Consider the following 576,716-nt stretch of genomic DNA (forward strand, 5'->3'; position numbering starts at 1 on the left):
AGGGGTACACAGGTCAATGGGGCAGTGGCAGCACCTGGTCCCAACTTGCTCAAGGGTTGCAATGGGGCTGCAGCCCAGGAAAAAAGCCCTTCCTTGGAGCCCCTCTAACCACAAACGGCAGGAGCAGCACGTCGCTGGAAGTGACTGGTTTGCTCCAGTAGCCTCTTTACAAGCACCAAGGGACAGCTGTTTGGGGACCGCTGGGTTTTTAAAAGGCCACTTACAAGCTTTAACACTGCGCTGGGGGAGAGGGAAAGGAGAAGGGGGGTCAGGGAGGGGTGGTTGCATTGACTGCTTAGGACTTAAAGCTGTAAACCTCTTCTTCCCTCTCTCATTGCTGGGACATTTTTATTGGTGAGATGAAGGGAGACAGAGCACAGCTCCACAACTTGCTCTTCTTCTAGAGGTTAATGACCCAGTTAGCAGCTCTTGGCTGCATTTCCCGACATTTTGCAGACATCAAGACCCGTCTCCCTGCCAAGTACATTCTGTTCCCTGGAGCTCGGCCAATGCATCTCAGATTACTATGTAATGCGACAAAGAGGGAGAGCTGGAGGTGAGGGTGGGGGCTGGAGGGGAGATACGGGAGCCGTTGGGGAGGGGGCAGGAGAGGGTGGGAGAAGGGGAAACACCACTTCTAAATTTAACAACTAAGATGGAAATGAAGCTCCCAGGATGCTTATTTGCTGGATAAAAACGTGAATCCCAGGATGAATTGGAGTGATGCTTCTGGGAAACAGATGCAATCAGCAAATAATTCCCCCCTAGGGACTGTGCAGGCCTGTGCTTCCTGGATCTGCTGACAGTCAAGCTCCTGCTTCTGATGCCCTTGTGCCCAGGACAAATACTGCTGGGGAACTGGGGCTGCTTTCCTGAATGACAGTCATTCTTTCCTGAATGACAGACAATCCCAAGAGGAACAGGGGCTTAGACAGGAAAATGGGGAGTGGGGGGAGTGAAGAAGATGAAGTTCCTGCATGGTCTTTTATTTATCTTTTTGCACCCAGAGCACAAGATGCTGCTCAGGCACACTGTGCTTGGTGAGCTTGGATGCTCCAGATCCAGACACTTTCACAGTAAAGGAAGGAAGGTCAGACCATGGGGAAGGCTCTCCTGGCTGTGGTTGAACATGCAGCTTGCAGAGGGGCTGAGCTGCCGGACCTGTTGGTAGCTGGTGCCTACCATTGCTAGAGACCACCCTGATCCCACACTCCACACCTGCCCTCCAGCCTTTGCCCAGTGACCAGTCTGGTGTCCTCTCCTGAGCCATGCTGGGGTCTTCCCCTGCAGCCCTAAGGAGATCCCGTGGCCATTACATGCACTATGATGCCCTTGGCCCTTGTAAAGCTTTCCCCACAGGCATCTTGTGCCATGTTTCTGATTAAACCACATTGTTTTCTAGTTGCTTCTTTGAACCAGAGACCCTCACATGTTGGCTGTGTTGAAAACGAAGCTTGGGGTCCAGACCTGAGAGGAAGTCTTGCAATCCCTCTTCTCCCAGGCTGGCAGCTCTGTTACATCTTTCCCATGCTACCTAGGTGCAATATCTCCTACTAATTCAGCTCTGGACCTTTGAGAACCTTCTGTTCACAGCTGCTTTGAGAGCCTTCCATCCAGACCTGCAGATCCATCATGCCCTGGGCTGCTGCACCACGCTGATGGTGTGCCACAAACCTTTCTCCACTCAGGGCACAGTTTGTGGCACATGGTCATGCCAGTTCTCAGCCCAAACCTTTGCCAGGTCTGGGGTTTCTTTCCCTCCCACCTTCCATACTTGTGTCAGCTCCACACGGTCTGAGCATATTGCTCATAGACATCCCAGCTGTGGGCACCTCTGCCTGAGCCCTACACTGATGTAGGAGCTCATCCAGTCCCATTCCTGCTCCACTGCTCGGACATAGCCATGGTCCCAATCCCAGCCCATTCCCTCTCCCATCCTCTTCCTGCCGTATCTCCCTGCTCCCACTTGTCTTTCTTGGTCCAGCCTGGCCTTACTGGGGCATAGGGTGTGTGGGGTCTCCTCTCCTGCTGCTGGCAAACTCCTGGCTGAGCCTGCTGGCACAGCCCTCCTGCAAGGAGACGTGCTGGGAAACGAGCCTTGAGAGTCACTTCTGAGCAAGGGGTGTGGCAGGGTCAGGAGTGGTGGGTGAAGGTGGGACCCCACTGAGCAAAGCAGGAGGCATGGGGAGAGTGCAGGGGACAGGGCTGGCACACACAAGGTGTCAGAGCCTGCTCACAGGACCTGAGATACCCCACAGCCAGGCCCATGCCAGCTGTGCTCCGAGCCCTGCTCTCTCCATGGCCTGGCAGGAGTGGTCAGTCAGACTCTGCTCCCAGAGCTGAGAGAAAGGGTTGTTCACCAGCATTGCAGGGCAGTCAGGTTGTGCACCAGGCAGAGGATCTGCTCCTCCCTTCAGAGGTGGTTGGATGGAGACAGGCTTCCAGGCAGCACCTCAGGGCTCCCACCCTGCTCCCACAGGCTCAACAGCCCCCTTTGTGCCATCCCTCAGGATGCTGCCTTATGAAATGGGAAGAGAAGAAACACAAGAGGTCTGGCTCAATGGGGCTGCTCCCTGGAGCAGAGCCCTCCCTCCTCTTCAGGAATTATTTCCTTGAAAGACACAAAGCAGCACCAAACTGCCTCTTGCTCAGCTCCATCTGCCATGTGGGGGCTGGGTGCAAGGAGGCCACGGTTGCTCACTGCATTTGCCAGACAGACATGGCTTTGGGAGGGTTTTTCACCATGTGGAGCTTAAGGAAGACATGTGTCTGGTTTACCTGTACCAGGAGCTGCTCAGGAAAGTCCTGAAAAAAAAAGTGTGTTTTTATGGAGAAGAGCTTCCTCAAAAACCACAGTAAATTCTGGCATCTAAAAATCTGGCACTGAGTCACTGCTGAGCATCTGTCTTCGAGGCCAGCCCCACAGAGAGAAAGTCATCAGGGGCCAAAGCATCCTTTAAAACACAAGCCTTGGCTAACCACAAACATGCAACCCTCCTGACTTCTAAGCCACACGTCAGCCTCCTCCAAAGGATGAGAAGGTCCAGACACAGTCCCCTGATTTAGGACAGCTGGAGGAGGGCACAGGTTGCAGGAAGGAAGGAGCACCTCCCCAAGAGGAACTGGGTAGAAGCATATACTGAGTCTCAGTCTTCCAGCAGTCATCCCAGTCCTCTTTGTGTGGCTCATGTCCTTCCACAGCAGATGCCCAGCGTGGAGATGAGCCCACATCACGCACACTGGGCTTGATGCTGCACAAACCCAGCCTGCCATCATGGTCTTGGTCCCACACAGCTGATCTTTGGCTGCCCAGCAGAGCTGTTACAAGTCAGCAGCTCTCAGCCAGCAGGGAGGGCACAGATGTGCAAATGGGGAAAAACCTGCCAGAGATTTTCTCAGCATCTGGTACAATGCTAGAAGACTTGGGTTTGGACAATTATGGTTTAAGTATTTCTATTACCGATGCCAGATGAAGCATTTGAGCCCTTATCAGGGTAACTAATAGCAAGTAAGGTGACTGCTATGTTCACATTACTTTTTTCCACCTTTCTCTTTCCCCACAGATCTGTGCTGGCGTAAAATCACGGCAGTAAACAAACATCAAGGCTTGTTATCAAACACATATAAAGACAGAGAAATGTTCCAGTCCTATCTGTGGGGCAGGGTGAGCCAGGCAAGCACTAGCTGGGCCCTCCGTGTGACTTGGAGGTAGGGACAGGAGTAGGGAAGCTCATCCCAAAAGCTGAGACTTCTTGTTGTTTTAGAAGACCAGCAAAGATTTCATTTCTGTCTGAATTGTCTCTTGAATTCACCAACTCACAGAAACAATCAGGCAATTTTTGTGCAATAACCACAGCCAGTCCAGGCTCAATTCGCACCTTTTAATGTCACCCCCAGGTCTACCTGCCACGGGAAGAAGTAAGCACAGTTCGTTAGCCCACTGTGGGCAGGGCAGAAAACAATAAGCCTAAAGTGCATCAAGGAGGGCTTAATTTTGGCCCATCTCTAAATGTTTTAAATAACAAACACAGTTAAGCACTGAAATCATTGCCTAGGGGGTCTGTGAAGCCTGTATCCTCAAATGCTTTCAGGAACAGAACAGAGGCAAACATCTGTCTGGGCTAGCTTGGGTTCAGCTGGCCCTATCTTACGGCAGGGTATGGACCAGCTGACCTCTCATTATGCATCAGCCTTTCCCATCTCACTTTCCAGATGTGTTTATTCAGCTCCTCTGTCACAGGGTGACCCCTCCCTGTGTGTTCACAGGATGTGTGGCACACTGCTGAGCCTGATGCTGAGCGAGTTGGTCTGACTTGTGAAATCATGTTTTCCTCGAAATTAGGATGAGTTTTGAGATATACATAAATGTATAGAATAGCAGAGAATATTTATTAGGGTTGAAATTAACATTGATTGATTTGATTTTTGCTGATTAGGTAATTATGAGAACTAAAGGGGTAATCACCTTTTCGACGAGGAAATGAAACAATCATCCAAGCTAGACAAGTCCTGAGTTTCTAATTTGAGCAGGAAAAAAAAAAAAAAGCTACAGGTGAAGTGGAAAGAGCAGGATCTATGTCATGTTGCCTTTTAGTCTCCAAGCAGACAAGGGCTGGGACTTTTCCCACCACACTCATGTCAGTTTTATCCATCCATATGCCTTGGGAGATGGACTGAGGAGAGATGCAAGGGTTAGCCTGGCAATGTAAGGTTCAGATCTTGGCTTACTTCACAGCCAGAGGAGGAAGAAGCCTTTCCTACTGCTTTCCACCTCACCAGAAGTATGAACAGACCTGTCAAGTCACTGACAGCTGAACATGAGGCTCACAGGAGCAAGTCCTGCCTCACTGCCCTCCCTGGACCTGTCCCTCTCACACCTGCAGCCCCTCAGGTGACCCCCAGACTGGTTCAGTGGATGTTTGGGATATCTCCAGGGTTCACATCTTGGTGCTCTGGGATTTCTTCTCCAGTCAGCAACTTGGGAAAAAGCCACCAAGTGTAGTCCTCAGCCTCACACCCCATCCCCAGCAATTGCCACCCCTCTTTGCCTTGTGTATGGCTTGGACACCCGTACAAGTGCCATGATTCCTTGCCCCTGTTCCCACCTGTATCATCATAGAAGCCAGGATGAAAGGACGCTCTGGAAAGCCAGCTACCCTCAGTCCCTTGAAAACAAAACAAACAAAGGCCTTTTCTCAGCTGCAGTGGCATGAACAGAGCTTAGTCCCCCTGGCTGCTCCAGGATGTGGCTGAGATATATCAGGGAAGAGCAGCTGTCAGCATGGATGTGCCTAAAATTAGCTCAAAGAGAAGGTTTCCTCCATTTATTTATTTATTTGCTCCTTAAAAGGCCCCTTCTTATTAGATGCAAATTCAGCACAAAAGCTTCAAGCCAGTACAAAGACACTGCTAATATTTTTCAATTACTCTGAGAGGAAGGTCACAGCACTTTGCGTTTGAACTTCTGCCTGGGGTAGAGGCTGTAGCGAAGGGGGGACTCTTTGGAGATTTGGCTGCAGGAATGTATTTGGAAGAGCTGCACCATGTGCAGCAGGTTCAGCTGGTGTGATGGTGTGCTGGAGACCAGTGTGTCACTTATTTGATGTTTTAGGTGCCCCACGAAGAAATAATGGAGAATGGGTCTCTAACCTTAATTTATCTCCTTTCAGATACACACACACTGCCTCCCAAGAGGTTTCTTATTATATATTATGGCATCTGCTTTCATCTGTTTGCCAGCTTTTGCCTACCATCCATCTTTCCCACCCTCTGATAATTCTAGGACTCTCTCACCAATTTCACTCCCTCAGACTGGAGGGGAAGGAAGGGTGTGGAAAAATCTTAAAGATACTAGATTCCAGCAAGTGTTTTGTCAAAGAGAATTACCTCAATAAGGCCTTTTTTAAGCAAAAGACTGGAGAAAGAATCCCCTCCTTCTTAGAAAAGAATCCACATATGGCATAGATCCGTAGGAAAGCAGGCTTGATCACTTCTGCTGCTCAGGGGACCATCTGTTAATTACAGAGCTCACAAAACTTTATCTCTTCACCTCTGTTTGGCTCATGACATGGGGACTGAAATGGGAATACCTACAAAGACATTTAGAAGAACTGAAAAATAATGAAAAAGAACTCTAGGGAAAAAACAACCTCAAATTTCCTTTAATGTACTTAGTCCATCCCACAAATCTCAGAAAAATACCTTAATATTTCTTTGTGCATACTCCTGGAAGGGGCTTTGCAGGACACAAGTGTGCCTTCAAACTCTTCCTGACACCTTGCTCTGCAATGACCCACAGCCATCCAGGAGCTGGGTCCTGAGGCTGCTGCCTTTGTGCAGACTTGCTGCTCTCCCAGCTGCCTTCTCTTCCTGCCTTTCATTTCCTACCCTGCTTACCATACTTTTTGAGGTGAGGAATTTCCATCACCATTGCAGGAAGGCACTGGGCAAGCCTGGGGCAGGGGCCTGCTCCTGCAGCATGGAGAGGCTATGAATGAAGTGGGCAGTGAGTGGCAGCACACGTGGATCACCCCTGCACACAGTCATGCTAAAATGCAACGTCTGGTGTAGCCTGGTCAAGTTGTGCCACAGCCTCTGTCTCCTGACTCTAAAAGTTCTTGGACACAAGTTTTTCATCTGTACAAGCATGGGAGGCCATGCACTACAACTCTGCACTACCAGAGCACAAATCACAGGTGGGCTGGAGCACTGGCTCTGAGCAGGCCATTCCATCTGCAGCCAGTCTCAGCATTCCAGGTCCAGGAGCAAAGTTTCCAGGCTGCAGCTTCAATTTTTTCTGATCCACCAAGTCAATTGGATGCACATGCAAGTTGGATCCTGAGATTTGATGGCTTTTTAATGAGAAGGTGAGAACTATTTACACTCTGCATAAACTCTTCCCTTGAGACAGCAATTCTGCTCAGGGTTAAAGGCCTGCTAGAGCTGCCTGACTACCATATCTTTATCCTCTTCTCCAACAAAATACATCAGAGAGCAGGAAGTCAAGCATCTCAGAGTACATCTGGCCTAAAAACCCAGCCCCCCTACCCCATATCGCTCATCCGTCTGCTCTGATGGCATCAATGTTGCTCTGAACAGCACTGCAAGTAGTGCTGATTGCAGAGCAGCAGCAGGAAGATGGGAATCATTAAAGCAACTCAGCCAAAGCCCTGTAATTAATTAGTTAGAAAAGCATCTTGGCGTTATTAGAGAGGCCTCAGCAGAGGAAGCGACACCTCTGTTCTAACAGACTCACCTTCCACCAGGGCTGCTGCTGTGATGTTTGACATTGTGCTGGTGTAAACAGAAATTAGAAGTCAGTGTGACAGAGAGAGGAGCCACTGGCAGGCTGTGCCCTTGGCCAGGGCTGTGCTGTATGCTGGGAGGTGTCTGTGTTTTGCTCACAGGCAGAAATCAGATCCTGGAAAAAGCTCAGGTAGGGATGATTGCTGCTCAACCAGGAAGACCCTGATTTCTGCTGTGATTAAAAGCAAACCCAGATTTCCCAGGGTATTGAACATGAAGCTGGTTATCCAGGTGTTTGTGATTATAAACAGCTAAACATACACAAAAATGCCCCCCCAGACTCCAGGAACTGGTGTCTCCTGGGATCTAGACACATGCAGGATGCTGCTGTCCCTGGCAAACATGCACAGGCTGGCTGCATGGAGAACTGGGCCACGCCAGAACTGCATATTCATGGCATGCAAATGTTAAGCTACTGCAAACTCCCACAGCTGTCATCAGCACACAGTACCATGGCCATGAGCCCCAGAGATGGAATAACATCCTATGGGGAGCAGCAGGATGCTGCAAGATCTATGTGTTACTGAAAATAAGAGCATCAAAAGGAAGATGGAAACACAAGACTAAAATAGTCTTGACTGTTTTAAGGACTCTTAATTTCCTCTGGGGCAGGAGGCCAGGCAGTGTGGCTGGTGCATGGGGCGAGGAGGAGGCAGGAGGCCTGGCTTTCCCACTGACCTGCCATCATACCTTTGGCAACTCTTTTTTTTTTTTACCATGTGCTAATTTTGCCCTTTCCCCACTTGGTACTGTCAGCCTCTAGGAATTCATAAGTCTTGAGCTGGTCCTCCGAACACCATGATTTTGGCTTAAAAATCAAGAGCTATAAGCATATACATATGAATTATGTGCCTTTTTGAGTGGCCTTGTGGTTTCTGACTTTTTACAGATCATATTTCCAACTGAGCAGGTCAGATTTTTTTATTATGATTATTATTATTTTAAATGAAAGCCAAGAATTTCACATAAACACAGGGCTCTGGCAGCATGAGTTGGCAGCATTGCCCGCTCTTTGTGTGTCCTGCCTGCTTGGGCAGGGAGCATCTGAAGCATGGGCTGTCACTGGCCATGCCTGCAGAGCATTAAGCAAAACTTCCCCAGTCTCAGCTGGCTTACTGAACTTCCCCAGGACAACTGACAACAACCAGCCATTCCCCAGATGTTTGCAGTGAGGGCAGTAGTTGGGATAACTCCTCAGTTTAGCCTGCATTAGAGCACAGGTAAGCGACAGCCTGGAAGGGACCAAGGAATAGGCTTCTGAGGAAGATTTTTGGTGCATCCTATCTTGGCCCTGCTGTTACAGCCCTGCCAAGGTGCTACAAGTGCTCTTCAAAGCAGCAGAAAAACTAAGCACTGAGAACTTGTCAGTGCATGCATTTGCTGTTCTCTTTGCTGAGTTTCAGATGAGATCCTGGGCATACTTTGGGCAGAGTTTTGAGAGGAAGATTGTGCGTAATTGAACTGCCTTGCTCATCCCATGGTGAGCAAAAAACTGCAGTTCCCCATGTTTTACCTTGCAGATGTGTGGATGTACCATGGGAAGCTCCCTGTCTGTGCAGCTGTCACCAGCTTTGCGATAACAAGAATCATGTCTTTGGCTCTCAGCTCTGAAGCTCATCTCTTCACATTCTGAAGATGTTCTCTGAATAAATGAACAAACTGAGATCTTCAAATGAACAACAGATTCTTCCTCAGGTCAGCTTTGCAGAGAAAGCAAATATTTCAGGAGAGTATGGTTACTGCTCATAGCTCTCTGGAGCCAGCCCGCTGACTCCTCTGGGGTGGCTGTAAATCTGATGATGGTTCAGCTGAAGGACCTCACAGATGCTATTTCAGGCTGATATAATGTACCATAAATGGAATTGAAAGCACCCATCTATAGCAGACAAAGCCTTTCTGGTTCATTCAAACACCGAGGAAACTGACCATTGTATATATGCACAGTTGGGATTCATCCAAAAGTGAGTGGTAGCCAAAAGAATTTACACGTTCCCTGGCTGGGAAACATGTTGATTTCAGAAGGCAGCAAAGGTAACGCAAGGATACAGGGAGACTCCCTTGCCTGGCATCCAGTGTTTGAATCTCATCCTTTGACACACCATGAAAGGGAAGAGTCCCAGAAGGACAGAAGAGCCCCCACCATATATGATATTATTCATTTAGAGGCAACAAGGCATCTGGTCTCCATGGAATGGCAAGAAAACAGAACTTGATCTGGCTGAATTTTAGGGGGTGTCTGTCTAGCTAAAGTGATACATCAATAAACGTAATATCACAATCAGCTTGTGGAATGCATTTTTATAAAGCCCTGCAGAGAACCAAGAGGATTCAGAAAGGTTTGGGGGTGCAATTCATCAGCTCTCAGTACAGGAACAGCCACCAGCCCCCATGTATCGAGAGAGACTGAAAGCAATCACATAACCCCAAATGAACACGGTGGCAGGGGGAGCCCGACTTCACTGCGTGAGAATATGTCTAATTAGCGAGGTCAGGGAGGGGTCCCGTGGGGCAGATGGCCACGCCAGGGGTACACAGGGTGCTCTGGGAAGCCGTGCTCCTGGCAGTGGTCCCACGTGGGCCACAGAACCAGAGGGATGCGTGGTCTGATCCTGCCTGGCAGTTTCTGTGCAAAATGGGGCCAATTTGCTGGGAAGCTTCCTACTCCCAAGGAGGGAAGAGGTGGGCTGCGAGTTTAACAAACATTTTGGTATTTGGAAGTCATTCCCAGCTCTCGTTTAACACACAGACTGCATTTCCCGTTGCTAACTGGCAGCAAAGAGCTCATCAACATTTAAATAAGAGGCTTGTTAATGCCAGCGTGAGGCAGGTTTGCATGCCAAGGCTGGCTAAGGTTTTGTGCCAAGGATTTTCTAAGAGAGAATTTCTCTAGGAAACTCCTTTAAAAGGAAGAATTCACTACTGGTTAAAGAGAGCAAGGGCTTAATTTGAAGAGGTGCTGAGCTGGTTAAGTCAAATGGATGGTGCAAGAGCTGAAAGCCTGTGAAAATCAGACTCCAGCTTTTAAATCAATTAACTGAAGAATGGCATGGGGTGTTTTGCAACTGATTGTGCTTTCTGCAATGCAATAACTGAAGGAAGAAAAGGCTACACATAACCTCTTCCTTCAGTGCCACTGACTTGCCCATCGATGGTAAATATGCTCAGGTGAGGCTTTAAATGCACCTGTTACCTGAGTGTGGGAATATTATGTTCTACAAATGGTCAAATGTGCCTTAGTGCAGGGAGGATGTGCAATATTTGGCTCTGTTTCTAGATCTCAAATGAGTCCTGTAAATTACAAAGCATTTTTTCTCTAGGACTTCGTTTTGAGCCTTCCATACAGAGAAGGAGCCGTCATCTCAGAGCCACTGGAGAGGACGGGTGGCAGTTTTGGCAAAGCTAGAGGCTCCCGTGCTATATGTCTCTATAGCATGGTTTATTGCCTTTCCGTGTTCCATCACAGAACAGGAGTAATGTCCGTGGTGTCAGAATATGCACATGGTAATTGGCTTTTGCTGTAATTAAATGCCTCAGTGCCAGCGTTTAATCAGCCACCAAAGCCATTTATTGCCTCATATACGGCTGCACGGCAAGCATTACCCCTTAATTAGTTGCTGAAATAGTGATGATTTAGCAGCGTCTTTATATTTATACTTTAAGACAGTAGATTCAGTCCAACACCAACAATATGGCAAGATAAAAAAGCAGACCATTCTGCTATGCAATGATTTGGGCTTATTTATTTTTCCTTACCTTGTGGGAAACACTGTCATGTATAACTCCTGGTGACACTGCACTGGAGGTAATTAAAACTTGGAAAGCAGTCGCTACATCTCTGTTCTGCTCCAGGGCTGACCTTGTGTATTTTAAGTGGATTCAGTATCAATAAAACATTGTCCCCAAAAACTCTCAGCAGCAAAAGAAGTGTAGGCTTCACCCCCTTTGACTCACCATTACCAGGACTGCCCGGTCAGGCAGAGCAGAGGCGGAGAGCTCCCAGTCTTCCTCACAGGAGTTCCCTGGGGAAAAGAACTCCTTTGTGTCACCGGAGTAGTGGCACTTTGTTTGGCACGACCCTGGCAGGTTGTGACAGGTGATGCTGACAGCAGCAGCAATTCTCCTGACAGCCCCACCCAAACTCCTCTTCCCCCTTTTCGCCGCTTGTTTTTGCAGCCATGGTGGTGCTTTGTGATGCAGCCACCTGCCATTTTGGGGGGAATGGAGCACTGAAAGGGCCCACTCACTGTGTCCATTCATCTTCTCCAGTTTCAGTTGTCTGAAAGGTCTGGTCTAATCTTTCAGAGTCCCTTGACAGTTAATGGCATGAGAAGAGACCTCTCCAGAAAGCAGTTCACCCTGCCATGAAGAAGCTGCCAGAGGTATGTTGGAGGAATGGCTCTTTGGAAGTTTCCATCTCTCACAGAGGAAGCCCTGCTGCTCTCTTGCATTGGTCTCTTCCCTTCCAAACTATTATTCCAAACCCTTCCCAGAACACCAATACTGCCTGCTAAGACCAGCACTGGGGACAGATTTGACAGCCTTCCAGGTTTCTTTCCAGCTTTGAAAACCCCTGAGGAAGCTCAGGAAGCCCCTGAAATCTTCCCAAAATCGACTAGAAAGGAAAATACAAACTCCTTTTTTGAAAGAGAAGTCATACAGGAGGTTAGCCCAGATAAACATCAAATAAACATCTCAGACTCACCTTTGTTCAAAGCCAGGTGGTGAAATCTCCAGTAGCCACAGCTGGGGATGACCATTGCACCACGAGAACACAGGGGTACCACTGCTTCTTCATTTGACCAGGGACATCACCAACAGAGCCAAATTGTCAATTCTGCCTCCATCCCTCCCTCAGGCTTCGACAGCCCCCACTGGCACCTGGATTTACATACACTTCACTCCCAATGCTTTCATTGTCTTCAAAGGACTCTGGTAGCCTTTGATTGCAAGAAAAGCCTTGCCAGACGATGGAATTAACAGCTCCCCCACCCTTGGCCCCCGCCTCTGGCCCCTGGCCTGCTAATGCATTTTGATTTGCGTGCGGACAACGTATCCCTGGAACTTTTCCACTGTAACAAGTTTAGGAAAAAGTACCTTGTGCTACAAAGGAAGTAATAATATCGAGTTTGGAAAACTAGACAGCACTTTGAATAGACTTGAAAGCCCACACCATCACACTCCCTTTACTGCCAAGAGAAAGCCTGTCAGACTCTCGTGTCCTGTAGGAACAAGCTGCAGTTTGTCCTTTCCTGAGGGAGAACACAGGCTCTTCCTAAAGTCCCCTGGGGAAGGGGAGGAGGAGCTGGAGTGAGGCTGCTGCCTGTGCCTCCTTCCACGGCTAACAAAAGTCCCCTGACAATACATAACCTACTAAAGAAGTCCTTCATTTTCCTTGGTGGTGGGAAACTAAGGATGGGATTTAATTTACAGCCAAGAATATTTAGTCTGAACAGTAGGAAAGACTGTCCGAGGGTGAAGAGAACACTGCTATAGAGAGGACTGCCAGGAGAGGTTGTGGGACCTCCATCTGCAGATGTCTTCAAGGTCACACTACATAAAATTTTCTTGGGAGTGACACGGAGGGAGTGGGTTTAGCTGTATTGTGTGCCTTGGGATCTTTCTACAGCTCTCAAAAACTGTTTTAAGATAACCACTTCTGCTGATAGGGAGGACAGTATTCACCTCATTTAACCCTTAAAGGCACAGAACAAAGCTGTCTCAGATGCTTACCTAAAGAAAAGATGACATAACTTCTCCACTGACTGGAGGGCCACCTTAGACAACAAAGCTGTCTGCCAGGCTGCTAAAGTTCATGGAAATTAATCCCACCTTGAAGATGGTCTGTGCAGCTCTGTGCAGGAGATTTCTGAGAGAAAAAGGCTTTTATGAAAAGGTCTAAGGATAGAAAGGGTAGAAAAACAGAGGCTATAAGGAGGGTGCAGATATTAACATGTATTTTTGGAAAAGCTTACCAGGATGCACTGGATTGCCCACCACATGAAGCATCTCTATCAGGGAGAGTGTTCAGTGCTTCACCAGCTGCTCTGGCTGAAGAGGTGGAGGTCAGGCTGTGTGGTGATCAGTGACATTTTTTAAGCAGATGGGGACAATCCTGATTATTTACCACAATGATAGCCTAGAAACAAGTTTCTAGAAGAGACAGGCTTTGCTAACCACACTTCTTTCTACTCCTCCCGTAACAGTTTGAATAATGTTCCTCCATTCAGCTGCAGAGCAAGGTGCGTGGCTCTGCTGTCACCTCATCACAACCCAAATTTGAGAACATTCGTGGACCCCTCTGCAGATTACTGCATGGTTTAGGAATTGACTGCTCTCCACAGCCCAGGCACACATTTTTAGGAACAGTGCAAAATTCATCAAGAGATGGCCAGTACAACAGGGGAAAACCTCTCTTGGGACACATTTCTGGCATCTTTTCCCAACAGTGAAACAGGCTCTTGAATTAGGTATGCTGAGAAGCCACATAGTGAAATTTTGAACCTAAAAGAGAAAAAGGTGGAGGATAGGAAACATAACTGCAGGTGGAGATTGGGAAACAGTAAATACCATTTGACTTGAAAAAATAATTTCACACGCTAGCAAACAAAAATGAAATTTGTAAGAAGTTTATTGGATTGGTAAAATGTAATAAAAAAGCATTTGTGATACTTCTTCTGCAAAGAAAAAAGGCATCTGGCGATTTTGCATATTTATTTTCCCTTACAAAACATTTGAAAAGCATAACTGATAAAAAGGATAACAACTGAAAGAGCAGAGCAAAGAGGAAAATACATCTCAATATAATTGGATAATGCATAATAAAAATACAGAAAACACATGCTTAAAACAGCTTTCATTCTCTTACTGTAAAAAGTCATTTTACGTGTTGAATAAAAAATATATGCCGGTTGCTCTGAAAATTGCAGTTTAGAAGAGGTAACTAGCTGAGAACAAAATATATATATCTATATATATTTATAAATATAGAAAATGTGTATATGCTGCATCTGTCCTCAGAACAAATTGGAATAAATGATTTTCAATTCATGCACACAAGTTACCAGAGAAAAAACTTCATTTATTGCCTAGCAGATCGATCCTGTAAGGTGCTGATTGCATTTCCTGAGTGCCCTCAAAGCCCTATGGAAGAAGTCAGTGAGGGAGACAAGTGGCCTGATGGGTTCAGTGACAAGGGAGGCTACTCAGCAGCTCACAGGAGGTGCACTCAGCAATTCACAGGAATCAGGAAAATTCCAATGGCAGCAGGATTAGGCTCCTCACAGACTTGGGTAGTGCTTTTGCTCAGCAAGGAGTAAAACCCTGGTACCCCGAAGCTCTGACAGATAGGAGACCAGTCCTAAAAGCTCAAGTAATGTTACTTCATTAGGATCCAAGGGCACAGAGTGTGCAGCAGAAGCACTCCTCATACAGGGAATGCTTCCTTGTGCCCCCCCCTTGCCCAGATCCCTAGGCTAGTGATTCACATTTAAAAGGAAGATGCTTCCCATACCACTGAGAGGCTCTGTCTGCTGACACTGGACAAGGAGGAGTGTGACCAGTCACACTCCCTCCCAGCTGCAACAAAGGCAACAACACAAAACCTTTTCCATCTCAAGGGATAAACCAACTATGATGAAGCTGAAACACCACCTCAAACCACTGTGAATTACTGCACATCCAGTACAGATCATCCTTGGTGAACCCTCAAGCAGACAGGTCTGCAGCTGGCAGGGATAGGCCAAAGCATAGCAGCTATGTAGGACAAATACATTCCTGGGGGCACTTCCTCCTTGCAGTCTGAAAGAGGTGAATCATTCTCCCAGCCTTTAGGGGGTTCTCCATGGGGGATGTAACCAAGAGGAATCCTTCTGGAATGACCTATGTGTCGTTCAGACCCTCTTATATCAGCCCAAAGGTAAAGCCAGTGTGAGAGATTGGGCTCTGAAACACAACAAACCTCTGCTGTTTGTTCTGTGCTGGAAAGTGTCTTTACTAAAACAAAGAATTCATACTCGGGGTCTCTTATTTGACTAACTAGAGGGCAGGCACTGGAGGCTGCTCTCCAGTCTCTCTGACTGTCTAAAACACAAGCTGTGGGGTGGAAAAGTATAGGATCATTAAGGAAGTTGATGTCTCACCAAGGCAGATCCTTTCTAGCAAGACTATGAAAGTCCAGACATTACTTTGCTCTGCCCCATACCTCTACCAATACTCAGTTCTCATTCTCCACAGGGACAGCAGAGGAGGTCACAATGGTGCAGTACGGAGCATAAAAACATCAAATCTTTCCCTTTACTGCATTTCCAATACACCTTGCATTTCCTGTCTGATCACAGCAGGGAAAAGTTTGCTAAAACATGACTTTGAGGATTGAAAATGAGAGCTTATCAGCCTTTTTAATACAATAGCACAAATCAAACTTTGGTTCACCTTCAGATTTTCTCTTCTAGGATTAGATAAAAAGTGAGTGATGGAGATTTTATAAGAGACAATATTAAGGGAATAAATTCTTCAGATATGAATGACTCTGGAGTTCTGATCAGGAAGAGATTTTTGAGGATATATACCCAAGTACCTCTGCTACAGAACAGTTGCCCACCAGACAACAGGGTGTGTAAAGCAAGACAAGCTGTACTGATGGGATAAGCCATTGCTTGGCTTATCCCCATGGAGAAGAGAGGCTCAACATTAGCCTCTTGCTTCTTTTCTCCATCACCCTCCTAGTTCCCATCCCTGCTCAGCACTAGGACTGTTTCTGTGCTGCCCATAAAGGAGCACAGCAGGTCTCTGAAAAGGCACGGAGTGAAGAAAGTGGAATACACTTTTTGTGAAGGCAGCTCTGTCAATAGCCTACCTGTCACCTTGCTGGTTGTTCTGCTGAGATGCTTGTCAGGGGCTTAGCTACTTAGGCACATTAGAAATGCTACTTTTTGGGTGGATAAAACAGAGAACTAGATCAGACTTGGGGGACAAGGCACAAAATGTCCATTTGCTAAACTGAAATAGGTTTCCAGCCCACACAGAGCTGTCAGTAAAGCACTGGCAGATGCAAAAAAGCGCCCCAGTTCCGTATTTTCAATGGGTACCATCTCAACACAGTTGAAACGCAAACTACAACCTCCGGCTGCGCATTGCAGTGCAAACTGCTCTTATCTCATGCAGTCCTGAATGAAACATGAGCACAAAGGCAGCCTAATTGGAACAGGATCTTCTCCCTCCCTGCAAATCCTCATCATTGCACACAATCCCATAGCTAATGGCAGAGGGAAGACAGCTGATTCTGGCAAAATACTCGCAACTAGGAAGGCAGGATCGAGCCCCAGGCTGGACACAGACTCACCATGGGGAGCGGCGCTGGCTGTGGAGAGGATGAGGTTGACCTTGCTCCCTTAGCAGGCCTTCCTCACTCCCATGCTGCAGCAGTGTGGAAAGCTGGAACTGGAGGAAATGTTTGCAGAGGAGATGCTGGGCTCTGGCTTAGTTTAGGGAACAGAGGGTGTCATTTTTCTCCTTGGCCACCACCAAGGAAGATTGTAAGAGCAACAAGAAACCACACTGAATGGCCATCTCCCTTTCATTTTGAAATCTAAGCATTTCCCCCAGTGAAGGTATTCCTCCCATGTTCCAATTTTGAAAACCTCTCTATATCAGAACTGGAAACTATGCTGATTGCATTTTCTGGTTCCAAATTCTAGGTAAGCTCTCCTAGAGAGAGCTTCTAACTGTCTTCATTCAGTGCCCAGACCAAAGTGGCTCCATACCCTATGGGGACCAGGGCAAGACTATGACTCAACAAATGAAAAATAATGATACCATGAAAAAGCACATGGTCCTGATTACCAAAAATGCTGAATAAGCAAAGCTACTATGGAACAAAATCAGCGGGAGACATAGGAACAGCCATTAAAATAAAAAATCAGAGCAATTCTGCCCTTTATTTTCTTGCCACGTTTATTATTTTCACCTCTCTCCTCTCACAGATGAAATGGGGCAAGCCAATTCTTTTTCCTATTCAAGCTGGCTTTTCTCTCTGGGCTGTCACGCTGCTGGCACAGCCCTGCAGAGACAGGACTTCCCGCACTTCAGGGGAACGCTGAACTGGGGCTATTTTTTAAACATCAAACTATTCCTGTTCACTGTACACTCTGCTTCCAAAAATAAAACAAGCATCCGAGTCTTTAAACAAGCAGACGGACCCTTTAAAGTCTCACAACAATGTTTCAAACCTGGGGTAGGAGGGATGGGAATGGGAATACATTTTCCTACTAATTGGAAATAATGAAACCGATGTTTGCGGATATGAAATGCTGGGTAATAACAAATCAGAGGTCTGTTGCTGAGCCTGTTCTGCCAGCCAGCCTTTGTGAGAAAAAGACAGCAAGAAAGGGTTTTTATTTCACACTGATGAACTTAAAATGAAAGCAGTGGGAAGGAAAAGAAAAAATGAAGCATGGGAAGGAAAAGGGTAGACAGGTACAGGGCATGGAAACAATTTGCCTGGAGCAACCACAGAAGTAGGCAGAAAAATGGCAAAAATAATGTCTCCTTATTCCCTTAGCCCTGGTTCCTAAAACTAGTTTGGGAATGAACTGGGGGAAGGGGAGGAAGGAGCAGCAATTTGAACACAGCAGATGCTCCAGTTAAACCATATCTTCTCAAAGAGGAACCGAGGGTGGGGGCAGGGGAGATGGCTATTATTAATGTCCTTCCGTATATAGCAAAGCAGACATCCTGCATAATGGCAACACAATACATCAATAATAGCCCAAGAATAGCTTCCTACCGGTTTTTTCCCCCTGACAGTTAGAAACATAAAGAGAAAAATCAAGCTGCTGAGATAAATAGCTGAGTCTCCACCCCCACCTCAAATTGCCTTGGCATATTTTAAGAGATAAATGGTTCTATGAGAAATTTAAATAGCTTTCTCTTTTCTTTTTTGGCAGCTGCAGGAACTGGGTCAGGTGTAGAAATTATTAATTTAGAAGCCTGAAAAACTCATGTTTGAAACTAAGTTTTTTGGTTTTGGTTTTTTTTTTTTCCTTTAAAGCATCAACTTTCTTAGAAGCAGGGTTACAAAAAATTAAAAAATAATTGAGGGGTATTTTATAAACAGAAGTCAGGTTAAAAATAATGAAATATCAGTGCAAGCTGTAGAAAAGGGACAATTTGTGTAACAGCTTAATGGACATTAAAAGTATCCGTAGTAGACTGTTAATGGGTTTTTTTGCAGAGTACAGTATTTGCCTAATGGCTTTCATTCCTCTTCATCAAACATAGCACTGGGAGTCTGCCTTGAGGAAAAAAGACTGGGGGGCACCATTCTGTAGCTTTACCCAAAGTTTAGTGCATGTTTCCAAAGAGACAAGAGATTACTGCCAAAGTGTCCAGCACCAAACACTCCCACAAGGAGCCCATTATTTACTTGCAGGTCCCAGAACTGACACCCCAGCGAGCTCATCTGCTTGAGGCTGTGCTTGCTGGTGCTCAGAGCTGGTGAACTTGGTACTGCACCACGTGTAAATCACTGCCTTCCCCCACCCACTCAAGTTACACTTGCTGTACACATTGATAGCAGGATTTGTAACACAGTTTCCCTGCATGATGCCAAAAGCCATCTTCCTCCTCATACCATATGGAGAAGGATCTCTTTGCAGCCATAAAACCTTGAATCTTACAGAGGAAAAATCCTGTAGGAACCACTTTGAGCAAAGAAATGCTGATGAACTCTCTCACAGGAGAGTACACTAGTTAAGACCTGTAAAAGGTTCACATTTCCAGTCCTACAAAGAACTCTGAGGTGTTGAAAGATACCCAGTTGGCAGGCAGCCCACTTCCTCTGCTGCATGGCTGGTAAAATCCTCCTGTTCCTCGTGCTCTGTTCCGTGTCCCAAATGAGGCAGATACCTGAGAGGGAGGAGGACTCCCTCGTTTATACTCACTGCACCTCGCAGGGCTCACGGCTCGTGCCCTCCTTCCCTTAGCGACCAATCAAACATTTAAAAAGGTGACAAACAACCAGATGTAAATAGAACTGTAGTGCCTAGAAAGTCAGAGCACAGATAGGATCAGAAGACAGACTGTAATTACAGGCCCTGCTACTTATTACATAGGCCAGTTGGGCTACATGAGCCCTTGGTGGAAACTTCCTGTGCAATTAATAAAGGAGAAACAGAATACTTTTGCAATCACTTTTCTAGCTTTCACTGTGGGGGTCCAATCCTGCCATCCTGGATTAGCTCTAATCATAGACAATCTTTCTCTGCATAAAATGAAGGCATCTGTTCTGTAAGACTAACAAAAAAAAAAAAAAAAGAAAAAAGAAAAAAGGACAAAACCCTCATTGCAAACCTACACCATGCAATCAAGAAGGAAACTGATCCTGATCCCCCCCCAGATCGTAATCTGACAATGTTTTCAAGACATCTGGCAAAAAGGAAGAAGAAAGAAGAATGCAATGAAATATTTAAAATCCTACTTCTGTCAAGAATACACACGAGGAGAAAGGTGAGTTTGAAAGGGCTGCATTATTTGTAAGGTAAAACCTGAAAGCACCACCTTTTGCATAGAGGCATGAGGTGCCCTTGGCCTGAGCCAGAGCAGTCCTGAGAATAAATACCAGGCACTGATTCAACAGGGACTGGTGTGACAAAGTCAAGGTTGGGTGTGAGCGGGACCAAAGCACTGCCCTGCAACACCCTGGGATGTACCTTGGGACGTGCAGGGTAAGGCAGTGTGTTGATAATACAGCAAAATAGAGCATCTTTGCAGCCCACAACTGATCCTCCTCATCTAAAGCTTGAATCAGATTTTCAAGAGCATGAGAAATGGAGCATCCCCAAGGGAGGATTTCTCCTAAAGGCACTTCTTTTACTGCTGAGATTTTCACCAAACAGACTTCCAAAGAAGGGGAGACTGTCCTGTGAGATCTGAGATGCACTGAATGACACTGCTTTGCTCCTGCACCCAGGATATTGCCCTTTCCAATCTCAAAATCCCAGTGGTGTCCAGCACCTTTGCAGAAAGATCTCATCTGGGCCTGACCACTGGACTGATCCCAACCTCATCATGAGAAGCAGGCGCAGAAAAGGGGTGGATGCCCCCAGATGTCATAAGGAGGGAGCCCCCAAGAAGATATTCAGGAGTTCCAATGTTCAGCTGAGCCTTTTTCTTGGTCACATCCACCTGCCTACTGTACAGTCCCAGCAGAAATCATAACAGACTTCAGGCTGGTACCGGGCATACAAACAGGACTGAGATGGTCCTGAAAACGCTGAAACAAAAGACACTTCGGAACAAAACTGGCACAGCCACAATCCCCATAATGCTTGTGTAAGATAGAAAGAAAGAATCCCTAGAACGTATTTATCAAAAGCCATTTTATGCAGATTTTTCCTTCTGAATATTTAAAACATGGTGAATATTAAACTTCAGAGATTCTTAATATGTTCCAAAGCCCCACGGACCTTTGAAATGCTAGCTCATCAATATGCAACATCTAATCTTGTCAGGAAAAAAAAAAAAGAGGGGAAAAAGAAAAGCTATTCATCCTCTACACACAGAGGTTACAGTGAGAATCCCACAGAAAATAAAAAACCAAGCAACTTCCAGCATCTTATGCAATAGGTTAAATTTACTCTGGTTGGGAAAGTTTCACTTTCTGCAAGAGAGAAAGTGCCTGTACGTGCATAGCTACTGGAAGCTTCTTCTGAAGTGTGAGGCTGAAACTTTGTAGCTGGATTACAGTAAGTAGTTTATAAAAAAAAACAAGGCTTGTGGCTTTGCATCCTGTTCCAGTCCAGTGTAGTCTCAGGATCCCCTCTCCAAAGGCCAGCAGACAGTGCGCCACCTAAAAATCCATTCTAGTCCAAAATGCTGTGGTTGAAATGGCTTTGCTTGTTTATAAAGTTTAGTGTTTCGTATCGCTTGCATCTGACCTTCAGCAGAAAGAAAAGCTCAGTTAAATTGTGCAAATATGTACCAAATGGGAGCAAGGGAAGGCAGCCAAAAATGCTGCATGAGCTTTTGCAGGGCTGCAGCCTTTTAGGAGCACCAGTTAGATGAACTGGATGAGAGGCCAAATTGATTTAGGCTCCAGGCAGGAGCTTAAAACACCATGACATCCAAATTCACAAAGAAAATGTTCTGTTACTGCAACCCCAAATTTCCTGCACATGAAAACACTGTTTTCTTTCATCTTTAGGAGATGCTCGTTCTGTAATCCGACATTTAAAAATGAACAAACAAACAGGAGTCAGCTGACAAAGGATTCTTGCTGGTGAATGGAAGTAGGTCACTCTGAGTATTTAGCCTTTACAGTCTGGCTTAATATTAGTGTTGTACACAGAGCAGTAACAAAACTGCACTGGAGACAGGGAAAGACTCTAATTTTGTCTTTTCTGTGAAAATTAGCATTAACGTTCTGCATTAATGTGCAATGCCTCCCCAGCACCCGGTATCTGGTTAATTAAAAGAAAAACCACAACCACAAAGCAAACCACACACTAAATTAAACAACAACAAAAAACCCGTACTGGTCAGTCTGCATTTAAAGACATCTCAGTATGAGTAATTGGGGAGAGAGGAATTTTCCTGAAGGAACATAAAAGAAAATGAAAACTCTACATACAAGACCAAATAAAATCTTCTGTCTCTAACAAATGCAAATTCTGGCTGCCCTTTTACACAAACATTAAAGGGATAAAACTGGAGGAAAAAAAAATAGAAGAGGAAAAGCTAATAAAATCATTTTTTGAGAAAAAAATATTTAAAAAACAAACTATCCTTCAAACGTATTTCTTCATGGTAAATCCCTGCAATCATGTGGTTCTGAATTACATGGTTAAATATGACTGAAAAAGTAAGGCACAATTTCATAATCATTTTAAAAGCAATAATTATAACAATTTTCTTTGATATCCATATGGCAGGCCACTGATACTAAGGATGCACAAAACTACTTGATTAAAGATCTGGACAAGTTTTTCCAACTACTAGCTAAGACTCACAATACCTCGGTGAAGTAAGTAAGAAACCATCTTCACTTCAAAGATGAGTGCACGTTGAGGACATGGAAAAAGCGGGTAAGAAAGAGGCTGTGGGCAAGGGGAGGCAGAGGCAGGAAGGCAGAGACATCCCAAGTGTGATGTTTCTGGGGAGGGACTCTAACCCCTGGAAATATAAAGGTAATGCCATCACCTGGGGCTTCTGTTTCCTTCCTCATTTTCTAAAATATTTAGGTAGGATGAGAATACTGGACGAATAGCAAAATTTAAAAAAAAAGAAAAAAAAAAAAGTTTTAACTGGATGCTCTTGCTACCTGTGACAAACCCAAAGAGACCAGGGACACGAAGTCAGGAATAAAGGCCAGTGGGGTATCAGTAGCAGTAGTCAATATTGCCTGTATTTCTACTCAGTTATAGCCCCATAAACACCTGACGTGTGCATGTGTATGCCAGACTGCTCTCCAAGGGTGGAAATTAGTTTTTTTCAGACCACAGCAGAAAATTTCCAGGTTGAAGTGAGAGCTGTTCCTCAATGACCACCAGAAAACCTACTGAGGTTATATTTTTTTCTCTTAGATTTTTAGATGCTGGAAGAATGTTATAGTTTCACAGGTGTAAAGTCTGTTCTCTCTCAGGCTCCAAATTCAAAGGCTTGCAAATTCCAACTTGAAATGCTGAGGAAGACAGGCAATATTTCTAGAAATGTTTAAGGAAAAATGCCATTCCCAAGCCCTGAAAGGAGATGAAGTTCAATCAGTATCTCTGGATCTTCATGGCAATTGCCATGATGTGCTTATATTCTTCAGTAATTTCAGGGGGGAAAAAAACAAACAGAAAAAGACCCCAAGGTAAAAACAAAGAAGAAAATTGCTATTGCCACAGAAAAAGACACTGGCAGTCCCTATAGCCAGCCACTCCATGGCTTTAAGACAGATAAGAAAATGAATCCAACAGAAGTAACACTGTTATTTTAAGAGTCACGTTACTTGGATTGTTCTAACAAAGGAAACAGTGACTTCAAAATTAGCAAAACTAGTTAAAAATAGGGAATAAAACATCTTGTGAAAAGTTTCAAAGCTTTTTTTTAATTTCACCAGGTCCAATATTGAAACATTTCCCAAGAACATATGCTTGGTTTTAAGTAGAATTTTTATCCAAAGAAGTTTTCAAAATTGTCACAGAAACTTTAATCTACCAGCAGAAGAAACCCAAGAACTACAAAAAACCATGAAAGAAGACATGGGTCTTTGAGAAATAGAAATATTTGTTAACAATTCTGAAATTTATTTAGATAAAAAATCAGTACGATTTTAATCATAACAGCAAAAAAATCCTCCAAAAAATGTAGTGGGTAACATTGCAAAAAGAGAGAATTTCTCATTAAAAAAATAGTCCTTCTGATATAATGTAATTTAGTATAAAAATTGCAACTAGCTCTAACTGGAAACAGTGTTCTCACAGCTCTCTTAGTCTGTATTTTACTAACCTTTAGGTTATGGAGCAGTTCCTGCCCTCCTTCCACAACAAACCCTCAGTTACCATCACTGTGTTTTCTCATGGGAATTTCACCACAGAGGGATTGTTCAGCACCCCCTCTCCAATAGCTTGCAGTACTGAACCTGTACGAGGTGTTGTCCACCCAGGCTGCTGAACAAGCAGCAAATCAACACTGTGACCCAACTGGAGGGACCAGACACCAACAGACACCAGTCAGCAACTCAAACCCTTTCTGAGCCACTCAGCACAAGCACCAGGTGCCAAACATTTATCCTTGACACAGGATTTCTCTCACGAACCTTCTCTTGGGTCCTGTTATCCCTTGCCTTCCAGACTTTCTCAAAACCAAAAGGAACCAGCATTTATCGAACCTAAGCCAGGCTTGAACTAACCACAGCCAGGCAGTGGCCGTCACAGCTCCAAAGAGATCTCAGACAGACTTGTTGCATATTCTCTCTAACAACCACCACTCTTTTAAGACAGGTTTTCTCTCATTCTTCTCAGCACATTTTGCTGATAGGCAGAAAGTCAACTTAAAGCTTGTGTTTTGTGAAAGCCTCGCTCCTGCTATCAGGACGGACACTATTATGTAGAGTGATACCAAACACTTTGGTACTCCCACATCTCTATGATTAAGTCATTACCCAAGTGTTTTGCAGCCATGATAAAAATCTACAAATTAAAATATTAAAAAAACCCCAAACCCAAAATTAAAGGTGCGTTATCAGGCTAAAGAATTAGTGTGGCTTTCTGTTTTTAAAAGCAATGTTCAATGAATAAAATAAGTGACAATAAAACCATCACATTCACAAAATACTAGTGTTAGCCTTGGGGATATGCTTAAGGATTGGGCTGTAACCAAGGCAACCCAATCTTCTGGATAAAGTTTAAGTAGACACTTTTAAAGCCATTGCTCAAAGAAACAGTAAATCTGGCTGTAGGGCTACTTGTGACATATGGAAGGTGCCACAGCCACCGACCACAAAGCACTCATCTTGTAATAATTCAGCCTCCTGTCATCCATTTGATCAGCCGCTGGTGTTCTCCTGCAGTTGGCAGAAGGGTGACACAGAAACCATTTCATGTGTTCTGGGTAATTTGATAGAAATTCAGCTGTGCCCACATCCTACCCAGATCAAACCTGTATGATCAAGGGATAAAGAACCAGTCTGGTATGAATGGCTTATGTCACACCATGCAATGGCTTTAAGTCTGCGCTTAAACAAACCCCAGGGACTTAAATATTTTGTTAAATTAGAACCTGATCCTGGGCCCTGTCTGGCCACACAAATCATGGGATCAGGTCCTACTTGCCAACAAATGCTAGACAAAGACAACGCAGCAGAAGCAGAAACTGCAGACTTGAACAAAAATGTTTGTGCGATCTTCCAATTCTTTCTGAAAAGAACAGTTTGGACATTACCACAGCCACAGATAATGTGAATTTTTGTCATGGCTAAGAAGTCCAACTTAAGAAAAGCAATGTCTCTTTGGCAAAAAGACTCCTTCTTTGGAACAGATAAACATGATATATTATAAATATGTGATAAATATTGTGATGAAGCCATATCCCAGTGGTTCTTAATTGCAGTGCAATTGCGATAAATCCCACCAGCACTTCCTAATTAAATCTGGAAGCATCAGAGGGGAGATTTTCATATATATGTGGGTGATGAGAGCCTCTGTGATGTATATACAATATCTTTCAAATATATTTATAGCAGTTTTGGAAAACAAAACCACACAGAATAAAGAAGAGGGTTTTGGACACTCATTCCTTCCAACAGGCAGATGGCTTTGGGGTTTAGGGGTGAAAAAAACCCCATCAAAGTACCTTTGCACAAATGTGTCAGGTCTAGAAACCAGCCACAGCACCTCAAACATCAACACTGTTCAATCTTTGTCAATCAAATTTTATCCATGAAGTATTTAATGCTTGAAAAGTTTGGCTCTCACCTCCCTGCATGCCAGCCTCACTCACCACAGTGCTCTCGTAACAGAGAGGATTCAGAGCTAGATCTCCTGGCTGGCCGTATGCATTGAAATGGGCTGGAATCCCAGGCCTACATACCAGCAAATTTTTCTGGAAAGAGAAAATAGAGCTCCAGAAATCAATAGCTTGGGCTAGTCTGTGACTAGTTTAATTCCCATAATGGCTCTGGGAAACTGCAAAGAAGCTGTCTCATGCAGAGGGCAGAAGACAAGGAGCCATATGACTTGCTCCAGTCGAGCCTGTGGCAAGGCTGTAAAAGGCCCAAAGGCTCTGAACTGTGAGTCTAGGCCACATTCTGCTGGAAGGCACAGCAGCTTGTTTCCATCAATTACCCCAGTGTTATTCAGCAGAGTCTCATCAGCCACTTACTCACAAGAGTAAGGAAGATCAGAGCTATGCTTTCTGCCTGAAGAATGGCTCATTCTGCACCCAAATGCATCACATTATCACTTGTGCTTGTATCCCAGCACTGACCTCCCCTGTTTTTGTAGGGCTAGTTCAAACTAGACTTGCCCAGTATATATGAGGTTTTTTGGACTGCTGGTGGTGCAGACTGTGTGTCAAGAAGCGAGCTCAGAAGGACCTTACATGCCACGGTTCAGGGAGCGGGAGCCCAGGTGGAACCTGGTGGGAGCCAGGCTGCCAAAAAATCTGTTTACGTCTAAGGCAGTAAAATTCTTGCAGGCCAGGGTAGAAATCCAGTATAAAAAGTCAAACTGCTTTACCTATGGTGGTAAAGGAAATCTTTTGCTCAATGATGCCACCCTTCTACAAAGAAGGATTCATTTCAAGCTGTGAATTTTGGGAAACTTCCCTGACACTGGTGAAGCTTGCCAACATATAAACCATGTAAGGAATGGAGGTTTCAGACTGGTATTTCTGCATTTGAATTTACCACATACAGCTGAAGCTACTGAATATCACAGTGCTCTTCCAGAAAGGTTTGTGCTAAACTGAAAGGATGCACCATTTGCAGGAGCTGCAGTATCACATCACAATTTTTCCTTTGTTTCCTATCAGTTCAGCTCATCTAACTTTTCTTTTCAGCATTAGTGAATATAATTATTCTCTATAACAGAAGCCTGATACAAAGAGGAAAGCACCATATTCTTATTGTTTTTCAGTGGGATGCATGAAAAAATTTGTATAACTTACTCTTGAAAAGTGCCAGTTTGTCACTTACGTGGTCAATCAGCCTGCAACTGTTTCAATTCTGCTTCTTAATTTAAGTGCAAAGAAAGGTATTTTCCTTGATTACATCTGCAAATAAGATATTAATGTCAATTCAGTGATATGAAAATTACTCCCTCACTATGTAATTTGCACCTTAGTTATTATGGGTTTCATGAACAAGACTATTATAGCTGCTCAGAATGCCATGGATTTCTAATTTTTTGATTTGTTTTTAATTAACCAAACTAAAAAAAAACCCAAAAAAAACCCCCAAACCCACGATCATGTGAAAAAAAGGATTATCTGTGCCCAGGTTTTATTTACCTTGGCCTATGTATTAATTCTGGACTAAGGATGAAAATGCTGCTGCTGGCCCAGCACTCTACTACCATGAATTTCACCAGAGACAAGGTGTAAATGGCTGGGATGAAAATGGAAGAGAAAAAAATTGCCTGCTTTCTGGAATGGCATAGTGAAGGGCTTAATACCTCCTTTAGTTTTCTTAGGATAAAACTGAACATGCATTTAGGAGGATCTTTTTAGCTGTTGTTGAAACAAGATCTGATTTTTTTTATTGAAAACTACAGATCACATGTGTGAACATCAGAGAAATGTGTATCATCCCAAAGCCTGATACAATCCCTGTTACTGTTGAAGGAAAATCCTCCCATTGCAATAACAGCAGATGGAACAAGACTTTATTGCTTGAATGTCTACCCAGAGACCAGCACTGCCAATGGCCCCACCAGAATGGGCTGTATGAAAGAGAGTGGTGTAAGATTTTTTTGAGCATCGCTTTGCACTGCAGCTCTATGTAGTCATTTTTACCTTTTTTTAACCACTGGGATTTCAGAAATGTGTTTCCAGGCCCACACCCCTTAAAGATCTTCTCAATGAACATGACTGGCTTATGCCTCTGGTAAATCAAAAGCACGTGTTGTGTGTGTAGTGTGTGTGTAGTGTACAGTGTGTGCAAGCTCACATCTTTCTGTGATTGCTCATACATTGTGAATTGGAAGCATCACTACTGAATAAATTTATGCAATAGCTAAGTAGACTTTCATGAGTAAAAGAAAAAACCCTATTGAACTGGAAGGGAATGGAAACAAGAGAGGGCCTAGGAAATAACCAATCTGTGTCCCAAGGATACAAGGTCACACCTACACTCAGGTGCAGTACAGTTGCAGTTCCACTGTGTTAATGCTGGGTCTGCTCTCACACCTTCTAGGGCAGTGGAGCTACTTCTGCTGCTGACACAGATCCTATTAAAGGGAAGCTTCCCATTATTTCAATGAGAGCTGGTCAGGTTCTCAAAATAACAGGAGAAATAACTAGCTCAGCCATCTTTCACTCTCTACCTTCATGTACTTCTTAAGAAACAGGAATCAAACATAGATGCATAGTTAGGACCATGTTCAGACCTCCTACAGGCAGATAACTTAGGTGCTGTAACCCTTAACTCCATCAGCTGCAGATACAGCAACTGCTCTAACTCACTCACTGCCCTCTTGAACAGCTGTGTCTAAATTAGGTGCCTGTCATGGGCAGTCTGAACATGGCCTCTCAAACTGCCCTCTTGTTCCAAAGCCTTCCAGTTTTACTTTTTTTTTTCTTCTTTTTTTTTTTTTTTCAATAACAGAGATTCAGACCCTAGGCTGGAAAGAAATCATGCAAAGCTTGTGCAGTGTCCCCCAGTGGGCATCCTGGGGAGGGTCACAGTTGATACTCAGAGATCAGTGCTGGCCTTGGCAGTCAGAGCCTGGATCCGAGCAGAGTTGCAGGTCTTGCAAAGGATGTGCCCGTCCAGAGGGTAACAGCCCTGATTGTCCCCTTCAGACAGGAGGCCACCACAGTCCTAGGAAGTAAGTGAACAGGAAGAGCTAAGTAAATAAGAAAGAGCAAAATTAAGCAAAGAATCTATTAGTCAAAGAAACTCTCTCCTCACTCTCCACCTTGTAACAAGATCCAGCCTGAGTCAGCGCAAAACATGAAGCTGAGGTACGTGATGTCTTTTATGATTAAGCCATTTTCTGATAAGAGACAATGCTGCAGAGAGGATGGGTTCCCAAGGTCTCTGCTGAATTTAATCCAATTGAAAATAAAAGGAGATTATTCCCTTCACATTTCTGAGGAAGCAAAGGTCTTTAGCATTGGAGAAACATCAAACTGAAGCACATATTTATTAATTCAAAAAAGGATAAAAAAGAAGCATCATTGGGAAAAAGTTTGGTACCAATATATGACTATAGGCAATCTCCTTTGGGAGAGTTAATGCCACAAAGTTACAGCCTCCATTCCAGGGGTGGCAGCTAAGCAAAGTCCCTGCCTGTCTCCCCTCACCAGAACTGCCACCTGTGTTTGTACTACAATTGGCCAAAAAGGTTGTGGCTAAAAGGAGGATGTCAGACAGGCACATGGAAACCCCACTCTACAAGGCCCCCAAAACTGCTCCAGAGATCTCAGCCCCTAAACTTACACTTGGCCAAGTATAGCTGCTAGGAAACTTGGGAATCATCCGGCACTGTGTGATTAAGCAATCGCTTGGCCCAGGACTGCTGTTGGACCCATGTGTGTGAAAGCCTGGGTATCTCAGCAGCCAGCATGGGGACATGCTGTATGATGAATTAGGGTCTACAAAATTTCATGCAGGAATGCCCCAGCATCTTAAAAAATAATGGTCATAAGTAATGGGCTGATATGTACCCTGAAAGCCAAGGTCAGATTGAGAATTGAACCAGATGCCTCAAGTTTCAGCCTAGACCTTTAAACCTCAGTCCATCCTTCTTCCAATTAAGGTTATTAAAACCTGCAACTGCAATAAGAAATATATTTGGTCTCATTTTCTTACCCTGCCATCTGGCTGATGTATTATCCAACAGTAGCAATGAAGAATTCTTGAAGGTTCCCTAACACAGCTGCTCCCACATGCTAATTGCTTTAAGGTGATTTTTATTCTCTGTCTTCAGATTCTTTCCATCAAAATTACATGAAGTGTGTAATGAAACTGAACAGGAAAAGTAGCACAAAAAGCATTGCACAAAGCAAGAATGATCATGTTTATGTGTCCATTAAAATTCTTCAACCCAGAGCCATATGCTGAGTTTCCTGTACAATCATGCTCAAATCCTAACATGCATTAGCTTTCATTTTAAGAACATAAAGATGAGCTACGTTTGTGTCCAGGCTATAATTTATGAAGTTCTCAAGTATTAAGCCCTAATTGCCTGAGTCACATTCTTTTGCTCTCCTAATGAACCTTTTATAAACAAGGGACCTGATTTTCCTCTCATTTGCACTGATATAAACGAGGAAAAATTCCTTGCTTGCTGAAGTCAGTGAAGTAATTTGATTGTAGAGCCAGTGTTACAATAGTGTATTCCTGTCATGTGAGCAACATGAGGAGGTGATGAAGTTAAGCCAACCTTTGCTTTCTGTCCCTGCCGTGAGCAGAATACCAACCTCGCACCGGTAGCACTGGACATGGAAGTCACGATCCAGGGCAACAATGCGTACAGTCTCCTCTTGTCCTGGGGCCGGCATGATGGGCTCCTTACACACAGAACACCTCGGGGCAAATTTCCTGAGGAAGGAAGAGACAGTTCCAGTCATCCTCAAACCTGGAGCAAAAGGTTTTGTTAACTGGACCAGCCAGCCAGCAATGTGTACATTTGTACCAACACACACACACCTATGTGCACACACAACACAGGCTGGAGTTCTGCACAGCTCCCTCCTTGGAAAAAAAACAGGCAGGAGCACTTTAGTCTTACAAGGCAATTTCAGGCTTGTAGGATATTAAAGAGCATTTATTAGGAGAGGACTTAAAGAATTTCTGACAGGCAGCAAAACAACTAAAGCGCCTGTTGAATGACCATCAATTGTGGCACCTACACACTGCCACAGCCCTCAGCCTCTAAGAAAATCCATGCAAGTCCCAAGGTTAGAAAGATGACCAGGATCTGCTTCAAGAGCATCTCTTGAAAACAAAAATCAAACTATTAAAATTTGGAGGCTGGAACAAATACCTTAAAAGTCTGAAAAGAAATGGTAAAAAGAATTGCCTTGCACTAACACTAATTTGTTGAGGTTTATGCCATCCACTTTAAACTTCCAAGCCATCTTACCCACATACGCACACAGAAGCACATTTCTGGCTATGCTCACTCTCAGACAAGAAGCATCAGGGCAATTCTGACTTGCTGCATTTTCTAGCTAAAACCAACTCAGTTATCCACCAACAGGGTGTTGTCCAGGCTTAAAAGGGAACAGGTCTGGGTGCAGAGACCCCAGTGCTCTCTCTTCCAGTCAGCCCGAGTTCCAAATGTATAGTGACAATAACTCACTGCATGAAATGACTGACTTGAATCAGGGTCAGCTCAGGGATCAAGCGAAGCACAGGCTTCTTTCTTCCCCCTTCTATTGCCCACCATATGCCGTTCTGGATAATTCACCCATGTTCTGTATTACCTCTGGTTTTGCTCCCCCCAGGTCCCATGAGAAGTGGCCATCTCTGCTTCTAGGTTTGGGAACACTTAGCCTGTGGTGAATCATTATTTGCTGTTTTGGTTCAAAACCTGGTACCAGTTTCCTGGCTGCAAATTTTGCCAGCAGAAAAGGAAACTTACACCCACAGAATCTGCTGCCATGTAATGAGAGCCAGGGTCAGGAGCTGTGGAGTGACAGAGAGCAAAGCTTATGGCAAACATCAGAACACAAGGAGATCAAAGGCCCTTCTCTTCTGAAATGCCTAGTAAGGATTGACTCTGCCACCCAGCCTGTCAAATGAACGACCTCAGAATTAACTATCTTAGAAAAGAAAAGAAAATCCATCTGTACTAGGAATAAAGAAAAATATTAATTTCACTGGCAGTAGATGAAAGATGCCTGCAAAGCTGTGATCTAATGAAAGAATGAATTAAACAGTGGCTATAACGAGCGCTCTGAAAAATAACTTAAATGGATTATGATATGACCGGAGCTGTGATCGCAATTAATTATGTGCTGCTTCACGCAGGCCCTTCCTTGTGCCATTTAGCTCAAATGTGGTACTTAAAAAATACTTCAACATTTCTTTGTCCAGGCTACTGTGAGTAATTCATTACGAGACAAATATTATCTCCCAGGATCCTGAGATCATTCCTGCAGATTTCAGGGGATGTGGATCTGCTACTGTGGGGCCTGAGCTCAGGGGGTAGCATCAGCAACAGTTTTGTTATCAAGAGGATGTAGATGTAGAACACTCAACCTCCAGATCAGGAGGACATGTCATCCCTAATCAATTAAAATCCATTAATCGGCTGGCCAAAGCACTGCAAAATGTGTGGTTGGTCAAAGACATTCCGAGTGTCACACTGGGTCTCGTGCTATTTCCATTATCTTCCCCTCAGTCCTTCACTCAACAATTTTTTTGTCCTTCCTTGGATTGACAGCCTCCCACTTCACACTCTCAGAGCCCCAAGGTCCATTTGCAGTCACTGCCAAAAGACTTCAATGTGGGACATCAGCTCTCTTTCTCCTGAAAGCATGTGAGCCCTTGGCCTGTGGGGCTTTGAGAAGGGGCACTCTCCACATTGTTAAGGGGGTGTTGAGGGAAACCCTTCAGGTGCCTGAGTGGTGCATAAAACTCCTGTTGGGCCTGTGCTCAGGACCGCATTTTACCTTACACACAACTGGTGGCACAGAAAGGCAAGGCAATACAGCAGCTGCCAATTAACCCAGCCTAGCTGAGCTACAGGGAACATCCTCCTGCTGGATTCTCACATGCCAGTTAATTGTGGCTGCTTCCCTTTCTGTCAAGTCAGCCAGCTTCTTTGAGCTTTCAGACCCACACACTGATGTCATGAGGCTCTAATTAAGTCTACCCCCTTAGAAATTAAGAGGTAAATGGTTGAGATGTAAACTCACATTTGTCAGTATTGATTTCATCTTTTAATTGAGGGGTGTAATGTATCTGTCTTTTCCATACAGGGCAAACATTTGTGCTCTGATTATATCTACCTGTCTTCTCCAGATTAGTTGTGATGATGGGGGTGGTAGCGTGTCAGTGACAGGAATTACTTGGAACTGTACCTTTCAACTTACTTTAAATAGCAGTTTCACTATAAATTATTACCAGGCCTGTATTTTTAGCAGCTTTAAAAAGCTAATTAGCAACTAGAAACAAAAGGAGCTGTGAGCAGCCTGTGGCCACTGAGATCCCTCTAGCAGGTAAGTAAACACCTGCAGAGTGCAGGAGGACAGGACCTTTCTTAATTGCTCAGTGGAAGAAGCAGGGAGGTGGTGATGTGAAAGTGCAGGTAGAGGCAGTGAGGAGAAACGAGCACATGCTAAGTGCAGTGAAAGGCAAGGGGAAGGCAGAGCACTTAAAACAGAGGTTATCCCTCAATTCAGCTCTAAGCAAAACAGAGATCAAGCAGAATCATCCTCTAACCAATTAACCTTGTATGCCATGGTATGCTTGCTTGGAGCAAAGCTCTCCCTACTATTTAAGAGCCTTGGGAGGAAGTGGCATAGGGTTCAGAACTTCCTGAAAGCTCAGTTGGAAAAAGGATAATTTTTAGGGGGAAAAGACAAAGACAACAAGCAAAGCACTGACAGCAGCTTAGGCCTTACTTATGGAAATCCTCGATGCAGTGGATGTTGCCACCAGCATCCACAGTGAAGGGAATCCCATCCAGGCTGCGATGGCACATCACACAGGTGAAGCAGTGGGGATGGTAGGCCTTCCCAGTGGCTCGGAGGATCCTTTCCATGATGGGCTTTGCACAGACACTGCATTGCTCCAGTGTATTCTGCAAAGAAAACACAACAGATGTGAGCGCCATCTCAGCAGGACAGTTACAAAGGTCAGCTGGGTTGGAGGCTGCTGCTGGTCTGCTTGGAAGCTTTAGGTACCTTCTTTTCATTTCTTCTAGATAAAGTGCAGTACAGTCAACAGTTATCAAAGAGTATGATAACAGCACAGGGCCTGGGTCAAGCCTTTAGAATAGTGTGAGAACACAAACCAGAGCCTTGTCTCAGCAGCTCTGACAAATGATCAGAGATGGCTCATCTGGTGGGTTATCTGAAACACAGCAGCTTCTGTAGCCAGGAGCACGTGAAGGAGTTGTGCAGTCAACACTCCTGGGTTTTTGCCTCTGGACTGCCCAGTCTGAGCAAGCTTTTGCAGTGCAGGTCATTAGAGACAAGTTCCACAGAGGGCAGTGCTAAACTGAAGAGCAAATTCCTGGGGCTACACAGAGACCCCCTAATTATTTTGCCAATGCAGATCCCATAAAAGTATCTTTATCTGCCTTGTATGAAAATCTTGATCTCCCTCTCTCTCACCACAGAGAATAATGCTAAGTCTGGGGAGAGAAAAAGCAGTGGATGCAAGGAAAGCATCTGCAAGGACAGGAGTTCAGGATGACTTAAATGGTTCGTTTATCTCTAGCCCATGATGTTTGAGATAATGACTGTGAAATGCCACCTCTAAGGCCATGATCCTTGCTGCACAGGTTTTACATACGAGCCTGCTCCTAAAGTGCTGGAGCCAAAAAAATTCCCACTTTTCAAGTGGGGTCCATTGAATGATTCATCTCATTTCAACCCTCACTTACCCTTGCAGTTAATTATAGAAATGCCAAGATAATTTTGTTTCAGATGGTTGTCTGTGAGCCACACCAGCCCTTCTGACACCAACTGGGTAACTTACCATTTCAAAGCAAGCACTTTAAAAGACACAAGGCATGAATGGAGGCTGAAAATCACATAGATGCAAACAATAAATCTGTGGCAATGATTTGGGTAATTTCACTGGACTTTAGAAAAGCAAACTTCACCTACTATTCTCGCTCAATGCACCCGAAGTTATCAAGTAATATTATCAACCAACGTTTGCATCTTGGGTGAGGTAAAAAAATCTATCATAAAACTATTATAATTTAAATAGACAGAAATAAGGAGGTGGGGGAAAAAAGGGAAAAATCTAACAGAACAGAAATATAGAAAGCTGCTGAAAGGCAGATCTTGTTGACAAACACAAGAAGGCTAAACACTGCTTCCTCAGGCAACAAAATTCCCAGGGAAAGTAGTGCTTTGACTGACTCCATTGTTACTGCTTCTTTGAGCCAGTATTCTCAGGGGCAAGATCCAGTCCTTACATGTGCAGCCAAAATGTATTGTAAGGAGATGAATCACTCAGGAACTCAGAAGGTTCTACACTCACACATTTGCTCTTAGACATTATCTCTGGGCTGCATGTCACTGGTAAGCTACAAGCACAGAAATACATGAGCTCCTATCAGAAGATCAGGAGGATTGTTTTTGGAAAGGTCGATATGAAAAGTCCTGAATTTCAACCCATATGAGAACTGCCTCGTGCATTTGTAAGAAGAGCACAGCCAGACTAGCATTGAATTCAGGCTGCGTTTTGCTTTATACCTTGTAATAATGGGCAGGAAAGAATGACTGCTGGCCTTTCTGTCTGGTTGCTGTCACCATCATCATCATTATAATGGTGGCTGGTATGCCAGAAAAAGCAAGGTCAATAATTTTCTCCATGGAGAAATAACCTGGCAGATTTACCACTTCGCTTTGCATAAGCAGATCACATCATCTCAGCCCGCATCCATGTGGTTCTCTGCGTTTTTCTGCCAAGGAAGGAAGGCAGGATACCTGCGGATACTGATGGAAGATTGTGCCATTCGTAAGGCATTTGCCATGAAACTTTCTGAACACACGCAGGTACAGAGCATTTGCCTCACCAAGTCATTGCTTGCTTCATTTCCAACAGTTGCCAACAACAGAGGCCAAAGTATGAGAACAGGGTAAGCAAAACAGCAATTCCTTGGGATTTGCTTCCAGCCTCCACTGATTACTGGTTTAGGGACTTCCTGAGTCAGAGCTTGGCTTCCCCATACTTTGCCTCAACTGGATACTTTCTCCCATGAACTTTCCCGATTGATTTTTGAATTCTGATAAACACTGGTCCCCCACAACATGACTGGGAATTCCGTGGTGGGGACTGATCTGTTCAGCAGTTCTCCATGTCTGCTACTGTCAGTTCTGTGACTGGAGCAGGCACCTGCAGCAGCACTGAACAGCATGGCCTGGAACTGCTCTCACCCTGCTGGATCATACCTTCTGAAAACACACATCTTCTGCTCCCAAATCTCAGCTCAGTCACAGTTTGACATTCTCACAGCTAAGGAAGACAAGCATTATAAAATAACCAACTCCTGATTAAGCCTTCTATACGACCTGAAAATCAGACCTGAGAAATTTATTCTTTTCATCCTTCCATGTCTGTACCAGTAAGGAAAAACAAAGTCATTAGTTTCAGACTCCAGTTCACTCCCTGCCTGGGAGTGTATTTGCTTAAGCCTCTCTTCTTGCTAGAACCCTGGCTCAGACCCTTCTCTTCAAGGTGTTACCAGATGATGCCAAAGGGAAAGCTTCCTTGATTCACCCCCATTTGACATCAGGTTGCTGTAAGGCAGGATTTAGCCTGTGAAGCTACCAGGGTTTTCTTTGATTCTCTAATCAGGTTATCCCACATGCCTAAGTGCTGCCCCAGCAGTTAACAACCTGCACAAAGGTATTTCTGCACATTATGGGAACAGCATCCCTGCAGAATTTTAAGTTTGGCTTCTTGATTTTGCTCTCTTTCACAGTTAAGCTAACTGTCCTAGCACCTCCTGGAGCTTTTAGACCTTCAAAAAGCCAAACAAAATGAAGAAAAATGCCTAACAGCTCTATTTTTGTTCTTTTCTCCCCAGCTCTTATTGCAAACTCTCTCTGTAATCAACAGGTAAAGATGAATGCATCTGATGAGCTACACTGAGAGCTAAGGCAAGGCACAAAGAAGAAAGGTGAGAAACAGCTAGGAAACATCAGACCTAGGGGTTGTGGTCACATTCATGTTATAAGACTATGGACCACAAATCTAGTGTGGGCTGAGGGTAAAGTTTACCATTCTTTTCCCGTATTTTTGGCCAAGAGGCAGGGAGTGCCCTTGTGTCTCCAAATACGACTAATTTTTTGGGGGAGTTTGAAAAGCATAGGGAAGGAACCATCCATTTCTAAATGGAAGGTTGGCACAATGTTAAAGGCTGAGTCTGGGTCCATGTCTCTTGAGGGCAGAACTATTTATCCATGGCAAAGAAAAAGAATCTCACATGGGGAGAATAATACACCCCAAATACCAACAAGAAAAATAACCCCAAGCAAATATACACTAAAACACAAAGAACTGAAATGACTAGGACATCATGCATCATCCTGCAAGTTAAAACTAAGACACTTAAACATGTATAGCTCAATCAGTAGCAAAGTGGGAACAAGTTGCTTGGGAACAAGCATCTAGCAAGTGGTGGTGAGTTGTTTGACTGCCCTAGAGCAATACTTGTCCCTTCAGAAACCACAGAAAGCCAAAGGGAGTTGCTCTGCAGATGTTAGGTTTAAACATGGGACACAAAGTAGAAACTCTGACTGCTGGGAAAGACTTCTGGGTTGCAAGAGCCATGGAAGACTGGAGCTGGGGAGTGTTTGAGTCCTTTCCTGAAAACTTCACGTCCCAGACGGCAAGGTGGCAGAGGGCTTTGGGGAGCAGAGGTGCAGTGACAGCCTGTGGGCTGCAGCTCATCCCACTGCCCTAATGCTGCAGATTATAGCCTCTCCTAACCAAACTTCAGGGGACAGCAGTAACTCACAATATCATGCCAGCACAAGGACTCTCCCACAATGACCCAGCCATGAGTGCAGAAGAAAAGCCACACAGATTAGTCATTGCTTCTTCTGCATTGGCAATTCATCCCAAGCTCTAATGAACATAAATAATGTCTCCTGCACTCTGAACAGCAGACCGAGGAGAGCTCACGCACAGGGACATGAGCATGGTACTGCTTATTTTGCTGGGAGAGGGGAGGAAGTTGCTGGAATAAATTACACTGGCAACTCATGCACAGGGACACGAACTCACTTTCTGTGAGCACTGCAGAAGAAACATTTTTCGAAGTGACTGAGCAGAGGAGATGGTTTTAAGCTGCACGAATGAAATGTGACTGTTGTGCTAAAAACAGGCACATGGTCAAATACTATAGTTGAACTGTAACTTAGTAAAGTGTGGTAAGTGACTTGCTTTAAATCTTGTGACTCCGTCCTTCATTTCCTCAGACAGTGAGGAGAGCAGAGCAGCAGACATTTTCCCCTTTGTGGGATATTTTTTGAGGCTTGAAAATGTTTCCATGCTTAAGCAAAGACAGAACACTTTAATCTCAAGAAGTCTGGTGAATTTATAAACCTCAAATTAGATCAGGTCAATTGAAAAACTGCACTTCAAAACAATTGCAAATGTTTTCATTTAGGTTTTGGGTCTGAAAATATATAGTTGTATTATAAATTAAATATAAACCAGACAGTGGTAAAGGGGTTCAGTGTCAAGATGTAATTTCAACACTTTCAAACACTTTTTTGGCATTATTTCTAGAAAAGGAAAATCCAAGACCTGATTTCCACCCAAGGCTTCCCAGCTGCTATCTCCACAGATGGGTTAAATCTTGGCAAACATAATATTTAAGCCACTAACACCCAGCATGAAATTTCTTCCTGCATGTCTGAGGAGAGAACTTGGGCACTTCTCACTTCACCTGACCAGCTGGACACATTATTAGCAGAGGGTAACACTCCCCTTCTTGCTATTCTGAGGGGTACTTTCAGCAAGGGAGAGCACTGCAGAAGCACCTTGGCTGGTGCTCTAACCTTCAGACCATGCTGCCATAGCCACATCAGTGTGTTGGGGCAAGAGATGTGACCCCTGACAGCCCAAAGTGTCAAGCCCCCTAATTCAGACACAGTGGGGAGAAATGAGGCTGTTCTTTAGATGGCATAGCTTGATCTGCTGGGAGATGGAAAGGAAGACACTGGAATAAATTACACTGGCAACCCTGCAACGTTACCAGCATGCTGGTAATGGATCTGAGCTGTGCTCACAGCTACCACTTGCACAGTGCAGACTCAGGCCCTGGAGGTTACTGTATTCAGTGGCTTTCAAATCGTTCTTCCATTCGGCTCAGTTTTTAGTGGCTTTCCCAGCACAGTAGCAATACCACGGCTGGCAGGCTTTTCCTCTGCTGGAATTTGCTTTTCTTGTCAGGAAAACTCAATTCAGCTTTGTAGTTTTGGACTCAGAGCAGCTGGAGGTGAATCTGGCAGAAAGTCCTCTCGGCATACAGGATGAAGGAGTCCCTTCCCCTCACCCTGTAACTATTAGAGAAAGGCTAGATGTATATTCATGGCTTCTGTGAGTAGCAAAGATAACAGTGGCATGCAACTGAGTCCATAAATGTGCAATAACAGAAAGGCCACGATGAAAATGGAACAATGCTTGGGAAATGCTTTTCAAATGATATGCAGATGTCAAAATATGCTCTACAGTGAGAGAAGGAAGGAGCTCCAGCTTTCTTATCAAGTGAAGGCTGAGGGATGGCTTTGCCAATGTCTGAGCACACCAAAGGGTGGAGAGGAAACACAGAGAAGGCTGCTGGGTCTGGCAGGCACACAAGCTGGCCATACTGCTTGCAGAAAGAATTATATTTTTAATGTTGTAATTAATGTTTGGAGCAGCACAGGCAGGGACTGGGTGACTTTTCTGATGCACAGTGGCAGTTTAGACAAGGCCTGCATCCCTTTCTAGCACCACTGAGCTGAGAGTGATGAAGGAATATCAGGGTTAAACAATCTGCTCTGCATTATGCTCAGTGTCCAACCACAGCCACATTGATTCCTTCCAGCTAAAAATCCACAAGAAGCCCCGTGTTGGAAATTACTTCACTACTTTCTGGCACTTAAAGCTACTCATCTTCTGTCCATTCCTTGCTCTGACAACAGACATCTTTGTCCCTTTAAAACAGCAGTGCCTATGAATGTAAGAAATGACGGAATTGTCCTCTAAACTGGTAGGCTGGAAGATGAAATGCCTGGACTTCTGGCTTTTAAACCAAGTAGCTGCCATAGGCAAAGCATTCCCATGCTCTGGGCCTCAGTTGGCCTATAAATAAAATGGCTGTAGAAGTTACATATTCCAGTGAGAAACTGGATATTGTTAGGTTTGATAAATACTCGTGAAGCAGTCTGGGTGCCTAAATGGTTACTAAATGGAAACAATGTATTATTAACAGAAAAAATTAAATTATTTTTATATGTAGTGACTTGCACACATCTCAAAAGTCAATTTCGGGTGGTACAGTACCAGAGAACAGAACCTGAGCTGTTACTCAGAATACTCCAATGTGGCTACAGCCATTTGCAAGAGTAAAGTAGTTTAATACCAGGGAAATGCTTCTAACTTACAGTTGACTTTAAAATAGCACAGAGAATAAAAAAGTCTATGCATATGAAATTTTTTCAGCAACAATAATTATAGCAGCATGGAATACTACAGTAAGGCAAACAGTTGAAAGCATCCTTAGCAATTGCTATGTAAAAGGACATTGTTAAATATCTTTGTAATCAGCTCCGGTTCCTTCAGTAATTTTCTAGTGAAGCTGCATTTCCAAACCTCCTCACATCTTGTCTATTGCCACCAGAAAATTGAAGCAGCACATTGTTCATGTTGGTGAGCAGAGCTCACTCTTGCTGTTAGCACTGCCACCACGCCACACCCCAGGTACGACCACCGGGTACAACCATGTGAAATCAGTCACTCCACACCAGGACTGCAGCTGGCCCAGAAAACATACAACCAAGAAGCTGGGGCAGGCTTTTGGAGCACAGGAGACGAGCCTGACTTGGCAGGGAGGGATGATCTGATAAGACAGTTTCCATCTCTGAATCCTTCAGTCCAAGGAGATCCTAAGTGCCCGACCAGACCTTCATTCCAAGACATTGCATAATACAACGCCTGGCGCAAGATGCTGATTTTCAAAGATTTCTAATTTGAAGGAAATCCCTCAAAATCCCTCCCAGAATGTCAGAGGTAAACAGTTTGTTCAAGGCTTCTGCAGCTGAGGCGAACTGGCACAGAGCTACCGTGGAAATCCCTGGGCTGCGTCGCACAGCAGCAGCCATGCCTCAGCAGATTAGTATTGCTTCACACCACTGCGGCCTCTACCTAGGGAGAAATCAGCCCATGGCTTTGCCCAACACAGAAAGATGTGTTTGAGGATTTGTTAGGACTCCTTTTCCACTGAAGTAAACCTTGGTATCTTTAAAAACTGTGATATTCTATTAGCTTTGCTCCTGAGGGATGGGGGGAATACACTGCTGGTTTTGATAGCTTGTGCTTTTATCTATTATTAACACCCACACATCAGGTGAGAGCACCTACAGACCAGACATAACTCAGGGCTCTACGGAACAAAGTGCTCGGAGGGATAAAGCAAAGCTGTTGGTTATTCCCAAGCACCTCCAGTCTTTGTGCTATTGATGTACCTCTGCTTGCCTTGCGTGTTCTCACCACCAATTTCCTCAAAACACGATATGCCTGACCTTGCATGCCACCCTGAGAGTTTTGCCTAAATAAAGGTTCTGTCCTGTTGTGATTACTTTCTGCACAGGCAGCAGAATTACATGCAGCTGTGAGATGTGGCAAACAGAGAGCAGATACACTCTCCTCCTTGTTTAGATACAATTGTGGACAACACAGAGATTTCAAGCTTAATTAGCAACACCAAGGAAGCTGTTAGAGAGGCATTTCAAACCGCTTGCAGTTTAAGCTGATTAGAACTTCGTGAAAACAAAACAAAATTGTGTAGCAAATTGTTAGGCTAAAATTCAAGTCAAACTGAACCGCATCAAAGGAAATAAAGAAGTGACTATTGGCAAGAAGTGGGTTTTTTTCCTTTTCTTTTCTTCTGGTGGGGAATTTAATTTCATAGCCTTTAATAAACCCAACGTTCCAATCCAAGCTTGCCACTCTGGCAAGAAGCTTAACCAAAATAACATTGGAACTCAGAGCTGGCAGTCCTAGGAGACTATAAATTGGTCAAATCCGGGCACAATACAAGAAAAAAATTGAAAATTCCATTCAATTTTCCTGTTTTAGAATTTTGATGTAACTGACCATTGACATGGAAATGTTATCTTGACCTTAACTGCTAAAGCTGACTTGCGGAGGAAAAAATGACTGAGACTCTGACATCTCAGTGGTTATTTATAGTTCCCCTCACTCTCCTCTTTCTTGGTATTTTTACATTTGAAATGAGTTCTTGCCTGCCATGTGTTTCCTGAAGGACTGTTCGAGCAATGCAAGAACTTGTGACATAAAAGCCATCAAGAAAATGGAACTTCGTTGATTAAAATGGAAAACAAATTTTAGTTGGAAACTCTCATCAGTAAATTAGCATCCAGCAAAGCTAGGCTTGCTTTGGTTACAGATTGAACACTACTAGCCTTTTAACTACAACCTGTTTAAAACGGGCTTTTTCTGCTTTCTGTGCTCTCCAAGAGAGACTTCCTGGAGAAACTAAAAAAAAGGGGAAAGACAGGGCTACTGCTAGAGAGTCTGGGTTCTTCTAGAGTTTGTAAGAAAAAGACAATGCTTCCTCTTCACTCCTTGAGAATAAAAACCCCTCATCTCTCTAAGCCACAAGGAAAGGCACACAATCTATTTTCCTCTGTTTATTTCAAGTCACAGATAAGGGCATCTCTAAGTCACTTCTAATAGCTACTAAATAAATTAAATATTTCAGCTGGATATCGGTTTAACAGCTCCCCCTTCTACTTTAATTGCTCAAACAAAGAGAATGCAAAGCAACTCCTGGATATCTCATATAAATCACAAGAGAAATTAATTTCTTCTAGTGGCAGAGGCAGAGCACTGGAAACTAAGGGTGCTTGGCTTCTGTCCTTGGTTCACCAGTGACTCAGAGAATAATTTCATTATTTTCCTCCTCTGCTCTTCATATTATCTATGGAGTGGGTTTAGTCAGCTGTTAGGAGGTCTATGATGCTCTGACAGAAGTCACATCTCTATTGCAAACACCAAAGTTGGCACCTGGAGCTACCAAGAAATAAACACCTCCCCAGACTGAAACAAAATGAAAACCCAAGCAAGAAGGTAATGAGATTTTGCACAGAATTTCATGGAGCTTTCACTGAAACACCTTTTGAGTGCAAGATAACGTTTTTTTCAGTGTATACGTGCAAGTTGTGAAATACAGGTCATTGCAGCAGTTCAGCATAAAAAAAGCTGCTTTTAATAGATAACGTAATCCAGCACAAAGCTTGGAAAAAACTCCCCCAAAACTCTCACAGCACTTGGATGCTACTGCTACCCGAACTGACAGTGAGAATACGATTTGCCCAAATCCATGATATTTTTCCTAAAGAGTTGCCAAGTGCATTTATGCCCCTGATGTGAGGAGAACGTCTTGGAGCCTTTGGGGCAATGGGAGACTTATCCGTGCCTGAAATATGAGGGCTGAAAACATTGTGGGTGCTCTGAGGTCTTTCCAAAGGGAGAGGAAGAAGGAGTTTCTTCTTTCTTGAAGAAAGCCTCCTGAGTGAAATGTCTATTTTTAAAGACTCTGAAAGAATACAGGAAACCCACAGACAATCAGCATCGGCCACTGTCAAGAATAACAGAAAACAAAATTTAGTGAGTCAATGTAAGGGAAGAACTGTACTATACTCTTTCCCCTCTACATCAAGACTAGAAATTTCATTTTTGAGGGGGGCCAGGATTTCTTCAGAGGTTTCAATTGAATTATTCCCTGGAGCGACACCCGTTCTTCTATCTGGAGTCAGACTCTAACTGGAAATAAATCCAGGCTGCTGACTAAGTCCAGGGTCAAATATGTCACCTGCCGGGTACTGGGATTATTTTTAGATGCAATGACATCCCTATTCTTTTCATTCAGATGACCTGGATGTTTGATTCGGTTCCTGGTCTGGGAAAGCAAGTTTGAGCCACCTGCTGAGATAAGAGTGACAAAGAAGGAAGGCATTCAAAACCAGAAAATTGAGACAGCTATGTCAGAAGAACCCAGACAAGGTATGGCACAGAAATGAGAACTTCCCAAAGAGGTCAAGCGAGATGTGAGAAAAGCAAAAGCTGGAGACTGAGGTTCGACCCTGGGAACTTGTCCATCACCTTCCTTCCTCCACTGTGAGATAACCTCATCCACAGAGATAGAGAAGATGATTTACATCAGTCCCTCTGCACCTCTTGCCCACCCCTGAGGGTGCTTCCACTGGAACTCAGCTTGCTGTACAGTTGGGAGAGAAAGGATGGCACATTATTCCTTCTAACCTTACCAAGAGATACCCATACTATAGATCAGATCCTTCCTGGAATAAGTGAAAAGTAAACAAGGAGCTTTGGGCTACTCCACTGTTCAAGACACTGCTGTGGGAAGTTGGGCAGAAGAGTCCTTGCAACACAATTGTCTGCTCAGTTGATCCAACCTCTTGGCACTGTTCCTTTGCTCTCAATCTAGAAAAATTAAGGCTCCCTGGAAAAAAAAAAAAGTTTTTCCTATTTTGTACAGACAACATGGAGGCTTGGATACAGAGATCTTAGATGGCTAAACCATTGGAATGCAAATAAGCTCAAGAGTTGCATCAAGAGCAGACAGGCATATCTGAGTAGGTGGTAATTCTCTGGTGTCTGCAGGGTTAGTCAAGGATGTTCAGAGCAGGAAATATGCACTCTAAAGTAATTTCTTTCCCTTTCATTACCATGAGAAATTTTGGATTAATTTGGAATATGAAGGACACTGGTCTGAGCTGTCAGAAAGGTTTATGTCAGAGCAGAGCAGACCAAAAATCAAGCTGACAGTTGGCATTTCTTTACCAGGTCTTTTACATCACTTGAGCAGGCTGCCCTGGATGTTATTTCAAGTTGAAAAGCACAGCAACTGAACACTGTGCTAGTCAATTGTCAGTCCCTAGTATTTACTAACCAGATTACCTCCGAGTCTGTGAAAGCCCACCAAAGGCTTTCAGCCAAGGATCACATTTAAAAAAAGAAACAGCAGTTGAGAAAAAAAACCCAGCAAAACCCAAAGCGAATGGAGCTGCTGAAAAGAATAGATTCACTGGGAACACACATCAGCACCACAACCTGCAGTGTCTTGTGCCAGCACTTAAGAATCAACAAGCGAAGCAGAGCAGCAATGGCAGGAGAAACCAACTTGTCCAACCTCACTGTTTTCCTAGTGACACAGTTACATAAGAAATATGCATTAATATAAACACATGGAATGTATAATAGATGTTATATAACATGTCCATTCTCCCATCGATAGCATCCTCTCAGTGTATGGGCTCTCAGGCTGAAATCACTGTGATTATGGAATATAGAGGAAAAACAACATTATTGTAGGATCATTCTGATTTGTAACTGTTCCATTCCATTATGGGGATTTTCTTTCCATAACAGTGGAAAAGACCATGGTCCAGTGCTTCTCACAGTACTTTAAAAGGTCTGAGATCACCTGCATCGATGGATGTTTCCCAATGTAATTGCTGAATTGCTCATTTCCATCCTAATACAACTTCCAACTTTCCTTTCTGAGGACCAGAAAGAAGTTGCCATTTCCCCAGCAAGAACATCTGAACACCCAAAGTAATCTGACCCTCATGTTTTGCCAAGCAGCACATGCAAAGTAACACCGGACAACATCTTTCCATACACAGCTTCTGATTTAATGGACCTATGAGGAACAACAGAGGGAAGGGCCACTCCTCATCAGGCTGTAACTATGGACCAGAGCCAGGTGATAATGGACAAGACAGCCTGGTATTAGCACGTGGCTCGTGTACCTGAGTGATGCAGCTAATGCAGGCCACAAGGACAAGTGCTGATGCCTCCTAATGGAAGGATCACATTTGGTTGCTGCACTGGTGGTGCAAAGTGGTCACTCCCCACATGCACTGCCACACCAGCTTCCAAAGAGATGAGGAACAAGGACAGAGGGACAGGGAGTGGCAGTGAAGAGTGGGGAACAAAGAAGTTATCTAGGGCTTTCTGAATCATCCTCTTTCTCAAAGTTTGCTGCTGGGGCAGCATAGTCCAGCTCTGCCCCACCTGCAAGTTTTCCTATGGAAAAGTTACTGTTGGCTCCTTCACATGCAGCATGAGTCCAGCAAGCATTGTCCTGCCAGTTCTGCAAGGGCAGCTAAGGAGTCTTGCTGGAAATCTGGCCCTGGAGAGAAACAGCAGTGGAAAGCAGCCATTTCAGAAGCACATTATTAAGCCATCAGACCAGTAGCTACAGGATCCCCATGGAAAAGTTGATCCAGGCACTTTGTATAATTACTTGAGCCCTCCCAGTCATTTATTCCCCTTTGTGGTTGGCAGGGAAAGTCAATATCTTCTGGAGCTGCAAAGTCATTGGGCTTTTTAAGAAGCCAGGTTTGTAGGTGAAGACATTTCCCTTTGCAAAACCTTTGCTGGAGCACACACTGCTCAGCAGCAATCCAGGCTAATGCAGCGAGTTCAAATGAGCATGGCACACAGGCAAATCTAAACTTTCCATTTGCTTTACCTACATATGTTTTAAAACTCACATTTTTAGATGAGGAGGCATAAAAATAGCTTAATTGTACATATTGCCTCCAGTACTGATGGACTCCACCTGTGGGAAGGAACTGGAGTTTAAGTTTTATTAAAGTTTCACATGTTTCCAGGAGGTTGCTAATTATCCTGCATGTTTTATACAGTATTTCTGGCTCCAGGGTCTTTCTGCGCTTTTCTGAAAGAAACCCAACGCAAAAATATTTGAGCCAAGATCTGGAATGTGTGACTGAAAATGAGGCACTTGCTCCAGGGTTCATCTAACCCCACGTATCCTAGTTCTTACCAGGCTTTGGAAAGTGCTTTGAGATCTGCTGGTAAGAAAATACTACCTGGATACCAAAGTCTTGTCTTTGCCATTTAGTTCTCCTGCTTCCATGCACTTCAAACTTCACTGTTTGCCTGGCATTCCTGTGACTACAGCTGGGTGTAGAATTGATCTGTTCAGGGCCTAATGTAAGAATTAATTCACTTTGGGTACAATCCTCCTTTTAATGACCAAACACTTAACAGTCACACACTGCAAAGTGTCCTCAGGGGTAGGGTGTTCTATATTTTAGGGTGGTTAATTCAAACCACCTTTTCTTAAAGACACTTCAAGCCAGCAGCTTGAGTTGGGGTATGTTCAGATCCTGGAAGAAAACAAAGCAGCCCATAGTCTCTGACAGAGAAGACAAACCACGAGATGGCTGGAAAGAAGGCCAATTTTTGAAAACAGCAGCTTTTACCTCTTCTGACCTAGATAGCTGACCACCCCAAGCACAACCTCCAAGTCCTTTTCTTGTGCTCTTCAACAAAGGCAGACAAATCTCCAGTGGCCATAAATCATCGTTCTTCAGTGGTATCAGCTGGAGTTACTGACATCTGGACCTGCTGTGGCAATGGTCTAACAGGAGGAATGTATTAGCTAGTGTCATGTACAGAACACAAGGATCTTGTCAGTATGCTATGTGCACGCTTCCCACCGTGCCTGGGCTCTCTGCTCTCTTTAGGGAACGTGACAAAAAGAAAACCAAACAAGACACCACTCCTTCTACCCCAAATCTGCAGTTTGTGAGGTCCTTGGTGCTATACCAACATTGTTTCTGTGCAGAATCCCTGGCAACCGATCCACGTAGGATTTTTAGCGCTTCACAGGTTTTCCTAAATCACGACTTCCATGGCAGTGCCCAGGCATAGCGTGAACACATCAAGAGACTGAGTAAGGCTCCCTTATCTGGCTGTACAGAAAGCTCTGAACCTTCCTAAGGAAGGCACTTTGCCAGATGAACCTCCACCTGGAGATAAAGCTGGTGTGCCAGAAGACAGTTTTGTTCCTGAACAAATAGATGGCCTCACAGTTGGGTGTGTTAAACCAATTTTGTTCAGATGAGTCCTGGATGTTCATCAGTCCATGCCTCTCCATTCCACTGCTCTGACATCTTACTAATCCTTACTTATTTTACTTACTGATTTTATCAGCAGGTTTTTTTTCTTTGTTATTAATAACAGACTACAGATAAGCATCAAGTACTATCAGACATAACAGCTCTGCAGTACCACACTGGGAATCTGTTTCAGCCATGCTCATTCACATGGTTTCTCTTGTAGAGACAGTTGCACTGGTCCCAAAGACGTGGTTGGGGACAGATGGTTTATCCCAGGTTACCATCCCAGGGAGCCTTAAGCAGAAGCCATTAATAAGCTGTGTGATTTAATGACATTTCAGTGTTTGTAAAATGTGTGGAAGTTACTCCACACATTTATTATGAAATAAAAACTTCCACGTACAAAACGTTTTCCAGAAAGACTTAAGAATTGCTTCAACAGGAGGAAAAATTAGTTTACCTTACTACAGTATAAATTGCTAATTACTCCACCAAACCCCTGGAAAGCAACAAGCTCACTCTGGCTGTTATTGTGTAGATGATATTAAATGTCTAAATGACATTTTCAAAGCTAGTTGTCAAGTCTATGTCTGCAGCAAGTAAAGGGCTCAGAATCACCATGCAGAGAAGATCCTAGGGCTAAAAGCATGGAGAGAGCTTGAAGACTGAATATTCCCCAAAAGACAAAACTGCAGTGTAAAATAAAGTGCAGCCCTAATGTTAGATCTTTCACAAATAGAACCAGGAGAAAAAGATGTGGAAGTTCCCTTGGGAAGAAAGTGGGAAGCATCTGCAACAGCTGATACAGAGCAAGGGGAACCTCTGAAACTAATCTGAGGTAGTTTTATGCATCTGTAAATCCATTTCTGTAAGCTTCAACTTTATAAATCTTCTAAATTATTCAGTGTCTATTGGATGTTACAGTTGCTTGCTGTAATCTTAAAACAGTTTGAATGAATGTTGATGATACTACATTACATTAAGGTACGTGGAGTATCAGGAGCCCCTAATGATGCCCTCTGTCAGTAATACACTGCTGCAGAGAAGAGAACACGTTCTCCCTTAGCTGTCCTTGGTAGCCTAGGAGATGGTAAGGTGCAGAAGAGAAATCCAGCTAGGAGAAGCTCCCAGCATGCCAAAACCATGGCCATCCAGTCAGCTAAGCCCTCTAAAGTCACTCCATGCAAGTCTCAATGAACAAACAATTAACATCAACTCATTTCTCAGGAATGGATAACTAAGGCCCAGTGAAGTAACTCAAGCAGAGGAAAAAATAGACATAAGGCAATGAAGAATGCAGAAGATAAGCCAGGGCTGTGAGATATGGACCCAGAACAGTGTTCAAATAGCTCAGCCTCTGGTACATTAAGTTAATCAGATTTCTTCTTTCCTTCCTCCTGCTTTAGGGTACCCTCAACTGTTCTGGCATGTTTGAGGCCAGCAAGATGACCTGTTGGATTCTGGATCTAGGAAGCACCAAGGGGAAGGACTGCCAGGCACCTGGAAGGACATAATGATACTCTAGGCAAGAGGAGGAAAAAGGCATTTCCCAGCTGGCTCCCAGAACCCTAACATTAGAGTACAAGAGGTAACTCAAGTGCCAGGAAAACATCTCAGGGAAACGTGGACAGCAAACGCAGTGTTCAACGCAGCTCTAGCAGCCTGGCCATGCCACCCCAAATACCTGGTGTCACAAAGGGGCACAGGGTAGCTCCCCTGCCCATCCATACCCTACATGGGGTAAAAGCAGCACCACAGGGCCATTTTTCACACTAGGACCTCCTCTCTGTGAGGCAGACCAGGAATTCCTTCTTTTGGCAGACTTGTGACAGACTCTTTACATCTTCCTCTTCCTTTGCTACAGGCGCTGCTATTTGGCACACGCAGCTGACACATCACCTACACATGCTCCTGTGCTTTGTAAATCCCATCTAGCAGCATGTTAGCTCAGACATGCAAGATGAACTCAATTCAGAATGGAAGGAGAGTGACCACAGTAGAACCCCATTTTTAAAATCTCTGGCAAGGATTTCAGAGGGTAGGGTAATCTCTACCCTATGTTTTTAAATGCCAGGATATTTTCCAAAATTACTTGTGCTTTAGATCCCATTCACTTCCTAAAAATAGATATTTTTTTCCACCAAAACCTGCTGAAAAAGAAATCTATTGCAGAAAGGGGCAGCTGCACCTTGCAGATATGCACAGCTGAAGATCCTTTATGTAAGACTCCCCCTGACTGTGTGGAGAGCTGTTAAGATGTCAGATCATGGTTTGTTGCTCTCAGGGAGGCTGCTGCAGCACTCAGTCAGAACAAGTTTACGTCTTGGAGGAAATTAATTTGTCTGAATAATGTCATCCTGGTTAAACAAAATGTTAGGGAAAATATTGCAGCGTTCTGATGCACCTCCCTGAACTGATGCCTATATATGGGGATTAGCCAGCATGAAAGGGATCCTGCTGAGTCAAACTGGATTATAGCAGTATTATTTTATAGAGACAGTAGAAGAGAGGAGGGAGGAAGGAGCTAGGGAAACCTTGCAAAATCATCAGCTGTTTGACATGTTAAAGCAAACAGCACAGATGTGAAAATGCTGCCTGCTTACACAAGCGCATCAGAGCAGGGTCAGCTGACAGCAGTAACCCAAAAAAAAGTTTTTACCCCTTTTAGCCCTTCAAGCAACCCAGCTCCCAGAAAGCAAGGTGGACTTCTGTGCTTTCTTAGGCATCAGAAGATGTGTTTGTGTTCCCATGGTGGCACCCTGGCGGTGGTGGTGATGTTCCTTACACGGGGAATTGCCAGGCTTCCAGGCCTTCCCAATTGCCCAAACAGCAGGCAAGGGGGAAAATGAGCTTGCAAACTCAACTCTCAGAGCCCTTGGGGGGCTGGTGAAGATGGCAGGGAAGGGAAAACATGCAGGTTTTCAATGAAGTCCCTGAGGTGCCTCAATTTATCATCACCAGGCACTCACACAATCATTTATGTGGCGATTGTTCAATGCTGGCTGGCGACTCAGGGCTGGTGGCAATTCACAAATGGGACATGTCCTTGTACATCTCGCTTGCAGAGCTGGATCTGCAGTGTGTTCTTAGAACATGCCTGGAGGGCTGATGTCCTCTCTCTCTCTCTCTCTCTCTCCAGCAAACAGCTTGACCTTACAGTAATGGCATCAATTCCTCTCTGCCTGTCTTGCTCTGGCCCAACAAATATTTACCTGTGGAAATAAGAGATGCCCTAAACCAACCCCCTGCACCCTGCAGTGCAGGGATAGAAGACTGGGTGAATACCCTACAGCTGCAGTCAGCGAACAGTGCAAAGGACCCAAGGGTGGGTGAAGAAGACCCCTCCACAGTTAGGTCATTAAAGGACAGACCCTATTTAAGCACATAAAAGCAACAAAACTCAGGCAGAGAAGAGGTGGCACATTTTAGGTGAGAAAGAATTGCCACAGTATGAGGCAAGGCTTGTGGCTCTCTTTGTAGTGTGTCTACTCAGCAATGCTGGTCTTGGTGGATCAAAACCCCTGTGGCCTGCTCCCCCTGGGAAATGTCAGTCTAACTGAGTGCAGTGGATTGTGCTAAAAGTTGTGCTTTGCAACACTGAGCTGAAGACCGCTGTGGTACCAGTGGAAAAACACTCCTCCATCCTCCACTGCCCAATGCCAGAATATCCAATGCAATGCTATGCTAGTCAGAGCTTACAAACACATGGTTTGAAGGAAAAATTCAAATGGATTTGAGTCATGGGAGAATAAAAAAATTCTCAAAAAACCAAATAGAACATATCAGTCATGTTGTAACTTAGAAAGCCAAAATTTCCTCCCAAAAACAGCAGTGAAACAGTTTTCAAGATTCCAGGACGCATCTCTGTCTGGAGCTAATAAAGACATGTTTTTTAATCCAAGTTTCAAGCCCAGTAAAATCCATTTCTGACAATAAGAACCCAGCCAGCCAAAGAAATCACGCCACACTTTCCCAACCCACCTTTTGCTCACACTGTAGCCCATCCAGCTCATCCCTCCAGCACTGCCATGCTCATCGTGGTGCCCACTGCACACCTCCCATGGACTGAGACCCTTTTCCACCTCCTTTTTGCAGTCATCTTTATTAACCCTGTGTTTTTCCAAGTGGGAAGGTGGAGCAGGCTGGGAACACAAGTGCAGTCCTGACCCCCATCATCCCAAGGAACACTCCCATCCCTCCCCTGACCCTCTCTGGCACATCCCAGGGTATTTTCTGCATGCTGGCTTCAGCAGGAGCTGCAACAAGACCTCTTCCTGAGCAGTCTTTTCTGTCACATCTCCCCTACATCTAAGAAAGGGCAGTTTTGGGGTGGTTTTGCCCTCCAGTTGAAGCAGTTTCAGAGCTTGGGTCCCCTACTCTCCAGGGCCCATTTCCTAGCCACTTAAAACAACCTGGGCATACTGCAACTCCACTTTCTCTTCCTGGCTATGTCAAAGAAAATGGTCAGAACTGGCTTTTCTGGTGGAGTCAGTCCTGAACAAGAGTGAATTAGAGCATGACTAAACAACCAGGCCATGTGGGAGCTATAGGTGGAAGAAAACCTACTTTCTAGGTACTCAGATGCTGTTTGCCTTAAATACACCGAGCAAAGGTGACACCAGCACTGGGGTGATTGCAAGAGTTGTTGGCAGGGCTGGTTAAAATATCCTTCCCAAGGAGGTACCAACAACTCTCCACCATCACTCCCAAGGCACATGCATGTCAGCCCAAGCATGTGGCTTGTAGCTAGATGAAGTTATCTGAGATTAATTCCACCACAAGCATCAGACCCATTTAACAGAAATCCCCTTGTGCTTTCTTAAAGAAACAGCAGTAAAAACCAAAACAACCCCCCACAGTCCCTGTGTGTAAACATCAGCAAAAACCAAGTAGTTTAATATAGTTTTGCAAAAGTAAAACCAGAGTAAATGCTTTGCCTCCAACACATCAGGAACATATTATTACCACATTGTCTTCAGTGATTATTCAAGCAATGCATTTAAATGTTCAGGGAAAAGAATGTTTGCTAAAATATTGTTATGTAACATGGGGAAAATGACTAATTCTGCTCCTGATCTTTCCCTATTTTGCTCAAAGTAAGAGTCATTAGAACTCATTCTCTGGTCGAAGCAGCAGCACGGCCGAATTCTGACCCAATTCCCCCGGTGGCTTTTACAGTGGGCCGATCCTATCCCAGGCAGCTGAGCTATTCTGGAATTACTGAGCATAACTGTCTTCTGAATCAGTCCTCCAGGGCTGCACTTTTCCAAAGACAGGTGGAATAAACAACGCACATTTCTCCACGCTCCCTGCTGACGGAGGTCAGAGATCATTTACTTCCCGTTCCTCATGACTTGTGAGGAGTCTGGAGCCTCACACACGAGCCAAGTGGGGCCAGCTCCATCCAGCAGTTGTGTGCATACTTCAGCAACTGCTGATTCACAGAGTGGGATTGTTACATGAATTCCTCTCCTGACAGCAGATGCAGAAGATGAAGACCTGTTCTGTGTATCCTTATTTCCAGTCCATTTGCATCAACAGTATACATAAAAGACAAATAGACCTGTCTGTTCTTACAGACACCTACGAAAAGCTGACATTTTCCTATCCTAGTGGGGGGGGGGGGGGGAAGGCAACAACTACAAAAAAAGAAAATCAGAGGTTGAAAAACTTTCAATAGCCTTTTTTAAGTTGTGACCCAACCCAACCTGTATTGGATTGAAACCTGTCCTGCACATACAGAAAGAAGGGGACACTGGCCCTGGGCTGTATTCACAGAAGAGTTCGAGTTACAGCCAGTAAGAAGAAACAACGTTGTTTAATGCTTCAGAAAGCTTTAAATTCCCCTCCTAAATGAAAAATTTGCATGGGAATGCCTAATCCTGACACATTTTTGAGAATTAGCTTTTCACTAGTGGGGAGGAAAAAAAAAAAAAAAGAAAAAGCTGTTCTTGGGGTTTCCTTTCAAAGCTTTTAGATTCTAGACTTCAAAACATGTGATACAGGATTTTTCATTTTGGGGGATAACTGTGGTGAAAATAGAAGTTCTCAATGATCTTCAGCTGAAATCCATTTCTTGGGCAACTTTGTCCCTAACTGACTGGAGAGGCAGGGATGGGTTTTAGCTCTGCCAGGGCTGTGTTTCCCCATCAGGTGATATATCACAGCTCAGGTATCTGCAGTCCTCATCAGGCTGGGATTGTGTTTTTATCCTTCCTATAACCTCCAGCTAGGAGCATAACACTATGCACAATTAGATAGGCTGGACAAGTCTACATCTTCCTTAGCTTGGAGTTAAGAGGGAGAAAACTTACTGAAATCAAGTATTTGGGATTTATCCAGATATTTCCACAGCCAGAATCCAGCACCTTGGGGCCAACCCTACAACATTCTCTCCCTTTTCCTAAGATTGAGGTTCAAAGGCATTCATTAAGCTCTGTCACTGCATTAATCCATTCCAGTGAGATTTACCCAATCTGCCATAGAGATCCTAACTGTCACCCACTGGACACCTGTTACAGCTTTTCTGTTATTTTTAATTAACCACATTCAAAATAAAACTACCAGCTCAGTCCTCAGTGAGTCTAACTTGAATCCAGGTCCCCTCAGTAACAGCAAGGGCTGCTGTAAGTGGAGGAAAATCCATCAGCCTGCTAAGGGACAGTGAGGCAGAAAGTCCCTGACCATACCAGGAAGTTCTGGAAGGCAAACAAGGCTCCTTCTCCAGCTAGAACACCAGGTCTTATTTTGCAGTTAGGCAAGAGAAGATAAAGGGACAAGCAAATTTCCTGCTGTGATTGGGCATTTGCAATGCAGTCCCTATAACTGCATCTCATTCCTAGCAGCACCAGTCTACACAGTGCTGGGTTATTATGTAGTGTCTTGGACTGCTTGGAAGTAATAAGTATTCACCGAAAATGGACTGCTATTAGCCACTGGCAAAAGCTGATTATAATAGTGCCAGCACTGGAATATGTTTTCCACCCATTGACAAGAGGAGTAAAATAACAGGAGGGGAAAAAAAAAAATCACATTTGCCAGTGTTTGGAGCGTAGCGTGCTCCACATACAATTATCGAGAGAATGACAGGAAATTGACCCATTTACTCAGAAAAGTTCCTATCGTGTTCTGCACTATTTCATTTCATGCCCATTTGAGAACAAGTCATTTCTCTTCAGGGCAGAAGATAAATTGTCAGCTCATACACACATCTCTTTCCATTGCCAGGCACAAAAATATCACAAAGAAACATTTTCCTGCCCTCTGCTTAATTTTCTTCTTCTTCTTCATCTTTTCTAATAAATGGTGCTAACTATAAAAGTCAACAGACTGTAAATAAACTCAATTCTATTTCTTCAATTCTATTCCTACCTTACCTTATGATTGATTTTTGGACATAATGTATTCCACCCACAAGGTCTCTTGTCTGATTCAACTGCTTTTCTCAGCACCAGAGAAAAATAAGATAACCTCGGTGGAATAGCTTCATGCAAAAACAGAAACATTTGGCAACTACAGTTTTCTTAATGGCACATTGCAATACAGGCTACAGAGCACACCAGTGCCTGGCCCTGTGTCAGTGTGGGGACAGTTCTGGGCATTTATGCACAGAGGCTGCCAGCAGGGCCATTTCAGAAACAGCAGCATGAAGAGGTGCTTGGGTTATGTATGTACACCTTGGACAGGGTGTGGGGAAGCCCCAGGCAGCTTCTCAGCTCTGCCCTTGGACTTACTCTGCGCATTTGAGCCAATTACTTCTCCTCTCACTCTGAACGTGCTTGACAGAGAGCAAAAGAGCAACTAGATCACCATCATGGACAGGAAATTCACACAAAGAGGACCTGAGACCTGAAGCTCCATGGGGAGGGGCAGCATGTGCAAGTAAGAAGAAAAAAGGACATCATGGAAATGTCTCTATCGACATCCTAAGCTCAGGTTTCTAGAGAACAGAGCTTGCTGTTCCTGCTCCCTTCAAGTGGCAATGCTCAGCTCTGGTTAATATCAAGGACATCAATCAACACAGAATTCAATGGCATCCCTGATGGAAGTGCCAGCAGTCTGGGTTTGCAAGAACACAGGTGTCTCCCGTGCTGTTCGGCTGGAGAACTGCTAATGTAAGGATGAGCCTTGGGCACAGAGGAGCCAGCATGGCAATAATTTTGTACTCCCCAGCTCCTGTCAGATCCATCAAACACCATTCCAGTCCACAGCTGCTTTCTTTGTTCCCTCACACCAGTTTCTTGAGGTTTAAATTAGAGCAGCTCCACAAACCCCCAGTTCACACAACTTTTCCTGCAGCTGGCATGTTGGCCAGCATACCCCAGCTTATCCTCCAGCCCTTGCTCTGCAAGGTGCAACTTCTTTCACGTGTCCATAGTGCACCCAGTGCTGAACACACTGTTCATTTACTCTGGAACTTTATATTCAACCTGATCACTCAACACTGCTCTTTCACCTGAAGAGGATCTTCCCTGTGCTCTTCCATCCTGGAGCATCATTTCTAGGAGTGAAAATTACCAATCATTTGGAGCAAGAAATGAGATGGGGAAGGGAACTCAGAGCCAGAACCAGCCTCAGTAGTTGCAGGACTCCAGTCCTATACTGAGCACAGCTAAACTCATGTTTTGCACAGAAACCAGTCATGGAAAGTGTTATTCTGGCTTTGACTATGATGGAGATATGGGATGGAAATATGCAGAATATCAGCTCGGGAAGTGCAAAGGAAAGAAGAGCCTTTCTTCACAAACAAGCAAAATATTCAAGGTTCTGCTAATTCACATCCAGACTACTTCCCCTCTCCCCCAAACCTGTTCCCCAGGTAGTAAAAAGGGATCAGCAGAGTAACAAATGGAGGAGTTTCCAGGTCAAGAATCATATGGAAATTGTAGTCAAAACCAAATTGTTTGGATCTGGTCTTTGTCCCAGAGAAAAGCTGTTTGCTCCTGCTTAATAAAGAGCCCAGCTGCCTTGAAAACCCAGGGTCTGCACATTCCTACAGGGAATGTGAAAAAGAGGGAGAGAGAAATAAAACAGCTCCCTACCTCACAGTCAGAGGGTTTTGTTCCTCTCTGGCCAACAGTACAGACCTCTAGACACGTGCAAGAGAACAGCAGAGATCATTACCTGCTGGGGAATAGGATTGTTGTTCCCCTCTGTGAGGGCAGCCAGAGTCACTCAACTCCCTAGGAAAAACAGTGGAAGCATTAAGAGACACTTTTACCTTCCTGTCTTCATCAGCTGAGGAAAGAATTTCCTGTGGCTAATCACACATTTTAGCACCAAGGTAGTGATTGTCCTCTAACTGCAAACATCTGCCTCCAGCCTGGGGGAGAGCCCAGCTCTGACCACAGTGCCTTGGGCACTGGCACGGGGTGGCTGCAGGACTGGATGGTGGTTCCTCAGCTCCTGCCCTGTGGGGCACACACTGTCATGGGAACATAACCATTTCTGAAATGGGATCCAGCACTGGAGGTGCCAGCTCCTGACTGTGTGCAGCTTCCTTCTATGTGCCAACCCCATCCAGTCCTCCTCCCAGCTGCCCACCCTGCCTGATCAAAGGCCACAGAGGCCTTCGGGTCTGTTAGCTACCAGGAGGAACTGAACTCTTCTCTTAAGGTCAGATTCAAAGCCCACCAATCCACATATCTGTGGCAATTTTTCCACTGATGGGATGTAGCTCCAGTTTTAAATCAGGTAGTTGCTTGCTGCTTATCCACAGACCAGGCTCCCTGGGCTCACTCTTGGTCCCTTAGAAGATAACCAAATTCCTCTTAACATTGAGAAAAAGGAGATAGGGCTCTTCAAATGCCCCACTCCCTCACCTTGCTTGCTATTCTTTTGTTTATAAATGTTGAAGTATGAGCTTCATATTGATTCCACAGCCCTGAAATCCTGTTAATTCCCACTCAAGGGTAAGACCAGGGATGTGACCCATCCACCATCTGTGCAGGAGCAAAACACCCTTGCACACGAGGAAATTTGCCTCCAACTCCCCACCTCGCTTCATGCATAAATGCTCACCTGTCAACATGAAAAAAAACAAAAAAACAAGGAAGAAAGAAATCAAGTATCTTCCTCTGCCAATACGCACATGTGTACACATGCACAAATACTTAGGAAAAATTGAAGAATCTGTAGATGGAGGGGTTAGTGCCAGATTTTAAAATTATTAAACATTATGTACAAAGAAAACATAATGAGCTCCTACGGGATGTAGAAAAAATTACCCATGAATGAGAGGAAAATGGATAACCACTCCTGGGTTTGCCACTAGTGAATTATTTAATAATCACTCCCCAGCAGATGGAATATATTTATCCACCCCATTGGAGCACACTTTGCAATTTATTTACACTGCTTTAAAATATGATTATTTATTTAAAAAATAAACAAGGTATCCACAAGGGAAAAGGGAAGGAAACAAGCTTAGAGGGGGGAAAAGTATGTTTTGAGTTTTTCAGTTAATTTTAGGGAATTTCCACTAAAAGTCACTTGAATCTTCCTTACTTCTATTTAAAAAAAAAGAAATTGAAAATTCTTTTGATCAAACTAGTCTAGATTCTTCACGTACTCAAGAGGATCACTTCATGAGATGGGATCTATGTCTCATGTCTTTCATTAGCCACATTGTCTTGGGCACCACAAATCAGATTCAGCTCCTATTAATTTCAAAGAAAACATTCAAATTGGGATCAGTGGGAGCAGGCCCATAACTGAGACTAATTTGTTTTATAGGATCCAGTCCCATATCTAAGCTAGAGTGACCCTAACCCATGGCTCAAACAGCACTCAGCCTCGCAATTTAATTAGCTACTTATTCTAAAATGCAAAGGTTGCCATTTAGCAAAGTTTGAAAATGCAAAAGGTACCCTTTAGTACAGTATAAGTGCGTAAGTGTACTGCCTGCTCCCAAAATTAAAATAGCAGTTGTGAGCAAAAGGCTCTGCCCACTCAACAGCAAAGTGTGCTACTGATAATTGCAGACTGATTTGGACAAACCTGAGGGGAAGTCCGTGAGAGGAAGAAATACCTTTCCCAGGCAAATACCAAACCATTGCAGACTGAATTCAGGCTTCCAGATTCTTCCTGTGCAAGTCTGTGTGTATGTACAGGTATACATTAGCCATGGAGGGCTGTACAGAAACTCTATTACCCAGCTGGGCACAGTTGTTTTTAGGAGCCAGAAGTCATCTGGGAGAGGGGAGGTCAAGAGGAACCCCACAGTGTAACACAAGCTTTCATACTTTGCCCAAAGAAAACAACAAAAAAACCCCAGCCCCAAACCACTGTTCCCTCACCAAAGAAAAAATTAGTTGCTATTGGTGAAACCTCTTCACACATTTTTCAACAATCCATTCTGATTTTCTTTAAAACCAGTGAAGTTTACTTATGTATCTCAAATGTGGAAGAGTCCCATGGCGAAACCATCAATGGTTATTGGAGACATAACACTTTCTAAAGTGACTAAAGAATGACTTACTACTAAGAGTTTAAGTCTCATTGTCCAGAGTGGGTTAGCAAACCAAAAGCAGTCAATTCCTCAGTCATTTATGTGCTTTTGAAAAAGTTTCTCCAGGTCCTGATGATATTTTCTCTCTCACACTTTGCCTCCCTTCCCCAGACCAAGAAAATCTGCAATTAATATAAATCAAGAATAGATATTTTGTAAAATATGTCACCTTAAACAAAATAAAAATCTGATAGACTAAAATCCAGCTGCAGGTATGGATGCCAGTGCTTTACCAGCTAGCTAGTTCAGCAAAAGGGCTGCTCTATAAATAATCTAGTGAATGTTAGACATCTTTAAAGCTAAAATGAACTGCTAGAATACCCTTACTTAGTTCAGATTGAGGAGAGCAAATCAATGTGTCCTCCTTACTAAGAAAAGGCTCAGACATTAAGCAAATCCTCTCTTGAACTGGGAGTGCTGCACTTTCAACAAAACATCCAAACTGACCTCTACAATCTCAACATCCTGGAAGAGTAAAAGCAAATTCACTGTACATTATTCCTGGAAAGAGAGAGATCAGATTTCAAAAATTGCTTCCACCACAACAATCTAACACATGATGATAGACAGTACAGATGTGCATGTCTGTGGTGGGATGTGGACAATACAGACAAGGGAGCAAAGTTCTCCCTATGCCCTCCTGAGAAGGAAAGATGGAAATGTCAAACACCTTGTGTGGACTTACGCACGCATTTATTTTAAAGACAGAAAGGATTAAATACATCTACATATAGGAAAGAAAAAGTGTTTAAACAACAATAAAAAAAAGATTTAGTGGCATTAATAAAGAATTCCCTTAAACCAGCATGTCACCATTAAAGTAATTAATAGGGCATGCAAGACATTTCAGCAGAAAGTGAGCAGTGCTTGCATTAGAGCCTTTTAAGTTTTCACATGACCTCAAGACAGACTACGGCATTCCTGTGCAAAAGTACCCTCTAAAAAAGAGATGGGGGCATTCAAGTCTGTTAAAGAGTGATTTTAAAATTTAAATGATATGGTCTAAGTCTAAAATGCAAAGGTTAAGGGAATATTAGAAGGGCAATAATTCTATCTGATTAAACTTTTATCCAAAGTGACAATAAAATGTTCAAAATGAATTAAGGATTTTATTAACAGATGCAGAGGCTCTATAAAAGAGCTTGAAATCTAAGTACCAGAGAGGAGAGGTTTAGGGTTTTTTTGTCTGGATGGAGGTGATATTGCTATAAAACTTTAATCTTATTGCCATGCCACAGTGAAAGTAAAACTGTCAAGAGGTAATAGAGCAAATCAGGACTGCTTTCACTCCCTGCTCTGCGTTGCAAGGGCCTCTTTCCAGAATATAAGAATATGCACGTTCTCTGTATGGCATTGACCCTATAAGTGACAGACACATGTGGACAGGTTATGGGCTGATGATTCACCTGGGCTTCTGCTGGTTGCAGCAGTCCCAAGGTGGTAAGTACAGGCAAATTATATGGACCATTTCAAATGAGTACTGAGTAAAAATTGGTGCTATGCCACCAGGGACTCTTCAGAACATCTCAGCCTTTCCAAAACGGAATTCACTACTTCAGGACAGCTTCAGACATTTTACTTGTTTATTAGTACCTGTATGTAGTAAGATGATAACACCAGTTTCTGAGCCCTTGAACAAAGGCATTTCACTACTTTAGAATGGTCAAGTTTAAGTCAGCCATAAACCTGTGGAATAGGATAAAAACCAAGACTTTTGTGAAAATTATTACTAAGTACTAGATATGATTTAGAGCACAGCTGAGCTCTAGCAGGGCATTTAGCAGCCATGATTTTGGCCATCGCTAATTTTTTCCTCTGTTTTGCTGCTGCTAAATTCTGGCAACTTGGTTGCCTTGGTGATGGCTGCAGCGCCTGTGGCAGATGCGCTGGAAGACATCTTGCAAAGTGGTTTGGCTTTTCCAGGAACTCTTGAGCCTTTTGCATGTTGGCAGGAATGCTGTGATGGCCACCTGTGCCTATTCCACCATCCTCCGACCCGCCAGTGTCAGCACTGGGCACAACCTGGCCCCCAGCCAGCCCCTGTCACACCCTCCACGGGAGGACTCAGGGCTCAACCTCTCTCAGCCCCCAGAGAGCCCCATCGTGCTGCAGCTGGCCCCATTCCTTGCTGAAGAGCCCAAAAGGCACCTTCAGGCATGCCCACACCCTTCTTTGGCCCTGCAGCACGCAGGAGAAAAGCACAGCTCCTCAGAGGAGCAACCGACTGCAAATTGCCAGGGAGACTAGGATGTCAAACAAATATTTTTCTTTTCACAACAGAACATAAATATTTGGCAGCACATTTAATTTAAAAAGTCTAGAAGTTACTCAAAGAGATTGGCGAACGTTGCTATGATGTTCATTTGCTTCCTAAAATATGACCAGTCACAGATGGCTTGCTGTAGGAAATATTAAATAAATTTTTTAAAGTGTTGTCTGGCTTGAACACAGATTGCATTTACACAGATACCTTTGTTGGTGGAATGCCAAGATGGTGTATTGGTTCAAACACGACCTTAAACAAAAAACTACCTTGTCAGGAGCTAATGGAATATTCATACTTAAAATCTCAATCCTTGATAACATCTGAGAATTAATTTACATTTCAACACTGTTATTTTTCCTCCTCTTGCTGTATTTCCCTTCACAAACAAGGGAAAATATCTGCGTTTGGTCAGTAGCAACTTTTAGGTTTTGGGCACAAAAAACCATTACTTTGGAAAAAAAAACCACATTAAATCTTTGAAGCAGTTTGAAAAAACACCTACATAAAGAACATTAAGTGATGTGAGAATCTGGAAGGCCACTCAGTGTTAAAGAGTCAAACAGCAAGGATGCAAATACAATGAGCTGCAGCCTTAAACTATCACACATTAGTAGATTGACTTCAGCAAGAAAATAAAAATCAAAACAATACAAAGACTTTTTTCAATGCCCAGCATCTGCAGGAGCACGTTCTTACAGTGACTAAAGACTATCATATCTGTGCTTTATAACCTCAGGCCAAAGAGGTCACAAAGATTCTTGGTTTATTTCTTTCCCCCTCCATAAAGCTCCATTTTTAATAAGAACAAAAGCCTTTGGAAACATGGACATGTAGAATAAAAACTGCCACCGGTTTCTAACTGCCAGTACTTACTGCACCGCCTTAGAGAGCTGCATGGTAAGTCTGCTTTGAGAGCTACGGCATCAGGAAAACCTACACGTTTCTTCTGTGTCAAATGTTTGTCAGGAAACAGCAGCCATGGAAAAGCAGGGACAACACTGAGCAGATCTCATCACTCATTTTAAGCAATCCAGATGCCCCACCAGTTCCATGCTCACCCATGTGCGTGGTGCCATCCCTGCCTAACCCACACAGAGATGGGCACACACCGCGGGACCGCCGGTCTCACTGACCACATCAACCTCTCTGCTCCTGGGAAGGCTGCTACCTACCAGTGCACAATAATCTCTTGTCCCCAGCAAATGCCACAGCATCAGAGTTGAGCTATAATCAGGTTTTCCTTCTGCCCAAAATACCCCAGTGGATGATTTATCTCTTCTGTCAATATTGTACTTGGCCCACAGCATTGTAATCAACGCAGATGAGATGAAACAACAGTCTTACAATTTGCTTTGTCCCTACGTGAGTACAAAACACTCTCCATACTCTTAGTATCAATAAACTTTTTCTCCTGTCACCATTCCCCTTTGTTGCACTTTCCCTATACTGGCATGATTTTGTTTTTTTCTAACCAGAAATCTCCCAAGCCCACTGGGGTTTCTGTGTGCGTGATGGCAAGTTAAACAGTTTCCTCCAAACAAACATTGCATGCCGGCAAATCGTGTCCCGGAGTGAAGAGCAGAGGCAGACACTAGAGGGAGGATCGACTCACAGACTGAGCTTTTGCCAGAGCAAATTCCTTGGAGTGTGGCTTCACCAAGGAGACGGCTCAAGTGGCATGCTGCAAGAGCCTGCTGGACTCCCTGGCACTCAGGCTTGCAAATCACTGTCTGGACTGAAGGAAGAGGGAATCTGGAATTGAGAGTGAGCAAGACAAGACTTTGCTCTCTGAAAGGCCACTCAGGGGAAACCATACCTGCTAAATCCAAACAGACCCATTCCAGGACAGATTTGGCTCTGTTACCCACAGGTACTGCAGTAAGCTTTACCAGCAGCTCTGCACAGGAGCACTGGTAAAAATAACCAATACTTAATGGTTTGTTTACTTCAGTCAGTTCTGATTTTTTTATGTTTGGACATTGTAGCGCTTTGACATCACTGCATTAGAAAGGACAGAGCTCCATAATACACGGACCTGATGGAAACACACACCTAAATTACAGGCCCAATTTCAAATAAATCATAGCCTTTCCAGAATAATTGTCTTCAGCAGTTCAAACTGACAAATGACTATGCAAGTTTACAAGCAAGCAGTAGGACTACATGGAAAGGAACACAGTCATGGTACCTCCCACCTTCCTGGGTTTTCCAAGAGCCCTCACCCAGCTTTCAGATGTTTGTTGATATTCATGTCCAGTCTCCAAACAGCAGTGTTTGGAAGAGGAGAAGAAAAGAAAGCTAACTCCTTCACCTGAAGATCTTTGCAGGCTGAACTGCAACTAGGTAGAAAATTAGGACATGGAAAACCTGAGCTGTACAGTGCAGGATGTCTTTGTGGTCCTGGATAGATCACTCAAGCTTAGAACCGGAAAAAGCAGGGCTAGAAAACATTCCTGGCTCTGCCCATGTCTAGATCTCAGCTATTCTTAAGAGATGTTTGTCCCATGTGTCCCTGAAGGCTTCCAGCAATGGGGATCCATGATCTAAACAAACTCCATTTAAACAGACTGGGGTCAGATCTCCACCTGCAATATGGAGGCAATGCTGCTGCCTTTTCCATAGATTTGCTGTTTACCAAGAAGGTTTATGGAGGCAGAGACTTTGATTCACTGACACACCACAATGAGAGTTTATTACAGTGGGATCTCCAGATGCCGCTTGGGCAGCAAAGGGTGAAACAGCAAGTAGTTCACTGAAGAGGTGGTGGAGTACAGTTGAAAGAAAAGAGATGAATGCTCTAAACACTGGATGTAACTTGCCAGTACCCATCTACACTTGACTGCAAATGAGGAAGATTCTACAAAGATGTCATTCTTTCCTTATAAGCCGTTTCTGCTAACTTGCAAAGGCAGTAAGCTTTGGGATATGTTCTATAGGGAAAGCTCAACACAGAACTAAAAGCCATTGCTAAATGACTTTGCCATCCCCTCTACTGTAGTATGTATGATCCATAAGTGGATCTATAGCCAGGAGCCATAAAATCCCATTAGTCCTGCAGAAAGGGAGACTATTTTCTTCCAAATATACAGTTGGTCAGTGGAATTCACCCCATGAGGCAAGAAATTCATTGAATGGTAGCAGCTGGTCCTTCACAGTATCATCTTTTCAGTCACTAAGAACTCTGCATTTCCCATGGTACAGTTTTTCTGGATTGTACATGTTAAATCAATGCTTAGTCCATATAATCAAAATACAAAAAATGTCTCTAATTATAAAAACACAAGTCAGAGACAAGACTACAATTTATGTTGTTATGGCTGCCAACACACACAGGAGGAAAGATCTGGATTCTAGCAAGCCATCACAAACGTCTCACACAAGCCCAGGTGTGGAGGCAGAGTCATCACCTAACATGGACACATTTTTAAACAGGGGCCATGAAAAGGAATGAAAAGTGATCCATACCTAACAAAACTTTGCACCACCAGGACTTCAGTGAATAGTTAATCAGCACTTCATGCCCAATCTTCCAACACAGATGTATCTATTAAAATGCTGTCCAGCATTATGATACTTTTCCAAAAATATCCCCCTCATGACACTGTTCTCACTGTAGCATCAAGTTGCTTTACCTTCACAATCCATAGCTGGTCTTCCTCTAAAGCAACACTCTAGTCAGCTTTCTGGAAAGTCAATTACACCGAGGTATATTGGTCTCAGAATCCATCACCAAGGTGAGCCCAGTGCAATTCTTGGCAGGGCTCACTCTCATGTCTTCCAAGAACACTATGAATTTTGCCTCTTACAGGCTTGGTTTGCAGACTTCTTGTCCTGTCCTTGTTGGACAGCAAGATGAATTGGCCCTGTCTTCTTTAATATGAGCCTCTGGGTCTCCACAGAGGAGTTCCTGTAAAGAATTACCTCATCATCTCATGGTACACTTTCTCCCCTTTCTTTATAATTCCAGTTTAGAAAGGAGGTTATTGACCTCTGCTGACTCCTCCACCCACCCACCCCTGCAAAGGAACCTTTTCCCCTGCCTCATGACAAAATAAAAGGCATGACCCATCCCCCTGTAACTGCTGGTAGGCCACTGAAAAAACAGATGCAGTCTTCCAGAGGGTCAGCTAAGTTCAGCTGTCCCAGTTCTGACAGAAGCTGCTTCATCGACATATTCTCTCACACACAATTTTTCATCTCCTAGACTCGGACTCCTGGAAGCTCAAGGTGCAGCTTATGCAATAGCATCCCATCCTCCTCTATCTATGCCCTGACTGCACTAGAACATTTACCACTCAAAGTAGTAGAGTTGAGCTTATGGCCGCCACTCCTCCTCCACCTTCCGTCTCTGTTTTTTGTATCAGCTGTTGCTGGGTGTTATCAATAGAAAAGGCTGTTACACTCTTAAGGAATTTACTAATTTTTCACTTTTACAAATGATCAGTTTACCAGACATAACAGATTTTGCTTGCCATGATTTTTTTTCCCAAGGAATTACCAACCAGGTGCAGACTAGCAAAATTAACAATGCAACAATCAATAGGAACAAAACACACCTGTGAGCGAGCCAAAACTCTGGACCTGTTTTGTGGCTGCTACACCCATTGACCACTTCTGTTGAGGGTAAGAAATACCCTGGGCTGAGCCTGCTGCTGCCTGGCACAGCCCAGCTGCATCTCTGTGCTACAGGAGCTGAGCCTTAATGCTTTTCGATCCATGGGTCACAGGTTCAGCTCCCTGCTGCCGATGACTCACACAGGAGCACCGAACTAAAACTAGCAACACCAGCTTTTTTCTAGGAGAGGATTGAAGAGCAGCATTGATCTCAATGAAATATTTCGAGGGCAGAAAAATTCCACCACGCAAAGAGTGCGTGACTTCTCTTTAGTTTATTTTATATTTTTGTTCCAGTTGTCATTTTGAATTCAAACTCTTTGGAAAGCAGGCATAATAGTCTTAATGATCCCATTGAGCAGTTTAAATTCAAATTGTGGAGCACTTGCAATACCATGCTGGCAGCACTTTCCATAAATTACTCTCAAATTCAATACATTGCTTGACAAAAACAAGAATAAAGGGCTTTTTACTTTAAAAAGAAGAAAACTTGTATCATAAAAAAAAAAATCTTTAAATTATAGTTTCTCTTTTCTGGTCCAATTTAAATTGTTACATAGTTGCTAAATTAGTGCTGTAATCCCTGCTTACAAATTGCAGAATTATTTTTAAAAATAGATGTAGTTTTACTGCAGGGAACAACCTTACACTTTAAACCCTATGTACTGCAGGAAGCTGCTCTTGCACAGCTTTCAATCAACCACACTCACGTGCACACACAGTGGGGTTTACAATACCAGTCCCATTGAAGCCAATAGCAATCTCACCAGAGATTTCAATGAGCACAAATTGAGTTAACACTGACATTTTAGAATGATTAGCAAATTTAAGCTTTCCCAGGATGCTCCATGGCACCAGTGGCTCTAGTTTACCATTTCTTAAAACATTAGCATTTGTGTTCTGTTCCTGTGTTTCTGTTGTTTTCCTATTGAACTACAGCCACTGATAGGCCAGGAAGTTAGAAGATTGTAAGAGAAAAAAACCCCTCTAAGAAATACTTTTTTCTGCTCACAAAACAAGTAATGGGGGGGTTAGCGGGGGGGAGGGAGAAGGGAAGAAAAAAAAGATGGAGCACTATGATCCCAAGTTTAAAGCTGGGGAACAGCAACAATCAGGGCATGACTTCTATACCTAATTCTTCCTCCTTCAAGCACTTCCACAGCTTTAGTACTATGGAAAGATAAACTTCACCTGCAAAAAATCCTTGTAAGTGATCTTTGGGGATGGGTTTAAGACCAGGTCCTTAATATCTCACAGTGCTCAGCAGAAACAGGAAACCTTGATCCCTGGGTCTCCACAGGGCGCTGCAGAGCACAACCACCAACTCCCCTGCTCTAGCTTGACAGACATGACAGTTTCTTTCTTTTCCTTCAATCATTCACCATTTCTAGCCCACCACTTCTCTTTCATCTGACCCTGGCTATTTCTGCTTTCCTGTACCCTTCCCAGTCCCACCATGGTCCTCTCCTCAGGTGGGTCACATTAACTTGGACACAACAGAAGAAACCCTCAGAGGCCAGAAGCATCTGCAAGATGCTTTCTGCATTAACTTATTAGTTAATGCTTTCTGAATTAACTGCAGGAGCTCAGCCCTTCCCAGCCCTCACCTGAGAGTGTACATCTCCAGCTGCCAACCACCAGACTGCCAGCAGAGGGGATAAAGAATGGAGGAAAATTTCCACGTCCTGGAGAAAGTTATCTGGAGATCAAAGAACACCCCATTCACAAAACAGCAGCATCACTCTTGCCAGACTGGTGTGTCTGGTTAACCTTGTGTTCAGTCCTTATGATAACATGGTATTTGGACAGCAGACAACTGGCACTGCTCGAACATCTTGCTCTTCAGTCTTTATAACAACAGTTCCACTGATATTACTCTAAGCCTTTTCCCTGCTCTAAGTCCAGTGCTAAAATCTCTTCAACTACTTGGAGGAAGCAAACCAAATGTTCTTTTGTCAGTAATTTGCCCTGTAAGGGAGGGGAAAAATATCCTGATAACATAGTGCAGACACAGCATTCATCACGTGCACAGCAGTGCATGGCTTACACTGGAAACCATATCATGGTATTTCAGATGCTAACTTGACTGTCATAACGACTGGGAAACATCTGTCTCCTATTAACACTTTAGTTTTTACAGTTGCTTTTAGTTCAGCAGAAGTCTCTTAATGGAGAAGACTGGTACTCTTTTAGAAATAACATCAATAATGAAAGAATCCTTGGATGCAGAGCAAAACCAGCAAACACATTGGCAACAGAACTCGCTGCACTCAGAAAATGTAACAGGAAATGGTACTGATGGGCTTTTGGGTGGGAGGATTTTTGTGTGAAAGAAATTAACTCTGGTACTCAAATTCCCATTACGAAAAATATTTCTTTTCAAACAGGTGATCAATTTCCTTAGATGTTAATTCAGACTTTTGGGGAATTTCATCTTAATTGGATCACTGATAAATAAAACCAGAAACAAAAACAACAAAGAAAACCCCTTCTGCAGGCTATTTAGCCTTGGTACTGACTAACCAGTAATTAAATACAGCTCTTGACAGTAATCTTAATTATGGCTTCACTACACCACAACTAAGAAGAGTCACACAACAAACTGAGAAGATTAGCCAATTCTAATTGTTGAAAAAATTTGTTTTTGTTTTTGTGCATAGTTTTAATGTGCATAAGGCCACAAGTCACACCAGTGAATTATTAAAAAATAATCAAAGACTTCAAGAATTTATATATCACAGCTAGGCAAGTGTTAATTTATTTTTTTTATATATAAAAGAAGCATCTATGGCTGGCATAACAGGTCGAGAGTTTTCAACTTGGGAAAATAGGGATGTGTGGTAGAAATCAGTGTGAATTAGGTAAACCAGGAAACAAGTTTCACTGAATTACTCACACTTACAACAGCTGAGAACCCTGTTTTCTCAGCTAGCCATTGCCATGAATTAGCTATGCAGTCTTGGGCCAGTCACACCTGCTGCACATTCCAGCAGAATTCAAATGCAGAGGAATCTGAGTCAAGGTACTTCTGTCCTATTTCTACAGATCTAGGGTTCCTAGTATCCAAGCTATTTTCTGATATAGGGACTTTGGGAAACACCTCTGCCCCCTCCCCCGCCCCCCCCCCCCCCCCTAAAAAAAAGAACCACCCCAAAACCAACCAATCAACAAGAAACAGAAAAAAAAAACCCAAAACCAAACAAAAATAATCAGAGGCCACATTTCAGCAGGATCCTTATGGCTAGACAGGCTAGGTTTTAAGCAGGTCATTAACTCTCAGAGTTCAGTATAACTGCATCACACATCTAAAGGCATCTAAAGACAAAAGCAGTCAGACTGTGCCTCATCAATTTAAGGGTCTCATTCATCTGCAAAGAACAACTTGCAAGACTAGCTCAAAACCTCAGTGTACTTAGGCATTCATTATCTGACTGAAACCAATGCAGGCTTCATTCCACTGAAAAATCAATGAGACATATGCTCTAGGAGAGAAATTCCTCAGGCCTAAAGCCAGTGGCACGGCAAAAGCCTAGATCCCTCGTAGATCTGGTTTTCAACACAGCAGAGTCCTGAGCTTTCTGAGAGGCACTGAGACATAGGCTCCCAACATTTGTTTCTTCCACATTTAAGAGTTTAATGTGTGCTTGGGTTTTTGTTTTTTTCTTTACTTCATCAGACTGCCAGATTCCTGCTTCCCATTTTCCACTCACAGTACCAGCTGTCCAGCTACACATATGTAGCCTCATCAGCATTGCCATCCTTTCCCCTGCATGTACAGCAGCAGATGGATCCAGACATGTTTTGGGTTAACTCCATAACCATGTTTTTGTGGACTGCACAAATAAACATTTAAAGGCCCCTTCTGGTTATATAAAAGGAAGCTATTAAACGTTTACTCTTTCCTCTGTACTCAGAGCTGCAAAGCCGTATCACAGAACATACAAATGCAGATGCAACCAGGCAATTATCGTTCCTTTATCCCTTAAATAGATAGAAGATAAATTTGAAAGAAAATGAGGAACAGAATCCTTCTCCCTTTCCTTTTTTATCCTTTTATCTCCCACTGTAGGAAGTTTACTGAACCTTTGCCAACAATTCACTCAGGCTAATGAAGTGTATAAGTAATGGGATTAAATAATCTTAAACCATTACTACAGTGGCTAATGCAGATGTTTTCCCAAACTAAAGCAGATGAGTGGTGTAGAATGCGTGCTTGATTTAAAAAAGAAGAAAAGAAAGTATCAATCTGCAAGCAGATGAAGTCAATTCCAGCCTGAAGTCAATGAAATGTTTAATTCCAGTTACATAAAGTTGCTCCAATTATATTATGAATGCACCTTCCTAAAGTCTTCAGTGCTTTGCACGTGGTTAAACTTGCCACAAAATGAACCTTAAATTTTTTATGGCGCAATCATTTTAGTGCAAACAAAAATAGAAATTATTTAAAAGGTACATATTCCACCAAAAGATGGTTTAGCTTTTAAAAGCAAATTAACAAGGCCCATCTATCACTGCCATTGTAAATAAGACACAATCCTCCCTTTTTATATTCAGTATTTCAGTAACAATCTCACTGTGAAGGCTCTGTAGAAATAAAAAGAACAATGAGATACTGGTGGCATTTCAGAAATATTATCGTATTATTGCTCTAATTATCACTGGAATGCCAGAAATGTCAAGAAAAACATCAATTTTTACTTTTGGAAGTGTAAATCCAATTCTGGAAGGGTCTCAGGTCCAGTGTTTGTACAAACTCAAGAGAAAGATCTGTCAGTGCTTTAAGATCACTCCAGCGCTTTTCTTACTTTAAGTTACAAGGATAATCCTAATATACTGGATGCTAAGGCCAGACCAAGGTAAGGCCTCAGGCACATGATGGGATGTTTCTTTAATTTGCATCTGTGCAACTGGTTCCAGCTACTGTTATGGGAGCCTCTTAAAATGTGCAGCTCCTCAGAGCAACTGTTAATTGTTTGCTTTAAGACCTTGTTGGAGGCATGTAATTTTACAGTAACATAAACTTCAAAAGATATCTAATCCAAAGACCCTTAGTTTCTTAGTTTCTTTCTTAGAAAGTCTTCCATTAAGCAAGGCAAAAGTCTTGATTTTAGAAGTTTCAGTGCTTTCTTGCATCCCACCTCCTTAATCTTAGTGGGCACCACAGTCTGTAACCATTTTGGTATCAGGTTTCTCAACACAGAAAGCTGACAACCACACGACTGCTAGAAAATGACTGCATAGTCTCCTCCTTACAGAGATGAAACAATCACAAAACCCAGCTTTTTCTCCTGCTGTGTCCACTTCATTTCAGAGTCAGGTCAGACCAGGAAATGGAATTCACCCACTACACTCAAAAGACCAGAGTTCTTCTGAAGCCCATGAAAAAACTTGGTGCTCATGGTACTGCCGCAGGGTTGTCGGATTTTTAACCGTAAGGCAACCCCACAGCAATGAAAGAAATAAATGTTTCCAATGTCTGTGCATTAAAATCAGGGCACAAAGAGAACGGGTACTTACAATGTAGCAGGGTTCACAGTAAGCTTTCTTCTCCACAGCGTAGAAAGGCTGTCCCCTCAGCTTGTTGTTGCACATTATGCAGGTGAAACACTCCACGTGGAAGACTTGGTCCATGGCTGTGCAACCAGTGCCTTCTCCAACAACATTCTCCCCGCAGCGGGCACAGCGTCCTGTCACCAGAGGGAAATGACAGGAGTCAAAGCAAGACCCTTGTTTCAGCTGCTGAGGAGGTCCCTCCACTCACCCATGGCTACAGATCAGGTGAGGGGGATACAGCAGCTCAGTCCACAGAAAAACAGTTTGTGCCACTGCTGTCAAAGATCCAACGCCACTGGAAGGCACTCTGGTGCTGGTCCATATGAAAAGATCTACAAAGGACTGAAACTGGCTCCCAAGACAGCACTCATGTCAGTTGTGCTGCTGCAAGCCAGCAATCATTGTAAGGATACTTAGCTCCAGATACAAACCACTCAGCTATCATCTAACCCAGGTATATAGTCATCCTCAGCTCCTCAGTTAGATAGGATAAACCTCTGCCTTAAGCCTTGCTTCCACATGAAAAGATTTTGTGGTAGGAAGCCTCATAAAGCTGACTGGTGGCAGCACAATTTAAAGAGAAGTTTTTGCTTGTACAGCTTAAACCAATTCTCTCAATGGAGCCAATTAAATTTTTTCCTGTTCAAAGATTAATACAGATTAACACACCGTGTCTATTTAAAGCACAGAAACTATTCCTAAAGAAACTGATGTGTGGATACTTTATTCTTAACATCCTTCAAGAAAGGTGTATCAGAAACTGCTGGTAAAGACTCAAAGTACAGACAAACCTTAAGAGCTGTCTGTTTCTGAACAAGGTCCTTAATGTCACATACAAATACATAACAAGAAGTCTGCAGACACACACAGGTACAAAAGGCTTGCTGCCTTGCTCAAATTGTTGCTAAAGATGTTATGTGGCAGATAGATTTAAAGTGAAGACAAGATTTTCTCAGATCAGGGGAAAAACATTTCCCTAGGCAAGACTGTGGTGCAGAGATAATGGAAGAGGTGTGTGGAAGGCACACCTCTGCCATTTTTCTCTTCCATTGGAGTTCTAGAAAATGGAGATAGCCCATGAAGGTCTGATGTCCTTACACAACAATCAATGTTGAAAATGGAAGGCATTAAGGACGATGTCATCCACTCTACACAAGAGAACCCCACCAAAGGTAATAGAACAACTCTGATCTGGGACATTGCCCCACTCAAAATGGTACTCCAGTATAAAAATAACTTCTGGGCCTTGCAGCCTTGGGGCCCTGCACTTCTTGAAGGCTTCATGGGTGGAGTGGTGTGGTTAGTGAGGGTGGGAAGGGAAACAAAAGCTCAGGTACAAGCAGGAAGGCAGACTGAGTTCAATATAGAATTTTTCATTAAGGCGTATAGAAACAATATGTACCTGATAACAATTACATAATCCAGCAACGACACAATGTTCTCTCATACCATGGTCTGTGTTTATTGGCCTTTTCATGCAAATACTGCACAACTTCCTATAGGGGCTTAGACCTTTCCTGTCATCCCAAGAGCAGGACTGCTGCCCTTCACTGTGCACTGTCATAGTCCTCACACTCATGACTTCTTTCTCCGCCTGTCCCAGACTCCAACAAGCTACATTCAGGGGAAAAAAGTATGTAAGCTACTTTTGAATCCCTCAGGATGTGGCAGGATGATATATATACACATTTGCGATATATTAAGAAAGTTTGGAAAAGAACCCAGATCATTACAATTTGCTTCAATGGCATACCCGTAGTTGGCTTTCTACAGGACAGACAGTTTCTGACTCAAACAGCTCCCAGCCTGAGCAATGTGGAGGGAGAAGTCACCAGATGAATCCAGACAAGTCTGGAAGTCCCCCAAATGGAATTAATAATGCTGCATTTAAACTTTACTTTCCTTAGCATTTGTTATTAGGGTTTTGATTGTCACTGTTGGGCTTTAATCACTCCACTGTAACACTTCAAGAGAGGACTCCTTTTTTATGAGCAGAAAAAGAATTCAGGTTTCCCAGCATGGTAGTGGGGCTACAGAGCACAGGAGAAGAATGGAAAAAACCATGAGGGCTAAGAAGAAAAAAAACCCAAACCCACTGGAGGGAACCACAGGAGCAAGCACCGCACTGGGAAGGAGGCAGAAGACACCCCCTGTGTACCATGGGAGAGCCCTGCTCAGCCCTGCGTGTGGACAGCACAGAGCTGCTCCAGGGCCTTCTCCAAACATCTTGTGTAGCTGGGCTGTAATACGAAGAGACGTCTGGGGAGCAGTTAATATCTCTCTATATAAAACATGAAATTGAAAGCCATTAGTGTATTACTTTACACAGTGTTTTTCCAGAGGGAATATTCTGCTGAAGAATTTATTTTCCCTAGTGTGCCATTCTGTGATCATCCGGTATTATTTTTATGAGGCATTTGGACATGGAATAATGTAGTGTCTATGCAAACACTTCTCAGCTTTCTTTGTTAACATCTGAGCAGAACATGTGGGAATCTTTTCTTCCCCTCCTCCTCTTCTCACATTCATAATTTAGCCAGCTCTTGTGTGCTTCAGCATTTATCTTCCACTTTGACCAAGGCATCTCTCCATTTGCTGACGAAGCTGTCTACATGGAGACCATACTTCTGTCTGTACTTGTGCCAGGAGACCTGTGTCTGTTTCTAACTCAAATAATCTCTGACAAGTCACTCGGTGCCTTTGTACCTCTGTTCCCTCTTCGAGCAAAGGGCATAAAGACATCTTCTCTGCCTCCCAAAGGTGCCCTGAGGCTACATTCCTCCATAGCTCTGAGGTATTCCCCAACTACACTGCTGGTGGTCAGATACAAACCAAAGAGTAGCACAGCACAAGTCTTGGCCAACTTCTCCCCTTTAAGTTGGTTTCCTGAGGCTTTCCTTCCTCTTTCTGGGTTTTTCCACAGAAGATTCCCACTGAGGCAGTGACAGACTTAACCTGTCTACATTTATGAGAAGCCCAGTTTCTGCTATTAAGTACACAGACAGAAATACTTCTATAAACTCTCACACAGGAAAGCTTAAAGAAAGCTTCCTTTTTTATAAGTTTATATACAAATTATAACACAGTGGCCTTGAGCAAACCATGTTTTTCATGAGACATGGCCACTCCAGTGAGAATCAAAACACAAGCTCTGTGCCTAGCAACTGACTCATTCACCCAAAAGGTAAAAGCAAATAAGCCAAAATATTCAAATTTGGGAGCTTACAGTTGGGTGGCTGGATCCACCTAAAGGCACGTGGGCAAATACACGATCGATCTGGTTTGCAGAGATGTGACCAACTGGAGACTGCACCTTCTGCAGACCTTGGTGCAATCTGGGAACTCACAAGACTTCTGCAAAAGCCTGTCTCTTCTCCCAACTCTGGCAACTCGCTCAAATGTAGCTGGAAATGGCTATTAGTTTCAAGTGTTGGTGAGGGAGGAACTGACAAGCAGACAGGCACATGCACACAGGCACTTCGATTGCACAAGCTTCATTTCCTTAGAAAACCAGAAAAACCCCACTAAAAACAATGTATCTATCATTATGTCTGATAAAAACAAAACAAAGGTCTGCTTTTCCCGTGTGCCAGTTACCAACAGCGAAGGTATTTGTGGTTGGGCTCACCACAATTAAGTGCCCACACATGTTCCCTATTTTAATATTTTCACACTGGCTCAAATAACCCAGTCCGTTGTGTGCAGAACACCCATGAGTGAACACAGAACAAGTTGCACTGCTTATTGGGAAAGAAGTAGCAAAGGCAAAGTTTGCAAAACTCAAGAACAAACAGATTGCACAAAAAAGATTACACAAATAATCTAAGAGAAAAATAGCAAGCAGCGTATTACAGTAGAAACACAGAACAACGTGACCCATTTGCTTCCCACAGAGACAAACAGCATTTAAAAGGCAGCTTAAAGACAAAGGACAAAATTAGCTCTAAACTGCATGAAGATGAAACTATGTCATTTCAACATTCTTCTTTTGCCCCTTCAGCCCTTTTTAGATCCTTTTTCAAGATCATTTCAGCAGAACTAGAAGGAGATATGTTGGCAGCAAGCCTGGGAGACCGGAGTCCTCTATTTTTGCGTGGAAGAGGTTCATAACCTCGGCCGTGCTGTGACCTTCCTTCAGCCCAGCCCAGCTACCACATGTTGGTCTTACCTTGGGGAGACATACAGAAGTGCCCACAGAGGCTTCCCTGCTGAAAATGCCATCATTAGTGAGTGAATCACATGGAAACACTTCAGCAGCTGAAAGGATACATCAGCTACTATACTCCTTTCTGAAACCTCCTCACTTACTGTCTTCTGTTATGTAAAAAATATGAAATATTGTGAATCTGAAGGAAGAGGGGGAAGGGAGGAGCTCATAATCCACATGATGCCATGTTCTAACTTTTTGTTATCTCATTACTGTTATCACATGGTTTTTGCCTATACCACCACAGATCCTGGCTGCTCCAATTATGGAACAGATCCATTCTGCTGGGTATTGGAGAAACACAGAATTCAAAGAAGGGCCCAACTGCAGGAGTTTACAACCTAATACAAGCAATAACCACAGGGTAGTGATAGGAAATAGAAGGAAACAATCAGACAAAACCAGTCAGCAAGGGAAGCTGTGGTGTCAGTACTCTACACATTTTACTGTTGATGAGGAGTCTGTAGACAGCACAGCAAAGGAAAAGTGAAGGAAGAATTTGAAAGAGGACCCGGAGGGAGTTTAAAGGAAGTTTAATGGAATGCTTCTGAGGAAAGGACAAAGATAACACAAAAGAGAATGTAAGTGCTTGAAGATTGAACATAGACGCCTTCAGATGGGAAGGATGAGTTGGTATGTCACTAGAGAATACTAGCGGGAAAAGGGCGGGAATAGGTCATTACAGGTCATGCAGGTAAAGACATGAAGCTTCTGTTTGATATGAGGCAGAAATGAAACCAGAGGAGAGATGTTTAGGAGTTGGATTTGATGATCCTTGTAGGCCTTTCCAACTCAGGATATTCTATGACTCTACGACTAAGAGGCAGGAATGATCTGGCCTAAGTTACAAGCCAGAGAGTTATTTCTGCAGCTAGTTGAGCCTGAACAGAGAGAAATTGCATTTTTTGAAAAGCTTGTTGCAGAGATTCAAGGTCACTGGAGCTTGGATGCAGGTTTTAACTGTGAAGATGAATAGGAAAGGCCATACTCTGAGCTGTTACTCAGTAAGATTCTTAAGATTTGGCCAGAAACTGGGCCTGATCTGGCGATAAGGAATTAGGCATGGGGTATCCAACCTTACCTGGGACACACATCAGTTTTAAACGTCAGATTGGGAACGTGTGAGCCAATGGAACAAATGTCCACCACTGAAGATGGATGATGGAGTGGGTATATGTCATACTAATGCTTATGGCATAATATTCTGATAGCAATCACACTCGAGACAAAGACAAAGGCAATGTAACTCCAAGCAGCTGGCTTGAGATGCTCCTGTTTGCACATCCAGGGACTTCAATAACCTTTTCTAGGCTACAGCATTATTTTTCTGTCATACCTACTTCGACACTAAGGCACTGGCAGCACCACTGTGATGTACAGTGCCTAACACAGACAATTCAGGCAGTAACTACAGATGCCAAGAGCAGAGAAACAGAAAGAAAATGTGCAAACCTCTCCACTAAAGGCTTAAATTCATGAATTCAAAGCATGCATTCTATCTAGAGAAGAGATAGGGGATAATTTTCTGATAAAAGCATCAAAGTAGGGAGGTTCTGCATTTGCTGAAATGTGGGGAAAAAGCGTTGATATCTCAAAAAGCTCTGCATGATGGAAAAAACTGTTTCCCACCTAACTGTACTGTGGGAATACACCACAAGGTCATATCCTCGGTGCCTATCAATTACACAATTTCCCTTGATCACCTAAGTGTATTCCCCAGTTCTCACTGCAGCCCTGATACACAATGCAAGAAAGAACTAAAAAAATACAGCATGCTGCCTTTTCAAAACTGTACCAAGAACATTTTTAGAATACATAAATACATTGAACAAAATATCTCACTGAAAGTTCCCCTGGCAGCCTCAAGACACCCAGTATTTCCGCTGTGTTATTTTTCTAATCATCTCTGTTTAGAGTTCGCCAGCGAATGCATTTTAGAGATTCATGACACATTCTGCTTTTGGATGGCTTTGAATCAGCTGGCAGTAAATGTGGAAAAATCATTATTCCTAATGAAGAAATATTGATGACAGAACAGCATTTCGAGGACAACGTTGACCATAAGTCAACAATGTAACAAGACTTCCCCCTCTCTCCCTCCTCTTTCCTAGTGACTTTTATCCAAGGGTTTTCAAGCATTTTCCAAGTACATGGGATTCCTCAGGTCACCTATGTCAGACAGGCACAATTACTCCACTTTAAAGGGATACAAGAGCACAAATTGATTGTTATGATAACAGTGTAACAGCAGACCTTAACTTAGTACACTCTAATCAAGTTAAGTCTCAATGTTCTCAATGTGCAACTCAGAAGCACCCAAGAAATCCTGGGTTCTTTGATTCATCCAAAGGCAATAAAAGAGGGATCTCTGACCCACAAGGGAAGGTTTATTCCCTTCCTACAGTGAATGGGAGGTATGTGTCTAACTGATTATGCTAGACAAAGATGTGTTGATCATATTTGTCCCAGACTAATTCTGACATTTTGGCACTTGGGGCACTGCAATAATGGTACAAAGGGAAACCCAAACGCATTTTGTGCATTTTGTAGAAAATGGTATTATTTAGCTCATCTTACCCTTGCCTTCCTTACCTACCGTTCTCTTGCTTTTGAACTCAGGACTTTTCACTGAGTGCAAAGCCCTTGGCAATGGTTTATTGTGCCAGGATCCAAGCTTGAAGTATCACCATTTGACAGTAGCAGGCTGTATGCATCAACTGTCTTACACAGCCTTTGGACACGAGACAGATCAATCTTAATTCCCTCTTCTTCAGCAGACGTCAGAAAACACAATCTTTCACAGTAAACACAGCTTCATGCTGCAATGTGTGCCTGAAACACTTCATAAATTAAATCCAAGGCCGTGATTTAATTACTGTGTCCTGGTTATTCTGCTTTAACCGTGTTGCACTTATACTCCAGATGTACAGGTCCCTGCAGTGACCTACTTGTCATTTGTACTGTACAGCACTGTGCAGTAGCTGCACTCTCGTGTTGCTTGCATCCCTTTCCTCTGACCACAACACAACTTCATACTCTCACTTTGCTTGGCTGTAAAAACCTGACACATTCTCAGTATGCCCCGGAGGTCCCATTCCACACCACAGAGCAAACACACTGCAACTGTGCAGGCTCACTCTGCCAACACTTTACCTTTTCAAACATTTCTTCATGGTGCTTATCACAAGATTACTGTCCCAGCTGACCTCTGGCCCTCACAGTGAACCTTTCCAACACCCCAGGGAAGGTAGAGGACTGTTAGGACACCCAACATGCAGGCAGGGAACTTGAGACCCACACAGGTTAAATAACTCTCCAAGGGTCACACAAGAAGTTTCGGATGGAGCCAGGAACTGAAACCGTATCTTCTCAATCACGGTCTGGTTTCTTTAACCACAAGACCATTTCTGAAAAGGCCTGATGGTGAGAAGGGCTTGTGGCATCAAACTCAGTTTCAGAGGAAGCTTCCAGCGCCCGTCTTGCTGAAATCCCCTCCCCAGGAGGAGGAATGTGCTCCTTGTGTGGACCATGGCATCACTCTCTGGCAGCCTGGCTGAGCCACATAGCAACTGAGCACACGGAGTTCTGTGCCTCTGCTACTGTCCTCTGTTTAATGACAGAGAAAGAAAGGTCTCTGTTTCCTTCAGCATCTGCGTGGTGGTGATCCTTTACACATCTACATCACCTTTTCCTCAACATCCTGGGACACAAGACAATTTGTTTCTATTGTAAAGCAATTACAATTAGAGGTACCTCCCCAAATTATTGCAGCCACAATGCATCAGTACCACAACGCATCAGTACCACAACATGGAGAGGATCGCCCCCTGATTTTCCCACAAAACTATAAAAATTCAGGTTGAACAGAATCTTGAGAAGACATGGAAACTATCTTACTGCTTCGAAGGCAGCATCAACTCTCTCTACTGTATTCTTGACAGATACTTGTTTAATCTGCTCCTAAAAACCTCCAGCAACTGAGATTTCACCAACCACTCAGACAAAAGATCTCAGTGAGTAGCTAACCATAGCACTAGTGAGCCTTTCCGCCATCCAGCCACAATGCCGCTCGCAGCAAGCCAAGCCAATGCCTCTTTACTGTTCATGATGGACATAAAGAAAATGGATAGGCTCGGGAGGGCCTACACCAATTGTACAGGATCGAATGGAAGATGCCCCCCCTCGCAGGCAAGCGTGTCCCTGAGCCCCACACATCGATGAGGTACCAGTCCCCAAGGTGGATGATGTGCAGTGAGCATGCCAGCCCAGTGGGGGTCAGTGATGCTCTACAATATTTAAGGTCCCAGACACCTTTTTTGCAGCATGCTTCGCCTTTTTTTTTTTTCTCCTGTTGTTGTTGTTACATTGTGTCAACTTTTTGGCACGTGTTTTACCATGTGCAAACGGCTTGAAATAGAGCCCCACTAACATCTGGAGATTAAAAAAAAAAAAAAGAGGGTGAAAAGAAGAGCGGGAGAGAGGAAACATTCCTCCCTTTGCTAAACGATCAAGGAAATGCAAGGCAGAGAGTAAAATGTACTCTATTTCCTTTAGAAATGTTTCCTTTAATGCCGATGAAAGCTGCCAGATGACAGAGACTACGGCTGTATATCCACTGAGGAGCCGGGCTCGGGAAGCAGAGGAACGAGCTGTTAGCGCAGCTTTGCCAGGACGGGGGTGTCCCTGGCAGCCACAGCAATTCCTCCTCCAGCCCCTGCCTCGGCCGGGCTCTCCAACGCGGCAAAGGCGGTGCCGTGTCCCAGGGTGTGTGCTGGGCACTCCCTGCTACCTGCTTCCCCTCCCTACTGCTCCCAGCCTGGGCTGAACTAGGCACGGGTATGGTAAAGAAAAGTAGCTTTAAGCTGCAAGTGTAGAGTTGGATTGAAAGAAGTAACAGTTCATAATTATTCGTTTTAATTAAAAACGCGTTCGTGTTCGGGGGCAAGACTTTCAAAGCACCGATTTGCACAAAAAACCCCAGCCAAGAAATACTTAACTAAGGAGTGCAATCATTTCATTTGGTAAAAAAAAAATTTAAAAAAATCATACTTTTACAGAAGTCCCTCACATTCCTGTGCCATTACTCCTCTCCTTCAGAGCAAACTGATTGCATACAGTAAGTTAAAAAAGCAAGAGACATAGAAACCACTTTTTTCTTTTCTTTCAAAATAAAAATCGGGCAAAATTCATAAAGGCTGTAAGAAAGTGGGCCTTTCCCAGGCTTTCAAAAGCTGAGAAACCTCTTATTTTATTGTATTTTATTTTCATAGGAAAGTGAGAGTTTCTAAACCAAAAATGACTCTTCTCCTTGGAACACATCACTAACGTTGAAATCTTATTTTTTAGTGAGATGTTACCAATACCTGGCATCCAGGGAACAACCTCAGCAGCTCTCTGCTAAAGCCCTGGTGAAGGTGAGGCTACCAGCCAAATCCTAGTGGGGCTGACAGGAAACCTCTCTGCAGGCAACTTATCCCAAATTCTGTGAGGGTTTACCCCTCCTTGGAAGGACCTTAGCAAGGGAAACAGTTGCTGGCTGAGCAGTAGACCGGACAAATTTTGGCAGTTTTGGTGATCCCAACTGCAACAACTACTGAGCCACTCCCTTTGCACTCGCAGTTGCAAAGCCATGTTGCTCAATAAACCCTGGACAGTGAAAACACCAAATATATGATGGCACACAAGGTGAGCAACCATGCTTGTATGAATCTCCTGCAGGGAAAGGAAGGCAGGATACCAGGCAGAAATCACTCCTCCTCCCACCCTCATCAGGGGCCACGAGCAGGGGGACATTTCCTGAGCTATCCCCCAGCCCACTAGGCTTGTTCTGTAATGCACCAAATTTCAGGATCCTCTTTTGGAAAGCCACAAAAAATACCTTGTCATTACTGGGGGTGCCAGTGGCAGCAGCCCCAGGCAGCAGCTGTGTGGGGCAGCTCTGCCCAGCACATCTGGGTCCCCTGGCAGGTGTCTCTCTGAGCATGCTGTCCCAGCCTGCCCCCCTCCCTGACTCAGGAGATCAGCCTTACTGGTAGAGCAGTGGAGGGTGATTTCAGGGGCTGCTCAACCTGGCCCCGTCCATAAGCAATGGCTGTAACACAGAGCAGAGATGTAGGCCAGATGAGCTGCTCTCCTCAGAGGCTTGGTGCTCGCTGTGCACTAAGTGGGTTCACGCAGCTTCTCCCAGCCACTCCTCCAGCTGGGGAGGACCAGCGACTGCCTGTCCATAGGCTCATGCTGCTGCTCAGTGCAAGCACACCTTAAACATAGATCAAATTCTCCTGAGCTTTCAGCTTTCTTACAGAGCTGAAGCAAGAGTGCAGTCAGAAGGGACTCACACTGATATAGACAGCAGTCTTTTATGTCTAGGCCAAAAATTGAGTTATCTTTTATCACATTCCCGAAGGACTGTGGTTGGGTTTGCCACTTCCAGCATGGAAGAAGGCTCAAGGAGCTCAAGCAGTGGGGCACAGCTCTGGGATGTTAGGTGCAGGACAAACACAGAGCAAACAATGTCCCTTTTCAAAAAGAGTTTAATCTCCAACTGGGTCCATGTTGCACAAGGGCACTTCAAACCACTTCTGCCCCCCTGCCCAGCCAATCCATTTCATAAGCCCACGACAGGCACCATCAGTGTGTTGAGCAGACTCGAGTCCAGCCAAAAATCACATCCACGGCTGGGCATGAATGACACAATTCACTCTTCCATAGCCTGACTGTGCTCCAGCTGGTATTTGGCAGCTTTTCTCTGCCTCACTGGGAAGGCAATAGCATGAACTGATTTTTACCAAAGGCTCTGTTCAGTGGTGAAGATGAAATTGCCTGAGTAATGGCAAAGTTTTGAGACAGAGATGCTTCCTGTACTGTTGGCTCTGGCCTACCAACCTGGAATGCCTCCTGCATGCCTGCCTGGGGAAAAACATCTGACAAACCCCAAAAAACAGGGAGGGAACTTATCTCCCCACTGCCAAAAGTGAAAAAAAGAACAAAAAAGTGAGGAAAGGCTGGATCTGACAAAGAGTAGTGTCCTGAACAAATGGCAGCTCTCACAGGCCCAACAATGTTAAGGCCTGAGGTTTTCAAAGGTGCCTGGCTGCAGTAGAAGATGTCACACCAAATTTCAACCAGCACCTCATTTATTAAAGGTCTTTTGAAAACCCTGCCTTTCACAATCCGGCACCAGCCCAAAGCTTCCTTGCTGTTTTGAAACACGCGCTGTCTGTGTGTTGACAGCAGCCCTGCCGTAAATCACATCCCTCAGCCACTGGAAACCACCTCACCTGTAGGCCGAGCATCCACTGTTCCTTGCAATGAATTCCATCACTCCAAATTTCTCAGTACCTGGAATCAACTAATGCTAGTTTTTTTCCTCATTAAAGCAACCTACTGGACAGAGGTTTCCTTCTTCACCCCAAAATCTGAGACCTTTCCAACCCGGTACAAGGAAGGTCCAGTATTTGTTTACTCTCTTGGACAAGAAACAGGAACTTTACAACCTGGGATGAAGAAGCACTCTGATTCTACAGGGGACATTCAATGTTTGCTCCTATTCAGAATAACCACATATGTCATAACCTTAAAATGTGACATTGGTATTGACAGCAAAAGTCCTTTTAAAATGTCATTTGATGTTGGTGACACAGTATTTATTAGACGGATGTAATTAAGCAGTAACTACAATTCTGCTCCTCCTTTGGGTCATGGGACCTGCTTTTACTGGCCAGGGTAGATGGAAAGTAATTTCAAAAATAACCTCCCAGTGGCACATGCTTCATCTGGAGTCCATGATGGAGCACTGTAATCAAGTATCCACAGATCATTACTCTCACCTGATCGCCACGTTCTCAGAGCTTGCTGCATAAGGATATCAAAGTTTTCTTGCTTGGCCTCCATTACAGGTGAATTAGTGCAAAATATGAGATACTTATTTATAACAATTATTATTTTATTTAAAGAAAGTATGTGGAAATCCATCTGCACAATTGAATGTGTCACTCTCACACATCCTACAGCTTTTGATTCAAAATTAGCAAGGCTTAAAAAATAGTAAGTTAAAAAAAACACCATAAAGCCAAGCTCTTTAGTGGAACTAAGTCTGATCTGTTTGAGGTGGTGGTCTAGGGCCTGTTGACTAACAGTAGGAGACACGAGAATTGTGAGTACTGATCCATATTTATCATGATTAAAGACTGTCCTGACATGTCACCTTAAATCCTCTATGAGGAGGCTCTGATGTTGACCAGCATCTACAAAGGCATGCTCAAAATACTACTCATCACACTTCTAAGATGGAAGGCTCTTCCTGAATTGGCTTCCATGCTAAGGGCACCAATCCCTGTCTCCTGAATTATTCATACAATTCATGACTTGAAAATTTTGTGCCAATGGAAACTGAAACCCCAAAAGCTTTCCATTCTTATGACAGAGCTGAACCAATTGGAAAAGACTGATTCAATATCCAGAGCTCATGATGAGTTCTGCCAGTCCAATGTCCTTGAGCGGGCATTAGAAAAGGCCATCAGCAGCAGAGATTGTAAGTGTTTGCCAAAAACTTGGTGTTGGAAAATGTCCTGAACATGCCATACCAATGACGGCAACTCTGTATGAGTGAAGCTGGCAGATCATTGTGCTCTGAACTTTCATGGTGCTCTTAACTGGTTTCCTACATTCATGGGAGTTCACTGTGAAAACAGTAAGGGTATCCAATCCTCATTAAGCACTTTGATGTGACAGTAGGGAAAACTGATGGACTTGTTTACATGTGATAATGGAATCATTTGAAATCCACTAGACCTCCAAATTTAGATCTGACGTACACATAGGGACAGTTTATACCAAGCCTGATTTTAGCTGATGTAAATTTAGTCAACTTCTTTTGAATTTTATGATCAACACCAGAAAGCCAACACTGGTTTAAGTCAGTTGGTTTCTACTTGCACATAAAATGATGCAGCCTTATTATGTTGACAAAGTCAGATGTGATAGGTAGGTCAGGGAGGCTGTTATTCACACCCCAGCATAGGAAAAAGTGTGGGAGACTTTTGTCCCAGTGAAAAGCTACAACTTACAAAAACCTTCAGAACTGCAGAAACGTGAGACTCAATGCAACCTTTTGAGACTTCAAACGTTTTGGAAATTGCTTTCATAGTTTTCCATTGTTCTAAACATCCCCTCTGCAGCCTCTGCACAGACGAGGACCTACAAAACAAAATGCATTATGTAGCTTGTGGGAAGTCTACAACCATGTTGTAGACCAGATGACTCCAGAAGAGTTCGAGATAAGCTTCAGATCCACGTCCAAACATTAGAACACCTGCAAAACAGTCTGAATTCCAGTATTGCTTCATGAGAAAGTCAAAGGAACCTCTCCGTAGCAAAAAAGAGAGAGACTGCCATTTTGGAAATCACAGACTAAAGACTTATGAACTTCTTTTCATGCAGATGAGCCCTGTCTGAGGTAAGAAGGGTCACCATGCAATATTCCCACCTAAGAGTGACACAAAATTAGTAAATTGCCATGGGGAAACAATATCTCATTTTGCAGTCTTGTGCTGCATAGTGTTCTGTTCTCCCCTGTCCCCAGAGCACAAGAACAAAGCATCTGCACACACTGATGTCCTAAGAGTTTAGGCAGTATTTACTCAGCCAGACCTCTAGCCAAGCCGATGTCAGTTGGGGCATCTTCTCGTCAACCTATTGAGATGTGAGCCACTACGTGTCACAATTAGACCATGCTCCAAAACATCATCCTGTGGAATGTTTGTTCTTCTGAACAAATTGTTCTGCAATTTCTCTAGGCTAGAACAGCTCTTGTAATCAGACATTTGTTGGATGCACACCATTCCTACTTGCTGCATAACAGCTGTTATTCATAGTACCAGGACTTCTGTCACTTAAAAAGGACTCAAGGCCACAGGTCAGCCACCTTGTCTTCCCTGAAAGTTGTGCTGCAAAGGGCAATAGGCAGCAAGACTGTGTGTGCACACCTTGCAATTGTACAAAAGAGAAGGAAGTGGAGTCTGGTAGACTTGAAACAGTTATGGCTCCTCACCCAATGTCCTGCTGTAATCAGAACAAAGAAATAACAGAAAACCCACCAAGATCCCAAGACTAATTGGCTTTCTATGAAGTATTGTTTTTGTTTAAAAGACCAAGCCACACTTAGATCAATGGGCCTTACAAACAAAAAGCCCTTTACTCATGAGCAGGCATGACCAGAGCTAGCTCAGGGCACCGATCCCCAACCCCAGAGCAGCAATGTCCCTCTGCCATAAGTTTGGGGGTGGCCTCTTTTCCAAAGCCTGTCTCTTACCCTCCTGATGAAGCTCCTAAAACTCGCATTATCAGTGTGGTTTTTTGCCTAAGCCCTCAAAAAGTAGGTGACTCTTCCCTGTGTGAGTGAACAGAGCAGTTTCCATTCCTCACTCAATCTAGAGAGTGACAAGCTTTCACTGGGAACTGGACACGTAACTGACACAGACCTTCTGGCTTTCCTCAGCCACCCTTCTGACAGAGGGATGCCATGGAGATGGCAATGCACCAGCTGTGCACATCTGCAGTGCACACACTCCACTTCCTTCACCTTTTGAATTCTGCCTGTGAAGAAACAGTAGAAATAAATCTGACCATGAGCAACCTCCATTTTTCACTCCCCTCCCCTTCTTGTTGCCTTGCATGGAAATTGAATATACACACAATAAGAGGTGATAGTGGTTTTAGCATCAGTAGTGGCCTAATGGAACTACACAAGCACAGCACACTGAAGCCTGTGCTTTGCCATTTTATCTTTAGATAATGGTTTTAGGCATCTACAGCTAAACAATGGAGTTTTTTAAAATGTCCCACCCAAACATCCACTGTTATTGTAGCTGCACTTTCCCCAGTCCTGCCCTTCCACCATACCTTCCTCCCTCCTCTAAACACACACATCAGATTTGCCAGTGTTGGAGAGAGTCACACTTCTTGCGCAGGTATCGAAAGCTGGATCAGTTGATGTGAGATGTTGAGATGGAGAATGGGAAAGAAAGGAACACCATTAGAATCAAGACTCCAGGTGGTATCCTACACTCTCTCTATATATGTACACATACACATTTATTTATGCATTTTAGGATTCTCACTAATTTCAGCCACGGGACAGAAATGAGAAGCAGCTGCCCAGCTTGTGGAGATGACAACAAGAACATATGACCAGAATTAGCTCCACATTGGCAGTGATGATTGCTAGGATTTTCCTGTCCAGAAGAGCTGGCTTCATATGACAGTCCTCTGCACAGCATAAAGGACCCACATTAGAGTTCTTTCTAAATGTCTCCCTCCAGCTCAGCCAAACACAATTCCTTATCTCATGTGATTACAAACTCTGCACTAAAAAGAGTGGAAAGTCAATATTGTGATGTCCCAGCCATTCATCAACACAAGTGAAAATTGAAGGTAAAAGGCTTCAGGTTTTCTACAGTTTTTTTGACAGTCACATGCTGAATTCACTTGCCTTTCACGGCAAGCACACAATGAGGAAATAGACATTTAAAAAGCTGGGTTTTTTTCAAGTGTAATTTTAAATGACAATAAAAGCAATTAAAACCCCCACAAAAAGTATCCCTTCTTTCAACCTGCACTCACAAAGAACGCAGCACATCATCTGCCCAGCCTGTCCCTGACAGTACAGACAGAATCAGAACATGTATTGAGCAGATAGTAAGTTATTAACCTCTCAAGATATTGTCTGGAACCAGAATTTGTTGAGGAAATTGTATATTAAAGTTCAACACTGCTGCTAACTGAACACAGCCTGATCCACAGCTTTAAATAGACAGTTTAGCATGGCTGGGACAGTGATTTGGATGGATCTACAAAACAAAATAATTCACATCCCACATCCAGCTGTCTTTAGCAGTGGACAGTGCCTTAGGCTGCGGAAGATGGTTGTACCCACACCTGTAAACTCTCTCCAAACGGGTCTGCTATTGCCAGGGTGTTTTACTGAACAACTGTGTTCAATGGGGAGGTACATTTTGTCAACTGTCAGAACCCATGTCACTACCTGTGCTGTCCCCTTTTGACCCTGGTGCTGTGAATACAGTTTTTCAGAGGCTTGGTTCTTAGCTCACACTTTCAGAAGTAATTATTTCTACATCTCTGTGCATGTCTTGGCAGACACACAAGGAAAAAAAACCAAAAAAAAAAAGCAAATGAGCTGATTCCTAAATGAAAGCTGGTGACAAGGGATCAGATTGGTCTCCCATCTCCGCTTTGCACACAGAGTGATCCTATTGCTATTGACATTTTCCATTTCCCTCAGTGGGGCTGGCTCAGGCAGGGCCATGGGACAGGCACGGTGCTTTGCCACTCTCTCCTGCTCAGCTGACACAATCTGTGCTGGCACAGTCCAGGCAGGGGACATCTCAACTGCAGGTTTCACAAATCAAAACAGGTTTACTCTTGGCTGCTTGTACCATCCTAAATGTCTGCCAGGGCTGGCTTCTCAGGATGATCTGCCTGCCAGTTTGAGATGACAGTCTCATGACTTTTGAGCAGCAGTTGTGACCTTGGCTTGTAGCCAGAGACATGAAAACATGCGTTCATGACATGACACGATGAACAGCAAGGTGCATTTGGAGACATGAAAACAGTGCAGCTTACTAAAACCAGCAGGAAAGTTTGGCTACTTTTCATTCTTTTCATTCTTTTAATCCTCCCCTACCTCTCTGCACCACTGAGAATCACTCTGTATTGATTATGCTGACATTGACAGCAGAGCTGGAATTTTTTTTTTTTGCATCTCGGATGAGAAAGTGGGTTATGATTCATCTCACAGAATCTGAGTCAAAGCAATTCCTTATAAAAAACGAAAAAAACCAAACAGTTTTGATGCATTTCCATCAGAAGAGGCTGGAGAACACTCAGCAAAATGAGACAGTCCTGTTTAATTCTTCTTTTTACCACATTTCACTCTCAGATAAAATCTGTCCTTTCCCCCCACTGGAAATAACTCATTTTGAGTTAATGACACTAAAATACCCCCAAAAGCTACTAGCAGAAGACAAACCACCCTATCAAAAAAGACAGCATGAGACAAATGCCACCAGAAGAAGAAATAACAAATGCCACACTGTGCCCCACTTCCATGGAACAGTGATTGCTAGAGTGGAAAGTAACAGATTACTATGGTGAATTATCAATTTTCCTAATAGCCTTGAACTATCTAAATGCTGAAGTGTGATAACATTAGTGGGTACATTATATTAACAGCAGTTAAAATGATCAAGTGTGATCCTGGAGCACTTCCCCCCCCCCCTTTCTTATTTTCATAGCCTTGTTACTAACCCTGGAAAATAGGGCTTCTGCTCTGCATGCTGGGAAGAGCCTTCAGACTGGCTGTGATTTCTTATCAGACAAGACTCACAAGTCCATTCTGGTTGATTTTCACATAAAATAAAGAGTGTGGCCACAGCTTTGGGTAAGGCATGGAACTCAAAGGAATTCTAGGCTCAATTCTCACTTCACTACTGGATCTCGGCATGACTCTGGGTGAGTCATCTTAATTCTGCCAGTCAGCCCCTCGTTTGTAAATTAGGGACAGTAATTTCCTGGTCCTTGACATATTTTCAGTTTTGGAGCTCTGGGGGAGCACACTGTTCCTACTCCATGTTTAATTTGCACATAGGACAGTGTGACCACAGCCTTGGATGCTACTGCAGCACAACGAGCCCTAATGGAACATGGGAGCAAACTGCAAATTTAGTACATCCAGCTTCAAAGGACAGGTGAGCTGTTTTCAGTTTTAAAAAGCAAAGAAAGGGTTCATTTCTGCCAGGTCATGTACACAACTAACTCAAAACAAAGAAATTAAACTATTTCCATGTTATTGGGACAAAGATTTATCCAAGATTGCATGGCTGGAAGGGTTTCTAACTCCAGCTCCAAAACTGAATGCCTGTGCCTCACTTGACAACTTAGCTACAAGTCATGACAAAAGAATGTCTTGAGGCTTAAAACACTCCAAAGCTTTATCTGAAGTGAAAATTATTTCTATAATATTCAGACAAGAAAAACATTCTCACTCATTCATAGACACACACATACGTACACTCCCTCTCAAAGTACCTGTATGTGAGAATTTAGAGTTTATGATATCCTGGATGGAGGAAACTCCTGGTTGCACTCATCTCCATAAAACAGGAGAACCAACCTTCTGCATCCTGCATGTCCTAGACTAACAGTCTATCTTCAGCTCCTGGCCTCATCAAGGAGATTCCCAACTAGGGGTCCTCCAGGTACCACAATTTGTGAGTTTCAAAGGGTGATGTGACATCCCCACAGAGAACCCCCAGAGCCCAGCCAGCCACATTTCATGTGGAGAGGAAATAGCCAGCAGGTGGGTCCCATTTTTGCTTTTTAATGACCTGAGTTAGCTACTGCAGCTGAAGACTTGATGGCTCACTATCAATCCTTCAGTCCTTTCAGTCCACAGAGAATTTACTTTACTTTGTAAATTCATCATGAACAAACTGGATTGTCTTTGAACTGTTTGTCAAATTAAAGTAAAAAGATCTGGTTTGTTTTCACGTAGGACTCTTAAATATGGGGGGTTGGCTAATAGCCTCATCATTGTTCAAAGGTTTTTCTGAAAGAGGATGAACTTTCCTATCCATCTGTACAGCTCCTAGCACACTAAGGGCCCTCTCACAACAAAACAAATATCTACCACCTTCATGGATTTTTTTTTTTCATGGCTATGTTAATTTTTAAACATGCACAAGAATCATGTAGAATACAGCTGTACTTTAGAAAGACACATCCCTGAATTTCATTATCACATTTCACTCCTCTTAGAAGACAACAGGAAATTATCAGCTTTTATTTACTAACTTTTGGGACAAACCTAATTTCATTCATGGCCTGAAACCCACCTCTCTTTCACAGCATACAGGTGATCATGGGAAACACTTTGATAAAGTGCTACTTTGGTATTATGAACTTACTCTCCATTAAATAACTTCTGCATCAAAAATCAGCCCTGTTTAAAAGAAAGAATATATCTATGTCTGACTGCCAGAATTCAAGCTAAACCAGGGAATTAAAAAAAGAGAGTCATGCTGCTTGCTACCTGTTCCAGCTGGGATTTTACGACCTACAGTTACAAAGCATAATTGGGGTTTTGATGTAAGATTTAGATCCCATCTGTGAAGTAGTGGTGGTCTCTGAAGTGTCTGTGCTTCAGAAACACTCATGATGCAAAGTCTTGACCACTCTTGTGTAGGTAAGAAGAGGAAAAAGGAAGGTGAGTCTCCTGCCTCCTGGCACATGTGGGTGCCAGGTGCCCAAGGCTTACAGGAGTGCAACATTCATTTCTGACTGCTACATCTGCTGCATCTTCATTAAAAGATGTGCACTCAAGCCATTATAAGGCTAAGATCCCTGGCATAAAAAGATCTAGGTGCTTAGTTTCATAAAACATGTTTCCCAGAATTAATACAGAGTAAGATGTGGATTAGATCAACATCAGGAAGAATCAAACTTTTGCATCCATTTCCAGTCTTCCAAATGCTTGAGAAGCAACTTAGACCAGCTCACAGCCTCTTGCCTTTCTCATGGCTAGAGGTAAGTCCAACCACTCACTGGCCTCCTCTTTTTCTCTTCTTCCTTTGAAACTGTGGGCCAAAATTCAGCCTCTAGGTTGCATTGAGATTATCCTTATAAATCTACTCTACCTGCACCTGCTGTGCAAGGATGCCAGCAGGCACGGGACTCCCCAAAAAAAAGCTAGACAAGGGTGGCAAGTATTGACAGAAGTGAGACTGAAGAAACAGGCTCTGAAAGCCATTTACCAAGATAATTAAAGCCCCTGGGGAGCAGAGGGAGGGTGACTCCCCTTGCGGCAGGCCACAACAGGGCTGCTGGATGTTGCTGGTGCTGCACTGTGACCTCCCTGAGCAGAAGTTGCTCCCAGGCTTTGTAGCCTGTGCACAAACGCTGGAATGTGGCTTGAACATAAAAAATAATGACTTGAACTACAATGGAGAAAAGGGTCCCCATTATATGTCTGTTCTTCCTGCTTTTGTGAGCGGTTACATAACAGAAAATGACTGTCGGCTCATCAGTTGTTGAAAGTCTAACCTACTATTTTCTGACCCAGACGTTGTTCAAATGAGGACAGACACCATCTTGCAGCAGAACCCCTGCCTTTAGACAAAAGACACATCACATTACATGGCAAAATTACAAAGTAATTATGCTCTTGTAATAACAATATGCTTCTTTTAATGACAACCTTTTCAGAACAGATCTAAGAGTACAGGCAAGATATGACAACTTTCAGTTTCTTTTTCTGGTGGTAATTCAGATGAAACCAAGTGGCTACTTATGCCTCTTAGAGGTTGCAGACATACCTGACCAAGACTGAAATGCAACACAGACCATGTTCAGTTTAGAGCCCCTAGAACTGTGCAGTGCACAGAGCCATGTCAAAGGAAACAAAGACACCATGAACCAAAGGAAGTCATACCTGGACCATCCAGTGTGTCTCCTGAGCTGAACCTCCTACGACTCAACCACGCTCTCTCCCATACCTGACTTGAGACTGCTACCTGCTAACCCATGTCCTGCCTCTCAAGAAGTAAAATTAGGGAACACACTCAACACTGTTTGGACACCAGGTCTCTGGTCCTATTGAAGGATTTTTAGCTTATGAGTGGAAGCCTAATGAAGATGCAAAGCCAGTGATGGGAAAGGTTGGCAGAACCTTGGCAGATTCAATACTGGTGACACCATTCTTTAATCTTAACTGTGACCCGGCATCTCAAAGAGCCATTGGAGATGAAGGCTTCTCCATGGGGGACACACACATGACTGCTGCTGCTAATCATTTCTGGCAAATTTGGTGAAAAAGGAAAAAAATTAAGTTTGAAGAGGTAAAATGATCTGCCACAGGTCAAGATGCCAAGATGAGAAGAAGAAAAGGAAGTCAAACCTCCTGTTTCTCGGCTTTGCTCTTCAACTCAATTCTGCACCATCTCTCCCACTGTCAAAGCCAGGGTACACAGAAAATACACAAAATAACCCCTATATATCCTGAATTATCAGCTCAGAGTTAAATCAAGATTCCTTTACTGTACAAACTGAGTATTTCCCACAGGATGATTTTAGCATCTCTCTTCTCCCCACGTGCATCCCTACAGCATGCTGGAACTACAAAAGGAGACTGCTACATTAACCAATACATAAAACTGCTGGTTTCTTTGGTAGCTCTGAGCATTTATGGTAAAATACCAGTGAGAGTTTCTTCCCACCAGTCAGGGAAACGGCTGTGGGGAGTGACTCAGCTGGGACATAGTCCAGAAGGCAACAGGAGATGAGGGGCCCCAATGGCACTTTTCCAGTCTTAATCAGCACTGTCTGCATGGTGATACAGACTGATAAGCTGCCAGAAGTCATTTCTTTCTATAAGACTTTAAACAGTGGTCCAGAATAGTTGTGATCTTTGTGTGTGTGTATTTGGTTGGGTTTTTTAAAATGCAAAATCAAGGGCTGTAATTTCCCATGGCGGCCAACAAACAATTTTGATAGTTTCATTTTAATCGCCTATAAGTATCCATTTCTCCTCCCTCAACCTTACCCACTTTCCACTCCACTAAGTATTATTTTTTCCAAACAAATCAGACATGCCTGTCTACAATAGCACATTTATCAACAGGGAGGGCTGTGACAGAGAGAAACTATCCCTACTGCACAGAGCATAAGACATTTGAGAATCCTTTCTAATAAAAAGGGATTTGATTAAAGACAGCCAACTACCACAGATCAGCAACTGAATCATCAGTCAAGAAGGAAGAGCAGCTTAGACTTAAAAGACTTCAATTTGCTCACCTGCCAAGGACTTCCCAGGGGTAGTAACTCCACAAGTCACTCTAGAAACTACAGGCGGGTAAGAGACATATACCAAGGATTGGGGTGCTTAGGCTTATTACAGTAGTGTGGCCTTAACAAAGTTAAGTTAGGCAGAATACCCAACATGCACGTTAAACTCCTAAAAATTCACAGGAATTTTTTTTTTTTTTAATTATTATGCCTAGTGCTGTTTCCATGCTTAAGCACTGCCTTGCCAGTGGCAGCTAGAGGATTTCCCAGCGACGGGATCATGCTGCTGTGATAAGTCCTGGCAACACACAGCTGCCAGCTGTGATCTTGCTGCTCCCAAGCATCTCCAGCATGCTGCTCCTGGCTCCCACCACACTCCCAGGCTCCCCAGGAGGGCAGTGTGATCCATGCCCTGCCGCCAGCTGTGTGTGTTTGTGTGAGCAACTAGTGCCTAGAACAGTTCCCCCAACTCTGAAACCACCTTCAGTGGCCTCCACCCAGGAAGCTGCAGAGAGGTGCAGTGAGCACAGAGATGGAAGTGCTGGCTATCCTGCTCCTCAGCTCAGCTCACTGGGTCTGCCAGCAGTACCAGACAGCATTTCCAGGGCAAAGAGACTACTTCAGTGATTCCTACTCCTCTTCCTTCCCAAGGAATCTTCACCCTGCCCACTGCTGGGCAGATTCTGCTGACTACAGAACCAAGATGGCTTGATCGAAAACCAGAGATATGGCGAGTGAACTTGCAGAAGGAAGTTGGTTACAGAAAAGATCCCAAAGTGCTGGCAGACCAAGTAAAATGACCTTTCTCCAGCCTGACAGTTCAAATGTAATTATTCCAATAAATTATTTTCACGACTTAATATAACGCCTTGCAGCTTTCTAGCAAGGTTAATTAGATTCCTCAATTCAAAACCTATCTGCTCTTAAACAACTTTTAATATGCTGAAATCCAGTTTTCTAAATTCAAACTAATAAAAGTGATTAGCTGACAGATATCTGGTATGTTACAATTACCATGGCATTTAGACCTCAGGCATAAGATATTTAATGCAAATCAGAGTCAGTGTCTCTGCCCATTTGTCCTTTTTTGGATTATTTGATCAATGTGCCATATGAATCCTGTACTGTCCACACTACCATGCTACACAACTAAAGAACAAGGGCAGAGATATTGGTTGAGACAGTTAACCAAAGTTGAAAGACTCTTTTTTTGCCTCCTACACTTAATTTGTTCTTTCCACATGAGCACGAAGTTACTGAAAGGCACTGGCTGACAGCTCAAGTAGAGAAGGGTATTTAGTTCTGACATAACCAGAATTAGTCCAAAACTCCCAGCCTGCACTGTCATATCAGAAACCTTCATCCACTGTGACTCCTGAGACCCGGGGAGGAGCCTGGGCTGGAACAAACCTAGGAAGATGAGGGAAGCCTACCTCTTTGTACCTAACCAGAAAAAGCAGCTGTGCTCCAGCATTTTGTATTTTCTTAGATAGATACTGCTCCCAAAAGGCTGTATGGGGCCCAGCATGCTTAGAAAGCCGAGCAGATGTTTAGCCCAACACATGGTTCTTTGGCACATCAGGAATGCCAAGGCCACCTCAGAGACGAATTTCAGTGGCACACAGTGCAATTAGAAGATCAATCAGGTGCAGTTTGTAATTACATATGACCTGCCCAGGGTCTAAGGCTGGTGTTTGATTTTCCCACTGTGCATCATGCATGATTGTTCCATCTTTGATCATGCTACTGTTTATATAAATAACACTGGCAAAACTTCTGAGTGCTCTGAAGCCTCCTTTCCATTTTCTCGTCTCCTGCTGAATTAAGAGCTATTGGCGTGGCATTGGTCTGACCTCCCATCTGATAGCCAAACTGATGACCTAACACCGAGAGACTTTATGTTCCAACCCTTTCAGCTATGCATCCCTTTTGGATAAAGAAACTTTGATGTACCACCCTCTCAAAACAGAGCAGAGCAATCTTAGTCATGCAATATTAGTCTGCAAAATCCAAGCTTTTCAGCTTCATAAATACAAGTGGTAAACAAAACTAAAGCATCACTTCAGGAAGCAATTTCCGAGCTGTGAGGAAAATTAATCACTAGAACGGCTTATCAGGGTAGGTGGTTGACTCACCATTGCTCGAAGTTTTTAAGATAAGATTAGATCTTTATTTTTTTTAAAGTCATGATTCAATCATGTTTCTGGGAGAAACTGAGAGTAGGATATTAGGCAGTATAATGGCAAGGTCCTTTCTGACCTTGGAGACTGTGAATCTTCTCTGTTTATCTGCCTGCCTTCTTGGGCTAAAAGGAAAACTGGATGGGCTTTGGTCCATCAACCAATTCCTAGCACACAGTTCTGCATTAAGAAAATTGCTGTAATCAGATCTCATGCTTCAGGGCTTCAGCCATTTGCCTGAAGAGGGCAGGAAAAAAGTTTCTCCCTCTTGCCTGCTCAGCTAATGGCTAAATACATGTTATGTTTATTTGGCTGTTGCTTCGTGTTTAAAACATCAGAGAGTGAACCCAAATGGCAGAGATGAAGTCAAACACAGCAACGCAGAAAATGCTCCCTGGCTATTTCAGTTAGCCATTCCTGCTCACACCTCAGATCTGTGACAGTCATCAGCTCTGATGACTATCGGTATTTACAGAGAAGACATTTTGGGTATTAGGGCACGGCCCACAGAAGGTAGAAGGTACTGAGAGAGAACTGGGACTGATACTAACCCCACCTACAAGGGCAATGTTTGTTTGATGAGAACACCGTAACCTTCTCATATTATCAGATCCTTGCCACTGCAAGATCCTTGTTTGTTAGTGAAACCATGGTCCCACCCACTTTTTGATTAACCCAGACCATGAAAGTTTCTTTAAGCCAGAAATGTTTTGGTCCAAGCAAAATCTACAGCAAATAGACCTGGGGGCAATCTAAATGAAGTTTTTAAGAAATAATGAAATAAAGGAAGATAAAGAACTCAAAATGAATGGCCTGCCCCAGTCTTTAACTCTACAAACTACAACAGTTTGTTTCATAATAACATTATTACCCAAGCCTGTAAGAAACTAAGCACACAGGCAGATGCATCAATTGTGCCCAAGACTCTTGACTTCAATGCAGAGTTCAGAGGCCTTATCACTTACGTTTCATGTAAAGGCAAGATATAATTCTACACCTATAGATGCCTAAGATAATTATACTCTATACCATTTAAGAAGGAAATTAGATGCTTATCTTTTTCCAGGCAAGGAAGACGACACTGTTATGAACCAATCAGTCCAGATTTGTCTTACTTGTACTTGATGGACCCAGTTCTGGGTCCCCATGTATAACCAACCTGATTGACTCAAAATGGATTTCCTTTTAATCTGTGCCAGCACACAGAAAAAGAAGATCATGCCTTGGAAGCAGAACACATTTACACTGCCAGATTTTTCTGCAGCTGCAATGAGAAGGGATGGGGCAGGCAGGCACGACAGCGACCGCACCTGAATTCAGACTGGTAGCCTGGAAGTTGGGGACAGATGGTGTGAAAATGAACCAGACACTGAAAAATTCAACTTTATATCCAGAAAGACTATAAACATACAGTGAGTGAGCATGAGATTTATGCTGAAATTAGAGAGGAATTCCTATGGATGATTACACTTCCAGCCGAAGCATGGAAAGCACATCCATCAACATGAGTGTCACTACGTTACCAGTGCAGCTGTCAGGCTTCCCATTATTGAACCCAGTAAATACAGAAGAGGGCCACGGACACTTGTGACATGGCTCACCAAAGTAGTCATCAGAGGGAGGATTCTCCATGTCATACAGCATTTTCTTGGTCAGATGTTCCAGCTCATCCTCAGGCCTGAATGCAGGAGTGCTTGATGCAGGTCCAGAGCTTGGATATCCACTCTGGAAAAAAAAAAAGGACAGCCTGTGATGTGATATAAAAGCATTCACACAGAGTAACAGGGTATATTGGCTGTTCAGTGTTGAACTTCATTCTTTGTCTTATTTATCTTGTTTTTAAGACCCAAGGGATTCAAGCAAGTAAACACCTCACTTACTGTAATGAAAATGGACTCTGAAGAACATCCAGTGAAGTGCTATATATATCCTCCTAGAATGGGAAGTATCCTGTGCCTCATAATTAGATGTCTACTGGGTAGCACATAATAAATAAAGGAGAAAATTATTCCAAGAATAACTTTATACAATTGTTCTCCAAAACTGAAAAAGGCTTGGGAAGCATTTAAGTTCGGACTTGGTAAAAGTTTCCATCACTTAACAACACAACATGAAAGACAATGCTACAGTGGTAGAGTATATAGACAGACAGGCAATCCTAAGATACTAGTTATGTTTTCTTCTTGTTTGTTTTGACACAAATACTGCTGTTAACATTAGTGAGATCAGGAGCTGGTCCACAGATTTTTAGTACTAGATATACAAAGTTTTTAATATGTGTGTAGAAACTGAGATCTCTTGGCCTTCATAAGCCAACAGCTGTATACAGTATTGGCAGCCTGTCTCAGAGTCTTCTCCCTGGAAAACACCAAAAATACGGCATATTTTGAGAAGTACAGAAATAGTTTTATGCCTAGAAGTTTCTTAGAAGAAGCTAAGTTTGGTGTCTGTAAGGAGAAACTCGGTCATTTCAGGATTAAAAAATGCTGACACCAGCTATCCTTGTGTGCACTGCTTTCTTGAAAGACTTGCATATAAAAACTAACTTATTTATAAAACACATCATTTCAGTAAAGCAAATTATTCCATTGATTAATTGCTGCCTACATCAAGTATTGGCCCTTTGATATGAAACAAGGAAGCGTTTTTCCATGCTCCATAACTACTTAAATGGCAAGAAAATATAAAATCACCGGAGAAACAATACACTGACCACTCATAGAAACTACATCTGACATGATGAATCTTTATTGAGCCAGTGATGTTCAACAGAGAACAGCAGCTTTAAAGCACTGCACTTCAAGAGAATTAACTATGTGCTTTCATGCTTTTTTCTTTCAAGCAAGAAGGAGATTTCAAATGAGACATCAATCAATACAGCGAGGGTCTCGGAATGGCACTTCGCAATAATACTTCAATCATCCACTCCCAAAACCCAAACACCTGCATGTTCCTGACCCAGTCATACTTATTTTTCTAGGGTCCATGCTAAGCTGTGCCATCACCCTTCTCACTTGTTGGCCTCAGCAGGTGCCTGTGCTCCCTTGAAGGACTGGATTTGCTGTACACACATTTGATGCAGCAGCTGCACCCACTGCTGCCCAAAAACTACTCTGTAGCAGAGCAGCAGCAGTTCACAAGGGAGAGGGGTGGTATGGTCCCCTGGGAAAAAAAGTGTACCTGGAATAAGCCCCAGGCTGGATGAATTTCCCTGAAGGGCTGTGCAAGGTCTGTCTGCCATACATTCAGCCTCCCTGACTGAGAATGCAGCCTGGACCTAACATACATTCAGGATTTCCCACAGATGTTTTCTTTCTTTTTGCTTATGATTTTTTTCTGAACAACATTTAAGGATTTTGTGCATTTTGCCAGGAATTCTAGTTGCCTAGCAGTTGTTCTGAGGAAGCTGTTGAACATCTGGAAATGCTGAATGTCCCCATACAGAGCAGTAACCGTTTTTGTACAAATGCAACCATACTGATGTGTTTGGGTTGCCACAACTTACTTTTTCACATGGGAAGGCAGGTAGTATGGTGCACTTGCATTTGCCTTCTAAGTCGTGTCACCTCTGTGGGATTTTGGTGTGGAGAAGGACATTCATATGACTAGAAGTTCTAGAAGCAGGCATTTGACCCAGAACACCCAGATTCCCTTGACCAGTGCTTTGTGTCTTTTTTTAGAAGGGATCGTCTACAACTACTTCATTAGAAATAATATGTAGCATAATCCTAAAAAAAAAAGTTATTAATAAGTCAGTTAAAGATGTCAAATGTAAAACATTTAATCTTGGAACAACCTGGTTTTTCCCTTTGCTCTCTTGTTCCTAAGAGCTGATCACGAATCTTGCCTGAACATATATTTTAAAATGGCAAATGCAGCCAAGGATTTATTAGCTTGAGAAATCAATCTGGCAACTGATCTTCTAGATGGTTTTATTCCAGGTATTGTACCTATTTCAGTTTCCATGCAGAAAAGAACAACCATTGCCATTCCATCAACAGAGACTCCTTTCCTAGACTTTGCATGGGGAAGACAGCACGGTCTGAAGCTGGTGATGGCCCCCATCCCTGTATTTCCCATTAGTCTTCACCAGCCTCTTCTGCTGGGCTCTGTCCACACATCATCTGAAACACTGCCTTTACCCCTGGGCCCTGTAACATAAATGGACCAAAACAGAAGGCACAAGCCACAGTCTGTTCACAGAAAAGGGCAGTGAGGCACATGGAGCCCACCATCACACACGGGCTCTAAGGCAAAGACAAATCCTGCATCCAGGCTGCTGGGAGCCCCACGCCTTCCAGCCTCACACACAGCCCACGGGGGCTGTACCTGGCATTGCAGACCTACACTGAACACTGCAACCCAAAGCCACTGCACCTGCAGGCCACCACCAGCCAGGCTTTGGCAGGAGGCGAGTGAAGCCTCTCCCTCTTTTGCATGCTGGCTTCCCACACCTCCCAGCTGGGGAGCCCTCCATGCCTAATTTACAAGGGCTGGACCAGGCCCTTTAAAATGAAAGACCAAAATCTGCAGATTTTCAGTTTTGTCTGACTCTCTCTGGTTTTGGAGGCCACACTGTCTCATACACACAATAAATGGGCTGCTCTCGTATTTTATCTACATTGCACTTTTCCAAACCAGGCAGATTGCTTATCCAGTACCCAATGTCAGCAGAAATAGCAAATACCAACCACAATGTTATGAGACACTTTAGCTTATTTTGACTAAAATGTCATGCTTTTTTGACCAGCATTTAAGTAGTGCTAGGCACATCTTTTTCCTCCTGCCATGGCACATGCTGACTACGTGCCTCCAGGAAAATGCATTTCATGCAAATGAACGTGCTGTTGCGTTTGCTGGGACATGCACACACACAAACATAGAGAGAAAAGTGTATCCATAGTCCAATATAAAATGCTTGTTTCAGCAAAACAGTTTCCTTCCTCCTCCTTTGTTAGGTCAGGGTAAAAATACAACTCTGGCTTTCCTTACAAAACAGAGTTGTGGTGGTGTTGTTTATATGAAACTTCCTCTATTTTCTCCTGATCTATACAATGATCAAGGCTGTCTAGAAACTCAATTTGCTGTCTGATCTACGAGTTAACTTCATTCTCTTTTCTCCATGATGCCTCAATGCACACAAATATCCACTTCCTTAGCTCAACACAGCTCAAAGATGGGAACTGCGTTGACTTGCAGACCTGGAGCACCACTCTGTCTGTCTAACCACAGGAGCATCAGTGATGATAAAATGCCCCATGAAAATGGAAAAGAGCTCAGCAAAAAGCCGGCAGAAGGGACTATGCTTTGGAAGCACAGGCACCAGAGTCCCTCCTTTGCTACTGTCGTCAAACACCAAGCAACTTCAGGGAAGAGAAGACTGCAGAACAGCCTCAGGAAGAGAAGAGGATTGCAGTAGCATGTGCAGATGCAAAAGCATTCCTGAATAAACACTGTGCTGCTTAGTTGGGATGTTAAGGAAAACACCAGCACTCCCAGGGTTAAGCCCCGTAGCAGAAAATAGCTTCATGCTACAAAGGAAGTGAGCTAATTGCTTGTGCCACTATCAAAACGCTGCAACAACATCTGGCTCATCTTCCTTATTAAAGTTCAGTTCCTGAAAAGCCAGGTCAAAAGAAGCAGTCGTGTGGAATCACTGCATAATTATTTTGGTACATGAAGCTGATACTTGTTTCAGTGCTTCCCTGGCACATGTTTTCTACTCCAGACCTGTCTCTGATGTAAGGACTGCCCAGAAAAGGGAGCTCTGCAGTCAGTGTGGTGCATTTGCAAACAAGAACCTTCCCCATCCCCACATAAATATTTACCCAGATGGGTAAAAACTGCAGTGCGAAATCTGCAAAGACATCTGAAGATGATGCTGTGATGAATGCACCATCATTCAGAATGCACTGTATGTGGTCATTTTTCTTGTCCATTTGCAAATATTGTAGAAAAAGCTTCTTCTCTCTGAGTGAAAATCACTTCAATTACATGTTCCCAGTTAAAGAAACGTGGAAATTATCTTCTTTTCAGAAGGTAGAATTAGCCCAATTTGGAATTGAAAGGCGGCCAGAAATATCTTTCATGGATAGTTACTTTCTCTTCATTTTTTTCCTCCTGGTTCATCTGCATAAAGTTAGTCCTTTCACTTCACTCACCAAAACTAATCATCAGTTATATAGTATTGCAGCATTGTTTTTTATTCAATGGTTTGACGAAGACCACACTTTTTTGTTTAAGTTATTGACTGTCCAAAACAATTGCAAACTTTCTGAGCAAGAAGTCCAGCATGGTGCCACATCTCTCATGAGTTGTGCTCCCAAGGAAGTACCAAGATTGCCTACAGATATAACACAGTTTATAATTAAGGCCAACTCTTACAGAGGAGATATGCTAGAAGAAAATGTTTTGATTCTTGATTTATTTTCCCAGCGAAAGGTTACAGCTGCCAGAGTACATACAGATTCCTGAAAAGACGATTTTGCCTGGAATCCCTGCATCCCACTTTCCTGGGTTTACTCCTGGTCGAGGATAACTCAACAAGATCTTCTGAAGAAGCTGCCCTGCATGAGGAGATACCCACTGACAGCCAATGCTCTCCAGCCCACACCAGAAGACCAATATCACAAGTCTTGGGCTGCCAGGAGAGAGAGCTCTTCTGGGACATGCCAGAGTGGGACAAGCCACCAGTTCCCTCACTGCCTACCTGCCCTGCCATCCCTTCCCACAGCAAACCCGCAATACAGAACATGCAGTTCTGCCAGCAGAGCACTCATTTGTTTAACAGTGCCTGGCTTTGAAATAGGACAGTTTTGTAACTGTTTCAAAGCTCTAGAGGATATTTTTCTTTATTTTTAAACTTCATTATTGCAACTGTATCCTCACTTAGCTATCCATGCACACTGCCTGTTCTAATCCTGCTAAGCTCTTAGTTTCAGTGATCTCTTGTGGCATTAAGCTACACAGAATTTGAGTAATAATAACAATAAAAGTATTTTCCTCTGTTTTAACTTCACAGCCTGCAATTTTGCAAAATTGTCTCTTTTTTCTTACACTCTGAAACTGGGATGCACACAGGTAGGAAGGGGAGTTATCATGTTTAAAGTTTTAAAAGACAATAGAGCCAGAATGCAAAATCACTATAGAATTGAGAAGTTTCCTGGACTTCTGAAAATCAGGCTGCTCATACAGATATCTATTTTGACTCACCAGAGCAGAGCTTTTAGCTTACAGTCACGAACCCAAAATCTTGGTCTTTGTGTACTGATACTGAATTCAACAGGATCACCATACATGCACCCTAATTACTCTGTAAAATGGGTTTAACAATATTTCTGTCTTAATTAATCACTGCCTGCAGAGCTGTCCAAGCTTCTGCAATGTAAGTGACTACACAGAGACAGAACTTTATTAAACATCAAGCACAGTAACAAATGAACACGACTGTTTTGTCCTTGGATTGTTCTATGCTATTATATGTAAACAGACTAAGTAGCTTTCTTTGCTATTCTTCATACTCTCACTAATGTTTTGAATCTAGAAAGACTGGTTACTTTTGCTAGGTATTATAAAAACTGGATACTCCGTAAACACCACCATCTGCTTCTTGCTTCTGCCCTGAGCATGACAGTGTTAAATGACACCTTCCACTGCTATTCTGGCAAGTCCTTGCTTCTGCTGGACCTTGTGGACTGTCTATATATTCAGGGTTAACAGCAGATGTGCTAGATTTTTATGAAGCAACATTGACCATTTCTCATTAGAAAAAAAACCAACAGTGGCTAGATCTCCAAGTAATAAATTTTTTACATGTTATCTCAGGAAACAGCAGATTTAAGCTATATTTCACATACAAAATGCTATATTTTAATGTCCCATTGGTGCTTAAATGTATATACAGAAACAAATGCAGCAGCGCCTGATCTTGCCTGGGGCCTCTTGGCCCTATCATTACACAAATATACTTCACTTGTCAAGGCTTATCTTGTATGAAAAGGGGAGCAGGCTGTTTTGTGTTTTTCCATTGACCCTGCTTATTTTGGTAACAGACATTTTAGGCACATTAAAAAAAAGCCAGGAACTCAAGGAACAGCTGGATGGTACTACTGAGAGGGAAAATGAGGCACTACCATTATACCCATATGCAAATAAAGAAATCGCACCATTTTAGCCCTATGGTTTTGGCTGGAAGAGCTCAGTCTGCTCCATAAAATTACACTAGGAGGTCCTATGCTTACTTGTCTATTTGTTTCAAGATTAAAGGCTTTATTGTGCTCTAAGCTGCTTGCCTTGCCACATCTCTCTGGGCTCAGAGTCAAGCACTCTCTTACTCCCATGGATCATCACCAGCAGTAAAGACCCTACAGGCTGCTTATCAACTCCCCTCCTCTTCCCATCATAATACTGTGGGCTTCCAGGATGGCCTTCAAAGCATTAATTAACTAAGCATTATATTTACTGCTATCAACAGGTCAAAATCTGCATTTCAGAGCAGGAGCCATAAGCTCCTACTGCATTTCAGAGTAGGAGACAACAGTCTCAAAGCTTTGAGTCCAGAGCTGCACAGCAAAGTGCTGTACAAGAGTTTGAACTCACTTCTTGACATCTTGGCTATCGATCCTGGGGTGCTCAGTGCATCTAGGGCTCCTTGCCTGGTCAGGTGATGAGCCTCAAGACCTGTACAGGGCTCCCTTGTGCCAGTCCAAGGTGGCACTACTGAAAGACATCAAGCTGTGGGGGGCTCCAGTGGCAGTGACTGGCACTTCAAGGTGTGGGTCACAGTCTCACCACCAACCAAGCCATATTCCCATCTAATAGGACAAGCACAGAGGCAAACCTAATAAAAATGGGAATGCTTCAGTATTCATACTGATGAAAAGAGATGTATTTACTGACACAGTACACAACTCGCCCAGATGATTCACTGCCACAGTGAAACAACTGCAAGAAGCACCTTCTCTCCAAAGCCTACCCTTTCAGAAGCACCCTTAAAATCCAAGGAAATGATTGAGCTTTGCCCTTTCTTAAGTTTTGCATTTGCAAAGCACTCCAGAAAGGCAGAGCTCAACCGTTTCCACAGACAATGAGGAGTGACACGGCGTGACGGGCTCCCACACGTGTCCGGCGCGGTGACCGCAGCACCCAGGGAGCTCCCCAGCACTCCCCCACCACCATTCACCCCCGGAGCTGGGCTGGAGCCGGCGCCTCTGTCACCAGCACCACCTGCCCTGCGGTTCAGCTTCGGCACCCCGTGAAAAAACAGGCGGCCCCAGCTGCAGGGCCTTAGCAGGTAACAAACACAGAAGTGCCAGGGCATCACTTGTTTCAAAAGAAAAATAAATCTCACCATTTTAATGGTACTAATTTTGCATGTGAAACTTGCATTCATACTGTATTAACAGTTTAAATATAGCTTTCTTGCCAGATGCCAGAATAGGCTAGAAAAGATACTTAAAATATGCAAATTATGTTTCTGTTTTAATACACAAAGAAACCTAAAATCACATCACTTTCCATCACCAAGACAGGTTTTAATATTAGGTTTTTTCATGTGAAAACTATAACAGCAAACAAATGGTTAACCAAAAGTGTTTAAACCACTATCTGCAGTCTCACTTTTAGTCAGCTGTGACATGGGCCATTACACTTCCCAGGACACCAATGACTTAAATGAAGACTACATATTTTGCTTAACATTAAAAGATTATATATATAAATTACAGTTAAAAAAAAAGGCTTCTCAGACCAGAGTGGGTTCTTGGTTCAACATCCATAGCATTGGAGGGCAGGATTCCTGAGCTTTATCCTCAGCAATATTCTTAACCAGTCTGATCCTGCACCCTGCTGTTATAAATGGTGTTCATAATGCTTGGCTGTCTCAAGAGAGTTTGGGAGTCTCAATGAACTCTTCATTACAAAATGCTTTGAGATCCTTGAATGAAAGATGCTGAATGAGTACAAATCATGACTATTATTAATTACCTTTACTAACCAAAATTGTGCCTCCTTTCATTCACATGTGCCTACATTTTGTCTTTTAAGATTATAACATCTTCAAAACAAACACTGGTCTCCCAACATGCCCCTCAGCAGTCTTGTATAAATAAAAGTAATAATAATAATATTTGAGGAAACAATAGTGTGGCAAAAACAAATTACATTCTTTCTGACTCAGAAGCTTCTTCCTTATGTCACAACTGGGAGATTTCTCCATTTCACTCACGCTCTGATCCCAGAATCACCTGTTCTTTTCCTCATGTGTAGCTGCTTTCATTCTAAGAGCTTTCCTGTTCTTCTTTTAACTTTGCACAGGCCATGCTTCTTGAAGAGGTTACTGGAGAGTGCCAACCCTTTTTAACAAAATGGGCACAACTTCCTTTGGAAAGAAGATAGGGAGTTCCAAACACATCAGAGAGCTTAAGCACTGAGTACGCTCCTTCATTTGAGTCTTTCAGGTGACTGAGACAGGGAAAAGGAGGCAGAAATTTAAGAGAGAATCCAGACATCTGGATTCTGTTCAGGCCATCTTACTGTGCTCACCTCTCAGCCAAGGTGTGCTTCAAGGGTGACAAAAAATTTTCAAAGGAACACCTTTTCCAATGATGCAAGAGAAAAGAGAACTTGCAAATAATAATGAGAAGATTGCTACTCATCAAAGGGAGACCTCATTTGCTTGCACCTCCAGGTCTTGTGGTGAAAGACTGTACAGAAGATTATTAAAAGGATGCTGACACAGCTCAAGACAATATGTAAGCAGTAAAGATCAGAGTTCACCTCATCTCTACGTCAATTAGAGCATCTCTATATTTTATACCATCTATATGGATGGTTTTGTTGCTGAATTGCTTTATTCACTTTTAAGAGACTGAAGCTTTACTTCATTTTATACAACTCATTCTCCTCATGAAGAGCCCTCTGCAGGTATCTGTAGGTTGCCTGGATCTCAGCTCAGTCATCTAACATCACGTCAAGTACCATTTGCAAACATGTGTTATTTAATTCATGAGCAGCAACTGCCCAGCCCGTCAGTGTTGAGCAGACCGCACTGCTACCAGCAAGCCCTGGCCTCTCTAATTCCAGCCCAAGCAAGGACAATGGCCTCTTCACAAAATTACCAGGCTGGAGTTGGTCATCACTGGTGATTAAAAACTTAGAGAACCCTTCACCTTCTTTTATATGGAGGTCCCCACCAAAAGCAGGCGGTTTGCTCGCAGACCTGATGCTGCTTGCTCCCATGAGAGTCTGGGGAAGGGTTTGGCAGCCAGCTCACAGAGCAGCTGCACCCACAAGGCACTACCTGCACTTGCAGGTGCTGCTGTGATGCTGAGCAACGTCAGGCAGAGGACAGGACACACTGGCAGTAAGGAAAGAGGGGGTGAAATTAAACAGTGCCATCAGGACCAGAGGGAGCAATACTCAAGAAAAGAAGGAGGAAAGAGTGAAGGGCTGCAGCCTCGAGTGAATGTCATCTTGACAGCCTAAGCTCTGCTGCTTTAGAAGAGACTTGTACATGTTTCACTATCAATTACCTCAGGATAATCAGAAATAATGTTTTCAGAACAAAGCAGTGCCAAATTCTATACTGCACTTGGAGGAAAAAGGCCAGAGTAAATGCCCATCATCTAGATTATAATTTATTTCACCCAACGTACTTACAAAAATGATCTCTCATTTGGCTCACAGCAGTAGAAATTTCTCAACAAAGTCATAATTCTCCTGTAATAGAGTCCAGGGCAGTTAAGTATTACTCAAATAAAAGCTCCAAGTCTCCCTTGAAAAACTGTCCCTGCTCAGGAATTTCCCACAATCACGAGGGAGGTGGGAGCTGAGAAAAGGGCAGCAAGAGAAGAGGAATGATTTTTCCTCAGAAAGAACCACAGGCTGAAGACCCAGCACATCCCATCTGGTGGCCAAATTGCAGCAGGGAGGCAAAGAAGCAGGGGTTATGGGCTATCAAAAAATGCTGCTGGAAGTTTCACCATGGCTATTCAATATTCAAAGGGTCTCAGCCTTCTCCTTGCAACCTGCTGGAACAGGAGTGAGTTGGCTGTTCTATTCCTGTTACAGATGCTATGAATCCTGCTTGTGCAGAGGGTGGGAGATGGCCCTTGGAGGAGAAGAGCCACAGGAGCAGAGAGATGAAGGTCAGATCTGGAATGAAGGCTCTAGCAATGTGGGGAGGGAGACAGGGGAAAGAGCAAATTAGCATTTAGCAACACAAATATAGCAATTAAAAAAGGCAGAGCTACAAAGGCAAGAGAGAAGTGCTGATAGGAAGAGGGGAAAACCACTCAAAGGCAGCATGCAGTAAGTGATTTGAGCCAGAGTCCAGCATCAAAGGGGAGGATGGGATGAGGCAGAGAGGAAGGAGAAGAAAGTGCAGCCTGGCTAGGAGCTTGCAGAGCTGGCAAGAGTCCATGCAGAGAGGGCACATGGAGATATGCACCTACCACAGGGAGAGTGGCTTAGGGAAGACTAATGTGCAAAGGAGCTGTATGAAATAGAAGAATGGACTAATAGCACCCTCAGAGCAGGGAGCAGGCAGGAAAGCAAGACCAAAGGAGAGGCATCAGTGTCAGCTGATTTTATGGAGTAATTTCCTTTGTACAGGGACTATCCATTGCTAACAAAAAACAGGAGTTTCAGTCTATGGGATTGGTCAGACGCTTCCAGACACACGTGTGTGTGTGTGTGTGTGTGTCTGTGTGTTCTTGATGGGACATCAGGAAGGGTAGGCACCCAGGGCAGAGCACTACACCCCTAATGTCACTTTTGATTCCCACATGGAAGGGGTATATGGGGTTTCAAAGTCACATGATCCTCTTTTCCACTTCCCCTGCCACATGTGTGTGGGATCCCACACTTGTCACAGGCCTGCTTTCCAGCCAATTGAAAACTACTTTTAAGGCCATGATGCTCAAGATGGTAAATGCATAGGGGCTTGTGCTGCGAGGATTGTGATGAGTGCTACAGAAGTACCTATGGAGCAAAGGGCAAGGAGAAGGAATTCCCTGCTTAGCACTGGAGCCAGAAGGGTATATGGGATTCCCTAGATTCAGAGCTTCTCTACTGCTTTTCCTCATCCTCTGCTTTCCCATCAGCCTGTCAAAAAGCCCCAGGATCTTGGCAGCCAAACCAGGCTGTGCACTAAGAGAGGGAATCTAACTTCCCCAGCTGCAGCCTCTAAGGCTGCTGCCATCCTGAGGGCACAGTCACTGCGCTGACATACAGACCTAATGATCTACACTGTTCAAGGCATCAAATGCTTGAGGAAACTCACCCTGCTCAGAAGGCCATGCTCAAGATGTATTTCTGTGCCATCTTTTGTGTGAGGCTGGGACTGACTCTGAGGAGGTGAGGAAGAGCCTGATGGCTCAATAAATGAGACACTTGGGAGAGTTAGTTGAACTGACAGCTCAACAAGATACATGTTTAGTTGTCAAAACATTCCTCCATGTACAGAGATGCAGTTAAAAAGGCTGTCCACATCCATCTCGGGCTGGAGACAGGCTTATCTCACCAATTGGTCGAGCAGTACTTCATGGAGAATGGAGTGAACTGGCAGAGGTGGTGGCATGTGCAATCAGAGCTGAGGATCCTGAGGGCTATGGCTCAACACAACACTGTGCCTGGACCATTTTGATGTATTGAAAAGATCACTTTGTCTGTGAACCATTTTTGTGTCCTGTTCAGCCACAACAGCAGCAGCCTCCTTCTGTACTTTAATGATTAAGCAGCTCGCAGGTTGACTGAGCAAAGGCTGAAGGGGAAAAACAAAGATTATATATATATACAATTTTGCTGAATTTACTTGAAAAGGATGGCGAGACATTCAGATGGTGCAAATCAGAGTCGCTCCAGGGAACTCGCTGATTTACACAGCAGTGGAGAATCTAGCTCAGCATACCAAAGAGAGCTATGTACTCAGGTGTACATTGGCTGGTTGAGAGGCACTATTTGAGTCAACAAGGCTGTCCAAGCCTGGCCCAGACTAACTGCAGCTCCCTGAGCCTTCAGCTGCATTTGTCTTTCACAGAACACATGACACAGGGAGAAAACTGGCTCCCAGACTGCCAGACCAAGAGTGAACACCGCAAAGACCCCACTCTCAGGGGATATGGGTGATTGAAACCAGCTTCCTTGCAGGTGACACTCTAGGGCTTACTTAAAAAGTAAAGGTAAAAGTCTCTGTCCCCATCTGTGGGGCACATCTCAGTCTGGCTTTCATGGGCTCCTGTTACCAACTCCCAGCTCAAGCTAATGTTTTTCAGGGCCTCCTCTCTCCTGGCTCCTTTTGAGGAGCTGGCTCCCTCTTGAAGAGGACCTTCAGAGCAAGCATGCCTTCTCCACCTCCCTCCCTCATCTACACTTGTTCCTAAGAGCCATACAAATTTCAATAGCATGTCTAGAAAAACAACTGTGAACACCAAACACGTTATAGACTCCTTCTTTGCCTCAATACAGTGTATTCTCTCCATGCTTCCTTTCTGCCCCTCTGCATTAGTTTTACAATATTAAATAAGGGGCTCAGGCCCACTCCCTGTGTAGGACCCTCATCTGAAAATCACTCACACACTTCAGAGGGTTTGCAACACAGAGGATGAGAAAGTGATGCCAGCAAAGTGCTGGAAGGGATTGCCTGGGGAGAGTCTGTGATTTCCATCAGCAGGACTTTTCAGAGTAGGAACAAACAAATATTTGTGAAGAATAGCTTAGGTAGAGTTGATCCTGTCTCTGAGCAGCAGACAGATCTTCAAGTCTGTTTCAGCTTTACTGTTTATGCTTCTGTGATTGTGATAGCAGTTGTGACATATTCTGCAATGGAGTTGAGCAAAGCCAGCTGAAACCCCCTATGGATCATCTTCAGGGCTGAAGCTGCTTGCAGGAAAGGAACCTCACATGCAGTGTTAAGTTACTTGATGGTTTTGTTCCAAACACTAAATCAAGGAAAGTTTGTTCAGAAATGGTAAGACAAAGAAGCTGGGTCCTAAGCAGGCCCTGCCCTGCTTTTACCATCTCCAAGATGCTGTATCTCCAGCTTTGACTCCAGGTGCAAGAGACAGCACATTCAGAGCACCCACTGTATGGGCAGTAAATATTTGTGTTAGACAAACAGCCGGCTTCTTTTGTCCTGGCCCTCAGGAATGCCCATCTGGCACTCGGTGCTGAATCTCTATTAAAACCTCCCAGAAGCTAGACAGGATGCAGTGAGTCTAGCCAGGAGCATGGAAATGGCAGGCAAAAAGCATTCAGAGAATCATCATAGGTGCCCCAGACTGCAAAATGCTCCACGTATCTGTTGTGCAAAGACCCACGTGTGTCCGCAGTGGATTGAAGGAAAGAAGTTACTCCAGAAACATCGACGCAAGCTCTCCCTGCAATACCTCCTTATGGGGAAAACAAATGGTGGGGGAGCTATCTAATCTACTCATTGCAAAGTCTTTATGCCACAAGACAGTATTTACTAGCTGGTACCAGACAACATTCAAGCAAGAACAGAAAGTCACTTTCCCAATGCTCCTTGTGAATTGCTCCCATCTGTGCAAGAGAGCAATCCAAAGCCCTTATGCCCATGACAGCGCTGCAATCACACGCTCCGTGTTTTACACCCAAAATAGCACCAGTCAGACCATGGTGAGGCTCACACATCCCATGCAGCTGTGCTGATGAAGAGGAGCCACTGGAAGTGGCTCTGGGGCTGCGGGTTGCTAGGGAACATGGCAAAGCTGCTGCAGATTTCCCCTCCGCTCGCTGGCTCTTTCCCCTCTTCCCATCTCGCTCACGCTGTGCCAGCGTCTTCGCCCCGAGAGTGCCGCTCTTCCTGTCTGAAGTGTGCAAAAACAAATCTGCCAGCAACAATGGAGCACGATTGCTTGGCATGTGTTCCTGAGGAAAGAAATCGCTCTAGCTTTTGATATTCAAAGGCAGCCAGCTGATGGGTCGGAAAAAAAATCCATTCTCACCATTTTCTCCATGTCTGTGTGTTATTTCATCCCACCTGTGCTACAGTTAAGGGTGGGTGGCAAGCCCAGGTGGCACAACTCAACAAGCTGAGTTTGTGGGAGCTGTTTCAGCTTGCAGACGGCAAGACTGGTGCCCTGAGTGTCACACTCTGTCCCCTGGACCCCTTCACTTCCCCTAACGTGCCGCTCTTTGGGAGGTGGCTGCAGGAGCCAGCAGAACTCTGCGAATGTGGCTGGGCACTACATGGTGCTCCCACTGGTCCAGCAGCCAGAAGGGCTTATGAAAAAGGGCACACAAGCAAAGCAAGGGCTACCAGAGAACTGGGAGGGAAGGGAAAAGAAACTTCTGCCTTCTTAAAAAAGAGCTGGGATAAGGAGAGACCAGTGACCAAGGTGGAAACATAAGGCTTTCCAGTATTAATGAATCTTTAAACAATTTGACTGAGTGATTAGGAAATGCAATGCTCCCTTACTGAAGCATTAGAGATTTATATTTAGATGTTGGGTGTTTTTTTCCACCCTGCATTATTTTTAGCTACTCATTGATGCTAGGCTGGTGGTGGCTGCTGTTGGATCAATGAGGCTCTCCTGTGATGGTAGCTGGGTGAGATATGCCAATAGGAAGTGGGATATCATTCACCCCAGAATGCTGGAATCCCTGTCTGCAAGAGGAGATAGCAGGACAGCAGAGCAGTGGCTGGTTTCCCAGACCTGTACTCACACACCGAGGCTGCAGGCCTAGACAAATGTCCTTCAGTACCAACAGGGACTTAATTAAACCCTAAAAGCAGCTGTGAGGAGACACCTAACAAGCCTGTAAAACCAAGAAATAACAAGAGAGAAATGATTTGGAAGTGACTTTGAGAGATTGCTTAATAAACCCCTTTATACCAAGAAGGAATAAAATAAAGTATGTGTTTGACCTATTAGACATGTTAATTCTGGAGACAGAAGAAGAAGCATTTAAGCTTCCTAGTAACAGCACACCACAAAACTTGGGTGTCCACAGTTCTTGTACTCATAACGCTCTTTGGACAAGGGGAAACTCACATGATCCCAGGGCAGACCAGACCTGCAGTTTCTACCCACTGTAGGGTTTCATCTTTGAAAGAAACCATCACCTGATGATGAAGGGGTAAAAAATCCAAGACGTGTAAAACAATAAAAGACTAAATGTTATGTCAAAAGACTAATTTCTTCTTCACTCCAGGTAATTTGTAATTAGACTGCTTTGAGATAGGAGGATTTATGTTTCTTCCTAAGAACAGAGCCTCTTACACAGTGTGACAGCATGATCTCTTATCTCAGGACAAACCAGGCAAGGATGGTCAAGGTCTCATCTTGAGCTTCGCTCAGCAGCACAGCAGCAGCACACCAATATGCAAATACCTTCCGTGGAGTCATGTTATGTATCACGTGTTAACCTCTCCACAAACAAGGATGAGTCTCATTTTACGAGGGAATACAAAAAGCTGAATGCAAATGCATGCCAGTATATCAAAATTCCTATAGAGAAATAGCCTTGCACCACTGTGTCATCCTCCAGAGACCCTGGAGCAAGACCTTAAAAATGAGAAATAGTGCTAGCATCTCCTAGAGAAATTGTGTGAACACTACTATCCCACCTTCATTTCCCCTTTAATCTGCATTTCAAAAATTATATTCACCTGCAGACACATGCTAGGTTGATACATGTCAGGCACACTTTATTCTTCAGTTCAAGCCATATGGTTCTAATAATAGTGGCTAATAAAGGAAGAGTATGTTTTCACTTGTAATTTTTCAAATCTCATCAAAAAATGGTACAACACAGAACACTGCAGACTGCAGCACAGCACATGTGCTCAGTCACATTTTGCACTGCTCTGCACTTGCTCTGCTAATGGCCCTTAATTAATATACACAACCAACTCAGTATCGAGTGCAAAAAAGAAAGTGGTACAACTCTGTGTTTGCAGAAATGGTACCTTAAATTAAAACAAACAATGCAATTGCAAGTTTATTAAAAGTGCATTTTGCAATCAGAGCCCCGCAGCAAACTTTGGAAATAGGAAGGAACAGAGGACATAAAGTTATCTAATGGGCTTTTGGCAATCTTTTCACATCAGAAATAAATTTCCCAGTAATGACAATTGCTCAAGGCCAACCTTGACATCTTGGTCTTGGCATATCTCAATAACCTCTGTAGTTAAAATCATCCATTGGGCACTTCCAGGAAAGACAGGCACTAGAGGAAAATCAGCAAGTCACAACCATAGCTAACTCAATCAAGTTTAATGGAAACAAAGGGCTGTGACTGGTATTAACACCCTGGTCTAGAGGTAGGGAATTTCCAACTAATTTATTGTGGAAAAAAGTACCATTCACACAGTCATCCATAGAGTACATAGTGTAAACATACTGCAACAGAGCATTCAATATAATAGCCTGGCATCATCTGACCCCAGATGAAAGAGTAAGAGGATATATTTACACTGCACAAGACTCCAGCCTCCAAGAATGCACCTCAAGGCAGCAGCAATGTGATCTTTTAGCCAGCAGTGTCCTTAGCCTGCCACAAGTGCTGTGCCAATCTGCCACAAAAGCATAGGTGTGTGCAGGCAGGCTTGCTGAGGGAGCTGGAGCAGGGATAGCAATCCAGCACGCTCTGTTCCACTACTGAGGCACTCACTGTCTTCCAGCTGCCTCCCACAACTCTGAATGAGCCTGAGGGCCAAGCAAAGTCTTCCAGGTGACTTTTTGCTTATGGAAGAGAAACTCCACAAGCCACAGAGAGGCTGAGCTGGCAGCTGCACAACGAGCTGCGGCAGACAGGTGTCCTTGGAGAGCCCAGCAATGTGCACGTGGCAAGAGAGGACATACAGACTCAAGAGTCACAGCTGATCTCTGGGCTGAGCTAAAACCATGTTCTCTGAACTCCAGAAATCCTACAACGAACACAGGCTTTCTCCAAGGGACAGAGGCAAGGCATAAGGCCATGCCAATGGCACAGTTTTCAACTAAAAGCTGAGACCATCAAGCCTAACTCAGCACTTAGGGAGGTTATTCCAGGGGGCCTAAGGGACACAATCTCCACTGAGGTCCATTCCATGAGTCTGACTTGACTGTACACAAAAAACCTTTTCTCTAGGGGCTTCAGAATAAATAGGACCAATTTTCTTATTAGGTATTTGTCTAATTGCTCAGGGTGTCACAAATTTTAGTGCAGCACTAAACATTAATTCCCATCTTACTGACATGTTTATTGTCTCAGTTCTTTGGGAGCTGAAGTCTTATTTTTCACCTCATGGGTTAGGAGACCAAAAGACAGTGGCAAGGGAAAGAATAAGATAACTATCTGCCTTCTCAAGCAATTGTCAGTTGTCTCTTCTCATTCAGAGAATCCAGCTGTTTGCTGTACATGCATAATCCTTTAAATACAGGTAAGTTTCCATCTGTGGCAAAGATACTTTGCACAAAGTTAATGCCAGAAGCTTACACTCCTCTTTTAGGGGATACCCATGACCTCTACTGAAAAGCATCCAACAGGGGACACTTCTTGTTAACATCACAGAAAGAATCATTAAAAAGCCAAGCCTTCTGAAAAGGGAGGGGGGAAAAAAACCATGTTGCTAATAATCTAAACGGTTCATTTCAAATTACGCATTTTTAGTCCATGATCTATTTTTTCTCTTATCAGCAGCTTTTGAATTTTCAGACCAGATCCCCACCAACACCTGCTCTCCCTGCTCAGTGAGTACTAGTGCTAGCACATAGTACTAGCTCTAGTACGAGACCTAGCTGAAGCACACAGTTCACGGCTGCCTCCACTTTGTATCCCATGCACTCTCCCAAAGCTGGCTGCTGTGTTTTCAGCGACCTGAGAAGAAATACTTGTTCCCTTCGTAATTAGGATTCACAGTAAATGCAGGAAGCGAAGCAAAAAGAACACAATGTTCAAAGCTGCCACTCACGGTTAAATAATTAGTCAATATTACGCTCAAATGCTGCCTCCAGTGTTCATGCCAATCTGTACAGGGAGACATTTGTCCTTACATTACTTTGGCGCCTTGTTTCAGTAATTTCTATAAGCTGGCAGTCTGGCCTCAGCAGAGAATGGGTCACACCACTTCTAATTCAGATAGATTACTAAACACAAATAAGAATGGTGGGAGATTAAAGGTGGTGAGGTGTTAACAAAGCTTTGGTAAGAAATAGATGCAAGAAATCCTTTCACCTGATTTTTATAAAGTGGGCCTTGTCTAAAAACAAGGGGCTAATAAGCTGATAACTAATGCAGAACCATAATCCTGTTTTGCCTACATGTTCTGCTATAGTTACACACAGAGAAGTACTATTGGCTCCCAATGAGAGGGACTTGGTTGCTTCTCCTCACTGCATAGGAACCCACATCTTTGCCTACCAGTCAGTAATACTATGGGTCCTGGTGGGATTTTGAAATGCTTCCCCAGTCTGGAAACTGCAGTTTGCTGGGACACTGCTCCATCTCCATGTTCACGTTGCACCTCCCAATGCAACCTTTACCGTGGCTATATTTTTCCCCACATCTAGTGTGCGCTAGAAGGATTTCCTGACAAGAGGAGTTGTGATGGCTTATAGCTGATCTAGAGCTGAACTTGATTCTTTTGGAGTGCTAGGTGATGCCTGAATGAATGCTGCTGCTTGTCTAAATAGGCTAACTTAGAAAGAAAGCACAAAGGATTTCATGAGCAATAGGAACAAGTACAAACCAACTCCTGGAATGTTCCTGCATCACCTGCACACTCATTCTAAAACTCTTCCATCAAATGAATGGAGACTGTGTAAATATTTAGCTTAATTGCCTAGCAGCTGCCTGGCTCATACCTGGTTAGGCTGAGGAAGTTTCACTTCCACCTCATGCCACCCAAAGGCAGGAGTGCTACAGACATGAATTTTCACTCTGTTGTAAAATAGAAGCAGGAAGAAAAGCCAGCACCTCTTCCAGCTCTGCTGAACCACGAAGCCCCTGCTGGGAAGCTGTCCACAGGGAACAGCGTTACGATCTTAGGAAAAATTTTCTTCCAATGCTTTCACCAAGACTGAACTCAGTAAGGGTCAATAAAACAGCTGCACACAGCAGATGAGGCAACAAATAGTGATCTGCAGCATGAACAAGCCCAACCTAACATCAGCTCTTTTTCATAACATTGGCTGCCCCTGGAAAGGAGACACTTCTCCCTGATCTTTGCCTGGTACAGAGACTGCTCTGATTTGGGCTACTAAAAGCATTGCTAATAAAACCAAGAGCATCACTGCTAAAACCAAGAGCGCGTCTCACAAGCAGGCCCTGCAAAAGCATCCAGCCAGCTAAGTACAGTTCTAAGTACAATTCAGATGTCTGCTGGATATGGAGACTAAGGAGCACTGTGCCAGGGCCTGGACACCCTGCCCAGCCTTTAACACCATGTGAAAGAGGGGAGAGAGCAGAAACACTGGTAAGAGGACTCTGAAATTATTCATTTTGTCTGAGTTTTACTATGCATGCCTGATAGTAAGTTCATTAATCAGATAGCTCACATCTGGATGGCCACCCTTCCCTGGCTGTTTCATCCATCCACACAGCTTGCTGGAGGAAAAGACAGTGGGATGGGATCCAAATTAGAAACTATTTATGATTGCTGAAGTGGAAAATTAATTGCTTTTCTTCCCCTTCTTCCCCCATTCTGAAACACCCCTCCCAGGGAAATGTGTGCTAAGAAGTCCTTGTGAACAAACACATGGAGAGTAACAGAACAGGGTCCATATGTACCAGCAACCAAAAATAAACTGAAGTCTGAAATCCACACAGTCAAGTGGATTCACAGTGTCTATCTCTACACCACAGTAACAGATGGTCAGTGAACTGTTACAAGACAGACCAAGACTAGTTAAACAGATGGGCAGTATTATTTTTATACTGGTTTATAAGCGAATACTTAAGTTTCCCCTAGGTTATCTGAAATACCATCAAAGAAGCACACACAATACCCATCCAGACAAAACCAAATTCTATGAAAGCTTCTGCCCAAGGAAGGCACTGAGCTTCTTATGGCTTTCTGCTGATGCTGCTAGTAACTGTGGCAAAACCTTCGGAGTTCAGGAAGGACAGACCGAGGCTGCACACCTCTGGAAGCCTTGCTGGGATGGCCCAAGGCTGCACACCTCTGGAAGCCCTTCTGGAAGCCCTGCTGCTGCCGAGGGCAGCTGGGGCACTTGCTGTGCTGTGGTGGCCCCGCAGAGCTCTGTCCAATGCTGAAAGAGCTGTGGCAGCAGCGGTGACATGTGAGCCACAGGGCTCCTGAGACTGCATCCACTCATCTCTCTTCCTTTAGCAGGTTTTGTCCCTGTAGTTAATTCACAAAGTAGTTGAACTCCACAGCTCAGCTCATGCTGGGTGGACAGAAGCAGCAGCATTACAGAGGAGGAAAGGGAAATGGGGCATTTTAGAAAAGACATGCTTTCAGAGACTTGTCCATGCTGAAGGGATGCGTGAGAAAGACCAGAGACACAGTCTGACTTTTCAGACTTCTCTCCATTTTTGCAGCTTGCATTACTTTTTTTGAAAATCTCTCACCTACAGACACATTGGGCAGGTGCACTTTGCCTTTCTCTGGGTTTAAGCAGAACATTTGCGTTGACAAGAGGCAAGACAGACTAAAATATAAGTTAATTAGCAGCTCACAGTACCTTAAATCACATTCAAAAACCTGACCCAACATTTGCTGAAGACACTGACACATCTCATTGCCTGACATCGCAAAGAAACTGGGCTTTTAAAAAACTACTGAACACCCTTAGACAATCTGAGCAGCCCACTCTTTCCAAGATGGGCAGAAGAATACAAGAGACAACCACATTCACCTACTTGCAAGAGAAGAAAGTTCTGTAAGTGCCCATAAACTGAAAGAATCATTCTCCTGCCCACAAGATGCCTGGTTCACATTTGCCCTACACCTTTTTTTAGCATTTCCTGCAGTGGGCAGGTGCAGATTAGTTAACCCCCACTTTAAACCCATTTTTTACAACCAGAGTGATGCACAAAGGCTTCAGGTGTAACTATGATTCAGGCCCCCCTTCAGCATGACTGCTGCAATTAGATGTGGTCACAATTGTTGGTTCAATGGTTGGTTTTGAAATTCAACATCTAAATCCATTTCTTACATTTCAAAGTGATCATTATCTTCTCACTGTTTGAAATATTGCTGACTACTGCTATGAAGCTGCAGGGGTTTGCCTGCAAGCTTAAGAAGAGCTTGTACTTGCACTTCTTTATAAAGAAGTTTCACTTCGTGGCTGCATTATCTGTCCAGCTGCCACCAGAAAATAGTGCTAAAGAAAAATGAAACTCTCTTTGCAAGTATTTATTCCTAATTTACTAAAGGCTAACAGTATCTAGTGACAAAACCCAAAAAAGTTGTCATTGAAACATTTCATTTACCTAACAGCTTGAAATCTCCAGGCTGAAGATTATGTGCACACACAGGCCTGTGTGCTAAGTCTTCAAATAAAGAAAATATAAAAGCTTTGCAGTTCAGCCACTGGGAGACTTTTAAGCATTCACAGCTTCATCGCTTTGCACATGAAATGTTAATGGGGCAACCACGCAGGGCTGGCTCCACAGATAATGGTTCAGATAACAGTGGCTTTGTGATACCTATCACTGGGCCCAAGAGGTGAGGGGGCTTGTCTTGCTTCATAGTGGATGACTTCTTGTCAGCATGTCACCTTCTCCAGGCAGTTCAGGAGTTTATTACATCTAGATAACACCCTTCTTTCTCTCTGGCACTTGTTTATTAATGCCTCACACAACTTGGTGATTCATCAGAGAAGATGAAGTGGTGTTCTGCAGCAGGCAGACAGCCTCCAGTGCATCCACGGCCCTGGCTGAAGTTCAGGGCTTTAATTTCATTCATTCATTTACTGCAATTCCTGGAAATCCAGTGCTGTTCTAAAACAACGTGATGGCACCTAACAAAGGTTCACAGCTTGTCAAAATAGGTCTGATTTGTATGTTGTGTAAACAACATTAAAGGTTTGGAAGTTTAGCATTAAGCCTTCAGTTATTAAAATGGCATTTTAAAACAGGCATGACGAGAGAAGTTTGCAGAACACATTGTCAGTGTGCCTGATAGCCAGCACAGGGGATCAGTCTACACTGTGCTGCTCTGTGCTGTGCCACACACCAGGACACACTAGGACAGCAACCTACTGCAGCTCCCAGGCCAAGGGTCAAAGTTCAGAGAGCTCTTTGCTGTGAAAATTAGTTTTTTTAAACCCTTTCGCAATGACACAGAAAAGTCTTTGTAGATTTGCTCGGTAGTTGAAAATAATCCAACTGAGGAATTGGCAATATGAAAACCATGTGCAAATGTAGTAAAGGCTTTAGGCCTGATGTACCAGAGGTCAACGTTGTGAAATTCTTTGCACTAAACTTACATTACTTTTACTCTTTCCCTTGGGCATGCTTGCAACATCCGAATTCCACTCCTTCAGTCAGAATCTTTTTAACATATCCTCTCCACACTCTGCTTTGAATACTAGAGAAAAGAGTTAGTGGGAGAACAAGACCAAGATTTTTCAAAAATATAATCCCAGGTATATAGTATACATGTGTATAAGACATACAATATACAGAAAGATAATATACCTATAAAAGCATACACCCACCTGTAAAAGCATCTAGGCCATGAATCTGGGTGACTTCATGAAGCAGGTTGGAAGTGCCACACCACCAGTGTTTAGAAGATGGAGTCACTTGTCTTTGGGCCTAATACCAGTGCAGGAAATTTCACCTTGGGCCTGCATTTCTAAACTTATCTCAGAGGACGAGAGCCTTCAGACACTGGAGCTGCGATCCTCTGAGACAGCATGGCAAAGAGGAAAGGAAAGCTGTGCACTCTGGACAAAGACAATTCAGCTCTGCTGGTTTTTTGACTAGAGTACATGCATGTTTTATGGTCAAGTATCATCTGCAGGGAGATTGAAAAATACAAGGATGCTTAAAGGACCTGATGTGACTCAATTTCGCTTAAGGGAAAAAAAAGTGGTGCTTACTATATCATAGGTTAAATTTTGGCTCGGCCAGAGTCAGTAGGAGTTTAGCCAAGGCCAGGTTTTGAAACTGTAATTTCTCTTCAGAGACCAGCACAACCTAGTATTAGATTTACCTCACAGTCTGATTTTATCTCTGCAGAATGGGGCTTTTTTGGTGGGTAATGCAAGAGTGACTGTTCCACTGAATGAACAGTGGAACAAGATACACCAGATAACTATTGTTATAGCAGAAGATATTAATACTACATTTAGTACATTAACTTTGATAAACATACAACTGCAGAACCTCTGTGCCACAGTTTTAAGTAACACCAGTCTGCTGAAGCTTGGAGGATGAGCAAATCCCTGCTTTTCAAGAATAGGGAATGATACCTAAATTAACTTCAACAGTTAAAACCAGCTAAAATCCATTCCTCTCTGTTAAATAGAAGTTTATTCCCAAGACACACTTTTTAGATACTATTTTCAATCCAATTCTGGAATTTTATGGACCAACCTGGTGTCAGGGTCGTTGCTACAGCAGTTATATTAGTTGTTACAATTATATCTTCCTTCTACAGAAAACCATAAACCTTCCCACTTGTTGCACAATGCTGCAATTACTCCATAAACTCTGCCAGTCAGTTCGTTGACTGCAAAATAAAGTGTCAGTGAGAGCCACTGGCCTGCACAGAGGATGAGAATGCAAATGGCAACCAGGGAATTCACCAAACAGATTTATGGAGGAGAGTTTATGGGCTGTTATCAAAACGTCCACAAGATTCAAACTTTCCTCAGCAAATAAAATTTGTAATTGTAAAACAACAGTATTGCAATGGAACTTTCCACTGCAGGATGTGAGGAGAGAAGGAAGCACTGCTGCACTCAGGGAGGTCACGCTCGCCCCGACTGACGCCCTCCAGGTCTTAATTCCCCTTCTCTAACTCCCGTGGTTAAAAACATCCCCCTGCTTCATGTGGTGATTGGCCTGTTTTCCAGAGGGACTGGAAAATGGTCTGCTTCTCTCAGGGGTGTGAAGAGAACCTCATGGTCTGACTATGAAGAAGGAATATGGACAGGATGCCAGCCAGTTGGTTTCTATCTTCAATTTCTTGGACTACTGCACACTATCAAAAGTCTTTTGCTTCTTCAAACCCTGCAGTTCCTCTTCAGCTGATCTGTGAAGTTGTTTCATCAACAAACTCAATAAAAACTCTCAGTGACAAGCCTACAAGAGTTATGATTTTTGTCATCTTTAAATAGACATCATAAAAAAAAAATATTGTCAAGTTGCTGAATTCATTTGCTGGGAATTGACACTTACTGATAGCTGCTACTAAGGGATAATGTGGTGACCTGCTACAGTAATGACCAGATAAGAGCTGGCAGTAAACCAAAAGGGGAAAAGAACTTTAGGTCAAACATTTTCAAACTCACGTGCCTGAAGTCAAGCTTTAAAATACATCTGTAAACACTAAATAAGAGGTCACCTTTTCTGAACTGCTGCATCCCCTCAGCCCCTACTAAATCAAGTGCATTGTGCTATGGAAAATCCTACCTCAGGCTGCTCCTTTAGCAGCCAAATACAGATGTGTATTTCTAATGCTGGGTGCCAGAGAGAAAAAATTGGCCTCAAAGGGAAGAAAGGGAAGAGAGATCACAATGTATTACAGCTGCACTATCATATTCTCACTGCACAGTTATTTCTAATGAGAAAGATCAGGGGCTAACCTGTGTTTGCAACGCTCGGGCTTGAGGCCTTGATTTTATATTGAAGGAAAAGAAAATCATGCTTTGGCAACAAAAATGAAGATTTCCTTGTTTTGGGGAACAGAGAAGACAAGGCAGCTCAGGTCTCAAGCCCTCCCAAATCCACTCCCCAAAGCAGCTCACCACCCCCATGCCAGGCCCACATCTCTGTTCATATCAAACCTGGCACGGAGCAAACATCTTGACAGGCTGCCTCTGCCGGGGCACCCTCTTAGTACCACACCAGCAGGAATTCAGGTCAGGAGCCCAGCAGGTATTTGGTAGCAACACTAGGATTCCCAACAAGAAATGGCCTTTACCAGGAGAAGTGTCTGGAAGGTCATCCCTGATACTCAGTCCTGTTTTTCTGATGTGAATGGGATAGTCTCCATGGAGAGTCTCCCAGATTTTAGTTTTCTACGATTCAATGAACGGAGGCATCTGGGGTGACCCCAAGGCACCTGGCTGTTCCCTTAAGAATGTACATTTTTGGCAGAGACATCCAAACTCCTCCTCTCTGCCAGCAGGAAAGACTTTTAGCATCCCCTGCTCCTCTCCATGCTAGAAATCAAGAGGGAAAGTGTAGCCAAAAAGGGAAGACAGCTGCAGCGACCTATTAGTTATACCCCACTCTCAACTGGGAGTTTCTACTCCCTCTCCCTGCCTCTTTCCACACAGTCATTGAGTCCCCAAAACTGTTGGTCAGCATTACCCAAGTTGTTCCGTATTTCCCACTGCTGCTGAACACAAGAATTAGGAAATGATGCCCTGTCCCTAACAAAGGTCACAGATGCACAGAGCTGGTCTACCACAACTGCCATCTCCAAGGCACCCTTTTGGTAACGCCACCAAAAAGCAGGCAGGGCAGAGGCTGCCCAGCTTAGATGCTGCATTACAGAGCTGCTGTCCTGTGATGGAGCAGTTAGGGTGGTAACCACACAGTTAAAATTTTGCTTCCAGCACACAAGTGGCCTGTTGGGTGCTAAATGCTTCAGTCTGTCCGCATAACATGACCTGAAACCCAGAGAAATCCATTGGGTCTGAACCTTTCTGCTTAATTTGATCAGATTTGCACTGAACATTCTCAACATGGCTGTCAGTGCAGGACACCAGCGACAGGGAGGGAGTGATGGATCCTCACCATGGACAAAAGTGGGTGGTGGACGTGTGAGGCTGAAGATAAACACCCTGGTCATAGTCATAACAGTCCACCCAGACATCTGAACAGAGGTGGTGGTAAAAAGAAGGGTGAGGACCACAACAAAGAAGCAAATGAAGCTGCAGACCAAGTGAATTTATAATGGATCTTGGTGCACAAGCTACAGCCAGCTGATCAGGAAGGAAAAGTATAAATGCAATGAGCAAAGCCAAACCTACTGTAATCAAGATCAAAGACAGTATGCTTTGTTGTGCTGGTTTTGGCTTGATCCATGACATTTGGACAGTTTCAGAGTAAATTAATTAAGGGGAAGGCAACAACCTTACAAGGTAACCCAGGGATACTGGGAAATTGGTACCAGCACCAGCATGAGTTACTGGCTGAAGAACAGCTTGGCCATATCAAAGCTCAGGGAATAGGCAAGTGACACCTAGGAGGTTAATCTCTCTTGCAGATGGATCACAGGGCCCTGCAAGGCACAGCACCCACATATTTCAGCATGACCAACCTGGCAAGCTGCAATCCTGTACGATTTAAACAAAACGTGTCTCTTAACCAATAGATTGAAGGTTGAGAAACCTCTGTGCATGGCAGATGCCAGAGCCCGCAGCCAGTGAAAGTTCTTATGCACTAGAGGACATGGCTAGACCCAGCTTTGGGCCTGAAATGACTGTGACAGAAGCAGAATATTTTCTCTTATCAATGTACTGCTGTTTCCTGCACCATGTGGTTAGATCAGCGCAGGTGACAGTGCAGCTGAATGGTGACACCACATACCACAAAGATTAACTTCTCATAGCTCTTTGTGGGGCTGAAGAGGTGGAATCTGACCTCAGCTTTCATTTGGTCAGTCTTAGATAATTCAACAGGGCTACTAAATGAGGTACAGAAATAACAGAGTTATCGTCCCTTGCTTGAGACCACTGCAGTCTCTCGAGCTCAGAGCTCGGCTCTAGTAGCCAAACCAATGTGTAAACCTCATGTCTGTAAAAACTGTCTCACAGGCAATAGGAAACTATGCTTCATTAAACAGCAACTCAGCAGCTTGCACATGTGCTGTGTTTTGTAATGTAACAGATTTAGGAATAACAGTGTCAAGTTTGGAAAAGTAGAAGTCAGGAAGATTTCTCAAAGCTTTTGACAAGGGGGTTTGCAGTCATTTCCCTGTGGTTTCTTGTTTCTCTCACACTTAAGAGAGGAGATGCATCCTAGAGCTCTGTCAAAAGCCCTCACAGTCACTCTTGCCTAATTCTGAGCACTGAGGTTCCTAAGTGCTGTCCTAGGCAATAACCATTCCAAAGCTGCTTTTGTTTGTGGTAGACGTGAATCCTTAGTGTCCTGCTTTCTCTGTGTCTTCCGTTCCTTGGCTTTGCTTTGCTCTGCAGCAAACAGGGCTTCTGGGCTTTTTCAAGGCTTGCTCCTCTACTTCGGTCAGAGTTTCTGCTTCTTCCTGCTGTAACTTTCTGCCTTCTCTTCTTCATCCAGGAAATTTTATCAATGGTTCAGAGGACAACGCATTAACTTCTAGAATGACTGCTGGACCAAGACTGCGCCGTCCTATTAACATTTGTACACTTTACTTCTCTAAAGCAGTGTCTGTAGCCAAGAATTACAAAAAATTGAAAATGTCCAGGCTCTTCCATATGCAAGATTTCTCTGCCTTTTATTTGTGTCTTAGGTGCTGTAAAGAAATAAAGAGAGAATATTTCCTTTGTTCTTCTAAATGCTGCAGGTTCTTCAGGGTCTGTCTCATAGCCAGCCCCAAACGGTAGCAAATGCTGTTCATGTGTGCAGCTCTGGAGAAACTGAGCTCAGTAATGCATCCCTGGAGGAGACTTTTCAAAGGGGGATGCAAAACAAAGTGCCTGACCCCCTTGTTATCACTGGTGCCAATACATCCTAATGCCACCCTCCAGGCCAAGTCACAATTGTTAATTTTCATTACAGGGCATTGTCTCGTAAGCTCTGGGCATCCCAAAATAGGCAAGAGCATCTGGGTGCATTTCTTTTGAAAAGCAGGTGCACAGGCACAACTTCTGAATGCTGCAAGTAGGCAAGAGAAAAATAACATTCCCTTTTTTGGAACTTATTTTCGGTGGTTGAACAATTCACAAAGAGAAACTGTTAGTGCAAACACTCAAAAGGTCAATCTCTAAATAAACAGAGAGAGAGAGAGTGATGAAAGGGGTTAGTTGTTAGTAATGAAGCTGAGATGATCACAAGTCAAAAAAAGCAAAGCAGCAATGAAGTCAGAGCACTGTGAGCATGCTAGAAATTTTGGCAAGATCACACGTGAAGATACGAAAAGCAAAAGTTACACATTCCTCAGCCTGAGATGAAACATGCCCCAAAAAATTCTTCTTTACTTTTCTTTGTCAGCTACTTCCACTCAGTTTAGGAGGATCAACAACCAGTTTTGCACTAGAAATGAGCATCAGCTCTCCCCACCTAAATGCTATATTCATACTAAAACAAAGGATGAAAACAGACCTAATACACAAATCTTGTTTTATCTTCATGCCTGAACAGGATTTCCCTCCAAATTAGATGAACATTTCCCCCTGACAAAATACCAGTAAAACATGGTGTGCAGTTCACATTAAAAAAAATCTGCTCAAAGTCAATTAAGAGAAAAAAACAAACAAAAAAGATGATGACAACATTAGACAAACAGTAACAGTTGAAAATATTTAGGGAAACTTTGATGATGTAAATACTGTCCATAGGTTTCCTATTTTACGGTGTTTGCTTTTGGGACTTGCTTGTTTAGCAGTCATGTGGCAGTGGCACATTGACTATAAATACGTACTTTACAGAAAATGCAGAACTGTAGAAGTTAGAGATCAGTTCTTGGCTCTGAGGTGAAATTGAAATCTGATTACACATCCCCGTTAAGGACTGGTTTTCCTATAATGGGCTAAGCTCCAAACATCAGCACAGTCAAAATTTGGCTCTATAGTTTGTAGCTTGACCCTAGGTAAACCTCAGGCAGAAGCATTTGTGGTTCAAAACAAACAAATACAAAAGTCCCTTGATGTTTCTGAGTCATCACATTGCATTAGTTCAATTTTCAAAGGTGAATTTGTCTCAGTCGGTCATAGAGCTTTTGGTGGGATTAGTAAGTGCTTTGTGGCTCAAAGGTGATTTGGCACTCAGGACACCACTCCTGTGCAGGGAGGACCTGTGTGAAAACAGCCATGTGTTCACATCACAGAGCCTTGTGCAAGGCTGAGAGGGCTGTTTGCAACTGCTTGGAGCTGGGCCCCAGCTCCCGAGAACAAGGAGAGCACTTTGGACATTCCTGTGAATATCAAACATTTGCTAAAAGGGCAGGACAAAATCTTTCCTCACACACCAGTAAAACCTCTCTGCCATCTCACTTAGTGCTGTATGTCTTGTCCTTTTCCTGCTGGCACCCATCCAGGACAGTGTAATTAGAGAACACATGGCGTGACAAGAGCAAACGATATGTCAAATATACACAGATCACAGCCCCAGCTGAACAAGTGCCAGTGTCCCAGCACAAACCAACAAAGGTGCTAAGAAAGCCAGCAGATCCCTAGACACTGAATGACAGTAGAAAATTTTCCAAAGCAAAGACTGGGACCTAAACAGCTCATGCACTGGTGGGGAAACAGCAGGTCTCTCAAGAAGCTGATCTCTACACAAGGCACCAGCAGATTTGCAAATGACCCATATAAAGAGAGCAATGGATATATGCAATGGCATTCCAGAACACAAGATAGCAGAAACTGCTGTGTCTTGGTTTGGGGAAAAAATAAAAAAAGGAAGGACTACTGCTATTACTGATCAGGATGCTGAAGACACAGGAAAAGAAACAGCAATGAACTTCTGGGATCCACTACTACTACAACGATATAACCAAGACAAATACTGCTGGACCAACAGAGCATCAAACATGATGTAAGTTTGGCTCACTCTTGACCTGTCACCTTTAGGTTAAAACCTGCTCATGTTAAAACAAGAACAATGAGGGAGGGAAATGTTGAAGGTCAGCTCTGCAAGGTGCTCAGTGCTTTCACCAGAAGCCAGACAGTTGTACAAACTCCTTGTTTGTTAGACGATGCAAGAGAGAGATGTAGAGCGAGAAGGAATACATGTGTTCATGAATCAGCAAGTACTAATGTGTGTTGTGGTGGCAAGAGAGGGAAAGCAGGGAGAGATCAAACAAGCAGGACTGGCTATGCCTTGAGCTATACTGAAAGCTTTTCTTGAGGTTTGCTCTTTCAGTGTCATTCACAGGAGGAATTCCAGGCTTGCTGCAATGTCAGGTTGCCCTAGCCTTTTGACTAACACAAGGTAGGGGATAAACTTAGATGCTGTGTGGGCAGCACTGTCCCTTAATAAACAACACAACCAAAGGATTAATTGAGATAATGTTTTACTAAAGGCGGCTGGTGACCGCTGGCTGTCCCCTTTCCCTTGTGCTCTGAAACAAGCAGACAATGCAGCTGTGCTCTGCTGAGCAAACACACATACACTCAAACCCACCCTGTTTTCTCTGCTCACTGCCCTGTGCCTGTGCATCCCAGCCAGAGAGGCAATGCCATTCTGAAGCATCACTTGAAAGACATCAGGACTTCAGCTCCTAGGCTTACCAGCTGTGCCCAGCAGCTCCCAGGAGGACACACAGACATGGCCTTTTCCCTCAGAAATTCTCTGAGAGCCCAGTGAAGCAGGAACAAAGGAAAACTGAGAGACTCACTGAAATTTGGATTTGGCGGTTTGGATGGCCTCACACAAAACCCCGCAAACCTTACAGGTGCCATTACAACTTCCCCTTTTCAGGGGAAGCACAGACCACTGCATGTCAAAACCTCTGGGTTCACTTCCCCCACTTCAACACCACTTTCTCTTTGGACTTGGGCATGTTAATTAACCCAAACGAGGTTTGGTTTTTGCATCTGCATGATGAGTTCTGTCTATTCAGAGGCATTCTTATGGTCCTTCGGTGCTTGTGCACAGTAATGTCCAGGCTTCTTCCCTTGGGCAAAGATTCAGCAATCCCACCAGAGTTCCTATGAGAGGACAATGAGCCACCTGAATTGCTCGTGCCTGGAGCAAGCAGGTTGATGGGGGAAACCAGTGTGAAACAGCTCATCCACAGTAACCCCCAGGGGAAAGGAAGGTAATACAGGGTCCAAGCTGTCAAACCAAGCTGGCAAATTCTTTGATCAAATGTGCTAAAGGCTGAAATTAGGCCACTCAAGTATGTTTTGGTTAAAAACAACACATTGTACGTATTCAGCTGAAGGCCGTAAGAGTCAGTCCTCAGTGTCAATACTTTAAACTTCGGGAATAGGAGGCATAAAAGAGCAGAAATCGTGGATGATGAGCCAACACTGAGGACATGGGTAGAGCTCCAGAAGTGTTATTACCCAGCTGATATTTGTCTGTACTCATGTGCATGCATCTGGGTCTTAATATCCCACAGCAAACCTCTGACTAAACATATATCAGCAGTTCCACGTTGCTTCTTTTTGTCAGATAGGTTTTTGTATTCATTCTTGTAGTCCCACAATTTATGAGCGCTCATGTATCTCCCAGCACTGAATCTCTTGAGCGCCTGCCAATCTAGATTTAGCCAGTGGCAATCACACAGGTCTGAGGAAAGCCACACACCTTCGCCGAGGAATTGCAGTCTCCTGCAATTCAAGTAAAAATCAGTGTCGAGGAAGAAAGGCATCGGCAGAACAGCTGAGGCAGATATGAGCTGATACAAAACCATGAGTAACAAGCTCTCATCAGCAAAAGCTCAGTGTAGCTGCCGTGCTCACTGTCATCACAATGCTCTGGACCCTGTATACTGATCCTTGTATATATTCATCACTAAGGAGGAGTGAACAGCTGCCTCTCGTGTGGAGCATAAGAGAAGGAGGAAAGAACTTTTCTCCAAGAAAAATAGGATGTGAGATTCAGAGAAATCCTTCTGGAAAAAATCAGAAGTAGGGGGCTTGGAAAGAAAGCTTAGGAGGAAACTGTGTATCTGCAAAATGGCCCAAGTTTTCTACATTATTTCTGCTTCATACCTGTGAGGATGCTTGGTCACAACCCTCCTGATACCTACTTTTGCTCTTTACCTAAACTGCCAACAATCCTTTCTGATGCGTCTCACATCACTGGTGGTGTCTGTTTAGAAACAGCCCCAATCACTCACAGCCCACTCTGAATGCTATACCAAACCCCCCCAGAAATGGATGGGTTTCCACCACAGGGTGTCATTTACTTGAGCTGCTCTGTTACAGCACTCCTCTTCCTTCTTCTTTACAAGAACGCACACACGGATATCTTCTTATATGGGAAGTAAAATCTCTGTTTGCTTAGAAACAATGTCTCATGAAAGAAAAGTACTGAAAAATGTTAAGGCTGGTAACCAGCAGGGATAAGGTGTTGATTCCCCTAGGGCTAACCATAAGGTCACTGTTGTACCAGAAGCAGGTTCAACGTGTAATTGTTTTAGGCGGGCAGGAAATAAGAGAATAGAAAAGGCTACTCAATTATTTACTCAGTCTCCTAGCTGTTGCTTGAGAACCTCAGATGACAATACTATGTTAACTTCTGCTCTATACTCCTAGCTGTTACTAAATCAACAGAGTTGCTCCAAAGTCAATACTGCTACAGTGACCTCACTCTGGTCCAATATACATACCACAAAATTATAACCTGTACATTACAACTCAAGAGCCTTCATAGGATACATCAAACTCACTGCTAAAATGTTACTTTATACAAATTCTGTATATGTGCTTCATATATGTGGCGTCGTATCTGCTGTGGCATTTTTGGATGTCTGCTTGTTTTCATTCCTGGTTTCTCATCTCATTCCAGCAACAGCTGGAATTACTGTACAGAGATAGCCTGACTCCAGCTGCAACACAGCTCCTTCCATAAATGAATTTGTTTTAAAGCCTTCTAAAACCAAATGGGGCATAACGTGGCCACCAAATGTCTGAACCATCCCAGACTGAAGACCAAAGGAAACCAGTTGAACAATCCTGAACACTAGGCAACAACATTTATCCCCTTCCTCATTTCCTACATTATTTGCATCTGGTTGCCCATAAAACATGCAGATGCTTCAGTAACAGGAAAGCTGAGGATGTCAGTAGTCATGCCTGATCTCACTGGCCTTTCCCCGTGCTTGGCAACAAAATAAAACAGGGACTTAAGCCATGGTGAGATACTGCCTATTTCTGCTCTAAGCACACACTCAGCACATGGGAGAGTGGGCCACATTCATCCTAAATCCTACCAAAGCCCTTAGACCCAGACAAGGTCACAGCTCTGCACTGCTCCTCGAGGAATGTATATACTTTACTCTCCTAATGTTGACTTATTCAGAAAAACCATATGACTTGATTAAATAGCTCATTCAGCCTTTTTATCTGCCTGGCACAGGTCCTTGCTTTCTGTCTGTCACCAAGGCAGGAGAAAGCCATGAGGCTGCTACCCATGTGAGCCTGGCTGAGTTACTTTCTCCCTCTCTGAGTTTGGGGAAATGACCGTAATAGCAGGATATTGCCATAAACTTTTCAGAGGCTTTGTGAAGAATTTAGTTGAGATTCGTAAGAGAGCTCTGACAATATAAAACACTACATAAATGCTAAAAGTTAACTGTTTTTAATAACCACAGGTTTAAGAGAGATCTTTCTTTCATTTCCATACAAAGGTGCAGAAATATCCTTCATTTCAAATAACCACTGTGCCTGCTGTGAGAGGCTCTGCACATGATTTTCATTGCCTTTCACACAGAAAATAGGAACACTACTTTGCATTTTTAGACTTTAAAACTAATTTGCAGACAATCAAGTCTTGAAACCCCTACTGTGATACAGGAGGTAAAACATTATACCTGTTTTAGAGAGGAAACTAAGAAGGAAAAAGGTTAAACCACCAAGTCTAAAGCCATAAAGGAGACATTTGAGAAATCAGGCATGCTAGTAAGGTCTATCTAGACCCACACTTGCTCACTTGTTCTTCTTACCAAACAGTTAACTCTTCTGCTCCCAAGGTTCTAAACATCAGAGTGCACACACCATACGGTGAGAACAGCCACTGCATTTATCTCTATTACCACCATATTTAATCTTCTGCAGATACTTCTGTTGACCACAGAGTGTGCCTGGAATTGCATGAGGCCACTTATTCCATTTTCTAACGTGTGGCAGTAGAAAATTGTTGACGACTAAAAGTTAACCAAACATTTATTTTTAGAATCCAAGTCCAACGTTGTAGTGTCTGGACTCATAACTACCCATTTCACCAACATTAAGCTGAGCTACCACATGAGAAAATTGCTAGAACGATAGTATTTCCAGGGCACATTGAGTCACTGTCCAACATCTAAATTGGGAAATAAAATAATTTCTCAGCAACTGGCAGCACAGTGGGAGGCAAGGCTTGCAGGAACCCAGTTTGTGTTGAAAAATTCTGGTTTTTACTTTAAAACAGGTTCCTCAACATTAAACATGAGGTTTGTTTAAATTCCCAATGACAGAAAAACAATTAGGTTCCATGGTATTGAATTCTTGTCATTACCCAGTATTTAGAACAATTATTAAGCAACACTAGCAGAATTATAATGATGATAACCAGGGAGCAGCAACAGCAGCATTGTGGAGACTCAGAAACAGGTATCATTTTTTTATCTGATCCATCCTAGAGATGTGCTATAGTCCCTACCTGGGGGCTCTTTCTGACCAGTCCATGTAGAAAGATGCCTATGAACCTCAACCTACAGCAGGAATTCCCAGCACAAGTGAGACCACCTTGGCTTGCTTCCTCAATGGCCCATGGAGAATGCTAATGTGAAAGGGTAAAAAAGTCTCTAGGGCAGTGGGGTTTTTGCCTTCTCTAATTTGCATAGAATTGGGTTTTTCTCCCTTGGACGTGCAGGCCCCACATAATGAATTTAAGCTTCTGACAACAGGGTTTCCTAGATCAGGGGAAGTATGGATCAGAACTAATTTGCTGATGGTTGGGATTTGCATGGTGAAAGCCACAGATCTCCTGTCCAGGATAGCCTCTCTCCTCGAGAGGAGAAGCTGCCTATGGTGCCTCAGTTAACAATTAACTCCTAAATGGAAGCAGAAGGGTTGATAAGGGTGATGAAGGTTTAGGACTGCATGTCTTTGTATCCTTTCTAAAAGGAGAAACAGATGTTTCCAGCCACCACAAACTTCCATTCCACAAATCTCTTGCTCTGGCTGTTACCTTGGGGCAGTGGCTTCCAAATGCTGAATTAAGAAACAAACAAATTAACTGTTTTGCTGGAAGGTTCAAGAGAAAGTCTGGGGCAGAGTCAGAGGTTGAACACATCTCCTCACACAGCAGCTCAGAAGGCAGAAGACAGCATGGGAAAATCCTGTTCTAATACTGCTTTTTTTGCTGGTAATGAGGGTCTCCAAGACTGCCAGCTCAATTGGAGAAGAGCCCTGGAAACTCTTCTGCTTTGTCAGCGACATGGTCTCAAGCAAAGCCCTGGTCTCATCTGTTAAAGTACAGTCTGGATGTTTTCACTAGCATTAATCTAAATTTCTAAACCAAACACCAGACCCTACCAACTTGTGCAATGGTGAGGAAGTTAATTTTATCTGAGATGTTTGGGTTTCCTCCCCTCCTTTGTCTCCTACTTTAAATTGATGCCATCTCGATTTAAAAAAAAAAAGGGCGGGGGGCATTTTTGAGCGCTGCCTGTAGATATGCATTTGTATGCATTTTCCATCTTTTAACTAACAAACAGGAGGGGGAAAAAAGTTAATTTTGCTAGCAGCCTGCTGCGATATAAATAAAAATAATAGGTACATTCACAGATTTTGAACTTTTTACAGCCACTGCTGCAAAAAGCAATTTTAATTTATAACCACGGATTCTTGCAAAACATATAACGAAGACATAATAAAATGGAATGTTTATCCTGTGGCTCCCATTAGACCTCTTCTGTTCGATGGTTGTAACTAATGACTTGTTTTTCCACTTTTGTATTGGAAGCCTTATTATTGGGCTGTACAGAGCATACCTTATTTGATTTCCCTAGCAATGTCTGCACCTCTTGCTGAAGCCTGCAATTAGATGTTCATGAAGTAATATTAAAAAGCTGCATAATCACATCTGTGGTCAAAAATTAAAAAAAAAAAAAAAAAAAAGCCAGTAACAAGCCAGCTCTGTTTGTATAATATTATACTGAGTACAATAGACTAATGTTCACTCCAGTGCATGTGTCCTTTTGACTAACCACTTCTATCTGACAACCTTTTTTTGGCAACAGAACACATTGTACTTTTTGGATAATTGACTGTGGAATATAATGTTGTTTATTCAAAAGCAGGTCACACAGAACTGAGCTTCCAGTTGTCTTTATCCTTCTACCTTTCTTATCTTCATGCTGTTTAAATTTATGCTGAATTTATTTTAATTACACATATGGTTTTAATTCCTGTTCTGTATTTATTCAGTAGAAGGTGACCTGATGGTGAAATGGTACAGAAAGGTGGGAGGGAAGCTGAACTCAGATTTGAAAACTATATTTGGACACATTTACTGGTGAGCAACCTCACAAAGAAACAAACACAAGCACGTGCACTCCCAACACCCTCTGGTACCTACAGGGCCATGTTTGCCTGCAGTACAACTGCATGGTTTCTCTGTAATGAAAATCCTACTAGAAAGGCTCATCCACCACTTGCTCAGTGATCTGGAAATTCTACAGCAGCAAAAGGCCTAATTTTAAGCCTAAGCCTTGAAGGACAAAAAACCTCAGGGAAAATGATGTAAAAACATGTAGAAGTTGTGAAAAATCTAGATGAGGGGAAACACAGTTGAGAAAATAGGTTCAGGAGAAAGTTTTAACTGATGTATTCAAATGAGGTCATGCAAGAATTGATGTGTTTCTAAAGCATCTTTTTGGGATGCAGCCTGTAGAAAGAGAGGTCACAAGTAAGTGTTGTATAATAGGCAAGGGAAAGGATTTTGATGCAGCAAGGAACAGAATAGTAGCCTTATAACACAAGCTGGAGAAGATGAGATGCAGAGCACCTTTCTGATGCTGATCATCAGATCACGAAAACACAATTGTCACCTGAAATTTTAAGTCTGCAAGATACACATGAAATTGAGGTTTACAAGAATACAAATGTTGCAGGGCACTTCCTCATGGAGACTTCTTCTGTTGGCTGACTTGGACTGCAAAATAAAACCCACCAGACTTCCTGGTGACAGCCTAGAAAGAATCCACCAGTGGCATATACACAGCAGGAGCTTCCTTGTCCACTTAGACCATTTTTCTCCATGGAAAAGGCGTGAGTTTGCACTTTAAGCTCTATTGAAGCAACAACAGAAAAGAAGGGGATTCATTTAATGAACAACCAGCTCTCATAAATCTGGAGGAAACCCCTGAAAAATACATCCTTCAGGTGTTGGTAGAGTCTAACTAGGCAATAACATGATGAAAATTATGATAGCTAATCTGCTGTGCTATAGCTCAGGTGTGGTTCCATTTTACTGATGACTAAACTAATCCTAATAAGTGAGGTTAAGTTACAGCCATTTCATTTGAGAAAATTTTCTTTGTTTGTTGAGAAAAATATTTAATTGGGAGGATGAGTGATACTGACAGTAAGAATAATTCATCTGTCTGTGCTGGTGCTAAACCACACTGTGGAAAATCCTTGCTAATGCTACATTGATCAGCTAACACGTAGCAGCTCCACTCTTCTAATTTGTTTTGTGTAGCTGACTTTAGATGGCCCATTTCAACCTGGACTATTTTGAGGAGCCATGTGAAACTAAGTCACTGCCCTGTTAGTGTGGATAAAGAGGCATACAAATATTACTCTGCTACAAGCAAGACGTAGTTCATCTGATATTTTTTCCAGCAGAGAGAATACACTGCATCTGGAACAAAGAAGAAAATGTGACTGGAAAGTTTAGAGCCCTTAAATTAATTCCCTAGACAAAAAGTTGAGGCATCATACTCATAATATCATGTTATGTAACTTGCTCTGGAGCCAGGCAGCTACTAAGTGAAATAGTATGAGTTATAAAAACAAAATATTGTTGTGAAAACAATTTTACAGCTTTATAATTCACTATTATTTTCATTTAGGAACAAAACTGTCAGTGTAATTGCAGATTCTGTTTGCCTTGCAGGAGTTCTTTCAGCCTGTGATAGAAAACCTCTCTCTTTTTTTTTAACTTTTTTTTCCCCCCAAAGGCTGCTATTAAATTTACTATATTATGTTTCTTTATAGTTATTCAGAGGTAAATCTTAACAGGAAGCCCATTATGTGGAGGCCAAAGTTAGTTTAACACAAGAACATTTATGATCAGTAAATGTAACCGTATATTAGCAACTACTTCATACCATTACTCTTGGATGAAACAAATATTATACCAGCAGTCATTACAGACTACGTTGCAATCTTTACAACTGAATATCTATTTTTGGTGGGACTCTATATGGCTGGCACTGCTCATTGTGCACCATGATAGTTTTCTAACTTGCCTGCTCATTCTAATAGGCTCAAGAGCCTATCTGTGTACAACCATGCCTATCCATGGAAAAATGAACCATCTTTTAAGCTGTGCACAGCCCCTACACAAAGTGGTGCTTCAGTAACCAATCATTACTATTTTATCTGTACATGCGCCACTAAAAACTGGATTAAGACCACAAATATGCTTCACAGAGGTCAGTGGGAAAATCACCCAAATATAGAAAGATCCACTCCAAATGACATGGCCAAAGTAAGACATCACCCAAAGCTATGTTGTCACTGTGTTGCGAGCATAGTGACTTACCACTGGCATTACCATCAAGTCATAAGCGTTTCACATCCAACTGAGGCAGCCAGAGACCTTCTCACCTCAGAGGAGCCATCCAATGACACCAGGATGCTCCTCATCTCCTTTTTCTGCCCAACTCTCCTAATCAATTTGTGCCTAACCTTGGACAAGTTTCTCTACCCATTCAAGTTCTGCCTACATTGCAATAAACTTGACAATGACACAGAGGTTATCTGACAGAAGAACAGCTTCCTCACACGCTCTGGTGCTTTGGCTTTGAAAGAATTACAATGTGGTTGGACTCGAGTGTATTTTAAAATGGAAGGAATCAGCTCCTCCAGTAATCAGCAGCACCATCACACAGAACAGCCACAGCCTGCCTGCAAATTAATTAAGTGGCACTCACTTTTATGGGTGCTGCTTTCTGTACTGAAAGCTGTAAAGCACCAGCAAGGCCAAGCATTCTTGTCTCATCATGCTACAGACCAGGCTGCCCCATAGAGACCTGAGCTCAGGCAGTCCCAGGGCTCAGGCAAGCCCCAACTGCCTGGAAACCAGCCAGCCTCCCCTTCTGATGCTATGTAAGTATACACTCAAGCATCTCTTGATCTCAGACCCAAAATTCTTGTGTTAGCCTGTAACACGGTCTGGCAGTATCTCTCAAGGTAGACACTTGGTTGCCAAGAGTTAACCAGCACAGAAACAGAGCCCTTGATTAACTTCAAGGTTGCCCCATGCCTTATCATGTGTGGAGGCATTGTCCTCAGCTTATTTTAAGAAGGACCAAGAAAGAACATCCAGGTATTATGCCAAAAGCCTCTTTCTCAATTATTCCTCTTATATTTCTAACCCACTGTGGCTGACTAAAGGCTAAAACTGCAAAAGCTGCATCCTGAAGCTGTAAATTTAAGTTGCTTTTTCAGTATATGCTGACCTGACTTGCTCCTGTAACTGCAGGCTCCCTGTTATCTTTAACTTCAAGGTAATTGTTTGGCAACTCTTTGTTTCATTATTTCAAGAAAACAATTCAAACATATGACTCCTGAGAGAAAAAACTGATTAATTGCTCTGTCATCAGCTGGTTCCTGCTAGTATATGGAGTGCTTAAATAATAAAAATATAATACAAAGAACAAAGAGTTAAGTTCTCAAATGAAAACGTTAAACACATTTCAAGCCAAGAATTGGCCTCTTTCAAAAGTTTAGGGTATAAACCAGACTGTGTCAGATTCCTGCACTCAGGATAAGGACACCATTCTGAAAACACTTCTTTGCATCTCTTGCCAGCACCTATTCACCTGAAAAAACCCACAAAGATTTTCATGCAGAGATTTATAATAACTTGAAGAGGAAAACATCATTCTCAATGCCACAGTAGTACAAGTCCTAACTCTGAGCTTCTCATCTTATTGTTAGACACCACTGCCTTCTTTCCCCTCCTCCTCATTTTAAGAGAAGCAACAGTATTTAATTTAATCCACCCAGAAGCAATGACAGAGTCAGCAGCTGATATACAGCTAGTGCTGGTTAGAACTCTGAATTACTGTTTTGTGAAGAATGTCAACATTTTGACATTTGTTGCTATTCTCAGGGTAGAAAGGAACTGCATATTCATCTGGAAATTTTGAAATGTCACACTGAACTCGCAGATTCAACTCTGAATTTCAGAATTTCACCTTCTATTTCATTTTACATTAGCTCTCAGTCTTTTTAAATTCATTAAATGCCAAAGTAGAATATTTAAAATAACCCTTTTTCATTTTACTGTGTTTTGCTTTGTTTTAGCATATTAAAACTGTGGGAAGCTACTGTCCCACACGGACAGAAAACCAACTTCAATCATCATTTTACACTGTCTCCAAGTTCCATCCATTGAAAATTTTCGATACGTGACTTTCGTGAAGAAGACACTTGGGTGAAGACATAAAATTCTGGGTGAGAAGACACTTTGGGGGAGGCAAGCAGTGCAAAGCAAGCTGCCTGCCTTTCACCACAAGTCAAAAGCAACACTAGGAAGGAATATATCCCTGTGACAGCAGGAGGGAATCTGGCAGACTGATTTTATTCATCTGCAGAGAAGGAAAAATTTCTAGTTGCTAAATTAATAGCAAACAGCAAGAGAATTAGTCTCAGTTCAAACGCAAGTGCCGGAGGTATCTCCTTTATGTGAGTGATGGCAGACTACAAAATTTATTAAACCAGTACAAGAGAAGTGCATCAGTCATAGCGAAGGGCACTGGTGAGCATATGTTTCTGAGGCAAAGATGAAACTTCCAAGAGAATGTCTCCATCACAGGTATTAAATCAGTGGAAAAACTGACAAAAGCTGAGTAAAACGAGAAAACAGCGAGCCATCACAGTCCCTTTTGAGCACTGCAAGCTGCATGAGACCGTGTCAGGGCTAGGTGCAGCAGGCAGCAAAGAAACCACCTCCAGCAGTGCGGAAACCACGCGGTGGCTGAAGTCCGCTAGTCACGAGCGGCCACCACCATCTAAACCACGTCACAAGCATGAGCTGCCTCACTAAATCCTCCTAATTTACAGTTGTTTCCCAACTTTTCATGGTGCTCACCTGGAAAGGCTGCAAAACTGAAGGGCTATCTGAAGAGGAGGCCATGCTCCATATGCACTGATGCCTCTATAGGTGTGAATGGGGACACTGGGACCCATGGCTGGTGTGGGCTGACCAGGTTAAGGAACTCAGGCACCTGTGCTGTGTCTGGGAGAACAGACATGGCTCCAAAGGGACATTGCTCCCTTTCTTCTTCCAGCAAATCCGCAGCAAAGGAACATGGATTTGGATGCTGTACTAAATCAGAGCTGCAAGACACTTCTGTCCTCACCAAACTGGTAAATCGCTCTCAAGAGATCAATGTTTTTGTTAAGATTTCCACCATTCTGGACCAGAGCCACAAAGCTGTCTCAAATGGCTTCAGTGGTACCCAGCCGGGACGTTGAAAACATGCAGATCCCTTCGGGAAGGAATGTGGCTCCCAAAGCCTGTGAGTAGAATTAGGAGAATAGCTGGGATCTGAGATCTAGGAAGAACAAACCTCCCAGAGCCACCCCTCAAATACGCCAGGAGGTACATGAGGTACCTGAAAGGTCCACAAATCCACTTGGGAGATGTGATAGTGTCTCAAAAATGCTCAAACATGACCAAAACAGTGAAAGGACCTAGACCAATCTGAAAATACGAGAACTCAACAAGGGTTTTCAGCGTCTTAACCAGTCCAGCACAGAAACATTTAGTGATAGCTGAGCTGGTCAGTGGTGGAAGTTTATCGACCCTGCTTTGGCCACAGGGAAAAGTTCTGGGAATACTCCCTGTCAGAAACTGGCTTTGTCATATGTTTACAGCGGACATCTTGGTGCCAGAAATCAGGGTACCTAATGAGCCACCCTGGTCTTGTGCCCTCTGCCCCTTGGGAGAGGAGAAGTTAAGAGAGAGGCTTCAGATTTTGACTTGCTCTGAGCGGGCACAGCACGAGCATGAGAGGAGCCAACTGTGTCATAAGTTTCTGTGATGGTCTCATGAGAACTCTGCTGCTGCTCCTACAGAAGTCCCCACCACCCACCATCCTGAGGTTTTTTGGCTGTTGAAGCACATGAAGGTTTAAATGAGGACATGCACTCCACCAGATCATTTCCTAACTGGGACTTGGGCACTAATGCTAGACAGCGTACTGCAAAAGACTAAAATGCCTAGAGGCTTCACATGCATGACTCTCACTCCGTAAGTGGCCCAAGGACAGAATGCACTGTGGAATTGTGTGTGAGTAAAACTCATTGTATTCAGCAGGCTTTAAGAACCAGTACAGATTATTTGCTGTTCCCATACCAATCCAGATTTATTTTGGATCAGCAGCGACTTCAACATGATTAGTACACAACTAAAAACACAGAGCCACAGTGTCATGAACCTCCTCCTAGCCAGAATGCCAAATATAAACCTTTTTTTTTTACCCTTTAAAAACATGAAACAAATTTAATGAAAAACTTTACCTCTCACAGTGATGGATCATGGTATATGTTAGAATTAAGGACCATGAACTTTTAATCTGAGATGGATTTGCTACAACATCCTTAATAATTTGCACACAAACTGTGTTCAAGATTAAGAATGCACTTTTCTAAATACATTTAGAAATTGTTTGATATTTTAAAATCATCCCCTTGCAAGAAGAAAAATTCCTAAAGGTCATCTTACATTTTATGTGATACGTATTAATGCTTCTTACCCTTTCTGTTTCCTTAACTGAAAGGTTTCAAACCAACCTTGAAAAGGCAAAACACAACAAAATGCAAAAGCATGTGTGTGTGTAGGAAAAGATGTTAAAATTCACACGATAGCCAAGTCAAATTACAGTGACAGTTCTCCCTAACAGATATCTGGCTATAACACGGTCTTTTTTTTTTTTTTTCATTTTAAATAAAAAAATTCCCAAAGTTGATTTTATGAATGAGTTATTCTGCAAAGGAAGAGAACGAGAACAGCACATGGTAAGGTTGGACAACACTGCTTTAAAGGCAAATCCTGACACCAATATGTTACAAAAAATTTGTAAGCTCAAAAGTGAAATAGGTGAGAAAAGAGATATTTAGCAGGCTGGAAGAGAGAGCAAGTTTCTGGAGGGATCTACCATCAAGCAGATGATAGTCTGTTCTGCAGAAGAAGTGAAATTATTTTTTATAGAGATATTTATGAAGTATTTCTGCATGTGTATTTGCAAATGCCATGTGCACACACACGAACATGTATATATAAATATAAATAGGCATACATGAAACCCCAAACTTGAGCTAAATTAAATTGTTCCTCCAGCTTTGTAATGCAAATGAGACTAACAGGCTTGTGCTGTTTGTGGTTTGAGATGATTTGCGTTTCCATAGAGATGCTGACTGAACTACAGTTTTTAAATTTTTTATATATATGCCTACTTGTATCTATAAAAGTCTAAATATGGATCTGCTGTACCTCAGCATTTCCTCAGTGACTCCACTGGAACCACAACAATTTACATCAGTTAAGGCTATGTGCAAATTTTGTGTCTTTCACTACTTTCCAGTCTAAGCTCTATTCCAAGTACCTGCAGAGCTGAGAGTTTATTGCTTCATGCTCTGCTTCAAAGCTTCTTGTTAAGGAAGGGGAAGAAAAGAGAAAAAGCAGTTTCTTAGTGGCTGGCAGATAATATTTCAAGGACTTCTGTAATTTCTTGCCCTCTCTAAACTGCCTCAAGAAACATCTTTGTCTTCCAAAGTTCCCACTGTCAGGAAACCCAGAATTCAGGGAAGACCATCTGTGTGCTGTTAGAGAAGGAAATGACAAAGGGACGGGCTTTCTGTTATGTATCAGAAGCTTCTTCCCCTTTCCCTGTGAGCACCCAAAAACTCAAGAGCATGGATGTGCTCAGCCGTGCCAGGATGGGCCTGGGCAGCAATGGCATCATTGCCTCCCTGCCCCACCCTTGGTGGAACCTTAGCTCGTCATATACAATGCAGGCCCCACAAAACTAAAACACCTCTGTCCTCCCAGAGCCACATTAGAGATGGCCACCAGCAGAATTGGCAAAAGCCAGCCAAGATTAGCTTGGGTAGAGAAACCAGGCAGACCCACCTTAACTTTCTATTTCAAATTGACTACACTTTGTGAGGTCCAGGCACTGGTTGAAGTGGATGGGGGCCACCCAGTGTACCAACACCGGAGAGGAAAACCAGAGCCGAGCTCTGTGGGGACTCATTTCCATGTGGTTTCAGTGATAAGTGATCTTTGAACAGTGACAAACCAGAGGACAACCTCTGCAATCACTCTGAACCACAATCAAAACCAGCCTCTCGTGTACCTCCAATCTGCCTGAGGACAGGGAGCATGAATTGTTGAACCAGGGATGTCCACAGGCACACGAAGCAGCTCACACTCAACCTCTTACTTCATCTTGGGAGTGCCCAGAAGAAAAGGCAATGCCTTACAAAGGCATGGCCAGGGAGCTCCTTGGGCAGCAGCATGTCACAGGGACAAAGCCTCCCTCCCTCCTGCGGGCTGACATCATGCCTTCACATTTGACAGCATCTCACCCTTTGAGGCCGACGGTTTTTCTAGGCCCCCACAGAGGCTCTTTTCAAAGCAGAGGAGAGTTCCCTATTTCCAGCTTTTAAGAAGTCATATGTAGGGAGACCTGCCCCACACCCCTGATAGCACCATTTAACCCCCTGCCACCTTTCAGGGACTGCCCCAGGCCATGTTCAGCCATGTGGCTCTCCCAGAAATGCCCACATCTCCTACCTTCTGCTGCAGGGTGGGTGGCTGCGGGGCCATCACCGGGTCAGTGATGTAGGTCTTTTTCGTGCCCGGTGGCTGGTAGAGCCCAGGCGGAGCCTGGCCCATGGCATTACTTGCAGGATACGCCGGCTCAGCCTTCCAGGAGCTCTGCGGCATGTAGGGCGCTTCGGAGCCGTTCCTGCCGCCGTACCCCCCGTAGTAGGGGTCCTGGTAGCGGCCCTGCGGGGGCGCGTAACCATAGGCGGGCTCGGCGGGCCGGCCGGGCGGAGGGGCATAGCCGTAGTCGGGCCCGTGGGGCTGCGGCGCTCCGTACTGAGGGGCAGCAGGCTGGCGGGACGGCGCAGAGGCATAGGGCTGGCCGGGCCCCAGGCTGCCGTAGTGGCCGGGCTGCGGGCCGGGCGGTTGGTAGTGCGGGCTGGGCTGCGCCGTCCTCACCTGCACGTTGAAGGCCGGGCGGCTCGGCGTGGAGGCCGTGGCGTAGGAGGCCGGCACCGGCTGCGGCTTCAGGGTGCCAACGGGAGTGACCGGGATGGGCGCTGGCTGCCCCGGACCCTTGGCAGTGGACTTCTTGGTGGCGGTGAGGGGAGGCTGGTTGGGGATGATCATCCGCTTGTGGCCAGTGACAGGGGTGGACACGGATGGGGTGGTGGCAGCGGAGCTGCTCGAAGTCCCGGAGCCCTAGGGAGCAAGGAGAGAGATAAAGGATCAGCAGGACTGGTCACTCAGGCACCGGGTCGAGCAACGAGGGTGGAAATGGGGGTTTAGAGTAACATTTGTGCAGCAACTCAAACTGCTCAGGAAAGCAAGAATAACCTAAGGCCATGCGTTAGAAAATGGTAATAGCAACCTTCCCCTGCTCTGACAGAACAGGGACGGCATCGCAGCAGCCGAGCAGAACTGCCATGCATGGCATTTCATCTCTCCTTGGAGGCTTCTCCTCCGCCTCCAAACAAACAAACAAATTAAAAAATGATACATGCAAAAAAAATGGAGACTCACTAGAGGATAATTAGGGGAAACCCCATGCATTCCTGTGAAAATGAGAGTGTTTTGAAAAGGAGAGAAAATGAGATTATAGTCTCTATGGAGACATGAAATTCCTTGGGTCCCTAGAGCACTTGTAGGGTTCTGCCCCAATACAGGAGCTCCTTTGTGCAGGAGGCAGCAGATTGGGATGGCCTACGAGCAGGTCCCAAGCTGTAAGAACAAACTCAGATCAAAGCAAGATACTGAGGAGTCCCTACCCTGGCTCTGCTGCTTGAAAGCCTGGACTGACCCCAGAAAAGTTAAATGCTACACATGCTTCATTAAAGGGCAGAAAGCAGGTCAGGATTTCCAAGAGCTTCAGAAGTCAGCTCCTACCATGGCAGCCATGTAACCCTGCACCGGTGCCCCAGGCACAGCACTGCTGGGGCAGCCAGGGAAGAGGATCACAGCAAGTGCTGCTGCTTCCTTCAATTTGGCCATGGAAGGAAGCTTTGGTGCAGTGACGCTGTCTAATAGGCATATTACATCCTTCAGTCTAATGTACTTGTTTGTCTGGCTCACCTCGCATTCAAATGTTCAGAAACACCAGTGTGAAAAGACATCTTTGTTTAAGAGGTAACAATATGAAATAGTTTCTGAACAACAGTGATAAACACTCTTCATGTCTTTTCACTAAATCAAAGAAGAGAAAACTTAAATTTCTAGAGTTTAGGATTAGGTAAAATTTCTTGCTTCTCTGTTTTCCTTTATTCTAAAAGAGAATACCGGAATTTTATGCCTTCTATAGAGAGATACATTAAAGCGAAGACATGCAGTTTGATTGCACCTAACATCATAGTTATACAAGGTTATATCTCATTCAAACTTCCTGTACCAGGCTTGATCTCATCCATGATCTGCTCGATAGCCTACAAGTTCACAGCAGCCCGAAGCCAGACCAGCTCAGTGTTCACCCATGGTTATGTTCACTCTAAGGCATGTGCGACCTTTAAATGACCAGTCTTGTATTTGTCCCCAGGTATTCCTGCTTTATGCAGGCACCCTGACCTCCACCTACTGCCCCATCACCCTCTTGCTGGGGAGGGCATGATGGGGACTCTTCAGGACATGCACAAGCTGTACCCGGGCCAGAGAAATCCTGTGCCTGGTCAGCAGGTGGCGGCAATTAATTGCTGCCAAACCACCCAGAGGGGGCTGGGGGAACTTCAGACACCCTGAGCCTCCGAGGGTTCTAAACTCATCCTCTGTACGGAGTGGGAGAAACTCAACCTCTGTACTGGGTGGTTGTGCCCCCCAACATTTGGTAACCACCTCATACAAAGAAAAAGAAAATAAGCACAAGCCACTCAGCCTCTAGTGCATAGCCTACAAGCAAGTCTACGTGAGGGATAAGAAAGCTCTACCACCCAACTGGTAGCTCTTCCCTGGTGATGTGCAAATACTTTTTTGCTGATGCACCAGTAAAGACCTTACTCCTGCAATCACACCTTCAGGGCAAACCTCCCACAAGGAAACACTATAAATCAGCAAAAAACGCCAGGCAGATAAGAGCATCAATCTGTGCTGAGGAGTGTAAAAGGTGTGTATTCAAAGGTGGGGAACAATAATAATTCCTGATGGAGGAAAAAAATCTCAATGTATTCACATGCTGACCTTGTTAACAGATCCATGACAAGGCAGCACATAGACAGACTGAAGACATTTTGAAACTGAGAGCAAGGAAGAGCTGAAGCATGTCTCAGCTGAACTGTGAGGGCAGAGACAGGTTAAGGGTCTGCAGCCCTCCACTAATAATGCCTGATTCTTCTACTTCCGAAACACCTCAAGAGAAGCAGGTACTCCTCCATCTCCATCAGAACACAACTGCCCCAGCACTCATTGCTAGCAAGAAAACTTGTTTTCTGTCAGAATTGTTCTCCCATGTCAGGTTAGCATTTATGCCTGGGAGTGCCAGAAACTTTCCCATTTCCTCACCTATTTCATTCTTGTAAATTACAGTAGTTTGTCCACTTACTGTAATGGGATGAAAGGTCCACAATGCGGCACTGTGTAATTACCAGCAGAAAAGCATTTTTCTTTTCCATGTGAAGAGATAGAAGGTAGATAATGTTATAAAGAAAATGGCCTGTCTGGGTGAGGGGGAAAGAGTAAACCAAAACAACATAAACGAGCCCTGTTAGTCTCATTCTGTATTTCTGAACGCAGACTCTGGAAGCAGGTCATGATGGATGCTACTAAAGCTCTTCTGATTTTGTCTCAAGAACTGGGGGACTTTAATCTAACATATAAACATCCAAATAACACTTCACTTAATGTGCTGATGCCAGTCTCCTGCCTGGACTGGGATACACCTTAAGAATGAATGATAACCCCTTCTTCCAAAAAAACCTCAAACCCTCATGGCCTGTGGACTGACACTCAGCAGCTCCTGTGTTTGACACTACAAAGAGGATGAGCTGGGAGTGTCTCCTTCTGCACCAGAATCCAGCGAAGAAAGGAGGCAATTTGGGGGAGCAGAGCCCAAGCTTTGCTGTCAACTCCACAGCGAAGGCCTGAGTTAACAAGTACCGGCTGCATTGTGGCATCAAACCACAGGCTGCCTTGAGGAGGAGGAAGTTTGCATCAGTAGGAGTCCCCAGAGGCACCCTGCGTGACTCATTCTGAATTCCTCTGAGGGCACTGGGCAAGTGTGTGATGAAAGCTGGGGTTTAGGGGGGGAGGTGTAAGGCTAGCTGATGTGGTGTAGTAGAGAAATGGGACAGGCTACAGGGAATCTAACACTACTGGAGCATTGATGATTTATGGGGACACAAATTGGTTGTAGCTCTTGAGCAAGGGCACAGGTGAGGTATCACCATAAATCCTCTGCCCTTTTGCCTGTGAGAGAGAAGGGTGGCCACAGTCCAGCCATGCACTCAAATATCACCCCAGACTTAAACCTTAAGATTACTAATGGATTAAGAAAAAACTTTATAAATGAACAGTAACTACGGACAAGATTCCTGCTCTGAGGACAGGAATGTGCAGAAGGATGAGAAAAGGGTACTCAGATACCACTAGAAGAGAGATTTCAACAGCTGTCTGGAAGGCACTAGGAGGATAGGAGGGATGGATGAGGCTATAAAGATGCCAGGTAGATGGAGTAAGGAACAGAAGGCTGGAAAGGGCTATCTATATCACTGGGTACAGTCTAGCAAAACAGATGACTGTCACAAATGTTTCATCCAAGTGAATCCATAGAACTTCTACCAGCATGAGGTAGACTCATCCAAAAGCACATCAAAGTGACAGCCCAGAAACATGACAACAAGTAGAAACAGGAGAAAGAAAAAGGAGAAAGACAAAGAGTGAATTCATAGGAGTACAGGCATCCCTTTCTCCAGCAGCTCCTGGACAGCTCATTTCAAAACCATACTGCATTTGCAAGTGATTATCAAAGCCAAACACGGTCTCTGACATCCTCTGAGGGCTGTTTTCAGAGGAAGACAGGCTTTCCTCTGCTCGCCATGCCCTGATGAAACTGTCTGACACACTTCGCAAGTGCAAATTAGAGCCACGCTACTTACCATCAACCCCTTCTTGCAAATTCATATTTGCAAAGAGAGTAAACTAGAAACCCCAGGTGTTGATAACACAGAGTTGTTAAGAGAAACTAGAATAGGAAGGAGTTAAATTCAGAACCTCATCTACCACAAGCATTATAATACAAAATCTTTTTTTTTTAATGGGAAAGCACAAGAGCCTTGTTTAAACACAGATGGAAGTACCTAAATGTACTGCCTCTTCTACAAATGAATTATCCAGCAGTTCAAATAGAGGTGAACTAATACTGACAAAATCAAGTAAAACTCAATCAATGTGGGAGGAAAAAAACCCCAAAACACTTCTCCTAAAAAAATTTACCATGTATAGCCATGAGGGGAATCATTTGGCTTGGCAAATCCCGCCCTGTCTTCTTAAATGCAGAGAAAGTTTATAAACATTTGCAGGAGTTTCTTGTACCAACCATCATCAGACAAGTCTATGGCATTGTGATAAAACCACACTGTCCAAGGGATCTGACTGTCAGAGCTGGGTATTTGGATTCAAAGCTACCCTGGTGGGGAAACCCAAAATCCTGAGTATCATTGATTCTTCATCCTGTAGAAATTATTTACATCGATCTTAAATTAAATTCAATGTACATCAACAACTAAAAAGTCATTGCATAGGTACTAGGGATGAAACCTGTTGTTCTACAGAAATTAACCTATAATTATTTACCATTTTCAGGGTTAAATCTTAAAAAGAGTACAGAATAATCACAGTCTACAGCATGAGCATGACTCTCTAGGATCAGCTGGAATCCATATGAAAAGGACTTAATTCTTTTACTTTGCACATTTGTAGAATTATTTTTATAGAATCCCTTCAGTTACTCAAATTTCAGAGACTGAATCAAAAATGCCAATACAAAGTTTATCACATTCTATTCAATTCTCCAGGCATTTTTTCATAAAGGTACAGTTGAATAGCTTTAGCCCTTTAGCTGTCAAATTATCACATATAAAGATACATTACTCCAGCTCAGTGGTTTTCAACCTTTATGCTCGGCAGCCCCCAAATGTTTTTCAGAAGAGACAAGCTCCTTTATGGAGAAAGTTAATCTATTGACATAAACACGGGTTTTTCAGTTACCTTTCATTGAATTCTTCTTAGTTACCTTAGGAGTGATCCATGGACACCCAGGGTTTGCAGAGCAGAGGTTGAGAACCACGGCTCTAGCTGGGGCTGCCTTTTTTGGGTATTTCAGTCACTAATTACTCCAGGATAGGAATGAAACAACTCTTCTTCCTCGAAAGGCAGATACCTGGCAACTACCGGTGGGCTGAACCCAGGATGCGGCGTTCTCAGGGGGCTGCCAGTTCAACGGGCCAGTGCAGCACCTCTCCTCCTAACTCAGCCCCTCTCCTGCATGGTCCACTGACACAAGCTGGGCTGAAACACAGGGCCAGCGCAGGCCACCTGAAATCCTTGAAGTAACACTCAATGGTGGTGGAAGTTGGGGGCCTGGGTGGGAAGGGCAGCAAACGGTGGAAAATTAACTTGGTTTTCCCTAACAACAATTGGCATTCACCTTGGCTAGCTGAAGGTGCTTAAAGCTCTCTCTCTGAAATGTATCTCCACAGGGTCATTTATCCCATTCTAATACTGAAGCCTAAAACAGGGGAGATGAATCATCCACTGGGGGAATCTACTTCACTGACTGTAAAAGAAGCATAAAAACAGGCAAGACAAGTCACTGAATATTTAGACAGCACAAGTTAGTGGAGACAAATTCCACAATAAGCAGGTAATTTTGATGTGACTGTAAGAAGCACAGATCCCTTTTCCCTGCATTAAGTGCCCTGCCACTCAAGCTCAGCTATGGCAGCACACCAAAGGGATTTCTGAGTGCCAGCAGCTCAGACAATCTGCCAGGATCCTGCTGCACCCTGTAGCCAAGGCATGACCAAGAGGTTGTGTCACAAGTTTATTTCTAGTGTATGAAGGGGGCTGACACGAATGGGACACTCTTCCCCGCTTCCTTTTCCACCTCTGTGCTGAACAGTGGCTCCCGCTGGAACTGGAGCTGCTGCTTTTCCAGGAGCAGCATCTGGGCTGAGCCTCCCTTCTGCCTGAGGTAGCAAATCTCAGCTCCCCCTCAGTATGGAAAGGATAACCACAGAGAAAAATGAAATGCTCTGCTTTGAAACCTGGGCCTTTAGGTACCTGAAAATGTGAGCAGGCATTTTAGGGGGTTTCCTGATGTGCAGACACCTCTACCTCCTGCTGACTTCAAATTCTGTATTTGAACAAGCTGCCTTGCCAGTGATAATGTATGGCCAGGTTCCCCTGAACCTGTCTGAACCTTTTTCTGTCTGAAATAACATCTGGGTGAAAATGAGAAATCTGGCCTCTCATTTGGGACTTGCAGATGCCTGGAGTCCTGGTAGAGCTCCAGCTGGGCTGCTTCATGTCCAGAGATCTTGAGTGGATGGACTGCTCCCATTTAGCATACCTGATGCATTTTCAATATACAGCATTCCCTTGCCTTCTTTATAAGGTCCACGCAGCCCAAGCACACTGAGGACACATCTTTACAACTCTGCACTGCTGCTATGCCGTGCACATAGCTCAGTTGCTAACACAGATTTCTTTTTAAGTGTCAAAATGTCCTTAGAATCCAATCCAAAGTTTTGAAGTCTGGTCCAAACCTTAAACCCCTCAGCCAAAACACGTTTATAATCAGATGAAGTTTTTCTTTACACTTTCATCATTCTCTCATTTCTAGTTTACAGCTGACAAGCAAGTGTCACGGATGTATGGGCTGTGCATGGATCAGCAGCCACACTCAGACTTTGCAGATGTGGGATTCAATTTGCTGGCTTGATCACCAGAAGCTATCAAGGTACTCAAACAGATTGCTCCTAGGCATTATACCAAAAGAAGAAGAGGAGAAATCTAATAAAGTGTTCATCTCTGGTTCTCAAATGAAGAGAATACCTTGCAAATGCCATAAAGTGTTACAAGAACACAACTGCTTCTGAGCTTTGATCTGTTTTTCAGCTGCTACCACTGGTGGAAAAGGAGTCAACATAGTTGTTAAAGTTTCTGTCCATAACCTCTTGTACTCCTTGTGATGGCCCAGCTTGAAACCACAGAAGATGGTGCACAGAAGAAAAGGTGCTAAGAGCTGACCTCCAATATTTCATCATGGAAAACAGCCTTCCACAACTGACGCGTGCAGTTATAGACACACACCTTGGTTCAGCTTCCAGCGTGGGTGTCAAGTGTTTTAGGCAATCTGGGTTTCCACTTTGCAACACTCCATTAATTCCAAAGAGTCTGAACACATCTGAAAAATCTGGTCTCCAAAACACAGCAGTGTTATGCCAGGGAAGAATTTCCTTCTCAGTTTCATATTTACTTTTTTATTTACTTAATACTATCGCTACGATGACTACTCTGAGCTTTTTTATTTGCTTTTCCTTTTCTGATGACTGATCATCTGGTATTTATGAGAAGGACTTTGTGAAAGACCAGTTTTAAAAGATGTGCAAACAATTGACCTAAATACTTTTAATGCTGGTGGACAGTCAAGGTCCATAATTTTACCTTAATTCATTCAAAGGGTTAGTTATGATTTAAACTCTTCTATTTAAGAAATTCCACTTGAACCACTTCAAATGCAGTAGCAACTTTACCTACAAGAATATCAGATATCAGCATGAGACATAACTGTCAAAAAGTTACAGAAGATGCCAGTCAAGAGAAGTTAAACCTTTTCTGATTTAATCTTGGGATATTTCTGTAATTTCCCAGTGTCATTACTAAAATGACATTATTTGCACCCATCTGGACCTGAGGACCATGCAGTGGCCGGCCCCTGCACAGGCTTACTCAGTAGCACATGGACTCAACAGTAAATTACGTAAAAAGCTGTGCACCACAGTCCTTTGGCCACACCAAAAGGCAGAACTACCAAGGACAATCCCAGAAGCAAAGACCACAAAAAGAACAGCACAGCACCATGTGAAGACAAGTCACCACGTGCATGGAACATTGAAACAGAGCTCCTTAAGGAACACCTCCTCTAAGGCTCAGCAGTGCAGGAATGTCCAAAGCATTTCCATTCACCAAACTGGGCCCTTCTAACGGGCTGAACAAATTCCCTTGCTTAATTTAGGCAAATATTGCTGAGCCTGACAATGGGGAAGCCCCCACCCCCCTATAAATAAGAACTTTGGGTAGGCTAAGTATTTTTATGACTTTTGCTATTACTAAGCTAGTGAAACTTAAAGTATCATAATTACAGCATCCACAGACTTTAAAACGTTTTTTTCCTTCCTTTTATAACTTGCTATTTGTAATGGAAAAGAAGTTCCTGTGCATGACAAATATGGGCAGATTTGAGGGTTATACAGGTTATGCTGCTATCCATGGATGTGCATCATGATTACAAAAAATGGACTAAGAAGGTATAATGGCAGATGCACGAGTGAGGGAAGAGATCTGCACCTCTGAGCGACAGGACAAAATTACACACACTGAAGTCTTCTGGAGAAGTCTTCTACAATTTATATGGAAAACTTAACATTTTCTATTGTCTGTTGAACAACAGATATAAAGAACAGTCCAAAACCTCTATAAAAACTTCTCATTTCCTACTAAATTGCAAAGGAGTTTACAGTGTTTATTGAGTATACAAGCTTTCTTCCTTTATTAATTCTAGAGAACACTAAAAAAGTGTGCATATGCACACATAAAATAATAGGAAATACATATGCACCCAGACACTACTTGGTTTACTTTGTGTTACTTCTTATTTGTTTATGATTCCATTTATTTGCTGCATTGCATTTATAACCTATTTATCTTTTTGAATTCCAAAACTCTATTAAACCAGATTTAAAACATTATCCTACCAGAGGGCATAAACATTTTCGAATGTTAGTAATGCCTCTATTTCCTGTGAAAACCATGTGTTTTTATTCTTTTTTTCCCCACATTTTAAAGCCTGTGCAAATAGCAGTACAGAAGAGCAGAGGCATCGGTGAACAATTCTGTGTTCATGCAACATCTGCTTTCTTATGGTTCACTTGAGGTCCAGAACCCACTGTCATCTGCCAGTATTTTTAGTGGGCTACAAAATGGTTCAAGTTAATAAGTTGAGTGGTTAGCAGCAGAATAAACTATACAGCCACACCAAAAAAAAATGAGAGTCTAACAAAAAAACCCCAAAAAATGTAAAAGACAGGCAGATGTGACAGAGAGTTTATTTTCCTATTAGGTTCAGTGTACACCTTTCCAAAAGGCTGATGAGCTCCAACAGCAGGTCAAATTTAACAGTTTTCCCAGATGGCTCCTTCTGGGAAGTGGAGTGGAACGTTCCCTCATTTATCCGTCTGCCTGGGTTATCACCACTGCCTGAAATACCTTAATCTTTCCACAGTATCACAGACTCCAAGCACGATGTTGAGAAATCTGATTGGAAAGGTTTTCTTTCACCTGCTGTAGCTTTTAAAATTAGTCTCCAGGTATATAAATATATACACCAAGATACACAGAAACCCCCTGCAGCACACTTCTAGTCAAAACACCAGGGCAGTACTATAACCAGCCAAAAAACGTGAAAGAGAGAGCATTAATTCATAGCACAAGCAAAAAAGCCAATCTGTACTACAGAAATACTTGGGTATGAAACAATACGGAAAGTTAAGATTATTTTTAAATTCAAGTATTAACTCAGAATAATCACTGTTTCTGCACTATTTTCCTCTTTTCATAGAGAACATATAATTACATTAAATGTATGGTAAATAAAGTGTTTACTAAAATAACACACTGATAAAAATTTAGAATCATAAGAGTATCACTGTAAAAAGCCTGTGCAAAGGAATGTCAAATCCATTGCCTCACCAGGCTTCGTTCCGTTGCAAATGGCATTATAAATTAATCCAGTTTTCCTAAATATGCCTTGAGGAAACAAGACCACAAATAGCCATTGTAAGTTTTAATATAAAAAACCCACCAAAAAAAAAAAAAAAAAACCAAACAAAGAACAAACAAAACCCTCCTCTTCATTCTTAACCGGAATGCAAGAGCTGAGTTTTCAATGACTGATACAGCTGACTAGGTCATATACTTTGTCCAAAAATGTCAACCTTTTATGATACAGCTAAGTCCTACATCCTAGTTTAATACCAGGCTTTCTCCTTTGCCACACTTCTTACAGCCCAGCGAGTTTTAGGAAGGAAAAAAAAAGTTCCTAAACTTCATCACTAATGACCTAATGAGTCCAATAAAGTTATGATTTGTAATTTTTCCTACTTACACCGCTCTTGGACCAAAATAACAGCCCAAAACATTTGCTCCATGGCTTGCTGACTGGGTTATCACAGTCACAGCTTAGAACTAAAATACTCTTCCATACACTCAGTGCGTGAATTACATTTTTTAAAAGTGCTGTATATCAAGCGATTCTGATCTCAGTGACAGTGGTGCCAGCTCAAGCAAGTCTATTGACTGCAGCAGATTTACTCCAAACATGCTGGCTGCTGCAGATCTGGATTTGGCCTTCTACTGCCTCTGAATTCACAAGGTTTGTCTCCCCACTGGGAACACAGCGGAGGTTTCTATGCAAACAGCAATGCATCCCATCAACCTGACCTCCTCCAGTACAAATCATCCAGCTTTGCTCAAAATTCAACACGCTGGAGAACTTGGCAATTCATCCTGCTGCAGCCTGAATGAAAGCAAATGCAAATTCTAATTGAGGTTAAATACAGCCTGCACTGGACTAAACATCAGCACCTCCAAGGACTCAGCTCAGCCTGTCCCAGTAGCAGCACTTCCAGCTGGGCACCCTGACCTGTGCACCCAGCCACGAAGCCCTCTGCATTGGAATTGAACCCAAGCATGCTAATTCAAAACAAACAGATGTATCCTCCCTCTCTCCTCACTTCTTTCCTTGCGGTGGATGTATAAACGCATACTGATGGCTACTGTGACTTGTAGTCTAACTGATTTTGACATTTTTAACTCCAGAATTTGAAACAGTGACTTTCTAGCCCTGGGGCAGGAGTACTAAATGCTAAAAAACTTTGGGACTGGGAAGTATTACTTTTAAATCTGAGAGCTTGGCTTCAACAATGTTTCTAACAAGGGTTCAATGCTCTCCAGAACTCAGCAGTGGATGCCCAAAAACTGCAAGGAATTTTGGATCCAAAATGGAGTTTTGTGGCTTTAATTCCTGTTTTTGACAGGTCAAATTACGCTCCAGACCTGAACTTGAAGGGAATGGGGAGAATTCTGGTCTAGGTCTGAATTTACCATGGGATTAAATCATATTTAATTTCTAGTTTGTAATGCATCCTTTTTTTTTTTTCTTTTCTGGTTTATGATGCATTTGTATTCTAAGAGAAAAAAATTATGCACAGAGGAAACATCCTGGCATCACAAGTCATCAATAAATCTTTTTTCCATAACAACCCACAAAAATTCACTGCAGGACCCAATTGTTGAAACACAAAGCAATGACATTCTATAAGCTTTCAGAAGTATCATTCTAACCCTTGTGGACTCGATGAATTCTCTAAATGAGTCACTGGCCTCTCAATGGAATTGTCAAAACTTAGGTTAAGCCAGGTTAATTCCCTTCCCCCTTTAATTTAGAAGTCCAGCTGCAGCGCGTGGCTTTCCAGTGAAAAGATCTAAATGCTGAACCCATTCACCCTGAACAGGAAATCTCACAGGGCCCAAAGCTAATTTTTTTCTAAAAGCTAGAGATAAGCCACACTTACGGGAAAAAATGTGATTTCTGATGCCTCATGGGCCATGTGATGTAAAAATCAATATTCCTCTTACATGGCACAAATAATTTTCTGCTGAAGGTTAAAGGATCATGGTTGAAGCTACTATGGTTGGGGAGGGAGAAAGGGCAGCTGGGAGAAATGGGGAATGAGGAGAGCAGAGACTTTAACCAGAGCAGGGATAAGGGAGATGCTAAAAACAACACTTCTAAACAAAGCAAGTGAGCAGATGTGGCATTGATCATATGGTCATAGAAGGGTTTGGGTTGGACAGGACCTTAACATCCATCCAGTTCCAAACCCCTGCCATGGGCACTACACCAGGTTGCTCAAAGCCCCATTCAGCCTGGGCTTGAACACTTCAGGGATGAGACAGCCACAGCTTCTCTGGGTAACCTGTGCCAGTGCCTCACCACACTCAGGGAAGAATTTCTTCCATTATATTTAATCTAAACCTGCCCTCTTTCAGTTTAAAGCCATTCCCCCTTGTCCTGTCCCTGCATGCCCTTGTCAGAAGTCCCTCTGGGGTTGGGCTGAGAGTTTCAGCTAGGTGGGACATGGAGGGACATCCTTCTGCCCCACAGGCTGTCCTAGAGCACAATGATGAGTGCTCCTCCTCTCTGTCTGAGGGTACCTGTGACAGCTACAGCTTCCAGCACAGCACCCTGCTTTACTGCCCTGCCTCCACCACACAGTGTCAGCTCCACTGGAATCCCCAAAAGAGTTTTTGCTGGGCATATCATACTCTTCCCTAATGGGATAAACTACGCCGAAAGTAGAGCAAGTTTTTATACTCCCACCCCTACTCTGCCAAAAGATCCCTTGAAAACATCACTGCCTACTTTGCTAGGGACAAAACCACTCAGCTTCCAGGCTAAATAGTTCATGTGCAGTTTGTCCTCAGGAATGGGTACAACAAACAAGAATCACAGCTAATCATGCTATTGGTGTCAATGGTCTATACAAATTTGGTTGAAACTGGTAAACTCTGTTTAGCCTTCCAATGGCACTACATCTCTTACCACTGACAACACGTCCTAGGGAGGAAAGGATTTGTCTCAGCTGTAATTAATTCCTTTTTTTAATAATAAAAGAAAAACCTAATTGTCATTTTAAAAAAATTATTCAAAAGGAAAAAACTAGAAAAAGGGATGAAGAAAAAGAAAAATAGTTTATCCTACTACTAGTGCAGAGAAATATTTAATTGAGGGCTCTGGACTTCATTTTAAAAAATGCAGTTTTCAAGAGTGCAGAAAAAGCTTAAAACATAAAAGCTAAAGAGCCTGATAGAAAACTAAAAAGAAACTGAAATATTTTTTCTAAAGAGGAAACAAAAATGATTTTAAACTGATCCCATGATATTTTTAACAGCTGGAGTTGATAATACTGAACTTGGCCATAATTGTCCTATATTTAGCTTTGTATCGAAGTCCACACGACTTTTCCATGAGACAGAAAAACAGATATATAGGCTGATAGATGGATAGATACATAAAAAGAAAAGGGAAAAATATAGCTAGGAAAGGGAACATTTTCTTGTCTGTTCTTTCAGTATGCTTGTTTTTTCATTTCAATTTCTCCCTTATTATTTCCTATAAGTAGAAACAGATCTTTCTCTCTTTCAGAAATTCTTAAACAGAAAACCTCCTTTGACAGCTTCAACAGCAGATTAATCACTTTTGTAACCCACGAAAAAAAAGTTTTCTGGAAAGCATAACTGTCTGTAAATGTAAATGACAGAATTACTCTCTCTCTTATGCTAAGACGCCTACACATTCTCTCACTTCCATGACTCAGCACCAGATAAAAGCTTGTGAGATAATAAGCAGGAAACCTTCCTTTGGAAGAATAAAAATAGTTAATAAAAACCAATTCTTGCTACCCCCCTACAAAAAAAAAAAAAAATCCTTATAGCGTTAAAGCAAATTCTGCCAACAGATTCCTCTCCCACTGCAGTGAGATACAAATATCCCACAGACTTTAGAAAAGAGAGGGACCAGGCTCAAGCAACATCAAAATCCAAATGCGTGCAAACACGAGAGGCTTTTCTTTTTCTCCAAATGAGCAAGAACGGGTCTGTTTCAAGAAACAGGAATTTTATTACTGTTCATCTCCTGCCTTGCTCTAATTTGGTAGACAAATGAGTTGAAATTTTGCTCACCTTTAATGAAAATTTCCAGGCACTCTTAAGGCAATGCACTCATGCCAAAAATCACAGAAACCCATGGGGAAGGGAGGGGAATTTCAGTGGGACTTCCCCTCCTGCCCTGCGGTCCTGGTCTGACTTGAGCTTGTTAGAGCCAAAGTAACTTCTCATTCAGCAAACCAAATCAGGGGCAGACCCTTCAGGCCAAAATACTCTTATTTTGGAGAAATCTTTGGGAAAAGAAAAAGCTGAAAAAGAGGGGCTCAGACCTCAGCGAGGCTTTTGTGATGCTCCTGAAATGAACAGGAATGGTTTTGATGCCAAAGTATTGCCAGTCAGCTTGTGAATGCAGCTGGAACAGAGACAGCCATCTCCTCTCCATGCACTCTTGTCAGCCCCAGCACACAGGTTAACTAACCAAAGGCTAGTAATTTAAAAAGGGCTGTTTATTTACTTATTGAGCAGAGATGCTGTGGACCTCAGGAGGAAAGGGATGACTTCCCAAGCCTCAGTACATTCTGGAGTCCCTCTTGCTGAGGGCTGGACATTTCCTCTGAGGGCTTCCACCACCTCCTGTGCTGGGTAGGGGCCCATGTGTCTGTGCTCTTGGGGCAGCTCATCCTACCTAACCTCCCACCAGAAGGCGGAGGTTATCCAGGAAATAAATCAGGAAAATTCTGCTCATGACTGTCACTTCTGGAGGAAGCAGAGTCCAGCTAAGGAGTACCCACAGCCCCTCCTGAAAACGCTGCTGCTGCTGACTTTTACATTTTTTACACTGAAAATAGTAAATTAATGGAATTAGCCACAGAAGTTTAAATTTAAAGGAAAGCCCCAGGGTAAGGCATCCCAGGCCATGGATGCATGGATCCTTCTTGACAGCAGAATGCTTTCAACTGAGGCAGAAGTAGGACCAAACCCTTCGAAATACCTTCATTAATAGAGTGCACCTGCTCTAGCAGGAGGCTGGGGAGCAAAGCTGACCTCTCAGCATGGTGCTGGCGGGGCTGCGGCTGCAGCACACGTGTCCTAGACAGCCCAAGGGATGAGCAGGAACATCCCAGCTCAGCTTTGCTCCCTATCACTGCACAAGGAGCACACAGAAAAGGGAGCAGCATCAGGATGCTCCAGCTCAGCTGGCTGCCAGGCGGGTAAAGCACTGCCACTGACAAATTCAGTGCCCCTCATCTTTGTAGAGCTTCAGATTCTGGGCAGTGTTCCTCAAGCACTGGATACTTCTCAAAGAGAATAACCAGAACTGGGAAAGGCATAGGCAGAGGGCTCCCATGTACCCAAAGACCTTCATCACAGTGTTCCCAGGTGAGCTCTAGGTAAGAATTTGCAGGCCCAGAAAATGACAGTACTGACATATTCGTGTTTGTGTCTCAAAAGCATGCTCGTTATTTCACAAATAACAGATTCCCACGTCCAAATCCGACTGAAAGCAGGTGCAGTCCAGTGCTTTCTGTGCAACTACATCTGCTCATACTCCAGGGCAAATGCCAAACTATTTATTGCTACTTAAAATTTATTGCATTTTTACTCCTCCATCCCCAAACTGCTTTTGTTCAAAAATTCCTTTTAAATCCTTCTATGCCGACTGGATAAATCAAATCTGACAATTTAAAGTGGCGAATTGTTCAGAACCTCAGAGTTTCCACCTGAGGATCTCCAAATACTTTTGGAACTTAAATACACTTAATCACTGCCATGCTTCTTGCAAAAAGGAAAAAAAAGTAAAAGCATCCTTTTAAATTCTCTTTTTACAGATGAAAAACTGAAGTCCTGGGAGCCCCAAACAGCCCGCTAGGAAGCTGCTTGCCCCAAAGACTCCTTATCCTGTAAATCAGAGGCACGGCTGGGAAGGGAAACGAGGAGTTTCAGCAACTCTCAGTCCTCTTGTTCTCGCCACTTCATCAAAAAACAGGCACAGCAATGTGATCATGCAGTTGTCAGTGTTTTCCCTCAAGGGGCTGGACAGAAGATGCTGAAAGCATTTGATCCACATGTGAGCACTGAACAGTATTGTTCGACACTGAAAATTCAGACATAAATAACTGGCTTGTTTGGAGTGAGTAAAAGGATGTCTGCGTTTGCAGGAATCTCACAAGAGGGAGTAAAGAACCAGGGTATTCCTTTTCTTTTATTATTACCTTTTTTATTTCTTTTGTAGCAGTGTCTGGAAATAACCCATCAGCCAGAGGAGCTGCTCCCACTGCTGCTGTGGCAGATGGCAAGCAGGGCTCGAGAGCAGGGCTCTGCCTCGGCAGGGCTGTGTGGGGAATTTTGCAGCGGGAAGAAACAAGGCAAAATGTGCAGGCTGCCGTCTGCATTCAGATCAAGAGCTGTCTGTTGCTAGCAGCACAAGTTGTTCTGAAAACAAGAGTCAATCATCTGTAGCCTTATTTCTGTACATTTCCTGCAGGGGTCTCATGAAATAAATGAGAATAAATGTAAGGGCGAGAGTTCCTATTAGGAGAAGCCTCATCAGCATCACCCAGCCAAGCATTTACGTCATCAGCATGCTAATTTAATCAGACCTGAGCAGTGATGCTATAAATGGATTACCATCCCAGCTAGTGTGGTTACCGAGGTAACTCAGCCCTTTGTGCCACAGACACAATCGGCTTAATGATAATAAAAACCTCAGCACAAATGAAACAGAAGGAAAAGCCTGACAGGGCTGACGCATACACGACCCTTTCTCTCCTCTCACCCCTCCCCTTCCCCAACCTCAGCCGCTCACTGCAATAAAATTAAGTGCTGCTGTGATCTGTATGCACAACATTCCCATAGGGAACACGCAAGTAAATAGAACCCGCGGAAATAATTAATACGGGCCAACAACTGATGTCGTCAGCACTACTTAGTCATTCCTCCAGCCCTGAATGGCAGAGGGACATGCAGACAGAAACACCGCACTGGCAGATTCCAAAGATCCTGCAAAGGCCTTCAGAAAAGTGGCTGCTCCCTGCTATGCAGCATTAATTACATCAGTGGAGTGCTTGGCCCCAGAGCTGACTGCAATGGTGAATCCAGTCACTGCCTATCCCTGCCAGGGGGGGAGCATTTCCACTCTGCCAAAACTGGAGGTGACCTGAGACTGGGCATTCCAAAGGCCAGGGAGAAATTCAACTGCAATGTCACCAGTCCAGAAGCAGAGGCGACCCAGTCCTTTGCAGAAAGGTTGAAACGGGACTCTGGGGTTTCCTGCATTCACCCAGCTCTGCAAAACCAGCAGCCTACTCACCTCCCAGCTTAGCCTGGGAAAGAACATTCCTTGGAAAATGCTAGCCTCAATGGGCTAAAAGGCAGTGACCATGCCTTAAAATGGACAGAAGGTCATACTCTTCAGCTCCTCTAGCTCTTTGCCTGATTGAGCACCAAGTTCCCCACGGATGCTGAATGCCACACATTTTCCTACTCAGATGCCAAAGACCAAATTTCCCATAGCATCCAAGATTTGATTTTCTTTTCCTCCTACCCAAAATCTCAGCAACTATGAGCAAAATCACCAGCATCTAAGTGCTCAGGTGCTACAGCAGCTCAGGCATTTCACCAGCCCTCACTGCAAGCCACCATCTCCTCACCTACCAATGCTTCACCTGAAAGCACTGAATTCTACAACCAGAGCAGGAGTGCACCACCATAACCTCAGGTCCATCAGGCTCCTGGTGGGTATTGCTCCAGTCCAGGCAGCATCTTAAGGGATTAGCACGAGACCAGCAACTTTTGATGGATCACCAGAAGTGCAATGAATTCTCCACTGCCAGTCACGTGAACACGTGCATCAGACTTGGTGGCTTTGCAAATGCCAAAACACAGCTCACACAGCCTTCGGAAAAAATCCAGAGATTTCCCAACATATACAACTGGACATGTACAGAAACAGCTGTGCTCTTGCCTTCACTTCACAGACTAAAAGATTCTGTGTGTGCTCATTCCTGAGGGCAGCTCATTTCACCTATGTGAGACCATCTCAGCAGCCCAACCCAGCACTTCTTCACTGAGTGTTGGGACTGAAGCATTAGTGAGATCAGCTCTTCAGAAGAGAAAGCCCTTTCTGAAGTGGCAGAACCCCAGCAAAGCCAAAGCTCCTTCTGTAAACTGCAGCAAGTCCCTGCAATAAGCAATAACAGCAGATATGTCTAGAGAAAAGACACATTCAGGCTCATCTCTTGGGAAATCTCACTAAATACTTTCTCACTCCTCTACCACACAGAAGAGCACCAGTCCTCCCGGGAAATTTATTACATACTTCTAGAGAAATAGCTAAATATTCCTTTAGGAGCCCTTTTAGATCAGATTACAGGAGTATACTTTTCCCTGGAAGGGAGAGAATCCTATGCAAATAACACCAAATTACTACGGAAAGTTACGTTCTTGGCTGGAAACACCTGGCTTACTGAAAGCATGGAGCTGTGTGTCCTGATCTAACTGTGCCCTCATGGCAGCCAGGCAGGTGAGATACAAATAACCCCAGAAAAGAGGCTGGGGGGATAAAAATCCTCAAAGCAGAAGGCAGGCGGCAGAGCGCCAGAACGCACAGCTCTGGAAATGGCGTGCCTGTTAATGTGAGAAGGAAGCCATCACCTTTGCTTCAATTTAAAAGTCATCATGACAGCTTGAGAGATTGTAACATTTAAGTGACACAGTGACAGCTTGATCCAGTCAACAATCGCAATTCACAGACGTGCTCCAAACACAAACCCTGCTTCCCCGGGTGCAAAGCCGCCGCTCAGTTGGGAAAGGCATGTATCCAAAGGGAGATGTAACATTAAAAATGTTCCTCCAGGATCCTCACTTGGCTGGTTATTCTGCATATACTCTGCTGGTGAGACTAGGGCTCTCTACACCCCGGTGGCACAGAAAGGATATGAGCAGAATGGTGGATGGAAAGAAAAGGAGAAGAATTGGCATCAATGTCAAAAGTTCCATTAATTTCAGTGGCAGCTACAGGTGTGCAGAACTTCAGAGAAAGCCTTTCTTTAATAGCCTTTCTGCCACAATCAAGTGAAAACTGAACCATGCAATCTCCCTTTACCCCTGCTCCTCCTGACAGCCAGGTGGGCCCTGAGGTGGTTGCAGCGATGCAGGGCAATGCAGGGCAATGCAGAACTAGCCCCAGCTCACTGCAGGTGTCCTAGCCACATTAAAAAGAGAATTAGGCATTCACTAAAATTTACAATACACTTCTAACCTCTTTATAGTTAGATGCTTGTTCTCTTGGCCAGGGAGGTGCAACTAATGGTATTTGGGGCCCGATAATGGCACGCTTTTTTTTTTATTTGGCCCGCCCAATGTCCTGCTTATACAATTTAGTGCTGTGGAACAATGCCAGAGTAACAATCCCCAGGCACCAACATCTTTCTTGGCAGATGCAGAACAGCCAGTGCTGGCATTTCTTTCCCTGAGGTGTGGCCTTTTAGGTCCCCACAGCACATCTGGGAGGGATTGCTCTGAGCCTCTCTGGACATGACTTCTCAACACAGCAGGATTTCTGGGCATTTGCAAGTGGGTTCTAACCCATGGACCAGTTCAATCAATTACGAAAAAGGAAATATTGGAGAGTATGTCCACAGAAAAAATGAGTCACTAGGCCAAATACTTATTTCATCCCTTACAATGAATGCAGTGGTAATGGTAAAGCTCTACTGTGCCCCTTCCTGCTGCCCAAAGGTCTTGTCATCCACAGGCAACACCAAAAAAAAAGATTTTGCTATTGTCATTAAGAATGTGACTTTTCAGTGACCCACAGAAGTACAACACATGCTTACCAATGGTCAGCCCTCCACATAGTCTAATGCATTTTACAAACAAGTCTACTCTCTGTAACCAAGCTTATTTCACTGTTTCAGGTTGTCCTAAAACCAAATTAAATAAATAAAAAGCTGAAATAATTTCACAGCTTTTGATTTCCTAAAGGCATATTTTATACATAGGAAATATTAAGACAGTGACCATCCTGAACAGAGAAACCAGTGGCTACAGAGCTCACTACCTTTGAAACATCTGCTCTGATTTGCAAGTTCCTCAGATAACAAAGGAAGCCAGAAAATGAAACCTTCAGTAACCGCTCCCTTCCAAGCCTTTCTGGACAGTGGGTGGGCACTGAGTTTTCTTAGAGAGAAAGCAGGGCATCCCTGGCTGTGGCTGTGCACAAAGGCAGGCAGTGCCTGCAAGGCAGCTCAGAACCTGCTGCTCTCAGACGTCTGGGGGGGGCCATGCACAGCCCCTGCCTGAGCATGCCAAGACTCCAGCTCCCTTGGGAATGGGACCTGCTCAAGGCAACCCCTGAGGATGCACTATGGCCTCACCTCTCTTGAGTAAATCTTACAGGTTGAAAGGGACTTCAGGAGACTGTTCGGTCCAGTCCTCTCCCTAAAGGCAGGACTGACCGTGTGCTCCTGAAAGACCTTTGCACAACCTGACCTAAAGTTCCTCCAGTAATCAATGACCTTCTGCTTTTCCACGCCATCTTTTTCTGGGGTTACCTATCCCTTCTATAGCAGTTTTACTCTAATGGCTAATCTAAATTTCTGGCTGGATTTTAAGTTCCAAACATTGTGCTTTCCAGTGTAGATCTGCCATTCCCTTTTTCTTTGCAGCTGGAAGCAGACAGACCCTGAACAATTAGGAGGCAAGAACACCCACAGGGAAGAGGTTATTTACATAAACAGGATCACAATGTGTGTGTGTTTATATATTTATTACTTATAAAAAAATACTGCAATCTCTTTTCTTTTCTAATTAAAAGACCCAGTTTGCCCTGCTGCACAATTGCTAAGCAGATTTAAAATGGGGACTTCAGTAGCTATTTTATGGCTAATCAAATGAGTAAATATAATGATCTGCTCCAATTCCCATTCTGATTACACAGTGTAGCTATTTCATTCCCTCAATAAGCTCCTTGCACCCAAAAAGAATAGTTTAACAAGCTTCAGAGCAGAATGTTAGGCTCAATTTCTCTAAAGGGTAATAGAGTGGGAGTGTCTGTATAATTAGCTTTGTTGGGCTCCCTCCCTCACTGTACAATACATTCTATACAGAGCTTTCACTGTCTCTCCAGGTCTTCATGCTAAAGCAGAAAAATAATGCAGAGCACATTAGAATCATACTGGTTGCACAGAGGAGTTTTGAAAGACAGAAAAAGAGCTGCAGAAGTGCTGGCTAATTCAGCCCAAAAGGGCTCAAGTTTTAATTTAGCTTTAGCAATAAAAGCACACATGTTCATGTACATAGCTTATTCATCTCTAATGTATTGAACTCTTAGATGTTTCTGGAAGTAAAGATCTGCCAGACTACTAACACACTGATCAAATCATAGTATAAATCACTAAAGTACACTCAACAATTTCTTCTCTGCATAGAACTTGAAATTAAATTAACAGCACACAATCTATAATGCAAAACATTACCTAACACATTTGGAAGAGTCTGATGCTGAATTCCCTTACAGAAAATAAAAGTGTTTGATATACTGATTTTTCACTGCAAGAAACCATTTTTTGCATAAGCTGGCAAAACTGTAATATTTTTGTGCTTGCAGAAGAATTTTCAACTGGAGATTTGAAAATCCTTTCTGAAGTCAGATAGCCAGGTGGGATATGTTGTTATTACCACCTCTGTTTTACAGGAGGAAAACTTAATGCTAGAAAAATTAAAAATCTTACTGAAAATAAAGAGACATGTCAGAGATCTGTGAAGAAAGGGAGAACAGCAGATCCTATCTTGTTCCAAAATGCTGTGGCTGCATCAGACCTCTCCCAAATCAGCCATCCTGTATCTCTCCTATCACATTGTATTTGCAAGCATCAAAGTGCCCATGGATACTGCCTTTGGAAACAATCACACAAAAAGTATGGCAAAGAGGTCAAAACCTAGTCAAATTGTTTAATCCTGCAATGATTGGGAAAAAAAACCCCAAACAAATAAAACCACCAAAACAAACCAGAAAAAAACAGGGCATTATGGAAGTTACTCTGAAAGTCTCACAGCCAAATCACAGACTTCACCTCTAATAAGTAAAATCCACGGTTAAGCCATTGCTTCAGAGTAAGTCAATAGCAAATAAAAAATAAAATAACACAGGTGCAATAGTCACTTCCACTTTTTTGGCATATAAGCTTACCAGTTTGCAGCTAGACAGCAATACCTAATCAGAAACAAATGGCTACTGCACCTAAAATTTTCAAGTTCCTCTGAAATAACCAAGTATCCCAGGAGCCTTGAGCCTTGAAAAGAGACAGCTAAGTCTCCGACTGGTACAAACAGGAGGAATGATTGTTCTGTCACTTCCAGCACTAGAAAGAAGCAACAGGAAACCACCTTTGAGGGAGGCAAAGGGAAAACATCAAGAATAAGGTGGGTCTGCCCCACCTCCACTGAACTTCTTTGTCATGGGATGTTTTAAATTCCAGAGATTTACATGCTCATAAAGCAATTGGATGATCTGATGCAGGAAAAATCCCTGAGTGAATATTAAGACATAATTTTAATCAAGCCAGTTCTCTGTGAACAGCACATTCTTAGATAAAGGGAAATATTCTGGGGCAATGTAGGTATGAATTTGCACCACTCCTGTCTTCTTTCTTTGGTATTTATGGGGAAGAACACTGAGCTGGAGTGACCACTCATCTGACACAGGGCAGGCAGGGTCAGGTTCTTCATTTCAGGCATATATCCCCTGACATGAGAGAAAGACACTGAAAAGCAAAGGTTTAAATTCTAATTTCTCATGCAGGCAGGTTCTTTTTCTAAAAACCAGACTTGTGCTACTTCTGTCTGTAAAAAAGCACCAGCAGCTGACCAACACTATAATGATATGAGTCAGGACCAAATATATTTGAGCAAATACACTCCAGATTCAACTTCCCTCCAAGCTCAGTTGCAGACAACAAATTCCACAACAAGAGCATTTATCTGAGTCCAGGATACCAAAATGCTTTCATCGAATGAACCAAGCCAGAGATGAAGCTGAGTCTTCACAAGAGCCAGCATTTGAGACACTCAAGAAAACCTGACAAGTAAATAAGATGCTAAAACTTCCCCAGAGGACAGTCTTCGAACAGTGGAATTGCAGTGTCTTCTGCATACAAGTCCAACTAATGGAGGCAAAAGCATGTGATGGAGCCCGTGCTGGATGCACTGGTATATCCTCATACAATGCATCTCCAAAGGAGGTGGCACTTCTGAGCACTAATCTTTACTGTCTCCCTTTTACCATTCTTCACTTGTGTGCAGGAAAAATTCCCAGCTGTTGGGCACAACATTCCACTTGTAAAGCCAGTTCAACCATCTTTGCAGAACAAGAGGATCACCTTCATGTTTCCTTGGGTCCTTGGCTTACAGCTCCTCAGAGGTGTACGAGCAGATTGAGGGACCAGGTTTGGATGCACAGGGAGCTCTTAAGCTGTTCAGACAGAGAACAGCTTAAAAATGGAGAACAGCACCTCAGTGCTGTCAACAGGCCACACAGAAAGGTGAAACAGCTGCACAAACTTGCGAGGCTGTGCTCAACATAAAACTTGGAGAGAGACACTTTATCCCAATCCACCCATGCTGCTGTCATGGAAGAGCAGAGAGAATAAAACCCCAGTGGCCCACATGTAAGCACTGAAGGTCACAAATAGCACATCACCTCTGCATCCTCACTGCACCAGGTCCTGGACATTCGCCCAAACACCGCACACTGAGCAGGTGGGCAAAGAAATGGGGGTTTTCTCTATTTAACAGAAGAGCAGCCCAGAGGCAGAAGATGGCTCAGCCAAGGTTACACAACAGCAGGTATTGGTTTGGCAGTCTCAGGGACACGTCTACAACAAAGGACTGAGAACAATTTACCTCCTTCTCAGGTTCAGGGTGGGACTTGGTTAAAAGCAAGTCCAGGTTAGTGATAGATGCTTCAGACCGAGCACTGCTTTCCTCCCCACTCTTTTGGTGTAGCCTTACTACCTTTAATAAGCTAAGAGTAAACAATTATAAAACTGATGCAAATCAGTCCAACCTGACTTTTCTCATAGTCAAAGCCCCAAATACCTACCCGGCAAAGCTCTGACAAATGTATCTGAGAACCCTGCAGGGTGCAGCAAGGAAAGCCCCTCCAGGACTCAAGCTGCTATTTTACACCAAGAGACATTTTTAGCCTGTAATTTTATCTCTTCCATCTCCCCCCATTTCTTGAAATTAAAATAAACATGGACCAGGGCCTAGGATTTTATTTTATCTGTCACATATTGCTATCATTAAACACACTCGAAACGAGTGGGTTTAGTTCAAATAAAACTGTCTCTTCCCTCTCCCTTTCTCAGCTCAACAAACATAAAATAGGAAACTGCACTCCCAATACATTCAAGAAGCAACACACGTTACATCATGAGTAGATGATCCATCTGGCAGGCTGACATGGTAATAAGTTTGCTTAATTGTCAGGTCAGGCATATTACAGACCCAGTCTGTCAGTCCTTTTATTACAGCTCTGTCTGTGCTGGGGAATTTCAACCTCCTCACACTTCGTATGTGTAGACGTGGAATGCATCCATATAGTACGAGGACATATGCATGGACACATATATGAAGTGTCACTCAGAACAAAGAGATTAAATTAAGAAAGGAAATGCTGAAGTCAAATAGCTCTTAGCAGCTGTATACATTTCTGTCTGGAATAATCACCCAAAGAAAGCAATGAGATATTTACATTTAATTTATTTGAAACTGGGCTGGCGAAAGCACTGATTATAGGGGATAATCCAGCACTGCCTCATAAGGAAAACAGCCAGAGATCCTCAGATGTTCCCTCCATTTATACTTTTTAAGCGATCAGCCCATCATTTTGTTTTTGGCTCCATGCAGCTCCGATCATGCAGACAGTCTCCTGAGATTGTCCATATGTCCTCCTGAGAAATCACTGAGTACATTCAGCAAATGATTGAATTCATCAAATGGATGCTTTGACTTTAAAAAGCCTGCTAAACAAAACAAAAGCCACCTTTTTCCTCCTTTGTCTTTGTGCCTTACCTCATCTCCTTCTCTCCATTAATGAGCTCAATTCTGAAACGATTTTATTTACAGGAAGACTTTAAGGTGTTCTGAAATACAATTTGTAGGAAAGATGCCAAATATAAATTGTATTTTCTAGACCTGCCTGCATTTGTGATTTTACATGAGCACGCACACATATGTTCAATATCCAAACAGCAGGTGTTCCCTAAAGTTTTATTGCCATTAGTAAGAAATGACCACATTACTCAACAATGTCAAAGCCAAGTCTTCTCAAAGGCAAGTCTTGCCAGAAAGTCTGATGATTTCCACTATTAAACAGTCTTGCTTTGGGGTGCTGGCTCTGGCTCTTCCAAATACCTCCAAAACCTAACAGTGATCTACATTTACCCAAAAGAACCACTTAAAAATTCATCCTCTGTGTGGTATCTCCACAGCTTTTCTCAGGAAGCAGAGAGTGCTGTCTCAAGCACAGTAGCACCTCTCTGTCACCAGGGCCTCATAAAACACCGTTGATCTTTGTGGTAACCCTTTTCCACAGCCAGATTCCTTGTCTTGCACTTTGGACATGTGCTGCTGGTGGAGATTCCAGTCAAAATCTTTCCAGAAAAAGATTAAATATAATTCAAAACAATATCTGTACTATCTCCCCACTGAATGGCACAGTGCTCAAAAAAGTCCAGCTGAACAACTGTTTTTCTACCACTTTTTAGGACTGTAAAAGAGTCTTAACTGCACAGATATTCCATGTAATGCATAGTTGATCTTTCTGCAAACCAGCACAGTAATCAACCCCAGCATCTTCTCTTCCCCTCTTGATAATCACAGCTTGAAGCTGTGCGTGCATCCTGGCTTTCTGCTGGATTGATACAGAACTGTGCCTCCCATCTTTCTTGAATTCTCCTTGGATCACAAGTTAATGGTTTTGGAAGAAGGCATCAGAATTGCCTGAGACCCAGGATGACTGGAGTGATTGCTGGTACACAAGATGACAATTTTTCATGGTTCTGAGCTGCCTGGGACAGGAATGGGTTCTCATCGACATCTTACAAATCACTCCAGAGGGGGTAACATACTTAGCCTCTTGTCAACCCAAAGAGTAACAACAGTGTTACTTATGGCAAGATAGCAAAGTCTCTGACCTGGCTTGTGCTGGCAATCAGGTGAGATGATTGCAACAATCCTACCTGTCTTTACACGCAACGCCATGCAAACTGCACAACCTGCCCTTGCTCTTACTGTACTTATGCACACAAAACTACTTCCTTCCAAGTGAAGAACTCATCATAGGACACAAAATACTTTGGGCACGGAGGAATCAGTACCAGACTGCAAACGTTGGCAGAAGTATTTATAACTGCTTCAAAATCTCATTCTTCTGGCTAGGTCATTTTTCTGTTTAGTTTTTGTTTTTAAATCTATGGGGGAAGACAGTAATACCCATTGGACCAACACATTATTGATTTCCCATAGAAACAGCAGTTAGTTAGAGTGCTAACTTTCAGCAGTGAAGCAGCATGTTAGTTTTATCTTACTGTAATTTTTCTTTTTTTCATTTCATCCTCTTTTACATACTCATAGAAGTTTCCTATTCACTACTGAAACACCATATGGTGATAATATATGCTAACACAGGCACAGTGACACAGTCCACAAGCCTGCTATTGAGCAAAAGTTGACAACATAAGGCTGAGAGAATTGTAATCGCTTCCAAGCCACAATAAGTACGTCACCTAATTGCATTTTACTGTGATGCAAAGAAGTCTGAGTCAAGGAAGGAACTTCCTTACAATGAAACTGTAACAGCCTGGAGTAATTTACAGTTACTTGAAGAGCTATAGCAAGGATCTATCAATTCATGGCTTTCAGATACAGGCTAGATGTGGGTTGGGGTTTTTTTTAGCCTAGGCAGCTTTAATATACAGAAAGAGACAATGCATTTCAGCATCACACTCATCTCTCGAAAGGTTCCAGACAGGAAGGCAAAAGGCAATCAATAAGAAAAAATATATACACTGCTTCTCAAACCGTTCACAGATGCCTCTGCCTCTTACTTTAATGAACTAGGGTTTGAACTAGAACATCTTGGAACAATCCTGAGACATATTCAGGCTACAAATGGATCAGGTTTATTTACACACTGGTAGCAGAGGCTGATATAGAAACTGCACGGCCACGTCTCACTTTTCTGTGGAGCTCTAGGTCCTTACAGGCGGCCCAGCTTGAAATGAGGTTGTGATTAGACCTGATCTGCCTTTGGAATGGCCAGCAAGGGCTCCAGAGAGAGGTCCTTCCCTCTCTGGCAGGGCAGACCCTCAGAAAAAGAGACCACAGAGAACAGGATGGACCAGGGAGTGACAACACTACCCCAGAATGTCACTGATGTCTGCCCAAGGCCCTGTTTTACAACCAGCTGTGCGGTCTCTCTGTGCCTCAGTTCTCCATTTGCAGAACAAAAGAACCAAACTTCTCCCACCTCAGGACACAACAAGGATAAGCACATGGAAAGTTGCAAGCAATCCTGCAAACAGGCAGCAGTAATTTACAAGGACAAACTCATAAAAGCCATACTTTAAATGCCAGGGCTTCCCAGTGTGTTTGAGCCTTCACCTTTCCAATTGTATTTAGAAACTACCACTGCAGAAGGCAGCTGCCCTCCTTTTCTAAAGAGAACAATTCCATAGGAACTCACATCAACAGGATCTACACCTGCAATGGTTTCTGGATAGATTTGAAGCAATTTGAAGGCACACCAAGGCAATGCCCTCCTTGCTGTGAGTGTGATGCATGAATCACAAAGTCATCACTTCCACTTTGGTGGAAATGGCCTGGGGAATATGGCCAGCACAGTCCACAGTGGGAGCAAAGTCCCAAGTGATGTATTGCCATGCAGGTGTTTCTACAAGCCGCTGTGCTGTTCCCTTGGCTCTGAACTATTTCCTTTCCCTAGCAGGGAGGGAAACGCAGCTGGTTCCTCCTGTGCACAGAAGAGACAAACACAACACAAAAGGAACAGAAACCATAGAGAGCAGAGCAAAGGAAGCCTGATTTCCTATGGACTTGTGGACTTGCGTCTTGAGCGGACTCTGACCCTTCCTGTTCTCATCTGTTACCTCTCCTGACTGCCCCCCCTGCTTCCCTTCTCCCCCTAGTATTAGCCTTGGCATTTGTCTGTGTGTTTCAGCCAAACAATCCATGTTCCAGGTCAGAGATCCTGGTTACAGCACAGTCTGGAAGAGCAAAAGTTCAAGCTGCCTGCAAGACACGCAGCAGGCTTGGAGCTCGCTGTGCACGTGCGCAGAATGGCCAACCCATGGGCCAAGCAAGGACAGCAGCACCTCCCTGCAGCTCCCCAAGATAGGGATCTGGGCCCATCCTCCCCAGCCACAGAGTTCTTCACATGGATACCCCTCCCACACACCCACATAAAAGTGGTCAAAGAAATCAATCCATATGTGGGGAGCAGCCAACTGCTGGACACCAATGGGTGCTGGGTAGGAAGAATTCATCAACTGTGCGCTCATTTCAAAACGCTCCAGTTATTTCCTTGGCAGACATTGGGCAGAAGAGTGGCTGCTACACATGGGGAAATCAACGCCTTGTGCCAAAGGACTAAGTTCAACTTCCAGCCGTATGCAGGTGGGAAAAACAGATTCCCACTTCTGGAGTGCTGGGAGAGCAGAGAGTGATGATATAGATCCAGGAAACTACAACTTTCAGGGACCGAGGCTTTGAGTCCTTGTAGGTTTGCTGTCAAGGCATTGCATCAAGAAAACTGTTGACTGGAAATCACAAAACTGTAGCTGCATATCAAGCAACACCTTCGCACAGAAGAAACAAGGGTTTTTATTTTCCCTGCTTGGTTCACATACTGCAAGACAGAGATAGATGCATTTTCCCACACCCGAGACCTCTTTCAATCTCCCTTGCAGGGGGTGTTCTCACACATGCTCTGCCCATCCACTCCCATGGCTTAGGAGATGAAGATAAATCCATGACAAGGTGCCCATGAGTGTGGCCTCAGCTCCTCTGGTGACTCAGGCACAAACCAAGTCATCTGATCTCCCAGAGCCCTGGTTCCTCCCCTGCCCATGAGACAGCCAGTGTACTTCCCCACCTCACAGGCTGCTGTCATGGTGGTGAATCTGATGCCACTGAAGCACTCAGATGCATCGACCCATGCAAGAACACGAGCAGAGTCTGCGTCCCAACAAAACACAGGTTCCTGCCCCAAAGGCAGCTGCTCTTTGCTGGCTGGACACACGGACAGCTCGTGAAGTGCGCCGCAGCCCTTTGAGGAGAGTGCCAAGCCACAGTGAGTGCCAAAACGCAAGGATGGGGAAATGATGAGAGGCTTCCTGAGATGATGGCTTACAGCAGCTCAGTCCCATTGTGGGGAAAAAGATAGAAAACAAAACTTAACAATAGGTAGAAGGCCTTGACCTTTAGAGAATAAGAGACCAGCTCTCAACCACTCACAGCAAAACAATCACAAATGTGGAATGAGAAAACGACCAAATTATGAAGTACTATTTGCTTTTTATCACTGTTCCCAAAGTAAATGTTTATCTTTATCCATACACAAATTTGAGATGCCTGCACAGATTTTAAAGTCCAATATATCCAACACTAGCTGTCATCTAAAGCTTTAGCCGAACAAGTAGGCAGAAAACAAAAATGGATGCAGAAAAAGAGAAAGGGAAAAAGGGAAAAGAAAACCTTACTGATATTTCTGTGAACTTGATTACATATCAGAAAAAGAAACAGCAGGAGTAGTGCTGATTTATTTTCACTCTGATGATAGTACAAGAGGAAGAAGTAATACCCTGCAAAGGTCACTCTTATCCTGTTCATCTGTGACAGGCTGATAATCTGGGATCTCAGAAAACTTTCTTTAAAAATCTTCACGGACATGCTCTTATCAAAAGGATTAAGGTTTAATACATACCAGCAGATGCAACCGATTCAGGGATCTGCTAATCAGAGCAGCGTCAGTTTGCTGCACGCACCGGCTGGAGCTGATGACTGCAGGAAGGTTTCCCTTCTTACAGAGAAAGACCAAATCCAAATATACATGAAATCATCTCTTGGCTATGCCTCCCAGCTCACATGTTCATGGCTGAACATCCCCGTCCTGTGCACGCTTCTGTCTACAGACATGCCAGGGATGGCAGGACAGATGTGCTGCTCACTGCCAGTGCACCTGCAGTGACCCTCCCAGAAAGCTCCAACCCTGGGACCAGCTCAAGTGCCACCCACATGGGGTGGGAATGTCACTCTGCCTTTGGAGAGGAAAACAGCAGGAGGAAGGGTTTCTGGATGTAGAGGCTTTGCATTTCGAGTGCTGGAAGGAAACTACTGAAATTGCTCCAGATGGGACGCTTCCTTTCCTACTTTCAGTAATCCACACGGATTTTCCAGACAGCACAAAGCCAGCTTGCTGCAGCCAGAAGCAGGAGCACAGTTCTCAGAGGTGATTCCATCTTCAGAACAGCCCATGCAATTCCTGATGCCCATGACTATGGCAAAAGGGTCACAGCCCACTGAGAACAGCCATAGCCAGCACCCTGCAGTGAGCCTACACGAGCCCTCTGATGCTGCTACAAGGGCTGGAGCTCACCAGCTCAATGCCAGCCTGGGCACACTGCTGTGAGCCACTGTCATCCCTCTGTGTCCACACGAGCCATCCAAGTCAGCAAAACAGCAGCAATCACAGCCTTCAGGAAAAGCATTGTGTAGCACAAAAGGTCTGGAGTAGCTGGATTGTCCTACTCCAAGGTCATCAACCCTTTAGGATGGAGAGCGGATGCCTCTCAGTTTCAGCAGATGAGCTTATTTCCAACAAGCCCCTCTGTCCTACAACAAAGAGATTCAAAAGCCTACAAAACCTGAAACACACAGACCTCAAGAGAACAAATGCAAAGAGCCCTTTGCAACTGGGAAAGCATTGCCTGGATACTGTTGCTGTGCTGCTGGACACTGAAGACTAGCAAAACTGTGCAGAAGCCCAGCAGTTAGATGTGCTCAGACCAGCAGAATGAGGCCAGAAAACTTTTATTTACCTCAAATATCGTATGTGAAGATGGCAGAAGCTAAGCTATCTATTTCAGCCCAAACTGAACATCTGAAAAAGCCATATCCCCGAGTCCAATAACTGAGGAACCATAAAACTCTGTCAGGTAAATGCTACAGGAGGGAGGAATTCATTCTGAAGCCACCAAATCAATCTCAATTTGCTTGTACCCCTAAATTTTCTTTCTTAAAAGAAATAAATATCTTCCTGACAACAACTGGGGTTCTGTAAAATACCCTGTGGACTGCACTTCCAAAATCTTTTTGGTGCAAACCAACCTAAGCAGCCAGGTTCAGTCAAAGACCAGGAACAATAAAACCAACTCTGAGCCTGGACTAGCAAATTTGCACAGGCCGTTTTGAGTCCAGATTCAATGGTCTGTTTTTCACAGAGCCTCACAGCCCAAACCAAGAGTAATCATAAGGATCTTTCTCAAAGCTGGGGGAATGTGCTTCCCCTTGCTGGGTAGGAAGCTTTAATCATAGTTGGAGACACAGCTCTGCATAAACCAAGATAAAACACCCGCACTCTCAGTTGTGCGTTCCTGACACAGCTATAAGCAGGGCACTAAAATTAGAAATTCACATGGAAAAGACCTCCTAGGAGTCTTCAGCACTCAAGATTTTGCCTTGTTTTGTGGTTTGCCATCGTACAGCTGAAACTGTTCAATCCTGTCCCACCACTCGGCAAGAAAATACATCCATTGCCTTTTCACTGGTTTTATTATCCCCAAATGGTTGTCAAAAGAAGTGATGGAATAACCAGCGCTGTCAAACATTTAAATCCCTTTAAAATTTCAGTCATTACAAGGCATTATTTCCCAGTATGCTTGAAACTTAATGAAAACGTATCACTGATTTTTTAATTTAATTTTCTTTACATTTTTATTGTTCTGTATCTCACACTGAGAATGAGCCTGTTTTCCTTCAAAACACTGCTCACTTTGGCTTAAAGTGTTGGATAATGACAGATGCCTAGTACTGGGGGCAAGGACACAGAGGCAGGGACACGGGCATGAATCCTTAGATATCTTGCCTAATTCTGCCTTCATGTTCCCCACCTGTTTGCACAACCACATCACCTAAAGGCCTTCAGCCCAGACCAAAGCTCCACGTTGCTACATGCCACACACATGGGGAGTAAGAGGCAAATCACATTGAAGAGGTTGCCAAGCTACAAGGACAGAAGAGACTCTGAGAGGAGAGGAGGAAAGGGGAAACACTACATTCAAGGTCATTTAGCACAGCAGTGCTTGCTGGGAATGGAACAGGTCTCCAGAGTGCCAGCCCAGTTCCCTCCGGATCAAGCTGCCTATGAGAGCTGTACACAAGCAGATTTCATCTTGACCATGGTGCATGGTCAAGCAAGATTTTTCTGCTATTTAAATACTTCACAAATATTGGCCACAGAGCATTTGCTTTTAGAAAAAGCTTAAATACCATCAGACCAGGTACATCTTATTAGGTACACCTCCCAAAAAGTGCTATTTTGCCAACAGACATTCTGTTGGAAATTTGGGATAAAAGTCATGAGTTTCAGAAGGTAGGTGTCCAATTCCAGACAAAGCAATCAGCATTCAATACATAATTCACAGCAGGGACAAAAAATCCTGAGCTTACGTGTGCTGCTATTTCCAGTATTTCATTTTCACAGTCCCTGCTGGAAGCCCTTTCTCCAGAGTCACAAAGTTTTCTTGTTTTTCAGAAAATGCTAACATTTATTTTATGGGCTGAAATTTGGCATGTTTGGTTTGGGGGTTTTTTTGGTTAAGGTCTTGCTGCACTAATCTCTTACGCAAGGACTTAAACAGAACAGGCAAAAACTGGGGAAAATACCCTTTAATAGAGGAGTCAGATGACCACAGCATTCACTAGGCCTCTAACTTAGGGGGTTCACATAATTTATGACTAACCCCTGCTCCCATCCGTGGAAATCATGCACCTAGTATCTTGTCTTTTACTAATGAAAGACACAGTGGGTTCTCCGCCTCTGAACTTTCCAATAAGTTACTGCAATTTAGAAGGTGTGATATGTACACAGAAGCACACTGCAGCTACACAAGAGGAGCTCTGTACTTTACTCATCACATTAGTACTTCCAAACTTCACCAAACAGGAGGAAAATATTAATTAGATTTTTTTTCATAATGCATCTGCAGTTCTTCCAAGAATACCTGAGGCAAGCTAAACCTCATATGCCACTGCAGTCATGGCAATTTTGAGAATATGTTGGTCATCTTGTCCATCTCAATTTACTGTACCAGAGGGCTGGAACTGGTCACGCCGGTGAAGGTCACGCAGATCCTTTCTAAGACTTCAGCTCTAGCTGAATTCTTTAAATACACCACCTCACATGACAGAAAACATCCTTAGATGCTGCTGTGTTGAGGCTAAAGATGATGACTTTGTCTTGCTATTTTCTGTGCTTTTAGATATGTGCAATTTTGAAAGGAAAAAGCTTACATTTTAATCACTTCTGACTGCTTCTGTGATTCAGTCAGAGAGACTTTCACTTGCAAGATACGGACTCAGCCCAGGTCACCTTTGCTTTCCTACTCAGCTGCAGGACCACAAGGTATGCCAGGACAGCACTGCTGACCACAGGTGTCCAAACTCTCTCCTTGTCTTCTATTAATGGTGGTCAGTTTCAGCTCATGGCAGTGTCCTTGTCACCTGCCCAGCACACAAAAAATATTACCAGAGTGACACCCAGGTAAGCTATGCAGGGATGGTGCAGAGATTCATACTCATCCATGCCCTCAACAGCAAGGGCTAAGGAACATTGTCTGGGGTTGATGTTGGCCCAGCCTTTCTGAGAAACATCACATCCCTCTGTGTCAGAGGCACCTCCTGGTGCAGTGGGTGTCTTTGCAATCTTGAACTTGTACCAAGGATCAAAAGAGCTTCCCTTTGTATGGATTTATGCCAGTGGGCAGCGTATGTTAAATAAAATGCTTGTTGTTACCCTGCCATCACTCCTACTCTGCTGGGAGAGGACTATGTTACGATTTATCTCGCGTTGCTTTAAAACCGTCTTGAAGATAATATAAAAAAGAAACTTAACAATAAAATTTCTCTTATTCCAGAATAGGAGTATCCCCAAGGGCAAGATATTCCTATAAAATTATTGTAATGCTTTAACCACGTAAGCACAACTGAAAGCATCTTCTCTGAAAACAAGTCGTAGCTCTTTTTTCCTATCTGCAGCCATTATCCTGATAAATTTGGGAAGGTCAGCTAAGGTGTAATCCAATAAATGTGCTGATGTTCTGAGTAAGTACCTTACAATTTGCAGCCTAATCTATTATCCTACTATAAGACCATCAAATGACTCACCAGTTTTAATACTTAGTAGAGATCAAACAAAGGAAAATATCAAAGCTTTACATTCTAGTTCCACCTTTCAAGGACTCGTTTGAGTACTCTTTTAATTACAGCAGATGATACATCCAACTCTGGCATTTCCTAACAGCTCTAGTTAGTAGTTGCTGTAGCTGTTTTCACAGAACATCATTATGTTAACCAAGAGATCCTGAAAAATCAGATAGACCGAACAAATCAACTTGGGATTTGATCCCAGAGATGGAGTTCAGCTTCTTCTGCCCACCAGCTCACACACAGTGTGTTGTGTACCTGGGAGCCTTACCATCCAGGTGCTCCTAGGTGCAGGGGCAAGTTTGCAGAGCCCCCACCTGAGTTGTGGCAGAAAGCTATGGGAACGAGCATGTGGATGAATGGGAATGAGCACGTCATCTTGGAGGGTGATGAATTTCAGAGGTCAGATCAAGTCCCAGACTTGGGCTTTGACTTCAAATACTCAAGAAACCTGAAGAAGTTTGCATTTGAATGCTGTGATTTTTAATTTTTTCTTTTAATGGTAAAGGCGCAAAACAAAAGTGAAAAAACAACCCATTCACAGAACCCCAGATCTCAAAGGAAGAAATATCAGGAAACAGTCAGCAACACTGTCAGCAAACTGCAGATGCTCTATGAAGTGGGTACATAAGTTAGATCTCCCTAATAAAGATGTTGGAGCTGACTGTGGGTGTTGCTGAGGAAAATGGGGAGCACGAATCTCTTTTGCCCAACTCTTGCAGCATTTTGACTCTATAAGCATTCCCCAGTAACAGTGTGCACTGGTGTGTTTGGCCCATGCAAACAAACTGAGCACGGGTTATTCACCACAGTGCCTGAGCAGAACTCGTCTCATTTATTGCAACAACAAAAAACCCACTGGGAAAAGGGCTGAATTGTATTTGGTTTACATTGTTGCTCTTTTTGACTGACTCACCCCAATTAGTGCCTTTTTCAAGGACAAGTCTGTAAGTTTATGCAATAACTGTGCACATGCTACTAAAATGAAAGATGAGTTTATAGGGAGGTCCCTGCAGAAAGGACGGAAAATCAGAGCCTCTGTGTTCAGGGGGACACTTTCAAAAGAGCACAAATCTGATTTCATTCTGCTTTTACTCCATTTGCAGACTTGAACAAGAGCAAATCTAAACAGACTCCGGTCACTACTTTGGTTCTGCTCCAAAAACATCACTTCTCAGTTACTTAAAAGAAATATAGCGATGAAAACAACCAAAAAAGACACAAACCAAAGAGAAGGCTTGTATGGATAGTGGGTGTGTACCTATTGCTCACTTATCCCTTTGATACTTTTGACTTTCGGGGCTTTACTAAGAGAAATACAGCATACATATAGCTGCATACATCCTACAGACCCACACACATGTAAGAAATGAGACCAGTCAAGAGACTAGGAAGGAAAGACAAGGCACAAACATATCTATACCTAGGATGATTTTATGAGATCTCAAGAACTGCCCTTTATAAAGTGCCATCGGGGTGTCACCACTTCCTCTGATAAAATAGATGACATCTCACCAGAACTTAAATAGCTCTACTCAAGCACTACCTAGATGAGTGACAAAAATTAGCCAAGTCCCTGTCACCCCTGCAGTCCTTGTCTAGACACAGCAGAGAAGTGTGAATTCCAGTCTGCCTTGCTGGGCTACAGCCACCCTGACAGCTGAGCTCCAATCCAAGCCACTTCGTGAGATGCGGATATCTGGATCCTTCTGGCAGCACGACAGACAAAAGTTAACAGAACAGAAAACCAGCAAGAAAATAAAAGCACAAAAGTGCTTGTGAAGTGAGCAAGTTTTAATTCACAAGTCATTGTTGGTTGAAAGTTGAGGCGAATGAAATGCCATTTTTTGAGAGTATTTTTCTAACAATCTCCATGGCAATCTGACAATCGGGATCAGAGGCCCTTTGCTCAGAGATGCAGCAGCTTTTGAGCTGGTGCCCCCTCAGAGCAGCTGCACCCTTCTCCCCATTGACAGCCACATCTGGATGCTATCAGGAGGAACTGGCACGCCTGCTCACAACAAATACCAAGCACTTAGCAAATTGACTCCAGAAGTCGATGCTGGCCCCTTTCCCACTCTGTGTTTATGCAACGTGCCACTAACCTGTTGAGTCCGAGGTTTGTATGGAGAGCTGCTCTCTAGGTCGGCCAGGATGCTGGTCAAAGAGTCGATTTCGGCATCTAAACTGGACCGCCTCTCCTCAAGTGTCTTGCCACCAGGATTCACCTTAAAGAAGAAAGAGAAGTTCCAGTTATTCAAAGTACTTGGCCTGGCACCTGGTTTCTTACTGTCCTCACGGAGCTGCACCCATGCCCAGCAATAACTCTCGGGTTGCAGGCGCAAACATGCTCAAATGCTATAGCTCCCTCCAGAACTGACAGCAAGCCTCCATCTCACAGGAATTCATGCTGCTTTGGGGCCTTTCTTCACATATTTGTCACAAGGGTCCTATTGTGTTAAATTGACTTGGAGGACTAGAAATTCAGCAATCCACTTTGGAGGTGAAGAGTCACACCATCCCCACACCATAAGATGGAGAAGATGTGTTTTAGAAGGATACTTGTCTGGGAAAACAGAGCTGAGGACAGGCTTGGAGCACCTGGATCCTGATAGCATCTCTTCTGCCATGTCCTCCTCCCAGGCAAAGCACAAACAGAACAGAGCTACAAGCCACAGCAGCCAGTGACTGGCCACGTGCACCTATTCTTATTTTAAATCAATTCTTGGTAGGTGTACCTGTCTGATTCAACACTTCTTCACAAATTCCATCAGAAAAATGAGCTCCTTCAAGGAGGAGTGAAAAAGTTCAATCCATTTCTAGCAGATTGAAGGTGAAGGGTGTGATTTGCAACAAGAAGTCACAAAATAACATAAGTAAGGTCCTTGTGGAAAGGCTTTTAAGCAGGAAAGCTCACGCCCAAAGAAAATGCCAACATGTGGCCAGAACCCTTTCTAATTCAACACATTTTGCTTTCTTTCTGTTTTCAAAACCGCCCAGTCCCATTTGTACCCAGGCTGGTAGGGACGCTCACTTGGAAGGGTAGGGATGATGAATTTTCACCTCCACATCACCCACCTCAAAAAGTAAAAACCAGAACTCAGCAGCACAGCAGAGCATGTGACCTCCAAGCCACTGTTCAAGGGCAGCACTGCAATCCCCGCTAGAATAAGCATTTTAAAAGAGGACTCATTCACATGCTTTGTTTTTGATAAATCAACCTAGTCCAAAACCTCTGGAAGGACCTCGGTGCTGTACAGCCCAACCCAACAGCAGGACCTCTCAACAGGGCACAGAGGAAGGTAAAGGCAGGAAGCATCTTCCTCCTCAACATTTTCAGTGCTTTGGGAATTAGGCAGCTCCACTAGGAGCAGGAAATTTAAGAAAACCAGCTGAGGATCTCTGCCATGTGCAAAGTAGGTACCAGGGGCAAGCCCCACTGAGCCAGCCCACCATCAGGGCATGCACAGAAACCAAAGTTCTTGAGCCAAGTGAAATATTACACTGAAAGTCTTTTCTAAACCTGAGTTATTTTTCTTCTGTTCTTCCATGTCTTACTTATCTGCAAATCCCCTGGACAAGAAAGGGTCTCTCCATATACAAGCAACCACAGAGCTCAGTGCAGAAGAGTTCATTCAGAGCTTGATGAGGTCAATAATAAAAATACTAAAGAATTACCTAACAACTCACCTAATTTCAACTGCAAAGACTGTTCAGACCATACCAGCACCTTCCCACAGACAATCCAGCTCTGTTTGCCTTCACTCTCACCAAGTTACTTCAATTTTCCAAGCCAAAAATTTGCCATTTTCTTTGGCTCACTGGCTGTTGCAGATAGTTCTTATTTAAATTTCATTTTAGGAGCAGTCAATCATTACCTGTTTTAAAGAACTCCCCAGTCATCAATCTGACACATAAATGGCAAGTTGGTCAAAGAAAGACAGGCTATGCAAAGTAAGGCAGCCTCTGATCTGCCAAACTTATACGTGCTGAGGCATTCATTAGTTCCTAATGATTATTAAATCTTATTGGATTACAATAAATTTGGCTTGACTAACAAGAAAATGGAAGTTCCAGTGTGGTTTATGGAAGAACACACCATTTAAAAGGCTGAGAGTCAGGTTAGAAAATACTTACAAACTCAACTCTTGCCTATTTTTACTATAGAGCCAAAGTCTTTCCATCCAAACTATTGTTTTAAATATTTTTTACAGGAATTAGCCCAGACCATTACTCCTGGCTAACTGCAGGCACCTGGATTTTTAAATCTGCAGAAGTACAACTTCTTTTCCACTTCATGGCTCTTGTTCAGTTTTTCTCCATCTTCCAGTTGTTGGCCTGTAACTGCCACAGGCTTCTCAGACAGAAAATCTGTGACTGCTCCACTCCAGAGAATTTTGAAGTTAAACAGCCAAAAGTCAGCCTGGAAAGGAGAGGGGAGATGCAAAGGGCATCCAAGGCCCCAACATGTGAGGTGATAAATCAAGCCAATGGCAGATCCAGGAATAACACTGGAGTCCACACAGGACCTGCTTGGTACCCTGACCCTGGAGAGAAGGGATGGTGGTAGATGAGAAGATCAGCCAATTTCATTTCTGCTTCTTAGCATTTCTGGGCCATATTATTCCCAGGTTCTCACTCCCCAGAACAATTACGCAACAGCTGACTAGCAAATGCTGCAGAACAAGTTATAAGGTTGTAAAAGTTAAATGTCCTTAGGAAACCTAGAAAAACAAAATAAAATAGCGTAGAAGCATCTCTATTGATTCTGGACTCTGATTTATTTATTCAATTAAAACACAATCAGCATAGATTAAGAGCCCAACTCCACAAATGCAGGAGCATAATGCAGTGCAACAGTGCCAACGAATGACACTACCGATGTGCACCAGGGCCTACTGGGGCAGGAACAGACTTTAAAGACATTTTAGAAATGGTAATCCTCACACAGACAGGTTTCTGCTTGCTTTTTCTTCCCCATCCCCACAAATCTTGAATTTTCTCTCTCCCCACAGTGTTCCATATTCAACGGAAGGATTTGCTGCGTGGGCAAACTGGAGCACTTGCAACACCAGCTTTAGCAAGAGAGGGTTAAGTTATTTCTCTTCCCATGCACTTTGTCATGACGTTGCTATTAAAGTTTTATGATATTGTTCTGGAACAAAACCCAAGCTCAGGTCCCAAGGCACAACAGGTTCACACAGACGCAGCTCTGCTCCGAGGAGCCCAGGCTGGTTAAGCTCAGAGCCCCGCAGATACAAACACCGGAACCAGAGGGAACTGCTAATTCTATTTCTGTCTGGATTTATGGCATTGTTGCAGACATGTGCACCCCCTCTTCCAGCCAGCAGAATATGGAAAAATGGGTTTAAAAAGGAAAAGGATGCTATCTTTGGCTCAGCCAACGTGAGTTCGACAAAAAGCAAACGTAAGCCAACCCAGTCCAACAAATTACTCATGCCAGAGACTATCCACTCACGTGAACTTCTGCAACGCCTACACTCCTGTCCCCTGGCTCAGTCTCTGCTGTGAGTTAAAAGAGAGAAAAACAGCAGAGAGCTTCTTCACTGTTTGGCTTGTTTGTCTGCCCCTGAACTTCTGGTGTCTAGCTCAGAGCAGCTCCGATGGTAATCCACTCCCAAGCCCCATTAACCCACTCTGCTCTGGCAGAAATTTGCTTTACTTTTGCTAATCCTACAAGCAACAGCAGTCAGTGCCACAGGTCCCCCCGCACCACTCTAAGGAACATTCATTACAGAACATGCAGTGCAGAGGTCAACACAGGGTCTCAAATTTTGCCTCACTGTGCCAAAAGGGTGGTAAGACTATTCACCAAGTTAAAAGACGTGAAAAGCACAATGATTTCCCTAGATGTCACCTCCTCCTACAACCCTAGACCAACTTCTCTTATCATATTTTGCAGCTTTCAGCAGAGAAACAATAACGTCTCTCATTTAACCAAGCCAGCTCCTTGCAGTGGGCTCAAAAAGAAGAATCTGGTTCCCAGATGTCCTCCCTAGCTCCTGCTCCAAATTCCTTTCCCTACCCAGGCCCAGCCATCTCTCTTTTATTCTGTTTTCCCCTCTCCATGCCCTGTTTGCTGCCCTGAAGGGCTGTAGCTCAGGCCAGGCATTAGCCCCTGGGATGCGAGATGCAATGTGGGCTGCCAGGTTGGCCTCTGAACCAAATCACAGATGCCAGGTGGTGTTGCTTTGTCAGGGAAACATGGAGGGTGGCTTTGCAGCAGTGACCTGCTGACATGTGCAGCAGGTTACAAGTAACTCCAGAGCCCCAGTGTATATTTTCTACCAACACAAGGCAATGACCAAACCCCTGAATACTTTGGGAACATCAGGACTTTGCTCAGTGCAGTGCCATTTTCCAGCATCAATATCCACCATCTCTCCATCCACCCCAAAAGTCTTGTCTAACAGAGGTTGAGCTCAGCACATGTGCATGTTTCCTGAGCGCTGTGGCCAGCTCATCCTCTGAACTGTGTCCCAGGAATGTGAGCTGTCGTTAGTGGGAAATGTAGTGCTGGTTTATCTGTGCAGACACATCCAAGACAGCAGAACTGCAGCTAAACACACAACCTTCCTTGTAGCATCAGCTCGCTCCACATGCCGTGCTATCACAGGTCACTGATAACCTCCTAACTCACAAGTGAAAGACTGCAGATGAACACCATGGATATTAGGAAAGGTCACAGCTAATGACTTCAAACAAAGCTGGGGGCCCACAGTGCCTCCTGCTCCTGTTACATTGGTTTAACTGGGAGCCTGAGGTGCTTGGGAGCTCTCTTTGAGCTGTAACACATCAACACCTCTTGCATTTTGCATTTACACATCCAAGAACAGGGAAAAGCAGGAAAGCCTTCTGGGGCAAAGGAAGGATTAAGGTAACAAGAGGAGAAAGTGGAATTTAGGCAAATCAGGAGTTGGGAGCAAGTAGACTGTACAGAAGGACTTCTGCCCTGACAGACCTTACTGTCTTTTCCTCCAGCAAAAGCCAGCGAGCCACAGATGCAGTGGTAGAGCTGATAAATTCAGTGCCCACTGGCTGCTTCCACCAGGCTGCACCCATGGCAGCCACCCAGCACACTCTGCAGGCTGTCGTAATTCTGGGACAGGCACTGAGGTGGTGGGAAGAGCAAATAAAACAGGAGTGAGCCTCTCCTTAAGCTCCATGGCCTTGGGCACTGGGCTTAGACAGAGATGCATCCTTAGAAGGATGCGGCTCTTATTTCCTGTTTTAGCTGGGGACAGGTGAGGGACAGAAAAGTGTTTGATTTCAATGGTATCCACTGTACTTACAAGAAGAGACTGTGATAAATGTTAGCCAGGGAGAAGAAAGGAAGTGATTCAGTCTTGCTATACTTCAGGCCAGGGGTTGTATTTAGTTTTTCCTTTTTTTTCCTCTTTCTTTGCACTTTCTCTAACAATATCACTGCCAGAGGCAAGGTCCTTTTCAGACACACACCCCTGCTACCTCGTCTCTTATTCATTCTTCTTTCCAAGGTCACAAAAGCCATCTAAAGCCCCAAAAGACATTGCAGTGGCAAAAAAGATGCATACTGGAGGTCATCTATCAGGAATATGAAGCACCCTTAAGATTGCTGTGTCTATTCTACCCTAAGCCTACAGAAAAGTGTAAGCATTTTCTTTCAAATTCCCTAATGTAAATTTAAACAGTCCCAAGAGGCTGCCCCCCCACGCACACACATGGAGACAAGAGCTGACTACAGCACTCAGGGCAAGGGGGGTCTGCAATGCTTGATTGATGCCTAATCTCCATTCCAGGCACCAAGGAGGGCTGGAAAAGAAGTCGTACCCTTTAAAAACAGAAAGATTGAGTCTTTTGAAACAAATCTGAAATGATGGAAGATTTCAGCAGATGTGACCACAGTGATTTCACCAGATGTGATTGTATCAAGGATCTAATAGAAAAGAACTTCCCTGCTGTTCCATCAGGCTGAAGCCAGGCCTGAAACATCCTTTTTAGTCTTTTGATGACATCAAGGATAAAAGCCAAAGGGAAGCTAGGTTTTGATTTATTTTTTCCCCTTGCTCTTTCTTTTCTTTCAGGCACAGAATAGTTTTACCTGGTTTGTGTTGCTGGATATTAGCAGGACCAAAGGAAAACACTTCAAAAGTTTAAAGAAGGCTGTTCGAAGGCACCATTTGGTGTCTCTCAGACACCACTGTCATTTAACTGAGCAATGTTTCTTTAGCTCCAGCCACTTTTGAGGATTTCACTGTAAGGAGGCAGGCTGGGCCTACCTGGAACAGGGCTTAAATGGGGTAGCAGTGATCATCTACTAAACGCCAGCCTGTATGGCCCCCAAACGGGCCAATAAATGTGCCAAACATCTTCCCTTGGCAAAGCTCATACCAGCAGCTGTGCCACAGCAAACTGCAGGAGGCACAGTGGGGTGAAAGGAGCTGCGCTCAGCCACACCTACAGTGATTATTCTGGGGTAGCCATGGTCCCACATTCAATTTTTCCACTCATGGAAAACACAAACAGCATTGGGCATCCAGATGGAACTCATTTCTGAAGCAACAAGGTGTTGTAAAGAACTGCAGGGGCTTTCAGCTGGGGCAAACAAACAAGCAGATGAAGGAAAGTTATTTGTTAAGCATTGCTAGGAGACACCTTGCAAAACCTTAACAACTGACTTAAAAACTCACTGTGGTGTAGGAAGCTTATGAAAAGGACAAATAATAAAAACATTTTTAAAAAGAAAAATACAGAGAAAGCAGATAACAGAAGAAAGCATGAAACTAGAAAGCACCAGTCTCAAAACAAAGAAAAGGGGGTAGGTGTTTTGTCACACAACACTCTGCTAAGCTGCAGAGCTACTTCTGCTGCAAGACACTGTGGTTGCTATGAGTTTACATGGATTTCAAAAGCAGCAGGAGAAACACATGGAAGAAAACTCCAAGATACATAATAAAAAAAAAATGTTCTGTGCATCCCTTTTACATTTTTCTCTGGTCACTAGTGATTGATTTGGCTCTAGAGACATTCATATGAAGTCTCCACTTGCCTTTTCTATCCACCTGCTGACACCTGCTAGGAGTCACCTCTGCTGGTGGGTACATTCCAGACTCTCTAGGTAAATATATGACCACAGCCCTAGGTGCCAGGGCTTGGACCAACACCTGGAAGCCCATTTCTTCCTTTCTTTTAGCAGACACAACCAAAATCACAGCCAACTGCACTCAGCCTCCTGGGACGCACAGATGAAAGAAAACAACGACTTTGCTGCAGTTATGAATCTGTATGATAATAAAGATTTATATTTCCTTAGAGATCAGTGTGACAGGCACTGCTCACATACAATACCCAGGAAACATCCTTGTCCCAAGGAACTTACTGTCAATGGGATTCCAGCTCTGGGAAGGGAATGCAGATAGAGGGGTGGGAGCGAGGTGCTGAAACTTGGAGATACAACCAAGCTTCTCCAGGTCACCAGATGAAGACACTAATCCACTGGGCCAAGTCAGCTCCTTAAAGGACATTTCATCCTCCGTAATTGCCATCCAAGACCTGACAAAACATGCCAGAAGACAACAAACCCCTATCCAAGCCATCCAAGCTCCAGCTGCAATTTCGTTGCAGAATGGCCCCAATTTCACATGACCAGAAGGCTGGATTTGAGCCACTGCCATGACCAGCAACTGGACTGAGGGCCAGTGGGGCCCATGATCATCTTCAATCACTGTTTAATAAGCTGTTGTCCTCTGCTTATGCTGACCAGGGCCCCAATCCCAACACCAGCACCTTGATGGGGGCAGGATGCCACCAGTGTGGATGAGCAGTAGAGTAATCCAGGACTACATTCCCTTCCAGCAGCTCCTGCCCCTAACACTGGAGGGAAGGTTTTGCCACAAACACCCATGGTTAGCCCAGAATTCTCAAGAGGATTTGGCCATGGTTATTAGATGAACAAGCAGAAATAAAAAAAGGATGGAAGTGCATCATAGAAGTCTAGCCAACAGGATCCATGGCCTGGGGCACGCTCTGCTGAAACCCTGGATCAAACAGCAGCAGTGGATAACTGGTTGATTTGATGGGACATGGACAATAGACCACGAGAAGATCTGCAACACTCCCTGTCCATCTGCCACCTCTGAGGACAACAGAAGGCAATTATGGAACAGGAACAAAGAAGATACAGCAAATAGCACTCAGCAAGATCCTCCTTGCAGCCCAGGAGTGTGCTTCTAGGTGCCCTGAAACTGCAGATGCCAACACAGAGGTCCTGTGCTGTCAGGTCCCCTCAGCTCCATCTGCTCTGCCTCAGAATGGTGTTACCCAGCTCCCTGCTGCATCACAGGCTGACACCTCCACCTCAGGCATTTAAACCTGCACCCAGCTTTTGTGGGTTTCCCACTGCTGTGTTTTGCTCATGGAAGGAGGTCCTGGAAATGTTGAGGTTGGCTAAATGGGGCTTTTAAAAGCGCAGTGCTTCTCTGAGCCTCTACACTGAAAACCAGCACAATGACAAATGCCTTTCTGTTGACCAGAGGATCTTCACATTGTGGGCCAGAGAGTACGTGGGGAAAGGCACCATGATCCTCAGCACATGAAAGCAACAGGATGGATTTGATAAGGAACAGTCAGGGGAGGAAGAGAGAGGAGTCGTCCCATGAGCCTACATCTGCCAGAGCAGCAGACCTGACAGTCCTGAGAGTTTACTTAACATGTCTGATCAAAAGCTTTGGGAGTCTTGTCTGTGCTAAGTGCTACCAGATGCAAAATCAGCAGCAAGATGAGAAGTGTATTAATAAACTAAGGAGGCACATAAAGTTATTTGAAAACTGAATGGGGAAGGTGGGGAGAGAAGGGGGAGAATAAAACCAGTTTATTTTTCCATTAAGGCAATTTAATATTCTCTGGGTGGAGTTACAATTACTCGTCCTTGGGAATTAAATTGAATTTGTGAAACGTTCCTGTTCATCAGCAGAATATACAATAAGAACTGGGATATATAATTTTTTCTTTACACTTTGGTCAGGACAGCACTACTTGTCTGTCCACAGGGCAAGAACAGCTGGCCATGAAATATTTTTGACCCAGCACAACTTTCACTGACTTTAACTAACTTTATAGCAGCAGGGAATATATCCCTTTTCCTTTAATTAATGCAATTACATTAGGACTCGTTATTGACAATTATGGTGACTGTTAAAAGTTTCCCCTTTCTTTGCGCACTCCCAACTTAAAATCTGCTCCAATATCATTACAAATTAATGTTTAATTAGCCATCAAGCAGAGCTGATGTTCCCCACAGAGTATTGCTGCTTACAGAAAAACTGAGAAATAGGAGAACACAGCGGATATTTCATCATCTGCCTCCAAGGGGAACCATAACCAAAGAGCAGCCAATTACCCAATACAGCAGCAAAGTTTAATCAATGTAGAAACCAAATAGCTCATTAAGTGTCCACTGCAATAATGGAAGACCTTCCCACTGACTCATATGACATGAATGTTACATTTTTAAAAGATGCAATGTGATGTCAAAGAGCAGAAACTCCCTTCATCTTCACATCTTGGCCAAGTGGCGATCTTCATCTTTCCTCTTCTGGCGTAAGAAAAGAGGTAAGAGGTGGATGCCTCAGACAGCACGGGATGTGTCTGACAAGCCACGAATTACACACACCTGTGCACAAGGCAATCTGCCACACCCAGCCCCACGACGCTGGACTTATATCCCAGAGGGGAAAACCACACCAAACACCATCTCCTGCCAGGCACAAGGGAAGCACAGAGCTGAAGGTGATTTTACTTCTTTCAACACTTGGGGTGAGTCTGGCACATACTGTGTCCAGTATGGGAGGCAGCAGTTTAGGAACTTGAGACGCCCCAAAAAAGCAGAAAACAGTTGAAAAGGGGACATGTAGAGAGCTCACTCTGTTTCACCTACAAAGGAGACTGAGTAGCTCAACAGCAATATCTAAAGAGCTTCACAAAATGAAAATGCCAGATACCACAAAACTGTCCAATCTAGCAAAACAGAAAAACACAGCAGTCAGGAAGCCAAAGGTAAGGAAATTCCATTTAAAAATACAGAGATTTATGTGTAATACTGCACGCAATTGAATGTTAAAACAAACTTCCAAGATTTCTCCACCTCTTGATGTCTGTGGATCAAGGCTGGATGCCTTTGGTCTCCCTGGGTGACCAGGCAACGCTTTGTGATCCACAATAGGCAGACGGGGACAGCTGACAACTTAATGGCTCTGCCTGGCCCTCACCTCGACAGAGGTGAGAAAGAAACAGCTCTGCCATTCCATAAAGATCTATTGACATCACTTTGTGTTTGCACCACTTTAACTGGAAATTAAATTTACATGAACAAACTCTATCCCACACAAGACTGCATATTGTGACAGTTAAATAAAAAGCTTTTTAAAAGGCACACGTCTCAGGCAATTTAAATCAAAAAAGATAGGTTTTGTTAAAGCTACCAATTTCAGAAAATTAAGGTTGACTAAAACTGTTTTTAAAAACTCCTTCTGGAATTTAATCACATATTGGAAACCCATATGCAGCTGTTTGTGTCACCTGCAAAAAGACTGTATAAAACATAAGCATATGCTTAATTTTACACGTGTGCTTAAGTTCTATCAACTTTAATGAAGTTTAAGCACACAGCCAAGCTTCTCTGAATTTGAGAAAGCATTCCTGAGCATGGGCTGTGAAGCTATTAGGAAATCACCAATGAGAAAAAAAGTAAAATTAAAACTGGCTGGTCAATTTTCACAGCCTGAGTAAGCACTCGGTCCAGAAATTAAACGTGTAACTTACTTCTGAGTTTGTTTGCTTGTTTTGCTGTAATAGGAAGGGGTGAGTGCCAGAATGTTTGCAAGGATTCCCAGTGAATCTGGCAAAATGTCAGCAAAATGGATGTATAAAACTACATGAAAGTCAATGGCTTGGGTTTAGCTTCTGAGGAAATTAATCATGTTAAAAATCTACTATATGTCTCAAAGCTGAGAACAGGAAAATCTGGACTCTGCCTCAGTCTATACATTTTTGGGGTGGTCAGTGGCTGCAGTTCATGGGGCAGGCAGGCCTCAGCTGGGCAAACCCCACAGCCTGATTCACTGAAGAAGGTTCTTGCCTTCAAGAAATTTGCAATCTCCTTTTCCAAACCATTAGGCCCACTTCTACATTTCCTTCAAGGCTGCCAGATGTGTGTCTGGTATTGGATCTGGCTGGCTGACCATGGGGTTTTATTTCTTTTTTAACAACAACTGCCTTGTTTGGACACCCTGTGTTCTACACCTCTCCTAAGTGGGAACCTCAGCTGAAGAAAAGGGACCCAAATCACACAGAAAGCTGAACAATGGATAATTTGTGCTGCCCTAAGATGGAATCCACAGTGTGCAGATCCCTCCTGGGCAAGCTCCAAAGTTTAATTTGATACTGTCCACATGCAGATAAATGAACGTAAAGTGCTGTCTTTCAATTAGAATCCATGCATCAGAAAAGGTGGTGCCCTCAGCACACATTAGACTTCAGGAAAACAGCTTTTAACTGTATCTCTGCTTGGGGCCAACACAGCCACAGAAACCAAACTTCCGCACTGAAAATGTGTTCCTTACCTAAGTGTCTTAAAGAGGCTCACCCGACCTCAGAACTGACCACTCGCTGCTCCCTGAGGGCAGCCCTACCACCACCGTGGGACACCCGGGTATCTGCAGACCTGGGCAGTGGCATCCCTTAGGAACACACAGAGAGGAGGATTGCAGGGCTGAACTGGAGGAATTTGCAGAGCCAGAGACAGGGGGAGGAAGGGGAGAAAAACTCAGGAACTGAAGAGGAAGGCCAGACCTTTAACGTGACATGAGACTGTTTCCATGGCAAAAGAGAGATGTGGGGATGAGGAGATGGAGAGGGAAGGAGTTGTACCTCAGGACTGTTGAATGAAAGGAGTTTGTAAAGCACCTTTGTCGCTTACTGGCTTCAGCAACACTTGAGAGTTGCTACAGCTTTTCCAAACATCTATATTTTACTTCTCACACCATTAAAACCAATATTAAAACCATCACATGATGTTTTCCAGATGCTCTTCTTTACCTGTTGTGTGTTAAAGCTAATCAACATCCTGAATTTTAATCAGCAAACCAAACTGAAAAGGACAATTGTGGAGAATGGTCCTTCAAAGATGGAGTTTTATGGTAGCAAACACTTAAAATCATGTCTGGAACAAATTCCTTCAGCTCTGGCTGCAACACTTCTCACTGGTATTTCTACCACCTTGCAGCTTGCTCAGCCACTGTGGCACACACTCCTCACAGAGGCAACATTTTCTAACAACAAAACCACCCTTCATGGCAGCTGAAGCTGTTTTTCACCAGCAATGGAAGCTGAAAAACAGGGACAGGAACCTGCATTTCAGCCACTTCCATTCTTGGAAATTAGATGCTTTCACAACTTCTCCATATCCACATCTCATTGCTGCCAGATAAAATTTTCATCAAAATAGGATGAAGTTTGCCCTACTCTTTGAAAAACTCCAGGGCTCTAAGACTGAATTTAGGCCACAACTGGATTCTTCAATCAGAGCTCTATTTCCTTTTATCTTGTTTGTCCAAAGCTCTTTTCTACACTGCACAGCATCATAATACTTAAAGCACCAAACCCAAGGTGGGAATCTGACTCTGCTCTGTCACATTCCAGACTACCACCATGCCCAAGATGCATGGAAAGACTTTGACTTTCTAAACCACATCTTCCAATCCCAGCCAGCTTCACAGAAAAGGCACAATAATTTGTCTGCTGCAGTTTTTAGCATTCCTTCCTGTTACTGACAGTCTGTTTGTTTTATTCTTGCTGCTGCATTATAGCTCCCTAATGCAACACAGGCTACCCAGGATCTGAGACAAGAACAACCCATCTTGCAAGAGATTTTTCCTAGGACCTGCTAATCCAACAGCAGACTTGAATAGCACTCAGAAATGAGAAGAACAGAAATTTCTGCATTGGTCATGTTACTTCACTCTGTCCCATCATGCTGCTCATCTGCTTTGATAGGAGAATTCCCACATCTTCATTATCTTTTTATTTTCCCTCTGTTTCAATAATTCTGCGTCAGATACAATGAGGTATTTGCTTGGGTTTTGTCTCTCACCGCCCAAGCTCTGACGGAACAAAATTGCCTGCCTTCTCTGCAGGCTCTCCATGCCTCCATTATTACTTTCCACATTCATGTCTCTATTATCCATGGGTATAATCCAGGTTACAGATCACCTCTCTGCAGGTGGCAGCTGTGGCTGACTCCAGCATTTGCAGCGTGACAGTGTCCCACAGAGATGTGTCCACAGGACCAAGGAGATGTCCACCCGGGCTTGATCCTTGGGCACAGCACTGGGGGAGCACAGCCTTCTGTTGGACCCAAGCTGGCACATGTACTGCATCTTAACCTGGGATGGATTTACCTTGATCAGCTCTGACCATCACAAGCAGCAACATTTCTGACCTTTCTGTTTCCTCTCACAACTTTTTTGAAGGTCCCATATCTTTATTTCACACGATTTGTACCACGCTTTTGTTTTCTTCTGTTCCTTCACCTCATCACCTGCTGTATGGAAGATTATCAAAAGCTGCCCTGTTTCATCTCTGAAAGGATCTCCCAGCCTCAGCCACAGAGCTCTCCTCCCAAAGAAGGCACAAGTGTGCAGGTCCTGGCACATCCTGTGTGCTGGGTGACTGTATTAAACAATAACATAACAAATACATTAAATTACACAGTAATAAGCATGATGAAAATAATGAGCACAGTTAACTGTTTGGGTTCTTGCTTACTTTGTAGTCCTTGCTGAGAGGTTCAGCTATTAAAGGCTGTGCTGCATTTTAACATTGCCAAGATATTAATAGCCAGGCAGGGAGATGAATGGCAGGCTTGCACTGCACAATTAAAACTTTTCCAGTTTACCCTTTCAGTAAAATTTGTGGTTTATAATAAGCATCTTTGTCTATTCTGAAGAGAGTAAGGATTGGAAAGTTACATGGATGGGAACAGAGGTTCATTAAAGATTTAAAATAGAATGTGGTTTGGCATTGTAAAATAAACATGCATATAAGATGGGATGCATCAAGAGCTGCCTGAAGGAAGTGCTCAGTGTTCCTTTTCTCTTGTGATCCTGGATCTACTGGTCATGCTACTCACAAAAAAGGGATAAAAAAGCAGCAGGGATAAAATGTGCATGCTTTTCCCCAATAATGTGAAGGTCTGCTCTACGTTCCCACTCATGATTCATTCCTTGTACATGTATCTATAGGGTGTAAATATATAAATATATACACATATAAGAAATGCGTGCATTTTATCTCTCATGCATCCCAATATTAATCAACATATACAGATGTTATATGACTGATTTTTCTCACCCTGGATCCTAGAAACCCTGACTATAGAGCAAACACATATTATAGAGCAAACCTGTAGAGACCCAGTGAGCATTTAAACATTCAGAGAACATACATGGTATTTGTTTAAGTCTAACTTAGAGCACAGCATATTCCTGTTTCTCAAACACATGAGGAAGGCAGGAAGGAAACAGATGAAAAGCATTCCTGCAAAGCCAAGGTTTGAGTAAGAGGGTTAACATTACCAGGTAATTTATTTATACTGTTGGACACAGCTTCAATTTAGATAAAAGGCAGATGCTTATCACGTGGATTTTAATAAATCAGGTTAAAAGTCAAAGAAATCTGCAAAAGCTGGATCTTGAATGGCAAGCAATGCATACAGACTGTGGCTTTATTTACAGTTTTTGGGAGCTACTGGTCCCTCCTGGAGTCAGGCGGCCCCACCAGCAGCGAGAGCTGCCCTGTGGTACCAACATTCTTCACCAGCAAGCACCTACAGCCAGGCCAATAATCCTGATGATTAACAAAATCTAGCACTAGAGGGAGGCTGAACACATGTTCTGATCTCTGTGGCCTTTTCGGCTTCTCCAGACATTAAAAGACAGGTGATTTAAAGCAAACCCAGCACCAACAGGCAGAGCCCAGCCTCTGATATGAGCTATTTAAGGCAGCAACCCCCCCCCGGCAAAATTCATGCTCTTTCCTCCCCGGCTATTTGCCAAGATGTGCACCCAAAATTAAGAAATAAATTTAAAAAATAAAAAACAAACAAAACCAACAATTCCTCTGTTCTGGCTGTTCCTTCAGCCGGTGAGTCAGCGCCCACAGAGGCACCGCCGCCGCCGCCGCTCGCGGGGAGCAGAGTCAGACAGCGAAACACCTGGCAGCCTCTTCCCTAACAAGGATGAGGCTCTTGCTTCTCGCAGCTATCAACACATTCCCACATTCCCACCTTCTCCCCAGCGTGAGCACTCAGGAGAAGTGAGACAGGTCTCCTCGGAACAGCTTCGCGGAGCAAGGCGCACACACCTCCAGAATGCGCTTCAGCTTTTCTCTGTCCAAAATTCCTTGGCAATAGGAATTTGAGCCCTTTGGCTGATTTTCTGCACATCATAACAGGACGGTACGACCTGTGAGTTCAGCAGCTCTGAATGTGGGAATAGTTCCCTGCCCATGTAGCTGCAACCCTGCAGCCCCTCCGAGCACAGATGTTTATAACAAGAACTGGTATATTAAAATTCTTAATATTGCACTTTATGCAACTGTTCAAAGTTGGATTGTTTCTTCACTTTAACCACCAACGTAAAGCCACTTCTTCACATTCGCTTTGATACATCCCAAGTTCTTCCCACATTCAGGCACTGATGATTTTTAGTCATTAATTGGCAGTTATTACAGTAATGAGGCCTGCTGAGTAGCAGGCAGAATTGCAATGGGATGCAGGAGATCTTGGTCTTATTTTTAGCCTGCTACTGGTCAGCCTGGTGATCTAGGCAAAGCACTTTCCTTGCTCCAGCTTCCTTATCAGGAAGAGAGTGGTATTTCTTTTGTAAAGTGTTTTGTGGCCTGTCAATAGAAAACATACTGATAACAGCTGGGGCTTGCTGGGAAAGAGGTGCCATCCCAGCTCAACACAATCCTCTCCTTCCCATGCTGTGGTAGCGTCTCAGATCCCAAAAGAAAATCAGACCCATCTGCAGATGCAGCATGTGCAGGTAATTAGTAGAGATCTGTAAATGGACGTTTTCCCAAGGTGGCCCTTGACAAGATGGTGGCTGAGGGTCACATCTGCTTTGAGCCACCCAGGTCCTGGCCCAGCATGAAATGCTGGGCTCTGACCCTCTCCTTTAAAGAGAATTGGTCATTTCAAAGCCAGTAGCTTTGACTCCCGAGACAGCCTTCCCAAGGACACGGCATGGGGCAAGGACTGGCTTTTCACACAGCTGTGCAGTTCTCATCCCTGCACAGCCCTGCCTGGCAAGGAAGGAAGAAATTGCCAGAGCCATGAGTGAGGGTCCCTCTCTGAGAGCAAACAGGGTACTTGAGAGGTGGCTGATGAGAGTTTTTCACTTTTGCTTTCCCTGGCCTGGGCAGAATGCCTGTTTTGAAACTAGAAGGCAAAAGCATAATAAAAATCTGCCTCCCTCCCTCCCAGATCTATCTATTTTCCTTTGACAAACAGTGATTTCATTTTTCTTCCCGTCCAGAATTTTTTTTTCTTTCTCTTTTAAACTGAGCCCAGGCCAACGTGGCAAAAGGCTCTTCGCTCATGTCCTTATTTGTCAAACACGCCATTGCCGCGCCCTCACCACCATTCTGGGAAGAAGTCCTCGCCTTCCCCAGCTGCAGCCAAAGGGGAACTTCCCAACACAACTCTTCCCCAGCCCAAACACACTCCTTTAAAAATAAATATTTCCTTTTCTTTCCTTTTTTCTCTAAAAAAAGGCATTCCAGTTAATAAGAAAAGAGTTTAAATTTCCTTCCCCCTTCCTCCCCACAGCCCTTCTGTGAATCCGAATATGACGGATCTAGATGGGAAAACAGAAATTACAAGCAAATGCCAGATCTATCACAAAGGTATTTCATGACCAACCCTCCTCTAATTTCTGTCAGAGCATAAGTCAGATACTAAAGTACCTTTTTGGATCTGATCCTAAGTGGCCAGTTCCCCTGTCCAAATAGAGATCCAGAGATAAACAGCTCTATGAAAACTGGGTATTATTATTTTAACTGCTGCTCTTAAGCTACAACTTCAACTGTAATAAGCTGTGCAGCTTTCAGCCCTCTGGTAACAGTAACACACAAACTGGTAATAAACTAAACATTTATCGTGCTGTCTTCATCAACTTAACACCTAGTATAAAAAGCTGTACCTGGAGTCCCACAGCACACATATCTCATAAGCTGTCATCAGCACTGTGCCATCCAGAGAGAAAGTTCTGATGTAAAATGGCTGATTTGACAGAACGGATGAATTTCAAACTCTGGAGTAGATCTGGAAGTCTTTCACCAGGTCCATGGGGGCCAAACACTCCAGACAGCAGCCTCAGGTCGGGTCAGCGCTCAGAAACTGGGTCTGCTGCTCCAGCACTTACATTTAGCAGTAGGGAAACTGAGGCATGCAAATTAAGCGGTCTGGCATTGGAGAGCAAAATCAGCCTCTTGGAGTCCAATACAACACATGTTCATGAGATCCTTGATTTCAGACAACCATGTCCTCCTCACAGCAGAAGGAACACAGTCACCATTAGTTCTGCCCCTTTAGCACAAGAATGTCTGCCCAGAGTTGTGAAAAATTACTGTGTTCGATGCACAAAGGCATTGAGCAGCTTTCTCCAGCACCGCCTGCCCTTTTCCTCCTCTCTTGGGCTTTACAACTTGCTTCAGCATGACTTTTGCTGCTCCTGAAAGATAAGGAGGTGATCTTGCAACACAAACCCCTGCTGGCTCCTGACTTTAGCCCTGACTTCTGTCTGCTCCTGATCTCCAACAGAAAATGGAAGGGAAAAGGAAGGGAATAGGTGACCACAGAGCACAGATTAAAGGCAGGGAGCTGTGTTTGCTGCGTAAGAGTATGTTTGGAGTGGTGACAGGCAGGACTGCTTGGGTACACCTGGTAGGCTCACCTTCCTCTGAGCAGGATCCCATGCAAAGGAATCCTGCTCTAACCAAGCTCTTGCTAAAACCCAACATTGAACACAGCTCCAGCCCCATTTTGCCAAAGCCAGAGAGAAAGGGTGTGACAAATAGCAATTCCATGAGCTCAGACGGAAGAGTTGTCCTGCTGAGTGGTTCTACCAAGGGGCACATCCCAGTGACAGCCTTGAGTGGCTCAGGGACACTTTTGAAGCCATAGCAGGAGCGAGCTCCTTTCAATAAAAATGTAAGGTCCCCTCCTTGGGTGACCTGGGAAGGGGGAAGCCTGACCCTGAGGAATCCTGTGAGGCACCACGAGCCCTTCCTGCTACCCAGGCTCCTGTGCAGGCATCATGCAGGCAGTGCCCTGCCTCTGCCAGGAGCCTGCTGCTCCACAGCTTCCCAGGGCGCTCTGGAAGCTCCCCTGCTCCCACGGGGGCCACTCTTCTCACAGAGATAAAAGACAGAACAACACTTGCTGGGGAATTACTTCATCCCCCCAAGGCTGGGAAAAGCCATGCTCTGCACTTGGCAATGTCCCTGACGGCTGCAGCCTTTCCTGGCAAGGGAGAACACAATCCCCCTTAACCCCTTCCTGCTCAAAGGCTGCTCCAACACTGAGCCCATTGCAGGAAAGGCTGAGGCTTTGCCATATCATCTGAACATCTCACCACGGGCAAGAGATCCCAGTAAGCCCATGAGGGAGGGGAATGTTTTGTTTTTACCAAGGCACAAAGTAGATGAATTGACTCCACAGCTGGTGAGAGGGTCAGGAACTAAGTCAGGTCCTTTGAATCCTGTTTAATGCCTGCCTGCTGGCCTATTCTCATGTTCAAATCCACCAATCTTTCAGGACTGCCACAATCTTTCAGGGCCATCAAGGTCAGCCCCATGTCTATGGTTATGTGGTTACACAACTCTCAACAGCCTCAAACCTAGACCATGCTCTCTTTGCTCTCACTACTTCTCACAGAAGGCTCTTCCAGAACTTCAGAGCCTTCAGTGCTTAGAAAATTTCTAAACACCAGCATGAAGGTACTTCTGGCAAGCTCAGCCTCTCCTGTTCCCGCACCAACACCCACACAGAGCTGAAATACGGGCTTATTCCCCAGGTGTATTTCAAATTTGCAACCAGACTCATCCTCAGCTTTCCTTTTGCTCAGCTAACAAGACAAATGCTTCTGGTCTCCACTGGGAAGATCAGCTTCTCACTCCTTGATCACATTGACTGCCTTGTCCCTGAAGTCTGAATGCATCTCTCCAGAATGTGCCTGAGCAAACACAAACCTGGCACTCCAGGCAAACCTGCAATACCTGCACAAAAGTGTTCATATCTTTCAAAGGTGTTCAGGGTCAGTCCATACCCACTTTGGACATGTCATCATCACCTGATGCATCTTCAGTTGCGTTTTCATCCAGATGGCAAATCTAGAACACCCAAGCCAGCAAAAACAGGGTGAAAAGAGTCTCAATTACATCACTGGAGCCTAGGGCAGGGCTTATTTGCTTCACTTAATTTTAAGCATCTAAACAAAACACTTTTAGGATCAGATTACTGCCCTAAAGTCTCTCCACAGTCCATGGAAGGAGATGGCCATTCCAGAAAACAATTCATTCTGGGAAGGTTTCACTCCCATCCGCCATCACAAGGACATAAAGCAATTAGTCTTCTAATTCAAGCCGGATGGGAAAAATCCTTTAATAGCCCAGCAAGTTTTGAATGGAAATATTCCCTGCTTGGGAAACACAGCTTGCTAAAGCTGACTTAGTTATTCCTGACACATGATTTTTAACCAGAACTTTGCCACCTCATTTTATTATCATCCATTCATTTCACCAGTTTCTGGGTCGGTTCTGCATGAATGACAAAATTCTTATCTTCTTACCTGCACATTGTAAGTAACATCATCCAGAGGGGGTGGGGGGGGGAAGGCACCTTGTGGTGATGTGATGTTCCCAAGGTCATCCACAGGAGGGGGCGGGGGAGGAAGAAAGTCCCCTAGGAGAGAGAATGGGAGAATTTAGACTCAGCAGCATTTCCCCACATCATGACATGGATGATCAGGATGAACCTTGCAGCTCGGCCCATCGGTTTTGTGGCACAGGACACAACACATTATTTAACCATTAAATGCTCAGCTTCACCCCTCGCTGCTTCAGGAAATGGCTACACAGCTCAGGGGTGCTCAGACTCCACAGCAAAAGGTGATGTGCCACAAAGCCTGAAGGCACCAACAAGCAGCTCCACAGATCCAAGTCACATCTCCAACCTGCCACAGGCAACCACAAAACTTGCACTAATGAACATCCCGTGTCTATACTTAGCAATGGATCCTTTCCAATTCATTTCCTTCATGTGCTAAACTATGCCAGCTTTTCTTGATCCCTATAAAGACAGCATCAGGTGCTGTCCAAAAGCAGGGATTCCCTCCTGTAGAAGACACACAGAGGCCTGGAGCTGGAGCCCAGAATCTAGACCAGCCCATCTCCTGCATCCTTGCTGCTGGCAGGCAGCCACACTCTTTGCATCTCCCTCTTCCTATAGGGACTTCATAGCTTCATGTAAAGAACTGCTGGGAAGATCACAGGCTCCTCTCAGTGACAACAGCCATGTGATGGGCCAGGTGCACAAGAATCCACCTCTCATAACTCAGGATATTTACAAGGGGGCTGATGTACAAAATTTCTAGAATTCAATTTGCTCATGTTAATCTTCCAGAAGTGCTGATGGGAAGACAAAGCAGCATACACTGGCTGTAAAGGCATCCAGCTTAGCATGGAGCTGGGAGGTGGGAGAAGAGAGTTCTCTTTGAGAATTTCATGGGATGTGGGAACACAAAGGACAAAAAAAACAAGGACAGAGCAGCACAGGCTGCAGGCAGCAGGACACCAGGCTCTGAAAGCACCTCCTAATGGTGGAAAAAGAGCATTTGCCATTAGCTCTGGATTTGTCTCCAGGGAAGGCAGCTGCCTGCAATTTGGACCACTTTGGTATGTTTTTATTTCTTCTTATGAAGACTGATGCTGCAAGTAGAGCTGTTTGCTGTTGGCTCTCGTGAGTGCAGCACCTGGGATGGAAGGTTTCAGATTAACAAAAGTGTGATATTTCACATATTTAGGAACTGTTGCATTTGGAAGGAGATATGAGCTCCCTACTTGACCCTCCAGATCTCCATGCAGCATCACACTGGGTTCAGGCTAGGGGCCCTCAGCACCATCCCTAAATGCCAAGGAGCAGGCTCCAAACCTCACAGGAAGGTGCTGAGCCAAACCCTTGTGACCTGCAGCCCTCTGGGCCACCTGTGCCCAGTTCAGAGTCCCAGGCTCAGCCCAGACCAGGCCCAGGCCCAGGCACCAGCTGGGCAGCACTGCCAGCACAGTACCTTCATGCTCTCTGCCCAGGAAGCAGATGGGTCTGCAGCTCTGGAAAGTTTCTCTCTTCTATTTCGAATCACTCTCTGAAAGACACAAACTTCCCCTAGGACTTTCAGAGATGTTGTTTCCCAGGAAAGTAATTTCTTCCCATTTTCCTCAAAGTGAGCATGGATGGGACCCAAAAAACCCCTTCTGAATCCATAAGAAAGTATCATCCTAAATACAGATACTCAAAGATAGTTCAAAAACAACACATTGAAAACTAATTTAAGACAATCATGTTGCTCCAATACATAAAATCCCATGAAACCCACTGGCTCATGTTATTACAGAGTTCAGGATTGATTTTTTTAAAAAATTATGTCCAATAATATCTGCAGTATCCTTCTCTTTGCTCTATAATTAATCCAATCTTTTATTTCAAATCATGTGAAATACAATACAAAATAAAAAGAAAAGTAGAAAGATTTTTAAATTAATATCTAAGGGTTTAGTTCTAAAAAATGCTGGGATGTTTGAGTCCTTCAGAAACTTTTCTCCTTTGCTCTGAAAATGACCCTCCAACCAGCCAACGTGATTTTGCAAACAAATTCAACTCCAGCAGACACAGACTTCTCAAGATTGTGCTTAAGATGATGTTTCTCCAGTTAGTCCTGGCTCCAATGCCAAAGACAGATCTCCCTGCACAGCACATTAGTCAGACACTCTTGCTTTATTACAACCCTTCAAAACACCTATGGAAAGTTGAGGTAGAGAATGTGCTGGAGGGGACGAGACAGGGAAAGGGGCAGTTTTCTGCATAAACAGAAGTCTGGATCTAACAATGACCATTAATACAAACATAAACCAAATACCATTTTTGCCCTTTTGGAAGACCCATTCCTCCTGAAAGAAAAAAAACATTGGCAAGATTTTTCAGAAAAGAAGCAAAGGACAGAAAAAGAGTTCTCTCCTAGAGTTTGGAAGAGAACACTTCTTTCCAGTAGGAGACAGCTGGCTCTACCACATCCCAGCCCAGCTTTGCTGACTCCATCCTGTGTTAGATAAGCTGTTGGCTCCACTCTCCTCATAAGTTGGAAGGTTTTTAGACTGGGAAGCAGAGAGCAGATGCCTGATGAACTGGGGGAACCTTGCAGATGTCTGGCCTTTTCCTGGTCCTCTGCGAACAGATGGACCTTTCTCCTTCACAGCTTTAGTTATTTATTCTGCCACTGTGCTTTCCTCTTTCCCACACACAGCCACAGGACCCGATGCTGTTCCCACTGCACTCGCGGGAGAGAATTCCCTTGGATGCAGAAGGGAAAGCTGTCACTGCATTATTATTATTGGCATTGCTGGAAGCCTCCCTCCGGCAGGCAGGGAAGCACGCAAAGACTAAAATCCATGTCCGGAGCAGCATATGACTCTAGATGACGTGGCGAAGAAACAGGTCTACATTTGAGGGAGCAAAAGAGGAAAAGGCCCCGAAAGCCAGCCTACACTCTCTTTAAGCACAGTGTCCCTACAATGCACCTTGGGGACCTCCTCTCACCCCCGGAGCTTTGCAAGTCAGAGTTCACTTTCTTAGAGCTGGGCAAGCCGTGGGAGGAGGCAGGAAAGTCCATGTCCAGGCAGAGCATATCACTGCCACCCACTGCTGACCACCTTCAGCGTCACAGAGCGAGGTGGGAGCCATCTGGGGAAGGGACCGTCCCTGGTCTGCATGGATGCACCGGCAGCCACAGCAGAATGGAGCTCTGGGGTGACCAGTTAACCATGGGCTGGTGGAGAACACATCCCACCCTGAGCACTCACCCTCTCCTGACTGATTTAAGCAGATTGTCCCTCTGTGAATGAGGGATAAGACAGGCAAAAGGCTCATTAGTATTGATTACTGTTCAGCATCAAGACCAGCATCTTGGTTGACTTTCACCTGACATCAACCTGAACACTCGGATGTACTTCAGGTTATGGGAGGGACTGCAATGAGTTCTGTCAACAGAGAGACATCAAGGCACCTCTAGAAAGCAATTTGTACTTCTAGGCAGGTGAAGAGACTTGCCTTCCAATGGCAAGTCTCCCCAAGGGGGCAGCCTGGGCCAGGCATGTTTGGAGGTAGGAAATCACACCATGACACAGCCTGACTTCAGCTCTTACAATGAGAAATCTCTACCTGTTACCATATATTTGAGAAGAGAAAACAAACACTCCTTGTTGCACCATTCCCTCTTCGTACAGCTGTGAAGACCGTGAGTCAACCTACGAAGGGGCTGTGCAGTGAGACACATCCCAGCTCGGTTATTTCAGATACGGCGGCGCAGCGTCCCGTGAAACCACAGCTCTGAGCTCTTCCCTCAGCACCCGTGCGGCTCCTGCGCCGCAGCATCACCCGCTGCAGCCACCAGACACAGGACTGCCAGCCTGGTAATGGCCCACCCCAATCAATAGAACTCTTGGATACTGTAAATACAGCTAATTAGGCAGAAACTAGGTGAGTCCATCAGGGTTATGTTAGGAAGCAATAGCAGAGCCATAAGCAGAAGTGATGCCTCCCAGGCCCCAGCCTGGCTTCTGGCTTTGATCGAATCTGTGCCATTGCAGATGCACTTGCAAGGTTTTACCCCTCTCTGCCCCAAAATTCCCCCTCTTACACTTTCCAAGAAGCTTTAAACATTTCATTATTACACTTTCAAGCATACAAATACAAAATTGTTCAAAGCCCTAATATACACCTACATCAGCCCAAACCTGTCAGGCTGAATAGAAACTCATAAAATTTTTGCCGCTGGCTGCCTGATGCCTTCTGGGTACAAGTAGGAGCTGAGAAAAACATCCTGTCTCATGCACCAAACACCGTTATCACTTACAGTCTAACCTTTAAAATTTTAAGTGCACTTCATTTTTTGTTCGATCAGGCTCATGTCTCAAGTCTTCGTTTTCAGGAGATATATCTGCCAGCCAACAAATGAATTGTAGCACAGTAATCACCTCCCCCCTTGACAGACACAGCCATTTAGACATGAAGATTTGCAGCTTTGAAATTTCTAGTCTTGAAGAAGGTCTCATATGTTCAGTAAAAGAGACTCTTTGGGAGAAAAACACAGAGAAACACAAAAAAGCAAAACACCCTATTTTTCACTGAAACAATAAGTTAATGAAACCTATTAAACAAAAAAACTGGGCTTACACTGGTCTTCCCAGATCTCTGGCTAACATCTGAGGACTGTATGTCAGGGGCTGATTTCAGTTTTCTCCTTCCAAGCAAAAATAACCCTTTCTGATTGTCATCTCAATAATTTCTGATTCTGAAGCTGGTTCAGAATCAGTTTGAATCACCTGAGAAACACACTTCAGCCCTGACTCAGAGACCAGACTAAGGATAGTGATGGAACAAATCCCCACTGCTGTGTTTCCATTCTGATCCAGACAGACTCCATTTGGCAAAGTACTGAGCAGATAGAGGCACTTCTCAGTCAAGTATTTACCTTCTACTGTAGAAAGTCAAAGCTTTCTACATTGAAACAATTAAGATTTACACCTAAACCCTAATTCATTGAGCAGTAGGCTAAAATCCTGTTGATTGAGGCTACCATGAACCTGTATTCCACAGTGACCATCGCAGAAGCCTGCAGAATATCACAGTATCACTACAGTGGTCTGGGAAACTTCCTACTGCAAAGTGACACCACAGGATTTTTATAGAAAACTTCAGCTAGATGTGACCTGCTGCCTCCTAGGTGTGAACATACATCTTACTAAGTGTCCCAAAGTCAACATTTTCCTGTAGCATCTGTACTTAGCCAAGGAAAGCACACAATTAAAATCATGTTTTGGCCACAACCATGTTGTGAGGAGCCACTGACACCACGTCAGTGCAGGGGAAACTGTTGCATGATGACACACCAGCTCCACAATCCACCTAAATATACCACATTGGCCTGTGATTCCTAAAATAAAGCAGCTCCAACAACCCAAAGCACCGTTTAATTTACCACTCTTACCAATCACTAATCCTACCATTTGAACTACTTGTGCTAATCAGCTACTGTATTAATAAGCATGAGGAAGAAAAAAAACCCCACACTGGCTAATTTCATCCACAGCATTTAAAAAAGGAATACTAAGTCTGTCAGGTAGTTGCACTCAAAATTTACTTCACCACCTGCTAGCTGAAATATTGCTTTTATGGATTTATATTGTATTAAAAGGTCACTGGCTGTTTAAGTCTTAAACAGTTTTAATCATTCTAAAAGTCTCTTAACAGTAAGAAAAGGAAGCTCAGAACAAACAGCAGCAGGGATTCTAATTAAAAGGGCCAATTCATCTAATTTTATTTGGGGTTAATTATTCAGGATTCACTCTCCGATGTGTAAGGAATAGCAATTAGTAATTTTAGTGATTTGAGGAACATTGGAGGTGTAATCAGTTAAAATGAGTGAGTGTTTACAACACAAGATGTTGAATTAGTTTCTCCCAGCTGGAGAACAGGAACATTAGGCCCCTACAGTTCAGGACTATGAATCGCAGTCCTGCTTAAAATATTCTCTTCAAATTAAAAAAAAAAAAAAAACAACCCACCACACGCCAACAATCATCTGGTAATTTTGTTTACTACATGGAAAGTCAATAGGAAACGTGTACCATGGTAGCATATGCATCCTCACCTCCACCTTCGCCCTGCCATCCAACTACTCAAACCCCTGGGATTCACTGAAAACAATTCCCAGTGATTTTCCTATCTGCACAACTCCAGTCAGACTACCACCCTCTTGCCACACTGCCTTTCACCACAACTGGCTGAGATAATGGAAGAAGCAGCCTGTGAAACTTTGAAATGTTAATTAACCTCAGTGGTTAAACATACAGAGGAAAAATGACCGTGCGATTAACTTAAAACCTCGAGGTACAATTCCGCCTGCAACTGCAAATCCAAAATAGCTCTGCTGGAATCACTCTGGACTTCTTCCAGTGTTACTAGAGCCAGCATAAGGTACTAAAGCTTTCAGGAGAAGTAGATGAGACTCTGGTGGGGACGAAGGAGCCACGTGGGAAAGTGCCAGCACTGGCTGCTTTGACGTTTGGGTCTGAGCTCAGGCAGCAGCTCAAAAGCCATTTTTTACCCCCTCTCAAGAGGTAGGTGGCTTTTACCACCCTTCAGGCATAGCCAGTGGGACTAGAGCTGGACCCCTTGCAAGTTTGTGCCCACAAGTTTGTGGCTGTTAAAAGGAGTGGCACCAGCACACCACGCCAGACTCACTGCAAGTGACACAGCTTTTAATGAGCAACTTAGCTTAATTTAGTACAAACAGATGCTGTCTTTAGTGTCCTGTACACAGATCTTTCACTCCAGCTCTGGTCACCAGCATGGGAAATCCCCTCCACCCCCGGCGTTCACCTCAGAACTCACTGACCTCCCTCTCAAAACACCCCAAAGGCAGTAATTAGCACAAGGGTAGGAAACAAGGGTTCAGTTCCCCAAATTATGCAAAATCTCAGCTGCTTCATCACAGTGGATGCCCCTCATTGTGAAAACAATGGGTTTTTTGATGAGACTGCGTTTCCATTCAGCTGGCAGCTGTAGACACCAAGTGCCATCCTTCCTAGCAAATCGCAGCCAATGCTCCTGCAGCCCCAGTGGTGGCAGGGAGGCAGGGGCAGGCAGGTACAACCCGCTGCTGGATTGTCCTCCCACATGCACATCAGCTGAGCTTCCTACACATTAGGCTTACAACACACAAAGCCATTGACAGAAGGCTGCATTTTGATCCTTAGCTTATTTTTCCATATGACTATGGGGCAGAGCACTCCATCTAATGCCCCACACCAACCTCTCTGCCATAGACATGACTTACAGAAAATACAACAGTCCTTTACTAAAGCTTAGTGAAGGACTAAAGTTGAACTGATGCAACAAGCAGTCCATGGAACTCTGAAACTTCAACAAAAATCTGTGCTAAAATAGAAGGCGGAAGAAGAACCATAAGATTTAAGAAAAAAGCTCTAAGCATTCTTCCCTGTCATAGACTTCTTTTAGGACACTGGGGATGTCACTTAACCCCACTATGCCTCTGTCCACCAGCACAAAAAGCTTTCCTTTGCCTTCTCTCCAGTGTTTGTTTGTAGAAGTGAGCATAAAGTTCATTTTACTTGTGCAGCAATTAGTACAATGAGATCTCACTTTCAGCTGCAGCTGCTCAGATCCAAGACTGGGGACAAAAGTAGTTCTGAATGATTTTTTTAAAAAATGACAGAAACCAGCCTGCTAAGAGGGAGAGACTTCCACACAAACAAGTGAAAATCAGGGCATCTAAGTCAGAAGATCAAACCCTGTCCTGGAGAGGAAATGGGCTGCATTCCCAGGTACCATCCTTCTCCTCTGAGAGTGAAGGGTCCATGAAACAACTCAATGAGGGAAACATCGCCTCACTCAGAACAAAACTGGAACAGGTTATCTATTTGTTTATTAGATTATGGTGCTGAACTCATTTGTTCATTGCTAAAAGCTTCTGACAAGAGTTGACATATGCATTAATTTACCAAAGAGGGCTGTTGTGAAGGAGTTGCAAAAAATGAGCTACGCCACTGGATTAGGACCTCATTTTCCCTGGCTGCTGTTGCAAAGCACAGTGAAAGTGAGCCTGTTTATTTGGTCAGCCTTCTCCCCTGAGGCAGCAGACAGGGAAGATGGGGACCATGTCCTTTGGACACAACCTGTCTTATCTTCAACCAAACCTTCTCTGTCCCTAGTGATGAAATATAAAACACTACACAGATCACAAAAAAAAAATCTCTCAGAGCTCTTCACTGCCAAGGGACTTCCTCAAGTTTTAGAACCCGCAGCCAACAGTTTGAAGCGACGTTGGATTTATCTTTGCCTATGCCTGTTTGTGTATTGTTTTCCCATTTTGGGGGGTGAGTTGCAATCTGAGCAGTCAGAGGAAACCCATGAGCTGCAGCCTTGGCTTGAACCTCAGAGTCAGCAGTTGCCTGTGCTGCAGAACATCTGGAAGTGCTGGATCCATTCTCTTTGCCCAGCATGCAAAGGAGAGGGACAACAAAACCCACTGCCAAAACCAGACCACCCCTGGAGGAGGGGGTCAACCTTCAACTCTCTTCGCTGAGTCTTCTGCTCCTGGATTGAGAGACCAGAGCAAAATCACCAAGTGGGAAATGCAAGTGCAGTGCTCAGATGAGCTGATCAAACAAATCCCCGTGGACTGGTTTTCAAACTAGGTCATTCAGTTCCTCCCATCCTCTTTGCCACCCCTCCCTTGTCACACTTACAAACATCCAGACTTGGAAGATGAAAGCAAAATGTGTCTTCATCAGACGTATCTCAGTTCACTGTTTACACCAACACAAACAGCACTGCTTTCTTCCTTCCACTGCAGTTAAGTCAGTGCTACTGGGGAGCAGAAAAGCATCTAGATTTTCTTTCTGCTAGAAAATTAATTGCCTTCTAAGTCACCGGTGTAACAATTAAATAGAAAGTTACATCCTTAATCGCTGAAGATAATTTATGATAAAATGAAATGTTGGATACATAGAATTCACCCCTACCGTGTTTTTTTCAAAATAAATAGCTGATGTCCCATATCCAAATTTTAGTGGTGGACTTGGGAGTGTTAGATTAATGGCTGGACTCAATGACCTTAAAGATCTTTTCCAACCTAAACAATTCTACGATTCTACCTCCATATATAAATGTATATAAATACATATTTATATTGAGTGGTGGTGGTTTGGTTCCTTTTGCTGGTACCTACTAGGAATGTCCCATGTGATCTGGCTAGAACACAGAACAAAACCAGAATTAAAATGAAAAGAAAATAAAAAAGGAGGGTTGTATCTTTCCCTGGGTAGGAAGTGCTACCTGGAGGTACTCTACATCCTCTCTACAGTACTTCTTGCTAACAGAGAAAGTAAAGAAGAAAAACAAATGATGCAGGCTTTCTCTTCTTTGAGATGAATTGTACCCTAAAACACTGATTCACAAGCTTTCTGTACCAAAGACCATTTTTTCCAACACACCAAAGTTACTATACACATTTATATGCGCAGTTATTGCCACATTTTGAGCAGAAGTGCTTTAAAATTTACACTTTTGCATAATTCAACAAAGTAACTCGTTAGGAAAGAACACACTAAACTGACTTTTTAGACAAGTAACTACATGTATTTTTCCATATTCCACAAAATCTCCTACCAAAAACCACCCCATTCTTCTTAGTGGTCAGAGCACCGCAGTAGGGAAAACGAGAGAGAAAGCATTTCCAACCAGGATCATCTTAAAGTGGGCAAGGAAGAGGTGAGTAATGGAGGTATAAAAAGGACTTCCCAAGGATAAGAATCGTATTCCCATTCAGGACACTGGTGATAATAGAATTCACTCCCTCAAGTGACCCAGGCAGACTTCCTATCCTCAGAATACAAGCAGGGATAAACAGTGGCAGCATGGTACTTGTGCTGGTTCTTGGGGAAATGTGGCTCCCACCTTGCACTCCCAGCAGGAATGGCCATGACATTTAGTTACCCAGCACACACTTTAATCCTCTGACCATTCTGAGAAAGCAGTCAGTCAAACCAGCAGTTTTACTGTAACTGTGCTCAGCATATGGTGCCTCCCTTCCAGAGAAAAAGTATTAGGGTCTGGCACCAGCCCAGAGCAACTGAGAGGGTGCCCTTGCCATAAAACACACCACACCAAAAGCAGGGTCAACTATTCATTGTAGAGGAACCTGGGTGAGATTGCTTCCAGACTGAATTAAAACTTTTCTATTTAACCGACAGAAAACAAATTACTGAAATATTTGTGGATGTTGTTAAAAGGAATAATGCGGAAGAAAATTAAAATCCTCTGCTGAGATTGTGGTTTTGTTTGAAAAGCCAGAGATTTTATTCTTAAAATAAAGTGTTGTGGAAAAAAATGGTAACAAATTGTAGTAACATATTGCTCCAGTTTCTAGGATGGACTTTGGAAATCTCCAGTCTGAGATTCAGTTTTCCCTCAGAACTGCTATTTCGACAATTTTAAAGAAAAAATTGAATTAAGCTAGGTGGGGAACCTCTCTTGATTTTCTATTGTTCTAACTTCTTTTCCAGCTTTGCTGCAGGAGAGTGAAAATCTATCCTTTTCAGATTAATGACTGATCTTCATTCTAAATCCCCACTCCAATATTAATAACCTCTCAGAAAACAATTAAAATGGATATATTGTTTGAGTGTGTGCTCAGGGAGGAAGAGAAGAAGATAAATCTTCTCTGATGACAAAAGCCTCTGTCATAGTTGGAGGGTTGCTGATGCCTGTGGTGATGGACAATGGTTACCCACTGCCACATACACATCTCCTCGTGCTGCCACAAGCACGTGCCTGGAGCAGTGAAGGGGAAGGAGAGAGTGCTTAGCAGCATAGCAGAAGAGGTGATGGTCCATCTCACCACCTAACAAGAACTCCTTCATCAGTGAGCTGGAAAGAGTAGGCCTTTTCCTCCCTCAGACAGAAGATGATGCAGGAAGAATGACTTCCAAGTTGACATTATCAGCAAGTGCAAACAGCCACAGAGACACGAGGCAGGTTCACTGCTTGGAAATTATTTTAATGCACAGAAATGCCTGGTGTGCTGAGGCTTTATGATGGATCATGAAGGCTATGTCATTTGGAGTCACTTATCAGCTCTGAGAATTTTCTAACTAACGTCTCTACCTTCTTCACGAATCACAGCAAAGACAGAAGCGTCTCCCCCACGACCTAAGCGGTGCCCTGGAGCTGAGGACTGCAACTACTCAGTTGCCTTTTTCCAGTCCCAAGGCAAGCAATGGGAAGGTCATGGTGCTGCTTGCCAGTGTGGTGTTTTTACAGCATAACAAGGGGAAAGCACATTCTCTGCCCTGGCAAGGGTGCACACAGAGATATTTAAGGAGTTTTCTTAGAGAATGGTCAGAGAGCTGGGAACACCTTTCCTGTGAAGACAGGCTTAATCGTTCAGCGTGGAGAGGAGAAGGCTCCAGGGAGGGCTCAGAACACCTTGCAGTACAAAAGGGGGCCTACAGGAAATCTGGGGAGGGACTTTTCATAAGGGCATGTAGTGGTTGCACAAGGGGGAATGGCTTTCAACTGAGAGTATGTTTATATTCAATAGATGGAAGAAATTCTTTACTATGAGGATGGTGAGGCACTGGCACAACTTGCCTAGAGAGGTTTTAGACTCCCCATCCCTGCAAGTGTTCCAGGACAGGTTGGATGGGGCTTTGAGCAACCTGGTCTAGTGAAAGATGTCCCTGCTTATAGCAGAGGAGGTGGAATGAGATGATCTTTAAGGTCCCTTCCAACCCAAACCATTTGATGATTCTGTGATATGGTTCTATGACCATCTTCAGCATAACGAGACAAACTTGAATCATGGCCCAAGTGTTCTCCTAGAGAAGAGCAGAAACACCTTCCTTTGGTTGTTACATGAAACCAAACAGAAGCAGGTTTTGAAAACTCACACTGCAATTTTGTAATGCATGACTTGCTGCATGCAGTCATCCAAGGTGACTGCTTTATGCAAAAGCAAAGCTCATTCCTAGAGGATTTAAACAATGACAGTCAGATTTCCCTGATGAAAGACACACAAGTGAGTAACAATCTTATTTAAAGAGAAAACATGGTATTTTTTGGGCACGTGGGCTGTCAAGAAAACAAGAAGCAATTGAGAATGCATCTGAGAATGTTCTGAAATTGGCCACTATTTATATTTCTATACAAAGGACAAATTTTAGATTTAAAAATACAGGCAGAACCTGTATTTAAAATCCAGTAACACATCTAGGCAAAACCTAAATGTGGATGTTGATGATCTTTTAAAGAACAGAATTCTCTGCTTTCACAAGACTGTGAGATTTACTCCATATCTTTATCAGGCAACATATATCACATCATGTCATGGTGATTAGCATCTTGATTGATTAAAATCTTTAATTCCATTGGATTTAAAAGGCTAATTTGAGAGAGACTCATACAAAAGACCAAGGCTGGAGCTGATCACAAGCACAGAATGGGACACTGTGACAGCAGCACTGATATCTGCTCCCCTCATTCTTCAAAATGTTGCAGCTAAAATCATCTAGCCAACAGAGGTAAACAAAGGTGTGTGTCAGGTCAGCCAGCAAAACCTTTCAAGGCTCCACAGTCATCATGAGAAAGAAAATAAAACCTACTTTGGCTCTTGTTTACTATATATTTAACATTTGCAAGAGAAAAATCAGATGACTGCTTAAAGCTTGGGATGATGCAGGCCATATTCAAGCTACTCTTGAGCTTGAAATGTTTAATGTTTTATGTGGTTTGGAAATGGTTTAAATTCCCTGATGAATTTTTCATGCCCATACACAATTTAGCCTTTATCAAAAAAAAAAATCCCCTTCAATTATGTGCTCTGCAGAAATTCTTCAAGGATTCTAGACACTTTTTCCCCCCCTTTTTTTTTTTTGTGTACTGTTTTCAGTTTGCTAAGGTCTGTATAAAATTGGATATGCCTATTGAAGTTATCTGCACTTCACCCTTTGTGCTACTCACAGAAAATCAACTGCTTTCTTCCCCTCTCTGTCTCCATGACTTTATCTTAACTGTGGAGAACAGGAAGAGACAAGAGCACTGGGGTGAGGCTAAAAAGTTGCAAACCTTTGGATGGACCCAGCTTTTTGCCATGATGCACCATGAGGAGCTGTAACTCGGCAGCAGCTGCGGAGCAAAGCCAGGAGAGGGGCATCCTCTGGGCAGCAGAGCTGGCAGCAGGCACGTCACTCCCAGCACAGGAGATGCAGCAGGAAAACAAGCCTAATTAGAGCACTGCCATGTGCCAGCTATTCTTGGAGGCAGAACAGCCCCTCAGGAGCTGCTGCAGGAGAGCACAGCGAGGACAGCCCTCGGACCACTCCAGCCCACGTCAGAGGCATCCCCAGGAACACAGAGCCATCCTCCCCTGCTCTGTCCTGCAGCCCAGGCTGAAGATACTGAACTGCTGCTGCTTTTGTCTCTGAACACCTTTGTTATGCTGAGCACAAATCCCCTAAGGTTCTGGGAATATTAACATAAGCCACCCACAAATATTATTTTAATGAAGTGATTCCCAGGGTCCTCCTATTTTTGGAGAAGCATCTTAAAAAAGCTTCCCTAATATACTGGAACAGGCCCCATATTATCTCTTCATGAAAGGAATCCAACTTCTACGCTTCTAAATTCACTGGTAAGCAGTTCAGACTTCCTTTTATATTGTAAGATTTCCTTCCCATAAGACGTAAGATATATTGCCTCAAGGGAAAAACAGCTTTATGAAGAGGAAGCTACGTGCGCCAGAATTGTTCTCTTCCATTATCTGCAGCATCCTTTCTCCCTCCCATTGTTTCAATAAAGTTGGTCACCAGAAGAACCTGCAGCAAAAATGCCATACCCTCAGCAGAGTATCTACCTGCCAAGACCCCCAAAGCACATCTGCTGTTCTGCAGCCTTCTTGATGCTCAGAAAACCTGTTTTCTATGCATGCCACATATGCAGTGCTGATAGAAATGTGACTTTGCTAACAGACTTACTTTTGGCTGCTCCCACCAGAAAAACGTTTGAGGAATGGTTGGCTCACCAGTAATCTCCCACCTACATGTATTTTTGTAGCATTTCATTGAATAGAAGGATGAAAAGGAAAAAAAACCCAAACAAACAAAAAAAAAAACAGAGAGAGAGAAAACACATTCAGTGGCAATTAGCATTACAGGGAAGAAGAAATTTTTTAAAAAATTAAAAATCTGCTGTCTGATGTTCCTACATGTGATCCAGAGAAACACTCCCCCTCCTGTATACACGTGCTTGCATGCAGCAGGGGCTCAGTTATACCCTGAAGTTCAAGTGCATTCTTAAATGTTATGTCTCACGGGTCTTCACAAAGCATGTATCAAATTAGGCATTTGCTGGAATGCTTTGCTAAGCAAAAGGATCAGTTTACGTACTTTCCCCAAAGATTCTGCCGAAATGAGGCTAAATGGTTGCAGTGGTAGCTCTCAGGAGATCCCCAATTCTTCCCTGAAGCATTCATTTGCTAGGATTTCCCTCTTGTACATTCAGCTTTGGGGAATCACTACAGGAAACTGGGAGCAGGGAATTCTCAGTGTTAGAAATGACAGTATTGCCCAGGGCAGCTAAAGTAACCACAAATCCCTCCCCACCGATTCAGATCCCACCAGGGCCACTAACATCTCTTTAATTCCCATTAAAAATCTCCTCTAGAGGGTATAATCTCCCCAAATTTAAGCAGAGGGAAATCCAGGGTTCCCTCAAATCAGAATCCACTTTATTTGGAACAAAAGGAATCTGCTCTCAGAAGGACTGGAGTTGTTAAAAATAAGAGAATATTCCCAGTGTTTCTGCACTCCTCTCCCTGAAGTGAAATGATCAAGAGGATTAATTTTAGAGTATGTACAGTTTTTACATGAAAAAGCCCAAGCTGCATCTTAGCTTTTAAGCAAAGACCAGATGGAAAGTCTATCATTAGAAATGCCAAAGGGAGAATACACTCAAAGTTCACTTCAGGATGGAAAGGTCATTTCTAGTCATCCTTGTTTTAAATGTTCTCAGAAGCACTCAAGCTTTTTGTAATAAGATGGCTTTCTTTTAGTTTATCAACTTGATTTCCTTCAAAATAAAATATAAAAAGATCTCCAAAACAAAACAAAAATTGCCAAACAATACAAGACAGAAACTTTACAGGCAGGCGCCAGCTCTCTTTTTTTTCCTCTCCAGAGCAAAGGAGTCATTAAATTTTTAATGAATTACTGTTTAGTTGACAAGAAATGCCACAAAAATGACCTGCTGATTCCACCCAGGGGTGTTTACTTAGAGCTTCACAGGGAGATTCATGAGACAACAGGCAACAGGCGATGGGTCAATGGAGTCTGAGAGGCAACACTTCGCTCATCAGGTACCAATGTCGATGAAGAACATGTCAAGACAATGAGAAATGGATGAAGTTTCTCTACTATGTTCAAAGCAACATCCCAAGCCCCCAGGGAAGGCCATGTGCCATACAAATCCACCAGCCCACCTGCACTGAAAGCACCACGCTCCTGGTCCTAAGATCTGAGCAGGTCAGTAAGGACTCCCTTTGGGCTTAAGATGCCTTCTTAACGTTACTAGCACACACAGGATGACTCGGAAGTGACATAATTGTGATCAGTGACATTCACTGGAGTCATTAGGGTGACCTGAAGATAATGCAGTTATCCACTCCAGTCACTAACTCATATGAGAGCTACAAACACACAGCTCCAACTGAGATTCCAGCAGTCCCTGATCTCCACATGCCAGCCAGCCGTGAAACAAGCCCCCTGCCCATGAAGATCAGCCCACAGCTGAAGTACAGGACCTGAACAAGCCCCCTGGGACACAGCTTCCAAACCTTAACAGGAAAATATTTATCAAAGACAGAAAACTCCATTCTCCTGTTTTCCAACAAATATTTTAAAAGTACATCAATATGGTGATATAAAATTGACATTTTCACAGAAAACACATTTGTGTCCCTGTGCAGATTATTCCCAATAAAAACTAGAGCTACTGGCTAAAGCGAGAAGTGTTCTTTTCCTTGCAGGCTGTGCCTTCTCTCAGCTCTAGTGGGCCACCCCTGATAAGAAGTATCTGGTTTCAGGTCTTCCTCTATACAAATCCTCTCTGAGGAGCCATCACTGACCTAACGGAGCAGCAACTGGGCTGTGCAAGCGTCAGGGGGAAATGTGCCCTGGGGTACCACTGAATGAGGGACAACCAAACAAAACCAAGATTCCATTCTCAAACAGCATGTTAAAGCATTGGGAGCAGCAAAAAAATGCTTTGTTGTTTCTTGGCCACTTGCAAATGGTGATTATTCCATACCAAATAATTAACAAACAAGGACAGAATCCTCCAAGCTCTCTTTAGAAATCTTTTCAACGCATACCCTCATTTTAATCATTTACTGTTCGCAATAAAGAAGGAAAAACAAGGAGGTAAGAAATCTGACACGATCAAACCTTCCCTAGTCCCCACAAATAGACATTCACTGCCTTCCAATAGTCTTGACTAATCATTTTAATAAGTAGTGAAAAGATTTTGCAATTAAATGCTTAGAGAAATAAGATGCGTCTTCCTGCTCCTTCTGATGCCTCATGAGTTTTCCAGCTCCTCTCATAAAGAGCTTTCATTACTCTGGGCATGATGGAGCCAGAGCTGCTACAAGAGAAAGCTCTGATTTCAGTTTCATCTCAGCCACTGTCCAAATGCCCAGAAACTTCTCCACAGCTCTTCGATCACAGGGGGGGAAAAAAAGCCAAAAAAAAAAAAACAAAAAAACAAAAAAAGGGGAGTTTGAGTCATACAATCAGAACCACATTTGCTGGACAGGTTTGTCAGAAAAAAGCCCCTCTGGACTTAGTGCAAACTAAGCATATTTGGTCAAGTAGCAGTTGATAAAATAGACAGGGAGCCTCACAATGCCCTTCCTGCAGCCCCACATTTGTGGTGACAACTGCACTTTGCTCTGATGAAAAGTGACCTTTAGGCCCTGACATTTAGGTCCAGATTCTCCAACTTGTGTCACCTCCGCCTCCAGTTTCACAGGTCGAATTCACAGCACTTTAAATAGTTGGCAACATTCATTAAACATGAGCCCATGTCTTGCCCAACAGAGTCTTAAAATGGAATATTCCCGCTCCACAGTCCCATGCCATGGTGGATGGTCAACTTACACGAGGTACTGGATGTGCCATATCTCTTCGGAAAATCAACATACCAAGCGAAAGCTCATCTCCCAAAATAGTCACCCTGCTACTTTATTTCTCTTTTATTTGTTTCCCTACTGCAGTTACAAAACACATTCTCACTGAGGCAAAAGGGATCATTAGCCAGAGCACTTTTGGATGCAAAGAGGCAGCGCTAAATGCGCACCAGAAACAGGAATATTATACTGGTTTTCCCACATGAGAAGGCATAAAAAGGCAAATGGACCCTCCATTAGGTTGTCTCCATGATTTCAGGAAAACACCATATACTCAGAATGGAATCCTGATGATTCAAAGATTTCTTGTTTAAAAAGTCCAACCCTGACTGCAGGGAAATATCTCAGCTGTGGTCACGCATCATATCCCTTGTGTTGGATTAGCTGCTAAATTTAAAGTATTTTCTGTCTGTCCAATCAGAATGATTTATTGGCATGGAGAAATGTTGTAAACATCATGAGTTTTCAGGTTCAGCCAAACTAATCATTCCTGCAGCTAAGTCTGAAAGACCCTAATGAGGGATGTAAACAATTGAACAAAACCTAGAGATCTGCAGCTGGAGATCCACCAGCCCAACCTCCTCCTGCTGCCACAAGGTCATCTCTACCTCTTGAGGGCCTGTGTCCCATTTTTACACACACACAAGCCGAGCACCTGATGCACCAAGAGAAGTCGGTCAAGTACTCTCCTGTTACAAACCCAACTGAAATTTCGGCTGTAGAAAAAGGTTACAGTGTCAGACTCAGCAGGATCACAGTTGGCAGGGCTGGGTTAACAAGAAGAGATCGATTATTAATTTAATTCAAATCCAAGGCATTGAACGGACTAAGTAGAAGATTAGGAAGATACTGGAATACTTCATGCATTATCTGGTACGACTGCATGGTAGCCCATCCATGCTGATACCAGAGGAGATGCAGACCAGCTGTGATTTTACCCAACTCACACTTCCCTCATGAGTTGCCTCTTGTTTTTATAAATTGATTTTTACGTAAGACAGCTGTGTCAGACCTGAGCTCCCAGTGTAATTTTCCCTCTATGCCTGCAGAATTAATTCAGTCAGCCAGGTTCTATTTCTCCTTGGGCACCACACAAAGAATTACAAATGGCTCTATTTGTGCCCAGCTGGTACAAAAGTGATGTCAAAAGTTAACGGGAAGGAAGAAAGGACCCAATTTCAAAAGCAAGGTCTGTGAGATAACCTTGGTCCCAGGACAGTGAGATATGGCAATTAGGAACATCTCATCTATCTGTCAGTCGGGGTCATTCAATGAGCTTGTTAACAAGAGGAAAGGTGGCACCTCAAAATACCAATTACAACTTTCCAGACTCAAACTGTGCTTTAGCCTCTTCTGCCCCCTGTGCCATCATCTCTAACCTGACAGGAAGGCCAGAATGAGCAACAGGAATTCAGTTTTCAAGAAGGAGCCCAATTGTACTGCAGATGAACAACCAATTGGCAGTTTTGCAGAAGTTGTGTGCTCTGGCTGGGGGGCTGCCAGGCCGTGCTGAGGAAGTGCATGGTGTTGACTTCCCAAAGTGAGTCACTTCTGTAAGCCCTGGGATGGTATTTATAGAGCTGGGGGAAAATTTCCAGGAAACATCACTTACTGGTACTCACAAAAATAGCAAGGAAAGTCTTCAATTACTAAACTTTTAAGGAAGAAAGTCTTTCTTCTTTATGACAAGACAGCAAAGCAGCAGCTTCTATGATTTTCTTGGAAGAAGTCACAATTAATAGTGTTCCTTATCTCACTTTTCTTTGACAGTAGTAGATGTTGCTCCTAAGATATTCATTCAGTACAGCTGCAAGGTTGAGGTTTTTCTCCTCTCTTCTACAGATTATTTCCAGGATAAGATGTTGAAGTCATCCTTGTCTCCAAAAATTTTAGCAAGACTTGAACAAACCCAGGTACCAACAACAACTCGACCACAGCAGTCCAGATCAACCTGAACCTTTTACCCAACTGTCCAGGATCCCCAGGGGGAATGGCTGTACCCTTCAGTAAACCACATGAATCTGCAAGTAGACCTGTTACTGATCATCAAACTACCACCTGCAGAGGTGAGCTGGTCCCCCTGAACAATCTAGATGTGCCCTGGTATCACAGAGAACACAAAAGCAGAGGAAGGGCACAGACTAGCAGCTGGATCAGTGCCTGTTCCCCTCCACACATGCAACAGCTCCCTTACGTCTCCTCAAAGCCAGGGACTGAGCCAGGCTTTCAGAAACATTTTGTCCCTGCAATAGTTTTAAGGATGCAACCACAAATCTGGGCCACTCTCAACCATTTTAGAGTATTTCCCTTTCTTTCCATTAAACACACACAGATTTACGCTCTTGCTTAGCAAGGATGGGCAGACCACACCAGGCTTGGTCCCCTTCCCTAAGCAGTCAGCATACCCCATTGGGAAGGATGCAGACTAGCTGACCACAGAAGTGCAACTTTTGGAATGAAAAAGAAACTTTTTGAAGTATAAGATACAAGCACACAAACTTGTCCCCATCCCATACAAAAACTGCAAATGTTTTAATTTACTACTATGACTTCCAGACTGCTCCTGCCACTGCCCTCCCTCTGAGACCTGGGGCCAACATTGCCCAAATGGTCTTTGAGAAGGTCTCAGAGATATCTCCCTACATATCTTACACAAACCAGTAGCTTAAATGAGGACAAAAAACCAAGACAATGAGAGAAAGGCTCCTGGCAGGAACTCAACCAGTACCTGCTCTGCCTGGCCTCTCAGCTGGGCTCTCCTGGCACGGCCACTGGGAGGGCAGGTCAGGTCCAGCTCTCTGCCAAGCTATCAATCACCACAGCACACGGTTTGTGACACTCATGAGACATGACACCCTGTGCTATGCAATGGAGACCCAACAAGTTTGTTTTGCACATGCCACTGCAGCGTTGGCAGATACAGCAACGTGCTTTGGCTCACACTGACATGGGAAGCATTCAAAGCACTCATGCAGAGATAAGAGACTCCCCTCATCTCCTGCCTGAGACACACTGACCTCCCCTCCCTCCCTTCTCCTTGGCATCGTCAAAAATACAAAAATCTGTCCCTTATGTTTTCAAAATGTCTCTGTTTCACAAGGTTCTCCCCCCTTTTTTTTTTTTTTCCATGAGGCCAATTAAAAATAAAAGTTTACCAGAAAGACAACAAGGAAAAAAAAAAGCATCTGATACTATTGGATCCAGCCTGTAAGGATCTCACACATAAAAGAATTATGTCCCTGAGCACTTTCCAACAGACTTTCAGAAAATTTCATCTTTCTACTTCCCTGGCTGGATAGTCTGTTTGAGTAATTTTCTCTTTCTCCTGGGGCTGGTTGCTAAGAGACGCGCTATTACTTCTCCCTCTCTTATGACCCGATTACTGTGATCAGCAAAGACAGCGTGCAGACAACAGCCCGACACGGCTCATACAAGAACATCGGGCTCGTTACAAAATAATGGACTGTATTAACACTCCACAGCCCCTTCGCTCGCCATGGCCTTTGGAGAGTCTCCAGGCACAACTGGGGGCTTTTACTTCCCCAGCTCTGAAGTGCACGCTCAAACATTTTAAATCACAGGACTGGGAAGGGAGAAGAATGGACTTTTACCTCCTGTGCTTCACCGTCTGACAGCCAGAACGGTGTTAATGGATCCTCACTGAGCAACCTTCCTTTCTTACCCTTCCTGAGAAGTGACCTAGGAACTATGATTATTCCTTTTCATTCTCTTGAAAAATAAACTTTGCAAACAGACAGCACAGTTTGGGTCAGAACATTCTCTTGAAGGGTCTGATAGCATGCTGTAAAGCTGATCATGGCCCTTGAGAGGCTAAGAGGTGACCTGGTCTTGCAAAGAGATGAGATGGATAAGGAAAGCAGCTGGAAATATATCCAACCGTAGGTGTCCAGCAGTCCCAAGGGAGCTACGGGGATGCCCAACAGGCTCTCAGTTCACGCAGACGCAGCCACAGCCTGGTACTGTATTCTCTGCAAAAAAGAATAGGGGATGGAGCCAGCAGAGGAGATAGGAAGCTTGGAGCACGGATTGGGAGCTTGCACTGAGGGGTACGTGGGGCAAAAAGTTAAGGAAAGTTGATTTTGTTGATGTTATTACCAAAGAACTGGTCTTCTAAGGATGGGGCCACCAACCTCAGAGACCATCAGTCTCCACTCAGTACGAATTCAACCCTCACCACATTCACTTTTTTTAAATCTACTTTTGAAAGATTGTGTTTACCCACACTGTTTTGGTACCATTTTCGTACTCTTGAGGGCCTCCTCTCCTCCCACCAGCTCACTCAGGGCAACTCCTGTGGCAGGACCCCTGGGCAGACCCTCATGCCACAGGTAGTACAGAGTATTTAGAAACACCAGTTGATAAAACTTCTCAAGTGGGCCTTGTAACAGAGATGACCCACCCAGAGCACAGGTTCCTTCCTCATCTCCATGTCATTTCCCATAAATTCAATGCTTTGCACAACAAATGCCAGCTGTCATGACAGTGCAATTTCTACCCACCAGCCCTTAACACCAGGCTTGGCTTTATGATTTGGGTCATGTCTAGACGAAATCAAAACCTTTCCGTAGTCATTGTCATCACAGGAATTAAGAGTTGGAAGAGACATGTGACTCTTTCGCACTTCAGCTCCTCAAATAGTTTGGGTAAATCCCCAGTCAAGCCCCTGGAGCATGCCTGCACTTTCTTCCATGGCTGTGACTTTGCAGTGCACGTGCTGGTTAAGGAAGACAGGAGGGGAATTTTCAGATAGTGGGAAACTAATTCACTGCTTATTAGGAACCACAGCAGATCCCTGCTCATCTCCTGCAAAATCGCCCTCCCCCAGCAAAGCAGAGCCACGGGACTCTCAGTCCTGCTCACGGACCCTCAATTCCTGTGCCAACCCCACCTAAACATGCTTTGCTTAGCAACAAACATTTCAGGCCTTGTATATTTAGTCCAAATTGTAATTGTGTAGGATTCACTGCCAGAAATGCCTGCTCTCTGGCCACAAGCACAGCTTCTGTGGCTTCAAGAGTTGCTCATTCATTCTTCCAACCTTTTATTACACCAACCTGTAATATAATCCAATAGACATTTACTGGTTGCTCTGATTTAGCAGGACTCAGCCTGGCAAAATAAGAAAGCTTGACGCAGAGAAAAGGAAAAACATACATAAAATCCTTTACTATAATGGTTAGTTTTCAGTGTGTAGAAAAGCAGCATTGTGTGAAGCAGGGGGGGAAAAAAAAAAGTATTACTTGACTGTTAACTGTCCTATAACAATTGTTATTATTTAACAGACTAGCATCTGGAGGATGTTAACATTTCAGATTAAAATAAAAGGGACAAGTGCTGCCTGCTTGAATTCAAGCTATTTCTGCATTAGCATTGCTCTCTTGCTTTGACTGGGCACCATGTAAAACTACATATATACAGCCATGTAAAACTACATATAGGACAAACATTATCTTTTTAACAGAAGGTTTGATATGGTTGATGACAGATGTTTGCAATTCACGTTATAAAACGATGGTTCCTTTCCATTTCAGTGTGTCAGAAAAGTCTTTTCTTTCTCTTTTTCCCTTCCCTTTTTTGCCCTTTTTCTTTATTCTACTCAAGCTATTGTGGTTCACAGAACAGGCCACTGCTAAGATGAATCACTATTCGATGTTTGAAATAATGAAGTGGAAAAATTAAATATAGTATCTTGGAAGAACAGACAGACAGGAGAAAACGAAAATGAGAAAAAATAGTCAAGGCAGAAAAAAATTAAGAATCTACCTGCTGAGAAGTGCAGTGTTTGCTTTATGATACCAAATAACTGAGAAAATACAAGCTCACTCACCAGAATGAAACCCAAGGCTAGGCACTACTTCAAGTAGTTCCCAAATAAGAGGCAATGTGCTCCAGAGCCTGTGAAAATTTAATATTTGTAATTCTAACAAAACACAGTCAGAATACTTAATAAAACCTGGTGGCTTGACTTGACATTTTGTGAACTACAGATAAGTATACTGGTTCAATAACAGTTTTTATGCCCTTGTTTTATGCTGCATTTTTCCTAGGGCCTTCTTCTGAGCTGGTATTTCAAAAAAGAAAATGCTCATCCTGAGAGCAAAGCCAGGACACAGTTCTACAGATTTGTGTCTGGCAAAAAACAAAAAAACAAAAAAAACAAACCAACAGATGCAGACACTGTTATCCAGCACAACTTTTGGGATGACTGCTATCAAGACAGAGGGCCCCACACAGAGCCAGTTTATTCACACTGGTGAGAATCACAGGTCCTGACACTGGTCACTGTGCTGTAGACAGCTGGGCATAAATCCCTACGCCCGTAACTCAAAAGTTATTGAGTGGAGCGACGCTGCCCAGGCACAAAGGCACCAGCTCGGTCCCACGCCTCTTCAACATGGCCCAGCTTGCTTGGGGCAGTTTAAATCCAGTTTTATACAAATGAGAACCACCACTCATTTCCAACTGGTTTTGCTTGGTTCTTAACCAACGGGAGAGAGGATGTCCTCAGAGAGAAATCAGTGGACACTTCCAAAAGGCTGCCCCAAACTGGTTCACAGCTACTCCTTAACAAGGGACCCCTGCCTTCCCACACGTTCTGTGGTGTTCAGGGGCTTTGTTTGTACTTTAAATGCTCTTGTGTGAAGGTAGCAAGCCCAAGATCATTTTCACCGGCTGCATTTTATAAGAGCCTGTAGATGATGCAGTTCTGACACTAATGAATAAAGTATTGCTTCATTTGCTGCATCTCATTCAGCACAAAAAACACATGGAAAAATGAAGGAAGGATTAAGAAAGACTTTAAAAGTTTATAATATGCACTTTAAAAAGCTTTTTCTAATAAACAAGAACTGACATGGAGGCTGTGCTCAGGCCCAGTCAGGATGATTTGCAACAGTAAGGTCAGTGACCTCTTTACTCACACCACATTTTTCAGCTCCATGAGTTCTGTCCAGTGAGGGATGGGACAACAGCATCCACTGCAATTAATGGGACCAGAAAAGCATTAGAGCACTTCTCAGCCTATCTTTTGGTCCCACCACTGAGACACTGCCTCCCCCATGACGCATCAATGATTTTTTTTCAGCTGGCGGCAGAAATGAGGAGCAAGAGAGGGGACAGCAGATCCCACTGGAAATACTCTGATACTCACAGGACTCAATTCAGAATAACAACGTGTTCCCATGCCTCATCTGGGCAGCAGCAAGGGTCCACAGGCATAACTCCTAACATGTGCAAGACAGCTCCTGCTGCCTGTCCAGTTCTGGATAATTGCATCATCCCATGTTAGTGCTGAACAATGCACACACAAAACCACTCCAGGAGCATGGCTGAGACAGCTCACTGTGCCTGCATCCCAGCTTCCCTCCAACCACCAGTACAGTACTGCAGAAGCTCCTGAGATACTCCAAGGAGCAGGTACAACACCCCTCTGCCTCTCAGCCAACACAGCCCTTCCACTAGTGACAATTCCTCCTGCTATGGAACAGACCCAGCACAGATAACCAGGAAAAAAACCCAAAACAACCACAGAATCTGTCAGGTCAGCCTGAATTTATTCTTTCAGGGCTCTCAATACAAGTAATGAATAGACTCTAGACCTTGTGGGCCCCTATGAACTGTCAAAGACTGCAGAGCAGAGAACAGCACAGCTACAACACAGGGTGTCTAGTCCAATAAATCCATACCCAAGATTCAAAAACTAAGACAGAGCTACTGATAGCAGCTGCTGTAAACAAAACCCACTAGGTATATCTGCCTGGAAAAAAATAAAACCCCAACAGCAAAACAACAAACAGCCTGCTAAGTCATGCTCCCAGACCCCTACAGACATAGCAGAACATAACTTGCCAGTGCTCAAAAGCCTCCACACACATGAGGAAGAGGAGGGCACAGAGAGTCAAGCTCTGGCAAACCCAGAACAGAGCCTTGCCCTGGAGCTGGTCCTGCTTATTTGCCTTGTCTCATGAATCACTAGCCCACTTCTCCAACCAAGGTAAATGGAAGGAGATGTTTTTTAAAAAAAGTAATTAAAACCTCAAAGACCTTCACATGAGACCTGTTGTCCACCCTATCAGAAAGGTGCCCAAGGAAAGGAAGGAGAAGAGAGGAGCTTGCTTTGAGTCTCATCCCTTCATTTAGTTTCCATTATTAAATCCATATTAACTGTTTCTGCAAATACTATATTCACCAAGGATGGCAATTACAAGGAAAGACATCAGCACTAACAAATACTGAATTTAGAAGTACCCAAGAGCATAAACTGAAATGGTTAATTTTGTAAAGCATGTCCTGAGAGCCCCAGAGTGTGACAGAGAAGCACCTCCAAGCACTGGGCAGCCCCCCAAAAGGAGTGAATGCCCAGTGAGGGTTCTGCCTGCACATCCCTTTCTGACCAGGGCTGGCACTGCAGCATCTCGTTCTGTCTCAGGCAGACTGAGAAAAACACACAGTCCTGTTCACACAAACAAAAGACATTGCAAGAATATGACAGATTTGGTTTTTTCGGAATGGAAAGAGTCATCTTTGCAGGAGCAGGAGACCTCCTGGGAGCCATGCAATGATCTGCACTTCCAGTAGGCAAGGATGGACTCATATCCTTCCCCACTGCCATGAAATCATCCTTCAAGTGACTGCACACAGTGGCAGAGGAGGTGTATTCAATCCCCAAGGAGCTGCCCTAGTGCTCACAAATGCTGGGCTGGAAAGCCCAACCCTGCAGTCCAGCTGAGCCTCCCCAGCTCACCACTGTGCTCCACCTGTTTCAGCAGAGTCTTCTTTCTGCTGGCCTCACAGAGCTTTATTTGCAGGCAAGGCAGAAAGGCAAGGGGGAAAGGACTTAAGTGGTTACCAAAACAAGATTCAAACCAAAAGGATCCAAACCAAAAGGCAACTCACACTGCTAAGTTTGTCACTCACTGCTCCCAAGTCATCCAGTGGCCCTGACTCAGACTTTTCTGAGCACCTCCGACTGACAACAGATTTTTACATGTTTCTGAAGCCCCCGATTCTGGCCTTACAACCCCCAGTGCCACCCCAGCAGCAGCAGCCCCGTGGCAGCAGGCACAAAGCCAGCAGATCAGCTATCATCAACCTCACCCCACACCAGATGCCTCCTTAGTCTGCCCCGCAGGGTGAGGCCTCATTTTCTGGAACTAAGGCAAAAATGGAATTTGCTTCATTTGCAAGCTATAAATCCTTCCATCTTCCTGAGCCCAGCATCGATGCGAACACCTGTGCGGCAGTGTTTCCCTAAGGCTCCAGCTCTGCTGAAGATGCTGAAATACCATTTTAAGTTTAAAAGCTGGAGAGCAGGAGAGAAGCAAGGGGCAGGGAAAGGAGGAAGGGCAACCACAGAAAGGTGTGGATTGGAAAGACCTTGAAAAATAATCCAGTCCAAAGCCCCTGCCATCAGCTGGGATATCTTCCACTAGATCAGGTCCCCTCTCCAACCTGACCCTGAGCACTTTAAACAATGGGGCACCCAATGCTTTTAAAGGAAACAAAATTAATACCAACCCCTCAGAAAAAAGATATTAGTTTCTTTAAGAGATTTTCCGTGTAGGACAAAACCCACTGTGCACACTGCTGGGCAGGGTCTGCTGAGGAAAAGAGGGAGGGGGCAGGAAACACCAAACACATAAGCATGGAGAAAGAAGCCAAATATCTAAGAAGCAGACTGTCAGGACCCATGGCTGGTTGATACCTCATCCATCTCAGGACTCATCTTCTCCCAGCATGAAGAGAAGATGCTCTTAAACTTCAAACACATCTAGCTCCATCCAAGGACCACCCCTGACCCCAGTTAAACTCTTAAGAGCTATGGCTCAGATGTCTGGACATCTAATTTTGATTTCCAGCCTAATTCCTCAGCAGCTACACTTCCTCCCCATGCACAATTGTTCACCTTGTAGATAAAGATCTTCCCCAAGCTTGAACAGCTCTCCTCTCTCTGTGGGGTAAATACAGAGCTCTCCAAGATGATGAGCACCAGCACCTCCCAGGAACTGTGGTGCTCACACCTCCCAGGATCAGGCAAGGTTAATCCCCTGCAAACCATCACAGTGGGGAATGGAAGTACTAAACCCTCCAGGAACCCAGCTCAGACCACAGCAGGCATTTGTAGGACCTATAAAAACAGGCTGTGCCTGCCTCTTGGGCTGGCTGCATGGCAGAGACCTGTGCAGAATGCTAAGCAGAGCTGCGGTCTTATTGATGATGATGATCATTACTTTTACCACTACTGCAGTCATACCCAGGGGCCCCCAAACAGATCCCTGCAAGAGCAAGGCATGGTCTCTGCTTTGATGAGTTGATAAATCTGGTCCAAAACAAGCTGAGCAACTCAGCATGGCAAACAGCAAGAAGGGGGGCTGGCAGCACCAGGAAAATTGCAACTTCACTGGTCTAAACACATGCCTTGAGTGCTTCAAATCACAGTAAAATGCTTCTGGTTTATAAAATGTTGGCTGTTGCCACTTCACTTTTTTTCAGTCATGTAACCATTTCTAACTTCTGTTAAAGTTCCATTAAGTAGCTTTTAATCAGCACCTTCTAGATGAGTTTTGTGCAGGTGTCAGGAAATAAAAAGTAAAATCGAAGTCAAGGTGAGACCAAGGAAATGCTTTGGTGGGAGATGGGAGGGAGACGGGGGTACACACAGTACCTGCTCCATGGCCTGTCACTCCAGTGTCTTTTCCCTCTACTTTTAATACAATCAAGAAATAAAAACACAAATGTGATCAGGTGGACAGACCCTCTACGTGCAAGCAACACACCCACAAAATAATAGTAAGAACCACAAGGCCAGAGGATACATATTCCTAAACATTAAAAGCAACCAGGTGAAGCAATTACCAGGAACAGATTTTGCCAGTCTTCCAGAGAGATTCCAGATACTACAAAGGCTGCAGGGAGCCAAATCCAGTGACACTACTGGGGCAGGCAAGGCTGTGATGAGCACAGCCACTCCCTGACCCACAACAGCCCCAGGACAGCCCTTCCCCAGAGCAGTGCTGTTGCTCCCACTCATCTCCAGCAGAAGGATGCATGAGAAGCCCATGTGCCTCCAGATAAGCAGCTGTGGCAGGGTAGGAGGGATGAAAACACACCAGGGTGCAAGGGGATGCTGCTGCTCCCCTACCTACAGACTCGCAGCTAACCAGGTGGGAAAGACCTGTATCCAACAGAGGACAAATTCAGGCAGAATGATAGTGCCCCTGTAAAGCAGGGAACCAGTGGGGCTTGGAGTCATCTCCCATTGCTGCAAAAATCAGGGAGGTCATTGAAAAAAAAAATTAGGGAGCCTGGAGGAGTGAAGGGAGCCATAGAAAGTGAATGAAGCACATCGAGCAAAATATTTCTCACTGTCCCTTCATCACTTGCCTGCCAGATCCCAGAAGACTCACATTCTCAGGGTTGTATATGGATGGGCAATGGCTTTGCACGGGCTGCTGACAGCCACCAGCAGTGTGTCACCTTCTGAAAGTGGATTAGTTTAAGCTGCAGGCATGTTGTCACTTCACTAAGCCCATCCCTGACCAGGTCTTGGCCAACCCTGAGCCCTTCCAGCCCTGTCAGATAATGATGTGATCTCTAAAAGCCCAGCATCAGACAAGGCAAGGGACTTGCACTGACCAAGCCCCTGGGAGCTCCCAACTGTCTCCTGGTTTCCAGCCCAGGTACTCTGGGTCACATGAGAAACGTTTGAATGTCTTGTGTCCCCTTGTCAGCCTGCAGTGCCTGCTCTGCTCTTTGGGAAAACCTCCTTCCCCAAATGGCAAGCACAATTTTTTTAGAAGGTGGTAATGTTCCTGAGTCACATACAATCAGACCTACAATCACTAAAGCACTGACAATTAAGACATACTGACCTTTTTCACACAAAAAATACTGACTGATCAGGAACAGATTTCCTAGGAAAAAAGGGTCATTTTCCATTATTATTTTTAAATGTAAGAGAATTAGAAAAATAAGAATTTCCACTTGACTTGAAGGTGACATTTTCTTTGCATTTGAGAAATGGATTATTTTTTACTTTTTAAATTCCAAATGTCTTTCTCTTCCTATTTCTCACTAAGTTTTGTTACTGAAGGCAGCAGAACAGGTGCATATGACTTCGCTTTTCCCCCTCCAACACATTTTCTTTTTTCGTTCTGAGTTCTCCGAAGTTAGAGCGGCAGAGGAAGAAAAACCAAAACACTCATCAGGCTTTTCCAACTTTCCTATAAAATGTCCTTAGCTTTAGAAAATCACTCAAGTGTAGGATTTAATATGCTGCTTTGTTTTTCTTCTCTTTTCCATTACTCTGTAGTCTTCCTGAAAATGCATACACTTTCAAAAGATAGAGCAGAAAGAAGAAAACATATACAGGTGATATTTATCTCATTGTGCTCAACACAAAAGAGGAAAAAGTGGTGAAGGAACAATGTAGAGCATCCAAAACCAGATACAAAAGCTGGTTTGGCAATTTTCTTGAACACAACTGAACTTCTCTTTGGAGAAAGGCTGGAGAGGAGGAGGGGAAAAACTTCCCCCCATTTCTACCTGTATACAGGAAATCACTAGGGATAGAAATGTCATGCTCTGCCAAGACAGCTACCACTCTCTCCTAAAATCCTTGGCCTTCACCTTGTTTCTGCTGCAGCTCCATCACAAACTCTCCATTGTCAGCCAGGGGCATACCAGGTGCTCCCAGCCACGCACTCCTGCTACTGGGAACTCCCTCCCTCCATGTGTCCATGAGCCAGGAACCCAAATCCCACTCTTGTTGCTCAACTACATCGAGAGACGAGGACTTTCACAGCAAGAAGTAAAGGAAGGCTGATACACAGTGACTGGCAGGCTTTTGTCTTGCTGACATAACAGCTCCAGAGGCCATTGCAATGGTCATGGAAACATCCTCCCAATTATTTCATATTCAAGAGTGTTCCATAGTAGAGGGAAAGAACAAAAGTAAAACAATCCAGCCAGCAGACTGGGGAAGAAACACTTCAAGACTCATTGGCCAAACTTATGCCCTACCACCTCCAATTATACTCCTATTCCCACAGATAAATCCCTTGTTTGTAAAGCATTCCCACTGTGCTGGGGTAAAAGAACCAATACCGAAAAGGGCTGTTTGAGCCCAAGCTCCTTGAATCATCATGTGCCAGCAGGGACCAAACAAGCAAAACCCCTTGAAAGGTACCAGTCTTGGACATAGGACATCTGCTTTCAATTAAAACCAAGAAAGATCTGTCCTCGTGCCCTCTCCCAGCCCTGCACCTCTCAGGTGGGTAACTAACCAGAGCAAGGGTAGGAGATACCTTCACATTCTTCTTGATTTGAATGATCTGAAAAAGAGAGGCTCCCACAAACTCACCAACGAAGAACAAATCAAGAACAGCCTGTGTTAGCAGTCAGTTCCTCTGAACTAGGCAGTTGTGGTTCCTTCCTAAAAAATAAATACTCACCATCACCTCCTGGTTGCTTGTATGGGTTGTACTTTGGTTTGGGGGCAACCACAGGCGCAAACTTCTTTGGGGTCTGCTGGGTGGACACAGAGATGCTGGGAGTCCCAAAGGTGTGTGTGGTCTCCATCCTTGCAGTAACATGACCAACAGGCTCGTTGGTACTCTTGGGTGGCAACCAGGATGGGTGGGACATGATTCAGGTCTGAGAGGAGACACAAAGAGAGTCACATGTACATTAGGAATTTAGGCTGGGGAAATAACAGTTGCAATCCTGCTATTTTGCTGGTTTATGAAATCAAACCTACAAAAGCCTTTAAAACATGTTTAACTGGTGCATGCTTAACTTTAAACACGTTGTTCCTAATGTATAGAACTTTAGATATAAACTTGTCTTTCTCTCCCCAGCAGGTCAGAATTACTGATCAGGTTATTGTTGCTACCTGCAGAAATCATTGCTATTTCCCTCTTCAAACCAGAGCAGAGACAGGCTGATACCCTGAAGCAGCCCATCAATCCCTCCCTGCATTCAGCACAGTAGGGGTGTATTTGCCTTTCCCTGTTAGGCCTTTTTGAGTACATTATTGTACAACAGTGCAGGTGCTCTGGGGACAGGTCTAGTCACAGATAGGCAGACACACTTTCAAAATACACTTTTAGCACTTTTTCACATGTCATTTAGGACCCCATGCCCCAGTGATTTTCATTCAGACTTTTAAGAAAACAGATTTGAAAAGCAGCTAACCATTCTTGATGCCTCCATTTCTGAATGCCCAGCTTAAGACATTTTAAAAGCATGTCAATCTTGAAAAAATGCCAGAATCTCATAACTGCTGACAACCAGGCTCCTTTTAGACATTTTGACTTGTGTAACAAAAAACAGAGGCAGCCCAAATTATTACTTATTTATGAAAATTTTGGCTTTAGCCTCTTAAAAGCCTACATCACTTTTGAGAACTGGGTTCACATGCTGCTGAAAACATTGCCTACAAAAATCCTGTACATTGCAATAAACAAGTGCTTTTCACCCCACACAAACCACACTCGCTGGGTAGCAATGATGGTCCTACTGAACCATCAGATGGTCCTATGGAGCTGGATTTGAGATGTGATGGAGAAATTAAGACCCCACACAGACGAAAGTTAATGCTAATTCTGGAGCTCTTGAGCACCCTGTCACTTCTGCCCATGCACTGCTTTGGTGTCAGAACCCCTTAAGTCTACCAAATCCAGCAGGTACCTGTGACCCAATCAGGAAAGATTTGATTTGATCATGGAAGAGGATCAGTACAAGACATAGGATCAAGGTCTCAACACGGTAGTGCAAGGCCAGCACCTCCAGCTAAGAGCAATGCTAAAACTGATGGATATACATGTGTGCTTATTGCAACCAGTAATTTACTTCAGGAAACAGTTTCCTGCTTGAGGAGTAATTTCTACTTTAAGCCCCAGTGTCTGACCCAACACTATGAGGTAGACAATTTTTGGTCATCTTCCACCTCCATCACTCCTTGCATGAGAGAGGAACTGCCAAACATCAGTCCCAACACTTTTGTCTCTTCCTGGTCATGCAGTCAGACTGTTTGACATGCAGACAGTGGTTTCACAATTCCTACCACTAGGAAGTGAGCCTGCTGCACTAGGAATTGAATACCAGTGAAGGGAAGCCACTGAAGCTGGCTAGAAATGAGGCAGCCAGGAACATGGCAGGAGCAGCCCGAAGATGTATCCAAGGCTGAGCTGCAAGGACACAACTTTCCTCCCTCACAGGCCTGCTGTCCAACACTACAGTAAGAGTGCAGAGCATCATTCTGAAAGCAAGAAGTGAAAGGCAGGTCCTCCCCACAGGGTTGGAGAGGAAACCAGTCATAGTGGGTGGGGGCCAAGGGCACAGGAACCACGGTCCCACCGCCTGGTACTTCCCATTACCAAGACCAGGCCTGATGGACCTGGAAAACAACCGTCACTCCAGCAGTAGATTCACCTACACTGCTGTCTCCTCCTCCTCCATCCTTCAAAACTGTAAAAGCAGCAATAAAACTCAGGCAACTATCTAGGTTTTAAGAGCAGAAAGCAATGAGGGCAGTCAGCCTTAAGAGCTAAACAGGACAAGTCTGCACTTTGCAGAGTTATTACATCCAAAGATGACTGTACCTTACCCATCGCTAAAAGCATCCTGGAGTTTAATTCTGACAGGTTTTCAGCCTCTGGCTTGACATCTCATATAAAAGAGATGGATTTCATCCTGCTGCAATGGAGCACCCTCAGACCCTGGACAGTGCCTCCATACTGATTCAAAGCAAAAGAAAAACAAAATCCCAGTACTGACTAGATTATAACCATTCCTGTTCTGGAATGTTCCTTAACCACCCCCCAGGCAGCATGCCTCGGTCCCACTGAACTCTCATGGTCTGCTAGGCTGATGACAGGGACGGGTTGTGTGATGCACAAACCAAGAACATCTGCTTCAGTAGCCAGGTTGCACAGCACTGAGGACGGCTGAAGACAATGAGAGAATTTCAATGAAAGAGCTTAAAAAGCAGCCTGCTCCCATGGACAGCTTGGGAGCAGGGAGACCACACTGCTGTAACTCAGCTGCTGACTGTAAGCTGGCACACAGCTCCCTCTCGGCTAACCTCTAACGCCTTTGTTTTGGCCATGGTGGTATTTTCTAATTGTTTCCCCATTAGCCTTTTCTCTTCCTCTTTCTCCCCGTCTCATTTTCTGTTATGCATTTACTGCAACTCGTTTTTGCTATCTGTGCCCTGACAGTGTTTTCAGCAAGTTCCCTTTTCCTCATCTGTTCCAGCCCCAGCTCCCCAGTGTCAATTAAATTTAGCCTAACTACTCTGCAAGATCATAGAAAAAGAAAATAAATTCATTTATTTTTAAAAGCTGAAGCTAAACTTCTGGGTTTGCTATTATTTTTCCTCCTTTTTGTCAGCTGGTAGAAGGCCAAACACAAGGAAGAACGTAAGGGACAGTGGTCTGCAGGCAGGCACAGCCCCCGCCTCTCAGCAGCCTTCTCCACGGTGGAACACCCTGGCTATTTCAGACAAAGCCATCAGTGCCCTCTCCATTCACTGCAATACTGTCTGGTTTTCCATCAGAAGCTTCTTTGGAGCAGAACATTTTGTGATGTGGACAAGTAATCAAAACAGCACAGGAGAACTTGGGCCTATAACTAATTCTCTTACTCTAAACTTACTCTTACATATGTCACTGCCTGAGAGTCATTGTGGTGCCATCACCTGCCACGCTCCCACAGCCATCCTTGGCCAGCTGTAATTCACAGCTCCGTTCCTGATCTGACTGCTACAAAAGCTTTTCCTGTGACTCCTTACTCACTGACCACTCTGGCATTACCCCCTTCCCAAATTCACTGCCTCATCCCCCACCAAAAAAACCCTTAAATCTTCTTTATGCCACTGCTTTGAAAGCCTCTCATTGACCATCTGAACCATCACCAACTACTGCTCCACAAAGCGTTTCCTGAGCTGAAGAACATTTGTTATAAAGCACATGTAGCCTCAGCTGAAACAATGCAAGTGTTGGAGAACCCAACACAGCATAAGGTAAATTGTGTGGACAAGCAATTAAGCACCATAATTACATCTTCTCCTTTATGTCTGGCTTAAAATTTAGCTAGCTCCACCTCCAGCCATTGCATTTTGTTTTGCTCCTGTCATCTGCATTACAGACTTGACTCTCTTCCTTATGCAGATCCTTTCAGAATGCAGCCAGATCATTACTTAAATCAAACCAAAACATTTAAATTAAGTCTCAATTAAGCTCCCTGTAAAGGACAGCTTTCTCTTGATTCTTTCATGCATGTTTACTCTGAACTGTCTTCAATTTTCCAGCTACCTCTTCTGAAATGGTAGCTGACAGTGTAAGGCCATTTTTAAGAATAGTAACTTAAAATAGAAGAGGTAAAATGATTACTAATATCAAAAACAAAAACCTGACTGAAATCAGCTGTGGATGCCTGAGATTCTGTTATCCTTCCTTCCTTGGAAGCATTAGTCATCACCTACTTTTGGAGGCAGAGGATAAGACCAGACTAACCATGATAAATAGCATTAAGAGCAAAGAGTGAAATCACACTGCATAAATAAGGCAAACAGTGTGCTCTGGTTCTATCATTAGGACGATCTTAATGCTGTAAGTTCAGAAAATTCTAACCATGAAAGAATACACCACAGCAGAGGAACTGCAATCCACGAATCCCAAGCTGAGACCGCATTATCTAAAAATGTCAGACCAGGAATATCAATAGCAGATAATACCATGCAGTAATAACAGCCTGACAAAGTTTTTTCATTGCCTTTTTCTTTTTTCAAATGTGTGGGCATAAGAGCTTGTTTTTGCTTTTAATTACAGGATGCCATTCACCTTTGAGAAGCAAAGGTAAAACACTGAGGGTTCCAAGTCAATTTATCTTTACATCTGATAAGCAATGGAAGGGTAGAGTACCAATTTGTCTACTTTTGAAATTGTTAGTACATTCATCTCTGAGACACGCTGGCTTTTCTGTGATTAGACTGTACCCAAATAAATCTTCATTTCATTTTCATATTTGTAACATGGACCAAATACTCCCTGGATGTTGATGGACTTCGCCAAGACAGAAGATTTTGTCCCTAAGTTAATTAAGCTAATGCTTTGTAGTGGGTAGCAACAGTATTTAACAAAAAATGAGCAACAACCGTCTGTGCTTCCAGACTGTCTGCTCTGTCTTCCATCCCACGCCTTCCTAAATTCACTGGCTTCGTGTAGGTCTATGATGTTCTGTCTTAGTATCACCCATGCACAGTGAACCATCACTCCCCTAAGGCCAAGAGATTGACCAGATATGGGGAATTAGGACCTTGTTTGTTGACAGTATGTGACTGAAAGCTGTGTTGGGGCTTTTCTCTGAAACACAATAAAAGCATCACCTTCCCTTGATAACTCAAGTTCGTCTCAAAGTGTAGAAAGGCAGACTGCATCCTCCCCACTCTCCCTTCTCTTCCATCCATGTAAAAGAACTCTAAGAGAAAACTTTTGACTTTACATCACTTCATCACCTTCAAAATGAATTTTAAAATCAGCTGTAGAACTAAACCAAGGGGACATCCTTTGTCCTGCAAAAATCATGCCAGCCATTGTCCCTTTCTGATAGAAGTGTAACCTACATCTCTGGATGTCTCTCCTCTAAGCCGATTTGTCTTCATTTTTCTGCCTGAAATTCCCCAAATTGCAAACCTCAAATGCCCTGCTAAAATACAGTTCTTTGCTTTGTCCTCATCACCTCCAGTCCTCTAATTAGTCAAATGCAGTGACTGAGGCTGACCAGAGAGATTTGCTCTTTACAAACTCCCAAAGCTGCTTGTTTTTCTTGGCACTGTTCCCCTCTGAAGGTTAAATGAATTTATATCTTCATTTATGGCGCATGATCTCTAGCCATGAAGCTCTCCTACTTCTTGTGGCCTTCAAAAGAGGGTATGATGTCAAAATTCGGGTCTCATTAAAGGTCTTTAACCAAACACAGTAAGTGCCATAGGTACTTATAAACTCAGCAGCAGCTCTCCTGGGATGCCCTTCCCATATGGTACTACTTATTCTCATCAATTTTACATCATATGGCAAATTATGTGATTTGGGGAATTGGGAGTCCTTTGGAACTCCCTTAATCATTGCTGATCTGCACAACATCTCTCCGAATTTAACTCCTGCAATATTAGCCAGTCCAATAAAGCTCCTCCCTCAACCCCTCCCCCCCCCCCAGCAGCAAATTGACTCCGGACCTTCATCACGAAGCTTCAGGAACAACTCTGAGCACTGGGAATCCTGTGCATGGTGCTGACGTGGCCTCTACCACCAGTGAGCAGTGAAGCCCTAAGAAGAGTCAACTGAGCCACCAAGAGACACTGAGAAGTGATGAAGAGGAATGGAAAACACTATCCCCCTCCAGTGACTGCCTTCCTGACCCTAAGCAAACTTGATGCACGTGGACTCCGAGTCCTTGCAGCAAACATCTCCGCAGGATCAGGCTTCTTTGCCTGCACCCATTCTACATAGTTTGTGGACACTTCCTAATGCTTTGCTGTAGTCTTTCACAGCAGTTATCAGCTGGAGCAAGTTTAACTCTGCCTCTTCCTCTCAGATTCATAGTTTATTTTGATTGCCTGGATAAGGCAAGGTTTTGTATCTTCATCCCAATTCCCTCAAAGTAAAATAAATAAGTAAATGAAATCAAAGTCACTTCTTCAGTTAAACAGGACTGAGAGCATTCACCTATTTCCTGCTGTGGGACGTCACTAATGTAATCAGAGGAATTAAAGGAGAAAGAAACCTAGTTAGAGCACTGATGAATTATTCCTCGAAGAATATAGTCTGGTAGTATTTCATTCTGGCTTTAACAGCTTCAATCAAACTTCCATGGGATCCTCTAGAAGACCTGACTTAAATTCAAAGTGCACCCTGGTTTGAGTAAGGGGTTGGCCCAGATGACCTCCAGAGATCCCTTGAGGAATCAAAATCAATTATTCTGTGACTCAAAAACCCCAGACTGCCAGCTCTGACTTCATCTGCACTCAGAAGGGTTTCACGGAATCACAAATCTGCTGAGTTGGGAAGCACCTGCAGGGATCACCGAGTCCAGCTCCTGGTGCTGCACAGCACCATCCCCAAGAGCCACACCAAGTGCCTGAGAGCATTGTCTAAACTCTTTTTGAGCTCTGCTAGTCTTGGGGCTGTAACTACTTTCCTGAGGAGCCTGTTCCAGTGCCCAACCACCCTCTGGGGGAAGATCCCTTTCCTAATAACCAATGTAAACCTCCCCTGACACAACTTCAGCCCATTGCCTGGGGTCCTGTCACTGTGGGGTCACCACAGAGAAGGGAGCAGTGCCTGCCCCTTCTCTTCCCCTCATGAGGAAGCTGTAACTGAGGCCTCCCCTCAGTCTTCTCCAGGCTGAACAGACCCTGTGCCCTCAGCTGCTCCTCATTCAGCTTCCCCTCAAGGTCCTTCACCATTCATTGCCCTCCTTTGGGTGCTCTCTAATAGTTTCATGTCTTTCTTACACTGCGGTGCCCAAAACTGTCCACAATATTCAAGGTGAGGCCACCCCAGTGCAGAGCAGAGCAGAGGGGACAATCCTTCCCTTGCCCGGCTGGCGATGCTGTGCCTGAGGCACCCCAGGACATGCTTGGCCCTCCTGGCTGCCAGGGCACTGCTGACTCACATTCAACTTGCCATCAAGCAGGACCCTCAGGTCCCTTTCCACAGCACTGCTCTCCAGCCTCTCATTCCCCAGTCTGTCTGTACATCCAGGATTGCCCCATTCCAGGTGCAGAATCCAGCATTTTTTCTTGTTGAACTTCGTATGGCTGGTGACAGCCCAGTCCTCTAATTTATCAAGGTCTCTGTGCAGGGCCTCCTTGCCTTCGAGGGACTCAACAGCTCCTCCCAGTTTGCAGCAATATATTGTATTCCACTTAAGATATGCCAGCAATATCACCTACTGGCAATGCAGCATTATATTCCTTATTCTCTAGTTGCAATGGTTTGCAAATGAACAGAGCTTGTGCCCATTCTTTTAAGTAAATAACCAATACTTGGAAAATAACTTTTTTTCCTGGCTGCATCCACAGTTCATTTATTTTTCAGAAGATCCATACCAGTTAGGGATGCAACTTTTGTTGTACACATTTAAGTCACTACAAGTTCTACAGTATTACTGAGACACAGAAGGAAGACAGCAAGTCTGTAGCGGAGACTGCAAAGACGTGATGGTAAAGAAAAGTCTCTCTGGTACAAAGATGCCTGACAAAAGTTAATGTCATCATGAAAATAGTTCATCAGATACCAACCCAATGTCACAATCATTCTTACTTCAAAACCCTGCTTCCGGGACAATTTTGATATCAACCAAGAACCCACCCTTAGGTTTCACTCTAAGCTCATTTTTCTTCTATCAGCTTCAGTAGTGAAAAAGGTAGAAGGGCAAACTAAACATAAAACTTCTTTTCTTTCCCAATATAATTGCATTAGGAGTTTTGGGATTAGATGCTGGCTATTTGAATTTGGCTGCTGCTGCAAAACACATGCATAAAAGCTGATGAATGAGATCTCCCTTTTACAGCCATGTCACATCCTGGTGTCAGATGACAAACTAGGCTTTAAAAACCCAATAAATTGAACTTGACTTGTCCATGTGAACTGAAACAAAGAGATGGTACTGGCTCCCTGGAGATAGATAGATCTATCTAATCTAATACAACTCTAATGACTGCACTGCAATTTTACCAGAGAGCAAGCTGATTCTTGGCTTCTGTGGCATGAGACAATCCTCAGCTACTCCAAATATAATCATATTGGATAAAACATCAATCCAAGGCCTCAGCTACTTGTGGCCACAACAAACCCCAAGGCAATTGCAATAGAGGAGGTAGACCTGCAGGCTTACTCAAATATAGTTTATGCCTGAACCTAAGGACCTGAGCCAGGAGGTAGCCCTGAGCCAGCCAAATTTCTTTCAATTGCTATAGCCTCTTTTCCTGATAACTTGACCTAAAAGTTTGTGAGGATGTTGCTGCACCACAAAGGAAAGTTTGAGAGGGATGTTTCAGAAATTTCTATATAAAATAAGAGAGGACACATATTAATACAGACAGCAAAACCAGGAATGATGCAGGAAGGTTATTTCAGGAGTCTCAGATCATGAGCTCCCTTACACAAATACTGTTTTCCTGCACACAATTTATTTTCAAGACCTCTCTGCCAAAAAAAGCTGCCTTTATTCCTTCTGTGCCCATATTCTAGGTCTTGCCTATAGCACAGCTCAGTACTTGGCTTCCTGCTTCAGCAAGGGACTGCCAAGCAACAAAGAGCTTATCCATCAAATAAAATTATTAAGGGACTGGACTTCTCAACTGATGGAGATGTACTGAAATGAGGCATATCAAGAGTCTCACTTAAGCAAAAAGAAAACAGGACAACAAGACATGGCAAGGTTAAGGCTGTTGGAACAAACTCAGGTACTTTGGATGCTGATGCAGGCAGTAAACGAGGAGGAACTGTGCAGAACTAACATTCAGCTCAGCTGTGAGATATCAACAAGACCCCAGTGGGACCAAATGGGACTGTGGCAGCATATTGACACACAGATAATTGTATTAGCTTTGCAGAGCACTGTGTGTGTGGCTCGGCCTGGGGAGAAACAGCAGGGATCTGAGCTCAGTGGGAAGCTGATGGAGTGAACAAGGAAACAGTGCTGAGCTTGAGGTCCTCCCCAGCAAAGCTGGCATGGGTGTAGGTGGGTTTTGTATTTACAGTAGGGTTCCCTGCACTTCACTCCTCTTCTAAAATAGCTGTGGTTGCAGGAGAGTCAGATGCTGCCCTCCCTTGAAGAAAACATATCTGCTACTGGCTATCGAACCCCAAGCCATCAAGAGGATTTCTGTGAATGGAAAAGGAGCTGCAGCCCAGAACACAGGCACAGCACAGGCCCCACTCAGGAAGGAAGCGTGTGGGGGTCTATGACCACCATAACCTTCTTTTGACACCTCATGGAGCTGGCAGTAGAATCCAGACTTTGATCCTGTAGCCCCTAAAAATCAAGCAGTTAAATCAATTAATGGGCAGGAACTGTGTCCAGGACCAAAATCTTTAGTTCCTCATTCTCTTCCTCCCATCTGATCCACTTTTCCTCCCTCAGATCCCAAGCCATTCTGGAAGTCACAGCTTCAAGTACGACAAATCCTTGGATGACTTTTCCTTCCTGAGTACTGCACCAACCTGTGTCTTGGTTTTGGTAGCTCAGCCCAAAGCACTTTGCAAATAATCAGGGGAAATAGCCTTTTTCCTATGGAAAATCCTTTACCTTAAAACCCAGAAGAGTAATTGCTACCAGATGACTGGAAATTGATGCTGCAGAGAGATTGCTAATGGAAGCAAGATATTTGAGTGTATGAAAACTGTAAGAAAGGAAGTACACAAACTCCTTTGAATAAACAGTCAGGAAAAAGAGTACTTTTCTCTGAGTTTCACGACAACAGGTGACTTGATATCATCAACACATGAGCACCCCAATGTCTTCTTGTCTCCCTTTTGCAACACAAAGCAAAAATAACGATTTAAATTGCTTCCTCCTTAAAAAAGCTGAAAACCTGCAGTACTGTCAGGAAAGACAGAGGATCTCTGCAGGCTACCAAGTCCTGATTTTAGCAGGAGACTGAACTACCACCAATGCTAGGTAAGGCTTGCTGTGGCTTTGTCCTGGAAAACCTCCAAAATGAAGAATCCCTTGCTACCTGGTGACTTGTACCAGTCTTACACTACTTTCCCAATGAAAATACTTTTCCAACTCTCCAGCTAAATCTCCCATCCATTATGCATGTTCACAACACTTTGTTTTGCCATCTGGACAGAAGCATTTGGCTCTGACATGTTCAGAAGGCCCCTGGCAGTAGTCACAAGCTGCCACTGGATCACTCCTTTGCCTCCTTTCCATCAGAGACAGAAGCCAAAGCTGTCTCAGCCTCATCTTGTAGGCCATGGGCTCTCAGCCCCTGACTGACCCTCCTCTGGACTCTCTCCACCTTTTCAATGTCCCATTTCAGCTGGTGGACTCAAGACTGGACAACAGCCTCAGCACTAAGGAGGAAAGATGAGCAGTAACTCATCTCAGTCTACAGTCCAGGCATCTCCTGAAGCAGCCCCATATCCAGCTTGCTTTATTGACAATCACAGCACACACTGGACTCATATTTAACTGGGTGTTCAGTGTCTGCTCAATGTCATTTTGTCAAGAAATAAAGAATAATAAAAGGTACATTTTGAGATGGTGACTAAGCTGGAGGAGCTCCACAATGCCTCAGCTACATGGATAGGAGGGGAGGTCACAAGGTGGTGTTAGCTACCCCTATGCTATTTGCAATAAACATGACATACAGCTCATTAAGAAGACACCTGTTCAAAGAGGGGGGGGGAGGTTCCTGGAAGCACAGGAAAACAGATGAAGAAGAATATGAAAAGCAAAGGCAAAGCTGATCATGACCCTCTGGAGTCATGAAGATAAAGCTCTGGTTTAGTATCCATAGGGCATTAGTTCTGCTCTGAATAGAAACTTGTGACAGAAGACAAGTGCTTGAAATTTGATTTTCAATTCTACTTTGAAACTCATAAAAGCACCAAGCACCAGCCCAAGAAACTGCTGCTCTTCCCTTTTAACTCAGTGTCCGTTCATTCAAGAACAGTGATACACAAAGCTCTGGGAGATAATTCCACAGCTGGTGCAAACCACAGTACCAGCAGTGAAGTTAACCCAGCCAGGCACCCACACTGGCCTTGCAAGTTTGCTAAACAAGTTCACCCTATTAAAAAGCTGACTCCAGTTGCTCCACCACTATCACATTGCTGTCTTCTGTTTTTGACCACCCAAATTAATCATTTGTTCCCCTTTCCAGAAACCAGTAGGAAGTTCTGTTGTGACAAAAGTGTTTTCATACTAGACTGGCCACATCAGTTCCCTAGATGCAAAACAGCTCAAATCTGACAGTCTCCAGGAAAACATTCCAATGCTCTTTTACCTTCACTGCACTTTCTCAGAAAAGACTGGCAGGGGGTGATGGAAGAGAAGAAATGAATCATGAGCAGAGGGTACTTTTAGAGGGAAGGAAGAACCAAACTTTTAATATATCCAGAGATATTTATATGCTGCTGCATTTTATCCACTGCTGGCAACCACTTGTTTTTGAGCTGTGCTATGGGCAGGCAGCTGGGTCCTGCAGCTGGTAAGTGCACACACAGCTCCATTTATCAAATGCCCTTCAATAGTTGCTACCACTATCTCACAGGTCTGAGGCAAAGCATGTTCCCACACACAACCAAGCATCTGAAAGGCATTTCAGCATGCCTCTGCTGTGTAATGCACATATTTCAAAGTAACACAGCTGCCAACACCTTAATCATTCCTTGGGGACCTTCAACACATCAGCCCTTAAGTGCTTCATTACCTCCAGCGGCTCCTGCAGAGCTCACATCCCAGGTGAGCTGCACACAGCTCTCTGTCAGCTACAGAGAGCAGGATTTGAGCTGCTGGAGAGCAGGATCTGTGCAAATCAGCTCTAACAGCCTATCTTCCACCACTCTTTGTTTCTGCAAGTTTGGCCTCATTTGCTGCAAAATATCTAGGACAAAAGGCAAGGCAGCATCAAGAAACCACATTTGAGACTAAAATCACTGCATGTTTCTTTTCATGAGATCCTGTGGGAGAGAAGATGCTTGCTCCTCTGCATGGACACTAATGGGCTATGGAGATCAGTCAAATAACCTTCACTGAGGCACCCGAGTTGTGTGTACCTCCCCAAAGCTTTCTTGTTTTTAAGTTAAAAACTGCTGCCTCAAGTCACAAAAAATAGTGTTTTGAAATTATATTGATATGTTCTTGGCACAGAAGAAAAATCAACTGCAAATGCAACCAATACAGAAACTTGAGCTGCCCGTTGTTTCTGCAGGGCTTAAAACACTAAGGGAAAAACCTAAGCAACAAATTTCATTGATCCGTGGAAAGATGCCATCTGTTACGACTGGTACACAGATACCTATTTTGAAATTAGATTGGGCACATGAAAGCATAACCTATGCTCTAAAGCTTCTAGATTGCTCCATCAGTTCCTTGAGATGACACTGCAGGAGATATCATCCCAAGGAATTACTTCCAAGCCAAGTCCCTTTTTAAAACAAGCTACCCCACGGCCATTTTATGTGAAGCACCTCCGCTAGGGAACAGCTTCACCTGCTCTCTTCATGTCAGCCCCACTGTCCCTCTTCTGCAGCTCCCACACCATCCAGAGCCCTTCCAATTGAAGTTACTTTGATCTAATGGCTCAAAATAAAGTAGGAAGGTTAATTGAATACAAACTTACAATGAATGAATACAGACTTACACACATAACTATGCATGGACATGTGCACATCCCTGAATTTTTGATTCCGCATCATTAGCTCAGGAAACTGGTAGAGGGAAAGAATAAGGAGAGAAACCAACAGTTGCTCACATGGATCAACACTTCCAGGCTCTCTCTTTTGCAGCTCATCTCACTCATACTTGTGGTTTCAACATGTGATTCACATTAGGCCCCTCTGCTCGCCATTTGATGGTTCTGCTAAACAGATGTGAATTTATTTAGTCACAGAGCCTGCTCTTTACACTGCCTCTTTGTAGAACAGATGGGTTTTTTTTCCCTGTTCAACAGCGTTCAGATAACGATCATACCCAGTGCACAGGTTTGCTTGGCAATTTCACAGGAAAAGGAACAACACATGAACATTCTCACAGGACATCTTTCCAGCAGCCTGGACACACCACAAGAGGCAATGGCCCTGATGGAAAATGCTGAACTGCAACACCAGGAACGCCCAGACAAGACCAAAATCCTCAGGGATCCCCAAGATCAGCCCCAAAACTTCAGGCAAATGAGTGATGCACACTGCACCTGGCAGGATCCAGGAAACACAACTCTGCCACACACCCACCACAAAGCTCTTCTGTGAAAGCTTGAGTGGAGAGTGAGCTGAACGAAGGGTAAGCTCCTTCAACATTCATGGGGACATGGAAACATGGCATCTCCTGGGACTCTTCAGCATGGTGAAATAGCCTGGAAAAGCTATCCGCTCCCTGTGTGGGCATTCCTCTTTCTGCACTGAGAGTGCCTTTGGCACTGGATGAAGCAGAACTGCACAAAGGCCCTCTCAGAGCAGAATAAGACTGCCCACATGAGAAGTACGCTCAGAACAGCTATTGCACTTTAAATTCACACCCTGGCTTTGTTTTGCAATGGTTTCCCTGTGCAGAAGGGCCCCGGGCTTCAGATTCAGTTTCTCCTCATATCATCAATAGCTGAGCACTGCTCCCATCTGAGGGTAAGATGTGGCCTGTACAAGAGGCCAAAGTACAATCCTGGAGGAGAGGGATGAGCTTCCCTTTTACTTTGCACTATCCTGTATATGGATGCACCTCTATTGCTTCAGGAACTGAACACTGATGACTTCACCCTAGCAAATGGCCCTGCTATGTGGGCAAATCACCTCTGCTCTACCACAGAAACCAAGGATGTGTATACATGGCACACATGAATTCCATGCCCACGCTTATGCAAACATCTAATCCCTTTCCAAAAGCTGCAGTCCTGTCCCTCAGACACAGCTTTTCTCTCCATGCACTGCCCACCTGTTACAAAGATGACCTCAGTTTCTACCAGAATATACTTAGGACTCAGCATTAAAAAAAGATAATTTTTATATATATACATATATATGTATACACACACACGCATTTTAAATGTGTTTATATTAAAATTTGGTTATCTGGAGAATGAAACTCCAAGTTTCAGAAGAAAAGTAAAAGTGGAATTCTCTGCCTGAAAGGCAACCGGGACACAGCCATTAACACCCTCCCTGGGGGCCCTAAAGCTGAACATTTACAAGAGCAGAAAAATGTGTGGCTTTCTTTTGGGGGGGTGTGCATACAATTAAGCAGTATTAAAAAGCTAGTAGGTATTAGGCAGCAAAATATTTTCAATAATAGAAGACTGGGACTGAAAAGGACAGCTGAGTCCTTGCAGGGCAACAAGCACTTCCAGCTACAAAGCACTTTGTGTCTTCTGAGAGTTTTTCCTTTCTTTTTTTCTTGGCAAGCTCTGAGCCACCACGGTGTAATTTTCATTCCTATTAATGACTGTGCCATCCAAACACCCTGTGTATGGACCATACACCAGCACTTCATTCTTTTGTACATCTTAAGGAGAAGCGACAAAGCAAAACACTGTGAAAGAGACTTCCATAAGCATAACGCCAATTTATGTGTCCAATTCCCAGAGGCTGGTTGCTTAACCTTCAGTATGAGCCTTCAATAACTTAGAGCAGTCAAACAAAGTGCTTTCTTTCCTCCATGTGAGAGAAATGAAATTCCCTCCTGCTTTGTCCCACATGCTCTGCAGACCCGGTGGGGCTGGTGCTCCTGCTGGGGCAGCACCAGTAACAAGACAGAATGTGGCATCAGGAACAGGGTTCCCCTAACATCCTTTCAGAAGTGTGGAAAACCTTCCCAGGCATCACTCTCCATCTGCATCCCACCTTCCCTGTCACCTCCACCAAGGCACTGGGAACAACATTTAGCCCCTCCTTTACAACATTTTGAGCTCGAAGACAAGGTGTGCCCTGTAAGGGCTGTCCCACCACAAAGGGCACAGAGCCAAAAGCGTCCAAAATTCTAAGTACAGATATAGCGATCTCAGTGGAGGGTTAAAACTGAGGGGGAGCAGAGCTGGCAAAGGCTCATGATGGATAACAGCGAGCTGTTCAGAAGAAAATTAAGAAAACATTTTGAATCCCCTCCTAAAAGGGAACAAATAGGTCCAACACTCCAACAGAAGGGGATTTTTTGCATCTCTGAACGATAGCGCTTCGCTTTTATGGCCTGCGGCTGCTTGGGAAATTCAAAACTATTTCTCTGAAGAATTCACTTGGACAAGCTTTATGGCTTTGATCAGTTAACTATTTTTTAATGCTAATCCACCCCAGTGATATTTGTCCTCCTTTTCCCCATGTGCACAGAAGCACAGACACAGACAAATACTACACAAAAGCAAACATTAGCCAGATGAACAGTCAGGAACAATGACATCCAGAGCCCATAACCAAACACCAACTCCATTCTGGTTTACTCCTTTCTATTCTAGCAGTTCAAGATCCTTTGGCCCAGTATGACCTGCTAATGGAAATTTAGGAATCAAATTCCAGAGCCCAGCAGGTATAATGCTCACACAGTGATTTGGCCACAACTACTCTCACTCAAAAAATTTAAATAATTTCCCTTAAAAGTTGGAATAAAACACATGGTTGAAAGTCCTTATTAGAAACATAACATGAAACCCAGCAAGTAGCCCAAGTGCTGCCCCATCCTCCAAATTAACAAATAAAGGTGCAGAAGAAGTGATTTGCTCACGTTTATGAAGGAAAGATTAAAATGAGCCAAGAGCAGGACTGCAATTACCAGACACCCATCACCTCATTGGAATTGCTCCAGGCTCCCCCACAATCTCTGGTGTAGAACCCGAGCACCAGGCTAGCAAAACTCCATTTACAACCTCAGCATACAAATTTGTCTTCTTGTTTAGGGCACCAAAGTCTAACTGTGCACCAGAACACGCTGGCTATCTAAGCCAGTATTCAATTATCTGTCATATTAGTTGCACCATTGTGACATCCCATGACATATACAGAAAAAAAATGACACTACACCAAAAAACCCCCTGAGTTAGGGACAGTCCCTGCTCTGCAGCACCTTCGGTATTCAGGCTGCTATCTGAACTTTGTTCGCTGTCTTTGAGTAACAGATTCAGGCAGTATTTCCTGTGGCAGAGGATTACACAGGCTGATTATTCTCTGTGGAAAAGTGAAGAAATCCTGGAAGCAATTATCTGTCTCAATTGTTCCCAGAGCGCAGGAACAATCTCTTAGACCTCTTCCTATTTTGTCCTCAATGCGGTCCAGGCTCAGTGGGCAGAATCCATCACGATGATGCCTCGGGTCTGGGTCCTGCACACACTCACCCAGGTGAAAGGTTACACAGGAGCAGCCCAACAGGCTTCAACCAGCGTCAGCCTTGAACTTGGCCACAAAGGTTTTAGAGGACAAAGAATGAGATAGGTGAGAAATTCAAAGTACCTGGGAAATGTTCAGTCCTAGGTAGGACCAGGCTCATCTCAACAGCGTAACACAAATGAAGTGTTTCTGATGCACACTTTTTAACCTAACTCTTTCAAAATTCACTCTCAGGCACATGATGTGATTCTTGGGGTGTCCTGTGCAGGGCCAGGACTTAGGCCCAATGATCCTGATCCACCCTTCCAACTCAGCATATTCTATGATTCTATGATACTTAAAAAAAATCAAGGAAGATCAGCTGTACTCGAGAATTGCACATCACAGGCAAAGCTCCTAAGAAAAAAAATCATTTTTCTCAAACTAAAAATTTAATTATCACAGGGGGGAAAAAATTAAAAAGGACAGAAATTTATGTGGGGATAAACCCCCACACTTCTACAACAAAAATCTAAGAGCTGATGGCTTTCTACCTGAAACCATTCCCATGCAAAACCACTACAAGACTGACCCACAAAGAGGGGGAAAGAACTGAGTACCACATACCAACCTTCACCCCACTTTGCATATGCTGCAGCAGCAGCAGCAATTCCAAATATGAATTTTTCAACATTTTGGCAACAAGTACTATTCACCCAGGTACATGCCCACACTCAGAATTATTCAATCAGAACCTTATTTTCCACCCAAATTAATTTCAATATAAAATATTCAATTCAGTCTAATTAGTGGGGCTTAAACATCAGTCAAAATATTTTCTTGAATCGACTCCATCAGTGCCAGAGCAGGAGAACAACCTCTTTAAATAATCTGCCTCCAAAGGCAGGTACTGACTTTTCAGTTGTGTTATTTTTTAACAGAAGTAACATTAAAAATATTGTTACTTTTCAGCCAACACTGCTGGGGAAGGATGGAAAGGGAGTGAAGGCCTGCTGCAGAATCACACGGCCAATCTTAGTATCACTTCATTTTCAAATGAGGAATTTGGTAGTAAACAACCTTTTCCTTGTACACAAACATTTTTAATTTCATGCCCTGCTAATCATACATCTGTTAGAGCTCCTTTTCCATCCATTGCACTAACGATAATAAAAGAAAAATCATCGCACTAACAACGTGGTTTGTCTAAAATGAAAATTGAGTAATAATCAATGTTCCTCTGTGGGATGAGGAAACGCAGCAGCACTGGCCCAGTGGAGGTGACAAAGACATGGTTTGAAAAGTGATGCCTTCACACACACCTCACCAGCAGCCCTCGCTGCTGGCAGGCCCTCTGCACCCCAGTGTTTGTGTAAGAGCCCTTTTGGGACCGGTTCACACGACAGCTTCTCTCAGGCTTCCTGGTGGTCCACACCAGGCACCACCACCAGCAAAGTCTCTCCTGCTGTCGTCGCCTCGCTCACCAGCACCTCCTTCCCCTGCTTTTTTTCCCCGTTTTTTCCTCGCCTCCTCTATCAGCAGGATATTAATGTGACAAATGCTAAGCACTGCCCTCATCTTCCCAGATCTCCTTCCAGCAGTGAGACCCAGTGGGCCTCAGAGTGACTTCAGATGTGTGCAGTGCCTTTACCTGGGCCTTCCACACACCAGAGCTGGCTGATGTGCTGCTCAAAAGTGCACTTAAATATGTGACCACACCCCTGAAAAACAAGTTCTTATCATGTCTTCAGTAGCATTAGTGAAAGTGTTGAGGTTGTTATTTAATAGACAAGCCCAGATGAAATTCCAAGTTAATCAGGCCCCCAGAAACACCCACAGTCAAGACCATCTGATTTGGTCTTAGAAATAAATTTTTTATGATAAGACACCAGAATGAGTTGCCCAGAGAAACTGTGGATGCACCATTACTGGGAGTGTTCAAAACCAGGTTGGACTGGGCTTGGAACAACTCAATCTAGTGGAAGGTGTCCCTGCCCATGGCAGGGGAATTCAAACTAAAGGGTCTTCAAAGTTCCCTTCTACCCTAAACCTTTCTAAGACTTTTTGATTCTAAGATTTACCGTCTTGCACTGCCCACACTCCTCTTTTCTAGACTGCTGACACACAGCTTTTGCCTTTTTAGACTCCTCGTATTCCCATAGCTGTGCTGGGCCAACTCCAACTCAGAAATATTGCACTTGTAAGACCTACGCAATGGTAACTGAGAGTTTTAACAAGCAATAAGAATTCATCTGAAGCCTCAGGCAATGTGGCACAAAGACATTCTGGGCAGAGGTATGCGACTCTGCTACACCTGGGACTCCTCTCTGGCCTCCAATCCTCACATTAGCATGCTGAACCCTCTGCTCCTTCCAGAGGCTGTTTTCTAAAGCACAATTATCTACATAAGCTCTCCCTTGTCTTTGCCAGAAGTGCAGTTGTTTGACTAATCGGCTTTAAGGAGACTTGTGAGTTAACTAATATCAATTAATTACTCCCATTTTGCAGATAAGCAAACAAAAGAATAAAAAATCCTAAGTATTTTGGTCTAAATTAATGGAAGGGAAATCAGGGCCCAAACCCACTCCTTGACCTGGGTCCAGAGTATTCAAAGGCTTTCTTTGGGAGAGGACCTTTGCATCCCCAGCCCCCTGCCTCCTCAAGTAGCAACACCAGCCCTGCCCTGCACAACCAGCCCTTCAGCTCATCGAGGATGCACAGGCAGCCTCGAGTTCTTTATTTCACTTGTGCCTTCATGCTAAAGCTACAGGGATTAGAAATGCTACTGCACAAGACAGCTTTTTATTACTCAAGAGACAATTTTAGCCCAGCTGCCCCAAATGCAGTTACCCCAGAGGCATCAGCACTGCTCCACTATGCTCACAAGGGAGACATGATCCAAACCAGGCTGTACCTAAGAGTAGGTGACCATGACCAGCAAGAACACAGGCACTGACACCTCCCTTCTGTCCATAAACAAAAGCATTCAGCTCTGGATTCTTCTGACCTCTAATCAGAGTGCATTTAGTCAAACTACCTTGCCAGAATTAACAGGAAAAAGGGAGGGGAAAAGAATAAAAAAAGACTTAGTTGAGCACAAGTACTCTTAGACACATTTGATGTAATAGTCATATGATTAACAAACTGTCATATCAAAGTTTTCTGCAAAGTAGGAACACTCTGACAGTTCATATTTTAAAAACTGACATTTTGATTCATTACTGTAAATAGCACTCTGTATTAAATATTGTGACAAGGCATACAGTGTATTTTTTGAGCTCTATAACATTTAGGAAGTACTGGATTTTTTTAGCTTTTTTTTTAAGCACATATAGTATCAAAAGCAGTTAAAGCAGAACTCCAAGAAAGCTTCTAGAGGAGAGAATCATGATTTCTGAAATAACCTACTTCTCTGCCGTCATCTCAAGCACTGTTGGGAACTTAGGCCCACAAGGATCTTAATGTACTGTTTGCATAATAAAATAGGGAATTGTCTCTCAGAACAAAAGAGCTATAAGGAAAGTGGCTACTTTGAATAATGCAAAATTACTCACCAGCAAATCATCCTCAAGCTGGAATAAGAGGAAGAGCTCTAAAAGGTGCCGAATTACCACTCAGAATATCTGAGTGCAGGTTCAAAACCAAGATAAACAATGCAACCTCCAAATGACTGTCCAAGTGTGCATCTTGCTTATCCCCTCAGTCTTTAGCCATGTGTTTTCACCCCCTTCTGCAGCCCAGTGTGGCTGTGCCCATCCCAGCCAGAAGCAGCAGTCCCTCGCTACCAGGGTGGGCAGCAAGGGCTGCCCCATCGGAGCTACCAAGGACTTTGTGGACAGGGGTCCACAGCAGGGCAGCTCACACTGTAGGGATGCTGTGAGCCACTAGAACCCACCAGCCAAGACAACTTAATCCCCTTATAGCTCCCTGCCAAGTTCCTCCCTGCTTATGTATCCCTTTCCCTGGATCACCAGTATCAGGGCAAACAGGACTGGGACCAGAAACAATACTGCCAGTGTTCTGCATTTCCTGAAAAGCAAACCACTTGATGGAGAAATTAAAAAATAATAGCCCAATCTAACACAAAGATCTTGCTAGAGCAGCAGAGGAAAACCAGAAGCTGCCTAGCTGTTTACAAGAAGCTCAGGTGTTAGGAGAACTGCAGTCCAGTGCTTTGGAAAGAAAAATGGTTACCATTACCATTGCTTGCACCCAGCTGCAAGTGGAGCTCTGGGCTCAGTCTACTGACAGAATGGATACACTGCCATAAACACGAGCCCGGAGCCTACCCCGGGATATGATGAGGCTGTCACGCACCCCGACGATGGATCACAGCACTGTTTCAACAGAGGCTTGATCTAGCACAGCCTGCCTTTCCCCAGGAGCAGCTACACACCACTCACGTGCTGGAAATCTTGTGGATGTGTCTGCATGCCAGCAAGTGTGGTAGTAGTAGTGGTCTAGCCAGACATCCAAAACATATTGGCACCACTATAATTTGTCCATTCACCAATATGTTTTCCTAAAAACGCCCATATGCTTTTCCTGCAGTTCCCATATGCTTTTGCAAGGAGAAACAAAAACATTTTGTTAGTCGTGAGCGATTGATCGCCACATATTTCACAGAAGTCAAGTAGAAAAACAAAAACAACAACAAGAAAAAGCAGTCAGATGCTTCCCCCTCCTCCTCCTCCTCTCTGTTCATGGAGGGAACTGTGAAGAGCAGGAAAAAATTCAGCCCACAGCAAAATACACACACCGCTCATTTTTTTTTGCACTGCAAGATATTCTAGGAATTACAGGAGGAATCTTCATTAAAAACAAGCTATCAAGGATCTGGCAGCCAGTGGCATTCCAGACAGTAATTCAGCATCGGGTGCTCGGCTCAGTGCTCAGCGCTCACTCGGGTCCTTGCCCCGGGCAGCGCAGCCCACAGGAATCCACGCTCCTGGAGACTCACTTTAAACAAGCCAGGGGGTGGGAGGACAGGGTGGTAAAGAGGTTACAGCCCTTCCAATTCACAGGGGGGGGCTCATTTGAGCTCAAGTCTATCTCTCTGTGCAGGTATAAAGCCCCTCTCACATGCAGGGCTTCCCAGGGAGGTGCTGCCTTGCCAATGAGAAACCCAAAGCAGCGGGTGGGCGAGGGGAGCGGGCAGGCTCAGTTCAACTGGGAGCAGGCACGTGGGTGTACAAGTATGTGTGTGTCAAGGCTGGAGCATGTGGGAACCGTAGCCGTTTAGTTAAAGACTCATTAAGAAGCAGCAGACCCAGGGCCAACGTTCAAAGAGGAGCAATGCAAAACATTTCTCTGGAGAAAGATTAGCGTGTGTTCTTCTTTACACAAATAAAATTAAAGAGAGAATCATAATATAGACAAATCAATTAACTTCTGAAAAGCCAAGGGCACTGCATGCAAGAGCAGATGAGAGGGGAGAAGCTTTGTTACAGGGCCACCAAAGCAGTGCATAGGCTTTGTTCCCTGGAAAAGAAATTCAGCTATTGCTGCATGAAGTTGTGATGTTAGTCCCAGCTGCATCATGCTCCCTGTTACAGGGACACAGCTGCTTCCTTCCCAACATGGCCATACACATACCTATACATATATATATAATGCACCAAAGGCTGGGGATCATCTTTGTGGAAACTATGGAAAATACCCGAGGGCAGAGGTCAAAAGACTACAGGAGTGCTTGACTCAGTTCCAGCCTAAAAGAAAGCATTTGAGGCTGACATTCTATTAGAGGATACTCAGAACAGCATGCACCCTTCTATCACAATAAAACTTTCTGTGACGCAGTCCCATGTTCTACAGTTCTCCCACAAATTTAACCAGGAATGCTCTTTACAAAGTTAGTGTTTTCTTGCAATGATCTAATCTCACACCAAACCTAATGAGAGACCAGATGCAACAGGTCAAGAGCCCAATTTTTCACAGAAATGAAGCTGAAAACTCAGTCAAGAGAAGAGAAATCAATCTCTTGCACAGGACACAGAGTAAAAAACCAATTTGTCAGACACAGTTTGCTTGGCAAGATACATTTTATGATATGTTTCTGTCTTGAGACGAGCTGTAAGCACCTGAAAATCTGACCTCAGCACTCACAAACGCATTGATGTTGTTGCTCAAGCGCTGACTGGAAAGCAAAACTAATTTAGTTAACAAAAGGGCATATTTAGTAAATATAACTATGGGCTTCTTCCTAGATTTCATATTTATAGCAACCCACTGGGATGGTTTATTAAACTTAGCCAGGAAAGATACCACAGAAAGAGTGAGACTAACAGAAGAGCTGCCATTAATCTTCCATAGCCCAGCAACTGGGAAGATCAGGCCTTGAACCAGATTCTACGTTCTTCCTATTAATCTCCTGTCCTCTACTTATTAATCCCTAGTCTGTCTTTGTCTGCCAACATTTATTAATGGCCCCAACTGTTTGCAGTAAATAGGATACTGAAATCTCATCTCCCGCTAGACGTAATTTACACACACAAAAAAAAAAAAAAAAAAACACCACAAAAATTAGACCCAAGAAGAGGGTAAAGGAACAAAGGAGGGATGTACATTGCGTATCAAAAGAGAAGAATGAAAGTGCAATCAAATTCAGTGACACAAGAGAGTGAAGATTCACTGTTCCTGATTTTGCCCTGCCACACAGACATCTCATGGTCCTAAAGTCAGGTATCATCACAGCGAATAAACAATCTCCACTGGTCAAAACCACCAGGGTAGTGGCTCTTTCATTATCCACTCTCCAGCAGGGCTGCACACCATGCTTTCTTCCCCCAGCTGCCACAACTTTGCAGCACCTCCAGCACCCTTCTTTCTCCTGAGGTGGCACAACTGAGAGAGCCTTGAGGACAGACGCACTGCCTTGACACTGGTCCTGTTCTGCAATCTTACCCTACCTGCAATCAAACCATTATATCATGGGATGGGCACAAAGCACAGTTTATGTCCTACACATAATCTGGCAAGGGACTCCTACAATACTTTGGGGTGGTTCATCATGGTGATCCTTAAGTCACAGCTAAATATCTCCAGTGAATTTGACAGAACTGGCAATTCTGAAGAATTAACTAATTTGTTCCTCACATTAATTTCTATTTGTTCAATGAAACACAGATTCACCTAAAAGCACAGCCAGTTCTCCATCACCAGCTGGGAGCATCTACAGCCTGCAGAGAGCCACGTCATGGATGGGGAACGACTTCAGTTCCACAAGCAGGAAAGCTTTGTTCAAAAAAGAGGTCAAAGCAACATGACCCACAGGACCAAGCAATTGTTCCCATGCAACATTCCCATTTGCAGAAGAGCCTGCATGTTTGCTCATTCCAAACTTGGACCCAGGAACAGTAAAACCACCTCAAGTCTCCTGGGCAGGCTGGCCTCCCACCACCCCACGCTTCAGAGAAATGCCCATCAGTTGCTGAATGACTGAACATGGTACCAAGGTCTTCCCACTCTCCCTGAACTCAGCAGTTGGCAAAAGCCCTGGGAGTTGATCCATTCCTCACCTGGAAGCAAGGCAGCCCAGTCAGGCACCTGGTCAGATGTACAGACAGGCTCTTCCAAGGGACTTCTGTGGGTGCAAATGGAAAGGTCAGAATCAACACTTTGCTAATCGTAAAAGCAGAAAGTAAATCAAGCTGGCTGTAACACCTCGCCAAGAAAACAGCCCCAAAAGGGCATGTAAGGCCAGCTACCCTCCTGTACAGAGCAGAACATAGCTTTTTTCCCCTCCCCTCTGACACAACTCATGTGTAGGTCTGTCCCTGTTTTGACCCATATATGGGTTTTTCACACGTTGGCAGCACAGATTACATCTGAGCAAGTGTTGGAGTAGCTGAGGTTTATTTGGAAGAGAAGCTACTTGTTTTAAATCACTTGCAGACCTGGTGAAAGGCACTGACGTAAGGGCTGCAGGTAACAAAGTCTCTTTCAAAGCCTGACCAGACGCCCTTCTGCCCCTCATGCTTAAAGGGCCTCTTCTTCCCAAGCCTCAGCCACTGCTCAGGCCAAGGGTGAGTCACTCCCACAGCATTGTGGCTTTGCCATGTGAGCATCAAGGAGCACCAAAGCAGAGATGGGACACATTTAACACACAGCCATTGTGGAAAAAGAGTCAGGGTGGGACAGTCCAAACCCTACCTCCACCTCCAGCCCTGGTTTCCTTTCTGGGTGCCTCAAAAGACATCCAATCAAAGAGAAAACACAGCTTTTTTAAGTTACCACAAGCTTTTTTCAACCAGCAGTCTTTAATACTTCCAGCTTATTGATATCTGAGCTTACTCTGATGTTTTCTATTTCCTTTAATCTCAGTCCTGGAGAAGAAATGAGCAAATTTAAAAAATGCTAGGGATGATTAGTCAAAGGTCCACCTCAGCCTACCCCAGGTCTCCTACTACCATGCTCCTGGCATCACCAGATGACCCCCAGCTCCTCTTAATTGCATCCTCACCCCTATTTTCCTGAGATCAGCCAAGGATTAAAAGTCATTAAAAAGTAGGAGAAGCACATCTAGCCAGCTGCATATATTACTATTTTTACAAAGCCAGGCTAAAACTCATTAGCCCCACCATCAGTTGTCTTGCTCAGGAGAACCAGGTCTGGCAGGGCAGCAGCTTTGCCCTCCTGGTTTGTGGTGAAGAAAGGGGAGCAGAATTTTAGCAGTTGCTTCAGATCCACAGTGAAGCACAAAAAGCAGAGAAAAATTTGCGGAGAACCTGCCCACACAGACACTGGATATTCTTTTCATATTTGCCATGACAAAAAATTCACTTTAACATTTTTGCAAGCGCTGTAAGCCTGTATCAAGTATCAGCAAAGATGCAGACAGGTGTCCTGACCACAGAGGAGACAGCATATGCAAACAGTTTGGAATTTATTACTATTATTTTTTAAAGGGTGAAACACATCCCAGAGATTTTTCTGTGCATGATACATTTTCTGCTCCCTGTTTGATGTTGCTTTCAGACTTCAGACTTCAAATAGCTAACACTAACCTATGTCTCAAGCCTGCTTTAAACTGATGCCCCTTATGTGACCAGAAATTAATGCATGGTGAATCACTTATGCCACACGCAGTGAGGGTGATGAGCAGTGGTCCATGTCTCCTGACTGCCACATGGACACGGGTAAGTTGGGAGAAAGGAGATCCCAGCTCTCTCTACATCACAGCCAGATAACTCAGCATAGTACCTTTGCATTTTTGGAGTTGAGAGCACAAGCTCCAGGTCAACAGCCCAACCACAAGTCAGAGAGAACAACCTGAGCACTGGCATTTTCTGCAAAGTGTGGAGAGAGAGATGTATAATGCACATAGGCTGCATTTCCACTCTCTCTTAGGAGATGCTTAAGAGAAGCTGCATTTTAGTTAGTAGCCCCAACCAAGGGAATCTGATCTTGACAGTAAGGGAAAGAGAGCAACACAAAGTTACAGACTTCAGGCTATGTGGGTCCCAGCTCTTCGCTTCTCTGCTGATATTACTACTTCCAGAAACTAAATCAAAACCCCACTTAATTTCACAGAGGCTGCAATTTGCATCCAAAGCACTGCCTAAGCCTCAGTTGTAATAAACAAATACAGCTCCACTGAAATCCAAGGAGTTATTCTGAGTTTGTCTGGTTACAGATCTGCAGATGCATAAACATTACAGCTCATCCAACCTCCAGCTAAGTATCTTCTAATAGAAGACCATTATCCTTGTCAGATGGATTGGGATAACTTGTTTAAAGCACTCTTGAATAGTCATTAGGATCATTGGGTTTTGGTGGTTATACTTTAAGAATAAACCCCAGCAGCTATTAAACATTGCAACAAGGCATGTTAACAGTCCACAAACAAAGGTGGAGTGGAAATATAGCTATGGTTTGGGATTTTCATTTGGAAACTGGTAAAATGGAGAGAAGAAAGAAAATACAAAAACTAAACTGAGCTGTGCATACACACTCAGAAATCAACCACGTTATTTGACAGGTAATGAATGAAAAAGAAACATGACGAAGAACGAAGCAAAATCATGCAATTCTCTCCTCCTTCTGAGCCTTATTAATATTTTGGGTGTAGTGCATAGACAAGATGTTGTGCAGCCAAGGAAATACAGATTAATTTTGCTGGCTGTCACTGTACCTAATACCTGACCTCAGGGTGGACTCCTCTCCCTGGAGCCTTCCTCACCTCCTTGTAATAAACCATCCCAGTGGCAAACCTGTGCTGGCCATGCTCCCCAGGAGCAGAGCAGCACTCCTGACCTGTTTTACAGATCTCTGCCCAAGGACGAACACCACTACAGCCATGCCATGGACATACAGCTGTCTTCTTTAAAACATCTCACCAAATGAACTGGTTCCCTCCAGCAAAAGGCCACTCCGTGTGCTGTAACCAATCTCCTGTTCAGGTTGCTGCTTTGCCATAGCTTTGCTGATAAGGAAGAATTCTGTTTTGTTTGGGTTTTTTCACTTCTCCTGACCAAATTATACTGCCAAGAATCAATTACAAGCCAAGCCTAAGATATGGAGAAATGGAAGAGTTACGCTTCGCATTTTGCAGAAAATACGCAAGCATCCCAGGCTCTGCCATGGGATTCAGGCGCTAATTATGAAGGGCCATCAACACCTCACCACAAAAGTCCCTTTTAGCAGCTCCTCAACCTTCAAGCCTTCTGAAGGGACAGCCCTAACCAGGACAGCTCTGGGTCAGGGGGAAACATTTGAGCTATTTTCACATCTGACTTTTATTTCATTCATTTATCACTCAAGCCAGGGAAGTACTCTGATCCACACGTGTTCAGACACAGATCAGAAGCCAGCACATCGGGCAAGGCAGTGGCACTGCTGGGTCCTGTGCTAAGACTGGAACAAGGGCACTGTGGTGCCAGCCCCTATCTCACAGCCTTCGGGCTGTAGGGTGGCAGCAGATGGGGGCCACACATCCCAGCTGCTCTTCTGGGCTGGCACATCGCCACACTTGCAGGTACGGCTGTCACACCCCCACGGGTGCCTGCACTGACCACAGCTCTCTCCTGGCTCAAAAGGGAAAGGACAGAGAGCAACACAGACACTCCACACACACCCACCATCAGTGTGTGCACAGGAGTGCTGGGAGACAGGCATATTTAGACCTCCACAGAGTGCACTCCATCGTAATTCCCTTCTTCTCTTCCAGCCCTGGATGCAGCCTTAAAAATCCATAGCTCCAGACAGCTAGCCCACATGCTGCTATTCCAGCTCAGCGGGGAGAGGATGAGCTCAATTTTGCCACTCATACTGGAAGGAACCAAAAAAGAATTTAGTAGTAGTATTTTGTTAAAATCAAAGAAGCACACCCCCAGCAAATCAAAGACAAAACGGAAGAAATGACATGGAGAAACACTCCCTGCTATTGCTTCTGCTGCCGAGAGTTGCTTCCAGTTACAACCAAAGCTTAGGTAGCTCAGGGGCAACAGGAGAGCCATCACAGTCTGCCAGTGTCATGCTCCATGGCACTGCCCTCCTGTACCAAAGTGCCACTGAATCTTGAGAGCAGCTCATCTAGGAGAGGGTTATTTGGACATGCTGCTGATGGCTCCCCAGCCCCATTTGCTGAGCTGGATCTGCAGGGACAAACATCTGGGACAACAATCCCACACATTCCTCTTGCACTGCAAATCAATAGCCAAACCACAAGTACACAGGAGCACCCAGCTCAGCACATCCAGCACCCAAGTAAAGAGCAGCTGCCAGCCCTTCACCCAAGCCCCTACCACACACAGTGTGCAGGTTTGCTCCCTGCTTGACAAGGATCTTCTTTCCACCAGCCAGTGTAGGAGCTTCCCAGAGAGACCAAAGAGAAAGTCAGGCATAGCTCAAATAAGCACCTGGACCTACAAACAACAGATTAAATTCTCAAGCTACAAAACTATGTTTTAGCAAAAGTGCAATTGAACTCCATGTACTTGTTACATTTCTAAATATACTCTGGTTGTCAAGACAACAAAGAGACTGATGGATCTCTAAAGTGTACTGTATCCATTTAATTGTCAGCATTTCAAACTGACTCAAGGAGGGAAAAAAAATGCTGCGTGATAAGTCTAATTGTCATGGTTACCACTGGCTAACCCCATAATAAAAATATATATATTCTGGCTAAATGTGCCAAGCCATGTGAGGAGCAGATGGGAGACATTCTCATTACTGCAACAGCCTCCACTGGAAAACTAAACTTGAGGAGAGATGCGAGAGACTTTACAGAGATCTCAGACACAACAGACACCGTGGGCTGCATCTTCCCAGTCGTTTGGCAGCAGTTCCTCAGGCTTTTCCGCTGTGCTTATCCGCCCCAAGCATGTTGGGACAACCCATAGGGCTGGGGCTGCCTCACTTGTGAACATTCTGGTTTGGGGATCTCATCCCTTACCGAAGAAAGCCTGAGGTGTGAGTTGTTACTCCTTAAAAGCCTCTGACAACATCTGATGTGCAACCACCTGGGCTTTGCACTCCCACCCTCACCCCCTTGCTCTCCTCTCTCCTGATGGCAATACCCAAGCCCACAGGTGCGGCTGTGCCAGGAGGCTGCTACAGCCTGGACCTTCTGCCCCCACGCTGTTAGCAGCTAAACCAAGGGCTACGTCCAGGCTTGGGGATGAGAAAACAAGTGGAAAGAAACAGGCCACTGCTACAAATACACCAGCCTGAGGCTGAGTTGGCAAGCATCACTAACCCCCAGCCAGCCTCTGCAACCCATCTGATAAGCATGGTTCAGCAGCATGAAGAGCCCCACTATTCCCATGTGGCCCCTCCTGAAAGAGATGCTTTCCAAAAGGAACCCTCAAACATTGGCTTTTTATACTTATCACCTCCAAAACAGTATCTGAGTTATCTACCTGGATATACAACGATTGTGGCTTTCCTTCACTGACCAGAATTCATCCACCTACTCTCAGTTCTCAAATTTCTTTCATTAAACCGAAGTTTAAGTTGCAGGAGAAAAGCCCCAGTGTCATTCAGGTATGAGAACCAATGGAAAACAGATTACATTCACCTGGTGAGCACTGACTTAAGATTTGGACTCAGTGAGCCTTGCGGGTCCCTTCCAAATCAAAATATTCTGTGATTCTGTGATTTCAATGAAAGGGGAGGTTTCCAATTAGTCTGAAGCTTACCCAACATTTTTGACAGAAGCCATCTCAAAGTTGAATCATCCTTAAAAGTCTCCCCCAAACTGTTGCACTCCTTCACACAGATAAAAGCTCTGCATCTCTGCTGTCAGACACTTTCAGGGAAACCATAAGGTGTTGCCTAAAACCATCTCCAAGAGAGCCACAAAGTAAAATCTGGTTGGAAAACACTGCTTAAGAGAAACACCACTTTCCAGGCGCCTCAAGCAACACATCTGAGTTCATGATATTTTCCCTGGAGCTTGCCCCTGCTCATTACCAACATGAACAATTTCTGAATTCCATATATGAGATTCTCAGTGATGTAAAGTGAACTTTCATGCCTACCAATACAGTCATTGTGTGGTTCATCTCCTGTGCTGCTTCACAGAGTGGTCTGTGCATGGAGAAGGGCAGTGAACGTCAAAACAGAAGTAGCACAGAAGGGTCATTTCTGGGGCTTCTGTGAGAATTATTTCAAATACTACTTAAATTAGGAGATGAAAAGGAGTCTTGGGCACAAAGAAGCCTATGGTCTAATGAAAGTGAAAGGGACCTAGAGGCAACTGGTTTTTTACAAGTATTTGGGTACATCCAAGCCAATGCAGCATCAGCATTTTGTCCCTACATAATTTCAAAGCTAAGCATTACCCATAAGGAACTTCAGAGAGATTACAGTCCTTCTGAAAGCTGCATCCAGATCTTAACTGAGCTGAAATCCCAAACAACCAAAAGCTTAAAATCATGCTTCTATTTCAACACCATGCAGGTGCAAGAACCTAAGTTTGGTTTCCCTGTTACTGCAAGTGCTCGCCTAAGGCACCACGCTTTTACAGTTATGGCTTTGGGACAACTGTTACATTCTGTACCAATAAAGTATGTGCTCTCTGGAGCAAACTCCCCAGGATGACTCCTTTGCTTTGGCACAAATGGACTCATTTGGTTTAGATAAAAGGATGTTCCCTTGCAGCATTTTCATTTGATTTTTTTTTTGTAAGATAGAGAAACAGTTAATTTTGCTAAATGAGTTCTCTGTTGCCATGACTTCACTGCAGACAAACACAAAGCCATCAAGCTTCTTTTCCTTGGGCGCTGATTTTTTTAAACAGGTATTTGATCATCTTGATTCTCTTCCCTCTTTTCTCAACATCTGGATTCCCAGAAATATCCTGCAGTCAGACAGATACATAATGGCTACAGCTACTCAGTAAACTACAGAGATATTCCTACACATACACATCCCCTCACAATCCACCTCTGCCAGCTGTGCCTCTGTGACTCCGCAAGCAGGGCAGCACTGCCTGCAACATCAGGCAGCAAATCTCTCCAAATGAAACCCTAAATTTATGGGATTAGACCTTGAAAGTCATAATTCCCACACTCCCACAAAGGACCAGCCAGCAGGTGCCTACTCACCATCAAGCCAGGCTGTTGCCCAGGTTTTTGCCCCAGTCCAAAACCAGAAGCCAAAAGTCCTTCCACTGCCTCAGTTTCTCCAGTGGATGAAAAAGGCTGCACATGCATCATCTGCCTCCATGGGGTGTTATGACACTGGCTAAATTAATATTCATGGAGTACACTGGGGATTAAGACTATTACAGACTTTACTGAGGGAGAGAGCTTTTTCTTTTTTAATGTTTGCATTGAATAGACAGACTAAGTAGAAACAGCATTTGTAGCCTACAGCCATTATCCTAGTAAATGGCTTATTACAGCATGCAGCCTACCAGCTCACCTCCAACCAGTCTCGCTTAAACGCATGTAGGTGGAAGTGCTGCTCATTCCAAAGAACTTTCTTTTTCACTGTGTCTGTCTGATGGAGACTCTGGATAGCTGGGCTCACAAGACAGGGCTTAGGATATAAATACTTCAGTACGAGCTTGTTGTTCAGTACCTATTTACGGCAATCACAGAACAATTAATTACCTCCCATCTAAGACTAATTCCCATCTCTTCCAAAAAGACTGAAGGGGGGTGAGTTTTGTCTCAAGACTTTCAATTTCCTGATGAGTCACAGCAGACACACTACAATAAGCTCAATACTTCAATCAGACTGTTTCTTATCCAGATATATTCAATACATTACTAAGATGTGGAGTGTGCTATTTTAAGGGCTGATTTCAGGCATTGTATGCATAATGCTCTCTCATCTGAACACGCGCTTCCTCCTGGATGAGACAGATGTACGTCCTACACCGCCATCCCTTCTGCCCCCCTTCCCCCCCAAAAAAATCCTTTAGGTAAATAAACACTGCAAAAGCAGAAAGTAAAACATTGCACATTTGGTGCACCGATTTCTACAACATGCAGCCCTCTCTCCCACTTCACTAGTTCATTCCCTGCCCTTTGGCAATAAAATAACTTATGTGACAGCAGCATCTGACAAAAAGAAAACATTCGCAGACTGCACGGGTTGCAACAAGTCCACAGCATCTTGCTTTCTTCGTTCTAGGGCCAAGAATCATACATTTCTTGTTCTGCCCCAAGGAGCAACTCTGCATCCCTGTACCAATCCTCAGCTGTCCCCAGTTCCCACGCCACCCACTCACAAGCTCCCAGGCTCCATGGGGCAGGCAGGAGACACTCTGCCCAACCTCCAGCAACACAGGTTATGGGGATCAGCAGCTGCCCTGTGGTCCTCATTATTTACTTAATTTAACAGGCTTAGATATAATTTATTGTGTCAACTGGGCAATTGTTCCCAGCTGGGTCATTTGAGCCTATAACAGGTTGCGCTCAGCCTCACACTGACCACAGCCAGCTGAGAAAACTGCCTCATCCAAGCAGACTGTGAAGAGCAGAGCCATGGTCACATCTCCCTGGACCATGTGCATGCCTAGGTTCTCACAAGCAATGCAGTTAAAGCTCCCAGTCACCAAGAGCTGCCTAAAAACTGTGTGGCTATGATGACAAATAGGTTTGGGTGACAGACTGGGTACAGGTGACAGACAGCTGTGCTGTTGGTTGTAGAGTTGCTGCTGTGCCATCAAGGACATCAGCTGCTCCAAGAGCAGCCACTGCACAGACACCACCTCAAGACTACCCCTGTGCTAATTGCTAACAGCAGTTTTCCCCCAGCACAACTGGACTGTGCAAGCAGTTTCTGCACAAACAGCAGCAGTGCCAGTTTCTGCCAAGCCCATGCTAACTGCAAGTGATTCCAGCTCAAATGCTCTGAAGTCAGAAAGTATTTAGGTGACGTGTAACCAAGGTGTCACATTTGTCTCACCAGCTCTCCTGTGGTGAATGAACCTACCATCAGCTATGAAGATCTGTCACAGTCTCTCCTCTTTCTTCCTCCTTGGAAAAACTTTCACGTAAATTCTTATGTTATGCCAACAGAAATGCAGAACATTTTCCATCCTTGCAATGCCCTCAGCCTGTTGGTGTAATTGAACTCTCACAGCAGCACAGAGGACATGGTCACCAATATCCCATCCAAGGCAGCAGATCCTTCAAGGCTCAGCAGCTCCTCAGGTGCTACTTTAAAAGTGTCAATGTCTCCTCATTTATGTCAAAACTGGAGGGTACCTTAGGAACATTCAGATAGTTTCACACCCTGTGAAAATGAAAAGGGTGAGTGGGGAAGGATCATTTCATCTGTGCTAGCCCAGCTTGGAAGGGCCAAGAAAAGAAATAGACTGAGCTGTGGTTTAAGTTTAAAACATGGTAAATATCCTCTTCAGTAGGCTCAGGTCACTTTAAGTAAGGTGAGAATATTCACCTATATTTTATTGATTTCCATTAAATGCACTATTGTCTCAGTCTGAGTGCTTATGGGACAGGCAGCAGGCTCCACAAGATCTACAGTGACATTCACTTTGAGTTGCAGGTGACAGAGCAACACAACTCTGAACACGATACCCCAGATGGAATCTCAGCATCTCTTCTCTCCATTTTTGAGTACCTGGGCTATCCATTCCTAACCAAAACAGAAATATCTGCTACACTGTGCAGTTTCCCTCTCCCGTGGATGGCAACAAGCTCCCTTGGACAAAGCATCAGAGTCCACGAGCTGATGGCTTTGGCCATGCTGCAGAAGGTGCCTGTGGAGTCAGTGGCCCAAAACTAGTGCAAGTAACTTTCTTAAAACTAGTGTTATGAATAAAGAGAAAATATAGGAGCACAAAAATAATCCTCAACTTAAAAGGGATAATAAATTATCTTACTGGTTTTTTGGAGAACAATGCCGGTAGCATATGGATCTGCAGCCTAAACAGACAACTGATGAGAGTCAAGCTCATCTCATATTCTTAAAACATACAAGACCAGGATTCTTCCATGCCAGGCAGTTAAGCCCACATGCCTTCCTGTAAACAATTTGGAAAGTTTCTAAATGCAGTAGAGAAAAATAATCCTGCTTGGTCCATGCCTGTTTCTCCCTCTCCTCCCATTAGCACATGGGGAGAAGGTTGGCTTAGAGCAATACAACATTTCAATTTGAATATGAATCACTCCTCTGGTGAGAAAACAAAATAGAAGCCCATTTCATATGAGCTTTATCTGAAGATGTAATGAAAACCAACACATATAACAGGAGCAATTGAAATAAAACATGGTGAAAATACTGCCTCAGACAAACAAACAACAACACTTTCCATTCTAGAAGATCCCAAAGTGTTTTACAAACTCATAGAGCCAGGAGCAATTTCATCTGCCACTGAAACATGGTTATCTCTAGATGGGTACCTAGTACCACGTTTTAGTTCATGATGGAGGTAAGAACATCATCAAGCAGAAACTGAGAGAGTTCAGGACAGCATGATCCTTCAGTGGGAACTGCACCATTCTTCTGGAAAGTGGAAGTTGGGTTTAACTTTGATTCTTACAATTCAAGGTGCCACTATGTGGGCCAAGCACCTGAACATGCACAAGATGTTGTACTTAAATTTTAAGTGACTAGATGTAAAAAGATGGAAATCCAACTCATTTATGCTGGTATTCTCCAGCTTCTCACTCAAAAACAAGAAAACAGCAGCTAGGTAGAGGATTAAAATTTCTGAACCTGCCTGGGGATTACAAATTAGTTTCTTATCATTCCACAGGGCTGAAGGATCAGAATTTCCTTCCCCTGGTTCAGCTGCTCTCTCCAGATGGAGTTTAGGGTAAAATGCTTCTCCTCTCCCCAGCTCCCCTCTAGCAGGCACAGAAATATTCAACCACTCTTAGGGACAGGCTGGAAGCAAGCACAGCGCTACCATCCACCATTGCTAATGAACATCAGGCTTGCACTTCAGCTTTACTGAAACATTGACAGAAACACCATTTTTACCCTCTCTCCTTTGCCCCTTGGCTCTTCCCATCCACCTGCTGTGACTGTGGTTCACCTCACTGGAGACAGTCATGGCCTGCTGTCACAGAGTTGGCCAACAGAGAACTGCTCCAAACTGAGGCCTTTCTCATGCTACTGAAACATCAACAAACAAGAAGAGAAGTCCTTCAAGGGCAAGGGACCTGTGCAAGTGATGTGCACATTTCCAGAGCTAAATGTTTACCTCTCCTCCTGGCAGCATCTGGAAGCTTGCAGACTATTTATCTGCATCTTAGAAACAACCATTTAGTCCAGCAAACGCATCAACAATTCACCTTGACTCAAAAGAGTGGTTTGCTGAGCTCTGAGGAAACAATGAAAAAAATCATCTTTTTCTTACTTTTTTGCCAAATGTCTGTTAAAGCTTTTCTGAAAGGAGTTTACTTAATCTTTTCCCGCATTACATTATATAGATAGCTGCTATTCCAGAAACAAAACAAAACAAAACTTGGTGCACAAATGCAAACAAATCTGGTTTTGGCCTGATCTGCCTAAACCAAAAGCCAGCTTCCTCTTCTACTGGCTCAGGAGCAAAGACCCAAAGCCAGATAGTTCCTAAGATTTCTGAGAGGCTGACTTTTGGATAGGCTTGTTTGAGTTTGTCTTCAGTACCTTGGGACTGTGTGATAACTCAAGGGAAAATGCCCTTAAAATGAATATGGATTTGAACACCAATTTGGAAAGCTACTACCAAGCTATTTTTCTCTGTAGCAGTGACATCTCTCCAACCATGCAATCATATTCTTGCCAGCTGGAGACTTGTCCTCATCTTGATGTAGGCAGACCTAATTAATTTCGGTTTTGTTTGTTTGTTGGGTTGTTTTTTGTTTTTTTTTTTTTTTTTTTTGGGGGGGGGGGGGGTGGTCAACAAATCAATAAGCAAGAAAGAAAATTACAATGAGCTTAACATGCCATACAGGTAAAGGGAATTGCCAGGAGATTCAGGTAAAAAGAATTCATCACTGATTCATCAAACAGGTCATTGAGATGTCTTAAGAACAAGCTATTAAGAGAAATCATTCTTCCTCTCCACCTTTTATTATAAGCTACTGCTGGAAGTGATCTTTTCTGCAAATCTCAAGACCATTTTGAAATGCTGGAGATTTTAGGAAGTGAAAAGTAGTTCTCAAAATGAACTTAAACTGCTTCCAAAATCTTCTATTAAAGGTTGCATTGTGCTTCTTTCTCACCACTGGGTATTTTGGATTAACTACCCACTACAAAAAAAAGCCACTGTGCAGTTCTAGTTCACGGTCCAGGCTGGATGGGACTTTGAACAATCTGGTCTAGTGGAAAGTGTCCCTGGAAGATGATCTTTAATGTTCCTTCGAACCTAAACCATTCTATGAGAGTCCCAAATTTGGTGATACAAGTGCTTTTAAGTTGTAGAAACCAAGCAAGAGAAAAGTTGCTGAAACAAGGGAAAGAAAAGGCGTCCAGTGCCACTGGAGCCAGCCACTATTGAAACCCAAGGAGAACCAAGGATCTCCTTGTCTCAGCTCTGCCACAGCCCTGAGAAGGGCTCTGTCAGGGAGCTGGCACTGCCTGCAGCCAGCAGACTCCAGAATCTGCTCAGCCTGGCAGAAGAGTAGGAGGTGAGACTGCTGGCAGGAGCAGGCGGAGCAGCAGAGCTGGTGGAGATCATAAATGGAGGAGTGTTGTAAAACACGGAGGTGAGCACAGACTGACGCTCACCTTCACAGCTCCCCCCCAGAAAAGCACGGCTCGTCAGACTCTCACAGCTTTGAAACATGTCCAGAAACACTTCCCTGGATCAATCCAGGAACCTCATTCCTATGCATGTTTGCTCTCACACGCAAACACGGCAAGGTTTTTAACCACACACATTTTGCACAAGTCCCGCAGGCTCAAACTTTCAGGTTACTCAGGAAACTTGGTCTTAAATGGGATCATAAATGAAAAGAAAGAGATTACAGATAAAGGCAACAACCACAAAGGACTGCAGAGCAATTTGGGTTAGAAGGGAGCTTTAAAGCACTCCAACACTGAGGTACTCCAAAAAGAGGACCTTTTCTTAAAACAGGACTTACTTACAAGGATTGCACCAACTGATCTTCCAAAACTGATTAAATCATGTGAAAATATGGGCTGGGCTCTCTCCATTTAATATCACTCCCGAGTGGAAAGTTCTCATCAAAGCTCTAATATATTCAGTTCCAGTAGAACAATTAAGTGACATTAGGTAGGCAGTAGCAACTCTCAGAAATAAATGACCTCGCTATTTACCAGTATGTGCTGTGCCTTTAAAAGTTTCCAAAAGTAATGGTCTGTTTCTGCACGCACTGGAATATCCAAGAGCATTTCATATCATTTCTCATATCAAGAAAAGAGCAATTAGATCAATAATGAAACAGGAGAGCTCCCTTTTACTTTCTGTGGTTTGCAAAGAGGTTCATGTTTCTGTGTGAGCACAGCTCTTGTTTTAGTGATGTGAAAGTGTGTGGTTTGTGCGATACCCAGTTTCTTCTAATATTCAAGTTTCTGTTGTTACCTACCTACAGTTTACAGTAAAGCGTCTTTTATTCTCACACCTCTCAATCTCAAAATTAGATCAATTTTCCCAACAAGATTTTATTACCCGTGCAAACCTTTAACAAATACAGGAAAGCTTGCTGACAACACACTCCTTGTTAATACAGCACAAAACCACCCAAGACATCACTGTTGCTACCAGGTCTACCTATGCATGTGTCTGTCTATACAGACACATGGGGCAGCAAACACAAACTTTAGTTTGGGGAAAAGGACTATCTTTATGTTTGAGAAGACAACTAGAATTCCATTGAAATTCATGCTGACAGGCCCAAGGCACCACATGCAGTGGGTAAAGATTATTAAGCAATACTCAAACCACTGTGTATACATCACTATTTTGCTATTTGTTGCGATTAGATTGCTACTATTTTTAGAAGATTTCAAAATATTTAGAACTTCCCCCCACCTCTGGAAAGCATGAATCTAATTCTAGCAGAAATTTCTGAAGAATCCTCCAAATAGGAAGGACACTGCAATTACTGGGGATGGGTAACCTACTGGCTCTAGCATCAAACCAAACTAAGCCATTTATAGCGTTTTGGCACTCTCCACAATAGACAAGAGCACTGATATTTTAGCCAGAAATGTTAATTTCCAGACAGTTGTTTCTGGCCATGTGCTCTACTCCACAATCCTTGACTCTGCTTGTCCCTGTGGCTCTCAGAAAAATGCATCTTTGTCAAATACACTGAAGGTCCCAAAGAGAAAATTCTCCTGCAGCTCACATCAACTCAACAACAAAAATCTGGAACCAACTAGAATACTAAATAGTTCTGAAGAAACAAAGTAAATCAGCAACAGCAAGGTTTTCAACCCTGTGATAAGTCATCTGGTCAGCTCTGTAGTCTGAACCTAAGTGCACACACTAACGAGTCTCTACTTCTCAGTGATGCCCTATTCTGCATCTCTCTGGGCCAGCCTCGTAGTTTGCATACAAATATTAATGGTCATAAAATCATCATGCCCTATCTGGCATTAATTTAATGATGGTGGCATAACACTGCGCTACCCAGTCACCCAACTGCCTCGACTTATATGAATTCAGGCAAGACAGGACACAAACGTTCAAACTCCTTGATGCATCTTGCACCCACCCAGGGAGGACTTGGCTTTCATCCAGTCTGCATAAAACCCAGTGGGATTAGTCAACGTTCAAGAGGCTCCTTTATAGGATAAGTAAGGAGGTCAAGTGCTGGGATCTAAAAAAAGGACATGACTGGTGTATATAATTCCCCACGAGACAGACCCCTCCAACCCTTTACAGCCAGCAACAGGGATGACTAAAGGCACACAGCAAAAACCAATATAACCAAAGCCATGGATATGAAACTGGCAAAGGTACCATTTATTGTGTCATCTCAACATGAAATGAATAGATCTGATCTGATCACCAAACATGCCAAAAAGGACATGTCTGGAAGAGATGTACAGAGAGGACCATGAGACTACTGCTTACCTGGCTCTAGCTAAAGCAGAACTGCTGAAACCTTTTAGTTTCCCTGCAGACAGCCCTGATGCTCTTGGGAAATACCAGCAGCTACATCTGGACTAACACAAGACTCTTTAAGACACCCTTCTCAACTATTTGGGCAATACTCAATAAAGCTAAGGTACACCACACTCTGCTGTAAAAGTGCCCCAGTTAGGTGTTGCCACCGTGGGCAGCTGCAGGTCAGAAAGTGCTGTTCGACCGAAATGTTTAAAGTAAGGGTGGGTGCTAAGCCAAAAATATTCTTCTAAATCAATGTCACAATTAATCATGGTGACCATGGAGCTCAAGCATGCCAAGTTTCAAAGGCACTTGGTTTTCCCACTGCTGTCTTCATGCAGGAGACCTGACTGCATCCTGCATCCCCCCCATCCTCAGGTATTTCTCAAATTTGGATGATATTGTGGGATCTGTCTTTGAAAGACCGATAAACCTGAACCTGACACAGCAAACAGACCATGGGAACAGCTTTGTTTATTTTAACGTGAACTCCTGACACACCTCAGGAGAGCCACCAGCTGCCCTACTCTTCACCAAAACACCAGAAAGGAGCTCAAGCTGCTGCTGCAGCTAAACCCAATGCTGGGAATGGCTCCAAACATCTCTCTGGAAACTAGCGTGATAATAAAACTTCTGCTGAAGTCACACAGCTCTCAGGCAGCTCAAGATGGGCTATCAGGAAGTGGGACCCATCTCAAACCAACCACAAGCTTCTCGCCAACAGATTCCCATCAGCAGCACAGCACCAGTCACTGCCCTCATCTGGGCACTTGGCCATGAGAAAATGTTGGAAAAGCCTCTTCCGTCTTTATCGTCCCTTGGACAAGTTCAGTAATCACCACCACTGGACATTAACTGTCTTCCCTCATCGATAACCTGAGTAGGATTTGGACCACTGACAAATTTCGTCCTCATCCTCCAGACCAGCTTGTGCAGCCTCTCCCCCATCCCAAAGCTAACAGAGTTTGTCACTGGCTCTGAGCGACCTTGGCACAAACAGTAATTCTTGTCTCTCTAAACAAGAATTTGGGAAATTGAACAGGTATGTCTGGCTGAGATTTGTGATCAGATGCAATGCATGGTACAGTGTGTGACCTGGAGAAATATTACCATCAGCTAACAGCAGCGCAGATTTCTTTCTTCTCTGTCCCTCATTAGCCTCAGAAGCTGGCCTTGCCAGCAGCAGTAATGCAAGCTGAGACAACAAAGCACATTAATGATGGGCCCCATCATGTTCCATATTAATTACTGTAGCTAGTAGTAAACTGTTGGTTATAAATCATATTTTGATAACCTGCCCTTTCTTTGACAAGCGAGCTCCAATGTTTAATGTTGCACTTAATCCTCAGATAATACCTCAGGAGTCCTCACTGTGCCCAGCAACAAATCAAAGCAACCTTCAAAAGGCTGGCACGGGTCCCCTTTTCCTACACACCCCCACCTGAAACTATCCCGTAGCATCAGCTTTGTTATAGGTCAGCTCTAAAGGCTGAGCTGCCAAAACCAGCAGCATGCTCAGTTCTCGAGTGTCCACGGGGCTGCCCCAGCTCTCCTCTGGGCTGGCAAAAGCCATGTACGTGTTATACATGTATCCCAGCCTTCCAGAAGTGCTGCACTTTCACAGTCCTCTGCAGGGTAAAATAGCAGGGTAGTAATCCCCAAAATACCTCCACATTCAGAAGAGAGCAGGATTACTTCTACCTAGGACCGAAATAGTCAACTAGAATCTATCCAAAGCCATCATATTCCTAATTTTGTTTCTTTTTAATTCAGTGACATTTAGTTAGCAGAACAGCTGTTAGCAAAGGTCTAGGAGAGGTGGAATCCCATTTTCTATATAAAGAAATATGTTTTGGAGGAAACTGCAATTTGACAAAAATACCTATTTAGCAAAGTACATCTTAAAAAGTGGAAAAATATGCTCTGATTTTTCTAAGGTAGCAAAAGATCCACCACAGCTCATGCAAATGAGCCCAACTCTTATGAACAAAGATATAAAATTCTTTAGTAATGTACATCCAAGAATATAAGAAGGAGGGATGTGGCCTCTAAGAAGCAGCACGGGGAGAGACCCTTCTTCATGTCAGCCAGATGTGCCCATCATCTCCCACCCACCATCAAAACACATGAAAAAACTTGTCTTTGGTCTTCCCACAGAGCTGCTCCAGCTTTTATTGGTAACAACTGGCTGGCTTCAGACAGAGATGGGTCAAGCCTGGCATAGTCAACACCTTCCTTTATTTTACTCTGACAGCACAACTCACCACACCAAGCCAGAACAAGATGTTGCACCTGCAATTTTTCAGTGCTAAAATCCCAACAGCTCAGGAAGAGAATCAGCAGTGGAAACCAAGAATCCCATCCTCTCCTCCACAGAAGGATGTGAAGCCCTGCGACCTCACTACAAGCTGCAAATTAAAAGTGCTTACAGCAGTCAATGGTTCAGTCTCGTTCTTCTACCACTGGTGGCAGATGGTATGTGCTATTATTAAATCTTGATTTCCAGCTTATAATAGTAGTCGTATGAAACCTTCTGCACTAAGACAAAAATTCACTATTTTTATCTTGGGGAAAAAAGCAGAAGTCTTACAGTTAAGTAACTTTTCTCTTTTAACGATTTCTTTTAAAATTTTGTAGCATACTTCTCCTAATTGGAAACACACAAAAAATAGGATATGGCCTGTTAGTTAAAGGTCAATGCACATTTAGCCACCTCTTTTGAAACTGACAGTATTGTCATGACAGCCATAAAAGCTGCTTTGAATTTTAGTTCCCTAGAAAGTAAATATAAGGAATCCCAAGGCTGTAACCACAAGTGCCACAGCTCTTAACACTGATGTCATATTCAGCTGAATGTGTGCTGCAAAAGTCAGGATGGTAAAAGCTTCAAACTCAGCTCATCTACAGGAAGGACACAGTAATCATCCCCCAGCCCATCGCCCCAGGCATGTTCCACAATGCCTTCATTTGGTGCAGCATTAACAGCAGAAGTATTTTATCCCCAAGCATTTAGCGTGGGGCACTGTAGGGCTGGTGGGTCCATTCAGGGGGGCTGCTGCAACCAAGCATCTCACACTGCTGTACCTTGTACTTCAGTTTGCAACTGCTCCTTCCAATTCCAAATATCAAACAAACGTCCTCTTTTTTTTTTTTTTTTTACAAACTAGTTCAATTCATTTGTGTCAATTTGTTTCTGTATCAATTATAGCCAGAGCATAGGGGGCTGACTTTCAGACCCTCTTCTACTGCATTAGATGTAAGGGGACAGTATAATTAATAGATGTCAGGCACAGTCCCCCTTGATGCATTGATTTCCTTCTACTTAGGAAACACTCAAGGAGAACACAATCACCCCTGGCTGTCAGGGGTCTTCATAAAATCCATAGGCTTGAATTCACAGGAACTGCTAATCATTTTGGATGCTGAGAAGGGGGAAGGCAGAGTCTGATCTTTGTAAAGCAGGGGAAATTTCTTACTAACTGCAACACCTGAGTGTACCTCAAAGGGAGCTTACAAGAACAGAAAAGCTTCCAGAGCAAGAGGCAACTCAGAAAAACCCTTTTGGTCCCAAGCTGCATCAAGGGAGACGGGAACACTCCCCCTGAGTTCAGAGCATCTGCATCTCTGAGGCACCCAAACCAGGGATTGCTGCAGCCACCCCAGTTTACTCCCTCACTGTCACACCACATCACATGTCATCACCTTTCCCTCACAGACAACATGGGTTTCATCAAGGTGTCTATATATAAAGTTGAACTTAAAGAAAAAAACATTTTATGACTATACACCTAGGTTATTTCCTTTTTAGGTTTAATTTTTCTCTCTCTTACATAAAGTCCACAAAAAAAAAAAGCTCAAGGTATTTGATTATTTCCACTACTCCGCAATTCTGCCCAGGAATGCACAGCTAACAAACCATGCAGGACCAGTATTTGTGCAAAGCTGGTTAAAATATCCTCATTTTGCAAATGCTATACATACCACACAAATAAAAAGCACAGAAAGAAGACAATCCACAAGTATATCAGGCAATCTTGCTGGATATTATGCTTACCTTTGCACAAGCAATAAAGCATTTTTCACTGTACACAGAGACTCAAGCCCAAAAATGCCTACCCAGAACTGTTCACTCTTACCTACCTCACAAGGCACAGGAGACCAATTCTACTTTAAAATAAAAAAATACCCTTTCTTCTATTTGCTGAGTCTCTCTGGAGACATCATGGCACTTTGGCAGGGCAGCATGTTTAATAAGAGAATATGGGGAAAGAAAGGTTCTCCAAGTAAGGAGATGTCAGTGCCATGCAGCCAGCACACTGCAAACATCGTATTTCAAACCAATATAAATTACAAATTATTACATCTCTCCCTTTAGAAGTCAGAAAACACCCCTTCTACAGTATTTTCCTTAAAATACTGCCCTGTGTAGGCATCTAGACAATCCAGTGACCCAGTCTATGACACAGAGAGAGATGTGCAGGGGAGAACAGACAGAAGTAAAAGCTGGTCTGAAGCAATGCCACATGCATGTGGTCCTGCACCAGCACCCATCAGAGCACACATCTGCTGGTAGTTCCACTCTGCAGCCTGCCACAGCTGAGTGCCTTTCCCACTGGAAACCTTTCCATGATGCTAATCTACTACAGAAGGAAAATCACTAGAGGAGGACACCCAATAGCTTCCAGCCAGAACACAACACGCCTTCAGCAAGACCTTTGATTTTCACAGGCAGACACTGAAGTTCACAACAAAGAACAGCCTGTCTGTTGCATAACTAACCTTAGGCTGCATTAGATAAGTTGTGCCTTCTCACAGATCAACTGACCTTAAATAATGTCCCCAGTGTATTCAGAGCCAATAGGTTTCTCCTTTAGAGCTCAACTGACAGGTCTTCTCCTTCCAGCTATTTCTTCAGAAAGGCACACAAAGAAGATTTCAAGAGAAATCTCATGCTTACTGTTCCAAAAGCAGCTTTCCAGGCCAAAAATGAAGGCCAAGATCTCAGCTCCAGAGCTCCATCTCCCTTTGAAGGCTTCTTGAGCACTTCACTGCAACAGCGCAAGTGAGAGCCTCGGCAGGACAGAACTGGGGTTGAAGCAGATGCTAACTGGAACACTCAGTCTATCTCTGGAAAGCTTGCTTCAGTTCTGCCACCGAGTCAAGACAGAAGGAAAACAGCCAGCCATGCCAATGAAACACTGCTTTGTATTCTGGGTAAGGCAAAACAAGGGTCTGGTGATGAGGAGCTCTCACATGTCATGCAAGGGTCAGCAGCAAAGGCAAATTCCACCATGGCATTTCCGTTCTGTCGCCTAGCCCATTGCTGTGAGCGGATACAGCAGGATCTTTCATTGCTTGTCCAAAAATGGCATTTAACATAGCTGTGCAGCATCACCCCACTGCCACATTCCACTCCAGAGGTGGGATATCAGTCCCTGCACAGAGCTAAAGTCACAGGGCACTGTGTAATGAGCTGAGATCTTTTAATATCATTTCTCCAGTCCCCATCCCGGGTACAAGATGATGCAGGAGCTCTGCAGTTGCCCCAGAGGTAGAAACACTTGGGAAGAGATGGAGACAGTGCCAAAGTAAGCAAGCCTCTGCACCCCTCGTGGCAGGTCATTTCATTGTCCACACAGATGTCTGTGCATTCCCTGTAATGTTTTAGAAGCAAAATGCTCTACAAAGCAGTGCCATATCCCTCTGGGAACACAGGTACCAAAGCAACTGCCCAATAAACCCATGGCAAAGGCAGAAGCACTAAAAACCTGGCTGTTTTTTGACACCAGCTTAGCTGTCATTCAGACTTCTCATGAGCATCAGTTTCATACTTAAAAATCAGGGCCCAGGGGGCTTCCCTTTTTGTTCCATTCATCCAGCTGATACAGACACAGCCCACATCCGCAATTCCCTGATCTTTTCCAGTGGAGCGCATTAGGGCAGAAGCCCTGCCTCACCTCTTGCAATCAGCCAAGCTGGGCTTCATCGATAAGGCTGTGCCCTACAAAGAGCTGTACTATTCCACATTCAGGACATCATTGCCTCTTGCTGTAAGCACAAGAGCCCAGACTTGTGAGGGTTGCTCATGCCAGGGGAGGTCCACAGCTTCTGAGGAGCTTTCTAGTAAACCCAGCCTTGATGGCAAAGGAAAGGGCTCGCAGAGCAGAGTTACAGGAATCTATTCCTCCTGCATTAGTCAGCATATATGAATACATCCTCTTGCTTCATTAAACTTTAATTGCAGTACATATGAATAGGCTTCGCCAGTTACTTAATCAAAGGGAGTCTGATTACAAGGTGTTCACATGAAAAGCTAGAAAGCAACATCCTTCCTAGCTTTTCTTTCAGATTTTTTTAGGCAACCCTTGTCGATTTCGCCGGGTCAGTTGACATTTTAGGGCTGCTGCAAAGAACGATGAAAAGCAGCCACAAAGAGTAAATAAAGCACTTTGAAGGGAAACAGGACACAGATCATTAGCCCTAAATTCCTCTTTATTATCCAGACAAAAATTAAATGCAAAATCCCAGAGCAGATGTTGCATTAGCGAGCTGATCAGTAGTGCTAAGCACAAGGATGGCTTTGCTGCTGTGTATCATGCATGTGTGGGCTGGACTGTCTGGAGTTTCATTATTTTAAGTGTCCTTAAGTGTCTGAAACCACAGCAGATCTGAACCTATAAAAAATCCTACTCATAAACTGGGATTTCCTCGGTAATCACATTCTCTGCAACACAGATGCTTATTTGTTCACACACACACACTTTCCCTGGGGTTAGAGAAACTTTGCATGTACTTTCTTGCCTGCCTAGAACAGGACAACCATCTCCCAAACTCTTTCCTCACTAAAACCACAAGCTGTATGACCAGATCCTCAACTTCCACAACATCCATACAGTTGATACAGCTTAAATCGACTTAGAGCAGTTTGCACTGGCTGAAAAACCTACCAGCAAAGCAACTCCAGTTGCAAGAGGCACAGCTGGGGATGGGAGCTCAGTGCCTGACTGCGTGAGAAATAAAAAGCAGCTATGTTGTTCCGCACGGCACTGTTTGCTAAGCAAATCAACAAAAACAACCAAAAACAAACAGACAAGGAAAAAAAACCCAAAACTTTCAGCAATTTAAAACTACAACAGACAACTCACTGGCCTGCTCCTGCACACTTGGTCAGAAGTGTATATATTCTGTACAGTGACGGGTTCTGGAAGCCAGGGACTGACACACTTTCAATGGCAATGTCCTAATATTAGAAAAATTTGGTCATAAGCTAAAACTGTTACAGAAATAGCATAGGATCATAAGTTATGAGCTGAGTCAGAACTCTATCTGCTACTTGACTTTTATACTATTTTATTCTTTTTTAAGAAAAAAAGCTCATCATGCTGTGGGGTTTTTTTAAAAACAGTTTGCTGCTGCCATCAGTTATGAAGAAGAATGAGCCTTTGTCGACAGGGAAGAAAGTAATTTAAACTAGCAAAAATCGATCTGCAAGGAAGCAAAGGACACAGATCCCCTCATATACCACAGCTCTGTGTGTAGTAAGTCCTTCACTAACACCACAGCCCCTCTGAGTGCCAGTTCTGGAGGGCAAGGGACTGCCTCTTTATCAGGTACATACAAGGACTCCTCTAGCAGAAGTCCAGGGATGTTGATGGGATTGTACACGGCAGTACAGTGCCCTAATTCCCAGGAATCCTGGGTGTACAATGCAGTCTCCTGCATAAAAGGATTTTATTTGCACTCTGTACTTGTAAATCACTGGTAAATAATTAACAGACAGCATAAGTATGTAACAGAACTGAGTCACAGGTGTTAGCAAAGGAAAACTGCTATAAATGGATATGTCACAGCAATAAGCCGCCTGTTCACCTGTTGGGTGCTGGAGGAATTAAACAACTTAGTTTTTGTAAATTAACCCCTGATGCCCAGAACCTTACTAGAAAGCCCATCCATATTCCTTCTCTGCTATTTATGACCATAACTTTTCCTCCTTTCACAGCTTGGACAGTCTTTAAATGAAGAAACAACTAAGTGTCCCAGGCTTCTGACTGCTGGGTAGAGCCATGGGGTCACATGCGGGTCCATTCCTTCATTCCAGGGAGGGAAGGGGAGATGGGAGCAAGAAGCCTTCCCCAGCATCCCACTGGGAGCTGCAGCAGCAGGAAAAGATTTCTCAAGTATGAACACAAAAACGTAGCACAGGAGGAGACCCACCCTTGTTCCACATCTCGTCTTTAGCTTCTCCCTCCTTCCTGCTGCCCCTCATGTCCCACAGGCTGTTTCTGCAAACAGTCCAGGAGATATAATTTTCCCTACACGTACCAGGAAGGCAGAGGAACAGAAATCCTCCTGCCAAGCATGACACTGCAAAGAACTGCCATGAGGGCCCTCTCACTACTTAGATCACCAAAGACATTTGGCATCACAACATTTCAGCCCCCAATATGCAGCTGCTGGAAGGGCAGGAGGCAGAAGCCTGCTAAAACAACCAGGAATGGGGAAAGCACAAGTCCTGAGAGAAAAGCAAATGACTAAAAGCTGCTCAATCCAAGGCAGTGCACCGAGGAAAGTAAATCATCAGTGTCTCGCCATTCTTTGCTGCGGGGTCCCTCAGAAAACACACAGATCCTCTGCCTCATCTGCAGTTCTGCCTGGAAACAAAACCCAAAAAGGACCTTTTCCAACAACAGCTTCAAAATGTTTAAGCTCATTTCACCATGTTTGGTTTGGTTTTGAATAGAGTAACATACAAGCAATGAATTCTTGATTTTTTTTTTTTTTACTTTTTTTTCTTCTCAAAGTACAGCTCCCATAAGCTAAAAAAGTAAATGGGAGTGCTTTGCTTCCTGGGGTATGGAACTGGAACATTTTTCTAGCACCTAATAAAACATTGTTTGGTTGATACTAACCATTAAAATATGTGTTTCAAGTCATGTAATGTTCCCTGTGAAATTTGCCTTTTTGCTCCATGAAAAAAGGGGCACTGAAAGGAATCCTGCAGCCATAAGGATCTCACTTAATTCATGGAAGTATCATTTTAAAAGCCTCACAACATGATCAAAGCACTGTTGAGAACAGATGTTCCAGGCTTTACAAATTCCAGCATAAGTATTTTTTATGACATTTATCACTGCTAAATTCTTTCAGCCATTTTTTTCCCCTCAAGAGGCATGTAAGCACTTTCTTTCTCGGGGAGGACATGTTCACATGTGGACTGGTCTCCAGCCACAGACCCTCTCCTCCATAATGAGGAGAGCTGTGCAGTGTCCCCAGCAGTTACAGAGGTAGCCAGATTCCAGCAGAGCTGGGCATGGTGTTCCCCACTCCACAAGAGGAATTTAATGTAGGAATCGCTGTGTCAGTGCTCAGACCTTGTCCCTCAACCCTTCACACAGACCCTCTCACATAAAAGTCATTGCTCCATTACCCTGACACCAGAATGCAGCCTACAGACCCCTCCATAAGGTCTCTTTTTGTTACCAAGGCATACACTGTCATCATCCCTCAAGGCCACAGCAGGCCACCACTGCCTTGACAAGCTCTGAGTAACCTCATCCCACCTTAAAGCTAACCCTGCTTTGAGCCAGGAGCTGCACAAAAGAGCTGCATGCCCCTTTCTGCAAAATGTTGGATTATTATAGATCTCAAGTAGAAGCCACAAAGAAATGCCCTTGGCCATGTCAACACCCCAAGAAAACACCTTCTCTGGTCCCTCAGCTCTTTCTGTGGATGTGGAACCCTCTGGCTGTGCACAAGAGCTAGAGGGGTGCTTCCCTGGCTGTAGTAGAAGATACTCAGCACTGCCCAGCTACAAGGCCAGATGCAATCAGGAGATGCTCAGGTGCCTTGGGGGCTACTAAAGCCAGATGAGCTGAGCCAGATGGAGGAATAATGGGGAGCTGCAGGACTGTGCAGGAACCTGCTTGTTCCTGAGACAGCAGCAATGAGTCCCCATTCCTAGAGGTGATCATGGAGGCAGAGAGCACATATTTCAACTGCAATTCAAATCACAGTCAAATTTCCACCAAAGAGCAAAGTTCCCAGAAAGTGTAGCTCTCCACAGTCAGTTTTCTGTGTATTCACAGTCTCAGGAGCATCACCAAGTTATATGTTGACAGAAAGTCTAAACACCATGCAGTGCTGGGCAGTTTCATGAGAGTGAGCTGTGTACCAACAGAAGACGCACAACTACCCCAGAATCTGAAACATACAATTTATCTCTGAATAACATAGGGTTTTTTACCCCTTTCAAAAAAAAGGGATCTGAAACAACCAGCTCCTTTCAAATTTCACACATTCACAGAAGAGAGTGTTTGTGAAGAGGACCCCACAAGCACATCACTTCTCTAATATGTGCCCAATTTAGTTTCACCTATCTCCATGTGCTCCCTTCCCAATTCCGACAACCTGCTTGCACATCCTGTTTCACTATGAACACAAGCTTCTTCCCTGGGGCAGCAGCACTGCCTTCATTTCTCCTCATGGCGAGCTTAGCAGTCAAAATGGGAGCAAAAAAGCCAGACAAGTTTACCCTTCTTGCTTATCCAGACTGTGAGCCCAATCAAGGCATCACCAGGGCTGTGGCAGCTCTTCTCCCAGGGCTTTGGGTACCACCAAAATGACAGAGCAACAGGGCCACAGTTAAGTAATCCACCAAGAAGATGGGAGAGCAACCTCTGAAAAAGCAGCACGAGGCAAAGGAGGTCTCCCAGAACACGGAAAAATTAGGAAAACACATAGTAGGACATAGGCACCAAGGTGGCAGCGACGGGGAGAGTGCTGAAGGTGAGCACAGATCTAGGGAACAAGGACAACAACTCAAGCAAAGGCTGAAAGATGTTGGAAGAGCAAACACAAGCAGAGAGAAGGTCTGTAAAAGGCCTCTACCAGCAAAGGAATCACAAGCAATCACAGCAACAGTCTTCCTCTTGCCAATTCCATGTGCTTTTCTTGATGGACCTCTCAGTCTAAGGACTTCTTGTGTTGTTTAAAACTCATTTGCTTCTTCATTTATGAGGTACAACTTTGTATTTTAAATCCACATAGAAAATGTGCTGAAAATTTAAGCACTCACAAGAAATCTTGCCATGCTGTCAACAGGGACTCTGTATGTGCACAAGTGAGTGCTGGCACACAAACACACATGCATTCACACCTACACTGCAGCTTTTCAGGAAAAGGACTGTTCCCCTAAAAGTCCTCCAAGTGAGAAAAAAAATGGGGGAGTGTACAGCACTATCACAGCCAGGCCATGCTCCTCTGCTCCAACCTCAGAGACAACCAGCACTGACATCAAAGTCTGTTTTCCTGCAGGTCCTGTCCAGTCCCTCCCCTCATCTGTGGGAGCATCACCCCAACAGCTGCATTACATCCTGGGCTGTAGACACCTCTGGGGTGTGAGCCTGGGCCACCTCTGCCCTTGCACTGCCCCAGTGACAGTGCCATCAGCCACAGACAAAGGACAATATCTTCAGAGCTCGGGATGCAATGAGGGAAATTCAAAAGGGTGCTCCAGTCAGCATCAGAACTTAACGGAATTGTTCTGCTGAGTTATTAACGTCACAGTCCTGCACCAGACCTGAGTTTGTTTTGCCATCTTGTCTTCCCAGTCCAAGTGAATTTGCTGGGTGATTTTAAGAAAGAGAAAAAGGCAGTGACCAATTTTGAGGCCTTCTGATTTAGACATTAAAAGAGAAAAAATATTCCTACATTGCTTCCCTCTTGTTTTTCTAAATAAAAATAATATATAGCCCTAACTGGATAATAAATATGCTCAAAAGCTGTCCTTAAGTAAAAGCTTTTGATAACAAATTGCCTGTGCTAACCGCTATTTTACTGTTGAATTTTTTATTGTTGCTTAAGCACTGCAATTATGCTAATAAGCCTGAGAGGATGGTACACTAAAGCATTGAATGTGACAGATATAATACTCAATAAAATGTTAATCTTACCTGAAAATTGGAATCAAACAGCCTTATTAGTATTTATGGATATGGCACCTCCAACATGTTTCTCTTAAGAGGAATATATATATGCAATAGATATTTCCAAATATACCCTACTATTTCTCATGCCTGCATAGAATTTAATTCCAGGTGGCTATTACCCCTGCTGCTAATTGCCAGTCCCTTTTGGAAGAAGAAAAAAGAGTGTTGCCTTCTGGGACACGCAAAACTCCTGCACATTGGAGGGTCCTTCCTTTTGCCACCTAGAGGATGGCAGCTGTCTGCAGGGATGGGGACAGCTCTCCCCAGCTCTCGGCATGGCCACCAGGCTTGTGAGGGCACCACACAACAAAGGCTCTGCTCTGCCACCCTCTTACCTATTTTCCCCATGTCCTCTCCTTTTATGTGCAAGGCAGGTAAATCCAGCAAATGGTTCGGTTATTTACAAGTGCTGGAGAAATGACTTCTGAATTTTAAGAATCAGAAGACAAAAGACTAATTTATTAAAGACAAATTTATTTATTTTGCTCTTAAACTTCTCAGCCAATGCTGACAGGGAACGAGACCCACCTGCTTCACTGCAAGTTACAACACTACTGATTTGAGCTGTTGAGCTGTTGCAGGGTCTGGCATGGAGGTGCTCTGTGACTTTCCACAAGTTGTGCTGTTTTTTGCACCTCTATTTCACCACCTAGTCCCAGTCTGCTTTCTCAGTTGATGGCATAATTTTTTTCCCCACATGGAGGCTTTTTTTAGGGGGATTTTTTGACCAAACCCATGGGTTTCAGACCCAGCCTCAAGGCTCCACTGACATGAACTTCCTGTAAATAAAATCCAAGTGGTCTTCAGCACCTTGACTTTCTCATCTACAGAAGGAAGAAAAAATAAACTCGGAAGAGCCACATGCTTCAGACAAAGTATACTTACATCCATGACCAGGCTCTAAAGAGACTGTACACAATGGACTGTGTAGCTTTCAAGTGCTGCAGGTTAATGCTTAAATAGCAGCTGCTAGCTTCCAGCTTCACTCCTTGTGCTGCTCCCACCCACAGGAGTCAATTCTGCTGACAGGACAGCAGAAACATCAATAACCACCATGATATTTCCTGAGAGTAAAGCAAAATTCTTACCACTGGATGCTGCAAGCTTCCATGGTGGAAAACATTAGGTGGGAGATATCTTGGAACTGTTCCCATGAATAGTCAGAGCAGGGGAAACCCAACTGGCTTTCCATTGAAATCTGGGATTCCCAAAGGGCTCAGAGATCACAGCAGGTAATCCACAAGACACAACTCAAAACACCACAGGACACTCCTGGGCTCTCTTAAGCGACACTTGCAACCCACACTGGCTTGCGCTGAGGGCAAGGATGGGAACAGGGTGGCTTTGCAGGACAGAGCTTAGAGCAGCTCCACAAACCCTCATTTGCATTGCAATGAGCACAGCACTTAGAAAAAAAAAAAAAATTCTGTTGCTAAATCAAAGGAAGCTACCAATTGACTGAGCTGGCACCTCGAAGAGCCAGGAGATGCATCCAGGGCTCCTCCAAGCAAGCCCCAGCACGAGATGCCAGACACCAGATTTCAGGAGCAGACAACTTAACTGTGCCACACAGCTACAAAGTGCTGCAGGACCACATGGCAGCCACTCCCTTAGAAGTGGCAGGACTCATCCCTGCCATGTTAAGTGAGTCTTGTCAGTATTTTCAACCCTGCAGGGAAATCTAGATTGAACCTTGGCATATTGCTTTCTTTTGCTAAGCAGCAACTCTTGAATGTTAACTCCAGTCCTGACAGGCGTATTTATGGACTATTCTTTGCAAATAATCTTACCCTGACCAGTCCGAAAGGTCAGAACCATAAAAAAGAATAACAACAATTAAAAAAAAAAAGCACAAGGCTGGAAAATCATCACTGCCATTGGTACAACCCCTCAACATATTAACCGTCCTTGCAACAAGGTGAACTGCAAGGTCTTGGATTTATTTGATTGATCGAGATCAAAAGATCGGGGGGAACACAGTAAATTGTATCTTTCCACAAATGCACTTTGCTTTCAAGATTTGAGCAGATAGCTGCAGGAATTGAAAAGCTCAAAAGAAGGAGAAAGAAACCAGAAAAGAGAAAAAAAATTTAAAAAACATGTACAAAGGTGACTTCAGAAAGGCATCCCTTAGTTTCCTCTTGACACCATCTGCATTTCTTAGAGCTATTTGCAAGTTTCTTCCATGTCCCCATACCCCTGGGACACAACAGCTTATCTCTTCTAAGCAGAAGACAATAGGGAACAATAAGACAGTGGTATAACTTCAGGGGAGACACCAGTGTTTGCTGACATTATGGATGAAATGTAAATATTAGAGAAACTAAAGTCCAACAACAGGTTGAAGAACTTCCCACTGAATTCCAGATGTCCTACAAGATAAGACAAGTATCTCACTGATCTTCTTAACCAGACCAAGGATCCCTGTCGTCACATGATGGCTCAGAGGCTGAGTCCAGGCTCAATTTGTCATCAGCAGCTCCCAGGGAAGGGAGGAAGGAGGAAGAAGCAAGGGAACTAAAGGAGCAGCTGTCTTCAGGACGTAATTTCAAGACCTAGCTGGTGAGCCAGCATTTTTAAACTCAGGAAAAGCCTGCTGTGTTTGCTGTCAAGACAAGACAGAGAAACACAATGGAGAACAAGAACAGAAGAGCAAGAGAAGAAAAATTAAACTCTCCTCTACTTCATCAGCCCTAGAAACAGAGAGGAAAAGTAATCACTTGGTTCCTCTCTGTGTTCCACGTGATATTTGTGTCTTGCTCAGTATACCTATATTTGTAGCACTGCGTTCTCATGTCACAATAAAACAGATGAGATTACACCCCTGAGAGTAAGAGTAAATCCCTTACACAGACCATGGAAGAGACCCAAACTCACAGAAGCTTACTACAAAGGAGCCAGAATTGATGCAACTTCCTGTTTTTACTACAAGTTTACACTGCATGCCAACAACAGAGGATTAAACCTCTTCTTTTCCTTGAGCTTATACTTCCCTCCAGAAGAACATCACCATTCAGGTAACAAAGACACTGAGCACCAGTGTAAATTGCTGCTGCATCAATTCTTCACCAAGCCATGCAGCTCATTCTGCACAGATACACTCAGCTTTGCCTTTCACCTTATCAGCTTTGAATAAGGTTGTTACGATAAGAATTTCACACAATCCCATTTCTAATCATCACTGGGTTAGAAGGACTCTCCAGGAGTCACCTAGTCTGTGTTTCCACCACATGGAAGGATCGGTTCTCCTAAAAGCAGGACTGCTACTGCTTTTCCAGCTTGTTCTTAAACCTCTCCATGACTGAAGCTGCCTAACCTCCTGCAGGGATCCACTCCATCACTCAGCTATCCTTAACACAGGAGATCATTCACTGACTCCTCAGCTAAATTTCTCTTGCTGCAACCTAAGTTTATAATTTATTTTATTTACAGTGGGCAGATTAAGTTTATTCCCTCTCTCCGTGACACGTTCACTATTTCCAAAATTTACAAGTTGAGGCAGTGCTGCTTGTCCTCTCTTTGCCCATTCTGCTTCTGCTCACAGCACATTCTCAATCTATGCATGAGTATGTCTTTCCTTACCCTGAGAGAGCAGGCACTTGGATATCACGAGGCTGTTTCAAGGGAAGACGCTCACCTCCAAAGGCTGATGCATTCAGGCACACCTGGTTACAAAGTACTCTGAAACAATAAAAATAAAATATTTGTCTTCAGGATGGCAGGCAGAGTCCAGTCCAGGAGTAAAGGAAAAACCAGCAACTCTGAAGTGCAATTTTCCTCACCCCATTATTTAACATGCAAACAGATTTTCAAAAGCACCATCACTGACTCTAGGTATGTCATGCATCACCACTCAAAGTTGGACACATTTTCTCTGACAACCACCGTAAGGGTTTGATGAATTTGTGTTCTAGGAAACAAAGTGTTCATGGACTTTGCAGAAAGTTCTGCCAAGGTATAAGCAATACCCAGCACACGTCAAAATCAGATGGCTCTGACTCCAAACCTTTGAGCTCTGTGACAGAGGACAAATTTTAAACTTTATTTACAGTGTCACTGAAACCAACAGAGGCAAGATCTCCAGTCTACTCAGAGATTTAAATGTGTGTAGATAGATCCAGAGGGTAAAAGTCAGTCCTGATGAATGTCTTTTGTATTCACAACATACTCCTTACCTCTTGATCTTCAGGGTGTTCTACCCAGCAAAATAAAATCTCTCATGAACCCAAGTGTTTGGTGACAATGTAGAAAGGTAAAGAAAGAATTTACATGAACAGTGTTCAGGAACACAGGGGAGAGTTCTGAATGACAAAAACATCCCAAATTTCATGAAAGATAACAAGCAACGAGGGAGAACAGCAATAATACATTTGCCATCCTACTTCTGGAGGGTCTCAGAAAAACAGAGTTAGATGGTAGCAGGCAATTTGCAACAACCTTTCAGCAGTAGATCACCTTTTGCACCCCATCTCATCTAAATTCCTGTCTCCACTCAGCAGGAGCTGCTCCTGGCCCCAAAGGATCAAGTGGCTTTGTAAGAAGTACTCTTTTTCCAATAGCTGAAGCCAAGAAACACTCGATTTGTCACCTGCTGTGAAAACAAGATGCTTGTTGCACATCTAAGGATGTGCCAATGCAAGAACTCAGTGTCTTCTCTTTAGCATGGATCATCTATCTGACTGCCCCGTTGGCTACCGCACTTTGTCCATCCCCAAGTTTCTGCTTGGGATGTTTTCTTTCATCCTGCCCAGCTGTCCTGGGGTTTTGGTTTCCTTCATCACTTGCACTCTTAGCAATGCCAACACTTAGAGCCAACCAGTCCAACTGCTGTCAGCACAGGAAGGCGACACACTCCTGTTTAGTACTGATTGGATAACAGAAGTGCTGTTTCCAAGGCTAAATAGGAATACCTGCACCAATAACATCCCTAAAGCAGCACATAGTAGCTGAGGAGACTGAGCAATAAATGCCTGAAGGTGAAAAACTCAAAGTAATCTCAAAATGTATGTCGGACAACTGATAAAAGACTCTAAATGCATGCCCATCTTTAAGGGTGAAAGTAGCTCCAAGGACTTCAGCAAGATCACCTGCAGCATCAGACATGTTACCTCCCAAAACACTAGTGAGATAAGGATGTTTAGCAAGGGATAGAGATATGAGGAATGCTTCCACCAAGAAAATATACCCATTTCTACAGCTGAATTACAACAGCTGTTGAAAACCATGGAGTAGCATTGAATGGCAGCCCAGGACAGGGAGCCAAGATGACTACCACATGCAATTGAAACTGCCAAGGGATTAAGTTAGGTCAAATGTAATTACACAAATTGGATCCTGGCCAGAGTACTGGCTTATTTAAGAAAATTAAAAGAGGTGTTCAAAAGTTTCAGAGATTGAGTCCTCCTCATGTTAATTATTTGGTGAGTCAGTGAAGTCTCAGTACTCTGGGAGGCCATCTGAAAAAGGGGAAAAAATGAGGCATAAACTTGAAAGGCATTAGAAGCGATTAGCAAAAGCCTTTGTTCTCCATGGCAATCCTGGCTGCACCAGTGCGTGAAAGCCTTTCATGTCCATGCTGAAAAGTGGTCTCAGTTCCTTTGATACTTCTGGGAGGAAGCGTTTAAATTTACAAATACCCCGCTGACAGAAGTTACAGACAACAGTCAAGGAACTTCTGCATAACCCAGCCAGATCATACCTGGCTCTCAGGCAGGCAATACTCCTGCTGGAGGGAGGAAGGACAACAAGACACAAAGGAGTTCACTGACACCAGGAGCAATGTCCACTCTACATGCTAGCAGTGTATGAAAGCCAAGTCATGTCAAAAAGGAGGTTGCAGCCACGTGGGACAGTGGTTTCCTCCCCCTCATTCAGTTTTCAGAAGATGGAGAGCATGCAAGGCAGGCAATGGTAAGGAGACCAGAAAGGAAGCTTTGTGGTCTGGCAGCTGAGCATCACTTGGAAAGATTAGATTCTGTTTATCCCTCTGCCATAAACCTTCTGATGATAAGAGCAAAGTCACGTACATGAAATTTTCCCACATTTATTGCTGTGCCTTTTCTGGCTGAATAAAGATACAGAAGGACCACGTCCAGAAGAGAAAAGAACAAGCGGCAGGGACTGAGATTCTCTGTTCAACCCTTAATCAAGACTTGTACTATAACCACGTACAGCACTACAAAACACAAAGTGTTCTGAAAAAGCAGGCCTTGTAAGTCTCAGTTTTGGCACCTGAAAGAAGTAGATGCCTCAGCTACCTCTGCATCTGGAAGTCATCATTAGAGATACACTCATTGCTGTCTTTGAAGCAGTTGGATGCGACAGTAAAAGCAGTACGGAATTGGAGATTAACCTTTTTGGGGTAGCTTATTCACTGCAATGTTCAAATGATGCACATGAAACAAACCATTTTTTGACTGACATGAAAAAAGCCAGAGATGAAATAACTATCTTCTCAACAAGTGCCGTACATGAGGCGTGTCAAGTGACATGGCTTCATCTCACAGTGACAGCAGGTGAACACACAACTGAAGCCTCTGCCATATTGATTTCATGTGCTTTTTTTTCCCTTTAACTTTTCATAAAACAAGCCAGGAAAAGGCAGACATTTCACAGCACAGATTGGTGCAATTTGTGCTAATGGCCTAAGCGTAGATGCAAGCAGCAGCTTGCTTCTCTTTGTGTGGAACAGTCAACGGGGACAAGTCTGGTGGGACAACTGCTACCACGGCACACCTTGCCCCAGCCCAGCAACACCTCCTCCTCCAGCAGCCTCACAACAAGCAGGGCAAGAACTAAGAACACAGGAAAAAGATCTCTGCTGTCTTGCCATGCTGTGCAAAATCCAGGGGCAAGCAAATGTGGAAAGAGGTTGCATTCTACGCTGACCACACACAAACTTTCATTCTTCCAAAAGGTAGTCAAGTGCTTTTCCAGGTAGCAAAAGCACAAATGTCCTAAATTCCTCATCCCTGGCACTCCTGCAACAAGGTAATCACTCCCTGGGAGTCCTCGGGCAGCACACACATGACAAAGACATAGATTTCTTTTACAGATAGGAACAAAACAGCATGGCAGTTCTTCCTATTCTTTCCAAACACCTTCTAACCAGCCTCCTCTGAAGCAGACCCACTGCTTGCACTGGAAAGACCCACAAAAAAGGGCAGGTCTGAGCCAGAGCCACGACACAGCCAGTGCCACGTGTGGGCACCACCACACATCAGGGAAAAGCACAGGGCTGATGTTACACATGCTACAAAAAAATAGATTTTTCAGCACAAAACGGGGCAGCCTGAAGGGTTTCATGCCAAAGAGGGACCTGCTGCCATGGTGGCCTGGGCATGCAGGGGGACATCCCCCTGTGGCAGCAGCAGTGATTAACCAATACTGATAATGGCCTCCAGTGCCTGAAACAAAGCACAAGGAAACAGCACAGTGAGGACTAATGCCAAGTGGCAATAAAGACAGAGGCAGGGCTGATGTTCAAAAAAGAATTTTTTTTTTTTGCCTAGGTTACTTGTTTTTAAAAAAAAAAAGTTTCTGCATGCAGGGACATCCTGTTCACTATATTAAATTAAAGGGATGATTCAAGAGGGAACAGCTTTCAGCAGGCAGGGGGGAAAAATCAATTTCAGGTTGCTATGGACAACTGGGCTGTCTCCTGTAAAACTGAATCAGATTCAGCTCTACAAACCTGAACACTAAACATTCCCTCAAATACAACACACTAAATTAATGAATACAATAAAATACAGACTTGTGTCATCTCCCAGGCTTTTTGGCTGAACAAAGGACGTGCTCAAATCTGCTAACTGCCACTAAATACAGGACTGGAATTTGGCTCAGTGATGACTTTCTGACTGCCAGTCCAACACTGACCACTGCCTTACAGGGGCAAAGCTCTTTATAACAGCCGAACAAACCAGAGGGGCTCCCAGATTCACCTCTCTCTGGACCCTTCCATGTGCTCTGGGCTTGCAGCGGGATCTAAAACCATGTTCTGCTGATACAGGCTCCTGAAAAACTCAGCTAGAAAGGACAGCAAAAGCTCAGTCTGAGGCTTTCAAGCATGTCCTGGCTGATACTGGACAGAGGCAGTTTAACCTGCCCGCAGTCCTTGAATAGCCTGAAGAGAAACAATGCCCTCTACCTAAGCAGCTGACCTATGGTCACAGCTGCCAGTAGGAACCTCACACGGTGGGACCCCTGAGGACAACACGGTGGCCATGGTCCAACAGGTGTCCCCTCCCCATGCTTTGCACTGGAATAATTTCAAACAGGTTTTAAGCACCTTCTCCACTCCCTGCAGGAAGAAAAGTCCTGGTGAGAGAGAACGGAGCAGAGATGAGGCATCTGATTCTGTGCCCTTTCCCAGTAGCTGTAAAGAAATCAAAGAAATCCATCTAGATCAATCTTTCCATCAAGGCAACAGGAAACATTCCCATCCCACGATACTGTAAGTCTTATGGAGCAGTTAACGATTTTCCAATGAAATGTGCCATCAAAATACAAGATTTTATTAGCAAAATCAATGATGTGTGCAGAGACAGTCCCTCGTGTGTCTTTAAAAAAAAAAATCTATGAATAAACCTGACAGGAATAAGAACATTGTGCAATTATTACAGCTGTTTTACAGGATTCTCTAGTAATGACAGCCCATACTTCTGGTAAGACACCTTAAGGCAGTACCACAAAAAAAAAAAAATATAAAAGGAACAGAAGCACAGCGTTCCCCTACACTTGGAGTGTGCATTGTGTTTATTAAATTACATTTTTTTTCCCCAACAAGAAGATAACATCCTGGAAACAAAACCACCCCAACGCTTAAAGAAATATTTACCAGTCACCCATCTTTTTCTTCTTCTCCACCGGTTCAGTGTTTCATTGCATGAGAAAAGCAACCAGTGGAAACTTACACCAATTTAAACCTAGCAGAAATGGAAGCAAGATAGAGAGGTTGTGACTTTTCAGCACCCACAAAACTCATGATGGTCCTAAACTATGCACACAGGTCAGGTACCTGCAGCATCCAAGAGCCTTCTGCAAGCAATACACCCACCTGAGGACACAGGAATGGAGTCCTACCAGCCTGCCAGGCTCCTGTTCTCAGCTGGCAGCTATCATCCACATCAAAACCATCATAAAGAACTCAGACAGTCAAAACATTAAGGCACCCCAAATCCAACACTCACCAAAGCCCACTACCCATTTTTTTGTGGAGCTCTGGCTAATGCACAAGGAGCACCATTAAGTCGCATTTATAGCAAAATGCTCAAGACGCAGTTATGTGAAATGGTGCCAAAAAAACCACTTGACAGTTCTAACCCAAACCTATACACAAGAGCCTAAGGTCCACTCAAAGGAAAAAATTAAGTCTCTGTTCCCCCTGGCTTTAAAAAACCTCCGGATGCATGGGAGGATGGATAGGGAAAGAGTAACAAGAATACCCAACAGATGTTTCCATTAGCATAGATTTGCCATTCATTTCTCTGTCTTCTACCATCAAACTCCTTTATCATCCTTGCTGGATAATTTACAGTGCTTGTTGTCTCTAAGAACAGAGACAGCCACACTTGACAATGTAGAAGTTCAAAGAGCTGAGCCATGCATGACCTGCAAGCAGATTGTTGCTATTTCCTTGCATGTATATAAGGGCTTTGCCTTCATGCAATGCTGGAACTTGTCATCATGAAACACCCTCCTATACAACATGGCCCAGAGGAGCTACTATTTTGGGTCCTAATAATGTGCTGGGTTTTACAGGAAAGAAAGAAGGCAAGTAACATGGAACAACCCAGCTGTCAAAGAGAGAAACAGATGGGATCCTCACAAAGCTACACAGATTGCCTTAGTCAAGTGCTGTCACAGCCCATCCTCGAGATGGGAAAGCACTGTGCAGGAGCTAGATGAAAGGAGCTTGTGAAATTAAGTAGCATCATCACCTCCACAAGGCCTGTGAAGAGACAATAGAGAACTGCTTTCCAGGCACTCTGATCCCAGGGCAGTAAAACATGACTCAAGGTTGCCAAGCCGCTTTTTCCAAATGCCTTTTGGCTGAGTGACAATTGCCCAATTCTCCCACCTGTTTGGCCCCCATGAAACACAGAGAGCATCAAGCACATGAAGCACAAGTCACATCTGTGGTCTTGGAAAAGCTCTCCCTGGGGTAACAGGTACAAACAGGGCTGGCTGAAGGTGTCCCTGCTAACATGGCCCCAGGTGCTGGCAGGCAGGCAAGCTGACAGCGCACAGGTAGCACCAGGATTCATCCCACTGTGGCTTCCAGTTCATAATGTGGAAAACAATCTAGGAAACCACACCACTTGCCATGGCAGTGCAGCTCCCAGTGCTGTGACACACCGTGAACCCCTGACAGACCTGGAGAGGGGAGGGACTGGCCTGACCTTCCTCATTCAAGCTCCCATGAAGGAGCTGCACCCAAGAGAACAAACCAGTGCTTTGGAAAGCCAGGCCCACTTGGAGATATCAGGGCCAATATCCAACAGATAGAGAACCCATGCTTTGTACTTCCAGCCCGAGCCCAGGTCAGAGCAGCCTGAGCACAGCCATTCACACCCACAGTGATTCAAACGGAGGCTGCAGCCCAGATTATGAATGAAGTAAAAGGACTGATTGCCTTACCTACCCTCCGCCTCCCACTAACCGGAAGATGCTATTCAGGGAAAACATAATTTAAAGGCAGAGGCTAATGATGAATCGGATTGATTTTTAGATGAAGTAAATAGATGTAATTGCAATCTACCTGCTTGCAGCTTGCCAAGTCAGAGCGAGCTTCAGGAGAAGCTGGCCCCTTCTCCCATTCCTCATCCCACTCCTGTCTCCCACCAAAGCAAGAAAAACCCTCACAGAAAAGAAATTCCTTTACACAAGACAATTGAGTGTTGCTTGGAGCTAGCTCAATGCTGGCTTCCCTCTTCCTGCTAAACAGTACAGAGCCTGAATTAATGGATGTTTAGAGGGCCCACTTTCCAGGGAAAAGCAAATTCCAAGTCTGCAGCTGGGAAGAATGCATCGTATGTCTGGTATTCACGCTGCGCCCTCTTTTCCTCTTCATTTTTTTGGCCGTATAAGGAGCTGAGCACAGCAGGCTGGGCCAGCGAGTGCAGCGCTGCCTGCTCAGCACTGCTGGACCTCAGACTTTGTTTGTCTTTACTGGAAATCCAGTAAGTCCATCTAGGAAAAAGGCTAGTGCATATGCCATGGAAAGTCAGGCTCAGACATCGTGGTCCGGAGATGCAGGATCCAAACGGGAGCCAGCTGAATGAGACCAGCCCAGCAAGTGCTCCTGCAGAGCTGCAAACACGTGCACTGCACAGGCAGTAAATACCTTTGCTACACTGCAGGGAAGGGGGGGTGTTAACTTAAAAACTAGAGACTATTGCAGCTGCAGTCCTAAAGGATTGTTTCACAGGTTTGCAGGACTCCAGTAATACCTGCACAGGAGATAAAAGGCAACCTGGCCTTGAGTGCAAACTCCTGGGGCTGGGAGGATTACATGCCTTCGGCCACAGAGAAATACATCCTCTCTAACACACACGGGTTATAAACAGGAGTGTGGGATTGCACTTTAGAGATGCAAATTGCTGGGAATTTTTCCTAGAGTCCTGACAACCTCTAAGTTCGAGTCTATTGCAGCAATTTCATCAACAGACTGGGATTTCCATATCCCCAATGCAATTACAGAATTACCTTCCAAAAACATAAAACCTTTTTGCCATTACTGCTTCTTCTGTAAACAACAGACTATTGCTGTGGGCACTACAGGAGCAAAAAAGGAGAGGAAAAGACACATACCACATTACCTTCCCTTTACAGAGAGTGATGGGTGCTGCTCCATGGATGGCAATACCAACCAACAGAGCTCCTCATGCTTGGCTCTAGGACCAAAGTGCAGGGGCAGAAACTCACAAGCAACCCAAACCCACTCAACCACCCTGTCTTGCCCTCCCACCTGTATCAAGCATGTGAAGTTCCATCTCCTTCCCAGCACTAGCACCTCTGGGCTGCAGTTCCCCATTGCCACTCTCTCTTTGGAGGTTCTGTCCCAGCCCCTGCAGCTGCCTGCTCCCAACCCTCCACCTCCACAGAGCTGCCCGAATGAGGAAAAGGGAAGGACAGTAGCCAGAAGCCTCCTCTTCACATCTGAAAACAGTCTTCAGCCTTCACCTGTTATATCCAGATGGAGTCAGGGATGCTCTGAAGCACAGAATGAAGTGGCTTGGATGAAGACACACAGTTGAAACTAAACTGGGGGAAGGGAAAGTTTCTAGCCTCATTAATAACAGCCTGAAATTAAAAGCAGAGCTTGTAGTACAGCTGCAATTTCAGCTACCCCGCTGCTTGTGTTAACAGTGTGGCTTTATTATGGTCAGGGATTAAAAACAGCTTCAACAATTAAAAGAGGGAAAAGAAAAAAAACAATGAATGAAAGAACCACCACCAACAAAAATCAGTATAAAAAAAAAAATTCCTGTGGGTTGGAATGATTAGCAAGAAACAGTTGTGTGCTGTGAGGAGCATGAGTGAATGCTTCCTTCCCCACAAAGGCCCACACGTGTCCCTGACAAGTGTATCTGTCCCCAACCTGTGGGAAACCACCCAGTGCCCTGTGGCTCAGCACCAGCCACCATCAGCCTCCCTAGGGATGTCACCTCCTGCCCAGGAATAGGTGCTCTACAATCACCCTGCTCCAAGCTTAGAAACTTCCTCACTCCTGCTGTCTAAGCAACACAGCATTAAATAGAACAAAAATGGAAAGAGAATAGTCTTGCAACAAATGACTAACATGCCTCGAACTTCTCAGGAGGCACCAGTCTCACTCAGCAGCTCAGAAGAGCTGAGAAGCAGCATGCCCATGTCTCTTGAAGGTGAGCTGGTTGTCTAAGGGTTCCTGAAGGCATTCATCCCGCATTCCCTGGCACCTGCCCTGACACCAGCTGGGATAAGCTGCCAGTGGGAAGCCTCAGTTTGCTGTGTCTCAATACAACAGTCATTACTTTTGAGGGCTTGGCCAAAAACGCTGAGATTGAACCTACTCGTTCTTCTTTGAAAGAATTAAAAGCAGTATCTTCACAAGAAAGAGGAAAACTATCGCCCTTCTCCTCTTTCACCACCTTCCTGATAAAAGCATCCCCTGGAGCCACCACCTTTAGGGCAATCACCTACATTTACTGCAAAGCTACTGAGGAACAGAAGCCCCTTCAGGGCCAAAAATATCACACACCAAGCTCACACTTGCTTTTTTTCAACAACATTTCTTGCTCTGTGCCCTCAGCTGACCAGAAATTCTGGAGTTTGGGATTCCTTTTACACCTTTTACTTCACTGTTGCTTTTGCCTTTGACCAACAACAGAAAGTGAGCACAGCCACAGCACAGCAGGAAGGCGTCAGTTTTCTCACAACCACAGCCACACCTACAGCTCTTTGTCCACTGCGGAAGGTTTGGCCTTCAGAAATCAATCCAAACTTGGCCCATCCACCAAAGCTGCCGCCTTTGCACTATGTGGATATTAACCCGAGGACCACAGGACATTCCCAGAGATATGGTCTGGGCAAATTCCTGCAGCTACCACAGAGCTGCAATGCTCCAGAGCCGACCTCCTGACACAACGGTGGTCATCTTCACCAATACAACAAATCCAGATTCCTCCAGCGTTTCCCATGAGGACACACTGGACAAATCTGGTCCTCATGGCTGCTGCAACCCAGCAGTAAAAGCAATGCTGGGAACACACAACATATCTGAGCCCCGTTCCTGCTCTGGGATGAATGCAGAATCATTTTCCATAAGGGATTAAAGTCACATCCCTATCAAGGAAGATATTAGTTGACAGAAAAAGTCTTTGCCATTTTGGAGACAGAACACTGGACTCAGAAAAATTCTTGCTGCTGCAATGAAGGACAGTGATGTCCAACACAAAGAAGATCCATCATTACATGACAATGGAAGTGCCCAGACATCTGCCCTCAAAAGCCAGCCAAAAGCATTTTACACTGTTTGCTTTCATAAGCGCAGAAACTGAAGCCAGACTGTGCCAACTCTTTGCAATTCCCCTCGCTGGAGGGTACAAAGGACTTCAACAGAACTGCACTTGAAGCTGTGTCTGCAAAAATACCACAGTTAAGGTGACAAGTCCCCAGCAGCCACACTACTGTCTTCACCAGGTCCAGGGCAGGTTTGGTACCTTAAAGAAAACCAAAATCTCCTTTCTTTTTACTCTGAAGTTTCCAGTATTTCAAAAACATTTAAATTAAAACTAACAAGCCCCACAATACACTTTCTCAAACACCGGAGCACTTTCTAAATGCCAAGGTGACTGCAACCAGAAGTCACCATGGCTTAACAAATCTGGGTGACGTGACTTCTTCATGGTTTCAGTTAAAGGGCTTTGCCTTGCCTTTTCAGCAGGCTGGGAGCACACATGGCCAACACAACACAGTCACTGTTCAGCTGTGAGAATGAACCACCTCCAGGCAGCCTCCCAGCCCCACCATGGGAAGCATTAAATCCCCTGCTTTGCAGACAGGAGAAACGGAAGCTAAAAAACAAACTGCCACCGAAGAAACCCAAAACCAACCACACACAAAACAACAAAACCCCCCAGAAAGGTATAGAAAAAAAATACCAACACAAGACATGAAGTTCAGAGCTGCACTGCCCCCACACGCTCACTCCTGGATGGAAAAGAAGGGGATAGTTGAAGGATGTGGGATGATGGCTTCACCAGGTACAGCCTGGCAGGAGGTAAACAGGCTGTGGCTTAGGGAAAGTGCAGGAAGGACTGAGGAAGTGCCAGCCACCAAGGAAGGTTCTGTGGCCATACGACATGGCAAAAAAAGGCAAAAGAAAATCAGATGATTCAGATCCTGTGCTTAGAAATACATGCTACGTTTTTTCTCTAACATGGGAAAGATTCCTCCTCTCACCCCAGATTTGCAATCTTCCACATCACAGGCCTTTGACTGCAAGTAATGTTCATTCCTGCACAGGCAGATGGGGACCAACGCTATAGCTGATGCCAAGCTGGACTGCTCCTCCTCTTAAAAAACTGCTTCCAGCTCCAGTCGAAGGATCCCCATGTGCTCAGATGGCCAAAATCAGGCAAGTGCTGAGCACTGCCTTTACCTAAAGGGTTCACTAACATCTGAAAGAATTATAGTGGGCCATCTACATATTCTCCTCAAAGGTATTTGGTTCAAAACCAGTTCTCCCTCACCTCCTCTGACATATGCCCATATTTCTCCATTAATAGTTGAGGTGCTGGTGGCACCTTGAGCAGCTTCCAGAGCTTCAATGTATCAGTGAAATAACCCACTGCATCTCAGGGTGGAAACAACATCAGAACCAGTAGCTCTCATGAACTACAATAGCTCTAAAACTTCCATTAAAAAGTTACTGGAATTTATTGGGTTAAACATGCAACTATATCAAAATCACAAAGGACTTAAACTTTGTACCTATACAATACAAGAACAAGTTCATTACAAATGTCATCTACAATAAACTATAACTGCTGTTCCAGAGAAGGAAATCTGGGCGCTTACAGTGAGTTGTCAGGGAGACAAAGTACTAAAGTCAAGGAAAGAAGTCTGGTTTGACCCTTCTTCCAGCCTATCACAGACACATGCTCCCAAGATCCCAAGCCTTTCCCCTTTAAATGACAAACCAATCACCCTTCTAGGGTGACACCACAAGCTTTGGGTGTTGTTCCCATTTTAGCATGTGCAAGCGTTGAGGTACCAAGGTGACCTGTGAGCTGCCCTGTCTCAGAGAGACCAGGCACTGCTGAACAACAGTTCTCCATAGTTCAAAGCTGGCTCTTTCCAGTTTCTGCCAATTTCCTTGATTCCTAAAAGGTAGTCTATGACCCTTAGATTGACAAGTCCACTTTTGTAATAAAAACATAATGGTCACTTGCTGCAAAGAAACATGATCAGTCCAGCTAGGAGATGTCAGCATGGCACAAACAAGCCTTCAGCACCACATCATACATGGAGCTGAAAGCCCCGAGAGCCTGTCCTCCTGTTTCTGAAGTACCATTTGTATTAACTGGATTTTATACATTAACTGAGAACTTTCCTCAGTAAAAGGGGGTCATTCAGGCACATTCACAGGAGCAAACCTCCTGTTTAGGGTGACCTAAAGTTGGAAGGTTTTGCTCTAGCCAATACTGGAGAGAAGACTTGATCAGAAAAGCACCCAACATCACTGCTGGTCTTGGCAAGGCTGGATTAACTAAAGTAAGGACTAGAAAGAAGATCTGCCCAGTCTGGAGGCCAGGGGTCCAAAAGGCAAGCCAAAAAGTAACTTGTTCCCTTTCCTAACAGACTGTGTTTTCAGCTGGAAGTCGCTTGGCAGCCTTCCTGCCAGAGGATGCTGCAGGTCAAGACAAGGGTTCATTCCCAGTCAGGCCGACTGGGGACACAAAACACAAGAACAGACACTGCTTTGCAAACATGGGCTGGAACACCAGGAGAACTGCATCTGCCAGGCTGTCCTCAGACAGCAAGGGATGCTGCTGGTCAGGACTGCCGTGCCCCAGGAAGCACCGACCCGCTCAAGAGCAAGGATGGGGTACAGTACCAAGGCACAAACAGGGGTAGCCAAAGCAAGTCTTCAGGCACCCAGCTGCACCACACCTGCCTCATGAACACCTTGGGTTCCTTGCTTCTGTGAAAATCAAGAGCAGTGGCATTCTGTAACAAAAACGTCCCTTAAACTCCTTATTAAAGGTAATTTCCTCTCCCACCCCTTTTCATTAGCAACACTCAAGCATTCATCAAATGATCCTGTTACTTCCAGGAAAAGCATTAGTCTTCTTACTAAGAACCTATATATTAGCACTGTCTGTTGTTATAACCATAAAAAGTTGTACTAAAAAATCAATTGAGACGCACAGTTCTCAGTTGAGAATAGAAGCTTACCTTAAATAAACCTATCACACTGGGAAACCCCTAAGTGCTTGGGGAACAGTGCTCATATGGGGAAAAGATATAGCAGTAACCACATCACTTTTCCCTTCGAGGCAGTAGCTTTCCACTTAAATTTTATACAATGCACTTGCTTATTGTTCTTATTACACAACATTGCATTCAATTCAAATCCATGCTGCAAGTATCCCACTCATAGCAAAGAGACTTCAGAAAGGAAAAAAACTTCTATTACAGGAAAGCAGTCTATAGTAGCTCATTACACAGCACCAATTTCAGGCAGGCTGTCATTCTGATCACACCAGACAGCATTTTGACTCCACCAGTATCCTTCAGTGAAACACGCCTGGTACAGCATTATTCTTGATGCACAGAGTCCTCTTGAAATGCATGGTACAAATTCTCTGTCATTTCAAAAGGACTGTGTTGCTCAGAGCGCTTCACCTCTTCACACCATCCTTTCCAATAACGTGCAAAGCAGTAAGGCCAAAACAGGCCATTCTTTAAGGCAAGAATTAAAAATAAATAAATCAGCACTTTCCTTGGGAAGGAGCTACAGAGTAGGGCTGTGAATCCCAACTCAGGAGAGCCTTATGCGTCATTCCAGATCTAGGCCAACTCAGAAAAATCACTTAAGCTCCTGATTAACTGTAATATGTGCTCACGTTGCTTTGACTTCCGTAGGACTTAAGCATATACTTACGTGCTCTCCTGCACAGAAATACTCTCTTAAACCAGATCTTGCTTTGTAGGGTTGCTACACACACACACACATGTGCAGCTCATGCCCCCAAGAAGGCTCTGGCTGCAAATCAGACTGCCTGAATTTTGCCTAACTATGGACCAATGTGTTTCACCCAGAGCTTTAAGTAAAGCTGAAGTTTGGAAGTGCTTTATCTCAGACAGGAACTTTGTGAAGGCTCAGCTCTCAGTTTTACACTTGGTAAGTGATGTTAAGGCTCATGAGAGACTGTAACACACTGGAGCTGCAGATGTTTCCAAGAGGAGAAAATCTCCCTAGACCCAGTTCTGTCTGCTCTAAATCACACTATGGACCAACCATGGGCTGTGAACGCACAGCCGAGACCAGGAGGACCTTTCACTAGTCCCTTCTGAACCACCACTTCTCCTGGTGGGGTTATGTGTCAAAACACCACAAAGTTTTGTCCCCATGACAAGAGACATACAGACTTACAACCAAGAAGTCTCTCAGCATCAAATGGGACACTGGGTTTCAACACCTCTCCATGTTACCTGTGAGGAAAACAGCAATTTCCCCTCAGCCTTCCACCACACAACCTCACTGGGCATGGGCAACTGCTAAACTATCCTGAACCTGCCCTATTATCAAGGAGCTCTTGTGTTTCAAAAAAAGCCAAAAAAAAAAAGCCAAAAAAAAAAGCCCCTTTGCCCGACCCCTCCCCTCACCAGCTACTCTCTTGCTATTAGAGTTAATTGCAAGCACATCGTTCCTACAGCATGGCTGATAGGAAAGAACTCCTGCTACGCAGGGGCTTGGTTTTCCCATCTTGCCTATTCTCAAGGCAGTGCAATAAATTATTATTATTATATATGTTGGCTTTGCAAATGACTGAAGCATCCTGAGTGCCTGCATGGGGGCATGCTGTTTCTCAGCATGATCTGAAATAGCCAAGATATTAAAATCCCACAAAGAACTGAGTTTCTAATGGAAAAATTGATGTGCCAGATGTTGACACTGATGACTACTGTGATAGCCTGGGGCAGAGCCCAAACCCCTCTAGGTCAGACGGCCTCACCATTCCCTGTTCCTCAATGACCCACATTACAGTTCAGCTGCTCCCACATCCAGCCACCCCTGAGGTTACTCACCCAAAAGAGGGGTGCACAGTATCCTTTCCAAGCCCTGGACCTTCCTTTACATTAATCAGTGCTCTCTTTCAATGGCTATCCAACCCAAACAAGGGATCAAGCTCTTCAGCACTGAAGACAGCACAGGAGAGGGAGCACTTCATAGCAAGACATCAAATGGCACATCCAGGTTTGCCAGTCCAATGGCTCAACCCAACCCTCCATTTGGGGAAGCCCCAACTGAACAAAACTCAGCTCAGCAGTGCAAGACAACTGTATTTTACCTCTTGAAATCCTTCTCTTTCTTATAGATGCCACACAGTAAAAGTATTACAATGAGAAAACTCTGCAGATACAAGATACCAAGGTTTTAAGATCAAGCCCTTTGCCAGGAATCAGGAGAGGTTCAGGACAGCAAACCACACACTCCCAGCACACCTACAACTTCTCCGTGCCCGAGATTGGTGTCTGGTTCAAACCCACACCAGCCTTCAAAACTACTTCTCCCCAAAGTGGCGGAACAGGCTCCAGAAACAGTGGAGATGCCTGATCCTCCTGCTTTGTGCAAAAAGCCAGGACCAAAGGTATTGCTTACCCAGGCAGCTGTGAGGAGGGCACTGAGCAACATTGTGCCCTACAGCAACTTCAGGGCTTTTCCCCCCATTCTGGGACGTCCAGCACACTGTGCAAGGGGATTCTGCACCTCCAGAAGCCCAGGGGCTCACGGAGCTGAGAAGTCTCAACATGCACTCCCACACAGAGGGGAACAGGTTTGAACTGGAGGGTCTCTGTGGAAGTCATGCACTGAATATGAAATGTACAGTAATGTCGAGCCTTGTTCCAGCTGAAGGCTAAGTGCCTGTCTTCCCCTCTCATAACCCACAGATGTCAAAATATCTGCTGATCAGACAAATTACAGAAACAGAGACCACACAGTGACTGCAGGGAGGAGAGCCACTGCTGCAGGCCTGCCCCAAGGAAGTACAGCATCCCAACATATAAAACAGAACACCGTCTAAAAGCGCAAAGAAAATAGGAAAGTTTACTGCCTGTCATTTAAATATGGATTTCTATTACAGAAACACACCAGGAGCCTGCCTGCCCTCCTCCCTCAGCCCCTGCAGGGAAACACATCATCTTCTTCCAAAGGTGACAACAGATCAAATAAAAACAGGAGTGACAAAGAGACAGAAGGAGAGGAGTTGCAGGATGCTGCAACTTCTCACTTCAAAGCAATAAACTCTTTCTACCATCAAGCTTATTTGAGTATCAACAAAGGGTAAGACTTGAGAAAAACACAGGTAGTTTCAGTATCTACACTCATGTCGAGTCCCTTGCCAACCTTTTCAGTATGTCAAAAAAATATTTTTAAAACCCCAGTGGTTTTCAGTAGTTTTTTCTCCCATGGTTGCTGTGAGAAAGTCTTGCAGAAACCATGGTAGAAATCCAACACTTTAAAACACAAACATGATTGCATACATCTATTTAGCATGAAGCACAACTCCAAAAATGTTTTTCCCCAAATTATAGTGTGAAATTTCAATAGAAAGGAATACATTTCTTTGAAGTCAGTGCTGTCCTTTCAAGCTGACCTTCAGTCACCTGAATCACATGCCCAAGACCACCAACAGGATGCAATTTCCATCTCCAAAGCTTTGGTCTTATAGGATTTATTGTTTAAGCTGCAAGGGAAGCATGTTACATACTGCTGACAGTGCATTTGCGCATGTGAACAAAGATGGGGGTGAGGTGAGATTAGGACAAGCTCGAGGCAATTAGCTCAGTGGGTTATTTATTTCATGACAGCACAGATTAAAAGGGCTGACTGTCCCTTTGGCCTTACAAGCACTCATGTGAGTTATCAGGCATGTTTTATTGGAGGGAAAGGGAAGAGATGTTATCATCCAGGCAAATATCTCAAGAAACAGTTGAGTATTTGATGGACAGCACTCTGCATGTGGTTACCATGAAACCTCCCAGGATACCCAAATGCCTTACAAAGAAATGCTCTTTTTAAGCCTTACTGGGGTGGGTGGGCTGGATCAGTCCCAGCTGAGAGGCAAATATGCTGAGTCAGAGGGATCAACTGTCCAGCCCAGGATATCACAACCTTCAGGCAGGGCCAGCCTTGCTTAGTATGCTCCAGTTCAGCAGCAACACCTACAACTGAAGCCTCCCAGTCCCAACTGGTGCAGATAAGCACCCTGCTCATGCCCTTTCCTGCTGGACCAGGCTTCACTGAGGCTCTCGAGGGATTGAGTAGCAGATTTAGTAGTAAAAACCAGACGGCCTCATTCCTACTGACCCATTCGCACCGTAACATATTTCTCATTTCCGAGTGACTGGCTGTTCTCTCTCAGTCCTGGTTAACATTATTTGTGTTTTAATGCTTTCTAGGAACCATTCCAGCTTTACATCACAACAAATACCACCGGGTAGGGGAAACACTTCATCTGGCTGGCCTTGTTTTTGGTACTTCACTTTAGGAACTGGTCCAAGCAGTCAGTCAGAGAAACAGCAGTGCCTGCCCCACGGCCAGAGCTCTCCCCACATACACTCAGCCCAACTGGGGATGTTGCCTGGAAGTTTGAAGGTGGCTTTCATCAAGACTGAATTCTGGAGCTCCTCCAGAAATCCTCCAAGGAGCATGAACAAGCCAAATAAAGAGAAATCCACAAAAGCTTGAGATCAAAGGACTCTTTGGGCTCTTTTTCTTTGCAGCCACTTCGGGTATTTCCCATTTTCTTCCTCTCAGTCTCACCAGCAGCATGTGTTTCTGCAGCCATCACTGCCAGAGGAAGTGCCCAACTGAGGCTGAGCAACTGCTGTACAACACCCAGGAGGAGGATTTTGTCACCACTTCATGCTAAGAGCTTGCAGTGAACTGTTCAGTGACACCCACCTCAAAACCTGAGCCACCTCTTTACAGGCCATTACTCCTACCAAGCTTTTAAACCCCACTTGTTGTCCCTTCCTTCCCATCCTCAGGTCCAGCTTATGAAACTCATGCTTTACAGCAGCCAGAATGACTTTCAGGTGTGCCTCCTGCCGGAGGAAGAGCTGTTCACCCAGAGTAAGGTTCTGTTCCAGTCCAGGCTGGTTATGGAAGACTTTTCGGAGTGCTGTTTCTCTTTTCAGCACTCACCCTGCTCAGGTCAGGAGGAGGCAGGTACGAAAGGTGAGCCCACAAGGCACATCCCACCATGGAGGTCTGGGAGCTGCTACTTGCCAATGCAAGTTTGCTCTGAAGCTCAAAGCAGGGAATCCTGTCACCAGTTCAGCCCAGGGAAGGGAGAGGGGGACTCAGTGTTACAACACATTAATTATTTACCCACAGATTTTCTCAGGAACTTGTAACCCACACCCAACATCTCAGGAGCACATCTGCAGGGTGCAGGCAACAAGGAAATCAGGGAGGGAAGAGAAAGGGATGCCTTAAGTCAGCAGGAAAGTGTAAAGAGCTTGAAGCCAGGGTCATTCTTGACAGAATGACCCAGTTATGCAACTGAGAGGAAAAGGAGGATAAAAACCACAAAGGAAGGCTGAACACTGTTAGGTTCCCAAAATACAGAAAGCACAGATAACTGGCACAACTGACCACAAGAATTACATTAAAATACATATTACACAGCACCCACCAGGATTAAAAAAAATCCTCAAGAAACTTACTGTACATCTTCCCAGCAAACCCACACAGTGCCACCGAGCAGCAGAGAGAATCTGAGCTCCAGGCAGCACCTGGAGGTCTACCATAGATTTATTCTCAGGGAGAATTCCATTTATCTCCCACCACCAAGTAACAATGCTTGTGCATGATAATTTTTAGTCAACATTTCAGTGTTTTGGAGTGGAGGGAGCTTTGTGTTGTACTATTCTTCATACATCAAAAAGGTACTAGAAAGCTTGAAAGTTCAGATCCTGGAAAGGCCTGTGGGTTTTATGGGAGGCAGGGGTTCTTTCTACATTTTCTCCCCCCATGCAAAAACATTTCCCATTTTCCACCCAGGCAATAATTTTGAACTCTGCACAGCAACCACCTCTGCTCCAATAGAGATGGTTAGAAGTGCTCTGACAGGCTTCCATCCCCCCTGGAAGTGTCCAAGGCCAGGTTGGGTGGGACTCTGAGGAGCCTGGTCTAGTGGAAGGCATTCCTGTCCATGGCAGGGAGGTTGGAACTGGATGATTTCTAAAGTCCCTTTCCACCCAAACCATTCAAAGATTCAAGGATTAGCAATGCCCTCCTTCCAGACTCCAAATTAATCTTCTGCTCACATTAGCTTTCATTTTTTTCCAACAAATTAATCATTACTCCTCATATATTACTAACCAGTGCACTGAATCAGGTCGTCTGGCTTTTGGGAGGAGCACCACCTGGTTTGCACAACAGAACCACTGACTGTGCCACATCCAGCCCCAGCACACTGCTCCCCTCCACTCCTTCCTGGGCCAGTCCAGCTCCTAAGCACTGTTTTTGTGCAGGTCCCACAATCCCACCCACACACAGGGTAGTAAATGCTTGCTTTGAGTTTTTGGTCGGTTGTTTTTTCTCTTTAACCAAGTGACATTTTTCAAACCAGATGACTTTTTCCACTTTAAATGTTACCAAGGGGGGGGGGGGGGGGGGGGAGAGAGAAATGGTGAGGAAACCAATCAGTTCATCTTTCTCCTCTAGTGTGATGCAACACTGCCCTTACTCTTACACAGCAGCAGCACTTCTCAAATGTATTTTTCAACAAAATGTTTAAATGCTGCAGAGAAATTACTTCCCTTCCCCTTCAGACCTGCTCTGCCTCTTTCCTAAAAGGAGAAAAAAAAAACCAGGGGGAGCACACTAGAGGTGACACACTGCTTGTGTGAGACCAGCAACAAGCCCTGCTGCAGCACTCAGGTGTGGCAGAGGGATGAGGAAGCTTTGCCACTGATCCAGCATTCTCTCTGACCTGAATGCCAACACACAAGTGGGCAATTAGCCCAGTTACAGATCTCACACCATTTGGCTCCACTTTCTCCTGGGAAACGTCAGATGGGATGGATGCAAACACCTCACCAAAGAAGCAATGGCAGTTGGCCACACTAAAGGGGAGGCAGGAGGGGTTACACAGCACCATGGCAAAGCAAAATCCAAATTCAGCATTCTGCAGGGACAGGCCATTAACACAAGCCCAGGTTCTGCAGACGAGCATCAGCCACCCCCCTCCAGCACCACCTGCTCCCCTGGCCAGGAGCTCCATGAGGGTTTCTCACTGCCCAAGAGGCCCATGACCGCTGGCAATGTCACACTGCCCACCCAGAAAGGCAACACTGAAATCCACCCCTATTTTCCATGAGCTAAGCAAAACAGCTTAAATATTACCCAGCACTGCCAGCCCTTGTGATGGGGAAATGCTTTTGCGATCAGGGGGACATCTTTATTTAAATGGCATCTGTATGGCAGGTGCCATCAGCTTTGTCACCCAATCCATTTGTGTCAAACCCTTACGCAACCAGTGCAAATAAGCCCCGTCGCTCACCCAGCCTGCTCACACAAAAGGACCATGTGCCAAGCACACTGACCCCTCAATTAAAATCACCATCATCCAGCTTTTTATAGAAAACAGCTGATCTCCTAAGGACTCTGCCACCATAACACAAATTGCAAAACTTTCAGGGCCAGCCACATGGCTTGGGATCTACCCGCCCAGGTAGGCAGCGACTTCAGAACGCAAAAGGCTCACAGAAAATATGCCCAATGCAAATCACTTTATTTCTGGAAGAACAGAATTTCCCCCCCCCCTCCATGTTTTAGCTTACTCCACCTTCCAAAATAGCCTGAACTTAGTCAAGAAAGGCATGTTCATTTTGGAATGAGGCTGCATGCACACAAAGCGCTCACAGAAGAGCTGTGGCAGAACAACTTGTTCCTCAATAGCTATTCTGAACCACGTCTCAGCAACAGATCCAGAGTACATCTCTGTAAACGAGACATGTTGATCTGACAACCTGGTTGAAGTGGTGGGTAGAAACTTAAAACTTTTACAAAAGCATGAGCTCTCACTGACAACTCCCTTAAAGTAAGGGCACGTCGATCCAAGAAAAAAAAAAAAAAAAAACCAGACATCATTCACTTCTTTTCTAGAGACCTGCTTTGCATCTTCAAGTGTTCAGAAGTCATCAGTCCAGCCCCAGAGTTGATAAAACCAGCTTAAAAAACAATACAATAAAAATTAATGTGTTTAAAGTTTACTTCCTGTTTGAGAAAAGAAAGTTCTTTTTCTGAAGCATTGCTACACAACCACAAGGCCTAGAACCTTATGCTTATTTCAAATGAAAGACAAGATACTAATGGAAATTACAGATTTAAGGGAGCAGGGGCTGTAAAGGACTTGATTTATAGCAGAACTTAAAACAAGGCCACAATCAATAGAAATCACTGAACATCCTGAACCTTAAAGCTAAGACACTGAGTATCTCAAAACTCCATTTTGCTTGTGATTATTATTTGTGATTGCAAGATCCCAGATCAAAAAGTGCTTCAGAAGAATGACCTTTATCCTCACTGCTTTTACACAGCCTGAACACTGCTTTTCTGAATGGGAAATTTTTTTGACATAGTGTGTTAGTATTTTTCTTTTCCGCTTTTGTTTCCGCCATTCAAAATTTCACTCAGCATTACAAGTACTAGTTAATGCAATGCCTTTCCACGTGCTCTGTTTCACTGTCAGGCTCTCAGTATCCAGGGCTCCAGCAAAGTGAGAAAATCTTTCGGAAGCGACATTTAAACAAAATAAACTGCAGAATTTTTCCCCCAAAAGGTTTCACAGGCTTAGGGTTTTATACAATAATATGTTTTTACAAAAGATATTCAGGATCCAGTTTAAATCGGTGTCTTGTTTCAGCCACCCTGCCTAAAACATGCACTTATTTCCTTTACAGCAACGTGAATTTGTTCACCGTGGCCAACTCATACCACATCCCTATTAGATGCATATATATATACAGGCATGTGCTGTCTCATCTAAGCTGACCATGACCAACACAAGGCTCATTCAGCCAGGAGGAGGGTTCCTAAGGCGTTATCTGCACCCGGAGTGGTTTAGTGTTACTGGGCTGAAAGGAAACAGAGAGAGATATCCTGTTTATAGGCTGTAGAGCCCGACGGATAAACAAGTGCACCTCAGTTAAAGGCAGAGTGGGGCAGGGGGAGGGGAACAAAAGAGCAGAAAGCGAGACTCGGCGGGTGCGAGGATACCGACATGCCAGCCGGGCAGGATGCCGGCAGCCCGGCCCAAGGCTGCCCCGTGCGCCGGGGGCTGCAGAATGTACAGAATGTGCCGCCCCGCCGGCGCTGCCGACCCTCCGCGCCCGGGCCCGGCTCGTCTTTCACCCCAGCGCTGGGCCACTTCCTGGCACTCGGTGAGGCGACACCGGAGATGTTTTACCACCCCCTCCTCTCTGCTCTCCCAACGCACGCCCACACCCCCGAGGCTTTCTGTGCATTTTGTGTTTCATCTGCCAGCTGGGCACGCTCGGGGCTTTTGCAATGCCGGAGTGCGAAGGGTGGTGAGCAGTGTCACTCATTCTCTGCTGGCCACCTGGGGAACCCGATAGCCTTCCCTTGGCGTCTGCTGCTGGCCACGGGCAGAGGTGGACCCTGGGCTGGATGGACACGGTCTGAACCAACCCAGTGTCACTTCTGTAAGCCCCATCGCCAGCTACAGCAAGGAGGAGACAGCCCCAAGACATGTTCCTCCCATTCCTCTTCTGTCAGGAAAACACCAAAGTCCATCACCAGGTTAGAAGGAGGTACCAGACTTACTCTCATTTGAATTATCACTTGTTTACATTGGCGTGGCGCGAGGGAGAGGGTCTGGGCCAGAACTGTGGGTTGGATGCAAGAAACAGGAGATCTATAGAAAAACCCTACAAACAGCTCTCTGCTTCTGACATTGTTCTGTCCAGCATTAAAGCGATAGAAAAATGTGAAGCTCTGCCTTGGTCCAGACCCAAGAGACCCTTGTGCCTCTAGCAGGTGTAAACCCACAGTACTCCTCTCCTGGACTGCCCTTGACCAGGGAGCAGAAACCCTCTGGCTGTTCAACACCTGCCAAGGCACCAATGTTGTGACCATGGTGACTCCCTAGGCCAGTCCCATGGAGCTCCAGGCTACCTCCAGCCTCTGCAGCAAACCTTCTCCAAATAACACCTCAACTCCGCAAAGAGCCGGCAGACAGGGACGTCTGGCTGCCGTTGACAACACCCTACTAAACAAGAGGCAGACTGGGCAGGGAACATGGAAGACCTCATGGGCTCAGACAAATAAGCCCTACAGGGACTCCTCCTACCTGGCCAATCTTCACATGAAGCATCTAACCCCACTTTCCACACCTTTGCTGCTCCACTGATCATTTTTCCACCCTCACTAGTGAACATGGGAAATGAACCCACATCCAAAGCCTCCATCTTCACCCAGCACAGAAAGGAAAGTTTTGGCACCCCTGCTCCAAGTTACAGGACTAGCATCCCATGCCAGCTCCCAGTGGAAGATTTTGAACAGAGCACTGACACCTCACAGGGTAACCCAAAACAAGAGACCCAGGTCAAGACTCAGATGTGACTTCTCGCATCTGTTTCCTTTTTGGTTTTTACTGCCTTATTTTCTCTACAGGTCCAGAAACTCTCTACAAGGGAGGGACAAACCTCAACATGTTCTCCAGCTCTTCTAGTCTGAAAGACTCCACCCAAATCCTGTCCCAAGCATGAGCAAGGGAGAATTACCCCTGTGTGTACAAGCAGAGCCTGGATGCCAGCATTCACCCTCTGAGCACTTCCACCACAATGTGGCTGGCACAGCCAATGCTTCACAACCACCATGAAAACACCACAGTTCTGCAAGGACACACAAGAACAGGACTTGCTCACACTCTGACAGGTCCTGGGGATGAGATAGTGCTGCCAGGTCCTCATCTGATGAATTGAGGCCTGGGAAACCTGAGAACTATTCCCAAAAGAAAGTCCTGAGCATGTAATTTCTCACTTGTTTCCTATCCTACTCTTTGTCTCGTGCAACAGAGACACCTCTGACTCATACCAGGTTTCCGCAGGGCCTGACACAACAGGTCGACAGACTCTCCTTGAAATCAAACAACAGCAAGCATGAGGTGACTGTGTTTTGCCCAACACGGACCCAAATTCAAGACAGTCCTCAGAGGCACAACTCCAAGGTAAACAAATGTTGATGAACCCTTTCTCATCAGCTCCATGTAGTTCTGATGCCTTTATTTTGCCTTCCTTCCAGCTGGAAAGAAAGTTCATTGAGAATGAAAGCTAGTGACTCGCAGTGAGCAGTGACAGATGCTGCCTGCCTGTATGTGTGAAAAAACTGACAGGCAGAAATAACACACCTCGCATGTCTTGTGGTGGCAGTGAAGCAATAAATATTCTAATAGACTACTAAGGCTCATAGTAATAATGCTGAGCTCTCTTTACAGAAGCCACTCCCCATGCCAGATGACATCGGCCATGGTATAGATGCTCCTGGAACAGGGAGATATTTTTAAATCTCTCAACGTGGCACAAAACTGTGAGTGCATCAGCCAAAATACCAGCCATCACAGCGTTTATATATAGCCTTGCACATACTGTCTATAGATGGGAACACAGACAGATCCATGGTATCTAGCAGCATTACAAACAGACATTCTTCTGCTGGTCTTCGGTACATGAGAAGAAACTTCCTATCCAGCAGCTCTGCCCGTGTCATCCCACCCCGTGCAGGTCTCCATCGGCTTCTGCTCCTCAAGTGTGTTAAGTGCTGCATCTCAATTCTCATCATCAGAAGCCTATCCCTCCACTTCCCACGTGTCTTCTCTTCTATAGGGCAGTGCAGGTGACAGGGTGTCCCCACACCTCTGAGCACCCCTCTGTACACACACCTTCCAAACCAGAACCCATGGGCCCCAAAACTTCCTCTGTGCTGTGACAGGTCCTGAGAAGGGGTTAGAAAATCTTCAAGGCAGTCCAGTTCACTCAGGGACACCTCTGACACGCACAAACTCTAGGCATGGTTCCTATCACAGGCAGGAATACAGAGGTGCTAGTGGGAAAAGAATTTGCAAGCTCCAAACTAGCAACAGGTCCCCATGGAGCACCTGTAATCACTTCCCAGGAGCTCTGTGGGCACCCTAGTTACTGCAGGGGAAAAGGAAAAAAAATAGTTTTACAAAGTGGCTTCAGGTCCTACAATACATTCTCTCATGAGTATGAAATGTGCATCAGCATTTCACAGAGAGCACTGCAGCCGTCAGACCCAGGGTGATGTTTAAGCTCTTGATACAGTTATCTGCCTAATAATAACCCCAAAGAGCACTCCTTGCCTGGCTGCCTGCCAGACCACATGCAGCCTCTCTGCCCTTTCTGCCTTTTCTTTTTTTTTTTTTAGTTTTTTAAACTTTGTCAGACATGGAAACGTTGACTAAGAAATTCAGCCTCTTCTGTGAAACAGATTGGCTGAGACTTCTTTGTTGTTGCGGAAAGCATGACTTGGGTGCCGGGGAAGGGAGACAAAGGGGAAAACTCGCATATTTTGCCTTCACGTGTGCTTTATTTTCTCCTCTGGCAGGAAACAGTGAGAAAGACTGACCCAGCTGCTGTCAGCTGCGTTGGAAGTGATTGTATCAGCTCCACCTGCTTAATGTGGGTATTCAAGACTGCAAGGACAATGATTTGAGACAAATCAGCAGTGACTGGTGTGTTCTCGAGGGACAAATGCTACACTGGTGCATGACACAAGTGATCCACAACAGTGGGACAATGGTGTCAAGGCTGGGGGTAGGAAGGAAAGTGGGAGAGAGGGATAAACATCTCCGCCTGTTTTTCTAGGGAAAAAGAGACATTACAAGGGGAGCCGGGCTTGTTCAAACATTTCAGAGTTTGCTCTACATTGTTTCCAGCACTCAGAAGCAACAAATGAACTGCACCAAGAAATCCAGCAGCTACAGCTCAGGGAGGAACATCGCGTCCATGTCAGGCTTTCAAAGCCTTATAAACTGCAAGGAGTTCGACATGGTTTCTTTGTGCTCAGAGAATAACAGCCTTGAAAAAACAGGCTGTGAGGTGCCACACTTTGCCATCCACATCTGCAGTGGATCTGGCCCCTTGTATTACTGAGCTCAGGTGTGGTGTGGCCCCACTGAAGCAGGTCCTGCAGACCACTCCTCAAGGCTAGCTACCTGTCAAAGTAACAAAGGAGCCTCCAACGAGCACATGGACAACAGCACAAGCTGAAGCAACTGCTGCTGAAGCACGAGAGAGGCACTTCAATGGTGGTTTTAAAAGGAAAAGATAAAAAGAAAAAAGGGAAAAAGCATACCTTTGCAAGCTCCAGCACAAGAAGAAAGCCCCAGGTCACTGCTGTAGCTAATGAGAAGGGCGACAGTGGTGCTCAGCAAGACTGTTCAAAACATCCTCATGGCTTTTTTTTTTTTTTAAATCAAGTGAAATACACACAAACAGCATAATGTCCACAGCAGGCTGCTGCTTTGACATCCGTACAGCCAGTAAGACCCTGTGAAGTTTTAATGGGCAGGTCAAGCCTACAAAGACTGCTACCACCCTCTCCTGCCTCCACACCATACTCCATTCCCCAGTGGTTTTACTCTGAGAACTTCACAAGCTTTCACCAGAGTTGCTGCTCAGAGAGCAGCCTGCTCGCAGACAAAGCACACACAGCTCCAACAGGAGAGAAGCCCCTTAGCTCATTCTGCATCGTATTCCTCCGGGATCCAAGTAAATAACAACATCTCACAAAAACAAACGACACCAGGCACGGGACCCTTGTGACCCACATGGGTGAGTTTTCACAAGAATTTACCACTTTTACCTCCACACAGTCAGAGAAGTGGAAGCAAGCCAGGAAAGAAGGGAGGCATCGCCCTTCGCAAACACCTAACGAGCCCAACCGAAAACATGGAGCCCAGCTCCTTTGGAGACATCCCCCTGCACACCCTGGCAAGGCAGGCGGCTGGAGATGAAAAAGACCCACCAGGAAAGCTCTTCCTAGGAGCTGATATTTCAGCTATTAAAGAAGTTTCTATTTAAACAGACATTAATTGCATATGCTCAGGAATTTCTCAGCTTTACCACTTAAAAAACACCCAAAGCCACTTTGAGGCTTTTCCTTTTTTCTCTCCCGCCTTTGTTTGCTCTGTAAACACATTTGTGTGTGCCCTGGATCCTGTAACATTCTGCTGCAGTGACAGCAGCTCCAAAGCAGAGCAGCAGCTACCCACACATCTCACCAGGAACTGCTGAATGTCCTGGGTCCTGCCCCTGCCATCACAGCACACCACGATGCAGAACCCCATGCAGCCCAGCTCCTGGCAGGACCTTCTCCCAGCGCAGGATGGAGCAGAAGATGCCATTGGTGCCATTTGTACCCACAGATAACATTATCAGGAGTGCATGCTCATGAACTCAGCCTGCTCCCTTCACAGGCTGAAACTCCCCCAACAAAACCCTACCTGTTAGCAGTGGGGTTTGTTTATTAAAGCACTGTTGCAAGTTTACCTGCAGATCAAGGCCTTGATTGTGGCGGGTGGAAGATGTGAAATAACTGCAAATACTCTGTAGCCTTTTGAAGAGGCCGCTGAGGTCAGCCCAGTGATACTTCCCATCCCATGCCAGGCAAGAGTGGGAGAGAGCCTCTGTGCCCAAACACAATCATGGCCAACTGCTACAGTAGGGCTGCCCGTAAAGCTGCTCATGAAGATGCCAGGAAGAAGGACAGGACAAATGGAATCAGGAAACTTGGATTAATTCTTTGCCTTACCGTATATGTACTTACATGTGCAGTAAGTGTTATATACACCTGGCAGCATCTGTGCAGCTTTGGGCAAAAAAGCTTTGGCCCTTCCTGGTCAGTAAACAGGCAGTAAAATCATTGCCCTAAACACACCTGGAGGCATGAGAACACCCAGCAGCTCCACCTCCACCCCTTCACTGCACACAGCAGACTTCAGCACGGGCATACCAGTAAAAGGCTCTCCAGCCCGAGGGAGCAATTGGTGGCACTGGCCCAGAGGGGCTGCTTGCTGATAGCCCATAATACTTTCTATTATGTCCCTTCATATTGCCTTACGTCTCGAACATCTGTTGGCCTCCCACCCCAAGCGGAAGGCTGGGAGTGACTCCTCTTGTCAAACAGGTCTGCTCCATGCCTCGAGCAACACAAAATCTCCTGAGAGCAGCCAGGAATCTCTTTCCCCTCTGAAATCAGGTCACCTCCACTGTGCTCAGCCTCAGCCCACCCAGAAAGTAAGGTCTGAACCAAAACTCAGACACCCTTTGGCTGGGCTGGCCATGCCACCACCACTACGCCCAGCAAAGCAGCCTCTGCAGCACCTCACAGAAGGGGGGTAGGAGAGGGGAGTCATTTTTGGCAATGAAAATGTAATGGAACATTTTGTATCAATCGATTGTGGGATGAGTCATGTTTAGAGCGACTCGCCTCCTCCTCCCCTCACTTCCCCACCCCCAAATTATGGACTGCAAGAAATGAGCAGAGATAATGGGCAATTTCAGATGTTCTGAACTCGGGTTTCTCTCCTGCTGGAACAGCATGCCATGACAGTAGATGGACTGAGCTCCAGAGATGTCCTACATGTTCCTATGCCTTATACTGGCTACAGAAGAATTGTGTCTAACTAATGGGCAATTAGGAAAGAACTAGAAGGATGGGGGACTACTTTGTAGAGGAAATGAGGAGTCAGAAGGAAGATCTGAAAAGGCTCAGCAGTAAAAAAAGACAAAAAATAGATGGGGATCAGACACAAGCCCCAGAAAAAGATAAGCAAGCTGGAGGTACATCTCTACATATGCACACACACAAATCTCTGATTTGCTGAGTCTCGAGAGGACTAACTCATTCTGAGGGTATAAAGCAGAAGATGACAAGCTGCTCATGCACTTGCCTATTAATGTTCAGCAGTGGGACACAGACAGGATGTGACCACCCAGCACCCCACCACATGGGGCATTCAAGCCTGGCAAAGAGATCTTCCAGCACTGGACTCCAGCCAGGACCAGTACACTCCATTCAGAGAAGAAACTGGTACTTCATATCCTGGGAGATGACTAATTGCAGTAGCTGAGTTATGGCATAGCTTTTAACACACAACGAAGAAACATTAAGGTCATCTTGACTCTCATCTACACCATCCCCTCCCACAGCAGACTCGCTGCTCTTTTTTTCCTCCTACTCCTTTTCTCACTTTCTACCCTCCCCTTCAACATTCTTTCCTTTCAGGTCTTCTCACCTCCCTCCATACCCATCTACCTTCCTCTCTCTATCCACTCCACCAGCACTTGAAACATCCTTCTCATCACCCACAACTCCCACTGCAAAAGCCCTTCTCTTCCAGGAATCTGCTTTATCTGGAGTTTGATCTCCAGCAATTACCTGTGCTAACCCTTCCACAGACCTCAAGTGCACATTTGTCTGCCTTGCTCTGCAGAATCTTTAGGACAAGGATTTTCATCTTCCCCACTTGTAAAGCACAGGATACATTTACCGGGTGAGTAAAAGATAAATAAGCCATCTCAGCATTTCAGGGTAGCTCAGTGGTGTTTGCCTTCCCTCCACTGCAAACTAATCTACCTGTAAGACTTTTTCTTCCTTATCTCTGTTACAAGGTTATCACTTGAATTTATGAGCATTTTTCAAAAAAAGTTGAGACAGGGAGGTGGGGAAACAAAGGGCCTTTACAAGCCCAGTTCAACCTCAGCTCAAACCCTGAGATGTAGAGAAGCTTGTGGGAGCACCACAGGGAGAGACCACAGCCAGAAATAACTCACTGGGATTATTTCAAGCCCCACATGTCTCATTTCCAGCCAGTCTTCAGTAGGTTTTTGGACAAGCAGACACACATGGCTATTTGCTCAGGGAGCAATTACCAAATCTACATCCAATTCCACCAGCTGAGTGTGTATCTGCCTTTGGAAGGATGCTGGGAAAGAGGTGCATAGGTTGTTAAAATGGAAAGCTGGGGTAAGGAAAAAGAAATTACAAAGGAAAGATTACCCACAACACACAGGGCATCCAGAGGTGACTAAGAGGCAGCCTGGGCTTCAGTGAATAAAAACATCAAAACAGGGAAAGCAAAACCTTCCTCCCATGTCAGAGCCCATGCATGGAACTGGGCTGGCTGTTTGGCAACCACGCCCATTCGCGATGGCGGATTTGCATAACACGTGAAGCACTTCCCAGGAATGAAGGTGATAAAATGCTCATTCAATTAAAATAAGAGGGCAAAAGTATTTGCTAGAGAGTTCACTGAGTTGAAATAACAAACCAGCTTTTAGCATCATGAGAACCTAAGTTGTCTGGGGTTTCTGCTCTCTGGCTCCCTGCATTCCTCACCTACATGAGGACGTCACTCCAGTCACTTCAACACATCCATCCCCAGTGCCCTCCCAGCTTTCAGAAATATTTCACTGGGAACATGCTCAAAAGTCACGTCCTTCTCCTACAGCCTTAACAAGGTTATCTGATGCAGCTTTCTGACACTTGCACATCTCGGCGGAGAATTAGCTGATAACTAACAAAGCACTTCGGGAAGCACACGTGTCAGGAAGCCTAAGTGATAACACCAGTGTGCTGTGAGAAACCTCATCCAGACCCTCGGGAAAAATTACAGTTTTTCTTACTGGTTTCATCTGAACTCACCAGCTACCCTCAAGACTGCACAGCAAACAGGAATGCCTCCAAGCAAATAACAGCGGGGGCATTCAAACCCCCTGTGATTAGACATGGTCACCAAATCAGCAACAAGAAACACACTGAAAATTAGGAACAAAAGTCAAACAATCATCTAGAAAACAACAGGAGACCATGTAAGAACACCAAGCCAACAAGCACCCATTCCTTCACACGGAATGCACCTTCCTGCATAGCTGCATTTCACCCCATAGAGATGGAAGAGCTGGTGCTTAATGCTGACCCTGGAGACTTGCCCAAGTTTTTACATTGCTCAGCACCCTGTGCATAAAAGGGCAGCAGTGGTGACACTCCTGGTGAACTCCTGCTGGCCAAGCTGTCTGGCAGGTATAGCTAAAAAAGCTGGGTTTGGAAAATATTGCCTTTTATAGCTTATCTCAGTGCAGACAGCTGCCTCACACCTCTAGAAATAGCAGGATTTAACAGCCATGTTTGCAGGGACAGATTTTAAAGGTTCCATCTTCTAAGAAACAACCTACACATTCAGAAACAGGAGGCCAGATTTGTTTTGATACTGGAACCCCCTTCCATATGCTAAGCATACCCACGGATTTGCAAAAACCCTGCTCTGAAAACGGGATGTTCATTCAGCAACAGGCAACAAGGAACTTGCGTTCGCCTTCCTATAGAGTCTGCTCCCAGCACAATCAGCAGTGAAGCAGCACATGATTAGGCTGATAGTGCCTTTTGCTGAAAATAGTTGGCAAATAGTGGCAGAGGAGAGCATTAAACGCTGGAAAAACAAGACTAATAACTTAAGTACAAATACCCCACAGGCAAAGCCAATCAGCACCTCTCTGTTGTTCCTCTTAAGATGGAGCAAGCCAGGATCAGATCACAAAGCATTGTTATGATTTGTTCAAGGTGATAAGGACTGAGCCACGGGATTCACTCCTGGACCAGTCCCACAGCTGCAAACCCCAGTCCCAAGAGTCTGAAAGAGGTTCTTCAGCCTCCTCAACTCTATCATGCTTGTGAGTGCAACAGTGATAATGTTGTTTTCCTATCTTTTAGCAATAACAAGCTTTTTTAGATAAAAAGCACTAAATTCCCATGTGCTGATGCTAAGGTTGTAAATGGCTCTGAATCTAACAGGCTCTGAATCTAAAATCTTGCAAAATTTCCATGGTACCACCTTTTACTAGCAATAGTTGGAGCATGTGACTACAGCATCTTCCTCATCAAGAAATTTTTAAACTTTTTTTTTTTTTAAAACTGAATGAAGGGGTACTAAAGACAACAACCTGCTGTGAAATGACCAAAATTCCTATGCAAACAACTCATTAGCAGTGTTCAAATGCAATTTAAATGACTAGTTGTTAAAGTGTTCCTCAATTTCATGGTAAGTTTCCAAGCAAAATTACATGCTATGTACTATTTAATTGATTGTTTTCTACTTCTTAACATCCATTTATTCCCTCCTCCTGTCCTTTTCTTAATTTCAAGGGATGATAACAATTTTTCAGGGAAGAAAGGGGAACAGCAAATGAGTTGAAGAGGGGTCTACCTGAAGAACAAGGCTGTAGGAGTGAAGTGGCTGCCAAAAACAGGCAGCTTCACCAGAACTCATCCCTCTGATATTTTTGCAGTAGGGGTGTGAGAGAGCACAGCACAAGGATTCTTTTCCTCTCCACCACAGGCAGCCAGGCTTCTGAAACCTGATATTTCTTTAAAACATTGTCCTCCCCCACCAGGACAAGCAGTAAGCACAGTTAACTATTCGAGGACATCAGTAAAGCAACAAGAGCAACCCGTTTCCTCCTTCTGGGCACGTTAGTCCTTGAACCAACACGCTCACTGGAGGAAAACAAGTTGTTCTCATTTGGAGATCTCATCCCAAATGCAAATACCTAACCCACAGGAGCAAAGTCCCCCCCCAAAGCTGACTGAAGAATTAGGCTGTGAGTGAGAACTCCTGCTGTGTGACCAGCTGGTACAGGAGGACGTGTATGATAAAGCTAATAACAACAGACATTTCTTAAAAGCCTGCACTCCACTCAGATCCCAGGAAAGAGCAGCCATACAATTAGGCGAGGTGCCATCTGGAAATTTTTGAGCTAATGATACGTGTTGGGACCATGTCCCACACTAGCAACATAGATCAACTTTATGAAATACTCAATGCCTCTTGGTCTACCTTTAAGCAACTGATGCAGAAATATTTTGTGCTCAGAAAAGCATGACTTTATTAGAATAAGAGAGATGGGTTTAACAGCATCACTGCCTGAGGCTGCAAAGCACCCACCTGTCTGCAGGAGCTGAGCACAAACCATCACATGAAATACAGAGATTTGCACTTTTCCCAAATCTGCCACACAGTGCCCTAAGTTCTATGCCTGCACATCAGAATAACACCACTTTCCTCAGACTTCAGGCACAGTTTAGTACTTAAGGGATCTGAAACCTTTGCCCAAAGAAACACAAAGTGTAAGATGTGCAGAGGTTTGTAACCTTCACCCCTTCCTTGCCCACATGTGCTAGTCCTGTGCTGTCTGGGGCAGCTTCTCTTACCTGCTGTGGGGCACATACACCCAACCCTTAGTGCATACTGAACTCCCTCAGAGCACTCAAATCACAGTGCTGCTGTAACCCCTCTGCCAACTATGCAGTGCCAGCCCTGGATTGATCAGGGCAACAGCTGAGATGAAGAATGGGCTGTGAACCAAGCCTCCTTACATGGGAGCTAAAGCAAGTCCTTTGTGTTTAACACATCATTAGAAGAGACTGAGAGAAGCTTAAGAAAGGCAGGCATGGAGTTCTCTGAGCACTCCTGAGAGCCAATGCCATGCAAGGCTTCTCAGGCTGAAGTGTTTATTAGGTGCCAGGCTAGAGGAGAGGGGGAAAAAAAAAAAAATTTAGACAGCTGTATTAATTTACAGGTCAGCCCTTAATGGCTCTGTTCCTGGAGCAGGAGAAAATCCTTTGTGGATCCTGGATAGCATCAGTGTCACTGAATCTGCTCAGGTCCTGGAGAAACACCAGACAGAGAGCCCTGGCAGCCTGCAGTCCCAGCCACGGGCATCACCTCGTCCTCCACAGCTCCCCCAGCTCTGCCAGCACCCACCAGCAAAGGGGGGCACAGGCAGCACGTGGGGAGCTCATTCTTCACAGTCTGTCCAGCTCTCAAGTCACATCCTCGCAGTGGTGAGATGTTGCACAGAGAAGGATCAGCACATGAACATTAAGAGTCACAAAGCGCTTTCCCAGACGTGCAGATTAGCCCTGCCCGGAGCGCTGGGTTACGGCACCCAGGCACTGCTCATCCTTGTCTTCCAACAAACAGCAGCAGGAAAGGGAGGAAACTGCGAGGGGAACAGAATATCATCATTTCCAGTCCCACCGTGCTGTTCCCAAAACACCAAGCTCAGCCACAAGCAGCTGGTGCAGCCTGGATGTGCCACATCCACGTGCCACCAGAAGCACGGCCATCACATGGGGCCACGTGTGCACACACAGAGGCAAAGCACAGCACACAAGGAGCAACACAGACCATCATCCCACTGCCAGAATTCCACAGGTTGGCACCACCATGCATGACAGAGGATGAGTGGCTGCTGGGGGAGTCGCTGGGCTGAGGTTTCAGGTGCTGTGACAGCTCCATACATGTGCCCAGTGCCCTGTTTCCTAACCCATCACCTCCCCTGCCCATTCAGGCTGGGCACTCTTTAGGACAGCAGTTCTTTCCTTTGCACCAAGCTCAGCCCAGCCAGGCTCTGACCCCAAAAGCCGCAGTAATCCAATCAGCCTTTTGAAACAACAAGGATTAAAATGCAGCTGAACTCTACAAACCCCCAGCATGTCCCAGCCACAGAAAAGGCTCCAGCAGTTCTTCGCCACTTTTTGTGGCCAAGTGCTTTTTATTGCACATCCATCCTCATGCAAACTAAGCCAACTATCTTTCCCTTTCAGAACAATCCAGACAGTTTTGTACCTCAAGAACCTGCTGCAAATCCACATCTCTGGAAAAACCAAATCTCACATAGAGTATTAAGCCCTATTTAAAGGGGCAAATGAAAATCGACAAGAGGTTTAACTTTCTAACAAAGGTCTTAAGTCTAAGAGAGAGTATGAAGCAACAGGTCTGAAGAAGCCTAAAAATACCAGCTAGCTGAGAAGGTACAAGGATTACTAACCAGCAGTGGGAACTATAAAAGGGTTTTCACCAGTGCCCCTTCCAAAGTAAAACGACGAAGTGCAGCGCTTTCCATTTGAGGTGCAGGACTGGCTGCTCAATGACCCCCAGAGCAGTGTTAAAAGCACTCTGTACGTGTTACATGCTCCAAATGACAAGAGGAATTCAGGATGGTGGATCTCTGCTCCAGATTCCCCAGCACGGTTTTAGCTGCCATGAATAAAACAGGAAGCAGAGCATCTCCCAGGTTCCCCCCACACCCCTGACTGTCTGGATGAACTGCAGCTTCCTTTCAGGAAACAGAAAGGAAAGAGCAGGAGGGGCAGGGGGAGGGGAAAAAAGAAAAAAAGCAGCCAGCTACAATACCAGACCGATTAAAAACTTAACACTAAGGAAAAATACAGAACAACACAAAAAACCACTGAAACTTTATCCAGTTACAGTAGCTAAACTTCAACTAACAGAACAGAGTTAAATATTAACATTTGAGAGAAAAAACATCCATGTATTATGCAGTCCTTTAACATACTCTCTTGCTTAAGAGACAAAAATCATACGTAAACTATGTTTTCCTTGCTGACCACATGAATACATCCTCATTTAACTCTACAGTGCTCTGCTGCCTTGCTGCACTAACCAGTGAAACTAAAAGGAAAAGCATGACTGAATGGGAGCTGGCTTAAATTATCTTTATACCTACTCCTGAAGAAACATTTTGCCTTTGAGACCAATCCACTAAGCCAACTTTCCCTGCTACAGAAGGTTTCATTGGGTCTCTCGCTGTTGATCCACAAGCCTGCCTCCACCAGCAATGCACACACTTTGATGAAATCCATCTGACAAAACAAAACAACAAAAAAATCCCAAGTTGCTTGCTATAACAGCAATGATGCACTTACCAGCATTCAGGCAAGCTCCTTTGCTAACATGCTTCCCTCTCGAGCACATCAAATTTGGAACAAGGTCCAGGAGCAAGAGAGAACTGAAAACTGACCACAACAAGCTTCCAAAACAAGAAAGGGGGGGATGAAAAAAAAAAAAACCTTACTACAGGAATTCAAATCCTGCTTCCACCAGACCCTGAGTCACCTCCCCTCCCTTGCAATAGATCAGAGCAATGGGTAAACATTTCCAAATATGGAGATCAAAACTCCAAAGGATGTCAAAAAAAAAAAAAAAAATCACCCTTCTCTCCCTGGCTTTGGCACAGGGATGACTTGCCCCTCTGGAGCATGAGCACATTGCCTTTGCTGACCTACACACAGCCTGGACATAGGGCCACACATAATCATCTTCAACTGTGCTTTGGAGGCTCCTGGCATGGTGGGTGTCACTGCATCTCTGTCCCCTACTACAGATGCACAGGAAGATTCCATGGGAGCAACTCCAGGAGTTGTTGATGCTCAAGGCCTGCAACAAACCTCTCTCTCATCCCTCAACTCACCAGCAGAAAACCTCCTAGAACTACTTTTTGGAGTGTTCTTTGAAGGCAAGTAAGCAAATTCAGGCTGTGGTTATAGCAACACCAACTCGGCCCAGAAAAGGCAGGCTCAGCCATCAGTCACACCACATCCCACACTGGCTGCTCACCTGGCACAGGGAAGCTCCCCTGACCTGGCTCATCAAGTTAGCGCTTTCTAAAGAGCATGTATTTGAACTTGTGTTACAGAAAAACCCACAAAAACAAAAGACAGCTCTGCAGAAGGGCACAGACTGAATCGACAAGACAAGATATCCCTGCAGGTACAAGGAGCCCCAGGATGGCAGCACCCATCAATCCCTGCTGGCACACACAGGGCTGTATCCCCACCCCTGGAAAAGGGACTTGAGTGTCAATGCTCAAGCCCACAAACCAAATTTAAGAGGCAGAACAGTTTTCTTAGAGGGCACAAGTATCCCTGCAGAGTTTGCATGCACACCAAAGCAACATCCCCATTCCAGCACTCCCACAAGCATCAGTCCTCAGCTGCAAAGGCTGACCTACAGGCAGCAAGAGCTGACTCTGCCTGCCAGCGTGGGACAGCAGGCTCCTGGTAGCTGCAGCCATGGCTCCAGGAGCAGGCAGCCTCTCAGGAATGTGCAAAGCAGGACATTCTCAAGGCAAACAGGCTGCCCAGGCAAGGCAATCCAACCAGACCAGAGTGATTCCCCAGCACCACCCACAAGATGCTATTGAATTTATAGGGAAGGAATTCCAGAGCTGACTCTGCCCATGTATGGCCAAAACAAACTGTAAAAAAGCGACATTATAGTACATCTGGCTTTCACTGGTACTGAAGCACAGGGTTCGGGAGGAGCCGAAATCCTGCAGTGACACAGGCTCTGCAATTACCTCCAGGAACTGAGCAGTGGTCGGGGCCTGTGGCAGCAAGAGTTTAGCACTCAGTATCACAGGTGACAGAAAACATTTAAACCATTGTTTTAAAAAGTAACAAAGTTCTCTGCCTTTTAGAATACACCCACATTTAACTCAGTGATCTATCGCCACCACTGCAAAAAAGTCAACCTTGCCAGGCAGCACCAGCACACGTTCATTACACTGGTGGTCATAAAGGCAGCCTTAAAGAGCCAACAGTCCGAGTGCCACTACGTGATACACCAGGACAACCTCAATGCATTGCAGGCTGGGACTAGCTCTCCATGGGTACCCGATTAATTATTTTTCCAAAAGCCCACTAAAACCTCCCACAGGAGCTGTGTGGCTCCCAGCCATCAGCAGGGTCACCTGGAGATTTCTCCATGGTCAGAAACGGGAGATACTCTGAAAACCAATGTAAAAAGTGTCAGGTTCGTACAGGTTTTACCAACTCTGACTCAAGTTTCCCAGCCCTTTGCAGAAAACAATTCCAAAAGTATTGCTTTTTACAAGGGCAAACAGTGGAATGAAGTAGAGAATTGTCTAAGTCAAGGAAAGGAACAAAAGCATGGAAGGGGAACACCCGTAAGAGCAGAAACCCCATCACAGGCACACTCCAGCCCTCACAGCTCTGGTGTTCCAGCAGAGATGAACAGATCAGACTTCTCCCTAACAGTTAAATGCCACCACCTTGCCTGCCCTGCCAGCAGAGAAATATCAGCTGTGTCAGCGCGAGAGGCAGAGGGCTTACGGAATGGGAGAGGAATGCAGGCTGCAGTGGCACACATGGTGGGGACAGGGACACAAAACCCAGGGGAGTGAGGGTTGCTCACACTGCCTTTGCCTTTGAACAGGGGTCGGACAGGGTACGTTTTATGGCGCTTGGGGTTGAAACCTGGGACTAATGCTTTTGTGACCTTAGAGGGATCCCTTTTCAGCAGCAAAGAGAGCTGTTAGAGGGGGTGGGAGTGCAGGGATGGGAGAGCAGGGGCCTGAACACATGAGGACAAGCCATTTCCAGCTCCTGGCAGGCAGCCCAGCGCTGCTTTTCAGTGTGTGCAAGTTATACCCACCAGACCAGGAATGAGCACATGTCTCTTACAGGCTGCACTTGCTGATGGGAGACCCACAATGTGGCTCCTCCCCCATCTCCACTTTCCCCAGGACAGCACTAGGATCTCCCCTCCTTTTCCCAGCTGAAATGGCTTTATACCCTCTCCCTTGCTACTGTGCTCACTTTAAACAGACCTGAGCACCTGTGTTCCGTGACTGCTTCAGAACACCTTCCACCCCAAACAATACAGAGGAGAGAAACCAGAGGGATGGACACATCCATGTCCAACCATAGCCAACCAACCAGGAGCTCCCTGCTACATGACAACACAAATCCCCCTCCCTGCCGCAGTACTAAGCTTGGGAAGTGAAATCTTGGGGGCCTGGGAATAAAATCCAACTCAAGCCTCCTGCACAGCAGGATTGTTATAAAGCAGCCACTGGGTCAGGCATGGCTAATTTAAATTAAAAATTACAAATTACATAAGCAGGATGGCTGAGAATATTTGATTCATAAAAACATCTTGAAGGGGCAGAGAACAGAGGGACTGCTACAGCATCACAGGGACAGGGGCCACATAATGCAGACAGCAAGGATCAGGGACTCTCAAACGTACACACACACAACCACACACACAAACTCCTGCTCCTACACCATGCACGAAGGCAGATTTAGGACTTGCAAGCTGAAGTCCTGTGCAGTCAAAAGCCAGCATGTTTGTGACAGTTCCACAGGCAAAGGCAAAAACCAGGTGCAGAGGAATAAATATAGAAAGAAGTCAGGCAGGCAAAGCAGGTGCTGGCTTGTAAAACCTTGGCCAGAAAGGCTCCCCAGGAGGTTGAATCTGGTAGTTTTGCAACAGCTCCACAGAAAGACAGAAGAGACAGAAAGAAAAAAGAGAACATGAATGCATATGCATTCTTTTATCACCATATATAGTATATACAGACATTTGGTATATACACCCCCAAGCTCTCATATGCCACTGTATAGTATATACTATATATGCATTGCCATCTTTGTTTCCATGTGCCTACACTCGTACAGCCTGTGTGTGTGTATGCATTGCTGGTGTGTGCACTTGTCATTACCCCCACGTCGCCTCTCCGTGCGTGCTATGACACCACACATCGCTCCGCAGAGCGTGTCTGAAGCCTCAGCACCATGGCCTGGGATGACTTCTGGACACTCACAGCCTCCCACTGCTGAGCCCTTCCCCACCAAAGCCTCTGTGTGTAAGCACCACCAGGGAACTATCAGTTTGTCTCTTATTTTCCAGTGATCCCGCTCCCCCTCCAAACTTTGAGAGCTACGAACAAGGTGCCACTGTTGGAAACACCTGAGATCCTTTCTGAGAAGTTGCCCCTTGTGCCTGTGACTTGTGTTTACATACCAGTTCTCACGCTGCACAGCCTTACTGGTGGGATGAACTCAGAGCAGGGCGTTTGGAAACACGCAAGGCTCCAGCAGACTCACGACTTCAGGTTTCTTTCCCAGCCCTGAAAAGAGAGACACTTGAGTGATGCACACTGGATGGGCTTCCCAATGGCTTGTCTCCAAAACTGCAGTTTAACCCACACAACTTCTGGGAAATGCAGCATTTCCCCCCCCACACCTTTCTTAAGCAGAAGTGTCCATACTCCTGGACTCCTTTCAGCACTTCCAAAAGCAAGACCCACCACCCTAAACTGGGCCAGTGACCAGCTATGTCAGCTGCCAGAGTCTGGCCAACAACTCACACCTCCTCAAGTCACCACTCCTTTACTGCTCTTAATGCCACTGAGAAGAGGGAAGGATAAGGAGATGCCAAATGAGACTTAAAATAAGAGAATAGGATGAACATCTCATTTCTGGCCTTAGGCACAGTGAGGGAGCTAGAAGGCATAATTTAAGGCCTTTTGAAGCTCATGGGGTTACCATTACTGTGAGCAGAGCTACACCACCCTCAGAGCCCTCCCCCTCAGCACAGCCCTTTCTCTGAGGAGTTCTGTCCAATTCCCACTGGGGACTATCTCACCCTTTCCTGAAGCTGAGAAGCAGACAACACTTTTTCTTGACGTGACCTGCACAAGTATTGCTTTTGCCCTTCTGCAGATGATGAACATAGAACACAGGGGACTACCAGGCCATGTGGCCACCGTTTTGGAATTGGCATGGGACATGCCAGGACACACGTCAGGGTGCACCCTACGGAGGCCAGCAGCATCTGAAGTGCGCATTCCTTCCTGTCCCCATCAGCCCCTGGACAGCATCCCATCCCAGCCACATCCTGGTCACTCTAAAGCCCTATCTCTGCCCATGACAAGCACAGGCTTGTCTTGTCAGCGCAGCTCAGCGGAGAAAGTTTCTGCTATTTGCTGCTGTCACTATGGAAAAGCTCAGTTCAGACTTGTTTGTTGTACCTGTGCTGTTCATGATGGTGCATGTGAGCCCACAAATCTACAACAAAGCAGCAAACTGTACAAGGGTGTTTGGTGGTTCACAGGGCAGGTCTCTCCTCCCTGTCACACAGTGAGGTGGCTTCCTGCCCTTCCAACACCCCTTGTCCCCCATACAATGTCTGATGCTACAACAGCCACAGGGCTCTTGCCTCTCCCAAGCAGCGCACACATCCATTGTGCCAACACCACAAGAGCACACCGAGCTTCATTCTGACCCAGCTCAGTCCCATGGTCCCTGTGCTGGCACCCAGCCCTGACTCCCCACAGGGACAGGCAGGTCTGAAAGTCCCCAGGACCATGAGAGCTCCCCTCAGGTGTTATGAGGACAAAATAACTGGAAATTGCAATGGCCTCTCCCACTCACTGTGGGGATGAAGATGAGTAACTGCAGAGGTTTATTGCTGATGAACTCAGCCAAAGAGCAATTTCTGTCCATCCATCAACAAGGAGACAAGTACAAGCAAATATTATGGTTGTGCATGTTTACTTTTCATTTAAAAATGATGTAGAGTTACATACAATTTAGGTCTTTCCCACAGGCTCCTGGCAAAATGCCCTTTGCTCTTATCTGCAAAGGCAGAAGACAACAACATTCCCCTCTGGTTCCAACACTATTTCATTTCATCTCATCTCACAACAGCACCTCCAGGAGCTCCAGGTAAGACAATACTTTTTGGGACCCAACCTGTGTTTAAAATATCTTGGCTCAGGATTGTCTCCCACCAGGTTTAACTCACAAAACATTTACAAGATCAGTGATAGGACTTGGCCAGTTGAACTGCATCTTCCTGGCTTTGCTTCCCACATCAGCTGTCCCTGTCACCTGGGGTTCCTGCAGCAAGGTGAGCAGGACACCACATACCCTCCTTGAGGCATCCAGCTGAAAACTTGCTGTGAAACCACCCTCTCAGCAGAAGTGGGACCCAGCAACCCAGTGATGCCCAGGCAGGCACTCCAGGCACTCCCTCCTGGCAGCACATCCACAGGTGAGAAGGACAGGGACAGCCTGACTGGTCACAGCAATATCCATCTGAGCCAGTCTATCAGACTACTCCATTAAAGACAAAATTATCAGAAGCAGTTCATTCACTCACCAGCTGACAATATTGATGCTGTATTGACAGTAAGAATCAATATTTCTCAAGAAAAAAAAATATTAATTTAACACACAAGTACAGAAAGCAACTTTTCCTCTGTTTGCAGATTTAAATCTAAAACCAGTAGTTTACAATGCCTGAATTTAAGCATCAATCCTGTGTTATGGCTTAAGTTTTCTTAGATTGTTCCTATTTTTCAGGAATGGACAGTGGAAAAACCTCTGCAAGAATTCCAAGTTTCAAAGAGCAGCAGTCAGCACTTTCAGACAAGCAGGCGTCCCTAACATAACTTCCCAGTGGCCATGTAGAAATGGAAGTAACCAGACTCCACAGTCCCTTTAAATGAAAAAAATCTTACCTGTGAAAATGACTTCAGCTAATTACACTTCTCCCACAACAGCCTGGTTTGAATGGCAGCTGATTTTCTGACTACTCAAAAGGTGCATTCACTTTTAATCTCCTTTACACTTGAAAGCGTTACCAATATTTAGAGCCTATTTATTATTATAATTATTTTTTAAATCAGCATAGCTGTGCTTGTTGAAGCCCAAGTGCAAACACCAGTTGAAGTGGGATAAAGCAGCCTCGTGCTGGGATCCTTTGCTCCATTCCTTCATGAAGCAGATGGCTCAACCTGACAGCCACAAGGAAAATTGTCATTTTAACTGTTCCAGTCACCAATTTTTAAACACAGACAAGCTCTCAGCCAGTCACCCAACAGCACAAACTGACACGGGTCCCCCCCTCTTTGATTGGCAGGTGCACGAACAGTTCCCCAGATGCCAACCTCATTCAATCTGACCTTTTCATTTTAAATGAAAACCACTTAAAAGCCTGCCCTGTTCTGACATATGTCTTTCCCACTCTGTGCCAATGTATTTGTTATTTGCTGGCCAAAGTTCCCAAACTCAGAAATCTCACGTTATCTCCTCCACTGCCAGAGCCCTGACCCTCAGGCACTCTGGCCACTGCCAGCACTGAGGGAGCTGTCTGAGATCTCCACATTCTCACACGTTGGAAAAATCAGACCCCTTTCATGCAAACCTCAATCTGGAGTCCAACTCTGACTTAAAGTTCAGCTTATATGCATTAGTAGCTTTACACCTGAACACAGCCAAACACAGACAGGGACTCATCTTTCTGCACTGGGACACTGACACACGCAGGATCTGGCCCTAACAGTTTTCTGTATTTGCATCTGTGCTTCTCAGGTTTCATGTACTAAAATTAAACTGCTCAATTCAACAGTACACTGCTGAAGTTATCTAATAGAAGGATCACACAAGACAACAAAAGCTGGGGATGTGTTTCCTCCGCTCTGCTGCCAGCACAGCACCTGCTCAGGGAGTCACCAACACAACACAAACAGCCCGGCTGCTGCCTTTTGGGATGTCAGATCCTGTGCTGCTGAAAAGCAGTAACTCTGTGAATGGTTTCAGTCTGCAAGGAAGCACACACCCCTCCTAGATAGCACTCAGGACAGAGCTGCTTCCAAACCCACCACAACCCCATGTGTCAAAATTAGCTATAATGGGGCTTATCACTTCCGAGCTCCTGGTCCAGCCCTTGTCACGGAGGAAAGCTGATGCTGACCGCAGCACAGACCGTCAGCTTGGATGGGGAAAATGAGTTCCCATAATAGACCAAACTCCCTGGCAGCCCCAGCGTGCTGCAGGGTGCAGAGGCTGGTGCTAAAAGCATTGCCCCAAGGGAGCCCCAAGGTTCTGCAGCAGTGCACAGCCAGCTCTGGGACCAGGACACACATTTTTGTCTTTGCTGTCCCAATTGATTTTCAGGTTTTTCATGGGGTTCATTAAACATGACTAAAACAAGAGGGAGAAAATAAGTTAGGAGAAGAGGGGGGAAAGAAAACACTTCAGCACAGCAGCACAGAAGGGGGATGGGATCCAACTTCCACTGAACGGATGGCATCCAGCTTTCCCAGAGATTGCTGTATTATAGGAAATGAAATGATCATTTGGAGCAGAACAGATCTAAACAATGGCTAAGGAAGCCGTGAGACAGCCCTACCTACAGCGTCCCGGCAGCCAGGAGCCACCCTGAGCTGGAGCCACTGGGCCACAATGTCCAGGAACCAACCCAAAAGCAGGACCAGCCATTCTGCACTCCTGTTATTTTAAATGCCCAAGGACAGCTAGAAAAAAAGGGTGGCTAAGGAATGAGAGGAATCAGCATGTCCGTGCCAGAAAGCCTGCAGGTCCCATGCTGGAGCAACCTTTCAGCAGCTCCCGTCACTGCCAGCAGCACTGCCTGTGATTTACACATCTGTAACTGACACCAGAATTGGATCCTGTATTTTCAAGCACAAGCTACTGACCTCAAGCTGCTCACACTCTCTCAGTTCTAATGGAAGTGAAAGATTTTCGAAGCAGCCTCAATGAGTTTTATTTTCATTTTTTCTTTTTCCCCCACCATTTGCTGTCTGCATTTCATTCAGCCTGGTCAGAGACACCCTGAGCAAGAGGGGGGCAGTTTCACTTTCTCACTCGAATGCATCCCAGCTTCTTGATCAAAGAAGGATAATTGATCATGCAGCATCAGAGCACCATAGATCCTGGGTTTCAAACAACAGATAACATTTTTCAATCCAAAACATAAAAAATGCCATTCCCTCACTCCCCAAGGAATGGCCACCCTCCCCAGGCAGCACTGGCAGAACAGTGCCCTAACACACCTCTTGTGTTGTAAGGTGCTCAGTCAAGAAGAGCCTGACAGTGCCCAGGAGCACAGGGAGCAGAGCAGTGCTGTGCCCCAAGGCAAGATTCCAGCCCAGGGTCTCCTGCAGCCCACCTTTAAGCTGAAATCTCTCAGGGCAGAGGTGGCATGTGTTTGCTGTGTCAAGTCCAAGGGGTTTATTGTAATGTTTTATAATAAAGCATAGTGTTCCTTTAACCATTTTGGTTTAAAATGGCCAAAATTTGAAGGCAGAGAACACCTTTCCCCAGGCTTGCTCAGGTGCCACCACAACAAAACCCTTGGTACCATGGCAGGCCCTCTTATCACTGTCCTTAAAACCATTTGCAAAAGAAACTTTTAAAACTTAGAGCCTACATGACCAGACAGTCTTCCTGCTCAAGGCTTACATTTTATCCAGATTACATTTTTGGCCAGATCATTTGAAAAGAGCAACAAATAGCTGGCAGACAACTGGATTCCACACTCCTGTGCCCATGTGGTCAGGCTTGGTATTTGTGAAAACATTATAACCCATGGAGATGTTTAAAAAAGCACAATCAACCAGGACCAGTAAATCTCTCTGGTTTAGAAATGTTTGCCCTCCCCAAGCATTAACCATCTTCTTTCACCTTTATACATTAATAGCAAACTGTCCCAGTCTCAGACTTTAGAACAAGTACCTCCAGGTGAGATGAGCATGTATAAAAAAAAAAAAAAAAAAAAAACCACACCAAACATAAAACCAACTTTCTCAGTGTTGCTTCTCCCCTCTCCAAACAGCTGCCGGAAGAGGCCAAAGAAGCATATTCCTTCAAGAAAAAAAGGAAAAAGTTTGGATGGCTGGATGGGGCTGAGAGGCCCAGGTAAATGTGGACATGTGGCAATCACCCAGCAATGTGTGGAACAGCCTCACTGACTGCACCTCATAAAAACATTTCTGTTTTCAACAAATGTTTTTACTGTCGCCAATACAATAATAGGAAAAAACCCAAGTTGTTTTTTTTCCCTTACAAGAAATGAGTTGCAAGCTGACATTTCCCTCAGAAAGCTCCATTTTGAGAAAGGACCCATTTATTCCAAATATAGATAAAAATTTCTGCAGCAATTCTGACAAGCCCTAATAACTGCTCTTATTACATCTGAAAAGTACGAGGGCCACAGAAGCCTGTGTATGCATCCACCTTCCAAACAAGAAAGTACCATTTCTTCCCTCATAGATGGGGACTGAGACATGCAGAAGATACATTAAAAGGCTGGTTTAGTTCCTAAATTACCCTGACTTCAGCTGGAAGCCAGACTCCCAATTGAATTTGGCCCTTATGCTGAAGGAATAAAAAAGAAACGAATAGTAGGGGTAGCACTCGAGGCAATGCTTCATGCTTTTCCTCCATGTGATGGAGAAATTGGGCCGCTCCCACACAGTCCCCACTCCAGGGTAGGGATGGGGAGGGACAATGGCGAAGGTGTTGTCCTTTGCTTTGCTGTGGGTGACAACCTGCTGTGACCATCACACAGAGCCCTGGACCTTACTGCAGACAAAACTGCTGCCCCTCTCCTTCCCCAAAGGACACCTGAACATCACCACCACCGGCCCTGGGGTGTGCAAACCTCAGCCTGACATTGATAACTAGAAAAGGAGACAGAGGTGTCCAGCAAACACAGCATCATGACAAGGGGAAGGAAAGGCAACCCCAATGCCCCAGCTCAGCAGGACCATTCACATGCTGTCCCACAGCACAGCTGCCAAACACCCATCTATCCAGCACAGAGACCTGGTGACCTGCCTGCAGGATAACACTCAGCTCCATGCACTTCCCCTGCATGTCAGGTCAGGACTTGCTCCCACAAAAGGCAGGAACAGCACACAGTTGCCTGGCACCACACCCCATATGTGTTCCCATCCTCCCAGCAGGGACTTGGGCTCAAGCAAAGGGAAGGTGGCAGAGCTTGGACCCCCCTTCACCACCTTGTGCAAGAGAGCCAGCACACACAGACTTCCATGGGAATTCTGTGGAATATTCTCCCACCAAAGGGGTTTAATTAATAGCCTGTAAAAGGGGACTGTGAATGCCATTGTACCTTGATCTGGAGAAGGAAATACACTGGACTTTAACTGCATTTCCTTTATTTTTTGCCTACAGCACCAACAATGACTATGAAATTGCAGCCCTGAACCTCTGTGATTTGGTTCACTTTGTCTTCATTCCTGTTTCTCAGTGAAAAGAAAGAGGTTTCTGGTTTGCAGAATGGCAAAGTTAGCAATTACACATCTCCCAGCACCCTTATGGGATCTCACTGGTGCTCACAGGGAGACATTGCGCTTCTTCCCATGTACCTGATGGTTTCTCAGCACAAAGTTTTCTTGGCTACTAATTTTCTGTGTTCTTCCAAGAGTTTGCCACGTGATTTTCTCCAGCCTGCTACACCTGAGCACTGTATTCAGGAAGAGTACAGATCGACTCATTTGAAACATTCGCTACAGCGTGTGATCGCAACATCACACCAAAGGTACAAACCACTCGAGACCATGAAAGGTCTCTTCAACCTTCTTCTGTCTCGCTGTGTGATTCACAGGAGCACCTAACAGCATAACACCACCATCACACCTGTCCTCACCTACTCCTACCCTACCATACTAAGCTTGTCAGCAGGAATTTTGTCACCAGCATTTGAAGCCAGCATTTGTTACTGAGCCAAGTGTTTTTATTTTTGACTTGGTGATGGGGAAAAACAGAAGGGAACCGTGGAAGCTTTTGGAGGCAAAGATCTCTCCAGGACTTGCCAGACAGTATTTTCAAAGACTGAATTGGCACAGCATCAAGGAAGTCTGCATTCAATGTGCAAGCAAGACCAGCTTCATGACAGCCATGAGCCAAGCTCAAGGAGCATTAGTGACTGTAGCCAGGAAAACAGAAGGCAGAGGAGGAGAGAGAAGGACTAATAATGCTCCTCTCACAAGAGTTTCAGCCCTATGCCTGGTCACCACCCAAGAAGGAAACAGAAAAAAATGATGGGGGACCTTCATGAACAACTGCAACATCTTAGGCATCAGTGGCCAAGTACAGGTCAGCACATGCCAAGACTCACCACACAGCAGTGTGTGAGATACCACACTTGGCCTTCAGCCTAGAAACAGGAGACACACGTGGGAGCAGTGTGGGAAGAGCTGGCAAGCAAAGGCTGTGTCCTATCAGAGCTGTGAATCTGCGTGTTACACACAGGGGCTCAGAGCAGCCTTGCAAAAGCCATTCGCCCATAGCCACCATAGATCTGGTTACAGAAACACAGCTGACCTGATCACCAGGTCTTTATCAGCATTCATAGAGACTACCAAAGGTCAAGAGAGCCATCACCCAGGAAAAGAGGACAAGCACAGTGAGCTCAAAGGAAACTTGACAGGCCAAAAATGACTGCAGTCACAGAGGACCGGGGAGAACTCGCTCATGTCACCCTCTTTTTCTGAGGCGCTCAGAGGCAACAAAGCCTCTGACCTTTGATAAAACCATGCTACCCTCACAAGAGGGGGCGGCTTAGGGGCTCAGGAACTCAATAAGAAACTATTTATCTCAAGGTCATGGGTTCATACCCTCTTCAAGTTCTTTTTTCTTAGTCAATTAAAACAGGACACTCCATCTGCAATAAAAAACCTGTTGCTAAGGGCACAGCCAGATACTGCCTCATCAAACAGGCAGATTAAGAAAATACAGCCCCTTTGCTGCTCCCTGCACATCCCACAGCAGAGCACAGCAACTTTGGGAATGCTCCCTGTGCAAAGTGAACACAACTGACTTTTGTACCCAGGGTGGGAAATGAAAAGGGGGCATTGCAGCTGAGCGGGCATAGCTGCCATCACCAGCCTCCACAGCAGGTCAAACACATCATTTACAGAGCATTATGAATGGGGCTGATCCTGCCCCAGCTTCTGAAGCTAGTCCTGAGAGATTCCTGCCCACCCCTGTACCACTCCTTTGAGAGGATGGATGTTCAGCCAGTGACAGCTGCCCAAACAGCCATTCCTCCTACCCCAGCTGGTGCTCAGAGGCCCAAACCCCACCATGGTGGGGATAAATAGAAGGCTGGAGAGGTGCTTCTGCTTTTGCACACACAGCCAACAGCAGCCACAGAGCTCCAGGCCCTGCTTCCAGGGCACCCAGCCACTTCGGACCAGACATCTTTCAGCCCTTAACCCAGCAGTGCCATCAGACAGCCCTTCCAATTTCCACTGAAGGAGCACAAACGCATGGACACTCAGGACCAGCCAAAAAGGGAGAAGATCCTCTGTCCCCCTCCTGCTGCAGGTGCAGTCCTGTCTAGGCAAAAACTTGACAGAAGCAGAGCCTGGGCAAACAGAAAGGAAAGGGGACACCTTCCACTGTAATAGCAGGCCCAACTCAACACATGGATCAAACTCAGTGTGTATCTGAAACCAATTACTGATAGAAACTAAACTGTCTAGGAACGAGGGTTCCTGGTAGTAAGCATGCACAGACATTCAAAACCTTTTTTTTTTTTCTTCTTGCTGGTTTTTAGCTCATAAAAAGCCAAGATAAAACATGCTCTGGCACACAGGGTACACACACTCACTTCTGTCACCTTTAATGGCTTCCCACCAAGAAAACACAGCCTTGATTCCAAATGTAATTATTAGCTTCATAACATTTTTCACAACCCCATGCTTCTCCTGTACTTATCCTTTGGTCCAACAGCAGGCAAAGGATTCAAGCACAAACTCCCTGTGCACCAAGATGCAGCTGCTGGCCCTGACGGGGCCCTGCCACGCATCATGGCCAGTGCAAAGTAAGACAGCACAAGCAAGGGGTTTAGAAACAAATAGGAAGTCAGCATAGTTTTGTTCTGTTCACCAAAGACGGTAATTATTTTGGAAAAGACTACATAGCCTTTTGGCTTTTAATTAGCAGCAAACCAAGTCCACTCCGTTCCTACGAGCAAGAAAACTATTAGGGGTTATGGTTCCCCAACGAAGGTAAACAAATCTGTACCAGTGCTTCACCCCCAGAAGAACTTCTGATTGTCAAGCACAGTTACCAGGGGAATGAACAGCTTGCTTTGCAAGCTCCTCACTCAGTTAAACTAATGCAGACAAAAGGGCTGGGCAGCAGCCACTGGCAGCACGGGCTAAGTCAGATGTACACACTAGTGCAGCAAAGAGACCGCAGCAGGTTCAGTGATGAGGGACAGGCGGAGCAGCCCACAGCCCCTGTCAACAGAAGACACCCAAGACTTGTCCTTGAGGTGCTGAATGGCAAAAACTCATGTGGTCTGTGCCCTGAGAAGACTCCCAGAAGTTTTAACCACACGTGTGTATTCAGAGCCATCATTCATATTTCATGGAGACTGATGAAGAACTGAGTGAGCAAACACCTAAGGAAAGTTCTTGATTTATTAGTAATCCAGAACTATTCTACTGCTGCCCCAAGCACTTCACTTATCAGCCTTATAAATACAACTCTGCCTGAAAAATCAGGACAGCCACCCAGCCAGAGCACCAAACAGAGGCCAGGAGAAACAGGTATGGTCCTCAGTCCTTCTTGAAGAGTTCTTGAATCACAAATGAGAGAGTCCAGAGACAACTCCAGAAAAAATCGCCACTTCAGTAACACTTGCTTGTCCTCAGAGGTGTTAAAGCTTGCAACTAAATGTTGACATTTCAGGAAAAAGAGGGAGGCAAGTCAAGGATACAGGCAAACCAGGAGGACGATGACTTCACACATGACCACCAAGGAGGTGGGCACATCAGCACGTAGACAAAGGCAGGCAGCAAGCAAAATCCACAGCTCCCTCCTTTCAACTAGATTTTAATAAAGTGGGAGTGTGTAAACATACTGCTAAATCCCATTCTCCCTGACAAACTAAAGGAAGTTGTGTCTCTGATGTCAGTGGAAGCCCAGCCTAGCCCTCGCACACTGTGGCAGAGCAGCCCGAGGCAATGGCAGCAGGTGCCCCGCTGAGCTGAGCCCACACAGCCACCAACACACACAGCTCCAAAGGGATCTTCTAGCAGGTGTTACTGAAATCCTGGGCATCTCTCTAGCAAAGTGCAATGATATTTAACTTCCTTATGGGCTCTGGAGGCTGCTAAACATCTGTTGGGATTAGTTGGTTCATGTTTGTGAAGTGTACACAAACGCTAGCATAAGGAAGGAGCTGGCCTATTTATGGATGTGAATGCTGGACCAAGACCCAAACCCACATGCTATATTTGCACATATGGCTGTATCTCCCCTGACACGTTTCACTGTTTTAGGATGGAGGCATAAGGTGTCCCCTATAGCTTACAGCCTGCCTCTGCTCACTGATAACTTCAGTGCTCCCCTCCTCCAGTTCACCCCATCCAAATGCTCAATTGACTTTTGCTAACAGGCTGGGCCAGCGCAGCTCTACCACGAGCCCCCAGATGGGGGTTGCCCTTTGTAAGGGAAAGCCACCTTCCCTCAAGCTCCATCCCACTCTCTGGAGTGCAGCAGATCACACTCACAGCCCACAGACCTCCAGCAGGCTCCCAAACACCCAGCTGCAGCTGATCAGCCACCCAAATTCCTTGTGGCAAGGGACTTTGCATAAAGTTTCATGTTTCTCTTGGGTGTCCCTCCCTCACACAGAGGCCTCCTGTGAGTAAGGGCTGAGGAATGAGACAGCGAGTACACACAGCTCAGAAACTGCAGCGATAAACAGCCATGAGGGAGATGAACTCCCCAGGAAGGACGGGAAGAGCCCAAGTAGGTTTCAGATTGAACCATGCACATTTGCTAAAGGGATATAAGTGGCAATGGCTTGCAGTGGCAGAGCCACAGTAGCCATACGTTCCCATGACCCAGAATTGCTTTGCACCAAGTCACAAGTCCTACGTGTACAGCTTTCCTCTGTCAGAAGCTACTGCTTCCTTTTCCTCCACACATTTCAACACTTATCAGGTCTTTATCTTAGTCACATTCTGCTAACAAACACTTTTTACATCTTTTTGATCTTTGCTCGTAATCAGTCACTGTGTCCCCAAGTCAATCACTCTGCTCTTCTCTCACCATTCTTTATCTCCCAGGCAGGACCTCCTCAAACCCAGAGGTCACTTCATGGGTGCAGCTTGTGCTCTGTGCTTGGGCTCACAGGAATTTGATGCACAAAGTTTGCCACTCACAACTCTCCTTCAGGTAGCAAAACAAGTGCCAGGCCCAGCCCAAGATGCTACTAGTCAAATTTAGAGATATGGATAATACAAGAAAATGTTGGCTATGGGATATGGAAGCAAAAACAAAGGATGAAAGGAGCCCAGGAGTATACCAATACCATACCCAGAATTATTCATGTCTTTCATTAGATGGCTAGGTCTTGTCTTTCTGGAGATCAAGAGCATCTGGAATCACTTTCATTCTACATCAGGTAGAATTTGCACAACTAAAACACAAAAAATATCCCCATTCTAGCAGGTGCCTCTACCAAGGGAGTTGAAACTAACTGAGATGAGCCAGTGATTTTCTCATAACACAGCTACCTTTGCACATCCAGCTCCATGCAGGAAAATGGGCACACCCTTAGTCAGGCATGAATCAATCACCTGAGACACAAGAAATTTATCAAGAGTTGTTGCAAAAACCCATCAGGTGGCTTGTGCTTCACTGCTCTTCAAGGGATGGGGAACAGCCAACAAAGCTGGAGTAGATCACTTTCGCTCGGACTTCTGGCACATGACAGCAAAACCCAAGACCTAACACACCACCTCAGGTGTGCAAATGAATACAGATTGGAGGCTTGGGCCACGGCATCCAGGGAAGCAAGATGATGTGAATATGAGTACGAGAGCCCAGAGAGTGGCCTGACCCTAGACAGGGTGGGGACAACCAGCACAGATGATCACTGTAACACGCTGGAGCAATCCTCTCTATCCTATCCCAGGGCAGAGCACACAAAAGCAATACACCCAGCAGTGCAAAGGTGAGTGGATATCAAGCCACCTGCCCTGCATCCTTAGAGACATTTGATATCCAACTGTAGGAACAGTGCCCACAACACACTGCCTGTAGGCTGTGTGTGCAATAGGGCATGGGAGTAACCAACTTCATCCAGAATGACTTACACATGAACACACCCTGCAGGGATCCTTGCGTGTAGTAAGGCAACGAGCTCTTGTAGCTCCTTCTCCCAGGCTACGATGTAGTCCTTAAAAATTTCTCAACTAACTTCCCCAGCCTCTATACACCCCAAGTTCACAGCTCTCCCACGCAACAGAGCAAAACATGCCGTGCCAAGCCATGGAAGGAGGCACACAGGCACTCTGTGAGCTGCCATCCTTTCACCCAGACACTTCGAGGACCTAGGTGGGTGGAGTGCCTTGGAAAGACATGCTCATTTATATTGTTTGAAGTTCACCTTCTGCTCTGGCCACATTCCCAAACCTTGGATGCAGAGGGAGACGCTCGAAGAGGCCTTACATGCCAAGAACCCCATACTCATTCTTGCAGACATGAAGGTCCAAGGCATTATTCCTAACTTCCAAAATGTGCTTCGACCCCACAGTCCTCTACTTAAAGCCACTGCTACAAGCCTGCAAATGTCTGCACCACTCACAATAGGATCTCCTGCTCTGGATAAGGCTGACTCTTCACTGCAGTGGTCACTCTGCATGCTACAGTAGGAAAGAAGCCTGACATTTCCTCAGGTAACTTTAACCCTTCTGCACTTCATTTGTTCCCCATGCGGCTGCCTTGAGAGCAGATTAGGATTTGGGTACAGGACAGTGCTAAAACTTAGTTATCTTCAGGCGCACAAGTAACTGTGGAGTTCAGCTGGATTACTCATACACTTGAATTTCAAACTTACTATGCAGAAGGTTCACCAAGACCTCCTTAAATGGCAAAGATGCAATGCCGTGTTTTCCAAGCTCAGCTCTGCATCCCAAGGAACTCGAAAAAGAAACGGATTCTCTGAAAAAGCACCAAAGTGAAACTGTGCTAAGGAAGGCATCATTTTCATTCTCCAAAAAAATAGCTTGCAGGATCAGAAGTGATGAATAAGCTTTAAAAGAAGCTTAAACTACCCTGAAAAATGTCAGTCACACTGTACATGGGAAAACAAGTCACTGAGGAAGCATCGAGCAGATGATGTGAAGTCCCCATTACTTCTACTTCTTGAAATATGTTTTTATACATAAATACCACCTGGACCTTAACCGTCTTTGTGGCTCATTTCTTGACCTCCTCACTACCACATTTCAGTTCCAACAGCATTAAGCTGCTCTAGCCTCCAAATGCCAAATACCAGCTTCCACACTAAGCTAGGCATTTTAATACCCATGCAAGGTAAGTACAGGCTTTGTCTCCCAACCAAGGATAATAATGATAATGCATACAGAGGCAGGTACAGCAGGAAATATGAGGGAAGATCAATCTGTAATTACAAACAATTCTTTCCAACCATTTCTTTGCTTTATTATCAGTTATGACTGCACACTTAAGAGAACAGCCCATGTCTAACTCCTTTTTCTTCCATGATTTCAGTGTCAAGGGTGATGTGAGACAATTAGTCTCATGCCTCTCCAAGTCTCAGTGTCCCATCAGTAAAATGGCAAGAATAATTTTCCTTCACGTTGGGAAGGCACTACAGAAATAGTTCCTCCAATGTCCAAAGTGCTCCGATGAAAGAGCAAAGAGGACTCCAGAAAAGCACAAAAGAAAATTAATAACTCTGCATTCTGTCTCGAGTTTGAACAGTACATGGTAAATAAGGACTGGGGCCACACACTGCACAAAGAGAAAAGCAACTGAATAGCCACTCATCAAGTATCACCTTCCACTCTGGACATAAAGAGTAGGTGCTCTGGCAAATAAGTGGCTCTCTCATAATAGCTGCTTGCAGGGGAGGCTGAAATTAAGGCTTCAACGACGTTCATTGTGGCATTTCATAGCTTTGGAGCACTTGGACTTTGCATCTTTAACACCATTCTTTTAACAAAGTTCACAGCATGCAATTAACTACAGGTTTGCCACGTGGCTGCCACAGTCACTGTCCATTTTTCTGGGGAGATCCAGATTAAAGGCTTATCTTGGCCGCACTAATACCTTGAGGTATCTCTCAAGATTTGCCCAAACCAATGATAAGCAAATCAGGTCTCTATCTCAAACAACGAGCTGTGTTAAATCCCAGCCAGCCGATTCCTTCAGCACAGAGCTTGAACAGGAACATCCCTGACTCCCAGGCTAGTGAGGCAGTGATGATGCAGCAGCTGGAGCTACAACCACTTATCAGCTGCTAATTCAATCACTCTCCCAACCCAGCCGTTGCTGCCTGCACTGTCTGGGAGACTCCTTGCTTTCATTCATGCCTCACTAAGTGGAGTAATTCAAGTCTGTTAAGGTGAGGTAATAAACTGCTGAAACAGAGAGCTCCTTAGGGCACACGGCACGTTGAAAATGCACATTACTGACACAGAAACCACCCCAGCTGGGGTACAACCAACACAGCCACTGGAGCAGGACCACCCACAAGTCACCTGTAACAACACCCCAACATTCTCTTTCCAAAAAGCAAACCTCACCAACCTGAATTCCATGCAGCAGCCACGCGGCTGAAAAAGCCCTGCAGGAGATACTTAAATATAACAGAGCCAAATTTAAGGTAAGGTTTGGAGCTGGACCACTTCTACCCCACCACACAGTGCAACCCTACCCATCCCATGGGGTTCCGCAGATCCTTTTCCAAGGCCCATGGGACAACCTGTCAATTCAGCCTTCTCTGTCCCACCTGCCTTTACCCAGACGTCTGGGCTGGTCTCGCAATAAAGCAGCTGAGTCCTGGTTCCTCAGCAGAATTCCAGCCCCAGCATTGGCTCTCCATATGCAGAGAGATCAGGAGCAGAGGGAGACTAGAAGATGACTGCAGCTCCCAACAATGAGATCAACTGGCAAAAAAAAAAAACAAAACCAAAAAAAAAAAAAAAAGGGAGAGGGAAGTTACAAATTGATGCATAAACAAGGCCTGACTGTGCAATTCAGAGCTAACAGGGCAGTTTACTAAATGTTAATTAAATCTTTAGTGCCTGTTACTTCAGTCATGGAGATCAACTTATTTTTAAATTAAATAAGCAATGAATGCTTAGATGAACTTCTATTAAATTTCACCCAGTGAATGAAGTATGTGGAGCTTTTAACAGACATTAAACAAGATAGTTATGGCAAGTTAGTTGATACTTTATTACCTAAAGATAATGGCCATATTAAATCTCAACTAACTATTCCACTAGCAGCACAATCATCCAAGATTTGACGGAAGTTTTCCTGCCTTGAAGCATCACTGAGCAGCAGGAGCAGGGGGAGGAAGGCAGCCAAGAACTGAATGGCACCTACTTAGAGGATGCTCATGTGCATGAACTCTCTTAGACACGACACAACACAGGATCCCTCCCAGCCAGATCTTCAAATCCCAAAGAGGGTTGATGGGCTATTACCCAGCAACAAAACTGGCATAAACCAGAGACCCTCATGCATCCCTCCCTGCCCCCAAACCAAACGAAGTAATTTATGGGTTTGCTGAGAAATCACGGTATTCCAAGGTTCCCTTATGGCATCAAGGGCAACAGAAAACATCCTAACAGCCTGCAACACTCAAAAGCTTCTAACTTTGTCTAAGAAAAGGTTATCAGCAGCCCACAACTCCACCAATGTTTGTTTTCCTTCTCTGAGCATATTGTGATAGTTTGGGAGTTCTTCTGACTCACACGTGTGTGTCACTGTCACCCACAGATCCCAACAACAGATACTGACAGTCTAAAACGACAGAGACTTGCTGACAGTGACTTAAAAATGATCATTTTCATGCCAGCTCTTGCAGTTGCTCCAAACCTGATCGAAACCAGCTCTTGGAGATCAAAACAGAATCTCCACTGAGCTGTCTCTACCGATAACCTTAATTGCAATGATTACATGTGGGTAGCGGGTTTTAGTTTCTTTCATGCTTGGACTGGAAAACATCACCAACCCTACCTGGCCTGCCATGCGCAGGAGCACGATGAATGAAAGGAACCAACCCTGCTAAACTCTGCTTCTCAGACAGGCACAAGCTCTCAAAAGCTTTAATGTTTTGTGGGGTTCTTTTCTGGTCTGTGGTTTTCAGTTTGATTTGTTGTTTTCTTTTCTGTTTGTTTCTATTTTGCAAAACAAAGGGCTCCCTAAATTAGAAAGGGGAAAACACTGAGCTCTTCCAACTTTACTGATGCTCTCTCCTCCAGGATCCCAAAGAACACGTGGACACCAAACACAAGATCTTCCCTCCAATCCCTCCTCTGGAATCCTTGTTTGTAAAGTTATTTCAAGTATTTTCCTATGTATAACCCACGCTCTTTAAAGGCATTGTTCCTTGTGAATCTGTCCATCAGAGAACCCACATCCTTTGATAAGTTAGGGTTTCCATCTCCTTTGCTCCTGTCTCCTCTGTCCTGGCTGCAGCTGCAGTAAGCTCTCTAGCTTCTAACAGAATTATGCTGCTAGAAAAGAAAGAGCAAAGGGAGATGAGGAAGCTACTGGGGTGAAAAGACAGGCTGTGGAGGGAGGACCTTGTCTTGCAGACAGGAGCATCAGTCTCACTCATGTGTGCACACAGCAAATACAGATGTTGAATCCCAAACTTCTGGTGGGTCACATGGACTTGGTATTCATCTTACTTCCCTGAAGGTTTCTCCCCATCAAAAACAAAAATAAAGTACCTAAAAATCACAGACATATCTAAAGAATCAGGCAATAGCTTTGAGTTGGAAGGGACCTACTCTTGGCCAGTGTACGTTTCTTCATCATCCTGATGCCATCTTTGAAACCTCTTCATGTATTCACAGGGACTTAGCTCCACCTCAGCAGGGCTGCCACAGACCACACCAGAGCCCAGACGATCAGTTAAAGGTGAAACCCAGCATCTGGGGCCAGCCAGAGCAGAGAGTGAAGGTGTTTTGCAGAGCCATGTCAGGGAGAGAAGAGCTCAGCAGAAGAAAGGCAGAGCTGTGTGGGTCAGGCTTTCAGAAGCTTGAGGAGCAACAAAATGCCACAGAGGATGTATTGTTCACACAGCTATGATGGGCAGAGCAATAGAGAAACCACTGCAGGCACCCTGAGGGTATTTGTTTCCACAGACACACGGAAACTGTCTTCTTGGAACAATTTGTCATCCACCCAAGCTACTGCTTTTCACTAGCTACAGTCAGCTGGAGATGCTTCATGGAAACCTACATGAAACTGCTTCTTCTTTCCAATTAGATGTTTATGATACAATGGGCACCACCACGGGCAGGTACAACTCTGAATGTACCTGACACTCATACAACCATCCCATCTTCTTTTCAGACTTGGCTAAACTCTTATTCTCAGCAACATTCTGCATGATAAATGCTACCGTTAGTTACACTGAAAAGCACTTAACTTTCTTCATTTTAATCAGCCACTTTCACCTTGGTTTTCAGTTGTACAAAGGAATAGACATCCCTTTTCCACAGCCCTCACTGTTTCTCTAACACCTTTCTAACATGTCACCTTTTAAAAGGAGTGATCCCATACTACTGGTAAAACTCCCTCAGGTTTTCCAGCCCCCAACCATTTTTACTATAACTCTCCAGAACTGCATACATGAAGTTTGACTAATCACAAGAGTATTACTTAAGTTTTATAGTCAGTCAGGTGGACAGAAGCAGTGATTTTGACAAACAAGGCAACAGCCAGGCTTCAAAATTGAATGATGTCTCCATCCTGAGCATGAACCCCCACACCATAATTCTTACTAGGAGTTATAATTAAAAATACATACTTATAAGACAGGAAAAAGTACTCCAGTTCCACTGAGACTGCAGCCAATGCTATAACATGCCTTGCAAAACTCACTAGTCCAGCTCTGAAGCTTCATCCCTGAACATCCTAGAGAAACAAATCCTTTAGCAAGGATACACACCTGAATCTGCCATTACACTGCACCAGTTCCTCACTGTGCCCATTACTTCACTAACACAGGACAGCTGAAGGCATTTCTCAGAGCAATGCAACTTGGAAATCCAATGTGGTCTGCAAATTTCCATGCAGCAAGACAGGTAAACCAACCTCAACTGCCAAGATATGGGACCTGCAAATCACTTCTAGCCTGCCACGTCTAAAGGCAGGTTTTTGCCAGCTTGTCCTGGTTTCACAACACCACATCACAGACATCATCACTCAATACTTTTATCCCCTAAAGCTGGGTGACCCTCCACCAAACAGGAACAAGAGAAAGGATTCATAGAGATGGAACCCACATTGAGATGGGCATGCTCACCAGCATCCTGCCCTGACATCCAGGCTGACCTCCAAGCATGTTCCAAAGGTAAAAATCTCACCTCTGAGCAACAGGAATTGGAGTTTCTTTCCCAGCTTGGTACCAGCATCTCTGCCCAGCCAGTACCAACCACACCAGGCAATCAGGGCTGGCAAGACAGAGACAGCTGTACAGAGAGAAAAGCAGCAATTGTCACTGACCCAGGCACCACAGAGACTGCACATCAGCAATTCAGAGCAGCTTGGGGCTGTACCTACAGAAGTTTTAGTGAGAGAGTTTTAGCGAGACAGTTTCAGCTTCATTTTCCTGGACATGTCCTTCATTTCCACCCAGGAACTTACCCAGGCAGCACACAAGGGCTGCATGCCACCAACCAGGACTGCTGGCAACATGGGACACACACAGCCAATGTGTCCATGGCCACTCAACACACATGGTGGCAGTGACTTTTGGGAAGCAGGTCTCCTATCCACTACAAAGCATCTCTCTACATCACCATTACTGATGGCAACTTACTGCTGCTGCTATCCTGGACCCAGGTGCCCCTGATCAGGCAGTTTTTCCCAGCCTACACAAGCTGAGCCAGGTGGAAAAGGAAAACCTGAATAAAACAATTACAGGAAAATCATCTATGAAACAACGGGCAACAGGCCTGAAGGGCCCATTAGCACCACCTGCATCACAACGAAGTTAAAGACAGGATTTGACAAGGGAGGGTAGGGGCTTGCTAACAGGTGGCTCTGTGGCCACCACCCACACCGTCGCAGTTGACCCATCCCGCAGGGAAAAACCCTCCAACAAAGGCTAAACAATTGAAACAGGGGAATAACAGAGCTAATAAATTTAGGAGCAATAGGCTATAAGGTCATGGGGTGGGCTGGGGGAGACAGACCAAGACAACAGGGAGAGAGAAGTTTTCAACAATAAATCTTTATCCACAGATACACATATTTCCCATGGGAAATCCCAGAGTATTATTTAGCCTTGTGTGGGCCAGTCCTGCTTCAGCAAGGGTGGTGATAATTAAAAAGTCCCTCACATCCCTAAACTGTGCTGCTGCACAGCAGGCTGGGCTACGCACAGGGCAGCAGCCAACATTTTTCAGCAAGAACACAGACACATTAACACAGAGATGAAACACTGTATCCTCTTCTCCAGCTCTGCATGCTCCCATACTTTTCTAATATCCCATTTCTCCAACTACTTGGTGAGCCAGCACCTGCTGTATCACCCAGTTCCCAGGCAGCCCCCACTCTCTCAGATCTTGCCTCAGAAATCATTCCTGGAATGTACAAGCACAAACTCTACAGTTAAGTAAGTCCATGGAAGGAAAGAAATCCTGAAATGTCCAAAAACACTTGTGGCTTGTATGGGAGACCTTCCTATTTTGCATGGGCCAAAACCCCTTTGTGTAGAGGGATCAGGGTGTTGCAGATGTGCAGGGACACACAGCAGCAGGTTTGATGGCTCCTACAAGCTCCTTAAACTTTTGTGTACCAAGTCCCTAGCAAAACGGAAAGAAACAGACAAGAAACTAACCCAAGAACAACACAATTGGGCTAGAGTCAATTCCTACAGGTGTAGAAAAAAAGAAACAAACAAAAAATATTCAAAACAAAACAGGAGAATCCAACCCTCGTTTGTTTCACCGGCAGGGCCAAGCTGCACCTCGAGGTACAGGCGGCAGAGCAATTAGGCAGGAGTTGCTTCATCAACGCCTCCTCGGGAGCACTGCCGGCTTCCCAGCACAGCTCCGGGGCGCGGGGAGTGCTCCTGAGCAACGGCAGGGGTAACGTTTGCCTGTTCAAAAGTGGAGGGCAAGAAAGGAGGAGGGCAAAGAGAAAACTATACTTTAAAAAAAAAAAAAAAAAAAAAAAAAAAAAAACAGAAACCGTGGGTGACGTCAGGGTGTGGGAAACTTTTCCGTCCTTACCTGGTGGAGAAGGCAGGGCCTCCCCCGACATATAAAAAGCTGCCGGAGCTTTACTCAACTTATTATTTACTACGAGCCGCGGCCGGGGGTCGGCGGGGCGGGGCTGCGGCAGCCCCCGCCCGGGCCAGGTGCACCTGCGGCACCGGCCCGCCCGCGTGGGGGCCCGGCCCGGCCGCCGACACCGGGCGGGAGCCGAGCAGCGGGGCCGCCCGGGCACCGAGAAAGCTCCCGCTGCCCCGGGCCCGGCGCTGCCCCCGCCCCGCGGCCGAGCCCGCACCGCGCCGGGCCGGCCCCTCCGGCGGCCGCGGCGCCCCGGGCGGAGGGAGGAGCCAGGGCGGCCCCCCCGGGCGGCCGGCAGCGCTCCCCGCCCCGGCCGGGGGCTCCAGCTGTGGCACAGCTGCCTCGGCGGGCGGACGGGGGTGGGGGGAGGAAGGGGGCAAGTTATTATCTGCAACAATACCTCGGGGGAGGAGGCAGCGGAGGCGAGCGCGGCGGCGGCGGCGGGAGGAGGCGGCGGGGGGCGGGCCGGGGGCGGCACCGGGACCGCCCCCCGGCACCGCCCCCGGCCCCGCCGCCGGCCCCTTCCTTCCGCCCGGCGGCCCCTTCCGCGCCCCGCGCCGCTGCCCCGCGGCGTCCCCCGGACGGCCCCTCCCGCGCTGCCGGCTCGGGTACCCCCGCGCCGCGCCCGCCGCTTCCCCCAGGCAGCCCCTCCTGCGCTCCGCCCCGCACATCCCTCCCTCCGGTCCGGCAGCCCCTCCGCATCCCCCCTGGCCGCGGCACTCCCGCATCCCTCCGTCCGCGCCCCCCCTCCGGCCCTTACCTCCCCTGGGGCGCAGGGAGGGGCGGCCGGCGGCCCCGAGCTCGGCGGGACGGCCCCGAAACAAAAAGCGAAAGCGGCGGCCGCTGCCTCCCGCTCTGCTGGGCTGCCGCGCTCTGCCCGCGGCTGACGTCAAGGGCCCAAATTCCTGCCTTTCCCTGCAGGCAGATTTGTCCATGTAAGGGCTGGGGCCGGGGCCGGGGCCGGGACGGCCGCACGGCGGGAGGGGGCTGCGCCGCGGCTGGCGGAGGGGGGGGCGGGCGGCAGCGGCTCCCGGTACCTGGGCGGGAGGGGAACGGGGCTGGAGGCGGCCCCGACCCTGTGAGCATCACCTTCCTGCTCTGCATCCCGGAGCCAAGGGAGCCTTAGATACAGAAACGCACCCTGTGCCTTGCAGGATCCAATTTTTCACAGGGAAGATTTGTCCAGGGCTACTTATGATTCTTTGGGTGCTTCTCCAACCAATTTTTAATCTGTTCTTCCCCAGCTGGGGCAAAGAACTAGGTGAGGGGAGGTAAAAGGTGCTGAGAGTTCCAAAGGAGCTGCCTTCTCACATATTCAAAACAAAACTTGTCGAGAATACTAAGGCGAGGGGGAAGGGAAACTATTTTCTGATTGCTTTCTGTTTGATTGTTTTGTGGCTATTTCTAAGGACTGCAATTAAAATAAATTGGGATGTTGAGTGTGATTGTTTTTATAATGGAATGTTACCCTTTAAGTAGCTGTTCGGTGTCTGCATCTGCCCTGAAGAGAACTGGAAGACAGAAGGGTTACATTGTGTTCAGGCTGTGGAGGGGAGCATTGCCAAGCCTAATTCATTTGGAAAGAGATTTCTGGGTGAGTTTTTAGGCACTTCAAATGTATTTCATTTTTAAAATAAAGGGCTCTGGTGTGTGCTTTCAGAAGATGTTTACATCTTATACAGTCAGTGCTTGACAGCCCCAGGAGGGCAAGATTGCTCGTTTGGACACAAAGAAAGGACAATAAGTGCCTAAAAGACTTAAGCTGCAGCAGAGAATTGTGATTCAGCCTCTCTCCACCTTCCCTGGCTGCCAAAACCAGTGTACTTCCCAATCGGAGACCCCAAGAGATTTCACCTCACCCTGGCAGACCCCTCAGAAGGGAAAGTGTGGCATTTCCCAAATTTAGTCCTCAGTGCAAACCCCCCATCTGGGGTTGATTTGATGTCCTGCACTGGCCCCGTGCTAAATTCCCCCCAGGAACAGAGGCCTGCCAGAGCCAGATTCTCTCCTTAGAAGCACTGCAGCTAAATCTGTGTGAGCAGTCATGGCCACAGCGTTAGGACTATGACTAGAAATACCCCAGCCTTGTCCTAGCCACCTACCCGGTGTTTGAACCCTGCTGAGATCCTAAACCAAAGCCGAACGGTGCATGAGTCACCCGGGCCCCGCTCCATAGGTGTTACCTAGAGAGCCAGCAGTGCTCTGTGAACATGGCCTCTTGTGAAAGACACGGGCACGGCTGATTTCCAGATGGAAGAGACCATAGCAGCAGCTCAAGCTGAGCAGCCAAAGCCTTCCCCTGAGGCCCTGTAAACCCAGGTTCAGTTCCCTGAACCTACACTTCACCTGTCTCCTTCCAGCTGAGTGTTTCAACCACTGGGCTGCGAGGTCATGCTCCTGCATTGCACCCCGAGGACAACTCACAGTGGGATTTTCTTCCACCAGGAGCAGGTGGTCATCACCAGGGGCTTCCTGGCACCCATGTCTGTCAACCTCAGCATAGTGGAGCTCTCAATGGCAGATATACACAGGAACTGTTGCCTGTTTTGGTTTTTTTTTCTTCAAGTTTTCTTGCAGATCTGCAACAGCCCTTGTGTTGTGTCAGCTAGTATCTAGGGGAAGTATATGAACACAAAAAAAACCCCTTTGGCCCACTGATGAGAGACAAGTGTTCTCCATTTAGTACTTCAGAGAAAACCAGTGGTCAAATATTTTCCTTGTCCCATATCCAAAAATTATTGCTTCTTTATCCATCAAGCTTATGAAATTTTCCAGTGCTGTTAACAGAAGATAGAATACTGTGCCCATCCACGGCAGCCTCATTTAAATGATCCCAAAAGTTTTAAGCTTTGAGCCTCCAGAGTTTGAGATAGTAACTACTGCTACCTCCATTTTGCTGGTAGATGAACTGTGACTAATCCTCTGCAGCACAGCAGCAGAAGTTTGATTTGCAGCCCATTACCCTTGTAACGTGCTGCCCAGAACGGTCACTGCCTTGTCAAACGCAGCATGAATTTTCTGGGTTTTTTTCAGTTTCCTATCATGACCAATATCACACACTTTGGAAATGAAAGTAGAAAATTCAAGGTGTTGAGCCTGGCTGTGAAAATCTGCTCTTTGCCTGGAAAGAATCAAAAATACTGGCAAACATACAATCATTCCTTTGGTAATATCTACCACACCCTGCACCATAGCAGCAAAATGAATTAAACAGCAAAAGACTGAAATGTCTGACATTGCATAGGCCAGTCAGGAGGCAGGAATACAGGAGTCAGCCTGGGCAAGTATTAATTCAAGGAAATTAAGTTTTTTAGCATTTAAGGTGCATGACTAGGAGATTGGAAACTTGGCTTCTGCTCCTACTTTCCCTGTGTTTTGTGACTTTAGACCAGTCAGTTCACCTTCCCATGTCTGTAGAAACCTGAAGCACACGGTTTAGAGCAGGGAATGACACACCATGACCTCCTATCAGACCCCATTCTGTGCAAATTTTCCAGAAGTTAGCAAGTGAAATCTTGCTTTTCAGAATTTGGGTCTCTTCAGTGAGATTTCAGATGCAAAAATCAAAAAACAAAAAACTCAGAATGGGAAGAGCCCTTAGGAAGCCACAGGAAATCCATCTCAGGCCATAAAGCAGGAGCAGCACCACCTAAACCATACCTGACAGGGGTCCACCTACCCTGCTCATAAGAATATCTAGAGGATCCATTACAGAGCTTCACAGTTGGATAAGTTTTCTTTATCTCTAATCCAAGTCACTTTTGCTGCAATTCAGCTCCTAATCAGATGAAGTTGTGGGGAACTGACATATTCCCTCAGCAGCAACAATTCTAGAACAACAGGAAAGTCACCCACCTGGTGAACTAATTTTTCTGTGGGTAAAAGCCAAGGAGGCTGGAAAACACACTAAGCATGTGTTTTTGAGAGAGCTGCCACCTAATTTACAGACAAAGATCAGATGCAATTAGTGTTAGATCCACTGGAGACTCCTCTGCCCCAAACTGCAGCACTTTTCAGCCGCCTCGCCAGGAGGACGCCAGTTTCCACCAAGACATGCAGTGTCACACTTGACCCTTCAGTCTCCAACGGGTATTCCTGGAAACACATGCAAAATCTGAGCTCACAGCAATAGCATTCCTGTGGCACTGGGGAAGGAATGAGGAAACACCAGCATGGACAGCAGGCAGACAGGAGAGAAAAGACTCATCCTGCAAGTCTGATTAATTTCCAAACAGGATGATTGTTCCTGATTGAGAGACGCTGGTGTGCTGCCTGGTGGAAGGAATCTGGGAACAGCAGTGGGCCAAGCTTTGTCATTCCCCACTTTGCAGGTATGTTTGCACCCAGACAGGAATGCAAGATACAGTACTGAGCAGGCTTGAGTGAATCACAGATCTCTGGCAGCAATTGAGACTGGGCCAAAACCCCAAGGGAATCTTCACTGATGAGAAATACAATTTCCAACAAACTCCCCAATTTTCTGTGAGTGTGCCAGAGATAGCAACCATCATCAAACCCTCCATCTCTGTGCACATTTTGGAGTTGCAAGTGGCTAACAAGGTGCTCAGTTTTACCTGGCCGTCAGTCCTGTCTAATTCCATATCATTCCACTGTTGGCCATGGTGAGTTTGGGGTAGCTCAGGGAAGTATAGACCTCCCTGCACATATTTCAGGCCGTGCTCCCTGCTCTGCTCCATCTACAGTCTAGGCCATAGCTGCCTGTGCCTCAGGAATGGTAAAGATTTGTAAAACTGCTAAATTCCAGTTGAGCAATGTGCTAGTGTAGCATACTTCATTTTAAGGACATGCTTAAATCCAATTTGAGCCCAGAGAGATTTTAGCTTAGGTTTAAGCGTTCCATTGAACAGGGTAGATTTAAGGATTGAAGTGTTTTGCTAGACTGGATCTTTGGTTAATGAGGAAGGAGAATTGCCTAGAAGAAAGAACTGCCTGAAGCATTTTGGCACATCCAAACCATTACTAGCACTACTCCTTTTCTCTAATGAACTTTGATGAAATTAACACAAAGAATTGGTAAAGAAGTTGATAACTTCATTAACAATCCTCACTTTCTGGGCCTCAGTTTAGTGGGGGGAAAAAAGCAAACTTCTAGTATCTCCTCAAAATGATGTGATATAATTAAAGCAGAAGCCACTAGACTTTGTATTTTAGACCATCTGATATCTTGCACAGTATCTCACTGATGGTAAATGTCTCATGTCCAGATTTTAGCACTGAAATCATAAGTGCTTTGCTTTACAGGAAGGGAATCAGTTAAATACTTTATGGAGCCTACACTAAGTAAACAAAGTACCTCAGTCTTAAAAGAAACGTTTGTGGTAACAAATATTTTGGGGGACATTTTTGCATGGGCTCTGACCTCCCTGTTGAGAATCAAAGTGAAAATATTGAATCTACTAAGCAGATGTCTTCTCCTAGTGACAGCAAGATGAGCAGAGACAGCTGGTTAGAAGAACAACAACAACAAAAACACATCATCATTCCTGCTTTGGCTCCAAAATATCTTGGACTTGTTGTCATGGAAGAAAGCTATGTATGTAAGAAGCCAAGAAAGAGACAAATATTATTGAATCTGGTAGTATTTTAGTGAATGTGCTGGAAATAACTTAAGTAGGAAGAAAAATTGGATGCGCTCCATTGTTATTAAAAGAATGCCTCTTCTTATTTCCACAGGGACCTATAGCCTATAGAGTCATTAACACATTTGCAAAACATATATTTTAAATATGTTGCTTCTCTCATCAATCTTACGGGCTCTTCTGCTAAAGTAAACAGAGTTCCAGCACACAGAAATGTATACAGCCACAAAAATATTATCTCTGCAAGCTAAAAATGCCAACTGTGGATTTTTCCTATAACCTCTTCCATCAGGGAACATGGGTGTATTATGGAGACACCTAGAGAGATCTTAAATATTAGGAAGGGAGAAGATGAGAAAATTAGATTCCCTTGGTGAAACACAGGATAAATAATTCACAATGGAAAAAAAAAAAAAAAAGGAAACCAAAATTAAAATATGAAGAGCTATTCTGGATGAAAATCAGTCTGAGCTGCATTGAACAACAGATCCAAGAGGAGTTTTGTGGCAAGACTGCAAAATTAGCCAATGATCCTCTGTCCTCCCTGCTCAAAGGTAGCACACTCTTTGATAGTTTTCATCTGAACAAAACTTGATTTCTGCGCTTGACCCCTGGACATTGCTATTTCCCTTTCTGAGCCTTTGGGCAGACATGAGCAAAGAACAGGATTGATGAGAAGAGTTTTAGAAATCAAAAGCTGTGCAGTTGGTAATTGCAAGGATGAGTAACTTGAGGTGGATGTTCCCAGAGGACTAGGTAGCCCAAATCCCATGGTGCCATCAGACAGTGCCCTATGCAACAGCAAAGCTCTGGATTTGCTAGCTCAGGAGGTGTCCTCCATGGAGTGCTTCAAAACATCTATCTGCCTCCTACAAAGGTGATAAATTATTTAAAGCCTTGAAAAAGCAAGAGGTCAATTTGGTTTATACTAAAGATACATACAAAGAAAATGATGTAAAGAGAAGTATTTGCTTTGGAAAACAACTGCCTTGAGAACTGAGAGGTGTGAGTCTGACATACCCACTTGTAAATAGAGGACAATGAAGTCAAAAGGAGAGAACATGGCTGCTGGGTCTCCAGTTCCTGGCTGCCAGCTTTGCCCTTTCTCCACTAGGTGATTAGGCAGTAATAGTTTTCAAAGGCAAATAGTTTTATTTACATCATTTTCTATGCAGAAAACCAGGATTAAGTATGCAGCTCTGCAACAGAACAGATGTGGGACTTGGGGAAAGTTGCAGCTTGAACTGAGCTGGAAAAGCTTCCACCATTTGCCAATATCTTGGAGAGTCTGGAATCTTTCCCATCTCTACTGTGACAAAAATGGGACTTCTCCACATTTTGGAGGACTTTCTCTCTTGTAATAAAGGACAAAAAGCATGCAATGAAAAACAAATCACAGTGCCAGAAGTGACTGAGAACCAGTTTTCCCTGGTTTAATTCCCCATCTTGCCAGCCTCAGCTCCACGATCTGACCTACAGACTCCCAGCCAGCCCAGGAATGACCATGCCACAGCAAAGGATCATTTTGGCCAGAAATTCCATGCTGAGTCCAAGAAAACATTTCCTAGAGTATCTTGCTAAAATGGATACACTCCCACACACACTACATGAAAGGAATCATGTCTGACAAATAAACATTTCCTAATGAGAAACATTTGTCCAACATGTTTCTCCCCAGTACTCTGGAGCTTTGTGCCTCAGTGCACCATCTATAAAAAGAGACAACAGCCCTTCCTAACCTCTGGGAGATCACACCAGGCTATGAAAGTGATGGACTCCTTACCTCCATTAGTTACCCTCAGAACTCCATATATCACCTTACAGCATGTAAGTATGGACTGACTGAAGAATTTTTATAGACCCATTTCAACCTACGTGTTTGACCTTGACCAAGAGCTTCTCTGCCCACAGGCTACTCCATTTGCTCCGTCCGACTTTGGGACACAGAGTCAATGCAGGGCACCTCAGTATCCCTGGGCTCAGCCATCCCTGAATGTGCATTTCTTCACACCATCAAAAATTTGGATCACCAAGGAGACAGCCCAGCCCCGCTGCCAGTGAGGTGACAGATCCCTGGCACCGGAGCTGGGCTCAAACTGCTCATGAGCTGCTTGTGGCTGGAGAGGAATGTCTGCAGAGAGCTAAACCAGATTGCTCACAGATCTCTTCCAAATTGTCTCTAATCTAGTGGACAATTTGAGAGTAAACGTGCACTGGAAGCACCATCTTCCCTTCGGAGTATTAACCTGAGAACACTGAGTTTGTGGCTGCAGTGGAGAAACCTTAGGATCTCATTGGTGCCTTGGCAAGTCCTCAAGATGTCAGAGCTACCTATATTCTGGGTCTATTCTGTGTATTCTGTCTCCTTTCTCAGAACACTTCAAGTATCTGATGCTACAGACACACCACAGCCACCACAGCTCCAGGAATGTGGTAATGTTCCTAGTAAGAGCTGGCTGAGGTTGTGAGCCTGAAGCAATATGCTTACAAATACCCGATCTACACAGAGCTTTTAGAAAGAGTCAAATGGCTTCAAAGCTTCAGAAAAGCTGACATTTTGGTGTCACCTGTGTTTCTTAGTGCCACACCTACTGCAGGGAAAAGAGGAAAAAAAATCAGTTGGTATTTGCCTACATTTCAGCCACAAGGTCCAGCATTTGCAGAACTTCTGAAGGTCCATCTCACCTGTTCAACATCTCACCCCTCCCAAGCATAGACTGAAAAATGCCACTTTTCTCCACTATTAAATCAAAAGCTGGCTACACCCATGTGTCAGCTGTTTACCACCCTCTGTTTCCTCCCTTTAGGCAGCCGATCAGGGATAATGACCTATATCCTTGAAGCATTTGTTTTATTTAGCATTACAGAGAAGGAGGGTTTAAGGCAACAAGCAACCTAATAATATAACCTTTCCCACCCTATCTTATTACAGAGAGATCAGCTTGCATCTTCACCTGTAGAAACACAGCAGCTCTGTGAAGGTCCATGACTTCATCTGGGCTCTTTCCTGCTCTGCTTTTGTTCTAAGCAGAATGGTTCCAGTGCCTTTCAGTTAAGATCTTTCACTCATTCTTTACATTCAGGTAGGAACAACAACCTATTTGGCCTTGCTTTAGCCACATCCATGTTGCTCCAGAGATTCCTGATGAGGTGCCTATGCTGCTCACATGGTAGGAAGGCACTGATGGAGAAGCTGAATATCACCAGGCAGCCTTTGAGAGCACCCAGAGCATTGCACTGGTGGACGCTGTTGGTGTTGAGCACCAACTGCTGGCTCTTCACAGGGGTCTGGGACTGGTACACACCCTGCATCAAGCCTCACCCCACGATGATACAGGCAGGCAAATGAGAAAATTGGGCCCTGGCCCCTTCCTGTGATTAGGTCATTATAATGGGTAAATATTTTCCTAGATAGAGAGCTGAGATAAAGGACTCCTGGTGTCTGAAATGGAGTTTGAGCGAGACTTGGAAGGACTATCCCAACCTTGTAGTTCTTTATAATGTGCTTTTACCAAATAAATGCCTTTTCCCCCAAAGTACCCAGGAAATTAAACGGAACTTGTTATTCTCTAATGATGAAAATCTCACAAAAAAAATTTTTCAGTGAATACAAGAACAGCATCTAGTCTACAGCCAAACTGTTCACCAGCAAAAATATAGAATGGGTTTAGTGACAGGTACCAAGGGTTATTCCCAGAGGACATTACAGCTCTACACCATTCAGTCTACATATTTACTGAGGAGTACAGAAAAGTGAATGGTAGAGGCAGAGTCCCAGAGATTGACTTAGAGGGGTCTATTTAATAAGAGCCCATTTCTGCAGAGAAAAATGATTGTGATTGTTTTCTAATGAAAATCAGTATTCTCATGCTATAGCAAATAGTGATTATTCATTCTCTATCCCTTTACTCTGCATTATTCATGATTTTGTGACCTCTGCTCTATCCTCTCGCTTGGTGTTCCAATCTCACCCTGAGTTTTCTCAGGGTTTGGGAGCTTTTGTATCAGATAAGCTGATTTATAAGGTAGTCTTTGAGGAACAAGTCTCACTTAAATCTAACATAATATCCAAGAATGTTCTCCGGTATTTGACCTCTTTGTGGATCAAACAATACTCTTCAGACACAATAACCTTGGTGTTTCCAAGTTGTAACCAGCACCTGTGGAGTTTTCAAACAAATAGGCTCAGCGTTCCTTGGTGCAGTCTTCTTCACTGCTCCCACATTTAATTGCTTTGTAATTACACTTGTAAAACCTGCAATGGGATTATACATGGGGGAAAGAAAAATAATTTTAAAAATCACACTTAAGAATAGGAGGGGATTTATGGGAGCTGCAAGACAAGAAAAACCCACCTTTCTTTCTTTCTTCATTGTTGTCTTTGGAGGGCAGCCACCCAAGTTTCCTTGTCAGTAATACAGGGATTTGTAAATAGAACAAAGAGCTTCCTCACACCGAGGCACATTATATAACCCAGCGCCGTCACCGTGTGTCTTCACAGGCAGTTCCCTTGAACTTTGCATCTCGCTCCTCCTGAGAACACTCCTCCATGCCAGCTTGAACAGATGGGGTTTCCTTTAGGAAAGGTTTTCTGTTAGGGTCATTCTGACTTCCCTTTCAGAGTTTACCAGCCTCATGTGCTCTTTACTCAAGGGATTACTGTGGTGGGCACTAACTCCATGGGCTGCTGTTAAGCTTCTCCTCACCTGCTGGCTGGGCTGAATGAGTGCTGAAATCTCTGTTCCAGAGAAAAACCTGACATTTCATGTTTTCCTGAATCAGACCGGAAAGTTGCAATTTCCTGTAAACCCAGATTCTGAGAAACATTTCAGAAAGTGCAAAATGGTCTCAGTGCAGCCTTTTGTTTGGGTGTTACCTACAGGTTTTTATGAGACTTACGCTAACTTTAAACACACCACGTTCCAAGTGATCCCAAATGCAACCAGGCAGCACCCACTGCTCCCAAAGTCACTCAGGGTTGCCGAGGGTGCTTTGCCAGAGAGAGGTGACACAGAGCCAGATGTGGTTTTGTCTCACCCCGTGTATTAGTCTAATATTTCCACTGCTTTGATTCCACCAGTGCACTCACAGACTTCAAGCTTACAAACATTTAAATTCTTAGTTTCCAGGCTCATTGAAAGCAAGGGCTTTTACAGTATATCACTGAGGATAAAACTCAATAGCTTGTTCAACCCTGGCATGATGTTTCTGACATATCGAGTGCATAGTCAAGGGCGCTAATTTAAAAGAGAGCAGTTTTAAGAAATTTTAACTAAATCAGGGCACAAGGCTGTGCAGAGCCTCTTATTTTAGTATCAATAGAGCTGTTTTTTCAGTCCTGGTTGGTTAGAAGAGTTTGTAAATGAATAAGACATTCTACAACTGATGTCGATCACCAAATGCAAAAGTTCACACTGGTTAAACTAGGGTGGTATAAGCTTGTGTGAAGGCAGCTTTGAAGCTGCCACAGCATAGTGGGAAAAGCAGCCCTGCCCTGTGAACAAGTGAGAATAAACAAACAAAGAAAACAGTGGAGCAAAAGCTGCTGCTAGCTGGTCTTCATGGAAAATGAAGTTAAAAAAAAAAAAGAAAAAAAGAAGGAAAAAAAGAGATGGAGGAAGGAACAGAAGCATACTTCAAGACCAAAATCTCATCAGACTAAAAATCGGTGTAACTCCCACATTGCAACACTTTGCAGGTCTAATAGACACAAAGCTGTTCCTTCACCCGAAAGCCAAACATAAAAGTCACGGAAACCCATCATGCCAATTCTGTGGCTGCTTTCCGGAGCAGAATCTCTTTAAATGTCAATGTTCTCTTTGTTCTGTGCACCCTTTATAACGAGTCTATCATCTGTTTGGTAAAAGATCCAGTGAAATATGTAATAAGGTTATCTCACCATCTCTCTCTATTGTATAGCCATATCTCATTAATTATTGTCTTCCATTTCCTGTGTCAGATGTGACTCAGAAAATAGGGACTCAAGGCTTACAAGCTTAGCAACTTACCATATATTAGCTGAGCTGTGGTAACTATCCATGTGCTTCCTCTTAGCCTGTAATAAACAAAGCCAGTGTGACTCTGCTGTACACAGGCCTGCAGTCAATGCAGTTTGGATTAACCTCCTTTTATTATCAGCTAAGCTGACAGTGATAGTGGCCATGGCTCAGCTGATGTTCAGTCCTCACGTTGCAAGACTTTGCCTTTAAATCCTGGGAGCAGAGCTCTACCAATATAACTATCTGGAAAGCTACAATGATTTATGTGCTGTCAACATACACCAAAAAAAAAGGACAAAAAAGCAGCACAATTACATGATTATCAGCCAATGCCCCTTGGTTTGCAGTTTTTCAAGCATGAACTGCTCAAACTTTGGATCAAGAAGTGAAACAATCTGTTTCTCAAGTGCAAACAGGGAAAAGTTATATGAGTCTTCTAGCAATTTCAGGCAAATATATCACAGAAGCAGCATGCTTAGCCTTTTTACTGTGCATCTGTCTGAGGTTTCCAGTAAGATTTCCCTGATATATAGTAAGAGTCAAAACTCTAATCTCTTTTAGCTCTTTTTTATTGTCTCTGCAGCACTAACTTTGAAAAATGGCCTTGTCCCCAAAGAACTGCACACAGTCCATGTAGGGAAGCTGTTAAAATAAATGCTTTACGTAAAAAATATTGCAGACGAACTCAGCTCTAAGGGGTTTAGAGCTACAACATATAGCTATAAACCAGAGCAGCCGAAGTATGAATGGAGGTCATACTCCAATAGAGAAGAAGGGAAGTCCCCTGTCTGGCAGTTGTTACACATGATCTCTGAAATCAACAATTCCTGCTCTTCTTTCTCAGGGCTGCAGTGTTTTAATAAATGATTATTCTCATGTTAATGTCCTTCTGCCTTCCTCCTCGCTGACCTCCATACACACCATGCTGATTCATAAAGTTTCTTCTTTCACTGGATTTGAGCGCTTTCTGTAGACCTTATTTGCTGCCTGTGAGACATCTGCCTGATTTATAGAGACTAAGACACAGAAGAGCACAGTGTTGGCTGCCCTATCTGAGTACTGTGTTTCCTACACATTTTGTTCCTATCTCTGCCCATGCCGTGGTCTGATTTTTGATAGTCTGTGTGTTGTTCAAATAAGAGAGCAAACTTTCTGCCTCTCAGAAAAGCTTCTGAGATCCTCAAGAATAAAAATATGCTTTTCCACCTGTATTCCTCATAAAGCAGCGATATCTGTGTCTAGACGCTGATTGGGGAAATTCAGGCAAGGGATAATGTGCAAATGAGACCATGATTCAGTGGTGGGAAAAAAACAGACAAATACCAGGTGCCTCAAAGGCTGAATCACAAACAAGATGGTGAAAAAATCTAAGAATGCAAGAGATGATGGAGGAGCTTGACTTGGCATTTATCTGTTTATTCCAACAGGATATGCAGATTCCACCCTTATGACATCACTGCCTCATCTCGCCTCATCAGTGCCTCATGACACAACCACTCTCTGTAGCACTGAGTCAGCACCACTGTGTGATCTCCTCTTGGCCATGCAAGATGGGGTGAAAGGCTGCCCATAATGGTGAAAGCAATGAGGGACCTCTAAACAGGTCCCCAAAGGGACTGAAAAACTCATGTTCATCTTATAAGCACTCCTCTCAGGAAATAAAATGGGCTCAGAAAAATTTACGGTAAAGTAACACAGCAGTGTTCTATGGGAGTGCTCCCACAGCAGTGGAACAGTAATTAACACTGTATGTTCAAACGAAGGAACAAGGAACACTTGCACTTCGCTCCGAAAGAAGCTGCAAAGTACATTTTCCCTGTAACCAATAGGTACTGCTGATTCTGCCTGCTGTGCTCTTCTAGAGGCCTGGACTGAGAGAATATTTCTTAAAGTGTCCCTGGAAGTGTCCAAGGCCAGGTGGGACAGGGCCCTGTGCTGCCAGGCCTAGATGGTGGTACCTTGCACATGGGGGGGGGGCTGGAACTAGATGATCTTTAAGGTCCTTTCCAACCCAAACTGTGATTCTGTGAAAGTGTCACACACACAGAGTGCTAACCCTCCTCTCCCCCAAGCAAACAAAAGCTGTTTCCTATTTTGAAAAAAAAAACCCAGAACAAAACAATCTAATGGAAAGAATCTGAAATATTCTTACAATGGTTGACTTACAAGAGGCAATGTAAAGAGGAGCTTTATGTTAGAAGAAACTCAGCCACATGAAAACTAAAATATTGGGCCACTACCTCCAAGTCTGATCTTAAACAGTCCCTGAGTCTCTAAACACAACCTAAAAACATCCTGTGCTGCACCTCAGTGTGTCATTCTGTACAACAGGGCCAGGTTTTCTTCCTGGAAAACCAGGTCCAGAGGCCAGGAGGCTCTTGCTGGATTTGCACACACTAGTCCTTTTTGTTGGGGGATTTAGATCACAAGAGCGTAGGAAAGGCAGCTCTGAATCACCTGGCTCTTGCACGTGTTGCTTGCACGTTGTGCAAAGTTTTCTGAACTCAACCTCCTTTCAAGACACACCCTTTGTTTGTTACTTTCTCTTAGGGCTTTTTCGCAACCCCATCCACTGCCAACACAAACAAGGTTGCAACATCTCCCTCCAGTCTGTCTTCCTCTGCTCTGCTCTGCTCTGCTCTGCTCTGCTCTAAATGTCAACCCAGCCACTTAGCACTGCTCACTTGCTTAATTGGGCAAAATCCCTGCCATGGCAGCCCTGTGCCTTGACTGCCTCCAGGAGAAAGTTTCTTGGGAATGGTAAGTGACGGAACCTGCAAGTCGATCTTAGTCACGTTGATACCAGATACCAAGAGTCTTGCGCAGGTAGGACACGCAGTTGGCTTTGCTGAGCAGCCATCAAGCATCTGTAAGGCACCAGGGGAGGTTAAGAAGAGTAATTATCAGGGATCACAGTGGCTACTAGAAGTTGTTTCTGCAATTGCGGCGCTTTCTACTTCGCTGCAGTGTGTACCCTGTGCATCAAGAGCAGGGGAGAGAAGTTGCTGCCGTTTGAATGGCATTTATTGGTGTGAAACAAATTGTGGGACCTAGTTCCACTCCTAATATTTGGGATAACTAGAGTAAATCCCTTCTAAGTGAAGGTACACCACAACAAACACTCTGTGAGTACTGTCTGTAAGCAGGTAGGAAATACAGGCACCCTGGAGACCCTCTTAACTCCTAAATCTTGTCCACACTAGAAAGCAGATACATAATACACTGAACAGAGGATATCCAGCAAGCCCAGAAAAATGAAGAGTGCCTGCACTCAGCCCCTCCACACAGCCATTACCGCTGAGAGATGAGCACAGCTGCCCCAGGACTCCCCACAGATGGTGGAATACACGTCTGCCTCTGTCTGTGTTTTTGGCAGGGCCTCCTGCTCACTCAGATAGAGCTGTTCTGTGCGTGGGATGGGACAACATCCTGTTCTCCTCCTGCCTGATGGGCTCTCGGTGCTGGACTGTCATTAGCCACCCCAGCCCCTGCCCAGCCTGGCACGACAGGAGCCGGGCCGTGGGTGGTGCTGCTCACCGGCTGGAGGCGGCTGCTTTTATCAGCAACCTTGATCAGGGGGATTTTCTCTTATTTCATTCTCAAGCTTCCTTCAGCCTTGGATTTGCATAAGATCCTGGGTTAGGACTAATCTGATCCCAGGTTGAGAACATTGCAACAGGCCCAGCGAATCCTCCATGCCAAACTGTCTCTGGTCAGGGTGTGTTGGCACTGGAAAACAGAACTGTGCAGAGACAAATGGCAGCTTGCATTTTCCTTAGTAATAGGAGGTGCCTGGCTTTGTATCTCATTTAAACTCCGGTGCTATGTGGCAACTCCCAGTCAAGTCTCTATTTGTTTACAGCCCTTGTAGCCAGGTGCTTTCCATGTTCACTCCAGGTTGCTGAAACAAGGAGCATGTCCAGCCTTCAGGGCTCGCCAGCAGCTATTGACTAATAAGAGCACTTTGTCCTTGGTGGCAGGAGGGAGCACCTTGCTTTATTTGTGCATTCCCTGGCAAGCAGCAGTGGTGGAGAAAGAGACATGTCTCACTGCACAGGTCAGAGTATGAATTCAAATCTCAGAATGTAAATAAAGATGTGGCCATTCAGTTGGAGGAGTTAGAGGAGACAGGTTGCAACTGTAGCCAGCCATGACACCTCCTGAAGGGTTGTTCGCTGTGGGCATGTGGCTGGTTGGCTTTTCTAGGTCCCGCTGGATTAAATTCATGAGCATACCAGGGAAAGTGGAGGTTTCTCTTGAAGTTTTCACTGGGTAAAATGACAGAGAAGAGTTGAGGATTAGCAGTGCCAAGTGTCTGACATGACAAACACCATCTGTCCTGCTCACCTTCCCATCACCACTTTATGGCCAAGAAGATGGCCTGAGCTCTTTCTTTGCTGCCAGATTCACCTGCTTCAAGAACAATTTGGCATCCTGACCTGGAGCTGGTTTTTTATAAAATATAGACACAGGCATGTCCTACTGCAGGAGGTACTATGAACATGGGCTTGTGATTGACACTGGGGTACAGACTGCCTATGGCACCAAATCCCTCAAGACAGTGCTGAGCTACTGTAACACATTGATTATCTCACTGAAATATTTAAAAATATATACTTCCTGCTAAAAATGGTGTGCTCCACTTTCCAGCTAGACTCAGTCTAGATCCGTTTCTGTCATTTCAGTGTCGAGTCCCTGGCAAGCCAGATCATTCTACGAGCTCTGAAACTGAAGACAGAAAATCATCACTGGAATATGCTGATTGGATCAGAGGTGCAAAGAAATCAGCTCTCCATTCCATGAGCCATCCTCCAGCTCACAGTTGGTACAAATGGGTATGTCCTTGGCAGTTCAATCACTACTGTCCCATTGGCTGCAAATGTCATTTTTCTGACATTAGAGTATACACAGGTATGCCGGTTTGGACCAGCAAATTCAAATCAAAATGTAATCAGTACAGGTTTTTCACTTTCCTTCGAGACCCACATTGGGCACCACTAATTATCTGTGCCAGTTTGGACAAATTTGGAGGAAAATATCCTCTGATAGAAGGCAGGTTACAACCAGCCCTCCCCCACCAAGTTTGGGAAAAAAAGAAATTTTTCCTTGGAGAAAAGTGAAAGAGATAAAAACTATTTATTTAACAAACACACGGGAAAAGGATAATAATGCTAAATAATAAAACCTCTTGCTCTGCTGAGAGAAACCTGGGAAAATTTCAGAGTCCTTCCGTAGGTAGCCTCTCTCCTCCTCCTTGGAGCTGGGACAGGGTGGGCCCTCCTCCAGGGCCTCCACCTCAGTGGAAAAAGTCCCGATGTGTTCTGATGTTGAAAACAGTCCAGCAGAGAAAAAGGGAAAAATCGAAGTCCCAGGAAAAGAAAAGTTCAACTCTCCGTCTCCCTCCGAAGAAAAAAAAAACAAACTGAAAGCTGGCTGGGAAGCAAGCAGAGTGCTTCCCACCGCTCTCCCTGCCGCAGGATGCACAGGAGTCTGTGTGTCCTTGAAACAAAACTGCTTTGAAAGTTTTGCTCAGTTTTTTTCTCCCCCCTCTCGGGCTAAGTTTAAAGGCACAGAAAAGGCAATAATTAATTTCTGGGCATAGGGCAGCGATATGGGATACAACGTCATAAAGCCACCCCAAGAAAACAGGCTCAGCCCAGATGCCACATCATGAAACTAAATGTGCAGTTGTAGTGATGGGCAAAAACTCCTGTGCTTTGTTTTATTTGGGCAAAGCTCAAAAGCCAAGATATCCTGCTTAGAGCACCAATAAGTACCTGTACTTTGCCCACTTACAAGCAACACAGTGGCTCTGCCTCATACCACAATGTCCATTCCCTTACACCACATTTATTGGAATAATAGGAAAAGAGGAAAAAAAAGCATTTTGGGGGTGTTTTTTTAAACCTTGCCTTTTACTCTTAAGTCCAGAAATCTTTTGGTTCTGGTAGGAGCTGTGCCACCTTGTTACTGAGACTGGCTTTCTATACAGGCTTTCTGTACAGCTGAGACTGGCTTTCAGTAGGGATTTTATTCCATCGAGAAGGTTTCTGTTTTGTTGGGGATGTTTTTGTCCTGGTGACAATTTTGGGTTATGCCAAACCTCCACGTGAACATCTCAGTTACACAGCTGCAGCCCCACCTTTCTCCGAAGAAACACCGAGAGCATTCCTCCCCCTCACAGACAGAGAGAGCGAGTTCCTTGCCCAGAACAACAGAGGCTTTCCTGGTAGCAAATACCTATTCCTGTAGTCACCCAAAGGAGAAAACATGTGGGTGACAAGTCTTTTCCTTTTTCAGTTCTTTCCATAGGGAAGAGTATTGGTTCCTACCCAAATTCTGTTTGGTGGGTTTTTGTTTTTTGGTTTTTTTTTTATTTTATGGAAAAGGCATCACCATGTAAAGGGTGTCAAACTGCTGCTGAACACAGATGATGGTGGGAGGATGGCATTTTGCTGTTCCTTTTCCTGCAAAGCCGGCTCACGAAGCTGTGCCCCAAATTGCTGGCAGTGTGACCTTGCAGTGTTGTGGACACTGAACTGGCCCAGGTAGTTGCCCATACCACACACCCTTGTACCACTGAGCAAGCGAAGCCAATGAAGAGAAGAGTTTGACAGTTAGTTTGACAGCTGTAGGAAAATGACTGTATATGATGATTAATAAATAGAGAATATTTATGAGTGCCTTCCCTCTGAGAATCAGGCTAATAGTAATTAGACTTTTCTAAATCCCATTTATAAAGTCATCTACATTTAGGTAAACGGAGTCATAGAGACTTTTCTGTTGGCATAAATACAAGGCAGAGTTCCAGCTCTCAATCTTTACTTCAGACTCCTGAATGCCAACCTTCCTTCTCCATGAGGACAAAAAGAGAAACTGGCTCCAGAAAATATAGTTAGTGTTTACATTTTATTGAACCACTAGACATTGCTGTTGGCCACATCATGACAACAGTGCAGCAAAGAGAGCCTTTCATTTGCCTGTGCTTGGCAGAAAGTGTCGTTCTTTGGTTACTCAGCTGAAGTTGATAAGTTGCCCAGTATTTTTATTATCAGGTTGTCAGCTCAATCTCACTACTGCCCTCTTAATTTATTATTTTGCATTTCAAAATCACAGGTGTGACTCATTGCACAGCCAGAGGTTATAATGAAGTATCCCACTCATCTTTTAGCTCACCCTTTGTTCAAGACAATGCAGATTGCGGAAGGTTTCTGAGGAGGTAAGAGGATTGCAAAAGAGTCGAAGACTCCTCTTTTATCTAACCTATGTGTGGGCAGTGAAACTGCCTGATATGAAACCAGCTGGGTGCAAAGGTGGGCATGGAGGTTCATTTGTCATTATGTCGAGGGTTGAAACTCAGAAGATACAGCAGCTGTCATTGAAGATAGGCACCCAAACTTAAATCATGTCACCCCGAGGGTGAGTCCAGAGAGAATCCTAGGATAACATGCTTCTCCCAAGATTTCCTCTATGCTTTAGTTTCCAACAGGACAGAAGATGAAACCCAAGCAGGTGTTTTTCAATTTAAAAAAATCTTATTCTCTGCATCTTATGATTTAAATCTGGAAGTGACTCTAAGTGCAAGGTTTTGCCAGCATTGTGCAAATAAATATCTTGTGGCATTAGAGTTTTTGAAATACAAATATATGATTCTTAGCAAAAAGTGATGTATCATCCATGTTTCTCCTAGGAGTATCTGGGATAAGTTGCTGGGAAGAAGGAAGAAGGAGCACAGTTCTATTGGAAAGAGTGTCTTGCTGCTGATTATGAAAAGGACATGGAAGTCATGGCCTGAATTAAATATTTTTTCATATTGGAAAATCAATGGGAAAACTTCCTGGTATCAGCAGCTCATGTGAAGCAGAAGAAGAGATCCTTTTATGACAGAGGAAGCGTGTCAAAATCCAGAGCTATTCTGAATCAATTTGCTCTTTTAATTGTCTTGTACACATATCTGTATCTGCAGCAGAAATGCCGAGCTCATGCTACATGAAAACAAACCACATAAACTTGAGGAGATACAAACACAATTTGTTCCTAACAGAAGGAGCTTATGAAGTCACACATCCCAGTGTCCTGGCAACTCATCTCCCTCCCCAGGGGGAAAGATGCATGTCTTATGTCCAGTCTGAGCACCCTGGAGCAGTGACAGGCAGGGACAGAACTATTGGAGTACTTGGTTTTTGTAAAGCTGCAGCATGGAGCTGTGGCAATGCCAAAAATGTCCCTGGTCTGCTCTGGCTCATTGCTGGAGGGGAGGAACTGTGACTCAAAGGCTGTCCACTGGCAACACAGAAAACTGCACCAAGAGCACTGGTTCAGCTCTGCCGTATCCAATTTCTGTCAAGTATAGAATAATAGCTATCCAGCGAGCTGGGACATGCTTCACCAGCATCAATCGAGTTGTGCTTCAGAGCATCCCTCGAGGTAGCAAAGAATTATCCCCATTTTATAAATGAGGTAACTCAGGCACAGGGATTAAAGCCAGAATGTTCCAAACTGGCTGCCTACTGCTAGGTACCTACACCCATATTTACGCAACTTGTGGCCTGATTTTCAGAAGGGCAGGGCGATGAAAATTTTGGCCTGAGGGATTTGTTCACACACAGTTTACTGGTAACAACGCCCAGGATGGAAGCCTGGTCTCTGCTACCTATCTTACACCTTAACCACTGAAAACATCCTTTCTGCCACTAGCCAAGAGTTGGCGAAGGCTCCTGAGTGTCCCCGTTCGCCATGCAGAGGCTCAGAGTGAGCAATGCAGGCTGGCTGCCTACGTGCTCTCAGCTAGAGACTTTTAAAGAGCAACAGCAGGAGTAAAACTGGTGAGATTTCTTTGCTTCCCTCTCAGCTCTTCAGAGCCCAGGCAGCTTTGCTTGACTTGCACTGCTTTGCTAAAACAGAACGTCTGGTGGGTAAACCTCTGTTCTGCTTCACACATGGCATCATCTTTCCCTTCTGTCCCTTCACCATGTCCTGCTCAGGACACCTCAGCCTGGCAGAGCATAGATCCAGTGCAGAACCAGTAACAGACCAGTAGGAGAAGGGAGAAAACTGGCCAGACGGATATCTGAACTGCTCAAAAAGCACAAGCACCAACAGGAGCAAGTTAATCTCAGGGCCCCCTCACCTCTCTCCTGCATTCTCTTTCTGGTCTTTAACTGAGCCTCAGAAATAGCTCTGATTTATGGGAAACTCTTGAGAAGCAAGAAAATGCAGTAACAAACCTACTCCCGTACTAACAACTAGCAAAACCCAGGAGGCAGAGCACTTGCTGGCTGGCTACAATAGAGCTTTGCAAGTGTCCCTGCTAAAATCATCCCTGCTAGGGGCTAATGTGATGCTTGTCTTAGCTTGTTAGAGAGCCTCGCTGTCTTTAGACACGTACTTGAAAAACAGCGCTGGTGGTTGGTTGCTACCTGAGGGAAGAAGGACAAATGATCCCAGCTGTCTCTGTGGAATGGTCACTGGTCAGGTCACCTCAAGCCTGACCTGTAATACCAAGTACATGCTCCAAATCCATTGCTGTCAGCCCTTGTCCTTTGTCTCTTCTATGGAGTACCAGCCACCCCTGACCTCTTCTTTCCCTTCCTTCAGGCCATGTCCTGCTCACGAGGCTCCTGCTCAGCTGCTCTGTAACTTCCTCCCACCCAGAGGGAGGACAGGCGAGAGGAGGTGACAACCTTCAGCAAAGGTTAAGGCTGGAAAAGAAGGAAGTGTCAGCTCAATCAGGTCAGCTCAGCCAACCAACTGCTGCTGTAATCCCTCTGCCTCAGGTCCCTGCGCTGTTCTGCTCATGCTCTGAACGCTACTGTATGAGCAGCAACCTTTACCCTGTCCCCATGGTACTGTCAGCCTGCAGCATCCAGACAAGGAGATGGGGAAAAGGGGTAAAGAGAAAGCAGATGATCATGAGAATCTCCCAGAACTGTTTCCAGATCCTCCTTTTGCACTGTTTTGGGAACATGGACTTTGAGATGGACTTTACTCCTACTGAAGTTCAGAAGTCCAGACTTGGCACCTTCTGATTTCTCCAGAAGAAGGCTGAGAGCTAGATCTCAATCAATTCTTATGCTGAAGCTCATGTCCATATTCACAGCAGACCCAGAAGCTTTGAGAAGTTAACAGTTAAATGGCCCCAGTTCCTTCTGCCCAGGTCTGAGGTGCCTCTTTTGGGATGGGAGCAACTGAGTCTCACCAATCTGTCAGCAACCAGGAGGAAGCCAGGGACTAAATGCCTCCTATTCAATAAAAGTTGGTGCTGCACTTTATATAGCAGCCAGTGCATTATTCTGTGGTGAAAACAAACCCTATTCTTCTCTGCCAGACAAACACACTTTATCCTATAAAGAGCAGCATTTCTGACTGTTCAGCAGCAGCCAAACTCACGATGGGAAAAATAACAGGTGTTTGTAAGACACTCCCTGTTTATTCACAGTGCTTAAAATAATTGCTAAAAAAAAAAATCCAGCAGAGATTTAATTTTCTATGCTCCCACATTTAAAAAAACAAAAACAAAAAAAAAACCCTAAGCTTGGCTAATGGTAGTTGAAGGCAATTCATTATGAAAGGGGTGTTCTTTCTGTTGTGGTAGCAAAGAAACCTACTTATGAAAGCTCCTGAGGAGCAGAATAGTAGAGCAAATTCCTGCCTAGAACCAACACTTCCCTGTGCTTTTCATCAAGCTCTCCAGGTGGAAGCTTTTATTATAAAAACATGTGATTTTATTGTCAAAATGGGATGAGCGGGGATTAAGGTCCTCCAGTTGATGCCCATCATTGACCATCTCCAACATTGCCTTTTATAAGACAATGATAACCTTGGGCTGGCTTATGCCCTTCCTTCTTGTTCTGGTAGTGGAACAGGAGATAAGTGCACTGCTCCAGGGGGAAAAATACGTCTCAGAGGCACAAACCTTTCTTCAATCACTACATGCTTCTCCGGGAAATAACTGGCAGTGGATCTTGATCAATAGACCACTTTCCAGCGCAATGGGCTGACACATGGTGCTGGAGGAAGAGGACAGAGACTCCCTGTCTCCATCCACTCTCCCCATGCTTGCTTACAGCACAGATTGGGGACATCCCTGGGCCACCCAGAGGGTGAGAGGACACTCAGTGCAAGGCTGCTGCGGGGGTTTGGTCCTATGAGACCTTGTGGTGGTGAATGGGCATAGATAAAGTCCCTGCAGGAGCCACTCAAGAGAATACAACATTATTCCTGAGGGCTACAAGCTTTATGAGGAAACGATTGTGGTGGTCCTCTGTGCTTAGGACTTTCCCTTCCCACAGGGTATGGCTCTCCTTGAGTCTGGCCCCCTGCAAGCTGTTGGGATAAGTCACAGATGCTCGGTAGCTCCCTGGGAACCTGGAGAGAACCTGGAGCAATAGGAGCCCACTTAGCAGCATCCCAGTGCTGTCCCAAACCCCGGCTGCTGCTCCTGGTGGTCCCCAGGCTGCCGGCCAGGTCACGGGTGGATGTAGCCACAGCTTACCCCTTGCCTCCAACACGGGACCAAGATACCCTGATGCTGGGAGTAAAACATAGCCACGTTTTAGTCTTCAGTGTTCCCGCAGAGGTGCAGGAAGAATGACACAACCCAAACTGTCTCCCTGGGAGGGCTCCCTTCTCTCTAAGCAGTGGACATGAGAGACAGGCAGATGGGGTTTGTGCAGACGAGGGGCAGAGCAGGGCTTACAGCGGGGACAGGGCTCCCAGCGCTGTGGTTATTATCTGCGTTACGGCAGCATTCCCAGCTGAGACCAGGCTGTCGTGGCACCGTCAGGCTTGTCACACACAGCAGCCTCTGGCCTGAGCCAAAGAGACAGATGAAAGCCAGGAACAGAAAGAGAGGCACGGGGGAGAGCGGTAATTTCCCGGGGCTCAGGCAGGAGAGAGCGGTCGCTGCCGGCACGGCGTGGGTCGGTGCGGGGCTCGGCAAGGTGGCACTGTCACACGGCATGCAGCAGCAACGTGCCCCCCTGCACAGGGGCTCCTCAAAGAGCGACTGGGATGAGGCAGAGCGCAGCTTCCGAAAGGGCATTCCCACAGGCAGAGAGGAGAAGATGAAAGAAGGCGGCTGCAGTGCGCTGCGGGGCAAGATGAAAGGGCTCCGAGGCCGGAGGAGCAGAGAGACGGCAGTGACTCAAAAAGCAGAGCCAGAGGCAGTGACAGCCGCCGCGTACGGAGCGGCCCCGGCGTTAGACACAAAGGAGCGCTGCAGCAAAGGCACAGCGTCCGAGAGAGCAGCCCGGAGATCAAACCCATCCTGAGCCCGGCGAGACTGCAAGTGTCTGAGCAATAAAGGATCTCACACTGCTCCAGTGCCGGCAGCTCGAGGCCTGCGGGGCAAGGCAGGGCTTTATGCACACAAGTGAAGTACAGCCAAGTCCTCTGTAGCGGCTGCACTGGCCTGAGCAAAAAGCACAGAGATGGGAGGAATAGAATAGAATAGAATAGAATAGAATAGAATAGAATAGAATAGAATAGAATAGAATAGAATAGTTAAGGCTGGAAAGGACCTCTAAGATCATTGAGTCCAACCATTAACCTGACACTGCCAGATCTGCCACTAAACCATGTCCCTAAGCACCACATCTGTACATTTTCTGATCACATCGAGGGACAGTGATTCCACCACTTTCCTGGGCAGCCTGTTTCAATGTTTGACAACCCTTTCAGTAAAGAAATTTTTCTTGCTATCCAATCTAAACTTCCCCTGGTGCAACTTGAAGCCATTTCCTCTTGACCTATCATTTGTTACCTGGGAGAAAAGATTGACCCCCACCTGTCTACAATATCTGGTAGTTGTAGGGAGCCATAAGGTCCCCCCCAAACTTCCTTTCCTTCAGACTAAACAACCCCAACTCCATCAGCTGATCCTCCTAAGACAAGTGCTCCAGTAAGACAAGTGCTTCTCCAAGCAACAAGAAGCAGCAAATGCCCTTTCTTCGGCACCAAACCCCATGAAACCTTATTCAATATGGTAAAACCCACACAAAGTGTCATTTCCAAGGCACCCAGTGCCTTTCAGCCCAGGATCTATCTGTCAGCATGCCCCTGGGGCAGATCTACGTGCCTGAATCTCCTTTGCCAGGCAGGCAGTCACGGGCTCTGTGCAGCATTTCATCTCCACTGGAGCGATACTGGTGACTCAGCGCTTCCCCTGCAAGGCACTGCGAGGGCCTTGCTCCGGCGAGGGTATTACAGCAGCAACCCAAGTATAATAATGGTGTGGCTGAGCAGCAGGGATTTATGAGCAGGCAAAGAAAATGAGAATTATAGGTGTCCAGTCCCTATGACAGAACCACCATATATTTCCTCCAACAAAGCGTGTGACAACAGCTCCATAAATTCACATAGTAACAGAAGCGAGCGCCAGCTCATCATTGCAGCTATTTAAGGAGCCAAGTAGCACTCTGTGCTTATTGCAAAAGTTCACAGTTAGTTAAAAATAAGCATTAAAAAAGTCACTTTTGGGCCCTGGCTGAATAAGGCTTTTTATTCGTGATGCCCAGCATTGCGTTCTGCCTCTTCTCCTTTTATGCCTACACAGACTCTCCTTAGCAGAATTTCGTGTTAAGCACTATCAGCTTCCTTCTGAAGGAGCTTAACTTAGGATGTGCCATAATCAATTGTAAAACTTAGCAGTGACTATGAAATACTTGATCCTTTTCAGTACCAGCAGATCTGAAATGTGCTTTAAGAATTCTTTAGCTCCAGCCCATTAAATATCTAAGGAGAGCTTCCCTGAGATGTAATTGCTGAAGAGAATAACCCCGATATCCACAACATGCTGAATAGGTTTTTTTAATGCTGTCTCATGATCAGATTATTTGCAGTACCTGTCAGCTAATGTGCTGTTTTCATTGCTAATTTAACACTTCTTCCTAAAGGGAGAAGGGGGAGAGGGTGAAAACAACTCTTCACAGTGAACTGGAAATCAAAAAATAGCTGTGTGTTTTGTTGTCACTTCTGCTACTCTCTTTTCTGACGTATAAAGAGAAGCTCACTTTAAAATGACTAACTCCCCTTTAAACATGAGAAATATCAAGTTTCTCTGAATCCCATGGCTTTTATTCTTTCTTCTTGAAGCTTTGGGCAAAATTTGAAAGACATCTCAGCTAGAAAGAAAAGTTGGAACTTTCTTAGGTTAAGGCTTAACTTCAGCAGTGATTGGAATGTAATTTTCCTATAAGAAAAAAATTTGGCATCTCAGTGAAAAACCAAAAGACAGGAAATGGAAATTAAGGCTTGCTGTCTGTGAAGCTGGAGCTCTAGGGCCCCATTCTCCCCAAGAGCCTGCTGTCCTGCTCAGACTTGGTTTCCCACGCAGCACTGGCACTCCTGCCCATTAATCCCTTTTCATTGGGAGCCTTTCCTGAGTCAGGTCAGCAGGTTGGAAACCTGTCCTTGGAGTCTGATGAGGACTTGGTGTGTGCAAACTAAAAATTTGCCGAGGCATATCCCGTGACATTTTCCCAGGGTCAAAATTATTCAGATTAGCAAAGAGAGAGGACATTCTTGTTTGGTCAGTTTAGTAAGAAGGTGATGTTTTGTACAGAAATGACATAACTTTGAAGGAAAAAAAATAAGGTTACTCAAGAGCCAGGTTAAAAGAAAAGTGTTGAATGGAACATTTTCAGCCAGCCCCACAGAGATCCCTTCTTTATATCCAGGTCTCGAAGAGCTGCTGCCCTGCTCTCTGTAGTGGCTGGTGTCACGTTGCACTCTCCTCCAAGGGCAGCAGATTGCTTATGCATTAGTTCTTTTGCATAATATCAGCAGTTATAGTGAGCATGGGTGTTTGAGGGTTTTTTTTTACACACATTGTTTGCTGCTAACAAACTCAGGAAGGAAATTTACAGTCCTGAATGGGGAGTGAGGTCTGTGAGACGTCCCCAGCAGGACTGAGCTGCTGAACCTTGCTGTGACTCAGCCAACACAGGAAACGTTTGTTCCGAGCAGCTCCATCTCCTGTCCTCCTCTGCTTCAAGCACAGGGTTTATAAACAGGTCACAATAGTTTCTTTTAATTTTGCTTTTGGGGTTTTTCATTCTTTATCTTGGAGTGTTTCATCGGTTTCTGTGTACAAGGTTATTTACTAGAAATAAACTACATTAAATGGGCAACATGCTTGAGGAGAAAGTCTTGGGAAGGGGATCTTCAGCTTTTGTGGTAGCAAATCTACTGTTCTTGGTTGGATGCTGTCATACTAGCTATGCTAAATTAAATGCCCTTGTTGTCTACCTCTGTTCACACCTTGGAGACCAGATATGGCACACAAAACTGGAGGGCTCAGACAAGACGGTGCAGCAAACATGGAAGACAGAGAGAAAGACCATAAATAAAAGATCAGCATGGGGTTTCATGCAGAGATCTCCATCTACGTTATTATATTTCTATCTGACAGGAGCTCTTCCTGTTCAGCAAATTCACCCCGCCTCATCCCTCCCAAACCTGACATGTAACGAAACCAATTAAAATACTTGTTAACTTAAATAAATAAATAAACACCCTGCAGAAGATGTGACTGTTCAAAGCGTAGCAGCTTGTACTTGTGCATTTTTGTCTCCTCATTAATCTGTTTATGAAAGGGATTTGATTAGTTCCATATATTCAGCTTCTAAAGTTAATACCTTAGTGGTCTAAAGTGTTTGTACCAAAACTAGCACTGAATTTTCTCTCTGCTGCAATAAACATGTAAATATGAACTGATTCATGCATGCAAACAATTTCTAAAACTGAGTTCAAGAACATTTTTCAAATAATCTTTAAAATGCTATGCTGGGAAATGGCACAGGGCACCTGTTAGTTTATTCTGGCTAGGGAGACTTCATACACGCCTGTGTTTCTCTATGTATGTTTGTGTCTGGTACAGTGACTCACATATTTTTAATTACTATTCTATAGGATAATTTAAAAAATGCAGCAGTTCTGTACAGCTATTAACCCAGCCCCGTAACCCAGCCCCTATCTGATCCGAGCCCCATCTGCACTCACACGATCCCAATCTGATTTCCGCTACGCGCTCCTCTCTACGTGTTGCAGCACAGCTAAACTTTGTCTTAGAGCAGGCTCCCACCCCTATCAACACTTCAGCGTGTGCTAAGCCCCATTCCCATGGCCAGGGTGGGTTGGTTTGCACGCAGACAGTTAAGTGCATGTATAAATATTTACAGAGTTTGAGGCATGGTCTGCCTAATTAGGTTTCCCTAGCAATTAGCCCAATATGTTGATTAAGACCTGAGGCTGCTTTTATTATAATAAAAAAATAATACAAACCTCATTATATTGAGATGATGAAACCAGAGCACTCTTACGAGAAGAGAGTAAATGTTGGCTCAGCAGCAGGGAATGGACTTAGCAGGGGCACAATGATAAAGCAAATGAAGGTGACGTTCTGCAGTGTGGGGAAGTACTCTGCATCCAAAGACATAGATTTAAGAGCTACTGAGGAATTAGGCATCTTTGCTAAGAGCAGCTATAGCCCTGTTTTTTCTGGATTTTAAAGCTGGTTTTTGGTTGCTGTTTTTAGCTAGCATTCTTGGGAAAATGGTGTTTGCTCATATGATAGAGAAATGCCTACAGATTTGTCTTTATCTCAGAAATCTTTGAGCAATTTTCAATATTAGTAGAGAACCCACACTGAAAGTGCAAAACACAGGGTCAGCAGAGCAGTAACTTCTTTGCTGAGAGAGCGTTTTGTGTCTCAACAGTTACTAATATTATACATATTAATTACTGTGAGCAGCAATCCATGAAGAAATTACATCTACAGAGCAGTTGTGCTTCTGCTGTAGGTCTGCTGCAGGCATAAGCAGAGAGGTCAGTGCTCCTGGTTGATGGGACCGAGAGATGCACAGAAAAACTCCCCAACCTGGTCTCTCCATCCCACATCTGCACCGAGTCGATACGAGGGGCTGCCACTAAACCTATAAAGCTCCAGCAACTAATTCCTGCTTTGCATATACTGACACCACTTCTGACTGAAACCAGCCTTAAGACAGCAGCTGACCAGTGTTAAATATGCTTTGTCTTGTTTTGTCATTTGGACATCATTATTTCTCTTCCTGCTTCATCAGTTTTCCTTTTTTCACATATGAAGTTTTGATGAAAACTAAAACACAACAATATCCTTTTATTAAGTTTTTTAAAAAGGGAAGATGCTGCAGAGTACTGTTAGATCCACAGCAAATCTAGATTAAGCAAAATGGCAGCTCATTAGCTTTCATGGACAGGCATTTAAAGTACTTAAGAGGGAACATAGAGCACTGCCCTTTACATTTACTTTGGCACTAATATCAGATTAGAAAGAGAAAGGTTATTAAGTAAAGGTAATTGTCTGCTTTGTAGAGGGAATCTTTCTGAGGTACAGCCTGAGGCACTAAACTTTAAGAAGGTTAATTGTCTCATGGTGGAAGTCAAGCTATTACTGTTATTATGGACAGTTAGGAAAAATTCAGCCTGACATCCAAAGTCCAATAACGAGTCTCAAAGATGGAGTGGATTGGCTGATAGCCACAGGCCTATAATTAGAAAAATTGGCATTAGGAAAATACAGATGAGCCAGTGGTGAGCCCTGTCTGTGCAGATGTGGTACAGCAGCTGGAGCCAGAAAGCGGCACTGGGGTGCTCCAACAGCCAGCCAGGAGCTGAGCCTAGGAAAAGCCCCTGAGCTGAGTGAGTGGAGGATGGCCTCAGGAGAGATTTCTGAGGAGGACATGATGCTGACCCCAAGTGAAGCCAGCCTGTTATTGCTCATTCTTACATACGACAAAACAAAGCACTGGCCATAAGAGCTGTAGAGGTTTGGCTGGGAGTTGGCACTTGCAGCTGATTCCACCCTCTCAGAAAAACTGACATTCTGTCCAACGTGCCCAGAAAATGGTTAAAAGTTTTAATCCTCCTGGATCTGCTCATACCATCCTTCACACCTTGTTCAAGCCCCCTCAGTGCCTCTATGTTCCTCTTTCCCAAATGTTTTAAAAGAAACAGCAGGAGCAAGAAGTTCAATTGTGCCAGGATATAACTATGAAAAACATGCTGAGGGACAAGTCAAGGCTTCTTCTGCACCATTCCTGGGCACAGGTGGGGAAGACCGAATATTTGGATGTACAAAAATACCGAAATGTTCATACATGTGATTCTGGCTCAGACGTCCAAGATGCTAGCGGAAACCTCAGCAGGAAGCCCACTGTACACATCCCCAAGAATAATGTTTCCCTCCATTTGCAAATATTTGATTTTGATGGGGAGGCTTGAATAACAAAATTCCATCTCCTGAACAGCAAAGTTCTGGCTTTGCAGCTTTCTGTCCCCTCTCCCAGGAGATCCACTCACATCCAGACCCAAAGGAGAGGTTCACTTTCCAGTTCCCAACATTTCCATTATTTTTTTAGCCCTAGACTGTGGATTTCCCTTCAGGTGCAGGAAAGCCTTTTCACCTGTGAATCCACCTCTGTGCCACTCCAAGCATTGTCATACTTGGGTTTCAGCTCTCTGGGTCTGTGCAGGCAGGAAATGAGGATTTTCCATCCTCACAGTTCTCATGTTCTGTACCAGGGAGGGACAGCTGTGACCTACACAGTGCTGGCAAAGAGATCTGGGATGTTCTACACCGAAAATTCCTCACCTGTTCTGGAAGAAGACAACTATTTCTTCTGTGTTTGCATCAATATTTAAACACCTCAGCAGATCCTGCTGACAGCTTAATGGTAAAAGTCAGCTTGGACATTTTCCCACCCCGAGCTGATTTTCATCTTCCAAAGCCCCCAATAAACTGTGTTTTTGCTGGTGGTGGTGGGAGGAGGAGCTGTCACCAACCACACTGCACAGATGGAACAACAAGGGGATACTAATGCAAGGAGCTTGTCCCCAGATTCTGTGACACAGCACAGAAATTGGATGTAGAGATACACTGCAACCTGAGGGTCCCAGGGCAGCCTTCCTGTCTTGTGCTCATTCAAAGCCTAACATGAAGTTTACCCCTGAGCTACACACTTCAGTGGTGAGGTGACTGATAGCAGGATAGAGAGGGGCTGCCCCTGCCAGGGCTGTCTCAAGGCACTTGCAAGGGTACCACTTGGCAATGGCAACAGGGAAAAACCTGGACCTTGGGAAAGGCTCTTTCCTGGAGTAAATGAACTCTTTGGAGATCATTCCTGGTTTACTTGTTCCTCACTTCAGGCTTCTGTTTGCTGAGCTTGGCCCTGTCCTGGTGAGTAATCTCTCACAGGATCTCCAGTGTAGTGCCACTGAGAGGAGTACCAGAACCCAACCACTGCGATTATACGTTCTCGATAGCAGCTGCTAAGACATGGGTAAACCAGAAAAGCTTCAAGATACCTGCTGATTGTAGCACTCCCTGAGTAGGAAACCACAGCCTCACACAGAATTAGGCAGCTTATAAGTTGAATCAGAGCTGCCCTACACCTTTGGCCTTGGTGGCTGTCTTACAGCAGGGTCCCCAGTGGGTGAGCTCTGAGAGGTAACCTGTAGTGTTACCTCTGCTCAGGCTTCAGAAGACATTTAGTAATTAATGGAGCTGAGCCCTGTCTCACACATCCTACTCTGTATTCTTTGTAAGGACAGTTAAGCCATCTCAAAAGAAGAGCATAGGGTCAAGGAAAAGTCCTCCTGCACATGGGTTCCAATAGTAAATATTCCATACTGATCTGTGCTGATTCAAACCAGTAGATGGTCTGCCTCAGCAATTCTACCTGGAAAAGACAGCACCATTAATCTGTCCCACTTCAGCCCCTGAAAAGTGCCTTTCATTGTAGGACCACAACATAGCAAAGTATTATTTTACTGCTGAAGAAATCAAGGCATGAGTTGATACAGGGATTTCTTGGAGCACAGGAAATGTGATACTCATGGTACTCCCAAGGAATGAGGATCAGTGCATGGCATGAGTTGATCGCTGCAGTCTCTTTTGCCCTTGTAATCCAGGTTGATGAAAGCCCATGTTTCTGGACTCCCAGTCGAACACCATATCCAGTAGACCATGCTACCCTTCCCACTGCTCCTTCTCAGGTGATGGATCTTCTCCCTGTCCCTACAACTGCTCTTCCAAGTCTGCTTCCCCTGCTGCCTACAGCTGCACAGCCAGGACCTTCCATCCAGCTCAGGAGAATAAGGGCAGGATGAGTACATGAGTTGTAGGTAGCGGTTTCCTTGCAGCATTTTTCTGCTGCCAAGGAGGGAGAAAAGATGGCCCACAAGCCATGGAAGTTGGCAGAGTCCCCATGAGGCCATTCTCTGCTGGCCAGCCTTGCCGATGTGCTGTAGAACAAGAACTGGCCAGCACCCACAAGGCAAACCTGCTGCCGATTGCAGGAGAGCTCCAGAAAGGTTAAAACACTCTCCCCTTTTCACTCTGATGTCTCTGCAGCCCCTTCCTCCAGCCAGAGCTCCACTTAATAATTAATTGGAGAAATATGCCCCTTACCAAGCAGCAACCAGGACATTTAGATCCTCCTGAGAAAAGCTAAGTCTCTATTTCTGTAATGACTGGCAGCAGGAGATAGGAGGCATTTACAGAAGGAGAGTGAAGTGCTGTTGCAGCTGAATCAGGCTATCAACCTATTCTTGCCAACCACTCCAGGGCTCGGTGCAAGGAATTTTTCATCCCCTCAGCATCTGCTGAGCTGAGCTGGTCACAAGGTGCAGGTTACACCACATTGGCATGGAGACATCAGGAAGCAGTCCTTTCCCAGAGAGACAGGGCAGAGAAAGACCAAAGAAAGACATGGGAGGCCCAAGCAGAAGTGGATCCCAGGTCAAGGCTCCACTGCTGACATTGTGCTTCTGTCTCCTGTTCCAACAACACCAGAACACCAAAGTTCGTGAGATTTAGCTCAGAGAAAATCAACAAATTTGCCTTCCAGATCATTCCCTTACCAGGAAAGCCATCGAAAGGGGCCTCTTTTCTCTCCTTAATGCTTTCACATGTCATCCAGCTAGGCAGTTCTGGTGCTAGCTGAAGTGCCTGGGATGTCTCAGTGCTGCTTCAAAGGTGAGTCTATAATCCCACCCAGTCATGTACCATGGTGCAGTGAGTAGGACATTACACTGGAAGTACAGGGAAACGAGGCTTGTACTCCGCCATATCCTATCATAAGGGGGCCTACAAAAGAGCTGCAGAGGGACTTTCTACAAGGACATGTAGCAATAGGGCAAGGGGTGGTGGCTTTAAACTGACCGAGGGCAGGTTTAGATTAGATAGGAGGAAGGTTTTTTACAATGAGAGTGATATAACACTGTAACAAGTTACACTGGAACAAGAGAATTTGTGAATGCCCCATCCCTGGAAGTGTCCAAGACAAGGCTGGATGGAGCTTTGAGAAACCTGGTATGATGGAAGTTGTCCCTGCCACTGGCAGGGCCGTTGGACTAGGTGACTTCAAAAGGTCTCTTCCAACCCAAATTATTCTATTATTCTACAATATGTAGTGGTTTGTTCAAGTTTCAGATGTTCACTATATTTCCCAGATATGAATTTTCACTGCCAGTATAATGTGAACAAGAATTCCTTACAGAATGACCTGAGGTCCCCTGATCAAGAGCGTTAAGTGTTATTGTCATAGTCAACTGAAGTAGAGGTAATAGCTGTAAGATTAGTTATATTTATGGCACAGTCCTTATCATCACTCATTTTATGTGTGCTCTTCTCACCAATCCATATTTACTGCTTGGAACATTTTGGGCCCTTTTACAGCCTCATAAATCCCACTTAATTTTGATACAAGATGGGCAACACTACATCCTAAGCTAGTAGCTAAGCAAAGACCTAGCAAAAAAACTGCAGGACCTTACATCTGATGGAGAGCATAAAATTTGCATGCTCCTGAAAATCTGTGTGCTGTGAAAAGGTGTGGTATTTGGTAAACAACTTAAAAAGCTGGAGCTAAAACCATGTGGAAGGTTTAACTGACCAGTTCATCAGTAAGTTACAATAATTCAGAATATCCCAATCAAGGTGCTAGGAATTGCATTTCATCATTTGTGTCAGACTTGGTACTCAACAAGGACAGATAATGAAGATTTTCAACGTTATTTTAAAACTATTGTGGATATATATTCCTAACCTCCTTTTTCCACTTGCTGGTGTTGGGCTCAGGGTAACTAAGTATCCTGAATTCACAGACAATAGGATAAATGCATAACTAAATGTTGCAGTGAAAGCTTCCAGAAATGATATTATTTTTCTGGCAGTTACAAGGTATTAAAAATACATTAAGACATAGGGGAAGAGACTATTGATATGCACTGGAGGTGATCTCATGGGTATAATGGAGGTCATGCCAAGTAATGACAAGAAATTGCACAACAGTGTCTAGTTTAATTTCTCCAGTACAAACTGTGCTGAACTCTCACTGTTCTCCACCTGTCCTGAAATATCTTGTTTTGCCATAAAACAAGAGATATCTTGTCACTTGCCACCAAGTAGTCATGAGATCTCATAAAAGAGAGATTTTCTCTTCTTACAGGTTCAGTGGCTTTCATGGTTCTGTGGTGGCAGGTGGGGAGAGATCAGAGTAGGAACAGAGCTGACCTCTGAAGCCTCATTTCCTCCCGCCCCTCCAGAGAGATGGACACTCTGCCCAGAAGTCCCTCCACACTGCTCTCCAACAGAGCCTCTGTGTTTACTCTGGAATGGCACTAGATCCATATTTTCACTTTCAGTCCTTGCTGCCCACACATGTGGCATATTCATGAGCCAAAAAAAACAAGTTCAGGGTAGATCCCCACACTCTGAATTTGGATGCAGGCACCCCAGTCCTGCAGGCTGGGATTTCCTCCTCTGCTGGAGGAAAGAAGCCTTGCCTCCTCCCAGTTATCTTCTGATAAAAAGGCACTTTCCCCCAAGACTGACTCTTACTGGGGCAAAGAAAGAAACAGTTGATCCTTTCAGACAAGTGTCTTCTTATCCAGCAGGTTTTGCCTGTGAACATCTCCTGCTTTAGACACACACTAAGGACTTTCACCACTGTTTGTAATGTTGCTGGTTGGAGACACTTTGATATCTGCCCTCCTGTAAATGATCCAGCTGTTCTCCATGGCCACTCAGCTCGTCCAAGCAGTCTTCCCTCCATGTACTGTGCCTGCCCGTTTATTCTCCTTGACCCAGGCACTGTCTGCTACACTGGCCACATCCTACAGTCCCACCACACTCCTAAACCCAGGCTCCTGAGAAGAAGCTGCCACTTATGCCCAGCTGTAACAATTCTGCTATGAAGAGGAACCCAGGAACTGGCCAGTGTTGCTGAAAACCATTTTAATTTGGGTCAGGTCAACTTTGTGAGTCTGTGTTTGGGATAAATAGCTCACAAGCCAACTCAGACTTGCAGAGTGTATTTTGAAAACCATCATGAGCTCTATTTCAAAACAGAGTGAGAGGAGAGGGTATCTTTCTTTATAAAAACCAAAACTTCACATTGGCTGCTCTCTCATTAAGGGATTTAAGATGCCATTGTTTCAGGGCTCTGAGGTTCTGACTTCTGATAAGCAGCAATTGGGATGTTCCTGAATACATTTCAGTGCTGGATACATTTGGTTCCTTCCTTTCTTGGATGCCTTTGCTTTTTCCCTGATAACAAAAGCTTTCCATCTGGGGCACCTTATGCAATTTATCCTTTTGTGTCTTCCACCAACAAAAAGGACCAAAAAAATGACTAAGAGAACATCATGACTGGGCTACAGTCCCAGGCTGGCAGTCCCTAGCTGTGATGTTTCAGGCAACAAGGAGATTTTTCAGGAAGTTATTTCCAGGGGAGATCCTCAGTCCCCCAACACATGTACATTTTCTTTGGTGCTTTACAGGTGCCACTAGTGCCTTCTTTAAAGAAAATGTAGCAAGGTTTGGGATCAGTGGTCTTGGTTCCACAAGCTGCGCTGTCCCATGTCCTTGCACAACATTGGATTTAGAGAGGTGGCAATGCAGATGAAGGAGCAACAGCAGCTCTGGCAGGCCCCTCTGAGCTACCTTTAGGGCCAATAGCAGCAGTAAAGACCTTGGTGCAGGCAGAAAACCTGCCTGGGAATCTGAGCAAGCATTAGGGTAGCTGGAAGTGAGTGCTGTTGCCAGGACTACACTGATACTGGTACCCGACCCAGCCAGTCCAGCACCAAGTATTTTGTTGCTAAAATCTCTGGCTATGCCATGGTGCAGAAATAACCCCCCAGCCAAGGGCTGTTCCACAGGGAACGGATCACTGTGTGCCTGTGCATCAGCTGAAGTCAGGTCACAGTGTGCAGATGGCAAGGAAGAGCAAAAGAAAAGAAATGCCTGTGTTTTACAAACAGGGGAACTGAGACACAGATGGAACAGGCAGCTAGTGTACAATCCTATGGGAATGCTGAGATAAACCCAGGGATTGAGCAAGTTCTCCAGAGTCTGAAGTCAGGGCGCCAGTTGTGATGTCAGCACTACACACATGCACACACACAACCTCTCTGGCATCTGCCCTGTGGGAAGCAAGGAATTTCGTATTTATCTCTTGGAGCCTTTCTTGGCAAATAAGATCATGAATATCTGTACAGCCCTTTAAGAGCCTTGAACAGAAGGCTCCATCAAAGCAATGTATTAATAGTTTGTTTGTTTTTGAAAAAGGGAACAGATGGACGAAATCTTGGAAAAAGGAAGAGAGAAACAAGATGTGATTCTATGTTGTAAAATTCCTTTCCCACTTCCAGAAGTGACTAACACTCTCCACTTGGTGCTATTGTACAGCAGAGACAAAAGGTAATGCATTTGCTGCAATTTTTTTTGTATACTTAGAAATTTCTTTATCAAGCAAAGCTCCAGACTGCTGGCCCCACTCTCCCCTGTTTCAATGAAAATCTGACATGGAGTTGCCAGTTGAAAAAGCCATTTCTGGCATTCGTTTATTTCCTTATCTCTCTTGTTCTTAGGGAAATTATGAGGCATTGTCAGGTACAGAGTGCCTGAGTAATGGATTGCAGGGGGCACCTCACAGCAACTCTATAAAATAGATTTCCACTGGCAGATCACTTTGCACCTCTCTAGACAGACTCAAGCTGACATGCCTCTTCCTATGCTTCTTGAGGTCTTATTTCAGAGCCACTTCAGTGTAGTTTCTTGTGAATATTTCCAGAAAGCAAACCCAGTTTGTCCTGGATTCATCATGGATTTGCTTTTAGAACTGCAAAGAACCTCTAGCACCAAACTCTGGACATGTCTTCACCTGCAAATTCTCTAATGAAACAGCAATGGCCACTTGAAAGCTCACAACAAGAGCAGGAACAGAGCTGAGTTTTCCTGCTCCCAAGTGCCTGTGCTTGAGCTGAAGCAGTCTGTACTTCGTGTTTGCACCAAGGATAGACAGGGAAGCCCTTTCAGTTCAACAGAATACAGTAGGGTCAAACAGCAAGCAAACATCTTCACAGCTATTAAGGTGGCTTCCATTAATACCCACATAGCTCCTAACAGCTTCCAAAATAATTTTTAAAGCCATAAACCTGCTTCAGCCCCATCCAGGCCTTTAACAGGCAGGTGAGCTGCATGCTAGGTAAAGACATGGATTCAGTTCCACAGGAGAATTTGAAGTGCTACAGCATGGCATGAGTTCTAGTCAGAAAGAGATCACATGGAGGTATCTTCCAGAAAACAAAATTCCAACTGGCTGTATTGTTTAGTTACCAACAGGTCACATATATACATGCATGTATTCTCATGTAAGTTTATATGCAAGATCACTGCAATCAAAGTTGAAAGATTTCATTAAAAAATACCAGTCGACGAATGTTGTGAGAACCTTTTCCTGTATCATAGCAAAACTGAAATCTCAGTAACAATAAGACTTCTATAGCTTTTCAATTTTTTCCAAAAGAAGGCTCAGCTGAAAGTGCAAAAGCCAGTAGAACTCCCCAGGATGGAAGGCAGCAGGAGTCATACAAACGCTCCTTCTCTAGCAGAGTGCCACAGAGTCCCTTATGAATATCCTGGACTCCTCTTCAGCCACCAGTTTAGCACCCTCATGTCCTGCCAGGGGCTGGAGCACAGTGCTGACTGACTGACAGACAGCCATCACTACCATCTCTTTACAAGGCATGGAATTTCTGGGAATCAGCAAGTTCTTGCTGCTGATTCAGATTTTGATCAGATGTGTCTTGAGATGGTGCAGCTGGGTCTGACTGTCTTTGCTATTGAATGTACAAGCTGGAGCACAGAACTAGATTTCCAGCCTTCACTGAAGAACATTAATTACCTTTGCACGAGGGTTTATGCATCACATCATCATAGGCAGAATTTGCCTGGCAGTGCCCAGCTACTCCAGAGGTTAAAAGGAGGAGGGAGAGATGCAGGACTTGTTCAGGAACACCAGAACCACAGAGGTGCTGTAACTGGTGATAATCAGGGCATCTTCGCGTTTCTCAACACATGAAGATTGCTGGTACTGGGAAGAGGTGTGCTTTACTGTGCGCCTCATTCCTTCCAACCCTTCCTGCCATCCACACAGTCACACACTGGAAAATACTTGTGCAAGGAGCATCCCTGAACATCACCGACCCTTGTGTGCACACTGTAAAGAGCTTGGCATTGCCGGAGTGAATCCCCTGGGAGAGGCAACAGCAGAACCATCACAGCACTGCTGGACACTTGGGGAGGAGCAAAGCAATCCTGAGGAACACAAAATCCTCACAGAAGCGTGTCTCTGCTCTGAGTTTGCTTTCAAGGAGATGAACCGTGGTCTCCTGCTTCCTCCTGCCTCTCTGCAGTGAAAGGCATCGCAGTCAGGGGCAGCGCTCCCTTTCCACACTAGGGCCGATTCCCTGTGCTCCAGCCAAGGAGCTATCCTGGGGAAGGAGAGCTGAGGCCGTGCGTTCAGCACCAGCGGAAGGGGAAAGCTCAGCCTGGACTCAGCCCCAGGAGCCACCAGGCATGGCCAGGGCAGTGACCTGATCACCAGCCCTCAGGGGGACATACAGGGGACAGAGGGGACACTCTGGCTGCTGAGTCCAGTCTCCTGCTGCTGGAAGTAAACATATCCTAGGACTTTACCAGGTTTGCCTTAAAACTGCTTCAGGTCATTGGGTTTCAGTCTGACTTCTTACTCCCAGCAGTTCTGCTGGGAACTGCTCTCCAGCCTTTTTTCTGGAGTGGGGCTGCCGAGGTCAGGGCAGGGCAGTGTTGCCTTGATCTCATGCTGTGTTTTAACACGGAGGAACAATGTTTGTACAGAATACAGCTCCAGCTGCATGTGTGTAGGGAAGCAAGGCGCAAGTTCTCTTCTGCCAGAGCAATCGAGCAAGAAAATACCCAAGTGGATTTCAGGCATGGCAAGGATGGAATGAGTGTTCTATGTACAGCTACTTACAGATGCACTTCTGTCCACACCAGGGACAAAGACTTGTTACACCACAGAGCTTTATAAAACACAGAGATGTGAGTCCTGCTCCAGAGTGCTTGTGCTCTGTGTGCAGTCTCCAGAGATACTTGGCTGTGAAGCCAATTTTGCTGTGCAGGCTGGAGTAAGCCACCCATCATCTGTGTCAGCAAAGTGGGGACCGCTGTATGCCGAGATCCCTGGATGAAGATCATCACTCAGTACCAAATTCTTTGCGGCTCCATTTCACCATCTGATTTCTACAGCAGCCAGTGCTCTATATAGAAATGTCATTTGCTTCATCTCACAAATCCGCTGATGAGCTGTTACATGCCCAGATGTCAAGCTTTACAGCAGGAAAAAAAAATTAAGGTATTTGTGGTAGTTTTGTATTTTGTTTAATAGAAAGCCTAAATTAGGCACTTCTCTGTTAGAAATGCGAAGAGAGCACTGAGCTAGTGGATGAATCTTCTCTAAGCAGATTAAAAGAACTATCCATACCAGCAGGAAATAAAATGTTTTGGTTCTTCTAATCCACAGTAGGAAGGAAGGATGGGGAGAGTGCAGGTACTGAGGAAAGGATGGACACAGCTGCTGCAGTGTTAGAGTTGCAGCACTATCAGCCCCAGCCTCACAAAAATCAGAGATTAAGGCACTAGAAGAATTTAAAGCAAAGGAAAATACAAGTTCTTTGACATTGAAGCTGTTGCACTCTTAGTTGTGCTTTTTCCCTCAGCCAACATAAGCATTAGAAAAGACACTTTAATAAAGAGATTTAGCTGTGATATTCCAGGGGTAGGGTCCCTACAGGAGACAGAAGGATGACAAAAATGGCAGGAGCTGTGCGTGCTAGGAGATAATCCTACTTCACTTGCTGTAACAACTGCCAAGGGACAAGAAAAGCAACAATTAATTATGATCATACTTTTTGAAAACTTCTTTTGCTTTGAGAGCTTACTGTTAGTAAAAGAGCCAAAGGCTTTATTTTTAGAGTATGGCTTTTGTTTTGACATTGCCCAGTCATGAGCACATGAAATCTCTCTGTAATAGGGGATGTAGCAGGGTGTGTACAGGGGGTCTCTGGAATAGCTCCAGCCCATCCTCCCCAGGTGTCATCCAAATCTCTGAGCAGACATTTTCATTTTCCCTGCACAGTCCAAGCATATGCAAAGGGGTGGGAAGCAACCTCCTGCTTCTTCTACAACTGAGCGCAGCAATATAAAAACCTCATTCTCTCTCCTTTTATGTTGCCCATAAAGCTCCAAATGTTGCTCTTAAATGGAGTCCCCCTCATGCATATAATTGAGTGAGTGATTTCTCAGCCACCTGCATTATGATTTTACTGGGCCAAATGTTGCCCGTTTCCTCTGTTAAAGCACTTTTTGCTGAGTTTTCAGCTGTTGCTATGCATGAATTTTCCAGAGCAAGCATAGACAGCAGGCAGTGTAGAACAATTAACACTTCCAGCTAACCTCATTAACTTCCATTGTGCATCAACAACAATATAAGATTCAGATTGATGTCACTTGCCGCTTTCTTAGCAACCCTGAAAATCCTGTGCACTTTCCTTTCCTGAGAGCCTACACGAAGAAAGAAAAATCCCAACAGTTCCAGAGATAATTCATTACCACCACACTGGAGTGAAGGCAATAGCTCCCTGACAGTGATGCGTAGGAAGGCTGGCTTCCTCTTGCTCCTGCCAGGCTGGATTTTCTGATGTCTAATAAAGCAGCTGAGCTCAATTTGCAACCTGAGCTGCAGAAGGATTTCCCCCTCCTTCATAAGACAGGTTACAAAAACAGCTAGAAAGTAAAAATGTCATTTACTTCGTGTTTATTTTCTTTTATTTATACTTTTTTTCCCCCCATTAATTGCTTACTAAAACATCATATGGGCACCACTGTCCAGCTTTCAAAGGTTTTTGGAGTACAGAAGAAAACATAACAATTTCTGTCCTACAAATGGGGAAACTAAGGCACTAAATGTCATGAGACATCCCAACACTTGCACAGATCACCAAGCAGCTAAGTTTTTCCCTGTTCAGTATTCTAATGGACAAATACCTGCATTGTCTGATACCTGGGAAAAATGGAATAAAATGTTGACAGTCTCAGATTTGTGATAAAGACTACCTTTTTTATCCCCTGTTGAATATTATGCTTTGAGAAACAGTAAGATGCAAGTACTGAAAGTCAGAAGTCCTCCCAGATCATTAAAACCAAGAGTTGTATAAAAAACACTTTTAGCAGCATTTCTCATAAAGACTTGGTTTAACTTCAAAGCCCGCTGTTCCTTACCAATTGCTTCTAGGGGAAAACCAACCAAATATAAAGAACAATTTAAGCAAGACAGACCCTTTTCTTCACTACATGTGCATGCTGCCTTCATCAAGACAGGCAACTCATCAAATCAGACCAACTGCACCCACAAAAATAAATAATCCTTAAGTCTCTGTGCAACAGTTCATGCTTCACTTGCACCCCATGCTGACCACTCACTCCTCCTCTGCCCCTCAAAAACCCTTGACTCGCACAAACATTGGAGATTGGGGGGAGGGTGTCTCTCTTTCCCTGGAATCCAGATGGACTTTACTTCCTACCAGGTTTTTAGCCAAAGGTTGAATTGCAGCCTCCTTCTCCCCTGGGGAGTGGGCCAGAGAGTTTCAGGAAATGTTGGGATTCACCCATGGGCCTGTCTCAAAGGAGGTTGCCACATCCAGCCTTGGATAATCCCCAAGCCTCTACTGCTTTTCCACAGGGAAAATATTTTTAACCTGGAATGTTCCAGTTTAATTTCTACCAACAATCAGTTTTTTGAGCAAATAAAATTTTTCTGTGGGTTTGTTTTTTGGGGTTTGTTTTGTTTTGTTTTTGTGGGGGGGAGAGGAGGTGGTGGTGGTGTTATTTTTTTAATTTTTTGTTTCATTCTCCTGTGTCTAGATGCATTTTTATAGTTCACCAGACTTTGAAACGCCACCCTCAGTACATCATAACCATGCCTTAGATAATGATCTAGCTGTACTCATGTTTTGCTATCTTCCAGGCTAGTTTAAATGGATGTTTTGATTCCTGGCAAATTCACAAATTAGGTGGCAAGGGGTAAATATGCAGTGCTTAACATGCAAAGCAAAATCAAGGGCATGTTGATCTTGGTTTGGCTTTGCATTCACTGTAAACAAAGTCCTGCGACTTCCATAAAGAAAAGCTAAAAATTAAAGAGCATGACTTTTCTCTTTTTTTTTTTGTCCAGTGGAGATTCTTTGCATCCCTGTGTTAAGGTTTAACTCCTTCCTGATGCTGTGTAGGAAATTTCTTCCAAGTTGGGTACGGTTTATGGAAAGAGCCTGACCTACTCACCTTCTTTCTGGAGAAATAGGTCACGGGTTACAATAAGTGAAAAAGATCCCGTAATCCTGCCTTGTCCTCTTCCTGGTGGTGCAGAATTACATCCTATAATCTGTTTTCCAGGGCAGAGCCTATTATTTTAAGAGATGGGACACAGACCAGATGCTACAAATTTTACTGACCCAGCACATTGTCCTGGGTGTCATAAATTAATTGGCCACTACAGATAGCTTATTTATTTCCCTCCTGGAAATTGCCACCCAAGACCTGCACGGTCAACACCTGCTGCTTCTTAAGATAGTGCAGACTGCCTGTTAATGAAGCACCTGGGTGCACACACCACCCATAGGTGACACTAGTAAAGGGGCAGCAGATTTCTGTCCTGGAGCACCCATTCTCCACATGTTTTCATCCTGTCCAATGTAACTAAGGAAACTCACCAAAACCTTTGGCAGTTTTTTACCTCAAGCTGGGATAGTGATCACTGCAGTCTAATATACACCCCTCCACTAAACATGGAATTTATTCTCTATTGATTTTTAGGTAGAAAATGAGAGAAATGGCCATTCCACAAATGAAACTAATTTGCTCCAGCTTCTTTTTCCAGAGACTATCAAAGAACAACAGAACACTTTCCGCTCTAACTCTTCAGCTGTAGCTCTAATCCATCTGGAAAGTTCCACCTTAGGCAGGAGTGGCCAAGGAAGGCAGCTACGGGTTCACTCTCAGCAGAGCTGAGTCAGAAAGGGACTGTGAACTGCCGGTGCTTGGAAGCAGAAGAGACAAGCAGTTAGATCATTGAAGGCTTGAGGGTTAATTGGAGATGAGATCCTGTTAGGTGACTAACAGAAAAGAGGCAAAAAGAGATGTAGTTTTTGTTCTGTGATGGCCTATGCAACTTAAAAACCAGAAATTATTTATTCAGCTTGAAAATTCAATAGGCACAAGTGTAACAGGAGGAAGGCAAAAGGAGTAAGAGTGAGGAGAGCACGGGAATTATCACGCATGACATAGCACCCAGGGTGTGAATACCAAGCACATCTGAAGATGAAGAGCAAGTTCTTGTCCTTTCTCACCACAACAAGGGTCAGGACCAAGCAGGAGCACGTGACATGGGTCATGTTCATGGCAGAGGGGCAGAAAGTTGTGAGTGTACGTGAGGGGAGTCAGGACTTGGCATGAAGAGCCATCACCAGATAAGGAAATGCAACCAGCAAGTGAAGGCAGGACCTGGCAGTCAGTGCTGCCTGTTCAACCCAGCTCCTCACCCTTCAGATGGGGTTTGCAGAAAGCACAAACACTCCTGCAGCCTTCATGCCACTTTCCTTGGAGCAAAGTATGGGGGCACCGGGGAGGGTGTGCAGGGAAAGCAGCCATTTACTGGTGCTGTTACTTGCACCATGATTTGGTACCTAGCTGGTCTGGGAAAACAAGCACCAAGGACCCAGGGTGGTTTGGATTTTTTTAGTTAGGAAAAAACCCAAAAAACAAACAAGACTGTGTGCACGACGGCTTCTGAGCAAATGAACCACAAGCGTTTGCTCCAGCCCTGCCCTCCCTTCTCCTGCCACAGGGGCTCTGACTGTGCCTCTTCACAGGCATCTGATGGATCTGGCACCTCATGTTTTAGAGAATAAAGCTAAGTAAAGGAAGGAGAATGAAAGGAATTCTTTTCAGCCCCATGTGTTACTCTGCTCTGGTTTGTAGCAGCCTGTTTAGCTTCTAGAGTGATACTTACTTGTACCATGGCCTGATTTTTTTTCTGAGAAATAAGCTTTATAGTTACTGAGTTTTGCTCTTTACCCACACAAGAGATCCCCAGAGATTGCAGCAAGCTGGTGGTAGATTGAGACCTGGCTCCTGTGCATGCTCTGCTCACTAGACTGATTCCCTTTCCTTAGGGCAGCAACCATGCAGGGTCTAAGAGAACCAAAACACCAAATCACCAGATACAACCCAAGCCCTAGAGCACTTAAATGCACTATACTACTAAAACCATTCAATCCCACAGCTCCCATCCCAGAGATGGGAGCCTCAGGCTTGATCCCACAGCATGGCAAAGCTGCCAAGAGCCTTGCTGGCAGCCAGTCCTGGAGCTGCACTGGGCAGGCTCCTGCTGAGCTGCCTCTGCTTCTGGAGGGCCAGAAACCCCTGGGGACCAGCACAGCAGACAGGAGGAACCATATGAAGATGAGAGGTCTAGCCCAAACTGGCAGCTCATTTCCCACACAACCCTAAACTCTGATTTGGTTTAGCTACCAAACTACCAGATTTCTGCCTTAACCACAACCACCAGGTGCACCTCAGGTGAAACCCAAAGCTTCACACAGTTTCCCAGAACTTCCTTCCAGCTCAGACACCGCCTCACTCAGCGAGTCTGGGGTCACCTGGTAGAGGTACCATGAAATGACGGTTATTACATTTCCCCTGTTCTTTCCTGTCCATCTAGTCTGTGAGGCAGCCTGCTCCCCTGGCAGTGTGATCAGAAAAGCACCCAAGGGTAAATAAGTAGAAGCACCAAGGTACAAGTGTTAAGATATATGGGGTATGTGACATATTTGTGGGAGAAGGTAGTTTTCTTCCCAACACACAGATCCATCTCCCACTGGAAGGAGGAACTAGGAAACACCCAGGATTTTGGTTTTGGTTTGGTTTTTTTAATTTTTCTTTGCCTCCGTGGCATGTCCAGCTGATTTTTGTCATTTGCCCTGTTTGTGGGTGCCCTGTTGGTGGGTGACACCAGCCCTTAGCAGAGGGGTGAGAAAAGCACAGTTACTCCCTCCTCCCCCAGCACCTTATCCTCTGACTTCCCTGTTGGGACACACTGTGGTATTGTGTCGTGCCCTGGCATGGGTGGCTGCATGCAGATGCCACTGCCATCCAGATAATCAGCGGTTATTGCTGTGACAGTCTCTGAACATCACTACTCAGAGGAAAATGTGGGGTGTTTATTAGGCCATGGTGGTTTCTAAGGACACAACTGGGATTGGGGTCCCTCATCCCCATAGCCCAGACACAAGAACCTAAGTGCCTTGCACCTGCCAGTGAGCCTTATTGCCAGCAGAGAGGAGCTGTATTTGATTTTTTTTTTTAAACAGCTCAGTAGATCATGTCAGCAGACAACAATGTGCTCACTCCACAAGACACTGAATTTGACAGGCAAAACAACCTGCCAGTTACTTATCATTAGTGCAAATGACTGATTTTTCGGTTCACTGGCAGTTCAAAATAATCTGAAGGTTTTATTTTGAGTCAAACCAAAGAATTTTTTTTCCAGAACTTTCAGCTCACCTTGATAGTTCACATTTCTACTCCAATTTCTTTTAAATAAAACTTTTTATTATCTTCTAAAAAGTGCAAAAAATGAAAGAGAAAAGAGGGATGCTTCATTTGATCTGAAACTATTTCTATTAGTTTAACTTTCAGCTAAAAAAAGAAAGGGGGGGAGAATGCAAGAGCAGACATTTCTCCCAGTAAAGAGAAAATTATGGTCAGTTGAAACCCCAGATTTTCGTTGGAAAAAACCTCGTAACAAAAATTTTGGAACTGTCTTAGCCTGCTTCTCACCCACTTCTCCCACCCTTCCCGGTCAGGCTGCAAAGCCCATCACCCACGTCTATTTTTTGTAGGCTTAGAGATCACAAGTCAAAAGGGAAAGAGCTGCTCATTTCCCATCACTCTTCTCCCTCACTCCCAACAGTGTCCAAGGTCTTTTGCACATCAGTGAATCCCATTCTGCCTCATCCCTGACTATTTCAGCCATCCAGAGCCAGCCTTATGCCATCCACTGGCTTGGAAATAAAAACACATTTAAGAGTCAACCAAGGGAGAAAAAAAAAAAAATAGCAGTAGGTGTGCAGGCCAACCCTGCAGGTGCTTCTGCAATTGAGTCTTGGCTCAGGGCAGTAAGTGTTAGTGACTTTTAATTTCCTCTGTCCCCAGGCATCCTGGATAATATCACTCAGATAGCTCCAATTCAACTCCTGACCTGGCAGACAGTGCTGGGTGTCCCACCGTGCTCCATTGAGTACACTAAGCCTCACATAAGCCCTCTAAGCCACTGGGCTACTTTGGTGAGTCATTTAAAAACACTGAACACACTTTTCCCTATAACTTTGCAAGGAGGGGAGGAATCTACGGCAGGGAATTAAAGACCCCCAAACAAATTTTAAACACAAATTGAATTTTTTAATTGGACTGGAGTGCTGAAGCATATTCAGATCTTGACCTCAAACCAGATCAGGATGGAGAAGTAGGCAGTCAGTTGGCTCTGGAGGTTTGTAGGGGGTCACAGGTGCCTTTAATAACCGATACTGCAAGTTAATAGCTTGGTTAGGAATGGGAATAGAGTAAGATGATACCAAGGAGTTGAGTTTTAGTCCAGCTTGCTTTGAAACAAAGGCTAATATCACAGAATGATCACAACTGGAACAGGAGGTTGGAAAGGCTCAGAGATTACTACATTTAAGCTTTTGCTGTTGCAAACATCTTCTTCTTACAATTGTGACAATTTTTTGAAGTTTGTCAAGCCTTGCACAGGACATTCTTACATTGGTTGCTCCTACTGGGAAGAAATTTCAAACTCTGTTAGAAACTTCGTCCTAATTATAAGCCCAGGACTCTGTGGGTAGCAAATAACATTCTCCTTTAGCTTTAGTAGCTATTCTCATTTCTTTTGAAGAAACCCACCAAGAGGGTCTTGACCTGAATGACAACAGAATCATGGGATCTTGAGAGGACAGGTATCAACCAACTGCTGGATCATGACCACAGTTTTAATTGATCCTATTGATCAGCTGTTGGTTACCCTGGAAGAAAATAAGTGCTGAACCATTATTTGGTAGCTGCAGTGCTACCTTGCACTGCCTCCCATTTCATCCCTGTTCTCTGCCTCAGCTGCACATTTCCAGAGGTGTCAAAAGGTGCTGAACCAAGTTAAAAGTTTGCACATAACTTCCTGGAGCTGCTTTGAGAATCAGACTCCAGGCAGGAGTTCAAATCTAAGTCTCCAGTTCAGCACTTGCTGAAGGATCAACAAGAGTATCTTTGTGAGTGTCTGAAAGCCACTGGGTTGCACGGTGCTCTGGCATTTGGCTGCTGCCAAGAATCCTACTCTGATGTTTATTCAAGTCATGACCTGAGCACCCAGTGCTCCAGTTTGCTGACAAGAGGAACCAGGAGCAGTCGGCATTTTTGAGCATCTTCAATCTGTTAACTGACATTTTCTGAAGATGAAAAGCCTTTGGGTTGAGTGCCCACGAGAGAAAGCCCCCTGCCCCCAGATAGTTCCTGCATGGGCCTTGGCATTGGGCCCAGACAACGTCAACAAGGTTCAAGCATGACTTATAGCACTATCTGAGAGAGTGTAGAAAACAGAAACTCCCATGACAGCATTCACATTCAGGTCTTGTTGATGAAACTACCAGTCACTAATGCCAAAAACAGCAGAGATTATTTTTCACCATGTGGGCTTCAAAATTCGCATCAACAGGCAGAGTAGCATCTTTCAAATAGTTCCTTAAAACACCTCGCTGCCACAAGCCTACCCCTCACACCCATCTGGCAGCAGGCTCGCCCATGGCAAGGCACAGCTTCCTCCTCATTTCATCCTCCTCCAGCACTCCCATTTGCGTTTTGTCCACTTGTTGCATCCTGTCTAATTCCTGTTCAGGCGTTTGTCAGGGAGGGGAAGGTTGTTTTTGCTACTTGCCTGTGCTGCACCCAAAGTAATGAGCCCAGAACCTTTATGTGATCTCCTACCTGATACTCTGATTACAGACTACAAGGAAGACTTGCCTTTCTTCACCCTTGACAATCAAGTGGAAAACACACAATTTCAGAAAAACAAAGGTAATTGGGAAACCTACTTCAGGGTCTGTCCAAAACATTTAATTTGACAAGCAACATTCTGGGTTTGGAGTTACTTAAGTTTGCCCTCCCTCTTTCCACACTTTCAAACCAAAGTTCTGCACATCAAAAATATCCTTTTGAAACAGAAGTTGAAATGCTGTCTGCAAGCCACGGGAAAACATTTGATGTCAACATCCCTATTCTTGCCTTGACCAAAACTCAAACCATATTTGACGCTAAGGAGAAAATAAGCTTGGCCTTTGAACAGCAGTTTTGAGCCAAATTTACTGTTCATTCACAAACTCTAACCAGTTCTTCATGCAAAGCAACACAACCACAACTTCAGGTCATTTGTGACCTTGGCCTTATTCAAAACAAATGAAAGCCTAATGCTTACAGATTTTAAGTCCTAATCCACAAACATCCCAACCCTCACTTTGTTTGCTCAGTATTAAAAAAATATGGGTTTTACTTTCTTTTTTTCCCTGCATCTCTTTTCAAACAAATCCTTCCTGCCTTTGGACAAGCTGACATTGTGTGTGTCCTTGAGTGTGTTCAAAAGCAAGGCAGAGCGTTCCTTTCTCATTACATGGCTTGGCTTATCAGCCCAGAAAAGGTTTGGGTTTCAGGTGTGGCTCTGTGCCAGGTGTGACTGGCCACACAGCACTCACACAGCACCAGAGGCAGGGGCACACAGCATGTTCAGGCTTACAGGCTGTCCTTTAGAATCACTGGGAAACTCTGCTCTCACCTGCTGATCCTCACGGACAAAAAAACGGCCTCTAGCCTCGGAAGATGGATCAGGAGGAATTAAATTATATTTAGCAGGTTGATTGAGAGGCATGAGATGATTTTCCCACTGAAAGCAGGAATAGGTTCTCAGCTGTATTTCCATTTTGCTGCTCTATGGCCAAAATCCATAGTGAAAAAAGGCTGGGAAACCTGGGGCAAGACCTTTGTCTCTTCTAATGTATTATCAAGAGCATTAATGCACAGATTTTACCTCCTAAAGTGGACTGGAAGTTATATGGAAGAGATAGGCCACCTAGGAAATAATTCCTAGACAAAGTGATGAGCTGGTGTGCTAGACAATGCTTCTGCAGAGAGGTTGCATCCTGGGATACCTGTAAAAACAGGACTGCCTAGAATCCACGGAGGTGTCCTGTTACTGCACACTAGTAATAAACTGGTAACTCAGCTTTTGCCTATTAATTTTGAAACTGCATACTCTATTTACATATAAATGTAAAATACTCTACATGAGAACAGTTTTCAATTATGTCTCATGATGAAAATGGACTCCATATGCTGTCTGGGTGTTCAACAAGTCCCCCCAAGATCTCCTATCCTTCTTTGCTGTGCCACTTTGCATTTATGTAATAACTTATGAAGTTACTCAGAGGTTACTACTAGACTCATTCAGAACATGCATCTCCAGGAGGACTTGTCGTGAACAGTCCACATCTTATCCACCAGTGAATCATTAAAAGCAATGCCCTGGTCTTCTTCAGTTGCCCAAACAGGTGTCCCTTTGGCTGGTTGAAATTGCCAAACCAGCTTTTGCCCATAGTGGATTGACAAGTGATGCCATTTGCCAAGGAGGTCTTTCTCCAGCAGACCAACTCTTGCAGAAAAGAGGGAGGGGTGGAGGTGGTAGGAAGGAGGAAAAGCTCCTCTGGAGATGTGATGTGTGTAAGGAGATTTCAAGCTTTGAGAGGGCAGTGCAACCACTGGCAACTTTTCCAAGTTCCTAGCAACCCTTGCACTCACTGAAGTGTCTTTGTACTCCAGAGAAGCTGCAAATATTTGCAGGCTCCAGCTAATTCCTGAGCAGGTAGTTTTGGCTAGTTAATTATGCCCTGCAGCTCTTTGTCAGTCACAGAATGAATCCATAGCCCTGAATTCACAGACTAAATTAATTTCTCTGATTCATGGCCTGGACAGACCTTTTAAAACAGGGGAACCTCAGGTGCCTGGTGCTTCTGCAGGTTTTCAGCTGACATGACAGTTTGGCAACACCTTCAGGATTTGCCAGTGTTTTCACAGGAGAAGGTCCTGAGCACTCAGATGGTTACCTAGTCCCTTCCCACACCTTGGGGCAGGTTTAGCACTCCCAAAACTCTTCCTCAAGTCAAACCATTCCCTGAAGCATTTGGCAGATGCAAGAGCTCATGTCACATTTTATATGGTTGCTAATATGGTCATCCTGATCCCAGTATCCTGCAGTCTTAGTGGTGTTTACCCTCACAGTAACCCCACAAGTTGGGGCACTGTTGTTATTCCCATTGTACTCCTAGTGAATCACAGCACTGACGTAATTTGCCTGAGACAGAAGATGAATTCTGGGGCAGAACAAGGAACTGAGCACAAATCCCCCAAATTCCTGGCAGGCATTCCAAGCCCAGGCCATCCCAACGGCCTGTCATATTCGCAAAAAACATCTGACAGGGCTTTAGATGGAGTGTGTAAGATTTTCACTTGCTTGAGCATGCATGGAAGTGCTGGCCATACCTCTGTGGGTGAATCTGCTGCAGCAGGATGGATGGGATGCTGTTGCGTCACAGCCCAATAAAATCCTGCAAAGTCCTCAGGAAGAGAACCTGGTGCCAGGCATAGGATCAGCAGGTGAGCTGTGGGCAGCCAAGGAACCTCTGGACAAGCAGCATCATGCAGCACCTGAACCCAAGCCCAGAGCAGCCAGTGTCTCCAGCACGCTTTGAACACGCTTTGAACAGGGTTGTTGAAGTGATCACTCAACACCAGAGGTGTTTGTGAGAGATCTGCTTTGCGTGTGGCCATGTCCAGCTGGCAAGAGATAACTATTAGACTTTTGCAGTGCCCTGCACACACTCCAAATTAAGCAAACCCTGTGTTTAAAGGCATAAATCAAATCACAGTGTTTTCTCTTCCAAGATGAAGATTTTAAAATCCAACTTCAACAAAACACTCAATTACAGGTGCAGAAGCCACTTAACAGCTGAACTGACTAGCAATGCTCCTTGAGGCTCTGAGATGCTCCCTCCATTCAGAGGGCGGTCAAAAGACAATGATGCTCTGACTCCCTGTCTTGGGGCTTTGTTTCCTCAGGATGGTGGTGAACAGGGGATGAAAATCCTGTTGAAACTCACACAAAGCATTGAAGTGCCTTTGGGCTCAGCTCTCCAGCAGCAGGGCAGTAAGCACCAGGGTGGGCTTTTACTTTTTATTTTACAAAGATAAAAATCCTGCCTGGAGTTTGTACAGCTGGAAGATAAATGGAGTCAATGCACAAAAAGCACCCACCACTGGCAGCAGCAGAGAGATAAAAGTTGCTAGAATTTGATTGCACCCATTATTAAAACTTATCTTTAACCATCTCTCTGTCTATTGATTTCTAGCCAACTATTAACTAGCAATGACCTTAGAGGCTTGAAAATAACTTGGGAAGTCAAGTAAACAAAGGGGAACCCAGCTTCATACAAAGAACCAAGATATTTGCAGAGACCCTCTTTGCTTCTGCTCATTGCAATAAACTTGTGCTGAGTATTTTTCCATTTAAACATCTGAGTCAATGATCCAAGAAGCTGAGGGTGTGGATAAGCAACTGAGTGTACAGAGGAGCAGAAGGAAGGAATAGGAGTTAATTGTAATTGTGGCTAGAGCATTGAATTAATGTAATCTCAACCAAAGTCAGAAGACAAAGGTTCACATTTTAAGAGCTTAGCTCCACTGGCTTCAAGCCTTCATGTATATTAAAAAGAAACATTAATTATACACAGGTCAATTTGACTTTTTCAGGACATGGTATTATACTGAACCTAGTGCCAAAGAAAGCCATTTTTGTTGTTTAAAAACCTCATGAAAATGGGCAATGGAGTTCTTTTAGAATGAGAAACAAAGTATTTCATCATATTCCTTTGTTTATCTTTCAAGCTTTTTCAGGGCTCAGGATTCTTCTTTTCATGATCTAAGAATTTTCACCCCATGTCCTTTCCCTCCATCAGCACACGTACTCTAGTGTCCCCCACATTTCTCTTTGGTCAGTGCTTCAAGATTCCCCCTACAGTCACCACAACTTACACCTCACCCCACCTTGTACCCACAGCTTCCTCAAAATTCTTCCCAATACACTCAGCTCCTTCCCATGTCCTGTAAGGATCATCTGGGGAAGAAGCAGCTTTTACTGTGGTTTGTTTTAGGCTATTTGTGCTCTGGCTGGACAGTCACTCCACTGGCCAAACAGCACCTATAACTTGTGAAAACTCCCTGAGGATTTTATACAGAGCACACTATTGCCTGGCCATTGATTTTCAAGATGCTTTTGTAACAAGGATTGTTCAGGTTGCCCTGTTTAGGTTGGCTGATCAACAGGTTCTACAGTTTCTGAAAGAATACAATAAAGATACCAGTGTTACTATTTTGACAATAATTAATATTCTTACCCACCACTTTCTGCACGACTTTGGTTTTGGCCTTGTTTAGTACTGTGGCCAGGGCAGTAGTTCCTAAGAAAATCTCTCAAAATCTTGGAAAAATATTGTCAACATGTAAGCCTGTTGATTTAAATCCCATCCTGGATCCAGTAGCTGATATGTGTGTGAGAGTAAAGTGAATTGTGCAAAATAGGACCAAATGTGGTGACTGTACAGATAAAACTGGGAAATTTTAGAAAGAAATGTGGGATATATTGGGTTTCGAAAATCAAATGTAGGTCTGTTTCTCCTTAGCAGAGAATAGAGTTGGGGACTTCCACGTATCCAAGTTCACACAGGGCATAGTCAGACATAGTGGAGCAAGAAAAGCCAATGTCTCTTTAGTCACAGTCCCCCACTACAAACACAGATCTTGCAAAATTCTGGTGTTTCCAGTTTGTGAGGAAATCCTTTAGCAGGGCTTTATGTGCTTTTTCATTCTCACTGTAGGCAAACCATGCCTGGAGAGGCAGCATAAAGAAAGTAATTTGAGGCCAGAAGAGGAAGATGTCCAATTTTTAAAATTAGAAACCTAAACAGAACTCTAAATATTTTGGCAATTCAGGCATCAACACAAATGAGTGGTTTTATACTGACACTCGGATAATCCACCATCCATCCTTCTCAAAAAACTTTTGAAGGTTTTGAATCAACTGGGTCACATTTGAAAGAGTGGTAGAAATTTCAACAACAAGAAGTGCCTACAGGATTTGGCAGAACCCTGAGAGGACAGGAGGTAGAGATCCAGAGGAGTTTCCAGTGTGGAAGGGCACGTGGAAACAACCCTCAGGGAACAGCTGCCTGGCCAAATGGCACGTGTGTCCTGGCTGGCCAACCAGAGCTTGCACAGCTCTGTCCCAGCTACAGCATTACGTTATCTTCCATGTCACAGAGCCACAGGAAAAGCAGTGTGAAAAGAGCTGGCCTTGTTATGATAGAAACAGAAGTAGGATGAAAAGGCCAAAGGACAAAAATCCACAGGAGACTTCAGTAACTCTGGTGTTCAGGAAACAACAAGGCTCTTTCCCATCCCTTCATCTTCTTCCTGTGAAGGGTGAGATTACCCACCCTAAAGGCAGGAAGACACATACACCTCCCTCACCAGAAGAGGCATGGCATTATAATAGCAGGGCTATTTTTTCCCCAGGAAAAAGAATGAAATCAGCTATTTACACTGGACAAATTACTGGCTCTGGAAAGCACATGAGGCACACAAAGAGAGCAGTTGTATCACAAATAAATATGTGGTGGGGGGAACTTATTGATTAGCTTTGTAAACGCAGTTGCCCAATCAATAGCAATCTCTGGAAATGCCTGGTACTTATTTGGTGCAGCTTGTACAATGAGGATAAATAATAAGAGTACTTAAGGGGCACGTCTCCTGACACCACTGCCGAGCCCTGTACAGCACAAAGCCAGAACGTGGTACAACAATTGCACAAGCCAGGACTAATCCACTCGGCTTCTAAAAAAAAGAAAAATCACAAGCACAAATCCAAACACAGCCACACTATCAAAATTAACACCTGGATCCCAAAGGTATCCAGACAAGTTTCTGCTGTTCTTTCTGTAGATGGCTGGCACTGGATCCAGGATGGTATGAAAGTCATCCATACCCAGATATGCCCAGCTGGAAGCCATGGGTCTCCCAGGATCTCTGCTATATGGGAATACACAGACCCTTTCTTCTTCCCTGAATGACCAGGGTGCCCCAGATCTTGGACTAGGAGAAAAAATAAAGGCACAAAGCAGCTTGCCGGAACGGTTTGCCTGATGCAGTCCCTCCACGCCAGCACCAGCCCCCTGCCTCTTGGAAGCTCAGTTTGGACAGGCTGACCTCTTCCCATGCCTTCCTCTTCAAGAGCACCCAGACATGCTGGGACAGGGCTGGGTCCCAAAGCAGGCAGGAGCCCAGAGAGGCCACACCACATGCTGCTGGCACAACAGCAACTGAGCAAGAGTCATGGAGGGTTAGCATCTCACCATCAGGGCTGCAAGAAGCCCCTGATTAACCCCAACCCAGGCTCCTGGTTATACCACAGCCCTGTGCTAAAAGTAGCACCTGATGGGAAGAAGGGAAAATCCACCTCAGCTCCCCAGAGGCTTCTCTACTTCCCTTCTTTACAGATAGGAAGTTTGCTCACATTGTAACATGAGATCATAGCACAGGAAAGACTGAGGAACCAGACGCTCGTTTAAGCTGCAGCTTTTTCACTGCAGCTGCCAAGGATAACGATGTTTGCATGGTAGCTGTTTGCAGATACTGCTCACAGCCCTCCTGCGAGGTGCCTGTGCAAGAGCCCATGACCAGCTCATCATAACAAAGACCTTCACCCACCAAACTTACTTGAACCAGCTGCATCGCTCCAAACAAGATGGGGCAGGCAGTTTTCACATCCGCAGCACCCAACACTGCCCATGCAACTGAGGGCTGGAGGAAGAGAGGGAAAGGTGTTTGCAACATAATCTCTTATGTAGTTTTTGGTGCAGATTGCTGCCAGCTGGGTGGTGAGAGAACAGGGGAGCTGCTCTTCTCACTGGACAGAGCCCAAAGGTGTTTCACATTTTCCCTTAGGGCCCTGATGACTCTTCCCATCATCAGTTGTCTCAGGACACAGGGGTCTGGGGCAAATGCTGAAATCTTGTCTTCCCTATGGGAGAGGTGTCATTTACTCTATCCCATGGTGAGAGGCTCCATGGGAGTACACTGGTTCTTAAATCACGGCAGGATGAGAGGAGTTTATGTGGAGTAGAAGTGACTCATTTTTCTGTTCCTAAAATGTTGGTATTACTCACCAGAAAAGTCCCCTCATATTCTGAGGGATTCAGTGCTTTTTGTCTTTCATTAACAGCTCATCTTGTTTGCTTCCTCGTCACAGCATCCTCCTCATAAGAACTTCCTGCATCCTTTGTCACCACCTCACAGCATCATCACAGCAGCCAAACAGCTCTTGGAAGCTGGAAAAGACATTAGGCAGCAAATGATCCCTTTGTCACTTAAGGAAGGCCCCGTTAGCCTCTGTGGCTCCATGCTCAGCAGCACGGTTACACATGCAGGTTGCGAGTTGCATGGATTTTCCTTGTGACTCAAAGCAATTTTCATTTACAGTCTAGAGGTGTGCACTCATTACCAAAGGGTGCATAAATGAAAGCCTGCAGTTACCTTGCACAAACAGGATTGGTGTCCTCACATGAATCCCTTTGTCTCCTAGGAGGGAGTGCACACATGCTGCTTTTGGATCCTGACATAGCTGGTATGGGGAATTAAAGGTATAGCCAAATTATTTCAGCTCTCTGTGCCTAGTTTCCCTAACTGCAAAACGTTACTTTGCATTGACCTTGAGGCTAAACATAAATGGAGGCCTAGAGTTGCTACACACAGAAGACTGTACCAAGACAAAGAAAATTTCTTGGGGACCTGAAAAGCAATGAAAGGGAATACACTTAACTTAGGAGTGGTGTGGGCTATGGCTCCACTTTCCCTCCATCCTACAAAATCTTAAAATTGCTTTTCTTGCTTTTTGTTGTAAATAATTGATGTGCGAAGCGCTGACTCATAAGTCTGGGGTTACAGGAAAGGAAACCTTGTTTCTTGGTTAAAAAATTCATTTCACAGCATAGGCAGCTTCCTCTGGGGCTGGCTGGAAGCGCTGGGCCACACGGTGTGTGCCCTGCAGACACGGACAATCCGTCAGGGGAAGATTTCCCAGGCACTGTGGTTCTGCCCATCATTCTGCAAGAGGGGAACCCAAGCATTGCCCCAGCAGGACTGTGGCAGTCCTGTTTGCATGAAGTGGAGCACAGCAGATCTCCCTTGCCTTGGTGCTAAAGCAGAGGTAGGGCCATTGAGTGTGCCAGGTCGTGTTTCTCTGCACATCATCTGGACCCACGTGGGCTTTTACCCACTCTGTCCGAGCCAGAAGAGGTTGTGCTGGGGCTGCAATGCCCACAGGCTGTTCCCTCTCCACAAACAGTAAACCACATTTTGGACTTCCCCAGTTATTGCTGTACCAAAGTAGCAGTGAAGAGTGTCCCCAAAGCTCAGGACTTCAGGCTTGAGCATAAATCATTTAATTCCTCAAAGACCTTACCACACAAAGGAATAGAGGAAGTATTATCTGTATGTCACAGGAGAGAAGACACTCAGATCCTTAAATTTTTTTCAGCACCTGACCTGTGCTGATTTCCACAGCAGTCAGGCACTTGCACTCCTGCAGTGAGCCACACGTCAGTGACTCACTCAGCGTCAGACAGAAAGTCTGCAGCGCTGCAGAGAAGACAACTTCACTCTTCTGGAGCTCACAGAGGCACTGCTGACACCTGGGGTGCTGTGACACTTCCCCTCACTCCCTTCAAGCAGCATTATTTCATCGTGTCTGCCAGGCACAATTTGCTGCTGGAATTCAGTACTTTTATCTCTGCTCTTTGATGGACACCCTTGTGGCATATTTGACTCATCTTCATTCTAATATTGTCGTGATAGAATTCAACACCCCCTCCATTCTCCTCAGACACTGCAGAAAAGATGAATTTGGAAACTTCTTTCTCAGAGCAATTGATGATAACAGCTTCATTGTCACTGACAAAGCCAGTCACAGTCTGTGCCTTCCAAAGCCATAGGAATGTTGTTGCTGTAGCTGTGCATTGTGTTGTCTATGGCTGTGCAAGGTGCAAAATAGGGAACCAGCCTCTGTCCCACAGAGCTTGCAGCCCTAACAATCATCCATACACTGAATGTTTACTATATAAATATTTAGCTAAAGAAAGCATCCAAGTCACATAAAAGCTCAATGGATCAAAAAGGTCAATGGAGAAGCAAGATTGGATTTCAGGAGATTGGGTTTTATCCATAGAATAGCAATTTGCAGAGCTTCTGTGTTGTGTTTAGAGAGAAGCAAAAGCTCACAGAGAGTGAAAAAACCTTAAGATGTAAATCCCTCCTTGTGCAAGCCTGTCCTGAGTAAAATCTCCTCCACTTGGAAAAGGACAGGAATAGAAGAGCTCCATAAGCTGAGCAGCATTCTGCCTGTGCAGGCCTGACAGCCCTGGGAAGTGCTCGGCTCCTGTGGTATGGACACATATCTGAGAGGTGAGGCAGAAAGGGAGTTATGGTGGCTTGAATTTCACATACCAGGACAAATTAGTTCATTGAGGATACACCAACAAGTACAGGTGCTGCTGTGAGTGTTGACGAGACAGAAAAAGAGATGGCACTTCAAAGGCAGCATTAGGAGAAAGCCCCAAGTCTTGCTCTTCTTGTGTGAGAAAGATTTCCTTGAGCTCTTGAAGCTAATGGGAATAAGGAAAAGATGTTTCTCCTTTACTCCTGATTAATGCTTTCCTATTTAAATGATAACCAACTCTAGAGTGAAGTGGGAAGCTCCTGTGGCCTACACAATAGCAAGCTGGGGGTTTTTTTAACAAACAAAATTCAAATCACTAGAAAGTGCTTATGCACTCCTGCTATGCTAAGACAAACAAGGACTCTTACAACATGAGAACAGGGCAGGTTCACAAACCTACACCTACTTTAAGGGCTCTTAAGGACCACTGAGGAACCTGCATCTGAAGACTGAGACCACACTATGGCTGGACTGAAACGCCTGCTGTTCCTCTACACTGTCTAAGCACTGTCCTCTATGGCTGCTTCAGAGGGTAGTGGGAGGTGACCGCAGGATCCAGCAACCACATCTCCTCTGTGGTGACAGGATAAGAGAGACAGATGTATGATTGCATAAAGGAAAAAAAGAAAAAAAAGAAGAGCTTCATTTCCTCTTGGTCAGGACATCTTTGTTAACCAAAATGTTTGGGGAAACTGTGTACAAGCTGTGGGCATGGCAGTTGTGTGAGAGACTCTGAGCAAGGGTACCAGATTCTGGGGAGCAGCCAAAACAACATTTTTTGTACTTTTCAGCTATACCCAGGATGGGCCCTGATTCTGCCTTTCAGCCTGTGAGGACCAGGGATCTTCAAGTATCAGAGCTGGCCAGACTGCTTTGGGGAGACATTCTTTGTGCAAGTGACAGCTGGGTCCTGTTTGGAGACCTTTGCTCCCTGAGGCAAGGTAGAATGGCTGGGATCTCCAAAATGTGTACACACATGGCAAGTATCTGTGTGTGTGTGTATAAGCACAGACACAAATGTATGTACAGGTGTGTTTATGTATTTATATGTATGCACTTCACCTTTCAGGTTACCTGGGGCACACAGACTTTCTGAAAGGGGTAGCCCACATGGAAGAATGAGTCCAAGAACAAGTGACTTCAGAGCAGTCCAACTCCTGTTAATTTTTACAGCTGGAGGAGAGAAGTCTTGATACGGTTGAACACCCTGTGTATCTCTACTGGAATTAACTTTTGGAAACACTGTGGTGAACCAACACTAATGCAGCACTGTGATGATGTGTTTCAGCAAAGCTCAGGCTCTTTTCCCCCTGTCCAGCTGCAGCGTGGCCAGGCAGAGCTCTGTGTTATGTAAGATGGGAATCAGATGACTGATACAACTCTTGCTTCAGCAGAGGAGAGATGCTGCCAGCTGGGCATTTGAGCAGCCCTGCCTCTTGAGTTTGAAACAAGAGCATTTCAAAAGAGAGCATAAATATAATATTTAAACATAAATATTTTGAGGCTTAATGCTGTTGGTTTTGGTTTGGGTTTTTAAAATTTATTTATTTTTGCTGAGAAAAGCTTGTGATTAGTGGGCTTTTACTCTGCATTTCCTGTTTTATGCCCTGTCTTTTTTGTACTGTAAAACACTGAATGCAAGATAATTCAGAACAAATTGTTTATTGTCATGTTCTCAATGGCTGTTGAGGCATCGCACCCTTCTTTTCTAGCTGTCACCTCACTCCTGTGAAGCCCGGACACATGAGATGTGTCTTAGGGAAATCCCAGTCTTTCAGTTTTTTACTGCATTTGGGATTACTTTGGTTTGTAGCACACTGTAGTTTTAGTTTCATCCACGTTATGCAAGATTTTTTGAAAAGAATTCTGGTCAGCATCAGACACAGTGTGTCTTGGTAGGTTATAAATTGTTCTGTACAGCAAAGGAGAAAAACGGATGGTTCAGGAAGGGAAAAGACTAAGATGCAGATTCCTTGGCATCTGTTCCCAAGCTGAGCAATTTACTGTCTGTGTTGGTGCCTTGCACGGGCCACTTATACAAAGGTCAGGCACCCCCCAACAGCCCCTTGTCCTGTGGTAACTCAAAAGCACAAACATTATGCTATTAAGGTTTACTCTGCAGAACTTCCAACACACCACATCAGCAAAAGCTGCTAAAGCCACATACTCTTCATTGGCTGAAGCTCAAAAAAGCAAGCAGCACATAAGAGGTTGATCCCAGCAATTCCCCTTTGCTCCTCTCTAATTAATGCTGCTGCTCCCCATTCCAACAGCTCCCAGGGACCACGTGATTTAATGGTCCTGGACACCTTAGCAGTGCCCAGGGACCTCCCAGGCTCTCCTGCAAGTGTGGCCTTGCTGTGGCAGCTGAATGTGTTGGGTGACACTATAGGTATGGTCCAAAGGGCAGGGGGTGCAGATGGAGGGGAAAATCCAAGGAAACACAGAGGAGACACTGGTCAGGTGGATGACCTTTTTTTTTTGAGTGAGTTTTTTGGCTTTATTTTCCAAAGAGAGGGTTCTGTGGAGGTCAGCAAGGTGCCACACAGGAATTTTGGGGTGCTCCCTCCAAGCATGTGTGGCTGCATTCCCAGGCCCCCATGGGGGAGGTCCCGTGTCTCAGGGAACATCTTTGCCAGCAGCACCTACGGCATGTGCAAACATTCCACCTCTGGGAAACACGCTGAGCTACTGAACATGCCTCCAGTTATTATAATGGAATTATAATGATGGGTAATTCTCCGATTGCAGCCTGGAAACAATGCTGGAAATCTCGCTTGGAGACTGAAAAGCACGCAAAGGTCTCCCTTTGCTCTGTGAATACCATTTGAGTCCCGGTGAGACCCCACCCAGCTCGGGCAAATCAAACCACATCCATTTCCTCCATCTCTGCATGGTCTAGCAAGAGTCCTGAAAGGTCTGGTGTGGATTTGCAGCTTGTAAATAGTGCATAGCCAGGAACGTCTCCTTAGGAAAGCAAGAATCCTCTGGAAGATGTCAAGAAGACAAGACTGCATATCACAATCATGTAACAAGGAGGTGGTGAAATTGCTGTTGCGTTAGAGCTGAGCAACTCACGATTGCTCTGTCCTGCAAATGTTTTCAGTGTTTAAACGTTTTTCCTTACGTGAAAATATAGGTGATGATAAGCATTTTTACAAAAAAAGTGTGGAAAAAACCTCCATGGGGGCAATCAACACTGGTTCATTTTGATAATGCCACATTAAAAAAAACTCATTAGCTTAAATTGTGAAATCAAAAGTAATTTTGAATGAAATGAATTTTTCATTTTGGAAATGATAAAAGGGCAATTTCCAACCTTTAAAATACAATTCAAATTGAAAAATTTTCCCCGTACAACCCTTTCAGGGAAAGTGCTTTATTTCTCATCTTTGGGTGACAATGTGGTTCATCAAAAACCTCTGCACCTCAATAACCTGCATCTAGGCTTCCCCTGATTGCATGGTGACTGTGCGTTGCCTAATTGTGTGTGACTAATACAATTTCATGTGCATTTCCGTGCACTGGGGATTCATTGTTGCCACATACTACCATTGGGAAATCTCTGAGCGTGTGTCTATGAAACAATGACAGGGAGACAAGAGTACCTCCTCTGGAGAAAAGATCTAGGAGGAGGTGGATGACTGTAGCAAAAAATTGTCAAGGCATAACAGACAGAAAATAGAGCAGCTGTGCCTCTCCCTGGTTTGCAGGGCACAAAACCTCCTTGGTCGGGCAGAACTTACTTGGACAGTGTTTGAGAGGTCCTCTTTGAAGATGAGAACAATGGAACCTAAGCAATGCTTGAGGAAGGAGGGGAGTGAAAGAGAGCTTTCCTTCTTAGGGAGAAATGTCCTGGGTCCATAGAGCCAGGTGGACCACAAGTCCTCAGCAGCCTGAGGAAGGCAGCTTAAGAGAGACTTGATTCCCCAGGGAGAGAAAAAGAGAGGAGGGATACCAGTGAGCTCCAAGCAAGCTGCTGTCCTCAGTGAGAGCCAGCAGCCAATGGTTATAGCAACCCTCCACTCAAAGCTCGCTTTGCATGGCTTGTACAGCAGGTAGGGAGGGTATAGAGCCCTCTGACCAGCACTCACACTCCCAAAACGGGCACCCCTCCAACCCCTTTGTGCAGCAGCACCCAGGCTGCTGGAGAGGAGAGTTGGTTTGTGAATAAGTACTTGTCACACGGGGCTGCTGGTCCCACATCTCCATCTGCTATAAAACCCCCTGTGGTGGTGGAGGATTTCCAAGGACCAGGTGTACAAAGGGGAGGAGGTACCTAATTCAGAATGGGCCCTGGAGGTATTTAAGAGATGTGTAGATGTGGTGCTTAGGGACTTGGTTTAATGGTGGGCTTGGCTGTGTTAGGTTGATTGTTGGACTTGATGATCCTGGAGGTTTTTTCCAATCTAAAGGGTTATACCATTTTGTGATTCTATGCAAAGAAATACACCTCATTTGATACTGGAGGGGATGCTCAGGAGTTCCTTAACCAGGAGGCTGAAGTGAGTCACCATTTCACTAGGAACACCAGGGAATCATGCCCTGTGGCTTGGCAGTGGGGATGTGTTCCTGCATGGTGGCATATCCTATCAGTGGGTTGGGTGAGTGAGAGGGAACATGCAAATATCCTCCCTAAAAGGGCAGCGACTTGTTTGGTGTAAGTCTTACACATGTTTAGAAAACATCTTCTAGAAAGTGTCCCTCTGGGAATTAAGGTGTTTCTCCACCTAGTTTCGGGATGTTGGAGGTGTTAAATGGCACCTGAGGTTTTGATTTATGTTTTGGGCTTGATTGCCTCAGTTTCAGCCGTGTGTGCCTGCACAAAACTACCCTGCATGGGAGGGGTAAATCTGAGCATAGATCCAATTAAAAACACAAGGCATTCAGAAGCTGCAGAGAGGGGAGCCCTATAAATACTTGTGAACAAGGGGATGCAAACGGCCATGTCCCAGGGGAAGTATCTGGTTTTTGCAATGTTTATAAAATAAAAATAAATGAAACCAGCAAAAGTCCTGAAGAGTCCACCACTCACTACTGCTGGAGTGGAGGGGCAGGAAACCCCTTTGAGGAAAACTTATTGAGAGTGACAGGCTTTCCCCTCCTGTCTGCTGTCCCAGCCAAGTTGGCTGCTTGTGCAGGTGGCCACAGGTCACTGCCTTACCCAGCCTTTCTCCTCTGCTAGCCACAGACCCTGGAGAATGGCCCTCTTCCTGGCCCCTGCCTACAGACTGTAGACTTTACAGGAATGTAAATAGTGCATATGGCAATAGAGATGCCATTATTTTTATAATTGCTGCTAATGCTGCCTGAAATAAAAAAATGAGATAAATAATAAAACCTGTTCTGCAAGCAAGATGACAGGAAAAGGCCTTTGTAATCAAACAGGAGGGACCCATCCCTTTTCCTCTTCTACCAGCCTCTGCTTTGTTGCCTACAAAAGTTTCATTGTCTCAGTTCAGCGTTTTCTTCTTCTTTCTTATCCTTCCCCATAGACTTGGTATATTTAGTCCCTTCTCTCTACTCATCCCAAGTGCCCACAGTTCCACTGATTGTTTATCATCCTCCATCCCCACAGCCTTTCACTAACCACTTAGCTGGCTTCTTGCTTCTCAGAGTTCTTCAAGGCAAGGGCTCCCCTTTCTGAAGTGTCTACACTGCTCCCAGCACACAGCACCCCTAACCCTGGCACCGGTCTGACTGTCTCTGGCATCTCACAGAAGGGTTTCAGAATCCACCACAATAGGTTGGCTAATGAACTTGTTGCTACAGCTGGGCTGCTCTCCTGAGACATCTCTGTGTGGAGGGAGTTCTCTTCGAGAGAGAGAAAGGATACACAATTTTGGATTGAATACAGGACTCCAAAAAGGAAGGTGACTCATTGAGTCTAATCATTAGGGTGTGTGATGATATTATCTAATGAGGAAACGCTTGATGATGCTTTTAGAGACTGCAGAGAGCAGTGAACTGGCTGTAGAGGAAATCAGAATGTGAGCACTTTCGACATAAACAGTGTTCAAGAAGTGGGATCTGAAATGTCTTTGGGGAGAAGAGCAGAGCAATTTCAACACTCTCAAGCTTGCATCAGGGTGTGTTGCTGCTTCTGTTTAATCTTAGTTATTCGCATCATTCTCTCCTTAAATAACCAGCTCTCTAGAATTCGGGACAAAGGAGTCTTGCCTAAAGAACAGATGTCATCTCATTTTTTTTCTGAAGCTTGTGTTTGTTGTCATTGTGTTTTTTTCTAAGTCGAATTGCGGATGAGGTTTTAATTAAAGGAAGGTCTCAGGTTGGTGTAGGTCCCAAATCTAGGTTTAGTTAAGCAAGGGGTTTTACAGAATCTCCAAGAAAAAAAGAAACATTTCAGATGTTGCTGTTTTGTTTCACTCTGGGCTTTTTCTTCATTTTTTGTTGGCTTGTTTTTTTTTTTTTTTTAAGAAATCTCCTTGAAATTTTTGCTTGACTTCCTCTAAAGAATCTTCAGCTTTTTGCTACCTCATGAGAACTAGAGAGTGAAACCATGTAGAAACACCAAGTGGTAGTCCCCATTCTCTTTTTTCTAAGCTGAGAAAGATGAATGAACAAGCTGCCTGACACATTTCTCACTCCTGGCACTACTTGTCTAAGGCAGCTGTGACATACCTGGGCATTTTTCAGTATGGGATCACAGTGGTGAGTATTGTCAAGCCCCAGAAAAGTCAGTAGAAGGAGAAGACTCTAAACACCTCAGAAAAAAGCCTGTTTAAATGTATTCAGCAGGTGGGAATTTGGCCCTGGTTATCTTACTTAAGTTCTCAGCATCTGATAAACTAATGTATTCATCTGGAAAGCAATAGTGCAGAGGGAATAAAAACACCACAAATTAAAACTTGTCTTTTCCCTTAAAACAGCAAGAAAGGTCTGCCCGTCCTAAAGCTACACCACCATCAAATTAGGCTTTCTTTGCACACAAATTTTCAGTCTTATTTAAAATCCATTACAGGTAGTGGTTTGAGCTTGTTCTTCATGTATTCAAATTAAACTAAGCTGACAGAGCACATACAGCCTCTTGCAGCCCTCTGACTAAATGATGTTAAACTGGTGTAATAGACTTGGATACTTTTCATGAGCATGGACTCCAACCATTGCAGCTCTGGGTGTACATGAGATTTCAGCTCTGTTTTAAGTAAGAGAAAATGAAAGGAGAATAGAGCCGCGATCAAATGAAGGTTAAGGTCTTGTGTGAGCACTGTGGCAGCTGTATCTCTGATGCAAATGTCTGCAGAAATATCAGGAAACCCTGGTGCAGGTGTTTGGGAATCCAGACATAGTTACACCAACATTTTTCTTTCTTTTTTTTTTTTTTTTTCTTTCTTCTGCTCTAACTAAATACATCTCTGGGCTTAACAGCACTGTGTGGGCTAAGGCCAGGCTGGTCTCATGGCTGCAGCTGTGTGTATGTGCGTGTGTGTGTGTGCATTCCTTCTCGCTCTCGTAAATGTGCAGCAAAAGTGTGAAAAAAGAGCAGCTGGCACATCTGAGAGAGAAAATTGCAGTGGAAACATGGCATATTTTTTTAGATCTTGGTTACAGTGACACAAATCATGAGAGCTCCCATCTTCTTAGGAAAGACTTAAAGCTCAGTTTAAACAAAACCTGACCTCCCAGTCCCCCGTGACCCCAAGGTCAATGACATCCTGGGGTGTTCAGAAGGCATAGGCTGGGGTGTTTCTCTTCTAATTGATTAAATCTGACCATCCCTCAGACTTGTTTTATTGTTGATAATCACACAAAGACAGGAAGTGATGGGGACACTCAGCATTTCTGCAGATGAGGAGGCCATCAAACACCACATATCTGGATCTCCTTTTCACAGTGTCTTTGCAAAACCATTTGACGTGGCCATCAGGAAGGAAGGATGTGCTTCAGAGGTGGTAGCTGAAAACTTACCACAGCAGAAGAGCCAGTTTGAACTCTCTTCATAAAATATTCTTCTCTTAAGTGCAGCTGTGCTTGTAACAGAGATCGGCTGAGTCAGGAGAGCACATAAAGAAAAGCAGGAGCTCAGCTCTTCAGCTGCTAACACATCCCACACAGAAGGGGACTAGGTCCTTGCAGGTGCTGCACAGTCTTCCACTGCCTCCTTGCAGTGCACCCTTCTAGCTGGGAAGGAGAAACAAACTTTTACAACACTCACCAGGGAAAATTCACCAAGCAGGCCAGCTTAGGTCAGTGTTAGAAACCTGTGGGACATTCACTCCATCAGTGAGACTTTAGGCCCAAAGGTTTCAGTTTGCTTTATAGCATGTTAAAGCTGGGCTGACTCAAGGGACCTGAGCATAGCAATTCTCAGGCAGTTCTGCAGGAAAGACAGCATCCAACACCTGAGAACTTCCCTTCTTTTTTTCTTCTCCAGATCTTTATCACCATGAACATGTGGTATCCTCCTGACCAGGTACTGAGAGACCTCCTGGAGGAGGGTGGAAGGAGCATGGAGGGGCAGAGCCCTTTCCCACTCCTCTGTCCTGGAGCTGGTGCTTCAGGCAAGCACGGTTTGGTGGTACATCCCCAAACCCAAGAGATGGCCAGCAGAGATGTACCCCTGCAACAGCCTTGCCTGTACTTTACAAGAATCAGTTGCTTTGGGCCGTGCTCTCCAGTGCAAACCCACAGCACTCACCAAGCCACTGCCGCCCTCCGAGGGTCAGCTAAGCCAGGGGACTCTGTGATCCTGCTCAGTAGCTCTGCTGGTAGGTCCTACATCCAAGAGACCAAAAATATAAGATCAGTCTTCCCAATTAGGTGAGGACAGCAGATGAATATATATAATAAGAAGAAGAATAAGTTTAATAAACTTAGTAACTTCTCAGCATTCCCCTCTTCTGTGAATGTGATTCAATGTTGTTGTAGAGAAAATAGCACTTAAAAAACCTGATTTAGTTCTTTGAGGAGATTACAAAGTTGCCTGATAAAAGTAACCACGCAGATATGCTATACTTAGATTTTCTACTAGGGGATTGAGCTAAAACCATGACATCCTGCTTAAAAAATAGCACAGAATAGTATGAACCAGAGAATATGTGAGACAGATTGAGAGCTGGATAACTGACAGATCTCAAAATGTTGTTGTCAGTGAGGACTCATCACCAAACAACAAATTCCAAGCAGGTTTGGGACTCAGTCCTGCTTTACCCTATGTTTTTTATCATCAGTTTGGAAGACAACGTAAAAGGGCCACTGACAAAGGCATTGATACCCATCTTTGGTGGAGAGGTGGTTGAAGAGGCAGCCATGCCAGGGTTTGGTGACTGCTGCATAAGCAGGGCTCACTTGCAATGCATTCCTGCAGTCCAGGAGGGAGGAAGAGGGAAGGTTGTTCATTAGAAGCAGGACTGGCTGCACGTGTGGCAGAGCTCCTGAGTGAGGGCTGGAGGTTGTTATGGATGAGTGGCTCAGCACAGACACCTCTCCTGGCAAATGGGGGCAAGGGCTGCCTGGGATTAAGCAGAGAGGGAAAGTAGTAAGTAGGATCAGTGAGGTTAATTTTCCTCCACATAAAGCACTGAGACTAAAGTGGATAAGATAACACAACCAGGCCTGGGGCTCACATTTTAATATTCAAAAGGTGGTTAAAGTGAGGGCAGGAAAGAGCCACAGAAATGAATTAAGGAGTAGAGAAAATGCCTTAGAGCAAGATACTGAAATTGTTCGATCTGTTTCATGCACCCAAAGGGGGAAGGAGGGGAGTATTGAAGGGTGAGTTAAGATCAGCATATAAGTAATTGCATCAGATGAAAACACAGAGTGTGGCAGGGCTTTTCAATGTAGTAGAGTATAGCATAAACACCAACCACCACTGGCGAGCAGCTGAAACCAGACAAATTCAAATTAGCTGCAAGGTGCACGTGTTTAGCAAAGAGGTGATCAACCACTGGAACAAATGACCAAGGGGAGTGGCTGCTTCTCCTTCTCTTGATATCTTCAGATCATGACTAGACACCTTTCTGGAAGAGATGCTTTAGGTGAGCACAAGTAAGGGATAGATGGGTAAGACCAATTGTTATGTACTCTGTGGGTCAGATTACAGTCTAATGATTCCCCCCCACCTAAACCCTCTCAGCCCTGATACCAATCCACTCTCACATAGAGATGCCCTGTTCATCTGAACAGCATCCTAGGTCACCACAGTTAGCACCCCTGTTGCTTAGTGAACTTACATAGGAAGTCTGTGCCAGAGCTTGATTGTAGAGTAACCCCTGATTCCCACCTGAATGTCTTGACTTCAGACATTATTTTCCCTTCAAGAACCAAAAAACTGTATCTAAGTCATCCAAACTTTCCCTCAGAAACAGCCTCTGGGTATAATAACAGCGTGGCACTTACAGCATCAGATCATGCATTAGTGTATCTGCTTGTAAAGGTTGTGCCTTCGAGGCATTGGCTTGGGCTGGGAAAGAAAGGTTCACCTCTCTCCCAACATGGACAGTGTAGATTGATGGCCTGACCCTGAAGTTTTTGATATCTCCCTCATCCTTCATCATTTAGGCAGTTCATCCTGTACAGCCCTATACAAGGTGGTCAAGAACAAAAAGAGAAGAACACATGCTGTATTTTCATGACCTTAGCAGGGCTGGAGCAGCAACTGGAGAGAAGGGGCTTTACGTTAAATTTCCCCTTGAGTTACTCACACGTGCATGCAGACTGCACTACTGCTGAATCACTTTTTTTTTAAAAACAGCACATTATATGTGTGAAAATATAGCACTGCCATGGTCTATAATATGCCAAGACCTCACCAACACATGCAAAGAAGGGGGAAGCTGTTCATGTGTGACAACCCACTAGGCCTCTACATCATGTAGCCCTGAAGAATGTTTCACCTCCTGTATCCTTTTCGGTTAAATGAAACCCAGAGTGGGTACCAAAGTTAAAATTAGCTATATTGTTTATATAACAACACCTATATATGTTAAAATATAAATTCGACCTGTCTGTTCTTTTCAAATCCCATCTCCCTGATGACCCTCAGCAGTCACCCAAGGTCTGACAGTCTCTGCCTTCTTTCTCTGCTACTCCAAGGAGAAAGCCCTCTAAGTCCAGAAGGCAGGGGTCCTCAAGTTTTGGTTTGTGTTCCCTCAGCCCAGATGTGTTGGCTGGGCCAGTGACCACAGGGCTTTCTTGAAGTCCTCGCTGGCTGGTGAGCAGTGTGTGGGCTGGCACATGCTCCTTTCTGTGCCTTGGCTCTGTCCCTGAGGACCCCTCGGTTTAGGACTGGGGTGTTGGTGTCTGCATTCGTGATGAGTAAGCTGTAAGTCCCCAGCCTGCTCTGATGAGTCCAGAGGAACTATACTGGTCATGGGACCCACTTCAGGAGAGAGGATGGTGTATTCAAGTGCTTCTGTGTCCTAAAAGAGATGTATTCTGGTGCTGTCACCCATGAAATCCAAAATGAGTATGGGGTACCCACTACACTCACAGTCTACTCAGTTTAGGGCAGCTGGTTTCACTGGAAGTCAGTGAGACCATTTTTTCCCAGCCATTCTAGCTCTTCCATACATCCCACTGGACACAATTGCACCACACAAGCTGCGTGTGCTCACTATAGGTCTTAAGTATGGACTTTGCTCAGGGTCATCAACATACAGTGCCAGTCCTCATGGAATGTATTGCCATGGGATGGACCTCATTTGGTGGGGTTAGTGTGAGCAGTTTGGGGTTTGACACAAATCAGAAGCCTCTGAGTTCTGCCTGGGTGGGTGGGGAAGGCACCCAGGGGATGACCAGAGGTGGAGATGGAGAAACAGAATTGCTGCTGGTGCACAGCAGAGTCTGGGTTTCCATATGACATTCTGCTCCCTGCTCAGCCCCCTTGTGCTCAGGACCAAGGCACCTGGCAAGGCAGGATGTTCTGCTCCACGGGGTAATTTTCCTCCGATGCGGTCAGGCAGGATCTGGGCCTTTCATCCCACCTGTGCTTGTGCCAAGGGCCAGAGCACAGCACAGCACTAATCCAAGGCTGGTTTCTGGGACAGATTGTTCAGCCAGCCCCTAGTGCTTAATGCATGATCTCACCCAATGGCCTAGTTTTTCTAGTGATAGTGCTTTTCAGGAGCTTTGCAAAGCCATATAATCTAAAGGGTATCAAGATGTGAATCTGTCCGTCCATGGTAAAACCAAGCCCCACAAAAACATCTTAGCCATGAGTAAGTGACAGTAGCTGATCTGACCAGCATGGCAGCTCTGACAGAATAATACCAACAGTTCAGCACTTGAGCTCATTATTCAAAATCTGACTTGCTAAGGTTGGGCAAACATCCTCCTCATTCGACACAACCACTGCTGTGGGAAGGCACATGGCAAAAGTGCCACAGGCCAGTGGATGGGGATGAGAGGGGGGAGGAGAGCTGGGGACTGTGCCTGGAATCTCGCAGGCTGCTGCCCCGACAGAGGGAAGATGGGTATGTGGCATTTTCCGCTGGCATGCAAACAGCTGAGCCTATCTGATATCTGGCACACAAGTGTTTGGCCGGCTATTTACCAGATCACAAACAGATAAATATGCAGAGGAGGGTGCTCACAGCTTTCCCACAAAAGGGAAGAGTGAGAAAGAAAGAGACGTAGAAAAAAAAAAAAAAAGAGAAAACAACCCTAAAAAAGAGAACAGGAGTGAGAGTTGTCAGTGCCCGCAAGCACTCGCAGGAATAATAGCAATAATCACTGTCATCCGTAAGAGGCTCTTGCGCCAGGTTCAGCCTCTCCCCCTCCCTCTCTCCCCTCGCCTTGCTGTCTGAGTCACTGGATCTGAGTCACACTCCTGTTCTATTCCTGTACCCTTCCCTTCAGCTGGGGATGTAGATTTGTTTTGGCTGGAACGATCTGGGCACAGGAGGGACCATCTGCTGCTAGTTCTTGCTTGCTTTGCTCTTGTTTCTTTCCCAGAGAAGGGAAGTGAGTGCTGCCATTGCAATAATTCAGAGGGGGCATGCTGGGAACATACACCCCTTACTGTACAGCCAAGGACTGCCATTTGTCATCTGAAGGCTTGTTATCCGTGGCTGACCCTGAGCAGTTGTCTCCACGTGCTTAAGCAAGCAGCTCTGACAAAATCACTTCCCTGCATATCAGCTCTTTCCCAAGGAGGGTGTTTTTCCTTTGGTCAAACCCCAAACTGTTTTTGAGGGAGCTGGGGTGGTTAGTACTGCCTGCACATCACCGTGGTGAAGGAGAGGCACATGAAACAAGCTGACAGCATGCAGGGACTTGCAGTCAGTGTACACAGCGAATGTTGTGACGGAAGGAGTGCTCCCTTCTGGTTTTCCCATCAGGAGCAGCAGCCACAGTCGGTGTGTGCTCTCTGTCTTTTGCTGCAATAGTAGTAATTGGCAGCAGTGAGGAAATGCAAATGACTTAATGCCTAATCCACCACAACCAGTGTGTTGGCTGATTCCTGCATCCACTTCCTGAATAGGAAAGTCAGCAGAGCAAAGGTGTGTGAGAGAATTCACCAAAGAGCTGAACTAATGGTGGACTGGAGGATGGGCTGAATGAGCAAGAGCAAAGGTCTGGGAGAGAGCAAAGTCACACTACAGGCATACCAGGGCTTTCAGGAGTGACCAGACCTTCAAGAGGCTCTGTGTCTGAGGCATCTCTCTGGAGGGATCTTTGAAGTATGCAGCAGTTGCAGACCTCCAAAGGAGAGGCTGCTCCTGCAAGCTGTGCTCAAGCATCCCAGAAATGAAGGCCCCATGGTGAAGACTTGCTTTTGGAAAGCTTAATTCTAAGGCTGTGCAGCAAAAGCAAGTATTTGCCAGACGTTTTTACAGGAGAGAATACAGCTGTCCATTCAATAACAAAGCCTGAATCCTGAACCCTCTGGAAAACCAAATAAACATCAAAGCAGCATCATACTTTTCATTTACAGTCCATGGGGCTTGTGAACTTAACCTAAACTCACAAAGCCCTGAAGCACTCTGTAGTGAGTGCTCCTGCAAGCCCTGAAGACACATCCATCTCCAGTGACACGTTTCTCAGTCTCATTCCTCACTGTGCCTCCTGAAAAAATTTAGGCTGGATTTCCCAAAATCTGAGAGTTTTAAAATGCTTTAAGCTGCCCATTCCAGACTGGGGAGTACTCAAATGCCTGCAGATCAGGGAGCCCTCAGCAGCAGACTGACCGATGATAGCCACCATGCTAATGTCATATCCCCCGAGGATCACGGTTGTCAGGCAAATTGATTCTCCGAAGAGTGATCTTGGCTCTAATTTCAGCACAGTGGCAGCTCTTTTGGGGGCAAAGATGCTCCAAAAGCAGTTTGGTGTTTGGGACATTGCTCAGAGGAGCTGAATGTCAGCACATGCAAAACCACTATCTCCACTGGTCCGTGTGTGACATCAACATCTAAGGCACTTACAGTGTTAATGTCTTTAATGCAGAGGGAAATCAAATCGCCAAAAGGATCTGACTAAAAAGGTCTGGGCCAAATTCTCTGCAGGTGGAGAATGCCTGCATCATTCTTAATGGAGCTGTGATGATGTGACTGACCCTCCCCACAAGTGGTGGCTAGACACTCACATCACATTTCCACCCAAGCTAACCCTAATTTGCTCTGGGTCTGAGTCATCTGCCCAGCCAGAGACAAGATGCTTCACCTCCAGTGGCTGAGATGGGCACCTGGTTGTTAAGGTTTGCCTTGCAGGTGTTCCCCAGCCAGGACCTCTGGCTCTGAAGGCTGCCAGCACAAGCCACCAAAGGACGGTCCCTGCCTCAAGAACCTTGTAGTGCATGCAAATACCAATGCAGGTGCTTCCTGACCTCTTTAGGGGCTGGACACCAGCTACAACAAAGAGGAAGCCTGGCAGGAGAAGTTCACAGGAGAGACAGGTTAATTACCCAGCTCTTTCTGGGGTGCTGGTTTATTATTTTCACTGCTTTTATTCAATTCCAGATTATGCAAAACCACCTGGTGTCCAATAAGGCTCCTGTCCCACCTCACAACTGATTCCTGCTCCCATCCCTGTTCCCAGCATGACCCTGTCCCAGCAGAGAAACCCTGACCCCACAGGACTTCTGGGACTGACTGTGCCAAGTTGCCCGTCAAGACCTGCCAGTTTCTCACAGCTGGGATTTAACTCAGATAAATTTTTCTGTTTTCCACAGTCTTTTCTGAGGCAATTCTCTAAAAGGGATGATTCAGTGTGCAACACTTGATCACTTGCTTTGCCCATATCCATTTGAGATGGCCACCCACTTCAGCTTTTCTTACTCCAAGAGACATGGAGGGGGAGTTTTGACCTATACCAATTTAAAAAGCACGTTAATTGCTGTTCTAGTTGGGTTCCTCCCATTCGTGCAGGAGATGTTTCTTGTGTGCTCTCCACTATGCATTATTTAGCAGGAAGGACATCCAATTCCTCCCAAATATACAAGAGAAACCAAAGACCAGTCTGGGGTCTTCAGTGACATTGCTTTCCCCTTAATGCTTCTTTCTTCCTTTTTGCATCCTCTCTCTTCTGCCCACCAGATTTTATCCTTTCCAAATCTCCAAAACATGAGGTTGACCACAGTCAGCCCAAGGAAACGCGTGAGCAGAGACAGCTGATCTTTGCCAGTCTGCATTTTTGATCCCAAGGACTCTGAGGATGATGTCTCCTTTTCCTAGGCATGCTTCAGGACACCCTGGAATTGCCCTACATGCCAGTCACTGAGATTTACAGCTCAGCAAGTTCAGCCTTAGATTCTTTGAATAACGTGCACACGTCTTGCTAAAACTGGTGCATTCAGTGAAGGCTTGACATATTATCTTATGCAGCTGTATTAAAAACACCCTGCCCCTTCAACCATAATGGTCCAGGCACACATTATAGCTCTAACCACATGTCATAGCCCAGTGCTGTCCCTTAACTGCAAACCTCCCATCTGCAGATCTGCCACGTCTCCAGAGTCGGGTTTGTTTCTGACTAAGAGATCTGGAAGAACAAATGTAGGATAGGAGGAAAACGCATGGATTGCAGACCAAGAGAGGTACAGGCACTTAGCAACAGCCCATCTGCCCTGTGTTTGTTTCAGAATTTGCCAGAAAAGACACGTGTTGACTAAAAAATGTTTATTATTACTGCTGGCCCTAAGTGACCAAGTGTAAAATGCACAGCCTGCTTTCCCCTTCGCTGAGCCCTGACAGCCTCACTGGAAAGGGCTCCTCCTGTGCCAGGATTTTACCTGCCCGTAGACAGGCCTGATATTTTGGTGTCCCAAATGATGAGGCTAAGGCAATCCTCTGAGAAAAAGTCACCTTCATTGCTGCTGTATTCCCCAAAACCCAGCCCTGTCTCAGCAAGGCTGGACTCACCAGAGAGTCCAGAGCCACGAGGCATTTGCAAAAGGTATGTGAATCATCCAGTTTGCACAAGCATTTGCACATCAAGAGTGATAACATGCAGGATCAGCCTGAGCCCTAAGAGCAAACATGGAGATCTGTGTCCCACACAGCCAAGGCTGAGGTTTTTCCCCAGAATGGCACACCACACTGATCCTGGACACATGTATGCACCTCTCCTGTGAACCCAGACAAAACCTGGACAGGAAAATGACTTTGAGACTCTGTGAAGACCAGAGAGAGGTTCAGACGTGAGGACATGGGAGGCAGCCCCAAGGCAGCTCTGGCTCCTGCCATTTCCAGACTCCTCATCCGAAGAAAAGAAGAGTTTACCCTGATCTTTACCATCTGATGCACATTAAGAGGAGAAATTCAATATCAGTGTTCCCCTAGACTTGCACAGGATACTCAGAATTTTATGGTACAGCACTTATAATTTCATCCTGCCAAAGAACAGCCCACAAAGTGACTGGAATTTATTACAACAAGATTAAACAATAATAATAAGTTTACAGAACAGCCGGTATGAAGATGAATACACTCAGAAATCTTGAACACTGTGAGTTGTATCCATAGCCCTGAAACAGCAGGAATCAGGAGGGACTCCTCCAGTGAGACACGGGGATAACAACCTGATGCAATCCACCTCAAGCAGGACCAGTGCTTGGGAATCAGCGAAACCAGACCCTTTGTTTGTGAGCGATGACAGCTTCAAAGTTTTAATGTTTGTAGAGAGATGTTTTCACCAAATATGATACACAGTGATTAAAATAATGAGCTGGAGCAAGCTGAAGTTATAATTGCTCCTTTTCCTCCCCTCCCCTGAGTTGGTCTGAGTGCTTCGTTAACTACCTTGATGAACCAATCAAGAGTTGGCTAAATCAAGGAAGGAGCAAACAAACCCTGGGAGACATCCCTACAAGAAAAGACACATTCTGGACACCGAGCTTTGAAGGCAAGCTGTATAATGAGACCCGACTGTATCTCAAAATCCATGTTAGCTTGAATGAACTTATGTAATAAACATTTATCACAGAACATATGTCACTGAGCACCTGCCAGACTTCAGGAATAGAGCCAACGCAGCTTGAATCGTATATGTATTAAAAAAAACCCCCAACTTGGCGGCAGGAGGCTGGCAGACGCTTTTACTAGAAAAATCAGAAGTGATTTTGAGAGGAGCAGAAATTTCCTGAAACCTCTCTCACTCCATGTGGGAATATAGCACTTGGAAAAAGCAAGAGGCTGATCAAGCTGTGCTGAGTGGAGGGAGCGGGACGAGCTCCTCTGCTCATCCCCTCTGGAATTTGTCCCTGCATCCCCACTGTTCCCCTGCCTGTGCTGCTGCCCGTGGATGAGTGTTGTACTGGGGGCCCGTGCCTGGCTCTGCTCAAGCAGAGAGGCAGCACTGGACAGTGCAGGGCAGCTGCTGGAAAAACAGCAAGCACAGGGCTGAGCAGGGCTGGGAGGTGAATTTACGGTGAGAGGAATAGAACTACCCAGCTCAGGGGGGAAGTTAGCACCAAAATCAAGCAGAATGAGGTGATTGAGGGATGAACTGAGACTGTGAGTGGGAAGGGGTTTCAGAGCAGCAGTGTTCAGTAGAAACCACAACAGCAGAAGGACAGGGCAGGATAGTGCATGGGTTTGGGCAGGGTAGTAAGAACCTTGTCTGGGATTTTCTTCCTGGGCTGGTACTCCCTGAGGAGCAGACACAGCACAGCAAGGAGCCAGGGACAGGAGGTGTTTCTGTCTGATACAATAATGAACATCAGGGCAAGCACAAGGCTGTGCCAGGCATGAATCGCTAAACTTTGGGCACAGGCTGTGTGTGAGAAGCTGGAGAGAGGTGTGAAGCAGAGGTGACAGAGCCAGGTGAGAGGAGAGCAAGGGGACTCCCTTGCCTTGCCACTGATGGGCATATCTGCACCAACTGTGCTTTGTCCAGAGCTACCCTGCTCTCTCAGGCACCCACAGCAGGGCATCCGTGACAGCTCCGTCCCTGCTGGAGGTGACAGACCTGTTTTCCCCTGCAGCACAATTAACTCAGGCCATGCAGGAGATGAGTGGGACTGTCCTGCTCGCAGGCTGTGTGTCAGCAGTGCTGGAGCAGGCGTGGGTATCTCTGAAGGGCAGTGCCTGTGCACTGAAGCCAGACCCTGAATTTCCTGTCTATCACACTTGCAAACCGACGGTCAAACCCAGCCCTGGGGAGCAGGTTCTCTGGGAAAGATGAGCAAGATTTGCTTTGCAGCTGATATCCTCATATTTTTTTACAAAACAAGAACTTGTTATGCACTCTTCCTGGCATATGGCTTCAAGCTTTAGGAACTCTGCAGAGCTACCTCAGGCTGAGGAAGGGCAGTGAGCGTAAAGAGTACAGAGAGCAGGGAAGAAGGCTACCCCAGGAAACAGGTATGGGACAGGTCCCCAGAAAGCTGACACTCCTTAAAGACCTGTCTAGGTCTGGAGAAGAGAGAAGAGAGAGATCAGCTGCTCAGACTGTCCAAACTACACTTGAGTAAATCCAGACCCCCCTTCCCTCCTGCTATCTAACTTCAGCACTTCTCTGACTGCCATTATCACTGCATCTGAGCACCATGGGTTGTTTCAGTGTTTTTCCCTTCTGCAGGTGTCCTTACTTCCCTCTGCAGCTATAAATGAGAAAGAATGCCTTGGGAAAGATTATCAGATGATTCCAAACTGACCCTTTGGACAGCTAACCCTAGCTGAAGTGACCAGGGACTTGCCACCTGACTATTGACTGACCATCTGCCCTGAGTCTGGGCTAGAACCAAGGGCTTGGAAGCAGCCCAGCACATGCCATGGTGGGGCTTTGCCTGACCCCGTTCATTTTGGTGGTCCTACAGTGAGATAGACGAGTGTGAGATCAGATCCAGTAAGTGCAAGACTGAAAGGAAGCAAGAGGAAGGAGAGAGCAAAAGCATGAGGAAGAGTGAGCAAGGGCGTGTTGGTGCTGTCCTTCTGCAGGGATCTGCTGGCTCTTCAGAGGAGCCTAAGGCTGAACAGCCTGGCTCAGACACTCAAGGCACACATGCCACTCATTTGCCTCCCCAAACGGCTGATCCCAGCTGCTCCATGGGAAGACAAGAGCCTATCTGGAGAGAAAACCCTCACTAACCACCTGATGGTACAATGCTGAGGACAAATGATTCGTTGTTATTGCAACTCTCCCTGCTGCACTGAATCCATGGGCTTTCATTAACACTCATCCAGGCTGGCTCTGCCACAGGTGTGCAGTGCTTACCGGGGCCACAGCTTGCTTGCTGGTCTTCAGCTAGTGTCCTGCAGTCACACCACTTGGGTTTTTTGCCCCTTCCCAGTGGAAATGTGAATGCTGGTCCTGTCAGCGTGTCAGATTCTGACCTGTGTTTCACCGCATGAATTGCTTCAATAAAACCCTGCTAAAGCAGAACCGTGATGATTCATGGTCGTGCATTTCTTCCACAAGTGTTGAATGTAGGCTAAGATTACAATAGATCTGGCATTGATAGGTGCTTAGATTCAGGGTCTTTTGTATTTAAAAATTACATTTAAAAGAAAAGTCTTGTTGAGGATTTGTGGAGGAAAATCATACTTTGAACAACTACAAAAAATATATGGTGCAGAAAGGGAGGTTTTGCTGAAAAAAAGTTCAAGAGACACCTTTCTCTTTCCCTCTCCTCAGCTGCCAAACACCATGGTTCCCCTCAGCTCCTCCTCTCTCCATTTTTGGATGAAGAATGTCTGTTTTGAGTAGCCAAAACTAAACAGAAGTTGAATTTCCCAGGTGGGAGCCGAGTTTCCTCAGAGGGGAGCTGGTGTGGTCACCCAGTGGCCCCTTACAGCAGTACCCTGCTTGTTTTACCATTTCTGGAATTGGATGATTAAAGGGCAAACCCTTCCTTTCTGTGGTGCTGCACCACTTGGAAGATGTTTTACTCATCTTTGTAACCATAACCTACATCGTGACAATTAATGAGTCAACACTTCTTTCTGCACATGACAGTGGCTGGAAACAGGTAAGGCACTGACATAGGCAGGGGGGTGACGGACCCACACAGACACCCCCGGGGCTGACTCTGCACTCCCACCGCCCTGAGTAGTCTCCACTGGGGGTTGCACACGTGGGATGGACACAGCTCATCCACCAGCTGTGACAAGAACACCCAACCCATCAGCCCAGCGGGGAAAGAAAGAGGCATGAAAGCGAGAGGAAGTGGAAAAGATCAAGGCGAGAGTGTAAGACAACAAGCTCACCACCGGAAAACAATAAAAATAAAATTGCTCAGAAATAGCATAACTGACATGCAAAGGAGATCAAAACAGGCCCTGAAAATATCTCCTGGCGGGGGGGGCAGGGGGTGTCTATGGTGGACACTATGGGGCAGCCAGAGGATGTGCTGCGGGTGGCGGGCAAGCGTTGGCTGTTTCGTGGCCACATCCACATCCTGCCTGGCTCCCCAGATTCTGACCTACAGGTCTCTGGAGGCTTTGGTCTCCTGGGACGTGAGCAGCACTTTGCGCCCCAGGGCACCAGAGCACAAGAGATGCTGCTGCTATCTCTGAGCCAAGGGTGGTGTAGGGGCTCTGTCAGGAAGCAGGTGCTGTTCCCATCTGGCTCAGCCCCACTTGTCCAACCACTCCTCTGGTGCAAAGAAAAGAACTTGGGTCCTGCTCCACTTGCCCCAGCACAGATTCAGAGCACGTGCTGTTTACATCAGCAAAGGGACTGGGAATAAGGGAAAGGAGAATCCAGTTCTTCAGGGTTTGCTTTACTGGAAAGGACAACTGCTCCCAACTTGCCTTCGTGAGAGTGCTAAAGGCTTAAGCTGCTGAGGCATTAAGAATGCTTTGACCTTTAAGTAAAGATAAGGCTCCGAAGTCAGCATTGTTTTGCTGTAGGTTGCTCCTCTGCTTAGAGCTGAGCACACTTTTAAGCCTCACTGTGCTGTGTCCTGGCATGATTCAGATTGCTGTGAGCACAGCACCAGGGAGCAGGACCATGTCCTGTGGGCCCATCTCAGTTTTGCTTTTGCCCAGCAATGTGATCAGTAGCATTCAACCAGCCCTGCTGCCTATCTCTGAGGAGGTTCACTCTCCTGAAGCTTCAAGCACAGCCTAGACATCTCAGGTCCAGAATAATATGTCTTTCATTCCTTGCACAATAAAAAAAAAAAAAAAAAAAACCAACAGAGAAATCACTCCAAGCATGGGTAGATCTTCAGAGGAGTCCTTTGGGCTAATGTGCCCAAACTTGAAAGACCTAGTTGCAGGCTTGTGGCTGTTCTGGCAACTTTCCAGCTCCCTGTGAATCAGGGAACACTGTGACTGCCACTCAAGGACAGCAAACTGTTTAAAACATAATACCATATTCCCATCTGCTGCACTGAAATGCATGGATGCCCATGGACGTGTTATTCTTCATTCCCTCTATAACAGAGCATGTGATAGAGAGTTTTCTCCAAGGAGAAGAAGGGTGAATGAACACAGCCAGGGAATGTCATTGTGTTTCTTGAAAGCATAAAAGGTTGGGCTAAGTACTAGGGATTAATTATTATAGCTGCTTAATGATGCTAGGGATTTTTAATATTATTATTTCTGTGTCTTAGCCAGGGTCATGGCAACAGGAGCACTGGAGGGCCACCTGCCTGGGCTGTGCCAGATGAAGGTTTATATATGGGTTACAAAAGTCACTGAGACAAAATGCTGATGAACATGGGACGTGCCTGGGCTGGGGTTCACTTTGGCTAGCAGCAGGGACCTCCATCCTGTGGGTCCAGACATTCTTGATCAGAGTTGAGGGTCGTTCTAATCCTAATGCAAAGCTGCCTGGTCACCTTGAAACAGCTATCCAAAAATGGCCCGTCGACCTCCTTGGTCCTGTAAAAATACTGGCTGCATCAGGACTTCAATACCATGAAACACCAGTTTCTGCATTTTAATTCTGCTGCCCTGAGTGATGAAATGGGGGAGCTAGATGCTGGCAGCTCTTGCTCCTTGAATACTAGCTCATGTTGCAGTAAAGTAGAAGTAACATGATCCTAAATGTGAAAGGATATTTTTTTTTTAATTCATGGTTTCAAAAAGCAAGAGAGAATTATGCCCATGTGTTGAAGGAAGTTTAATAAAGGTTTAATTAAGTGCCTCAATCTAGATTTAGGTGTTCTCACTTCTAGTGCTGGAGCTTGGAGCTGTTAGTCATTAATACTCATCTCAGGTAACTTCCACCACCCTCAGCCCCTTACCTGACGCATGCACACACTTGACAAAGATTGCTGATATCCTCTCTGAAAACTAATGAAATCACAGTGTGATATTTTGATTTCAAGGGCATCAAAGTGATGCAAAAAAATGATGGAATCAGGAGGCTCTGATACCACTGACACAACACAGCTCTTCTTGTCTCTAGATCTGAAAGCACCCTGAGAAGGAGATCTGAACCACCCCCTCTCGGTTCAAGAGAAACTGAGGCACAGCTCTTTCCAGAGATGCAACCTGCAGGTCTAGGGTAGAGTCTAGCTGCCCCAGCCCCAGGCCAACCTAACACTCACTGACCACACTCTCCCTAGAACAGAGATGGGATCTGCCATGGGCAGGAGATCTGTGTGTGTGCGTGTTTGTGTGTGTTTGTGTGTTTGTCTGTGGGTACATGGGTTTTACAGAGAGAAGGATCCCAGACACAAACAAAGAGGAAATAAATTCAATGGTCAGCTGGGAAAGCAGGTTCTGCCTTGGCTGCTTGGAGTCTAAAGGGCAGCAGTGGACACAGGAAAATGCTTTCTAAAGGCTGGAACAGTAACCAGATTTCTTCCTGAGATTATTTCACAATATTTGTAGTTCTTGTTTGCTGCACAGGAGATTGGGTAGGCAGAAAGGCCTGATCCCAATTTTGTGCTTTTCAACAGAGGAAAGTGCTCCTGACTTGCAGAAGGCTTCAGGACTGCTGCAGTAATTCACAAATTACTGATCTTCAGCAGAACAGAAATGGGAAAAGAAATTATTCTGTATGTTTCAATAGAGTATTGTGGAAAATTGAAGGATCATTAGCAAATCTTCTCCATATGGGGCTGGCGGTATACAGCTAAAGAACAGAAGGCACAGGTCTCTTCAGGTTATTAATAAAAGCAGCAAACATTTCCTTTGCTTACTAGTCTGAGTATGTCCAATTTTTGTTATGGGAAGAATGCCATGCCCTGATGAGGATTATTACATACATCACTTATACATGTGGAGATCCCACTGCATCTGGGAAAGGTTTGCTCGCTCCCCAGAGATGCCCTGGATTGCTGTGAACCTGAAGGTCAGCTAATCAAAAGTGCTTTTTACCCCCTTCTTCCCTTTTCCCTTCAAGGCTGCCTATGCAGAGCTGCTAGAGTAGACACAGTGCTGCCCCAAAGGTGATTTCCCCAGCCAGCACTGGGACCTGGGATGCCTGGACACCCCCAGGAGGAGCAGAGCTCGAGGGAGATGCACAACTTGCGGCGCTGTGCTGCGGTCACAGCTCCTGAGTGTCTGTGGGATCGAAGCCTCTCCGGGTATCGCAACAACCTTCTCAAGATGACTGTGCTGGTGAGACAAGATAATGCTTGTGATAACAAGAGCCATGAGACTTTGCCCCTGGAAAGTAGTGGGCTTAAGGCTCCAGGTTTATTTCAGCCTCTCCCCCACCCTCAGCAGCACTATGACTGAATCAAGGTGAACAGACTCAGCCTCTCAGCTAGCTTGGAAACTGGGGCACAAAGAGAAGTGACTCACTCCATAGCTACCTACCAGTCAGAAATTTGTCTAAGGGATAGGAACCTTGCAAGAAAACACAATTTTCCATAAGCAAGGTCAGCAGTTTTCTTCAGGCACTCAAGCCCGGGGCAACCCCTGTAGCTGGCAAAGTCCTCCTGAGCCCACAACCCCACCCTGAGCCCCTCCCAGCCCAACAGCTGTGCAATTGCCCTGAGTGAGGGAAGAGGAGGGTGACATGGTTTGGAAGCTGCTCGCAGCCTGTGGGGCAGGCAAAGCCATGCCCACCTTTGGCCTTGGGCACCCAAGACATGACTTGCTCTCTGCCATGCCACCCCGAGCAAATGAGCAGTGACTTCACAGGAATGGCCTCACCACAGAGCAGGGACCTGGTTTCCTCACATGGCCGTGGTCCTTGCACCTTCTTAAAGGTTTCAAAGTCATTTGACACCCACCACTGAGACCGGAGGTGTTTTGGTATCCTGAGTCTTATCTGTAAGGCTTTGTCACTTTGGTTTTGGTGCCAGCCCAAGTCTCCACTGGTGCCAAAACTGACACCATCAAGAATGCTCCACTGCTGCTGATTGCCTGGGGAGCCCAGGCCTCAGGCTTTTTCCCTGACAATTCTACCACTAGATCAATATCTGTTCTTGAACAAGAGCAGAGCACTCAGAGATACCTCCAAATGCAAATGGGACACTTGCCAGTAATGGAGAATCCATCACAGCTCTCCAAAGCTGTGCCAGGGTTTAATTAAGCCTCCCGATATAAACACATTTTATACCTAATCTGCATTTGTCTGGCTTCAGATTGCAGCCACTGGATCTTGTTTTACCTCCGATAACTGGGCAGGTTTGGTGTCATTCCACTCCCATTCCATATCACCTCCCAGCAGGACTTCCCTGGACCAGGGTTATCCCAGGCATACTTTTCCCTGCCCAGAAATGTTGCCTGAGTGGAGGGTGAGGGTTTCAATCTCTCATTTGACATTTCAGATGCCAGGCAGCCCATTCAGAGCTGTGTGGGCATGGGTAAGGGAGCTCACACATGTTTTCCCAGGGTTAGACTGGCTGCGCATTTCCTCTGGATACTCTGCATGTGCCAAATTTGTTCCCCACACCTCAGACATGTTGGAGTCCCCATCCATCTCTCGTAGAGATTAGGACAAAGCTGAGAATGCACTGAGTGCTCTTCACTTGGTTTACTTCTTCATGAGCTTGTTTTTCTTTTTTCCTTCTCTGCACCCTCCTGGGCTGCCTTTTCCTTTGAGGGATGGAAGTGGTGCCCACCCCAGGATCACCTGGCAGAGGGGATCACAGCTGCTTGGTTCACCGTCATTGTCTGGTTCAGCTTCTGCTCTCCTGCATCCCCTTCCTAACATCCTGCTCCTCCCACGGGCAGCCCTGCCTCCCACTCTCCCTGCCTCTGCTTGGTTTCTCCCGTGGAAACACGGCCCTTCACCTTCCCAGGGAAGCTGTGTCCTCGGGGGACACAGGCTGTTCGTCAGCCTAATGGATTGATTCAGTTTGACTTCCTCCTGCTCATTTATTCAAGTTTCCTAGAAAGCCTTTTTCACTGGAGGCTTCCTGAGCGAAGCAGGTGGTGTGTCCAGGCACGTGTACATGTGGGTCTGTGGGCTGGGGGAGCTGCATCCCAGACCCTGCTGTTCCCCCCAGCCCTGCCATGAGCTGTTCCAGCCCCGTGCATCCGTGTGGCGAGGGCTGCGGGGATCTCGGCATTTGTAGAATGAGCATCTGGGAATGTGCATCTGATCCTCAGGCCACGTGAACAGGGGGCTAAAAATAATAACCAACTGCTGCTCCATTCCTCAGCAGCATCTGGGAGAATTTGTGCAGGGAGGAGCAGCCATCATCCTCTAACACTACCCAGCAGCATCCCTCTGCTTTGAAACTTGGGTTTGTGCTTGTAAAAGGGGTCAAAGACTGCAAGCTAATATTTTTTAAAGGGTTTCTCTAGGGGAGGGTTATGTTGTGAATTTTTTCCTACTTTACCCATCTGCTGCTCTCCTGGCCATTGAAAGATGCTGCAGTTTTGCACTTGAAACCTCATTTGCCCTTTCCAGAGGAGCTGACACCAGTGCAAAGGTGACAGTGTTACAGAAGGAAGGCTATGAAGACCATCCCTGTGAATATGGGTGGAGACCACCTTTTTAGAGCAGTCAGTGCCTTCCCCAGTGATGAGCAGAGAGCCCAGCTGTAGCAGATCTGCAAGATTGCTGGTGGGAACAGTCTCTGCCTTGACAATGTATTTGTGTACTTTCAGTCATCAGCTTTAGCTATGCCATCTTTGAGGTGGCACTGACCATTGTGGGCAACAGAGTCAAAGAAGAGTCACCTGTGGTGACACCTTTGTTTAAACGTTGCTATTCTGTAACACCTTTGTTAAAACTTGCTTATTCTGTAGGGTTTCTTGTCCTCTCTCCTAATACGAAAATAGCTTTGCCCAGAGATTTCTTTCAGTGAGCAAATACCATTTTCAACAAGGAACAGCAGCAGCATATGGATCAGGTGCTGCACATCACAGGGAGAAAAGCTCAGCAGTGTCCAACACAGCTCACACCTGGATTCCCTGTGGTCCTACAAAAGGGCTGGGCAGCTCTGGAAAAGCAGAGTATGATTAAACCTCCCTGTGACTGGTTTCTTCCAATGTAAAATCAAATTAACCTCATTCCTGTATTTCTTGGCAGAAGGTAGGGGAATCCTACACAGGGATGCAGACAGCAGTACAGCCCAGCTGTGGTCCTTGGTGGATGCTGACTCAGCCCTATGCAGGGGGTTTGTCTTCCTTTTCCTCCATCCCTCAGCCATCTCTGCTGCCTCAGGGGACACTGGAATGAGCAAGGACTGAGTGGGTTCTATCATGACCTACAGATCAGAGAAATGAGCAAGTCCTAGCAGCTGTTGAACAAGGAAAGAAAGGTTCCTTCCTGTACCAGGAGGAACATGAGCAGGGAAGGTATCAGGGAGCAGAGCATTTCCACAACAGCTTTATTGCAGGTCCCCTAGCTCCCCAAATCTAGTGCTGTAGCATTTCAGGCTTGCGGATAGGATAACACCTCCAGGGCTGGGCAATTTATGGTTTGTGGGCTGCCTGTGGCTCATAGGCTGTTCAGAGCTGGTTCTTGTGCCAGCAGGCAGCAGTAGCTGTAGGTGGGCTGCTCCATAACCCACATCCCTGGCTGGAGGCAATGGGAGTAAACCCATCAAAAATGATTTTCTGGGTCACACAGCCACTGAGTGCTTGTCCCTCCTGCTTACCTAGAGAGCCAAATGAGGCCTGGGAGCATTAACCCCTCCCAGCACCATAGATATGGATTAGCATCTTTGGGATGACTCCATTGCCATGCAAACATGAAGGTGCTTCAGCTGTGGCCTGGTTTGTACCAAAAGAAAGATCAAAGCAATACCTGCTCCATGGAGCAGTGGTATGTGTGTGTGGTGGTGGGACAGAAGCAGACCCAGGAGCACCACTCTGCTGCATTTGGTTTTCCCAGTGGTTAGGGAAATGCCTGTCTGGACTGAAGCTGTAACCACCACCAGGATGTGTCAAGACCATCCTTGAAATCCTTGTGTGAAATTGGGTCTCCTGGGAAGCCAGCCAGGAGCACAGGGTATAAAATGCTGTGGCAGGTAGTGAGCAGCTTGAGTCACACCAGGGCTGGGTCCCCAGGCTGCCATAGACTCCCACCTTGGGTGGGTCAGGGTGCAAGTGCCAGGTTCTGTGTCCCAAATTTTGAGGCAGTCTGGATGCATCACTGGCAGAAGGCCGTGTGGGGCAGAAGACAGCCAGCAGCTTGATGGAGGAGACCCAGCTTGGCAGTGAGATCAAGGCCCTGGGAGTGGGAAGGAAAAAGAGAGCAACCAGGAATGAGAACTGGGCTGGGATGGGGTGTGGGAAGCGTAGCTCAAGGGAAACATCTGAAAGTCTTTCTGTGGGAGGATGAGATCTGGATTCCCCTGGAGCTGGCAGACCCATTGAGCCCTGATCCAGGCGTTTCCCAGCAGGCCATGGAGGTTCTGAAGCATCCCCACCCCTAAGCTTTGCTCTCAGCAGTACCCAGGGGAGCTGGGGAATGATAGCAACAGCTCTGCAAGCTTTGGCACCTCCCAGCTGGTAGGAAACCCTGTGGAGAAGCCCCATCTTTGCCATTTGCCTTGTACAAGCCCAGATCCAGCCCCTGGATACCGACCCCTTATTTTGCATGGGAAAGAGACAGACTGGACAAGCACGAGGAGTACCAAGGGCAGTATTGGAGCACCAGGAATGAGAGCAGAGGGGCTATTAAACATAGCTCTGAGTAGTGTGGCAGACCCTGACATGCTTAATTGATGAGAGAAAAGAGAGGTGAGGTCAGGATGTTCAGGTGAATGTGGCATTTCTGCTACATGTGGTCAAAAATGGTGTATTTCTCTACCATTTTTCTCCTTATTCTTCCAGCCACCAAAACCATTCACTTTTTATCTGTAAGTGTAAATCTTTCTGCATTGGGAAATCTGCCTCCGACTCTCGGGTTGGAAACCCTAAACCTTCTGTGCTTCCTGGGAAGGAGGTGAGTTCCCTGCACACGCTATCTCCTCTCCCATCAGCTGTGAATCATGGACCATCGATGGCAGCACAAGCAGAGGGAGAGCAAGAGGTAATTAAAATCCTCAGGGAATGCTGCAGCCATCTCTCTGTGCTAAGCCTGTTGAGGTTTTCAGTTTTTCATTTAAAAATCCCCCATTTCCTACTGAAGAAACAGGAGGAAACTTCCAACTACAGAGTCCCCAACCTGCAGCCAAGCCACAGATTTGCTGTTGCTTCCTGGCTCCAAACTCAAGAACCTGTCTAGCCAGGGACTGGTGCTCAGAGCTGAGCCTCTGGGGGTGCTTCACCAGACTAGCCCAAACCGTGGCCCCCATCAGCAACACCATTCTGCTGAGTGTTCCTGAATCCGGATCATCCAGTCCCTCCCGCAGTGCACCCCAGGAACTGCTCCGCAGAGATTTACGCCTCTGCACAACATGAATCATGTCCAGTGACTCTTGAGCTGACCCTTGCAAGGAGCTCCTGAGGCATTGCATGAAAATTATTTATGGGCGGTTTTTATTGCCTGTAAAAGGATGTAGAAATCGGGCAGCGCCCTTGTGGTTTTCTTCTGTCAAATTATGATCAAGGTTGCTATTTTGCTGCCCAAATATTTAAGCGTGAGACAGAAATCTTTACAAGGGCTACCACATTCCTTAGGTTATCTCTATTGGTTCTGCCTGGGCCTATAAATACTAGAGGGACTACCAAAGTAAATAACACATTTGCCTGCACATATGTTGCTCCAGGGGAACTCCTATTTCCTTCACCATGGAGGTCAGTAGGTCAGGGACTTGCTTGCAAATCAATAGAAAATTACCTTTCAAGTGACACCTGCATTAACCTTTGATTCTTGTTGGTCTAGATGAGGTTAAGGCCGCCAGTCCCCATAGGGAGAGTCTTCCATTGTGCCTGTGATTTATTTGAATTATGATTTATTTGCATTATCTGTTTCCCTCCTTGATCTTTGGAATTGCTGGCACAGTTCCCACACAGCATGCAGAGCCGTTTCCCTGCACACTGGTCGGGAATGGCAGGAGATCCACAAGGCTGTGCTTTTTGCTGACAGGTGTCAGAAACAATAAGGAAAACGTATATGTTTGGAAATGAAGAGAAAACTAAAACAAACAAGGGGAAGCAATTATGAAGACCCACTTGTCAGCATAAACCTTTTCTACCCAAAAGTTATGTCCTGAGCTCAGTCATTAATGACAGCCATAGGTCATTGAAAATGAATGAGTTGTAGAATCAAACTCACTTGTCATTACAGCTGAGCTATAAAGAAAATTGCTGGGTCCTACAGCCTCCAAACTGGTGTGAATCACTGGTTATTTTCATCAGGGGCTGGTTCACACCTTGTATCTCTTCCAACTTGTGTGAAGAAACCAGACTGGTCATTTCATGTTTCAGATCTGCTTGTTTCTTTTGCTGTCCATCCCTTGCATTGCTGCAAGGCTGTGTTGGTCTATCAGGAGCAAAGAACTTATCAGAGCACCCCATGCTCGCCTCATCTCTCACTCTCCCATGGCAGTGCCAATGTGTTACAGCTCACTGTCGTGCTTGCCTCCATCTCCCCTGGCCAGGACTGCGTTTAGCAAAGGGATCATGGTCCTGCTCTGGACCTGACAAAAGGGTCCTCAGACCCCGTGCTAGATGCTTTCTCCATAAGCCAATTAATGTGGGAATTTGGCTGTGACTCCTTTCCCTCTCCCCTCCCATAGTGGTTCTAAGACACCCCTTTTCTGGGTATTATTAGGCTTCAATTGTCATGCAGGGACTCCTGGACACAGATCTCTTTCCATCAGTTCAGAAGCTGTGTCTCAGTGTAATGAGGTGACTGCGTCTTTTGCTTGTTTGTAATTCCTCCTTTGCACCCCAGAGAAATACTATTTGGTTGCTTTGCTGCTGGTGGAAATCCTTCTGCAGAGCTCTGTGCAGACGTGAGGGATGTGGTGATCTTTGGAAAATAGCTGACATGTCTCAAACAGCTCCTGCAAGGGCTGAATTCCCAGTCAGCCCAAGCAATCCCATCAGGGTGCGCGAAATGCTCAGTGGGCCTCAGATAACACTGAGAAACGCTCAGCTGGCAGGAGGGCACTGTGTCCTCAAGGCCAGCATGGTGGTTTGACAAAAATCTGCTGGCACAGGCCACCACTCTGCCCCTGCCACCCCTCTTTGGTCCATGGGAACATCCCAGGTGCAGGGGTCCATGCAGCTCCCTGAAGCTCGGCTTCCTGTTGCTCTAGGCATGTGCATTTTTGGCCAGTGGCTTCTGACTGTCACTTGGGACCTGTGGGTGCTTCTAGAAAGCAATTAACAGCCAGAATTAAAATGGGCAGACCATAGGACTTGGCACTCTGCAGTTGGCAAACACTCCTTACCCCTCTGGCTTACTCCAAGCCCTGAACCTTGCTGATTGTATCCTGTTAACAGGCTTTAGTTCTGGATGCCGTTGAGAGCCTGCCAAGCACAATCTGTAGGATGTTTTAATTGGAGCAGAGAACAGTAATAAAAAGACCTTTGCCCAAGCCCTGCAGATGAGGCTAACAGGAGGGGAGGACTGTGCCACTGCTCGGTCACTTCCCTTGCACTGTCCTTGTTAGAGGGAATGGACCCGAGGTCCCAATTTGCTTGCCGGCCATCTCTTCTGCCCGGCTGCTTTGTGCACAGCAGAAATGTGCTCTGACCACCCAAAGCCACCCAGGCACAGCACAATTTGCTGTGGCTTCCTGAAGCCAGGGGGGCAGTGGCATCCTGCAGGGTCTCACGTGAGAGGCTGGGAACACCTGCCTGAGTGTCCAGAACAGGGATGGGAGGTTAAGACATTCCCGTCCTATAACTGCCATGGGAACAGGTATCAAGAAGCATCTGGAGAAGAGCTTGCAATGTAATGTCCTCCTCAGCCCACTTACATTCAAGTGATTTCACTTTTCAAGGGTCTTCCTGGGAATCTGAGGTGACGAAGTCATCACCTCTTTATGCCACTTTTGGGACACTCACTCTCAGCAACTGAAGCTGAATCACAGAACGGGGCTGGAACAAGTCTGTGCTTTATCCCAGAGGTTTTTTCCCAAAGAGACTGCTGATCTGCAGCTCTGCTGGTAAAAGCTCAAGCACTGGGTCTGCTCTTCCACCTGGGACCCTCAGCAGGCAGCAACTGTTTCCTGCTTTCCACCCTCCTTTCCTTTTGGTGCCTGCTTTGAGCTGCTTGGTGTTCTTGCTGCGCAACATCACACAGAACCTGCATTCTGCTTCACAAAGAGCTGCATTCGCACGGGGGTCAGATGGTGCCCCTCCAGTCTGCTGTGCACATGCTGTTCAGTGAGCAGGAGAACACCAGGGGGACAGGCTTCAGTATGGCAGCAGTAAAATCCGTGCTGCCACAGATTTCAAAGGAGCGATTGCCAAGGACCAGCTTGTCCACACAGTCCCTTGAGGACTGGGATACATAGTCACTGTGGGCTTCACCAGGCCCTGCAGGTCCCATTTGGGCTGGAAACAAGGTCAGGAAGAGATCATCCTAGATTATATGACAGCAGGTTAGAAATCTAGTCTTGGTCCCCCTTCCGTAGCCCAGCCTTGCCTGGGCATCCTTACTGAGGGCAGCATGGGTGGCATGGAGAAGGATGGGGCTTCACGGGGTGGGGAGGGTGGTGGGTGTCAGTGTGGGGGCCCAGGTCACAGCATCCCATCCATGCTGACTGAAAGCACAATGTCTCACCCGCTGCCACGCACTGGCACGGCGCGACCTGCCGAGGGGGAGTGCGGGCGAGGGGTTTGACTGGGACCTCAGTTTCACTTCCTGCCCTGTGTGGGGAGAGATCATTAAAAATATCTGACTAAGGCAGACTTCTCTGCTCTCGGTATTACTAAGCCCTCCCCACTCCCCAGCCCCCTGCAGTGACAGCGATGTGGGCAGAGCTATTTCACTTTCCCCTGGTTTGCAGACTCACAGGTGTGCAGGCAGGTGTACAGCACTGCACACCTCCTGGCCTCTCCCAGCCTTGCTGGAGCAAAATCCTGTCTCCAACAGACCTGGGGGGGTCTATGGGTCATAGCTTCTTAATCCTCAGAGAGCTCTGAGGATACCAAGTCAGGGTAATGTGGATGATGCTGAGGGACGTCAGGTGGGGATCAGGTGCTGGAGGTGCTCAGAGCAAGGGAAGGTTTGGGACCTTGCTTGCCAGGCACAGCACAGCTGGGCTGCACAGGTACCTCCTGCGTGGTGCTGCAGAGGGGCAAATCTTGACAATATCACTCTTAGCTGTCAACAGATTGTTCACAAACTGGTTTCCTCTTGGGTTAGTATGGTTACCATGAAAGATACAAGCATTTTAGCATCTGGCCCTACAACTGCAATATTTGTTTTAATGACCATGCTGACTAATGCACACAGTACTTTACAAATCTGTAACATGCCTTTTCTTGCCAGAGTAACTTGCACCCTGTGCACATACAGACATTGCAGCTTAGAGGAACAGTGGTTTGTAATTTGATGTATCCTCTTGCACATGTACCAGGTCCTGTGGTGCAATTAAATGCTTTATTTTGCAAAGGCAATAGTAATTAATGCTTCTGCAGAAGCCTGGGAGTTGGGAGTGGGACAGGACACGTAAGATGAGCTAAAGCCAGGGTTGAAAGGCTGTCAGAAGCTCATATCTCATATCAGAAGCTCATATCTGAAACAATCAAGAGAAGGCACAGCAGGGCACCTGGAAAGACTGTTTTTTCTTCTTCTTCCACTTTTGCCTTACTAAACCTTTTTATTGATTTCAGTGCAGATACAGACGTAAATACGACACTTACATGGTCTGTCATGCAGGCCAATGTTTCATTCCATATTTCCAAACCCCAGATTCACTGACTCTTGGGCTAGATCCACTTTTCCTGTGCATTTTCTGCCCATCTCCAGTGCCATTCTTCCAGCTGATGACTGCTATGGGATCCTATAAGAGGTTGGATTAGATTTCAAAATGGGTGAGATTAACCTGGGGCAAAATATCCACACACCACCTAAGATCTAAATCCCTAGAGTTTTGTTGCTACAGAATATTCATGTTTTCACCCTGTTGGTGAAACCAGATGAAAAACTGCAGGTGGGAATCTGCTGGTATTCATATTGGGCTGCAGGTAAGTGGAAGCTGCCAGATCTGTCCATGAATAACTTGGCTGGCATTGTTGGGCTCTGCTCCTGAGAGCTCAGGTGAGATGGCATTCCACCAGAAATGCTGAGCTCTGCTTGCAAATACATGGGGACCATCTGAACCTTGCTTGTGGAGTCATTTGGAGAGACAGATCCAGGAGGAGATGTGAAGGGTGGATGGAGCTGCCCACCCATGTCACCATCCAGAGGGAGGTCAGTGGCGCTGACTGGGGCTGATCAGAGCTGTTGCCTCCCTGGAACAGGCTGTGCCTGTGGGGAAAGCCCTGGCCACCCTCCCACTGCTGTCACTTCACATGGAGCCAGTGAGATGGGAGCAGGGCTGGCACCCCGTGGGAAGGCAGTGTGGAGGAGGCACCCAGAGCATTATTTCATGGCAGCAGCAGAAGCTGATTAATAAGCCCAGAGGTGCTGGACCAAGCCCACTCTGGAGAGAGAGAGAGTTTTCAGTGAAACCAGCCTCATTTTTCCTCACAGAAGTGACATGATGGATAGCAGCAGTGGTGGAATCACTAATAGAGCAAATTATTTCCTGCACAGGTGGATCCCTGAATTTAAACCCTGGGGGCAGCTTGTGTGGGGATGCTGCTGAGTGGGAGCTGATGCAGACAAAGCCCTACAGAGTGAACATACAGCAATGCTCTCCCGGAAATTAAACCCTGACGGGGATGTGCCTTTGGAGGCTGGAGCACACCTTATGCATTTGGCAGTGACCCCGTCCCCTCCTGCACAGGCTGCTCCTTCAAAGCAGAAGAGATTGGTCAGACCTTGGGGGCCATTTTTGTACAACGTAGTCAGGAATTAGTGAGACGTGGCTATTTTCAAAGTTTGATTTAAAGGAGTTGGGCATTTTGCATATGATTTCATAAAACACAGGAGAGGTCTTCCTTAATAACTCTGATTTTTAGGAAATGTGAGGCTACATGTGCTGTTTCCATCACCCCAGGGTGCTGCAGGTGTGTGGAGTGCTTAGGATGCTTCAGGGAGGAAGGAGGAAAAGAAAAGCTTTTGGGATGAAGTGGTTTTTGTTCAGCTAATCAAAGCTCCTCACTCAGGGCTAGGACAAAGCAGACAAGACCTCTCCTTTTTTTCCTTTATCAGATGAGAGGGGTCTCTGTTGGTTGTCATCATGCAGGAAGTTGCAGGCTGCTGTTACCCTGAAACCCTGGGCAATCCCATGCTCCAGAGCAATGGCCTGTGCTGAGCAGTGCAGCTCCTCTGGGTGCTGGTGAGGGACATCTGTCAGTCAACACTGATCCTTCACAGGTCACTCTGAGCAAGAACTGCCTCAGCCAGGTGTGGTCCTGGCCTGCAGACCCCAGCCCCAGGGTCAGGACCCACCTCCTAAGCTTCCAGTGCTGTGCAATGGTACTGGCCATTGGCTTTGGACAGGAGAAGCTGAGTGTGGCTGGTGCTGGGTGAGCCCTGGGTGGCAGTCCAGGGGTGACTGGTCCGTGCAGGACACACTGAGTTGGTGCACCAACTCAGTGTATATCAGGCTGGTCCTCCAGCCTTTCCAGAGCAGCAGGGGTGGGAAAAAATGGGTTAAGGGAATGTGAATGTGTGTTTGTGTATATGTGGGTGCAGGACAAAGTGTGGAAATAAAGGTGAAGCACACACCACATGTGTGAGGATGGGGGCTTGGAAAGGAAAAATTACTTCACCACAAAACAGAATTCCTTTACCTGTTTTTCTCATAAAGCAGCATGAGGATGTTTCTGCTAAAGCAGCCTCCTTTCACAGCAGCTGCATTATGAAATTGCCTCTTTTTAACAAATCCATCTGCCTGCTTTTTAATAAGCAGGGCTTTCCACCATTGTATATGTGCGAGGTCTGACCTTTTCATAGGAAAAAACATTCATAACCAAAAACTATAAATAGAAGCCTTCAGACTGGAGCAGATCAAGATGTAGGTTTTGTGACTTTTTTTAAAAAAAACAACAACATAATGTGGAAGGGAAAGGAACAAGCTCTTTTAAAAAGTCATAAACTTCTGTTATTGCCTTGAGCTTACTTAATATTTACCAAAATATTTAATGAAAGACTTAACAGTAAGGCTTACAAGACATCTGTATCAAAGCAAGTAGTTTTACAAAGGAAAGGAAAAAAAGATTAGAAGTATGTTTAGTTTAGGAAAAAGGGTATTTCCCCCAACTACGTAATGAAAACTTTATACAAGGTTTGTATTGCTAGGGTAAATTTGGTTTTGTATTTTGTTCATGTTCTTGTTCTGCAAGCTCTCATATTATACATGTAACTTTGCTCCTGAGTACAGACACTTAGCCTTCAAAGGGACTACTCATGTGAGAAAAGCTGATCATTCATTGTTTCCACTTCAAGCCATATTTGGTCCTGTGTTTTAAGTCCCAGATTCTGAAGGCAGGTGATTACATAAGAATCTCGGCTTTCTTTAAAAAAAAAAGGGTGGGGAGGGGGGAGAAAAGTAAGTTCTAAATCTTGTGGTTGAAGAGAAAGCTTGAAAACATATTCTCCACAGAGCTTCAGGCAGAAGGCAAATAATAACAAAATGAGTCTTCCATCTAAGTCTGCTAATCACTGACATTTCTTGATTGGGAGCAATATTTGTTAAGTGTACAACAAAGGAGTTCAAGAAAGGGGAGTAGGAAATGATCAGTGCAATTGTGGCTTATTCGAGCCATGGCAGCAAATCACAGTTGCCACATGCCAAGACCCTCGGTGGATCTGCTCACAGATGCTCTGAAGAGCTTCACTTAGCAAACACTCAGGTACGTCAAAGTGAATCAAGAGGAGCTTTGGTTAACGTGCATTTAGCTCATCTGCTCATCCCATGCCTCAGATTCTAGGATATGCATATCTCCTCTGATATTTAATACAGCACAGAAAATAAATCAACTTGCCTGGTGCTGTCAGCATGGAACTAAAAATAAGATGTTAGCTATAGCCACTGAAGGGTGCAGTGGTAATACAATACTTCAAGTCTCTCTGTTGCTTTTTGATATACTTCAGCAGACTAAGAAATAATTACACTGATCCATATTTCATCAGTCATTGTAGGCTGAGCATCTTTTATGACCATTGTATAGCTCCTCAAGTGTTGGCTACAGCTTCCTTAGAGAGGTATCCTTTTGCTGTGACTGCTCAGTGCCAGGCTCCTTTCTCCTAAGAGGCAGCACCTCACCATCACCGCTCCTCAGCGTAGCACAGCGACACTGAGCACCTCCAGTACCGCGGCACTGCTCACGTGAGGGACCAAGTCATGGGGTTTGCCCAACACTCACAACAAACAACTTTGTCTCTTTTCTGCTGCAAGGAATTTTAGGATGAGTTTATGTCACCGCTTCCCCAATAGCTATAGATTTTTTTTTGTATATTGAAAACGGGAGCCTACTTAGAGATCATAGAGGTAAGAGTGGGACAGGGATTCCTGCAGAGATCTCTGTGGGCACAAGCACGTGTGCACACTCACTGCACGTAGGGTTTGCCCCGTAGCTTCATTTCTCCCAAAGGATGATGACCTGTTAGCAAAAAGCCTCCCAGGCAGGAATGTTTGAAATGTTTTTCAGAAGCTGCAATTGCTGCAGACGTATCAAGACCCAAAAGTCACGCAAATGATACACAAACCCATGGGGCAGCCAGGAAAGACGTCATGAATTCTGCCTGGGTGTTTGAAGAGAGGGGAACCCCCCCATCCACATGCAGAAAAGTGGGGCATGGATTTTGCCCAGCACCTGCTGTGTGTCTGCTCTCCATCACTTGGGCTGGATGCCAAGATGGAAGAGGGGCTGTCCTTGGGAGAACTTGAACTCTACAAGAGATGCCAGTTCTAAGAACAAAAGCATTCCTTTCTGCAGAGCTGCCCTTGAAGTGGCCATTAAGGTGAAATCTGGGCCTGCGGAAGCTGATGGCAAAGTCCCCATGGACTTCGGTCCAGTCCAAATTCCACCCCTTGGGTTTGACTGCTGTCCAGCCGATGCCTAAGCCTGAGCCTGGCCTGCTGCCCTATGCTGAGTTTCCTTCTGCAGCCATGGAATGGGGCCTAGGTTGTATCTCACCAATGAAACAAACAGAATTATATGATGCAAGGGTGTTTGAGTCATGATTTTCATCAGCGTTTCCTTTTCACTGAGCTCAAAGTCTAGTTTGAATGCAGCCTACTATTTCAGTCCACAAGAAAAGGCTACATAGAAAATAGGTTTTGAATCAGATGCTTTACATAAACCATGGGTTTTACTAAAAACTGATCCATTCTGCTCTTTTTCACTCCTACAGTAGCGACTCAGCAGGGAGGCATTAGAAGTTTCAGTACTTTCATCTTGTCTCAGAACATTTAAGGTGGCAAGAGGGGGTAATAATAATAATAATAATAATAATAATAATAATAAAAACAACAACAATGAAATCATTCACCACAACTGGTTTATTAGAGGAATTTTGCCAGACATGGACATAAGTCATCCAGAAATAGGTCATGATTTCCTGAAATGTATCTGAAGTGCAGGATTATTCGCCAAGTAAACTATACCAAATAAATTCTTCTCACTGTTAGTCGACAGTGCTCTTATTTTGAGTTGTTTTGACTGACTAGCAGCATGGTTCACATGGTGAATATCTCTGTCTTGACTGGGAACTGGGGCAGGCACCCAACTTTAACTGTGTGCCAGATGTCTCCTGGCTGAAGCCAGCCATAAATGCATGTTCAGTCTAAGGGTACCCAGGGAGGCTGGTTTTGGTGACCAGTCCATGTGCCAGTAACACAGAGGCCTTTTGGCAGCAATGGGCTCAGGGCTGTACTAAGCCTAGAGATGCTGCAGTGGGGAACAAAAGTGACATTTTGACTGCCCTTCCTGAGATTCAGATGGATGGGGGGGATGTCCCGAAACAGCCAGGTAGGGGATGAAACTGTGAGGGCTATGGGAAAATAAAACAGAGCCCTCCTTCTGTTTGGACAAAATAAACTGTGATCTCTCTTTGCTTTGCACCCAGCCTTGCTCAGTCCTGGCTGATACACCTGTTTTTAATGTGCTTGCTGGAAGTTGCCTGAGCCCAGTGTTGAGTTGGTGGTGGGAATGACAAAACTCTTTGTACAAAGACCCTCTGGGGCAGCTTAAGGTAGACTCAAGCCCACTGATGTCAGCTGGAAACCTTTCAAAGTGTGTGGCAAATAACATGAAATTCCAGCAAATAGAAGGTATGAGAAGTTTGTCAAGGCCATCACAAATGAGATTTTTGTCAAAAGATCAATCATCTGTCCCACTACTTTCTTTTGAACCCATCCCACAGTATGAAGCAAGGAGATCCTTGCCAGTTTGGACCTCAGGGTTTATTGTAATCCTGTGCTGTGTGTGGGAAAGCAGGAAACTTCCCTGCTGTGCTTGGAATTGTAACTCTATAGACGTGTTTATACGTGTGGGGTTTATTCCTTTATGAGAAGTGGGATAAATTAGACTTGAACAAAGCCAGTGACATATCCACCCTAGGGAATTACTCTGTCTGCTTATCACTCTAATGCCCACTCCATCATTCTAACCACACTAGTTAAAGAAAAACACACTCTTGACCCACATACAAGCATGAAAATGCAGGCTTTTCTGCTTTCTAAGGTTCTGACAGAACAAAGGTGATTTAAATGGGTTGTAAATTAATTTCTGTGTGCATTAAGACTCTTAACACAGCTTGAACAGTATAAAAGAGCTTTGGGTTCACTCAGAATTCACCTGAATAAATTCAGAAGGCCATATTTCTTCACACAGCACATAATCATTTCCAAAGAATCTGTCATAAAAGGGGATGATTGAAGCAGATTTCCTAGTGGATAATTTCCTGTCTGTGCCTTGCACTTTCATCTGAAGAAGCTGAATGCCAAACTCATGGTCACCAGTGTGAAAACTCCATTGATCTCAGTGGGCTTTGGTTGAGCTCTGAAAGATATGAGAACAGATACTGAGAATTTGGGTTTCTGGAGCTTGGGGAAGCTCTGCCCCTATTTGACATAGCACAGCAAAACCAACACATAGCAGAGCTCCTTCCCGTGGCCATCGTGCTGGGATCCCCATTCTTGTTCAATCCTCTCAACACAGCCAGTGTGACATGGGGTTATGGCAATGAGAGTAACATGGACCCATGATCTGGGAAATAGATCTTAAACTGACACGGTTGGAGATCACAGGAGCAATTCACTGATCAGGTGCTGTGGCTCAGGATGGGAAATCTGTTCAGGTGGACCTTCCCCACGTTTCCCACTGCCATCCCTCCCCTGCTCCACCTCAGCAGATGACAGCAGGGTTAATTAATGTGTCTCCAAGAAGGACATAAAGATCTGTAGTGAGTGTCTAGGGAAGCTCCTCACACTGCTTTCTTAATAAAAACCCCTCTCTCACATCACAACACATGAATCTTTGCTCCCATAGGAGCTGGGACAGCTGATGCAGTGGGTAGAACCCTGGTGCTAGCTGAGGTAGCTGTTGCTGACTTGAGTTAAGAATGAGGTTGTCAGTGAAATGAATTGATGGTTTCAGTTCCAGATCTGGCAGCCAAATTTAAAAAAAAAAAACAACAACAACAAAAAAGCCAACCAAAAGTGGGCTGTGTAATTCAATGCTTGCTCTCAGGAAGCCACACAACACAGAAGTCGAGCACAGGGACCCATATCTCTGGCCCTTCAACACCAGCTCCTCTTCCCCAGCTGCAGGAGGCAGGAGAGGGAGGCAAGGACCCTGCCTGCAATGCTGGCAGCACCCAGGGCCCCAGGGGTTTGCTCCTGTGTGTGCCTTCTCTGGGAAAAAGAGCAACACCAGGGAAAAACAGTGAAATGGAAAGCAAACCTCTGTCTCTGTGAGATCTCATTCATCCCAAGACTGACTGAAATGATTCAGATATAAATATTATCATACCAGAGCTTGGTGGCATTTTCATTCAAGTACAGAATACAAGGCAATTTCACTTAACCCTCCCATGGCCAGAAGACATAGGATGAAAGCCAGATTCATGAAAGCTGTCAAGCCAACATCCCTGTATCTCCAGCCAGTTACACCGGTGTGAGTTTCACTGATGCCATCTGAGGAATTGCAACCAGCTTTCAAAGGTTTTAAAAGTACCCACCACATCCCTGTGAGAGAAGTAAAAAACCACCTCTTTCAACAAAGAGGGAGAAGGGGACACTAGAGAGAAAAAGTGTGAATTTAGGAAGCTGGTGGCAGAGCACTGGGGAGCAGGCAGGAGCTCCTGGCTGGTGAGAACATGGCCTTCCTGAGCAGGCAGTCAACAGGACGAGTAGCAGGAACAATGAGATAAGCACTGCAATGGAAACAATCACCTTTTTTTAGGCTCTCTGCACCAAGCTGCTGCTGCTGCTACTTTTATCACACCATTCATTTGGGAAGAAAACAGTGCAGCAAAACAAGGTGCACACACAAAGCTGCACGCCATGTCTGAGCTCACGTCAGTTACCAGCCAAAAAAATCTAGTTGTTAAATTATTTCATTTAATGGTTTGGGACTACAGTGATCTTGTACAACGTTAAATCTTTGGAAACTGGATACAGCTGAGTTAATCCTTCTGAGCAGGACATGGATGATCCACAACAGGACTGAGGACCACAAGTGGTTGCTAACTTCTTCTGGGCAGCCAATGTTTCCATCATTTGTGTCTTCCATGGAGGCTCGAGAGCTGTTTTACAGACAAACACATACACACGTGCACGTGAAACCCCCTGGCAAAAACAATGGTTGTTTTGCATGCCAAATGTGTCAGTTGCATTTCATTTTACGACTGAATTCATTCTCAAGTCACGAATGTTTAAAAAAAAAAAAAAAAAAGGCTTAGTGAGTGTTTAAATTTAGGGCATTAATTTTGCATTCCAGTGTAGAGGGAACCCAACAGTCTCAAACCTCGGAAAAAGGCACTCCACCTCTGCTTTATGGGCAATTTCATTCTGCTTGTGTTTCCAGAGCCTACTTCAAAGCACAGATGCGTTTCAGGTAAACAATGACAAGCTTCAGAACAAGTTTTCCTGGTAACACAAATCACCTCACTAATGAAATCAGGGGAAAAATTCAGAACATCTTGATATCCATCTGCCTCAAATCAAATCCTTCCATTTATATGCTCTAAGTAGGGGCCTGATTCCTCCCACAATCAAATCAGAGGCGAAACTCCCACAGATTCCAGTGGGAATGGGGTCAGCTCTTTGTGCTTGCTGGATAACCATTGCCTGAATGTGGGTGAGGATGCCCTGGTCCGTCCAGAGCGAGGCAGAGGATGTGCTGTGGGTGCAGCACTAGACAATGGGTTCAGGTTCAGAAGAATATGAGGCACCTTCCCTCAGCACAGAGAACACTTTCTATAGTTTCCACATTTCCTTCCTGCTTATGTCAATCATGCATGGGGGAAAACAATGAAGAAACACCAACCCCACATGGAATAAAGTAATGGGAATCTGAGAATGAGCCACATGCTGAAAAGAAAAGTCATTGCATCCAAGATTGAAAGTATTGACTGTCTGGACTGCCAAATAAATCAGACTAGCCCTGGGGACTTGGATCTATACCTGTATTTACCTCTTCACCTCAAACCTCAAGGGCAAGCTTTCCTTTTGCTTTGGAGGTCTGGAGGTGGGCAAAAGGCGCAGCTCTTGGTCACCTTCTTGTGCATTGCTGAACCACTTGCCTCCCTGCAGGCTGCTGCCTGCTTCCAGAGACACTCCTCTCAGATCCCATCAGCCTTCCCAAAGGTTCAGCTGTGGTGTGAGGGAAGCTAGGTGTCCACTTGGCTTGGCAACTAAGAGAAAAAAATTGTACTTGAACCTGGAAATTTACAGGAATGCAGAGCAGCCGTGTTGCTAAGCCAGCTGCAAACCTGCTTTGCTCGGGGCTCTTCCCTCTGTAGGGTTGAAGGAATGAGGCACGTGTTGCCAAGTAGGACATCAGTGCTACAAACAAATGGAAGGCCCTTATCCCACCAGCAATCTCGACCTGGTAACGGGCGGGCAGCTAGAGTAACAAGAAAGCTCGGCTCCTTCCTACTCACAGAAAGGAGAGGCGGTAGGATACAGGTTATAATTAGAGCCACCCACAGCAATTTTGGGGAAGCTTCAGTGTATGGATTGGGATCTTATTGTTAGTGCTGCCAGTTCACCATCTGCTTGGACTGAGCCAGTTCAGAAATCCAGTGGCTGGCACTCTCAGACACATCTCCTGCTTGTCTGGAGTTTAGCAGTGCTTTAAGCCGCCTCTGTGCCTGCAGGAGAGTCACAGCAATAGGAATTTCTGTATAAGCCTTTAGCCTGACTGTCCTCCTAATTTAAAGGATTAGCTTCGGCTTTGGAGACAAACTCCTTTTGGAGCCCTCGCTCCTTTCTTTCCATTGGATTATAAAATGTCAGTGGCTCATCCAAATTGGATCTCCCCAGCACACCTTCCTGCAGCTGGAAAAACACCAGTTCTGCCAAGCACTGCATGCTGCAGGTACAGCCACATTTCATGGCATCCCATGCAGAGCTGCACAACTGTCTCCTTGCAAAGGCCCTTGAAGCAGAGTGAGGTACAGAGCTGCCCCCAGCTCTCTTTCCAGCTGCCATGGAAGCTGAGAGCAAACCCTGGCCCGAGCCGTGCTTGCCTGGAGCAGATCAGCTCCATCCTCAGTGCTCAGGTCCAGCATGATAAGGGTCAGTGTGGAAGACTAAGGAGTTGATAGGGTCTTGCACCCTCCTGGCACAAGACATTAACACCTCTAATTTGGTCTTAATTCTTGCGGTGCTAGATCACAGCACAGATTTGATACCCAATGTATGAGCCTTCAGGCATCAGTGCTGGCCTATTGCATCTGCATCAGTGTCCTTATCCCCCTCCCCATGCAGGAGTTACCCTCAGAGATCCTGTGTGGCCCCCTCAAAAGCAGAACAGGCCCCCATGTTGCACATTAAACCCCACCAACGTGAAGATTTAAACCACCTGACTGGGACAGATAAGCCATGTCAAACCCTAGTGAGAAACAGGGCTTGCCTAAGAGAAGTGAGTCCTCGACAGAGACTGCAAAGCTTAGGTTGCTATCTTTGGTTCTGCCCTTCTCATAACCACCCTGAATTTTGGTGCTTTTCCTCAAATCCCTGCTGCAGTGCCCAGGGCCCAGCTGTGAAAGCCTCACTTTTTGCCATCCTGCTTTTAACCACCAGTATTTCTGAGCCTCCCCACTTGCAGAAACAGGCTTCAAACCATGAGTCCAGCACTCTAAGAGAAAACAACTTAAATTATTTTCTTTTTTTTTAAATTTCCTTATCCCTACTGCTGTGATTTATTTAAGGAGGGACTTGGGAGCCTCAGTCAGGGCTTTTGGGTCCTGCTCAGTCTGGGGAGAGCAATCCCAAAGCCATTCCTGCACCACGGGCTCTCCAGGAAGCCCTGTGCTGAGTGCTCTGGCTGGCTCCCGTGCCCCGGCCATGCCGAGGGGGAACCTTTCCAGCTGAAGGCACAGTGAGCACTTTCTTCCAGGTAGATGGAATAGAATCATGCACATTATGAATGGTGATGTGTCTGCAGGGGGGTGGAGACGGGGCGAAGGAGGCGTCAGTGTGTTTTGTAAATGCTTTGAAATGTATTTGTGTGTTTCTGAGATGAACCTTACAGAAAATACCTGAAAACTGGTTTTGCTTTTCCTAAAGCATTGGCTCTTTCAGGCAGCAGCTTTGCCAAAAGTCATTAATCACATCTTTATTAACAAGGGCGGGGGAACAGTGACCTCAAACAACCGAGGAAAACAACTAACATTATATTCATTTGAAGGACCGCTTTGTAAAATATCTTCTGGCCTGCACATGCTACTGTTGACTTATATTTAAAGTGCACTGAGTCTTTGGGATATATTGGGACTTCTGCACAGAACCAGGGCAGGACTTGGCCCAAGGGTGTGTTTGACTTAACTATATGTCTCCAGAAGTACAAGGAGAGAAAGAAGAAAGTTTTTAAAAGGTCTTCACACTTTTCTTCTATATTGAGGTGCATCATGTGAGTGGGACAGGCTAAATGCACTTCCCGAGTGTCAAAATTCATAGGTTCATGGATCTCATGATATGTATGGTTTAAGTCCAGGGGGAGCATTATGATCACTCAACTCCTTCTAGCCTCAACAGCCTGTTTACTCTAAGTATCCTGGCTTGCTGCTAACAGCATGGCACAGGGTCCACCACATCTTCCACCACATTGCTCAGTAACGCGCTCATTTCCTCAGTTAAAAATGCAGCCAGCTGAATGAGCAGCTGCATTAGCTGGGACCAAACACATCACGGGGACTGCTGCTCTTGGGGTGAGTAGGGCCGTGGATACAGCCCCTGTGCCCCTGCCCTGTCCTGCCAAAACTCCGTGTTTGCTGCTCGCTCCCTGCTCTCAGACAGTTTGTCAGCTGGGGAACGGGATCAGTGAGAGAGAGAGCGGGGACTTTCGAGGGGATTTCTGGAGCCTGCCTCAAAATGCGTTTGTTGTGGGGAGGGCTCTCAAAGGCAGTGTGGGGAAAGGGCAGGTCCCCACCTTGGGCAGGATGCTAATGCTGCATCGTGGTAGGCACACTGTAAGCCCAAACCCTGGAAGGCTGTTGCCACTGATAACACCCATCTGCTGTGGCATCATGTCCGTTGACATAGCCTTAATTAATGATATTACCAACTTAATGAGTAGATAAGCCACCGATCCCAACTCCTGTTAAGAAATTGTCTTAAGTACCAGTCACTAATCGCTATGGAGAAACAGATAGTGGGCCAAAATGCACACCTGGAGTAAAGAGGTGTGGCTTCCATGTTTTCTGGTGAAGTTGCATTTGTTTACTCCAGGACTGACTGTGAACCATCCTGATTAACACATGGCGGGTGTGCGCTGGGCGGGAAGTTGTAAACAGCCACAGCCTTAAGTAATGGCACTGGGCTTGTGCAAGACCTGTCATCCAGATGGCAGCAGGATTGATGGCTGCAGAGATCAGCAGGGTGCCAGACCAGGGTGCAGATGTGCGTGGGAGTGCACCAAACCCAGGCTTGCTCTTCCCAGACCCTCAGCTGGTGCACAGGGTCTGGGAAGACCCTCTGAGCCCTGGGATGCTTCACATGGATTGTCTAGTTCACATGGCTTTAGGAATAGTGGACATGTGATGCCCACTATGGTGGCCAAGAGCTTTTTGGGTTGTTTAACTGAAGACGATTTGCCAGCTGTAACTGGATTTCCTGCTACCGTTGGGGTGGTGTGGATGTAACTCATAAAACAAGGAAAGGACCTGTTTCACTGTACTGATTTGATTCTTTGGCTGTTACTTTATTTCCTTGCCGTTGTTATTCTGATCCAGTGAAATTAAAAAGGCATGAGCAGCCTATTTGGATCTGAATGTGTGAGTTCCTGCCCTGCAGAGCTTTCAGTAGAGATTAGATTGTACATGCCGTTGTGTGGGGGAGATGTGCCATCAGGCAAAGGAGGAACAAATGCAGGCGGGGCGGGAGCGGAGAGACAGAAGCGGTGTGTCTGCATGAAGCTGCCTGCTGCTCGTGGGGTGGTATCTCCATCTCACTGATGGCTGGTGAGTATCTCACAAAACATTCACTGCTTTGGTTTCTTCAGGGTGTTTAACTCCTGGAATGTGTGAGACAAGGCAGCCACATCTTCCTCACTTTAACCTTTTAGAACTTGTCCTAGGAGGACCTAAAATAAAAACTATGCATAGAAACCTATGCCAAGCCTCATGTTCCTGAGTGAACTATAGGGGATCCTGGTCCTTAATAATCCTCCACTTTGCTGGAAAGTTAGATATGCGCTCAGTTTGCTGGTACCCAAATAAATCTTAAGGAATTCCAAGGATTTATGTGCCTACATGACACCCAACACAGACACTAAGAGCAGACAAGCCTGGCACACTGTGCTACCAACCATTCACCTATTTCAGCTACTTCACTCTAGCTCTCTGTGTTTCTATTCAGGCAGAGTGTTTCCTGTTAAAAAAAAAAAAAAAAGGTGTTTGTTTGGTTTTTTTCAGTGATCATAGGCATGCATATATCAGAAAAAAAGAAAGGACCTATCTTCTCCTTACATCTCTATTATTTCTATTGTTCAGGTATGCCTCGGGTACTTTCCCAGACATGTTGCCTTCTGTTTTTAACATTGCCATCTGGGAATCAGATACTGCACATCTATTGTGGTGCTGTTCAGCAGGGAGGGAATTTGTTCTTGCTCCTCACAGACAGTTCTGCCTTGATGCAGACGGATAGCTCAGGGAAGAGGGATGCCATCGGCTTTGTGGCCACTGCCTTACAGCTCAGGGAAAAGCTACAGCTCTGTGTGCACAGCACAGCTTGGGATGATCTGAGAGAGTTCTCACAACACCTGCAAACCAGGTGATGTCCATGGGGTCCAAACTCATGTTCGACCCTATGGAGATCATGTTGGGAAGCTATTCGGTGAATTAATCCTGCACTGGACCCTCTTCTCAATCTGGCACACTTCGTAATGCCTTTAATAATAATTTGCATTTTGTAAATCCAAGGAAAGCAGAGGTGATCTCCACAAAACAGGCACAGGCCAAAACAGACTAAACTCCAGGGCATTTGGAGCTTGGTACAGGAGCAGATGCAGAACTGAGCTTTGTGGCTTGGACCCATCTCTTGAAGTTGATTCTGACAATTTCCTGATTCAGAGCCTTGTGCTGTAACCACAAACCCTCCGTATCCCACCCTCTTTGGTCTCCATCTCTGTCTGGTTCTTTAACTGAACACTGCTCAGTAAATGCTTACAGATTCAAGAGGAGAGGCTGCTAGTTCAAAGTCTTGCATTATCTGGACAGCTGGAAAGGAAAATTAAGAGCAGCAAGAACCAAATCTGAGCCACGAAAAAAGCCTGGCTTTGAACAGTGACAAATACCTGCTTAAGACATATTTCTCCAGCCTCTGTTACACCCATTGCTGAACATTGCTGAACACAAAAAGTTGCTTTACCAAACTGTGCAACAACTTGGAGGTTCAGGTGGGTTACTCTGGAGTGGGCTGCTCCTGACTCTGGTAATTTTGCGAGATTATTGTTCTTTGTAATAGAACAATAATCTTTCCAGCCTAGAAAGCAGAAGAGCTGCCACCTCGATTTTGTTACAGAGCTGCAGGTGAGAGGAGTGGAGCAATACTTCTGTATCACGCTGGGGAGGACCTTGTGGAATATTGAGAAGTAAAGAAACTGTGACAGAGTGTACATGTGAGTGGTTTCTTATTTAAAAATAATCTCTGCAGACTTTCTTTTTTTTTTTTCTTTAAGACACAGTGGCTAAAAATGTCCTTTCAAAAATAAATCAAGCCTGAGGCTGGGTCTGAAAGCACTTAATGAGGGGTAAAAGTGGTTGAAAAAAGAAAAAAGAAAAATTCCCATGCTATTCCTAGCAATGGCTCCCCCACTTCTGAATGTAAACTGTCGCTGCATCACACTAGAGAACTTCCCCCAGTTTCAGACCAATACCTGGCCCTTTTAGGGCAGATGACTGGAGAGCAGAGACTCTACTGAGACTCTTACCTCCTAAAGGCACTGGGCACCCTGTCACATACATCTCCCAGCGTGGCACAGCATCTTAAGAGTCAAAAGAGCACGACAAGGTTTAAAGCAAAACTGCACCGCACAATAGGATGAAACCAGTTGTGGACAACGTGATGGAAAAGCTGTTGGGGAGCTGAACTGAGTTAAAAACTGCACCTCTTATTCAGCCTTTTTTAAAAGAAAACCAGGCCTTTCAGACAAATCCTATTATGTTCTTTGGAGAGGTTAGAACTTCTGTTGGGAAAAGTCTCTTTGGTTGGGATAGATTTTTGATGAGGTGGTTGACTTAGGAGATTCCCTTACAAATATTAACAGCATGATATGAATAGCACAAGCTCTACATGGTTTAGAGAGCAGTCTCTAAGCTCATTTTTCCAAATGAGCAGTCCCTGAGAAGTCACATTCCCAGAGGAGACCCTCAGGGAGTGAGAGGACATCCAATAATTTTCAATGCTAATACCCAGTGCATGAAAGGGGATGCACAATGACTGCTGTCCAAACCTGCAGATGACACCAGGCAGGTGAGGACGTGGCTGGTGTGGAGAGATGTGGGTCACCAGCAGGCAGAGCACATGTGCTCAGGCACCAAAGCCCTGTGCCAAGGAGACAGGGAGGCAGCTGCCTGTGTGGAGGGAGAACACCTACCTTGGAAAGCAGAGGAAGTCAGGAAAGGACACTGGGGGCACCCCAACCTGCATGTGACATTGCAGAGTGATATGGGTGAAGACAGGAGATGTAGGCTGAAGTAAGGACCAGTTCTTGTTCCACAGAGGGTCTTGAACAGAAAAATAATTTGCCCTTTGCTGGTCTCTGCATTTTAAGATGCAAAGTTAAGAGACTTGAAGAATGTAATGTGCTAAATTCATCCAGAAAATGAGAGGTGGTGTCATTATACTGTGTAAGCACCTCCAGGATGACATGGTGGTAAGAAAAGAGTCTTGAACTGCAGGTAAGGCCTGTAACAAGAACACTACTGCCCAGAAAGTTAAAGTAAGAAAGTAGCATGCATTGTATCAGTGAAGACACTTACACTTTGGGATGGACTCCAGAGGCAGGGTTGGATCCACATTTCTTGATGCCATCAAATCCAACCTGGCTGCCCTCCTAGGAGGTCTGATTGAAATCAGGTTGTGCTTTGCCAAACATGAGTTAAACACAGAGGTGAGGGAGTGATAATCAGAGATCCTGAAGTGCTGGAGCTCAGGAGGGAGTCTCCAGCCCTCCCGTGCAGCCATGAACTTCGGGACAGAAAATTACAAAGCTGAGGAAGAAAAATATTATTTTAAATGCCTATTGCCTCTTGGAAGGTATGAGAGGGTGAGAAAGAAAGTGAAAAAGCCTGGGAGTTCTTGGTAAGTTCTTCCAAACTGATAAACATCCCCAAAACCCCTCAATCCTTTCTCTTTTATTGGCTTTTCAATGTTGTAAGTGGAATAAACTGGTTATTTTATAGAGGTTTGTTGGTACTGATCTTTTTAGCACACTGGCGAATTGCTCCTGTTTTGGTTTTTGGTTTTTTTGAACAACTAAAGTTGAGCTTTCCACTCTTTGTTTGCAAGTGTTTGTTTAGGACTTGCTGAGAACAAGTTAAACACAACAAATGAGCTCTGGACAGAGTTTTGGGAGAGATTTATTCTGTGGTCATTCACTCTCCTGTCTCAGGAAGCAAGTCCCATATGCAGGCACTGTTTCTGAGAAAGTTTTTTCCTTATGTTAACAGCCATCCTTGCTTGGTAATGCTTGCAAGGCACTAAGATGAAGACCAAGGGCCCAATTCAGAAAGATAAAACAAGTTATCTTACCCTTAACATTGCCTGGCAAACAGTTCATGTATTGATGTACCATCAGAGATGGAGCTGGAGGATACTGAGGAAAAAAAAGTCAAGTCATGAAATTCCCACAGAAAGTCAGTGGCAGTGGCAAACCTAGGATTAACACCAAAACCACACAGTCTGTGGGTCTAACAAGCCAAGAATGGGTAGGGTAGGTAGCAAATCTTAGAAGAGCAGTGTGAAGGTCAAAAGCTCAGGAATTAAAGAGCAGTGAAGGAAGAAACCAGAAATCCAGCTTCTGAAGGAAATAATTCATGCAATGTTGATCATCTCATCCCCATATGCTTGTAATAATTTTGACAAGCATTTCATTTTATCTGTTATTATTAGGAAAATTATTCCTTTAAGGGCAAAACCTAACTACATTTTTCAGGTCAACTTGATTCTGGGAATCAGCCTCACTTGCCTGTGGTTTTTGCTATCAGGCCAAACACAATCCCTGGTGTATTTCTCTTGACTCGGTGGAGTTATGTTGAATTCAGCTTGGCCTAAGGGCCTTTAGTTATATTGCCAATGGGTTTCTTTAAAGGGATATTTCCCTACTTTGAATGCAGTGATTCCGGGCAGTGATTTTCGTTTTGCAGTCTGGAAGGACTCCTGCATATCTTAAGGAAGTTTTAGTTGCTGTGATCCTGAAGAAACCTTCTTTGGCAATAGATGACTTGTTTCACGCTGGTCCGGCTGGAGGCAGGTGTGTGCATGTGCTCGGGCTGGTCTGTGGATGGCAGCCTCGAGAGCCACTGCCAGGTGCCTTCCCTCCACAGAAAGGGCCCGGGAAGAACCATGGGACGGGACATGAAACACACAACTGCCCCACAAAAGCAGCGTGAATGCTGTTCACCGTGCTTCTGATTGACAGAGGAGCATCTTATCTTCCCCTGAAACCTCTGCACCCAACCCTCCAGGTGTGTGTGTGTGTGTTGGGAGGGGAGCCAGGATTCTGATTAGAGGGATTATTTAGATTCCACTACCATGGGGAGCAGCTCCTGGTACGCATCGTTTGCTTGGAGAAAGACAAAGGGAAGACCCAAAATAAGAAGGATAGGCCTTTCAGCATCCTCCAGCCTGGACATCAGGGGCTGTGACATGTCACATGTGAAGGCAGGTGAGTGCACACCCAGTGTCTCTGCACAGACTGCTGCTCCCTCTGGGTCACAAATTTATGCAAGAGAGGCCATCACAAGGGAGCTTCTCATCTCGTGAGGTCCTGGAGAAAAAGACAGGGCTGCAAACTGATGGGTGCAGGATGTCAGATGGCAGGACAGCATCACACCTGCTGAGATTGTTTAGTGGCACTCCCCCTGCCCTGAATGTCCCAAGTATTGCCTGTTTCAGCTTGCTTTGGCAGCCAGGTTACACCCCAAGTGCTCCCAATCACTGAAAAAAAAAAAAAAAAAAAAAAAAAAAAAAAAAAAAAAAGAAATCTTTTTTGATCTTGCTTCATGCAAGATGTGAAACCTACTAATGAACCTGAGTGTAACCAGCCTCCGGTTGTTTGCCTAAAACTGAGCAACACATGAGGCTGATACTGCAGTTCTCAAGAGAGATTTGTCCTTGGGACAAAAGAGACCTGAAAGAGACCTGAGAGAGCCCGGAGCTAGGTTCAAACAGGCTGGGAAGCGTTATGCAAAACAGCAGCACAGAATGTAGGGTACATGATATACTTGTGAGCTTCTAAACTGAAAAATCTTCCTGTAGGGACAGATGATGGGCATGTCACTGAAAAGCCATGTTTACCTTGCTTTGCAGAGGACCCATGTTCTTACCATGAGTGTGTCTGGTCAGAAGAGACAGAAAACCTTTTAATCTTGATGACTTGATATGATGGGACAATCCAGAGTCTGAGCTCTAGGGTTGCTGTGGGGTCCCCCAGCACACAAATGTGCATCAGAGGAGGGCAGGGTTTGAGGGAGCAGGGCTCAAGGGTGATCTGCTTCTGTCCTTCCGCAGCTGCTGTCAGTTTTGCACAGATATCACTGTGATCCAGCAGCCTATAAAGCACAAAACTATTTGAATAGGGTTTGGATCCACACAGCATCACATAATGGATTTAATTACCATGAGGGAAGAGATCTGATGTGATTTCTCTATAGTACAGCCCTTGTGCAGAAATGGTTGTTGATCCAATCATCAGCTCTGGAGATCTCAGCTCTCCCCCATCCTGCCATCTCCACATGTCTTCCTTGAAGACCATCTGCCTTGGCATATAGCAAACTAAAGGCAAATGACACAGTCACCAACCTCCACTTGTTGCTCCATCTCCATCTCAGGGAGACCAGCTCTGAAGGTGGTTCTCCTAAGGAGCAGTGGGAAAACGTGAAAGGCTTGGGATCTGTGTCATCTAAACTGGAACTGGCTGACTCAAAGAGCAGAAATCATTTGCTGTGGTGTCTGGAGACCTCTGAACAGCTGCAAAATCCCAGTACTGAGATCTCAGTAAGGTCGCAGTTGTGATGGGCCGGGCACATTGCCAGGGTGGAAGATTCCAGGATCTGCAGCCTCCTGGGAACACCTAGCAGCCAACACAGGCTTTGTAAAGACACCTGAAAATCCTTACTTAAAGCTTGTCAGCTTAACATTAATAACTGGGAGGGAAAGGGTTTGGAGCCACTGCAGTGCAGCCTGCGAGGTGAAGCAGAAAAGCAAAATGGAGGAGAGAAGTGAGTCAACTCAGAGAAAATCAACAGTGCCTTTTAAAAAGCATGACTGGAAACATGCTCTCTCCCCACAGACTGGCCTGTTTTTACAGGATCATACACACATCCACAGAGCAAAAATAAAAATAGCTGAGGGGATGATCATTGCAAACTGCAACAAATAACAATTCAATAATAGGATTTTAATTAAGAAATCCATGGCAGCAAATAAATTCAAGATTTGGCACAACGGCAGTGTCCAATAGCCATAAATAAAGCAATTTGCTAATGACTGCACATTCCATCTCATTTTCCTTGATGTTTTCCATGGCGTCATTCCTCTGAACCACAGGTTTTCTTTTAATCTCATCTCAATCTACAACACTATTAGGTGCTGTGCTTCTTCCTTCACAGCACCGTATTTGAATGGCCACTAACCAAAGCCAGGGAAGGTGAGGCTGGAACACAACCTTGTCTCCTGCAGGCTGAGCCCCAAGAAGGCTGCTGGTCACGCCCGGACTGCACGAGTCACTCACACATAATCAGCTGTGGCTAATTCAGAGCCAGAACCACCCCCGTGACCCCTAACAGCTTCTGCACTTGGGATTCAGTTGGCTCCACAGGTTTGACATGTCATGACAGAGACATTTCTTCTTCACACAGCTCATTTTGTCCTGAGCTAATGAGAGATTAACTAACCCATAGCAGCAAATCAGCTGCTGCTGGTCTAGGGAGGGCATCTCAGGTTCTCTCCTTAACGAGCTTCACATTTGGCTTTTCTTAGCTGAAGGAGAGTTCATCAGCACAAACATCCTGCCAGTGACACAGTCCTTATCTGACAGATGGAGCCCAAGGAGAACTGTTTGCAATGACCTAATGTTGTTTGCTGCTTACCTGGCACAACACCAGTGAGCTGCTTCTCCCATGCCCTGAGAAGTCACTAAACAGATGCTCATGGCTCCCAAACAAAAAAGTCTTCACTCTTCTTGAGCAAAGTCAGGGCTTACAGCGTATCAAAAGCACTTTGGAGCCACTTTCTGATGCATGCTGGGCGTTTGTGGGGACCCTGTCTCTGCATGGGGTTGTCCCCTCTGTGCTCCTCTCAGAGCCTAAGGGAAGGCTAGGACTCTGGCATTTAGTGTGTCCTGGCGGGAGTGTTGGGAGATGATTAACCCTTTTGTCACCACCAGACCACAATGGGAACATCTTCCTCTTTTTCTCAGTCATTAAGTTTTTTGCATACTGGAATTATATGAGTTAAACAAGGAAGTTTTCCAGTAGGTGCACATCCTTGAGTCTTTCAGTACAAAGCAATTTGAGTGTCCATAATCACAGAGTATCTGACAAACCACAAAAGAAGCCTTCTTAATTTTAACTTCTTTTGGCCTAAGATGGGTAGGACCTGAAGTTGGGGTTTGAGACAAGCTCAGAATTACTTTGCTATTACCATAACATCCCATTCTAGGGGAGCTTTGCCACTTGGTGTTGCTGCATCTGCTTCATTCTGCTTCAGGTTTCCATCTCAAAATTCTCCTTATTCAGTCCTCTTTTCTTTTGCAACTTTATAGGCTGTGGTAGGTGGAGATAAGGAGGCCAAGTCCTGAAATGATCTGTCTGCTCTATTTTGCAACCTCCGTGACAGCAAATATTAATGTACCTGTGTTCACTGCCCAACTCGTCTGACCACTCTGCATGGACATTTTGGTGACAAGCAAAAGCCTTCCACACACTGCCTGATTCTCCAAACACCACAGAAATATGGTTAATGCTATTGTGAGCCCCCTGAAATGCTTTCCTTTTCCGCACCTCCTGCTTTTTTTTTGTGCATCATAGTCCAACATTTCTCTTGTGCCAGGCTCTTCCTGAACTGTGCTTGTGTTACACAACTGTGCCCTTCAGACTGAGGCAAGGATTAAAGGTGTCCAAATTATTAGGAAATCAGAGCAGTGAAAGGTCAGAGATCTTTCTATTTTCTCTCAGCTTGGTAGATGGTTGCTGAAAAATCACAAACGCTCTTTGAAAATGAGGGGCAGCGAGGCGCAGCTTTCCGAGCACTCCTTGGCATTCATGTATGTGAGTGAACTATTTACAGGTATGGCAAAGCATTACTAATCTCTGAGCTATTTAGAAAGGAAGTACCTCTAGGATCTCCTCATTTGTCTCCCCTGCTTCTCAAACACCATTGAGTCACGCTGAATCTCCTCCCCTCCCAAAAAACTGCTTTGCAGAGCTCCCTGAAGAAAGAAAAATGTCCCTGGACAGTGAAACAAACAATCCCAAAGTGGGTTGATCATGACCTAGTAACTGGGTAAAAAATCCTGGAGACCCTGGAAAGGAGAGGTCAGTCCAGGGGCCGCCTGAGGACTCAGTTGCTCTCGAGCCCCTGGGAGGAACTCTCTTATCAGGGTTTGGAGCCCAGCTGGAGACAATCTGGACCTGACCCTTCTCAAAGTTCATGTCTGTTTGGATGGAGGGCTCTGATTCAGACAAATCTCTGCTTTCAGACAGCCTCTTGGAAGACGGGGCTGCCAGTTGGCTTTGCAAGGCTTTGCTGGATGTCCACTTATGTCTGAGATGTCCCTGTTTCCTTCCCCTCCTCTCCAGCATGCCTGTTTGCATCTGGCTTCCCTTTCAAACTTAGCCCCAGATGTACTGCATTGCAGCTTGGTTCCCTGGATGCTGTTGCAAATGGCAAGAAATTCTGAACAGAATTCCCGAAGGAAGCCACGCTGAAGAAAGAGCTGAGAAAAAGGGAAACCTTGCCATTGCTATTTAATTTTTTCTGAGCCCATACTTCTTGTGTTGCTAGAGATTCAGAGAAAAAGGAAGTGTGTACAAAGGCTGCCTTGAGCAACAGGGGGATGCTGGCTCAGGCAGTGAAGAGTGAAAAGAAGAAGTAGGCACTGTGGGAGAACTGGTAAAGATCAGGTGGGTGAAAGAGGTGCTTCAGCACCTGGTCTGTGAGCAGTGGGGACTGGACAGCCATTGAAACAGACAGGCTAGGCAGTGCTTGAAGAACGGACACGGAATAAAAGACCTTTGTGAAGAAGAGAAAAAACAGGAGTTTTTTTCACAATAGGATAATTCTGAAGTGCAAACACAAGGGACAGTGTCCCTGCTTCCAAACATGACCCGACAAATAGCAAAGGAAGAAAGCCAGAGTTCCTGAGTTCTAGTTTTAGTGTGGCACTAACTTCTCCACCAGAGCACCTACTAATTGCAGGTGCTGCAGGCAGCTTTCAATAGCGAATGTAAAAACATGGAGTGGGGTCCTCAGAACCAGGAATAAGCAAGTCAGCTTTGACTCAAGGGGATCTAAGAGCATTCAGTGCCTCATATCTCTGGCCAGCTTCTGACCATCTGAAAAATGGAGCATGTCTCACCTGCCACAGACGGTGCTGCGAGGTTAATAATGGCATTTCATGTCTGAAGCCCTGTGACAGAAAGCTGCCACGTAACACCACGCTTTATTCTACCCTACAGCCAAAGTCTCCTCCGCCCAAATAAATATGCATTTGTGTTGCCTGCCTCCCATTTTTAATCTACTAGCAATTCTTACCAGAAAAATAAAAATCTCTGGCCATATGAATGTGCCAAGAGCTTGGATAATCAGCAGGATTCTAGTCTGTCACTACAGATTTTGGCAGCCTTGTGTCAAGAAAATGAGGCAACCCCATTCCTGGGAACCAGTGCAATGGAAAGAGCTTCCAGCTGATTTGGATTGTTTATTCTAGGTGAAAGTTTGCAACATTCCCATTTGGTTTCACCACTGTGAGCTTTGCCAGGACTTTTTCCCAGGCAAATGAATGTTTTCTTGTTTCTCTGCTTGATCTCCTATTTACAGGCTTAGTTGCTCCATTGCTTTTGTTACTCTGGAAGGTGTTTACTTGGTCAAAAATGGGTTTCATCTTGCGAGACATGCAACTCTTTCGTCTCCTGCTGACTTCAGTTAGACTGAAGGCCAGCATGAGCAAGGGATCTGTAGTCTTGAAGAAGGATAAATTATGCCGAAGAAAAGCCAGAACCTGGGCAGGAATGCATTAAGCATTATTATTACATTTCTATGCAAGTATTTAACCTATTAGTGCTTTCACGGAACAAGGAAATGCATGGAAAATACTCCTTGCATGGCTCTACAGGGCAGATTAGCCTGGCATGGGTTGTTAGGCAGTACCTGCAGCCTTGCAGAGCTTCGGCCTAAAGAAAGAAGGTCAGACCAGCCTTGTTAAGAGAAGTTGAGCCAGCTGTATCCAGGGATTTCTCCCTCAGCTTGAGCCAGGCCTGCATAGGGGCTGAAGTGTACTTCCAGGAACATATTGGTCTGTTTTCAGCTTAAAACAACTGTTTCCTCATTCTCTTTGTTCCTCTCTGTCATTTCTTCTTTCTGCAGCAATATAACCAAGTTCCACTTTGAAATGAATCACTGTTCTAATGCTCATTAAATTAAGGAACTGACCATTCTGGTAAGACTCATGCTGACTAATTGCAGGTGTTGGTTAAATTTCCCCAATAAAACTTCTACAAAATCAAGGCATTCCTAGCTGCCATTCAAATTCTGGGTATCTGAGGAATTTAGAAGATCCAGTTGGGCGATTTTCTAAAGGGAAATCTCTCATAAAAATGTCCCAATCCATTGCAGCCTGTCTGAGAATTTGACCTCTAATTTCCAAATTCACCAGGGTCATTGGCTGGCCAGATCAATGCCAGATCTTCTGACCAGTTCACAGGCTGAGCCATAGTTTACAATATCTGTGTCTCTTAGAAGGAAGCATTGCTGGCATTGCAATGAACAATTAGTTCACATGGTCAGATCAAGCTCTGGGCCCTCTATTAAAGAGTCATGGTTAGGATGTAGATGCTGGAGTTGGGGCACTTCAATCAGACCACATGTAATCCCCAATAATCCAGGTGTCATTGAAAACTCAAATATCATCTGATCCCTGTGACTTTAATCATGACCCAGAAAGTTCTCCACTTTCCTTTTCCCTGTTGTGCTCACAGGGAAAATAATGGACTCAGAAATATCCCTTCTCCAGGACTACACACAGATTGTTTGGGGGGAGGAGGGGGGTTGACAAAAGGTGGTCTTGTGGTAAATCACAGTGTCAGCCTCCAGAAATAGTTTACGTGAAGCCCTAGTCAGATGAATTTCCTGTGGCAGCTGGGTGACAATTGTGTTCCCCACCTGTGTGATGGGAGTGGTAATTTCTTCATACAATGCAATTGCTTGCCCTGCATTGGAGAGAGGAGTTTGAGGAAACTCTGACACTTCCTGAAAGTTTTCACAAAGTGTGTCACGGGAAGGCTTCAGTCTCCAGGTCCTGCCGTTTAATAATAAACCTGCTGTTTATTTTGTGGAGCTCATTTCCTAGACAGAGTAGCAAGAAGATATCATGAATACCTGTGTGCTGCACTCACCTTTCCTGTGGTACCCTGTGTCCCAGGTCCCTGGCAAAGGCAGCCCAGCACCATTAGCCCCACTGAGGCTGGGGAAACTGCAGCACTGCTCGTGCTGCAACAAGGCAGAGGCACATCCAGGCACTCCTGGCTTTCTAACACCTGTGCCTCAACCACAAGGCCAAATTAGTACTGAAGGGACCTGTATTTTACTGTCCCCTTCTTCTGCATTAATTAAAACACATCGCAGCACACTTAAGCAATTTAAATGTTTTGGAACGAGCCTCAGGACAGCCAAGGGCGTTCAAAGTGAAGGGAAGACTGGCAGCTTGCCCTCAGCTTGCTGGCTTGCCTGTCTATCACAGGCACACATCGCTCATGACCAAGCTGCGAGATCTCTGCAGACCCAATGACAGCAGTACAGTTTAGGGAGAGACCTAAAGCTAGAAATCCCTGGTCTCCCTGAGGCTCCATCACATGGTCTGGCTGACAGCATCTCTGCTGATCTTTTTTCAATTTACACACTTTTCTTTACACCTCTCCTCTATGAAAAGCTGGTGGGAACTGCTACTGCAAGAGGTAACACCAGCACCATGTTGTCCGATGGAAAGCCCTAATAGACCTGAGTTTAGGGTATATACCTTGGTCTTGGGGACTTTTGGGGAGATATTCAAGGCAAGAAAGAGGAAATTCATAGCACCTGAAACAAAATCCAAGGCTGGTAAAGACTGTGTTTTGCCCTAGAGGTGAAGTTCAGGGTATATGTGAACCTTTCTCCAAAGGTCTGTTTGCCTTTCTGTCACCTATCGGTCAACAGCGGGAGGAGGCACCTCAGGTGACCTCCAGAGCAGCTTGTGCACTGTGGACTCCAGGCAGCAGACAGCCGACTACAGTCTAGAATGGAAATGAAGGACTAATTTGCCCAGGGACATTCCCTTTTGTATTTTAAAGTAATGCAAATTGTCTTTTCACTTTCAGCTCTGGATTTGAGGCCTAAGACGAAGAGTCACTGCCATTAGATCCACATCATCACAATTGTAACATCAAAACAAGTGCTGTATTAAAAATAAACACAAGAGGCATTCACTGACTTGATTAAAATGTATACATATGGGTGAGGTCATTTTAATAAATGCCTTATGCACAGACATCTGCATTTCTTACCATGGCCCTAGGCTTGGAGAAGGAACACTGTACATCCACAACTACCTGCTCTTGTGCAGTTGCATCAGCCTAAGCTCTCTGGCTGCTCAGAACATCTACCACAAGTGTCCTTATCACATCCCTTTGCATTGACCTCCCCTTAACACTCAAAAAGGCTACAAAGAACACAGCCACGGTTTACCACATTAGCTGCACATCTCTGATCTCCATCAGGCCACCATGTCAAGGTCCTCCATCTCCTCTGTGAATCTTTTGAAGACACATTCTGATGCTGTTTGGAAATAACTCACTGAAAATAGTTCAATTGTCCTGTCTGTGTGCCTAGAAAAGGCTCCACTAGTTAAGGGAAAGTCAACTGGACTTTCCAGAAGGACACAAAAAACTGCAAAGCCAACAATGTCCATATCCACGCCCATGAAAATCTTCTGTATGTCACTGGAAAAAAAAAAAAATCCAGGACTGAAAGCCCTGGCCTTGTGTGCCTTCCCTGGTCACCCTGCCACAAAGCTCCTGCACCTCCCACTATGATCTGCCAAGCTTTACAGCTCGGGTGAAACAGCACCTTCTGCAGCAAGCCCCTAGAGCTGGCAGCAAAGCTGGCACCACAGTGGCTTTCCTACATTTTGGGTACCTCCCCAGGAGTGCCAGCTACCCCAGGCTGCAGCTTCCAGTGCATCCAGGCTGTGATCCAGAGATAGCCCTGCTCTGGGAATGGAGGTCGGAGGGATGTTGCTGACTGACTTCAGTCTCTTGGTCATACTGCCGTAGATATTCCACCTGCAGAGTCCCTGTCTGACTCTGGGGCAACCCTGGGCTATCCCAGCTGTCCCTGTGAGGTTACCGGGGCTTCCCAGTACTGCAGAAAGGGATGCAGCTGAGGGGGGCTTGTCCTCTGACTGAGGTGCCTGCTGCAAACTCAAAAAATTATTTTTGTGCTATTCATTCTCACTGACAGTTCGTATACTGCTGCCCAGAGGAAGCTTCATCCTGCTCCCCCTTCCCTTCAGTCAGAAATAACCACTGCCTGGCACCAAAGAAAATCTCACCTTCCTGGAGAGGGAGGAGGGAAGGTTGTGTTTAATATAATTTGGAGTCCAGTGGAGCTGTTTACTCACTTTATTTTCTTCCTGATGCCTTAGAGCTGGTTGGAAATGTCTGTGCTTGTGATACTCCTGAATACATTCAGCAACGCCCAGGAAAACAAAGCTGCCAATGGCTTTTGCAAAACCCTGAACCACTGGAGCCACGAGCATGGTGTGAGGGGACAAGAGGACCTGTGCATCACCTTCTTGCAGAAGGTGTCACAGAAGCCCCAGACTACAGCACAGGGATTACATGCCTGCCCTGAGTGCTGAGGGAACATTTCTGAGTGTGATTTGTGCTGCAACAATGGTGATGCTCCAGGGCAAGAGGAGCACAGCTGGGGACCCCGGGCAGCCTCCACTGGTGATGTGCTACACAGGGACACCAAATGTGTGCATAGGCAGAAAGCTGCTCAGGGGCACCCATGGCACATGAAGGGGCCATGTGACAAAGCCAGGGGTGCAGCGTGGGTGCTGGAGAGTGGGGCACCCCAGCTCTGCCAGCAGCACCGCTCTTCTCACCCAGCTGTGGGATGTGGGTGACAACCAACAGTCTGGGCCAGATCCTGGCCTGATTTCCTTCCTCTGATTCCCACAGTGTTTGCACCAATAGATCTTGTCCTAAAGAGTTTATCCAAAGCCTATTTGCATGTTGGTCCTCCAGACTGAGGCTCACCTTCTCTGCAGGATACACCTTCTTGGAGGCTTTTTACTGGTCTCTGGTATGGGATGAGCCATAAATTAGCCTGGGAACAGCTTGCTTTGCTGTTCCTGTGTATTTTCAACCTCAGTTCCATTTTAATATATGATAATGTAGACAGTACTGTCCCTAGCCAGGATCCAGAAGGAGTGAGATGATTAAAAATAATTCATCTTACACTGAATTAAACAACTGAGAGCCTCAGGAATGGTCCCATTTGAGTTTGGTACAAATCACGGGTGACAATCTGGGTCAGTTTTTATTGGATCTGCACCTTTTTGCCAGCCCTAAATCTGCCAGCCATCACATAGGTTTAATAAGAAGGGACAACAAAGAGGCAAAAAAGGTCAATCTCTATTCGAGAAGGAGGTGGAAGGAGCAGGGTAGACAGGGCAGGGGAAGGTGGCGTGTCCTGGCAAACATGCAGGAGGTGATGTTTCCCCAGGAGAAGGACACACAGCAAATGCCCTGGGTTCTTTGGAAAGCAAACATGCTGCACCTGGAGCCCATTCTGCTGTTTGCTGAGACTCAGCAGCCTGGACCACTTGTGGTTTCCTCTCTGAGTCTTGCCTCTGCCCACAGTGACATACAGAAAGTGAGGGAATGCAGATGAGGTGTGCCTGGCACTTTCTGACCAGTTGAGGCACTGGGGGCACAGGGCTGCTTTGCCCACCTTCCGCTGGGAAAGTGGCAGCAGGTTCCCCTTCCAGCCGCCTCTGCTGAGCCACAAAACCCTCTGTGCCTGCCATCCCCTGTGTCAGGAGGTCTGTGTGCTGCATTCCCCTACCTTGGATTGAACCACCCCACTTCCCCCTCCCGGAAATAACACGAGCAAAAGTGAGAATGACTCATCTGTGCATATGAAGACATGTATATGCACACACACAAACATATCTTATATGTTGAGAGCCTGGGGCAAAAATTTCACCCAGCTCTTGAGCTCTTTGGTTCACATGGTTCTGTGAGGTTTAGTGAAAAAGAATCCTGAAAACAACCAACCAGTAAAATAAAACATCAGAAGAGTTCCAAAATAGTAAAGAATTAGGAAAATTAAAAATCAAATCCTGTTACCATGTGTCTAGCTTGAAAGGAGGCCTTCCTCCTAGTGTCTGTGCATGCATTTTGTCCCCCATGATCTCAAACCAGCATGACTGTTTAGTGAGTGGTGGGCTGGCGTGCTCTGCTTCAAATCCTACTGTGCCATATAAATCCCAACAACTGCTATTTGCCTGGGAACTGGATAGATGGTTTCTTTCCCTGTCTTTGTAAACAGCTCATTTGACATGGTTCCTGGCCAGTGGTGCTGATAATGGACACTACACACACACGCCTGTGCCTCAGTTTGAGGCTGAGTGAAAACAATCAGGTGACATTTGCCCAGATCATTCCTGAATTCAGCTTTAAACTCTTTCTCTTCCTTAAAGGTCCCTGGAATGGTGCAACATCCCAATGAGGGCTTGTGAAGCTTTGTAGCTGTGTCTCGTGTTTTCTTGTCCCATTTTCCGCTGGGTTGCATGGAATTCAGTGTTGAATGACTGCACCAAGGACATGGAGGCCTAGAATCACAGAACCAATTAGGTTGGCAAAGGCCTGCATTTAAGATCATCAAACCCAACCATAAACCCAGCACCGCCAAGCCCACTGCTAAACCATGCTCCTAAGTGCCAAGACTCCACACCTTTTAAATACCTTTTCAGTTCCCTGTGCCAACCCTGGCCAAACACATCTGAAGGTACACATCCCAATCACAGCTGAGGCCATGTGCGGTTCCCGCTTGCAAGCAGTGGAAGGCAACAGAGGTGGACCCTTGGCCACCAAAGAACAACAGTCAACATCATCTCTGGTGGGGAGTTCAGCTCTGCTGCCAGCTCTCCTCTTTGCCTTGGCACGTGGCATTGTTACTGATCCAGACCTCCCCCAGCCAGCAGAGCCAAATGTGGCAATATGATGGGTATTGAAAAGAGGAAAACCTTTTAATTATCCTGCCAGAAAAGGTGAGCTAGTAAATGGGTCCTGCTGCCCAGGGGTTTTGCAGCAGGGAAGAGAAATCAGTCATTCACCACAGTGCTGTTGTGATGGGCTATGACAAACATCTCGAGGCAGCTGTGTCTGGTCACAGAGTCATCAGATGGCATAGCCTAGGAAGAGCAGCTGCTCCCTTTTGTTGGGTCAGAGACCCTTCTCCACAGCAGCCCCCTCAGTGACCATTCGTGCCCTGGCAGTGTGACATGATGCATTTCATCAGCTATTGGGAGGATGTCAAGCTCAGTGACACCCATTCCAGCCAAGCTACATTGTTTAATAAAGAGCACATAATCACAGACATCAGCTGCAGAGGATTAAGGCTGCTTTCCCCCTCCAGTGTATTTTACCTATATCTCTTTTGCTACATTTTCTCTGCATCCTCAGCCTTTCCTCCTCAGGACTGCTCTTGCTGGTTCTCTCACGGAGAGTGGAGTGAGTGTGTGAATGGTACAACTGCAGAGGAAGGAAGTGGTGCTGCTGATTCAATAGAGTGTGCTTTTCCTTCTGAGTCAGTACAGAACAACTGTCTCACTGTGCTCAGAACATATAAGAACAAGAAGTCTGCCTCTGGTGTGTGTGGGCTTGTGTTTTAATCTCTCTGACCCAGAACATGGAAAGGTTGCACAGAAGGGATTTTAATTATCTTGAAAGTTACTAAAGTCCAATTAAAAGTGTAGAGTCATCACAGCAGGCCACCCATCCACTGTATCACTCTGTGGACCCATTGATGTGATATATCCAAAAATCACAGGGCATGTTCCTGCTTCTAGAAAACAGAATGTGTCAAGAAACAATGTTGTTAAAGGCTGCGATATTTTTGGATCACACAAGATCCTGCCTAGAACTGCAGCTGGACCCCATGAAGATTTGACCAAGAGACAGCAGAGGATGGGGAGAAAATGTGAAGGACAAGGATATAAAGTTATAAAGCTAAATTTCCAGAATTTTCTGCAGTAAGTAGATCAGAGGTAGGAAGCCTGCAAGAAAACTAAGGTTTGCTGGACCACTCAAGACAAATACTGAAGAAATGGAAATTACACAGCAACTAAATTATGAGTCCAATTCAAACTTCATCCCTCAGGCTATCAGTGTGATATCTGGTTCTTACAAGGAGAGATGATTTGCTAGTACAGTGAAAACTAAAAGAAGAGAAGTTGGAAACACCTCCAGCTTGGGAGGGAAAAGTCACAGCAGTCATACTACCCATGCAGAGGATCCAGTGGCAGCTTCTGAGTGAAGGAGCCAAGACACTTTAAAGAATTGCAGGGGTGCATTCAAATCAGTTCCTGTGTCATGGGTTGGAAAATAGCAAATATCTTGATAAATATTTTTGTTTACAGTATTATATAAAACATGAAACAGCCTCCAATTTCAAAGTTTCATGCACATTTCTCACAGGCCCAGACTGGAGGAAATGCGGGTAGTGTCTTCTTTCATGATACTTTCTATTAAGCTCATTTCACCTCAAAGGTTTGGGTGAGTCTGAGCCCTAAACCAAAAGCAAAACTCAAGCAGGCATAAAGGTAAGGCAATGGAAAGTGATCGTGTAAGCCACTGTGAACTGAAACTGCCATGTTATGTACAGTGCAGGTGTCAGAAACACATTGAGCTCACATTGCAGCATCCTGGAGCAGCAAAGGACTCTGGCTTCCAGCTATGAAGTTCTCGTGAGCAGAATAGACTTCTTCAGAAACTGGTGAAAGATGCCCATGCACCACAGGTGATGGTCAGGGAACCTGATCCCAGCTGCTGGGTGACACAGTGCCCTGTATGTGCAATTGTAAGGGGTGTTTAATTTTCTCCTGTGCTCTCCCAGCAGCCTGCTCTTCATGTTATTGCAGTGTTTTTCAATTGGGCAACAAAAAGTCTGCTATGTATGGCTTTGTTTCTGTTATTCCTGGGCAGTGGGCGAGACACAACAGGGATTTTCTTGGGACAGACTTCAGCTCAGTGCCCAGTTCTTGATTTCAGGGTAGGGATCATGGCCTGAAGGATTCCACTGCCATGGATTGGCTGCCTGGTAGAGCTCTGTCTCTTCTGAGTACATCTCAAACTTTTATTGTAGAGAGCACTTTTGTGCTAGGGAAAAGAAATTACCAATCTGAGCTTCATGCTGCTTTAAAATAGTCTAGGCCAAGGTTGTCTCAAAAAAAAAGAATGTCTCAAGGATACAGCTGCAGACTTCAAACCTGATTCAATAGCTTGCTGTCTTTCTGTAAAGTGCCTTTGGTGCTCTGCAGGAACAATGTGGTGCGTGAAATTAAGTACAACTCTTTGGCAAATATAAATTAGGCTTCAGCTGAAATACACTGCTCCCAAGGCTTTCTTAAAATGAAGCAAGATGGTCCTAGACTTGAAACACATTATATTTATACTCTTACCTTCCCATTCCTTACTCCCCACCGAACTCTCCTCACTTGTTCTGCTCTTAAATCACATTTTGAAACACCAGCCTATGTGTGTGCACAGACACATGAACACAGAGGCAGAGCCCTCAGGAAGGCTGTTCTATTGCAGCACTTCGTATGGTTTCATGATATGAATGTGCTGCTCTGTGTGTTGCTGCCCACAGGCTGCGGCAGGAGCCCTGCAGGTCTGGGATGCAGCCTGGCCAAAAGTCATACTGAGATAGGTGAAACTGCAAAAAGAGAAAGCTGACCACAGCTGCTCCTCTGTGCTGCTGACAGCCACCATCTGGGCAGGCTCTGTGCCCCAGCGCTGCAACTGCCCGAAACCTTGTCTTCACAGGGAGGCCAGTGGTCCCCCAGGTGAGGTGTATTTCAACTCAAAATCTGATGGCAATCCTGTCACTGGTTAAAAAAGCCAGTGTACTGAAAGCAGCATAAACATCCCCCAGACAACAGGCATTTTCTGGATGCTGGTTGGATAAATCCTTGGGTGCAAGTGGATGATCAGCCCCACTGGGTACGAAGCTCTCCTCATTTAGAGAGTGGCAAGGATGAAACACAGAGGCTGTGCGAGGCTTTGCTGTGAGGAAGGGAGGAAGGGAGGAAGGGAGGAAGGGAGGAAGGGAGGAAGGGAGGAAGGGAGGAAGGGAGGAAGGAAGGAAGGAAGGAAGGAAGGAAGGAAGGAAGGAAGGAAGGAAGGAAGGAAGGAAGGAAGGAAGGAAGGAAGGAAGGAAGGAAGGAAGGAAGGAAGGAAGGAAGGAAGGAAGGAAGGAAGGAAGGAAGGAAGGAAGGAAGGAAGGAAGGAAGGGAGAGAGGGAGGGAGGGAGGGAGGGAGGGAGGGGTGGCTGTGCAGCCTCCCTGCCCACATGATACTGTACCAGACAGCAAATATGCTTTTACCCACAGGAACAATTTTGCCATCCAAAAATCCAGTGCAGGAAGTTAGGCAGACAGAACTTCCCAGTGGGTGAGGGTCCAAGACCGAGCCCGGAGCTGGAGTAAGATGAGCACATTGGGAGTGAGGGAACTGTCCAGCACCACACAATGGAGGAATTGTCCAAGGATGGGGATGGAGGAAGATAAACTGTTCTGGCAGTCAGACAAGCACCCTGCTTCCAGCAACTTACGGTAAAAGCTTTTCAGGGCTCCAAGGGGCCCCCAGCAGCTGCTTCTGTCAGAGTCTCAGGTTCAGCAGGTCTCTGGAATGCATTTCTCACCCACATTCAAGAGAGTTTGTCTTGTTTAGTCTAGCAAAACTGAGGAGGAGAGGGCATAGCTTTGTTGTCTGTAAATACACCAGAGGCTGAGGTGGGAGAAGACCTATTCAAGCTAAAAGATCCTGTTGGCATGAAAACAAATGAGGGATCAGTTGCTGTATGAGAATATTTGGGATAAAAATTAGGAGGTTTCTAGCTGGCAAGGAGCTTGACAACAGCTGCCTGCAAGGAGAGGGGCCTCTGGGGAATGGCACTATTTTGAGGATGAAGCTTGAGTAATTTTTGGAGGAGATAATAAAATATTGGATGAGCAGGGGACTGGGAAGTCCTTTATAGCTGGAATAGGGGCAAAGAAAATGGCACGAGAAATAGAAAAGCAAGAACTGGAACTGAGCTCTGTGGAGGACACCCACAGAGAACAGAGAAGCATTTCCAAATGGGCAATGGATAAGCCTCACTGAAAAGGACAAAGGAGGCCAAAAGCTTTTGGAAGTGTAGGTGAAACATCTCTCACCTTGTCCACAGTGTCTGGGGAATTGTCTCTCCGGTGGAGTGGTCTGTATTTATCCATGCACCACCTGCCTGGAAGGCAGTGCTGGCTTGTAAGCAGATAAAAGTCACAGAATCCAAGGCATTTCTGTCTTCCAATTACTGCTGTTTGGAACATCAGAGATGTTCTTTCCAGGTGAATCCAAAGGATATCCATCAACTCTGAAACACAGAAAAAATATTAAGGAAAATCAGTCTGCAAAATAATATCTGATGGCTTTCAGCTGGGGCTTGCCTCTCTGTACTCATCTAGTTACAAGTATAAAATCCTCTGCTGAGGAGAAAATTATGGGTCATGGAGAGCTCTGTGCATGTGGGAGCTGGGAGTTTTTTCAATGGTTGATACGCACCCCTCCATACCCAACCTTATAATCACATCTGAGCCATGGCCTTGGAATAGGAAATAAAAACCTCTGCTCCAGGAAACACAGCATGTCCAGGAGAAGGGTCCCAGATGGCAATGCCTCTTCTATGTCTCAATGGCAACATCTGCTTTATGGCAAAGAGAAAATCCTCTGGTGGAAAGATTTTTGAGGGAAAACCAGAGTTTTAGAAACTAGAACCTGCCTAGGAAGGAGAAGGGTTCCAATGTGCCACCCCAGAAAAAGTCCCCCAGCTGGCAGGTGTAAGAAACATTGATGTATTCTTCCATGCCTGCATTCTTTAAAACACAGATCTGAGGCCAGGATACACTGGGGGTGGGAGACTGTGCAGCCAAACAACCTCACTTATTTCTGCGGAGAGAGCAGTGTGCCTAGTTATTAATCTGTGAGTGGGAGGGAAGGTGAAAGCTGGGAAACCCAGGCCTGTGTCTGTATCCGTGTTTCCACGTATACGTATAAAAAAATACATATATACACACACAGGGAAAACAAAACAAAACAGAACAGTCCACTGCACATGGTTCTCCCCCGGGGAGAGGGCGAGAGAACAAACAAGCGGCAGATGTGAACCATGTCACCGCGCCTAGGGCTGCAGGAAGACCAGGTCCTGTGGTGACAAGGTGGGGTGACAAGCTGCCAGAGCAGGAAGCAGCAGGAGACCCCTGAGGCAGGAGAAGACCACAAGGCAGAGAGGTCCTGGAGGTGCAGGCACACAGGCCGCTCTCCTCCCTTGGCATCACCCCAAGGTGAGGAAGTGCCTGGTGCCAAGGTGGACTTTAAGGAATGGCCCTGAGCCCCTCCATGGAAGAACGGATGGGACAGAAGGAGGGATGCAGGGTGAGTTTTTCACAGAGAGCTGCAGCAAAGCCCAGAGCTGACCTGCAGCCTTGAGCTTTGTGCCAATCCCAATGCCAGGAAGTGTGAGCTCCTGCACTGCCTGCAAAGAGCAGAAATGAGAGAAAGAGAGACATCTTCCAGCCAGTTTAATCAAAGATAATGAAGAGATCTGTTTCTCAGTTAGATATATCTATTTCTACTTTCCAAAAGAGCATAAAGGGCCTTGGAGAAGAAACAGGAACATAGGCCCTCTGTCCCTGGCTTACCCTTTAGTGGTGTTCTGTGTTTCCTCGTCCATCCTGGGGCAGTGGTGCTGAATGCTGATAAGGCCAGACTTGGACCAGCCTCAGTCAGACAGTTGGTGCAATTTGACTTTAGAAAATACTTAATGATTTGTTTTTAGCATCGGGTTGGGGTGAGTTGGGGTATTTGTTGTTGTTGTTGATTTTGTTGTTATTGCTTCTCCCCCTCCTTCTTTTCCAACCAATTAGGTTCAATTTGTTTTGGCAGAGGACATGATTAGTGGGGCTGGGCTCCAGATGGTTGGGCGCTCAGCCGCTCACCATAAATAACGCTGGATGAGCAGTGCTCCTGCATGCAAAGCTGGGACATGAGAGGCCCAGGTCGCCAGATCAGAGCATCCCATGGCTGGCTTGGTGGGACCATACCCGAGCCCTTTTGAAAAGGCACTGACTGACTTTTCCTTAGATATCTCCAGATATGGGTTTGTTTCCACTCCCAGGCAGTCACTGGCAGGGCACTACTCACCCAGCTGCTCCCTCCTCTCTGAATTAACCTCCCCTCACTGGGTCAGACCAGAGCTGCAGCTGCAGCAAACAGGGAGAATGTGTCTCTCCTATTTCCCCTTGCAGCACCTTTTGGTTTCTCTGAAGATCATCTGATCTTGCTCCTGGTATGGATCCACAACTGAAGGGGAGCATTCTGTGGGGCTGATGAGCCCAGCCAAACACCAGTATGGAGTGGGACTGAGTTGCCACGTGTCCCAGAGGAACAGTCACAGTCAGGCCTGCTGTGTTGGCACTGTGGCAGCCAGGCCCTTGGACCTCCCTCAAAATTCGAATGGGGCTCTTTAGGAAGGGGACAGTAATGCAGTGGGTAGAGACAACCTTGGTGAGGAAGCAGATCCTGCAAAGGAACATGGAGAATTTGTCAAAATTTTTCAAAATCTGACACTTTTCAGTGTTTTTCGAATAAATAATGTTTTTTATCAAAGCAATGCCCAACCCCATATTGTTGTGGAACCCTAAAAATTACCTTCTATAACACACTGTAAGATCTTTGATAAAAGAAATTAAAGCCTACAATTTATTGTTATTGCTCTATCAGTATTTAAGAAATACTCAGTGAATTGCAAACTGAACAGCTATTCAACATTTTACATTATCTTAGGAAAGCAAGCATTTGCTGAGGATGTCCTATGCTTTAGGACAAAGCTGGTTGTTTATTTTGCAAGTAATAAACAGCAGTTGCAATTCTGTACAATAAGTTTACCATGGATATAATGTGACTATTGTATTAAAGTTAAGGGGCAGACAGCACAGCAAGGAGGAAGTAGCTATGAAGTGTTAAAATGTCTTTGAACTGAGCATTTCAAGCCTTTGAACTGAGCTCTTTTCCTCCCACCTCTCAGTGCCACAAGCTGCCCTGTTCTTCCCTGGTGCATGTCAGGTTGCCCAGGGAGTCTCAGCCACTCACAGGAGCACAGCACAGCACAGCAGACACACCTGAAATTGGCACCTGCATACGGGGAAATAAACCCCAGTTCAGTTCTTGTCCATAGTCCAGCTCTGCAAGCTCACACCTCTGTGTTGGAGGGTTCGCAGGGGCAAAAGCCAGATCCCTGTCCCTCACTGAGCACTGTCCCCAAAAGACTCATGAGATGTGCGTGCCTTGATCATCGAGCAATCTCAGGCTCTGCTCTCTGGACTGTTTGCATTGTAAAGCCTCACACCCAAGCTCCACTCGGGTCTGGAAGACCACTGCAGATCTTTCAGAGCTTCTATTTTTGGGGCTATAATGTTAGCCAAGTTCTTGCTCCTAGAGAGACATACATATTGGAGAATGTTGTGGCTCTGTCTGCAGGTAGACAATCCATGACCAGCTCTTTGCATGCTGAAGATGCCTCTCACATGGCTCAGCTGCAATTTGGGGCTGCAGCTAAGCTCATGCCAGCCTCCTGCAGAGGAAGCCTGGTGCCCAGACAGTTGTTCCTGGCATATATTTGCTCATAACAAGGGAGCTCACCATTCCATCTCTGAGCTTCCTGGATAGCTTTTCTTTATTGACCAATATCAGGGAGGAGCAGTGTCAGAAGAGATTCATCTCAGGGAGCGCAGGACAAATCTGCTTTGCACATGATCCAGGACATGCTTGCTCCATGCACAAGGCAACTGTTTAGCAGTGCTGCACAGGTGTGGAGTGTTTATACAAGTCAATGGAGCTGGTCTCATTGCCACATGCAGAAGGCTGGAGCTGCAGTGAAGTGCTGGTGCAAGTGCTGTAAATGCCAACGCAACCAGTCATATGTGGCCCATCTTGCCTGGAGCACAGGTGTAGCTGTGCCACTCCAGTGATGTCTCACAGGGAACAAAGATAAGATTGTCTTCCAGTCACTGTGTTGTCTCCTGTTGGAGATTTTCTGGAGGGATGCTGTAGAAACAAACTTTAGGTCAAACAGAAGCACTGGGACCCCTGGGTGTCAGTTGCAAATCCCATGGCCATGGTAGGTGCCACGTGCAAAGACATTCATAACTGAAAAGACTTGTTCTGGTCTAGCTTAAAAACTTGAAAATTGGAGATGCGGCAAAGCCTCTGAACGTAACACTGAGCAGAACCCACCGTTCACAGAGCTGTTCTCAAACAGGTTTACATAGAGCTCTATTTATCTCTGGACCCATTGCAAATCCCTGTGTACAGTCACACGTATTTTGCAAAATGCCTGAGAGAACCATGACAGAATCTAAAGGAGTTAGAGATGGAAGTGATCTATCAGATCCATTTGCAATCTCTCATGAGCCAGGCAGAGTTTTTCCCTGGGCTATATTCATTGCTTTGCCTCGTCTTGTTTTTAATCACTCAAGCAAAAAGACTAGAACAGCCAAGCAAAGTTATGTCATGTTGCTGCAGCAGCGGCACTGGGGAATCTTGTATCTCTGATCAGAACTGAGTCCCACAGTTGTACAATGTATATTTATCAAGCATACTTGATGTGGTTAAAAAAATCCTGTACAGAAATGTTTCTAATTTCTGTAAGTATTCATCTTCCAAGAATTTTTAAGACATTGCAATAAACATAGCCAAAGCTATCATTCAGCAAATTGAAATCACACTTGTATTAATGTGGTTGCTATATTCATATTCAATTTAACCCTCATTACTTTATCTTGTAAACCAGTAAAGTGTGCAGGTCAACAGAAGTTGTTATCAGAGAGCTGAGAGAGCATTTCTTTTCCATCATCTCCTTCACCACTTCCTTGACTTAAGGCACTTCATCCAGAGATCCCTCACTTAGGCAGAGCACAATTCCTAACATACCCCTCCTGGTCTCCACTGAGAATCTCTTTCATATATTGAGTGAATTCAGTGTTGTTTTCTAAGGTCTTCTTACACTGCCCTTTTGTGGCAGTGACTGCTTCCAGAAGGATGATGTTCCACCTCACGGAAACAAAGAGAAACAAAAGACTCAGAAAACAGTGTGATTGTAGAAGTAATTTTTTATCATCCAGGATCTTAGTTTTCTTCCCTGGAAAGCACAAAAGAGGAAGGTCCCCTCCCAGCAGCCTGAAGAGGCTGCAGCAGAGGCAAGTTGCAATGTGCATGCCATGCCCCAGTAGCTGGGCTCACACAAGGTATAAGGAATCAGTTCTTACAGCCAGAGACATGGGTCTCAGAGAACAAACACCCAGTGCATCTCCTAGCTCAGTTACATCTAATCAACAGCCATGTTTTTTGTGTAAAAGTAACCCAGGAGGTTTCTGGGGTCAACAGAGTTAAACAAAACAACCAGCAAAAACACTGTGGTCTAGGAAAGGGCAAGATTTTTTCAAAGCTCAGCTCCCCCTGGCAGTACAGCTCCTAAATGGAGGGATGAAAGTGTTTAAGTCATCAGAAAGAGCAGGCAGTGACCTGCAGTAAAATACATGGCCTGGTGAGATATGTCTCATCTTGCTAATGACCTCCAGAGCTGGGTCAGCAGATGCCACTGTGGGGGACACCATTATCTGCAAGGCAGCAGACACAGCTCTGCTGTCGTGGCATGCCTCCATCCTCACTACAGCCCTGGGCACACCAGCTCCAACGAGGCCCAGTGAGGGCAATTCAACTTTTTGGAAATAACACCCAGCAGTGGGGATTCTTCACAAACTTTTCAAGAGAACGGTCTCACCAGAAACCCACTCTTTTCTATGAGCTGCAGATCCTGAAACGAACAACCTCTCTGAAACTGTTTGGCTGCAGTCACTTACCTTTCTTACCAGAACTACATAAAGGCACCAATGAAAACAGAGTGAAATTATATGGACATCTCAAACTTACAAAAAAAAGTTTGGGATTTTGCTTAATCAAATACTTGAGCTAAAATTTTGGGGCAATTGTAAATTTTACCCCAGTAAGCTCATCCTATTTTTTTCAGGAAAAGCTGGCATTTTTCTGCCCTTAGCACATGGCTCTACCTAATGAGGATACAGAGCAGGGCAGCCCAGAGCCAGCCTGATGCCTGGCCCAGTAACCATCTTCTGGCATGGAGAAAAATGGCTGAGGATTGATGGGTTGGGAGCAAGGTGCCAGACACATCCTGCTGCTCCAGCTCATCTCAGATGTATCTGGATACCCTTCCTCCCTGTCCAGCTGGCAGATTGTGTGGACTGCAACAGAGCAAACTGGGCCACAGGGCAGAGCTTGCTCTTTTGTGCAATATAGGAGCTAATCTCATTGCTGCAGAGTGAAATTTGGTTCCATGAAGGCTTTTGAGTTTAGGCCCATGTGTCCCTGATACAAGCCTTTTCCCAAGTGGTACAGAGCCTTCTACAGATCTTGTAACACTGGAATGTTGGAAGTCTGACACCCACACTGCCAGGTATAGCCAGGTTCGTGGTCCTCAGGTCCTCCTAGGCTGGGACTTGGCATTGCTACCATGGGCAGAGAAGCACTCTAGGTATTTCTCCCCGATTAGCATGTCCCTGCAGCACAAGTCTCATTTCGGCACAACACGTATTGCTAAATCTACATACCTTGTAATCCTCACCCTCTCCAGAAACAGAGCAAACCCAATGCACAGCAGAGATACGCCACGCACAGCCCTTGCCACCAGCAGCGGCCATCTCGGCCGGAGTGGCTGGGGTGCAGCTCAGCACCTCAATGTACCCTCTCCCCCAAAAATAACGAACTTTTAAACTCTGGGCCTTAGATGAAGGGGGTGGGGGAGGGTTGGAAATGGCCCCGTTGCTTCACGCTGCACATTAGCAACCAAGTTCACTTCACAAACACAAGGTGCGCTGTCAGAATAGCCCGGGGCAAAGTTTGTACTTTGCTTGAATTCTAACTTTTGTTTACCAAGGTAATAAACCGGTCTTCTCTTCCAGGTGTAAATGCTATTATGAAAAGGCATATTTGTGTTTCATCTCACCTCAGATGTACAGTATGTGCTCACATCCTACACTGTGTGTACAGCCCACATTGCTCCAGAGCCAGCAGAAGAAAAGACAAGGGGTAAAAATAAATAGCTCCACTCTGTCCTCAAAAAACAGTGTGTTCTGGAGAATCTAGGAGTTTGCTTGGATCTCTTTGCCTTCAGACCCTATCTGCAGCCTTTACTCTACCCTGTGAAGACTAGGCCAGATCTTTCTTGCTCTTCCCCATTAATGCAGCTGAACAGACCTGGTGCAGGGAGCTGATTGGGATGAACTGTTCGCTTCATGCAGACAAGTTGATCTCTAAAGAGTGGAGTTTAATTTCCACCAAACTAGTTGGGTTGCCAGTTTGGCTCCCTCCCCCTAAAACCCCCTGCATCTCCATCATGCCACATGCATTGAGACGTGGTGCGTTCAGTGTAATCTCACTGAAACTGATGGGAGAGGAGAAGGAGGTGGGGAGGGAAAAAAAAGAAAGAAAAAAGCCTGGCATTGTTTTTTTCTTGCACTTCACCTCCTGTTCCTGGTGTCGTGCCCACTTGGCAAGATTTAGAGATAGCAGATGAGCTCTGGATAAAAATGACCTAAATGTTTCCTCATCCCTTCAAACCTGTTCGGTGGCCTTCTGTCTCCAAGCCACTGGTAGCCTGGCCTGGCCACTGTGGCTGCCACCTGAATGCTACTGAAAACCAATGCCACGAGACCTGCAGCTACTGAAACAATCACAGCCCCAGTCCAGAGTGTGGATCACCCAGCACAACATGGCATGGCACAGCATGGCATGGTGGGCACAGGTGAGAGCACTGCCTGCCAAACCAGTGAGCCCTCTCCTGGCATCACCTCACTCCTCTCACACTGAGCTTGTAAAATTGCATGAGATGACACCTTGAAAAGCTAAGTGTGAAATGCCAGGCTTGGATGGGGACTTCCCAGAAGCTGCCCAGCTGCAGATCAGCAGTTTTTTCCTTCCTGTTGTAGCCCCCTATGAGCAAATTTAAGAGGGCAATAACCACGCAATAATTCCTCCTTCTTTTTTTTTTACACCAACAATTTATTCTATTTAAAGCCTGTACCCATATCTCCACCTGTATTACAGAAGAGCTGCTGCAGAGGGGCAGAGAAAGGGCCTGAAGAAGACCACAGTCTAACAGTGTGTGATGCTGGCCTGCTGTGCCCAGCGCGGGCGCTTTCTCTGAACACCTTTGCTCCTGAAATCAGCAGCCCCACGGAGGGAGCCGGGCCGCCAGTGCCTCACAGGTCTGAGCCTGCCCCGGCCCAGACGCCTTCCCCACCCCGCTGTTTACACCAAAGTGCTCGCTCCAGCACAGGCTGAAACTGAGCCCTGGCTCCTGCACCCAGCGGGGCCCCAGCGCACTCCACTCCCCATGGGCAGTGACAGAGTCTGGACCCCTTCAGCGCTGCCCACCCCTCCATGGACCTTACACGGTCCTGCTGGCGCCAGCGTTGGACTCAAGCGATCACAAAGCAAGGAGCTGTGGTGCAGATGGAAGAATGGAGGTCTCCAGCTGCACGTGCTCATGCTCCTCTTTGCTTCTGGAGTCACAGAAGCTGGTTTAGGGTTAGGGTATTTTTAATGTCCACAAAATTCATTGAAGGTTCTTAGCAGCTTTTGCACTTTCTCTTTTATTTTTCCACATCCAGTATTCCTTTATGCTTCCACAGTAGGGCTAGAAGGAACATTGCTCACAGGAATGCAATCCTCCCCATCCATCAAACCCAAGCATGACCAGCAGCTCTGCTATCCCTTCCCACAAAATTTCACTCAACCGCATGAACTAAGGGAGCACATCCTCAGCAGCAGTGACTTCAAGCAGGCTCCTTGCAGCAGTGGAATGAAGAACACACATCTGACCCGTCATAACCCAGGAGTGGAGAGCTCCTTTAGGAGGGGAGACTGATGCTAGCCAGAGAATTGGCATGCACTCAACTCCTCATCAGGGACTGATTGTAAACGAGCTACTGGTGGAGGATGGGAACATCACGGGTTTCCCCACGTGGTTAATTCCTGCCATGGTGCCTTCTTGGATTCACCCACCCTCTTGAGCTGGGTGGGGCAGAGGAGGACACGTCTGGGTCCACCCATGCCCTCCCAAAGAAGGAGCGATGTGTCACCCCAGTTTGGGAACAGGTGTGTTCAGTGGCCAGATCAAGGCGCGTTAGGAGGCCTAGAACTAGTTTGACATGGGCTATTATTTCATGGCATCTCAAATATATTCCACATGTCCTTTAAGTGCTCCAGCAAAGTAATGGCCCAGGCCAGCCTTTCCAATCGTGTTCTTCTAACACGTCAGTTTGGTTCTTCCAGAACAGGGAGGGGGTGGCTTTTTGCCAGCATTATATAAGGAGCAGAGGGATTGCGTAAGTTCAGTTGGTCGCAAAGGTGTAAAATAGGCTTTATTGGTAATTACTGCACCTGGAAATTTCTCCAGATGCATCTGTGCATATTTTACAAGGAACTTGTCCTTATCTAGATTTAGGGTCTTCTGGAATCCTCTTTCTTCTGGATACTTCTGTTCTCAGAAATGCTTGTGCAAAGGTGAATGTTTGCTTTCATGCAGGAAGTGATAGGAGGAGGTTGTATGTCCCTTCACTGAAGCTGCATAAAGTGCTTGGCTTGCTCCACTGACCTGTGATTTGTGCAGTCAGACGCAAGTGCTTGTTTTAAATCAGTCCCCAGGTGCAAACCTGGGACACTTGATGGACCCATCCAGTCCTCCTAAAGTGACAACAAGACCATATGACTGCAACTAAGAAGAATTTCTCTACTTGAGATCTTTCTAGAGAATTAAATAGCAAGTAACACCTGTTAAAAACACAAGTTATTTGACACAATTTCCCGAGCAGGAAAGATCATTGCATTCCACCTGTCCATGTGGGATAGGACCTTGTGTCTTTTAGGGAAAGTGAAAAGTGAAATAGCTTTTAAAAGGGGTCAGAATGTGACTGACTGTAACTCCAGCAACACAAAGAGAAATGGTAAGCTACACTTTGTTCCTCTATCTCCTATATGTTTAGCATTAAGCATATGGAAAAGGCTTTACAAAACCAAGGCCTGATCAGTAGCTAATGCATTCCCAGGTTCAATAACAAGTACACTTTGTACATCAGAGGAATGGCAGACTGCCCAGAGCTTTTGGGCAGATGCTGTTTCTAAAGAAATTAAATGCATGAATAGATAATAACCAAAGAAATCCCTGCTGGAATAGAGAAAGGACAACCTCCTTCTGATAAAATCAAGTTCTTGCTCAATCATTCCCCACTTGAACACAAAGACCAAACTGAGCCAGTCATGAAGGTCCTGGAGTCTACAAATAAATGGTTGGGCTTCTTTTCTCTTCATCATGCTGTACATTACCCTAGTAACTGGCAAAACACAGCAAGAATGACTTCTCTGTCCCTTCCAACAAGAGGGACATTGCAGAAAGCAATGTCAGCTGGCTCTGCTAGGCTGAAGAAGCAGTTTCCCAGTTCTTCCTCAACTGGTTCCCTCCAGTCCTCTAAGGGCAGAAGGGAAGGAGGAGAGGAAAGTGTGTTTAACCTGTGTCCTCATCATGCAAACAGAGGATTCAGGCGAGGAAGACCTGCAGGACAGCAAGCAGGAGCAGGGCATCAGTGGTGAAAAGATGAACATGAGATCAGCAAGGAGCAGGTGAGCTCTGACGTGGGAAGGAATGAGATGAGGGTCAGTGTCACAGGAATGGAGAGAGCTAACCTCAAACCAAACCACCTGGGTATTTCAATCCTTGATTCAAGTCGTGGCGCAAGACAAATTCCTCAGCTGGCCTCCCCCACTACTGAATCTTCTCCCTGTGCTGCTGTCAGACCCAGTCTTCACTGCCTGACCACCTTTGGTTGGTCTCACTGGAAGTCCTGTGGGAATCAGACAAATACTTGGCTGTGCTGCATCAACTCCCTGGCAGGGAGAGTTTATACATACAGCAGGACTCAGAGAGTGGGTGGGTAAAATGCACATGGGGAAGCCAAAACCAGCACCTGAGTGTTGGGATGAAGCTGTTGATGTCAATGTTGGTGTGACTGCTGTCAGCTGCTGGTACAGGGAGGTGGTCAGAGGCACCTGTTCTGTGCCCTGGGAACCAGGCTCTTAGTACCACAGGAAGGGTCTGGGAAGCTCAGATATATTTGACCAAATCTTTTCCAAGAGAAAGTCCAAGTCTTGCTTCTCTTCCTGCTTGTCTCCCATGGTCCATGGGGATGGTATAGCCTCACAAAACCTCTTCCAGGGCCACAGGCCCTGGATGCAAAGGACAGCAACTGTTCTGCCCAGGCTCTGGCTCTGTAAAACATGGGACAGAGCTAAAGATGCAGCTCAGGAGTGGGAACCTGGCACATAGCTGTAGCTGAGAGGCAGGTGGAGATGCCCTGAGCAAAAGATGGGACACCTTTGGATGTCAAACAAGTGAGACACTTGCTCAGCAAGCCCACAGGCTCATCCTTTGCTTCCTGGTGAGGATGTCCAGCTGTAGTGTGATTGCTGAGGCAAAAATGTGGTATAGATGCCAGCACAAGGCCAAGAACATCTTGTACACTGGCTTGGTGTTCCATCCAATGTGGTTCTTGACCACTGGGACCACTGGGCCACTTGGATGCTTCTGAAATGCCTCACAGGGAGAGGGAAATTCAGTGCAACCAGTCATCGAGGATAGCTGCAATATCTGGTGTTCCTGGATCTCACTCAGTCTCTGAAATGCATTTATGATCTATGTGACAGGTGGTTTATTTTCAATACCTAGAGCATAGAAGGCATGTGAGATGATGTGCTGTCATCTAGAACACTTTATTCTTGTTTAGTGCCAACTATGTTACAATATCATTTTGATGTCACCATTTCCTCCTGCTGAAATAAAAAAAAAAAAAAACAAACCAAAACATTGCTAGACATTTCCCAGCAGGGAGACTTCTGGGTTTGTTTTCTGTTACACCTGCTTTTTATGACTTCATTGGCTTGCTCAGAAGAGGAAGAGGAAAAAAAACTAGAAGAAAAATGAATGCATTCCTATATTTTTTAATCCTTTTAGTTCTAAAAGATCTGAACAATCCTTTCAAAAATACCTGACTTCGAAGTGTCAACATGTAGCTGATGTCATAAAGTATTCATGGGGGTTGGGATTAATGCTCACAAGTTTTAAACTGATTAAGTTTGAGAACCTGATTACTAGAGTTGGATTTTCATTATTCCCCTGATATGATCAGAAAGTTTCAGAACTTGAGAGTTTCTAAGTATGCAGCACATCTCTGTGGAGCCCAAACAAATGGCCCAGGGAAAGCAATAACAGGTGGTCCCCAACTGTGGATACACGGTTTCTTTGGCTGCATCTCTCAAACCCAGTTACTCACCCGCAATACTTTCATCCTGATTTGTTCCACAAATCTGCTATGCTAGGCTCTGCAAGCAGCCGTCAGCTCCTTCATTCCTAGGAGTCTCTCAGGGAGCAGCTGCAGGTGCCAAAGCATTTGCCAGCTGTGCAAGAAGAAAATGGTGCCTGGCAGGGCCAGACAAACCATTGCCAGCTCCCAGCTCTGTGACTGTAGGAGACACACACGCATTTCTGAACACCTTCTCTAGCTGATTGTGCTGGATTTGCACATGGGACTGGATGCAGGCCCCTACCTGCAAAGCATCATGACACAGATATGGTAAACCAGAGCCTCCAACACCTTTGGGAGATACTGCTGCACACAGAGAAAGTCTGAGTCCTCTTAGAGGAAGTTTTCCATCCAAAATATTGTCCCTGCTGGAGCCTGACAACCCAGCACCAGCTCCAGGTTCCTCTCAGGAGATCCGTCCTCGGGAAGAGTTTTGCTCCCAGAAGAGAGAGCTCTGCAGAGGATTACTCTGCACAGTAACCTGTCATGAGGGTTCATAAATGAGCTCTGCAAGGACCCATCTCTCCTGGGCAACACTTCAGAGTGCATGGGCTGAAAAAGGCCTGAACTCTGCAGGGAGCCCTGGGGAGACAGGTCAAGGGTTGTGTTCAACAGCTGAGCAGCCCCAGCCGCAAAACTCGCAGACAAGAGGAAGGGATGGAGCAAGGGAGCCTGGGCCCCTCTTTTGATCGTCTTGCTCAGGACCTTCCTCACTCAATCAAGTTGCTCTAGCACAACCTGGCAAGACAAGACTCAAACTTCCCAAGGCAACAGGTGTTGAGCTGGGCTCCACACGGCAATGACATGAGAGAAACTCCCCCAACCTTCCTTCTCTCTTCCTCCTCCTCCTGCTTCTTCTCTTCCTCTCCTCCAGCCCTGGCAGCACATCTCTGCAATGGCCATGTAACAACAGTGCCCTGGCTCTTGCCCAGCAGGGCTCCCACTGCACCTGGCATTTCTGGGCATGGGCCTCCCAAGTACACCCATCTTAACTGGCCCACATCTTTCCACAGGCAGTTTCTGGGGCAGCGTGAGCGTGTTTTGCTAGTGCTGCTCACATCGCCCCTGCCCTGATAGGGCAGTTTTCCAGGCAGGGCAAACATTTCATCATCATCTCCTTCATGTTTCTTTTTCTTTCTCATTTCCCTTTTTTCCACCCCCATGTTTTTTTCCTTCAATATTGCCTAACCTCCACCTGGGTGCAGGCAGTGGGGTGAGCTCACTGTGCTGAGCACTGCCAGCCCGAGGGCCATGCAGTGCCAGTCTCCTCCACCCTGTGGGAGGCATGGGGACCCTGGTGGGAGGCATGGGGCCTGAGGAGTCCACACGGAGCCACTCCACCCGGGGACACAATCCTCAGCTGCCCTGCTGCACATCCCAGCATGGCATCGGGTACAGGGAGCTTGGCTGTTCCCACCAGCATCCCCAATGAGAAGACACAGCTCACCAGAGAGCAGAGAAAAGCATCAGCCCCACCACTGTCCTCCACTTGACTGTGGGAAACCAAACCTTGCACTTTCCTGGGGGTGTGGGAGGCACACCACTGCCGGGGCGAGCTGCTGCCTTCCTGTGCCTTCTCAGCCCGTACCTCCCAAGAGACACGGTGGGAGCTCTGGTGGCAGACCTCACCAGGAAACGGTGCTTTCTGCAGGAAAAGCTCTTTTTTTTCTTCATTATTTTCTGTTTCTGCTCTTATTATTTTTTGGAGGGGGGAGGGGAATTGAGCTGGGGGATTTCTCTTAAACTATATATTACAGGCGAAGAAATATCCATTTTCTGTCTAATCGCAAGAATTTTCTTGATGCAGACAAATATCACTTCCCAGAGGGCTGAATTGCTTCTGCTTCCAGTTGCTGAGAACTACACTTTGTTAGATGGGAGTTTGATGAAAACCTTATGTGGTGGCAAAAATGGAAATTTTTCAGAGATAGCTGCTGAAACCCTCTGAAAGGTCATGCTTTGCTGATGAAAAAGAGTTTAAAACGTTTCTCTGCACCAGATCTTTCAGTAGGATGGCTTTGCAAGACAAGAAACGGGTTAGGAAAACAGGATGACGCCTCTTTTTTAGAGACAGACACAATGAGGAAAGGTGGGGAAGGAATGAAGGTTGACCGGTGCTAGACATAGGCAGGAAGAGACCTGGGACTGGTGGCTAAGAGCATGGCTGGGGTTTTGCTTGGGGACTTTTAGTCTCCTAATTCTAGATTTAGTACCAGTAAGTCACATTTTTCCCCAAAAAATATTGGTAAAGTAATTCAGAGTGCTACAAAGGTGCTATGCAAATTTCTGGTGGGAAATACAGCTGTCTCAAAACATTGATAGCCTGTGGTTTCATTTATGTGGTGGATGTTAATGTGTCTAATGATTCTGAGGAGAGATGTCTGAAAAAATGAATTTGGAGTTGTTTTCTTTCATGAGAAGCTCTGAAAAGCCAGGAAGGAGGGAATTAGTTCAGATTGCAACTAGGACTATTAATTTAAATTACAGAAAATGTGAAAGGTGAGGAGAAAATGCTGTGCTTTGATTTGGAGCTATTTACAAGTAAAATGGAGGGGAATTTCAAACTGAAATAAACATTGCAAATGTATTTTCTTGGAATTTTTTTTCTCAGGACAAACAATTTAGTTCAACCAGCACTAATGCTCAAAACTATTTGTCACCAAATTTGCATTTCTCACACAAGGGAAGTTTCAGGCGAAATAATTTCACCCATCCCCAGCTGTGAGACTGGGAATTGAGGATATCTCCCAGCCCTTTGCCATTGTGTGAATTAACTCAACTGGACATTTGTAGCAAACCTCTCACTGCTGAGGATACATCTCCAGAGCAGGATTTCCATGTTGTATTTGGGCAGCTCTGCCCTTTTAACATTTTGGCAAGGTTTCCCCCCAGTGTGGACTCACATACAGAGAGCTCAAGGCGCAGGTCCTCCAGCTCTTGGCTGAGTTTGTGTGGGTCACTCTCCTTCCCAAAATGACAGAAGGCACGACGCCAGTCCCTAGTGAAGGTCAGGGAACCCACCCCAAGTCATGATCACGCATTGAGACAACCTGTGCCAACCCCACAGCAACCAGCTCAAGGGTCCAGGGACAAAAATGTCACTGCCAAACACTCAACATGAGGTGACCATCTCACGTGCATGGCTGCAGAAAACCAACTCTTCAGGCTTTGCTCCTTGGTGAAATTCCTTTTCCTCATAGGCCACTTCCCTGCACCAGCCTCCAGGGCTGGAGGCGATGAGCACCCTCCCAGGGGATGAGGGCAGGTGGTCACACATCCCAGCCTGGTAGGACTTTGGCCAATCCTGTCTTTCTGAGGTCCCAGTGAAAATAGCAGTGGACAATAAAAGCAGGTAAGTTTAGGAGCAACATTTATCTAAGAAGTAAGTTAAATAAGAGTAAATGGTTTTTCATCTGAAATGACCTGAAAATCTGGTTTGTAGCCATGTACATTAACTCTTTAGTGACAGCGAGGTTTGGAGACACCTCTAATGATTTTCATGAACCTTTCAGAAGAGGATGGAACAAAGCAGCTTGGGAAATGGTTCCTATTTTCTAGAATGTCTCAAAAGCCACATTAGGGTACCCTGAATTTCCTAAGTTCCAGAAACTAGGCAAAGGAACTTTAATAAACCAGACATGTTTAAATCCAGCCTCCCATTTTTTCCCATCACTTTAATCATTCCCTGTGACCTGCTACCCAAACAATGAAGCAGTGTTCTGGGACCTGAGAATCATTCATTAATGCTTACAAGACACTGAGATAACAGGGGGAGAGAGGCACAGAGATACCATGTATGAATAAATGATAGCAATAATATGTTCAGTCTCTGAGATTACACAAGCTTTAAAACCTGGGCAGGTGCATAGGTTTTTACAGATTTGGGCCTTGATTTTCTCCAAAAATAATTTCAGGTCAGGCTGTTAGCTCCATGAATGAAGCACTCCCTGGATACACTTGGCTGCTGTGGGCAGGAAGAGGGAAGCTGTCAGATATCAGGAATTTGGCACTGTCACTATGCTACTTAAGTCATTCTAGTTAACTGGAGGAAGGTCATTCACCAAAACACTGTGTTGATAAATGCCACAGAAGTGTGGAGCTGGGGAGGTCCAGAAGAACAAACATTGTTTAGGTTTTACAGTGCAAATTGCTCTAGGAACAGAAAAATGTCTTTCCATTTTTCCTTATCCCAGACATTCCTAGGAGCATAGGCCATGGCTGCGCTATTTTTAAAATCAACAAGTTCTTCTGAAGAAAAAGCATTTCTTGATCTCGTGACTGCCACAGCAGAAAGCTCCATCCCCTCACAGTCAGGCGATGCGCTTCCTGCCAGCTGGACTCCCTCACTGCCTAAACCCTGCCCCAGTGAGGCACAAGCTGCCTCTTATCTGCCAGCCTGGGCTGGAGCAGTAGGATTGAGACATTTCAAGATATCATCTGGGAAAGCAAGATAAATCCAGGTGAGCTGATTTGTCAGTCTCTGCAGAGCACAAAGCCAGTGCACAGCCCCTGCAGCTCCATCTGTGCTGAGCCCACCTAACCCTGTGCAGCCCCTCCTGCCCTGCAAGGTCAGGGGGAGCCTGCAGCCTCATCGAGCTCTCATCCTGCACACAGACCACGCCCAGGAAGCACCAAGGTCACCCTTCCTAACACTGTCATCATTGCATCCTATAAGCAACCCCAAGGGTCTTGTACCAACTGGAGTAACCATATCAAAGCTGGATTGTGCAAGAAAAGCAACTTCTTTCCCCTCATCATGAAGTTGGTTACACTGTGAAGGAAACATTAGCACAACACATTTCACAAGAAAAGGTGTTTCACTCCAGAGAAATGCAAAACTGGTACTCCTTCCATTTTATGGCTGTGTTCTTGTTGTCCCTTATCTCCATAGTACATCATGGCACGCTGTGCCTGAAGGCTGCGCCCCATCACCGGCCTGCACCACCACCTCATAGTTCCAACTTTCTCTGTGTTTTGAGTCTAGTTCTGTACTGGTTACTTTGTACCAGTTGAAACACCTTATCTCCTTTGCTGGATCAAGGTCTCCTCTGTGTGTGTTGCAGTTTAGCAGTCTGGCACGTAGAAATGGCAAGTTTCAGCTATCACCAGCTGTTCTGGGTCTGTGTCCAAAAGACACCACGCTTCCCTCCAACAAGATTTCTTTACAGACTGGCTTAAACCTCACATACCTGCAGCAGGATATAAGCCCTTGTTTCCTACTAAGGATGTGTTAAAGCTGTTCAAGCCTGTGTCTTCCTGAATAAGCACCCAAGTGGGGAAATTCAGTCTGACACATGGGGCTGGCAAAAGTAATGCTCAGGAAGCCCAAGGAGGGAGGAATAGCCAGAAGAACCCCAAATAGGGGTTGTGTGTGAACATCTGCAAGGCTGGTGGTCTCACCTGAGGTCGTCATCTGGGCAGTCTGTAAAGGTACTTGCAGGGCACAACCAGCCTACCATGGACTGCTCCTTTAGTTGAAGGGCCTCTTTGGAGCATCTGTTTTTCTACAGCCATTACAAAAGCGGCAGAGTTATCCAGCCCCAGTGAAGATGCTCTCACTGGGGTACCTGCCCATGTTCACATTGCAGCCCAGTGGCAGGTCCAGAGGAGAAGCACCACACCACCCCCTTGCTCCCTTCTTTGCAGCCACTCATCCCCTCACCAGCTCTCAGACAGCAGAAGCTGTCCAAGTCTCCAGACTGAAATTCTCAGTATTATCATGACTGTCACAGCATCTAAAGAGGACCCAACCAAGACCAAAGGACTTGTTTTGCTGGATCCTACACATCCCATATGTGCTTGAAGGGAGTTTCTTTGCCTGTGAACACACTCACTGAGTTCCTTGCAAACTCTTGCAGGCATTACCATAAAACCTCAGAGAAACTACACAGAAAGGAAAATGACCAGGCCCTGCAGAAACAGCCTGTTCCTGTCCCCAAGTTTAATTAATCTGTCCATGGGCTTAAGCTGTTCTGAAACACCTTGTGGAAGATGAAGGCAGGACAGGGACAGCTCAGGAGATGTTAATGACCCATGGAGAGCACTATTTAGCTGGCACAGGAGCTCTGCTTGTTGCAGTCCTGTGGAGCATATGCTGCTCTGGGAGGCTTTCCTCACATGCGGCTTGTGTTTTCTGTGTATTTGATTGTTCTCAGTCAATGAACGAGTGGGAATGTCCCTGCTGAGCGACTCCCTATCAAGGCTGGAGTTTCCTTGTTTTGCATTTCTGCTCATTTCATAAATATATTTACTATTCTTGAGCATTGTTTTCCATGGACGTCCATGCCGGCGTGCGACAGCCGCAGTGCTGGCCCCTCCAAAGCCACATCTGCAGAGGGGCTTGGAGGTCTGTGCACTGCCTCCCTCAAAGGCAGCACTGGGCTCTGCAGTGACCAGCTGTGAGCCAGCACGTCAGTGGTGCTGTGCCAGCACCTTCATGTTCTGAGCATTCTCCAGCCAGTTTAGTTCCCTCACTCTCAGAGCTAGACCTGATCTCTGTAACAGACCTGCTCCCTCCCGAGGGAAAGCTCTGCACTGTCTTTTTGCCTTACCCAGACAGACAGACCAATGAACCTTTGAGATATTGGGAATGCCGGCTACTAACAAGGTTGGCCAATGCCAGGAATGTCTGGGGGCTTCAGGCATCTTAGCTGAGCTCTTCCTGCTCCAGAGAAGGCTAATTAATCAGCTCTGCTATTCTGGCATCACCCAAAAGTGAAAATACTTTCTGGCAGGGCAGCAGGCACAAAATTAGCTGCTGCATTAAACTGCCAAATCTCCTTTACTCCTTTATTAGTTGCATTTGGTGATGATGAGGAGTGAGGCATTAACCGGTCCCTGATGGATAAAGAAACTATTACTCTGCTTTCTCTTTGCAGCTGGGAAGAGGAAATAGGTTTTATTACTGAGATTTCCTTGAAGACATTCACTTGACTTTGTGGCATCAGAGACGGAAGAGAAATGAAGAACACAGGAATCTTGGCACAGCAGGAGAGATTGTGCACGGATAATAACAGAGAGAAGCACCAGGTCAATTGGGAGCTGAAATATACTTAGGTGATTGAATCCTTGTGTCGGGTTGAAGCTCTGATGATCTGCGAGGCTCAACTAATTTCAGCATTACAGCCAGGATCTCTGTGCTGGCACTGAGGGCCTAAACCAGGGAACTTGCTGGGAAGACACGTTCAGGGTGGATCAGAATGGAACAGAAGAGAATAAAATAGCATAGAAGTGATAGATTATTAATTCTTTGTTGTTTGGTTTTGTTTGGTATTTTTACCCAAGATTAGATTTACAATTTACCCATCCTAGTTTTAGGCCTATATCCTGGCTAATATGACATGACCCTACTAAAGGAAGGTGCAGACTGGAAGAGCCCATGAAAATCACAGTCTCAGATGGTTCATTTTGGAATGAGAAACTGAGTTTCCTAAGGGATAATCCCAAATTCTTGAGTTTGCTACCCATTCGTTAGCAAAACAAACACAGCCTGGACACAGATGTTCAAGAGATCTAGAGCAGACCAGAGCAAAAAGGCAGAGCTGGTACAGAGCTGACCTAAGCATGGTGGAGGACCAATGGTCTGTGAACAAATACTGGGAGGAAACTGGAAGAAACATCCTAACCATGTGGGAAAAGAGTTCCTGTGACAGACAGGCAGAGGCAAAAAGCCAACCTGGCCAAAGAGGATGTGGTAGCCCAGGTCTGCATGGACCAGGCTCCAAAGGCCAGCAGGTCCCTCCTGTTCTTGGTCACTGAGGCACCCTTCTCATGTCACGGGCATGTGGAGCCCGGTCAGGAGGAGGGTTGGGAAGGGGAACCACAAGAAACCATCTTGTCCTATCACTTCTGATAATGAGGGGAGATGACATGGGCAGCTGGCCAAGGGATATCCTCCTGGATAGGGTGTATTTGAACCTCCTAGGAGGGAAAGTTCAGGCTCCCAGCTCAGCAGCTGGCACAAATATCAGCACGGCATGGTGAGATGAGCTTGTCTCTCAGGACAGATCAACCAAGAGGCCAGCAGAGGCCAGAGCTTTACTTCTGGTAGCTCTTGCTGGCTGCTGCTCAGGGCATCGCTCCCCAACTCTGCTGTACCTCCAATCCTCTTGCCTCCTTCCACCTCACTTTCCACATCTACAAAGTAGAGCTAAAGCTAATTACAGCCCCTAGAATGGAGCTGCATCACTTGGCTTTACCAATGTTTCAAAAGCACCCGGAGGTGAAAGGTGCTTGAGAGAGCAGAGTATTGTTATTACTAATAATTACAAAAATTAACCAAATATTTGTCTAGCAGCATCCATCCCTGCTGCTGCTCCTTACATAAAACACACACATGCTCTACCTGCCAAGCCAAAGCCCCAGAATCACTACATCAGCCCTACAGTATCGAGAAGGGGGGCAAAAAGTGCCTTGGGTCTAAAAAGGGTTGTCTGTTCCAGCAATTAATTTAATTGTCGTAAATATAATCCAGGTATACTGCAGATCCAAATTGCTGGCTGACAACAAACCCAAACAGGGCCCAGAGGCTGCGAGGCAGCAGGTTAAACGCTGCCTCTGAAGCTGCTGGGCTGATCCTGGCACACGAGAATATTTTCTCTTGGTATTCGCCGCCGCTTGCTGCTGTGGAGTTGAATTCTCGTAAAATGTTTATCAATGCCTGGGCATCTTCCAAACCAAGAAAGGGTGCGTGAGAAGCGTCCCCTTGCAGTCAGCAGGGATGGGATATCATCACTTGTTTTAATTCCCGTCTCCATAATTTTATTGCTTCTTTTTTCTCCTGTTTTCTAATAAGCTCTTCTAACACCTAATGAAATCAGTTCTTTTTTCCTTCTACTTACCTCCCCCTGCTGCCATCGCGATTACCTAGACTAGAAAAATACAGAGCACAGGGTCCTGCAGGCTGAGGTTTTAGTGACTGATTTCAACTGACGTGAGCAGAATCGGCAATAAACTTCAATGTCATGGTGTTTTGATTCTCTTCCATATTGCGTGAAATATCTGAAGGGGACAAATGCCAAGGAGTGAGAAGAATTCTTTTGGGTCATATAACCAAAAATGAACTAAGAAAGGAGCTGTTTCCAGAGGGGGAGATGCAGTCAGCTGTGCAATCGTTATCTGTAATAGATGGCATCTCTCACTGACGTGATCTCTATTATCCTCCAATCTCAGACTCTCACAGGCTTTAATGGATTCTTCCCTCCAGCATCTTTTCAAGACTGTGCCATTGTCCTACACACATTTTACTAACTGGGACCAGAAGCACCAAGAGGCCAAGACCCAGCTTCCCTAACCTATGCTGGCACTCAGGTTCCCATTGGTCACTGTCTAAAAACCCATCTGTAATCTGGGCACTACGTTATTTAACTGGAAATTTATTTGCGAAGGTAAATAAAGCACTCTGTGACCACAGAGAGGCAAACAAATCTCATAAAATCCAAGTTTGTTATTTCCTGCTCTGCTTTCAAAACAAAACACAATAATTTTAGCAGACAATTAAACTCTCTGATTTCCAAGGGAGGCAGGCATACAAATACTTTTGAGGATCTGAGCCCACATGATTATGTAAGGAATTAGTAGGAGGGAATTAACCCAGTCACTGGAGCATCGTTGTGGAGAGGATCTCATCCACACTTGGGGCTGCCATATGGGAACATGTCAGAGCAAAATGTAAAACTCAGAAATACTTAAAATTTAAATCAGGGAAGTGCCACAAAAATGTCATAGCATTGCTCCATGTCAAGGCAATATCTAGCCTGACCCCTTTCTACCTCCTGCCTCACCACCATGCTGCCTGTACTTCAAAAAGCCAGGGAAAAAAGCCCAACCTCGCACATACTCCTTCCAAGCACACGGGACCTCTGTGCGGGACAGTTGCCCATGGACTGGTTGTCCATGCATTACCCTCTGTGCATAGACACAGCCTCTGTGTCAGGGCAAACAGTCCCTGGGCACCCATGAGACATTTGGCAGGAGGATTAGGGATGCCCCATGCCAAGCAGACGCGGCAATGTGGGGATGAGGCAGTACTGGGGCAGGATTTCTACCACCCGGCAAGGATCTCGCATTTCTCCCTCCACCCTGGGGCTGCTCATTAAATATACTGTGATATTAAAACAAAGCAACTTTAAAAACATAAAAATAAGCAGGAGCGAGCAGGATTTGGGGAAGTAATGGGGAAGGTTGTGGGCCTGATCCTGCTCTTCCTCAGGATGGGGTAATGAGGAGCATTGGGTGAAGGGTGTTTCAAGGCAGGCTCCTTGATTCCAGCCTGGACGGGACGTAAAGATCTGGCTTCTTTCCCACATTTTAATGCTTTCACAGTCGAATTTATCATGCTGAAACCAGTGGAGTTATTTGCAGGAATAAGGGCTGTGGCAGCAGCAGACCTGGGAATGCAGAATGCGGACAGTCGGAACCAAACCTCCCTGCCTGGGATGGACGCAGCTCCCAGCACGGCTCTGACAATAAAAGCAAACCTCTCCGGGAAGGCAAAGGCTGCCTCGACTGTCACTTTAATTGAAACCTTCTGCAGTCGTATGCTTCACCTTATGTTTAATGATTCACCTCTTAAGCAGCCCACTTGTACCTTTGTAATCTTTCTGAAGGTTAACTTGTTGATCCTCAAAACTTGTCCGGAGGGAAAGAGGCAATTCGCAGGGAGGCTCGGAAGGAAAAAAGTATCAAGTTTTCTGATGAAAAGTATTTTTATGGAGGGAGAAGAGAGGAGAAATGAACTGCAAAATTCAGAAGAGCCGATGAGACTTTGGAGAGAAAAAAGAAAATAAGAAAAAAAAGAAAAAGAAAAAAAAAAGTCCATTAAAAAAATAGGAGGGGTGGGGGGCAGCAGTTGGGTTTAGCTCCCAGTTCCTGAGAGATGGTTTATTTCTGCTTTACAGAAATCAAAAATATATTTGTCATTTACCAAATTAAATAAAAATAATCTTAGCATTAAATTATTTTTAGGACATTAAGAGTTACGTTCTTATGGGTAATAATCTATTCGGAACACCGTAATGGAGTAACTGGCAATTTTATACAGCTTCAGGATCGATTTTTTCCTATTCGCCATGTACCTATGCAAATAAATATCCCATTTGATTCATGTCCATATCATAGGATCTGCCTGCTTCTTTCTTACTCCTTTAATATTTAATTATTTAAAACAAGGAGAAATCTCACGGGAATTTTTGTCTCAAAAAATAGCTGACTTATTCTTGTCATTTGAGAACAACAGAAAAAAGATGTGAAAATCTAATTCTTTTTAAGTCCTAAAACTGAAACTCAAATAAGGACGAGGAGAAAAAATCTTAAACCCCAGAAACCAAACTTCCTCCCCTCCTTTTTTACATTAATATTCTGAGTTTTTACTGTAGCTATTCATAGTCATACCTAAATGTAGTCTATAAATCTACTAATATATTATTTAACACTCCAACTACTGGTATAAAAAATTATAAAATATTCTGTTGGCAATACATTTAATTGAATTCTTTTTAGAGACAGCTTCTTATTGCCAGACATGCTTTTAGAGATAGTACAGAGAAATAAAAGAATTTCTGAAGGCAGTAAAACAAATAATTACCATTTTCACCATTACTTCCAGATACCCTCCTATCCAGTCCCTAAATCCTTTAAGTCTAAATCAAAGACTTTCCGTGAACAAAATTGCACAGATCATTTCAAAGAATATAAAAAATTACGTCAATGTTTTATTTGAAGAGAGAAATTGAAATTCACATAGCACTCTACTGGTTGAGACGTCTGGGGAGTTACTAGAGAAAAAACAGAAATAACCCAGGCTAGTTTAGCCTGAACTTTAGAGGCCTGTTTCAAAATGATCAGGGTCAATGCAAATCCCTCTTTTAATTACAATGTGCTTGTGCTTGTAAAACTTTGAGGCATCGTCCTTCTTCTTAGGTTCTCTGCTGCCTTTTAATATCAGGGATCGGCAGGATTCTCTGAGGCATAGGAGTAATAAATAATACTATAAACCACCCAAAGCAAGCACTGCCTTTTATTCTTTTTATTATTTTTTTCCCCAACAAAGCAACTTACACATTGGGTTTGAACTACCTCAGCACAACTCCTAATCAGAGAAGTAACTGCAGGGGTTAGTGAGGTTTTTTTCATCGTAACATCCGAACGCTGACAGATCTGCTGGAAAGGAAAGAGGTCAGTAGTGCTGCTCAGCCACAGGCCAGGGATTTTCAGCCTCCACAGGTCACACACCTCAGTTTGGTGGGTGCCAGGATGAAAGATTTGGGGACAAACAAGGGATTGGGCTGGGGATGCTGATCAGGTGAAGGCTCCCCCACAGTGTCCCCCGCCAGGAGGCTTCTTGCCCGGCACAGCCCCACTGAGGCATGGACAGGCTTTGGTCCATAACTGGTTAAAAATCCATTGGATGCAGGTAGGGGTGGAAGGTAATTATCTGCAGCTTGAAAACTTCTGGATGAAGTTTCCCTTTTAAATCAAAGATGGGGCAAAACAGACATGAGGCTGTGTGTGCTCAGTGGGATGGGGACAGTCCTTACCCACCTTCTGAGAACTGTTTGCACACAGCCAGTGTTTGGGAGATCAGGCAGGAGACAGGCAGATATCTTGTTCCTATATGGCAAGAAAGTAATTTTTGACAGGCAAGTCTGCACTGTCTCCTGGCAGCAAACACCAAGCAGACATGCCAGTTATTTGAGCAATTTTGCTGGAATATTATCCTGGGGGTTTATGTGCACACCCCTCCATCATCGGAGCAGTTCTTCTTGCACAGTATTCATCCGAGTGCGATTCATTACCTCAAACGGGACGTCTGGACATGGCATGGGGGTGACAACGGTTCTCAGGCTGTGTGGGGAGCCGTGGTGTGGCATGGAGACACTGCAGGCTGGCCAGCCACACACCCCTCCACAGCCCCTGGCTGTCCCTCCCTCCATCCATCTCCTCATCCCTCTGGTCCTGTCCTCCGGGGGTACCCTGTGCTTCCCCTCCCAATACCAGTCCAGCTGCTGGCAGATGCCAAGTGGTATCTGCGGCCACCTAAAGCCTCTGCATGAGACACAAAGGGAGTAACACAAATTGGGCCAGGGCCTTGTGGCCGGTGGGCTCAGTGGGAGCCAGGCTGGGCGAGGTACGGTCAGGTGTGCCCAGGGCGTGCTGGGACAACCACGTTTTACCACGACATTCAAGTTTTTCCACTTCCAGCCCTTTCCCTTGCCGTAAAGACCGAGTTAGATCACAAATACTCGAATTTAAAATAAGAAAAAATAAAAAGAAAGCAAGAGAAAGGAGCCCCGATGAGCATCGCAGCACCCCACTCCCTGCCATTCCCATACTCCCAGCTGCTGCTCCCTCTTCTCCTCCCAGCCGGAGCCCATGCCTCTTCCGATACCCAGGAAAACATTTTGTTCTGCGTTAAAGGCTAAAGCTAACACATGACCAGCAAGAGGCAGCAGTTTGTTTAGCTCTTGGAGTTTATTTTAATTGCGGCCTTGTTTTGTAATGAGGACGGCTGCGGCAGGGGGAGCCTGCTGGCATCCGGGGGGCTGTTCCAGGGGAGTTTCCTTATCAATAAAATGAAGTCTTGACTATTTAAATTAACAACAACTGCATGGCATGCATGCTCAGCTGCTTTGTTTTCTGGGAAGTTAAACTGTACACACTTGCTTATTAAGGATTTCAGCAGCCGTCTGGGATCACAGGTCCCCTCCAAATGCCACCTTTCACAACCCCAACCTCCACCAGGGAAGAATGAAGAGGAGAGAGACGGGCCCTCTGTTCATGCTGACAGACACAAAACAGCCTGGTAAACCTTAGTAGTTTGTTATGATGATGCATGAAAAAAAGGAGGAAAAAAGTAAAATCATGTGATTTTTATGCAAATCAGATGAATTGGACGGTTAAAAAAACCCTAAATGTCAGGTAGATAAGATCACATACACCTAGAGCAGTGTCATGATGTTCTCTGTACATTACATTCATACTGGAAACCAAAACGTGTTACAGAAATCAGACACCCACAAAAAGCTCTGAGATTGCACTGAGAACAGGTTCCTGCAAAGCACGGGCCTCTGACCAAAAAAAAAAAAAAAAAAGAAAAAGAAAAAAAGTAGGTTAGATTAGAAAACAAGATAGTTGAATTCAGGCAGGGACTCGGCTGTCCCTGTGCAGCCTGGCCTCGCTGCATTTGCATTAATATGCACAAAACTCCTTTTAAGTAATGTTCATGCGGCGGCACCCAGCTCCAAAATGGGCAGGCTGTTCCCGAAACCCATCCTTGAGGGCCACGGGCAAGGGGAGAGGTTCACAGGCTCTCTTCCATCAGGCTAAACTTTTCTCTCTTACTTATTTTTTTTCCTTTTAAAAGTCCTGGCAGTTATTTTGTGTGAGGATGGGGAAGCCTTATGGCCTGAAGGAGTTAATTTCAAAAGAAAAAAATTATAGTGGGGTACTGTTTATTTAAGCAGTGTTTTGTAGAAGACAAGGCACTTCTTTCCAGGGGTGCGGTTCACCTGGGAAAAATACGCACTGGCCTCGATATGCCATAAAAACCTGCTCTGTGTCCCCTGGAGGGAAACAACCCAAGCCCGGGGACTCCCCTCGCTGCCAAGCAGTACCTCCAGCTCCGAGGCCCTTCAACATCCAGCTGCAGCTCCCACGAACGGCTGAATAATTTCACACCGCTCTATGCCCTGCACGCCAGAACACAGGCAGAGGGGTTGCTTTTCATCCCAGGAGCTTTGCCAGGGGAGGACATGAAGAAGCTAGAGAGGGACGGCCCGTGGGGGGGTGCGAGGCACCTGTGGCGATGCCCAGCACTGCTTCTGCCTCTGCTCCTGCCCCTTGGAGCCGCTCCAGCGTGACCAGAAATACCCCTGCCAGCTCCAAGGGAGACCATTTCCCAGCGGCATCGGCCCTGTTCCAGCACCGCCACCGCTTTGCAGGGTGGCACTGGAGGGTTCAAACCCCTGCCTGGGTGAGGAGCACTCTGCAGCGTAGATGGTGTTTTTGAGAGAGGGGTGCGTGGGGCTGGTCCCCCAGCATGGTCGCCACAGCCTCCCACAGGCAGGGCCGAGCCGCAGCTCCTCCACGTGCCACACAGGCACCTCGTGGGTGTGCAGGAGCCACGCCGAGCCCGGGGCCGCTGAGAAACGTCCCACGGCCGACATGGGGGCTGCTGGTGGCTTTGCACACCCCCACCAGCGAGCCTCCACACCATGGGGCCACCGTTCTCCCCCAAAGAGAAGCCACTTGCTGTCGGCTTGCGGAGGGCGGGGGAAGCTGTCCCACCGCGACATTGCCGACCTGGCAGGCACTACCACTGCCAGCGGCTGCCGTGCTGGTCCCCAGAGCTGGGGCAGGCAAAGGAAGAGGGTGACAAGGCCTCACGCATCAACGATCCCTCTGGCCGATGGTGGGAGAGGGCTCCCAGGGAAATGACTCCATCCCCAGCTCCCTGAAGTCCCCAGCAAGGCACCACAGGGACCACTGATGCTTTTGGGGGCAGCTGGAAGCAGTGGGGAGTGGAGGCGGGTGGCAGGAGCCCTTGGGTAGCTGCAGCCGGGGCCCAAGTGACAGAGAGGGAGTAGGAGAAGGTAGGACACCAGAGCAGAAAGGCCAAAAACTCAGCAAAAGCACCCAGGCCGCCCAGTTCCCAGTCCGAAAGGGATGCTGCTGGCTTCTCCCTATGTCCCCGTAACGAAGTGGGTTAGGATGGAAACTCTGATGAAAGCCCGGCTTGGCTGTGACCAGGCAGAGTGAGAAATCTCCCCCTTAAGAGCGCTACTTGAACGGAAGCTGTGCTCGACCTCGGGTCTCCACCAAAAATCCCCCAAGCGGCAGCCCTCTCGCTGCTGCTCCCGAGCGTCCCGCGGGCGCCGGGCTCGCTGGGCTCCGGCTAAAGCGAAAGCGTCACACGCTGCAGAAAAATGACAAACGGAACAGATCTGCCGCCCGCAACAATCCCCTTCCTTTGGATTTCATTGCTGGGGAAAAAGAAAAAAAATCCAAACAAATCAAAATCCTGGAGCCGAGTTGCTTCTCTTGCGTTCGTCCCTCCTTCGGTCACTTGCAGACCTGGGAGCCCCCTCCCTGCCCCGGGCCGGGATCGGAGTGGCACAAGTCACACAGCTCCAGCTGCACTCACTCCCTGGGAATTCCATATTGCATTTTAACTACAGGAAAGCCGCCTCTCCAGCATATCTGTACCACCTCAAGTGTCTCGGGAGTACCATCCTTGTCTTGCCATCGGGCTATTTTTAATGACGCGTCGTATTAGCCAGAAGGGCTTTCTTCCTAATTTATTACCCCCCCACACACACACACACACCCCGCTCCAACCTCCTTGCTTTAAAGTGTTTCGGTTCAAGAGCTCAGCTGAGAAATCAAAATAAAGGCAGCACCCGGGGACTTTGCGTCCAAGGTGGCCGCGCCGTGGGCTCGCCAGTGGTGGAATCAGTAGCTCCGAGCAACTGCACCAGCGGACCGAGGGCACCGTGACCTGCGGTGGTTATTCTCGTAAACAGATTTCTATTAATCACCAGGGCCCGGGAATGCCTTCACAGCCCAGAGCGTGCCTTCCCCTGCTCCCCACCACCCCGACCGGCAGCTCGCAGCCCAAAAACCCGACCGGGAAAGCAAAATGAGCCATCTGAACCACCCCCAAGCCCAACCCTTGCTGCAGGCCCCCAAGAAATAAACACGCAAGGCTAGGGGACAGACGCAGTAATCTCCACAGATTTACACCCAGGGAGCTACAATTCCACAGAGGAGCCGGGGAGGTTGGGGTGTCATGTCCCCTCCCTCTGCAGCCCCTGCAAAACCCACCCGAGACACTGATTGTCAAGGCTTTGCACTATTCCCCCCCTCCCACCTCCCAGCAAAGGCCTTTGCCCAGCAAGAGGCAAAAAGTGCAGAAATAAAATCCCTTTTCAGAAAAGCCAAAGCGATTTTGCATCCCCAGCACAGTCCAACAAATCCATACAAGCAGAATATTTATAGACTTACAGGTTATTTTGCAACAATAACAAAACAGCTACACAGAATTAACCCACCACTTGAGAGTCCTGGAAAGGAAAAGAGAACACGAATGGGGAAAAAAAAAAAAAAAAAAAAAAAGAGAGAGAGAAAATCATCAAAATCATCATCTTTTTGGTTGGGTTTTTTCTTTGTTTTGTTTTTTTTTTTTTTTTTGGTCTGGAGAATCCTGGCGAGGAAATAAAAAAGAAAAAAAAAAAAGAAATTAAAAGTAAAACCAAAAACTAATATGGGGGGCTCATGGGGAACTGTCTTTAAGGAAAAAGCTTCTTTCCCCAAGAGTAAATCCCATTGGAGGCCCTGAGCCGAGTGTGGCTGTTTGCAAAAAATTATTTAAAAAAAAAAAAAAAAAAGAGCTGAATGAGGGAAAAAAAAATAATTAAAGAAAAAAAGTAAAAATCCAGAACAATGCAGCTGGCTCCTGGCTTTGCTCGCTCGGTTGTTTGGTTGGCTTGGGGTTTTTTTAATGGGGAGAGGGTGTTTTAGAAACGCGAAAGTGACCCCCCGCCCCAAAATAAATAAATAAAAAATATATTAAAATAGAAAATAATATAAAATATATATATATATTTAAAAAAAAAAGCTCTTTTTTTTCCCCAAGATCTCTTCGCTCTTTTTCAGAGAGGGTTGGGAGGAAAAAAAAAAAAAAAAAAAAAAAAGAAGCGGAGGATGGTGGTGGTAGGGGGGGTGGGATGTGTGTTTGCACCGCCCGGAGTTGTGCCCGGGACCCCCCGTTTTCCTCTCCCGCCGCCGCCGCCGCCGCCGCCGCCGTCGCTGCTCGGTCCGCGCCGCGCGCGCTGCTCCGCGCCCGCGCGCCCCCACGTCACCGACAGCACCCGCCGCCACGTGACCCGCCGGCCGGGCGCGACCACTGGCGAAGGGGGGGAACGCGGAGAGGGACGAACGGGGGGCGACCCGGTGGGACCCCCGCCGCAGCCGAGACCCCCCCGAAATACGCCCCCCCCCCCACCGGCCCCGTTGGCGGCCTTCCCGGGGGGGATCGCGCCCCGGGAGGGCCGCGGCGGCGGGGAAGGCGCGAAGGGGGGAGGTCCGTGGCCCTCCCCATGCCGAGAGCGATGGTAGAGTCCGCAGCTCAAATTCCGAGAATTGGGCTCTGTTGATTCTTAGAACTGGGGTTCTTAGAAGTGGTGATGCAAGGAGTTTCTAGGAAAGCCCGGAGACCAGGTGATTGCTGCTTCTATTGCCGCGGCCGATTTTACCCTTTAATTCTCTCGCTCGCTTTTTTTTTTTTTTTTTTTTTTTTTTTTCTCTCCATTTTTTTTCCCCTCCTCTTTCCCTCCCTGCCCCGCTCCGACGCTTGGCGCGGAGCCGCCTCTATATATTTCTACCCATTTTTTTTTCTCTCCCTCCTCTTTCCTTCCCCCTCCTTTCCTGCTGCAGGTGCCCTTTATTTTTTTTTTTTATTACTATTATTATTATCATCTCAATTTCATTTTTTTCCGTGCTTTATTTATTTATTTAATTCACATACACATTCCCCCTCTTCCCTTGCCCGCTGTCAAGCGTGAAAAAATTAGGGAAATAGGGGTGCCTGCATGTCTTTAACGCTGGGAGCGTGTATGAGGGGAGGGGAGCGGGGTGGGTGGGGGTGTCTCCCCTCGCCGTCCTCTCCGGGGGATTATCGGTTATCTGGGATTATTGGCTTTCCCGCACGCGTGACGGCCGGGTGGGGACGGGGGGGACGGCGGCGGCTCCTCTCTGCACCTGCAGCCGCTCCGCGGGCGCAGGACGGCGGCGAGCGCCGGCGGCCGCCGGGCTTGTGGCGTGACTCGGGGTCCGTTCTCAATGGCTGGATCCTTCGCTCGGGGTGTGTTATTTTTCTTTGCCTTTTTTTTTCTTTTTTTCTTTTTTAGATTTTTTTTTTTTTTTTTTTTTTTTTTTTTTTGGTGTGTGCGTGTTGTGTCGCTGTCGTCGTTTCGCGGCCGCACGAAGCCGCCGCGGAGCGGGGCTGGCGGCAGCGCGGGGGTTCGGCGGCACTGGGCAGCGGCCTTTCCGCATTAGCCCCCCGTTCTCTCGATTTCTGTTATTAAAGCAGTATTATTGTTACTCCGTTCCCGGTGAAACCGCGGAAGGGCTGGTGCGTTTTGCAACCTGTGGCGGGGCTGCGCCGTGATCTGTCAAGCCCCGGGCTAAGAGCGGGCGGTGATGGAGAAGACTTGCGGCATTTCCCTGCCCGGGGAAGGGGGGAGCCCGCGGGGAGGCTCGGCCGCCGCCGCCTGCCGGCCCCGGAGCACCGCGGAGCGCCGGCCCGGGGCGGCGGGGACCGCGCTCGCCTCGATGGTGCGTGCGGGGCGGCTGCCGACCGCGTACCCAGCCGCGATGCAAAACTCGGGAAGGGGCAAAAGTGTATGAAGCGACTCCGAATATCACGCTGAAAATAATAATAACAACAACACCGCCACCACCACCCGCGGGGAGGAGCGAGGGTCCCTCGCCCGGAGGAAGGCGGCGGGCGGGGGAAGCGGAGCGCAGCCATGCGAGGGACGGAGTCCGGGGCGCGATGCGTGCGGAGCCCCCCGCTGCCCCCAGCGCAGCCCTTCCCCTGTGTTTACTACCGCGGCGGACTTGGCGCGGGGACAGGCACTCGTAAATCTGCCGCCGGCAGCCGCGGGGCTGGCCCCCGGCCACACGCCATTCCTGGAGCGAACGGCCGCGGGGAGCCGCGCAACCCCCGCGCCGCTGCGCCCCCGAAACCGCCGAGAGCGGGCGGGGAAGAGAGAGCGCTATTTGTTTTGGTTTGTTGGGGGTTTTAAAATTTTTTTTATTAGGTGCGTGTTCTTGTGTGCTCTTTTGCTTTTTTTTTCTTTTTATTTTTTTTTACGCTCCCCATCCCCCCCCCTTTAAAAATAAAAGGCAAAACAAAACCGAAAAAGCCCAACTTTGTTATGAAAACTTTCGTGGTCGGACGGCAGCGACCTCTCCCGGCCACCCGCCCCCCCCCCCTCCCCGCCGTCCCCCCCCGCCTGTAGTTTGCAAAGTCACAGTATGAAATGTTATGAAATCGCCTCTTGGGAAGGAGGGAAACAGAAAGCAAGGCGTTTGTTTAGAAAAATCCGCGGCAGCCTCTCAGATGTGCCTAAAAAGCTGCCTTCGACCCCCCTGTTGCATTTCCAGGGAAGAGGCAAATCTGGGCTTAAAATCATGAGTCAAAATCAACGAAAACAAACCCGTCCCTGGTTAGTTTTTTCCACTGACTTCAGTAGGCACAGGATCAGTGCGAGGGGAGACTGGGGACAGGCAGATGAGGCTCAGTGAGAAGCTGCTATGTTGGTCCAACATCTCTCTCTGGAGCCAAATTCCTACTTGTGCCAGTAGAAGTGTCAGCAGGGCCAGGTTTGGGATCAGGCCCTTATTTGATCTGGGAATCTTACTGATTTCTCTCTGAGCTTTTACATGCTTTAAAAATTATTATTTGCCATACTGTTTGAAGTATTTAAAGGATAAGAACTTTAGGAGCAAATGCAGGCTCCTTCCTCCAGTCCTTGAGGGGGTTACAGTTCAAAAATTGCTCTAAAAATATTTTAGGGGAATCCTCTCTTTATATATGCATAGAGAGGCAGAACCAGAGATTCTGTTATTTTCTACTAGGGGTGGGATTGCAGGTTTAAAAACTTGCATTATAGATGGTAAACATTTTGCCCCATGAAACATATCACCAAGCCATTAAAATATTCAAAGGGTGTCCAGAAATTTTCCAGAAGAATGGATTCTTACATTGTTCCAGTAAGAAGAGTTCATCTCTTGTTCAAATTTGATTGGCAAAACAGATCAAAGATCTGTTGAGATGCATTTCAATTCCAATTTCCAATCTCCCTCAGTTCTGACTGTCTTGAGTCAATATTGGGAGAGGAAGTGGAGGTTAACTGGTTAGTTATTATTGCGAAGGAAGAAGTTGGAATGAGAAGTGATTCTTACAAATCCCACCCCAGAAACAAAACAACAACAAAAAAAAAGATCTGTCAAAAGTCTTTGTGACACTTTTTAGACATCCCTGTTTGCAGTGCAGGGAGGATTCAGCCGGCTGTCAGATGGTACAAAAATAAACCTAGCAGAAACATTAAGTTTTTCAAAACAAGGCTGGAAAAGCTCATAAAAATAATGTTGCTCAGATGCGTTTTAAGAGAAACAGAATTACATCGACAAAATTATATGTTTTCCAGGTTTGGTTGGGGTGTTTTATTTTCCAAGGGGAAAAATGTTCCTGCAGCAAAGCGAACTGGTGCCATCTAGTGTCACCTCACGCCGCTCCGCGTGGGGCTGGCGGGGCCGGCAGCCTCGGGAGAGTGGGAACATGTTTATTAACTGCTCGTTAAAAAAAGAGAAAAAAAAATGCTTGCCAGCTTGGAGGAAGGTGGCAGAGGAAACTCTGGATGCCACTGAACTTATTTAAGGAGCCTAATTGGAAACAACCGAGTGCTTATTAAAGTCACTGACATTTCCATATGGAGTTCTCTCTGGGTCTGGTCATGAAATCACATGTGAAAATCTTTCCGAGTTGTGGTGTTAATCTGCCCTTGAATTTTTGCCTAATTTAGGATGTATTGTAAAGCTGTGCTCTTTTTCTTTTTTTTTTTTTTTTTTTTTTTTTTTTTTTTTTTTTTTGGATCGGGGAAAGCTTTCAGCCTCCAGCTGCAGCAGCCCAATATGAATTTGTAGGAGTAGTGTTTGGGTTTGGAGCACTTTTTTTTTTTTTTTTTTTTTTTTTTCTTAGTAAACAGTAACGTTATTCTCAAAACCCCATACAAATACAGGTGGTAAAACTTTTGTGTGCCAGTGCCGTGTGGTAGGACTGTCCTCTCATTTTATTTGGATTCTCCATGTAAAAGAAAATCTTTTTACGAAGTCTATAGATGAATAAAACAAAGCTCTAACCAGGAGGTGCATTTCTTAGTGTGCAACTTATATATCTTCATATGTTTATGGTGTTAAGGCTTAAGAATTGTTTCATGCCTGTTTTAGTCCATGTGCTGTAATACCTGGGCTGGGAACTTCTCTCAAAGAGCTTTTACTGGTTCAGCTGGAGCCTGAAATGTTGTTTTCAGGTTTCTGAGAAGTTGGTAAAATCTAAATTTGGTGGAAAGTTGCTTGTGTGCTCACAGCCTCTTTCTCCATTTTATAGTAGTATGGGAGTCTATAAACAGGAGCCTTGTATGCCGAGTGCCTGTATTCTTCTCTAGATCTATTTTTAAACCATTCTTCTGTTTGGCAAAAAGTGACACTTGGTTTCCATGTTTACAGCAGGCATTGGCAAACCTCAGGAGTTCACAGTTTGCAGTTTGGTTAGATCAGTATCCAAAAGTCAGCATCTGACCAGTAAGCTCCTTCAGACTGCAAATTTAGACTGCAAATGTAGTCCTCCTTTTTTCTTTTCTTTTTTTTTTTTTTCTTTTTTTTTTTTTTAAATCCGAGCTATATCTTATGTGTTCTCATCACTGCAGGATGATGGCAGCCAAAAGACACACACCCCCAAATTGGAGCAAGCATGTAGTCTTCAGGACTACTTTAAAACCAGTAATCTCAGTGGAGCTTCCCGTCTAAACCAGAGAGAGAACTAGGGGCATTTGGGAGAGGGGTAGGAAATTATTGGTCTATATTGTTTTCCTTCCCTTCTTTCTCCTGGTCAGTTGCTGCTTTTAGGCTGTGTGCCGGGTACCCATGGGGAATGTTGGACCCCTTCTTATGGAGGAGGGAGCTTGGAACAAGCACCCTGCAGGACAGGGGCTTCTGAATGGGTCCTGAAGAAAGTGTCCTGTAGGACTAGGTACCCTCTGAAAAGCATCTCCTTAAATCTGTTTGGTTAAATATAGGGGCAAGGGGGTGTCTCATCCCATCCAGGCGGCATGCCAGAGCAGTTCCTTACTGCCAGAAGGAGTTGAGCCACCCTCAGCCCCAGGAGTACAGAGACAGGGAGGGTCAGGTGCCAGCTGGTAATTTTCTGTCCCAGTGTGGGGTAGGGATGATCAGACACCTCCTGGGAGCCCAGGAGGGCCAGGGACCCAGCTCAGCTGCTGGGGACACCCAGCTCCGGCTGCACCCTGTTGCCGGGTCACCATCTCAGTGCAGGGTTCAGCGTTGGCAGGGCACAGAGTCCGTCTTCTGTTCTCTGGAGTAGCTCCCTAGATTTGGGACAGGACATGGTTCCTGCCTTCCCTTGAAAAATTAATGTGCCAAATTGCTTGGGGTCGTTTGAAATGCTGAGGAAGGCTCGACTCCTTGCTTCCCAAGGGCATGCACTGCTGCCGCCTCACAGCCAGAGCTTGGCTCCGTAGAGGGCAGGGGAGTCCTTTTTAGTAGGAAAACACTGGAGCCAGTTTTAACGTGCTTACCCCCTCCCTCCTCTGCGTTTTCTTCTGCAAAGACCAAAACAATGTGGAGACTTGAGCTGGGCCAGCTTTCAAGGGCAATCCTTTAAAACCTCTTTTGAAGTATGAACTATAAAGTTCCCTGCGGCGCTCGAGAAAATATGCAGTTTTCCTGGTTCCAAATGCTGATAATAAACCCGTCCAGATAATGTATTGCATTTCCTAGAAACATTTGTTTGCTGGCAGGAAATTGGATCAGATTGAGACCGCTCGATAGAGCGAGTGCAATCCGCTCACGGAAGGGTACGGTGGAAAATACGACAGGGCTTGCACTAGTGATGCTGCTTTTGATCTGTGCTGACGCTGTGGACTTCTCTCAGTATCTTCATGGGTTATTATTAACCCAGCCACGTTTTGGCCTAGACACTCACCAGAAGCTACTAAACTAATAAAACTCTGCTGTGACAGCTAAAGGACACTTCGTGCCCCTGGATTGCATGGTAGCAGAAAGCTGAGCTGGGCACTCACACACCCCCAGCTAAAAGCATCTTCTTCACTGTGGCATGTAGTACCCATGGCTATGCTGGGGGAGCCACCCACACCCCACCTCATTTTCTTGGTTGTCCCCTTGATGCCTGTTCTGGAGAAACCAGGCATTCCTTGGCAGGGTGGAGAGGCAGCTGGCAGCACACCCTGGCAGGCAGTGGGGATGTTCCCATGGGGCTGGGACCCTGCAGGGTGCAGGGGGAGGAGGAGGGCAGGATGGAGCTTCCCCTGGGCGGGCAGTTTCGGAGCACTGTGTGGGATGAGGCTGTGGGGAAGGAAGATTTCACCCAGCCACTCCTCTAAGGTGATCTGAGTGAGTCGGCGCTGCAGGCTCTGGAGGGGTAGGAGATTGGGGCCCAGGGAGGGGGAAGTCTTTGGTGCTCTCCTCCCTGGCTATGCACTTGGGGGTGGGAGAAGGGCTAAGACCACAGGGTATTCCCCATGCAAAAAAGAACAGGGGAGCAAGGAGTTCCTCCCTGTGCACAGAGTGGGAGGCGGATGGATGAAAAGGGATTTCCTCTAACTGGGAGAGTAGATGAATGGAGAGGCATGGCAGAAAAATGGATTGGAAGTCCCTGCTTGTCCCCTCTGCCCTAGGGTAAGTGAGCAGAGAGGGTCTCCCCTTCGCATGGGGTTGAGCTGAAAGAGGTTGCCCTACATGAAGGTGTACCTTCTCCATGCTCTGAGCTGCAGGGAAGGCAGAGCCAGCACTGGGCTCCTTTCCAGGAATGGGTTTTCTCGGGGAGGTGCCGGCAGGGAAGGGCTGTTCCCTGAACCGCTGGGGCAGACCCATTGCCTTCCTGGAAGGCAACAGCAGTGACAGTCCATGTGGCCACCCCCAAAATGGGCCCTGCGCCTATTCCAGATCTTCCTCTATGGGCATAGCAAGCCCAGGCACACAACCTCGAGCACGGCTGGAGAGCCCACACCTGCAAGGTACTGGGCAGGAAAACTGGACGGGGGGTGTGGGATGATGCTCTGGCCCCAACTGAGCCTGGAGGAGCCTCATGGGATTTGAGGGGGTTTGGATGGCAAAGACCATGCTTGGCTGCAGTGTTTTTTTTCTGACCCCCCCATCACTAGTCTCTGGTCCTTGTTGCCATTCTGTTCTCTCTGGTCTGAGTATTCTCCTGTGCTGGGGTACAGAGCTGGTGCTGTGTGGGGACTGGAAGGGACAGGGTTAACCCGACTCAGCACAGCGAGGGGAAGGAAAGTCCCTTTCCCTTTGCATGCCCACATCCTGCAGCCAGGAGCTGCTTGGGATGCACCTGCCCAGTTCTTGGGGCTGTGAGCGTTGATGCAGTGCTGTGCTGGGAGGGATTATTTGGAAGGGTGGGGAGGGGGCTGTGCTGGGGTCCAGCTCTGGGAGAGAAGCTGGGTATCCCCCCTGGCAGTGCTGTGCCCTCGCTGTGGATAAGGGAATTTGGTGACCATAGCAGCTTCTCACATGATGCTCACGGGTGCAGCGTTCATCTTGCTGTTTGTAACTTTGTTGGTTTACAAGTGGGTCACCTCCTCACCTCTGTGACACTGAGGTGACTCCCCAGAGCTTGGCAGGGTATGTCTGCCACTGTGGGTGAGGTTGGGGTGCCAGCCAGCTGCCCCAAACGCACACATCTGCTCATGTGGACACAGGGATGTGTGCTGGGCTCCTTGCAGAACGCTGTGAGTCCCTTGGCTTGCAATTGACGGCAGTGAGTGGCTGGCAGTGAGCGTGTACAGAAAGGTCAGAGTCTGCAGTATTTGGGAAATGAGTCACTTTTTGTATGTGCATAAAGTTTTAAGCTGGCCAGGCTCAGAGCGGCTCTGAAGATTTGTGTTTGATGGCTGGAATAAAGCTGTAAGACACCCTCTGGGTTTTGCGCATGATACCTTGCCTTAAATCTCATCTCTTCATCCCAGTGGCTCTGGGGATGGGAGGGGAGCTTGGGCTCCAGACCTGCACATCTCCTGCAAGGGAGAGGGAAGGCAACATTTGTCCTCACAGGGATGACTGGGCTTTCTGCAAGCGCCTGGCAGTCTTAATAGTCTGGGGATTGGTCCTCAAAATAGTGTGATGAAGGTCTTGGGGTTTGTTGGCTCACTTATTTATTGTGCTTCTAGCTGCTGGGGCAACTGCCTGAGGACCTTCTTCCTGCATTGGTGCCAAGTAAATTTGGTTTGGTTTTAAGCAAATTTTGGAGGATTAGTATGAGTTCTGGAAGGCAATTAACTCCTGTGTTTCCTTGCTGTTCTGCCCCAGCTACATTGCTGGTGAAGCCAGTGCCTGGAGACGCAGCTTGTGGTTTAAGGGAAGGCTTTGGCAGCAGCAAGGGGAAGGGGCATTTGTTCTGCGTCCTCATTGTCTCCACCACTGCTTCCTTTGCAGTCCTGGCCAAGTCACTTTGGTACTTGATGCCTATATCCTCCCAAATCTGTTCAGCAATCCCATCCCAGGGTGTTTTTACCAGTGGCTGGAGCATGTGGGTTTCTGAGCAGAGTGGCAGCAGATGTTTGTGTGTATGTCATACCTGTTAACAAGGTGCTGGGAGTATGGCATGGGTCTTGAATGTGGCACCGGACAGGAATTCAGTCTTGGCAGGGGAAGAGTTATCTCCAAAAGAAGTGGTGAGAAAATTCTTGCTTGACTTCCCTTCCCCACCTGCCTTTAAGTTCCTGAGTCATGGAAATGAAAATCTCCTTGGCATACGCCCATGGTTTGGGCTAGAGGGTGTGGAAGAAGCTATGATTGCATTCTCAAAGCCTGTGGTTGTGATAAGAATGTACTGTACCAGAAGAAACAAATGTTAACCTCACTGGAGAGTAGAAGGTTTGTTATCTCTAGCTTTTATCCAACTGATACTTGAGCGAAACAGCAGCCTTGTGACCTGCCAGGGCCAATTCATAATTACCAGCTAATGTGGTGTTTGTTTTCTTGTGCTTTATTTGTAGGTTTGAAAGAAACTTTTGGACTGTGAATTGAGGCATTGGGTATGTAAATTTAAATTTTTTGCTTTCCCTCCTAACCTCCCTCCCCCTTTCCTTAATGAACTGTTTCATTAGACCCAGCTGGAATTTGTTTTCGGGAGAGCAGCTGCTCTGTAGAAACTGCTGTATGTTCATGTGCCACTGGGGAGGGAGGAGTCAGGAGTAGGGGAGGGGATTGATTGTGGAAGAATTTGACATGAAAGATGCATATTCCAGCCCAAACCTCAGGGAGATGTGGGCCGTCCTCGGTGCTGATTGGGAGGACATCACTGAGATGGGTCAGCAGGTGTCGTGTTGGGGGAAGGCTTCATATTCCTCGACTAATGTGAACCTTGCTCATGGGGAGGGACTGGGCCATGGTGTGGGTAGCAGCCCAGCAGGTTGGATGAGTTCTACTCCTCACCAGTTAATTGGGAAACTGTGGACAGGTCTTCTCCAGAGTGGCCACCACTTGGGAGTAGGAAGGTAGTTTCCTGGGTGAGGGCTGGTGTTCTACTGTGGGCTGGATATTCTAGATGTTGAAATAACTCGACTTCAGTTGGGACCTTAAGGCTTGTTTTGATTCCTGTGGCTGGGTTTACAGCCAGACATCACACAGGTGAGGAGGATGGCTCCTGAGGGAGGTTGGAAGGCTAGGAGCTATGTTGGAAGGCTTGTGGAGATGAACCTGAGTGGGCTGGGGTGGGGCTGCCATGGGTGAGGCAGGGAGAAAGAGATGATGGTTAGCTAATCCTCAGGAAGGTCTGATTGCCTTTCCCCACCAGCTTGCTGGGTGGGATGAGACATGCCAGGTCTCACTATCGGCTCAGGGACCTCACTAGGCAGCCTGGCAAGAGCTTGGTGTGGTGCAGAGCTGTTTGCCTTGGGACCAAGGAGCTGGTGCTGCCCCTACCAGGAGCAGATGGCCATCTGAGCATGTCCTAGAGAAGCAGCTGTCTCTTCCCTGGATTTAGAGTACTTGCCTGGCTGTTCTCCTTTCTCATCTTCCTCTGATGCTTGTGTCTCACGCAGACTCAAGATGGCCTCGCCGGCAGACAGCTGCATCCAGTTCACCCGCCACGCGAGCGACGTCCTCCTCAATCTCAACCGCCTTAGAAGCCGGGATATCCTAACTGATGTTGTCATCATCGTGAACCGGGAGCAGTTTAGAGCCCACAAAACAGTCCTGATGGCCTGCAGGTGAGAGCAGGGTCCTTCCCTGCCTTCCTCCTTGCTCCCTCAGGCTTTGGCCTCCAGACACACTGCTGCAGTCCTGAGAGGGCTTGTGGGATTCATGGAGAAACAGAGGCAGAGAAGCAGAACTGAAAGGGGCTGCCAAGAAGTTTGTACCTGTAATGGGATTAGAGCTGAGACCACTTCCCTCCAGTGTGCTGCCCTCACCTCTCTCCTTGTGTGCCCACATCTGCCCACACACAGCCCATGGAGACCAACGGGAGCACAGCAGATGTGAGGCATATCCCTGAAGGCAAAGCACAAATGTGCCACAGGGACAGGATAGAAGAGGAAGGGCTGGATGCTCACTGGGGTGAGCGAGTCCTCTGTGACCGAGGTGTCCCCTGCCACCGCTATTTTTAGAGCTATTCCTCCCTGGCTTCCAGACTGCTGGCTGCACCCACCTTAGTTGATTCTTTTTTTTTTATTTTTTTTTAAGCCTGATGATGGGGTTCAAAATCCCTTTCCAGCTCCTAAGATTGCTGGAGTTCCTTCCTAGTAAATGCTAATTAATATCCCACTATTGCCCAACTGAATTACAGCAAATGCCTTCCAGGTTCTCTTGCTGACATGGTATAAAGATTTCAAAAAGTCAAGCTTTGACTATTAAAATATCTGAAAAATGTTTTGGCAACATTTCTCCTTTTTTTTTATTTTTCTGGTTTAAGACTGTGTGTGTATCCCTCAAGAGGCTTCTGAAAGAAATGAGTCATAGTAGGAAGGGGATGGTGGTAAGAACAACAATGGAAAAAAACCAAAAAAGCTGGGGAATTACTAAATGGAGGCAGTGGGGAGTTGTTGAGCAGGTGAGATCTAAAAGCAGGCTGTTCCAGTTGGGAAAAGTGCAGTGCAAAAGACGCTTACTAAGCTGAGAAACCAAGCTTGATAATAAGGGGGAAGCTCAGGGAATTCTGTAATTGCCTCCTCCTCCTCCCTTCCCATTCTCAAACCCCTCTGTACTCAGGGATTTCATACAAATTCTCCTTTTTCTCTTTGAATTGTCATAACACTTGTCCTCTCTACTGTCTCCCCACTGCAGTGGCCTCTTCTACAGCATCTTCACTGACCAGCTCAAGTGCAACTTGAATGTCATCAACCTGGACCCTGAAATTAACCCTGAGGGGTTTTGCATCCTCTTGGACTTCATGTACACCTCCCGCCTGAACTTGAGGGAGAACAATATCATGGCTGTGATGGCCACAGCACTCTACCTGCAGATGGAGCACGTGGTTGACACCTGCCGAAGGTTTGTCAAGTCTAGGTGAGTGCCCTTGGTGAACTTTGAAGGGCCTGGGACTGTCTGTTTGGGTGGGCAGGGGAAGAACTGACAATGTATCTGCAAATGTATCTTTCCGGGCTGAAAATTACTTTGTCTCTCTCCTGTTTTCCCGGATTCCAGTGAAGCCGAGATTGTGTCTGCTGTGAAGACCCCAAGGGAAGAGTTTTTGGCTGGACGGATGCTAGGCCACCCAGAAGTGATGGCTTATCGGAGCAGGGATGTCTCGGAGAACGGCATGCCTCTTCAAAACGGGTCCCTCTGCAATGGGAGGGCCTTTGCACCTGGCTTGATCAACAGTTTGTCTGGATCCCCCATTTCCTACCACGGATACAGCCCTCTCCCTCTAAATAGCTTCCTGGTGGATGATGAGTTGCGGGAGATGAGGATGCCTCTTTCTGAACTCTCAAGGGCAGGTGCCTTCCCCAAGGAGAGGATCCTGCCGTGTGACAGCTCCAGGACAATCCCCACTGAGTACGTGAGAACCATTACCGACATCTCTGCCAACATGTGCCACGCCACCATCTATGCTCCGAAAGAAGGTGCTGCTGAGGAAGCCAGGAGTGACATGCACTACAGCGTGGCCTCTGGGCCCAAACCTGTCATCCCTTCAATCCGGAACAATCCCTACTTCCCTTGCGACAAAGTGGCCAAAGAGGAGGAGCGGACCTCTTCAGAGGATGAGATCAGCCAACACTTTGAGCCCACCAACACACCCCTGGACCGCAAGGGACTCATCAGCCCCCAGAGCCCACAGAAGTCAGACTGTCAGCCCAACTCGCCAACCGAGTCCAGCAGCAGCAAGAATGCCCGTATCGGTCAGAACTCCAGCTCCCTCTTCACCAAGAGCCCCACAGACCCCAAAGCCTGCAACTGGAAGAAGTACAAGTTCATTGTCCTCAACTCTCTCAACCAGAACACCAAGCAAGACAGCGCTGACCAGAACGAGATGGGAACCCTCTCTCCTCGCACCTACGTGCCCATGTCTACTTGCCAGCAGTCCATGGAGCCAGAGCATCTCAATGTGCAATCCCCCACCAAGATAAGCGTGAATGGTGAAGACTCTACTATCCCACAAGCAAGCAGACTCAACAATATTGTTAACAGGTGAGAAGACTTCCACCCCCATATCCCTCCCCCCTGAGAAATAGGACTTCCTGCCTTGTTGGTGAGGGTTTGCAAGTGTGAAATATCTGTGGCATTGAGCTGGGAAGTCCAGTCACGAGCAGATGGAAGCCCCTGCATTTGGTGAAGGGCTGCTCGTGACATTGTCTGAGTGCCCACCATCCCCACTGTAGTGGTGCCAGCCTGGACTGGCAAAGGAACTGGGAACACTGGGTTGTGAATCCCTGGGTAACTTTGGCAGCTCTGGATGATTTCTGGAGCCTGGATTTGCCTAGCCTGTGTTTCCACCAGACTCCCTATGCCTCAAGCTTTACTGTTGGTTGTAAGCATTGGAGTGGCCAAAGTGTCAGGGAACAATATGCTATCCTCTGGACCTGGATGTTTCTAAAGACATTTGAGGTCATTTGGTGATGGGCATCTGAAGGTTCGAGGCTTAGGGACCTGTTGCTGATCAAGGCTATGCTGTGCATCTCGCCACAAAGATGTCCCCAAAAAACACGTCTGTCCCTTGTGTTGGGAGGGGTGCAAACAAGGGTCTGGTATGGAGCACAGCAAGAGCCTTCTCACGGCTGTGTACGTTGCTGTCCTTCCACAGGTCCCGGGATGGGTCCCCTCGGAGCAGCGAAGGGCAGTCCCCACTGTACATGCATTCATCGAAGTGCAGCTCCTGTGGCTGCCAGTCCCCACAACATACTGAGATGTGCCTTCATACCCCCAGCTCAAACTTTGGAGAAGAGATGGGGGAAACCCAGTCTGAATACTCTGACTCCAGCTGCGGTGAGTTTCGTATCCGTGGTCATCTTTTTCAACCAGCAGTTGAAACCATCACTGAGTGCCCTGTGATCAAACACACAGTCAGACCTGTCCCTGATGCTGGTGGACCCCACAGTGCTTTACAGCCCTCTCTTAAGTGTCTGCCCAGCTGTGTGCATGCATATGAGGGACACATGTACATGGGAATTGCTTCCTTCCTCCCTTTCCCCAGCACCATCCAGATACCTTGTGCAGGGTGTTAGTCACCTGCTGCAAACCTGGCAGGTAAGGACAGGAAACAAGTGCACCCCACCCCACCAGAACCACAGGAGAGCAAGCCTGACAGATGTAATGACCGTAATGGGGATTGGGCAAGCTGGCATGTCTCACGCATCCGTCATGATATCTTTATTATCAGGGAGCCCAGTATGCACATCTGGGGAAATACAGATAATGAGGCTTGCAGTCTTGTTGCAAAACCCCAGAAGCCCAAAGACAGGTATCTGTGCACTCATCTGCCTGTAGCTCAGGGAGGGGGAATGCAGCATTGCCACCTGTAGTGTGGGCAGAGATCCAAGGAGGGAACCTCACTGTGGTAACACTCAACACAACATTTAAGAGATAGATAGATAGATAGATAGATAGATAGATATTAAGGGCACCCTCCTAGTGGGGGAACCTGCCTTGTGATTTGGGTGGTGATTGTCTTCCCAAGCTCAAGGCAGACTTCTGTACATGTAAAGGTTAAAGACCTCTAAAGGTGCAGGAGTTGCTCCAGAGCTGAGCATCCTTCAGAGGATGCCTGATAACTTGAGTGCTTTCATGGACCTCTCTAAAAGATGTCCAGGTGAAATGCTGGCTTCTTGGAAGCAACCTGTGTGTCACTAAAGGAAAGAGAGAGCTCTAAACGAGGGCTCGTGGTGACTTTGCTCTCTCAAACGCATGTTGTTGCTGTGTGCACAAGGTCAGGAGGTAACAGCACAGTGCAAGCACGACTGAACATGAACATCTGCACTTGGCTGCTTGCTGCAACGCTTGCTCTGGCTGCTCCTCTCCTCCATCCCAGATCCATCCCATAGCCTATAAAGAAGGTGGCCCATGCACTGCCCATCTGATTGCTCTCCTCTCTGCCCTCCCAGAGAACGGAGCCTTTTTCTGCAACGAGTGTGACTGCCGGTTCTCCGAGGAGGCCTCTCTCAAGAGACACTCTCTGCAAGTCCACAGTGACAAGCCCTACAAGTGCGACCGCTGCCAGGCCTCCTTTCGCTACAAGGGGAACCTCGCCAGCCACAAAACCGTCCACACAGGTACAGTGTTGGCCGTGGGGACAGCTTTGGGGAGGCTGTGGGTTGGTGAGCATGTGGGTGTTTATGGCTGGGTTTGTGCCGGGTGCAGCATCCTCTATTCTGTGTCACAAGCTGTCCCTGGTGGGAAGAGCAAGGTGCTTCACTCGGCACAGCCAGAGAGCCCTTGGACAGAGCACCAAGCCTGGGAATGGGGAAGATACCTGCCCTTGCAGCAGGGGTGGAACACAACCTCCTTTGCTGTGAAGCGCTGGGCACCACTATTTTTAAAGGTGTCTTGCAAAATGCATAGCTGGGAGCAAATGTGCAGCCTCCAGGTAGCTTTGTGGTAGACTTAAGCAAAAAAAAAAATTAAAAATAATCAGAACATTTTGGGAGAAGTCTGAGATTTATTTTTACATCCTAGAAATCCAGGTCACACCTTGCTTGGCATAAACTCTGCTGATGGGAAAATCTGTGAATGGATGGACTCTGTGAATCAGCACAATGAAAGCTGAGAAAGGAAGAGGATATTAAGGGTTTAGTCATTTGCTGACAAACTTATTTTATTTCGTGCTTTTAATGCTTAACATGTCAAAAGCCAGTCCACAAGCTGGGGAAGGAAAGTCTGGGCTGACAACTCAGTGCTGCTGCACTGAATTAGACCCAAATTCCCGCAGTCACAGCTGAGCTCCAGGAGGGCTGTGCAGGGGACTGAGACAACACAAGTGCCAGGGCAGGGTTCAAGGGTGATTACTAACAGCTGTAGGGAGATGTAGGATAAGGAGGAACGATGCTGTTAATCCTTGGTGGCAGACCTGCCTGACTTCCTGTCTTGTCCTGAAGGCCTCAGCTCCTAATCCAAAAGAGAAAAGCTACCTGCTGAGCTCACCCTGCTCTGTAGACACCCTGACCAATGCTGCTTGTCCACAGCCATCTCCAAATGGGACAGGAGTCAGGGCTAGTGCTTCATGCCATGGGGCTTGGCACCTGAAGGGACTTAGCTCTGGGGGGCACCACGGATCCTGGGTGCTGAACACACCTGTAGCTAATCCCTCACCCTTTCTTTGGGCTCTGCAGGAGAAAAGCCGTACCGCTGCAACATCTGCGGGGCACAGTTCAACCGACCAGCCAACCTGAAAACCCACACACGCATCCACTCTGGAGAGAAACCCTACAAGTGTGAGACTTGCGGGGCCAGATTTGTCCAGGTACGTGTAGCCTCTGGGACCTGCAGTCCCTGGGGAGGTGGGGTGTAGGCAGAGCTTCTGCCCAAGACTGGCAGATCTTCACCACCAAGACTGGTGATCCCTCATGGCAGGGAGGAGGCTGATGATGGCCCAGCTTGCTACCTTGAGCAGCTCTTCCCATGGTGCCATGGGGTAGATATGGACCTTAAGGTTTGAGGGGGGCAGTTTGGCTTAGTAAGGAAGCCTGACTGCTAGTTGTAGCTATTCTGCTCCATTTGGTCTTAAGGACTGGAGATACCAGACCTCAGACACATGGCCCTGACTCCCAGCTGGAACCCAATAGACCAAAAAAGATGTCTGGGCAGAACCCCATTCCCACAGGGATACCCTTGCTCCCAGTGGGATGCCTTCTTCCCTGGGACTGTCCTGACCCAGAGCTGCTCTCTGCAGGTGGCCCATCTCCGTGCTCACGTGCTCATTCACACCGGGGAGAAGCCATACCCCTGTGAGATCTGTGGCACACGCTTCCGGCACCTGCAGACCCTCAAAAGTCACCTTCGAATCCACACAGGAGAGAAACCGTATCATGTGAGTGGCCCTGCTTTTTTTCCTGGTGGGGAATCTCAGCTTGGGCTGGGGGAGGATGCTGCCAAGCCTGGGGGGCTGGGAAGATGTGAGGGCATTCACATGGGCTGGTTGCAGCATCCTAATGCCCTTTGCCAGCCTCATGAGGCCCTGCACCAAGGTCACATCCCTGCTTCTCGTGCCCCATTTCCCTCCCGGACATTAGCTGATGCTGATGTGGTATTTTTTCAGGCGTGGCTGTGTTGGAAACACTGACATGCAGCCCAAGCTGGGTACATCTTAGTTGCTCTTTTCTTCCATCCCATTTGGAAGAAGGTCACACTTCTTCAAATAGCTATGGCTTAAATTACAGCTGCCTGTGGTGTGCAGAGATGGGGGAAAGGAGCAGACAGCCTGGCCTGAGCTCCCCTCTAATGGTGATAATCACACCCAGCAAGCAGCCTGTCCTGCCTTGCTTGCAGCCCTGGGGGCTCCCAGCTTTTTGCTGGGGCTTTCCTGGCTTTCACCATCTACTAGAGAGAGAATCCAAGCAGGGATTGACATCTAAACGTCCTGGAGCCATCCAGCTTGGCAGAGGTCAAAAGCAGCTCTAGAAATAGCCCTGTAGCTGGTTTGATTGCCTAGATATAGAGCTTGGTGTTATGTCTGTCAGACCCAGAGTCATCTCCTGAGGGACTTTGCCCTTTGTGTATCCCATAAACCAACATGTGCTGCTGAAAGCCTGGGATGGCGGGCCCCCACGTGCTGCTCCTCCCACTGCTTTCCCACTTTTTCCCTCGTCCACCTGTTTAGTGGGTGCAGTGTCCGCGGGTCTCTGGTGGAGAGCAGGTATTTGGTGGCCCGCGGGGAAGGACGTGTCCCCTGCCGTGGCGTTTCACACCCTCTGCCTTTGCCTGTCGCCCCACAGTGTGAGAAGTGCAACCTGCATTTCCGCCACAAAAGCCAGCTGCGGCTCCACCTGCGGCAGAAGCACGGGGCCATCACCAACACCAAGGTGCAGTACCGCATCTCGGCCAGCGAGGTGCCTCCGGAGCTCCCCAAGGCCTGCTGAACGCAGAGGATTTCCCAGGAGGAGGTCGTCTTGGGGGGCATGGGGGGGAGAAGCTGTCCAAAGGATACTTGCAACACTTTAAAAGAGGAAAAAAAAAAAAAAAAAAGAAGAGAGAGAAAAGAAAAAAATATTCATCACATGATGGAGTGCCTCTAAACCCATAGTACAGATAGGTGGAAAAACATTAGAAATTTTAAAAAAATTTACAAATACACGGGTTTTATTTTTCCCAGTTATGTGAAACAAAAAGAAAAAATAAAATTATTCAGATCTTACTGTAAATAAAACATAAAAAAATTAAAAATAGTCATTTTAAATGTCTGTGCAGTGGAGTGTTGATAAACTCTGGAGTCTAACCTTCACAGCCTTTGCCGTTTAAAGATGAGGAATGTAATGTTGATTTATGGGAACAGATTTTTTTCTTTTGTATGCAAAATGTGTGTTCTTTTAAAGAGAAAGTATGCTATTAAAGAGAGGGCTTTAACTTTTTTAACCAAAGGTGAAGGAATCTATGGCAGAGTTGTAAATATATATAGATATAAATATATAAATATATATATAAAATAAATATATATAGACCTTTAAAAAAGCTATATTAAAAATATATAAAATGCATTAAAGGCTCAGTTGGACTCTGCAGGCAGAAGCCACTCTGAGAATCTTTATTATGATAGAGCACTTAAGGAGATATTTTAAAGTATTGCATCTGTACAAGTAAGAAAATATTTTGTCTAAATGCATCAGTGTATTTGTATTTTTTTGCAAGTGAAGGTTTACAATTTACAAAAAAGTGTGTATTAAACCAACAAAGCTGCAGAAGGAATTTAAAATAATAATAAAGTGTAATTTTTTTGTTCTAGTTCTCAGTCTGTATATATGTAAAATGTGGTTTCGCACGGTGCCTTTCTTTTCAATGGAAGTTTTCAGTGTATGGACTATATTGAGCTCAGTTTCTTCAAGGTACAGCCTGATGTTGCAAAAGGAGTTTTGGTGGAACTCTTTAGTGGGGGAATGTTTGGTTTTTTTTTTGTTTTGGATTTTTTTTTTGTCTTATTTTACATGCTTGTGTTATAAACAATCTCGGGAGACAGGGTTTGGGCTGTGTCTAAACTGCATTAATGCGTTCTGTAAAATATAGCTGTACAAATAAAAGAATAAAATGAAGAAAAGTGACATATGATGGAGTGAGAGGTCTGTTCTTGCCTGTCCTTCTCCTTGAGCACCTGGGAGCCTTGCTGGTGCCCGGGGAAGGGGTTGAGCATCCCACAATCTGGTGTGAGCTCTTGGCTTGGTGTGGCTCTGGCCTTGTATTGGAGGCAGGGGCCTGTTCCAGCATCGAGTGAAGGTGGTCTCTGGCAGGAGGTGTGAGCAGGACTCTGGATCCTGGTGGGGACTGTGCCACCCCCTTGGTACTCTCTGTACTGGCACTGAGTAGCCAGCAGGAACAGGGCAGAGCCTGGGAGAGACCTTTGCTGACCAGCCCAGGGACAGTTCCAGATGGCTGGGTAGTTATTTATATTTCCTGGAATCCAGTGCACTTGCCAGAATTGCTCAGGGGAGATGGCTGCCTGCTGCTCCTCTTTTCAGAGCCTGGGATGGTGGAGGCCTGCTGTTCTGCCTGCCTTGTGAGACGATTCAGCGGAGCAGGGTCTGTAACCCCATCCAGGACCTCAGTGGCTGAGAGCATCTCTGCTTCCAGCCATTGTCCATGGGCTTTGGGCCAGAGCTGAGACAGCCCAGCCTGAGGAAGTCCCTGGGCTCGCCCTGGCAGGGAGAGGAGCTGCTGTGCTGTCTTTGGGTGGCTGTGGCTTGCTGGGAGAAGCCTGGAGTGCCCAGGCCCTGAGCTCTGTGCAGGCAGCCCAGCAGCTCTGTGCTGCTCTGAGATCGCTTCAACGAGCCGCACGGAAAAAAACTTTCTCTGCCTTACACAGGCAGGACTGGCTGGAACCAGCACTGGTGTGGAGCCCAGGCGCAGCTCAGCACGGCCTGGGGTGGGGCCTGAGTTTCATTTTGAATTTAGTTAACTCATGGATAATTTTGGTTCAGGGCTTGCCAGATGATTCACAGTGGGGGGACTTGGATGCACCAGCAGGAAGGGGAGGGCCTGGCTGGTTGCAGGGTCAGGAGGGGCTGCACTAAGGAGGAGCTGGAGATGAAGAGGATGTGTTTTTCAACACACCATGGGATAGAGGTGGATGTGAGACAACCAAAGCAGCCTTGCACGGCAGGAAAATTTCAGGAAGAGGGAGAACCAATTTGCTGTTTTGCAGGATCCTCTCTGCTCTGACTCAGTCTTCTGATGGTCACAGCAGGCTGAGACGACTATTGCTGACATTAGCGGAACATTTTTAGGACCAGAAGCTATGAAGATGCTTTTGGGCCGCATAAGTGGGATCATGATGACCAGTAACAGCAATGCTATTCTTAGAGAAGTTTCTCCTGAGGAATTGCCTTGCTTAGCATAGCCTCTGGATTTGACCTGGATGGAGTGGCTGGTTCTCATCTTTGTGAGTTTGTGGCTTTTAAGTCTGCTGTTCTTCCTTATAACATCTTTGAGCTCTTGCTGTATGTGCTCATCTAAAGACAAAGCAGTTGCCTTCTCCTGTTTGCCTCTAAATAAACATGTTGTTTCAGGCTAAAAATTAAACTTTTTAGCTTCTCCTACTCTGGTCTTGTGAGACCCCACCTGTAGTACTGTATCCAGCTCTGCAGCCGCTAGCGCAAGGAAGACAATTGACCTGATGGAATGAGTCCAGAAGAGAGCCACTAAGCTGGTGACAGAGTTGGAACACGTCTTCTATGAGGACAGGCTGAGAGAATTGGGGCTTTACAGCTTGGAGAAGGTTCCAGGGAGACCTTAGAGCATCTTACAGTACCTAAAAGGAGCCCACAAGAGAGCTGGAGAGAGACTTTTCACCAGGACATGTAGTGATAGCACAAGGGGGAAAGGCCTTAAGCTGAAGGAGGGTAGATTTAGATTAGCTATTAGGTAGAAATTCTTAGCCATAATGGTGGTGGGGCAGTGCAACAGGTTGCCCAGAGAAGCTGTGGATGTCGAATGCATGGCAGTGTTCAAGGCCAGGCTGGATGAGGCCTTGAGTATCTGTAACTAGTGGAAGGTGTCCCTGCCCATGGCAGGGGGTTGTAACAAGATGATCTTCAGCATCACGTCCAACCCAAGCCATTCTATGATTTCCTGACCCCCAGCTCCTCTGGCTTGTCTCCCAGCAGATCAGATCTGCTGGCATGAGAAGAAGCCCCACAAAGAGGTGAGGGCTGAGCAATGAGCTGGAGGCAGCCTCTCTCTGCTCCTGTTTGATTTGGCTGGGCAGGACAGCTGTCTGGCAGCCTGCAGAGAGCGCCTGCCTGCTGTGGGGCAGGCATTTCATGGAGTGAGGTCTTCCCAAGCATCCTTCTGGGCAAGGGCCTATTTTTCACCCCACAGGCTAAGGCCAGCATGAGCCCTCACCAACTTACTCATGTTAGACAGAGGATGATGGGAAAAGGACCACAAATAGAGCATTGCCTGAAGTGTTGACAACAGCAAAATCTTGCATTCCCACCTTGCTCCCTCGCTTTCCCTTTCTACCTTTCCCTGGTGGGTTTTTAATGTTTAGTAAAGCTGACTGTCCTCACGACAGGGTTTTGACACACATACTGCTCTCATTTGACATACATATTTAGGTTTCTCCCCTCCCTGTCAGGACCTGCTTGCCTTTGAGCTCACCGCCTCTCTGGTTACTGCAGTTGTCACTTTTGGAAGCGGCTGAGCACGACTGACAGCTCCACTTGCCCCAGACAAGCAGCTGTGTAGCCACAACCTCTATTTCCCATTGACTTGCTCAGCTGCACTGGCAAAATAAATACTGTATTTTGCCGGAGCACGGTTTCCTCCTCCTGACGGATTTTATTTTTTTTTAAAACAGTGATGTCATGGCTTTTCCAGGCAGTTCATCTGCAGCGATAGCAATCCACGGTCAAAGGCCTGCAGGCATCTGGCACGGATGGTGTTTGGAGAGGCAAGGGAGCCGTCACACACAGAGCTGCCCTACACCTGTTTTATGCCTGCTTTATGCCCACAAACACTGAACTGCTCAGCCCTGCCCGTGTCGGTACTGCTGGGTTGTTTGCCCTTGGAAAACGCAGCTTCAGAGACAGGCTGGCATTCAGAGGGAAGGTCAGCACCAAACCTATGAAATGGCTGGTTGCCAGGAAGGCCCAGCATGGAAATGGGGATTCAGAGTCCAGGGGAGTGAGCAGGGCTCGGGGAGGGGACGCTTTATTCCTTCAGGCAGCGTGGAGGGACGACCCCGGGGCCGGGGCTGCGGCTGGGGCCGGCCGGGGCGCTCCGCTGCATTCTGCCGAGTCTCCACAAGAGGGCAGTGGAAGACGGAGTTTGAGCACGGAGTCCTGGAATTACGGAATTTTGGGCTGGAAGGGACTTTAAAGATCATCCAGGTCCAGCCGTGGACAGGGACATTTTCCACAAGATCTGGTTGCTCAAAGCTTCATCCAGCCTGGTTTTCCAGGGATGGAGCGTCCGCAGCTTCTCAAGTTTACCTATTCCTCACCACCCTCACAGTAAAGAATTACTTCCTTATATCTAACCTAAATTGTCCCTGTTTCAGTTTAAAGCCATTCCCCTTTGTCTGTCACTGCATGCCCTTGTAAAAAAGTCCATCTCCAACTTTCTATAATCCCGTTTAGGTACTGGAAGGTGCTATAAGGTCTCCCCGGAGCCTTTTCCAGGCTGAATAGAGATGGTGTTTATTGGGGAGATTTATATACAGAGAGAAAGCAGAGTCCTGTATTATTTCCTGATTTTGTGTGCTCATCCACCTGTACCCATCATCTCTTGCCTTATGCACAGGCCAGCATCTCTCTGTACAGCCTCAAACACAGCCCCATCCCTGACTCCTGACAGCCACTGCAGTAGTACAGGTAAACACCCTGGTATTTCACTCTCATATTATACATAGTATATAACTCTCAGTTCAGCCTGTTCAGCTGTGCTTCTGCATGTGTTTGTGCTGATCTTTCCCTTGTCTTTCCCATGTATCTCCCTTTTCCTTCCCCTTTCTTTTCCCTTTCCCTTTCATTTTCCCTTTCCCTTCAAGGCGGCTGCCACCAGCCCTACAGACGCCATGGCACTATCCTAGGTGTCTGAGACTGGGAATAAATCTCAGGCAGCAGCATCAGAAATCCTAAACACAACTCAGGCTCTTAGACAGAGACATTTCAAAAATTAGGTACTAGAATCCCACCTCTGTGAACCTCTGCAGTCTGGCTGCCCTCCCTCTTTGATACTGGAGCAGAAATCCCAGAGGCTTGTAATTAATGGAGAGGCAAATTCTTTTGGTTCTGTGCCCAAGTTTAACTATAAAAACAGAAGCCTCTCATGGGTGTTGTTCATGTACAACCCTAATATCACTGCTCTCTGTGTAGCCCATTCCAGGGATACATGGTACCATTCAGCCAGTCTCTCTCCCTTATTGAGCTCTTGGCTTTTGTTGTCACTCAGGCATGACTGACCACTCTTTCTCCGCTCATCTGGATCTCCCGGGGCAGGAACCTGCTCTATTAGGTTTTCAGCAAGCTGCTAGAGCTGTTGGGCTGTAGCAGCTTCCTTGCTGCCCCCCAGCACCAGCTGCATATCCAGAGGAAGAATAAGGAATGTCACACCCTGGCTCCCAGATCACCGGTCAGCCCTACCAGCCTGAATGCTAGAATATAAAGAAAAGCAGTTTTCCCTGCTGGCAAGGTAGTGATCCATGGCAAAACTGTCCTGCTCGTAAAAGCAGAGCTGAGAGTGTGGAGAGTGTTTAGTAGGTGATAGCGAGGGAGATAAGGTGCAATAGGAACCGGGCTGCGGTGACAGCAGAGGGCACGCTTCGCTGCCGAGCACGCAGCCTGTGCGCACAGAGCCGCGCATTGCTGGACTGCTCTGGGTCTGTGGAGCAAGCTGGAAGCGTGGGGGTAAGGAAGCAGTCACAGGAATTCAATGCAATTCAATCGTCTGCAAAGCCACATGCCCTGCAGCGCTGCGGCAGAAAGAAAGGAACAGAAAGAAAGGAACAGAATTGCCTCTGCCACAGCCAAGCGGATGATGGATTTATCTGGCTGGAGAATGAGTGCAAAAAATTCAGAGCACACTGATCCCATAGAGGAGCTGGGGGAAAGGGGGCTGGTAAATCAATCTGCGACTCACATGCTGCTCCATGCCTGCTCCAGCCATGAGGATGTCTGGAGGTCTGCCCTTACCCCTTCCCCAGGATTCCTCCAAAGGAGACAGCCCAGACTTGTATGGAGCAGATGGACTTCCTTTCTCCACTCCCTCATCGCTGGTTCCTTCAGGTCAGCTTTCTGAACAAAAGCACATGGTATTTTTCCTTTAGATTTTCCTTGAAAGGAAAAAAAATTTCAGAAGGAGAATATCAGAGTGATTCTCGCAAATATTACCTGAGAACTTTGGTCTATTCAATAAATGTATCTGTCAACAACGCTCAGACCTGATGGGAGTTCAGTTTCTCTCCTTTAAACAGGCTGAGATATTTCTAGGGGAACGTTCCCATCAAAGCTTTGTCTCTGGTCCTGTCTCACCAGCCTCATAATCTCAACTGAATCCCAAGAGGGTAAAAACAGCCAAGGTGGATGTCAGAGCCTTTCTGAGGCTGCTCTGGCTCAGGAGCCAAGTCATTTCCATGGAGGGCGTGACCAGAGAGAAGAAAATGACCACACTTTTGCTTTCTTCTGGTGAGCTTCTGTAATTCAGTGGGACAAATCCAAGACACTTCCGCGTGGTCATAGTTCCCCTGTTGCTGGGGGACACTGATGTAATTCCTCCAGCCTCCCTCACGCAGAGGGGGGAACAGAGGGACAGCCACCCAGCTCCAGGGCTGCACTGAGAGATGGAGTCAGAGCCAACCTGGTCTTCCAAGCCTTGTCCCCACGTGTCTGGAAAAGCCACAGTAGCCAGTGAACATCAAAGCCAGGTATTCCCAATGTGACTGAGGGTCTGTGCTTGCCTGGAACTGGACTGTAGGGAGCACAACAACTCCAACAATATTGCTCCCAACCCTAAGTCCTATTGGGCATTATTGCTCTGCTGCAGGATGCCCTGCACTGCCAGATGGCCAGGGAGGGTTGGCAGGGCAGGGTTGGGCTAGGTCGACACAAAAATGAAGAACAAAGTGTGGGTGAAGACAGGGGCTAGGAAGGAACAGCTCTGGACTGAACATCTTTAATAGTTCTGGGCTCATGCACACAGAGCTACCCCAGTGGGTAGCTGGGGAAGAACCAGGTGCTGAGCAGCCTGGGTTTGGGCAGGACATCAAGAATGGCCTCTCAAAACCCCTTAAGGAATCAAGTCTGGTATCTTCCCCCATTTTATGGCAACATGACCATACCAACTTCCTAAAACCATCCCTGCCAGCCCACAGGGAACCGATCCATCTCTGACTGAGCTATGCAGCTCTGCAAAATCCCATTAGGCGTGTCTGAGTCCTGCTGGCTCCACAGGAAGTTGTCAGGAAATGAGAAAGAGGGGCACTCATCAGGGAGGTTGTCTCTGCACTGTGCCAGCTCCTACAGCACTCAGCTCCATGTTGGTGTACAGGTGGGTCCAAAGGGTGACAAAATGTAGCACAGCTCTCCATCCTATGCAGCAGTGCCAGGCTGCACTCCAGCTCATTGCCATACCCTGGGAAATACAGGTGCTGAACTCATCCCTCTGGCACATCAGGGCAGATCCATACCTGTGGAAGCGAAAGGAGGATGGTACCTTAGGAGTGATGGGGGTTCCCAGTGTCCCCATCCCCTTGGGGTGGCACACTGAATGACAGAAGGGGTGCAGGCCTGGAGTGTGCAGTGGCAGGGGACATTAGGTAACAGCTTCCAGTAATCCACAGGGGAGTCTGAAATAATCCAGTGCTGTCTCCCATTTCCATCTCTGCTCCTCCCCAATGCGGAACCCAAGCAGGTTGCACTGCCCTGGGCTGTGGGAGCTGGGATGAGCTGGTGGGGAGTTGGAGCCTTCTGCAAAGCTGGCCCAGGCTTGCACTGCAGTGCGGCACAGCTGGGCTGGGCTGTGCAAGGAGGAGAGCCTGGGGGCTACAAAACAAGTATATTCCCAATACAAATAGAATAGGAGAGCCCAGCTTGCTGCTACTGGCACATCACGAAAAGTGGGGAAATTACTGTTGCTGAGAGAATCCTTTCCTAGGAAACCTCTCTTGAAAGCAGGCAAGAGGGCCAGGATAGGTTTGATGCCCACCATCTGCTGCCTTGGCCATTTGCCATGCCCAGGACTGGCTCTGCTTCTTTGCCCACAGGAGGAGAGAGATGATGGCCCAGCTGTTAACACAGTGTCTTGGTGGAGAGAAAAGCTCTGGCAGTCATGGCCCTTGGGGACAACCTGCTCTCTTGGGTCCAATCACTTCCCTTGGCCTTGGCAGGAGGCTGTGTCCTGTATCCAAAACATGGGAATGTGTCCAAACCAGAGCAGGGTCTGATTCTTCTCCACCAGTTTCCCCAGAGCAAGACCAGTGCTAGAAGACAGACAGGGTCCCAGGAGCGCAGAGCCTGGACTTGTTCACGTCAGGCAGATGGGGAAAAACTGGCTATAAATGCCACACAAGTAAACCCAACCCTCAGGGCCTCATAAATGAAGGCTTATTCTCTCATGATTGTCATTAATTTTGTTCCACAATTTGGGAAGGATGAAGATGATGAAAGCTATGTGAGGCTGCAGAGCCTCGCTGCACAAAGGAAGGGAGGCACCATGCAGGGAGGGCAGTCACAGTTCAGCCCAAAGTTCTACCTGGTCTGGAACCAGCAACCAGCACCAATTCATCTTGTTGGACTGTGAAACAGAGCAGGAACACTTTATTTTGTGCTTCATACTCCTAGATCAGCCTCAGCAAACCCAGCCAGCAGCACCAGGGTTGAAAGTGGGGTGGGGGGTGCACATTATTTCAGCATGAAACAAAATGTCATTTTGAAGGTTTCTGGAGACCTTTTTGCAGTATTGAATTCTTGTCCCCTCAAATCATTTACTTTTCCTCAGCTGGAAATTGAGATAGGAGAGATTCTGATACCCCTTTTTGACAGCAGAGGCCCTTTCCGGCACATCCTGCTCTGCTCCTGCCAGCTGAGAGACAGCTGAGGAGGCTGGTCCTTCGGGGGGTTGAAGCAGCTTTTCCCATTTTGGGCACCAGCCAGCTCATAGGAACAGGCTGGAGGAGTGGGGGACACTGGCCATCCCAGTGGGACAGGTGCCTCCCACGGGACCAGCGCGTCCAGTGACCCTGAGATGGAGACAAGGGTCCCCGCAGGCTCAGCCAGGGACCAGCCCGCCCCGACCCGGGACCGATTTGTCGTCGCTTCCTGGAGCTACAGAGCCATGACAGGAGCCGGGGCATCTCCTGGGAAGCTCCCGCTGCCCCTGGACCTGCCCGTGGGAGGGAGTCTGGGAACGGACCGGTGCCAGAGAGACCCCCAGGGGCACTTCAGCACCCCTCACCCCCTGCAGGAGCCGGGAGCAATGGCCCGTAAGGGGACCCTTTGCAGCTCCCCGCATTCTGGAGCCGTTTCTCACCCGACGGGGCGGGACCAGGCGCCAGGGCGAGGGGCTTTGGCAGAGGGACTGCTGGGGAGCTTCACCCTCCGGCCCGGGGTCAGAGCCGCGGGTGGGCGGTGACAGCCGGGACCCCCCACCGCCGCTCCGGTGGGCTTGTGGCCGGGGAGGAGGGAGCGGACGGGCAGGGTCCGGTGCTCTGGAAGGACGGTGATTTTGGGACAAAACGCGCCGGGGGCCGGGGGCGGCCGGAGGGGAGGGGAGTTCAGGGGGGGCCGCGGAGGCTTGGCCGGCGCCGGGCAGAGCGGAGCATCCCCGGCCCCGTTCCCCCCTCCCCGTCCCAGAGACCCACCCCCGGCGGCGTGGGGCGAGGGGGGCGCCCCCGCCTTGACGTCAGGAGAAGGGTTTATAAGGGCGGCGGGCGGCGAGGAGATCCCCAACGCCGGAGCCGAGCCGCAGCGGAGCCGCCAGCGCCTCCCGCCGCCGCCTCCCGCGCCCGACCCGCCGGCGAGATGCTGTCGTGCCGCCTCCAGTGCGCCCTGGCCCTGCTCTCCATCGCCCTGGCCCTCGGCACCGTGTCGGCCGCCCCCTCGGACCCGCGGCTCCGGCAGTTCCTGCAGAAGTCGCTGGCCGCCGCCGCCGGGAAGCAGGTGAGAGCCCCGCGACGGGGCGGACACCCCGGGTACCCTCGGGCACCCCGCTAGGCACCCCGACGGCCGCGCTGCAGCCTCCCTCTTCTCCAGAGACCCCCTGATAATCCAATTCAGAACCTCCGTTCCCTGTCAGAGCCCCTGGCACCCCTGTTGCAGACCCTTCCAGTTCCTCCCAGACTTCCCCAATGTCCCCGTTTCAGACGCTCGGTTCCTTGCTGCAGACCCCTCTTCCCCGACAGATCCCCTGGTTCCCCGCCGGGGCTGAGCCAGCGACAGGTTGGGCAGCTGGTGCTGGGAGGTGAGACAGTCCAGCTGGGTGCTGGGGGCAGTGAGGAACAGGCACTGCTGGGGCACGGGGCAGAGCCCCTGGTGAAGCTCCCAAGGGTTTCTCTGGGTCACAGAATGAAGGCAGCTTCCCCAGAGCACAGAACAATGTCCTTATCCATGCTGGGTGACAGCTGACGCTCAGAGGGACTAGAAGAAAAATAAGTCCCAGTAAGATGGTGACCAGTTCAACCTCTCCTGCCAGCTCCCCTAAAGACCTTTCCCGTGTCACTTTAGCAGCAGGTTCATGGCACCCTTGCTGAGTATGGCACTGAGTGCTGGAGCAGTGGGAAGAGAAGGTAAAGACGAGTTCATTCCCTGTGACAGCCAGGACAGGGTCTGTTCCCCATACCAGGTAGATGCCATTGACACAACTGCTGCATAGCAGCTGTCAGGATGGGCTCTTTGGAAAGCCAGGGCTCCTCTTCTCCTCCTGCATCCTGATTGTCTCTAAGCTGGGCACAGAGGTGTCTTAGAGGAACAGAGTGGTGAGCCCCCAGAAATCAAGGAGTAATTGTGGTGTCTCTATCTCTTTCTCCCTTTCTCTCTCTTGTCACCCAAGGAACTGGCCAAGTACTTTTTGGCAGAACTGCTTTCAGAGCCAAGTCAGACAGAAAATGAAGCCCTGGAGTCTGAGGACTTGTCCCGAGGGGCTGAGCAGGATGAAGTGAGACTGGAGCTGGAGCGCTCGGCCAACTCAAACCCGGCTCTGGCACCCCGAGAACGCAAAGCAGGCTGCAAGAACTTCTTCTGGAAAACTTTCACATCCTGTTAGCTTTTGAAACCCACCTCTCTTCCCCATCCATCCCTGCCCTGCCCTGAGCAGAACCTTCACCACAAGAGGCGAAGACTGTAAATACACAATCCACAGTTATGGTGAAATTAAACAAACAAGGAAAATTTGAGTTTGATTTCCACTTGTTTTAATAAAACTTTCTGTTCCAATTGTACATGATTTGCTTGAGTTGTGATTTCTGACTAGTTCTTTGATGACATGCACTCTGCAACTCTTTCAAATGTACTATTTTTAATTCTCTGTTGCAATAAAGTTTATGTTTCAAACGGTGATGCTGAGGCTTGGTGGTCAATGAGAAAACTAAATTTACCTCTCAGGCTGCTTGTCTTCGAAACGCTGCCTGTCTCAGGGCAGCAAACACCATCCACATCCACACATATGCACACATACACACACATACACACACACACAGTGTATCACAATATGATATTTTTTCTGTGGTCTTACTAAAGTATTAGAGCCACAATGATATTTTTAGAAATCAAATTGCTGCAGTTGTGACTGAATCAAATCCACAGAGCTGGCTGACTTCAAGTCAGTCCAGAGGATTTACACCCATCACCAGAGGCATCAGTAAAAATCTCAGATGTGTATTTCAAGTGATGGGGATGATAAAAGTGGTTCGGTACAAGTTTACACTACACATCTCATTCCCTCCTCAGCCACAGACACTAAAATATTTTCTTACCTGGCATATTTTACTCCTTGCAGCATTCCCGACAAACACTGCTTCTGGGATTCCTTCAGAAAGTTCTCCTTTGTTCTGCTGAGCAGGGGGAGGTTTTGCATCCCTGTAAAGCTGAGATGTTAACCCCACGACACCAGCCCCTCTCCATCTAATAAACTGGTCACAGCAGTTTTTCTACCCACCTCATCATCTTGAAAGGCAATACTGAAAGGTTCAGCAGGGTAGGAGATAGCATTGTGACAAAAACATTCTTCTCTCAATGGAAGACAAATTTTTCATGCTTTTGCAGAGTCTCGGCTTGCTGGCTGGGCTGGTTTGTGCCATGCACTCACAGGTGAATTCGATCCGCAGAGCAAACATCCTGCACAGGGGACAGGTGCCACTTTGCTGAGTAATTCATCGTTCAGGATTAAAAACAAAAAATATTTTGTAGCCATCGGATGCGAAAGGAGGGTGAAAAATGGGGGATCTTAGAGATGTTCTTGGGCACAGGGCTGAGCAGGACTCCAGTGGAGGCAGATTCCCCAGCTGAAGGCTTGTTAAGTTGCCTCTGGTCTGTGCTGAATGTAATTCTCTGTGGGGCATCATTCCTGATGGCTCATGGACCATTGCTTTCATTCCTGGTCTGCGCCTCCTTTCCCCGTGGGCAGGGGGTTGTTGGACACGAGCTGGGGGGAAGGTGAATCCCTTGTAGTGCAGAACTGTAGAGTGCAGAATGGAATCCCAACCCTGCCACAGATCTCACTGGGCTTCTCCACAGCCGACTGGCAACAGGCAAAGGCAGCAGGGACAAGCCCAGGGAGGGAAGCTGCTGGTATCAGCCCCTCTGAGGGGGCCAGAGGCAGGGCTGGGTGCTGCCCTCCCTCCCTGGAGCAGGGCAGCTGTGGCTTAGCCTGTGTTGCAGGCAGGTCTAAGGACTGCTGCTGGACCAGCTGGATCCTGCATCTGCTGGAGAAGCCTTGCCATGACATGATCCCACGTCTCCCCAGCTCCTGGAAGGTTCCTCTCTTCCTCCTTTGGAAGTGGGATGGGTTTTGTGGTGTGACCTGGGGAACTGCTTGCTCCACATGCAGTGCCTTGGAGTTAGGGGCTCTGCCCTCTTTACTATAGCTGGGTGCAGTGCAGACTGGGCAGGGCACAGTGATCTTCACAGCACTTTGTGGGGACAGGGGGAGAGCCTTGCCATCTTTAAGCCCCTGGATTTCTGCAGCTGGTGCAGGATTAACTCACCCTTGGGGGATGGACAGGGCTGCACTGCGGGGAAAAGACTCCAAAAAGATCTTTGAGAAGTGAAGGTAATATAGATCAATAATCAGCCCTAAAAAGCAGGCAGGGTAAGAACAGGACCCTGTTTGAAAAAGTGGAGACACTCTGTGAGGAGATAGCAATGGCCCCAGCTCACTTCTGATTCCTTCACTGCTGTGTAGCACCAATGGGGGATTCAGTAAAGCAGAGACCTCCCTATCCCTGGCTGCTCACTCCTGTGTTGACTGAGGTTCATCTTAGCTTTCAAAAAGCAGCTAATTTTTCCATGCTGAGACAGCCTCAAGAGAGCAGCTACAGGAACAGGAGGGGGGTGGAGGTGCCAGGGGCTTGAATGTTCTTATGCACAGAGTCCATCTTTCATGGGATATAAATAGACCACTACTCGCCTTGTTCATAATGCTCAACCCGTGCTTCTGAAGGGAGTATAATCCTGCCAATTGCTGGAGTGAAACTCATCCCAAATAGGGATGAGGATGATCCTCAATCACAAGCAGGAATTAAAGACTGTGATTCACAAACTACACCAGCCTGTTTCAATACAGCTGATGGCACGTCATGGCTGCTTCTGGGAAGCTTAATGAAGAGGTACCAGTGAAGGCATGTCCTCAGTTCAGAGACAGAAAGACAAACTGCTCCTTCTGTCAGCTCAGGAGTTCCTGGACTCTGGGGAGCTGGCTTCCAAGGCATTAAATGCAGTATCACCACATGTAATTGCACTGTGGCAACGCCAGCAATCCCAGGTGCTGGGAGCTGTACAAACACGATGCAGGAGACAGTCTTGCCAGGCAGAGCTAAAGAGACCAGAAAGAAAAAGAAAAATTTCTTTCTTCCCTTTGATAGGTGGGTGTTATGGGCTAAAGAGATTAAATAACTATATTTGATCCCTAGACACAGAGCCATGGAACAGAGTCCAGGCTGGGAATACTCTTGCTGGGCAGGGCTGAGTCTGGGATGAACACACAGGTACGGTCAGCTCCCACAGGCCTGAGCTGCCAAAGGGCAGAACAGTTTCTGGCAGAGGTTTTCAAGAGACATTCTCTGCAGGTCAGAGAGGAGGCTCCATGGAGGAACAGCCTGAGCATGGGTCTGGGGGAGGTTAGGGGCTGTGATGATCCACACTCAGATGATTCATCTCCCCTCTTGCACTTGGTGCCACAGGCAGACCCCGAGTAATCCCCCTCCTGCAGGTACCTTCAACCTGGTGATTCATCTGAGGCAGTGCAGGGAAGTGTCCATAAAGAACCACATAAAAGGGCTTGAAACTGCTGCCTGAAGAGCTGCCCTTAATGAAAACCAGAAAAAGTTGTACAAGGCCTGGAAACACACATCCCCTACGGGAAGTCAGTGAGGAGCTCTCAGCCATCCCCAAAGGCAAAGTCTCCAATGATGCTGGGGGATGTCTCTTGATCTAGCAAGCAGACCAAGATTATTTTTTATGTGCAGTTCTAATTGGTAAAAAAGGGAATTCTTCCTTGGTCCAGAAGGCTTGTTGAAGACCAATAGCTTGAAGTGATCCTAGCTGTGCGGCAGGGGAAGTACCTGTGGTACCCAGATTTCATATCCTGGCTCCACTCTGGCATGATCTAAGTATTTTGGCTCTGCAGAAAAGACCAAGAACCTGGACCCATGGGCACAACCTTCCTCCCCCCAGAAGAGCCCATAAGATGCTCTGTGGTGCCTTTGCCTTTACTCTGCCTCTGGGGCTCCTCACAAGCATTACAGATTGCAGCCAGAAGATTGCAGCCACCGGGAGCATCTCTGATTCCCAGACCTCTGCTCCCACCACAGGAAACTTCCCTTTCATCCCACCCAACTCCCAGCATCTCTGGGGAGCACCAGATCTGCCCCCAGCCCCGGTATGGGTGAGCACCAGGCGCTTGGAGAGAAGCACTCACTGCTGCAAGAGAGCCCTAATTCTCAGCAGGCAAAGCAGCATGATGTTTATTGGGCAGGGTGAGAGAAGATATACCTAGGCAATAAAAGTTATTATGATAAAGGAACAGACTGTACTCTTTGCTCACTGAACACCTTCTGACTCTTTGTCAGCTTATCACCAGAATAATGCAATAAAAGCCACTTTTATTCTTTTTTTTTCTTCACCTTTGTCTTTATTTTATTAGGGAATTATTTGCTATTTTCTTCCCAACACAGCTGAGAACAGCTGTTTGGCCAGATACTGTGGGCATCTCAGAAAGCTTTTTGTATCCCTGTCTTAGGAAACTTACCACATGAACAACTTGTGGAATACAAGAAAAAAATTAACCGAGTCACCAAAAACCCCACAAGTTCAGTTTTCTTCATATGTATAGTACAAATGCCAGTTTGTGCCATGAGCTATTACTTCCAGCATCATCTGATAAAGAAACACACCTGGTCATTCAATCAACAAAATTAATTTAACAAAGGTCCATAGTATTTTCTACAAAGATATTCCCTGAGAAAACGTGAAATAATGCAGACCCAGGCTTTCTTTATCACCTAGACTGGCTGCTGGACAACAGAGAAACTGACTTGGTCCCACATACAACAACAGAGCATCCCTCCTGAGGCTCTCCACTGCTTGTCTCCCCCTCCCTTGCAGCTGTCTCTTGCAGCCAGCAGCCTGCTGTGCTCTGTGGTGCAGAAGGATGAAGCGCTCCTGGCCTCCAGCCCTGGAAAAGCATTCCCAGAAGGTGAGCTGAGACATGCTCTGGGCCCTCCACACTCATCCCACAACCCCTGTTAGGAGATGTCCCAGGCACAGAGCCAAAGTCAGTGATTCCCTCCCAGCACAGCAACAAGGCTGATGGTGCTCTGCCCCAAGGTAGATTATTTACTCTCTTACACAGAGCTCTGTGCTCTGCCTTCAAGGAAAATCTCTCCTTTTGCTCATGGCTGAAGTTTAGGAAGAAAAAGGATCCCCCTGGAAATTAGCTGTCACATTTGCAAGGCTCTTTTGTAAATCTTTTCCTGGCAAATCTTTTCTTCTGCTTTACTTCTTGTGCCCGTCAGGGTTTGTGATTCTTCTTAGAGGCTCAAACACGACATTCCTCACCCTGTGTCTCTGGCCCCCACAGCAGCGTGTTCCCCAGAGGGAGCCATGTGGGGGGACAGCGCCGAGCACAAGCCCAGGATTGGGGTGCTCTGCAGCCAGCAGAGAGAGCCAAAGAGCACAGAGAGCCCTGCTCATGGTCCGTTTCTATCCCAGCAGATGCTGAGGGTGTGGGTCCTCTGAGCCAGGGGCTGTCCCACCTCTGGCTACAGCCTCACCACAGGGAGATGGGCTGCAGTCAGAGTTCCTGCAAAGAGGGGCTTTCCATGAAGCAGCACTTTTGGAGGGCAGAGCTGTGTAAGGATTCAGGCACTGCTGTTGCACTGATGAGGATTTTTTTTCCCCAAACTAAGTCCCTGCTTCTCATTTCTAAAGGGCATTTCTCATGCCACAGTTGCCAGTTTTCAGCATAACAGAATAAAGTTAATTAATGTGAAAATAAGTTAAGTGTTCTACCTAGGATAAAATGCAGTGGGTTTTTTCCTAATGGCAACTTTCAAGAAACTGCTTCCATGCATATCTTCTTCCCTCGGCATTTTTTGTTTTTCATCCTCTCCTTATTCACTCAGCTCTTCTGAAACTTCACAGTCTAAGCAGCAAAGGCAGGGGCACAGGAAGGAATTGGCCTGTTCAAAACAGTTGGGGATCTTCCTGAAGAACATAGGAGGATGCCTGGTCATATTGCAAAACAGGAACCTGGCAGGTCAAGAGTTTCTTCAACAATGTGTTTCAATGAGAAACCTCAGCATGGTTCAAACACAAGATCTGAAGTCTCTTGTCAGCATGCAGAGATGCACCCTTGAAGCTAGAGCCTACCTGCTCTCAAGGAGGAAATTTCAGCGGTGGATATGGCTCCCCAGACACTGCCTCCACATTCAAGTGAGCAAGAGAGCAAGCTGGTCTGCAGAAAACACAATCTCTTTAGACTGAAAGATATAATCCAGTTAGATATGAACCCTGAATTCCAAACCCTGCTTATCTCCTCAGACAGTGATGACACATGTCATAATGTCACCTCCACCATCAATCCCTTTACTTGTCACATTAGCAGTGGTGATACTGACACCAGCAACAAGGCAGTGAAAGAAATTCAGGAGATCCTGAGACAGAGGAACAAAGTAGAAGCCATGTCTGGGCACATTAATGAGTTCCTTGTAGCCAGCTTTCAATCAATCACGTTTATCAACCAGCGGCAGGAAGCAGATAAGAAATGAGGGAAGGAACAAATCATTCTGTGATGTAATTGTGTCATCCTGTAACTCTGTCCTCCAGAAGAAACTGGCTCAGGAGGCCTTAGAGGAAATGCTCAAGGATGTAATGAACAATCTCTTTAGCTTCATGCTAGAATTCCTGAATGGAACATAGAGGAAAATTGGAAGCTAATACAGCCATTAATATCCTCATTAGAGGGTATTGGAAAAATCTGACCAGATGCTGATTTTTTTGTGCCTTGCTGAAGCTAGTTCAAGGCAGCCTGACTGCTGAGGGCAACCCAGATAAGTTTTCTGAGCTGCTGGCCAAGTGCCTTTGGAGGATCCCACGGCTTCTGCCAGGCACCATCAACAGCATCAACCTGGATGCAATCCTGCTGGATGCCCACATGCTCATGAAGACTTTCCAAACAAAACACTGAGGCTGCACACAAACTCCCACGGCAGACCCTGAAAACTGTTGCATATCTTGTGCAAGCTGAAAAGAGTGAGGATGCTGGACCACCTCACCCTGACTCAGGATGCAGCTGGCTCCAGGGTAGAAGCTTTCCTCCAAAAGACAGTCAATCCTACTGCCAAGTACAGGGCAAGGGAAACAACTGTAGGAGCAGGAGGGAAGGTGCCCAGAGCAGCTCACAGGGTTGCAAAGCACAAAGCAGGTGATACTTTAGAAATCATCTTCTTGAAAATTTTCTCCAAATAGAGTTTGAAGGTCTGGAGGAGTTCTATATACGAATATAAGAACAAATGGCCTGGGGAAAGTTGGGGTCTTTCACAGAAAACCTCTCCCTCTTCTTGCAGAGCTGTGTGAAGCAAAGCCTGGCCATCATCCAGACAGAACAGGACACCAGAGAAGCTTCTTCCTCCTCCTCCTCTTCCTCCCTTGGGGAATACCCTGAGCTGGGACCATCTTCTCTTAGATCCATAGAGATCACAGGAGAGTCTGTAAAGGGGAAGAAGTTGATGCCATCCTGCCACCTGGAAGACTGCAGCAACAGCCATTCCCCTGCAGCAGAAGAACAACCTTGCAAGCAAAACAGCCCACAGCAGATTCCCTGCCAGTCAGGTCCCCTCGAAGGATGCCAATGTCGTACTTCTCCCTGGGGTGATGTCCCTGGGGGCAGAAAGAACCACCAGCAGAAAAAACACTGGGATCTCAGAATTATCCAGGCCTCCTCCACCCACACATCAGATGGTGAGATCCACAAATCAATATAGAATAAACTCCTGCATGAATAACCATGTAAGTTATCTCTTTTTGCCCTTTAAAAACAATAGGGTGGGTAACACTGATACCTTGGGTCAAAACTGAGCACGGAGCTCACAAATCTGGCCAGGACAGAGGGCAGAGAACCAGCTGTGCACTGGCCCTTCCTGGGCAGCCTCCACAGAGGTCCTGACACTGGATTTTCCAGCATTCTAACATTCATGGTTAGCAAAGTATCAGACCAACTGTGCCCTGGTTCCCAGCTGAGAGAGAGATCAGGGCATCCGAACAGCATCTCTACCTTCCCGCACATTGACCACCATGTTGCCCAGGGAGCCTGCCAAAGACAAAGGTTGCAAGAGGAAATTCATTGGAGAAAGCGATTTGTAAAAGTTGCGTGTTTCTCTTAGGTAAAATCAATACACAGACTTTCAAACTCACTTTCACTTGTCAGACTGAAAGACTTCGAGAGAGCAGAGTTGCTATGGACGACTGCAGAATGCCAATACCTCACCCTGGCCCATCCATCAGCTCCACTTTTCCAAGTTCGCTGCTATTCTCATGTAAAATCGCCTTAATTTGTCCTTAACACCCCTCTTGTCTCTAAGTTCTTGAGGTGGGAGTCCTTAGCTTTGTGTCAGGTATAACAGTAAGCACTTCAATGATGCTCACTAAATTACAAGGCTTTTTTACTAATAGACAATTCAGTCAATTACAAAATGCTATTAAGCATTTGTGCTCAGGCAGAGTGAGGTAGGTGCCTGGTGAACATGGCAAACCAATATTTTTAATTAAAATAAGAGAAAAGGAACACACAGGCTGATCACCAGCCAACAAGAAAATTACCTCCCAGAGATCTCAAAGAGTAATTACCCTTTCTGAATGGCCAAAATGACTGCTTTGCTGCAGACGGTAATTTTCTCTAATGCTGCTACAAAATCATGGCCACCCTCTCACCTATCCCATTCATCTAGTGCTGTACCTGCCCAGGGACTGCTCAAGTATCCATGAAATCATGCTCTGGTACACCCATGTGTGTTTTCTGCCTGATTTTCTGGCTGTGTAGCTGGAGGATTCACAATGAGAACACTGCCAGTGCCTGCAGAGGTTCTGTTCTTCCATTCCTTCCTGCTCTGTCCTTGTGACACCCTCTGTTTTTGTGCTAAAGGACATACCTGGAGTGGAGCTGTGTCACTTACATGCAACATAATTGGCTGCCCTGTATGTGGCATTCCAAGAGCAAATTCATATCCATGTTGAACTCCCAGGTCAGGCAACTGGATGTGCTGTTCCAGGAGTCTTCCTTTAGTGCTGTGCTCCCTTTTTCCTCGTAGCAAGTGCCCCATGAGCAGCCGTTCCTGGAAATGCTCTGTACAGATGCCCAAACACCATTCCAGTATAGTTACCTGGTAAGTCTGTCCATTCACTGCCCTGTCACTCAGTCCACACTGAAATTTGCCCAGTAAGGATGCTCCCTTTGCAAAAGCCTCCCTGGCCATGTGCTCTCACCAGGCTTCCTCCTGCCCCACGCAGCAGCTGCAGTGCTGCATCTGGCTCCCTGCTAGAGGGAAAGCCATTTAACAGCTGACAGAGCTAATATGGTGAGGCCACACACTCTGTTGTAGCCAGGGGACACATGCAGACTCCTTTTCTATAATTCCGAAGGCCTGATCCATTCCTTAAGGGTTCCAGAGGCTGTAGAAAATGGGGGAAAGTCAAGTGTTTGGAAGTTTTGCTGTATTTACCTGGCAGGCAGACTATGCATTCATGCTATCAGAGTGCCTCAGAGCCCTTGCCAGCCACCAGAAGCCTCCTGTGGTGGGTGCAGAACAAAGTCAGAGCAAGTGACAGTCCTTGTCCTGCAGATATTATATGTGAAGGAGATAACTGCATTAGCAGAGATGCCCTGGATTCCTACAGGAGTAAGCAGCCTCTTGAATATTCTCAGTGTGTTCTCTCAGGTGCCCCAGAGCACCACTCAGAAGTGCCCTGAGCATCCAGATCAAGATCTCTACAAGTCATTCCTGCTTGCAGCTCTTTGCCCCTGGCAGAGAACAGCATGCAGTGGGGTACCATGGGTCTAGGTGCTTATTCTGGATCTTACACCTGAGACAGGGGAGCACGTTCCTGCCCGTGAAGCAGTGATTAAAGAATAGGTCCTAACACACAGGATGATGCTCTTGTCAGCTCCACAGGCTGAGTTTTGCTGGCTAGCAATTCAATTTTCCCTACTCCTGCCTCCCAGCCAGACAGTCCTCCAGGCTGTTCTTCCTCCCCCACAGCCCTGGGGAAGAAAAGAGAGCAGAAGAGCACCTGGGTCAGGAGGCAAAGAAGGAGAGCTGCAAAGATCTCATAAGGGAAAGCTGACCTGGTACCTTTTGCTCTTTCCTGGTTCAGTCCTCTTCCATTTGCTGGAATCACAATCAAACTGTGTTCTCAGGAGATAGCAGGGTCAGGCAGATCAAAGAATTATAAATAAATACAGTATAAACAAATCAATCAGAGGTATAAAAACATTAGACAGAGACACACTAATTAAAAATATAATAATCTAGATAGTGGACATTTATTTAAAATGGTGCAATTACAGCTTTTAATCATCCAGGTTTAAATTAACAGCAGCAGTGAAGTGGCTGCGCAAATGTGTTCTCTGTAATGAACTGATATTAGAAAGCCAGCCTGGTGATCTCTCCCTCTCTCAGGCTAATTCTCCCTCCTCTCATTGTAAAATAACCTTTTGGTGTCATTTTCTTGTAGAGTCTTGAAGATGAAGACACAATATTGGAGCTAAATTAAATCCCCTTCACATATTTCTCTTCTTTCAAGCTGTAAAAATTGCTGGTATCAGTCATTCAATCTCTAGTGCTGACGCAACCACACTTGAGGAGAACATCTGGGGGCCCCAAGAGTCATTATAGGGAAAATAAAATCCTATATTACAATCAGTCAGCAATTAAAAGGCAGGATGCAGGAGGGCAAATCCTGCAAGATGCTGAGCAGGCTTGATGGGGAAATCAAATGTTAGACCTGTGGTGCTCTGGGGCTCTTTTCTTCTCAACTAAGTCATTTGACAGGAGGTTAGAAAATTTCTACATCTGCCCCTGCCCAGCACAAATGGTGTTGGAAATACCTTGTGCTAATTTGAGTCAGTGCTGATCCAGTGGTCACAGGTTTCATGCCTACTGGCCCTGTCTGCAGGGCTGTGGTGCCAATCTTGCCTTGGCTTGGCAGGTCCCAGCCAGGCTTGGGATTCAAACAGCCATGGCGTGATGAAGGCAACACTCAGCTTGCCATGTGAAGCCCATGTGGTTATAGTGGGCTCGACTGGCAAGCCAGAGACAGGAAAGCTCTCTGCCCCTGGCATGGTTCTGACTTAGGAACACGATGGGTCAGATCTGCCCTGGGCAGCTGTCATGGCCTTTCTCCCACATGCGGACCTCCACCTGCCCTGTTAAAAGCATCTTTCCTACAGAAGGGCCCTATGTCTACCAAACAAAATGCTGAGGAGCTCACTGCAGTGATGGAAGTGAGCAGAATTACAGACATATGAAAGTGAAACTGCTGGAGGAAAATCCTTTCAGACACGGCTGTTCCAAGATGGGTTCAAACCCGGAGCCAAGGAGAGGCAATTCTCCAGCACCTGCTAAAGCTCTGCTGGTCTACAGCCCCTGCTCCCTGCCAGCCAGCACGTGCAGCTCTGCCCCAACCCTGCCTCCACTCTGTCCCTGTGTCATCCTCTGCACAGGGAGAGTCACAGCAAGCCAGAAACTGACCCAAAAGTTCCTGAACTCAAGACTCAGTTCTGGCAATGTTCCACAATTTGTGTTGGTTACAGCACAGTGCTGGTCCTGCTCACAGTGTTAAGTGACTTCACACCTCAGGTGGATTTGCTTCAAAACTGCAAGAAAAGGGACAAGAATTAAAAAACAAAACAAAACAAAAAAATTTTGGAAGTATGGAAAGGTTTCTGTGTGGGGAATGACCACCATACAGAAGGGCAGATGTGCGACTCTGTGTGTGTGGATGCCTACACTGGTGCATCTGTGTGTGTAAGTCACAGCTTCTCCCAGAGCTGCTCATCCACTCCTGGACTCCAGCCATTGTCACCAAACACAATTCACTTCCTGCATCCATAGTCCTGAGCACATGATTAAAATCAGGAGCCCTTTGGAAAGAAAATTTCATCTCATTAGCACCAAACCTTCCTCTCTTTCCTGTTTACCCAAAGGGTGTGCAAACATACAGCAAGAGAGCAAGAGTCATGCAGTTCTCACTGCTGTGGCAGGCAATGCAATTACCTGGCATGCACAATAAGATTAATAAATATTAACTTTACTTATGTTTATACTGTCCACCTAAGATGGAAAAAACATGCTTTGCTACTTAATCAAATTAGAGCTATAAAATTATTTCCCTTTTAGAAGGCTCATTTCTGTTTGGTTTGCAATTAATGTTGATGATTGGAGTCCCATCTTTAAAGCATTTTGAAATACAGAAAACGGTAGAAGTGCAACAGGGCTTTAATGGAGTCATTGCACATATCAGGTAATAAAGCATAACAGACTGTTTACTTCAAGTACTCTAATTATTTGAGAGCTTTTTAAAAACAGAAGACCGACATATGAAAACTGTAATTTCATTTGAATTAATTTTTTAAAAGAAGCTGGAAAAAACAAACAAATAAAAAACCCAAAACCTGTTTTTTTTAAATGTTTCTTTCCAATTCCCTGCAGCCAGGCCAGGTCCCAGGCAGACACTGAGGAGAGAATTTTCCCTTTTGTTTTTCTCTAGCTTTTCTCTCTTCAGCATGTGCAGGACAGGGACAACCAGTTACACACTGGGTCTGCACACAACCACTCCTGTACTATCACTGAAAACATCTCAAGGAATCAATGCACCTTCTCATAGGTGAAAGTGCATTGTCCCACCCCTCTCTGAGCTGCAGCGGACAAAGTCACTTTCATTGCCTCATCTAAGAGACACAGAAACCCCTTCAAAACCTTTAGCACAACCAGTAAAGCATTTATCAGCTGCACCTTAGTCTGGGATGCAAGTCTCTGGTGAGGCAGAGTGCATCTCCCACAGCTTCTTTGTCTCTGCAGAACAAGCGAGGTTTTATTCCTCTTCTTTTCAAACCATCACCAAAGTAGCAGCACAACTGAGGCAGGATGGGACATCTGGAGGTCTCTGGCCCTCCCCTCTGCACAAAGGGTCCAGCTTTAAAGCTAGATTGTGTTTCTTTGGTCTCATCATGCTGAGTTTTTAATATCTTCAAAGACAGACATTCCCACAGTCACCGTTTGACTACAGCTACGGAGAAGACAAAACTACAGGGAAGAGACCGAAAGGCAGGTTCCAGCAAGAGGAAGCATGGCCAAATCCTTGTGGTCTCCCTTGGCATGACTCAGTAATGCCAAAAGTTTGGCCTCTCCCACAAAGCACTTATCCTGCTGTTTATATCCAAGCACACTGTTTCCCTGCCCAGTTGCCTGCAGCTTAGTGGGTTCTGCCCCACGGCCTGGCCAGCACTGATTTTAGCCTGTCCCAGCCCAGGTGACACCAGTCAGCTTGAACAATCTCAGCCAGGTCAGATCAGGCACCACTGTACAACCAGTTGCCTTGGGATTAGGTCAAGACTTTTGTGGCCACACAAAGAAGAGGGAGGTGCAGAATCTGGCCCCAGATCTGGTGGCCTGGTTTCCTGAAGCACAGCTGTTCCCCCATTGCAGTATGAGTTGCTTCGCCAACCGAGTCTATTTGCAAGGCAGTACAAGCCAAGACAAATTTGCCCCCAAAGTAATAACTTTTCAATTACCTTCGTTATGCCTTGCTCAACACAACAGCACAGCACCTCTTGAGGGAGCAGCTGAGTATTTCTCTCCAGGGTGCACATTTATTATTTTAAGAATCATTTAATTTTCCATCTGAACAAAAGGGGAGAATGTAGGTCCTGAATGACTCCAGGGCCCCATTCAATACCTTGCTGTGTTATCCATCACAGCAATTACACGTGGTAATTCATCTCTGAGAAACTTCAGTGCACAGATCTGAGAGCATTTGATGTATCTGGCATGGCTCCAAATTCTGGGAGCCCATGGAAAGAAGGGATCATGACTGGGAAATGTGCCATTATGCCCAAGAAACTCAGGCAAAAGTTTTGGTAATGGGACTTTTAGCATACCAACAACCTGAAATCTGGCTTTCCAGTACCTCTTCCAAACTCTGGCTTCCCATAGCACACACACTCATCCCTGCAAGTCCCATTGCTGGGGCCAATGGGATTAACAATATTTGTGTGGTGATGTTCTTCACAGTGGGTTCCCTGTTGGGTCTGACAGTGAGAGAAATGTGACTAAATGCCACCACAGAAAACAGGCCAGCAGAGACACCATCTACTCTCTGAGGTCTGTCTGTTACTCACTGAGTGTCTATAATTCACTGTCTCTTCATCAGTGACCTGCACGGCTTGAACCAAAACCCACTGACAGACGAATAGAAAAGTTTAATTATGATTTCCATATCTAAAGGAAATACCAAGACAGCTTTGATCTTATAGCTGAGATCTTCCCATGCTTCCAGCTGCTTTCTGCCACCTTTATTTGCCTCCCAGTATCCACTTAGAAAAGGCTGCCTGGGATAGAGAAGCTACTGTGGGCTGTGAGCTTGTCTTTGGCACAGATCTAGCCAGGATCTGTATCGAGAATATTCTCCAGATCCTCCTTACCTGGCTGCCTGTAAGTGAGATGAGCACAGTCCTGGTGTGTAAGGCCAGGCTGAGCAGTGCACACAACTTCAGGGTGCTTTTTCAGAAGCTCTCCCTGCCTGCTGGGAGTGGGTGGGCTCCTGCCAGCTCCTCAGAAGCACAAGAAACTGTCTCAGATGAAGCAACAGAGTTGTTCCCAGACTCAGAAAATAATGAGAACCTCAGCTTGCTTCAAAATGCTTCAGCTACAGGTACATGCCTCATGCTGAGAGGCCACTCTGCATGACTACATCAAGTGCTGACGACTGAGGACAGGAATCCCCAGACATTCCCCTTAGTGTTGCTGCCACGTGTGTGAGCACTCGGCAGTGATGAAAGCAGACTGCAAACTGGGCACACAAGTGTGTCCTGTGATCCCATGTCTAAGGAATATCCCCTCTCCAGACCCCTGAGCCCATCACACAGGCAGACTGGTGGGGGGTCACCAGGCACAAGAAATGGCTGTTTCCTTGGAAAGTTAAAGGTTGATAGTGTTTTTCATTGGGTCACACTTGACTCCTCGTGGCTTTTCATTTTCCTGTCCTGCCCTGGCAGGTCACTGGAGTGAGCATCCTCACAGATCCCAAGGAAAGGGTGGCTTGAGTCCTTACTAAAGGAAAAGGTGAAAGTCAGCCCCTGGGCATCTATTTCTCCGAGTTCCAGGAAGATTAAAAGCAGTAGAAAGTCTGGTTGCATGTTGGTCTTTGGCCAGGGGAAGCCAAGCAACAGAGAAGCAGCAGGTTTTAGTAAAATCTTAAGTTTAGAAATATTAATCTGACCCCATCTTTTGACATTCTGGACCATACAGTTCAGAAAGCTCCACTCAGATATCCAAGGAGCACTCCTGACTGAATGGACCATACATTTTTAGGAAGGTTTCCCATCAGTCCTCAGGCTGTTGAGCACCAGCAAACCTGAAAAGTCCTAGCGCTGCTTCAACTTCAATTCAGAACAGCCTGTATGGAGACCTCAATCCCCTCCGACAGGGTACTTCGGCAGACACAGAAGGTCCTGCAGGCTGCATTGGAAAACCCAGGTGAAAGCCTGTGAGACGCAGACTCAGGGAAGAAAATGCATAAAATAAGCTGGTACTCACAGCCCAGGTGTGCCCAAAGCAAGATCCACCCATGAGGCTGTGGCAGTTTGCATCCATCAGCAAGGAATTGCTGCTGTGAGGCAGTGGGTTTCTTTAATTTTCACCTGGACAGCCTGGTTTCTCTGCAGTCCTGCGGGAGCTGATTGAGCTCAAGGGGCAGCTGAGCTCAGTGGTAGCTTGGGGACCAGCAGATCCTTTCCCTGAGCCCGACCCTTTTGCTGCAGAGGTCCCTGAGACTAGTGTTGATCCAGCAGCATTTGCAGGAGTCCAACATTCAGGACAAACCCCAGAGAGAGCAGCAGAGCTCCCTTTGCCTTCCTTTCTTCCTCGTTGCCACAACTGTTGCAAAGCAGCTCTCTGGCATTTTCCTGGATACAGAACATGTCCAGGTATGAACCTGTTCCTGGCTCTCCTAGTTTTTAAAGAGCAGAAAGCAAGGGGAATTGAAAGGGTAGAAACGAGAATCAGATCTGCATAATGTATTGGTGAGTTCTCCACAGAGCTCATGGGAGGCGACCTGGAAGTTTGGCTAATTGGAAAATCATCTCTGTCAGGTAAAGGGCTGCTCCTGAATTATCACTGCTCAGAGTATCGTTACTAACAGGGGAGCAGAGAACAGATACCTCAAGTGTTTGCATTCCTGGTTCCTCTCTTTTCTCTATCCAGCTGGTAAACAATTTATTTCTTTACAATTCCCCAAATTATCACAAATCTGGAAATGCCTGGCTGCTGTGTCATTTAGCAAACAGTCCCTCATAGTGCCAAAAAAGCATGTGTCACTTGGTTCAGTTTGGAGAGAAGCATGGCATTGCTCCCATGTTGTCATTATTCCCAATACAACCTCCTATCAAATTGTCCAAGGAATAGAGTTTTTCCACAGTCCACCCGAGGTGGCACTGCCTCTTCTGGAAGCGTGTGCAACTGGGAGCCATCTCCTCTGTCTGTAGGAACAGGAGCAATCCCCTCTCGCCCTGCTGCTGCTCACCGCCTGGTGTGACGCTGTGGCTAGAAGGGCAAGAACAGGTCTGAAACTGGGTTTAATTTGTAGTGTGCATGTTTTCTGCCTGTGATGAGGTCCCACATCCTCTGAAAGTGCCACATACCAAGTGACTGATGTCCTGTGCGCCCAGCTCCTCCCACAGCTGAAGGTTTTGCTCTGTGTACCGAAACATTTGGCTGCGGTTTTTAAGCCAACACTATGTTGTCTGGTACAAACCAGGATAACACATTCAGGTGAAGGTTTCCCAAACTCTGTTTAGGTTCACCTTCTCCTCTCACCACGTTGGTGCACTTCTGCCATGCAGTTTGTGGCAGCTCAGTGAGGGAGGGTCGGGACACAGGTCCCTTTGCCAACAGGGTCCTTCAGAGTGGCCGTAAAAACATCTTTGCTGCTCTACTTAAACCTTTGCAAGGGCTAAATCAGGACGTGTGCAAATACAAAATATGAGGCATGTGTAGCTCTCATCTGCCTCAGTCTCCCTCTTGAAAAACAAAGCACTTAAGTCTAATTGAGTGGACTGGCTGTCAGCTACAGGGATGGCAGCAGGGTGAGTTGCAGAGCAAGGAGCTTAGCAGATTATTTTAGCCATGTGGAGTAGACTTTATCCAGGAATAGCTGAGCATGTCAGCACTGCCAGATACATGAAACAGGGAGAACCATTGTATTTTGTTATCACTGACAGACCAAGGAGCTGTGTAGAGATGCTGATCTCCCTGAGTCTTGCACAGATTAAGATGTGGTAGAGTGAACTTTCTTTCAGCATCATGTTTAGAGGATGCTCTTTGTTTCTTTTTGCTGGTGATTGGAGTATAGCCACTTTAAACATTTGATACCACGCAGGGTACCCAGAAATAACAAGAAAATAACATGGCTAATTAGCCTCGTGGATTATTTTAACCAGCTCCCTCTGGAATACCCTCATTGAACACGGTTATATTTCTTCCCCTCCCCCTACAACAGATCCTCACTTTTAATTAAACTAGAAACCTGGCTGTGCCTGGCTCAGATGGAGTGTTTTGCCACATATATTGTCTTTGCAGATAAGAGACACTACTGCTATTGCACAAGTGGAGGAGTGGCTGCTTTGTACGTCTCCTTTGGGAGACTGCAGCTCCAGCCACCTCAAACAGTGGCAGAACAAGGCAGAGATCCAAGAGCTGAAGCACTAATTTCCATGCCTTGTCATTGATCCTTGATCCTTTCACCTAATTGGAGGGGCTAAAAATAAAAAACTGTCAGGTGAATGGGACAGAAGAGATGGGTTCAAGCACAAATCTCACAAGGATAGTGAGCTTCCCAAATAGCTTACTCAAAAATTATGTCAGGCAGTGTTCAGAGGAAACAGGATGGCCATCCCTTCCAGAGAAGGGTATTCCAGGCAATAGATAGAGTTAACAGCCAAGGTGAAATTGCACTTATCAAAATCCTCTGTCCCATGAGCTGATCACCATCTTTTCAAAGAACACAAAATCAAGTCCCTCCAGAGAGGGAGGGATCATCCCATGGATAAGACAAGATACTGGGCTGAAAGCTCAGCATTACATCTGGACCAACCCATGATAAGACCTGAAAATGGCAACAACATTATGCTTTTTCCCCCAAAATATTTGTTTATTTAGATCATCAATTCTTTAATGTCAAGAGCTTGACTGTGTCCTTTTTTCCATGCTGTCACCATTTGTCACCCCATTATATGCTGTGTCCACCCACAGCCAGAGACTGTCTGCCCCAAGACAAGCCTTGCAGAAGGCTCAGTGGCATCCTTTGTGCTACAGCTGGATTTGATTTCCATGTTCCACTAGCAAGAATTACGTTTGAATCACATAACCGTACAAAATTTTCATCTTCTCGAAAGCCATTTTCTTCTGACAGGCTGAATTCCTCCCCTGTGTCTCTTCTTACACTAATGTGGAGCTTTTCAGACAAAGTCTTCAAACTAATTGTGAACAGCAGCAGGTTAATATGATCAAAGGAGCTAATAGGCTTTCATATGTATTTACATGATATAAGCTCCCAGATTCAAAGACTGGATCAAGAGATTTGTGATAAATTGCATGAGGATTACTTGTCTGCCTGTTGTGCAGCAGAGAACTTGTCTCTGCTTTGTTGGAAGAGCCAGTGGAGTATTTGCCTGGGCTGGCAAATTGAAGCTTTCTCAATAACACCATCCAGCTTTCCTCATCCCTTATAGACACAGGAAAAGCTGGGTAGTGGCATTGCCCTGACTGAGATCCTCATGCAGCAGAGAAGAGAAACAACCTCAGCTGTGACCAGGCTTTGCAACATTGGGAAGGTGCCTGCAGGCAGAGGCTTTCTGCTGAGCAAGGAACACTGAGGCAGACACAATAGGAGGAATGAGCAGAGGCTGGCAAGGAAACTACATACCAAGAAATGTGGGGGTTTTTAACAGGAGAATTGAGCAAATTTCACCTAACACAAGCAATGGCATCTTCTGGCTGTTTAAAATTAGTCAGGCCAAGTCAGAGGAAAACACCCTGATGGAGGGGATGCTGCTCTAAGCAGGGTCCAGGCAAAGCCTAACAGGTCTGTTCTATTTACCTTGTTGAAAAGTGAAACAATTTGAATAGGACAAAATGAGAGAAGCCCATGACAGAAAAATAAAGCTTTTTTTTGTTTTTTAATAAGAGGCATCCAAATCTCCAGACTGTGCAGGTGAGGGATGTGAACTCTGGTTTCCTTTTCCCCTCATGCCAGTCCATCAGTAGAAGAGCGGTGTGGGAACACCGTATTTTTTTCATTAAAATTCCACAAATACTTCTCTTTTTCTTTTCCAGTTCTGAAGTAGAAAACCATTAAGCTTTAAATTCTCCAATGTTATTAGCTTGTAAAAACTGTTTTAATTGTAATATCTAGTTTTAGTGAATTCAAGCTGCACTTTGGTTTGACCTTTAAAGCTATATGAGAAGTATGTATGTTATAAACTGTGGATTTGTTTTTGAATCAAAACAGATGAAAAATGGAAATCATCCAATGCCAGCATATGAATACAGGGTAATTTGAGCCTCTTTTCCCTAGACAATATTGTGCTGAAATTGATATGTTTTGAAAAAGATTTTCATTTAAATCAAAATAGCCTTTTTTCATCCAAAACTGTTAAGCTTTTCTGGCCATCTCTATTAGGGGCACAGCTGATTATCATCTCCCTTCTCCTGGTATGACTTTATTGAACACAGTGGAACCCACGCCTGCAGCTGTGAGCTGTGCCTTGCAGCAATGCTGCTGCAGCAAAGGGGGAGAGTGGGTTTGAGGAGGGGGGAAAGTGTCCCAATGCTGGCACTGTGGCTTTGTAATCTCCCTTCATGTCCCCTGTGTCTCAGTTTTTGACCTGTTCCTATGAGAAAGAAGACAAAGGAGGGCATGGGGACAACAATACGCTGTTACTATTGTGATCTGGATCTGCAGAGCTTTGTAAAGCTCTGCAAGATCTCCCCAGGAAAGATGCTGCTTAACAAAGCCTTTGCATGGCCTTTTTATTTCACCAGCAGATTTGTGGTTTGGTTCCAGAACAGCACTGTCTCAAAAGAGAAAAATAGTTTGAAATTTGTCATCTCTTTAGAAAACAGAGAGAAGGATAAAAGTGAGAAGGAGGGGAAGATGTGCTTTTCTGATATCCACACTGCATGGTCCACAGTGCTCCACAGTCCAGCCCCAAGACTTCCCAGCATCCTGCATGGGCAGAGGGTGTTAGGCAATTAATTCCTCTTCTTCTAACACAATTGTAATGTCTGCATAGAGATACACAACCTTCGGACATGAAAGCCATTTCCTGGAAAGTGGGAGCACATCAAACACACTGATCCTTTTTGGGGAAAGAGAGAGAGGGGACATGTCCTGGGAGGTAGGGAAGAGACCAAAGCCAGTAGGATGGGAGCCTTGGTGTCAAACAGTGTCTAAAATATCCTCTTTGCATCATATTGGTTCTTTAATTGTCACCAACCACGGAGGAACTGATTGAGCCCAGCAAGGGTCCAGAAAAATAGATAATTTCTCGCAGGCATCTAAAATTCATGAACGCGGTGGTGGTCCTGTCACACCACTGCTATGTTGTTCCATGGCCCAGAGTCTCCCTTGAAGGGCAAAAATATCAGGGGTAATATTTTTTTCCTGAGAGTGGAATTCATTTGGGTTGTTAATGCACGGCTCACACTTCAGGCGGATCCTCACGGACGGGCCGAGAGCTCGCCTCAAACCGCGTGTTGTAAATTAACTCTTAATGTGATGAATGCATTAAAGGGCTGTAGGGCCTGAAGGATGTGCTCAGAAACCCGACGTCCTTATTAAGGGCTTGATTCATAAAAGCTTTACGCACCATTTGCGCAGGTTTCTTTATTGGAAGTGTTACTTGGAAAGAGCTCTTGAGTGGCTTCTTCCCAGAGAAATGGGGTTAGGAGTCTGGACACGCAGGCTCACACGTGTGCTTGCAAACATGTGTACTTGCAGAAGCAAGGAGAGGGAGTGGACACATGCAGAGACCCAGAGGCACTCATCACACAGTTCTGTCACCTGTGGCTGCTGGCCCTGAGTTGCCCGTGAGGCTGAGCTTCGTGGAGTGGCCAATGGTCCTACTCCAGATTCAGAGCCAGGCATTCCTCCACCCACAACCTTGGTCCTGATCAGGGATGTTTCCATGCACAGCTACTGCAGGCTGAAAAAGGGCCAGGGACTCCCCAGCCATGGGGCTGCCTTTGCTCAGGGCTTGGGGCAGCAAATCTGGCTGGGCTGGGCTGGGCTAGGGGAGAGTTCACTTTCTTCTCAGTGGTTGGTCTGGGGCTGTGTTTCAGATTTGTGCTGGACACAGGACTGATAATACAGAGATGTTTTTGTTATTGCTGAGCAAGGTTTGCACAGAGCCAAGGCCTTTTCTGCTTTTTGTACTGCCACACTAAAGTGGAGGATGGGGATGGGGGGGGAGTCTGGGAACAGACACAGCCCGGACAGATGACCCAAACTGACCAAAGGGGTATTCCAGACCATATGACAACATGTTCAGTATATAAAATCGGGAGAAGAAGGAGGAAGGGGGGGATACTTGAAGTGATGGTGTTTGTATTCCCAAGTCACCGTTACGTGTCATGGGGCCCTGCTCTCCTGGACATGGCTGAACACCTGCCAGCCCATGGGAAGCAGTGAATTAGTTCCTTGGTTTGCTTTGCCGGTTTGAGCAGCTTTTGCTTTCCCTATTAAACTGTCTTTATCCCAACCCACAAGTTTTCTGGCTTTTTCCCTTCTGATTCTCCCCCAGATCCCACTGGTGGGGAAGAGAGTGAGTGGCTGCAAGGGGCTTGATGCTGGCTGGGGTTAAACCACAGCACCTCAGAGAGGGAAACCTGAGTGGGACTGATGAGATGGTGCTGAGCCAGGCTGGGGTTGGAGGGAAAAACCCTGAGAAATTACAAAAAAAACACTTCAAAGAGGAAAAGCTCTGGGAAATAACCCATGCTCTGTGGGGCTGGGAGGTGTGGATGGGATCCCTTCCCTTATGCCTCATCTATACAAATTTGGGGGCTTCACATTTACAAATGATTCAGGCATCTCATGATACAGGAACTGCACTGGAGCATCCCTGGCAGGATTTTAGCTCAAAAAAAGAGAAGTGGAAGCCAGCTGCACTGGTGGAGTGGTGTTATCTGGGCTGCTGGGCACAAACAGCATGTGTCCCCAAGGGACTGTGACCAAGGCTGTGTCTGCAACCAGAAGGGACAAACCAGCCTGCCAGCTCTCCTACCTGGGCTTGTGCTCAGGGAAAAATCTGTCTCTTGAGGAGGTAAAATGTTTAATTTCCACACTGGCTGCATGAAAGGAGATATACAGCATTTTCTGTATCTCGCAGCTCTATAGAGAGGAGCAGTCAGAAAATTGCTGGAGGATAAAAGATAATTCATATTAAACATGTCATTCCAGGGGGATCTGGATGAATCAGATTTTAAGTGACACCCCACGCTGATCATGACAAACATCCCACATGCAAAGCAGCCCCAGGAATTTTACAGCCTTTACTAGAATATCTTACACTGGGAAGCCAGGAGTTTGCCAAGCTCTGAGCAGTGGGGTAGTGCTGTGCTCCATTCTGCTTCTGCCCTGTGCCATGGATTGAAGGACAGCATCAATATAGCTGCTCTTGCACCAACCCTGCTGACACTGTCAGAGTCCACAACCTCCAGGCAGCATGTTTAGGACATGTCCTGCCTCTGTACAAATCCCTGCCACATTATACCTGGTTTAAATTGGTATCCTGCTAGTTTCAGTGAGGGTACTGTAGGACGCAGTGAACAAGTCACCTTACAGAAAACCTTCATGATTTCATCCTCCTCAAGCCTTCTCTTCTCCCTGCTAAGAATGCCAGCCTTTTTTTTGTCTCTTCCTAAGGTAGCTCTCCCATTTCCTGCACTACTTCAGTCTTCTCTGTAGCTCCTCTAAATATTCTACATCAGTGCAAAGACCAAGGCTGTCCACAGTGCTCAAGTGCATCCTCAAACCCACAGCAGGGCTTGGACTCAGGGTCTCACCACCCACCTCCAGTGCCGGCTTCTTTGAGCCCAGAGCATGGCAGGTATTGTCACTGGCTCGGGCAATAGGAGCAGACCTAGTCTAGTCCTTCAAGTTCTGAATTATCTTACATTTTATACCCTAAATTCCCTAATGCACAACTACAATGTGCTCCCTTGTGCTGAAGAGAAAGGAAACAGAGGGAGCTGCAGGATCTGTCCTCTGCATTTCACCCCACATCCCTGGATGTGCACAAAGCCAGAAGCTCTTTTCATCAAAATTTAGAGATGACATCTATCCTGATTTTAATTATAACGTGCTTCTGTGAGTCTGCTGTTAGTGGGATAGAATAATGGCCTGTTCAATCCAAGCAGTCTGCTTGATCCCAGAGATATTTAATCAGGCATCAGCAACTGTACCTGAAATCATCACATTAACTATATGGCAACATCCCTCCTCTCAAGACACTGCAATAATAAGCCCCTGTTCAACAGGAGGGGGGTTTTACTTGAAGGGCCTGAGGAAAATAATGGATTTTTCTGGGTTTAGTCTCAGCATTTTTTGTTATCAGCATCTGCTTCGGCCTCACAGCCAGTGTCTGCCCCAGAGCCCTGGCATGGTAAAGGGGCAGTTGTAGGTGGCTCACGCATTGCACCCACTGCAGTCATGTCTGACCCTGAGAACCAATAAGTGAAAATGGAAAAAAGAGGAGAAACAAGTCAAAGGATAGCAAATCAAACAAACAAAAAAAAAAAGCGATTTCTCATTTATGACATTAAGAGTGTCTAATGATTAAATGTTCTGTCAGAAACTTGCTCAGCAGGCAAATATGGGGAAGCAGCAGCCGGGAGTGGAGCATTGGCTGTGTCCAGGCTGTAATTCCATGTGCCAGGAATGATACCACACAGCCCTGATATTCCTTAGCACCCTATTAGGTCTGTCCAAGGCAGCTCCCATTTGGGGTGCAGAGTCTCTGAGGAGTCGACAGAGCAGGGCTGAGCCAGCTGAGAGGTTTACCTGGACAAGGAGTGATCTCCACATCTTTGTCCTGTGCTCTCCTCTGCCCATGCAGCTGGAAAAATAAGAACCTGAACAATGGCAAAATGAAAAAGACAAATTAGTTTCCCAACACTAATTGTAATAATAATAACAAAAATAAATTTTTAAAAAATTTAGTCTGGCAATTTTTAAGTAAACCTCATATTTTTGAAGAAGGATGGTTATGTTCACTTTGAGAATGTACATGGTGAGCAGGGCAAACTGGAGGGCTTCTCCTGAGAGCTTGTTTACAAATCTACTTTTTTCCATCTCTTTTTTTTTTCTGGCAGAATAAAGCTGCAGTTTAATCACTGTTTGCCGAGGAACAGCCACAGGAAGCTCTGCTCCCAAGAGCAACAACCAGAGACATTCAATTTTGAAGCTGCCAGTCAACAAAAGGGCATGAAGTTATTAGCTCTGAAGGCTCCATTACCTGCCAGTTCAGACCCCAGATACCATCTTTCATAGATTTTTCTGGGGATTCCCATTTTGATTACAGTTAGAGGCCAGATTACTGCTAGGTGGTTTCCAAAACATCTCCAGAGGTGTAGTAAACACAACTTAATGCTCAGAGTTAGTGCATTTTTTTAAAAACAAGCATATTAGTAAAGTAACTGTGCACAAGGAGTTTCCATCCAGGTATGTGAGTGCTTTTAAGGCAAGCAGATGAAACTCATAATGATGGGAAATTTTGTGGGCAGATGGGGCTGTTTTGCTTCCTGTGTCCCCTGTGGTCCCCAGTCATCCCCCAGAGCATCCCCTGCTCAGTCAGGGGATTCTCCTCAGTTCCCAGGGCAGGTTGATGCCAGAAGTGCCCTTCTGCAGAGGAAGGGTCTGTAGGGGCAGGACAGACAACACCTCATAGGAGCAGCAGGAAAGGTCTGATTTGAGCATTGAGGAGAAAATAAATAAGGGTTTGCTGCTTAATCCCTGCTCCAGCCAGGACTATTTCAGATTTTTCAGTTTAAGCTGCAGGAGGATTTATCTCTCAAAGAACAACTTTGAACACCTTAAGAAAAATGCAGGCAGAGGCCACAAAATGATGGTGTCAGGCAGACAGAAGTCAGCAGATAACAGGGTGAGGAGTGAGAGAGGGACCAGTCCCTGTCCATCTGCCTGTCTGCCTATAAAAGTAAGTGAATTAAATGAGGAAAGTGAGCAAAATCCCCTAGACTGGCAAATAAGGTCTAAACTGAGTAGCTTTAGTACACCCCCCAATCTTGGTGGTTAATAGACATGGGGGGCGTTTTAGTACATTCCTCTTGGAGTATTTCCCATCATTTTTATCTTGAGTAATCACACATACTCTGATCCCCAACCCTTCCCTTCACACCACAGCATTAATAAGAGTTTCTGAGCTGCAGGAGCTGCTCAAAGCACAGCCTCCCAGCTGAAGTACAGGGCTGTCATTTTACAATTTGCCTGTGGGTAATGGAGTAAATAGAATGGAGTTCATGTAGTCATGATTTTAAAAGAAAAGTATCTGTATTTATGGACAGAAAGGAACGTGCTCACAGATATCCTCTACTGTGAATCTCTGCATATCAGAGCCGGGTGATGTTGAGCAGCTGGATGCAAAGATGAGGTAGTTAACAAGTGGTGGTGGCATCTGGACAAGATCAGAGAGAAGGATAAGGACCATAGGGAATTGTAGAAGCACCACACTTTATTGTAGAAGCCCACACTGGAGGGCTGCCTCTCAGGACTTCAAACAGGATGAATTCACAGGGGATCCTTCCTCTGCTTTGCATGCTGCTGAGGAGGAGGAACAACGTCTCCAGGGAGCAATTCAGAGATGGCACCAAGCCTGAAGTCCTCCTCATGCTCTGACAGACCCCTTTCTCTTTCCAGTGCCCATGGAGAAGTTTGGGGAACAGACAGCCAGCACAGCGGGACAAGGACAAGGCAGCACCTGGGTACAGAACAGCCTCAAACCACCACCATGAAGCTGAGCACTGGAATTGGCTGCTCCCCTCTGGCCTCCATGCCCTGAGCAAAGCCTCACAAAAGCCTCCTTCAGGACCTGGGAGAAACCTCTGACAGCACCACCAAGCATTACAAAGCATCCGAGAGCTGTAATCTAGCCTTGCTGACACATTAGGCAGAGCTGCTATCCAATTTATCTCTACTAATCCGCTCCTCTATAGGTCTGTAAGATAGAAAACTCCAAAATGAAGGGAGAGCTGCCAGAAAGCTTTTGAATTGACTGTGGGTTGTTCAACTGTTTTAGCACACTATCATCCTAAATTGCCTGCTGCTCAGTGCTTGCGCCAGCTGCCCTAATGGCACTTCTGTACCACGCAGAACTGGAGGCTGCATCCTCCTGTGTTTATGAGAAACCAGGACATTATGTGAAGGGGGAATAAAACATCTCCAAGATCAGTTGTTAGCACCAGGGATGTTTTATTTGCTGGTCCATGGGAGAAACTTTGGAAGAACAGTAGGGATGCCCCAGGGGCTGAGCAGCCAGACACACAGTCATTGCCAAAGGCCAGGAGCGAGCCCTGGATCATGAATTCATGGAGCTGATAAAACACTGCTGGCAGCAGAAGAAGGCTCATTTAATGGGGTTTGGCCATGGTTTGGAAGGATCTGCACCAGAACAGCCTTTAACTGCCATTCAGAGGCTGAGTTTTCAGAAAAATTTTCTTTTGTTTTCCAGTGCAGGGAAGAAGACATTTCCCACCCCTGCATGGGGTCTGTCCAATGGCCCTGCAATGGTCAGAGTTCCCAAAAACCATCCTGATCATTGGCTTTATCAGAGAGCAACATTGCTAAGACCTGGAGATGTAGTAATTGTCAGGATCCTCCCTCAAACCAATCTTCTTTGAAACTTTTTTATTAGGAGACAAGTTGGAGCCTGGCTTCTGGAAGCCCGTTTGCAGCCAGTGATGTAAACAAAGCTATTGAGTCAGAGAACTACTGCCTTGAGGAAGGGTTTTTTCTGAAACTGGCAAAAATGAACTGTGAAAACTCTTGTTTTGAAATACATCAGTGATGAAGGAGGCAGTGAGGACGGGAAAACCATGCAGGCCCTTCTTGCACAGGGAGCAACAGGTCTTCACTCAGGCTGAGTGGGGGGTACAGTGGGTCTGCTTGGAGCAGGGTCAGAGTGACTCCGACTCAGTGGACAGCTCAAGACCAGCAAATCACTGTGGCAGGATGAGCACATTCTGCTCTGCAGACATGGCTCCTCCAAGTCTCATTCAGCCTGTGTAGTTGTGACCCACTTCCCTGCTGAGCCTGGCCAGACCATGCAGAACATTAGAACTGGGGCTCTGGGAGGCAGACCAATACTCCCATCTTGCCTCACAAAAGGTATCACGCCACAGCTGTGGGTGGGAAGGGGTGATCTTCCAAATCATGATTAGGAAGAAGATAAGTCTGTGTTGCACCCCATTGTCTGATGTGCTGGGCTACAAGGGCATCCCACATCCTGGCTGTGGGTTGCCAAGTTTTTGTTTCCTGCAGCTCTCAGACTTCCTCTAATTCTTGTCTTAGTTAAGCCAGAGCACATTTTAACAGAAGGGCATATGAGAAAGCTGCAGTAGCTACAAGGAGCGAGCCAATGCCTTCATATATCTCCTGTGAGATCCCTCCTTATGTTCACATATTATTCACAACTCCCTGACTTACCCAGATCAATCATTCTCAAGCCTCTAGTGCCTGGTCAAAACATGGGGCCTGGGGACAGCAGCAGAGACAACTCCAACTCACAAAATATTTCATTAAAGCGGTACCACAGAAGGATGGTGTCTCTTGCTGCAGGGATCGCTCGGCGCCAGCGTGTGAGAGCCACAGAGAGCCCAGCCCCGTGTGCTGCTGCACAGAATTGATGCATTATGTTATTTCAGAGGCTGTTGTAGTGAAGAGGAAACAAGAGTGTCACATTAGCAGCAAAGGCGGGTCATCAGTGTAATAATTGAGTACAAAATCTATCCAGTGGGGGGGTAATAGAATAACAAGCAATCAACAGCAATACAGGAAGAATAAATTAAGCAGTGTGTGTCTGCTTTCATCCAGGCACAATTAATGTCATTAGTCCTGAGAGATGATCTGGCTTTCTGCAGAGAACTTGCAAGACAGGTAACTGTGCCTGCACCCAGAATGCAGCTCCAGGCCCCGCTCAGCCCCTCGGGCACATGGGTGCACAGGCACACGGCTACATCTCCCTGGATGTGTCTTCCCTCTGAATGTTCCCCTGCCCACCTGAGACAACCCAGCAGAGTTTTGCCTGAATCACTCATTGCAGCAGTTCTCTGGGGGGTTATGTGACCCTCAGGCTACACAGAGCTATGAATGTCTATCAGCTGGTAAAAGACTGTCAGCAAGATCAGTAAAGATATGGCCAAAAAGCTCTGGGTCAGATACCAAAACCCAAGGTACCCAGAGCTCTGAATTTGATCCCCAACTTGAAAGCAAATATATTGTTCACAGGGTGGAACAACCTGTTTACAGCCTCTTCGCTCCCAGCCGAACAGTCAAATTGCCTCTTGCCTGCAAGTTATATTTGTCACCTTATAAATTAATCACTTTCAGGCTGTTCCTCAGCTAAAGCTGTTAAGATCTGGAGAGTCTAGGACAGTTTAATCTAGAGTAAACAACTCTGCAGGAGCTCTTCTTATTTCTGCCTTGGTTTTCTTTTTTGCCTCTATCACAGAAAAAAATTGGTTGCATTAATACTTTCCTGATGTTTCCTCTCAGGAGAAAAACTTCAAAGTGATTTCACAGTCTAGCTCACTCCTGAAAAGAAATAAATCATGAAGTCAAAGAGGCTGGTGGTGGAGTCATGGCAGGGATTGTTAAAAAAGCTGCTTCCAGCCTTCTCGTTCCTACCTCACTGATTAATGCAACAAAGGAGGAAAAAGGCTGCAACCCAGCATATGCAACACAGGGACCTCATGGGCACAAGGGACAGTGGGGCTGGGACATTGCTGACAACAGAGGCACTTGTGACAGCAACACAAATCATCTCTTCACCCCACAAAATAAGGAAAGAGGACCTGATTTTTAAAATTATTTCAATCTCTCACAAAGGAAGATGCCCTGAGCAAAGTGGCTCAATAAGTATTTGTACTACATGACTTGGAAAAAGAGACTGGCTTAATCAGGCTGTAATTTGGAGAGTGGGGTGTAGGATGCAACCGGTGGATGTGGGAGCAGCCCCTGTTTGGTCACAGGTGATCTTGTAAGTAGGATGCTCTGAAGAAGACCAAAGGTTGCCTCTTGCTGTGAGCCAGAACCACCAAAGGGCTGGGCTATGAGAAATCTTTTATGATAACAGCTCAACAAATGGGCTGAGCAATAGCAGGGCTGAGGCAGAGGCTGCACTGATTAGTGTACTGTCAGTGCTGAGGCCTCCCACACAGACAGCTCTGTCTGCCTTCCCTTCCTTCACACACTCAAGGATGCCACATTCATTAGCGTGTGTCTGAGCTCAGCGCCCTCCATCCCTCACCCAGTGTCCTCTGCCTGTTTATTCAAGCTTAATGCCAAGGCAAATAATCCTCCTACGAGGCACTTTTTCACACTCCTAGCGAGAAGCTCTGTGCTCTGGGTTAAAAGAAGCAACCCTCATCGCTACTTCATCCTCAAGAGGGCTGGGGATGGCAGAGTCAGAGATGGCTGCCACGCTTTTCCTGCACTGGGGGATGTGTGACTTCAAGCGCTTCAAAGAAACCCCACCACCACCTCCAGGCAATGCTGAGATGCCTGCAGGGAAACTTTCCTCCCATCTTATAGCTGACTGACTTTGAAAAGGGTGAGCCTGGTCCTTCATACTGCTAGGGTTTGGACTAAGCAAGGGTTTTGAGACAAAAGGAGCTAAACAAGTGTTTTGAGCCAAGGCTATGAGGGTTCATTGTTTAGTGGAGAAATACTAATGTTTGTAAAGGGATCATGCACTGAAATTCCCATCTCTGCCCAACATGGCCTGGGGAGTCTTATGTGCTGCATAAATGAAGTGGTGGCTGTTTGAAAGTCCCCCTGTCCCAGCAAGAAAAATGGAAAGGGGACATGTCCACCTGGCCATGGGGTGCAGAGACACCGGGACTGGAGGCAGCAGGGGAGTCTGGGTACTCCTCACCTGTAGGGTGCACACTGAGGGGCATTAGTAATGCTCAGCAGAGCTCCGAGAGTCTGTAAAGCTCCCTGTAGACCAAGACCTCCTTCTATTCACCTCCATCCTCCTTTTACTCAAGTAACATCCAGAAAGTGTAAAATTATCTGTCTCCCTTCAGTCACAGCCCCGCCACATCTATCTCCCACCTGGGAACGGTGTGAATGCAGCTGCTAATATGTCATTTCACAGAAAAGCCTCAAAAACATCCGCCCCTGGAGTTCTGAGATGGATTTGGGTCACTCCCAGGGAGATTTTTACTAAGGGAGCTTCAGAGTCCCCTGCACCAGTCCTCATTAACAGAGGCTGAAGCAAGCCACTGCTGCAGTGCCAGGGAAGCTGAGGCAGGGGGGACCCAGGGAAGCCAAGGCAGCTGCCTCCCCTGAACAAATCCAAGGTTTTTGGTACAGGCAGGGCAGCATTTTGAAGCCAAAATGGTGCAGGGGCTTTGGGGCAGCAGGGAAAGAGCAGGATGGAAGAGAGAAGCTGGACAGAGAACAAGTGTGCTTGGGGATGGTTCAGCCAAGATCCTGGAGAGATGTGCAGGGGGGAGGGGGGGGGGATCAGGAGCCAGGGCATGATGGATTCAGGAAGCAACACACTCAGAGGATGCTCTGGCTTTGTTTCAGCATCCCAGTCTCCTAGAAAAGATCTGCAGTAGCATCCCAATGGTTAAACAGCAGCCAGGCTCATTTCCTCACTCTGATGTGTCTTTATGTAAGGGAGCCCGGGATGCACAGCATGTGCTGGGGATCTGGAGGTGGGAACCCCTCGGAAATGAACTGTGCCTTCCTCTGATTGCCACCTTCAGCAAGAAAATTTTCCTTTCAGTTCTAATTAAAAAAAAAAAAAGGAGAAGATCAATATATGTGTGTGCATAGATATAGAAAGCAACTGCAGCCCCCACAGAGTGAAAGGAATAAATAAAGAAGTGGGAGAATGATTCAGTAGCAAAGGCTGGTTATGTGCATGCCCATTAGCAAAACTTGGAGAGGAACAGGGCTAATGACATTGAAGTAATAAAGTCATTAGAGTGAACAGCCAGAGCCGGTGCTTACACCTGTAAGTGCTGCTGAGTCTTTGAGTAGATTAAGTTCATTTCAGTGACCACGGCTGCCTCTTCGAAAGTAATTATTGACAGATCCATGAGCTGTTTGCTTTGCATTTAGTGATCAATTAGTATGCAAACACTCTCGCCTTCTCAGTCAGGCCTGTGGGATGTTTCTGTAGTTAATTATTTAAATACTTAGGTGACAGGATAACGGATTTCAGGAATTTTGTCGTATTTAAAGCCTGGCTGTGCCTTGTGATGTGGAAACAATCTGACTCTCATTTTAAAATTTCCATCCCAGCAAGAATTTGCTCAGTTAGAGAGGGGAAGTATCTGCAGATGCGTCATTAAGAGCATGCAATAAAATGGAGCATTAATGCAGTGCTCTGAGCTGGGAATATGTAGATGGGGAGGGCTGGTTTGAGGGGGAGGAAGAAAGGGGATGCCAGGAAAACCAGGAACTTTCTGACTCAATGCTGCAGTTAGTAAGGATTTTGAGGAAGCACCCACGGGAGAAGACCTGGATGTGGTGGTTGTAAGAAAAGGATCCTGAGCAGGGTCAAATACAAGCATTAAGTATAAATACAGAAAAATTTAACTCTGTTATTCCCTGCTTGCTGCCCCAGGGTGATGGTCTTTGAGGGGCTTTGAGCATGGCCAGTGTCTGTCCCTGAGAGCATGCCAAGCACTGGGGGACAGCAGGAGCTGTGACATTCTGCTGCTACCCCAGCATCAAACACCACAGGTGTGACAACAGCTAGGAGCATCTTGTCAGGCAGGGGTAAAGCTGCCCGGACCCAGAATGATCCCCCTCAGACTGCCTTGTCTGGCAGAATCTCAGTTTTAAAACGGAACCTCTGCCCCTCTATTTGTGGTTGGAAAGGAAGAACCAACCAATGCAGCCCAGCAGCACTCACTGTAAAGATGAGGGTGCACTGGAAGCCTTGGTCAGTGACTCACAGGTGGCTTGGCCAAGCCCCAGCGTGTGAGACATAACCCATGCCAGTGTGACTGACTGCAGGAATCTGTTCTTTGGGAAAGAAGGTGCTGCCATCCTGGGGAATGATGTCTCATGACACCACCTTGGGTGGAGCTGCTGCTGTCAAAGGGGGAACTCAACCTTAAACACCTGTCATGGAGAGACCTCAGAGAAGAGTTGAAAGAAGCCAGATGATGCTGAGCCACCACCTGCAGCCCCATGTACATGGCCATTTCCCTGTGTCCCTGCCCAGGTGGAGCTGGTATCCATGCATAGGCACCTGCAGGTCTGTCCTGCATCTCTCTCCTGGAGTGGACATTCAGGAAATTCTGCTCTGTGCTGGCAAATTGCCTCTGGCCCTTACTTAGAAACTCTGTGGCCCCCAGTCTCTTCCCCAGTGCACTTCCCCAATTTCTCACCCACATACCAGCAGAGAACTGCCATCAGCTAACCCTGGACCCTGACAAAGCCCTGCATCCAGACAGTGCTGTGGCTGGCAGGGGTTCCCCTGTGCCAAATGACGTGGCAGCATGAGCCACCAGCCAGTGCCGCCCCAGGCTGGTCCCTTTGGCCTCTGAGCTGCAGGTCAGCCGGCTCCTGCTGCAAACCTTACTGTCCCTGTGACCCAGATGAAGGGACCTGGCAGGAGAAGGATCCACTCTGTCCATGTCAGAGCAAGGTGGGGCCATGCAGCCCCACACCACAGCCCGCATCAGCCACATCCCAGACAGCCACAGAGCTCCTCTCCTCTCCACAGTCAGATGGATTAACACGGCAAACCACAACCAAGCAAACTCTCTGTATCCCATTATCCATCTCCTAAACCATCCTGTCCTCCAGTACAACATTGTTTGCAGAGCAAAACAGCATTGATTTCAGTGCCAGTTTTCCAGCCCTGTTATTTATTTAGCATGAAAAGACGTTTGCACGCTTCTTCCCTCTCTGCTTATCAGTCAAGGGATGTTTACACTGTGAAAAGCGTCTGTTAAGACAACAGCATCTTTCTCCATAGTAATTTATTGTCCTCAAAAAAAGAGTGGGGCAGTTTAGTATCTTGTTAACGAGTCTGTCAAATTGACTGTGATGGCTGGGGAAAAATGCAAAATAAAAAATTGAGTTTATATTGAAATCAATGGGAGTCTAACTACGTTTTTAAATGGCATTTTTCCCATTGGATGTCGATTAAGCTGTCAGATTTAATAGGCTTGTCCCAGAAAAAAATATATCTTCAATAAATAAATGGCCTAGATAAATACATTAATAACTGGTATGTACTGAAGACTCCTCTGCTGGTACTTGTTATCTTTTTTTTCCTCCTCTCTCAAGTTTACATAACTGTCTGAGAGCTAAAAAGCTTTTAATTCTCTCCTAGCATATGGCTACTAAGTAGGACTTACTGTAAAAAGTGCTTTCTGACATGTGGCTAATGAAGTCTGTGTATGTCTCAGCTCTTTAATATGCTCTTGAACTGCAGCCGCATTTCCTGCTGCTGAGGACTGAGCAACAGTCTGCCTCTGCTATCTTCCAGCTCCAGACTAATTTGGCAAGTTTGAGGAGCTCCTAATCACTTCTTCTCCCCTGGTCACAAGTCCCCATCCCTGCCTTTGGAGGGGACCTGGGACCAGCGTTCCCAGTCAAACAATGAGCTCATGTGCTGGCTCCCAGGAGGAGAAATCTCATGGAGCAATTTGGGCACCAGGACTCCCACAGTCATAGCAAGGCCAGGACTTAAAGAAGCAAGTCATCAGGATACATAAAATAAATTATTCTGTCCTGACTTTTTATCCCATGACTTGGCCTTCTCTCATTTTCCTGCGCAAGGCTCCATGGGAAGAGGATATCTAGACACAGAGATGTAAAACCAAATCAAAGGCTTTACTTTCTCTGGGTTTAAGTAGCAGCAGACATCCCTGAATTTGCTGGAATGACCTTGGGGATACAATCATGGCTGAGTCTTGAGTTTTGCAGACTCTGTGTCCATGCCAGTCCATAGCTGTTAGTGCAACAGGCTCAGGACACAGCCTGCTCACCCTTCAGGGTTTGTAGGGTCTCTGTCCCCCCACTCGGGGTGTTTGGGACTGCTCCATTGACATGTGGCTCTGCGATGCTCACTACCAAGATATCCTCCCAGAAAAAACATTTTCCCAGGCTCTGTATAAGTCAAACAAGCCACTTACTGAGCAATCACCTGGTAGAGTTACATGCTGCCAAAAGCACTGTGCCTGCTAAGCCCTCTCTCCTAGGACCTCAGACTCTGGGGTAAGGATCTTCATGGACTCTTCCTACAAAAGGCAAGTACCCTTTCCTACAAAGAGCTGCTCCTTGCTCCTCTTGCAGCAGTTTTCTCAGCAAATAATTCTTCTGGATGAAGTAAATCTCTTCGCTAATTCTCCTGTCTGATGACACATAAAGTCCCGCTGAGGCCCATCGGCCACTTTTGGGGGTGACAAGGCTGGATGGAGCCCATGAATCCTGCTGTCAAGAACAGCCAGCCAAGACACCCCATCCAGGGGGGCTCATTAACACCCGGCCATTCCCATTAGAGCAGTGGTGACTGTAAGTCACGGCAAAAATAGAAACTCCCATGGAGCAGGGAACATCTCTCCTTGGCAGAGCTGATTAGTCCCCTGGGATGAATCGCTTGCCGTGGGGCACTGGGGGTCCCATGTCACAGGGCTCAGAGAGGTGGCAGCCCCCCCTTCCTCTTCCCTGCCGGGGCTGAGCTGCCATTGATACAACTAAGTAGAGTTACTTAAATATTCACAGACTCCTTCCCCCATGGTGTTTACTAGGAATTTACATTTCCACAAGTACTTTGATTTCACCACATTTCCTTTCATTCTTCCCCCAGGGAAGGGCCACCAGGGGAGGTTTCTTCTTTGCTTTCCAGCAAAGCTTCAAGCCCGCCCATTTCAATTTGGAGTGTTTCCTTTTTCCCTTTCCTCTCTTCACTTTTCTTCAAAGAAAGAAAGCAAAGAGGCAACAGAGGGGAGATGAAGGAGAGCCTCTAAAAACACCAAAGTCTTCCCCTGCCTCCAAAAAATGCCACAAAAAAACCCCCAGCATTCCTGAGCATCCCAGGCTAATGAAAGAGAAGGACTCTGCAAAACTTCCAGAGCTAAATCCATTGCTTGAAAACACTCATGAAAACTCATTCCTGTTTTACACTCAGCTTTGCCGGACACCCCGCCATGGCAGCTGCTCCCAAAGGGATGTGTCCCTTTCCCATGCTCCCAAGATTCCCACCTTTCCTGGCAGGCAGCAGGCAGTGTTTGGAGGCAGGAGAGCTCCTGCTTGCTGCCGGGCTCGCTGGCACGGTGTGTTGGCTGCCAAGCCAGCTGGCCACAGCGCGGGTGAGCTCCTGCTGCTCGGGCAGCTGCCGGGTTTTTGGCTCCCAAGCTGTCCGGGCAGAAGGAGCTGTTCTCCGTGCTGGCAGCCCAGCTCTGCAGGCAGCCTGTGGGCCAGATGCTGCGTGGGTCTGCGCTGCAGTAATAACCGTAATTAATAACAATAACATGCCTGCAAACCATGATGACAGCAAGCACTAATCTTTCATAATACTTTTAAGACAGGAAGGGGAGAATCCTGCCGTACAACTTCTGCTCTATATCCGTTTGGAGCCAATACTTAGAGGAAGCAGAAGACCTCCTAAATGCCATGCAAATTTGTTTTTCTTTGAGCCAGGTTCTATCAAAAACTTCTGTCCTTATGCTGTCACTGAATTTACTTTGTCCCAGTCTGTGTCTATTGCATTAGGCAGCAAACATGTTCCTTGCAGGCAGAAAATATTCAGGAAAATGGCAATTTTGTATGGTTACAGCTGTTTCATTAAGGTGGGAACCAGGAAGGACTTATTGCTGTGCTGAGCATGTGGCCATGTAGTGCTGCTGCTTCTCCTTCAGTAAGGTGTTTGATTTGATCAGCTGGGAGCAGGGTGGACACGGTGCTACCTGCACCCATGTTGGTGAGGCAGCGTGCAGGACACCAGCTCCCAGCAGCACAGCAGCTCCCTGGGGATCAGGATATCGGGGCTCAGTTTCCCCAGCCCTGCCATGTGTGGAGGGCAGGAGCTGGCACAGCTGCCCCCTCCTCACTCCACAGCACTGGTCTCACACCTCCCCATGCTGCTGTCTCATTTATTTCAAGCTCATCAGCCAACTGTCATGCAGGAAAACCTTTGGTATGTTAAATTCCCTGCACATGAAAGAAGGGTAGAGCACAGGCTGCTCTGATAAGTCACCTCATCCCCTGCCTTCCCCAGCCTTTCCCTCCAGTGCCAGCTCCATTAAAATCAGTTTTGCCCCCACTGTGAGCCAGAAGCTTCTTGCCCCACAGCACAGCTGATGTGGCAGAGTCTGGTAGAAGGTGGACAGCCATATTCAGACTGTCCCAGGAAGAAAGGACACCTTAGGGAATCCCCACCTTGAAATTGCTGCTCCCTTTCCCTGGCTCTTTGGAAACCTCTTTGGAGGGAGGTTTTTTGAGGGAGAACACCCCACATCTGCTTTTTCTAACTCCACAGCCCTCCATGGCCAGAGAGGAGACCGCACTGTTCATGTTCTAATTCACAGCCCTCTGCCTCAATTTCCCTGGGACATGGGGGTTGGATAATTACCTAGTAATCCCTGAGGATAAATTGGGAGGTTTTCAAAGCTGTAGCCAACCTGTGGGTACCTAGACACAGTGGCAAGTATTTATGAAGTGAGTGGAGCTCCAGGTGTGGGAACACAGGCATCGCAGAAAATAACAGATGATATTTAAAAAGTGCTGTGGCATTGTTTGCTGAACCCTGCAAGGAGTGATTACAGAAGGTCCCTGTGAGATGTCAGAGCTGATGGTCCCCTTCACCCTGTTGTGTCTCAAGTTACGGGACTCACTCCCACAACAGCCTTGGTAGTTCAGTGGCTGGGTGGGCTCTGCTGGAGTGGAAATATCTCCCAATTACACTAATGAGGTGCAAGTTCCCCAGAGGGATATGGAGATGAGGCACATCGTTTGAAGAGGATTTTAATTGCCCTGGGAGTCTGAGGGCTACTGGAGGTGCACACCAGACAGTGGAGGCTCTCCAGGGTCCTGCTCCTCTGCTGGTGCTGGAGACGAACAGGAGGCTCTGCACATCAGCCACTGTCATGGCTGGGATGGACACTGGGTGACCTCAGTGAGGATAGAGTGATTTACAGCCACACCAGCAGGACTCTCAGAGGTTCCTGGCAGTGGGTTGGGCTCTCCATTGCCCTGAGGACTGCAGCTCTCTATAATCCCATGTGTCAAAGCACCGAATCCAAACACCCATGGAAAATGGAGCCTTGCTCTTCAGAGGGTCCTCTCAGCATGCTTGCTCCCAGAGAAGCTTCCAGGAGAGCTGCTTTAGCTGCTGCCACTCATAGAAGGGAAAACCCAGTGTTTTATCCTGCAGAGCCCTCCCAGCCTGTGTGGCTGGTGAGAGCTGCCTGCTGCTGTGCATTGCAGAGGCAGGACTGAGGGACCAGACACAGGTGATGGAGCCAAGCCTTGATCGTGCAAGGTTCTGGCAGTCCTGGGAACTCTCTAAACTCCCAAGAAGGAGAAGGGGAGCTCTTGCAGGGGTGATACTGTGGCAGCAATGCAGGGCAGGGATCCCTCATGGGTAAGTGCAAAGCCTCCCCTGGCACTTTCTGCAGGGGAGAGATGCTTGCTCAGTACCTTTTCTCCCGGGCTGGTGCCTCTGCAGGGGTGTAGATTCCTATCCCTCCTCTTTGTGAGCCATCAGTCAGCTGTCCCAGCATCCTTCTCCTCTCTGTGCTGTCCCCTCCCCTCATCCTATGCCTCCCTGCCTCTTCTTCCCCAACAAGAGCCAGTGGGGATGGGGACAGCATCATTCCCCATCCAGGGAAGAGAGACAAGAGTAGTGGTGAGATGAAGTAGGAACGGGACATGTGAGGTGTACAGGGGTAGAGGACAAATACAGGGTAGAAGATCCTGGCTCTGCCATGCTCTGCCTGCCTGCTACCCCTGTGCTCCCAAACACTCTTCTGGGAGCTGGCTCAGCTGCATGTCTGGATGTGAAAATTCCCAGGATGCTTCTTCCATTCACAGGGTGACAGTTCCTGCCATGCTGGGATGTGAGAGCCTGTTGAGAGGCTGTGAGATATCTTCCAAGGCAACTCTTTAGTGTTTGATTTATCAGAAAGATGACCTTGGGAGGACCGGATTAAAATCTGCTGAAGAAAAGATGTTTTTCCTTGACAAGCACCACAAGGTCCCAGTCTGGGAGCTCCTGCTGCATTGCCAGCCCCAGCACAATATGAGGGTGGATGGGTGGGCTGGTGTGTTTGTGCAAAAAGAATGGTTGTACATCAGTGCATAGATAACTGCGGGGTTCAGTGCAGATGGATGGATGCATGGATGGATGGATTCACTAAATAGCAAAATAATGCAGATCCTCAGAAACAAGATATTTGAAAAGTCTTGGTAATGTCTGCCCTGAACTCACTGTGACTGTCTGCTTTGTCAGTCTCAGATTCAGAGAAATGGGAAAAGCTTTTACAAATCTCCTTCATCATGCCAAAGTGGTAAACAGAAGGGATTGGCTGCTCCTATAACTTGGGGTGAACTTGTCCATCAGGTGATTGGAAACCTGAAAGTAATAGCTTTAGAAAGAAAGGCCATTATCTATCAGCTTTACATTTGTACTCTGTGTTAATCCTTTTTGTTTCAAGTCAGAGAAAAGCAGTCCCTCCTTTTGGAGTGATTTTTGATGTATGAGAGATATTTTATAACACTGCAGAAAGTGACCAATCTCAAGTAGAGGATGAATATTATTCTTCCTGCTGGGAAAACTATTAATAGAGCTGTGGGAATTGTTCACCTTATCTTTATTTCAGGTACAGAACTACTGCATCATGCATCAAGTTTAGTATCCATATCTGAAGACTAACACGAGCTTTGTCCAAAAAAGCTGTAGGCAAGATCAGGAAAGCTTAGCTGTATATATGTACATATATATAAATGTGTAAGTGCATAAAATCGTCCATACTTTAAACATAGGTAGAATTTACTCATTCCCTCCAAGTAGAAGCACTGAAAAAAACCCACAGAGCATGACAAGCTCATCATCATAATTAACATTTTCTACAACAGTTTAAAGGAAATAAATTCAGTTTGATTTCTTTGGGTTTTTGTTCCTACTTTCAAAAGTAACTACTTGCTGTCTTAAGAAAAGCCTACAGATGAGGCAGAGACAGAAACTGCTTATTTAGAATGCTCCTTATTATGGAAATGTTTGACTTCCCTTTTGGGATTGTTTCAGAGGAATTAGGCACACAAGACTGGAAAGGAAGAAAAGGGACTTCAAGCCACATCCCTGGCAATCGCAGCCCCAGGGCAGCCACGTGAGGCAGGAGAGTCCCCAGAGCATCTCACCCACATCCCATGTACACAGCATGCCAACATCCCCCGAGATTCTGGAGCTCTGACAGAAAACAAACCCACAGCTCTCAGGTGGCACAGGAGAGGGGACAAGAGGCAGCAAATGTGCCACCAGATGTCTGAAATTGCAGTGGGTTTGCTTGGGGAAGTTCAGAGATGCCTGGCTCAGGAGATAAGAAGCTGGAGATCTGTACCCCCACGTATCACAGCCCATAGGTCTTTGCTCAGTGCCCTGTGCTGAGCCCACTTGTGTGTGGCAGGGCTGTGCTGTAGCAGGACTTGCAGCCTGGGGTAGAAAGCTCTGGGAGATGGAGCTGACACCATGCTCCTCTTCCAGGTAGAAGCCACTTTGTTAAAAATGCATGACTCATGGAACAATCTGCCTTCAGCCCCCAGCTGCTTGATCCTCAGTTGCTCTTCTCTACCTGCCCACAAAATTTTCCAGCACTTAGTGTTGCTCCCCTTTGCCCTGCCATCAGCTCACCCCCCAGGCTACCAGGTGAGGACATGTGCAGAGGTCTTGCAGAAATATGGCTTTTTCCATCTGTGCCATCCACGCAACAGATGGACAGGCTAAATAGAGGTCCTTAGCAAAGGCCAGTTTGAGCCCCAGATTTTGATGAGCTGTCTATCAAACCCATTAGCAGCACCAGCTCTGTGCACAAAATTAAGTCATTGCTCAGCCAACACAGTGATGAGAATGGTATAAGGGCCATGGATCCACTTCTTCCTCTGGCAGGGGCAACACTTCACAGTCAGATTGACTCTGACTGCTGCCAGGAGATGGGTCAGAGTGTGGAGCCCATGGTGGGTCCATCCACAGGGAAGAAGAGGCTTTGTGCAGCAGCTGCAGGGAGAAAAAATTGTATGTTTCTGGTTCTCCTCCTGGGTCTTTCCTCTGTACTCCCTTCCCACTCCCTTGGCAAGAGTAGCCCGACCCCAATTTCTCATCAAGAGCCATGATTTCATCTTAGCCTACAAATACAAGGCCTGAAAGTTCAGGAAGAGCTCGATTAGCAGAGACCTCAGCTTCAGTGAGGAGGGCCCACAGCATCAATATCAGAGATTGTTTAAACATCAATCAATTCAAGTATGGCCTCAGCTCTGGGACTGTGTCACAGACCTATAAATACAACTGTGTGACCCAAACTCCTGACTACAGGAATAGTCACAGAGGCTGCAGGAGCCTGCTGTAAAATCCCAGCCCACAGAGCAGGAAGCTTTCAAGCAAGGGGACACGGCCCTTCCACTCACCCTTTGTGCAAGGAGACTGACTCATGAGTGACTTCATCCCCCAAGACGTTCATCAGCCTCACCTCATCTGCTGTTCCTGCAGCCTGGAATATCCCTCTCATGTTACTCCCCCTATACAGCCCCCTGCATCTCCCTCCTGCAGTCATGCCCCAGCTGAAAACATGCATTTTTCTGCTCTTGACTCAACAGAGCCAGTAGCAGGGTGAAGGAGCAAATGAGCTTCCGTTCTGCCTTGCACATTAGCAACAAAACATGACTGACTGCCTCCTGATTGCAAACACTTTATTCTTGGTGACAGCATGGTAGAGGCACAAAGGATACAGCTGGATTTGCAGAGCCCAAGATGAGCTCTGCAGAACTGATAATTAGAAGAAATCATCTTTTTGACTTGTGAGCTGAGCACATTTGAACTGAGATCAGTGAGGGGGAATAAATATGAAAACCAATTATGTCATTTGAGCCAAGTCACTTCCCTGATTATAATCACCTCCCCATATTGGCATAAAAAAGGCGAAAAAATGCCCATGTCAAATTATTAAGGAATTAGGATGACCAGACTGCTCTTAATGACTCGGTTGCTCGTAGAATTTAAGTGAAGTTGTCTAATGGGATTCTGAAGTCAGATGTGCACTGAGAGGGATAATTGGAGCATTGGAAAGAGGATTTATGGTACCGCTCTGGTAGAAGTCTCAGCGTAGGTTGTACGGTGCTGCACTGCTACAGCAAGAAATCTCGCTGCTGGCAGGGGCTGGAGAAACAGCAGCAAAATGTTCTGCAGGGCAGAGTTCCTGCCATAAGGTTTTACTGTGTTGAAAACCAGAGTTACACAGTCTGATGGTCCAGCATCACTCCTGGCATCCCAGCAAATACTCCTTGATTGGAGCAAATGGAAGAAGTGAGGACTTCACTCAGAAAAAACGTCAGTCAGGTAAATGCTGCATGAAACAATCAGTTGCAATCTTCCTGTGAATGTGGCTGAGATCCAGCAGGGTCAAAGATCCACAGACGCAATACCTAGAAGTGGAGATGGTCCCAGAGGATGCATCTCAAACCCGTTTATCAACAGTCCAAGGCTGGATCTGAAAGATGTTGAGCATCCATAAAGAGGTACCCAGCTTTCTTCCTAGAAACACACTCACATTTCTCATCTGTCTGGTCCAAATTCACCAAGATAATGTCAAGAATATGCCTATATACAGCTGTGCCACAGGCAAAGGACAAACCTGGCCAGCAGCATGCAGTTCTTGCACCAAGCTCCAGCACCCATTTCACCATCATAGCCCTCTGGAAAGCCTTGAGATGAGAAAAAAGAGCTGTCTGCTCTCTCTTGCTGCTCTTCATGAACCAAGCCTGTGCTGAGGAGCTTGCTGAGCAGTGTTTACACACTTACATCCCACTAGGCTTCAGCAGCTTTGCTATCTCTCAGTGGAGATGTTTTAAGAAATACATTTTTGTTCCTTTGTTAACTATCCACTGGAGGTCTTGTGGAATCTAAATTAAATACCATTAGGAGACCTTTAATCTGCAGTGCTTCCAGTAAAACCAGATGGTCTCTCTTGAGCACATGGGCTCATTCACTGAAGACTCTCCCGGCACGCTTACCCTCAACACTGCAGCTCGGAAAGCGAGCCAGGAGCTCAGCAGTCTGGAATTGGCTGGGTTCCCCTGCCATCAGAGGGGAAAAGCCAGTGTGTGCCAGCCAACAGTCTGAACCAGTATTCCCTCACAGGAAGGAAATCAAGGAATTTGGACAGCTCTTCTCAGCAGACTGCCAGGATCATCTAAGAACCTACACTGCTGTCTCCTGCTCACAAAATAATTCAGGAGGACAGAAATACTTATGTCTGTCAAACTCTTTAATTTCCCTGGCTTAAGCTGCCTGTCCAAATTTGAAACCCAACTAGATTTTCCCCAGACTGCTTGTTACTGTGCCTCATCCTTTTATTAAGATGAGGAGGATTATTTGAAGCTTTTGTTCTTTACAAATCCCCCTGTGCAAAGGCAAGGTGGCGCTTTAGATGAAACCTTCATTCTGGGCTGCTCAGATGAGAGAGGCAGTGCTTTCCCACAACGGATTTAGTGACATTGGATGCCGAAAACTGGTACAGCATTGTTGGGGGGGTGGTCTGTGATGCTTTAGTCTCCATGATTGCTGCTTTCTTCCTTTGAGCCTAAGAAGCTGTGTTTCTTCAATCCCCCAGAATGAGTCAGAAATCGTCATTTTTGGTGCTAGAAGCATAAAAATAGGCAAATTTTCATGTTAAATGGAGGACAGGAAGAGAGTTCCCTCTGACAACTTACAAACCTTGTCTCCTCTGAAAGCCTTTTCTTAGCTGCATCACTTGCTCTTATTTTAACTTGCTTTAGTGATTTGCAGTCATTAATTCACTTAGCTAAAATATGTATCAATCTTAGTGTTGAATCCCTGCAAGCTAAACACCTCTGGGGAAAGCCTGATCAGGTCCCCCTGAAGGGGATCTAAAGGATATTTACTCACCGATTCACAGACATACAGGCCTGCTGAAAATGGGCAGCAGGGACATTTGCTGGACAATTTTATTTTCAACGAGTTGGTGGGTCCCTCCCAGACCAAGGGCTTTAGAAAGCACCTAGCTTCACTTACGTGTTCTGTCCAAGGAGCAGGGCATAGCCATCATACACATCCGTATCTCATGCATCCTCGAACCCTGTAAGAGGCAGGGACTGAGTGTTCTGGATGGAAAGGAAGATAAGGATTTCCATCTGCAAAATTGTCAACAACTAGCAAAACTGCAGGTGTGGAACAGGGGAGCAGGACCTCTCCAGAGAAACACACAGACCTAGGAGCAAGGCACAAAACCCTGTTCCTACAGAGCAGGTACTGTAGTGAATCACTTCCTCAGACAGTTTTTCCCAAGCATTGCTCACAAGAGGAAAAAAAGCCCCTTTTGTTGGTGGGATACCCATCTGGGAGGTGTGCCAGTTTTGCCTTGGCCTCCGGGGAGTTTCTTAGCATTGGTGAGTATTTGAGGTTTTTAGATACCTTTTTGAAGTTGGGTCTTCATTTCTCTGGGTTTCCAGCCTCTTTCCTTTGTGTAGCCCTTTCAGACTCTAAATGTTTCAGAGCAGGAAGTCTCTTTTATTATGTACAGCACCTAGCACCACAGAGCCCACTTGATGATGCCATCAAAAGCCCTGCTACATACCAGCAAGGGCAAAGAGGGATGCCGAATCAAAGGAGTTCTCATTAGCAAGCCAGGCAGGGAATGCTGGAGGGACTGCCACACTTCGTGACACGCTGCGTATGCACCCAAGAAGTCAAGAGCTCCTTTCAAAGCCGCCGGCCGTCCCCCTGTGATCTGCTTGCAGGATGCTAACAAGGCCAGCAGGGAAGCGATATCTGACAGACACAGTTTCTGATTGCTGTTGTAACCTAGAGTGCATCAGTAGAATTGGGTGCTGGGTCCATCCCTCGGTGTTTGTCCATGCTCAGTATTTTCGTGTTGCTGTGACAGAGCCTCCCCTCCTAGGTAATCTTCTTGGGACATTGTGGTGACTTTGGCTTAGTCTTTGGGAAGTCTTTCTGGGGAGTGTAAAGGGAAGAATCCCGTAAGCAATTAGCAGGAGGAACACGTGCATTGCAGATGGTTAATCTGCCTGCTTTCATGTGAACAAAGGAGAAGTCCCTTGAATGAAAGGAAATGGGTAACTTTAATGCAGGCTACAGTAAATGCAAATTAACTCCACAAATAAAGAAGCTTTTCTTCTTGGAGCCAAGAAAACATTTCTCAAAGTCTGTATTTTAAATATACAATAATCTCTTTTATACCTCAGAAAGCTGTCCCTGCCGTGAGCAGTCTGATATCTTCCTTGCAGACAGTAATCAGTCCATCACCAGAGCTCAAGGATGAATATTAATATTTGATTGTTCTCTTTGTGTCCCGGCACGTCCAGTTGCAGGGCTGGAACCAGACTGACTTCCCCTGCAGCTTGCAACCTGCCTGGCCTCAGGTTTAGGCTGGAGTCCAAGAAGGTGTCTCACATCAAGCTCTGGAGCATCCAAAGATCTTGATATGGACCTACTGCCCTCTAAGCACTAAGGGTGTATCAAAGTTTTAATCCAGTGATCCATGATGCTGTAAAGACCCTGTAACAATTCAGCTTGCCCTAGGGAGCTCATCCCTCAGGAGGGGCTGTGCACCCCTTTGAGGACACCTCAAGGTGCTCCAGGACAGCCTGGGAGCCAGGCAGAGACACCAGCTTTTTTCTGATGAGGGGTGGAACTGAGGGAAACAGAAAGTTTGGGGCGCTTCTTCAGCAAGGGTGCCCATAGTAGTTTTGAGAAGCACTGCTGTCCTCTACCTTCACAGCAGCATAGAGGCAGAAAGGTGCCTCATTTGAACACTCTTGGTCTGAGATCAAATTTTCATTAGGAGGGCAAAAGGTGAGGCGGACAGCAGCCCACTGCAGCTGGGAGAGCCAGGTCTGTGCTTAGGGAGCAGCTGGAGTGACTGCTAAGGGCCTGACTACTGCAGAAGCAGGGGAAAAGAGTGGAGCCAGATGGAGGCAACAGACTGAGCAAGGTGGCTCAAGAGTCTGGGGAAACATTGCCTGAAGATATGACCAAGAGCAAAAACTCCCAAAGGAGTAACCCTGGCCCCACTCAGCACCCACCAGCATCTTCACCCTCAGCACTGCTGGTCCCACCTCCAGCCCAGTGCGACACAGAAAACAGCCACTTCAGATAATGCAGCAGAGGATGTGGAATACCAGGCTCCAGCAATGGCTAAGGTGCTGGCCCAGCCCAGTGCTGGCCCTCTCCAGCTGAAGTTCATGAAAGGGACATGAAACCCAAAGCAGTGGCAGGCTTCTTAGCCCACTCAAGCACAACATATTTGTAAGTCAGTGAAGCTGGTGGCATTTGTGAGGATTTGGTTGCAGATGGATCAAATAAAATCCATCCCAGGAGAGAGCATTTGCAATGAGAAGCAGAGTGTGTGTGTGTGAGACAGGGAGGAGGGAGCACAGTGGGGGTCGAGGAAAGGACACAATGCAGAAGATTACTTTAATTTCCTTCTCCTTCAGGCTCTTTATTAACACCCTGCCAGATTTCTCTCCCTGGCTGTTGCAGGAGTGGTAGGGGCCAGGTTAAATGTGATAGCACAGGGGTACAAATCAGGGGCAAGAGAGACCAAAGCATCCACACATCCTGCATCTCTCACAGCAGCCATGAGGTCAGATGGGGCTGGAGGGGACGTGGAAATAAAGGGAATAAAGGACCAGTGACAAGCTTCTGCTTCTTGTGACCAATCCAAGTGACCTGCTGCAAACACAGCCCTGAGAGGTGCTAATATGTGAGGATGCAATTTCCTGGTCAGTCCACACCTGCTCCGGTCTGCACATCACCTACTGCCAGCACAGCTGTGCCAGTCCAGCAGCCACTTGCCTCCAAGGCTTGCCTGCAAGGTGACACTCATGGCCTGATCCTAAGCAGAACACACAGGCAGGGATGGAGAAGAAAGCATAGAGCAGCCATGGCTGGTTCTGGGGTTTAAGTCCATCCTGAGGCTGTAGAAAAGGGGATCTTGTAGAGAAAACAGCAGCCAGTTTCAGCCCTTGGGTACAGAGCTGCTGCCTCAATGCTGCCAGAGCTGCTGCTTCTCCCTTGGCTTCCTAGAGAGATGGGGCTCATATGGACCAGCTGAACCTGGGAGTACCATTCTGCCAAAGGGCTGCCAGTCCCATCCCCTGAAGCTTTTAAACCTTGAGGCCATTTCCAGAGAGGGAAAAGATCCTAGAGAAGTGAAGTCCCCACAAATGTTGTGAGTTAGTGGATGGGACTAAGCTGAGGAGGGGCTCCTGCTATTTTTTCCACCAATGCACAGCAGCTGGAGCTCAG

The 576,716-nt window shown here is 45.6% G+C and overlaps 3 protein-coding genes and 2 long non-coding RNA genes across 13 annotated transcripts; 4 read left to right on the top strand and 1 right to left on the bottom strand.

Annotated features, from left to right (window-relative positions):
- Window positions 1-23,447: 23,447 nt before the first annotated feature.
- Window positions 23,448-347,080, bottom strand: LPP (LIM domain containing preferred translocation partner in lipoma). 8 transcript variants are annotated; one of them, XM_082288305.1, is made up of 12 exons: window positions 346,955-347,080; window positions 325,068-325,173; window positions 230,554-230,755; window positions 199,835-199,947; window positions 199,313-199,376; window positions 180,029-180,151; window positions 143,016-143,690; window positions 97,625-97,748; window positions 71,742-71,911; window positions 33,583-33,761; window positions 30,430-30,550; window positions 23,448-28,825 (listed from the first exon to the last, which is right to left on the bottom strand). In XM_082288305.1, exons 3-12 carry the CDS (start codon window positions 230,692-230,694, stop codon window positions 28,697-28,699), a joined length of 1,839 nt encoding a protein of 612 aa, XP_082144431.1. In that variant the 5' UTR covers window positions 230,695-230,755; window positions 325,068-325,173; window positions 346,955-347,080; the 3' UTR covers window positions 23,448-28,696. The 8 variants fall into 8 exon arrangements, 6 of the variants coding, with proteins under 6 accessions (XP_082144431.1, XP_082144430.1, XP_082144429.1 ...); XM_082288304.1 differs by lacking the exon at window positions 346,955-347,080 and adding an exon at window positions 346,595-346,642; XM_082288303.1 differs by lacking the exon at window positions 346,955-347,080 and adding an exon at window positions 346,135-346,381.
- Window positions 127,454-141,186, top strand: LOC309576780. Its single transcript, XR_014226712.1, has 2 exons — window positions 127,454-127,853; window positions 138,518-141,186. It is a non-coding gene; the product is annotated as an uncharacterized lncRNA (long non-coding RNA).
- LOC309576781 lies at window positions 347,001-353,666 on the top strand. Its single transcript, XR_014226713.1, has 4 exons — window positions 347,001-347,129; window positions 347,674-347,788; window positions 350,430-350,525; window positions 353,473-353,666. It is a non-coding gene; the product is annotated as an uncharacterized lncRNA (long non-coding RNA).
- Window positions 353,667-501,671: 148,005 nt separating this feature from the next.
- BCL6 (BCL6 transcription repressor) lies at window positions 501,672-520,069 on the top strand. Of its 2 annotated transcripts, none has more exons than XM_082288424.1 (10): window positions 501,672-501,770; window positions 510,386-510,424; window positions 511,433-511,600; window positions 512,673-512,894; window positions 513,033-514,016; window positions 514,630-514,811; window positions 515,927-516,094; window positions 517,151-517,281; window positions 517,711-517,848; window positions 518,753-520,069. In XM_082288424.1, exons 3-10 carry the CDS (start codon window positions 511,440-511,442, stop codon window positions 518,894-518,896), a joined length of 2,130 nt encoding a protein of 709 aa, XP_082144550.1. In that variant the 5' UTR covers window positions 501,672-501,770; window positions 510,386-510,424; window positions 511,433-511,439; the 3' UTR covers window positions 518,897-520,069. The 2 variants fall into 2 exon arrangements, with proteins under 2 accessions (XP_082144550.1, XP_082144551.1); XM_082288425.1 differs by lacking the exon at window positions 501,672-501,770 and adding an exon at window positions 510,079-510,263.
- An 8,913-nt stretch (window positions 520,070-528,982) lies between these two features.
- Window positions 528,983-530,222, top strand: SST (somatostatin; the record flags this gene model as incomplete). The annotated part of the gene is made up of 2 exons (XM_082288095.1): window positions 528,983-529,120; window positions 530,010-530,222. 2 exons carry the CDS (start codon window positions 528,983-528,985, stop codon window positions 530,220-530,222), a joined length of 351 nt encoding a protein of 116 aa, XP_082144221.1.
- Window positions 530,223-576,716: the final 46,494 nt, after the last annotated feature.

The sequence above is a fragment of the Coloeus monedula genome, assembly GCF_965178545.1.
Source record: "Coloeus monedula genome assembly, chromosome: 10".
NCBI lineage: Eukaryota > Metazoa > Chordata > Aves > Passeriformes > Corvidae > Coloeus > Coloeus monedula.

Bases quoted from the DNA above. Each gene is read 5' to 3' on its own strand.
- BCL6 (XM_082288424.1), top strand. From the start codon at position 511,440: ATGGCCTCGCCGGCAGACAGCTGCATCCAGTTCACCCGCCACGCGAGC. The intron at 512,895-513,032 runs GTGAGTGCCCTT...CCCGGATTCCAG, and splicing joins CGAAGGTTTGTCAAGTCTAG to TGAAGCCGAGATTGTGTCTG. The intron at 517,849-518,752 runs GTGAGTGGCCCT...GTCGCCCCACAG, and splicing joins CAGGAGAGAAACCGTATCAT to TGTGAGAAGTGCAACCTGCA.
- LPP (XM_082288305.1), bottom strand. From the start codon at position 230,694: ATGTTACTGCAAGGATGGAGACCACACACACCTTTGGGACTCCCAGCA. The intron at 199,948-230,553 runs GTGAGTATTTAT...TCTCTCTCCTAG, and splicing joins CAAGCAACCAGGAGGTGATG to GGGACTTTCTTCCTCCCCCG. The intron at 30,551-33,582 runs GTAAGGCCTAAG...TTCCTTCCTCAG, and splicing joins TGCATCGAGGATTTCCATAA to GAAATTTGCCCCGAGGTGTT.